General features: G+C 41.2%; 48 protein-coding genes and 4 long non-coding RNA genes across 90 annotated transcripts in view; 26 read left to right on the top strand and 26 right to left on the bottom strand.

Moving 5' to 3' along the window:
* Positions 1–2,498, bottom strand: part of LOC130173748 (uncharacterized) — a 9,769-nt gene extending 7,271 nt beyond the window's left edge. The window contains exons 1-2 of the long non-coding RNA XR_008828485.1: positions 2,148–2,498; positions 1,894–2,005 (exon numbers count right to left, since the gene is read on the bottom strand). This is a non-coding gene — a long non-coding RNA (uncharacterized LOC130173748). The remainder of the gene's footprint in view (positions 1–1,893; positions 2,006–2,147) is intronic.
* A 21,428-nt stretch (positions 2,499–23,926) lies between these two features.
* LOC130173642 (CCR4-NOT transcription complex subunit 6) lies at positions 23,927–37,851 on the bottom strand. Its single transcript, XM_056383076.1, has 12 exons — positions 37,750–37,851; positions 36,516–36,637; positions 35,477–35,663; positions 35,078–35,163; positions 34,876–34,980; positions 34,592–34,660; positions 33,738–33,895; positions 32,781–32,935; positions 30,628–30,782; positions 30,164–30,397; positions 29,129–29,331; positions 23,927–28,911 (listed from the first exon to the last, which is right to left on the bottom strand). The coding sequence occupies exons 2-12, from the start codon at positions 36,625–36,627 to the stop codon at positions 28,696–28,698; spliced, it is 1,680 nt and encodes a 559-aa protein (XP_056239051.1). The 5' UTR covers positions 36,628–36,637; positions 37,750–37,851; the 3' UTR covers positions 23,927–28,695.
* Positions 37,852–38,061: 210 nt separating this feature from the next.
* On the bottom strand, positions 38,062–46,663 carry simc1 (SUMO interacting motifs containing 1). 4 transcript variants are annotated; one of them, XM_056383648.1, is made up of 11 exons: positions 46,110–46,246; positions 45,406–45,529; positions 43,872–44,957; positions 43,505–43,752; positions 43,282–43,351; positions 42,728–42,888; positions 41,716–41,808; positions 40,916–41,047; positions 39,737–39,893; positions 39,380–39,464; positions 38,062–38,555 (listed from the first exon to the last, which is right to left on the bottom strand). In XM_056383648.1, the coding sequence occupies exons 3-11, from the start codon at positions 44,907–44,909 to the stop codon at positions 38,344–38,346; spliced, it is 2,196 nt and encodes a 731-aa protein (XP_056239623.1). In that variant the 5' UTR covers positions 44,910–44,957; positions 45,406–45,529; positions 46,110–46,246; the 3' UTR covers positions 38,062–38,343. The 4 variants fall into 4 exon arrangements, with proteins under 4 accessions (XP_056239623.1, XP_056239620.1, XP_056239621.1 ...); XM_056383645.1 differs by lacking the exon at positions 45,406–45,529 and having other exon boundaries at positions 46,110–46,663; XM_056383646.1 differs by having other exon boundaries at positions 43,872–45,529.
* A 12,203-nt stretch (positions 46,664–58,866) lies between these two features.
* adra2db (adrenergic, alpha-2D-, receptor b) lies at positions 58,867–66,208 on the top strand. Its single transcript, XM_056383710.1, has one exon. It carries the CDS (start codon positions 60,813–60,815, stop codon positions 62,082–62,084), a length of 1,272 nt encoding a protein of 423 aa, XP_056239685.1. The 5' UTR covers positions 58,867–60,812; the 3' UTR covers positions 62,085–66,208.
* A 29,456-nt stretch (positions 66,209–95,664) lies between these two features.
* On the bottom strand, positions 95,665–108,284 carry slc34a1b (solute carrier family 34 member 1b). Its single transcript, XM_056383574.1, has 13 exons — positions 108,265–108,284; positions 107,525–107,598; positions 107,277–107,429; positions 106,666–106,812; positions 106,227–106,370; positions 104,005–104,116; positions 103,290–103,485; positions 102,422–102,517; positions 102,139–102,205; positions 101,825–101,992; positions 101,500–101,616; positions 97,279–97,403; positions 95,665–96,892 (listed from the first exon to the last, which is right to left on the bottom strand). The coding sequence occupies exons 1-13, from the start codon at positions 108,282–108,284 to the stop codon at positions 96,299–96,301; spliced, it is 2,013 nt and encodes a 670-aa protein (XP_056239549.1). The 3' UTR covers positions 95,665–96,298.
* Positions 108,285–111,623: 3,339 nt separating this feature from the next.
* Positions 111,624–117,433, bottom strand: LOC130173693 (uncharacterized). The gene is made up of 5 exons (XR_008828470.1): positions 117,257–117,433; positions 112,468–112,573; positions 112,317–112,394; positions 112,165–112,218; positions 111,624–112,047 (listed from the first exon to the last, which is right to left on the bottom strand). It is a non-coding gene; the product is annotated as an uncharacterized LOC130173693 (long non-coding RNA).
* Positions 117,434–118,218: 785 nt separating this feature from the next.
* On the bottom strand, positions 118,219–129,120 carry rgs14b (regulator of G protein signaling 14b). 4 transcript variants are annotated; one of them, XM_056383739.1, is made up of 15 exons: positions 128,859–129,120; positions 125,261–125,282; positions 124,942–125,093; positions 124,802–124,819; positions 123,888–124,031; positions 123,618–123,794; positions 123,422–123,503; positions 123,204–123,307; positions 122,782–122,994; positions 122,420–122,496; positions 121,918–122,044; positions 121,389–121,470; positions 120,480–120,532; positions 119,990–120,089; positions 118,219–119,315 (listed from the first exon to the last, which is right to left on the bottom strand). In XM_056383739.1, exons 1-15 carry the CDS (start codon positions 128,979–128,981, stop codon positions 119,032–119,034), a joined length of 1,758 nt encoding a protein of 585 aa, XP_056239714.1. In that variant the 5' UTR covers positions 128,982–129,120; the 3' UTR covers positions 118,219–119,031. The 4 variants fall into 4 exon arrangements, with proteins under 4 accessions (XP_056239714.1, XP_056239713.1, XP_056239711.1 ...); XM_056383738.1 differs by having other exon boundaries at positions 120,011–120,089; positions 124,727–124,819; positions 128,859–129,014; XM_056383736.1 differs by having other exon boundaries at positions 124,727–124,819; positions 128,859–129,011.
* A 1,639-nt stretch (positions 129,121–130,759) lies between these two features.
* LOC130173666 (uncharacterized) lies at positions 130,760–133,777 on the top strand. The gene is made up of 8 exons (XM_056383106.1): positions 130,760–130,792; positions 130,955–131,009; positions 131,116–131,181; positions 131,366–131,404; positions 131,692–131,730; positions 131,853–132,110; positions 132,368–132,466; positions 133,366–133,777. Exons 2-8 carry the CDS (start codon positions 130,958–130,960, stop codon positions 133,446–133,448), a joined length of 636 nt encoding a protein of 211 aa, XP_056239081.1. The 5' UTR covers positions 130,760–130,792; positions 130,955–130,957; the 3' UTR covers positions 133,449–133,777.
* Positions 133,778–134,169: 392 nt separating this feature from the next.
* On the top strand, positions 134,170–138,531 carry arl3l1 (ADP ribosylation factor like GTPase 3, like 1). The gene is made up of 6 exons (XM_056383107.1): positions 134,170–134,511; positions 135,479–135,643; positions 136,800–136,916; positions 137,410–137,460; positions 137,617–137,802; positions 138,038–138,531. The coding sequence occupies exons 1-6, from the start codon at positions 134,494–134,496 to the stop codon at positions 138,083–138,085; spliced, it is 585 nt and encodes a 194-aa protein (XP_056239082.1). The 5' UTR covers positions 134,170–134,493; the 3' UTR covers positions 138,086–138,531.
* Positions 138,532–139,862: 1,331 nt separating this feature from the next.
* On the top strand, positions 139,863–141,384 carry LOC130173137 (uncharacterized). Its single transcript, XR_008828369.1, has 2 exons — positions 139,863–140,317; positions 140,569–141,384. It is a non-coding gene; the product is annotated as an uncharacterized LOC130173137 (long non-coding RNA).
* An 85-nt stretch (positions 141,385–141,469) lies between these two features.
* Positions 141,470–150,960, bottom strand: LOC130173136 (soluble guanylate cyclase 88E-like). The gene is made up of 19 exons (XM_056382089.1): positions 150,837–150,960; positions 150,487–150,692; positions 150,170–150,310; positions 149,230–149,369; positions 148,943–149,077; positions 148,112–148,235; positions 147,892–148,011; positions 147,679–147,763; positions 147,199–147,285; positions 146,206–146,323; positions 145,505–145,634; positions 145,164–145,310; positions 144,308–144,454; positions 144,066–144,222; positions 143,880–143,989; positions 143,694–143,783; positions 142,808–142,966; positions 142,564–142,701; positions 141,470–142,382 (listed from the first exon to the last, which is right to left on the bottom strand). The coding sequence occupies exons 2-19, from the start codon at positions 150,604–150,606 to the stop codon at positions 142,230–142,232; spliced, it is 2,301 nt and encodes a 766-aa protein (XP_056238064.1). The 5' UTR covers positions 150,607–150,692; positions 150,837–150,960; the 3' UTR covers positions 141,470–142,229.
* Positions 150,961–152,317: 1,357 nt separating this feature from the next.
* LOC130173938 (myozenin-2) lies at positions 152,318–157,618 on the top strand. Of its 2 annotated transcripts, none has more exons than XM_056383509.1 (6): positions 152,318–152,485; positions 152,992–153,092; positions 154,105–154,268; positions 154,983–155,064; positions 155,742–155,925; positions 156,773–157,618. In XM_056383509.1, the coding sequence occupies exons 2-6, from the start codon at positions 152,999–153,001 to the stop codon at positions 156,954–156,956; spliced, it is 708 nt and encodes a 235-aa protein (XP_056239484.1). In that variant the 5' UTR covers positions 152,318–152,485; positions 152,992–152,998; the 3' UTR covers positions 156,957–157,618. The 2 variants fall into 2 exon arrangements, with proteins under 2 accessions (XP_056239484.1, XP_056239482.1); XM_056383507.1 differs by having other exon boundaries at positions 152,321–152,485; positions 154,983–155,136.
* On the bottom strand, positions 157,335–162,734 carry rbm22 (RNA binding motif protein 22). 2 transcript variants are annotated; one of them, XM_056383506.1, is made up of 11 exons: positions 162,652–162,734; positions 161,251–161,304; positions 161,114–161,143; positions 160,857–160,989; positions 160,634–160,734; positions 160,197–160,369; positions 159,722–159,922; positions 159,381–159,545; positions 158,802–158,890; positions 158,387–158,515; positions 157,335–158,122 (listed from the first exon to the last, which is right to left on the bottom strand). In XM_056383506.1, the coding sequence occupies exons 1-11, from the start codon at positions 162,703–162,705 to the stop codon at positions 157,968–157,970; spliced, it is 1,284 nt and encodes a 427-aa protein (XP_056239481.1). In that variant the 5' UTR covers positions 162,706–162,734; the 3' UTR covers positions 157,335–157,967. The 2 variants fall into 2 exon arrangements, with proteins under 2 accessions (XP_056239481.1, XP_056239480.1); XM_056383505.1 differs by lacking the exon at positions 162,652–162,734 and adding an exon at positions 161,501–162,574.
* A 1,900-nt stretch (positions 162,735–164,634) lies between these two features.
* Positions 164,635–203,922, top strand: ndst1a (N-deacetylase/N-sulfotransferase (heparan glucosaminyl) 1a). The gene is made up of 15 exons (XM_056383044.1): positions 164,635–164,852; positions 190,800–191,822; positions 193,292–193,774; positions 194,514–194,601; positions 194,961–195,115; positions 196,054–196,239; positions 197,379–197,507; positions 198,273–198,455; positions 198,939–199,035; positions 199,389–199,512; positions 200,436–200,610; positions 200,721–200,891; positions 201,092–201,201; positions 201,591–201,693; positions 201,814–203,922. Exons 2-15 carry the CDS (start codon positions 191,277–191,279, stop codon positions 201,931–201,933), a joined length of 2,670 nt encoding a protein of 889 aa, XP_056239019.1. The 5' UTR covers positions 164,635–164,852; positions 190,800–191,276; the 3' UTR covers positions 201,934–203,922.
* Positions 203,923–204,919: 997 nt separating this feature from the next.
* Positions 204,920–210,449, top strand: cd74a (CD74 molecule, major histocompatibility complex, class II invariant chain a). 2 transcript variants are annotated; one of them, XR_008828484.1, is made up of 10 exons: positions 204,920–205,128; positions 206,444–206,613; positions 207,023–207,114; positions 207,314–207,370; positions 207,466–207,552; positions 207,643–207,721; positions 208,922–209,128; positions 209,241–209,297; positions 209,424–210,046; positions 210,096–210,449. XR_008828484.1 is itself a non-coding variant. In XM_056383215.1 (9 exons), the coding sequence occupies exons 1-9, from the start codon at positions 205,040–205,042 to the stop codon at positions 209,429–209,431; spliced, it is 846 nt and encodes a 281-aa protein (XP_056239190.1). In that variant the 5' UTR covers positions 204,920–205,039; the 3' UTR covers positions 209,432–210,449. The 2 variants fall into 2 exon arrangements, 1 of the variants encoding a protein (XP_056239190.1); XM_056383215.1 differs by having other exon boundaries at positions 209,424–210,449.
* Positions 210,450–217,527: 7,078 nt separating this feature from the next.
* Positions 217,528–218,898, bottom strand: slc35a4 (solute carrier family 35 member A4). Its single transcript, XM_056383770.1, has one exon. The coding sequence runs from the start codon at positions 218,896–218,898 to the stop codon at positions 217,921–217,923; it is 978 nt and encodes a 325-aa protein (XP_056239745.1). The 3' UTR covers positions 217,528–217,920.
* A 575-nt stretch (positions 218,899–219,473) lies between these two features.
* LOC130174141 (SLC35A4 upstream open reading frame protein) lies at positions 219,474–220,623 on the bottom strand. Its single transcript, XM_056383771.1, has 3 exons — positions 220,587–220,623; positions 220,109–220,207; positions 219,474–219,671 (listed from the first exon to the last, which is right to left on the bottom strand). Exons 1-3 carry the CDS (start codon positions 220,599–220,601, stop codon positions 219,474–219,476), a joined length of 312 nt encoding a protein of 103 aa, XP_056239746.1. The 5' UTR covers positions 220,602–220,623.
* A 566-nt stretch (positions 220,624–221,189) lies between these two features.
* hmgxb3 (HMG box domain containing 3) lies at positions 221,190–232,710 on the top strand. Of its 4 annotated transcripts, none has more exons than XM_056382776.1 (21): positions 221,190–221,361; positions 221,927–222,087; positions 222,246–222,420; positions 223,099–223,599; positions 223,728–223,835; positions 224,010–224,144; positions 224,272–224,516; positions 224,859–224,968; positions 225,077–225,157; positions 225,382–225,464; positions 225,556–225,663; positions 225,822–225,962; positions 226,476–226,783; positions 226,917–227,044; positions 228,219–228,350; positions 228,519–228,703; positions 228,806–229,028; positions 229,425–229,558; positions 230,045–230,164; positions 230,469–230,678; positions 231,163–232,710. In XM_056382776.1, exons 2-21 carry the CDS (start codon positions 221,948–221,950, stop codon positions 231,760–231,762), a joined length of 3,867 nt encoding a protein of 1,288 aa, XP_056238751.1. In that variant the 5' UTR covers positions 221,190–221,361; positions 221,927–221,947; the 3' UTR covers positions 231,763–232,710. The 4 variants fall into 4 exon arrangements, with proteins under 4 accessions (XP_056238751.1, XP_056238748.1, XP_056238749.1 ...); XM_056382773.1 differs by having other exon boundaries at positions 224,856–224,968; XM_056382774.1 differs by lacking the exon at positions 221,190–221,361 and adding an exon at positions 221,368–221,488 and having other exon boundaries at positions 224,856–224,968.
* Positions 232,711–235,016: 2,306 nt separating this feature from the next.
* csf1ra (colony stimulating factor 1 receptor, a) lies at positions 235,017–245,699 on the bottom strand. Of its 3 annotated transcripts, none has more exons than XM_056382778.1 (22): positions 245,582–245,699; positions 245,145–245,268; positions 243,128–243,409; positions 242,668–242,955; positions 242,421–242,557; positions 242,166–242,331; positions 241,852–242,053; positions 241,368–241,483; positions 241,055–241,166; positions 240,717–240,916; positions 240,456–240,547; positions 240,216–240,342; positions 239,933–240,037; positions 239,623–239,733; positions 239,274–239,436; positions 239,088–239,170; positions 238,844–238,947; positions 238,347–238,469; positions 238,126–238,237; positions 237,936–238,035; positions 236,792–236,903; positions 235,017–236,386 (listed from the first exon to the last, which is right to left on the bottom strand). In XM_056382778.1, exons 2-22 carry the CDS (start codon positions 245,194–245,196, stop codon positions 236,240–236,242), a joined length of 2,934 nt encoding a protein of 977 aa, XP_056238753.1. In that variant the 5' UTR covers positions 245,197–245,268; positions 245,582–245,699; the 3' UTR covers positions 235,017–236,239. The 3 variants fall into 3 exon arrangements, with proteins under 3 accessions (XP_056238753.1, XP_056238754.1, XP_056238755.1); XM_056382779.1 differs by having other exon boundaries at positions 243,128–243,406; XM_056382780.1 differs by lacking the exons at positions 245,145–245,268; positions 245,582–245,699 and having other exon boundaries at positions 243,139–243,268.
* A 714-nt stretch (positions 245,700–246,413) lies between these two features.
* On the bottom strand, positions 246,414–274,172 carry pdgfrb (platelet-derived growth factor receptor, beta polypeptide). The gene is made up of 23 exons (XM_056383087.1): positions 273,855–274,172; positions 263,258–263,328; positions 262,454–262,771; positions 261,893–262,150; positions 261,094–261,224; positions 260,382–260,550; positions 259,353–259,533; positions 258,425–258,540; positions 258,121–258,244; positions 257,762–257,973; positions 257,210–257,304; positions 256,932–257,064; positions 255,552–255,656; positions 255,127–255,237; positions 253,511–253,667; positions 253,138–253,304; positions 252,651–252,763; positions 251,985–252,107; positions 251,567–251,678; positions 250,598–250,697; positions 250,387–250,492; positions 249,433–249,725; positions 246,414–248,112 (listed from the first exon to the last, which is right to left on the bottom strand). The coding sequence occupies exons 2-23, from the start codon at positions 263,301–263,303 to the stop codon at positions 247,965–247,967; spliced, it is 3,318 nt and encodes a 1,105-aa protein (XP_056239062.1). The 5' UTR covers positions 263,304–263,328; positions 273,855–274,172; the 3' UTR covers positions 246,414–247,964.
* A 4,938-nt stretch (positions 274,173–279,110) lies between these two features.
* Positions 279,111–282,910, top strand: cdx1a (caudal type homeobox 1a). Of its 2 annotated transcripts, XM_056383673.1 has the most exons (4): positions 279,111–279,194; positions 279,283–279,780; positions 280,943–281,091; positions 282,333–282,910. In XM_056383673.1, exons 2-4 carry the CDS (start codon positions 279,435–279,437, stop codon positions 282,516–282,518), a joined length of 681 nt encoding a protein of 226 aa, XP_056239648.1. In that variant the 5' UTR covers positions 279,111–279,194; positions 279,283–279,434; the 3' UTR covers positions 282,519–282,910. The 2 variants fall into 2 exon arrangements, with proteins under 2 accessions (XP_056239648.1, XP_056239650.1); XM_056383675.1 differs by lacking the exon at positions 279,111–279,194 and having other exon boundaries at positions 279,262–279,780.
* A 303-nt stretch (positions 282,911–283,213) lies between these two features.
* On the bottom strand, positions 283,214–289,907 carry LOC130174068 (leucine-rich repeats and immunoglobulin-like domains protein 1). 3 transcript variants are annotated; one of them, XM_056383670.1, is made up of 6 exons: positions 289,733–289,907; positions 288,529–288,855; positions 288,126–288,383; positions 287,800–288,024; positions 287,550–287,657; positions 283,214–287,388 (listed from the first exon to the last, which is right to left on the bottom strand). In XM_056383670.1, the coding sequence occupies exons 1-6, from the start codon at positions 289,779–289,781 to the stop codon at positions 287,207–287,209; spliced, it is 1,149 nt and encodes a 382-aa protein (XP_056239645.1). In that variant the 5' UTR covers positions 289,782–289,907; the 3' UTR covers positions 283,214–287,206. The 3 variants fall into 3 exon arrangements, with proteins under 3 accessions (XP_056239645.1, XP_056239647.1, XP_056239646.1); XM_056383672.1 differs by having other exon boundaries at positions 287,902–288,024; XM_056383671.1 differs by having other exon boundaries at positions 288,529–288,849.
* Positions 289,908–291,853: 1,946 nt separating this feature from the next.
* Positions 291,854–295,452, bottom strand: LOC130173763 (uncharacterized). The gene is made up of 5 exons (XM_056383236.1): positions 295,315–295,452; positions 294,125–294,445; positions 293,718–293,975; positions 293,434–293,559; positions 291,854–293,029 (listed from the first exon to the last, which is right to left on the bottom strand). Exons 1-5 carry the CDS (start codon positions 295,361–295,363, stop codon positions 292,839–292,841), a joined length of 945 nt encoding a protein of 314 aa, XP_056239211.1. The 5' UTR covers positions 295,364–295,452; the 3' UTR covers positions 291,854–292,838.
* Positions 295,453–296,206: 754 nt separating this feature from the next.
* Positions 296,207–306,651, bottom strand: LOC130173143 (uncharacterized). Of its 3 annotated transcripts, none has more exons than XM_056382101.1 (6): positions 306,564–306,602; positions 299,984–300,097; positions 298,392–298,712; positions 297,985–298,242; positions 297,701–297,826; positions 296,207–297,036 (listed from the first exon to the last, which is right to left on the bottom strand). In XM_056382101.1, exons 2-6 carry the CDS (start codon positions 300,030–300,032, stop codon positions 296,861–296,863), a joined length of 930 nt encoding a protein of 309 aa, XP_056238076.1. In that variant the 5' UTR covers positions 300,033–300,097; positions 306,564–306,602; the 3' UTR covers positions 296,207–296,860. The 3 variants fall into 3 exon arrangements, with proteins under 3 accessions (XP_056238076.1, XP_056238074.1, XP_056238077.1); XM_056382102.1 differs by lacking the exons at positions 296,207–297,036; positions 297,701–297,826; positions 297,985–298,242; positions 298,392–298,712; positions 299,984–300,097 and adding exons at positions 302,179–302,512; positions 302,644–302,754; positions 304,110–304,442; positions 304,576–304,647; positions 305,892–306,021 and having other exon boundaries at positions 306,564–306,651; XM_056382099.1 differs by lacking the exon at positions 306,564–306,602 and having other exon boundaries at positions 299,984–300,133.
* An 845-nt stretch (positions 306,652–307,496) lies between these two features.
* On the bottom strand, positions 307,497–310,921 carry arsia (arylsulfatase family, member Ia). Its single transcript, XM_056383169.1, has 2 exons — positions 310,432–310,921; positions 307,497–309,443 (listed from the first exon to the last, which is right to left on the bottom strand). The coding sequence occupies exons 1-2, from the start codon at positions 310,743–310,745 to the stop codon at positions 308,045–308,047; spliced, it is 1,713 nt and encodes a 570-aa protein (XP_056239144.1). The 5' UTR covers positions 310,746–310,921; the 3' UTR covers positions 307,497–308,044.
* An 8,122-nt stretch (positions 310,922–319,043) lies between these two features.
* tcof1 (treacle ribosome biogenesis factor 1) lies at positions 319,044–324,080 on the top strand. Its single transcript, XM_056383721.1, has 8 exons — positions 319,044–319,288; positions 320,400–320,452; positions 320,561–320,637; positions 320,987–321,045; positions 321,139–321,313; positions 321,835–323,049; positions 323,140–323,249; positions 323,408–324,080. The coding sequence occupies exons 1-8, from the start codon at positions 319,181–319,183 to the stop codon at positions 323,438–323,440; spliced, it is 1,830 nt and encodes a 609-aa protein (XP_056239696.1). The 5' UTR covers positions 319,044–319,180; the 3' UTR covers positions 323,441–324,080.
* A 402-nt stretch (positions 324,081–324,482) lies between these two features.
* tmco6 (transmembrane and coiled-coil domains 6) lies at positions 324,483–330,026 on the top strand. Its single transcript, XM_056381986.1, has 13 exons — positions 324,483–324,815; positions 325,970–326,076; positions 326,166–326,278; positions 326,372–326,555; positions 326,737–326,841; positions 327,068–327,162; positions 327,248–327,364; positions 327,517–327,631; positions 327,799–327,979; positions 328,593–328,687; positions 328,843–329,010; positions 329,171–329,305; positions 329,396–330,026. The coding sequence occupies exons 1-13, from the start codon at positions 324,725–324,727 to the stop codon at positions 329,417–329,419; spliced, it is 1,530 nt and encodes a 509-aa protein (XP_056237961.1). The 5' UTR covers positions 324,483–324,724; the 3' UTR covers positions 329,420–330,026.
* Positions 330,027–331,260: 1,234 nt separating this feature from the next.
* LOC130173812 (uncharacterized) lies at positions 331,261–334,937 on the top strand. 2 transcript variants are annotated; one of them, XM_056383304.1, is made up of 7 exons: positions 331,261–331,318; positions 331,481–331,639; positions 331,749–331,859; positions 332,749–332,805; positions 332,905–333,051; positions 333,144–333,257; positions 333,651–334,937. In XM_056383304.1, exons 2-7 carry the CDS (start codon positions 331,508–331,510, stop codon positions 333,702–333,704), a joined length of 615 nt encoding a protein of 204 aa, XP_056239279.1. In that variant the 5' UTR covers positions 331,261–331,318; positions 331,481–331,507; the 3' UTR covers positions 333,705–334,937. The 2 variants fall into 2 exon arrangements, with proteins under 2 accessions (XP_056239279.1, XP_056239278.1); XM_056383303.1 differs by having other exon boundaries at positions 331,749–331,877.
* An 897-nt stretch (positions 334,938–335,834) lies between these two features.
* Positions 335,835–339,030, bottom strand: aldob (aldolase b, fructose-bisphosphate). Its single transcript, XM_056383301.1, has 9 exons — positions 338,882–339,030; positions 338,065–338,177; positions 337,764–337,975; positions 337,618–337,672; positions 337,188–337,348; positions 336,985–337,068; positions 336,691–336,865; positions 336,401–336,600; positions 335,835–336,125 (listed from the first exon to the last, which is right to left on the bottom strand). The coding sequence occupies exons 2-9, from the start codon at positions 338,174–338,176 to the stop codon at positions 336,030–336,032; spliced, it is 1,095 nt and encodes a 364-aa protein (XP_056239276.1). The 5' UTR covers position 338,177; positions 338,882–339,030; the 3' UTR covers positions 335,835–336,029.
* Positions 339,031–341,217: 2,187 nt separating this feature from the next.
* rnf20 (ring finger protein 20, E3 ubiquitin protein ligase) lies at positions 341,218–350,799 on the top strand. The gene is made up of 22 exons (XM_056382985.1): positions 341,218–341,321; positions 341,712–341,895; positions 342,015–342,083; positions 342,187–342,285; positions 342,391–342,538; positions 342,641–342,826; positions 342,956–343,071; positions 343,287–343,433; positions 343,545–343,619; positions 343,768–343,887; positions 344,253–344,432; positions 344,514–344,649; positions 344,788–344,909; positions 345,068–345,224; positions 345,383–345,704; positions 346,446–346,563; positions 346,819–346,968; positions 347,068–347,280; positions 347,481–347,606; positions 347,761–347,901; positions 348,505–348,609; positions 349,970–350,799. Exons 2-22 carry the CDS (start codon positions 341,722–341,724, stop codon positions 350,144–350,146), a joined length of 3,081 nt encoding a protein of 1,026 aa, XP_056238960.1. The 5' UTR covers positions 341,218–341,321; positions 341,712–341,721; the 3' UTR covers positions 350,147–350,799.
* A 226-nt stretch (positions 350,800–351,025) lies between these two features.
* LOC130173589 (transmembrane protein 109-like) lies at positions 351,026–355,025 on the top strand. Of its 2 annotated transcripts, XM_056382986.1 has the most exons (4): positions 351,026–352,095; positions 352,484–352,543; positions 354,052–354,154; positions 354,536–355,025. In XM_056382986.1, the coding sequence occupies exons 1-4, from the start codon at positions 351,850–351,852 to the stop codon at positions 354,889–354,891; spliced, it is 765 nt and encodes a 254-aa protein (XP_056238961.1). In that variant the 5' UTR covers positions 351,026–351,849; the 3' UTR covers positions 354,892–355,025. The 2 variants fall into 2 exon arrangements, with proteins under 2 accessions (XP_056238961.1, XP_056238964.1); XM_056382989.1 differs by lacking the exon at positions 352,484–352,543 and having other exon boundaries at positions 351,028–352,095.
* A 2,157-nt stretch (positions 355,026–357,182) lies between these two features.
* Positions 357,183–364,278, bottom strand: LOC130173187 (uncharacterized). Of its 2 annotated transcripts, XM_056382172.1 has the most exons (8): positions 364,068–364,278; positions 362,520–362,786; positions 360,634–360,930; positions 360,134–360,303; positions 359,929–360,027; positions 359,764–359,808; positions 358,834–359,017; positions 357,183–358,746 (listed from the first exon to the last, which is right to left on the bottom strand). In XM_056382172.1, exons 1-7 carry the CDS (start codon positions 364,108–364,110, stop codon positions 358,853–358,855), a joined length of 1,086 nt encoding a protein of 361 aa, XP_056238147.1. In that variant the 5' UTR covers positions 364,111–364,278; the 3' UTR covers positions 357,183–358,746; positions 358,834–358,852. The 2 variants fall into 2 exon arrangements, with proteins under 2 accessions (XP_056238147.1, XP_056238146.1); XM_056382171.1 differs by having other exon boundaries at positions 357,183–359,017.
* Positions 364,279–364,965: 687 nt separating this feature from the next.
* Positions 364,966–370,862, bottom strand: LOC130173658 (uncharacterized). Its single transcript, XM_056383093.1, has 10 exons — positions 370,750–370,862; positions 370,530–370,625; positions 370,379–370,421; positions 368,397–368,548; positions 368,135–368,267; positions 367,171–367,443; positions 366,762–367,076; positions 366,515–366,675; positions 366,310–366,426; positions 364,966–365,869 (listed from the first exon to the last, which is right to left on the bottom strand). The coding sequence occupies exons 3-10, from the start codon at positions 370,416–370,418 to the stop codon at positions 365,690–365,692; spliced, it is 1,371 nt and encodes a 456-aa protein (XP_056239068.1). The 5' UTR covers positions 370,419–370,421; positions 370,530–370,625; positions 370,750–370,862; the 3' UTR covers positions 364,966–365,689.
* Positions 370,863–371,840: 978 nt separating this feature from the next.
* On the top strand, positions 371,841–377,652 carry LOC130173657 (uncharacterized). 2 transcript variants are annotated; one of them, XM_056383091.1, is made up of 9 exons: positions 371,841–373,093; positions 373,602–373,732; positions 373,808–373,943; positions 374,482–374,766; positions 374,931–375,248; positions 375,329–375,510; positions 376,275–376,376; positions 376,493–376,591; positions 376,677–377,652. In XM_056383091.1, exons 1-9 carry the CDS (start codon positions 373,009–373,011, stop codon positions 376,893–376,895), a joined length of 1,557 nt encoding a protein of 518 aa, XP_056239066.1. In that variant the 5' UTR covers positions 371,841–373,008; the 3' UTR covers positions 376,896–377,652. The 2 variants fall into 2 exon arrangements, with proteins under 2 accessions (XP_056239066.1, XP_056239067.1); XM_056383092.1 differs by having other exon boundaries at positions 371,923–373,093; positions 374,934–375,248.
* A 453-nt stretch (positions 377,653–378,105) lies between these two features.
* prpf19 (pre-mRNA processing factor 19) lies at positions 378,106–383,834 on the top strand. Its single transcript, XM_056383709.1, has 16 exons — positions 378,106–378,287; positions 378,492–378,641; positions 379,302–379,378; positions 379,828–379,969; positions 380,119–380,192; positions 380,298–380,363; positions 380,470–380,511; positions 380,624–380,698; positions 380,808–380,883; positions 380,986–381,095; positions 381,254–381,409; positions 381,536–381,605; positions 381,691–381,864; positions 382,144–382,226; positions 382,707–382,812; positions 383,014–383,834. The coding sequence occupies exons 1-16, from the start codon at positions 378,269–378,271 to the stop codon at positions 383,109–383,111; spliced, it is 1,518 nt and encodes a 505-aa protein (XP_056239684.1). The 5' UTR covers positions 378,106–378,268; the 3' UTR covers positions 383,112–383,834.
* Positions 383,835–385,389: 1,555 nt separating this feature from the next.
* Positions 385,390–393,961, top strand: tcirg1b (T cell immune regulator 1, ATPase H+ transporting V0 subunit a3b). Its single transcript, XM_056383583.1, has 21 exons — positions 385,390–385,528; positions 386,771–386,893; positions 387,254–387,332; positions 387,444–387,592; positions 387,729–387,824; positions 387,952–388,013; positions 388,102–388,228; positions 388,366–388,448; positions 388,546–388,639; positions 388,812–389,024; positions 389,123–389,273; positions 389,430–389,569; positions 390,187–390,344; positions 390,452–390,542; positions 390,656–390,774; positions 390,918–391,131; positions 391,816–391,926; positions 392,017–392,103; positions 392,203–392,320; positions 392,519–392,690; positions 393,103–393,961. Exons 2-21 carry the CDS (start codon positions 386,777–386,779, stop codon positions 393,194–393,196), a joined length of 2,475 nt encoding a protein of 824 aa, XP_056239558.1. The 5' UTR covers positions 385,390–385,528; positions 386,771–386,776; the 3' UTR covers positions 393,197–393,961.
* A 447-nt stretch (positions 393,962–394,408) lies between these two features.
* mrpl18 (mitochondrial ribosomal protein L18) lies at positions 394,409–396,277 on the top strand. Its single transcript, XM_056383172.1, has 4 exons — positions 394,409–394,661; positions 394,807–394,975; positions 395,633–395,867; positions 395,974–396,277. The coding sequence occupies exons 1-4, from the start codon at positions 394,574–394,576 to the stop codon at positions 396,049–396,051; spliced, it is 570 nt and encodes a 189-aa protein (XP_056239147.1). The 5' UTR covers positions 394,409–394,573; the 3' UTR covers positions 396,052–396,277.
* A 36-nt stretch (positions 396,278–396,313) lies between these two features.
* On the bottom strand, positions 396,314–408,582 carry si:ch211-203d1.3 (protein phosphatase Slingshot homolog 3). 2 transcript variants are annotated; one of them, XM_056383170.1, is made up of 17 exons: positions 408,446–408,582; positions 407,072–407,234; positions 405,592–405,629; positions 405,290–405,476; positions 403,670–403,785; positions 403,454–403,522; positions 402,538–402,603; positions 402,165–402,347; positions 401,497–401,590; positions 401,222–401,350; positions 400,950–400,996; positions 400,646–400,792; positions 399,607–399,807; positions 399,214–399,451; positions 399,012–399,113; positions 398,795–398,890; positions 396,314–397,922 (listed from the first exon to the last, which is right to left on the bottom strand). In XM_056383170.1, exons 2-17 carry the CDS (start codon positions 407,117–407,119, stop codon positions 397,785–397,787), a joined length of 1,899 nt encoding a protein of 632 aa, XP_056239145.1. In that variant the 5' UTR covers positions 407,120–407,234; positions 408,446–408,582; the 3' UTR covers positions 396,314–397,784. The 2 variants fall into 2 exon arrangements, with proteins under 2 accessions (XP_056239145.1, XP_056239146.1); XM_056383171.1 differs by lacking the exon at positions 408,446–408,582 and adding an exon at positions 406,360–406,634 and having other exon boundaries at positions 407,072–407,208.
* A 1,181-nt stretch (positions 408,583–409,763) lies between these two features.
* Positions 409,764–413,806, top strand: grhpra (glyoxylate reductase/hydroxypyruvate reductase a). Its single transcript, XM_056383532.1, has 9 exons — positions 409,764–410,266; positions 410,596–410,726; positions 411,458–411,530; positions 411,640–411,756; positions 411,900–411,988; positions 412,147–412,248; positions 412,460–412,595; positions 412,782–412,912; positions 413,031–413,806. Exons 1-9 carry the CDS (start codon positions 410,181–410,183, stop codon positions 413,150–413,152), a joined length of 987 nt encoding a protein of 328 aa, XP_056239507.1. The 5' UTR covers positions 409,764–410,180; the 3' UTR covers positions 413,153–413,806.
* LOC130173951 (zinc finger and BTB domain-containing protein 5-like) lies at positions 413,795–416,661 on the bottom strand. The gene has a single exon (XM_056383531.1). The coding sequence runs from the start codon at positions 416,185–416,187 to the stop codon at positions 414,100–414,102; it is 2,088 nt and encodes a 695-aa protein (XP_056239506.1). The 5' UTR covers positions 416,188–416,661; the 3' UTR covers positions 413,795–414,099.
* Positions 416,662–417,291: 630 nt separating this feature from the next.
* tomm5 (translocase of outer mitochondrial membrane 5 homolog (yeast)) lies at positions 417,292–418,212 on the bottom strand. The gene is made up of 2 exons (XM_056383056.1): positions 417,988–418,212; positions 417,292–417,601 (listed from the first exon to the last, which is right to left on the bottom strand). Exons 1-2 carry the CDS (start codon positions 418,106–418,108, stop codon positions 417,567–417,569), a joined length of 156 nt encoding a protein of 51 aa, XP_056239031.1. The 5' UTR covers positions 418,109–418,212; the 3' UTR covers positions 417,292–417,566.
* A 1,226-nt stretch (positions 418,213–419,438) lies between these two features.
* frmpd1b (FERM and PDZ domain containing 1b) lies at positions 419,439–443,365 on the top strand. Of its 4 annotated transcripts, none has more exons than XM_056383048.1 (17): positions 419,439–419,749; positions 426,560–426,710; positions 428,872–428,982; positions 430,842–431,014; positions 432,523–432,625; positions 433,008–433,053; positions 433,474–433,578; positions 433,775–433,870; positions 434,776–434,901; positions 435,076–435,195; positions 436,006–436,139; positions 436,978–437,104; positions 437,478–437,570; positions 437,698–437,880; positions 438,235–438,382; positions 438,654–439,628; positions 439,813–443,365. In XM_056383048.1, exons 3-17 carry the CDS (start codon positions 428,876–428,878, stop codon positions 442,380–442,382), a joined length of 5,106 nt encoding a protein of 1,701 aa, XP_056239023.1. In that variant the 5' UTR covers positions 419,439–419,749; positions 426,560–426,710; positions 428,872–428,875; the 3' UTR covers positions 442,383–443,365. The 4 variants fall into 4 exon arrangements, with proteins under 4 accessions (XP_056239023.1, XP_056239020.1, XP_056239021.1 ...); XM_056383045.1 differs by having other exon boundaries at positions 438,235–438,436; XM_056383046.1 differs by lacking the exon at positions 419,439–419,749 and adding an exon at positions 424,789–425,103 and having other exon boundaries at positions 438,235–438,436.
* A 1,063-nt stretch (positions 443,366–444,428) lies between these two features.
* Positions 444,429–450,824, bottom strand: slc25a51b (solute carrier family 25 member 51b). The gene is made up of 2 exons (XM_056383055.1): positions 450,682–450,824; positions 444,429–448,120 (listed from the first exon to the last, which is right to left on the bottom strand). Exon 2 carries the CDS (start codon positions 448,060–448,062, stop codon positions 447,115–447,117), a length of 948 nt encoding a protein of 315 aa, XP_056239030.1. The 5' UTR covers positions 448,063–448,120; positions 450,682–450,824; the 3' UTR covers positions 444,429–447,114.
* On the top strand, positions 449,732–458,679 carry ints10 (integrator complex subunit 10). Of its 3 annotated transcripts, XM_056383053.1 has the most exons (19): positions 449,732–449,750; positions 451,387–451,598; positions 451,729–451,796; positions 451,894–451,997; positions 452,175–452,314; positions 452,407–452,488; positions 452,572–452,712; positions 452,880–453,054; positions 453,731–453,900; positions 453,988–454,127; positions 454,283–454,436; positions 454,854–454,936; positions 455,297–455,452; positions 456,203–456,311; positions 456,547–456,626; positions 456,786–456,948; positions 457,098–457,191; positions 457,484–457,552; positions 458,074–458,679. In XM_056383053.1, exons 2-19 carry the CDS (start codon positions 451,470–451,472, stop codon positions 458,228–458,230), a joined length of 2,214 nt encoding a protein of 737 aa, XP_056239028.1. In that variant the 5' UTR covers positions 449,732–449,750; positions 451,387–451,469; the 3' UTR covers positions 458,231–458,679. The 3 variants fall into 3 exon arrangements, with proteins under 3 accessions (XP_056239028.1, XP_056239026.1, XP_056239029.1); XM_056383051.1 differs by lacking the exon at positions 449,732–449,750 and having other exon boundaries at positions 450,964–451,598; XM_056383054.1 differs by lacking the exons at positions 449,732–449,750; positions 457,484–457,552 and having other exon boundaries at positions 450,964–451,598.
* tlr1 (toll-like receptor 1) lies at positions 458,579–462,456 on the bottom strand. Its single transcript, XM_056383050.1, has 2 exons — positions 462,143–462,456; positions 458,579–461,375 (listed from the first exon to the last, which is right to left on the bottom strand). Exon 2 carries the CDS (start codon positions 461,366–461,368, stop codon positions 458,960–458,962), a length of 2,409 nt encoding a protein of 802 aa, XP_056239025.1. The 5' UTR covers positions 461,369–461,375; positions 462,143–462,456; the 3' UTR covers positions 458,579–458,959.
* Positions 462,457–464,027: 1,571 nt separating this feature from the next.
* Positions 464,028–470,590, top strand: klb (klotho beta). The gene is made up of 6 exons (XM_056383049.1): positions 464,028–464,981; positions 466,149–466,662; positions 466,777–467,045; positions 467,134–467,390; positions 467,492–468,423; positions 468,890–470,590. The coding sequence occupies exons 1-6, from the start codon at positions 464,217–464,219 to the stop codon at positions 469,315–469,317; spliced, it is 3,165 nt and encodes a 1,054-aa protein (XP_056239024.1). The 5' UTR covers positions 464,028–464,216; the 3' UTR covers positions 469,318–470,590.
* A 186-nt stretch (positions 470,591–470,776) lies between these two features.
* On the top strand, positions 470,777–476,300 carry ube2ka (ubiquitin-conjugating enzyme E2Ka (UBC1 homolog, yeast)). The gene is made up of 7 exons (XM_056383612.1): positions 470,777–471,123; positions 471,757–471,850; positions 472,086–472,144; positions 472,275–472,357; positions 472,895–472,994; positions 474,761–474,889; positions 474,994–476,300. Exons 1-7 carry the CDS (start codon positions 471,061–471,063, stop codon positions 475,066–475,068), a joined length of 603 nt encoding a protein of 200 aa, XP_056239587.1. The 5' UTR covers positions 470,777–471,060; the 3' UTR covers positions 475,069–476,300.
* A 2,300-nt stretch (positions 476,301–478,600) lies between these two features.
* Positions 478,601–483,941, top strand: LOC130173687 (neuronal acetylcholine receptor subunit alpha-9-II). The gene is made up of 6 exons (XM_056383140.1): positions 478,601–478,902; positions 479,602–479,747; positions 480,787–480,941; positions 481,765–481,945; positions 482,315–482,666; positions 482,863–483,941. The coding sequence occupies exons 1-6, from the start codon at positions 478,788–478,790 to the stop codon at positions 483,618–483,620; spliced, it is 1,707 nt and encodes a 568-aa protein (XP_056239115.1). The 5' UTR covers positions 478,601–478,787; the 3' UTR covers positions 483,621–483,941.
* Positions 483,942–487,268: 3,327 nt separating this feature from the next.
* Positions 487,269–508,171, top strand: LOC130174086 (putative methyltransferase NSUN7). Of its 2 annotated transcripts, none has more exons than XM_056383702.1 (13): positions 487,269–487,593; positions 488,172–488,526; positions 493,261–493,319; positions 496,005–496,135; positions 496,231–496,383; positions 497,034–497,217; positions 498,133–498,367; positions 498,859–499,002; positions 499,519–499,620; positions 500,853–500,988; positions 501,668–501,791; positions 506,735–506,993; positions 507,575–508,171. In XM_056383702.1, the coding sequence occupies exons 2-13, from the start codon at positions 488,202–488,204 to the stop codon at positions 507,988–507,990; spliced, it is 2,268 nt and encodes a 755-aa protein (XP_056239677.1). In that variant the 5' UTR covers positions 487,269–487,593; positions 488,172–488,201; the 3' UTR covers positions 507,991–508,171. The 2 variants fall into 2 exon arrangements, with proteins under 2 accessions (XP_056239677.1, XP_056239678.1); XM_056383703.1 differs by having other exon boundaries at positions 487,269–487,598.
* A 166-nt stretch (positions 508,172–508,337) lies between these two features.
* LOC130174085 (amyloid beta precursor protein binding family B member 2) lies at positions 508,338–549,047 on the bottom strand. 6 transcript variants are annotated; one of them, XM_056383697.1, is made up of 15 exons: positions 548,746–549,047; positions 548,189–548,216; positions 544,498–545,798; positions 543,482–543,690; positions 542,341–542,481; positions 541,710–541,795; positions 541,498–541,558; positions 538,707–538,853; positions 538,323–538,450; positions 518,270–518,384; positions 513,903–513,978; positions 511,498–511,578; positions 511,269–511,384; positions 510,966–511,148; positions 508,338–510,277 (listed from the first exon to the last, which is right to left on the bottom strand). In XM_056383697.1, the coding sequence occupies exons 3-15, from the start codon at positions 545,765–545,767 to the stop codon at positions 510,101–510,103; spliced, it is 2,790 nt and encodes a 929-aa protein (XP_056239672.1). In that variant the 5' UTR covers positions 545,768–545,798; positions 548,189–548,216; positions 548,746–549,047; the 3' UTR covers positions 508,338–510,100. The 6 variants fall into 6 exon arrangements, with proteins under 6 accessions (XP_056239672.1, XP_056239671.1, XP_056239675.1 ...); XM_056383696.1 differs by lacking the exon at positions 548,746–549,047 and adding an exon at positions 548,352–548,716; XM_056383700.1 differs by lacking the exon at positions 548,189–548,216 and having other exon boundaries at positions 543,482–543,687.
* LOC130174088 (uncharacterized) lies at positions 510,179–517,471 on the top strand. The gene is made up of 2 exons (XR_008828540.1): positions 510,179–510,297; positions 516,421–517,471. It is a non-coding gene; the product is annotated as an uncharacterized LOC130174088 (long non-coding RNA).
* Positions 549,048–549,373: 326 nt separating the features above from the next.
* On the bottom strand, positions 549,374–556,923 carry dele1 (DAP3 binding cell death enhancer 1). Of its 4 annotated transcripts, none has more exons than XM_056383704.1 (12): positions 556,742–556,923; positions 554,883–555,000; positions 554,338–554,440; positions 553,202–553,346; positions 552,842–553,051; positions 552,631–552,719; positions 552,408–552,501; positions 552,102–552,244; positions 551,841–551,999; positions 551,039–551,131; positions 550,457–550,616; positions 549,374–550,285 (listed from the first exon to the last, which is right to left on the bottom strand). In XM_056383704.1, the coding sequence occupies exons 1-12, from the start codon at positions 556,770–556,772 to the stop codon at positions 550,029–550,031; spliced, it is 1,602 nt and encodes a 533-aa protein (XP_056239679.1). In that variant the 5' UTR covers positions 556,773–556,923; the 3' UTR covers positions 549,374–550,028. The 4 variants fall into 4 exon arrangements, with proteins under 4 accessions (XP_056239679.1, XP_056239680.1, XP_056239681.1 ...); XM_056383705.1 differs by having other exon boundaries at positions 549,374–550,282; XM_056383706.1 differs by having other exon boundaries at positions 550,100–550,285; positions 550,500–550,616.
* Positions 556,924–559,541: the final 2,618 nt, after the last annotated feature.

Below are 559,541 nucleotides of genomic sequence, written 5' to 3'. Positions count from 1 at the left end.
TTAATGGTGCAAGCCAATGTTATAAATCACTACTTTGAAACTAGCTCAAAATCCAAGACACACACACATGCATACACACATATGGATGCAGATACACGCCCAGGCTCATTGCAAATACTTAAAGCAAAAAGTGCACTCAGATTTTACCCGTCCACATCTCAGCCTCATGTGGCATGATGGTGAATTAAAGAGGGGAGCATGAGTCCGTTTCCCCCTTTAATTAATTACTGTCTCTGTTATTATCAAAGCCACACTCTTCTTTAGCAGGGAGGAGAGAGGAAGTCCTCCCTCTTACCTCATAAAAAACCAGAAAGGGTGGCGAAAGAGAAGATTGACGTCCGCAGCAGAAGAGTAAAATACAGGATGTATGAACTGTAATAGCAGTCAGCTGACAAGTTTTGCAACCACGTTGCTTTTTCTGTCACTAATACATATGATGAGGGGGTACATGCATCTGTTTGCAGTTGCAGTCTGTAACAGTAGCACATATTAGACTTCTTTTTAACTATGAAGCATATTTCTAGCATGTTTCCACGTGTTGCATTTGTCTACGTATAAACTTGGACTGCAGATTGTGTGTATGTGTGTGTTTGCTGTGTGTGTCGTGAGGGTTATCGGGACTCTAATAACAACCTTGATACTGTTCTCACAGAGGCCTCTGAAGTTGCCTCCACTCCATCAAGTCAGTGTGTGGTTGCCCGGCAACCGAGGGTCCGGTGTTCCCGAGCGGCGCGGTTTGTTCCCTACGAATGATCCGCCAGAGAGAGGAAAGATGGGCGGAGGTGAGGATGTGAGAAGGAAAGACACAAATTGGTAAATGGAGGACGCAGCCTCGAGGGGCCCTGAATCAATGCCTGAGCAAACAAGCTCTGTCTGTCTCTCTCAGCCGCCATCTTTCTCTCTGCTGGATAACGCTTCTGCTTCACTGTCTTGTCTTGCTCTCTGTGACCCTCTCTATTTCGGATACTTTTTTTACTATATACTATGAACTCTGTCAACTAATTAATTCCAATATCTACTTTAAAATGTTCTTAATTTCCTTTAAAGTATTAGGCTTTCTGTCTCACCCCATAGGTCATTATCTACCCAATTCATTTTCACTTTCCTTGCTCTTTTTCATGCCCATTTTTTCTGTCCATGTACATTAATAAAGATTGTGTCTCACAAAAAAAACAATTTCTTTCGTAACATAAGAGGCTATCAATTTGTATTATATTGATGTAAGGCAGATGGCTAGTAATAACCATGCTCCTGATGGACACACCCTGCTGTAAGCTACTATTTCTCATGACTTGGAACCAACTACTGTGTGTTTGTAGGCATTGAAAACTGAATCAATATTTTTTATTTCATGTAATCTTTCATGTAACTGCATTATAGGAGAGGTAGATAGTTAAGGGATGATGGTGTTACTTTACAGGCTGGCTGTTTTTCATGTCATTTCAGCCATCAGTTCAAATTGTTGTGCCAGTTATACTAAACAGTACACATAAATGCAAAAACCAAAGGCAGCCCAGCGACTGGTGCATTCATGCAGTCAGTTAAATACGTTTAAATAGGCCACTTAACTTTTGATGCAGAGCGGGTGAGTGAGGCCACCAATAGAGTGAAAACAAAATCGGTTGATCGAATGATTCAGTCTCGCTCAGTTCTTGGCAACTCCATTTCCAACATCTGTAGGCAGCTGTTTTCAGCACAAACACTCTCATAGATCAACTATACAACCTGACCAGTACCAGACTGAAGGTGAAAGCTTGTTACCTGGTTGTGGAATCAGTGGGGTGCAGTGACTTTTACAGCCAAAAGAAAAAAAAAAAAAACCTTGCTGTGCTTGGCGTTGTGTTCAACTGTTTAATTCACTAAAGTCAAAATATGAACAAGACTGAAACATACCTTTTCATGACATTGGTAGCAGCAAATCTCTCTTAGATTCTGGGCCCGTTCTGTCTCATGATTTTGTGCTTCCTCTCTGCTCTCTGCCTGGACACCTTCACCGTTCTCCTTCCTGGATGAAGAAGTTTTAGGATTATTCTTCTGAACTAACAGTAAACATATCAAATGTGCAGTGTAGTGGAAAAATATCTTAAAAAAAAAAAAAAAAAAAAAAAAATCACTTCCATGGCAATCTTCAAAATATTTAACATTACCTGACAAAAATCATCCAGCTGCGATGCAGAATCCTGCATTTTCCTGCCTCAGTGTTGGTAACCTTTCCTGGCTCATACTGTCAGAGGGGAAGCACTTGGGTCTTGATGAGTCGCAGCATTTATTTGCCAACAAAACAGCCTGAAGTGGCATACATTCACAGCTGTACTGCTAATAGCTAACTAACTAGCTAACTAACTAGCCAACTGTCAGCTCCTGTCGCCAGCCTCGTCGCTCTCTCTCTCTCGCCCGCTCCGCACACAACTTACGTACTGAGCTATTCCTAAAAGGAGCTGCGCTACTCGTGTAACAATATTCTGTTTCAAACTTCTCAAACTTGCTGCAGATTTTGCACGTAGTTGATAAATCACTGTAGTTTGGAAAGTCCAGTTTGCACACACGTCTGCGCATGTGTATTGTGCGTTCAATATCATAACTGACCTCAGAACGGTAGAAGCTGAGACACGGACAGCTTGACGTCGATCACACTTTGGCTATAGCAAGTCACCCGTCGGAGTCCAGGATTATCCTCAGTGGGCATGCGCAAACCTTCAAAAAAGAAAAAGGCTGCTGTCCTCTCGGTTTGACATGTCCCAGTCTTGGTCAGTGGGACACGCTTGCAGGGACAATATCCTGCTGCTGCCACAAGTGGGCAGTAAATTACGTGATGAATGCAAAAAGCCAACAGACCCTTTATAGGATATATTGCTGTTCTGAGATCAGATGTAAGAAGAGATACAGCTTCCATTTTAGTATCGTTCTAATTGATGTCTATTTTTAGCTTCAACTGTGTAAACACTACTTACCTTGCTTGCTCTGACGGCACGCCACTGTGTGGAATTTAATATCCTGCCCCCAAGTTACCAAGAAAAGAGTAAAAGCAGCTTTCACGGATTGTGTTTATTGGTGTTTTTAGGTCGTGTTTTTGTTACTTTACAGACACCTGCAGTGGCTTTATTTCTCCTCCGTGCTGTCAATATTTTTGAGAGGTCAGGATTACATTTACAATATTGCTGCATAGAGGACATTTACCCTCAACTATGTATACTGTAAGAGCAGCTTAAATCTTTCCCAGTCAAACCCTCCTGCACGGCTCTACACATCACGCCAAAAACACAGAACATACAGTGAAATGGCTTTTTATGAGCAGGATTTCTCATGCAGTATGGAATGTGAGAAATAAAGTTTGGCTCTGCTGACTTTCACAAGCTGAACCGAAATAACTGTGGCTCGTCCAAATCTTTCCAAAGGCCAGGCTATGACAGCAACAATCAAATCAGATTCATACACCATGGAGCAATGTGTGGAAAATGTGCAGACCCAGTCTTTGTTTTCATTTTGAGGTCTGTGGAAGCTGTATGACATCAGCGCATGTCTTCACGACTTTGTGGATTCGCTGTTCAGCAAGCTGTCATTTGGGTAAATGTTATGAAAGTATCTTATTAAACTAAGCACTCTTTTTCCTTAGAACAGTAAGTTAATGGATCCTGACAGATCTTGTTATGTAAAGGTTCAGACAAAATCAATTTGTTAAAGTTGGTCCCAATAGAGTCAGGTTCAAAGCAACCACTGAATGCACACTGAAGCGTGAGAGTGTACCTGGCCTTTCTGCCAAGTTCGGCTTACAGCAGCGTTGAGACCTAACCAGCTAGGGGCCAGAATACACACACACACACAAACACACACACACACACACATGCACGGAGCTCCACAAAGGACACAATGTACTCAGCACCATCTCTTGTTCTTTTCCTCCTTTTTCACCCTTTCCCCTTTCCTTAACCTAATTATATCTGTTCTTATCCTTCCTTCTCCTCCCTTGCTCTGCAGTGCTGGCATTCTCACCGCCACTAATGACACGGTGTGATCTCCAGAGTCCCCGGCCAGCGAGCTGGGGTCACATATGTTCTATATCATCTCCTGAACACTTCCATATGGAAGCATGCCACCCAAGCCAAGACCTGACACAAACACGGTGCCTCAGCAGGAAGAGGGAGAGAGAAACTAAGATGGACAAACTGACAGAAATAGTTTGGTGTAAGACAAAAGAACAAACAATAAGAAAAACAGAGAGAGGAAGATAGAGAGGAACAGAGGAGTGCAGAGAGAGAGAGAGGGAGAGAAGCGAGAGGAATGGCCAATTAAAACCAAAACAGGGAGTGTGTGAGTATGATGGAAAAAGAACGCATACCAGGTCTACTTTTTCCCTGTCTGGCTGTTGACTTAGGCAGACAGAAGCAGTCATAAACAGGAAAGCTCTAAATGATGAAGCACCACGCTGCTACTGCACGTCTCTGTCACCCCTCCCATCCTTTAAGAATCAGTTGGTTTCTTGTTTTTTTTTTCTTCTCCCAATCAAGGCCTTACAGAAATATAGTTTAAATTATGATGGATCTACTTTTTGAAGATAGAAATCTTATAGGATTGTCAAATGGTCTCTAACAATTAAAAAGAGGTCCCCACACTTTCTGTGAGTTTTTTTGGGGTCCATCTTTTCTACATGGATGCCAAAAGCAGAAAGTAGCACAAAAATCACCCGAATCTGATAAAAAAAAAAAAAAACAAGGTTTACAAAAACAAGGTTTACAAAGGTTTAGAAAAATGGCAGGCCTCCAACAGATAGACCTTTCTGTGAGCTTTCCACTTTCAATAAAGGGTCATTCACACCTTTTAAAGGCCGAAACCTTTGATCACCTTTGAACCTTTGATTCTGTTTAAAGCTGCATTCATTTTTTCATTTTGTTTTGTTTCTCTGTGCTGCAAAGTGGCAAAACAAACAAAATATAACACTGACATGCTGTCACCTTATAAAGTTATTAAGGAAAACATGTTTAATAACAGTTGCCTATTTACATGTCTCGTAAGTGGTAAACACAAATGGAGAACAAACCTTTTTTTGGTCTCCACCAATTCTTGAGAAAGGTATATTTCTCTTTAGCTTAACATATCACTGTGTTGACAAGCTAATTTCTAACTTTGCCTGTGTGCTGTTTGGTGCAAGGCAGATGGCATACAAAGGATTTATCTGAGCTTTCTTTGCTGAAAACAGCTGCTTCCAGCTGCTTTGACTGGGTTGATGATATTGGACTTGTTGCAAAACCAAAACAATGAGCTGAAAGACATTAAAATGTTCCATACACCTCTAGGGAACTGCAGAGTTGGGTTCATTTTCTGTGGATTTGACACAAGTGAACTGTAAAATACTTATATCAATGAACTAGGAATATAACGCTTCTGTGTTTTATACAGCCATATTATATAATATACATACATTAGAAACAAGTGAACACATTCTCCTTCTAACAGAGTCTTAATAACTGGCTATGACCTTGAGTTAAAGACAAATGAAAGAAAGACAAGAGACAGAGGGAGGCAAACAAGTTGGTTGCCATGCAGATGTGAGTGGAGGTTGTGAGAACGCAGCTTTGCCACTAATCAGCCCATCACCCAGACAAGCCTACACAGACAATGGAGAGGCGATGAAACCTCATGCTGGAAGAGAGGCAAACAAGAAAACTGAGCAATATGCATGCAGCATTGGAAAATATATTAACAAATTTCACAAGTTGTAAGTGTGAAGTTGTAAGGATTACTAATGCAGATCTATGTGTAAATAGTGTAGACACGTGAGCACATGTACTAACACACAATGCAGATAAACACGCTTGCTGATATGTGATTTTGGATGATGCAGGGCATACACACTTCATATGGCAACAGCCTGAGATAGCTTTTCCTCCAGGGGTGACATATGGTATGGAGTGCTATAGGGGGCAGGACAGCCTGTTCATACATGTGTGTGTTACTGAAGGAATGTCCTTTAGTGCAGTCTGTATCATAGATACATAACAGATATGCATGCAAAATATAGACTCATGTCAAAATGAACACAAAAATAAAAAATGTAAAATACAAGACAAAAATAGCAGCATACACTGTGGTGTTTCTTGAAATGACAACATATCCCCATATTGTTACACATAATTTGCAGTGTTGTAGAGTATTCTAAAACAATTTTTAATTTTCATTTAGATTTTTTTGGGATCATTTGGGGGCAGTGGAACAAGGTAAAAACACAACATTGACATATTAATACCATATACTATTACCATATATTGTACATTTGTTATGGAGAACATTAGCAAACAAATGCCAATATAACAAATCTAAGCCAAATATTCACTTTCTTCTGGTCTGTTTTGAACTTCTCACCATCCCCTGAAGGAAAAACCCAGCTTGTTAGCTTCTAAACGCTCCACTATGTTCACTAGCTAGTCATTAACTCTGACGGATAGTGGTACAGTTTGCCATGATGGATTTATGAGTTTTTTTTTTTTTTTGCTGAAAATACTGCCGCTGGAAACAGGGGTGATGAGAGTGGTGTAAAAACCAAAACAATGAGCTGAAAGACATCTTGAAGCTTTCTAAGAAATAATGGGAACCAAAGGTGATCATTCCCTGTTGGTTCATCACTACAAGCGACACATTCACACTATGCGTAGTCATTTTCAGCATTGTTAATTTAAAAATCTTCATTAGTGCAGCTTTAAGGAAACTCGAGAGACAATTTGGAAGATATGTAACACACACCTTGACTCATATGGTGTAATCATTTGAATTGCTCCACGTCAATTACAGCTTTGCTTACACAACTGATTTCTGTTTTGATGCAGCAACTAACAACCTGTAATGGGATTTTGAAGGTAACCCACCAAAATCTCACACCCACGCGTCTGTGAGGTACAGTAGACAAGTTATCGCAGAGAGATGTGATCCTCCCTTCCCTCTGTGAGCTGAAAACAGCACAGAGAGCTAAAAGTGAGATATTGTGTTCCCATTACCCACTGATGAAGTGATGAAGACGTGCTGTGTGAAAAATTGAAAATGTAGAAACTGTGTCCTTGATATGCCCTTTTCAATTCTTTTGCTGTTGATGTGAGATTTTCCAACAAAACATCATGTGTTGAAAACACTTTTGACGTTACTCTTGTTATTTAGAGACAGTTGTTCACGCTTTGTGGTGAGAGTTAAGTCAGGACAGTCTGCTCTTCTAATCGGGGACCATATTGGATTGTGTCTGTGTTTGTATCTGTTCTTATGTGAGGCAGCCAAACACGTGGTGAGCACACACACACACACACACACACACACACACACACACGCACTCACACACACGCACGCACACACACACACACACACACACACACACACACACACACACACACACACACACACACACACACCAAACCCATAAACACAGCATGGTCTGCAGATGTACCAAACTCACAGCAGGCAGACACGCACATAGCATCATGTGTCATGTTTAGTCTCATATACTTCACATTTCACTACAATAAAATGCAAGTGCTTACGCGGCACCCTGTTAGTGTCAGAGAACAAGAGCGTGTGTTGGAGGATGAGATGGGCTGATAATGGTGGCTCAGTGGACATACGATCCAAGGAACTCTCATTTGCAAACATACCTGTCCTTGAATTCTCTGTTCCTTCACCACAGGTTTCCATGGAAACCGGGGAAAGCAGCGAGCTTGTGTGTGTGAGTGTGTGCATGTGTGTGTGTGTGTCTGTGTGTATGTGTATGCATGTGCAAGAGAGAGAGAGAGAGGATTAGAGAGGCTGCAGGTAAGAAAGTGCTTGCACCTTACAGAGCCCACTTCAGTTTTAACACCTGGTTGTTCTCATTAAAAATTTTAGCACAGAGTGATTCACAATGATAAAAGGATATTTGAGGTGAGTGGCTGGAACCATAATGATGTACAATTCAAGTTGAAATGGATATGAAGACATCAAGCTATTTAGTGGTTCAAAGTGTTTTGAAAAAGTTGCCGTTTTGCTAACAGTAAACACCTCAGGGGAACACCTTATGCGAACCAAGTCTACGACTTTGCCCTTGACACCAAAGTCAAAGATCAAGCACATAAGCACTGGGCTCATTCTGAGGCAGCCCTCATCAGCCACAGCAATACCAATGATGTATTTACAAGCGACAGACAGAGAGGTCCCAGTGAATTTTTAATGAACGCTCTGTTTGAAATTTTGAACAAGCTCAAATTGATTCATGATTTTTTAATGGGGCCTGTGGAAGCTTCCAGAATTGCTGATTGTTTCTCCCACGATGAGCAAACATCCACAGCAGGGAAAAGGGAAAAAAAAGGGGGCCATGACTCAGACAAATTTTTTCCATTTTCTCCCCCACACAAACTCTGAGAGGCCATTTTCTTGGCCAGTCAGTTTTGATGTTATTGCGCATAACTTGATGACATTGGGATTCAAACATTTTGTAGATGTGTCATCCTGGAGAGTTTCCTCCTGCTCATTTAAAACTATGTAGCTAAAATCAACATGGCTGAACTTGACTTTGAACTCCCAAGGGTGATAATATCCACATGGAGAACCTCAGTGTAGTAAGACAGACGTCGAGGTCCTGACACTGCTGTTGATCCCTTGGCTCCAGTCGCAGTGATCTCGTCATCTTGGTGAGCTATAATGATTAATATGATTAATCTCTTATAAATGTGGATCTAGCAAGTAACCTAGATTAGCATTAAAAACTTGAAGCAAATTGAATATGCTAGCCTAGCTCTCACTAATGATCAAAAACACACCTACCACCACCTTAATCACTTACTAATTATCGATTATCATTATTATTATTATCAATTATAGACACCTCTACTAAAACCTTTTACCATATATGACAACCCATGCTGTGGTTTGAGACATTATCACTACACTGATTGTGTAGAGTTTAATGAAATGAGATATAATGTAATTGGTGAGCTTTATCTCTTTCTCAACTGTGGGGAGAGCCAGGCTAGCTCTTCCACTATTTCTAAGCCTCCAGTTTCTATGCTAAGCCAGGCTAATTACCTCCTGGCTCAAGCTTCATACTGAACTCATAAAATGAGTGACCAACAAACAAGACACATGTTAATCAGTAACCTTCAAAGGTGTTGGTAGGTGTATTTTTGGATTTTGATTTAAAGTGCTGAATTACCATTCAGGAAAAAAAATATTCGATCTGTAATGATCTGTTTGAATTTAAAACTCTCAGTATATAAATGCAACTGCCATTCTATTCCAGGCTACTGTTTGTCGGACCCATTGTTTGCCCCGTACGGAAACTAGGCTATTTTCCTCCTTGCCAAGACAAAATCAAAACAACAAAACAAAGAGCTGTGCTGAACAGATGACATCAAACAATGTAAATAGTCATGTTCAGGAATTTGGGATTTGACAGCAGATGGAAAACTATATGACGATAGGGCTGTTTGCTGACTTTGTAAAATGCAAACATATATTTTTGGGTTGGCTAACTGCATTGCAATTAAATGTGATTCAAATTCATTTGAAATTGTTTTTTGTTTTTTTTACTTAACCTCCTAGGACCTGGCATCCACATATGTGGACCTCACATTTTGGGTTCTCTAGACCACAATACTAACTTTTTCTCAACAAGGGCCTGGTGACCACATATGAGGATATTATACTGCCACTCAGTAATCGAAATTTTTAAACTAATGTCCTCATATGTGGACATAATTTTTCTCAGGTCCCAATCAGCCTAAATAGCAAAGAATAGAGTTCGGGTCTTAGGAGGTTAAGAGAGTGCCAGGTTAGCTGCTCGAGCCTTGCTTCCAGTTATGACACTAAGCTAAGCTAATGGCCTTCCGGCTCCAGCCCTGCAGTTAACACACAAACACGAGAGTGGTATTGTGCTTCGAATCTAAGTCCGTTTCTTAATCAATAAAGAGGACCAAGTGTAGATTTTACATATTACTCCTCAAAAACATCTTACTCTGTCAGATGCTACATATTCTTTATGCGTATGTGTTTCGAAGAAGGGAGGGTTCACTTCTTGCCAGTAAGCCAGTACAACAGTCTGTGCGTCCAGGACGACCATGCTTGTGAGCAGAAGGAATCTTTCACAACAAGCCCTTCTGGTTTGGGTCCCATAATAGAGAATTCCTGCTGTTCTCCAAGTGCTCTGCTTATGTTGTTGAAAGATTCAGATTCAATTGATTTGGAATGAAAATCAACAACAGCTAGGCATCAAAAGGCCATAATTATTATTAACAGCAAAACTCCACAAGTCTCCACAAGTTTGTTTCAACACAGGATAATAGAGACACATTCAAATTAAATATAAGATATATAATATATAAGATAATCTTTCAGCACTTTCATCACCTTATTTAAATATTTGAGCTTCTCTGTAAATACGGTCTCAAACAGCGATGTAAGATTATTTCCAGCAGTAAAAGTGTCAAGCAGAATGGAGTTCGGATATAAAGCAGGGGTAGGATTTGGTGGTCCTACATAGCCTTGTAAACTGAATATTTGCTTGTTTAAGGTAAGGTCACCGGAGCTGGACTTTAGGATTCAAAACTTAGCCTTGCTCCATCCAGCAGTAATAAATCATGAGCCAGGAACGTCAGGTTGCTGCTATTGCTTTGTGGAAGAGGTTCAGGTGTCCATGCCTTCCCCTCCCCTTCCCGCACTTAATTTATATTACAGGTGTAAAGCAGTCTCTGCTCAGCTAAAGGTCTCCTCCAAAACCCTCAGGGCCACAGCTCGCCCCGGCATGCAATAATTTATGAACAAAGTTGCCAGGCTTTACGAGACAGGAGTGTCAAGTTTGTGATACCTTCATCTATTCTGGACACGGACTCTGACTGTTTAAAATATAGATCAAAGATTGTGGCCTGGGTATAGATTAAGACAATGTAGGACTCATTTACAGAAATCATAATTCAGCTTTAATTCAGATTAGTGTTTGAGCAAGAACAAAACCTTTGCATGCATATATTTATGCTAAAAAAACATCTTTTAGTGACAGAACAGTGGTGTCATGACAGTACGACAATATGGAGATGTTACCTGCGTTCACATGTCAAAGTAAAGAAGACATCAAGCTTGTAGAGTGATCATTAGCCCAGGGAAGAGCCATGGACCATCTATTTGTACTGTGTGAAGACAAGCAGCCTGACAGAGCTGAGATCTCTCTTCTCTACCTCTCAATGTCACTCTAACCCTCCTGTGTCCCTGGTGCATTTCTTTTTGCTTTTTGTCTCATCTCATTCTCTCTCTACCTCTAAATCTCCACATTCCTCTCAGTCGTGCTATTTGTCCACACGGCGCTCTCTTTCTCTGCGTCTACAGTACACCCGAAGGAAAGCCACATGAGAGAACCTGGCATACCATATGATGATGGGAGCAGAGGCCACACACATCATTCAGCCCCGGCAGATATTTGTTCTCTTTCTGTAGAGGAGGGCAACACTATTAGACTGCTTAGAGCCATCCATCATCCTCCGCTCTGACTCTGCGCTCGCTAGCATCTCTCTTTCAACTTTTTGGAGGTCAGAGGAACAGAGTGAGCCATCTCAGCATTCCCTGGCATTTCTGCTTCGCGCTGGTGGCCGGGCGCTGCAGGACTGAGCTACGACAGGAGGGTAAAGGCTACCATTTCTGCAAGAACAGACACAGGGTCAAATTAATAGACTGGTTTCTGACAACAAATACTCAGGTGTCACCAGGCACAGGTTAAAGAGATGGCGGTGCAGTACAGGTGGCCCCACTGGTTGTGTAACAGGAGGAGGTAGTTCAAAGGCTCCTGCTGCTTACACAACACACATTTACCACCTCTCTGCTGTCTGTCACTGTGTTACACAGGTTTCTTTGCAGCGCTGTTAGGAAATGTGAATTTTCTGAAGACTGCTGTTTTCTACCAACTTCTGCTGGGCATATTGCGGGTATGCTGTCCTCTATCCAATCAGTAATGGTGGAACATTCCCTGAGAGGATTGTTCTAACTTAAAAACTATTCAAAAGAGAGCCAGACACTGCCACTCCAGGCTTCTCATTACCAGCTAAAATAACGTCTGACACAAGGTATTGTAGTGGGAAATTAAGAGAACTGACATCAGTTCCCAAGGAAGTTAATGCAGCCATAAAATGTCCATCTGTGGGTCTGCTGCAGGTTTCAAAGAATTCCAAACATGCACATACACAGATGCTCAAACAAACAGCTGCGTAACACTTGCCATGAATGCAGCCAACACATGAAAGACAAACAGATTGACGGATGGGCTGAAAGCTGAATCAAGACAATGTCGGATAATAAACAAAGGAGGATGAAGTCAGAATCACTCATCAATACAAGCACATTTGTGCAGATGAAGCCCTCTACCTGGTCTCGTGACAACAGAGCCATCATGTGATCTCTGCCACAGGACGCAAAGGCGCTTTTCCCAGAATTCTCAGGGGCTCACACGGCAGCTGCATCATTATCTCTTCTCACCTCAGCTCTTCCCTCACTTCCGTCTCTCACAATAGCTCCTTCTCTCAGCAGATTACTTGTCAATCCCTTTTTGACAAAGTTAGTTTAATGCATTGATAATACCCTTCCTTTCACCCTGTGTGATGAAGGATACAACACAGCAACAGTTGGAGGGAGGCCAAACATGACCTCTCTGACTGTTGAGATCAAGCCAAGTTTCTATCTTGTGTCCTCATTTCTTTAGTTCAGCTTGACTGTGCTTACATTTATCAACACACCATCAGAGTGATTGGCAATGCCCAGAGGGAAATGTAGGAACCTAATTTGGCTGCAACATTTGCTAGCATACCATGCATGTCTCTTCAGACATGACACCAGCAGTGGTATCTAGGCTGGTTGCTCAGGGCTTGTCAGGTAGCACATATGAACTTGTCTCATTTGAACCAGCATGATGGACTGAATATTAAGTAAAACACTGATCAAATTAGTTGATGATCTGACCTTGTTTTTCAACAGAAGGCGGATGCAATATTATATCAAGCTGCTTGTTGCAGGCTGTGTGAACATGGCAAATACAATAAGCACAAGCGTTCTTATGGACTCTCAGGCAGGCAGACACGCACTTATTCACACACTCGCCTTGAGGATTGCTGCAGGACAAAATGGGCCACGCGAGACAACAAGTAGTACATGATAAAGCAACCGAGACTGCATAATGAAATGAAGAAATGAAAGCCGCGACCGGCCGCAGAGGCAGCTGTCAGTACCTCTGCTCTCAGATGTTGCTCTGGTCAATAGCGATCGATATCCAGAGACAAATGCCTTCCAACTGAACGCACACACGCACTGGCTGAAAGTCTGAAACCCGGCTGACTCTTTGTCTCTTTACTCCTCATTTCTGTCAGAACTGTCATCACATTACGGCCCCTAAGTTGCCTTTCTTTGTTTCATATGCACATTCAGTTGCTCACTAGAGGCCAACAGATTCACAGGCCAGGCAGATATTATCAGCTAGTTTAACTTATCACACACAGACAAAAAAGAATTCCAGCTAAATTATGGAAAACTGAAATATAAAGGTGAATTAGTCACTGGTGACAGGCTATCTTAACCGTCAAAAAATCATCTAATCTTCATAATACAGTTTCCCCCACACCACACAATGTTTCATCTATTGTTTATTGTCTTTTATAAGCTGCATTACATATATTTAACTCTCGTTTTCTTCATCTCTCATTTCCCATCTTTTTAATACACGATTGTTTGTGATAAAATGTTTTAACTTCAAATTCAGCCGAGCCTTTATCAGATACTGTTGAGCTTTCTCTGGCTCTCCCTTAACTCCTGGTCGATGTCTTTAACGTGCACAAGTTCCATTTGCTGTAGACGACCGCAGAAGACAAAAGCTCTTAGATCGACTGGAATAAATCTCCATGCTCCATGCTATTTTGTTGTATTTGTGTTGTGCATTATTGTTGTATTTATAACCTTGGCCAAGGTTGTCCTTTGCCACCAATCCTGTTTGTGATTTCCAGGACGGGATTTCAAGGTGCAGCCAGGGGGAAGACTGTGTCTCTCTGCTATTTGCAGATGATGTGGTTCGCATTGCATGCACTGGGCTGGTTTGCGACACAGTGTGAAACGGCTGAGATAAGAGTCAGCACCTCCAAGTCATAAAGTCATGGTTCTCTACCAGAAAACGGTGGCTTGCTCTCCCTGGGTTGGGGTTGAGTTGCTGCCCCAAGTGAAAGAGTTTAAATCTCTCAGGGTCTTCTTCATGTGTGAGGGTCGGATGGAGCGGAAGATTGACAGTCGGACTGGGGTGGAATTAGTAAAGTGGGAGTTGTAGCGGACCATTGTGGTGAGCCAAAAGGTAAAGCTTGTTGCGATCCTCGCCAACTGTAGTGACATAAAGAATGAGGTTGCAGATACAAGCGACCGAAACGTGTTTCCTCTGTAGGAGTTACGTACTTGTAGTAGAGCCGCTGCTCCTTCACGTTGAAAGGAGTCAGTTGAGGAGGTTCAGGTATCTGATAAGGATGCCTGCTGGGCACCTCCCGGCGGAGGTCTTCCTGGCTCGTCCAACTTGTAGGAGAAGCTGGGGTAGGCCCACAACATGCTAGAGGGGTTATATATCTCATCTGGCCGGGGAACGCCTCGGGATCCCCCAGGAGGAGCTGAAATAGGTTGCCGGGGAGAGGGATGTCTGGACTACCTTGATTGACCTGCTGCCACAGCGACCCAACCCCAGATTAAGAGATTGGTTGGTTGGATGGATCCAATGGATGGATGGATGGAAGGATGGATATAAAGATGGATGGAACAGTTTTACATTACAAAATATATTGGTACCATTGTAGGGAACATTGTATTGGTCTAAAACATCCGATATCAGTTGAGCTCTACTGCACACACACGTTCACCTCACCAGTCACACAACCACATTGAAATCTAGGCTACATATTTATTGGTCAGACCACACAGTTATTTAGGTTAAACCTGTTAGAGCTAAAATGGAAATAATACTTATCTACAGTGGCAGCTTATTTCAGATTTTCCACAAAATTCTTTAGTCCTTCTTTTCCCTTCAGTAAATTGTTTCAAACCCAAGTGCTCATGTATAAACATGAGGCCTCTTGAGGTCGTGAGTTTGTGGACAGTCAGACAAGATGAGATGTGTATCTCCAGCTCACACCAGACTGTTTTTCTCCTGTCAAACCTCACTGACCCATCCAGCACACTTTCAACCTAGCACGCAGTGTTTTGAAAACGTGTCAGCCGTACTTCCAAACTATGCTGATAACATCCACACTCCACATGTGTGTGTGTGTGTGTGTGTGTGTGTGTGTGTTTCACTGAATCTGGGCTGAATTATCTTTCAGGCTTTACTGAATGAGCTCTCCATGTTCCTCTGTGTGGGACTGGATCAGAAATCTTTGTTGTTTACATGCAAGTGGGAGGCACACAGGCGCACAACACAGACAGCCATCTCTCTTAGAGATGTGTAAATTCAGCATACCTCCCTGTCACTGCCTGCATTCTCCTGATGCAGCTGCAAACTATCTTCACCACAAAAACATGAAAATAAATGCCCGGAATACTAAGAATTTGACTAGATGAATTGAGCTACTCTGAGATACACAAAAAAAACAGAGAGAACATTTTAATGTTCATCATTAACATCAGCCTGTGCAACATTGATATGTGGGGGCGCGGACGAGGACCTTGTGATGAATGATAGTTGCGTCAGTGTTTAAGTTGGTTAGTATTTGGCAGGATGTGTTCAGGGGCCCTCTCCGTCTGAACAAATGACACTCTGAACTTTTGAACCAGAAGCCTGGATTAACAACTGACCTGGGAGCAGCAGAGTCTGGGAAACTATAATTAAGGTTGATTAAAGAACATTCCTGGGGTCTGTTTCTGCATGTTAAGTGAGCTGTGGTGGTTGTAGGAGACCTGGGTCCCTATCAAATGCGCAGTTGTAATAGCTGAGAGATGATATATGTTCCTTCATTGTGAAAAATGGGACAAGACGCCACCCCAGCGCGGTGATAAACATGTATTTTAGCGAGAATTTAGGGAAATACGCATGTGCGTGCTCGCAGGCAGCCGTGCACACACGAAAACAAACACGCGCAAACAAAAATTCCCAGATTGTGTCACACAGCAAAACGAACAGAAAGGAAAACAGTTCAGAATGCTTAGGAAAGCCAACCAGTCATTACTGCAATCATCCCTATGGCGTCCACAGTATAATTAGCTGAAACAGGCTGCACTGTACCTATAAATACCAGACTAAACAACAGTAAACAAAGGGACAACCGCAGCCAGTAACCTCTTACATTAGACTTCATTTCTTCCCCACAAGCCCTGACAGCAGCAGCATCAACTACAACTGTGGCAGCAGCGACAGCAGCAGCAGCATAACTCAGGGATTGGACGCTCACAATTAAACCTCGCTCAAGTTATTTATTACAGAAGCTGCTACACAGGAACGGTCACTTTGTTGAGGTCATCATTCTTTGCTACATCACCACCCCAAGCTTCTCCTCCTTTTCCCACTACTTTCTTCTCCTCTTTTTTCTGTCTGTGCCTCCCTCTTGTCCATCTCCTCCACAACTTCAAAGAAATGCGTGCCAGTTTCGTTCAGTTTGGTTTGGCTAGAGTGTTAAAACAAGCCTGGAGTTAAACCATCCCTGTACTTCTGAGACCTCTGGTATGACTCTCGGGAAGCAGGCCCAAAGTTCAAACTGGGTCAGAGAAAGGACGAGCGTCCTGTCAACAACAATATGGAGTCTACCAGGGCTGCAGCAGGTGTCTACTGAACCTGTGTAACACCGAACCATGAGCCTGGTAGCTTAATAGCAAACAGAAATACTTTGCATTAGTTTTCTATTTCCAGGTTTTATGACCTGCTGTTGTCTGCTTTGATTACCACGTGAAATGACTTTTACAAAGAATGTGAACATTGTGTAAGCAGTATCAATACAGAAGCAGTGTTCTCTAACAAACACAGTAGCTCAATCTGAAGGCTGATATTTTGTCCAGAAATTAAAAAAAAAAATTTCACCACCTTCAACCATTGGCTGCTCTCACATTCCCAAAGGTCAGGCTAGCTGTTTCCAGTTGTTTCTATGCCAAGCTAAGGGTGGTGCAGTGGTTAGCATCTTTGCCTCCCAGCAAGAAGGTCTGGGTTCGAATGTCAGGCCTTCCTGTGTGGAGTTGGTGAGGGTCTCCTCTGCTACTCTGGCTTTCTCCCGCAGTCCAAAGACATGCAGGTTAATTGGCGATTCATAGATGTGAATGTTTGTTTGTCTCTACATTACCCTTTTTACACAAATTAACAGGTATAAGCAGGTTTATTAAATGCAGGTACACCTGCTAAAAAGGCAATTAACACCTTTTTCCCTGCCAGCCGAGTTTGCTTTTCTGTTCTGTTTTCTGACTGAGGACATACAACTGCGAGGAGCAATGTCATCACATGCAGTTACATAGCACACACACACACACACACAGGTGCTTCAATCGGTCATTGTGTGCTTTTAAAACTCAGTTTTGGGCTGCACTCATTCTTGCAGGCCTGACTGCAGTGTAGCCGCAGTGTTTCTGGTTTAACAGCACCATGCTGGGCAGGTGACAGGTCTGTCTACAGTCTCTGTGTGCGCTGAACTCCAAAGGATAAGCTGTATCTATTCATGGGTGCTAAGCTAAACTAACCTGCTGCTAGTTCTAGCTACATATGTACCACACAGATATAAGAGAGGCATCAAACTTTTCCTCTAACTCTAATTATGAAAGCAAATAAGCATATTTTCCAAAATGCCGAACAACTCATTTACTAATCTACAATGCAATGCATCACAGCTGTCGACAGAGGTCTGTCAGATCAAAGTACAGCTTCACAGACATGATGATGCTGTTTTCTGACAACTACCTATTCTTTATGTTCTTAACTGATTTGCATTTTCTTCTCTTTTATTTCTTGCAACACACCTTCATGTTTACCTGAACTAAGACTCCAGCCATCACCGTCTCACCTCACACTCTTTAGGCTTTGGAAACACACGCGCACGCACACACGCATGATGCACGCACATACACACTCACACACACACTCAAACACACACACACACACACACACACACACACACACACACACACACACACACACACACACACAAACAGGAGCTGTCATACTCTACTCTAGTCTTCGCTGGAGCCTGTGACCCACAGATGCGAGTGCACAGGCCTTGAGTGACAGACGAATGCTCCCCAGCCCTGAGAACAATTAGCACAGCTAGGGGGTTGGAGACAGAGAGGGAGAGAGAGGGGCTGTCATATGGAGGCAGCTCACTGAAGAGAGACGAGAGGTTGTGACCCTACTCCAGCGCACTGTGTTCAGTCACCAGATACTCCAAACTACAAGACTTGTTGACGAAGACAGAGCGACACAGAGACAGTGACAAACAGAGCTGAGTCCAATTCTCATTTCTAATTTCATGGCGACCATGGAGAAGACTCAGGCCTCTGTTCACCTTCGATAACTGGTGGAGTAAAGAGTCCGGGAGGCCATGGCAAACTCAGCTGAATCAGCCTGTGTTGGTCCCACAGCACTGTCTGTCTGACTGCGGATCATTAGACACACACACTGAGCCCTACCCCATGAATAATTGCAATGTTATCACAATACACCATGCATCAAAGCACTGATAAGGAAGCGGATCGTTTGACCTCTCACACCTTGGCTGCAAATAAACTCCGGAAACACGGCACATTGTATTGTTTTGAGAAAAATCAGAGCATGTATTTTTCTTTTTCTCTCCCCCCCACAAAATATGTGCTGTGAATTCCTGGCATGACTTCACAGGCACATGGCCTTGTTTTTCTGTGCTCTTTGTGGATAATATATGTTGGTGGTGGCAGGGGTGCTGCTGGTGAAGGGATCGTCCACATGTGTGTTTGCGAGCAGGTGTGTTTGTGGGCTGGTGTGTCCTCCATCGTAATTAGGTTTGTATGTCTGTTCCCCTTCTTTTGTCACCCGTCCCACATGTTCAGTGCCAATCTTTTCTTTCTCTTTTTTTTCATGTAACATTCCTGTCATAAATCCTCATTAATTTGAAGCCGGTTTTCATTAATTTAATTTATCGCTATCAAGTTAGCTTTGGAGATTTTTTTGTTCCTTTCAGATAATAACTTCGACCACGAGGAGCCACAATGGCACTGGAGTTTGAGCATTTAGCAGAGCAGGACTATTTAAGTTGAAGCTGACCGCTGAACACATTAATTTCACAAATAGTGTGCACTGAAGCAAGTCTGCAGGAAACATGCTCAAGTTTAGAGTCTGTCTGCCTTGCACAGACATTTTATGATGTTTTTTTATGACCTATGACATAAACTTCACATGACATCTTAAAATATGCTAAAGTGTTTGTCCCAAAGCATAACAATAAAACCAAGCAATAGGAAACAGCCTTTGGATGCCTCACAGTTAAAGGAACTGGCAGAGGGAAACTGAACAGAACATTTAAAAAAGATTTCATATTATTTTCCCGTAAGCGTCTTCACATATGGACCCAACAGTACATTGCAATAGATATTCTAAGCAACTGCTACAGTACAGGTCTGTTTTACTAGAAAGTTGTGGTTAGGTAACAGATCATTCTACAGTTTGGGTGAGTTTCATGTCTCTGGTTTGGTGGTAACCTCACTGTACCCTCACAACAGGTGACTCCAGTTAATATATTCCATCTGTCCAGTATTCAACCTGACCACCCGGCTCTTACAGGAAAAAAAGCCCTAAAACACACACGCACACACACACACACGCACACACACACACACACACACACACACACACACACACACACACACACACACACACACACACACACACACACACACACACTGTAAAACATCAGACAGGAATATGAAGGAAAAAAAAATTGTGGAATCAACTAATCAACTCTTAAACTTAAATTAAATTAACTTAAAAGTAAAAAGACAAGTTCAATTCATTTCAAGTTACCTTCAAATTCACAGCCAGTGTTTACACTGAAAGACTGAGTTCATCTGACTTAAAATATAATATATATGGTAAGTATACTGTATATGAGTCTCCTATCAATATATATTACATTAAGTCAGGGTTGTTTCTTCTGACAATGATTGAAATACTGCTAACCATGATGACAGTTACAGCTATTTCACCCCATCCCTGCCGCCTTCAGAGTGTGAGTTAACTGAACTCAACTTATGTTTTCAAGTTTAACCAGCTTACAATGTTTTACAGTGCACATCCTCCATCCAAAGCTGCTACTGGCCAACACACATAACTCCTGGGTTCCACCAACCTCTTGAACAGGACAAAGCCACACCCCTTGGTTTAACAGGAGTAATAAAACACACGCACAAACACACACACACACACACACACACACACACACACACACACACACACACACACACAGGCATCGAGACAAGCATGTGCTCTTTTACAGAGCAGCAAATGCTCAGGTGTCATTCTCTCCACCTTAAAAGCTTTTGGTGAGTGATCATCATTTGGGCAAGATTTAATTCAAATTGTTTCAGTGTTTTCTGTTCTCGTTCAGCGAAGGTCACAATCAAGGTGATCTCCACTCAATGAAAAAACTCTCAGGAACCTTTCAGGTCTGAGCGTGGGCTTGGCCCGCTGTGTTGGCTGTGTGTCCTGTCTGGCAGGTCCAGCCTCAGTAAGACACACACACACAAACACACACAGTGATATTTCATGTGTTCATTTCTAGAGCTTTACAACTTGAATTCACAACCATGGAACCAAAAGAAGTATGCTGAGAGCGTGTCAGGAGGAGTTGGCTGAACATCAGACAGGCAACTGGCCTAGTAGTCAAGCACACGCACACACACGCAGACACACACACACACACACTTTAAGACACACCAGTGGGAATTTCAGAAGAAAAGGATTTAAAAAAAAAAAAAAAAAGGACGGTTGAGTGGGGGAGGAGGAATAAAAGAGGATATCGAGAAGGAAGAAAACAAGCAGGAACAAGGGAGGAGAGATAGAGAGAGTCTACATCTGCAAAGGACTTTACAGGCTCTGCAATCACGCTGCCACGTCAACATAAGACAGATAGCTCGGCAACACTGGGGTGAGGTAAAGAGGAATCTGTCCTCTCTCTCTCTCTCTCTCTCAAACTCCCTCGCTCTCTTTAATGTCCACTCACACACAAACACACATTTGGACAGCTGTTCCTGCAAGAATATTCCATTTAAAGCAAGAAATAGTTCACGACCTCGAGAGGGAAAATCGCCACTTGGACAGCCTTTGATATTCTCTTCCAACTTCCTAAGTCTCATTTTAAACACATTAACTCGGTCGAATTAAGGCAACATGTTTTTAAAGCTCCTGGTTTCCACATGAGCACAATCAGGCAAGCATTGTATTTACTGTCACAGTCCATTTCAGGGTAATAATAGAAAGCCTTGTGGCTCTTTGCACGTAGCTGCTGCATTAATAGGCATTATTGACTTTATGTATGTGCTAAAAACTGAATGAGAATCTATTGATAATCGTTCTTTTGTTCTGCAGAACTTCACATTCATCATTTTGTCATTATGTTGTGTTGTTGTCTTTCCTGTGGGCATCTGTTTACATTTTGCTTTCACTCCTGCATGAGTTTCTCAAGTTTCTCCTGCAACCACTTCACATCATGTGCTGCAGCATCATGAAAGAGAGACGGTGGCTCACATCGCCGCTGGTCTGTTAACTGGCACTAAGTTCATGGACACAGCTGCTGTGTTTTCAAAAAAAAAAAAAAACAACAAAAAAAAAAAAACGTCCCTTTCCGGTACCAGCCCAACAGTCTGAAGGAAATGTTAATCAGTCGGCAAACACAACAAACAGACTTGGGTGAATATACCACATTGATTAAAGAGAAGTTGTGCAGCGTTCCTAGCAGCACTTTGTGTTGTTTCATGGCAGGCTGAGCATGATGAAGAGAGACAAGTTAACAGAGTGTTGAACTGTAAAGCAAACTCCGCATTTCGACTCAGATCTAGGGCTGCAAGTAATGATCATTTTCATTATTGATTAACCCTCCTGTTGTGTTAAAATATGAACTGTTCATGGGTTTAACAGCTGAGAAGACTAAACCCCTGAAGAACATTTTTGCAGCACAAAAGTTTATAAATCTTTCCTGAAATGACCTGAACATTAGAAAAAGTGAATCACTGTTTTTACAAAAGCTGTTCACCAGCAGGCTACACACACTGTCCCTGGGCTTTTTTTTCAGGCATTTATATAAAACATTTACAGACTCATAAGTTAGTGTTGATACAGGGTTTATAGCAGCTATAAAGCATCGTAAACAAGACACACACACTTAGAGTGAACAAGACCGACTCATACATGTTGTAAGTGGAGAAATAATATATTACACATGAATTACTGAAAAGATATATAGCTATATATTGTATATTTTATAGTAACAGTGTGTGGTGTACACTGAATGAATACTCTCGACATTGTAAAGTAGGGAAACACAGTTATTACTTGTTTCTTCATGAAAAATGCATCTCTGGTTTGATTAAGAGGCTTCATCAGAGGCGTGTGTCGAGGGCGGGTCAATTTTTTACCATTAAGAAAAGGGGAGGATTCAGAATATAAAGACATCAGGAGGTTTGATTTGTCAATTTTCGTTTTTAAATTGTTTTATCGATAAATGGTATGAAAATAGTAAAAAAAAAAACATCAACCAACCACCAACACTGTTCTCAATTTGATTGATTATCAAAGCAACTGACTTTTTTGTTGGTCCACTAAGTAAATGATCAATGGACTAATCATGACAACACTTTTTTAACAAAGCATCAAGAATGAACTGAACATGTACAGTGTATATAAAAACATAACTCTATATCAACAACAGAAATATGTTTATTTACGCCACTCAGAACAAATGTTTCAGTGTTTTGTTCTCTGCTCTAATGAGATTGGATAAAGCCTTGGAGTATAATTATTATGCTCCCACTGTGTTCTAACTAACCTTTCCTGTTCAACTTCCTGTCTCACACTGTTCTTGTTTGCTCTAAATTAGCTCCAGCTGATGTTATGAGCCCTTGGTGACTTGTTCAGACCTGGCGTCGTAACTCCCTCAGTGGATGACATGCATGGATCAGTTTTCAGTGCTTGTCCAGGAGGTGATCCTTTGGCTCCACCATGTGCCCACAAACAATAATACACAACCTGTCAGCCCCAGGCTATTTTAGGTATTAAATGTTAATGTTAAACTTTATTGATCCCCAATGAGAAATTCTCTTTTCATTTGCTGTGCTGGAGGAAAAATCAAAGGTCAGGCCTGGCTACAAAACAGCACCCGTGGTGCTGATAATGGTTCAATGTCTTACTAAAGGACACTTCAGGGGTGAGTGTATTTACTGACAGAGGCTTCAACCAAGACAAGTCTTTTTAACTAACTGGTTTAGAAATAGGTGTGAAACAATAGTGAGTGTGCAGATTTTTAATTTCAAACACTCACTCACTGATATTCACATAATTAATGAAGCTGCTGCAAAATCTGCAAACATGGTACCCTTGGGCCTCATAATCCAGCCTCCACCAGCTGTTTGACACACTTGCAGCTTCAACATCAACCAAACGATGCCCCTGAATAAAAAATAAATTAAAAGAAAGAAAAATCTACTCTATTGCTTAAAATGGGAGAGAAGAGACATGCAAGCTTTGATAGATCTGCCTGCTTCCTTCGCTGAAATGGCCGTTAAAGGTCACTGGACTGATGAAGAGGAGGAAAGATCGAAATAAATAAAAACACTGTCTTCAGTTGCTCTGTATCGTGCCAGGTGTTAAATCAAGTATGAGGAAGACTGGAATTGAGAAAAAACAAGGAAGAAAAAGGAGGCAAGACAAGAACAGATATAGAATTTATTTTCAATATCCATTGCAAAGAATAAGAGGTGACACAGCTTGAAACAGATAATATAGAATTTATTTTCAACCAGAAGTAGGAAAATACATAGGTAGGTGTAAAGGAAACAAGCAGAACCTGTAGTCAAACGGAAAAAATAAAAGAACAAAACTAGTCCAAAGAGAATTGAGAGGACGGCTAAGGGGTACAACAGAAAGCATTGTTTACCATTCAGTTTCTTTTTAAAACAGTATGTGTTGATTTGAAAACAGCTGCCTTGATTTCTCATCTGGGTTAATGGACATTCTACAACATTGTGCAAGTGTTTCGTCTTTTTTTTTTTTTTTTTTTGCTGGTATTTCATGAATGGTAAACAATAGTTGGTCCAGTGCATAAACACAGTGACACAGATCAATATATGTACTCAGCTGACTACAGATAGACAATCCTGATCATTGAACAACTACCACTAGATCGGCAGGGAGAAGGAGATGAGCAAATATACAAGATGGATGATAAAAGGAAAAAAGCCGTAAAGGTTTTCAGATAACGAAACGGTCTTGGAGGTTGAAATGGAAAGTTAAAAAGGAAAAAAAAAAAAAAAGAAAAAACCCAAAACAAAAGCACAGTTTGAAAGATGACAGCTACATTTTCCAGATAAAATATTTAAAAACCCTTTCTGAAGGTGTCTGAATGTTTCTGGGTATTATTGCCAAGTTTTTGGAAAAACAATGCATTTAAATTGAGTTGATGGGTTGAGAAACCAAACTCCAACCACAGTGACAAGTATGAGTACGGATGTTCATGTGATTCAAGGAAAAGGACAAAAGTACCTTGCTTTCCTTACAGCCCTACATTTCATGAAGACCATGATATGGATTAAAGAAAAAAAAAAAAAAAAAAAAGGAAAAATTATGTGACTGGTTGGTGAAAGAATTTGCTCTACAACAGAACTGAACTACAAGCAGCTTTGGTGTGCATCATTACAAAGAGATGCAGCCTGGGAAATCACTCTATGTCTAACAAGCCAACTATGAAACACAATGCAACAGTGAAAAAGTACAAAGCCAACAACGTGATCACTCGCTGAAGCTTACAGAGTGACATAACTCAGCTCTGCGATTTGCCCGATTTTCAATCAGAAGCCATAATCTGTGGTTTAACGAGAGAGTGATGAAGAAGAGGGGGGAAGTCAACAACAGAAAAGATTTAAAGAATCAAATAAGTGACTATTGATAGTAGCTAGCTAATGTAACATATTTAATCACTGCGATGCACAAGAAAGGAGTGAGATGGACTAGTAGTACTCAAAAATCATCACAGGACCAGTCTAGCGACCAGCAGCACAACATTAGCTTAGTCTTACAAACACGTTTTACACCAGTCAGAACAGTGTTCTCTAGTACTCAACTGCAGTCACTAGTAAGACAGCTCTGCTGCCCTAACCTACCGGCACTAGCACTCTCCAGCTAGTGCCATGCAACATCCAAAATAAAGCTGAAAAGTAAAAAAAAAAAAGAAAAAGAAAAAAAAAAAAAAACAATAGATCCCTGTGCTGAAAGTTCTAACTGAACCAATGATGCGGGTACTTTTCCTCCAATAAGCAATCAATCAATCCTTCATTCTACGAGGCATCATCAGGAACATTCAACTTCTCGACATCAACCCATCAAAGACAATGTCTCATGATTTCTACAGAGGATTTGGTTTGTGATGGGATAAGAGTAAATGGGGGGGAGGGGGTATTGAGTAAAATTAAAAACAATGTAGCAAACATAACACCATCATAGAATTCATGATTTACACAACAACACAATTCAATATCTTTTTAGAAAGGAAACATGAGATACATCTTTTATTCACACTTTACAAAAAAGCTAGCCTTTAAATCTACTACAATACTAATGCCATTCAGGAAAAAAAAAGCAAACTGGACACATTGGTTTCCATTGGAAAACAAAAAGTTAAAAAACAAACATGTAGGGGGCAAACAAATGGGACAAGAAAACTTGTTCTGAGGACTAAATTTATATTTCCTATTTACTTGCTTCCCTCTTTCTTTAAAAATGTCATTTCAACATATACATTAAAGTAATAAGATCTTTACTCACTAATATGATGGGACAGGGAGTGAGGGGAGCTGCATCTGAATCTAATAAGTGCTCATCATCCGTTGTATCTGTGTAAAAGCATGGCTGTTGAAGTTATAGTCTCACCACTGACACATCTCTCTTGTTTTTCTGGGATGTAACACATTTGATTCATAGCAACGTGTTTGCCTGGCCTTCAGAGAGAAACAGCTGAGCTTGCTGCCCCTCATCCCTTGTTCATCCAAAAGCAGCCTTCCACCTTTTCCAATATAGAGGTAGGGGGGGTCCACAGATGGCACTATAGCTGCAGTGACGAGGGTACGAGAACTATACAAAGTGGTTGAGCAAAGGGGTGTAAAAGACACAGCTTGAGTAATATAGTGGGTAGGTAAAGTCTGAGGTTGGGCGGTTGAGGGTGTGAGGGAGTATTAGGGTGATGGACAGGCTTATGGAGATTTAAAATTCATGGCCAGGGAAGGAGCTAAGGGCTATGTATTTTTGGGGTCTGGGCATGGAGCCGTGCTAAGGTACAATGAGGGCGCAAAACAATCCGAGAGTGGATTCAGTGAAGGTAAGACATCCTACTCATGTTGTTTAAGTAGAGGAGAAAGGGTCGGTGGAGAAAGCATACCTGATTACTAGAGAGCTCAATGAATAGGAAGGATATACACATCATCATAACATTGTCACAGCTCATAAAAAAGGAAATCAACATTAACAAAACCCAAAAAAAGGACATAAAATCTTCACAAATGTCTCAACAGTATTTAAAAATAAAAGGAGAAAAGGTTGTTCAGGCGTTCGTCAAATGTAAATAGTGCAAGACAACGACAACTGCTACAGTGAGGCACGATGTTTTGTTGTATGTGTGGGATATATATATGTCGTATCAACCACACGTCACTGGTGAAAGTGGGTGTGAGATATAGAAATGAACAGATGTGGAGTCACTGGTGGGCTGTGACTCATTCTTGCATGTCTTTTTGTCTGAACTGATGGCAGCAGTGTGGATCAATGGCTTTGTTAATGGGCAAGAAGCAACAGGCAGAGTTTACTCAGTGTCTATTTACAATCGCAGCAATATGCCGGCAAATCAAATCAACGGCAGAAACAGAGGGGGAGAAAAAAACAAAAAAAAAACAAAACAATACTGATACATTAATTACAGTTAATCTCTAGGGAGTGCAAAGTAGTGACTGCGAACGCCTTGAACAACCTCTTCTTACGTCTTTTGTACAAGCTGGTAATATCAATTCATCTTAACATTAACTGGATAAAAATTTAGCCATAGTTTACAATACAATCTTTTTTCAAATCTGATCATAATTTACTCTTAGTACAAAAAACGCCAGAAAACAGGTCTTTTGTGGTTCATATACAATCATGTAAAGACTGAGTCTAGATTTCTATTCTGTACAAACACTTGTGAAAAAACCACTGCTTTTGTGTATGGAATTTATGGCTGGGGAAAGTCACTACTGGCCTCAGAGACAGTGCTACAGATCTGCCTTCAAATTACCTGTATGTGTGTCTGTGTGTATGTAAGTGTTTGTGTGTAAGCTTGCATGTGTGGAGTTGGATGGCAACTCCAGACAGTGAGAGGAATGCTGGTTTTACTCCTGTATATCAGCCATTACTCGCTCTCTCTGCCTAAAAGCAATCGAGATAAAGAAAAGATTTGTGATATCCCCCCCATCGCTTTTTCCATCAGCCTAAATCCCCTTGCCCCAAAAAAGGTGATACATGGGCCACATGAGCTCCTAAGCACAAGACTAGCCTAACAACTATACAAGCTGGGGTGAAACAGTCTGCTAACAGGATGGTAGCTGCTCTCAGTTTCTCACATCCTTCCTTGACAATTAACACTACATACTACCCATGTGTAATCAGGCAAACGTAGTTCTGAGACGTCTTCTCGAGGCATCTGTGGGTTTGGTAGCTAATGCACCAGGGCTGGGGTCAGAGGTGTAGACTATCTTGTAGCACCACGGGAGGCCATGACCACACAAAAGGCCTCAGCACCACAGAATGACAGCAGGAAATCTCACCTCGTACGAGCTGCGCTACATCCACCTCCTGGGACACACATCTACCAGCTAAACGCTGCTCTGACCCAACCACATCTGAGCCAACAAATGTGTGTATTCTAGAAAGACTGAGAAAGTACACTGGCTGCCCAGAGTACAGGGGAAAACAAGCACAAGCCAATAATGGAGGTCTGAGACTGACAAGTCTGCTGTCTTTGCTGGTTTTAGATTTATACAGGACATACAGACAAGCAGACCATCAGCTATGGAGCTTTTCAGGTGGATGTCATCCCCTCAGCCACTTCTACGTTTCCCTTTTCTCTAAAACCAAACAGTGCCCCGTGTGACAAAGCTGAATGAGCTACCATCCCCTCTAGTTTGGATGACAGAAGCAAAGTGGGTGGGTGGGTGGATTTTGAAGAGGAAAAGGAGTTCGAAACACAAAATATGATGCACGAACAGGACTGACTTGAGCGGTTAAAAAAAGAACAAAAAAGAAAAATAGAGAAAGAAAAAAGAAAAATATAGAATATCTATAACATTATACGAAATCCCTGTTGGCCAGACCTCACTGTACGAATATTTTACAGGTTGTGTTTTTTTGTCTTCCTCCTCCAGTGTGGTGGAGGGAAGAGCTGGTAGTGGGAGGGAGGGAGGTTGAAAGGGAGAGGCTGTGGTTGCAGCTCCCCCTGGCGGTGTGGCAGGGACTCACTACCTGCGTGCAGGCAAATGAAGCCCATTGACCTGGGGGGGCAAATTGGGCAGGAGCAGCTCCAGCTGGGCGAAGAGGGAGAAGTGGTCGGAGGGGATGTGGGGATGTGGGCAGCCGCTGACATTGTTCTCTACAAGCCAGTGGGGGTCCAGGGGGCCCAAGATACCCAGCACGTTCAGGTGAGGCTTGGAGTAGAAAATATAGTCAATGACACCCTGAGGAGAGAAAAAGAAAGGGGTCACCTCTACAGGAACAGATTGGAGCATCCTTGATACACTGCCTATAACAAACATGAATTCCACTGTGGACATATTTTAAACTATACTGGTCTGTGTATTTTGGATCACTGTTCTTTGTTCATATGTTCATATACAAGAAACATCATTAACTACAATCACAAATCCAAATCTGTGTTCCATCAGTCAAAATTACCTTGAAGTCGAAGGTGTAGTTGGTGTAAGGCATCAGGCCGTTCTCGTAGGCGCTCTTCAGCTTGAAGCCATGGGTGATCCTGCCGTTGGACGTGCTGTTTTTGCCATTGCAGTTGAATTTGGTCAGGCTGTCGCTATAACGAAGCTCCTTGAAGTCCTTGTGAGTGCAGTCCACTCCGCCAGTACTCAGGTACTCCACTACGCCTGAACAGAGGAGAGAGAGGAGAAGTCCTCTTCATCAGAATCAAGAAAAGTCAAGTGGCACTTTAAAGTCCCAACAGACCAAGCTAAGTCTGCTCCAACTGATACCACAGGCACCACTAAATAACACTTAAGGTAGAAAAGATGGGTACTGTAGATAACCATGTAGGTACTGTAGGTATGATTACTTAAATGATCAATTAGTCTGCACATTATTACATTAACTGACTTTGATCTATAAAATGTGATCAAATTGTGAAACGTGTCCACCAGTTTGCAAAAGACCATGGTGACATCTTCAAATTGCTTGTTTTGTTCGACCAATACTCCAAAATGTAATGTATTTAAAAGTAGACAAAAAAAAAATAAGAAAATCAGTGAATATTCACATTTGAGAAGTTGCAAGCGGTGTGTTTTTGGCATGTTTGTGTTAAAAGAAATCTCAATCACTGATTACCAAACTTGTTTCAGATGAATTTTCTGTCAAAAGCTTAATTTACTAAAAAAGGTTCAGGGAGTCTTTCACCTACATCAGGTTTGATATAAACATACTTTTTGCAAACAAGACTATACATACAACAGGATTTGTTAAACACCAAATAATGTGGGTCAGTTATTTGGGTTTGCTTGTTCTTTTTGCTTTTTCCTTTTTAAAATCAGACAGCAGCAATGCAGACATAAACATGCTCATCCAGGAGGAGATCCTGGGAAACAAACCAACAGCCTTATAATTACCTGTTGCTGAAATGATAGTATTGTTGTAGTATCTTCAACAAAATGCACAAAACTCCCTGTGGTCAGATACAGCACAGCTCTATTTGTCTCTCTTACTTACCAGAGTCAGGCAAGGAGTTGAGGTCAGCGCACAGCACCAGTGGAATGGCATTGGTCTCACCAGAGACAGAGGACAATTTGAGGCTGCGTGTGGCCTTGTCCACTATGTTCTTCACCTCTGATAGGAACATCATGGTCTGGACCAGCTTGACGTCAGAGTACTCTGGGTCCCAGTGCATGTGAGCATTGGCTACCAGGAGCAGCTGCTTCTCCATGCCATGGAGTGACTTTCCAGCTGAGAGGAGGGAAAAAGGTGAGTGGGAAGAGGCGATACAAAGAAGAGAAGAACATAAGAGTTATCTACAACACCACGTACAATGCCTTGTAATGTAACTTCACAGTGATTTTCAGATAAAAGTCAATTCTGGATTAGCTTTTCTAGCTCATCTTGAAGAAAAAAACATGCAGTAAATCTAGAGATGCCAAATAAGAAATTTCAAAGATCCAAATAGGGTGTCTACTCACAGGAGACCTCCATCATTTCTTTGCGGACCTCAAGTAGTACAGCTACCCCAATGTTGTCCTTGGTCATCACCCTGTTCAGCATAGCCTCTGAGCCCTCGGAGTTAGCCATGGCCAGCTGGTTGAACTCCACTGTGTGCTTCTGCACTGCACTGAACCTGGAGATAAACAGAGGGAGGCAAGAGAAAAGAGGTTTCAACACGACCAACTCTCACACTCCAGATAATAAAATCTAGGACCTTGTCCGGGTAAATCAAAAACACATGAATTAATATTTAAGTGGAGCAATCTTCAGGCACAAAATTATTGTAGTCGTGTCCCACAGTGGCCCGTGCGTGATAATATTTTAATTATATTTTTTTCCCCCCCAGATAACTGATTTATGGCTTTGAAGCAAATAATATTATTCTCTCCAAGTACAGCAAGAGCTCTTCAGACTGGGTCGCATTTGGTTAATTTGGTAAAATTAAAATGACTCAATATCAGAGTAAAAGGGACATTGTGCAACATAATGATGTTACTGGGAACAAGTACAATTGTGAATAGATTTAGATTTTCAGTTATATTTTCTTGTATCTCGTGGTATAAGAGAAAATCTATATGGCTGATGTTATCCAACCAACTTAATAGTGAATTATCGACTTCGGCAAAAATACAGGGATCAGTACTGTATGAAGTTCCAGCCTTCTATGGGTTGTTGATTTAAGTAAAAAAAAAAAAAAAAAAAAAAATACTTTTGAATTTAGCACAGGCTGCTTATAGTCACATGAATATCATTCGATTGCATAGCTTTAATTTGACCAAAACTCTTTTTAGGACTTTGTGTTATAATTCAATATCACTTCTTGTCTCTTCAGATAAACAGATTTAAAATTAGTTTTTTGTCATTTTGGGATTATTGAAGGAGTACTCCATTGATTTAGCATTGCAGCTGTATAACACGGTCAGTCTCACAACAGAGAGTTGTGGCGAAAAAAAGAAGCAAAATTGTTGCAGCTGAACCAGAGACATTGTGTTTCTCCCATGTATTATTCTTGCAAAACCAGGAGCCTACATTTCCCATAAAGCAACTTGACCACCCACACTTCAGTCTGGGATTCAGGTGTAATATGCTAATAGCAGTTAATGTAGCCTTGAATCCTCAAGCATGGATGAGTAGTGGGCTACAGAAGTCTGGTCTCCACAGCCAAAGATTTTTATGTGTAAAATCTGTATGGTTCCCTTGTGTTGTAAATCAAAGTGAGGTAGTTCTGGATTGATTGGCTGCAACTGATTTCCATTAAAAAAACAATTTCAGAACAAAAATACCACCTTTTCCCTTCCAGTCCAAACTTCCCACCAATATTGTGGTCTGATGTGGGCAAGATTTTGAAAGTAGCTTTGGCAGACTCAAGCATGAGACCTGATGTCAACATTCATATTCAACAAGTATGACATTTTTCAGAAGTGTTTATAAAAGGTTTAGTATTCATGTCTAAGTGCAATGGCCCAGTCTAAAGCCTAGCTTTTGTATTCGGCTATGAATGATCCCTTGTGGTTTTACACTTCATGAAAGTGTATTCAGGTGTGAACACACAGTAAACATACAGGTTATGGAGGCTTGACACAGATCCTTTCCAAGGTGAATGCAATTAATGTTTTCACTGTGTGAAGGCTACAAACCTTACAGGCTGTCTAATTTGCAGGGTAATCAAACTGGTTAGGTAGGTCAGCGGTGGTAGCTCCACCCAGCTGATATACCCTCTCAACTGAAACAGGATACCATCAACATACAGCAATATAAAATATAGCATTGTTATAGATTCCCAGTGTTACAGATTGGACATGGAGTGAAAGGCTTACAATGTGGTACATAATTTCTTTGTCAGAGTTATTGCATCTGTTTAATGGGGGGAATTTTCACAAGCTTAGTGATCAGCTATAATTGCACAACAATAAAGCTGTATTAATCACTCAGGCAATAATATAAGGTGCTAATGTTTTTTGTGCATCTTACTGTCTGAGCTACAAGCCAGTGATTCTGGCATTTAGACAAAATCTTACAATGTATGTTTAACTGTAAAGAAGATTTTTTTAAAATATTTGAAGTCCTATTAAGGTTAGTCAACCAGAAATACACACCATTGGACAATAACTATAAAACTGTAGGTACATACTTTTCCGTCTTGTAGAAAATTGCACATCCGTCTACGTGTTTACGGTCCGACTCTGACATAGTCCTAGCTCGTGACTTTGGACTGAAGAACCCGTCATATCCCTGCTCTTTCAGTTCAGGCAAGAAGAAATTGTAGTACTGCTCTGTCTCAACTTCCTGCAACCAACAGAAAACGTGTCAGGATGGACAGCATGACAGTCATGTAGTATAACTAACACCACTTTCCAAAAAGTGTAATTCTACAATTAACATTTTCATACAAAACAGAGAAGAGCAGGAGATAGGATAGTGTAAGATACACTTTCATTGTAATGACATAAATTACACAAGTAGAAGAAAGAAATGCTAAAAAAACAGAGCAGATATAATAGCAGCCAACAAGGAAAAGGCTTGGGAATAATTCTGAATTGATGAATACAAACAAGCAGCTGCATGCAACAGACCATTTATTGATTTTTTTTTTTAAGCACTAGACTTTAACCCTGCTCTATGTGATATAAAGATATGTAAAATAAAATATTAGAGACATTTCACTTTTGAATATTCTAATATAATTTGATGTAATTATTCAAGGTTTTTAGAACGCCCTCTCACAGAACACTCCACATGTCAGACCATAATCAAATTATGCAGATACTATAAAAATCACTTCCTAGTACAAGTTGCAAACATTCTGAGGAAAATGAGAAAATGGCCACACATCAGTGTTCAGTGTTGACACAGTGTCACCACTGAACATAATGCTTTACAAAGAGAGCATTTATCGCAGGGTTATTGAATTGCATAACAATTTACAGATGTTGCTTTCATGGTGTCGACCGAAGTCTGGCCAAAAATGTCAAACTACCACTAGACAACCCAATTTTTAAAATCTTGCTGAATCTGCCTTGATATAGAAAATAAACACTTAGTTCATTTATGTGTAAGCCAAACTCATGTTTTGACGTCTACCTCTCACCTGCAAACTGATGATGTCTGCGTTGCAGCCCAGGATCTCCTGCATGATGGATTTCTTCCTGTATTCCCAGTTTAGAGCCCAAGAGGGACAGTAACCATAAAGCTGTCGTGTGGCGTACTTATCACACAGCACATTGTAGCACATCACAGAGAACAGTGCTGAGGGGAGAAAGACAAAAGGGCATCTCTTAGAAACACTAAAGAAGCTGATGATTTTTGGTTTCCTTGCATTGTTTTTTCTTTAAAAAAAAAAAAAAAAAAAAAAAAAAAAAGGTGCAATATGAACAGTTCCACATTTGTTTAATTGAATTATCAAAATACAATCTAGCTCTGTGCTTTCTACTTTTTCTAGTCTACACATGGAAAACTTTAATTATATGTAATGTTTTTTTAAAACAAGGTAAATGCTATAACATTTGGAATTCTGGGCACTGAGTAGTGTGTTCCCTAAAAAAGAATTAGGGCAACACATCCAAATCGATTTGCAATCATCCAAAAGGATTGTTTTAAACATTACAACAGGGTCAAATTATCCAAATCCACCCATGGGAAATACTGGTACACTGAAAATATTTACATGAGATCTTTTGCTCCATTTGCTAAATTTTAGTTAGTTCTGCTCAGATTCAACAACAGGAACTGTGCATATACTACAATGCACATGTTGAAACGTATTGGATCTTAAACTTATGTAAGCAGCCTTTTTCTGTCTGTTGAGCAGATAAATGTGGCTGACAGTCAATTTTTATGGATTCAAGCAGGATCCATAATTATGGAACTGCTGTGTATTACAAAAAAGAATGCTAAGAGTATGTGCATCTGTTCAAAGTCATGTTTCGTGCATGTTGTCCTTACCTGAGGCCCGTGATCGGTCTGGTTCCTGGAGTGAGATCCATGACCGGGCTGGGGGTTGCTCTGTTGGTACTGAGCCGAGGGGAAAAAGGGGTTCCATATGGGTGACAAGATGAACACAGATGTCAAATAATGACTTCAACAAAGTTAAGGGCAAGTAAACTATTGGGTTCACAATGCCCTCAAATACAAATACTGATGAACCTGTCTTTTGAGGAGATAAAAACAATTTGATATATGCAATTCTTGTACCAGTCTCAAAAATGCTAGACAGAAAAGAAACTCACTGCGCTTGATAGCCCCTGCCAGATTGTCTAACAAGTAGTTGAGCAGTCTCCGCGTGCCATCAGGTTCCTGGTAGAGGCTCATAATTTCTTGTGCAAGTGGGTTTCCTGGTGAAGGAAAAGCAAACTGGGCTGAATCATCTCTAAGAGAATAATGGGATTTCAAGGCTAGAATGGCTACAAAAACCACTGACAAGCCACTCACCTTTCAACCCCAGTGTTTGTAACTGAAACAGTTTCCCCAATTCAAATGGCAGAACCCGCAACTGGTTGTTATTTAAAAGCAGTTCCCTGTGGAGGACATAGTGGAATTTGATCATTAGAAACCAGCCCTCCTGAGAAACAACCACCCTTGTTACATTTCAGAAAAATTATTTACCACATTGCTGATATTAAGAATGTCTATGGCATACTTGCCAACTTTAGATTGATTGTTAATGTGGACTTTTAACATTGAATCTAAATATTCCAATAAACGTGGGAAATAATAGAAACACAGGAAAAATCCCAGTGAATCAACTGAAAACATCATCAACCCTCTGACAGCTGGAGGTTCAAACTCTGCCTGAATTATGGGGTAAATGTGCTGCCTGAAATCTCTCACCTGAGAGACACCATGTTGCCGAGCTCTGCCGGCAGGCTCCTGATCTTATTGGATGAGAGATCCAGGTACACCAGGTTGTGTAATTTGGCAATGTCTGGCGGGATGCGTGACAAAGAGTTGTCACTGAGGTGCAGGGCAGTGAGGTGGGTGAGAGACCACAGGGCTGTGCTGAGACTCCTTACTCGGCCTACAGCAACAGTGGGAAAAGGACACACAAACACATAGCATAATTAAATCATGAATGGTTCAACATCGGTTTATCGATATCACAATAATAAAGACGACGCTTGAACATAATTTTCCGAAAACACCCAAAGATTTAAGAGAATGACAATATCATTTAAAGTTAGAAATTGTTACTGTTGCCCACCATGTTGCCGCTTGGGTATAAGACAAATTTACAGTGATCTATTTTAACCATGCAAAACCCAGTGTGGGACAAATACTGAAATGATTAGTCAATTAATCAATTCATCAGTCCACAGAGAATTAATTGGCTTTAAGTTTTATAGTGAATAATACATAAGTCATTTTTGAGGGTAAAATACCCAAGATTCACAGGTTGCAGCTCATTTTTTAGCTTCAAATGCGAGTAAATGCCAGTTGCCTTGATGATAATAAATTGAATATATTTTGATTTGGACTGTTGTGCAAACAAAACAAGAAATCTGAAGATGTCACCTTGGGCTCTGGAAAACTAATGGACATTTAACACAATATTCTGTTATCTTTGTAGACAAAACAGATGCCAGACAAATGGCAGGTTAATTCATAAAATAATCCCCAGATGCAGCTCTGTATGGAACTGACATGAGCAGTATCACAGTAGTGGACCCACCTCTCATTTGAAAAGTTAAGATCCAATAATTACCTGAGCCCAATAATGTGAGGAGATGTACAAAGAAAGATTACATTTAAAATCAGCACAACTGTCCAATAAAATTAATCTCTATGCCAATGTCAAACAATGTGTGTAGACAATGCAAACTCAACACACCTACTTTACCTAAATAAGTACAAACTCCCAGATAATACTCACCGCTGATTTCCAGCTCAGCCCAGTATGACTTCTTCCCGTTGGCTGCCTCCTCGCTGGACATAATTGTGTACATCCGCCTGGGATCCGGCGGGTCATATTTTTCCTTGGGCATTCCTATAACACTACAATGACAATCTTGATTTTAAATGTCATTATTGAACAGTAAAAGCTATTCTAATGTGCCATAAATTAAGGAGTTTTATCTCGAAACTTAAGCTGCAATAACTTTACTGTAACTTAGGTTACAGGTGATCTATGTAGCTCTTCAGGCAGTCACGTTTACATTGATAACTTTAATATGCCACCACAGGATGGCAAGGTATGAAACGTAACACTTTACAATAAAAAAAGAACAAGCTTTTGCTCAAGATATGATTAAAGTGATACGTTGCCGTTTATATAGCTAAACGCTGTTTATCATGCAGTATAATTAGTTAACATTTAAACAGCTTCCGCTGAAGACCGTGGTTTACTTGAAGTTACATAATAAACAACATTAAAACAAGCAACGTAGTGCAACGTTTTTCATGCTGAACTTGGTCAACTAGGCTGTAAACAACTGTATGAAACTTTAATTCAATTCGCGAAAGAGCTGAAAATGAAACATTTTAAAAATTGTAAAAACAGCTAGCTAAGGTTAGCCGATTTTCCTCTCATTGTTGCTAGCTGATTAGCCTAGCTGAACCTAAATAGGTAGCTATCAAAGTATACATAACAAACGCTAAATGGCTAACGCTAGCTCGCTTGCTAACTAGCAAGGGGGAAACGGACGAGCCAAGAAAGTGAAATTGACCGATAAACTGACTTTAACGCCCTGTCCAGGTGGTTCAGCGGACAAAAATCAAAATGATATTAAAAGATACAGTACAACTGTTGTTTACATAATAGCAAAGCACTGACTCGCGCGTTAACACTAGGCCACGACACGGCGCATTAGTTAGCTGCCGCTAGCTAGCCTCCGACAGCAAAAATCACTATCGTTGAGATAAACAGAGAGTAAACGAGCTCAAAGCTACACAATGCTGGGTCTGCAAGCAACTGTGAGCTATTTAGCTTAGCTCGAGTTAGCTTGCTAGCTAAAACCTAACAGATACCAATTACTCGAAACTGACCGACTTCCTATTCAAATAAGCCCTTCTTCAAAAAATAGTCACGGCGCTTTTAACATCTAAATAAGATTGAGGTGAAATGGGTGAAAATAGTTCAGGTCTTTAAGGAAGGATTGGATTTTTACCTGCAAGAGCATACCAAATCGCGAGGACGACTGCGTGTTCTCTTTTGTTTTCTAGCTACTTCTCACCCGTTTCCGCTGCTGTATCATGGCGACTGTAAGGATTTTTTTTTTTCCTCTGCCGATAACAGCGCTTGATTCTATTGGTCAGCGTGTAGACGGTCCAACCAGCTGTTGAACCACAGTAAATAAGATCCTTGATTGCTGAGTGATGGACCAAGAGATGGATGGTTAGGACACCACAGTTCAATTTAGTGTGGTTTATGTAGAAATTATGCATAGTCAGCAGAAAGAGCAGTTTATCAATAGCCATAGTCTGTAGAACCAGTGATGTAACGATTTAATCTGTATGGACATCCAAGGAAAATTATGCTTAATGACAAATTCATATATCGCTTTGTTGGCAACAACATAAAAACTTATATAATCGAGAAAAAACAATCTTATTGTATTTTCACTTAATATAACCAATCAAAACACACTGCCTTTATTTAAATACAAAAAGTGTGCAAGGGAACCAGTACAAAAATATAAATATTAAATTAATTCAGTGCTTTATGTCTTCCAAGAAAATAAGCACTACCAAGAGCTTTTATTTCAACACTGACAGACATCTAGCAGGTGATCCTGTAGATAAGTGAGGGACTCTTCCACATGCAGAGGTAATGCTTGGCCAAGGTCAGCCTGGGATCTGGACAGGAAGGCCTCCACAGCTTCACGAATGGCAGCCTTGGATACCTTATCATCCGGCTTGTAGACCAGCGTGCCAACTCTGCCTCTTTGTTCAGTGACTGAGCTGCACAGATAGCCTGGGGATAACAGATGAAAGAAGTTAGGAGTGAACAAAGTGGGGTCAAAATAATTGTACTTATCGTTGAAATGTTTGAATATTCAGGGTACAGATACATTTGGTATCAAAAAGTAAAAAAAAAAACCCAAGTCTTGGAGGAATTCTCCAGCGGGGATAATATGTATTGAAATCCGTGTTTAAATCCTGAAGACTGTCAAAAAGTATCTTAATAAAAAGGTAACTATGAGTCAAAACAATCAACACATAAAAACAAAAGGACCAAGCACAGAAATGTAAAATATATGTTTTAACCACTGTCATATTTTGCATGATTCAACTTGGCATATGAAGAAATAAAGAAAATGCTTTATTTAAATAAACCTACAAGTTACCTGTCGGGAAATGAGTGATCAGAGACTAAGAGACAGGGAAATGGTTAATAGAGGAAAGGGAAAGATATTTGACCAGGTAATTTGGATCAGTCTTCCCATATGGCATCACACCACATATTGCACATTCACTGGAGTCTGAGGTTTCCCACAGGCTCCAGGCTCTGTCTGCTTCCTGGCAGCAGGACACTGGCAAGCTTATCGAAAGATGTTGGTTTTTGCTTCTGATAAGATATCCCAACTCACATTTTTCAAACTTTGCTGGGTAACAAGGAGCCGGATCCTGTTGTATATAACAATAATTTATTTTGTCATTTTAAACCAAACCTTCACCATCATCCCCCGCATTTACAGGATTTATGAGATCGTTGAACAGTGTACTGGTATTTGTAGAAATGGGGAACCACATGTCAGCACAGTTACAAAAATAAGTACAAAAGTACAAAAATCTCACCTTTCATCGCTTTGTTGTAGCTGAGTAGCAGCATCCAGAGAAGATGGACCAACTCTTCCCACCTCTGCCATCTTTCAGTACCATCCTGGATAATACAGTCATGGATTTGTTGCATTAAATGGTTGCTTGCTGTGGCTAACTTCTAATTGTCAGATTTCACAATAATAAATCGTGGAATAATCATAAAAGTATTCTAAATTCTTAATTGGAAGATGAAAAGTAGTTGTTACATTCTCTAGAATTTAATTCACAATGCCAAAATCTAAGTCAGATATTTAAATATTACAAAAGGTTGGCTGATAGGGCAAAGATGAAAACAAAATACCAAAAATCCTTTACACCAAGTCTAATATTCACCGTAGGGTCTGGTGCCAGAGTGCAGTTCTTCATAAAGTGGAGCAGCAGACTAAGCGACATGGGCAGAGAGATTTTCAGTGGGCACGCATAGTCCAGCAGATGTTCTAACAGCTTACATCTCAGCAGCTTGCTCTGCAGGCTCTCCAGCAACAACATCCTGAGAGTCAGAAAGAGATTAGTAAATGGTAGCTGGGGACAAGAGGCAAATTGTGTCGTTGGAATAATCATTCAGGGGTGTATGATTTGCAATTGAAAGAATGTATGAAGTTATTAACATATGGACATATGACATTTTATCATAATAAATTAATGAAATCCAGGAGAGTTATCCAATTTAAACTGGATAACTATCCTGTTTAAATGATAAAATTGTGGAATTTAAATAATTTGTAAAATTTTAAGTTTTCTTTGTTACTTCATCTGTTTGTCTTGCCATAACATACAGTCTAACATTTATTCGTCTCCTACTTTAATGTTCACATTTTGTTTCATACACACATTAACAAAAGCTCCTCTTAAATATAAAAGCACCAATACATTCATAAACTTAAATTTAAGGAGGCCCAGCCCACAAGAGTTCTCACTAGCAAGCCATTGCTTTCACTGTTTTGAGCTACAGTAGGAAAACCCTCTTTCTTGAGCTGAGCTCCTGTTATGTATTCTGTACATGTCTTTAAGTTCAATGAAAGTCTCTGGATAAAACAAAACAAAACATTTTTAAAAAGGAGAACATAAATAGTGAGATAGATATGATAAAAAGACAGCAGTAAATGGAATTTAAAAAGTAGCATTTGAAAAACCCATCAAATCATCAAAAATCATTTTGTGAATCCTCTCATTATTTATTCATTACTTGAAGAGCAAGTAAAGAAATTGAATGAATTATTTACACATCATATTTTAAAGCTTATTTCACAAATACTTTATATTGTATTATTTGAACGCAAATGTAATCACCTTATAACTTGTTTGCTAAGTGGACAAATTAAATAAGCAATTATATTCAACATCAGGAAAGGGCTATAACTATTCCAGACGCACACCTCAGCTTCCACAGGAAAAGGCAAGCCTGTCAAGTCTATTGATTAAGTGTATAAACGAAAATATAAGCACTTCAACTTTCCCATAATGGTGAATACAAAAACCTGACAATCTTGCTTTCTCATCTCTCCTCCTCACCTGTGTGCTCGCAAAGGCACATTGCTGATGACCATATGGAAGAGCTCCTGGGACAGCTTGACAGAGGTGAGGGCTGGAGAACGGTCCACCTCCAGAGCCAGAGACAGCATCCTCTGGAAGATGGACACTATTCTGCAGGACAGAAAGGGCCCAAAACAGGCTTTGTCAGCTTGAACGTAAAAAGGACTGGCAAATAACAACATCAATCGTACAAACTGCAGGTAAACATGAGTGAGGATACATACAGTAGGGTCCAAGAGTCTGACATCACTAGTCAAGATACTCCTATTTTGCATGTTTCAACTGTAGAACTGTGTTTTACAAATGATAATATCAGCTTCACAATTTGAGTGAAAAGTTGAATCTTTGAAAAATGTATGTGTCACATAGCTCTGATGCCATTATTCCACTATCACAATGCTAATTAGTAAGCAATGATTTGCTGGGAACTTGTTTATAACAGGTGAACACTGGCAGCAATTTGAGTTACTTGAACGAGCCTCTGATGACTAGATCAAAATGGTCTGAATATCACTTGAACGCAACAACTCAAGGAAATCTCACCTTTTGTACAAAGGAGTGAAGTTGGTCAATGCCCCAAATTTGCTTAAACCTAGTAATAGTGCAGAATCTAAATATTTCTTCTTCATTTTATGTGATATTACATGACATAACTTGTGTTTTTAAATGCATCTGATCCAAAAACATTCTGATTATTTCCAAGTTTATGTTCAAATATAAAAGAATTTCAACGTGGTCTCAGATTTTTGGACCCCACAGTACATACATCAGTAATTCACCTGCTTTGTTCATCTCTCTCTCTAGTTGTTTCTCTACACTCTCCATGCTCTGTCGATTTCATAATGGCAGAAAAAAGCCACTTGATGACATCTCTGGAAACAAACCAGGAAAAAAAAAACATCACCAGTATTACTTTCACAAGTGAGAAATATCAATAAAAATTTGTACTAATTGTCAGGCATGAAGTATAAAGTGATCACCCCGGCATAGGGTGATTTGTAATAGTTTAATTGTATACACCCTGCTGTGGCCTATATCATGAATTGGGTTACAATTTTGGAGTGTCTGTGCAAGTTATCTAGCTTCAGGACATCTAATGCTAGCAATCTGAAATAACTCACAAACCTGGGGGGTATTCCAGAACAGGGTTTAGTGAAAAAAATCAGAGCTCAATTGATGATGACTTTCTATATTCCACATTTTCACTCAGAGTGAACATACTCAGTTGATTGAACTCAGATCAGATCAGATCAGTTGATCTTGAACCAAAAACTCAGTTTCCCATCTCAGGGTTCATCAACACAGAGTTCAGGGTTAGGCTCAGTTTGTTCAACCTGCTTTCTGGAACGTTGGGTTTTTGTAAAACATCCAATAAAAGAGAAAATACAAATTATGTCATTGCAGTGGCAAAAAGCAAAGGAAAAAGGTAGGTTACTGTATAAAAAGCAGTGTGTATGAATGACGATAATTCATGCGGGCAGGTTAGATGTTTGATGTTGTCCCTAGAGGTAAACCTGCTCAGAGGTATTTCTAACATTTTGTCCACCCCACTTATATAAATGAGGGTAAACTAAAAATTAGGAACACTTCTAAGTATAACATACTGTAGTATAATCAATAACGTCACAAAACCGAAAGTTTGAAAAAAAGAGCTGAACACTGTAAGTGTCTGTATTACTGTATTTCAAAGCAGCATTAGTTTTCGCTAGGTGTACCTAATGTATAGTAATGTGCAATGGACCTGAAAAGCTGATGTGAACTACAAAGTTCTCCCCTGGTTACAAAACTCACCTGACTTGAGGGAAGTGCTGATCACATGACAGTGTGGCCTTGGCGATCGAATGGTGGAGGGCAGAAGTAGAACGTTTGGCCTGGAAGTCGTCCTCCAATGTCTGCACAACATACTCCAGGAGCATGCGCACAATCTCACATCTGCGTCTATTTGTACTGTCCTGAGGAAGCAGGAGGGCCACATATAGGGACATGTTAGTTTATAAAATCACAAAAAAAGATGTTCAACTATAAATATGACTTTATATTAGAGGAGAGTCCCAGTGACAAAAACATATCAAAATATTTTTCACCAATATCACAATATTAATAATGTAACACCATATTATTATTATTATTATTTGCTATTAATGTTCCTCAGATGAAGCAGTTCAATGAACTCTTATCATCTACTCTAACTGTAATTCAGCTTCTGAGATCAGAACAGTTAACAACATTTAAGCTATTCAATATGGTTATATTCAACAATAATTGTACTGTATTCTGATATATCACTCAGCTTTACTGTATATTATCTACTGTATATTCTCATATTTTGCTGCATGGAGTAGTACCTGATTGGCCACGACTGAGGTCAACAACTCCCAGTCCCATGGTACTGTGGTTTTATCAGCCATGTGGTGTCTGCAATCAGAAAGAAGGTTTAATCTCTGAATTCAAAGATGTAGTGGGGAGAGAGAAGATGGAAGAGAAGATATAAAGGGCAGATGATATATTTATATCAGAAAGGCTACAAATAATACATTACTATTGAGTCTGATTCCTACGCTCCCTCACCTCTGTGTCCTCATCAGCAGATTAAAGGCCTGTACACATAGGTGATGGGGACACTGTGGGTCCAGCAGAATGTTGTGGAGTAGATGGGTAGTGATATCTCTGGGGGGATAGTAACCAGGCTGTAGTAGGTCAGACAAGAGCTGCAAAGTACCCTCTGGGTAGTTCTCATCAATCGTACTGTAAACCAGACTCAGGCTCTGACGGCATAACACCTCTGGAGTTCCAAAACCTTCATCTTCGACATCAATCTTGGAAAAAGCATAAAAAAGAAAAGAGAAACTGTACATTCAGCCTAGAATATAATAATGTGTAATGAGTTAATGAGAGAAAACAGAAAAACACAAAGATGTGGAGAATTGTCTCTCACCAAGGCTTGACCTGGTCCAGACATTATTTTCTTGAGTGTAACTGGGCACACAGTATGTCTGTCTTCTCGACTAGCTGCCCTGAAGTCCATATCAAATCTGCTCTCTTCATTCACTTCTTCTATGTCACTCCCCTCTTGCCAGAGGAAAGACAGTGGACTATCAATTCCTGCATCCCCTCTATATGTCTCAGCACCAGATCCTTCATCCATATCCTCAGTTTTAGACACTGACAAAGCAGGTTCACAGCACAAGTCTGCACTGTCTGAGGCCCTTTCAGCCTTAGCCTCATCCGATTGCCATTCAGGCATGTTTTCAGCAGGCGTATGTTCAGATTTGGGTGTTGTATCAACTTGGCTCTTCAGATCATAAAATGCAGGACTTCTGTGTGGTAGAGAGTCATGATCAAAAAGCTCAGAAGGCTTCAGTCTGGTAGTGGGAGAGGGAGGGGATGAGTGATCAGAGCGGTCATGTAACTGTGTGCTTGTAAATTCATTACTGTTCTCCTGTTGTTCCTGTCCAATAAGCAATTCAGCCACCTTAGGAGGAGACTTGTCCAGTGAAGTTTTCATGAAAGGACCATTTGATTCTGTAGTTGTCCTCAAATCAGTAATGCAATCTGGTGAATTGCTGTTCATGCTGAGTTCTCTAAAGCACTCTTTGGTTAAATACACAGAACAATTTGACGTTTTCAGGTCCTTTACACATGTCTCAAGAAAAGGCAGTCGTCTCAGTTTTACAGCTGGTGTGTTAGGAGAGGGATGTACTTCGTAGTTCTGCTTTTGGTGTTGTGTTTGAGAATTCAAACATCTCATATTACCACAGTCCTGCTGTGGAGCAAGAACAGTTGAGTCTCTCAAAGAGCTTGTCTGTAAATCAAAATCTTCTTTTTTTGAAGTTTGATTGTTATTTGAACTTTCTTGTTTTATTTCACAGTCATCTGGTTGCGAATTCTCTGTCTCCTGTTCTGTCCTATTTGCTATGTTGCTTTCAGTCAAGTCTGCCACTGACAAGGGAGTGGAGTTTTGTCTTTTGCGCATTTTAAGCTCTGGAAGAGTCCATCTTGGATCTGTGAGGTCAATAAAACACTAGAAAATGGAAAAAAAAAAAAAAAAACAGAAAAATATGTCAGAAAATACTGTGGTTGCTTACATAATCACATAGATGAATAATAAAGCTTCTGCTTCCCTTTATTCAAAAAGATGATCAAGTGGGAAACTCAGTCCAAAACAGTATAAACACATTTCTCCTCGCATACACAAAAATAATATAATTATTTTGTTTATCAAACCCATAAGAAAATGAAAAGCCAGTTTCAGCATTGTCTTTAAATGGCCAATGGCACACACGAAAGCCATGTTTTCGATGCAAATCTACTGAGATTAAAGAATATCAATTTTAAGTTTTATATCTCTGGGTGCACTAGTGGACAATGTTAAAGTTTCTGAATTGATTTTCTAGAGAATAGTACTCTATTAAATTGTACAAAATCAATATTGCTATATCCAAGAAAAGTTGAATCGATGGCAGCTGGACCTCGTTGTAGATACTTGAAGACGTTTCAAGGCCATTGATGTCGTTTGTTACTGCTCCGTTGGAGTCACCTGAGGCCAAGTGTGCATGGTTGCTAAATCTCCTTGGAAGGAATGAAAGGCTGACACTGTAGGTGAGGAATAAGAGGCATCACAGACCGTCCCCTATGTATCGCGATATAAATGATACGATACTATGATATTCAGACAGAAGAATTTATCCATATTAACTTTAACTTACCCACTCCCAGTTGGCAACTAGGTTATTTTTTACATTTAGTAGCTCAAAGTTATTTTGATATACAATACACCATAATAATTAATGGACACATTGTTGAAAACATTGTTAACACATTGATTTATGCTAGCCAGGTAGCTAGCTTTCAGACAGTAGATTGATTTTAAGTTTACACTCCTCCAGGCTAAAATGCTTGTGGAAACAGATACAGCGCCAAAATTAATTTAAATATAGTTAAATTAAAGTTGTACCCCTGTAGCAGGGGTGAACAAGTCTCAGTATTTGAAATTCACCTGGCTACGGTCGGCGGCGCTGATGAGCGAGCTGTAACAGCGGTAGGAGGTTGAATAAGGTTAAGGATGAGGTTAGAGTGGCAGTTACTCTTAGTCCGCTGCAGCAATATCTTGATGATATTCAAACGTATTTAGCGCTCGTTTCTATGGTAACGATAGAGTAGTTTGATAGCGTACCTGCGAGGCGTTAACGTTCACAGCGTCGACATCAACCCTCACAGCGGAGAGGGGCAGCAGCTCAGACTTGGCCGAGAAGGAGCCGACGATTTCCACATCAGAGTCGCCTGAGCTGAGGGAGATCACATCATCCATTTCTCCTCACTCATTCAGCTTCACACGACACAGAAACTTCAGTAGCTGATGTTTGGTTCTGCTAGCCAGCTCACAAGAGCGTCACCTAAAGCAGGCCCATGATAGTCGCCATAGTCCTAAAGCAACAAGATCTGGCGTTAATGTGTAGTTCCTCATCATGTTCTGCAGAAAACACAAGATAGCTCCTACAGTGATATATATAAGCTCAGGACTTGTAGCATTTCCTTGTTAAGGTCGTCAGCCACATGCGTCTGATGATGCCGGTAGTTTTGAGTTTGGTTGTATCTTCAGAGTTCACGTGACTCCGTCTGTTATCTACCTTAAAACTCGACTACATCTGAAAAATAAAATCCTGTGACATGATGTCCAGTTGGTTCAACTTTGAAATTTGATGCTTCCTGATTTTGCTGTCATTTTTCTTTTCTGTAGTATGGCGGATCATAACCAGCTATACAGTTGCCAACAACTCCACCTACTGTACTGGAGTGTGAACTCGCAATCTGATATCATCACCAATGGCACCTATCTTGAACTAAGTTAACCAAGGCTCAGTGCTGGGGAGTAGTGAACTAAAAAAAAAAAAATCATAGTACATGACCAGATCTGATCACAAATTTAAAGGGTTCTTCTCTTCCCTGGCCCATGCCCCATCCTCTTCCAACTTCTGTGCAAACAGGTTCAGTAATTTACTTTTTGTGTTATCCTGCTGACAAATAAACAGACACAGGTGGCAGGGGTAATGGACTCATGCTCAAAGCAATGTAGGCTATAAATTCATACAACACACACTGAATATAATAAGATTGATCATTTTCTGCCAAATATCCATCAAACTGAAATGCAATACATTTCTAATGGAGCAATGATTTAGCGTTTTTCAATCCGTTGCTCTGAAGGATCTGTTCATCGACCAGCAGATGAGGTGGAAGTTGGCTTTGCTTTTATATAACTTATCAATTAATTTCAGGTGTTGTTTTTGCTTCATCTTTTTTTCACTGTGACACAATGAAAAACATTACAAGGCTTGATTTAGCTTTATGCTGAGTCCCAGACCTTGACATACCAGATTGTCGTTAATGATACAGACACATTCTGAAGGCCCTTTTCTCACAAGACATATTTATACATCACAGTAGGAAAAGCACCACTGTAAATGATTAAATTAATGATGACTGAATTCTAGGTGCTTCAGTTTCCTTGAATATAACAGTCATCATTAATATTAATAGTAAAATCTGTGCTTTTCTTACTATGACAAGTCATAATGGCTGCTGTGAAAAGACCCATTAAAAGCACTTTACAGCCCAACAAGCTATATTTTGGAAGGCTGTCAGAAATTCTGACAAATTAATATATAGCCTCAAATTTATTTATACAGTAAATATAGCAACTTTTTAAAAACACTCAAACAAGGAGCAGTCATTATGACTAAACATGAAAAATATTAAAAGATGTCCTTAAATGGTCACTTCCAAACGTTTTGTTGGTTTTTGTCCTGTAATTTAACAATTCAGTCACAATATCAGTTAAACTCATAACTAAAGTGATAGGACCAAAAAAACAAACAGAAAAAATGCTAATTGTTTTACAGTCACTGTGGTTTCACTGTGTGTGTCACTGGAGTTATTGAATGTGACTGTCATGCAGAACATTAGATTCACCAGACGACTTCATGTCAACTCAACCAGTTTAAACTATACCACATGCTTTCCATAATATATTGTATTGACCTAATTGACCACCCTAAATGTTATCGTAAAAACATAAACACCAAAACTCCATATCAAAATCCACTGAGTTTCTGTGACAATATGTAGTTTCACGCCTCACCACTGGAGTGCACTCATGTTGTGCAAAAGATTTCTAAATTTGACAAATATGTCTATATACACAGGACGGCCTGTGGCAATCTCACATCTGCGTATTCTTCATCGTAATTTACCCAGAAACTGAGCTGTGAGCATAAGTTTTTATCTGGCCTTATTTGCCTCTCAATCTTACCTACACTTAACAGTGCACATGCAAAGAGGCTGTTGTATTTTATACCCTTTGTAAAGAGCAGTCTATTGTGTCTCTGTGGTGATATGAAGTGAGATCATTCAAACAGGCCCTGCAGCACTAATGCTTACTTTGTCTTCCTATAACTTCTCTGATCCTTGGGGATGCATTTCTGATACTCTGCGAGCCCAGTGGGCACGAAACACATAAAAACACAGTGTCATACAAACCCTTGTGCTATAGTGATATAAACCCACAGTGTCAGGGCTGAGTAGGCTGCAGGAAAAAAATGTAATGAATTTTGTATTTGTAAGCCATTCACAAATGACACATTGAACCCAATGCTACATCATATTTTACAGCTTCATTTCCTGTTATAAGCCCAGGCGGTGGAACATGCCATCACTAAAAGCTGCTTCCTTTTGATGGAGAGCTGTGACGTGTACACACATACTGGTGTGTGGCGTTGATAAGGACACTGTAATTGTGATAAGCACATTATTTAAACTGTATAAAAAGTGCACAATGAACTGTCATCAGCTTGCAGCCTTGTTTATAATATCAGATCATTTTGTGAACTGCAATATCCCTGCAAAAATGCATGTTTTGTGGGCAGGAAATATTCTAGGAAAAGGGTAAATTTATTCTGTAACTTGTCCGGGTTTTTCAAAGAAATGTACATTTTCATACTGAATTCTCATGCAATTGGATGAAAGGAGCTATTAACCTCAGATGCCTCCAACCATTACACCCTATGAGGAAGACAGGGTGAGTCATCGTAGTCAGGCATTCACAACCTAGTCCTGCCACCTATTCAGCAATGTTAAAACTTTAATAGGATGGTTATGGAGTGTGTGTGTATACAAGAGGTAAAGGCTGTGTGTGTTTAAGTCATACCAATGTCTTTTCAGTCTGGATTTTGGAAAACAGCGTTACCTTCAATACTCAGAGTGTCATGATGCTATGAATTCTGGAGCACATATTTTGCTTCAAATTATTATGAGGGTAATAATGTTCGACACACAACAGTGGTTGATGCCAAATCATTACTGTCAGTCTGTCCACATTGTTGTGTTCAGTGCATTAATTCTGAGAACACAAATATTACCACAACGTGAAACCTAATTCAGAGGAAAAGGTGGTCCAAGTTCATTTAGACAGAGAGGGAGAGCTATGGAGATGTTTTAAATCCCAGGTGATCCTCTAAACACTCTGCTGCCCATACATGGACATACATTGAGGATGAAATACTTTATCAGCAACAGAGCATGCGGTTTCCTGTCTCAAAAGGTGAACTAAAGCATGTCTGTACTCATTAGTAGTTACTTGCACTGGGAGCTAGTAATGTCTTATATGAGGCCAGCTGGCCTCGGATGAAAATGTTTGAGGAGATCTGTGAGTAGCATTGGACTGAAAATAGAAAACTCTGCAAGTCTTTGTTTTCAAGGCAGGTTGTGAAATCAAAATTCATGATCTGGAATTCATTTGATCAACTTAATATTGTAATAACTGCCTACTGTTTGTTCATTGCTACAGTCCACATTCATTATACATGTACAGCTACCTTTTCTGAAACAACTTGACAGTAAGTAAAAAAAAAAAAAACAACATGTAAAAATGACAATATGGGCTTAATGACTTTCTTTAGTGTCTCTCTCTTTTTTTTTTTTTTTTTTAGAAGTTACTGCGCAGGCCTAGGAAATATTCCAGCTCATAATCCCCTGTTACATTGTGAATTGTTGTTTTAACGCTTTTGTTTTATGAACCAAAATAGGAGATATATCGTGTTAAATAGTGAGCTTTTGTGGTGCTGAATGATGGATTTAGCTGTCTTTGTGGTAAGCTAAGCTAAGCATCTGCTGGCTGTATCCTCAGGCTAAAAAGCCTCTTTTAAACAGACACCCACTATGTTGTCGTTAAGAAGACCCCTCTTTATGCCACCCATTTACACTGAACCAAACAAAGCTGACATAATGCTGCCTTGTGATCTCAGATAGCATGTGTCATTCTGGAATCAGAGGCGTGACCTGTAACACAACAGCATCGGTGTCCTGTCCTGCCACGCTGCCTCTCCATTTTACACAGATGTCGACCCAGCTCTGTAACTGTGTCCACTGCTGACATAAGGGTAAACAGCAAGCCCCCCCAATGCACAAAAGCACAACAGGCTGTGCATAATCAGTTTATATTTAATGGATCACCACTAGAATGGTATGGATCTTTTCATCTGAATTTCAGCTAAAGAGCAAAAAAGCAAAAAAAGAAATAAAATAAAATGACATAAGTTGAACTATTCCTTTAAATGTATTGTATACTTTCTCATCCACTTTTTTCAAGAGAGAAATTTTCAAAATGTCACTTGACTTCTCTGTGCATCAGTTCATGATTTATTTTACTTTACTAACAGTGTCATATGGTTATGTCCACTTACTACGGACAAAGTGTCTTTCACAGCATGCTCCTCAATTTAAATTCACTGTAACTCCGGAAGTAATTGTATTCTTCAGATCACACCAACAACACAAAAGAAAACAATCTATCTTTTGTTATTTTCCTTTGCTTTAGGCTGTATGAAAAGAGATTTTTCAAAGGATAGCAAGGCTAACAAAGACATTTACCTTGGACAGGCAGCTGCTGGGAGGACTTATTATCCATCATGAGTGTTGCAATAAAAACATCACACCACAAAATTTAAAGTTTTGAAAAAAAAAAAGTCTTATCGTAAAGTTCCAGCCATTTTATAGAACAGAATCAGTGAATGAATGAGTTCATGGCTAAAGGCATAAATCTCACTCAGCACACAGAGGAGGAAGTATGCTTTTTATCACAGAACGCAAAAAAAAAAAAGAAGTGATCCACTGTTGGAGAGTCATAGTTTTTCCTAGAACAGAAGGTACAACAAATATCATTGTTCCACATGTCTGGACAGAAAAAATAGATAAAAGCAACAGAATCATCAGTCAGTATAAGAACAAGTAGTTTGTTCATCATAGACAAAGCTATTAAAGAGGGGGACCAAGTAAGACAACTATCTGTGTGTATTGAGGAGCTGACTCTGCAGTTAGTGACAACTGCCTCCATGTCTACCTGCCCCTGCCAGACAGTCCAGCCTCTCTGTGATACTCACCGAGCAGTTAGTCAACACTTTCCACTGCAGTGAGTCAGAAGTCACATCTGCTGTTTTATGACGTGTAGCAGAGAATGAATTATATTTAAACAAAGAACTGGTGAACAAATATCCTCAGGCAGAAAATCCACAGTGTCCAAAATAACATTTTACATGTTTTGAGCATGCAAACAACGTCTTTAATACCTGGGTACAGGCTGGTTAAAAAAATCTAGTATTTGCATAACTCTTCAAAGAGTTATCATTAATGCCAAATTTTGTGGTAACTGTGCTTTTATGGTACAAAGTGAAAGTTTTAAAGGGAAGAATAATGTTTCAAATATTCTGTCTGGGTGAGTCATAATACACAAGACGTGTTCTGAGTGTTTTCCTTCAGAGTACATTGTTTTCAGAATTCTCCCTTTATTATCATGCCTATGTCATTGTTACTCACAGAAAGGAAATGTTTTCAGTAGAAAGAAGTAATCGGATAATTTATTTAAGTAAAAGTACTAATGCAACAATGTAAAAATTTATCATTACAGCAAAATGCCCTCCATTCACACTCTTATTTAAGTGAAAGTACAGAATATATGGAATATATAATTTAAAAGTATCAAAAGTACTTGTCCTCTTCATAGTGATGTATCAGTGTGTAAGCAGCATTTTACAAGTGGTTCCTAACCTAAGGATCAGGCCCCACCAAAGGGTCACAAGATTAATCTGGGGTGATGTAAAATGATGAATGGGCATGGAAGAAAAAAAGTTCTGCTACACATTTTTGAAATATTTTTTTCAGGTAATATTTTTTTGTGAAATATTACACAATAATATTGTACCTTATGAGATTTTTATAAAGGAAATGTCTTATTTGGTGGAACTGCTATTAGCTCCAACACCTGAATCAGTGCCCCTGCTACCGGCTTGTGCCTCACTGGTTTATTCTTTAACAGTGCAGTGTATTTTATAAGTTTATCAACCTAAGTGTATTTTAAAGATGTCTTAGTTTAGAATTTTACTCTGAAAAGTAATTAGTAACCATAGCTGTCAAATAAACGTAGTGGAGTGTAACACTTCCTTCTAAAGTGTAGTGGGGTAAAAGTAGATACACAATTATCCCGGTTCCAAAGTTATTTTGTAGTCACGGTAACTCATGGTTAGGTCAGTTTCAGTCAGAGTTACTATCTGGTAAACTCAGTGTCAAACTGACAAATTGTTGCTATGGTTACCTGCAGTTTAGTATACTGCACACTGCACACTCATTATTTGTAGTTCGAATTAGATCTTTGTTTGACATGTCCTGTTATACAAATTTAATGGACCCCTTCCACCTTCCTGCTCACCATGAGGGGTCGCCACAGCAGATCACCATCTGCATATTTGATTTGGCATAGGTTTTAATCATATAAAAAGGTTTTAACTTGGACTTAATGTCATAATATCCCTTGAAAATCTTTATCTGTTACCACACAGTCCTTTTGTCTTCCACCAAGACTGTAGCTCTACAGATATAATTCCCTTCAGCAAGCACAAACCAACTAGAGTCAAAATCTTAATTTAAATGGGATGATGATGATCATGTTGTACTCACTCCTTGCCAGGATCCAAGTATGGACATTGATTCTGCTGAGTGGTGCTTTCCTGTGGTCTTGTGTGCTTATGGAGAAAGGGAGATACGCACGAGAGCAACAGGTTTGTTGCCATAAAACAGCATGACAAGAGAGACAGCTGAGCATCCCAAAAAACCCTATCTCATGGAAATGTGACATGACCACATGAGGGAGAGAGAGAAGATAGAGGGATGAAACCGCACCTTACAGAACCAACAGGTGTCAGCTGTCACAAGGAACATGAAAGAGACAGGAAGAGTAAGAGGTCTGACAAAGTTAGACAGGGACTGATAGAAGAAGGCTGTCTGAAAAGAGTCCAACAGGCACCTCCTCCATTTTCTGTTTTGCTGTCTACATCCATGTCATGCTCTTAAACTGTTTAGACCATGCCTGTCACATGTCCTGCTTCACACTGCCATCAAATTCAGGAGTGTATTGGTCACCTGTTTATTTATTTATTTATTTATTTTATGTGGCTGTGTGTAATGTTCCTAACGAGGTTCAGCTGACTAGCAGAGCGTGCCAGGTCCAGAGACAGAGGGAACTGATGGTGGACCAGAGCCTAATGACTCACTCTGCAATCTGTGACCTCGGAGGCTGATGGATGTCACAACAGGATCCTCTACTGGCCAGCTATGTAGCTATGAACCACTGGCTGCAGTCCCGGCAGATGCCAAAACACTGTAAATGCCTGTGAACAAGAATTATTTTTAAAAGTGTAATATCTAATTTTTATGTGATTATATGATCATATGATTTTTTTTTCTGCTGCAGTGCAGCTTCTATTGAGGATGGAGCTTCCTCTTGTTCCCTTGTTGTTGCTTTAAAAAGGCACAAGTGAAAAAAAAAATTACATTAAATAGATTGTTTTTATAGCAGATGATTCATTTCATGGATGTTTAAAGCTTGTGTGCTACAATTTCAGCTCAAGTGGAAGCCTTGGTTATACTGCAGATGTAATGATCTGATGCCTCAGATAAAATAAGGTAACTTAAAACCCTGGATCTTATTGTGTGAAACAAAAAGCCTATCATGCACATTATGTTCTAGTATATGTTTTGATTGCAATAACTGTTTATCTTGCGGCTTTTATCTTCTTTCACCGGTGAATCAATCATGATAAAAACTAATGATTACAAATACCAGAAATGGTTCTCTTTTCCTTTCTCTCATTTTTTATTCCTGTAAATAATGTGCAAAAATCTATCTGTGAGCAGCATCGTGTGCCAACAAAAATACTTATGGGTAATAAACAGAGATGTTTTCTGTGATAATAAAAGGGCACAATTATGTTGCGCAGGGTGACGCAAAACTAACGGGGAACGAGGGCGAAGTCAGATGAGGTCAGAATGAATGCTCTAATGACTACTTGGCCTAGTGGCTGGATGCAGAGGGACATCTTGAATACTAACGGTAAACTTTCAAGAGCTGAGATTTGCAGAGTGGGGTCAGAAAAGTGGCAACTTATGGAGCTCAGTGGAAGTTCTAGCTTGTAATGTGCCTTGGGCAAATACCCCCTTGAGCCCCCCGCCCCAGCTACAACTAAAAACACACTATTCTGCACAAATTATGATAATTTGTTTAATGAAATATAATAAATAAATTAATATAGATAGAATAGATAGAATAAATCAAATATGATAAATCAGATAGGTGTAAAATCACTGCAGTGTGTCTGAAAATATTTCTTTAAATTTCAATAATAATGTTCCTGTAATATTATTCCTGAAAGTTCCTGCAGTTATTTCTGAAAATATCTCAGTTAAAGTTCTTAAATATTCTGATAATATGCTTGTTAATCTGTTAAAATATCACTGAAAGTATTCCCTTAATGAATTATTATAACTTAAAAAAATAAATAAATGATAAGTACCAATTATATACAATCATAAATAACAAAATAAAGTAACTAGAACGAGTATGTCTGTCTTATATACACAAGAATAAAATGGACAATCAAATTACTGAACTGCACAAATCCTTCATTCCACAAATACATTAACAAGAAAACCTACTTATTATTTGAAGCCTGACATTTCTTGCTTTCATCATCAATTAGAACCAAAATTCTATACGATCATAAACACCAAAGTGAATAAACACACATAGCTAACGTAACTCTTTCTCTCTTTAAACAAGACACACACCTGCGGTGGTGTGCAGACTAGTTTATCATATCCTGCAGCAGGTGTGGATCAGCTGACAGAGGAGGTGACCTGGGGCCTCATGTACCAAAGCCTTGCGTAGAATTCACACTGAAACGTGGCGTAAGCTACACACAAAGCTGGAAATAGGGGTATACATTTATCCAAAGAGACTCACTTTGGTTTATATATAAGCTATCTTAAAGATTTTAGAGCTAACATACTGAAAGTCACCAACTGTGGAGAGATTAAACAACTTTCTCTGTATCACTGAGCCACAAGTGTGAAAACTCATTTTACAACGAGACTATAAACTACATGCTTGTGGCTGTGAGAAGCTGTAGCCTATTTAAGCACAGCAGCACTTTGCAGTAACTTCTACCATCAGTTACTGACATTCTCACGATTGCAATTTAGATGCTGAGGATTATCGAGGGTATAGTATTCACCATGATTGCCATCTTACTTTTAAAACTTAAATCAGGGATTTGTAAAATGCGGTTAGGGTTACAATGGATTTGATTTAAATGGTATGACAGGGTTTTATAGCGCCACCAGCAGGTCAAAAATTAAACCTTAACAACACTTTACATCAAATTCTTGACAAAAGTACAAAGAACAGACTTAATTTTAGTGGCAACAGCTTTTCTATGCCCCATCCTCAGGCCCAACTGGACATTGTACATGCTCACAATGTGTTAACCTAAGAATAGATGTTTTTCATCTATTTTTCATTCATCAAATAATTGCGCCTACATATAATTAGCATTACACTGCCTTTTGATCTCATTCTCAATGTAATTTTACTCCATCTAAAAATTAAATGAATGAAATGACATTAGTGGAGTGATCACGACCCATGTTTTCTCTTGTCCACGTCATCTGATCACTCATGTTTAATAGTTTATTACAATGACCAAATTATAACGTGATCTGAGTCATTACTGAGCTCTGAGTCATTGCTTCACTTGTTCAGAAGGACCCTCCCATTCCTGACAGCGCAGTGAATTGAGCCCACTACTGAGGACAAATTAAGACTTGACTTGTTTAAAGCCCTCATACTCACTTGATGGCTCTTATTCCTCATGCATTTTTTTTTATTTTATGCCGCGGCCAAAGGCTCACTGTGCAGTTAACCAAATCACACCAAGCAACCTGAACATGAGCCACTTTTAACCAGCTACAAATGAATTCCTTCTCTTAAAATAAGATGAAGGAAGTAATTCGCTGAAGTGTTTTTGCAGGAAGTCTATTCTCTCGGGTCTTGGAAGTGAATTTTAGAAGTGCCTTCCTCTGCTGGATGTGTACACAACCATTACAGCTCAAACAGAAAGTCCTTTAAACATCTTTCCAATTCAAAGAGCAGCTGATGAAACAAGTCAATCAGTACCTACTTTAAATGCATTTCAAAGTTATTTTACAGTATTTACATCATGTATTTGTAATGATTAAAATGAGCCAACTGTGTTTTGAGTGACCAATTTATTTAATTGGCAATATGTTTATTGCCCTTTGAACCATAAAAAGTTTCCTGCTAAAAAAACCCCAAAGAGATCTCTTTTAATTCGAGGTGAAACTTCTATCAAGGAATGCTGTGACATGTTTGACCTTCAGGGCTTCATTAACCGGGTCACACTCTCAAATTCCAGTGCAGTTTTATCCAAAGCTGTGGAAAAATGTGAGAGAAATCTTGTTTGTTTGGGACACAACAAAGGTCAGCAGTCATGTATTTATCCAGACCTGCCAAGCCCACTGACAGTAATAGCAGCACTTGAAGAAGGTGGGAGAAGTGGCAAGATTTGGGAGCTCGCAAAAAAGAACATGTGAATCACAGTGTGGCTGTGAAACACATACAAACACACACACACACACACACACACACACACACACACACACATACACATACACGTGCACACACACACTTGCACGCGCACACACACACACATGCGCACACACAGGCACAGTCCCCTCCCACTCTCTTGTACACTATCTCACATAAGTATACACATTAACAAGGGCCAAGGATCCTGTAACACACACACACACACACATTATGCATAGCATTTAAATATAATCATACAGGGTCATGGCTGAATTTCCGACGGCTGAATTCCCTGAAGAAAATGTTTGCTGTAATAAATCACCTGCAACCTGAGATGAGGTTTTTACACACCACCTCGAGCCATTTATTCCTGGAATGTTACATAACACAGCAGTGGGTTCTGCTCACATCCAGCCTGAACGCCTTCCTTAGAAGAAAACAGGAAGGTAAGAGGATTGAGACAGCGAAGGAAACACAGCCATCAGTTGCTTCAGTATATGGCTGCCCTCTCAAGGAGCTTTTCTTTTTTTTATCTGCACAGTCTTGTATCGTCAATAAACAGTGTTATCAGCATCATCGCATGTCAGCATATCATATTTCCAACAACGCCTTAACAACAACCCATAACGGCTGATTGCAAGAGGCAACCTCGACCACACTCTGTTTTAGTTGCAGCTAAAAAGCATCCACAAGTATCTCAGCCATCAGCCCAGAGGGTGAGAGAAAGTGTGTGTGTGTGTGTGTGTGTGTGTGTGGAGCTTATTATAAGTGCATTTATTTGGCAGTGAAATGGTGTTCAGCGAGCATATTAATAATCACTGCTCAGCTAATGAAGAATTTCTGTGAGCAACAAATTATCACTAAATCCTCATTACTCAAAACATTACCTGCTGGCAGTGGTAGAAGTTGTCAAATCACAGCGCTTATCTAATGATTGATGAGTTGACGAGATTAAAGGCGTGCGGATGACTCGGGAAATGTTTGTGATGCTCCTGACACTTTGTGCTGCTAATATTTCAAAATGTGACAGTAAATGAATCTGGCATGTGCGTCACGGAGGGCTCATGTGTGTCACAAAGATGTCAAACATGTCACATGCTAAACAGCTCATTAGTTTTGCCCGTTGTTGTTGATGATGATGTTGATGATGATGATGATGATGATGATGATGATGATGGCTTAAACTTTCCATTTGGTGAGATATTTGATTTGTGTAATTTCTTCATTTGTGGGAAAACCTTCCGCCACACAGGACGGGCTTGTATGTATGCCTGCCACATCATAACAGGAAGCTGGATCCAAAGCCACAGGATGCTGGGTATTGTTGTATTACTCAGAATAGAAAGTACAGGAGCCTGGAAGGAACGTGTGTGTGATTATTTTCAACATCCTATTAAGTCATGCTATAGAGTGTATATGTGTATTTGGGTATTTGCTTGTGTTTGTATGAATGCATACATGTGTATTACATATGCATATTTTTGTGATACCTATGAAATGGGTGTGTCTGTGTGTGTCAGTGCGAGGGAGTAGTGTATTACCTCATACCACCAAGCACATCAAAAAGTTAGAAGACATTTAACATTATGGAACCGTGAATTTTGGATTTATCAAATTTTGGATTACGGAAGACAAAAGTATTCATTTGTCCTGTTTTGTTCTTTCTGTGCCGTACTGTTGTCTACAGTGCTCTGTGTAGGACACACGGTTGGTGCAGTACCATGATAAAATATTCGGAACACCTGCAAGCAGAAAGAATCTGAATTGGTGCGTAATTTCTGTTTTTGCCATGGTTATAGTTAAGTTACAGGTGCAGAAAGCAGTGTGAAATTTTCAGTTGCACACCGCACAACAACTAAAGTACATATCACTTGTGCATAAATCAGTTAGTCAGTCATCACTTATAAGCAGCTGCTGAGACTTTTTGGTTTTGTCTGGTCTGACCTTTGCTTTGGAACAAATCCGTACATTTTTTAATGTCCCTTTAATGTTCAGAAAAGTTCTCAGATGAAAAACAATTAAACAGAAGAAACATGTGTCATTGCATCTTCCATCAGAGGATTGCATAACAAGACCTGCTCATTTGTAATAATTAATAGTGTCTGTAATTTCTTCGTTCCCCTCAGGTTACAAAGTCAGACACAACAGAACTCAGGTTTCTGCTTGTAAAGAGCATGTTTGTGTTGGAGGACGCTGGTTACTAAGGTCAGTGTTTTTTTTCAGTTTTTATGCAGCAGGTAGACCCTTAAGGGAATGTCTACAGACCACTGATATATAGTGACAGTCACCCTTTAGATGATCTTCACTGTTTTTTACGTTCGTCCTGGGGAGTGAGATTAGAGCGAGGGAAGAGAGAGAGAAGGAAGAGAGAGGGAAACAAGATAGGCACTCTGAATCCTCCTCCTCTTCCTCCTTCATAACTTTTTCTGTGTTTCCTCTCACTGCAGCCACTAAAAAATGTTCTTACCGAGCCTCCGGCAACTCACTTTCAAGGATGAACACAGATACACTGAAACACACATACACCAACATTAATGTTGGCATCCATCAGACAGCTTTAGCTGGACTGCAAATCCCACACTGACAGGCTTCCAGCAGATGCTATTTATAAAGATTTTTTTAAATCCAAAATGAGTGAAGTGCATCTGCTGGGCAGAACTACAGTCTGTTCATTTTTATTGCATAGTTTTATTTCACAATGACCTCTGACTCGCCATGTGTGTGTCTTTTTGTATCACTCCTGACTGGTAAATACCCCCTGGCCACAGGACTGGCTGCTCAGCACTGCTTCATACATGTTATATAACTGAACCTCCAGAGCAAACAGACGCAAGCTTCTCAGCAACAGGTATTACAGTCACCTCCAGCTATGCCACCATTGACCAATTCTAGATTACAGTGTATGAATAATGGAAAGGAGTGAGGGTGCATACAAACAAGTCTACGTCTCATTCAGAGAGGCACACCATGTGTAGCCCAGCTTTACATTTCAGAGACAAAGTTTAAGTGCAGATCAGTCAATCACTGATGCATTAAAGCCTTTTCACTCTGAAAACTGCGGCCTCCTAATTAGTCGCCCTGCAGGGCCAATAAAGTTCAGAGAAACCTCCAGCTGTGCTCTCAATGGCCATGTCATTCTAAGTGTCCCGGTCAAACCGCTGCCAGTGGCATGAAAACTTTTTTTTTTTTTTTTTTTAATAAATCATTTAAAATGATTACAGTGGCCATTTTGTTCTGCACTACACTCCCAGCATGATGTAACCTATGTAATGCTGAGAAAAGTTACACATGAAAAGAGAGAAATCAAACACAACAACCACAGGGCTCACCTAAGAAAAACTAACAATCAAAGAAATTCATATCTAATTGTCTAAACAATGCTCTCTCTCTCTCTCTCTCTCTCTCTCTCTCCTTTAAGTTTAGAGATGGGTTGGTCCTCCCTGTGATGTCACCTCACTCCTGTATGGGCATTCATTCCACCAGCAGTGTGCATCTCCCGTGCTTCTCCAAATCGATGCTGTTCACCAAAGCGCAAAAGCAGCATTACGCACGGCGGTGTGATCTTGGAGGAATGTCTTTACTGGTGGATTGTGAACTCTTGTTCTCCTCACCTTTGTGATATAAGTATGTTTATATTCGGAACACGGTGTGCGCGACGGGACTATCTGGAGGACCTGTGATGAAGGGTTTAATATTTGAGGAGGTACGTTTGTGCATGTGTAGTGTTTTCAGTGAGCTACACTCTGTTTGCACTGACAAGGAGTATTACGCACGACGTATCCCCGTGCGTTAGTGGCAGGCAGCTCAGCGCACCCAGTCGTTGCTGTTCTTGGGAAGTAGAAGGGTGCAAAACAACAACATGGTACGAAAGGACAAACTGGAGCCAGCATGGATTTAACCCAGTTAAATCAGTTAGTGGAAAACATTTCCAACGATGAGAACACAACGGACGCACCGCTTGCTTTGCCACACACTCAGGCAGCCACTGCGCTCATCATCCTGGTGGTTTCTGTGATCATTTCGGTGACCATTGTCGGTAATGTGTTGGTGATTGTGGCGGTGCTGACCAGCCGGGCTCTCCGTGCGCCTCAGAACCTTTTCCTGGTGTCTCTGGCATCCGCGGACATCCTGGTGGCCACGCTGGTCATCCCCTTCTCTCTCGCCAACGAGGTTATGGGCTACTGGTACTTTGGAAGCACTTGGTGCGCCTTCTATTTGGCTCTGGATGTGTTGTTCTGCACCTCATCCATCGTGCACCTGTGCGCCATCAGCCTGGACCGCTACTGGTCAGTCACAAAGGCAGTCAGCTACAACCTGAAGCGGACACCTAAGCGCATCAAGTCCATGATTGCTGTAGTGTGGTTAATATCTGCCATCATCTCTTTTCCTCCTCTTCTCATGACCAAACATGACGAACGGGAGTGTGAACTGAACGATGAGACCTGGTACATCCTCTCTTCCTGCCTGGTGTCCTTCTTCGCTCCGGGTCTCATCATGATTCTGGTTTACTGTAAGATCTATAAAGTGGCCAAGCAGCGCTCCTCCACCGTGTTCGTGGCCAAGAACGGCCTGGAGAGGCAGCCCTCACAGTCAGAGACCTGTTTCGTCAGGAAGGACCGGTTTGAGATGGAGAGCCCCAGTAGCCAAAGCTCGGGCAGCCACCAGCAAAGGCAGGGGGAGCTGGATGACATCGACCTGGAGGAGAGCTGCTGTGCGTCGGATACTAAACCCCGCAATCATCGCTTCACCAAGCGGAGGAAGGTGGAGGGGTCGGACTGCTGCCCGCCTCAGAACTGCCGTCTCTCGTGGGCTTCGGCCCGGGCGTCGCAGCTCTACCCGCAGCAGAAGAATCCAGCTGAGCGACAACAGCTGGCCGCGGCCAACAAGACCAAAGTGGCCCAGATGCGGGAGAAGCGTTTCACCTTCGTGTTGGCGGTGGTGATGGGGGTGTTTGTGCTTTGCTGGTTCCCCTTCTTCTTCACTTACAGCCTGCATGCGATCTGCAGAGACAGCTGCTACATCCCAAGAGCACTTTTCAACCTTTTCTTTTGGATTGGCTACTGCAACAGTTCCGTGAACCCCATAATATACACTATTTTCAACAGGGATTTCAGAAAAGCCTTCAAGAAAATCGTATGCAGAACTCCTAAACGAACATAAACACTGAAAGGGACACATCTATCAACAGTGCTGGGAAACTAATAGGCCTATTAGTAGAACTCATTCTTCTTGGCAATTTCCCCTGCCCAAATCATTTCAATGTAACTGTTATCATATTGAAAAAAAAAAGATCTAGTCTTGTGTACACATTTAAATGTCTATGAATAAAATGTAAAGTGGAGCAAAACAAAAGACAAATATTGGGATGTGTTGTTGCACATCGTATGTAAGCATCAAACATGGTCATTAATTTAATCATCAGATATATTTATCCCACTTGAGATATGCGAAGTTTTAATATATAGGTCACTGTATAACAAGTTCTGCAAATCTGAACCTTTGAGAAAGAAATTCTTGCATTGGATCAATGTTTTATGTTGCAGCAAGCAACAGGAAAGAGCTACTGTAGTGAAAATGAAGTCATGTATATAACTGGATTCCAGTGCTGGCAGATGGTTCACAGTGAGCGTTTCTTGTGTTGAGATAAATAGAAGATAAATCTCCATTGTCTATAAAATATAAGCACAGGGATAAGCAAGCAAGCACTGCCTGCAGGTGTTACGGGAGGGAAAAATGAAATTAAAATCCTATAGATTAAAACAGGGTTTATCACAAGTGTAGAATGCTGCCTGGTTGGAGTGTTTGACATTATATGTCTTTCAGACATGTATATTTCTTCGCTTGCTGCAGTTAAAGCTCCAACAAGGCTCTCGGCCATTTCTTATCAGTGAACCCCCAAACTTACGTAAGAGTCTAATCTCACACCCCCACCACACCATCACACCACCTCACACCAGAACAATTGCCAAGCTGAGGCCTGCGTGTGCAAACTCTGTTGGATCAGTCTGCGTATTTCATTTCAACCTGCACAAAATTCAGCTCAATATTTTGTCAGTAAATATTTAAACCTTGTGAGATCACAATACTGCAGCACAACCTGATTTCAGTGTTATGGGACAAGAGTTTAAATCTGGGTTATGTTGTCCCGCTGATGTCTTTTTTAGATCGTGGTGCCAAATTCATTTTTCAGTCTTTGACGCAGGAAAAGTATCTGGCAAGATGATAGAAAGAAACTCAATACATATTACTGATTGCGACAGTCCTGAACATGTTAGAGGAAGGATGCTCTGAAAAAAACAAAACAAAAAAAAAAAAAAACAGACATCCTCCCTCGACCTTAAAAATAGCATCTCTGGACACAGTTATTGCAGGTGGAGCTGGACTTCCATCCTCCATCAAATCTCCTTGGTTCAATAAGATAGCTTAATATCCACAAGCCATGCCTCAAGCTGTAATCATCTGCTTTATAAAGCTGTATTATCATAGGAAAAGGCCCACAAATTATCACCCCAGCTATGCTCCAACTTTCTGCCAGTTAAGAAATTATTGACAGCACGAACAAGTCAGTAAGCTATATGGGAAAAATATAAAATATACAGTCATTTACAATGAAGACATTCCTGCAAGTTGCATACATGAATAGGAAATGTGATTATATTCAAAGCTATATTTGAGCTGCTGATTTCCATACAACTTCGGCTCACGATGCATCTGGGATATAACGCATACGTGAAATGTTGAATACATGATGAAGTTTGCATGAAAAGGCCTGCTCTTCTCTGAGACCCCCCCAAAAAACACTCTGGTTTGTGAGGAGAATTCTGACCAGCTCAATATCAGCCTATTGTGTGCATGGGGGTGCTGGGGATAAATACACTATTTATATCTCCTTAGGAATGTCTTCAAAGCTCTCCTACGGCTCACTGGTGCCTTGCCAAAGATAATCACCCTGTTTGAGTGGTGTGATGCTTGAAAGGAATTTAAAAAAAACAAAGTTTAATGAAGTGGTTTTTGTGAGGTGAGCTCATATTCATGATTGTGTTGTTGAGCTCTCATCAAGAGAAACAAGAGTGAAGGTGGTTGCATATTTCCTTCTCTCTTGACATGCGCTACCATTTTATTCATGAGCAGAGTGAGAGCGTCTGAGAGAAGTGGAGCTGGTGTGAGGAAGGAAACTTTATCTCAAAGGGATTCACAAACTCTTGAAACGAATTAAATGTCTGGCGCAAGTCGTCCTCACAAGAGGCGGTAAAATTATCTTTGTATATTTTCATCTTCAACAGGATGCAAGTGATGTTAATTGGCATATGTGCAACTTAATGGGATGTTGTTGTATGTAATTTAATTTCTCCAGTGAGCATGGTCATCTCCCTTGATGTATATTGCATTAGCCTTGGTGGAAATATTTACATGGACATTCACAGGTCATTTTCTTCCTGATAGTATACTGATTACTCTCTGATAAGACATGCAGCTCCCTTTGCAAATCTCACTTCCCAGTTCAATTATCTTTCTAATCAACTGCTCCACTGCAGTAAGAACGGAGCACAATGCTTTTAATTAGATGTAGTGTTTTCTGTTACTGACAGGCATGTCTCCCTTACACACTTCACCTATGTTACAGAGTCCAAACTAGGAGACTTAGAGCAACCTGGCATGTTAAATTATCATCATTTTCTCCAAAGAAAAAAACCTTCACACACAACTAAACGCAGATCCCTCGCAATCTGTCACTATTCATTAGCTAAATGCTCTGCTAATTGCGTTTTTATTCAAGAGAAAATTGGTATTGTTTACACTCTGTTGATTTGCAATACTCTCCAGCCCGCACTTCCATCTACCAAGCCTTTTATTTATCCCAGACTGTAAACAAAGTTGGAGCCTGATTCAGGAAGAGAAGTGGAGCTGTGGCGACCCATAACCTCCCAAATCCTCCTAAAGGCTTAATGAGAGAAACAGACCAACAGGACAGAGCCAAAACATTTCCTGGAGTGGGATGCTGAAGGGAAAGCTTTATTCAAGTCCTTTTAAAGGGGAGAAAGACTGGATGGTCAGAGCCGGCTGCCAGGGCTGTTTAGGGTCAGCAGTGTAGGGAAGGCTATTTGTAGGCACAATAGTTGGAGGAGATGTGGTTATAAATGTTTCAAGATGGGTGCAGTGGAGTAAAAAAAAAAAAAAAAGCTGCCTCTTAGGAAAAGAGAGAGAGAGAGAGGGATGAAGAGAGCAGTCACTGGTTGTCCTCCGCTGCATTACCTTGTTTGTCAGACACAATGCAGCATCTGCAGGTAATTGCTTTTTTCAATTGTCTCTAACAAGATAAAGGTTGGAGGCGAGCAAGGCCAAAACTCACGTCAATCCCAGGAAGCTGCGCATGTGGAGAAGAAGAGCCAGTGTGTCATTAGTGTAAATCAGCTGGTGTCACGTCGAAGCGAGGGTGGGACTGAGCTCACCGTCTCCAGGCCATTCTAATATATCGCCATGCTTACCACAAGCAACCGGTGCCTGACTTGGGGCGTCAGACAATGGTCGATGGTCAGATTACTGGCCTCTGTCTTTTTGTCTCTGCTATCCAAACATGTGCAGATGTGTCTCCTCTTCATAGGGTAACAAAATCCCCATTATAAAACATTTCCTATCAAACATCAAACTCTGCTGCAGAAGGTGTTACAGTGTAGGCGAGCTGTGGTGCAAAACATTTGCATCTTTAAAGGAAAGGTAAGGTGATATTCTTTATTTTTTCAACTAATTAATCCAGTATTGTCTGTGTGGTCAAAGCCTGATATACTGTAGCTTATTCTTGTGTCAAAGACCTGCAATGTTGTCCAAAAACTATTAAAAACACATCAGTAAGCCACACTGTTGCATTGAGTGATATGTTCCTTCCTGACCATAAACTTGGGAACTGTAGATTATTTTGAGTCAATCCCACATGAACCACTCTGCTGCTTTAAATACTCCCAAATGCACCAAATCCACTACTGAAAATAGTCCCAGTTCAAAACACTATTTTGAGTAATGCTTGCAAAAACTACAATGCCCAGCTGTATTGCACACATTCATTAGGTTCTGTTTTATTTTGTTTTTTTGAATGAAAGTATATTCATGGCCTGTTTTAAAGATGCCTTCAGTAGGAAGAGAAGGTCTTGGGGTTAAGAGCCACAGACAGACTGAGTATTGAGATAGTGATGAGAGACGTACTAACAAATTGTTAATCTTTAATCTTGTCATATGATTCGTTGTGAATAATTAAGAAAAAATATAATAAACCTTATCCTTTACTTTAACAAATAACACAATCCATATGAAATGAATGTGACTGAAACAAAATTTCTCATTTGTGTTATATATATATATATAAGACACTTTCAAACAGAAGTATGCTTTTATCTCCTTCTGTTCTTCAAACATGAAGAAGCATGATTAATGATTTGTAGAGTGTTGGAAAACTTTCAGTCCCTAAAGGCGCAACACGAATACTTAATCTATGGATTTATCTCCTCTCTTGTTCTGCTGCCTTGTTCTTTGTTATCCTGCATTAGGTTCACTAATAGCTATGAAAGTAAACAAAGGATATTCACAGAGAAGTCAGAATGAACAATGCGCCTCTGTCTCTCTGACTCACTATCATTTTTTTGTATATTTGTTTGAAAATATTATGCTTCTACTTCATACCTAAATCTTTGCAGTTTCAAATAATTCATATTCATCCACTGCCGCTCTCCATGTGTGAGTTTACATACACCAATGCCTCTAACCACAGAAAATAGGTGTTATTATACTGTACAGATGGACAATGAGGTTCTTGTATTTCCTCAGCATTGTAATGCTTTTGTTTGTCTTTAAGACACCAATGGGAGACATTGTATTCATCCCCACACACTCTTTTTCATAAAGTGAACACGCTTCTTCAATAAACCATTTCGTATCTCGCAGGTGAACACATTTAAATTTAAATCCCAAACAAAACATCTGTGCAGCTGCTTCAGTTTCTAGTGAAATTTCATGTACAATCTCTGCTGGTAGGTGCTATTCTTGGTACGCTCTAGTGCTTCCTCTGTTCCCGTGCTGAGATTAGTGGGACGATACTATGCCCTGATGGACCATAGTGCATCTCTCTTCCCTTTTGTTTTCATCTGTAAAAAAAAAAACAACAAAACACACACACACCTCCTGCACTTTGCCACATGTTTGTCCATTTCACACATCGTAGAATAATAGCTGCACCATTACAAGGACACCTTTGACCTGTGATATATGGGAACTCTGAGAGTAACGATGTTAGTTTCACAGACTTAAAAACATTGTGTGTATTTTCCTCAGTGGGGAGATCAACTCTAGTGTTCGTAAACCTCAATGCACACTCTGCTCTGCCCCAGTTTCAGCGAGAGGGAAGGAAATACTGAGGGTGTAATTAAAGGGTCCCCATGCTTGTCTTTGCCTTGGGCCTCCAAGTAACGGAATGCACCCATGGGTGGGACACAAGCAAAGACTGTAATACTCTGGAGCAGGAGGTGTTTTAATCACGCAGACTTGGAGTTGTACTCATGAAGCTTAGATCGAGTGCAAAAATTCACCTGAAAGGAGCTGGATACAAGAGGAAAAGAACTGCTTTCAACCTGCACTTCATGCAGAGAGTAGACTTCACCTCCACCTCCTGTCTCATCATTATTTTACAACACCGCAAGTTCAAACTCTGCCACTGAGTGTTGATCAATCTCATTGGTGAGACTCTTCAGTGTGTAGCTTTAAATAACAAGGTGAATGAAGGAATAAAATATAGAAACTAAGACCAAGCAATAATGGACTACCTAAAGCCTGATCTACTTTTTCAAAAAATGCCCAACTGCAACAAGAACAGAACATGTTCATGTTGTGAATGGAACGATTTGCCTAAACAAGATCAATAACATCTGTGGTGAGAGTTCAGTCTTCATGTAAGAATTGTCTTTTGTTGCCAAGCATTTCAAGTATATAAAGCTTTCCAATATAAGCTTTCCAAAAAGTGTATGTGATTGCCTTGTTGCCATCAGTTAGAAACTATTAATACACTTCAGCTCCCCCAATCCTAGAAGAGATAGGATTTTTGTTTTCTTTTAAAAAAGATATAGCAAAATGAGAATAACATGCTTTTACTCCTCTCCCTAACAGTAGGATCAAATTCACATTACTCTGAAAATTTGTAGGTAGTTTGGACAATTTTGTACTCTGCACACATTTAAGGGATTAAAAGTGAGAATGCAGAAGAAGTGGGTGTACTTTTTGTGAAATAAAACAAAACAATGCAATTTACGCACGTACGTGTAAATCTTTCAAAGCTTTAAAGCTGCGCTTATCATATTTTTACATTGAGAAGGAAAATGCGTAATATGAAAGGGTCACACAAAGTGACGAACCCACTGAGAATGATCACAACTCCGCAGTTCCCTTCAGCTAAGCATTTTAGCATCTTTCAGCTTATTGTTTTGGTTTTTTAGAAAAGTGCATTCTAATCAACCTTTCTTCCAGCTGCAGCAGGCAACTGTATTCAGCAAAAAGTTGTACATAAATACACACTGTATAATCACCCACCACCCCAACACCAATAGGCAGCCAGACACATATAGTGCAGTAGCTATTTATCAGCTAAAGAGGCAGACATTTCCTGAAGGAGGTAATGCCACAATAGACCAGGAAGCAGGTTACTCCCAATCTGCTAGACCTCTCAAGAGGCAACTGCAAACACATTAACCATATCGGTTTTATAAGGTCATAATATCAGTTGTGTTTACATCTTGTTGGGCTGCCCCCAAGGAGCCAAAAAAAAAAAATGTAATGACGGTGTAAAAGAATTTGTGTTTGGTCTAGTTGATGCAGAGGCAATGGCGATCAATAGCAGAACACACTTAACGATATACATTCAGGACACATATCCTATAATGGCCCTGAGAGTTCAACGCACTGCAACTTAAGAAAACACATGCAATACAGAATACGATAGACAGAATACAAACAAATTCAGAAACCATCTTCATCAATTTGACAACACATGCGCTGCAAATACTCACAACACAACGGAAGTGTTTCCAGTGGACGCAAAAAAGTGATGAGGGGGGGCCCGGTGGCTCACCTGGTAGTGTGCGTATCATGAAGGCGTGGTCCTAACCGCTGCAGCCCGGGGTCCAATTCAGAATATCGGAGTATATTTAGAATTAGGGCAATTAATAATAATTTAAAAAAAAAGGGATCAACCCGGCTGGGACGCACTTGTTAGTCAATGCTTTTAACTTCAAAAATCACGAGGCAATGAACAACAAGTGCGTCTCCAAGCTATGTTCATCACTTTTTAGTGTCCGCTGGAAACACTTCCGTTGTGTTGTGAGAATTTGCAGCAAATGTAATTGATGGAGATGTTTTCTGAATTTGTTTGTTTTTTGTCTATTTGCGTGTATTTTCCTAAGTTGCAGTGCATTGAGTTTCCAGGGCCACCAGCATCCATATCACCCTGAAAATAAGCCCACAAACCAATGAAAAGAATTAAAATCACTAATATTGAAAAACATGGTGTTCATTAATAGCAACATACAGCTTTTTTTAGATAAACATTCAAGTTCAGTGGTGCTGTTTGACACAAAAAACATTTTTTTATTTATTTTTGTTTTAAAACAAACTACCAATGTACGCTCACAACAGATATTTCCCACATACAGACCTTCCATCTAAATTGAATACTGTGAAATGATAAATTATCACGTTGAGAGGATTAGGACGAGCCAGCTGGTGGGACAGGAAATGGAGAAAGATGTGGGAAGGGTGGAGGAGGGTTCCCCCGGCTCTGACCTCCGTCTCAGTGACCCTGAGCTGAATGTGACACTAATGAGACCTGACACTCGCTCCACCAAGACAATCACCCAACAAAGATGTGGCTCTTATCTAAGTGCTTCATACACTCATTTGTCATTGTGTGTGGACAGACGAGTCTGATGAGGAGGTTATGTGCTATTTTAACCATGCTAATCCAGATACAAGACTGTGGAACAATTACTCAAGTATTGCCCCCATTCACCAGTCCCTGCGGGGCCAAAAGTCACCCGTAGACAACCTTCATCTTGCAACGATACATTCTCACAGGCCTGTAACCTGCCCATAACCAGCTAAGCCTAGGAAGGAGAGTCATTTAGTTTTCCATCCCATCATCCCTTTTATCTTCTCCCCTGACTCCAAACTATTTTGGACCCCACAGCTAGGCCTTGCGGTCAGCGCTCCCAAGCACCAGCGTAGCAGGAGTTTCAAACTGCAGCTACATAGACAGCGTGTAGTGAAATTCAGGAATCCCAAGGACAACAGGAAGTAATAAATCAAAGCAAGGGGTTGATTGAAGGCGATTGCTGATGAGAGAACAGCTGTGCAAAATAGTGGCCCCTCATATGTAATGGATTCCACCGTGGCATCAAACAAAACAAGAAGGCAAGCACAGAAGTAATGAAACATTAGCTGATGACACCCTAAGGAAATAGGCTGAAGCCTTGCAGAGAGAACAACACAAACTATTCCAAACAAGGGGAATGTTTATTTTCATGACTTTTCCCCTCTTTCTACTGCATCTTTTTTGCTTATCCCTCTTTTCGAAATAGAGTTTGTGGTGGGTATTTTGCCAGAATTGCATTCCATGCATTTCTTTTTCAGGATCATTTAAGGAATTTATTGTGAAGAACGGACAGTTTAAATGTGCGAGATCAGAAGAAAATGCAGTTAACCATGTCTGCACTTTACACTCCACTTTATTTTACAATTGTATCTTCTCAAGCAACATTCAAGGGACGTGCTCTGATCTAACTTTTGTCATCAAAAGAGAAACTCTGTTTCAAAAGGCCCAGTGCATAACAAGTTAATACATTACAGAAGTAATACAATACTGAATAACCAGCCATTAATAGAATTTAAACTCTGACCCAGACTACACATTCATCAGGGTGTAGATGATAAGATTTATCACCCTGCACTTGGCAAGCTCTCTGAGAGGAAATTCATCTTCTGCTGAAGCAACCACTCTAATTCATGTATTAAACTTTTAGCTGATAGAAATCTGGTAGGATATCAGGGGGTCAGACGAATAACAGCTCATTAATAGACTTCAGGTAAGATATTTAAAGAAGGTATTTTCAGGTGTTGCTTGTGACTGTGGAATGCGGAACAAGTATTGTATAGTTTGTTTTTTTTTGTTTATCTTTCTGTGGAGGATGGTTTGACAGCACATCAGTCTCTCTGGTCCAGAGGAGATCCTGGGTATCTAGTGGAGGAAGGGAGCATTGAAAGCTGAAGTACTTTGTATTGACTGTTTGTTGTGCCTGGTGCAAGTGCTGTGTAAATGCAAAACAAAAAGAAAAAAGAAAACTTTTTCATCTCATTACAAGGTCACACCTCACCTCTTTCGATTATATGCTGAGCTTGCATGCTATTATAATGTTCTGCTTGACTTGTCTTTTTGAATCAGATCGGACTCATCAACATGATCTTTGATTAATGCTGCTTTTGTTGTACCATTTTACTAACAGGCTCACTGTAGGTTAAATACTTAAAAAAAAAAAAGCACAAACTTCTGCTTTCAGTATCTCAGAACATTTTGACACAGACCTCAGCCTCTCAGCAATGACAGCCATCACCAGTCGGTCACACTAACAATAACATGAATGGAACATTTCAGTGTGGGCATACACAAACGATCCAGTGTAAGGGCAAGTGAAAGCACTCCATTATCATTTAATTTCCAGTTGACAGAAGTATAAACCAGTATTGAGGGCCAACAAAGATTTGTGATGCAGTGTAGATAAACTCCTGTGTGTTTAGACTTAGAATTTAGATTAGAATTAGTTTGGAATCTAGAAATTAAACCTAAATATATACAGTAAACATTTGGTTGATATTCACAGCTTGTAGAGGCTTTAATTACAAAATATTCAATAATGCAAATAGCTGGTAAATTTGTTGAGACAGTATGATATAAAATACTGACCACTGCATTCTGTGTGTCCCCCAATACTGGTCAAAAGAAGGCTGCATTTCTCAGCCAGAGAAATGGGACAGGCCTTCTGACCAGTCTAAAAATGAGGACTTCAGAGGACTCCAGCCCTTAATTTGGGACACACCATGTAATTTGTGTGTACTCGCTATCTGTTCTGCCAGTGCTTCAACTGGTCACTAGATGTCATCGTCAAGTTTTCCTCCTCCTGCTGATCACCTGTCCAGGTAGGCAGTTTATCTCTGTTGTTTATCAGGTTGTATAACATGTCTAGGGTTGTGTTCCAGTGCTGTACGACATACTTGTTATGATGCACTTGAAGCGAGAGACGGTAAATCTGGCACATGCTAAGGAATGATAACAATTTGAGGATTACCAGGGAAAGAGAAAGAGCAGTCACCCTTCCTTCGCCAGTACCATGTGGAGTTTTGAATGGGATTGATTGGGACTGTAGGAACCAGAAGAGGTGAGTGCATGGAAGAAATGTCTACTGGTGGAGACGTGACGTGTGATGTATACTCCACAAGGTAATCGCATCGTCATGAAGGAGAGATGGCTGAGGAACAACCAAAGAAGAGAGGTCAGAAGAACAAAAATTGAAAAAGAACGTGTGTGGATTTCCAATAGTGGAGACTGCACAGTCGGACTGGTGAAGAAATTTAGCTCTGTACATATCTGCTGGGACCAGCCCAAACAGAAACTGACAGGCACACAGAGAGAGACAGATGGGGCTGGTGAAAACTTTATGAATGTCTTCACAGTCTACTGGCCAACCAATGCAGTGGCCCACTTGACGGTCCACCGGCCCACTGCTGTGGCCAGTTGACTATAGTGGAGACAGCCCAGAGCGTTGAAAGGCATGAAGACGGATGCAAAAGTTTGGTTTCTGCTTGACAGATGGGTAACATTGGTTTTGCTGTTTCAGAACCAAAAGGTCTGGTTTTGTCCCATTTGCTAATGTTTCTGATAGCTAACCCCAACTGGTTAGTTAGCGAGCAGGTACTGGTGTCCACCCATGTAATGTCTGAGGACTCTGCTTTTTAATCCTGTTTGGACCTGTAATGATTTCAGTGGTCCGTCAGGGTTGCATTTTTGGTTTAAGTCTAAAGATTTTAGACAAAGTTTGTGTGTAGTGGAGGAGGTCCGGCTTGCAACAAAATCCCACAGGGGCTTATGTTGCTTAACACTGAGTTGCTAATGGGTTTAGGACCGTTATTCTAGATTGACCATATTGGATGTACATCACTAATGAGCAATTATGGTTCAGGCTTATGTCAGAGGGCAACAGTGATAAATACCCTACGGACCAATTGGGGTCATGAGATGTGCCCCCCCCATTTTACACAGGGGGAAACTTAGAAGAACATGTGGCTCATCTGTCAGCATGTGTGTCCCTGAACACATGTGGTTATGCAGGTTATACACGTGTGTTCATATGTGTCACATGTGCTTACATAAAAGAGTGAGCCAAATTAACTCCCCAGTGTCTGTTATTTGGTCCCTGGGCAAGGTTTTGTTCCCCCCTGTTCATGTGTGGGAGGAGACGGGAAGTAAAGGTGAAAAGTGACATATTTATTCATGTAAAAGTTAGTAGGGATCAACTTTAAGTACAGTCCCGTGACTCGTGTATACAATGTGAAGGAGTCATGAACCTTGTGCAAGTTCTTGTAGCAACAGATTTACATGTGCGTTCATGCTTAGATGCACGTGGATGCACAAAAGTGAATGGACAACTGGAGGGTCCAACTTTGGTTATTATCATGTGGGTTGTTCTTCGTATTGCCTCCCAAGGGAGCATATGTTGTCCTTGTCAGTTAATTAAGACAAACTACCTGTAAACAAAGCCTCAGGACTTAGACAAAGCCATATATCATTATTATGAACCCATGGACAGCACATATAGATGCACAAAGAGAATATGGCTGGCCAGATCACAATATGGGAATCTTTCTGACCTCCTTTTGTGAACAATTGTCAGTGTGTAAAACCTCAGGAGATCTGCCCTCATGAGTAAGATACTAGAAGATGAACTTTTAAAGTGTTGTCAAAAGTGTTGTATATGCAATCACATTAGGAAGAGATTCTCTCCTGCATGGGGTACAGACGTGGGTGATAATAACCTTGTTATATTGTTGCAACGTGATCAAGGTGCTGCTACAGACTGCTAGCTAAATGAGTAGGCAGTGCTGTATCTCTGCCGCTGCTGTGAACCGAGCTCCATGAAGGGGGAACAGGTGCGGGGGGGGGGGGGGGGGGGGGGGGCAGCCTGCGCGCTCCGATTAGCAGGCAGCGGGTGGAATACAGTTCATCTCAGAACAGCGAGAGGATGGCGAAAAGAAGAGGAGGAGGCACAGAAATGTAGAGAGAATGAGGCAGAGCTTGCCAACACTCTCAAACGCCCAGACAGGTAAACACGTAAGAGTAGCAGAGGAGGAGAAAGGATGTGTCATAGTAAAAAAATAGATGCCCCAACAACCAGGTAATGGATGGATATGAGAGAGAAAAGATAGACTTCAGTGAATTCATTTTTACAAGCCACGAAAGCAGGGCTGGTATTGTTTTCACCTTGTGAGTCCCAGTGTGTGTGCGTGTGTGTGCATGTATGTGTGTGTGTGTGTGTGTTTGTGTGTGCGTGTGTGTGCGCATGTGTGTGTACGTGCGTGCATGCGTGTGTGTGTGTGTGTGTGTCTGTGTGTGTCATCATGGCAAAATGTGGTGTTAAAGACACCTACTGTATAGCAGGAACTAACACAGTGGTTGTTTTTGGTACTTTGGCAGTATGGGGACAGATTCTGTCACTACGTTAGCATCACAACCGTGCAAGATATAGTCACTAAACTTAAACACCAAAATGAAGGCCAGGTTTGAAGATGGGTGTGGCCAACTCCTGACTACTGAGTACTCATGGGTCAGAATGTCAACAGGTTGACGGGCGTTTCGGCTGCGTGATCCCATCGCAAGATGGTCTGTAGTTTGAGTTATTTGAGACTGTGCAGTCATAGATATTTATTCTTTATCCATATCAATATGATTGTGTGGGGACCTGCACCAAATGACAGATTCTGATTATAACATTTATTTAAACTTATGGGAACAAGCTCACTGGTGCATTCATGGATGGAAATGTTGGTCTGTCCGTCCAACAGTTTCATTCTGATTAAAATATCTCAACCTTTTTATGGATTCCCATGAATTTTTGTGCACATGCATGATTCCCAGAGAATGTAGCTTATTAACTTTAGTGATTCCCTGACTTTTCATCTAGTGCCACCATCAGGTCAATATTTAAATTTTTATGTAGCACACTACACAGAGATAGTGAACATGGTAAATATTATGTCAGCATGCTAAACATGTTAGCATTAGCATTTAGCTCAAAACATTGCTGTGTTTGTAAAATGCCAATGAGTGATTTTAAGGTAAGATAGGTCCATTATGGATTAATCAAGGTTCAAGTTCAAGGTTTATGGTTTATGGTAAAGGTTCAAAGTTTGGCTTTAATGACATTGGATAATACAGGATGAAATGCCGGCCTCATACACAGACAATTTAAAAATGGATGAAATGTTATGGAACTTGGAAGAATCCATCTTATCAGTGTGTTCTTGAATTGTTAGTGAATTATTAGTTTGGCACAAACAGTGTGTTTCATCTATTAAACATCTGACCTCTAATTTTCACATTTCCAACAGTACTTAAAAAAAAGACATCAGTGACAAAGTATGTCATCCCATCCTATTTTGTCAAAATCTCAGTTGTGGAGTCTTTGGTATCATGTTGAGTTTAAAAATGTGACCTTTATTTAATGTGACCTCATTAGACTGATCTGATTTGAATAGGAAGCTGAATGTGTGCATCAAGGTTGGTGGTGGTTTAATGTTTGTCAAACATCAGTTAGGAATTCTGACATTTAATTATAATGCCCCCACTGGGCAAACTACTGTTTTCCTTCTTTATAATTCTTTTATTCAAGTTGTGTCCTCTTAAATTTTTTCAAGCAGAATTGTTTGACTACGGTTTTCTGATTGCGCTCCATCCAATAGTTGTTAACTTTTCAGTGAAAATTAAAAATGTCAAACACACGGTGGCGCTATAGGAAACGTTCACCAAAGTCAGTAAGCTTCATCCTCGGGGGACCATGAACTTTTCATGGCAATATCTTCAGTAGTTGTGTGGATTTGTATGTGTATTTCCAACCAGACCAAAGTTGGACAGATCTAGTTTTGAGTGAAATAAACTACATATGAAATATTTATATGGATGTGCTTCTGTCCGTTTACACTCACCACGACCATCTACAGCACACCAGACTCTTCAGTGAGTTGATTTTTATATATCATCCTGTTCTTTTGCTGGTGTTGAGGTGAGGATTCGTGTCACACTGGCTTATTACAGTGATGGGTCCCTGTGGTCTACCTATGAATTATGCAATATTCAGGTGGCTTACACTACAATTCCTGACAATGACAGCAGTGTAGAAATTCATAGCATTTTATCCCCGGTGCCCGGATTCATTTCAAAATCCTCTGACTGGGGTTCTGTTAGAGCTTGAGGAGCTCACCCAGAGTGAATGTGGTTTTCCTGCAGATGTAGATGATGAAAACTACCGGAAAAAAAAAAAGAGGTAGGGGAAGCTGAAATGTATGCCGTCCCATTGTTTGACATAAACCCATCAAAAAAGAAATTCTCATTTGACTATCTAAAAAGACTCTGTTGTGGGATACACACAGTGTTGTGATGCATACAGAGAGGGTTAGTGAGACACACAGACAGAGAGCAGAGTACCGGTTGATGTCAATGCTACAATAATTCTGAATCATTAGATGCAGGGGTTCTGTCCAATAACATCACTGCCTCTCTAACATAAATATAAATAAAAATAAACAAACTGGGTGAGAAAAGTTGAGAAGGTGAACACATAAATAAGTGAGCATGAACAAGTTTTCTCCCCCGTCAACGTGTCAATGTTTCCTGCAGCTTTCGTTCCAATTGAACACTAACACACCTGATTACACTGATTAGCACAGCATTAAACAGTGAGCGGATGGAGTTTAATTAATGGAGTCAGCTGCTGTAACATTTGGTTAGAAGGAAACCATGAATTCTGTTTGGCTTAAAAAAAAAAAAAAAAAATACTGTGATAGAGTAAAGCGCTCAGCCCACAATTATCATTCAAAGCTGCTCAAAAAACCAGCTGTAGGGCTGGAAGTGGCTGTGACGCAGGAGAGAGCTGGAAAAAAGAGTGACAGATTAAAGAGCAAAATCCTCAAAGGAAAAGTTCATCATTTTTCATGCCTGTCTTAAAACAGCAATCAGATACATTGAAACAGTTTTGTCTTTGGCAGCAATTATTCCTTCTGTTCACACTGATCACATCCTAATGCAAATTCAATGTAAGTGACGGGAGACACATAAACCCAATAAAAAGAATTCTTTCAAGATAGTCTTATTACATTTTCTAATTAATAGTTCCTTAATAACTGCAGTGTGTGGTCTTGCAGCAGTGACCGAAACTTTTTGAAGCCATACATTGTATATTTCAAATACTCTATAATAAACAATATATACAGCTCTGTTCAGATTCCTACACCACCTGTGTAAAATAATAATATAACAATAATAATAATATTCAGGGGGATCATTTGCATTTAGACTTGACTTGTACCAAAATACAAAAAGAAACACGAAACACTGAAAGATGATTCAAGCATGTTATTATTTAATTAGTTCTAAACCTGAGGCCTTTTGTGAACACACAGAAACACACACAAAGGTTTCTCTCTCTCTCTGTCTACTTTCTCATGCACCTCTTCCACATACACAATACCACTCCACTGAGACATCTGCATTCAATTAGCAGGAAGCTTTCAGTGGCAACTGCATGTATCACAGACTCCAAAGTTCAACAACAGCCGAACGTCTGCAGCACATCTGTCTTCAAGCATGTCTCTGCTGTGAGAGAGCGCTTTAATCTAAAAGACGCAACCTGCTTTGTCTCTGTCATGGTTAATGACGTCTACGTGCGGTCGTGTCACAGTTGAGGGGAGTGTTGAATTGAGTTAACATAATACGATATGTTGCTCCAAGTGGACATCTTCGGCAAGAACATCATGTGGCTCTCTGATTATGGGTAGCCTCGCCTTTGGCCTCTCCTCTGCTCATTGATGGCATGCTTAACTGGCCCTCAAACAGGAATCCTCGTCAGACCAAAAGTATCTCCAGATATTGCTCTATGTGAATTATCCTGTCCAATGCTATATATGGGCCTAAGTGTCACAAATGTCTAGCCCTTTGGCACTTAGTTGTTGGTGATGTTGGCCAAGCTGCCTGCTTTTACTCAGCACTCCAAGTAAGCATGCACCTGCTCCCTGACTCAAGCTTCAGCCACTGTAAATTCTCATTTTCATTAGTTTTGGATCAGCCCGAGTTACTTTCTAGCCATTGTGTCTGCAGAAGTGTTAGCTTTGTTTGTTTTCATATGATAAAATGTAACTGAGTGATACGTCATACCTGTGGAGAAATGACACCACTGGATGGGACACATACCAAACAGGCTGCACTGACATTGACCTGTAGTACATACCACATATAGTAGTAATGGTAAAAAGTACTATTATAAGTAATATTATTTATATTATTTGAAAAGGTTATGTCTGCACAGAAACATATTAACTCACATACAACTGAGTCTGTTTGCATCTCAGTCTCATGGCGAGACATGTGTATCAGTCCTCACTCTTCTTGCTGGTGACAGAAGTGGAAGTGAGTGGAGACACAAAGCAGCAGGTGGAGGAGAGTAGATGGAGCAGAGAGGGGCTTAGATCAGGGTACAGGTCTCGTCCTCCAACTAACAGCACTCCCGCATGGATATGCTAACGCTGCTTCCACCTGTGGGCTACTGTCCAGTGTCTGGTGTTTGTGTGTGCAGGTCATTGGAAAAAATGTAAATTATAGCCTCTTGGTTTCCTCTGAGGTTCAAGGCAAGGCTGGATCACCACTTTGCAAGGGAAAAGCCTCGGGCAAGGGTAAAGGATCGCCTGGAATTACCAGGGACCAGGGCTCCAGGGTAGCTTCTCATAAACTGGTTTGTTCTAATTTTATTTAAATTTTGTTTGAGAAATATTAAAAGATTACAAAAAAACACACATCTGTGAGATAATTAAACAAATTTATAGATCTCAACACCATAAATATGTCTGATATTTTTTTAAGGAAAGCTATGAAAATAATTCTTGGATCTGAACCAAAATTTTATGGGTTTTTCTCTGGCCCATGCCCCAGCCCCAGTTTTGTGCAAAACGGTTCAGCACTTTTTTGCATTATCCTGCTGAGAAACAAACCAAGCAAACACACAGACACAGATGAAAACATAACATCCTTGGCAGAGGTAATTACATTACAGCTTGGAGCTAGTTATTTGAAAAGCAACTCACTATATCTGCAAGTGCGCATAAAATGGAAATAGATAAGACAGTTGTTTATCTTATAACTTTCACTGAAACTGGTATCTTCCCCTCAGGTGTGCATTGTGTGTCATCTGCAATGGAAATAAGAGGTGTAATATAGTCACATCCTTCGAATCTTTAGCTCCCTCCCCCAAGGGAGAAGGCCTGATTGCCAAAGCTTGGTCTCTGTCCCATGAAGCAGAAAAGGTCAAAATGATCACATCATGTTGAAGTGGAGGCCATGGTGCACGTCCTACAGAGGCAGATGTGCTGGAACACTGATGACTGCTGCTCCTGGGAGAGCTGGTTGGCAGAGGAGGTAGGAAAGAGAAGAACAAAACATTGTGTGTGTGTGTGTGGGTGTGTATGTGTGTGTGTGTGTGTGTGTTTGTGCATGCGTACACACACACATACAGTACCTGTATCATATTCAGAGACTGAGAGTCAGGTGTTAGGCCTGTGCTGATAACATTTCTTTCTGTTCCAGATGACACTGACAAAGAATCATTTTCTACACGATTTTCGCTGCTTGACATTCATTGCTGGGAAGCGTTTGTTAATTATACCTCTGTCAGTCCCAGGAGTAAAACTAACAGTCCCCCACCACAGATAAACACTCAGTCTCATTTGCAGTAGATCAGGCTAAAATGGTTTGAGATTTCTCTGCTTCTGTAGAAGTCGGCAGCTTTTATGGAACTTGAAAAATGAAAGGAGCGAATTCACAGTTTCGCTTTTTCCCCAAATATTCCACTTATCTTCCAACAGAACAGGCAGGTTTCCTTCACCTACGACACAAGATGGCAAAAAAAAAAAAAAGTTATTTCACATGTGTCACTTTTGTGGACTCCAGCACATGAAATCTTTACATAAACATGACTGAGTGCATGCTGTGACTATGAAACTCTGAGGTAAGTGCACACAAAAAAAATGTGACTCAAGACAGCCACGTGATGAAAGCAACAGGTAGAACCAAACCTGATGCAGAGATCCTGTAATTTGATTAGTTCATTTCATATGAGAGATCTGCTTTATTAAGTAGATCTAAATTCAGCGTGTGTGAATAACGACGACAGCCAAATAAATCCACCTCTGAACTTGACACAAATCACACACAAATCACACACACACACACACACACACACACACACACACACACACACACACACACACACACACAGCTCTGGACAAATATAAACAAGTTATTTCCTTTCCTATTAGAGGTTTGTTTGTCTTTGAATATGTCTCAAGTGACAAATAAAATAAATGTGCTGCTTCCTCCGCCAGTGCACTTCTAGCCTCGATGTTGTACAATGCCTCTATCAGCCGCGTGCCGCGAGCACAAAGCACACAACGTAAAAAAAAAAACTCAGCTTATGTTTTTTTTTTTTAAACAAAGCTGCCGTTTATGATGTGTGAGAACCGCAGTCTCTGTTGTTGTCATGTCAGCCCGCAAAGCCACTGGTGGCTTAGATGGCAAGCTGGTACAGTCACTCTGAGATGCTGAGTGTCATTGGTGAGCATGCAGTCAGGTAAAGAGCTGTGAGGCAGTGCAACATCACTGTTTGTTTCAGCAGTGACTTATGAAAGCTCAAATCTGCTTGAACTCAAACACAAAATAGAAAATCGATCACAGAAAACCACAAAATGGCTCATGAGGTGAGCGGCGTCTTCCACAGTGTTGTCTGATTCCTTTCTGCCTGTCAGCCTCCTTTATCACATGAATCTTTCATGCCTTTGGTTTATGCAAATCCTCCTCTTTATCTCTGCCTTCACTCCAAGGCACAACCCAGTGGTGCAATGTGTTGTAGAGATCTAAGCCTTTGACAGAGAATTCATTTTTACATGAGTCTGGACCAGCAGTACACTTGAAGACAAAAATGGTGCTCAGCCAGTTACTGTTACCTCCATCAATTTGATTCCTTTAAATAGTGTCATTGTGTTCACTCTATTCCCCCTCCATATCTTAATCTTTCTTTTCATTCCCCATTTCATTGAAACTGGCAACAAGGACTTTATTGTGAGTCACTTGCCATTTGACTTCAGATGAATTGCTCACTTAAATGTGTGCTTATGTGTTATCTGCACTTTATTTTCCACTGATTAACCATAATGTGGAAACTGACGATTTCCACAAACAAAGCGTTGTGTTTCCGTATGCAATGTTGTTCATGACTCCTGCTCACTGAAGCGCACAATCAAAGCCAAATGAGTCCATAAACAGACACTGACATGCAAGCTGTCATCTGATGGACATTTGGCTCTGCCAGTGCTCATTTGAAGCCAGGTAAGGTGAGCATATGCATGTGCGTACAAACACACACGCACATGTAACACTCACTCCATTAGCGCCTGACAGTGTCATTCCTCATTGGAAACCAAACCAGGTAGGTCCCTCATGCATTACTCATTGCGCATAGCCAGGCCACAGTGCAACAGGAACCTGTCAATTAAAATGGATTAATTCTGATCATTGTGCACCTACTTCAACCCAGAAAAGAGGGGGAGAGAGGGCAGGGAGGGTTAGGTGAAGAGTGGAGAGCATTTTCATAGGATCTTATAATAAGTACGAGTGAAAACGATCAGTTATTCACCAAAACACAGACCCACCACAGAGTGTAACGCATTTACCAGCGAGGCTGTTTGTAATATCTGTTGTGGAGTTTCACACATATTCAGTGTTACCGTTTAGGGTTGACCGCCATCTGGAAATGACTCTCATCGGTGGTTGTCATGGCAAGCTATGACCCCCTCCCGCCATCCACCGACAGATAACCTTCTTTCATAATGTAATGTTAGCACCAAGAGGGCGGCTCATTAATTTCAATGAAAGTTTCTCACCCGGCGCATACACCAACATTTTCAGGACTCTTTATTATTGGCCCTTCACAATGAGAGTCTCTCTCTCTCTCTCTCTCTCTCTCTCTCTCTCTCTCTCTCTCTCTCTCTCTCTCTCTCTCTCTCTCTCTCTCTCTCTCTCTCTCTCTCTCTCTCTCTCTCTCTCTCTCTCTCTCTCTCTCTCTCTTCTCTCTCTCTCTCTCTCTCTCTCTCTCTTCTCTCTCTCTCTCTCTCCACATGAATGAAAGAAAAATGTCTTGATAAGACTCATGGAGGCTTTTAAGCACAATTGGATGTAATGGTGTAAATTGTGAGAAGAGTGAGATGCTGGGAACTTGCCTGCCACCCACACAGGGCGGCTGAAGCTCAGGAGTAATCTGAAGGTTGGTGGTTTGATTCTTGGCTCCTCCAGTCCGCACGGTATGGTGGAGAGAAGCAGTGTGAGAGTGTGTGTATGAACATGGCTTCCATTGTAAAGCACTTTGATTTACCAATAAGACTAGCTAAGTGTACACAGAAATGAGTGGGAGTGGAACAGGATGTAAAAGCAAGTCACGTGTGATGTGATTGAGGTTGGAGGCTTTTAATGATTGGGTCTTATCTACCTCCTTTTGATGTCCCCTTACTTTAACGGAGTGTTTGCTCAACCTGTCATATCTCTTAGTTGTTGTCTGCATTCAGAGGGTTAGCAGGATTTCAAGAGTACTGAGGTCATGAGTCCAAGTTCCACAAACATACCGCTTAGGCCCTTTAGACATTTTTGATTTAGCCTGCTATATTTAATTCTGGTATCGTTTAGATTGTATTTTGAAAACAACTGCAGGTTGCTGAAACCCACAGGTTGCCATGGACATGCCTCAGTCTCATCAACAGTAGCTTGCCTCTTAAGAATACCAATATGCCTAGATGCAGGATACACAACAAGTAATCTGAGATCTATGATTACAAGGGGAGGTGTCTGAGGGATTTACTCAGCCAAAACAAACAGATTTTTTTGCACAGTAATGATCCTATATGAGTGATGCTACGTGCACCAACAGTATGTGGCTCCCTGCTGATGACCGGCTCCTGGTCTGTGTGAACGACACCTGTAATTAGCTTGAGACCATGCTGTGCCCCATAAATCACTGTTGAATAATTCATCTGTTATGATGTTTAAAGTTTGGTAAGTTTTAGGCACAAAAACAACTTTTGGTTTTGGTTTAAAAATGGCATTTGGCTCAGGGGACCAATAATAATCATGGTTACATTAATGATCACCAGGTTATGCTTAAAGAAAAAAATAAAAAATAAAACAGTGGTGACTGTTGGTAGGAAGAGAAGCTGACAGCTATCTCCAGTCCCCGTCAGGGTTTTGCTGATAACATCACAGGCGGACGACCAAACGCAGACACACAAGCAGGCTGATTCAGTGTAGTAGCTTTAAATAATTGAAAACAGGCTTACATTCAGAAGGGTTGACAGGATTGCAGGCACGTATCCGGGTACAGACAACAAGGAAATAAACACAGGTAGCAGGCAGGGGCCCACACCAAGGCTCAAACACAGGAGCACTAGCACACAAAGGACAAGTGATAAATGCAAGTATATATATGTATATATATATATATAGAGAGAGAGAGAGAGAGAGAGAGAGAGAGAGAGGGAGAGCGAGTGAGAGTGAATGATGAGAAAACTGGGATCAGGTGTGTGAGGTGGCAGGAAAACGAAGGTGATTTACAATAGAAAACAGGTGAGCAAGTGGAGCAGGGGGAAAGTCCAGGGACATCTTGTGGGCGAAAGGAGAATGGCAGGTCTGACGGGCAGAACATGGAGATGGAGGAAAGTGAGCAACATCTGGAGACAGGGGCCATGGAGGAAGAGGACACGGACAGTCACAGTCCCAAGTCTGGTCGTTTGGTTTATGTCATTTTGGGGCTGAAGTCCTTTTTTCCTGGACAGTTTTATTATAATACATGTTTTTGGTGCTTTTAGTTTTACCCTCTTAAAGTTTAGGGGCAAGAAGTGTTTACACTTGCACCTCCTCTGTGACACTAATATGCAAGGTTTGGGTCAGACACATGTGGCCCCATGTTCAGTAAGTTTGTCATAAGTTGATTAACTGTTATTTTGGCACCATTGGCAGCTTTTAAATATGTAAACAATTTTCTATTTAATTAGATTACCAAAAACTAACTGACACACATCAGTGGTGTGACGATAATGTATTTCATCATAGCGATACTGTTTGGTTTCAACCTGCACTGCGATGCTGGAGACAGGAGCCAAAACAAAATATAGTGGGAGCAAAAGGGATCAAAAAAAGGTAGAGGTGGAGGTAGAGAAAACTGCATTTGGCCTGAGTGCAGCACTGCTCTGCTCCCCTCAAATCTGCAAACCGCTCGACTGGATTGATAGCACTATTAGTTTGAGCTGGTCCAGTAAATAAGGATATCAGTACACTATGAAGAGTTATGCTCTTGAATTACATTTACTGAGACATATAATCCTAAAATTTGGATGTTTTTTTTTATGTTTTGAAACACAGAATAAATTTCTTTATATATATATATATATATATATATATATATATATATATATATGACTGGACAGTTTTAGCCAACATAAACCCAACAATGTTTTCGTCAGGGCTCATTGATAATTCAGTCACGGTCGTACACAGACACGGTAGTTTTATTCCTAATTGCTCTTCACGATCCTCCAGACTAATGTCCACAAATTAAATGTCCAAGTTGTCAAACAAATGTTTTTTGAATGTATTTTAAACTATGCTGTGCAAGATATTTTTGAGGTGAGTATAAAAAGCATTTTCCATCAATAGGAGATGTAATTCATTTTAGGCATATCATACAACACCAGGTCCCACTGGAAAACTTCCGCCTGTGACATCTGGGTCACTCTTTTTTGGCTAAATTAATTAAATTCCCCATCTAACCGGAGTCACCAACAAACTGTCAACAACAGGGAGAGAGAGGCCCAAAAAAGCAACATGTTTGGACTGAGGAGATCTCCCGTCTCTCTCCATCTGTATGTCTGCAAATCTACATGGAAATTAAGTGGAGGCGGAACCACAACCTGGATGTCATTGACAAGGATTTTCTCTGTCATTGTTTTAAGATAAAGCAAATTTAAGCAAATTATGCCCACAAATTATTAAATGGTCTGTCTGTGTCATTATAATTACTGCATTTGATTATTTCATCTCCCCCTTTTCTACCACTGTCTCAAAACCTTTCTACAGTTTTCTTTCAATCCAGATGAAGTGAGGGAGGTAAGCAGACAGAGCCACTTGACTTTTAAAGATCAAAAACATGAGGTCTAACCTCTGATCCATTTGAATGAAGAGCACTCTACTTGTGGAGCTGCTGACAGACACTGGATGATATAACAGCACTTTACACGGTACTGGGAAAAACAACACTTAAGCCAGTAGAAAGTCGTGAAGGGCCAAAGAGTTAGAGTACTTAAATTGTCAATAATAATTCCATTACTTTTCAGCGCTCGATCATTCAAATGGAGTAAAAGTGGGGCACACTAATGCAATCTAATGCAGGATTTTCTGACTTTTTGCTGAAAAGATGGAGACTATAATGAGGACACACAGTAGAACATAAAAATAATAGCACAACAGTAAAACATGGGGGCCAATGCTCACTTACAAACGATGAGAAATATAATTTCAAAATGAGACACCAGCGAGTCTGATTATAAAATAACAGGGTTTAATAAAGTTGTAAATGATATTGTCAAAGCACTAACATGTAAATACTGTAACAAGCATCTATTAATTGGTCAGCAATTGATCAGGAAGATTTGAAAGCCGACACGATGCCTGGAGGTCGATGTAATACTGAAGATAAAACTGTTTGAGAACCAAGGCACCAGTACAGTTTTACACAGCAGTTTGTTTCTTTAATTTCAAGAGTAAACAGCCAAAGACCTGGTGGACCTGAGAGGCCCCTGAGAACAGCGGGGAGTTAACGGTTCATTAATATAATCTGGCTCCAGGCCATATAAAGCTCTGTGAAAAAAAAAAACTGAAGTAATGTGGGAAAAGCAGAAGGAGGAAGAAGTGTAGGCTACGTGATGAAAGCTGAGCATGACATTACAGTATTTAAAATAATGTGAATGACTAAGAAAGAGTTAGAAAAGTGGGTGGGTTGTTTTAAGCGCTAGAAAGCCAATGTACACCAACTGCTCAGCACCAAACGGCAGAGAGACACAGATGGCAACTAGCTGGTGAACACAGTGGAGTATTTATCAGAGCTAAAAGAGAGTTAATACTAGACCTACATTCACCAGATACAGTTTCATTGTTACTGCTGGGAATGTAAATAAGCAGCTTTTTGTTAACACGTTTGTTGTATCAACTTAAAATGTGATATGTCAATGTGGTGTTCACAATTTGTCTTCTGTTGCCTCCATGGCCAAAAGAAGTAAAGTAAGAAATAAAGTAATATTAGGGGAAAGAACACCAAGAATTTTAGGGGTTTCAAATTGTGCCAAAGTTGAACCATAAAGAATATTCTCTCTTATGATAAGCATGCAGCTGTGTAGCGTGGTCAGCTTTCTGAGGTCACTGGGTTGCATTTAGATGTATATCTACACATCAACAGCCCATCGGTGACATGAGGTGATGTTACGATGACCAATGTTATTGTCAGGGTTTGTGGTAAGCAGGACCCAAATCCAGCCAAAAACACAAGGGAGTTTGGTGGAAAGAAATGTTTATTAACGGAAAAACTTACAAAACTGGTGAACCACAGGAACTAGAAGCACGAGGAAGACAAGGACTTAAAGGGTAACTCATGGGAAAGATAAGCGCCGACATGAACAGGCAACACGAACGGACCGAGGACAAACCAGACATGAGCAGACGAACGGGAGCACAGAGACTATATAGACACAAGGGACGCAAGGGTGATTGAACACAGGTGAAACACATTAGGGCGGGACAGACAATCACCAAACAGAGAAATAGGACCAAGACAGGAAGTAAAAACATTGAGACGCAGAAGGAAACCAACTACAAAATAAAACAGGAAGTGACAAAATCCAAAACAAAGTCAAAAATAAAATGTCTGCCATGGCAAACCATGACAGTTATTATTAAGACAAGTTCATTTTTGTACGTTGGGGAAGAACCAATCCAAGGCAGAAATAAAAAGGCCTCTGTCTTAATGTGAAAGAAGTAGAATAACATCATCACTAGTGCCAAAGGTCTTCCTAGCTTTCAGTGCAGAGCGCCATCCTGAATTAGCACTCGTCAACAAATAAACAGCCTGAGCTCATTAAAATGAATAAAAGTGATACATGTTCCTTTGGTAAAATTATACCACCGGCTGGAATTTTTTCATCAGCCAGTAACTCTCAACCTTAGCTTGTAGTTATTACTTTACAATTACAGAAGGCACCGATAAAAGCATCATATCACTCAGATCAACCACTGGCTTTGCCCCATCGGGGAGAAATGTTGTTTTGCTCTCAAGACTCTTAATACTGTGGTGGAATTAAACATGCAGCACTAATGATTTATTGTGCCTCCTGGAATTTGACTATTACTACAGAGAAAACATTTTTATCCATGTGTGTGAGTGTTTGCATGTCTTTCAGCAAAAAGAATCACTGGATGTGTATGTTTCAGGATGGCTTGTAATAAAGTGGCCATTTATTTCTGTTTCAGATCCTGGGGATAAACAAACACATTGTCCTGCTTCTCTCTCAGTAATTTGATGGATCATTTGGTCTGTGTTGTGTATGTGTGTGTGTGTGTGTGTGTGTGTGTGTGTGTGTGTGTGTGTGTGTGTGTGTGTGTGTGTGTGTGTGTGTGTGTGTGTGTGTGTGTGTGTGTGTGTGTGTATGTGTCTCTGTGTGTGTTTCCATGTTTGGGTATGCTTGATTCTGTGCACGTGGATGTGATTAGAGGGCTGGCCACAAAAACAAATGAGCTCAGCCAAACTCATCCATGACTCCTGGTCACGACATTAAATGAAGGTCCGAGGGAAGGAGTCCAGTTCACACAGCTGAGGGCTTCGTGGGATTACAGGAACCTGTTTACAAAACGGAGATCTTTGTTCTGACTCACCGCTGTCAAATACCAGACATTACATTCATGGCGTCAAAGAGTTATGACAGTTTTTTTTACAGCCATCCCTTAAAAAGCATGAAAAGACCTGACACTTGTTGATGTTTTTTTTTTTTATGATGTGCTTATAAGACCTACTGTGAAAATTCATGTCCTTCTGCAGATGATGCCCATTATCATATCACAGTCCTTTTTACTTTGAGAGAAGTGAACAAAAAAAGGTACATTCATACTCCCCAGAACAGAAAGGCATATCTGAAGAGGTAGAGAGAAGGGAGGACAAGCACTAGCTAGATATCACCAGTACTACTACAAGCTGCAGTTCATTCATTCATACACTGTTGAACTGAGTCGGGTTGAAAAGGTCATGACTGCAACAATATCTGTACTCCAACAAAACCGTAACCCTGCTCTTTATTTGTGTTCTTATAACAACCAAGTCAAAGATACTTTACGAAGAATGTAGACATTTCAGCATTCCAACGGCATGAGAAAACATTTCGCTATGTCTCACATTTTGTGGCTGATATACCTTTAATTTTAAATCAGTGATTTAGTGTCTTTGTAACTCCGCTGCTTCATGTTACATTGAAAACACACATCACTTACTGTTGTTGTCGGACTTTCTGACTCTGATGCACGGATTTAAAGACTGTCGGCACTGGTGGATTCTCTCTGTTTATCTTTAGAGACGGTTTCCAGCCTGCCATGGTAAATAAAACCCAAACAGAAATAAACAGCACACACTGAAACTCACAGCAGCACAGCTCTGCTTGGTTAGTATGTGTAGGCTCCCACCAGCTAAGATTTTTATCATAATACTAGCTAAGTCAGATGCCACTGTTTGTCAGAATACAAAACAATAAACTGACCTGTGGTTAACTGACTGCTGGATTGTTTTTCTTCTGCTGAAACCGTTCTGGCTCATATACACTAAATATCCCCATCTGTGTGTCCGACCAAGATTGCCACACACTGACCTAACTCTAGTTTTTCCTGAAGTCATCATCAGTGTCACTGGAGGGATCCGACGGTGATAGCAGACTACTGACACTATATGTTAGTGTTGTGCTAACAGACAAACCCCCGAAAAAAACTGACATTAATATTCATTTCTGCTTCATTAATCCATTAGAGATCACTTCAGTTTTATCTTGTCTCATAAGGCAAATGTCAATAGCAGCTCCATTTTTGATTGCTTACTCTAGTAAAATGAGAGATTCTGGGACACACTAATTTCTTAACATTGGAACCCCGTTTTTCTCTCAAACATTTCATTAAGGGCTGATGGTCATTGGTATTAAAGAAGAATAAATAAAAAAGTTAAGGTCATCATCTTGGCTCTTTTAATGGATTATGGACCTTCTGGGTCTTTTTACATTAATAACCCATTAAAAACGCTGTAAACCATGTCCAAATGTCATCAACTATTCTTAATTATTAAGTCCCCTTATGACTCAACCCATAACTAAATTCCTTAAAATCAATTACTAATACTAACCGTTACTGTTTGAAGCTATTGCATTTAATAAATAATGAATATGTATATGATGGAGAAATTTTTAGGAATAAGTGCTTTTTGATTCATAGCGAAAAGGGAAAATGTTTGACATTGTAAATATTTCCATTTAAAATTACCCATGAGAGTAGTTGCCTCTTTTTTTTTTCACTTTGTTTTAGACACTTCAATTCAAATTAATTTCTCTAGTGCTCATGTTATTGCCTCTCCACTGTAAAGAGAAATCAACAGCAGTTTTGATTTTGGTCAGTTTAATTAAAGTCCGTCCAGTTTAAATGTGGCCCAATAAGCTCCAGCCATCTTCAAAGCTGAGCAGTTTATGGTCGGTCGTATCTGGGGCGGGAGGGACAGATTTAATGTTATCTGGCAGAAGTCTTTAATAAAGGGGTTAATGATTTTCAGCTGGTGAGCCACCACCCAACCATCTCATGAGTTCTGGGTCGATGAGTTCATGGCACATCTTAAACTTTGAGACTGAAACTGGCACTTCATCTCAGATCCCATACATGTAGATAATGTGATGTATTTAATTACAGTTAAATTGTTTGTGCCATGTACTATATGTATTTTCTCTTGTTCAGTTCACAGGATGAGAATCAAATATAACATGTACTACATTATATTATATAATAATAGATTAGATTAGATTAGATTAGATTAGATTAGTTTTTAATGATTCCCATTTGAATGAAGTGAATTTAGATCATATCAGGTTTTTAAGTGACCAAATGAATGAAAAGTATAAAAAATTTAAATAGTATGTACTGTTCCAATGTATAGAATGAAACTCAAAAAATATATAATCTGCAGTTTGAGGTTTGATTCAAAATGTAAAAGCTATGTTGAGAAGTGGCATATAGAGCAAACAAAACAATGTATAAAAGTTTAGAGCAACAAAAATAAATGTTGAGGATACAGGAAGTCAAATGTTCTTGTCTTTTCTGCAAATCAGGCTGCCAGTCTGATGTTGTTCTCTACTTTCCCTCCAGTCGTGCTATTTATGTTCCAGCTTGTTTATCTTCTGTCGAGTCATGATGAACAAGCAACAAGTGGCAGAGTTTTAAAATTAGAAACCAATTTGTTATGTAGACTTTAGATTCAATAAAGATTGTGTCGAGATTCTTTTCTCGCTAACTTCACTTTGCCCTTTACTTTATTCAGACTTTTACAAATGCTGTTTTTACTGTGTCATGTTGTACAAATAGAAAAATATGTTCTCTGTTTGATTGTGATTGTTCACAGTGCTACAATGCTCATGTTTCATTATGTTGGCATATGTAAACACTGACCAAACAAATATTGGAATTAATGGAATGTATCAACCCATTACGCAAGATTTATTGTGAATCTGTAGCTTCACAGCGACACGGCACAAATTGTATACAGCGCAGAGGTTAGCACATTCCCACCACAAACACATACACACAGTTGTTATTGTATTCTTCCCTTGGTGCATTTGTGATTCCGTGTTTCATCATAGTAACAAACCGATTTATCAAAACAGTCGAGAGATTTTACACATTAACATGATGCTGCACCATTTAAAATAATGGTCACAAATGGCTCTAAATAAGGATAATAATGCTGTTCAACTTCCTGTTTAAAAAAGAATAAATGGCGCATTCTGTGGAGTCAGTAACTCAAATGAAGTATGACTGCATTAGCCAACATTCAGCACCAAACATGCTGCAAAAACCACCCTCACTACCAGCCTGCACACAAGAACGGCATCAACACAGAAAGCATTAATGCGCATATACAAACATATTTCAAATCAACCACCCACCTTCACCCTGCAGGAAGAGCCTGTTTTTCCCCTAAAACTCTCTCGTTCTCTTTCTCTCTTTCTCCTCTATTTCATTTGCATTCAGTACAAATGGAGGTAATTATGTGTGTGTGCAGCACAGATAGAGAACTGCTCAAAACTCATGAAAACTCTTCTCTGGTTGATTTACATCAATTCTGTGAAAAGCATACTTTGCATACATTCTGACAGCAATCATTTTTTTTATGATGAGAACTTTTCAAAACATCTCAAGACTTTTTGAAATGAATTAAGTGATGATAAACTTTTCAAAATTCATGAATAATTTTTGATATCGTGTTTTTGGCTTGAATACTGGAACCCTTATATTGTCCCCCCAAGTTAACTTTCCCACACTTTTCGGTCTGCATGCAAACTGCTAAAAAATAGAGCAGTTCTTGTGATAATGCCGTCGTTTAACGCTTCAAATTAAATGGTGAGGGAAGGTTTCAGTCGTAATTAATTTTGTGTGTGTGAGTGGAATAAATTGTGATCAGTTAACATTATTTCCAGCTGTTGTAGCAGTGGGAGGTGACCTGGACGGCACTCTCTGCCTTCACCTTTTTCCTCTATTACTGTTTAACAAGCTACCTTACCAGCTGTGGCTGAAATACATCTGCTAATGATCGCTGTTAAATCACAAGGGGGTTTTAGATATTACACTTCACCATACTTTAATACATTTAGACTCATTCTGCCGTGGCCATCAAGGTGTGAGTCCATGTAATGATGTACAGGCATGCAGATCTACTGCACTAGAAACAACGGTTCAAATGCATCTTCACGGTTCCATTAAGCATGGCAATACCTTAGTTATTAGAAGAAGTAAAATGAGACTAAATTTAGCTCCTGTGGATAAGACTAAACTGAGTGAAACTCAAGTATGAGCGGAGTGGCTTCTGCAGGTTTGGGTGAGCACGTTATACCAACAGGCCCACACACTGCTGACTTAACAACAGCCACTGGCAATGAAAGAACAGTTTGTATTCATATGAGAGGCTGAATAACAGTGGATCATTTTCAGTTCTGTTACTTTGGTTAATATTTTAGAAACAGAGGGTAGGTAACTATAGCTTCGTCCTAAAAGCTTTAATAAAATTATCTTTGAGTGATTTTGCATGAATCTGTTCCTCTTCATGAGTGGATTGGGAAGCAAAAGTTGAGGAGTGAATCCTAAGTCATTTAAATCACAGCTGGAGACCGTTCTTGGTGAGGAAAGGAATGAAGCTTGTTGCTGAACTCAGAACATTTCTTCTAGACCGATAAGTAAACAGCTGTTAATTCTAGCGTTGGCTAAACAGCTCCTTTATCAATTGTAATTCTGCTTATATGTGGTGTGAATTTTGGTTCAGCAAGCAATCTAGCTTCATTTGCCTTGTAATGATATTGCATAAGTGAGCTTGGCATTAATCTCAATCATTAAGTGTTATTAGACAGTAATCTAATAACTAACACTATTAAAAGCTTTCATTATTGCTGGAAGAGATGGAGTCAAAACTTTTTTATGGAAACATGACAACCTAACAGGAAATCCTCCGGGACAATACTGCAGATTTTCATGTTAGTACTTGTGCAGAGACAACAGCCTTTTACCACCAAACTCTTCTGTTGTTTCAGCAGTAATGATGTCTCTGGATGACTATTTTGATTAAGTATATTACATTGCAATCCCTTTGTGAAATACTTATTACTGCATCATCCACTTGGTGAAACAAAATGCTTTGGAAGCAAAATCTGAGGGTGTGAGGGTAGAAAAGGTTCGTGAAATTAGCTATTGAAGAATGAGGTGTGACTGTAACCCTGCAGGACGCAAGTAGTGCTTGAATACCAGAAAGAAGTTACTTTTTGGTCTCTTAGAAGATTTTCTTCTTTGTGCACACAAAACACACCCCACCAAAACACTCCATAACTTAATGGGATAATAATAATGACATTGGAGCAAAATGGAAACAGTAGACAAAGGAATGAAAGTCTACTGATTCTAGATAAGTGAAGAAAAAAGGGTGTTAGGAGTGAATAAATGTAAATCAGCGTTAATAAAATGCGCTACTTTTTTGATCTAATAATGTAGTCTGAACACTAATGATTACAGCAGAGAGCCTTGGCAGCTCCGGGTCTTCACTGTGATTTCCTGGACATGAGGGTTTGGCAGGACCATGACCTGACCCTGCTGGACTCTAGCACTGATCCAAACTGCACCCACACAAGTGATAATCAGGGCTCAGATCATCTCTCACTCAGAGAATAGAGTCGCGCACTGGGTGTGTTTTTGTGAGCGCATGCAGGAGTGAGTGTCATGGTAGATTCTTGTTCGTGGCTCCCCTCCCCTTTTTTCTCTGTTCTCAAATGCCTCCAAGGTTCACATTAGATTCAGCAGGATAGGGTGATGCAAACCTCGTCCAGACTGCCATGTCTGCTGGTGGAGATGGCCGCATCTCATTGAAAACACTACAACATTAAAGGGCATGACAGGATCAGAGGAGTATGATGAGAGGAAGCTGCTTTTGTTGAAACAAAAAATGTCTGGGGTGTAAGTTTGCAGATTAGCAAGGTCTTTGAACGTGCACAAAAAAAAAAAGGACATAGCTTCCTATTGCAAAGTGCATTCATGTAAGACACACAAGAATGAATGAAGTCTCTCTTTTTGACAGTTCTGAACATCAAGTGGTAATTTTACCCCAAGACATAAACTGTTTTGTTATTTGTGTTGTGTGCACTTTCATCCTGTTTGCACTGTGCTGTTCAAACGCATGATCAATTGTTACAATGAAAAAAGAAAAAACAGCACATATTTATCAATGACTCCTCCCGAGTGTACATACTTAGGCATACACACACCAACACACATGCACTAGCTACAGCACATTCATACACTCCTTTGTAGATAACATCAAGTAGCTCATGTGATGATTCTTTGAATGCTTTGTAGTGTCTGTGTGTATCCAGTCTCCCACTAACACTTATATAACAAGTGATGACGTGGTCTTAACATAATAATCAAACATTTATCAACATGGTAATGAGATTGTTTTATCATTAGACTTTGGGCTGACAGCAGGGCTGGTCTCCTTTTCTTTCTCTGTGCTCATGACAGTAACAGCAAACAACAAATTGATGAACTCTCTAAGATGAATTGCCAGAAACATCAGTAAAATTTATAAGGTGTAAGCAGGCGGCAACAATTTTCATTAATGTTGAAAATAAAACTCTTTTCATGACCACTGTATTTTACTGATTTAAATTTGGAAACTGGGGTAGATTATGAGAATTTTATGACTTGAATTGTGACCAAGCAGAAACCCCCAGGGCTGAAAAATGAAGACAACAAGGAAGTGCCAAAAACTGCAGTTCCTCAAACGGCCACTTGAGGCTGGCTCCAAAAGCTCCCATGTTAAAATGCCCAACTTTACAGCAGGAATAAACATGTTTACACCCTGGTACAAAAAAAAAAAAAAGAAGAAGAAGAAAAACACGGTCTTGAGCTTTTCATGGGAACAGGGGGGTGAATTTTTACATAACTTGCCTGTTTAAACTTTAAATTAAGCACATGCTTGCCACAATGGTTGCAGGTGACCAAGGCTACATCCATCTTTATGTGCAGTCTATACTTGTGACTTGCTTGACCTGAGCAATGACTTTACTTGACTTTTGACTTGCACATGTGTGACTTGTTCCCACTGCTGATCACTGGCCTTTGCGAAAGACGTTCAAACTGGAAAACATGTTGGCTGCTCTGGAAATGTTGTCAAATTTCTTCTAAATTATCCACTGAAACTGGTTTGTGAATGCATTTGCTGCAAGATATATTGGCTAGCTAAAGCTGCGCCAAGGAGTTTCCTTTTCACAAACAAGAAAAACGTTTAATGTTTCTCACCCAAATGCATTGTGTGTATCCTAAAAGCCTAAATGTGTTTCCTTCCTCGCAAAACATCTGCAAAGTTGAAGGCTACGATATGAATCGTGTGTGTGTGTGTGTGTGTGTGTGTGTGTGTGTGTGTCCTAATGCACATGCAAACATCCAAGCAACATGGGGACCCACTCATAAAACACTGCTCCATTGTGCTACTAGTGGCCAAGAGCTCCACAGGGCGTCTTTAATACAGTTTCCAGTTACAGATTCATGGTTCACTGCACTGTTTGTGTTACATCAAGTTCATTATTGACCTTGAGAACAACAGTTGACAAAAAATAAAACCACTATAAGGTCCATTTACCATCTTCTCTGGAGCTTTTGATCATATGAGCTTCATCAGCAGGTGGAGTTTACCCAGTTACATGAATGTTAAACAAGGAAGTTCTTAAAGTGCTCTGCAAAAATTTAAATGTCATCATTTACATCATCATGACAACTGGGCAAACTGTCTGTGATGAAGATCATGTCGTATGATGGAAAGCCCCTGAACAATTACTTAATGAACCTTGAGGTGAGATTGTTTTTTCATCTTTATCATGTGTTTTGAGACCACTGCCCAATGATGTTTGTCCTGGCTTCCAGCTGCAGAGCTCTGTCGATGTTTTCTGACACTCATACGGAGCTCATGATGGCTTTGGGAGGATATCTCTAATGATCAGTCTATCAATAATTATAATTGGGTTTATTTCCAAAGAATTATAAAATGACTTTTCTGAATCCTACACTTCCCATGATATTGACATGATAGAATATAAAATAGCCTCTGTTCTCAGTCCAACTACAGTGGAGTGCTGTTGCACCTCTCTAACCCTTTTAGTTTAAAAACCCGTACACCAGGTCTGCTCTCATCCAGGTAGTCCAGGACTGGGTTGTCATACGCCAGCTTTGCCTTCCTCTGGGCGGACTCTGTCTTTGGGTCGACAGAGTTCGTCTGTGTCGAGGTGTTCTCCTCTTCCCCCTCTCCCTTCCCCTCCTCGCTTGCTGAGCTGCAGCAGACAGTTGCCTTGGTGATCAGGCGGTCAAGTGGTTTGAGAGAGTGCATCCACTGGGGCAGGAAGTCCCAACTCTGGAGCTTAGCCGGCAAGTGACGGGGGCTGCGGGCCTGCAAAATGTTTACCATGGCGATGAAGATGGTCACGCCTAGGAAAGGAGCCCCAACGCCAGCCATTACCCGCCAGCCGGCCAGTGAGAGGCCCAGCACCAGCGAGGGAAGGAGTAGGAAGCAGAGCAGAAGGTACAAGACTGCAAACCAGCGGTATTTGGCAGTGCGCTCACCCAGGACACGAGCCATCCTTATCGGCAGACGCATGAAGGGAAGAGGATACCACAGCAGAATCCCAAAGACGTTGAAGAACAAATGACACAGAGCAATCTAAGTACAAATATAACATAAATAGATACAGTAAATAAGTGCAAAGGGACATAATTGATCACACTCAAAGCGTTGTCATGTAACATTCGTACCATAAACAAAACAAGACTAATACACAACAGTTTTCCCTAGATCGTCTACTTAGTTGCATCCAAAGTTCCCGCTCACACATATATGCATAAATCAATGTTCAGAAATATACATTCAAACATTATTATCCACCATCTTTAACACCCCCCTATTTGTATAGACTCCCTTATTGTTGTATCACTGTCTGTGTTCATCCAGAGGCTCATCATTGGAAAATATATTCATGAATTTTCCTTTTCTCATTTTCCTGCAGTTTTAAAATGGCTGTTGTGTCTGATAAGACATCCAGCTTATACCTGTATGGCCGCTGCTAGCTTGTTCCCGGGACTGGCCAGGGCTGCGAGCAGGGCCGTGGCAGTGGTGCCTATGTTGGAACCGAGGGTGAGGGGATAGGCCCGCTCCAGACTGATCACACCAATACCTGAGGCAGACAACAGGAACGTGCTGTGTCAAGGGAAACAAGGTGATCAAATAATGATAGTTAACCAGGAAGTGTAATAGCTCCGGTCCTCTTCCTGATGAAATATCTGCAGAGCACTAACTACTTTCTGATGCACTTGACACCACTTTGGTGTTAAGTGCGCTACAATCATCTGCTCTCAAGATTAAAAGTTGTGACAGATACAAAGTGTCAGCAATGATAAACTATCTCTCTCAGAAATTATGCAGTACATTTGTCAAAGTTAAACCTCATTAATCTATCTTGTAAAAAGTGGAAATCTTTGATCGGGATACCATTTGTTAGCAGCTGATAAAATCTGAATTCACTGTTTTTACAAGGATAAGAATCAGCAAAAATAAAAGAAAATGTGCTGAGAGCCATGGTGGAAATCATGGAAGCTACTCTCCAATAGGTTTTGAAAAGAACTGTTTCAATTATTCAAACTATTTGACTCTAATTACATCTCAGATAAATAGACACAACATGAAACCATTTGTACTTGATGTTTAAGATGGACAAAAGCCAATATTTAAAAAAGCATCAGTGCAATTACTGAGGCTGAAAAATTACTTTGCCAGAAGATGACTAATTACTGTGAAATGAGTGGCTGCTTGACAGCAACTCACAACCAAAGTAGGGCAATTCTGCAACAGCATCTACTGAAATAGTGTGAAAAAGAGTGCTCTCTGTCTGTCTGTTGCTAGTTTGTTTTCAATACATGATACGATGAATTGGTAAGAGTGAGGACTGAAGGGGAGGTAAAGCAAAAATCTAAAGTAAAATAAACAAATGCTTAATTACATTAAGTATATCTGTGGATTGTAAATCACGCTCTTTACATAAAGCCTCTTAAGCCAGTTAATTATTCGTGTTTAAAAAGAAAAATTATTCCCACCTCACATTTATCACTGTATAGCAGGCTGATGACTCAGTCATTGCTGATTTTACATGCTTCATTTAGCCAGTGGCATACAGTGCTGGTTATGCAACCTGTTCTCATAAACTTCACAAGACTCGATCAGTGGAAATCAGCATGCTTATGTCCTTATTTGGACCCATCAAGCTGGCAAACGAGCTATTAGTCAACAAAGAAATTTGAGGAATTTTCTCTTTAGTTTGAGAACACAAGGATATTAATTAGCCATTAAATACATGACTAAAGCAATCAAGTAAACCTTTGGTCAGTGTACTGTTAGTTTATTACTGTAGCAGTAAACGTCTGTTTATAGGTTTTGGTGTTTGAATTCATAAACCAGTTTGATTGACAGAAAAAAAACTGTGCTGTTGTTTTCAGACATTCTTTCTCTCTGCCACATGTTAACAATGTACAAAAAAGTGATCACATAGACTGATATACATGAATAACATGAAATGAGACAATCTAAGTACATATGTGCAGCGGCTGTGATTTCAAACCTCAATTGCCAGATGCAGAGTCCACACAAGTAGTTTGACTGATAACCACCTCAGGACAGTGATGGCCTACTCAAGGATAAGATCTGATACGCTGCACAGTTTGGTTCTAGCTTAATAAGACATTACAGGAGACAATCTCCCTGAAGGCCTGTACCAAATGAAACAGAGTCATAACTGTAGGTTCAAGATGAAAAGAGACTTCACATCAGTCCAACCATCTAGCTGGACAGACGCTGGGATCGCTCCCTGAATATAAACAGGACTTTCTCGAGATCATGCAAACACAAACTGCAGAAAAACTGAGCTGCAGAGTTAAGGAGGACTGTGAGAGGCAGAGGGTGTGGTGTTTGCAAAAGTGAAGAAGGGATTCAATTTAAGAAAAGCTTACTTTGTTGATCACCCCTGAGAATATTTGTTTGTGTTAATAGAACATGATCTACAGTACACAACAAAACTGAGGTCACCCCTGTGCAGTAAATATCACGTTTCACAAAGTGTATTATTTTTAAGTGATTTGATGTGCAGGGTATTTGATCTTATCTATAATTAAAAACAAACAGGTTAGATAGATGACTTTGAAAATACGGGCTCTAACGAAAAACTTCAATGCAACAAAATGGAGCAGACCTGCGACCACTGCAACAAAAATCATTTCACCTGTGATTTCCAGTTAAAGCTAATTGCATGAACATGGTTGTAAAAAAAAAAGATACATAAAAAACAAAATGGACGGGTAACTGTTTCTGACTTTGCACATGGGTCATCTGTTTAAACTGGTGTTTCAGTAACTGCAGTAACTTTCAGTATCAACCTCGACAGATGGTTTCCAAAAGGAAAACCATTGCTGACAAAACAACACAAAACTGTAAGAAGAAGAACACGAAAAGAAGCGTGATGAATATTGGCAGCACATTCTTTGGTCAGATGAATCCAAAATATATTGTTTTGGATCAGAAGAGGTCCAGCATGTTTGGCACGGATCTGGCCAGGACTACCACTGACTGCAAAGTGCTGACTGTGAAACATGGAGGTGGGAGTGTGCTGATATAGGGCTTCATGAGGCTACAATGGGTGTAGGGGAGATAACAGATGGCATTATGAATGTAAGTTTGTGTGCCCTACCATGGAATCTCACAAATTACGAACACTGACTATTGTTGCAGTTGTTTCTTTAATATGGACATTTCATTATAGTTTAATTGGCCAAACTTTCATTTTTTTTTAAATTAAATGTTTTCATTCCTCTTGGGCTTAAAACAAATAAAACTATAAATGTTGAATGGACAGGGTTTGTAATTACCTCGAATTTTCTCAGTTTTGTTGTAAGGATTCAGTTTGGACCTATGACATGTCAGAATATTAGCATGCTGTCTACAGCATTTTAGTGTCATTGGTCATATTTATATAATACATAATAATATATAAAAAATGACGAATAACCTGTTTTGTGGTCATTGGTATTCATATAATAATGTATCTTCAACTTATCCCTGAGCAGGATGGAGTTTAAAGACTCTTACAAAAATAAAAAACACAAGACTCAAAGTCTACAGCCATGCTTGCAGTCCTGTGAGGTTGTACTTAAACACAGTGGAGCTTTGAGCTAAACGCTAACATCAGCATGATAACATGCTCACAAAAACAATGCTAAAATTCTGATGCTCAACAGGTACAATGTTTACCAGGTTCACCAACTTAGTTTTAGCATGTTACCAAGTTAATGTTAGTTAATTAGCTCTAAAAACAAAGTACTGCTGAGGCTCTGATTAATTACCAGCCATGGTATTGTTTTTACTTTGTCAGTCTCCCACTGTGTAAGTGTGTGTGTGTGTGTGTGTGTGTGTGTGTGTGTGTGTGTGTGTGTGTGTGTGTGTGTGTGTGTGTGTGTGTGTGTGTGTGTGTGTGTGTGAGAGGTATGAATATGAATGATCCAAATTGTTCTGCTTTATTATTCTGTATTTTAATGGCTAAAATTGTTTTTAAATGCTGACTGGTTCGGCCTCCTGAGGTCACTGAGGTGGGTGGTAGACAAGACAGTATATTTCCATGAGAATAAAACTAAGCCAAGTAGCAAGGTCTCTGCTTATTCTGTGTCCACACTGTCTGCTATTAAAATACACTTATTGTATAGGGTCACAAACTTTGGTGCTGCAAAGGCAACACCAAATTAATTATGTCATAATTTTATTTCACTTCTAACCCTAACTGACAGTACAGATCTGCAGCAGCAGCAGTCCACCGTGTTAGAGCAGTTATTGCAGAATACCAGTCACAGTATTGTGTTGGTGGATGGAAGTCTAATACGGAAAAATAACAAGTTCATAAGATTTTAATGAAAGAAAGTAAAAAAAAAATCAAATATAAAGGAGAAAAGTTTTGTACATGCATGTCTCTATCTAGACCTCTTGGTGGGATTATTTGCATATTTCAGCATTCAGTTATTTAACTGCTTTTTATATTGAACATACATGAGATGAATGCTTTCAGTCATGGTTCATATGTTGGACTTATGGCTTTTCTCTTTTAATTACAATTAATTGTCTTTTCTGTGGCCTACTCACATTAATGAACTTTTTCCTTGTACTGTATCATTTCGAACAGTTCTAATATTGTGAGGCTCTTGTAGTTTTTACAGGTGCAATGGCATTTAATCACTCACCTACCAAGGGAGTCATAGCTGAAGTAAAGACAGAGCTACTCTGAACCACAAATGTCACTCCTGCACCCACAAGCATGGCCATGTATCCTGACAGCCACCCAAAAGGATATGGCAGGTCTGTTGAGACATAGGGAGGAGAGATGGAAATTACCCACATGTATAAACACAGTGCTGCTTCTATCGTCTACACAATCTCTTTCATTTAATTTGCATCCAAAGCAGCTTTTAAATGTTTTCCTAGTTTCTTGCATACTGGATTCTGTACATTCATCTGCTACATGCAGATACACTGAGTAAAAGCTCCAGAAGGTCAAGGCATGCCCACCTGTGTTGATGACTTTATGGATGACCTTTGCTACTTGGCCTTTAAGAAGTGAGTTGAGCAGCTTGACCAGGAGCAACAGACAAGTGCAGAGGACAGCCAGGGAGGCTGCCAGGAGAATCAGCCCCACGCTGAGGTCTGACAGCACGGTGGAAACAAATAAATGCCTACCTGTGGAGTGACAGAAACAGCAATCATCAGGATATTACCCACAAATTCAATTTTAACATGACCACTACTGAAAAGAAAATGCACATAAGAAAGGCATAATGATAATGAAGTGGGTGGGTTACAGATATAATTGAGTTAGAACTCACACTTCACTGATGTCTGGGACAAGACATGACTGAAGCCACAGTTTTCAATGCTCACATTGTCTGTGGACTGTAGATAGAAAGAAAGAAAGAAAGAAAGAAAGAAAGAAAGAAAGAAAGAAAGAAAGAAAGAAAGAAAGAAAGGGAAAAAAGAAAGAAGCAGCTACGATGTAAAGAAACATTTTAAACAGTTTTCACTAGCAGTAGTGACAGGCTCTGTTTGGCGCCAGTGTGTGACACAATGTGTCTGAATGTGCAGGAGACAGCAGTGGAGACGAGCCATTACCATAACAAGGTCAGTCTGGCACCATTCTTTCACCAGGCTCCTGTTCCTCATGTCCTCATTTCCCATGGCAATCCCTGTGATCACACACTTGTCAAGCTGAGGGTGAAAGGAAAAAATATTCTTCAGATTTCAAACTACAGGAGTGCAATGTTAAATGACTAAAACAACCTTCCTTGCTTCTTTCACCAGAAGCCCAGGGTTCAACTCCCTCACCTCACAGTGAACCAGCTGTGTCTCAAGGTGCTAAGTGTTCACTAAGCTCCGCCCCACTTAGCTACTGTCTGCTGTGTGTCAAGTTCTCTGTTCTCACAGCTTTGCTACTTGAAATTCTTTTCACTTGTTGAAACATTGGGCTCTTGAGCGAGACAGAGGTAGACAAAAGCAGGCTTCTCATTCTAAACCAGTCACCTTAACATTTGCCAGCTGAAATGACAGCTGTCGACTTAACCTGCTGTAGCCAGCATTGATTTGCTTGAAAAAAACTCTGCTTCTGGTTGACTTTACGTCATACTGACACAGAGGCTAAAGCTGCATGTTCCATGCAAAAGGCTTTAGGAAGAGTACTAACAAGTGTTTGACAAACACGACACTAACTCAGGTAACTTTAGATGGGGTTGTTGGAATGTAAATAAAGAGGAGGACAAAGCTGCTAACACTAGCTTCAAGTCTAGCCTCCATTATCAAATTCTAACCAGTGGGGAAATATTCTACACATCTTCAAGCGGATGAGCTAATTGTTTTTTAACATAACCAGGGATTGTCAGACCCTTTGTGCATAGTTACTGTTTCTTAGCATATGATTGGAGAATCACTATTTGATAGAGGGGTTTAGCAAAAGTCCGTTACAAAAACGGTGATTGGCTTTTACCTGAATGATAAGCTTGGTGACTGGCTCGGTGATGACCTTGAGCAGCTCAGGTGCATCCTCCCCAGGCTGGAGCTTGAAGCTGGTGACCAGCAGGTGGGACAGCCGGGCCATGAGGCCGCTCACCACCTCCAGCGGTAGCAGGACCAGGACCGACAGCCAGTTGAAGCAGTCATGGATTGTTGCCCCGGCAAAGGCGCTGCAGTGGGTCACAATAATTTTCTGTGTTAAGGTCAGCCATCAGCATCATCAGCTACTCTGAATGATTGCTGGTTAATCTGCTTTTCGTGGCTTAACTTTTTGGGATGTGTGTGATGTAACGGGCATTTTAGTTTTGACTCAATGTGTGTGAGACTATTATGATAGAATTAATGAATTATGTTTATTTTACCAGACATAGATGAAGTAACATGCCATCTGTTCAGTGCTGTATCTTTTCATTCCAAAGGGTTACTGGTGTGGGATCAATGTGGATTTGTGCCATTATGGTCACTGTTATAAAAATTACACTCAAATGTAGGTTGAAGCAGAGGCAGCGAACACCTGTTAATGCTTTCTCTTCGCCTTCCTCTGCTTTCTACCTGCACTTTTAACACTGTTATCCATCTTTCCCCCAGCTCTGCACTTATCCTCTTCATTTTTCCATTTCTATTTCTTCTTCCCTGATCTTCTGCCTCTCCTCCACACATCCTCTGCCTTGCCAACTTTCTTCACTTACCGTTGAAACTCGGTCCTCTCTGCAGCTTGCATCATGGCCACTATGGTGTTTGTGACTGAAGTCCCAATATTGGACCCCATAATGACTGGAACAGCCAACCTCACTTCTAACACTGTGAGATGAGACCACACAGAAAGATAGATTTTACTTGAAAGTCATCTTTGACTAAAAACTGCGGTGTTAAACAAAAACATTGTAAATGTGCAAATTATTGTCTTCATTGTGAAGAGTGTTATTGTGCAAATAATTACTTCAGATAACCTTCCACATCACCTTTCATTTCCGAGTTTTAATGGAGATGAAAGGTGATTGTAATTAGAGGGTGAGTGGAGGCAGCTTAGTCTTCACATTCTGCAGAAGGGTTTATTGTTGAAGATGTTTCTAATAATGATGACCTCAAACACACATGCACATGTGAACACACTTATATAGACACACATCCATGTCTCTGCATCTCTTTATCTCTTTGATAATTACCTATAATCTTCTTCCTAGCTCTCTTACTGAAAAGCTTTAGAAGCAGAGAGCCTCCTCCGGCATACTGATTCATTTTAACCACACAGAAAAGCGAGACATCAGAACCCACACAGACAGGTCGTAACCTTACCGTGTATTGGTCTTATGAGGCATGACAAGCGATAGAGTGACTGTGTTTACAAATTACTTTTTAATCCATATATATATATCTATGAGTTTGGGAACTTGTGACATCATATATTGATTTTAAATCAGGCAGTTCCACGGACAACTTTATTTAGCTGAGGAACCCCGTTTAAGATCATGTCACTGAAGCCCCTTGTGAAGCCCATGGCAGGTGCACATGCTAAGTTTTTGTCTCAGAAGTTCAAATATACCAATGAAAGTGTTGAAATGCTGCCTAAATTATATTTTGTTTAAACTAAAAACTGCATGTTAAACTACATAAAAGTGTCTTTCTAGCTACTAATGAGAAGTTAGCGAGGAATAGAAGGGCCAATAACCGACAGCAAAGGCTGAAACCTCCTTTGTTGTGACAGAAAAAAGGTTACACAACAGGACAAGGTTGTTATACTGCTTTTTATTATTTTTGAGCATTTTCAGTGTTTGCAATAATTCCATTGATTAATAATATAATAATAATACTAATATTTCTGCTGTTTTTGCAGAACATTTGTGGATACTGTATACTGTACTGATAAAGTGTATAAAATGTGATTTTCCTCTTTTTTTGAAACAAAGAATTGAGTGAGAGAAATGAGTACTTATTGATACCTCTCACTTTGTCTTTAATGCAATAAATAACATGTCTGTCACATAATGTCCTATGGTGTGACACATATAAAAGAACCAAACATTTGTTTTTCATCTCAAAATATCTTAAAAACAGTTGAGTACTGAACATTAAGTGAGATGTAATCATCCCTCATCTTAAGTTGGTATCATTTTAAACTTTGAAAGGACAACAGCAACAAAGTCCAGCAAGTTCAATAAGTCATGGGGGAAAATAATGTTATTCACAATTGAATAAGATAACTTAATATGAACATATGATTTTTTCTTATTAATGCCACACCATAGGACACATTTACAGTGCAGATCAGTAAAATTGCAAAAAAAAAAATAGACCATTTCCATTTTCTCAAATATTAGATTTCACCCTACATAAATACATATATTTGTTCTTCAAAAATGGTATTTTACAAAAACTCTGTCAACTGCTGATCTTCATTTCCTAGTTTTCCCTTGACTGCCGGAGTAGAGTGAGTATGTGTAAGTATGTGTAAATATACAGAGCTAAATCTTCAACTGTCTTATTCATTTACTTACATTTATGTATTAAATATAAACTATACTCACTAATTTTGTTCCTTAATGCCAAACAGCAAATCAAGTAGAATAATTTACTGTATCCTCCAAAGGAAGCACAGCATGTGACTGGGCTGGGAGCCAGTAACGTAAGATTATAACCATAAACCACAAATTAATTAGATCCATTTGTTATTGCCACAGATGCACCATGGGAGTTTCCTGTCTTTTCTGTTTTCATTGCTATGTTGTTACTGTTTCTGTGTTTACTGTGATATCTTAAATAGCCTGCAGAGGCTATATAACATACATCTCAGACTAAATGAGGCCGGCCTGGACGTCTTTCTGGGTCAGAGTCTTGTTTAAAACTTTAAAGCGCTCATGTTACAGTATGCTGACGCTTACACATTTACATACACTTTAATGTGCCTACTCACGTCCCGAGGCCACCAGACTGACGACAATAGAGGTGGAGGTTGATGAGCTCTGAACCAGCACTGTAACCAAGATCCCCACCACTAGTCCCGCCACAGGGTTAGACAGCACCGCATTGTCCTGGAAAATGTCCCCTGCCACTTTCCCTGGTTAAATATGCCACCCACACACACAGAAACACACACACACACACACACACACACACACATACTGTGGACTCAGGCAGGAGAAGGATGCCATGAGCAATGTTAAACAAGATTCAAAGTGCTTGTTTCCCCCAATCCAAAAAGGTCACTAGATGAAGCTACGCACTAAATTATACAGCAGAGCCCCAGGAGGACAGTGTGAACTGTTCTGTAGTAACTCACTTATTTATCAAACATCAACTGGCTGAGTCACTACCAACCCACTGAGGGGGGCAGTGAGGGTTAGAGTACTTACCTCCTGCTAACTGGAAGGCAGAGCTCAGAGTGTCCAAGGAGCAAACAAAAAAGAAGAGCAGGATGAAGAGGAGAGGGATCTTGGATAGATTGATAAGAAGCTGCCTGATCTTGTTTGGAGTCACAGTCGTGGTCTGAGGAGAGCAATCTGTTCAAAACAAGAACAACCGTGGGGGATGGTTAGCCTCACTATGTGTCCTAAATCTGGACCGCAAAGTCAACCCATTCTTAATAAACGTATCACAGATAACACAAAATTGTCATTTGTTTCTGGCCACATCACACTCTTTTTTTTCTCCCCCTCATTCTTGTGATTTGTGTTTTCTGGATGAGGGAGATAGCCTCAGTAAGCAATCTCACATGTAGAGAGCAAAGCCATCTGACATACTACATTACCCATATGCAGCCAAATACTGCTGAGTGGCAGCAGGACTTTGCCTTTATTGCCCAGACGGCACGGTCCCACTGGCTCTGTGTCTTTTGAGCATGTCCTTATCTAATGAGCATGTGGTTTAGGATTCTGCCCTTGTTCTTTGCCTTATAAAAGAGATAAGACTCGCTGGCATCCCAGGAGATGAGTGTGTGATCCCCCTCTTTATGCCACTCTTGTACCTTTCTCTGTGGGGAGGCTGTTTGCTTCCCTGATTGAAGGTTTGTTGGCATGTTGACTGGTATGTTGGTTGTAGCTGCTGCTGAGGTCAAGGGTGGAGCCGATGCCGGACTCCCTGTCCTCCTCCAATGGGAGTTTGCCATGCATCCTCATCCCTGATAACAAAGAAGAAGAGTACACGCTCAGGTGCGGAAGATCAGCTACGAAGCATTTCAAAGACATATGGTGGGAATTGAAATTTATAAATTACCATTGTGGTCGAGGCATGTGCTCCTTCCAGAGGACACTATGGTTATGGATCGAGAGGACATGGTGCTCTGAACACTGTGTGGAGACACGGAGTTAATTAAAATCACAGGATGACACCATTGTAGAGCGAGCAAATGTGAGTACGAATGTGTTTATCAACCACCTGCCACAGTAAAAAGAAACCAAAGGATACCAACTTGTGTGTATGAGCCTATCTCTCACCACGCCACTGAGATCAACAGACAAGCAATTAAAAGAGAACAAAAGCGGCCCAGGCTGTTTGTAATTGGCAGCTGTCCTTGATTTGAGGTCAACTCGCACACTTAAACAACATACACCATGACGCATCATCTCACCTCTGAACAAATGAATGTCTCGTCACAAACAATAAGGGAACATCAGTATCCATGTAACTTGCCTCGTCCTCTGTTTCCTGCAAGTCACCTCTTAAAGGGACTTTCCGCTGTCTACAGAGCAGCAGCTCCCTTCAAAGGTTTTCACATTGTTGCTTTAAAAAGGCCGTTTTTCCCTCTTTTTCATGTCAGCCACTTTGCCATATTTTGGGGCCTCCAGTGGAGGAGTGAGTACAAATGTGACTCTTAGAAGCAAAGAGGATGGAAGTGGGTTGAGTAATTACAGCAGGCAAAATTACAGTGATTACAGTCACTGAATCATTCTCATTCTGTGTGGCATCCTCCCTGCAGGTTCCGAGGCGCACAGAATCCCTGTTAGCATATGTACCCGTCTATAGGCCCGAACATATCTGCCAAGTTCCATAGATTGCAGCTGAATAAACTCTGAATGTACTTGTGCATACTTTGTGTGTGTGTGTGTGTGTGTGTGTGTGTGTGTGTGTACTGAATGTTATCCTCTAATCCAGCTGCCCTATACTCGTCTGTTTGCCGTCTGCCACTCTCTCTCTCTTTACTGTCTGGTTCTGGTTCCATTTGTAAGTTGCCTTTAGTCTGTCATCATGACTCATTTATATGTCTGTTCCGTTTGATGCATAACCAAAATGATGGACATTGAGTTTTACTTGAAGTGGTGAAATGAAAAGATTAATAAAACATCTAGCAGCTGTTGTCAGTGAGTGGCAGCTGATTTACCAACAGTAAATAGGGCGTACGAGATGTGGGTGCCAGAAGAGAGAATTTGATTTAAAGTAAAGCTTCAATACTGATGGTCATGGCTTCAAATAGATGATATTAACACAAAGATGTTATTGATCTTGAATATCTGATATTGACATATGCAGTGTAGGTTTATCTTACCTTGTCTGAAACAGTCTTAGGTGTTGTGTATGACCCCCTGGAAAGGAAAGCATCAAACTGAAGAGTAAATCATCTTTAAATAAGCTGCCAGGTCTGGAGGTGTCAGGAGGAACACCTCATCCCGTGTCGATTAACTTGCTCCAACATCACAGACCTCATTGTTAATCAATAACACAAAGACTCAACTTAATGATGCATAAATGGAGGGAGCACGTTGTGTATTAGGTGAAGAATGATGTTTGCGCAACCAGCTATTTTTCACCTGATATGGGGCCAGATAAAGCTCCCAAGATGAAGTGGTCTGTTTTGATGTGATTAATGACCCTTGTTGTTTGAGGCTCACAGTTTCACATGCAAGAGCAGGAGAAATCTGACATCTAGTGGTGAATGTTGGAAGGACGTTCCAAAGACATTGCCTCTCAAGTCCGCTCATATTCTCACACAACTCTTTTCATCACGTACTGTAGCCTGGCAAAGATTGAAGCCAGGGTATTAAATTATCATTTCTTCCACGAGATAAGTCAGTGGGAGTATTTCAAACACGTACAGTGTAATCTGCTTGACTTGTGCAGGATGTTCAGGTACTTAGGTTCTTTGCCAGTACTCAAGATCAAGCATGTTGTGATTGGAAATGAACTATCAGGGAGATTTTCTGAGATCCTCTTAACACACATGTACACACACATTTATTCGCACACCCCACTACCCAGAGGCAATGTCCTCCTCACCATGGGAGAGCGCCGTGATGGTCTGAGTAATTGTTAATAATTAGAGCAACTACAGTTCTGTCATATCAGCAGTGCTCTCAAGCAAATCTGCCAAACCTGCTGACCTCACATTTAGACCCATGAACTCAGAGGAGCAGAACTTAATAACCCCCTAAACTGAGTTGTTACTTTCCAAACTATTATGAGAGCTGGGAGCCAGAGAGAGAGAGAGAGAGATAACGGCTCTGTTGTTGTGCAGGCAGCTGGACCGGAGCCGAGGCTGCTGCTGTCAGTGGTGGCAGAGAGAGAAATCCTTGAGATTTGGAGCAGCATTACGCAGTGGGGGGGGGGAACAGAGATGTTCACAGACATATGGACACACACATGCAGTCACTTAAACACACACACACACACACACACACACACACACACACACACACACACACACACACACATGGTTACGCCTAAATCTCTGGCATGGTTCCAGAACTCTTTGGTAAAAAAAAAAAAAAATCCCTCCATGCTGCTGCTAATCTCCTCTCCAGATGTGCAAGTCATAGGGAGGTTGGAGCCACCGCACAGCCCGGGGATAAGCCGAACAGAAGCCACCGGGTCGACATATCATCCTGCCACTCAAAACACCTGCTGGTAAATGTGCTGTAGGTGCACAGCGCTATGGTCCTGTTCTGCCCCTCGGCACGCTGTGTTATCCTGCGTTAATCTTACACTGAGGAATGCCAGATGATGCCTTCATTAAGCTCTCGGCCTGTAATTCAAGAGAAGGGGATCACAGAAACATGTCAGTTAATTATCTCTGGACATATGGCAGTTGATGCGTGTACATCCATGTGGTGTAGGTGTCTGATTCTATTTCTTGATTTCTATTTTGTATTTTGTATTTATTGTTTTTGTTATCATCACTGTTGTGGCAAGGTGACATATTACTGTTACCTAGACATTATGACATTTTTAGTACAAGCAGGAAAACAATTAGTCACATTTTGGGGGGTTTTGAGTATTTAACATGCAAACAACACAACCTTAATAAGACTTCTTCAGAAAACACACCCTAAAAAGAAGCTCCCCCTTTTTGCCCAAACTCAAGCTCTTTGTGTTTGGTGGAAAACATATAATAATATACATAAAATATACATAAATACTGATAAGACTTAAGAAATCATTCTTGTTCCAAGCAGATTTTCACTAAAAGGGCCAAGTATACATGAAGGTTTTGCTATTCTGGACCACCTTGCGAGCGTCTCAACAGTATCAACAGCATGAGAAATACAAACAACCGCTTCATCCTCCAGGAGACTCAACAGTCTGTCAGTCTTAGAAATACAAGTCTAGAAAACTATGATTGAATGTTCCAACACTGCTGAGCTCCTGAACTGCAGCTTACCAGTGTATAGTAGTTGGCATGATCAGCAAAACTGTTGTGAAACCCAGGTAAAGCTCAGTGAGCTGTAAACTGTCAGGACAAAAGTTAATCCATAAGAATCCTGACACACATTTCTCATCCTTTATTTCCTCAGTCAGAGACTGCAGCCTCTGGGAGGAACAGAGAACAGAGTCTCTCATTTTGCTCCACAGCGTCTCATGTTATGCTCACCTTGTTATCATATTTGTTTGGTATGTTCCATGTTTTATATGCTACTTTTATGTTTTGACCTTAAGATAATTTCCCAATCTGGTGGACGATAAAGTCATGATGTTTTCATCAGGGTCTGCCAATGAAATGATACAATAACAATTAATGTATTATTTAATGAATTCACTGGACTTTGTGGACCATCATTTCAGTTAAAGGGCATTTAAATGATCTAATCTGATTTGTCTCCCACTCTCCACCACCCTGCCACCACAAGGCCCAGTGTATGGCTACTTAGACTCCACAATCTTGTAACCCGAATAGAGATTTTTTGGTCAAAGCCAGAGTCTCTATTAAATGAAGCGTCTGCATTTTCTGTCTTGAGTTTATATAACTATCAATAATTATTCCTGAATCATCAGTTTTACAGATTTACAGACTTTCTATCAATATATCAAAGAGAGAAATTAGTCGACGGAGATTGGAGATGGAGAATTTTGCAGATGTGAGTGAGAAGAGATGAGAGATGGATTCATTCAACAGCATCACTTTATTGTCAATACACATTTATTGTCAATACACATTCAGTTTGGTATGTATATGACACTCACAGTACAATGAAACAGCATCATCATGGGTGTCCTTGTGTTTACATGCAATTGTCTCAGACTGCATGAGTTTGTGTGTGTGTTCAATTTACCAATTTTTACATAGTTTCCTTCAACCAATCACATCATTGCTTGCATATGTTCTAATCTAGTTCACTATTATCCTAAATATTTTTGCATGTTTCCCTGTGTACATATGTACATTTTTATGTGTGTAACATGTTTTATGTATGTATGATGATGTTGTAGCTTGATGGCAGCTCTATTGTCCTATTGATCCTTTTATTTATCAGTCACTTTGGTTCTTCAGTGGAGGGCGAGGGCATGTCAGAGCCGTCGGTACACTCCTGCAAACAAAGAGAGACGGAAAAATTGAGTATAGATACAAGTGTAAGTGCAAGTATAAGTACATTAAGTATAGACATATTACAGCACTTAAATACTATTCCAGATGCATTCTTCACCTTCACTCCGTCCAGTTCTGGTCTGCCTGGGAGTGATTTTTGTGAGGAAAAGGCCTGTGAGATAAAACAGAGCAGTCATAATAGATTGGATTACTGACAGAGTGAGAGGGAGAAGAAATACTGGGAGGTATGAATGTCAGGCTGCTGCTCACCTTCTTCGACTGTTGCATCTCCTCTGTGGACTTGGACCTGTTCTTCATGTGCTTCTGGGGAGAGGTGGTGGTGGAACTCTGGAGAGACAGAGCCTCGTGTTAGACACGGCCAGAATAATTCAAATGTTTTGCATATCAGGCTTTTACACACCTCATTTGTCTTCTGCTCCATGGCTGGCTGTTTGTTCTCAGGAGACGTTCAGTGCTGATGGAGGATTAAGATGGATGATATCCTCTGGAAAACGCTGATTGTGTAGCTGGAAAGACAGGAAAGAGAAAAGTGAGAAACTTTTTTAGCCATTAGGTTTCATGCAACAACACTGCTTAAATGCAAGACCTTTTTGAGTCTGTAGCTTCGCTGAGTGGTAGCACTGCTACAAAGCAACTGACCAGGTTTACTTTGTATTTCCAGTTAAATATAAATGCAAGGCTTCACTGATTCCCATCCTGACAGGCCTGATGAATACCACTCAATGAGACACCACAGGCAAGCTGAGGAGTCTGCAGTTATGGTCTTTTTTCACTAGATGGCGACTGTGACTCAGACTCAGACTCACTTCCTCGATCTGAATATTTTGTTGTGTGATTTTTTTCACTGGGTTTACCTTGGTGTTTGGTTCTATAATTGTCTCATTAGGATGTACAAACTGCTGCTCCCATTATTGTTTCTCATTTTAGTTTGAAAAACTGATTCACCTGAGCGCAGGTTAACTTGACTCAAAGTTCTCTGTTATTACCATGGAAATAGACACTGCCAGTAGATGGCTTTGCCTATTCAGTGGCTGAATGTTATAAAATAAAGACAGCGAGTCCTACTGGTAGAGATGCTCCACAGTCTGCCAGCTATTATGTTTTAGACCCAAGAAAAAAAAATTAAAACAACTGTTAAATTAAAAAATATTTAATGAAAATGAATAAAAAACAAGAATCTTTCAAATTGAGACAAAAGAGGATAGAGCCGGAAAGAAAGGAGGACAGAAACGCTTCCTGCACAGCTGAAAGACCACAATGAACACCAGCCAACAGTCACACCCACGTCCACAGCTGGTGTCTGGGGCCCTGGTGGCCAGAGACAAAACACCTCTGGGTCTGGGTCAGTTTGCATGAGACTGATTTTTATAGTCCAAAGATCTCAGCGCTGCCTGTGGATATCTGCCTCTGTCTGACGTCTGACCACTTCCATCAGATCAAAACACTGGCATCTCAGCATGAACAGGTGGTTTATTGGTGTCCTATTCTGTGAGGCCTTTAAATGGAGGAGACACAGATGGGATTCTAATCGCAGAAAGACATCAGGGAATTTGGAAGATGCGGTTCAAACATGTTGCTCATCATAAAACAGAATATGTGTTAGGTTATTCTGAATAAAAGTAAAGTTGAGCTGCAGCATTAATTTTGAACAGCAGTTTTGTCAAAACATCTCATCACAAAGTGCACTTGCTTAATGTTTTCAAAGCTTTCGGCTACATCTCATGGCCTTCTTCAACCACGTGATAACTGAGCTCTAGTGTTCTGCTGAGAGAGGCCGCAGGACGTAGTTGAAAGCTTAAGAAACTGAAGCACTGTGAGTGCACCTTGTGCCGCAGTTTTATTTTATGAAGTTACCTCATGAGAGCTTGGCTTCATAGTATTGTATATATAATATATTAAATATATAAGTATTTCTCTTTAACACTCAATAATCATGAATAAATAAGCCACAATTAAAGCACTCAAAAACACTCTGTTAATCTGCGTCTGTGTGGGTGTCATTTGATCAGATTTATCCTTTTTTCTGCCATAGCTGTTTTTGGCCCATTTCCACCTGATTTTACATTCCTCTATTTAATGCTTAATAACTCCTCATGTAAACATCACAGAACCATGAATAATGGCTTATATGGAAAAATACACTTGTATCATTAAATGTTTAAGTAAAAGTTACTCAATTTGTTTATCTTTGTAAAAATATAGGACAATTACAAAAAATAAAAAATAAAATAAAACCTTACAGGTCAAAACAACCCACTATCATGTCACTGTTCTGGGCTACTGTATAAACATGACGGTGCTACATGGAAGAGAAACTGCTTTATGTAGATATGAATGGCTCACGCTAAGCTAACTAAAATATGATCCTTAGTGATTTTACACTAATGAAAACATGATTATGGATATTATATTCCCTTTCTGCCAATAGATCCCCTAAATCCTACACACTGGTCCTTTTAAATGTGACTAAATCCTGACTGGTGCACAGACATTTGTGCCATAGCCTTTGTCTTACTGCGCCCCGCCCACTTCAGAAGAGTAAGAGGAGCACAAAGAAAAACAGAAATGTAGACATCTTTCAGCTGAAATAACCAGAACTGTTCTAACTTAGATGGAAATGTGTGTTGTGGAATATGGATCCCAATGAGAAAATGTACTTTTAAAGAAAGTTATCATTGAGTAATTCTGTGGGGTTTTTTTTTTACTGATGAAGAAATGATTTCTTCCCAAGGCGTATATGTTTACAATTCTGACAAGGAAAGTCCCTTGCAGATCTGACTGAGATGACAGTGAATTGTCTACCACCCTGATCTCCAGTTTAGCCTGCTGCTCTACAGGAAGCATTCAGCTTAGGGCTCATAAAGAATGAATGGGAGCTGACTGACAGGAACTCACTCACCTACTGTGACGGCTGACGTCAGCCGCCATGGAAGCACCATATTTGGTGCTGCAGGGAAGTCCATTAGAGAGTCCCAGTTGGACTGGAATATGTGTGATATTCAACAAGGCCCTACCTGCCAGCCAGCATTTGCTAACACAATGACCTGTGCCGTAGGGACTAGAGGACTTCTTTCATACAGGGCCTATTACCACATACATGATGGTTCAGTTGGCACACCCAAGGGTATACAAGGCTGTTGTACTCCCTGCACTTACTCTAAAATGTGCATTACAGCCCTTTGAGGGACAGAGGAGGATAATCTGGGCCTTGATGCATTCATTGAGTCCTGAGTGCTCTCTCTGGCCAGATCACTAAGGGAAATGACCTACATGAGAACCATTTGCCTGCTTGCCTCACCCTGTCTCTCCCCCTGCTTTTCTCTGTCACTGTCTGTCTGCCCATGTTTGGGAAGATGAGGAACCCCACCTTCATAGACAAGGCAAAGGGATGGTGAGGACCGTGTAGGCTAAACCAAAGCGGGTGGAAAGGCACTGTAGCTGCTTTGAGAAACACTTCTCCATCGATTAATCCACATGAGCAGGCCAACAGCAGCCAAAGTGACACATCCAAAAACACTACACCTCTTTGTGGTAAGCACAATGAAACGTGAACACGCACAAGTGCACAAATTGCTCATACATTATTACGTGGGCACACTACACAAGAGCAACACAAAGACTTTCGCCTTAAAAGCTACTCAAGAACTCTTTCTGCAAGGATGGTCAAATAGAATATTTTGGCTGCCCGTCTTTTCAACCCTTTTCCTCCTCCCATCATCACTCTGACTGAGACGCTAGAAGAAGAAAATGATAAATCTGAGGTGGAAAAGTTTAATAACAGAGTATTTAGCCTTTATGATCCTAAATTAAATGATGATGTGAATATCTGCATTTACATAAGCAGTAAATCTGCTCCTTTGATTCGAATCCACCGGATTCAAGGTCCAAGATTGACCAAGCTTTGAGAGTTGGGTCAGGACTAATTAACTCCACAGCTGAGGAGCAAAACACAACAGGAACTTCTTGAGCTTAACTTAAGTCTGTGTGTGAATGAGCTGCACAAGAACAGATAAGAACAATCAAGCTGGACCTGCTCTGGATCTGCTGTGTTCTTGCACTTAACCATGAAAAGATCTGCCCATCGGTCAAATGACCTGGAGATCATCAATGTTCATTCATTCATTCATCCAGCAGCAATGACTGTGACAGGAAATATCCCTTCAGCCGTGTGTTTAGTGATGAACACCTTGATATAGTTTCTCATCTTTTGGGTCAGCTAATCACTGCACTTCCAGTGCAGGAGGTTAAATTGAAGCATTAGTCTGACACTATCACCTCACCACACCTGTGCTGGTGAGCATGCTCATGATGTGTGTATTTATAGAGGCTGTAATAACACACACATACACACAGAGGTGGTTCGAGCACCAAGGTGAGCATGTGGGCAGTGACTGCATCGGCATCCGGATAGAGAGCACATTAAGACGGCTCACACTGACAAGGACATAATGTCCTGTAATTGATGATGATGGGCTGTCTGTTCTGCCATATTTAGGTGTCACACACACACACTCACACACACATACTCTAACTCCCCCCATCTGGCTGAATTTAGTCAGGAATCGCCCGACACAGCTGCTCCCAGCCAGAATCGCAGCTCAGCCATGTGTATCTCACCTGATAACTGAGTCAGTGCTGATAAAAACACTGAGCACACTCTCTCCTTCACCGGCTGAGCAGAATCTTTCAATGCACATGTGATGTGCAAGCATTGATCTGATGGATGGGTTTTGTTTTACACCATTTATGTATTCCTCTGTAGGACTCTCAAAGACACAGTGAGTACCAGTAAGAGGATTGAGTTCGGACAAGAAACACTTCCAAGATATTCCAAACATGTTTGTCGTTTTCCCCAGTGTGTACTAGACTAAATTTTGAAGCTAAGCGCAAACTGAAAGTGGTAAATAACAAAACAGAGATAGGAGAAAGCATTGGCACTCGGTCTCAATGAAAATGTGGGCTTTTCTATGAATGAGACGAGGAGGTTTATCTTGAAAAAGCATAAGACATTTAATCAAGCACAGAAACGCACTGAGTGACAGACAGGAGGAGAGAATGAATGATGGGAGTGACAGAGGGAGAAAGGACACACAGACACATCTACTGACTGAACAAGCACAGCGATCACCACCCCCCCTCCCAAAAAAAATGAGATTAATAAAATGGCTGAGGGAAATTCAGACACTCACCTCCTTTCCTCCCGTCTTCCCTTTCTTCTCTTCTCTCAGTTCGGCAGACGTGCAGCGGGGTAGATGGCACTCCTCATCTCACTGCTGCGATTGTGTCTGTGAGAGCACACCCCTCTCTGCCCATTCATAGCACTGCCGACGCATCACTCATACATTTATGGACACACACATACATACACACATATACCACCAGGTGTTATCATGGCTGTGTATGCCAATGTGTCCTGCCCGGCAGTCGGAAGCTGTGGGTGTGACAAACAGGTATTGTATACTGCATGTTAATGCCCACATACACAGCTCTGCTCATGTCTCGGGTTAATTACTTCAGTGACAATTACATCTATAAAAAAGTGATGATATAGACAAGGTGGGCAAATGAGATGCTTCCCGAACCTCATGCTGTCTCATACTCTGAAATATGTATGCTGCTGACACCATCCGTGTGGATGAATTCATCTATGACTCATCTAATTTGTTTTGTAACCAATACAATAGCCAAATACCCCATAATAGTCCTTCTACGCTCCTCAACTGGAAAACACCTTCCAGCAACAAGTCTGTAAACAGATGAAGCAAGTCATTGGCTACGAACTCATCACAAACAGCCAATCACAGAACTCCAACGATCATCGTCACTGCACAAAAATGACATCATTACATGACGGCACTTCAGGACGGAGGTCTCTCTACCAGACATATGAATGCATAATGTAATCAAAGCTAGTCACAATTGACACCTACACGGACAAGATACAGATCAGACCTGCTTTACACTGCATGACTCATACAGCCGGTCCACTGGGGCAGTGGGGTCTGGCTGAGCTACATAGAAAACCACATCACGTAGCATTTGTCAAGCCAGAAACTGACTTTAGTGAATCATCCAAAAAATCCTGTCTGAGGGGTGAGAGCTGAAACCTGAAGTTTTTTCCCCCTCCGACAATAAATGCAGACAGAAAGGATCACACTTCATCATAAAACACTTTAATTCTTTTCATACACCCTGTGGGATATTTCTGATGACCAAAGCGACTGATTCCCTCCTTGTAATACCACATTTCTGATGACTGATATGGATCCATGTATATAGTCTAAAGTGACAGGAAAACAGGACCTGGCCAGGGCTTCACAAAGTGCCAACACAGCAAACACAGCAAATGCATTTAAGTACTGACAAACATACATTTCAAAACCGCAAGTAGGCACACAAAATGAAAATAGTAATTTAAAATATTAAAAATGAATCTCTGTAAAAAATATTCAATAATCTTAATAGAAACAAAGAAGACACAATCGTGCAATACACTTCAAAAACCCGTTCTGGACAATGACTAGTTCCTGTGCATCAGGCTTAGAGTTCAAAGAAAAGCAAGAGCGCAATGTTAGATTGAGAGAAACAAAAGAAATGTGAACTGCGACTGAAACTGTAAAGCGTTAAACAAACATCAGGGAAAAGCTAGGTTCAGGGTGAATTGTTGAGCTCAAACTTATTTTCATACATTTTTGGGTGCATTAACAATTCATAGCAAACATTTTCCCATAAGGACGTGTAGTGTTTTGAGATGACACTATAAATGCTTGCCATGATATCTCTTCTCTCCATATCATCAGTAGCAGAGATGGTGGCACCCTGCTGTCTCAGAGCTTATTTGTAAACAATCATAAAAAGTGCTTCTCCGTTTTGGACTAAAATTTGTCTTTTGACATGATTGGCAAAATCATGTTGCAAGATGTTTTTGGATCATGTCTTTGTCCGTCCCACACATGAACAGCGTTCAAACTGCTGTTTCTCTTAAGTCTTTGGATTCTGATCCAGCAGAGTCAGGGGTTCCCCCCGCTGCCCCAGCTGAGCTTGAAGGTAATGAGGTCTTGTCCTCCAATTTCTCTTTGGATTCTGCAGTGGAGGAGCTGCTTGTACTGGGCCCCTCTGGCTGCGTGTCCTGCCCCTGGTCTGCGGACACCTGCAGGAAGTCAGGGATCTCGAGCTGCTCTTTGGTCAGAAGGCCTCGCTGGTCGTCCACCCTGCAGCACTGAGCTCTCGTCAGCATGTCCAGAAACCCTGATTGCAGAGAAAAATATCAAGTTCATTTGGCATTTATTTCAAACAAATGAATAAATAATACAGTGTTATTTCATTCTTGATCAATAAAAATTTAAAGAGACAGAAAGTCATAAAAAATGTGCCATAAAAAAGACTTTACTCCTCATCAAACCTCTGTCCTGGCTGGATATTAGGGTTGGGTGATATGGATACAATCATTTATGAAGCAAGTTTATATTGCAATACTGAAGTATTGATGTATGTGGTAATATTGTACATTTCCTGGAAATTCAGCTGAGAAACTTGAGATTTAACCTTAAAAACAGTTTCACCACTTGGTCCATTTAGTAGCTTTTCTGGAGCGTTTGATCTTGAACATGGAAATGCAGTTTTATTTACTGCGTTTTTTTGTTATTACATCTGCTGAGAAAAATTGCGTGATATGATTAAAATGCATTTTATGGAGAGATTCTTTCGTCAGCAATTGAGAAACGTCACTAAAGAAGATTCTAACACAATGTCCACACTTTGTTTCAAAGGCCAAGAACAAGCCCTCAAGTTCAAATGGAAAAAAAACAAAAAAACTTCCGTATTGTCACGGATTCCTTATTGACGGTTGTCAATTTTTTATCATCTTACAGCATATGTTGCCATATTGCCCAACCCTCCTAGATACTGCTGAGGTCTCCTACCATCCATGTCGGGGTTCTTACTGGGCTTGGGCTGAGTCTTTCCTCTGTCTGACTTCGGTGATGCTCGGGCCTCCACGCCACCTCCACTCACTGCCCCAGCCTGGGAGCAAAATAGATTCCAGCTTCATCAATATATTAAAATATCGTTTGACAAGTTTCAAATCTCAGTAAGGTTATAAATTATCAGTCCTATAGATCACACAAGGATTGAACTTCTCATCAGAGACATGCGTGTTGATAAGATTTTGGTGGTGTCCAGAAGCCTTGGGCTATGTACAAAATCGCTCCTCATTTTACTCTGTAGAGCGCTATATTTAGTGCACTAAGAAAATCCCACAACCGAATATAATGAAGGTTTTTATTCCTCGTTCGAGCGTAGCCTTGCCCTTTAATTGATAACCCTCATTATATTCTTATTTAGATAATAATAACCGAAAGCATCTCAGCAGCTAACCCTTTTTCTCAAGTCAGTTTATTAACACTGTCTCACCTGTGAGGCTGCAGCAGAACCACTGCCTCTGGAAATGTTGGCCTGGTCTCTTCCTGTTCAAACCACACAAAGCTGCATGTTAGTTTCTAGCAGCACTTACACTTCCAATACAAAAAAAAGTAGTCAGTGGACCGCTGGTGATGCTACACAACTTAACTTCCTCATTGTGTTAAACACTGACATCAGCCAGATAAAATATTCCTGACAAGAATTAAACTGATCCTCCTGGGATAGAGCCACTCTAATCAAATCTATTTCCCTCCTCCTAAATGCATTGAGTGGAGCTGAGGCGGGGAGCACTGATCCAAAGTGAAGTTGGTTCTGGTTTCTCAGCAGTCGGGAAATGAGGTGAGTGAACTCAAAGTGACACGGCACTCAACAAACCAAATGGAGTCCGACATGTCAACCCATAGAAAAGAATGGAGACTGAGAGAGAGGCACACACAGAGAAATCAGAATAGGAAAAAAAGAGGAACATGCAGACAGTGACGCAGAAAAAGCAGGGCAGTAAAATGGACAGCGAGAGGACTTTCTCTTCCCCGCCAGCTAAAAGTGAGCGAGAGCCAAGAAATGCAGAAACACTTTCTAAAACCGACTAAAGAATCAGTTAAATGAAAAAGAAGGCGCAGGCAGGGGTCAGGCAGAATTCAGAAGAGATCACAGAAAGCATCACTAATATGTCACCCACATAGTCTACAACTAACAGTGCATAGAAACGTAGTGTGTGCCTCTATCGGATTTTATTCAACTCAGTTCATTCACTCGTTGGCCAAGTAGGTTTCTTTTTATCTTGTGGCTGATTGTGCTTTTGGGGGAGCAGCGCAGTCATGATTAAATTATGTAAAAGTGACATCAACTGGATTCTTTCTGGTTCACATTAAAGTAAAAACACTGGGTCAGTGCATTCACCTTTGGTTTTGTCAAGTCGTAGCGTCTTATTGGCCAATCTGAACACGGTGCCGCTCATGTTCACAGGCTCATCACTTCCAACCTTAAACGAACAGGCAGATAAAAACATGAATCATTCCAGTCGGGCAGATGCTGACACACGATGATGAACTATCACTATGGTGCATAACACAGGGAAAACACATTTACACATTAGTAAGACGGTGTAATCTTAATTCTTATTCCACTAACAAAATAGTGTAACACCTTCAGGTTTCAGTAACCACATTAAAATTACAGATTTGATATTAATATTAACATGCACACTGACGCGTAAACTGCTGCCTAGCAACGGCTGCTGGAGGCAGGAGAGGCAGATGAGACTGACAGGAGAGATGGGCAGAATTTTAAAAAATGAATATATTTAAAAATGCCAGACAAGGCAGCTTATCATTAAAGTGAATTTATTTGACTAGCCAGAAAGTCATTATCTGAGTAACTACTCAAGCTCAGGCTACCGTCTCATTCATACATGCATACACTCACTCACCATGGTGACCAGGGCCTCTTGCAGCTTGAGGTGGTGCTTCTGCATCACAGCAGAGAGGGCGTCCTGCAGCGTCTTACTAGACTTCACCATGATCCCCACAGTCTTACCAGTGAAGGCAATCTCCAGCCTGAAACACATGAAATTCAATAACCCCCCTGAACGAGGTGGGACAGCAGAATAGCATCACTTAAATCTAGTCAAACAAAGCCTGTAGTCACAGAGACATTTCCCACACAATGGTATCTGAACAGGATATCCAAATGTGATTTTAATATAGCAACTTGTGTAATTACACAGTCAGTGCAAATGATGACTAAAATGATTTCCACCCAGAAAACCAGACTATTACTGGTGGTAACACAAGGACTTTCCTCTAATATGGTGAAGAGCGAGATTCTGTGGTGGGGATGGAGGTGTGAAAGCCTGCTAGGGTGTCAAAGACAGAAAGAAAAAAAAAAAAAAAAAAAAAAAAAGGAAGCAAAGGAAGTGACAGTTGACTCACGCAAACGTCACCCTGAGCTCTAGAGAGACCTGCTGATCTCTCAGTACGGAGCAGTCCTGGTCCAGCGATAAGGGCTGCTGTAGAGAGAGCAACAGTGTATCAGACAGAGAGAAATTAAAGCGATTTTCAGAGATGTGAGCTTCAAATGGGGACACTTTCAAATAGGTTTCACAAAGTTTCAGACGTGAAAAGAGGGAGTAGGATGAGGCAGTGAGAGGATGTTGGAACAGGAACATGGCAGTCTTCTTTCTCATACTGCCTGTTGCAAAACAACTTTGCAGTGCCATACAGTAGAACGGTTTGAAGAGCTACTTGATGTAAAGCTGTGGCTAGTGGAGGACACACAGCAGCTAAGCGCTCACCTTGTCCTTCCCGTGAAGGTAGATAATGATATCTTTCAGCGGGAAGCCTCTCTTTTCACACAGGCTAGCCAGCATGTCTTTGATGGGTTGGCCATTGCGTGTAGGGGCCAGAGAGGCACTGCCATCAGGTAGGTAGACACAGCAGTAACCCCCCTCCACCTCTATCCTGCCCCCACCTCCCTGATCTGGAGACCGGGGAATTGATTTGCCATTCTGCACCACAGATGGAGAAGAGAGCAAAGGATTTAAGAGTAAAAAATATACTACAAAATTATTTTATTCATTTTGTGTCAGATTCTCCTCTGAATTCGAAGACTACATTTAGTCATTCCTGTGTGCTTCATTGTAATTGAACAATAATTGATTTCTGATCAACCGGCTGCAGCTACAGTACAAACCCTTTTTGCCACAAACGCACTGACCTCCATCTGCCTGTAGAGGGAGCCAAGCTCCACACTGCTGGTCGACTTCACCGACATATGGGACTCTATGCGGGAGACTGCACTCTGGGTGTTTGGTGTATCTTCTGTTATCGATGGAAAGAGAAGAACAAGAAGAGAGCCAGGGAGGAAGTGTCAAATAAAGTCACAGTAAGTACATTAACACGGAAGTACAAGATCTGCCATCTGACTGGCACTACCTCCCCAGGATCCTCTTTTCTGTCGCAGTTTCTCTGAGGCACTCTTGCCACCTGGCAAACTGTTAGAGTCTGACCTCTTGTTCTGTTTGAGACAGTGAAATTAAATGAAATAAAGTCAACACAGCACAATCAAAACAAGAATCAGTCACATTTTCCCTTCCCTGTCCCTCAGTGTATTTTTTCCTAGGCTATATACCTTCCTGTCACTGAGCGAGGGGCTGCTGCTGGCCATGTCCTCCCAGGATCCCATGCGAGCCGGCTCATTAGAGAGCTGAGGCAGAAGTTTTCCTTCTACACTTGCCAAGGTGCAATTCTGGTAAAGAGGAGAGCGCACAAACCGCCTGTAGCTGTCCATCTTCATCAGCTTGAATATCTGATGCAAAGCAGGAGCAATGGTACACAAAGTCAGCCATGGCACCAACACTGTGTTATTGAGTTAATATGAGAGTCAGGACTCTAAACAGACCTGTGCTTGAGCCTTGTTAAACATGTCAGGTGTGGGCTGCTCCAGGTCCTTCTCCTCTGTCTTGGCCGTGTCATCGATGTTGACTGAGTAGGGAGCGCTGTCAGACAGGTAGGTGTTGTAGATGGAGCGAGCCACTGCTTTTAGCTGGAAAAGCAACACCTTCCTCAGAGTGAATCACCCTGATGATTACTTATTACCTCAACCTTGTTTCCTATTCATTTTTTTTGAGCCAGTGACACATCAACAGGAATAAATCCCAAATGACACATTGTACCAGTTTTCATTTGAGTGTTTAGCTTTCAGTGGCAACCTTCAAAGCCACTCGGTGCTTTTATCTTTTCACTGGCTCTGTGTTCTCCCCTTGAGTGTTGGGCACTTCCTGTACCAAGAATCAAATCCACCGTTTCCAAACATCCACACTGCCCGTCATACAATCAATAAGTCGCTAAAAGTCTATTCATGATGTTAGCTGTTAAAGCTTCCCAGCTGGCTACTTTTATATGAAAGATTAGCGTAGCAGAGTGCAAATATTAAAAAAAAAAAAAACATTATACATCGCTGAAATCAACAGGAAATGTTTTTGTTTACTATATAAAGCTTGTTAACTGACTTAAAAAAAAAAACACACACACACACACATCACTGAATCAGATCACTACACAGATACAATTATAGCAACATAGCTACCGACTTGACCTCCCACATTCAACTTCTTGTCTACAGTGAAAAAAAACACATTTAAGGGAAGTTACAATGAGAGTATTTCTAAACACACAACAGCATAATGAATCACATTAAGCTAAGTCACCATGTAAAGAGGTAAAACGGTGCCATCATACCTCGTCCAATGAGGTGGCTGGAATCCTCCTGAACTTTTCACAAGCTTGCCAGAATAAAATGTTCTCTGCACTCACCTCAGACCTCAAGAAGGCCTGTTGAGAAACACACAAACACACACACACGAGGATCATTAGAAAACATCAACACTTCAATTATTCTTAAACTTGTTGAAAATTACAGCATAAGGCTAGTATGTGTGTAGAGTGTGACTCACCGTAAAGTAACCGACCCCAGCAGGGTCCTCCAACAGCTTCTCAAATGAAACGGCCCAGCTCAGTACGCTGTTTGCGGGGCCAGCCTCTCCACCTGGAGTCCCTGGAAGGCTTGAGCTGCTGCCTCCACAGCCCCGTGCAGACATGTTCAACTCTACAAACACATCCAGACACAAACACACCCATTTATCAGCACAGAAAATCATGACCGAGAATGAGACTGAATCAGATATTTTCTTCCGTCGTGCTCAGACATGTTCACATTGTAGAAATGTGACATGCACAGGATTGTCAGAGTGTACGTTGACTGTTCACGCTTACCTCCATCTGACACTGCCTGGATCTGTGGATAGAGAGAGCAGATAACTTTACAACAGCAGTAAAACAGACTAAAATTAAACAAATCATCTGACAAGATGAAATACACCTCACTGAGGTCATTATGGACGAGCTGTATACAGTATTACTGGGTAAATTCATATCGTACTTAATAAACTCAGTTCAACAGTCACTTGTCTGAAACAGAAAATCATAAAAACAAAGTAACTGTATGTAAATTCATTCTCATTGCCTAAGATGGTAAACTGCACAACTAAACCACAGAACTAAGAGTGTGAAAATAATGAGTACAACAAAATATTACACTCATAGCTGTACAATGTATTTGAAATTATATCCCGTTAGACACATGTATGCAGGGCACATAGGCATACATACATTTAGGAAGTGAAATGTGAAAACCAACTGCATGTTTTTTTTTTTTTGCTTTTTGTTTTTTCTGCTCGATGTAATAGTGCAATCAGCCAAGGCTGTTTTCACAGGAAGTGGTTGTGACACTGATGACAATAGCTCTCATTCAGCTTTCAGAGCTCACAAAATCCACATCCACATCCAGTAAAAGGTTCTTTTCGTTTCTAATCAAGCACGTTCACAGTTATGAACTGAATTCTGCAACCTGTTTGCTCACACGCCTGTGCTGACAATTGCATATTGATCAAACCCCACTGTGGGTATTTTAGAAAATAAGATCAGCAGGTTAACTGAATCTGTTTTAATTAACTGAGTGAAATCCTGGATGCTCAGATCCACACACACACACACACACACACACACACACACACACACACACACACAGTAAAGGTCCTGCTCAAGAGTCGTGTAACACTGAAATTGTATTTAAAGAGGTGCAGACTGGCTCACAGAACAAAGGCCCTGGGTTTTAATACAAAGGTGTTTCTGGAGTTTGTTTGCCCCTCTGGGTTTCCTCTGGGTGCTCTGGTTTCCTCCCACAGTCCACAGGCATGTGGGTTCCAATTCTAAAACTGTGTGTGTGTCTGTGTAGGTTTGTCCTGGTCAGAGAATAAATGGTGTAAAAGTTTATAATAGTAAACTTGAAAGTGACATCGTCACCGCTAGCAGTCATTATATTCCCAGTGCCATTTGACACAATCCGGGTGCTCATAATGAAAAATTACCTATAACTTGTTTAATCATATCTATTCTTCTTTAAATTTTGCTTTCATTTTCATTCTCCATACCTCATATTCAAAAACTGTCAACTGATCAGTGCTGGACATCCCACCTGTCTCATTCATGCCCATGCGACTTGTGTAAAGCAGATTTGAATTTGCCCGATCAATCTGGATGTCAGTTCTGTAAAATACTTCAAATATGAGTCACCTCTGAAGGTCAACTGAAGTCAAAATTTTCACAGAAAGTCCACTTTATCTTCACCTAATTTCTGGAACAACCCACATCAGAAGTGTCAACTGCTGCGTCATACCGAAAGATATTGTGAGTGAGAAAACGTTTGTCTCAGCATCCGCTCATGTGACCCAAAAAAAATCCGAGTAAATACCGAGAGGCTAAAACTAGCTCTGGTTTTTAAAAGTGACAGATTTCAAGGAAGAGACAATTTGACGTCGTTGTGAGGCCCTAACTTCTTAACAGAAATAACTACACAACAACGACACAAGTTTTTTCTTAAACAAATTGCAAGACATACTGAAAAGACACACTGTATATGTGTGAATTTTAGGCAACAGTTCAAAGAAAACTGCTCTTTGTGAACTTTGAGCATATCAGGTTGATATGGGCTGGCTGTTTCTGCAGGTGTTAGCCTCGCTGTGACTCCACCACTTCACTTTTTTTTTTTTTTCTCTCAACTGCTAAAACTCACACACACCGACACACACTTCATACACAGTTCTCCATAATGAAACCCCAACTTTCATCATCATCTTACTTGTGCACCTTTCGTTCTCATTCACTGCAGCAGAAAATAATATCTAAGGATTAGGATTCTCTGTGAATCCTTTGAAGGAGAGTGAAGATATGTAAACATATTTTATGTGAGGGAAGAGTTTGGTGCAGCACCAATTATAGGAACATTTCCAATCACACAAAATGCAAAGCACAGAGTCTTTTAAAACCAGAGCAACATCCATCCCTTCTCTGCCTCTGCAAAATACATCTTTTCATACACTTTCACACCTTTAGCAGGGTTAAACTAATTCAAGAAACATAATGGTCTCGCACAGAGTAGACCAAAAGCCAGCTCAGCCTACACATGACAGATTGGCAAACAGGCATGGCTCCATTTCCGCTTCTGACTCAGGCAAGCCCAGTCTGTTTTCAATAGCAACCAACACACAGCCTGATTGGTTCTGGCACAGCTGAGGAGTGGAGACGGATAATACAAGCCACCACAAGAAAACTGCACTGCTGTACTCTCAGTACTCCGACCTGGATGTCAGCTCAATAGTATCAGCATGGTTAAAAAAAGAAAAGAAAAAAAAAAAAAGCAGACTGAGAAAGTAGTCCAAAACTTCAAAGAGATTCCTGCTCATTACAAATCATTACATGGCAACAACTTACAAGTATTCAAGTATTCAACACACTCAACTCCAACTCATTCCTCTTAAACATTAGCACATTCCCAATCTTGTACTTCCACTATCTAAGGGCTGATAAAACTTTCTCCTTTACACATCATAAACTGATTAACAAACCACTGGATCCATGGACGGCTGCAGAACCAAACCAAAACATAAGAAGGCTGCTGCCAACTCACCATGTGGCCAACAGGAATCCCTAGAGCATTGTTCTTCGCCATGGTGGCCCAGACACCAGACTACAAACTGAAGCCTTATACGATGTGCACACTGTCAGGGGACACAGTAAAGTGCTCCACCCAAAAATGATGCACACTCTTCATACACACACATACACAAAATTCATCACTTGGGTTTTCTTGTCACTTCCTGCCTGGAAGGGAAGTCTTGCCATAGCAACAAGCCACAAAAGAGGAAGTATACTATGATCAAACTGTTCTCAGCCTACATCTTGAGAAACACTGTGATGTGGGAACACAGACAGGACAGATCTCATTCTGCTTTTGATGTTCAGTCACTATAAGAGTCACTTGACACAGCTTCATGCGATTTTACACTCTAGGTAGCAAATGTGCAGCTATAGAGCTACATCTAAGGCTACATCTATGAAATTTATTTATTGTTTTCTTTGGATTCATTTAATAATCCTTTGATTTAATGAAAACCAGGATTAAGTCAAATCCTCCAAACATTACTAAACTTCTGCTGTACGAGTGCTTTCAACTTTACATACGACTTTACATAATATTTGCTTTCTTTTTCAAAACATAAATTCAATATCTCATTCTACAATTTTCAGGATCATTTCAAAACAAAACTTGTGAGCAGACTTTCATGGTGTTCATCAGTATATGAGCATTATTCTGTAGAATAAATGACTGTAGATCGATTCCAAATTAAAACATATGTTTCCAAAAATCAAGGCTGACAACTTTAAGTAGCCTTCCGCTTAAACTGGTATATTGCCAAATACTGTGAACTAGGCATGCACTCTCCGATTAGCTCTTGTGAAACGATTGTCATACCTTATTATGCAGCGTGATGCCACCGGCTATGGTGCACCGTTTGTCATATTTCCTGCTTTGCTTTTGTGCTGCAAATTTTGCCAGGCGGTAGAACCTGTGATAAAGTCCTGTGAAAGTGACCATCTTCCCGGAAAACAAGCACGCTGCGGGTCAAACCGGGGGGGGGGGGAGAACTCCAGCAAAGAGCTTGAAAGTCTTCAGGTCAGAGTTAATTACCAGCTTTGATCTTACCTGACTGCGCACAACCCAACGAGCCAGGTGAAGCACGACTTTTTAATTAAGGGTGCGCTGTCCTTTTCTTTTTTACACCCCCTTTGGAAAAAATGTTGGTTTCACGGCTAATACACTGTCAGTTTGAGGTGTCAAGTGTCAGAAACTTTCCTGTCTGCTTTTGCCTGGATATCAGAGCCATTATGCAAAGTGGCTGAGCATATTCAGCAAAGGCTTGTATGTAGCATAATGGCAACATTGTTTTTGAATTTTCAAAGGGTCAGACCAATATCATTCTTGACAAGCAAAGAAGTATAGGCTACAAATACTTGTGGACTTATTTCATTTATTTCACCCTTGACACTTTGAACCCTCGCAATTCAATGTTAAAATGACACAATGTACAGACAAAATGTAAGTGCAAAGAAATCAGCCTGACTAACAGTCTACGGGCCCGTATGGACAGACTGTTTGACACAGAAAATGAAAACAGAAATAGAGTGGTGTCAGAAGAAGAAGTGTCAACCTGTTGCCTAAATTAACATCCAAATAGCAGCACTTTGTTCTGCAGCAATTTTAGCATTGTGTGGTACTGTTACACGTGTAGGCCTCTGACACCATCCTGTCCTAAATGACACGTCTGTAAAGTTGAGAGAGAACTTTCCTGAGTGAAACGTTCAGTGTTTGTGTTTTAATTTCCCACAATGTGAATCACTAGGGTCAATAAATATGAATCCAGTAAGAACAACAATGTGTTTACAGGCAGATAAAATAGCTCAGAGCTTGTGAATAGTGCTGTCACATGCTGTCCATTGTTGGGCACTGCTTGAATAACTGGTTGGAATGAGGGTACGGTTTGGTTGAAGTTAAGATGCCAGGAAACACAAATCAATGAGGGGACAACCTCGGCCTGATTTTCATGAAAAGTCATGTTTGATGAAAGAGTGGTAAGGTAGCTGACAGCCCATTTGAATCCAGAAAAAACAGTTTGCTTTATTTCTGTATGGACTTTGCATGTTCATCTCGTGTCTGTGCCGGTTGCTTGATTCCCAAAGTCTATACACATGAAGGTTTGGCTCAATAGAACTTTATAAATTAAATCGATAAAAGCTGAGAAAAAGGATGGCTGATCAGCAGCACTCTCTACTGGCCACTGTGTGAATATATACTGTGTGTACAGGCCAAGCATAACTTCTGTAAAAGATGATAATGTATTCCCTAGCTTCAGTTCTTCAAAGTCAGTCAGTTTGGCTGTAATCCAAACAATTCTGAGCAAAGTTACCCTTAATATTTCGCACTATACAATAAGTGCAAAGGCTGTGGATAGTTTGCATAAGTAAACCTCTGTTTTGCTGATAGCAGGCTATACTTCAGGACACCGGTCCGTCTTTTTGCTTCTCCCTCTGCCTCACTTGAGTCCGTCTATTTCTCTTTTTATCTGTAGCAAGAGTAAAAATCCTATCATTTTAACCTCAGTGTCACTCAACAGCATGCAGGAAACATCAGCAACAGCCCAACTGTTATTGTTGCCAACTCTCTCACCAAAAAACACACAAACAGCAGTACTGTTTGCGCCACGAACTTCCAGAAAAAAACTTTATTTGCATCCATATCAGTGTTTACGATCAGTTCGGCTGTACCTTTTCCAATGCAAAGACCATTAGGTGAGGCACAGCAGAGCAGGTCATTATTCAGCTCTGTGTGAGGATACAACACCACCACAGGTAAAATGAAAAGGAAAAACATGACGATATTATTTTTTTGTTTTATAGTGATATATAATCAGTCACTACTCCTAATTTATTTAAATGCTGTTGGCTCTTATTTTAAAATATTTGTCTCATTCAATTCTTAAGCTTATTCTAAACCCAAATCTTCTCTAACAGAGAATGATTACAAGAGAGATATCCCTTTATATTTTGCTTGGTCATCTCATCATTGGTAAGGAGCCTATAATATGTTTTTGTATATTTTTTCTATGAATATATATACCTGTTAAGCTCTGTACATTAAATCTGTATATTACCTCTTCATTCTATTATTTTAGTTGGCGTTGCCTCCAACTGTGTCTCTGTTCATTGTCTGAGATGTAATGCGACAGGAGAGACTGCAGGTAAAAAAAAGAAAATTTTAAAAATCGAACAAAACCTCTTCTTACTCTATTTATAGACTGCATCTGTAAATGTTATGTAGCAGCTAATGTACCTGAGTACTGCCTGCCATTAAGTAATTGCGAGGCAAGATGCAAAAGGAAAATGTATGTAATGGCATACTCTCCATCTCTGTTTTCCCCATAGATTCTTGCCAGCTCTGCCTAAAAACTAAGTGCATTAATGGTTGGTAGCGTCTTACTTTTCATTTGTTTGCTTCAAGATTAATCCAGTGAATTTTACACTCTGTACAGTAGATGTAGTAATTGACAGTCGGGTGTGGTAGCAGAATGAGGTTGACTCAAACAAAACAAGCATGACTAAATTCTCATAAATTTGATCATTCTCCGTAGTTTGTGTATTACTGAAGTTTTTGTTGAGTAAAATAAGTTGATAAGAGTAGGTACATTCATTTTCTAATTAATGCCTGTGTTCATTTCTTTCCATGTTGACTATTCTCTTTATGTATGCAGATACATTATATGCAAATAATTCATCAAACTGCGAAAAAGGTAACCTGTACCAATATCCCTGTCTGTGACAGTGCACTGAAACACATAAAGTGACTTGTGGGTGATTACTTAACAGTGTCACTGTTGTTTTCCTCTGCTTAAATATTTGTTCTGCCTACCAGCCTTTCAGGTTTCTATCAACAGCACTGGATCCGATGCCAACGAGGGTGATGACATCACTCTAACTTGTGTCCATAACGTTCCCAATTTGAATCTGACAATTGGGTGGACGAAAGACGGGGAGGAAATGAAGGAAAGCAAAAACATGAGCATCCTGGTTCTCTCTAAGGTGCTTTCATCTAAGGGAGGCCAGTACATCTGCTATGTGAATAGTTCATGTGGCAATTACGAGTCTTCTCCAGAGAAAGTCATTGTAAAAAGTAAGAAGACATCTCCCTGCTTACTTAACACAGTTACCTTTATCTTTAAAATGTAGATTGTAAATTTAAGCCATTAACCACACGCCTGAATTTAGAGCATTTTACAAGTTCTAAATGATATAATAAAAGAACAGGAACCTTTCATGGTTTTTAACATACGAATAATGAAATACTTGAACACCTCATTGACCCATGGCAGCCTGTGTCCTAGCTGTCTGTGTTTCTGCTTCTGTACCTCTGTGTGTGTCCTCATACAGACAACAATGTGTTCACCCTGGTGATCTGTGGCGTCGCAGCTTTGGTCTTGGTCCTGATTATGGGTCTGTTAATGAAGTTCAAGCTGAAAAGAGACAACGGTAAGAGCTCAGTTCAGGCTGTCTGTGCTGTTGAACAATAGTGGCCTAATAGAGAATGAAAAAAGTTTGAGTGCCTTCTTCATTCTCAAATAAATCATCTTAAATGCATGATGATGATATAGATGATAGGTCTATATTTCTCCTTGGTACAATTATATATTTCTAACACTTCAAAGTAATAATTTGATAGAATAATAATAATCTTGGGAGATATATTTTTTCACTCTCTTGCAAAGACTTAGATGAGAAGATTGTTATGACTGTAGTCCTAAATCTAATGGACAGATATATGAATTAAATATAAGGATGTAGTCAGTTAGTTCATCTTAGCACAACAGCAAGTCTTGCTCTGTGTAGACTATATATAAATCAAATTTAAGATGATAGGATTAGCAATAATTAAGTAAGTAACAGTCTGACATTTTGAAAAACACACTTTGCTTTCTTGACAAAAGTTGAGCTACGTAAGAATTTCAATACCACTCTCATTACTGAACATTTAACATAAAGTTGGAGCCAGAAGTCAGTTATCTCAGCTGTCACTACGCCCATCAGAGAAATAATCCAGAACATGACATCTGTAAAAGATAAAATTTGATAATATAAGTGAACTTTAGGGGCGGATTTTGTTACATTTGGAAAGAGCCGGGGGAGCTGCTTCCCCTTGTTATCTATCTTTGTGCTAAGCTAAGCTAAGCTAATAGGCTGCTGGCTCCGGCTAGTTATTTAGTGTACAGACGCGAGAGTGTTGTCTCATTTATCTGCAGTTCCCAAATTTTTGAACTGTCCAGTAAATGTTTGTACACTGCTAATCCTAGAATATTGGGTAAGGGTTAGGGTCATGAATTCTCTTTAGGAACATTACCAAGTGTGACGCCCCCTTTTGTCTCTCCCTGCAGCTAAAACCAAAGCAAGGATGGCACAAAGGGCACTGGATGGGAGGGCTGGCGGTCCAGTACCATTCACGCCAAGGGAGTCCTAAATAAGAAACTGTCACACTCAAAATGTATCAATACTGATATTGTTTCACAATCTGCTGTTGTAGTATATGATATAGAAATAAAACCTCTTTAATCCTTGTCTCAGTGTGTGTGATCAGGTGAGGTTACGAGTTTACGTAGGGGCCATTTCTAGACGAGGGTGGATCAATTGTGTAACACAGCATTCATGTTAACCACACCCACTGACCAGAAAGCCTGTTCAGTTGAGGAAAAGAGCCTAGAAATGTTTTAATCCAGACACAGGACAGGCGTGCTCAAACTAATCCCACTGAATGCTCTACTCACAGGAATGCACACTACACAGAGCAGCTTTATGGCGGCTGGCATGTAATGGATATATTGGATGATAATGCTTTGGAGTGGGTGTGGGATTTGAGAGATGATTTATGAACACAGAAATACAAAGTTCCCTGGTTTAACAACATGATATAATCCTTTGATGTTTATGTGTTAAGATCTATGCAGACTGTCAGTCTTCATGTTGCCCTGAGTGTCTTTGTTTTCCCGTATTAGCAGCATTTTCCCTCCGCCAGCCATATGGCAAAATGGCTAAACCTCTTTTTTTTTCTGCCCATAATATCTGAGTGTTTGAGAGTGTGTCAGGAAGGACTGTTTATTCAGTTTCCTCCTATAGCAGGTGGCTAAGGGATAATCCAGGTAAAGCCACTGCAAAGTGGAGATGGAGGGTTGGACAGAGGAAGGGGGGAGGGTGGATGGGGTGGCCTTTGCATGGATGACTAGGGCTAATTCTGGCCTCTAATCCCAGTCCCGTCCACCCTCCCCCTCTTCCTGCTTGCTAACTCCACGGCGACTGTGCAATTGACGCCCAGGTAGACATTACTATCACATACACACATAGCACTTAACCCACCCAAGTTTACTGAGGAGGAAGAGGGAAAAGAAAAAGGCTGCTGGTACCTCTTCTGGACAGCTAGCCTGGGTGACCTGGATAGCTAACACACCTGTGTGAGCTTCACTGAAGAATGTAGCTGCAGCCTCCAGCCAAGCCACGGGAAACACGCCACCATGGGAGAAGCTCAAAAGGTAAGTGACCTGATCTGGAGCCACAGGACTTATAAAACCAAATGTGAACCTTTGGTATTTGTTTGACACAGAAGAATTTCTCACGGGTGGTCAGGACTTTCATAGTATGAACCATCAAGTATGAATCAACAAGTGTTTTACAGAATTTCTGTGTAGATGCAGCTCTCAGACAGGACGGTTGGATGATAAATTCACTGACTTGTCAAACTGTGTTGATACAATTTAAAAACTGTGATTATACATCCAAATGGAACTTTTAATGACCTTTGATTTACAGTTAACCACACATACACTGTGGTACTATCACCTTGAATCAAATATTTAAATCTTCGGTGCGTCTTATGTCAGCAGTCTGCTGTTGTGCAACCTTGCGTCAGATTAATCACGATAAAAAGGTGAATAATTATATGAATAAAGCTCTAATCAACACTGATGCTTTTCCAAATGAAGCAACAGATTATTTCTCACAGAATGGGGGGGTGGGAGCTATACAGTAGCTCCAGATATTAGGACTGGAGATTGGTCGGTGGGAGGGTGGAGCAAGATGGGCACGCATGTGTGCTCTCGATCGTGCCGTGCGTAAGGGGAGCTTTGACCTCAAACTGGAAGGAGGTCAGTGGGATTTTCATCAGTTTTGAGGTGTCTCTTTATTTATCTTCGGATATTATAAGAAAAATTGCACCCTTAAGGAAAGGTCTTGCTCTTTTTGTATTATCATTGCAATATTGTGGTTTTCCAAATGCACAGTGTCCTCCTGATCAACACTGTAGTTACATTTTTATTATTATTGAACCGCTCCCATATTTTCATATTCTAAACCCAAACATTACAAAATTGAAACATACGATGAGAAATGACCTGCCATGACACTTCTTGATTTCTACAGAAGAAAAGTATATTCTACAAGTACTGAAGGATGCTACACGAATGGCCTTCATGGTGCTTTCTTTCCCCTATTCTCTACCAGACCTCCTCTACCTCTATGCAGGGCTTGCTCTCTGTCATTGAGAAACTGAAGGGATCCACAGAGCAGGAGGTCAGGATAGTGCTTCTTGGGCTGGACAACGCCGGCAAGACCACCCTGCTGAAGAGCCTCGCCTCTGAGGACGTGAACACCATCACACCGACACAGGTGAGAAGAAGTTATACATTCACACGCTCACACCCACACATCATCACCTTAAGGATACAGCATGGCATTAAGCAAAAAATGTCACAAAATTGACTGAGACGCTTCAAGATGATGTTTTTTGGTTCCATTCATTCATCTTACCAAGAACAGCTGATCCACTTAATGACATGATAACCTGATGCTCATCATTAAGAGTATTTTTAGATAAATGAGGTTCATTTGCTAGAAATCTTCCCTCAACATTTTGTATTTTCATAGTACTGTAACCCAGCATTGGAAAGGGACAGGGGGATTGTATCTAATCTTGTGAGAACAGCGCACGCTCTCGCTCAAAGTAATGAGATTCAGATGACCTTTGCTTTTCTGACACTCTGTGAAATGATCGGTCTAAAAGTACACATGCTTTAACCATTAATAAGTAAAATAATAATGTTAGGGTGTCAGATCATCCTGTTATACCATATGTTAAATAACCTTCCATCAGGATATAAACCGTGGCCTTACGTGACTTTCCTGATTTGCATGCTCTCAAGACAATTTCTGAGAAGATCCCAGCGAGTTCCTTTTTTTATCACCCCCTTCAGATGTGATCTAATCTCTAATATGATTATCTAATACCACTGCATTAGTCTGAAACAGACAAGACATAGAGCTGATGTACCGCCAGCTCCTGGAAGGTTGTGACAGCTCGTCAGACACCAGTCAGAGAGGATGCCGTTCAGTACGACATGGCAATAGTCACCACAAAGCTAAATCAGACTTGACACATAAACGCATACACTGCACTTGATCCTTCCAGTCTTATCCTCAGATTTGCTCCTCAGCTGGCCTTCAGGATGAACTTGTTATACAACCTCGCCGACTGAAACAGAAAGGCGCTGCGTTATGAAAAACAACTACGGATTAACAAAGTGACCATTTCCTTATAAACACCTAGAGCATGTGTTGCACTCCCGCTGATATGTAATGAGATTGCAATACAGTGTAACCAAACAGTGCTTAATTAAATACACACACCTGTGGTCCAGTCCATTGCCACTTGATGAATTCCTTTATAACTATTTGCGAGGCTTTCCAGGTGCTGCATGCTGGTGCTGTGTTCAACTGAAGCCACCGAGGTGCAGTACAGTGACTCCCGCTTTGTGTTTCACTTCAGGGCTTCAACATAAAGAGTGTTGCCTCTCATGGTATGAAACTCAACGTTTGGGACATTGGTGGACAGAGGAAGATCAGGCCCTTCTGGAAAAAGTACCTGGAAAACACAGACCTGTTGGTGAGTGACCACTGTAAACTTCATTCAAGTCATTTCAAACTTAACTGTCCCCTGAGAGATTGGTTCATCCTTTATTTGGATCTCCATTATCTTCCTCAATGTTGTTGCTAGTTACTGAAAATACACTACAATACGAACATGATGGAGGCAATAAAAAGCCATGTCACTGAAGCATAATAAAACAATACATTGTCACACTATTTACAATATAAAGGGCTGATACATGAAGTTTAATTACTCATGGCAGGAGACCACATGAATACATACATGACATAAAGTTGAGCACTATAATCATACTAAAACTGTATTTTTAAGGGAGCTTTTTGAAAGGATGTGACAACTGTATGTTTTATTCTCAAGTAAAACTGCACTGGGGCAGCTTTATAACAAGAGAGTCACTGCATGTAGATGAAATACTTGAGATATGATTTTTTTTTTGTTTGCTTGTAATTAATAGGATTATGATCTCACTGTTTTGTATTTGCTCTTTCAGATTTATGTTATTGACAGTGCAGACAAGAAGCGGTTTGAAGAGACAGGACTGGTGAGCTTCATACAGTTCTCATTTATGCATGAAAATACATTCTGACAAAAACCATACCAAAAATTTAAGTGAATTAAATATATTGATATACATGAAAGTTTTTTGGTTTTTTTTGAAAAACTTTTTTCATTTACCTTTTTTGGTGTGTGTGAGCAGGAGCTGTCCGAGCTGATCGACGAGGAGAATCTAAAAGGCGTTCCAGTGCTCATCTTTGCCAACAAGCAGGATCTGGCCACAGCGTCACCGGCCAGTGAGATCGCTGAGGGACTCAACCTGCATACATACCGGGACCGTGAGTGGCAGATTCAGGCCTGCTCAGCTGTGTCTGGAGAGGGAGTTCAGGTCAGACCCAAGTTGATTTATTGATTTTTCCTTCAGATGGAACATAATTAACCTTACAAAAGTGCTCTCTTCCTTCCTGCTGCACAATATTGTACTGATCAGTCTGAAGTGTTTAAATGGAGACTTTGTTTATATCAGCAACATCTTTGACTTGCTTTGTTTGAACAGTTCGAACTTGATTTTATATCAAATTTAGACAGTTTTTTTTTTTTGTTTTTTTTTTTAATTTCTCCAGGATGGCATGAACTGGATTTGCAACAACATTGTGAACAAGAAGAAGTGAACCGGTCACTACACTGACCAGAGTCAAATTGACAACCACCATCTCATAAGGGATTGAAAAAAATATTCCACTTGATTAAATATCAACACACCTCACCTATGACAGATCCTGCTCCCCTCACAGATTTGAACGATAATTTTGTTTTTACAAATTGTGTCATTTTTATGAAAATTTTGCAAATGTAGCTCATTGAATTGTAACATTTTAGCTACAATAAGTGAATTATTAATCATTGTTCTACCCCAAAAATGTATGTTTTTGTTCCTCTTATCCCAAGGATCCTTGTCTGGTGAATCTGTGTGCTTTCTTAAACACTGAGAAAACCAAGCTGAGTGTGTAGCCATGTAGAACTGTTGTAGTTTGTCAGTTACATAGACACCAGTTCAGTGTGAGTGTAAAGTATGTGTTTTGAGATTTTTGACAGTAAAATAATTAGTAAATTCTGGTGTTGTGCTTTCTTGTAATCATATTCTTAGGGAATGCATACATACACGCGCAGACATATATATATATATATGGTCGAATAATAGTTTTGAAAGACTGAAAAATCGCATGAAAATGTCTGTAAATACCAGCCCTTCCTTGAGTGACATGGATAACAATAACAAGCTGATCCGCCGCTGCTCAGCCATCATCTTGCTTTATTTCCACGCCATGATGACAAGCTCTTGCATTGCACAGTGAGGGAGGGAGAGACTAATTGAAAAGCAAGAGCAAGCGAGAAGAGAGTCTACAATTATGCGCTCGCATGGCAGAACAAGATATCAAATCTTCAAGGCACAGTAGAGCAAACAGTGCAGGAAATTACACGCAGAGAGGCTGACTAATTTTCAGCGGGGACACTTTTTCTCAAAATGTTTGTTTTATATGTTAATTCTGGGACTATTACATAGCGTGCAGTCTCTTTCGCAGCAATGTGTACCTCTGTTAGAGTTTGTCTGGATGCCTCTTCACTGAGGCACTTGGCTGTATTACACCTCTCGAGTCCAGCTGTGAACACTGTGTGTGCTCCATGTTGAAATACAAATAGTCTACTTCGTCAGAGCAACTCTGAGGTAAAATCCTTCTGTTCATAGTCACAAAAAACATTGTGCAGATCCTTGATTTCAGAAGACTTCCTCTTGCACTTCCTCTCTCTAAAGACTACTCCTCCACCCCCCACTCACCCCTGTAGGCTTGAAGGCCCACACCACATCTTTCTTCACATATTTGTCCTGAATTGGTGTAGGCTAAGTCCTCCATTCAGCCATTTTGGCTCTACTCAGCTGCTGTTGGATTTAATGGATCTTTTGCTTCTATTGTCTGGAGCTGTAATTAACCATCTGAAAGCACTCTAAACTCACATCAGCTGTCAGGCTTTGTTCTGTGTCCTCCTCAGAAATTATGTTAATGAATATTTTTTTCTTTTGTCTGGTATTTATGAGTGGTTTTGAAAAAAAAAAAAAACAGCTTTCGGACTTACTTTCTAAGTGTTAACAAAATGACTGAAAATCAGTAGAATAATTGAGTCATCTCCATGGCGACTAAAATTTGGTGCAAGTCCTAAAACATTTTTTAGGCATCAACTCCTGTTGAGTGAGCACAGCAGGGGTGTGGGACCAATTACAACTTGTACTAAAGGATCATTATGGGCTGTTTGAAAGAGACCAGACGGCACAGAAGCTGGGCTGGGCTGACAAGATGAGTTTGCATTTTGCAGTGTGTTGTTCAGTGCTGCTTCAAATACCAACAGGTGGCAGTATTGGAGAGCCTGACCAATGTCAGGGATGAGGAGGCTCTGTTCTTTACAAAGTGATCTAGTTTCACTGTTTGTATTTGCTGTTCCAAAGCTCACATTTTATTGGGCAGATGCCTTCATCCCTGCAAAGTTTCAGGAGAATACCTGTAAATTACGGGCCTAAATCAATTTTTTGTAGAGATCACGGGCTACAGGTGTTTGGGCTGCACATATTGTAGTTTGAGCTCTGTACATATTTCAAACTCAGTGTTTCTGCCTGTTAAAAATCTTCTAACATCCCCATTTGCATACATTAAAACACATCCTTGAGGTGATATGATGTCATTTCCATGCTAGTGGCCCTTCAGCAAGTGTTGCCATGGCAACCCTCCCTGTTATTCGTGGTCCAACAGCCAACTCGCTTCTTTAGTCCAGCCTTCTCTCTCTCTGGTCCTCCATCTCTTTCATTTTCCCAAGCTCTGCTCATCAAAAGACACTGCAATAACACATTCCAGGTAAGAACAAAAGACAGACCACAGACACGAGACTTCATTTGCTTGTTTAAATACACAGTGTGGAATTGTGCTTTGTTAAGAATGGTACAAAATCATTGTTTTATGCCAGTTGTGCTCATTGTAAAGAGGCTGATTTATCATTGGACATAATTATCTTGCTCAAGCACTCCTCTTAAATTAGTATCTTAATAGGCTATTACTGTGTTCTTTGCATGTGGTAAACCAAACTAAACGATGTCTTTCTCCTTAAGGCTGCAACAAAGTATCTGCAAGACACAAAGTGCATACATCCTCCCGTCATGCCGGAAGTAACCCACCTTGCCTCCATGAAGCCACAGCTGCCCACAGTGATTCCCAGTTTCAGTACTATCCCATCGACCCACAGTGTCCTTGCCACCACCATGCTGCTCCCATGGGAGGACTTGCACATGCAAGTGCACACCATTCTGATCGTGGTTATTTTCTGTGTGGTCTGCTTACTGCTCCTGCTGGCCTTCTTATATGCTTTCTGCTTCCATTGCTCCATCAGCTCATCACCTAAAGACTCCCATAGAGCCAATGGATGCAGCCTAGACCGTGAGGACGCCACCTTTAAGTGCAGTTCATCTGATAACCAGTCAGTGGGGAACGTTGTCTGACTGGGACACCAATCCAGGATAATTGATATTTTGATTGTCTATCAGTGTATTTATGGATTATGCTGTTATTGGTTTAGTGGCATGTATGGATGTGTGTTGCCGTACTGAAAAGCAGATTGTAATAACAGCTTGCTTAAACCAAAGTCTGAGCTTTGATATTTTCGTTCTACTCCCAATTAATTACATATTCATTTGTGCCTGATATTGAGTTTTGCAGGCACACATGACAATCACAAGAATACATTTATCATTCATGTTAAAGCTTAATACAACGACTGTTTACCAGGTTTCCTCCTAACATCACTGGAGTTTAAGTAAGATGCAGGTACACATGTTGTGCAAGTCAGATCTGAGCACACAGATACACAATAAAAACATATCCATATATACATATCCACAGAGAAATGTGTTCAATAAAAAATTTTTAAAATATATGTAAATGTCAATGTGAGTAAGAATGTCAATGCCTCTGAGTGACAAGACAAGACAAACAACACACCGATCCACAGAAAGCTCAGCAGTCATCTCTCTTTATTTTCACTGAGCTGACAAGCGTTTACATTGTGCCGTGGCTGTATATTTGACGAGACTGATATAGAATAATGAATTCAGACACGCGAGATGAAGGAGAGAGGAGAGAGAGGGACGGAGGAGAGACTCCGAGTGATTTCTTTTCTCAGAGGATGAAACAAGATGTCAAATCTACAAGGTGCAGCAGAACAAACAGTGCAGGAAATTACTGAGCTCGTGTCCAGCTGAACCACAAAGCAGGGAACACTCTTTGATACTAAAACATGTTACACAATGGGCACAATGGCCACAATCAGCATGTTTTCCAGTGTTGACTTTTTAGTGGCAAATACCCTGAGGTGACTGATGTGAGGTATTAATTGGAGAAGTGTTTGTTCATTCATGGGGCTGATAGAGCTCTGAGGCAGCGGTTCAAAATGATCAAAGTGTAAAATTAACACTGATGGCTGCAACTGATTTCTGTATTGTTAGAGCTAAATAAACACTGATGATTTTTGCTCCGCAAAGTAAGTCCACACAAATGCGACTAGAGATCTCGAGCATTACAGTCTAGTCCATGTACAAGAACGCCTCCAAAAGGCCTCCGAAATAACAGCAAAAACCGCACTCCTATCTGGCATTTGGCCTAACATCCAGTGCTTCAAGTGGGTTGTACAAAAAGCGCTTTACAAATAGTAATAAATATGAATTACTGGCTAAAGCATCAGCTAGCATCTGCTTGGGCGCCATCACCATGTCGCAGTTCACGACACGGAGCACATGGCGCTCTTGGAGCAGCGGGAGTCACAGGAGCTGTCACGGGACTCCATGATGGAGTCCCTGCCGTCAGACTCAGGTGAGTCTAGTTCCAGGTGAGAGTCCTGGAGGCCGTCCTGCAAGGCATCCTTACAGTGGGACTAGGGAAGGAACAGTTCTGAATATTACACCCATAAAGAAACATCAAGTAAAAAAAAAACAGTAACAGCTAATAATAACCCAAGAAAGGGAATCATCAAAAAAACCAAAGACATCGTAGTTAAATAAGAGTCATTAAAATCTAAACATCCAGAAATCCTAGCAGCAGATATTCCCTCTCACCTTATGAACAGACATCTCCTCCACCCGGCACTCCTCAATCGACTCCTCTAGAGAATGACCTGAAATTTCCATCTTGATACGATGAGAGCGAATAGACTTGACATCATCCTCATCCTCCCCTGCCACCAGGGGAAAAACCTGGGGGCAAAGACAGAGGAAGACACAGGGAATCAGAGATGATGATGGTGGCAATAAAGCAAATGAGAGCGTACACCGTTCAAGCTTGTCTGAGCTGAATTTTTACCAGTCCCTCCTCATCTCCTGTGGCCTCAGGGCCCGAGATGGTGGCCTTGCTGATGGCCTTGCTGATGGTCTGAGTCTCAAACTGAGGACATGCTGCCTGAGCATTCCCATCCTTGTCCCTCTTTCCTTTCAGCCAGTAGGTCTCAATTTCAACATTCCCCTAAAAATGGATGAAAGGAAGAAAAAAGTCAGAGATATATACACAAATATTCAAAGACATACAGTACTGTACGCTCACAGGCACAACTTCTGTTATAGAGGGGGGTAACATGGCAGGTGGCAGATTTTCAATAGTCAAAATTCCCTGATGAAGAAAAAGTCACTAGTGGTTTCTTGAGATTGGCACCTGCAATCAGCTGCCTCAGAAACCTTTGGGAGTCACTTTGCTGGTATTATCTCTAAATGTGCAGCCTCAAAGTCAGACCCACTGATAAAATAGACTGGCAAATCAACAAGCAAGCTGCAAATACCAACTCTGAATACTAAGTGGGCTGACTCCCCAGAGCAAAAACATTGTGAGTTTTTATTTTATATATATTTTTTTACACTCAGAAATGTGTTTTATGTCTGATTGCTGATATGCAAAACTTCCATTAATACAGACTACAGCCATGTGGGCTGTTAATGTAGAGATATTTACTTTTGAGAAGAGACATGCACTTTACGCTTTATTTTATGTGTCATTAACACATCCATGTTTGTGTTCCCTGCTGCATATACTTTAATTGCTCCGGTGGGGATCAATAAAAGTTCTCTGACTTTAATCTAATTTAATTATGTTTTCCTCAAATGTTCTACAGCAAATGATAACATGATGTCACAATGGACGAGTTAATGCAATTAATCTGGTGGGTACAGTTGCTCCGGTGACGGTTTTGACCCTTGACCTTGATAGTAATGATGCCCCTCCTTTCGAAAATGAAGTGACTTCCTTTCAGGTGCTCATAGGTGGCACTGCTGAGCTGAATGTGCATCTCCTGATTGAGACAAAGAAAGACCGGTCACAACAAAATCACGGAAAACTGGTGCATCACTGCCTCGCATGTGTTCTTTCAATCATTACTGTCCCTTACCTTGCCATTGCTCTCCATGGCAGATGCAGTGTGGACCGTGTCACCATGCAGACCGTAACGTGGCATTTTATGTCCCACCACACCCGCCACAACCATGCCAGAGTGGATCCCTGCAACCAGAGCAACAGGTTAGTTCAATGAGTCAAACACCAACATAAACACTTTGTTCACATACTTTCTACCCACCAACACGAATCTGTATGTTGTTGCCGTTGGAGGGGTCTTTCAGGTGATCGATGGAGCGCACCATGTCTAGGGCCATGTCACAAATGTTATGAGCGTGGTACTTGGTCTTCTCTGGAGCCCCGGCAACAACCATGTAGGCATCTCCAATTGTCTCAACCTGGAGAGGAGAACAACAGCAGCTCTTACACACGAGCTCTTATGTATAAAGTCCATCACACAGAGGAAAAAACATACAAACAAACCTTGAAGACGCGGTGCTTCTCGCTGAGCGTGTCAAACAGGGTGTACATGGTGTTGAGCATGGAGACCACCTGCATTGGAGTGATGTGGCTGCAAATGCGAGTGAACCCCACGACATCACTGAAGAGAATGGTCACATCTGGGAACACCTGGGAGAAAAGAGATAGGCAGGCAGGTTGAGAGGGGAGGCAGGTGTTCATGGATCATTTTTAATGTCTATTCTGTTATGCAGCACCAGGAAGCCACTCTCAATCATCCTGCATTTCAATATAGCAAAAAGTTCCAATAAGGAGAGTAGTACAAATTTAGAGGATTTATAGGTGCGTGCGTGCGTGCGTGCGTGCGTGCGTGCGTGGTTAGGTACACAGTCACTATTTACACTGAGCAACAGAAGAACTCAATTTGTTCTTAGAAATGTATTTTGTCTCAAGTGTTTTGCTACATGAATGTGAGAATTAGATAAGAATACTGATACCACTCTATGTCTGTACAACAAATATGAAACTATAGCCAGCAGCCAGTTAGCTTAGCTTAGCATAAAGACAAAATAATTGAGGGGAACAGCTAGCCTCTGTAAACAAGTAGCCTGGCTCAGTCCAATGTAATAAAGCTGCTTTCCAGCACCTCTAAAGCTCACATATTAAACTGCACTGTCTTGTTTGTATTTAGTTAACTTTGGAGTTTCTAATAGGTGGATTTTTCTACCTTTGGATACATCTAGGTGAACTGTTTGCAGTCCTTGTTCTAAGCTAAGCTACTCGACCGCTGTAACTTTTATTTACTGTTTTCGTTTCTGTTTTTTCAGGCACTTGAAGTGTAAAATCATTGATGAACTGTGGGCACTATGTCAATCCTGACCTCACAAGTGTTGACAGCAGGCTCTCCTTTGCGCAGCCTTTTAGCCACTGGCTTGGGAATCATCCTGTACAGAAGGTCATCAGTCTTCTTCATCTCGTAGTCCAACATCTTCATGCTCTCCTCCAGCTTGCTCGACTTCTTTTGCTCCTGCACTCACAATAAGGAATAAAGTAGAAAAACACTAAGTTTGCAATTATTTCGTTCATCTCAGGACAGCAGGCAGAAGGTGATCTGGGGGCTGCTAGACTGAAATAAGGGCTTCAGAGCAACTTTGCATAATACAGACTGACAAGTGGGCTGATCACACATGTAAAATGCATCTGCACTTTGGCTCAGGGAACCTGTATGAGAGCTCTCTTCAGCTCCTCTGACTGCTGAGTCCCTGCCAAAACCAGGTCTCTGCTGGAGTCGTGCATACTCAGGTCATTGATGTACAAGCCAGTCTTAAACATAGCACTCAAACTCTCCATCCTGCACACACACACACACACACACACACACACACATACAGACAGTGAGAGAGAGAAAAGAAAGAAAAATTATAACATAACTGAATGAATGACAATAGCTGTATCTATAAAAACTGGGAATTAAAAGGCTGTAATTCTGAGAGATATTATTTCCTTTAGTAAAAATAATGTATGTTTTGTCAATACAAGCATACGGGCATTTACTTGCAAAACAAAATGTTTTAGAAGAGGAGGGAGATGTTTTGGTAATGTACTCTGTGGAAAACACTCAGTTGCAAATGGGTTCCCATTACGCTCACAAGAGCTGCACTGTCTGATTACAGGCTAATTAGCAGCTCATTTCATGCATGGTAAGTGCTGTTAGAATGGGCCCCCTGATTTGATTCACTGCCCGGGCTTTTATTTCCAGCTTCGTAATTCAGTTTAGCTCTTGCTGCTTTTTTCGAATGTTTTACTTTTCAGCTGCAGCATTTTAATAAAGATCTGTGTCTACGTGTGTGTGTGTGTGTGTGTGTGTGTGTGCGTGCGTGCGTGCGTGCGTGCGTGCGTGCGTGCGTGCGTGTGTGCCTTACACAGGAGTTCCCAGGAAGATGATGGACTCCCACTCCGGCATGTATCTCATTTGTCCTTTTAGTTTCAGGCAGCGGCTCCCATCGCCCCAGCTCTCCATCGCATTAGCACTGTTACCATCTAAAAAAAGAACACATTCAAATGCCAGAAACACAGACATTTACAGAGGAGTGTTAGGTTAAATTTCAGCAGTTGATAATGACTGCACTGTGTTAACAATATCACCCTAGTGGATGTAGCTGTTTAGTTTTTTTAAAGAAATAGTTCAACATTTTGGGAAATATGCTTATTTGCTTTCTTGCTGACAGCCAAACAAGAAAATCAATACCACTCTTGTATCTGTATGTTTAATATGAAGCTGGAGCCAGTAGCCAATTAGTATAGCTTAGCATAAAAGACTGGAAACAGCTAGCCTGGTTCCGTATAAAGGTTGGTGACAGTTAATAGTGTTCAGTGGACTGGACTATTTCTTGGATGGAAGCAGTGACTTCCTGCAGTCTCTGCTGGTTGCCTAGCAACAGCACAATGAAAACAAGACTTAAGAAAGTTGTTGCTCCCAGCCAAGAAGACACATAATCCCCCATAAGATTATAAATTCATTCAGTTTTTGAAAAAATTAAACAAATGAGAGATTAACATGTTAACTAGATGTGCTGGATCAGGTTGTTACCTGCAGACAGAGCCACACTAGCTTTTCCCCTATGTTCTCAGTCAGTGATGCTAACTTAAGCTAACCCTCCGCTGGCTGCAGCATCATATTAAACATACAAACATGAGAGTGGTATCGATCTTCTCATCAAGTCAACAACTCCCAACAAGACAGCAAATAATCATATTTCCCAATAGCAAAACTATTCCTTCAAAATCTGTTTGTTTTGTATTTTAATGTGTCTGTGTCTTTAATTGGTTTAATTTTGTCACTGTCAGCCACACTATTTCAGTGTCTGTATGCCCAGGTCTTACTATGTGCCTTTAGATAACAGAAAGGTCATGACCTTTGTAATCATCTCCAATGATGGACTGGAAAGCCATGAGCTCCACATCTACGTCAGCAGAGCGATTGGCATTTTCATAGTCAGAATCTGTGGAAAAACAGGGCCAACAATCAGAGCCACAAACATTCATATTCATATCCTCTATCCATGACAAACAGGGCTGGGATCAGTTCCACTTAATTTAATCAATTTAAGTTGAATCAAGACATCAAACAATTCAATTTCAGCAACTGAAAGACCTCCTAAACTCACAACTTTAATTCAGCTGTGTTTTCAAAGTTAAATGTTGATGTTTGAGCTCTTGCATAAAAAAAATCATCCATTTTACTGCACACCTGCTCTTTTTTTTTATTTAATGAAACTGAAATTGAGCGTGTCTTTTGTGTCAGACTGCAGTGAAATTGATCTGACTACAAGCCTGCGGGTCCTCGCCCACCAGACACACACCCCTGCGAGTGTTTACATGGCTCCTACTCTTACTCTGGACTCGGTTGTGGAGGTTCCTCTCTCTCTTCACAGGCTCCTTTGACATGATTTCAAACAGGTTGTTGGGGTGGGAGATGATCTGTGCACAGATTACAGAGTCAGTGTTCTCATCAGCAACCTGTTTGAAGCTGATATTTTTAAGACACATTTTTGTTTATTGTAGAATGCTGTAGATAAGAGATTGTGACATGTTAAGTGATGTCTTACCATGTTCCAGGTGAATTCCACTAGGGGGCGAGCCAGCAAGAAGGCATCATTGATCTTCTTCCCATCTAGATCAGGGAAGACTGTAGCCAGGCCCGAGCCTACGTTATGCACCACCATGTCCTAAAGAATCAAACAACCATTGGCTGTTCATTCATGTTACACTTCATTTGGTTCATTAACTGCCCTTGGGATGTTGAAGAGGGTAACTCAAAAGGATTACCTGTCTGAAGACGATATTAAAGGGGAAGACCTCAAAGAAGAAATCTGAGGTAATGGGCAAAATCTCCTGCTCTTCCTCATCTTCCTTCATGATGTAGCGGTAGGCAGAGTTGTCAAAGTTCAGCCTGCATGTGCACACATATCAATGTTTTCTTAGATTTAAAGTTAAGTATGAACTGTGGTGAAAGACATTTTCAGATCCTTTACCTGAGTAAAAGTGCCAACATAAAACTGTAAAAGTACAAAAGTATTATCATTGAATGCAATTAAAGTATCTACAGTAAAAGCGTTTGTTTTGCAGAAAACATGCGTGGACATGCATCAATACATAAGTAGTATTTAACCATTGTGGGTAGCTGAGGTGTAGCTATTTTTAACTATGTGCACACAGTTAGTTCCCAACCTACAAGTCGGGCCCCACCCAAATGGTCACAAGATACCGCATATCTGAGGGGCAGCGGGATGATTGTAGTGGAATAATGATGAAGAAAAACAAAAATATGTAAATGTCTGTATGTTTTATTAATATTTGCTGTTTTTTGGTAAAATATTGGGTAATTTGACCTTTTTAGGTCTCAGACTGTTAGATTAGAACATCTCAGCTGAAATGACGGTGGTGGAACTGTTAATAACTCATCAAACCTGACCCAGGACCCCAACTAGACACTGAGGAGTAAATAAAATTCAATATTTCTCTTTTAAATGTTGTGGAGTAGAATTATGAAGTACCTCAAAACTGTACTCGTGTATAGTACATAAGTAAATGTACTTATTTACTTTCCGCCAGTGAGTATAAAAAGCTTTGCATGTGTGTGTGAGTGTGTGTGTGTACCTCATGGTGACATGGGAGTAGTCTCCGACCATCTGCTCGGACAGCACCTCCACGTGAATGTCAGTGTCGTAGAACTGTTTCCCCATCTGCCTCAGCTGACCCATGGCGTAGTGCAGGTAGCCTTTACGTTTACTCCTGCAGGTCACGGAGGAAGAAAATTCAATATCTCTCTGAAGAGATTAATGGCACAGTTTTCAATATTTTTACTCTGTTCTTGTATTTATTAGGTCTGACGCCTGATAGTTTATCAGTCTGCCCCCTCTGCACTCCTCCACATCGTCTCAGACCTGTAGTGGAGGGTGACTCCAGTGGCAGACTCCTCCTGGCAGAAGAAAGTTGGGGGCTGCACCTTGGGGTAGCTGAAGCGCAGGTATTCATGGAGGTTGTCAAGACCATTGACAAAGTCACGTACATGACGGCCCAACACCTGAGGGCAGAGGCGTAGGGTAACAGGTCATGTGTATTTGTTGTACCTTTTGTAATGGTATTCTTAAAGGAAAACTGCCCGTGAAAACAGATGTATATTGTACTTTAAGGCTCGGGGGGGGGGGGGGAAGAAAATAACCCCTGATGATTGAATGAGTTATCTTGGCTTGTGCTTGAGGACAAACCATTACAAAGAGTCATGACAGAGCATTTTTGGAGCCTGACCCATGCAAGTGACAGCAAATCAGAATATCTTGCCCTTTCCTGCTGGTGATTTTAACCATTCTTTTTATATAATATATTTCATGAATCCTACTACTGCTAAGTGTAATACTACTGTAAATCACTGGAGTACCTTGTTCCTAATTTGCCTGAAAATAATTTAATGATGTTATAGTTCTAAAACAAAACACATGTTGGTTGCTAAGAATGGCCAATAATACAATGCGCATCTGTATGAGTACATGTAATCCACCGATAACCCCTTATTTTAGAAGATGTGCAAAATTGTAAAGGTTGTACATCTTTATGGCATGCACTCATTTTTCTACTGATTTGTACACAAGTTACATATTCACTCTTTAACTGTATAAGGAAATCATACAGAGGAAAATCTACTGTTGTAAAAACCACAACACTAACAATAATCTGTTTTGACTGGATTGACAGATTTAAGACAGGATATACAAGATATGTTTAAACATTTCATTAACACAATAGAAGTATTTACTGTGTATTAAATCATTCTCTCACATATCCACCAGAAGACAAAACAGTTCTGAGTTTGAGACCTTTTCTTACCTTGAGGATCCTGTCATAGCCGTACTTCCCTACAAAGCCCAGGAAGTAGACACCCCAGGAGTTCATCAGTTCATTGTATGGCGTGCCTGTCACTCCGCTGGCTGCCTTTGCAATACGGGGAATCACACTCTCGCTATACACCTGCAGATACACACATGCAGAGATTATCACTCAGAAAAATTAATTTTCTGACATCAGGACTATTAAACATCACAGAAAAGCAGACAGGGAGTACTGTAGAGACTTCAAAGTCATTATTCTTTGCTTACATACAGGATTACATCATATTATTCATTTCAGGAGCACAGACAATGTACCTGGTGGGTGACAAAAGAGTGTAACCTGACATCTGCTCTCTCTCTGACCAGCTTCCACACATCATCTCCATACGACTCCTTGATGAAGTCGTGAAGACTCTCACACAGCAGCCCATACATAATGTCGCTCTGGATTGAAGCTCAAACTGAGCACTGTCAAGACAGCTCCCCTACTGATTGACTTCCAGCAGTCTTCCCAGAGGCACCTGCAAGCAAATAAGAAAAGTTCAGAATGAAGACTCTCTCAGTGCTGCGAGCTGAATTTTAATGCATGCAGCTTTCAGCGTTAAGCTATAAAAAGCCATGCTTTGAATATTGCTGCTTTTGCCTTCTCCTGCTCTCAACACTACCTGTGAAGTTTTGAACTTCCTCAGACTAGCCAGCCACATGAGGTTTCATCTGAAGGCCAATAGGGCAAACGGTTTTAAAGGTGCCCTAATCGCACAAGTACTTGTGTCTGAATGGGCTTCTATTGTTCTTGTGTCAGCTGCCAGCGCCTGGTGGTTGTGCACCTCTCTCTATGTGACATAAACACACTGCGGCAGCCACCTCTCAAACACAGATGACTCAGTCACAAGATGTTGTCCTGTTTTCATCATTGCTCCCTTCTAGAAGAAGACCACTGAATTATTAACAGACCTTTGTCATAATAACTCAATTTGAAATGAACTGTTATAAGCGGTAGGTCTGAATAAAATGGACATGATGGATTGATTGTAATCACTAAGGCTCTGTGTGATACAGCACAACACAAAAGGTAAATTTTTTTGTTAATAGAAGGCTACTGGCCCAACCCAAATCCTTTTTATAAAGCAAAATTGCTTTTTCTACTAAACAAACACACTTGAATAAACCCTTAATGGCCAGAAACTATTCAACTTCCATTGTGTGTCTGCAGATGATTTTTTTGTGACTCAGGATGACTTCACACTTTCTTTCAGAGGCTCGGAGGCTTCCCACTGGGGGATAGCGGTATTGTGGAGCAGGGCAGGTGCGAAATCGATATCCAATCTCAACAGGGATAAAGAAAATGTTTTTTCCCCTCTAGGCTCCTGCTGAGCTCAATGAATCAATTTGTGGGAAAAAAGCTGCTCGATAAAGACTAACTTGAGTTCAAAAAGGGCAACCAAACATAAAGTTAAAGGGCATCACTTCTGGTGTAACACAAAAAAGGGCTCATGCAGAAATCACAACTGGAGTGTCTGCGCATTTGGTAATAAATGAAAATACACTGGCAAAAACCAGTACGTATTGTATTTCATTTATTACAATCCTTAAAACTACTAAATAAAGAGTATGTACTGTACCCGTAACTCACAGCAGTGTGTAAGAAAAAGGAAGTCAAAGGTCTCGCACCAACAATAATAGAGAAGCAAACTGCTGCAGAGTTTAACTTTTGACCCCAAACTGGGAAACCGATCACAACCTCTGATCGCGGCAACCTCATCAATTTTACAGCTTCTCCCGTAAAACTCTCCGCATGTTGGAAACACATGGTGGCTGCAACTTATATATAGCACAGAAGTTACAATGGGCTTTACAGAAGGGAGAAAAGAAAGAGAGGAAATACAAATTGTGTATGTGTGTGTATGTTTGCAGGGGAGAGGTTAGATGCTTGGCCTCTCATATAGCTGTCACTGTCTGGACAGCAGCTGTTGGAACGCACGCACACACACACAGAGGGGATCATATTTTTATTATCAAGGAGCCCCGAGGTCAGGATGTAAATCTTTATACGTGCCCCTTCCCCTTAATCGTCCTTTTATACCCCCACCCGCCCACCAAACACTCCCTCTGTCCGTTTTCACTCTCTTGCCCCTCTGCTAAAATAAACTGAGTGAGGTAAGCACTGGAGGCATCCTGGGGAGGTTTATACGGACTGTTCCCTCTCTGCTGAGGAGTGTCAGAGTGGAGCGTGGAAGCATCCCAGCTCCAGTACGAGATCAACCACTCAACCATCCAGAGCAACACCCGACATACAGACAGGCAGGACACACAGGTAAGGGCTGAAGGGAGGGGAGCAAAGGCCTTTACCACGATCAAAATAAGCAGTGACAGAAGGCACTGCTTACAATCTGACTGAAGTGTTACGTGAGGAAGCCATTCGGTCCTTTAAAGAACTGTAAAGAGGGAACTTCTAAAATCATACATTTCTGTGCTTTGAAATGTAAAGATGTCCTGTGGTTTTGCTGTGGTGCTGTTGCTGAGTTCACAGGTAAATACGCATTTTAACTTTAGAGATTTAATAAAAATATCAGCAAATGCATTGCTTGGACAAAACACGTGGCTGGAATAATGTAGTCACACTCACTTAACAAAATGGAGGTGCCCAAAATAAAACTTAAGACTAAGACTCGTGGTTTACAATGTACATGAAACTATAGGAGTGTATTTTGTTTGACACTAAATCAGAACTTATAGAATATATATCAGTTATGTCATAACAGAAACTACAGTTTAGATAAATCCTTGCAATAATAATGAAAATGTTTGTGTTCATCACAGGAACACAATGACAACGATGATGATGATGCAGTCCAGCCAAAATGACATGACTAAACAGAGAATGTTTCAAGCCAAGGCTCTGGCTAAGGAAGCCAGAGGAGGTGAGTGCACTGTGGATGCATTGGTTTTGTTCCAGCCTGTGACAGGACATTGGCACAAATAATCGACATATGCGTACATAATATTTAGAGGTAAACTGATACACAAATTAGCTGATGTATTGCGTCAACAACTGCCAAAGCGTGTGATCACAGCCGGGGCTGTCAGATGTAATATAGTCAAACATCAAAGTGTCTTAGCCCACTGACTGGGGACACATGGAGTGTGCTACACCCAAATCCCAGGAGTGCCAGTGTGTTGGTGAAATTCTCCAAGCATTCCAGCAGGGACCATCCCAGTTGCACTGTTTGTTTTCCAATGCTGTCCGCCAGCTAGGCTTTGAAACCAAGTCCCCTAAACTCAGCAAAATGTGACTCCCACTGAATTTTACACAGGCCGATCAAAGGCAGCTCCTCAAGGGTGGCATATGCACAGACTTCTCCGAACACTTATCATGTACGAGAAAAGAAGGCCATCCGCTCTCTTACAGTAGTCTTTCATCCAGAGATCCTATTTATATGCCCAGTTACCCATGCAACCCTGGACCACAACAAACATTACACACCTCTTGACATCATCTGGAGGCTATTTCAGAGACTCTGTGCCATGATATAACATGAGAAGAGACCCTGAGCAAAAGCTGCACGGATACCAACTTAGTGATGCTGCACACGATTCTGCTTTTTCATATCAGCCCCCCTCAGCTGTTTAAAGTTGACAGAAACAAGAAGATCAGAGGAGACATTATGATTTGCCGAAGGTCCTTATTAGTCTGTGTTACTTTCCTTCTCTTTCCAACTGTCTGGAAGTTGCTGCTGTCACTGCCTCTGCACTAACAACTAAATGTCATGTTGTATTTATGCAGGGTTAGAGTCACCTGATGCAATGTCACAGCACAAAAACCTGGGGCAAACAGGCTTCTCTACTCGCATACTGCCATTTTAAAAATGCAAAGGGGACATTAAATGTGATCACTTATTAAATCCCCTCCATTTGTCTGTCATGTTGTGCCAGGGGGTCTGAACCTGGGGAAGAAGATCAGCGTTCCAAAGGATGTGATGATGGAGGAGCTGAATCTTCCCTCTAATCGAGGCTCTCGCATGTTTCAGGAGAGACAGAAGAGAGTGGAGAGGTACACGCTGGAGAACGCTGCCAACGGTGCTTACAACACCAATAATGTAAGGAATCGGCAGATGGCACATAACACACGATGAACCACATCCACTGAACTAAGCGTACTCGGTCTGAATCTGTGTGTCTGACATGTAGGTAATGCCTAATAACAGCTTCTTGGTGCGCTGGATATATCAAAGAACTATAATTAATAGCCAATGAAGTCTGACTCTTCACTGGCCTCTCTGCAGTCTCCGTTCTACATTTTAAGCAGACAGGAATATTCATTACAAATAATGTCCCTTGTCACAAGTGATGTTGATGGAAACTAGCAATTTAGCATTGTGCTTTCATAAAATGCACAAGAGACAAATTTAAGAAGGATTAGACAACCTTGAGACAGCAGAGAATAAGATATTCTGACATATGGTTTGAAATATTAAAAAAAGCTTTATCTTACATTTCCCATAATGCATTTCATTAGCATCTTTTACCTTACTTTGGGCCCCTGCCTCCTAAATGCCTACGTCTTTCAACTCCACACTTCCAGTTTCTTCGTTCTGTAAAAATAAAAACAAACCCAAGCTATGATAACCTTGATGACATCACTGGGGTTGTTTTTCAAACTTTGGAAAGCGTCCTCAAAAGACTGAGTTGTTCTCCCTCTGACAAGCAAACTGAACTTCATGTCAAAAATTGGTGGAGTGCCCCTTTAATAAAGTGTGTTGCAGTATTTGGGGAGTTCATAAATTCACAGAACCCTAACTTTGTTCCTTCAGGTCCATCTCGAGGCCATTCCTCCCCCGCAAATCATCCCAGAGCCACAGGGAGGAAAGGAAAACCAGGCTTTCTCCATCCCTGGTAAGCATAGCCTGGTCATGAACCTGCAGAAGACAGTAGCAAAGAAGGGCAGTCCTGACGTCCTCGCTCCAGGTAAATGGCGATACACAGTGATGAAAGGATTGCCGCAGAATGCCACGAGCCATAGAACTAGTTTACCCTCAACGCTTGGGCAGTGCTAGTACCTGGACAAAGTCTGTGTTTGCTTAATGCATGGGCACTGTATCTCACTTTGATCTGTTAATATGCATCTTTCATATGGTAATGTGTTGAGCACATGAATTTGATTTTATTATCATCATAGCCAGGAGAGTTGTCAGTTTGTCAAAAGCAGTTATCTATGAGCGTCTTTGCTGACTGCTGTTGTGTATTTGGTCAGACAGAAGGCACTGCTTATAGTCTGACTGACAGTGAGCTAAGCTCTGTTTATTAGCAGGGATTCACACTGAGATCTAATTACTGTAGTTCCTATTGTTGACAGGAGTGACATCAAAGATATTTGTATGTGAATTAGATGTGCCTGTGCCGTGTTAGGGCTTGCTGTTTTTGAAGTTATCGAACGGGTTTTATAATTAGTTTCAAAACCCAAGGATTATCCTTTTCTTTTTTTTTAACACATGAGACCTTATTTTGCTTTAAGTGTACCCACAGTGGCATGTCATTTTCCCCCACTGACATTAGACTTTTGTTTCTGTTAGGATATTCTGGCCCTTTGAAGGGAGTTCCTCACGAGAAGTTCAACACAACAGTAATCCCGAAATCCTACTGCTCCCCATGGAGCGAAGCTCTGGGAAACAACGAAGAGCTCCTCAACATCCTCAATACCCAACTGCCCGAGCTCCCACAAACATTACAGCCTGCCAGCTACAGGTGCTTCAACAGGTAAATCTACCTTTCTCTGCCTACTTTGCCAGCCACTTCTCAGAAATAAATAAATCATGAACTTCTAAATCCTGTTCAGTTGGAAGCACAGGCGTTGAGACCCACCCATCTTCAAATAGATCCACAGATGACCTAACCATGTTATCCATCACCATCATCTCTTCCCTCGGCTCCACTCCATGTTTCCACAGTTTGAAAATTAATACAGTCTCTGGCTTGCACCTCCTTGGAGTGTGGCTGCGTGATGGCTATTTTGAACTGTGGCTCTTGAAAGATGATCCACTTGGGGGGGCTGCAAGCTTTTAATGTCCCCACTAAGACAGATTGCGCACGAAAGGGAATCACCTTTCTCTTGGCACACAAGGAATTGCATCACACCAGCGAAGCAGAACAAAGGTTAAGCTCGGGCAGATGGAGGAATGGAGAATATAGGAAAGACAAACTCAGACTTTACTCAATTAAGGCTGTCAATCAAACAGTTTCTGCCAGCCAGTCTGGAACTGTACCCCCAATGGAGGGATCTGTTTACACCATTAGACTATCATGAAATTTTGACACTGTAATTAAATCTGAACTCAACTAATGGTCAGAGCACGAGTGGAATAGGTTGAGCTCACCACACACTCAGTTTCATCCCGATTCCCTCATGGTTTTCTCCTGTTAACAGGACCTTCAGTTAAAGTCAGAGAGATGACCAGACTGGGTATCATTTATCGTCTAAAAGCCCCCCCCCCTCTTCCCTTTATCAGAAGGCGTGTTAGCAACAATGCCAAGGCTCATGTTTTGCCAATAACGTGCAATAATGCACTTAAACTGCTTAGCAAGGACTTTTCTTTGTTTTTCTCAGATCTGCCATGCCATTTGGGGGCGCAATGGCCAGCAAGAGGGTGATACCAGTGATGAGCTTTGAGGCAGTGGAATCCCAGAACTTGCCCAGCATCGCTCCTGACCGCATGTGCCAACGACCCAACTTCAACAGAGCACCCAGGGGATGGGGAGCTGATTACAGCCCGGAATCAAATGAGCTATGAAAAAAAGGGCTGACAACTTAAGACTAAAGCGCTGGCCTATGCTTGCTCCTCTCCTCCTGCAAAGATGCCCCCCCCTGACAGTCAATGGGCACTGCAGCAGGTGGGGGCACACTCCTGCATGATATAGAAATTTGCTACTGCTGCGTGGTTTGACCAGCTGAGGCAAAATCTGGATGCTGGAATCAGTTAAATGCTGCAACAGGATGATCAGTCCTAATTATTCCCCCTTCATCCAAACAAAGTGTCTCAATATGTGAGTCCTCTTCTCACCACTTCAGTTTCTTTTCATACTGTGGCTTTACAACTTTTTCTCACCTACCCAGACAACACACATACAACAGTAAATTGTTACATAAATGAGTAATATGAACTCTGAGATGATCAATGACAAAAATGAGTCATTTTAATGACAAGTGAAAACAACATACAAAGAAAGGCTTACATTAACGAAGTCTTTATGTCGTGGAATATTAAGATTGTGTCAAATAAAAAAATGTCAATGTAACTGAAAATTAATACGTTTTAAAAATGCTCCTCAGAATTCAACTCCATGTGATACTTTGTACGATGTGACAATGACATGTTTTACCTAAAGTATACATTTATATATGTACAATGGCTCCTACCACAGGAGTCCTTTAAAGACAACCCTGATCACACTAGTCAGTACTGTTATGTGTGGTGTCTTTTACTCTGTTAAGTTCCGCTGTTTAGATGCTGTTCTGGTACTTTTTGACTGCGGTTAGTGCCAAAGTCATCTGGTAAGATGCAGGTTGTGTCTCTCCAGACACAGATGGTGCTCCTTCAGTTCATTCACTGCACTGCAGGTGGCATAATAAATCAGATGTTATACTGTAAGACATAATTGTCTTTTCTATTCAATGTATTTCTCCCGTAAGTAGTCTGCAGGTTTCAGGCCCACTGACAGCATCTGCAGTGAAAGCACCTGACCAGGTTTGACTCAAGGAAAAGAATGACACCTAATCACAGTACAGTATTTCACTCTCGCAGCTAATCACCATGGCGTGAGCCATGTGCAGCATGGGCACCCATGCGCTGAGGGTCCTGGGAGGGGTAGTGGATTTGACCAGGAGGTCTCATGCTCATTGGAGGGGGCATGGGAGGAGCCATGGGACCCATGGGGTGAAACATTGGAGGGCCGAAACCTGAATGAGCAGATGAAAAGAAAGAATGCAGCATTATGCATCTACCTTTTATGACTGCCTTTTAAATCATTTACTAATTTAATAAATATCTTCTCAGCAATTTTGCAAAAACGTAAAAAAACATAACAGATTAGGATTACCAAAATTAATACTAGTAAAAGGTTAATCAGATTATTTTAATAGCTTTTATATTTCATATACATCATATTTTACTATGTATGTGTGTGATAAGATGCATCTGTGAGATCAAGGTTACAATTTTACCTGGAGGAGGTGGGTTAATGCCTGGAGGTGGGGGCAGAGCAATGTTCATGACAGCAGGGGAGGTGCTGGGGTCCAGGTTGAAGTAGTTTGCAGGAGCCTCTTCATCCATAGCTGGTGGTGGAGGAAGAGCTATAGTACAAAGAGAAACACAGGGTAATCAAAAGAAATCCTGGTGTTACTTCCATCCACTCTTAATAGCGATAAGAAATTTTCTTTTTCTGCATGCATAGTTGTCAGCGTGTGTTACACCAACGGGGTTGAATTAATGATTCAACAATCAAAAGAAAAGGTATACATTAACCACTACCTCAGATTAGATTAATCTCATATGGCTCATCATAATGTCATTATGCACACTCTCTCACTCAGACACATTTCGCACACGTTTCCACTCTCCCCATGTCTGGAGACTCACCTCCAGGCAGTCCAGGTACAGGATCAAGTCTGGTACCCATCTCACTGACACCATCTTTGATGCCCTCCTTTCCTCTTGCTGCCTGAGACCTTAAAAAGACAAACCACACAAGTTTTATATACGGATCAAATCACTTCATTTGTTAAATACCACTGCATTGTGTGCAGCAGCAGCAGGAATGTGTACAGAACAAAGAATGTCAGGTTCTATGGTATGCTAAAATTCTTATAGTGTGTGCAATAATATTTTAAAAAAGTCACTGCTGTCAGTTTCCAGACAGTTGTGACTGTGATGGTAACACTACGCCTGGCTGTTAATTTCAAACACACATGCTTTCTGAGCACTACCTGGTGTTAATAAGCAAATTATCACTATAAATCTTCACCTCTCCTCCCAATGGCTCTGCTTAGCAAGGCTGTATGGTGGAAGCTAAGTAATTTTACCAGTTGGCAGGAGATATGTTTTAGTTGCATCCATACAATGCACTGCTGCATGAGCTTTTGTTATTGGTTATAGTGTCAGGATGTTGGAGATGGGCATCCTAATGCTTACGTTTTACTTTCTTAATCAACTTCTTACCTCCCCCACTTGACAGTGAGCCTGCGTCCATTAATGATCAGTTTGTTGAAGGACTTCTCAGCAGCCATTTCTGCTGCCTGCCGCGTGGCAAACTGGATGAAGGCACACTGCTGCCTCTGGACTATGGTAATGGTGCGAATCTCACCAAACTGGTAAAAGTGACTCCTGCAATAATACAGATAAATATCCAACAGAATCAAAACACTGGATATAAAAAGATTTTAAATTGCAACAACTGTCAACAGTAATTGGACAGTCAAGGACATTCTATTATAGTAAAACCCACTTTAAATAACAACAGGAACTTGTACGAGAGCTTGTTATGAAATAGGAATCCTTACTTGAGATCTCCATCTGTGACAGTATCTCCCAAACCCCCTATGTAGAGGGTGGTGATGGACTTATCCTCTGGTGGGTCCAGTCGTGGCATAGTTGAGGCCCGCTTCAACAGCTTGTCAGCTACTGGGTCATTGATACCATAGTAACGGTCCTTTATGTTCTGGTCAGCTAGAGGATCATCAGGATCTGTGGGCTTCTCATGCCTGTGTGAAAAAGGAGAACCATAATAAGAAAATACTGACAGCACAATGACCATAACAAATATAAGGAAATTACAGCCAAACCGACCCATAAAAAACACACAGATTTGTATTTTGCCTTTAGTAGTAAGTACTCAAAAAAATACATGTAAAATTAATTTATAAAAAAAAATGAATCAAGCTAAGAAACACTCCATCGTTCACTGTTGATCCCACAGCACCAAATTTGACCACTAAGACACAGCAATTGTAGCCAGTTTCATAAAGTGCCACTCACCTGTAGGGACACTCTTCCCCTCTCTTACACTCTCCCTTCACCCAGAAGGAGCAGATGTGCGGCCGGTTCCTCTTGTAATATGGCGTTGTACGGGCCAGCTTCAGCAACATATCACTAGAGCTGGGGGCTTTACCTAGCTGGCCCACCGGCCGTGTGCCATCAGAATTGGCTATCTGAGAACACAGAGGTTCAAACAGACATGAGATGAATGACAGACAAATAAAAATTTGAAAAAAAAAAAAAAAAAACTAAACAAAAAACACTTGCACTTTTCTTGGTGCAAAAAGTTTCACATATTAAGACATATATATTTTGTTTTACTCATTTTAATGAGCGTATACCATGGGCCAAGTATAGACTTAGCTGTTGTAGCTGTATGAAAATCACTTATAAAACAGACAGACCTTTTATTTTACCGCATCAGAAAGCAACTATACCTCTCTCTCCATGTTCTGTGTGTAGTACTCTTTGTTCACATCTGACTTCGGAACCTCATCTTTGATAGCAAGCCCAGTGTCTCTGACCTGGATAGGCAAACCTGAAAACACACAGTGAGACATGAGGGGTCAACTCAGATAGCTATATGCTTCAGCAAACCATAACAAATTTATGCAGGCCAATTTACATTAACAGATTACAAGGAGTCAGTCCCAGACTCACCATACTCCAGGTCGAGCAGACATGTCTGACAAACATTCTTCATTTTACTGCAGGTCTGACAGACCTCCGTCTTCTTGAAACGCATTCGTGTCCCTGGACACCATCGGAACACAGTGAAGGGTCGAGCACAGATCTGATGGGCAAAGGATGAAAATGTATGTTTAAATATTCTTACATGGAACAAAATGTTAGAATTTTAATTCAAACTATGTTGTGTGCTGCATGATCATGTTTTGAAATATGAGTACAAAACATACCTTGCATTCTTTCCCATATTTCTCCTTTGTCTGTAATGCAAAGCATGACAAAATTTTAAATCTGCATACCTAATGGAATCAACACTGCAGAAAATTTTCCTTATATTTACTACAATGATGAAGTCATGCTCACTCACCATACGGATGTAAGGATTTTCTCCTAAACATGTCTGGCACAGAATTGGAAAATCCTGGAAGACAAAAGAAATTAGATGTCCATTTAGTAAAAAGCCAAGCATTGTGTCTGTTATACATCCAACAGGTCACTGATTCAAGTTTCTGAAGCACTAACTTAGCATATATTCTGCTTCCCTTTCTACTGCGGGCATCTTGGCGAAGTTACATGTGTGAATACAGGGAGTGCAACTGGGACTTGCTCATTCTTACTTTGCCATCTGTTGAGGGATGCTGTTTCAGTCCAAGTGCTAGCAGCTGAAAATGACCTTGCTGAATCCATCCCACTGACAACATCAGCCAAACACCTAAATATAAGCAGCTCTTAACTACATAGTATAAGGTTGCAAAGTTTATATTCTGCTGTCTTGATAAAACCAACATTGGCCAAAGGCCCTGTTGTGTCGAGGCTAAAGAGAGGAAACGGATTTGATGCCTTATATAGAAGGGTTAGGGACCTTTTAAAGTGTTTCCAAAATACCGTTGCTTGATGTGCAAACAGCCCACAGAAAAGTAAGATTTGGTAAATATGTAACTACTTCAACTTACGCTCAAATACTGGGTTACATCGGGTTGTTAGTTTTCCACGACATTTACCATTACTCTATACAATGACTCGCAAACACCAATGACTCAAAAAAACAAGCAAACGTCCGTGCATTGAACTAAAAGGTGGTTAAAACACAAACCACAGTTCCTCTTATAGCTCAATGAGTTGGAAGATAATGTTATTTAAGTTATCAAAGTTCTGATGAAATCGTCAAATAAGCGGGTTTGGTCCGTTCCTCGGGTGTCTACGAAGCTATATTAGCATCTTTATGATACGAGTTTACACTGTAAACCTAATCCAAATCAACAAAGAACACGCCATTGTGTTGGATTGGTTCGGTTCTCCACATACCAGTTATGGATTAAAGTTATTAGCCGGTTACTTGACGCAACTTCGTTTTATTATTGTTAGCTTGCTAGCGCTAGCCTTGATTAGCTTCGATAGCTAACTTTAGCATAATACGTTTAAATTTCAGTGACGGCGATTGCTTTTTTGGCCCAATGTTGAATGATATCGTCCAAATTATGTATCTCGCTGTTGTTGGTCCCAGATGAAACCATTTTTTGTTTGTTTTTTGTTTTTTTACACAAATTGACGAACGATATCATTGTGGCTAACACCGACATGCTAAGAAGGTAGCAGCCATGCTTCTACTACTAGCTAACGAAAGGCTAACTAGCTATCAAGCAAACCTGCCATGTTAGTGGCAAGCGGGTCAGTTTTACGATCATGTTAACTTCTGGAATGAACGAGAAAATTGTTGCATTTTATTCATACTCCCTGACGTGAACACTGTGTTGTCGATTATACGTACCGCGTCTTCCCAGTTCTGTCTATTGTACGTGTTTGATCCCAGGGACGTCGCCATTTTGGAGAGTGTGAGCCAACCGGCCCAAGTGTCGGTCCACAATGCACCGCGACAGAGAGCCACGTTTCACCTAAGGGTGTCGCCCTATTTCAAGATAATACCGGGTTTACACAATAACCTAATTAAGAAAAACACATGTATGGAAATATGTAGCACTACTGTCTGTATACCACATGTAACTCTGGTACCTGCAGTTTAGGTGTAAATATATGTGTGTCACTATGTGCACTGAAGCACTGGTTTCATGTAGACTACTTTTCATATTTGCTTAATTTTAACCTATATTGACTTAAAATAAGATTTTGGTGCAGGACGTTTACATGTAACAGAGTAAACTGTGGTAGTGCAACTACTTAGGTGTGTGTACTTTTTCCACTGGTGTGAGAGTGTGAGACAGACTGATTTGTTGGTGTGTGGGAGCTTGTATAAGCCAATTGTGTAGTGCAGTTTATCTGTCCACCTGTTCAGATTCAGGTCAGGGTGTCTTTATTGTGTGAAACTCCAATTAGTGAGCCAAAGGATGTTTGGGATTACGGATGGGCTTTAAGCCTCTAATGTTTATTTAAGGTCAGGGTGAGGTTGTGGAGTCAAAGGACAGGGATTAAACACGGGCCTGAAGAGCTGGCAACTTTTTCAAATTGTAGCTACCCTTCAGGAGGTAAGAAAGGAAAGTCTGTACTTTTAGACTACTCCCATGTGAAAAAAACATCTCTATTCTCTTCTGTTGCTTTTGATGTCTGAGTCAGATGCAGTGACTTCAAGGTATAATCAATTGCTTTGTACTCATCAGCTAGGTGACACTGATTATTGATCAACAGTTGCTCCTATGATCATATTTCCATGAGAAAAGGTTAAACTGGAGTCTCCACCAGCTTCCTCCTCATCCTCCTTCTCATGTTTCTCTCATAGCCAAGCACAGGCTGTGTCTTGCTCTCTGTGTAGTCGGACACCAAAGTAAACCTTCTGGGCATCGCCTTCTTTGTCTTAATGAGTCGTGTGACCCTGTCTCCTCTATCATGTGATGTGGATGAGACTGCCAAAGCTGTTTTGAAGGATGGTTTTGTCTTGGATTTAGCCACTCTGTAATCAAAATCACTAACCTCATGAGTCACAAGGTCAGGGGACATGTAGGTGTAATACCACCTCACAGCTGTTCCACGTTTCAGAGCTCCATTCAAATAAATTATATTTGTAGAGTAGTGTCAATGGCTGTATGCGTCTATGTGGCACACTAAGACATTAGTTTTCATTAAGGTAGGATATATTTCCTGTATTATATAGATATACTCCATGTGTCTGTTGTTTATCCTTGTAGTAATCAGCACCATACATACTGTAATCATTTTGAGATATTCCATTAAATATTACACTCAAAAGATGAGTAAAATATCCAGTAAAAGTCTAGGCCAGTTAAAGGAAAATGACATTTCTCTAGAGGAATTGTAGCAGTGCATGAGTATTATAAGGCCACTGTGATTAAGGGGGCTACTATGAATAATAATGGGCTATTTCTTAGAAGAATATTGGAGTGATTTTTTAAATAAGGAAACTGATTTAATTTATAAAACCACTGATGCAAAACTAGTTATACATGTAAAAGAAAAATCTAATTTTACATGAGCTCACGTTGTGTAATCTGCATGATGTGGTGACTAATCAAAATCATCACGACTACCCCTGAGCTCCTGTAACTAAGAAACAGGAATCAGAAAACTTTCAGGGATAATCCCAACATCACAGCACAATTAAATTCCGACTAGAATAATAACACACACCACAACACGGCCACTATAATGTCAGTACTGAGGAGCACGGATGCAGTTAAGCCCCTGCAGAAATATGATCGCTCACTGATTTCTTTGAGGAGTTGTGTAGTATGCATGTATGCGCATATCAGAGACAAAAATGTGCTGTGCTGGCGCCTCCTGTCGACAGTTATGGGCCACTGCCGGTGCAAAGAGCTGCAGAAAGAGAGGGGCATTCTCAGATTTCCAGATCTCTCCCAGCCGAGTCCGCTGTGCCGCTTCCACATCACGGCCGACGGCAAACCGAAACGACGACGACGACGACATGCGCCCAGAGTGCTTGAATCCCGCGTCCAACCCAACCGGTCTGTGTTGTCCCAAACCCGCCTAGACTCAGACAAGGTGAGTACATCGAGACAACACAAGTCTCGTCGCGGTGTTTTCGCACGTTTTGGTACACGACCGCGAGCCCCGCCGCTCGGTCTCCCAGGCCAGGCTAGTGAACGTTGTCTGGCGCAGACGGAGAATGAGGCCAGTTTTTCGGCCTGACTCTCCCCTGGCTGGAAACATAAAGCCCAGGCGATATAGTGGAGGCTCGGTGCAGCTTTCAGCTAGTGCATATGGCAGCGTAGAGAGGAGGCTAGCGTCATTGTTGTTGCAGCGGGTCATGTCGAAGTTTGCGCTCAGGATAGAGCTGTGTCCGGTTGCCCTGCTCCGTGGTTTAATATCGGAATTCCTTTATCCAGCCGGATCCCAATGCAGCCCGGTACCAGCGACAATCGACGAACTTGTTTTTGTAACTTTGTAGCAGCTGTGATGTGCAGACTATTATGAAATGCTCGCCTCAAGTTAGCTGTGACAAATCGGTAACAACGTAGCAATTTATCTACAAATGTTACTCTACTGTGTCTCTTGTGATGATGAGGCCAAACGATTTTCTGCGCAAATTATAATTAAAGGTCGATTCGACTGTCTGCCACCTAATCTAACAGCATTGCACGACAGAGGTGTACAAAAGATCGCCACGGGAATGCAACGAATTTACCTTAACATTACTTAATTAGTCCAAATGATTTTCGGGGGGGGGGCTGGGTTAATTATCAGCAGTGACGACTTGCTGTGTTATGACAGATGATTCATTTTGTAGGAATTCTCTGCATGCTGATCATTACAAATATTCCTCAGTAAGATTTCAAAACATTTTTTCCCCCCAACCATAAACTCCGAAACGAAAAAATCATGCAGGCTTTGCAATAACATTGTCCAATTTGTTTTGGATGCCCTGTCTAAAAAGATGCATTCAGTTTTAGTAGTTTTAATATGTTGTTAATGTGTGGCTTAGTGGCTGTTGCACAGAGCACCAGTCATGCACGTCTTTTCTTCAATCAAGTTCTGTATGTTGGCTGCTTTGTGTTTGTGTAAAATCTCTACTAAGATAGCTGCATCTATTAAATGTTATAAACACTTGACTTCGTCTATAGAAAAATAGGGGCAGTCCAGACCTGCCTGAAATCTATTGCCTTGGGGTGTACACGCATGCAAGCGTGCACCTATGTGAGTAAGAGATTACCAAAGAATGACTCACACTCAGAATGTATTTGGCAAAGTCATAAGGACTTTCCCTGCATTTCGCCTCAGCTGCAGAAGACATTCTTGTAGCTGGAAAGTGCTGTTCTGCTTTTATGTATCATGAGATTTATAACACCAGTGCTTCCCATTTCTGCTGTTCCAAAGCCATGTGTTGTTTATTACATGTTCCTCTTTGCATTCACAAAAAAATGTAGGGCTTATTCCATTTAATTAGATAAAAAAATGGAGTGTGGTTGCTGTCATTTGTTTGTCAAATTTGTGGAGAGCTGAACCTTAAGTTGCGTTCTGTTTATCCGTGCCAACTGTTTGTCTGGTTGTTCTAACCCTCCATCTGACTGCTCCCACCGGCTGCCAAACATGCTGTGATCTAGCGCTTTCAGCTGATGAAGGCTGCCACTGCTGCCGCAGCCATTTGATCATATATCAGCATCTCTTCACTTAGATATGCCTGTGAAATGCTGCGACTGAGTTACAATGCCTACATGTAGAAGATAATAAAATACTGTAGGTGCGACCGTATATGACAGATCGTGTCACCAAGCAGTGTTTGGCCATTTATCAGAATGAGACATGATCACAGGCAATTCATCATTTTAAATTTTAGGCTTGAATGGGGGCTAGTAAGGTGAACGTTGTTTGTTGTCAATCATGGATTTGACAGCTTTACTGCTGCTTATCTCTGCATAGAGGAGGACGTAAATTTAATTGTACTGCAGTAACTATACCATCCCATATAATGCAAGACAAGGTAACTGTAGGGAACTGCAGTACCCAAAAACATGCCAGCTCTTGTATTTTTCCATGTCAGTGCCCGTTGTAGCCACACTCTGTGTGTGTGAGGGGGCAGACCTCTCTTTAGAGAGGGGCTGAAGCCAGGCATCTTTCCAAAACTCAAGCCCCCCAACCTTCTCTGCTTGGTATAAGCACTGCTTTGTGACACAGTACTGCTCCCTATGGTTCTTCTCATTCTACTCTACTACTACAACACCACTGGCTCTGCTAGATACTGGAATCTACAACTGGACGTTGCCCAAAATATATTGCCGTTTGACAGACAAACTCGAATGTTTCCTTGTTAAGTCAGGTTTTTATGTTAATATGCCAGAATGCAAGAGGCAGATTGTACCATCATGGCCTGTAAAGTGTTGATTTTGTATTGAGGCGCCTTTTTCTGCCTGGAATGTGGCTGTGGCATTTTTTGGCTTACGCTGTGCTATCGTGAGGGGTATTGGAGAGCAGGAGCAGAGTAAATACATTTCAAACCGCACAGCACAACTGAGTATTAGCAAATGATCCGATAGCATCTGTAATCCTCGGGAAAACCTGGAGAGTTGTTTTTGAATAGTACTAGCCTCCATCAGATAGTTGGCAGGCTCGGGGTTGTCCACATGTGTGACTGGCTGGCTAGGCTAGTGGCCCGGCTGAATGCTGCAGTATGCAGGCAGATCAGATTACTGAACGATTAGCCATGGCCTCCTATCCCCAGCCCAGGGAAATGATTTTCCACTGTCATAATTCCCAAGACTGAATTACGCTGGCCAGTGACTCAGAGATACTCAATGCTACAGGCCGGAGTACTGTACAGAATAACTGTTGCTCTCTGGAGAGGGGAGATATTTTGAGAGTGGTTGTACTACACCGTTGCACTATAGGACAAAGTGGTTTACTAATTTGAATTTCTGGTTGAGCTCTGGTGCTCACTCTCAAGCATCGAAGGTATTGTGACCCAGCATCTACAGTGACTGGGCAAAGGATAGCGCTCATTGTGATGTTTACCTTTGACATAAAGGAGGGAGCAGACAGCCAGAAAACATAACAGTCCCAAAACTCTAAACTGTCCCTCAAGCGTCCTTCTATCGTGAAATGTACGTCAGAAATGTGAGCACATGTTAGATGGGCAATGATGCGGTTTAAATCAAGCAGGCCTCTAGTGGAAATTTGCTGAATGGAAAGAGAGAGAGGGAGAGAGAGAGGGTGGGGAGGGCGGGAGAAGCTAGCCAGTGGAGGTAGGACCATGTTTCCAAGGTGCTTATCCCCCGAGGCAGGAATCCGATACATTCCAGAGGCTCGTGTATCCAGACGAATAATGGTGGCTAGGGTGTAACGTTTCATCAGGTGACACATGATTGGAGAGTAAGTGCTGGGAAAGTAAGAGCGATGTCATAGGCTCAGAGGTAGCCAGCTCTGGTTGCCTGAGGGATCGGGGAAGTATGCCAGAAGAGAAGGACAGGTTATGTGGGATATGGATTTATCCCCAGCAGAAGACAGCCTGGTTTTTACAGCTCTTCTACTTACACACACACACACACACACACACACACACACACACACACACACACACACACACACACCACCGTTTAGATACAGGACATTTACATCATTTTAGGTATTTAGGTGACGACTCTGATCCTGAACAAGTAACAATGAACGGCGCCGTAGGAAAACCCTCAGCTGTCTTTGGTACATTATTCTCTATTGTACTCTGATTAGGCCCACAGTGGAAGTTATACTGAATAAGGATTGGTACATAAATGACTACTGATGAATAACCAAAAAGTCATTAGATCAGGCTGAGCTACTCTCTAGACAAGTTATGACATGAAGCTGTTTTCTATATACATGAGTTTGAGAACGGTGAGACACTGCCCTTCATATTTTCATTTTCCAAGTTCTGCCGGGTCTAGATCAACACCTGTGATGATACAGTATTAGCAACCCAATCTGTGGGTTTAATTTTCTTCTCGGAGCAGAGTTTTCAGCCTCAGAGAAATTTGTGCTCCCTAGCTCCTAAGCTAAAAGCTATTTATACCGCTGACACAGAAAAATACTCTGGTTTATTTAGTGGTCAAAAAACAAGCTGTCGGGTCTTAATGGACTTCACCTCAGCCATTCCCGCGGACCCTCGGGGTACAGCACGTTCATACACTCGGCGAGGGAGCTCTCGGCACTGGTCTGTTAATGAAGCCATTTTCAGAGATGGAGAGATGCAGTAATGGGAACGCACCACTTCACTGCAGGATATTCTAACCCCGTCCTCATCATAAGTGCTATCAGTCATCGGATATGATTTAGATTTTTTTTTTTCCTCCATTGTCCATTTAGTCACTCAGAAGCCTCTTTTTCAGACTCGGAGCTAGAGACATATGTGTGTTTGCTGCCTTTGTGCAGCTTTGAGACATACATAGTATTATTTATACTGAGGGACTATGGCCATTTTCTATTGAGGTCAAAGTTTTGCACTATTACTGGAAAACAGGAAATCTGTGATGAAAGCAGTTCTGCCAGCGCATGTGGAAATGTTACTGTCAGTCTGTTGAAATGTTAGACATTAGCCTGACATCACTGGACATAAGGCTTGGTGCTAAAAGCTTTCTGATAAGAGCATGGAGGGCAGACAGGTGGTGGTGGGTGGGGGGTGGGGGTGGGGGGGTGTCTGTAAGTTTACCTACTTGTCTGGATGTCTTAGCTTGGTCTGGCTGAAGAACTGTGTACACCCACACTCATGCATGCCTCAAGTTGTATACAGTGTTGTTGTATATAGTATACAGCAGACTTAAATGGGAAGTGTGACCTTGTTTCTTAATCACAGAGAAACATGTTGTACTGAAGTACAAATTTGCACATCTGACTTTTGAGTATCAACGGAATTAGAAGCTTACTTTGTATAATAAACAGTGTTTTAAATTATCAGTATCATATCAGCACTGATTGAAATATATACTCAGTTAAGTTCATTAGATACACCTGAATGTTATAATGTTTTTGTTTAAAGTTTTAGAGAGGTGGTGATTCAGCTTTGTAGTGTTGAATACTGAAATGTGTTTCTTATATTTGTAGTAGACTACATATTAAAACATGACTTTATGTAATGTAATACAAAACAAAAGCACCACAATAGCCCCTAAAAATGACTTTAAAGTCATATTTGCATTAGTTTTAGTTAAATGTACCTGTTAACTGACAACTAAGTATGTGGCTGTTGTCCTTATCTTAGTAACAGTTGTCTTTGCTTGCACTGTTTGACTGTTCTTCCCGATGCTTAAACAAGATCATAGCTGTGACCTGATGCTGTCAAGAAACCCGTGTTCGGTGTTTACCAGCTAGAGATTGTGTTTACAGTGCATGTCATGATCAGCAGAGATATTGTGAGGAAAGTGAGGAGCCAACACGTACGCAAGGTCACACAAAGGTTTCGGTTTTTTCACTGTTTTAGCCACCGACGATGGAGACTGTTGTTATCTAGGACAACAGTGCACCATAAAAAGACGGGCACATTCTCTCTGTTCACTGTCCTGATGCTTGAGAGCAGAGTAGGCCGGAAAATTATGGCATCCCACCAAGACAACAGGTCGGCGTCAACTTCAGCAGGGCATCTGGTGCCCCTGTTCTCTTTTCCCCCTCTCCCCTGCCTCTTAGCCCCAGAGTAGACCACGCCACCACACTACATCAAGTCATCTGGTGTCCAGTCGGCTCCCATCTGTGAGTGCATTTGGCTTCACTGCAAACAAAGCATTGTGGCATGCGAACGTCCTCCACTACATCTAAACAGCTCAGCCCCGCTATCAAGCTTAATCTTTGGGTGGAAACTATGAGTGCATTGCCAGGGTTGTGGGTCATCTCCATTTCATTTCATTAAATTGAATCGAGGCATTTAGAATCCACCGTGACAAACTGACCACAGCTGATGGCATACCTCTTCTCCATTTTGAGTCGTTGAGGTGGAAAGAATTGTAATGGTGCCGACCCAAGGTTTAGCTGCTGGCAGCTCCAAGTGTATCCCTCCACTGATCCGAGGCGGTGCCGTGTCTGCCCAGCCTGCTGTCTCTCATCCATCCTGGGTGGTAGGGAAGTGAGTGTGTTGGTGTTTGTGTGTGTGTCTGTGTGTGTGTGTATGTGTTTGTGTTTGTGTGTGTGTGCGTGCGTCTGCGTCTGTCCCTGTCTGCGCAGGACAGGTGTTGGCAACCTGGAGGTCAGTCCACACTCAGCTGGGGCACCTAGACAGGAGGGTGGCTGGAGACTGCAAATGACAGCAGGATGAATGAGCTTTGTTTTGCCAGGTTTTGACCAGTTTTATTCAGAGGGCGGGTGCAGCTTTGAACGGGGTCAGTTGTGACGGTCAGGTGGTGTAACGGCTGGCTGCTCTCAGTGGGACGTGCTACGGCCGCAAGCATTTGGTCCATACAGAGAAGCTTGGAGCTTGTTTGGGTAAAGAAGCTAAACTAAAGGAACCATAGTGGGGTGTGCAAGCCTGCAAATACAAACAACACCCCACCCCCTCTGTGAAGTGTTAAGTGGCCGGATATGTTTGGTGAATGGGACACAGGTGTCTGGGCCACGCTGTGTGCGCCTGGCCAGAGGTCTATGTTTGTTTTCTCTCCATAATGGCCCCCAACTCTCTGCCGTAGCTCGACCAGAGCTCATTGGTTCTCAATGGGCCGGGATGGAAACCCCCCCCCCCCCTTACTTTCTTTTTTTCTCTCTCTTCCACTGTGGGACTGAGCAAAGGATGAATTTGAGTCAAGAATCTGTTAATGAAATTCAAGACATCCCTCAACACAATGTTGAGGCTACACATTGAGCAGTCTTGATGCTTTTTAGATTCCTCTTTCTTCCTTTATTCTTTCCTTTATCCATCTGTTGCCTCTGATCTACCCCAGCAAAGCAGGCGTTTGAAGTCCTCAAGGCTCTGGGTTTATTGTGGAGTCCTCAAAGTGCTTGTGTGACAGGTAGAGAAGAGCTGGAGGGGAGTAATGTGACTCCCACATAGTCCACAGCCTCCCCAGTGTCCGTCCTCTACACCCTCATCTCCCGCTTGCCTCCTCCTCACAGGCTTCATCTCTTTGCTGATGTCACTCCGCTGAGCCCCCCTTTGTTGAGTAACAGCCCAAAGGTGCGCTTTGGGCTCTGAGGAAGACTCGCACACCGCTAGCACAACCCCATACTGTGTCTCCCCAGGGAGTGCAGCAGGGTGAGGTAATGGGTTGTTAACCCCTCAGCTACCTCCGTGTTTGGACGTTGTACTGGCAGCAGTGGCTGCTATCAGCACCCTGATCTGATTGTTTGAGTAACCCCGTGGCCTCTCCAGATGGCCCGGCCCCTGAGCTGGTTTATGATAACCATACAGTTAATATCTGGCCCACATAACACTCTCCCAGCTTCCTGCCTCCCCTCTCCCCGCTCTGCTCCCCTCAAACTCTGCTCTCATTTCTCTCCACCACCCTCTGTGCTATTGTCTCCGACGCCTTCTCCTGAGTGTCCTGTTTTTATTTCTTTATTTCACTCATCTTTTCAAATTCCAGAATCCATTTCTTTTGCCCCCAAGGCACAGAGGGTGATGGCTAGAGACGGTGGAGCAAATTAAATTTGGTCTCCCTCCTTTGCTCCCCTTGGACATGGGCACGACGGAACAGCAGAAGGACAACGGGAGCATAGAAAGCTGGAGGAAAAAGCCCATTTCCCATGCATTACTGTCTCTTTCCTCAGGGTCTATAGCGGAGTAACACCAACACCTCTATCGCTTTTTTTTTTCACTCTTTAATTTTCTTCTTCTTGCTCTCTCCCCCGTCTCGCTCTCGCTGCTGCTATTCATTCTCCCACAGCCTAACCTGAAGGTCTCTCTGCTCTTGCTACCACTGCTAACACAATCTGACCCAGTTTATTAGTTAAGGTCTAGTGAATCATTAATCGAGGTTATCTAACTGTTCCTGTAATGATTCCGCTGTGACTCGTGTGTCAAAGTCGGCTCTGTGTTCGTAACCGATCAAGCTGTACCCTCACGCTTCTTGCGCTACACATTTGTACTCTATCATAACCATCTCGCCAAAAAAAAAAGCATCGTCCCTCAAGCTAGACTATATGTTTAATAGGTGTGCTGTGCACTGTAATATGTCATTGTGTCAGAGCACAATACAAGGACTAAGTGCACTGCATGCAAATTAATCTTGTGGGATGGCAGCAGCTGAATAGAGTGTGGTTTTGGGGAAAGGAGGGGAGCAAAGGGAGGGACAGAAGGAGGGCTAATAGTGGCGACAGAAAAGAGAGTCAGAGAAAAGAGCATGTGAGGAGGAGGTGGAGGGATGTGGGATGTAGTCATCGCCAGGCCCATTCATCATGCAATGCCTGCTGGGATGCGCTGGGGTCAGTCCTGCACAACACAATTACAGCCTGTTCTGGAGTGTTGTGCTGGGCTCCACTGTGTTCCGTCTATGTTCTGTTGTCTTTTGTTAGATTTCCTCTGTTCTAGCTCTCTTGTTTGCCACTTTGCGTGCTTTCTTCTCTCCTCTGTTCAGTACGCTTCTGTTCAGTGGCAGATTTCTCCTCTTTTTTTTTTTTTTCTCCCCTTGTGTTACATATTTTTGAACTTGCTGTTCAAGATATCAGTAAATGATCAGCTCAAGTTCTTGGAGGAAAACATCTCAATTAGCTGAGCATTTGTTATGTTTTTGTTTGAATCTACGTTTCTTAAATTCTCTACTTTTGCGTTTTGCTATAAATTGCCATATTTTTCACTCATGTGGCTGTTGAAGCAGACTTCTTTCATCCACATCTGAATCGCAGCCTCTAGCTTGATTCATGTGATTGACAGGCCTGGTTAGCATGGGGGTGTGAGATGCTCGTAAGCATGTTGTTTACCCTGCCTGCCTGACAGTCCTCTATGAGCCCACAGATGTTTCCAGAAAGCTGTAAATATCTGCTGTGTGCTCTAATGTCAGTTGACAGCATATCGGATCGTGAGGATATCTCTGTCTTCCTGTCCGCGTCTATTCTTCGTGCAGTGAAAGAGAGTTTTCCCTGCCAGGGAGCCTTTAGGTGGTCTGAAGGTTTAAATGAAAACATCACGCAAGGAACCAGCAACAACAACAACTTTTGAAGGCGGATCCAGATATTTTTGTGAACATCACAGTACAAGGCAGGACTTCATGCCGTCGGTGTGTCTCTCTGACACTTAACCATGTGGTTTCTTAGAGACCCAGTTAGAATTTTATTTTTGACAATATACTTTACAGGTATCATCACAGTGCACATGATTTGGATTTTTAACATCTCGATGAAAACAAGCATTTTTATGTTTATCTAGCGACTGATTAGAATATGTAATACTATGGCTGCAACTAACAATTATTTTCTGATGATTATTTTCTTTAATAATCATTTAAGTGTTTGGTTTACAAAGTAGTCAAAAAGGGATATCATGTTCCAAACCCCAAGAACATGTCTTCACTGATGTCGGGTCAACAGTTCAAAGTCCTGAAAATGATTGAATTTACTATTGTATGTGACAAAGAAAAGCAATTGCTGTTGTCAACTGTTTGCAACGAATTGTTTAAGCCTTATATTTTACACTGTATGTAATATGTCCTTCATGATGGAAAGAAAACAGCATCAGCAAAACGAACAGGTGAGACTGGGTTGCTGTCCAGTGTAGTTTATCGGTTGAGTTGCAGCAGGCTCCACTTCAGTGTTTGAGTTTTAATGATGAGGCTGCGACTCTCTGGTTTACATTTAAATGACAAATTGTGCTTTTTTAATTAATGACATCATTAGTGCAACTGGTCATGTCTTGGAATATTTCATGTTGATTATGGTGGATTTTCATTTCTAAGCCTCATATGTAATTTTGAAGTTGAACCTGCCAAAACAAAAATATTCCATGAAATGACAAATACTCAGTGTTCTTCTGGAAATGTATTCTTGGCATAAACAGGCTGTTTATTAGACAGGATGAGGACCATGGGGAATTCTGGGTTTCTCTTAGTTTGTGTTTCGGAGCAGTTGTATTCTCGGCATCAAATAATTTCCAGTAGTTGCTGAAAGATTTCTTGTAACAGAAGAGAGGACAAGAAGTTCACTTGCTCACTAAGGATGCACTGGGTGGTGGCTTGGCTGACAAGAATTCATAGGAAGCTCCAAAACTGACTAAAAGAATGACAAATCATGGCCAGAAAATGCAACGGCTTAAAGCACAGAGCATCTGGAAACAATTTGAAACAATGGATTGTCTTCAGCAAGCTCCATGTCAAACTGTATGGATGCCTCTGTCTCCTGACTTTCTAGAGTTTCAGCCCCCCTGTCACAACTTGGGGAGAACTTGGCTGTCATAGGAGGATTGACTTGGCATTCTTCGATTTGATATTCACCTCAAAACTCGTCACTGAAGTCAAAAACTTTTGGTGTATTGGCGCAAGTGTTGAGGCGGAATGAGGCGGGTTTTATGAGGATTTCATAGACTGCTACCCCTAAACCTGACAGGGTGAAGTCATATCCCCATTCATGTCAGCTGTGCTTAGCTTTCACCTAATGATGTTGGATTTTTACTGACTGACTTATTTAATCACTCAGGTACAGTATAAAGGTCTAACCCTGATCTGGAACATTCATATACCCCTACAAAGGTTATCAGAACTTGTCCCCAACCTGCAGACACAGCGGCCTCCCTCGTCAAGTTCCCTTTCGTGTGCCCCAATGAAGCCGGGGAAATGGGATGTGACAACATGCCTCACATTTCATTCTTCACCTAATTGTGTTGATGTGGAAGCTGATATTAGTGTTGTGGTGGTTAATCTTCCCAGTGAGAGGAAATGGTGGAGTCATCAAGGGATACAACACAGCTAATTAGACTTGTGTACGCGTCCATGTGTGGGGAGGGTGGGAGAGGTCGGGGTGAAGTGAGATAAAAAAAAGAAAAAAGAAAATGGCTTGTTTCCCCGTTGGAAGTTTTTTGCTTTATTGATTGAATGTGTTCTGAAAATTACTTCAAAAAGCTCTATTGAATATGTGGCATATTCTTTTGAAAGTCTTAATGACAGCATTCACTTTCTGACAAGGGACAACTGGGGAAAAACCTCAACATTCATTACTGCTTGACATTTTACCCGCTCCACAAATCACCATCTTGGTGAGTGTGAAATTAAAGTAATTTGAAGTTGCACACATTGCAAATGGTCTACTGGTATAATAATGCTGTTTTTGACTTCATCCTCCCCCGAGGAAAGCTGTTAGTAGGTTTGACTGATTAGGGCCTGAAGCCACTGGCTCTCAATTAGACTGAAGACAAAGCTTCAGCCCTTGCTGATGGAAAATCACAAGTAATGAATTAGTGATAAAGGTTTTAAAGACAACACCATTAGAGAGGCTGTTGGGAGGAGGTGGGCTGCTTTTTTTTTTCCTTGCAATTTGCAGCGTAGGTAATTTGAAGTCTAAAGGAATACAAGTAAAATGCTTTGGATTTTCTTTTTTTTTCTTTTTTTACTCCCCTGCTCCTTTTCTCTCTCCCCCTGGCTACCAGTGACAGAAATATTAACCTCATCTCCACTACGCTGTCCTCATGTGACCTAGGAGTCATCTGTTGTGAGGAGTGGTCAACTGTTCTGCCGCTCAGGGTCTCGAGCCTCACTGGAGCTCGTAATGCATTATGACTCCATCGCTCAGGGGCGGGAGGATCGAATAATATATTAAGATTATGTTGCGGGCTGTCACACGCCACTTGGGTTGAGAAGTACTATGCCAGCAGAAATTTCTGCAAAGTCATACTCTGGTAGGTCTTATTTTTTTTTTTTTTTTCAAAGGCTGTCCAAGGCCTTGTTTGATTTTGTGTTGGATTCTGACCTATTGCCAAAGATATCCACACCACTCATCCCCTGTATTGACTGCCATTAGCACACACAGTGCCCACATTTGTCTGGCTCATAGTGTCACCGTTGGCCACATTGCCCGCCACCCAGCGCCGCCACACAGCTTGCTGTGTCCATCTCTGTTAGTGGAGGGAGCTCAGTCCTGTCACCTGAGTAATAAACTGTATGATGGACACTGAGGTATGCGGTGCAGATACAGATCCTCTGTTGGTTCAGCTGTTGTGCCCTGTGTAGACAGGGTGGGCACAGCATGGCTCCGTCTCTGTTGTTGGAGTAGTTATAAAACAGGGTGAGACATTTACTGTTTGCAAGAAGTTTTTTTTTTTTTTTATAATGCCTTTTTAAACCTCAATTTAGAGTCATGGTGGTCCTTTAGCAGGGATCATTTTATTTAACTCTGTATTCATTCATTTGCATTTCTTATTGGTAAATAAACATTGTTGTATAGTCCACTCTGTTGCAAAAAACACGAGCTTTCAGTAAACATCTTCAACCTCTTGTTTTTCAAAGTCACTGGTTGGTGGTTATGGTTTCGTTGGACGTGGTGGCTTGTCTGAGGTCAGCCCACTTGTGCTGGTGACGGCACAGTGCCAGTTTTTTTTTTTTTTTTTTTTTTTTTTTTTTTTTCTCTCCACTGCTTCAAGCTCTAGACTGGGTTGTTTTTCCGACGGAAAACTAATTAACAAAATAATTTTTTGCCCACACACATTGGACATAATCAGCCAGTGATGAGTTCCCAGGAGTCAGGGTAATCAAATTCATTCTGTACATGGACAAACTGTATGACAACTCAGTTTATAAAATGAGCTGAACGAATTGCAGGAATGGAACCTACAGATAATTTTAAGAACTTTAAAGGACACTTTCGTTCTGACCCCTGTTCGTTTCTGACCTTATTACAGAAACGGAAGGTTTAAACCTTTGGTAATGAGTATAACAATTGCCTTTAGCCTCTCATGTCAGCAAAGTCGGTACATTGTGTTTCTAGCTCCTTATCTCAGAGGTCACTTAGTTCTATCAAGTGACATGGTACAAGAGGCCTGGAGCTTTAGTTCAAGCAAACATCTCTGTGACCTGGGAGTGATGCTCTCAACAACCTCTGCACTCTCCCTAACCTGCCTCCATTATTTTAGGAAAACACCCTTCCTTTGTTGGGAGAGGAAGAGGTGACGGTGAGCAAAGTGATGGGATGTTACAAGCTCCTGTCAGTGCGACTGTGAGAGATCTGTCTGTGACAGCTGGATAATGAACATCATGCTGTTTCTCTCTCTCAGCCATCACTTCACCTTTCCGCAGCCTCGCCCATTCACTTGATACAACGATGACATCACCCTTGCATAATGGCATCCAGCCTTCCTTTCCCGTTCCTCTTTGCTCTCATCAGCTGCTTGCCCTAATTAGATGAGGGTGATTTCAATAAAGTTACCGTCGTCCTCACTCCATTAGTTATATTAACACTCGGATTCCTGTCCCGGAGTCGTCTATATATCCTCCGCCTTTCACCGGGGGGGCCAATCCTCTTCTTTTCATGGATCTGTGTAACCTAGTTACTGAGGCCCAGCAGGGGAGGCCAATCAATTAATGAACAAAGGAGCCCGCTCACTGAGCGAGCGACGCGAGTCTGGGACTATAAACAGGGCGCTCCCAAAACATGGTCGCTGTCAGTTGAGTGCTCATCTGATGGATGTTGTTTTGCTTTGTTGTTTTGCTCATGTCTGAGTGTGTGTCTGCGAGTGCTATTTTTGAAGAGTGTAAAGCCAGTGGATATTTCTGTGTTACCTGTTTGAGCATTACCAGTCAATTTTCAGGTGTCTCCTATTGATGACGAAGACTGAAACGGGGTGGATTTGAACATTTTTGTCAGGAAAGCACAAAACGCCTTTTAACACTGTTATGTTTAATCATATTTGGGATGTGAGTCAATCGGCTGTGGCATTTTCTGATGCTGCTGTGAAAAGCTGAGAAATAAAACATTTTAGATATTGCTCAAAACCTCTGCTCCCCTTAGACAAAATGTGAAGGTGAGTCAACAAATTAGTTAGTTCTGATCAGTCTCCCCTGGCAACAGGGAGATTTGGATAGACAGCCCTCCTCTTCTGTCCACCTGTTTTCTCTCACTATCTTTCACCACCTTCTCATCCTTCCCTTTTCTCAATACCTCTTTTTTATCCCAGCGAGTCCCTTGTTTTTTTTCCACGCCTCACCTTTTTTTTTTTTTCCTCCCACATCCCTTAGGTCCACCCCTCATTCTCTCCTATCTTTCTTCTCTCCAGCCTCCCGGTCTTTCTGTCATCCCTTTTTCTTAATCCGGCTTTTCGTCCCCAGCGTTCCCCTCCCTGGAGTTTCCAGCTCCGTCTCCCTGTGTGTGAGATCAGGGAGCAGGCTGTTGTAACAAGCTGTTGAATAATGTAAGCACAGGGCTATAGGCCAGAGTTTCAGTTAACCCTCTGATCTCTGATCACACAGTGGGTGAAGCGGACACATCACAAATGACAGCTCGACAGCAGGAGAAAGCAGCCTGAAGGCCTTTTTGCTTCCGTCTTTCTTCCAAGCCTTACCTAAAGGCTAAAGTTCCCCCATCCGGTTTCATTGTCATGGCGTTTGTTAGCAGGAACACAGTGAGCGTCCCCAGCCTTTGTTATTCTAACATTGATGTATAATTAAAGGGTTAGAAAAGGCGATGCTGAATAATTGATACTGGAGCAAAGATGTCATGGCATCCTGAACTTTATCGTACTCAGTATTTTCACTGGCAGTGCAGATAAAAGATTTACCAGTTTGCTTTCTTTCTGTTCGTCTGGTTCGGTCTGCGCTGATTCATTGTGGCACCATGCTCTCCTCTGACTGCGGAGCTATTATCATGATTTCATTCAGGTTTACTTCACCTTTGTGTATACTGCTAAGCGTCAAAACACAAGGCCAAGGGCTGTAGAATAGTTATTTTAAATCCTCAGTGGCAGTCAAGTTGTACGTGTGTTACCAATTTGTATCAATTAACTGACTGAGTCACGGATTTCCAGTCTCAAAAAAAGCATAGCTGGCACAGAGGTCTCATTAACCCTTTGTGATCAATACAGACTTCCCTCTCCTTGAGTGCTTCTAGTTAGCTCTAGAGCCTCATATCCTGAGGCTAGGTGGTATTGATCTGCTGGACTGATTGGAAGTTTCCCTTCAGGAGGTGAAGGATTGTATTGGGACTGGGGATGTTTTGGCAAGAGTGGAGAAGGAGCAGGTCTCCTTGGCTGGATCAGCTTACTACTTCCTACCCCCCATTCCCCTCACCACACCTGTTACATCCAGCAGGAGGGAAAAACACACCACCAATCTGCATGTGGAAGTGTGTGCGCAAATTGATTGTGTGTGTGTGTGCGTGCGTGTGTGTGTGTGTGTGTGTGTGTGTGCGTGCGTGTGTGTGTGTGTGCGTGCGTGTGAGAGAGTGGAAACGGCTGTTTGTGTGCTCAGGAGAGCAAATGGCTGAGAGGCGTATCAAATGAGAAATGTGTTACATAGGGTTTATGGTGACGGCGTGTGCCTGAACTGCATTGACTTTGGCAGCTGCCGGCCTGCTATGGATGGGTGGCAGGAAACAGATTTAAAATTTTACATGGCTAACACACCACGTGACAATCTGCTTTGTTGATTGGGTGTTTGGACCCATATCCCACTGCAGAGCCACATGCACACACATGAACACACATACATACATACATATACACACCATTAAAAAGGCAGGGTGTGCGTGTGTGTCAGTCAGTGTGTCAGATGCTCTGACAATTTTTCCTTGAGCTGACAGGGAAAAGAATAGCTCTCTTCCACATAAATACCCTCTCTCTCTCTCTCTCTCTCTCTGTCTGTCTCCCCCCCCCCCCTCCCTCCTGCAGTCTGATCTCAAACAAAAAAAAAAGAAGAAATAACAAAGTGTTGTGTTCCTGGACATACACTATAGATGCAGCCCTGTGGAGGCTTGACCCTGTGCACAGGCTTCAGCTACCCCCCTACTGTAAACTGGTATGTGTGTGTGTGTGTGTGTGTGTGTGTGGTCACGGTAGGATACACAGCTGCTGTAGATGTGGCAGTGAAGAGGGGAAATGGGAAGAGCCAGCAAAGTCGACAGAGCCCAGATAGACCTGTCAGCTCCGTGACACCCACACATGCCTCACCCTCTGGTCCAGGATGAGAACAGAGGAGGAGAAAGCAGCTTGGCTGGGTGCAGGTAGAGCGCTTCGGCGAGGGGCTGAAAAAGACAGTCTCGAGTAGTGGCAGCGTTAAGACTAAAGCTGTGAAAAGGATAACAGTGAGCTGTGGCAGAGCCGTGTTTATTTTGGGGAACATGAGGAGACTTAAGGGAGAGGAGACGGGAGACCTGGAAGACACAATGCCTAAAAAAGTGTTCATCCTCCTTTGCCTTTTTCTATGATTTTGTTTTACTACTTTGAATCACAACGGGTATAATTAAGCTTTTTTTTTTAATGCTAATCAACAGATGAAGTAAAAGTAGTCAAAGTAAAATCTACAGTCTGCAAACTTAATACAAATGTGTAACAAAAAATAGTGATTGAAGTATTTATCCACTTGAAGTTAATATTTTGTAGTGGCTTTAGTCTGGCAGCCATTACGAGCATATGCCTTTGGGGACAGGTCTCTATCGGTGCATGTAGACCTATTATAAAACTGCATGGGCTCTGTCAAGTTCCATAAGCTGCAAGTTTAAAGGCCTGCAGCTAATTAATTGTTGTGTTAAACCATCCCTGTGTAGCTTTTGGCCTATATTTGGGCTTGATGTCTTATTAAAACATCAATGTCCTCCCAAGTCACAGTCCTCTGTCAACCTGCAGCAGGTTTTCAAGGGTTTCAAAGGTTTTTGCTGCGTTTATTTTACCCTCTACCTCCACTGTTCCTCTTTAGCCTACACCAAACACAGCATTTAGTATGATGGCCAAAAAGCTATATTTTGGTCTCACCACACTATAAAATCCACTTCAGCTTTGTTTCAGATTCTCCCACACGCCTTCTGGCAAACACTCGCTGAAATGTCATGTCAGTTTTTTTTTTAACAGTGGCTCTCTCTTTGCCAGTCTGCTGTAAAACTGTGATTGGTGAATCACCCAGGCAACAGTTGTTGAACACACTGTCTTCTCATCTCTCATCCATGAGACCCTGTAGAGTCTTCGGAGCTGCTGCAGGCCTCTTGGTGGCCTTCAGTGCAGAGAAGGTCAATTTTGGGGAATGGCCTCATCTTGGCAGAGACTCGGCTGTGATGCACAGATTTAGTCCTTCTTTATGGCGGATCTTACTGTACTACAGGGGATAATTCAGTTTCTTCCTCCTGGTTTGTTCAGACTGTTCCTCTTCTCCATAATGTAGTTTTTGACAGGAAAATGGCAGCTGTTATATCATCCAGATATGAATGGATTTAATGTCAGGTGTGTCGTCGCATCTTAATGACACACACTTGCTGCCCATTCAATTTATTATGCAACCTGTAAAACTGACTGCGCTAGTTTTGTGTCATCCAAACATTTGATCAATCAGTTGTAGATTATTGATCAATTTGTGGATTCTTTTTTTCCTCTTATTTTCAGCTGAACCAACGTAATTACACAGAAAAAGAAAAAGGTCCGAGGGGGGTGAATACTGCCACGTTGGAAAACGGTGGAGTATAGCAGAGTCTTGGCCGCGGTTGTGTTTTAAAAACCACAACTGAAGCAGAAAGTATGAGAGAGAAGAGAAAAGCTGGAGCACAGCCTCAGTTTCAAAAAACACAGAGGATTTGTAATAGGATTCATGACTGGGGCTACAATTGGGAGTGTAATTATTGTTATTGCTATAAGACAATCATGAGGCTGGGTATTTCTCTGCAGTTGGAGTTTTCACACATTTACTGCCTGCAATTACCACGATGGGGGCGTGTGTCAAGTGTGTACTGTTTGTTTATGTAAAACATAGTGTATACAGCCCTCTAGACAAATTTCCACTTCTATCCATTTATCTGTTGTTCTTGATTGTGCTTTGAAAGCAAGCTGATGATTATGAGCGTGTTTTCATGCAGGAGGAAAAATCCTATCTGTTTGATCTCACAGGCAAAAATATGGGCAGGAAAACAGAATCTCATCTCTTGTGTCAGCTATTCTTCCGCACCGTGATATTCCCATGGGGACGCATTTCTGCTGTGCGAATCACAGTCGGATCAGTGCGGGCTGTTTCTTATCTGGACATGAAAGAAGGGAAGATGGAGGAGGGAGGTGTAAAAGGGAGGGAAATGGAGGTGGGGGGGGGGCTCCCCTGGGAATGATAACACCTGAAATTCACTGGGCGGCCTCTTGAATCTAGCTCATCATCATTTCATGAGCAGGAATCGTACTTATCCCTATTACAGCCGAGGATACATCCTCTGCTCGGCTGTTTTCCCTCAGTCTGTCCCAGATTGATTGAGTACATTAGACAGTTATATTGTTTATGTGTGTGCCACAGCCCATGTTACAGCGTGCCTGGGGATTTTATTATTAGTTTGATCGTTTTCTTTTATTCATCTGCGGTCATCATGAGCATTGCTGGTGTTTGATAGCATCTCTGGTTCACGTGAGGTCAGCAAATCTGTTATTGCCGTTCCGCTGCAGGTGTAAAAGCCTTAATAAAACTGTTGTGCTTTAGTCAGAGTTTCCGTGGAGCTCAGTATAGGTTTTCTCCTCTGAATAGGCAGTTGATTTGATCGGCGGACCCTGCAGCATGAAACCGCACTGACAAGTACTGTTATCTCTACTTGCCTCTTCCACTCAGAACCCCCCTAACTCCCACGCTCACTCTCTCGCTCTCTCACACGCACACACACACACAGACATGCCATATCCACAAGGAGTATGACTTTCACCTCTGAGTGATGTCTATTGTCTGTATAAGGGGAGACCCATTACGAATCTGTAGTCCCAGCGGAGACATTGTGCTGCCCGCCGTGCTCCCTTGTCCTTCAGCAGCGTCCTGTGATGACGGTAGATAAACAATGGGAACAAACAGTCACTCCCCACAGCATTGATCTGGCTCCCTCACCCCTCCCTGCTCTCACCAACAACGCCACATTGATTCCACCTACACTCAATTTATATGAAAGCCCCCCCCCCCCCCCCCCCCCTTTTCCACCAGGACTGACAAAAATGATAAATGACCAACCCCTTCCTTCCTCTGCCACCACCTCCCCGTGCCTCGCGTTGGCTGTCCGAGGCACTACAAGCCTATTTCTCCCCTCAGAAATCCAATAGAGTGAGCTCCCCCTTTTCTTAGAAGTGTACATTTTTATTTTTTGCAGGAGGAGAAAGAGAGTTGGAGGGGGGTTAGTCATTGCTTCAGGTCCTTCCTATAATTTCCAGACATAAACATGTCACTGGCGTAATTTCAACCCTGCAGGACATCCATATGCATGATGTCAAAACATCAGAAAAGACGAATGAAGGAAATTATTATGTATTTCAACGGCACACACCCTAGGATCTCTTCTCCTGTGGCTGCTGGCTAATAGTCTGAGATGTCACTCAAAGATGAAATCATATGCAGAGCCTTCAAAGTGGGGTCAATTATTTCTCTTTGTCAAAGGCTTAATCAGTCCATTCTCTCGTTATGTATCTGATTAATCCGTCCACTGTGTAATCACATGAATCAGATTGCAGTTAATTCAGACACGACACCTTTTTCTTTTGTCATGTGTGAAAAATAACTTGACTGTATGACGTCTTAATGCAGTTTGATCTTACTGCAGTATTTTCTATACTTGTCTTTTCTTGTTCTCTGTGCCGTCCTTGACTCTTTCTCAACTGCTAATAAAGGTCTGCAGTTTACAAATGATGTCTTCCATGTTCTCAACTGTTTTTTTTAATCTACAGATCCAGTGTCCCCATGCCTGTAAATGGGGCACAGAGTGTCTATAAATAGATATACTGTGGTAGTGAGCTGCCGGTGGTTATCAGCGGGGGGTGGGGTGTGTGTGTGTGTGTGTGTGTGTACTTTCTATGTGCTGCATTGAAGCCGAGGCTATCGATGAAGGCACAGGTTCCACTCTCGCCACTCATCCCCACAGCCCATGGGAGTAATACCACTGAGGAAAGTCTCCATTTCACATCTTAGCTCCACCGTTCCCTAATGACCCTTCCTTGCTTAGTCTCCACCCCTCCACATTTCTCCCATGGCTCCTACAGCTCATCCACAACTGCTTTTCCCACTGTGAGGTAATCTATTTTACACTACCTGCCTCTCTCAGATCCCCCTGTCCCTATAGCTCCTGCTTGAGAGCCTAGATCTGAAGAGAACAGGAGGTTTGGGAGTCTGTCTAAGATGAAAAAGACTAAGGGAGTGCCATGTATATTTTATTCTCTGGCCTCCGTGTTTTTATTCATCTTGGTCTTAATCGTCTCCACATAATATGAATGTGTAATCACGCCATAATGCCTGTGCCTGCTTAGGTTATCCTCATGGAGGATGATATGTGTGTTGATGGGATCTGACATGATCCCTCTAATGGAAGTCTACGGGTGGGATCGCGCTCTGTCTGGTACAGAGTATACAGTACAGTAGTGGAACAGAGACGCCCCAATTCTCTCTAATTGTCATTGAACACACTTTTTCTGTCTTCCCATTCTGTTCATAATTGCTCTTAGGAAAAGATTGCACTCCCTTGTCTGGATTTGAAGATGAGCCTCTGCCTCTTTGTCCCATTACTCTGTCAACGAATAACATTGCAATCATTTCAATTATGACAGCGCTGGGATCGAGGTCTTCAAGTGGGGCCTTGAGATGTAATTGGAGGGGCACGGACGAACTGAGGGAAGGCATTTTTCTTCTGTGAAATTGCCTCAGTCTTGGGGACAGTAAATTGAGGTGCTGAAAAATGATGTGATTATTCAGCCGCATGGTTTGGTAGGGGAAATGGTCTGAAAGTCACTTTCTAGAGAATTAGAAGGCAAAACTACATTTCCCTCCCGAGTCCTCTGTCCTTCACGCGGTGGCATGAAATGAATTGATGAGACAGAGGGAGAGGGAAGTGTCGGTGTAAATGTTTGCAGCTAGAATGAAGCTGCCTGCCTGCGCATTCAGATTGGCTGAAGGGTGGGAGGCGGAAGCTGGAGTGAGGATATGCCACCGCGTTCCACACTATTTCACGGCCTGAGCCTTTAATCGCAGCAGCCACAATGGATGCATAAAATGGAATTCAAATTTCAGATTGATTGATTCTATATTGATGAATGCCAAGGCTGGCTTAAGGAGGAAAAAAAAGTAACCTCTTTGAGATGGCGAGTCCTTACTCCTCTCGTGTGCCTGTTTGTTGCTTTAGTCGTGCTTCAAAATATGAAAATTCTTGTTTTCTGACGTTTAATCTCTCACAAGAAAAGGTAGGAGGCTGAATGCAAATGCAGAAATTTGCTATAGCTTTGCTTATTACTGCTCGTGGTGGAGAATTCCAACACAGTAGTCACAACACTTCAAACTGTTGGGTTTTGAGTTTTATCACCTCATGTTTTAGTAAAGGCCTCTAGATGAGCAACATCAAAACAAGGCAAGGAGAGAAGATACTTAGCATTTCAACTTCTCTCTTAAAACAATGTTCAACCCTCGCCTTCCCCACTCTATTGTGTCTCGTTTCTTAATCCCCTCAAGGCACCTCACACAGTAACAGAGCTGGCATAAGCACATTTGGTACTGTTTGCAGTGTCGAGATTAACAGGATTACAGATTAGGGATTACATTGGCGTCATTCTTACCCATTTAACCTTGACCCATGCCCCACTCAAGCGATTCAGACGGTCAGACCAAACTTGTTTTTGTGTTTGTAAGACCTGAGTGTTTGCACAAAAGCTCAGTAATATTTGTTCAGGAATAAATACAAACAAAACGTGTGTGCGTGCGCGCTTTGTAGTGAGATGACTGGGATTGTAGATTCTTCTAATGAGTCTCTCGGGTCTGTGTCCGCTGTGATCGAGCAACTTTGGTAGAGGCACATCAATACACAGACAAAGACAGAAAAAGTGACAACAGTAGCCTTTTGATGAGTGTCCTATGGATCACCCCCCTCACCCCCCCACCCCCCATTTCCTTCTACACAGTTTCCATGCCTCTGAACACAACGTAACTCTTGCGTTTCCATGGAGAACGTGCTGTTGCCAAGGCCTTCAGTGATTGAACACAGAGGGTCGTCGTTTATTTCTGTCAGTCAGCGACGAGGGGACGGATTGAGGAGAAGGGGGCAGCGCTGGATCCTCAGGGGCTCGGAGGGTCCAGCGCTCCTTTTTAAAAGTTTATTTGTCGAAGGGATCACCTACTGCTGGCTGACAGTGTTAATGTACTGACTCTCATCGCGAGCCCTAGGACACTTAGTGTTATTCACACTTTAAAAGAAGTGCAACCACAGTGTCGGCGTGGGAGGGTAAAAGGAGAGAAGGAAAGGGGGAGGGGGCAGGACGTGCACGGCTACATATGGCCAACCTTAGCGTTGTTTACCCAGAGAGTTGTTACAGCTGAGGACCAGGCTCCGTCCTCCTGTTCCTCATCGTCTCTCATTAATCTAGCAGTATGTTTCTGGCCTGCTTCCCATGATGTAGAGCGTGCAGGTTTGACTGACCACCCACCCTGAGGGAAAGCATTAGTCTGTCCTCTCGGCCGTCACCTGCTTTTGTTTATGCCGCCACTTCATTCTGTCACCATCATTCAGCTGCTATAAAATAATGAGGGAAATATTTTAATTGATGTTTTCAAAGCCTTGAGATTGATGGTTGCCCTTGGGGTGAAAGTCTCGCTCATTTCTCCCACCAGGGTTTTGTAGTCGAGCATCCTGTCCTTTCCTCTGCTTTTGTCCCCCCTTCCACTTCCACTTTTGAATATCTCCCTTTTCTTTGTGCTTTGCTTTTGCTCTTTTCCCTCCTATTGGTCTACGTGCCGCCTCCATTTAGGGAGACATTACAGAGTTCATATTAAGCCTGAGCTCTCTCCATCATCGAGAATGAAAAGGTTGGTTATCAGATACACATCAGTCTCCATCTGCCTCTCCTTTATGCATGAGTTAAGATACTGACTCTCTTCAGCAGACTGAAACACCCAGGGTCTCTGCGCACCTTTCAGGCTGCTCTTTACCTTACGGATGTGTCTGCTGGCTATACCTCTCATCAGCTTCCGCTAACATGAAATATTCATGTTCACCTTTCTTTCCCGTCTTCATTTTTGCATACATTATTTTGGAGGACGGAGATGTTTTGCGGTTGCATCCTGGCTTCTTATAAGGTATGAACGGTGCATAAAATAGAAGACACATTAGGTGAGATGGACGTGCAGACATTTGAGATCCATTAGCCATTATTCTGTTCAGTATGTGCTATACCCGCATCTCCATTATAGTCTGATGTATTATACTCTCTATTTAGCCAGCCTGATCTCACTGCTTCACACTTGAGTCCTTGAGCTTTCCCTTTATTTGTGTCAGCTTCTCTCTCACTCCCCTCACTCAGGCCATAACCCACTTTCTCTCCATCTCCCTCTCCCTTCCTTCCTTCAGTTGTAGCTCTCTCTACCACAGAGTGAAGGTCAACATTGGGAGGCGGTCATCACTGCTGTGAATTGGGCAAGAAGTGAGCTTTTCCGTGCCCCTGCTCTGTTTGTATTGTGTCACCACTTAATCTGTTCCCAAGACATGTCAACAGTGTCATTAGAGTCACAGCAGAGCTTGTTGTCTTTCTGCAGACGTTGGCCAAAGATAACATTAATCATTACCAGAAAATGACTTTAAAATAGCTTCTTTCTGAAAGGGCAGGGCTTAGTGATATGTGTTTGACGTTGTTATTGCATTATAGATAAAGTTATTTACTTGTATCAATATGATAGGGAAGGATGATGCGTGTAAGCATGTACTGATGTTCAAAGTGAAGAACCGTGTTTCTCTGTTGTGCTTGAGTTCTTTGTTACGTCTCTGCCTCTCAGATGTAATGAGTAGCTGCTCTTTTCTCTTTTTTATCGTTACAATATTTAATATCTTTTGGTTTTTGACTGTTGGTTTGGAGAAAACAAGCTGTGAGAGGACTTGTCAAGTAGAGCTCTGTGAGCTCATGAGTGTTTTTTTGTTGTTTTTTTTTTTTTTTTTTTTACAGTTTCCTGACATTTTGTAGACAAAACAACTAATCAGTTATTCAGTACAATAGCCAATGAATTAGACGGTAATGAAAATAATCAGAAGTTGCATTTGTAGATACAGCCGAAAGTCAACATTACTAGAATTTGGCGATGAGAAAGCTCATCATTGTAAGTTTTGATTGATTTATTTTTTAAGTGGCAACACGAGCCATTTGGCCAGGAGACCTGAAAAAACAGTTGGGCTTCAGCGCGTAGTGTTAAAACTTGTCTCCCCCGTCTTCTTTTCTGCTTCACTGTTTCGAGCAGCAGTCACTTCCTGTGGCTAATCATACTTTGATATGCGGTGGCACGAACCCTGGCTCCCTCAGAAATGAACAAACAAGGTACCGGGGGGATCTTCAAGCGACCAGGGCTGTTGGTTTTTGTCTGCTCTGCTGCGATACATTCTCTGAACGCCCACTGTTTTTTCACGGCCTCTCTTTACATTAGACTCTGCCTCCCTATGAAGAGGAAACTTGGACACGACTCAGAGAAAGAGAAGTGTGATTTTCTTCCACTGCACTCGCAGTGAGATTTAAGGCATCCTGTTAAGCTTAGCTGGAAGGCCTAGAGGGGGCAGAGATACTCGCCAGAATGCTGACCTTGATTACATTAGAGGGACAGTTATGTGAGCTTGATTTTTTAATTTATTTATTTATTTATTTATTTTTTCCGCCTTTATACTACTGTGTGTACACGAATGATAACTTCAACGATCAAAGGATTATCTTTATGGAATCCTCTTAGAAATGATGTATGATGTGATCTGAATTTATCTACAATCAGACTGTGAAAAATCAAACATTATTGATTTTAATGCTGTCGGATGGAGAATAGTTAACTGTGCTGAGCATAGTTTAGACACCTCTGTATTTTTAATGTTACCCCCCTATAATTAAAGCTCGGTTTATGGTGTTACTAATAAACCCTTTGATGGCATTATCAGATCTATTTTATGTCTGATTTGAGTCTGATGAGTCTTGATGGGTTTGGTGGTCACTGTTTAATGTCTTCGGGTTGAGAGGGGTGTGACTCTGCTCTAATGTGGTATCTAGGGTTTTATAAAGGGATGTGCGTGCACCTTGATAGCTCTCTAGTTTAATGGACAGAGCATTTCCATGCAAAGGTAATGATGCTCCGTCTCATTTTCTCCACCAGGCGTCCAAATGGAGAAATGATGTCTTTTTGACTAGCTCGCACGGTTCTCATGCTGAATCTTGTACTTTTCACACTTGGCTTGATGGAGACTGACTAAAGGGCTGGTATATTAACATAGGTCTGCAGAGGGCTTGGATATGTATATTGAGCGTGATGAAGGGTTTTCTCCCAGAGTAAAGGATCCTATTGTTGCCAGGTCTGTCTGTCACTGTCATCCACTCCTCTGCTCTTGGATCATTTCCCTTCCATCAGCTTGTTTTTCTCCCTTCCCCTGCACTCCATTTTGGTCTCGATGCTGTGAGGATTTGAGGGAAATAGAAGGCGAGTGTCCCCGCGGGTGATGGCTTCACTTGTATGCAGTCGCAGAGTCCTACTGGACTGAATTGGGAATTGGCTCGCCCGAGGCTTTGTTGTCACTCACATTCTGCCTATTGATTGTGTGGAGGCTGCGGGAGCGGGTGATTTTTGTGTGTGTGTGTGTGTGTGTGTGTGTGTGTGTGTGTGTGTGTGAACACAGGGGTTAGGTGTGTGTGTGTGTGTGTGTGTGTGTGTGTGTGTGTGTGTGTTGTGTGTGTGTGTGTTGTGTGTGTGTGTGTGTGTGTGTGTGTGTGTGTGTAGGGGGGGAATTGGCAGCTCTTAGTTTGTGTAGGTGAGTGCAAGGACTACTTTGGTGTGAACTTTTGGAGTGTTGGCACTGGCAGTATACACACGTCTCCCACACAATGCTAAACCCACACAACACAAGAAAGTGATATGTTGTTTGTTCTATAGGAGCTGATGCTGTACTTTCAGATTTTAACATTATTTTTCTTCTGTCATTCTGTTTTTCTAGGTCAGGAGATTCGGTCCTGAGGGAATGGTGCTGGTGAGATGACCTGCGTGACCTCACTTTCCTCAAGAGATCATTCTCCAATCAAAAGAGTGGAGCCAAATCTAGTTGGTACATGGTTGGCAGGTTCACATGATGGACAGGTGATGGAGTCTTCCATCATCTTTCTCCACCAGTGACTCGGCCTGCCAGCCCTCCCTCCGAGGCATAAGTGTGTACCAGCGGTCCAAGGCCCCCTATTTCTCTGCCATGGTGACATAAGCAGCGCTGCAATATGAGGGAGAGCCAAAGTGAGACCGTCTCATTTCTTTCTCCAGTAGCTGCTGCAGCTGCTACCTTATCGCCGTTTGTATTTAGCTCCACAGCGAGACTGACTTTGTTGTGAATAATCCCTGCTCACCGTTTTCTACCCACACCGAGAGAGACTGCCCCCAAGGCGTGTTGCTGGGCCGGTGGGGCGGAGCGGTGTGGCGTGAGACGATGCTGGGATGCGTGACACGCCTCCGTCGGCTGGTCCGTCTCCTCCCCCTGCAGACCTCCCTCCTCCTCCTTTTCCTCTTCTGCACCGTCAGCGTCTTCATCTCTGCCTACTTCCTCTATGGCGTCAAGCGGGAGCTGGAGCCATCGGGAGGGGGCGTGTCCGGAGCCGAGGGTGCATCCGCCGACTCCGACGACCCTCGGGTCACTCCGTCCCGCCTGCTACCTCTGCGGAGCGTCTCAGGGGGCCCCGGGGTGGATCCCGGAGGGGCCAGGACAGATCCTGTGGTTCTGGTGTTTGTGGAAAGCCAGTATTCTCAACTGGGTCAGGAGATTGTGGCCATTTTGGAGTCTGGCCGGTTCAGGTACCGGACTGAGATCTCTCCCGGTAAAGGGGACATGCCCACATTGACAGACAAAGAGCGAGGGCGTTTCACGCTGGTGATTTATGAGAACATTCTCAAGTATGTAAACTTAGACGCCTGGAACCGAGAGCTGCTGGACAAATACTGTGTGGAATATGGAGTGGGCATCATTGGCTTCTTCAAGGTTAGGACAACAGCACACTCCCTCTGCCTCCCTCCCTCTCTCCTCTCCCTCCTCTCACTCACACCTTCTGCCCTGTCCATCTGGCTGCACCGTCTCTAAGGAGATAGGATTCACAGGGTTGGAAAGACCTGCCTGGTTCAATATCACTCAGTCCCACTGCACTGTATCTCTTATGTTCTGTCTCTCTTGTTTTTCTTTATTCTGCAATCTGGCCTCCTTCACTCTTCTTGCCGAGTCTCTTGTTTCTCTTTCCTTGTTTTCTCTCCTTTCTTTTATTTTTTCTCAACATTCAGTCCACTCTCCTTCTATATCTCTCTTACTGTCTCTCTCCTCTCTCTCTCTCTCTCTCTCTCTCTCCCAGTAATCCTTAGCTGAGCCTGTTTGCCCAAGGCCAGTTTTCAGGTCTTATGGTTTTAATCACCATCTCTGAGCCATGAAAAGAATATAGAAAGATATGTGAAATGGTGGTGCAGAGATGTTAGGCAGTGTAGGTGAAGGTCAGGGAAGCCTGCTGGGATTTACCATCTATTGGGAAAGGAGGAAATGGAGTGAGGGCGTGCATCCTAATAACCTGGACACACAACATCACGCTGCTATGTGAACCCAACCGTTTGCAGTAGAGCCGGACTGATATCCACACAGTTGGCGGTTTATTAGGTACACCTAGCTAAAACTGTGGTTCTGGTATTTGTGAAAAGCCAGGATCCTCAACTTATAGGTTATAATATTCAGGTTTTATTGAAACTGTTTTAGAGAGGTGTTGATTCAACTCTGATGTAATCGTGGGGGATTGTGGTGCTGTTGAGCTGTATTACATTATTCCTATTATTTTTTCCATCCCATTTATATCAATAACGGTAGGCTAAATAACAAAAACGACTCCCTGCCATAGGTAACATAAGTCACTCTGCAGGGTTACATACTTTAGAAAAGTCTATAAATGAACTTCATTTGGTTGATGATGACGATTATTATTATTATTACTATATTTACAAATACACCAATAGAATCTATGGGGACTAAACTAATAAGGAAAGGTTAAAGAAACTAAGATTGTCTGTTGATGTATGCTGTCACCAGCACCCACACACGGTGGTGAAAGAACTAAGTAAAAGAGCAGGAGAAAGTAGGGCCGTATATCTGTGGTCATAGGGATGTGAGAGAGTCAGAGAATGACAAATGTGGCAGGGAAAATTTCAATGAATAATCACCGAACCCTCAGTCTTTGAATTTTAGAGGGCACAGCAGGAGGTTATTCATTTTGACTGCAATCTTGGAGCATGGCAGATTGAGCATAGCAGGTAGAAGCTGCCTCATGCCTTCACATCTGAGTAGGCCTGACATTCCTTATTTCACACATGATTGGAGAAAATGGGGAATTATATCCAATCCATTGCTGTCTTCATCACTCTGGTGTATGATGAATCTGTGTCATTTCTCTCTCTTGTTTCTGTCTCTCTGTTGACCAGGCTAATGAAAACAGTCTGCTCAGCGCGCAGCTGAAGGGCTTCCCCCTCTTTCTTCACTCTAACTTGGGTCTGAAGGACTGCACGGTCAACCCCAAGTCCCCCCTGCTCTTTATCACTCGGTCCGGGCAGCCCCTGCCGGGTCCTCTCCCTGGGGATGACTGGACCGTTTTCCAGTCCAACCACTCCACATACGAGCCCGTGTTGCTGGCCAAGACCCAGTCAGCCGAGAGCGTCGCATCGATGGGGCAGAACGCTGCTCTGCTCCCATCTGTGGTGCAGGACCTGGGGCTCCACGACGGTATCCAGAGGGTCCTGTTCGGCAACAACTTGGTCTTCTGGCTGCACAAGCTGGTGTTTGTGGACGCTGTGGCCTTTCTGACAGGGAAGAGGCTCTCGTTGTCCCTGGAGCGCTACATCCTGGTGGATATAGATGACATCTTTGTGGGCAAAGAAGGCACACGCATGAAGGTGCCTGATGTAAAGGTGAGTTTTTGTGCACAACTTTGCATTTGGAGCGTTAGGAAAGTTATCAGAATAGAAACTGAACCCATTGTTTTCGACAGCACTTTGCAGAAAAATAAAAACTGCCTCACACATTGCATGTGCTATCCTCTGCCAGTCATACAGAAACCCCTTCTTCTCGCTCCTCTTCTCCTTTTGAATGCGTTCGTCCCAGTAGGCCACTCAAAGCTGACAGGCCCCACTGCTCACACTGTCACAGAAGCTCCACAGCAATGAATATTTCAGGGGCCCAGACACATACAAAGAATGTTGAAAAGTTCCTTGCGCGCGTCCCCTCAAGAGCAGAACAGACCCCCCTCACATGTGGAGGCAGAGGGTATAAGAAAAAGTTATGGAAGAAGCATCAAGGCCTCCTCACTGGCAGCGCAACAGCGAGCTTTTAGGAACAAATCACACCCTGACAAGACGGAGAAATCTGAGAGAGTGAGAGAGGGTGTGCGCTGGGAGTCTCATCCAGCGTGGAGATCAAATGAAACAAACACCCGAATCAGAGGAGAGCAAAATATCAAACAGAATGAAGGAGAGGAGTGAGGCAACTGGGAGTGGATGTTGGATGTTTACCGAAAGAAACTTGCAGAATGAAATATGTATGTGGGCACGCATGCGCCGGGGTGTTCACGCTTTCCCCATTAATGTGCTCGTGTACCACTACGAGCGCGCCATGTATTGACCCACCCTTCTTTTCCTATCACTGTTTCAGGCCCTGCTGGAGACACAGAGGGAGCTGCGCACCCATGTGCCCAACTTCACCTTCAATCTGGGCTTCTCAGGGAAATTCTTTCACGCTGGTAAGATGTGTCCTGTGAAGAGAACCTCTGCTGCTGAGCAGAGAGACGAACATGCACTAAACTGAAAGAGAGAACACGCCCTGATGTCGATTAGATTCACGTTATTTTAATTTCTCTACTCCTTTCCTGTTCCTTCATGTCCTGACTTTTTCTCCTGCTGTTCATCTCCCACATTCCTCGCCTCCTTTTCTCATCGCTGACCCCATTTCACCTTTTGTTTCTTCTTTGTCTTTGTCCATTTTTATCTCCTCCATTTCCTCTTTAACCTTCACGCCTGTTTTTTTTCCCTGTTAACCTCCCTCGTCCCCACCCCACCCCCCTCCCCGTCTGACCGTCCACCCTCTCTCCATCACATCCAGGGTCTGATGAGGAGGACCTGGGAGACGACCTGCTGCTTTCCTACGTGAAGGAGTTTTGGTGGTTTCCTCACATGTGGAGCCACATGCAGCCACATCTATTCCACAACCAGTCCGTGCTGGCCGAGCAGATGTTGCTCAACAAGAAATTTGCCATGGTGAGTCACAGGGGCCAAAGGTCAGATCACAGCGTTGGGAGAGCACTGTGACCAGAGCTATTTTTTTTTTTTTTTTTATATCCCATTCCCCTTGTTCGGATAGGCAATCTTAGGCAAGGTGTTAATGCTTTTTTTTTTTACTGTAACTCTTAAGATTTCAGTCCGGGTTGTCCGCATGATCTAATACTACCGCAAACACAGTAGGTGTGACTGTTTACATTGCAGCCAAACAAATTCATATGGTTTTAATAACAAAGTCGAGGCACCACCGATCTGTTTTCATGCTGCTCATGGTGTGAGTAGTTTTCCACGCAACAGCAGGTCACAGTGCAGTTGGTTACTTTGCTGAGGAGTTGGAGGTGTGTCGCCTGTCGCCTGCAGCTCTTCATATAACGGTTCACTGTGGATGCTCCTTCTTGTTCAATGGCTCGCAAATTAAAAATGATACACTGACAAAAAAAAACAAAAAAAACAATGATGAACATGACCATGGTTTTTTTTTTAGATGCTTTTTTGATGAATGATCAATGTCATCCCAATATGTGGCATTGCATTTCCTGAGCCTGCTTCACAGTAAGAGCCAGTTGAACGCTGTGAAGCAGCAGCAGCTTAATACAGCTCTGACATGGTGTAAAGACAGTAACCAGTGAGGTTGATATCAGTGAGATAAAATTACACAGGATTACATGCTGCATCATTTTCCAGTGGTCCCTTCATGCTTAAGCAGGGACTGTGAATCCAGCATGGGAGTGGTGGACTGCTAATAATAATTACATCGAGTGGTTATTGCAGAAAATGGCAATTATAAATTATATCTAAAAAAAAAATGTGGTCTGATGTCAGGAAAATATTCAGTGTTTTAACTTTAACATTGAGGAACTTAATGGGTTTTGGTCATCTGCTCTCTAAACTGTCACTCATGTATTTTCATCCTCCAGGAGCATGGGATCCCCACTAACATGGGCTACGCTGTGGCACCTCATCACTCAGGCGTCTACCCTGTCCACATGCAGCTGTACGACGCCTGGAAGAAGGTGTGGGGCATCAAGGTGACCAGCACAGAGGAGTACCCACACCTGAAGCCTGCTCGCTTCCGGCGAGGTTTCATCCACAGCAGCATTAGTGTAAGACCAATTTTCATCCACCCAGGCATCCATAAGGCCTCATTATCTTGTTACCTCTGGCTTGTTGCTTTCCCTCCACTTGGCTTCTCAACATCCATTACCTTTTCTGCCAGTAATCCCTTTCAGGGTTGTTTTTCACCATCTACATATGCTATCCTTGATTCATTATTTCTCCATCTCCACCTCCTCCAGTTCTTTTGTATTTATTCTTCTCTCAAGGCCAGCAGTTACTCTCTGTGCTGCATTTGTCCATCATCCTCTGTTCCTTTTCGACTCTGCTTTTCTCAAGTCTTGTCTGCAAAGATGCCGAGCAGAATCTTATTTTCATTTACTCCATATCGCGGAGGCAACAGAAGTCCTGAGAAAGCCAATCATCTCATTAGTCTGGCTGGGCCGATGTATTCGTCTACAGTGTGGGAGATGATAATATTGTCAAGTGAACCCCTCTTGCATGAGACACCTATACCTAGCAGGCCTCAGCATCATAACAAAGACTGACATATCTGGCAACAGCATAGCACGTGTCTGCACACAACCAATCAGTGAAATGTCAACAAAAAATCCTGAACTTTATTCGGCTTCAGAGTGCTAGCTGGTGCTGAATAACGCAGAACAAAATTAAAGTTGAATAGATTACATTCATGAGGTTCAAAAGAGAGAAAAAATCTTATCTATTTCTTTCCCAGGTTGACCTTCAGCACTGATAGGAAAGAGTGCAGCCTCAGTCCAGTTCCTTTGTAGTGTTGGCATTCAGTGGGCCCTGTGTGGTTTCAGCGCTCTATTCCTGTCCTTGAGATTGTGCAGTGCAGTCTGAATGGACAGTTTCCACTGCTTACTGATGATTGATATTCAGTTCCTCAGACACTCCAAACTGTAAACGCATTTCCATGAATTTCCATATAGACTCAGAGTGAATAAGAGGTTTGCTTTGGCTAGATGAGCTGCATAATATGAATGTTATTGAAAGCAAACAATGTGTGGAGTAACTGCCTGGAGCACTGACAGCTCCGCTCCACTCTCAGCAGAGGGCTGATGGTGTCTGTGTGTTTATTTGAGAATACAATTCTTTGATTTTTTTTCTTTTTTCTTTTTTTTTTTGCAATTTTGGTTTGGTGAATTTGTGCTTGTTTATATCACAGGTGCTGCCTAGGCAGACATGCGGCCTTTTCACACACACCATCTTCTATAAAGACTACCCTGGCAGTCCGAATGAACTGGACAAACTCATCAATGGAGGAGAACTCTTCCTCACTGTTCTGCTGAACCCTGTGAGTCAAATACACAAACACGCGGCGCAGCTTTTGTCTTGCACACTTGGAAACCCATTTAACTGGTGGTGTAAATTGAAATTTAAATGAGGGACGGGACAATGGCTCGTCAGTGACTCATGCTGTGATGTCTGCATTGTACTATCTCTTTTTACACTATTTTGAAAGCTTCTTTTATTGGAGCCGAAAATGCATTCTGGAAAAATTCCTCTTATTTGTCAACATGTTTTGTTGTCAGATGATAAAAAAAGAGGTTAGAAAAGGTTTTATTATTTCCATTTGTGCAACAAATGTCACCCTGCAGGTAACTGTGTTCTTCTATGTCTGACTTCCTTTTTAACACGCACATGTTTTCAGTGGCTCATTACTCATCATTCATTATACTGTATAGCCATACAAAGGTTCAAGTCAAATTTTATGATGATTATTTTCATTGCCTTTTATTATTTTCTTGCTTGATGAATTCATTGTTTGTTTAGTTTATGAAATGTCAGAATAGAGCAAAAAATATTCATTATAATTCCCGGAGCTCTCGGCGAACATCTTCCAGTGACTCGTTCTATCTGACCAACAGTTAGCATTTTGTTAGCATTTGATCATCAGACGTTCAGCATTTTCCGTTGATCTGCTAATCAGCTAATCAGCTAATTGTTTCAGGTCTAGAAAAGTTCATATCATGGCACGTATATACAATAGTGCACACAGTGTGTATCGCTCATCCCTAATGTAGACCATACTTTCGCTGCTTGTTCCCTCCACCCACAGATTAGTATCTTCATGACCCACCTGTCCAACTATGGGAACGATCGCCTCGGCCTGTACACCTTTAAAAGCCTGGTGATGTTCGTCCAGACTTGGACCAACTTGAAGATGCAGACTCTGCCGCCTATTCAGCTGGCTCAGAAGTACTTCAGCCTGTTCCCTTCTGAGCGGGATCCCCTCTGGCAGGTGAGAAGAGGAGGCTGATGATGATCTCATTTATTTATATATTTATCACGTTTCCTTTTTTATTTGTTTGGCACAAAAGCCAAAGTTTGCATTTGGTAGTCATTTTTTGACAGCAGTAATGGAATACTGCAATAACAACACAACATAGCTGACAGTGGTACTGTAAAAGAACACCTTGTTGTAACATGCCAAGTGGTATCCCTTTAAAATATTTCATTATACAGCAATAGCTTGAATCCTTTGCATACATACCTTATATAGACACAGTGTGTGGTACTGAACAATACATTGTTTTGTTGCTGGACCTTGTTACCCATCCTAAGGATTTAAGGTATCTCCTTTTGTTGTTGTGCCTGGACAATGTCCAAGTAAACAAAGGTCAACCCGGCTTTTCTCTTGTATTCTTTAATTTACATATTTGTTTCGACTTTTGATTGAACCGCACTTAAAAACAAAGGATTGTTTATCTTTCTGTCGCTACAGGATCCATGTGAGGACAAAAGGCACAAGGACATCTGGTCCAAAGAGAAAACATGTGACCGCTTCCCCAAACTGCTTGTCATCGGGCCTCAAAAGACAGGTGAGACACAGTACTTCAACGCCCCCTACAGGACGGAGATGGAGATGGAGATGGAAATTAAAATAAGTCTTATTCACTTCAGGACAGAAATCTCGAAATCTTGCTCTCAGTGGTTTGAATGAGGTTGTGATTATTTCTTTGAAAGTAGTAGTAGTAGTAGTGGTAGACTGATTGTTGAGTGTAGAGCGAGAGTAATGATTTGTTTTCTATGTATTATTGTCGTTGCCTTTTTTCACCGTGTGATAATCTTCACTGTACTGATGATAGAATATGCACTCCCTTAAACCTGCTCTTCTCTGTCTTTTATCTTCTCCTTCTTTTCTACACCACTCGTTCTTTCATTGCCCTCTCAGGGACAACAGCGCTGTACCTGTTTCTCGGCATGCACCCTGACCTGACCAGTAACTACCCCAGCAAGGAGACCTTTGAAGAGATCCAGTTCTTCAATGGACACAACTACCACAGAGGCATCGACTGGTAAGAAACCTCCCAGCCACTTCAGTGCTGGGGCAGCAGTAAGCAATCAGCTACACTTACCAAGTGGGTAATAATGGGAAATGTTACCATTACATCAAATAATGCTCGTATCATTTCCCGCGGTTTAAACGTTCATTTAATTTGGAGAGTTCAGTCACTCTCTTCATTAACTTTTTTGCCATTAATGTCTTTCGTTTAAGTATATAACCAGATGGCATTGCGGCTGAAAAGTTTGGCTTCCTCTGATCACTAGTAATGTTTTGCATGTAATTAGTGTGTTAGAACAGATGCTTTGTTTGAGTGCAATGAATAATTGTCAGTAGTATAACTTCAGTGTAGGAAACCTCTAGATCTAGAATCATGTTTTTTTTCCATATCTACATATGGGAATTCAGGTGATGTGTTCAAGGCATGTAAATTTACAAAAACCTGAAATAACTGTGAAAAACATAATAGTTAATCTGACAGTTGGCATGTTTCTGTTTTAAAGAAATTGACATAAAGAATCAACCCCACACCACAACTCATCCGCTTATTACTGACAGTCCTGAGAGTGAGACCAGCAACACCTCTTCAGATAAACACCTCTTTAGTTAGAAATCCACTGTTTTGACTTTCCTGTAGGTTTAATTGATTTGAAACCTGCATCAGTGACAAACTTTGCGCATCACAGCACCTGAAGAGAGTCCAACACAAAAAATTACTTGGCAGGCGGGACAGTTCTGTGAGTGGGCTGCCCAAATATTAACATAGTACGGTGTTGCTAGATGTATTTTATATGTGTGGTGCCAAGCTGTTGCACATGGCTGATCACCCACACAGAGAACAGAGAAATTATCCTTATCTGCAGAGAGCAAATTGGACCGGATCAACTGTGGCTGCTTGTAACACTTTTGTATGTTTGTGTTTGCTGTGTGTGTTAGGTATATGGAGTACTTCCCTCTGCCCTCCAACACTAGTTCAGACTACTACTTTGAGAAGAGTGCCAACTACTTTGACTCTGAGGTGGCTGCTCAGAGGGCTGCAGCTCTCCTGCCCAAAGCCAAGATAATCACCATCCTCATCAACCCAGCAGACAGAGCTTACTCTTGGTACCAGGTAAAGTGCCTTGTGTTAACTCCCCTGTTAGTCTCGCACCTTTTTAAATAAAAGTCGATTCATATAAGTAAGAATTGATTTTGTCTCCTCACATCTCTGTCTGCCCACAGCACCAAAGAGCCCACGATGATCCAGTAGCGTTGAAGTACTCCTTCCATGACGTCATCACCGCAGGCCACGACGCTCCAGTCAAACTACGGGTCCTCCAGAATCGCTGTCTGGTGCCAGGCTGGTACGCCATTCACCTGGAGCGCTGGCTCAACTACTACCACTCCAGCCAGGTACAGTGTGTGTTTTTACGGACATAGCAAAGTTTGGGGCACAGGAGTTGTAGTACTAAATAGAAATTTTGTCATTTTGAACCAGGAATATTTTTTCAGTTTGTATAGTTATTGTGATAATAGATTGAAGTTGTTTCACAGGTTTTACATACACAACTTGTTCCTGTTCTGATATGTGCTACTGTTTGTGTCTCACGCAGTTGTTAGTCTTAGATGGACAGATGCTGAAGACTGAGCCCGCCTCAGTCATGGATAAAATCCAGAAGTTTTTAAGCCTCGCCAATATCATCAACTACCACAAGATCCTAGCGTGAGTGTCCTCCTACACTTTAAATCATTCGCAGTATGTATCACTTCTTCAGCTGCCACATTTACAAATGAATGTACAGATTTATTTATAGACATCACAGGTTTTGTTAGCTGTTGTTTGGAGCTGGTAGATGCTTGACACTTTTTTTTACATGGCTATACAACGAAACCTGTTCCAAGCAAGTTGAGTTTCATGTGTGCAGCAGATCAGACAAGGCAGACATCTACAGCTTTACCCTATTTACCTGGCATAAATTATTTGTTGCTCCTGTTTTTGTTCTTTGAATAAGTAATTTGCTGCAAGTCTCTCTCTTAAATTGTCTTGTGAACGAACTGCAGGAGGGTGGTAATTCATCACCATATATATAATTTATTCTTGTTTATGTACAGGTTCGATCCTAAGAAAGGTTTCTGGTGTCAGCTGCTGGAGGGTGGGAAGACAAAGTGTTTGGGAAAGAGTAAAGGGCGCAGGTACCCTGACATGGACGCTGAGGTATGATCCATTGCAAGATAAATGTTACTATACTATATTTTACTTGTATGTTGTTTCTTTGCTTTTCTTTTGATTATATATATTTTTTCTGATTTCATCTTACCTCTTTCTCTCTTTCAGTCCCAGGGGTTCCTCAGGGAATACTATAGGGATCACAACATCGAGCTGTCGAAGCTGCTCTACAGGATGGGTCAGCCGCTGCCCAGTTGGCTCAGAGAGGAGCTGGTCCACACCAGGTAGCAGCACCACAGCAGGAGAACACAGCTCTATACACTGAACCACTGCTTGACCCTGCTGGGGGACACCGGACAAGTGGCCCGAAATGTTGAAGGTCCCAAATAGTTTTGAAAGAAACATACCGAGATATGAGGATGGGATGCCTAACTAGAACTCAACACTCTACTGTGATATTCCCAAATGAACAGGGCGACAGTGGGTGGTGGGCAAGAAGAGAGCGTAGTTGCTTCCAGCAGCTGAGAGCTCGCCCCTCTCTACCTGAGGTTTGAAATGCCAATGCTCTGATGATGGCCACCACTGTGCCCTGAAGAAGGAAGAGGAGGAGGAAGGAAGGCTCAGTGATGCACAGGAGGGACCCTCAGTGTTTGATAATCACACCCCTGCTCTTCGTAATCAGACCTCCTCTTCTTCGCATGAACTTCATTCTGAAAATCAAAGAAATGAAAAAAAAAAAACAAAACAAAAAAACTCTGAAGCTTGAGCAGTCGTCACACTTTCAGCTCTGGAAAACGGGTGAAAAAGGACAAACACAAAATCACCTGTGTCTCCAGCTATGAGTAGTTGTGTTTGGAGCACATTGAAACAGGCAACATAACATTGACGGAATGGATGACAGCCTGATTGATTAGAGAGACATTGGTTGCAAATGCCTTTGATATACACATATATATATATATATATATATATGTTTTTATGAGAGGAGAATGGGACATCTGGCATCTTGACTCAGGCTGCATGTTGTAGCCTTACTCGATAGGCCTTGGTAGAATCTAGTTATCACATTTACAAGTGCCAGGACAGAATCTCATTAAACTGTTACCACATGGACTTTTGAGGGTTTTTTTGTTTTTGTTTTTTTTTTCTGTTTTGTTTTTTTGTTTTTTTGTTTTTTTTTAGAAGTTTTATGTTTTTTTTCCTTTTACTTGGATTTTGTTTTAACATTTCTGTAATGCTGATGGCAATGCATTATTGTAGAATGTACCAAAACTAAAACACCTTAGCTCAGTTGTCTCATATAGGCCAGATGTACAGTTCAGTTAGTTCAACTGTTCGGCTCAGCCTCCTCTTCAGGCAGTTCCACGACCAATGAACTGACTAAAGCAGGAGCCGTAGGATAGATGTTGAAAGCACAATATTTAAGGCACTCAAGTGAACATCGATTCTGAGCATACAGGTTACTGGAAAGCACACTAACAAAACGGCTCCCTACTACAATCTGTGAAGAAGATCATAAGCTAGCTACTGTATGTTTAATGAAGCACTCTGGTTCGAGAGATTCAGATGGTGTACAGAACAAGATTGTTCATTTCAAAATCTGTTTTCAGCATTGGGTTTTTGTCAAAACTGTATATTTTGTCTCATATTTTGTTTCATTTCATTCAGTAGATGAGTTGTTTAAGTTCGGGGGTTTTGGGGGGGGTGGGGGGCTGTCTCTGGGAAAAACGTGTAAAGTTGCCAGGCAAACCAACAGTATGCCCATACAGACGTTCGGTTGTCGGTCAAGGTGTTACCACTGCAACTAGATGTCAAGCATAGATAACAAAAAGCTGCTCTTATTGCAATAGTTTTGTACAATGTTCTGATGTGATAACAATGCACATGTTGGTCCTTTATTTCCTGACTTTGTAATGTACATAATAAGCAACCCTCAGTAGACCTAAATTATTGAATGTGTTTGGGTTTACACTCTCCATCAGCCCATTCCTATAGTGTGAAATGTCAGTGCTGTACTGAGGGGAGTTTGGATAATTTCATCGTGCGGAGATGTGTCGCTAAGATTGTTTCCTCTCATGTCCTCTCACTGCCAACTATTGTACAGAGGTACTGAGTCTCTCCATATAAAGTATTAAGTGATAACACATAACAGCAACGATGGTACTAATCTCCTGGACTGTATGATAAAGATTTGTAATTGTTGTCAATAATTTTTACAGTGTAACTAATATTGTCGGTGCTTTTTAATTTGCAAATAAAACACCACTGTATTTTTCAGTAGTTGGATCTTTTTTCCCTCTTTTCACAGTCACATTTGAGCAAACTGGCCTCTATTGAATGATATTGAACTGATGGCCACTCTGAATTCAGAGCCAGCACGATAACGGTGGCTGATTTGGTGCAGAGATTTCTAGAAATCCGTCAGTTTCTTGTTACTTGCTTGACTGCTTTGTGTTTTGGTTTCACTTCATGGGGAGGTACTTTCGAGAAGAAAACGTTCTGAATCTCTCAAAATCACATCAAGCATCGGCCTGTTCAACAACAACATCAACTTACGATATTTTTTAATTAAATTTATCCTTCTGATGTTTAACACAACTCAGAGTAGATGTAACATGTGGCTCATGTTTGTTCAGTTTAGTTCCTTGTTGAGAAAATAAGGAATTAAATCCTCTGTCGTTCTAGGAAGTAAACTGGCCATATAAAGATGGAACTGCTGTATTTAGAAATATTAGAAAATAGAAGTTAAGGCACTTACTGCAACTCACATGTTCTAATGGTTACTACTAACAAATATTTCAGAACTGAATTTCAGTAATATTAATAAATATTACATTATCTATAACTTATTGTTATTATTAGAGGTAGTAGTACTTTTGTTTGCTTATTTCTTTTCCCTGTAAAACACTTTTGGCACTAACTGCCACAAAGAAGAAAAGTAACATACATATAAAGTTTACTATAATAAGTATTTACCAGTACAATACATCTAAGTTATAAAGTAAATTTTTTTCAATACAAAATAATTAAATATATAGGAGTTTTAAACCTACATTTACAAGTTCATTGGACAGACAATATCATCTTAGAATTAGTACAGATGATAGATAAAATATTAAGCTGAAAATACAGACTGTAGATGAACTCCTGCTCCTTTCATTATTGTCTGCCTCTGTCAACAAGTGATGGTGTTATAATCTGACCAATCAGAATTCACGCCCGCTCAGAGCTCCACCAAGCCAACCCACAGGGCTTTAAAGAGAGGGACTTTCCACATCCCTTCACCTTTCTCAGGAACCTGTCTGATGCTCCTTCCTCATTTTCAAGGCAATTTATCTGTTTGACCTGTCCAGCTTTGTCCAGTTTGTTGCTTTGAAGAAGCCGAGAGTTACAGATGGCCCACAATCCAGAAGATGCTCCCCTGGCCAGAGGGAATCTGGCAGGCAGTGAAGAGGTCCTGATTGCCCCTGCAGGACCTGGAGGGTAAGAGGAACTTATCATAAACAACAGCTATTTGCCCACTAGTAGCTCCCAAATATATTTGCTAATAAAGTGTTTTAAATCATTTTCTTTGAATAGCTGATTAAGGAATGAAAAAAGATCACAATTACAATTTTTGCACCTCTAGTTAGAATAAAACTTTTTTCAATGAATGATTAACATTGTGCTTATATGTTCTTTTAATCCTAAATTGCATACCATTTTTTTTTATTTTCAGTTTCTCTTTGACAGACAAGTTCTGAAGTAGAAGTATTTGTGTTATTCTGTTGCAACTATTTATATGTTTCAAACATTTTTACTTTTAGTACAAACGTAAACCATCTTCATTAACCTGCAATAGAGTGTCCACTTCCCTTTGCACCAGGAGAAAGTGTCTGCCTAGTAACTAATGATGTCATCCTATAATTAACCACAGCAAAAAACTCATAATTCTTTCATAAAACTCATAATTCTTTCATGTCAATGTTGATTATTTGACATTAGAAATATTAATATATAAGTGTTACAACTTAACAATGTCTTTACATGTATTTGTTAAGAGTAAGTTTTGATGGTAAATAAAACTTGTTTCCCTTCCAATAATGACTATATCATTCTTATAGAAGTTGATCTCTGATTTTAATCATTCTCTCTTGGAATAAATAGAACTAACTCACTCACTTCATAATAAATAGCACATTGTTTACACGTAGAACATAGAAATACATGGATTTCTGGGTTGAAGTTTCGCTTTTCAATGAAGCGAAATTGTTTATGAAATAAGCGAATGACAGTTGTTGTGGCCTTGAATGTTTTTATGGGAGAAAAATCAATTTACATCTGTTTACACGTATTAAGAAGCTCTAAATCTTACCTGTATATGTACTTCCCTATAACGCCAGCAGAAGACATCTGCCTAGTAACTAGTGATGCTCACATTCTATTGGCTGATTATGAGTAGAAAAAAAAAAAGAAATACTGCATTCCTGTCTCGGACCTTTTATTATTTTATGAAATATTATAACAACCTCTTTGTTTTTATGTTTGCATAAATGGGCCTCTTTGTGTGTGTTGGACTTTCTCACATCAGTATTAAAAAAAATCACCCAGCCTTTGAAAATTCCACACACAGCGCTTTTGGAAACCCCCACCCCCAACTGTCATTAATAACATGAAATGTTTTGTAAAAGTTTAAATCCCACTTTTAGTCTCTCGGTTTTGTTGTGTGATGTTGTTTCCCTCCCCCACACTTGTTATCAAATCTCCCCTACTGCGTCATCCTCTTCAAGTGACATTTTATTCTCTATTACTCCCTCAGGAGCTCCAACAGCCGTGCTTTGAAGGTGGCAGGCCTGACAACCCTAGCATGCTTGCTGCTGGCCAGCCAGGTCTTCACCGCCTACATGGTGTTCAACCAGAAGCAGCAGATTCACACTCTGCAGAAGAATTCGGAGAGAATTGGCAAACAGCTGACCCGCTCATCCAAGGGTAAAAGAGGGCATTAAAGTCCAAACGGTCAGACATAGCAGTAGTCCAGTAGAGAGGTGTCATTGTTAGCAATAGTCATGATCAGACCAGAGGAGGGGGAGGAGGCTGTTGGGATGAAGAGATGGACAAGGAAGTGAGACTTTGTTTTACAGAACTTGATCTGAAAGCCAGACAATGAACAGGAAAGTTTCACTGGTGATTCAGACGGGAAGAGGTCAGCTGTGTGACGTCTTTATGTAAATCTTACTGTTATAAGATTTCAATGTGTTATATGAAGTTCCCATTATACTGTATATTATCTAGCATAGCTGAATCTGTTCATGCTAAGTTTAAACAAAGAAAAATTCTCATTCTCCCCCTTTTTTTTTAATCAAACTATTAATTATTTTTTTCTTTGTTTTGTTTTCAGCTGTGGCTCCCGCTAGGATGTCAATGCCCATGAACAGCCTGCCTCTGCTGATGGATTACACTGTGGATGAGGACTCGAAGACACCCTTGACGGTGAGTTTTCACCTGCCAACTGGAAGATTTTCCATGTAACTGTACCTAGGTTGCCTCGGACTTGTTAAACACTAACCCTAACCAAATTTGGTCCTGGATGGTGCATAATGAATGCTTTAACATGAAAGTTGTACCATAAATGTCAATATAAATGTAAATAAACACCAAATTATTTGACTTCTCTGTTCTCTCCCATCAGAAACTGCAGGACACTGCTATTGTCAGTGTGGAGCAGCAGCTGAAGGATCTCTTGCTGGTATGTTTTGCGCTCAGTTTATCGTGTGTCCTCACATTGCTGATGTTGTGTATTGATGCACTGTTGTCGCTAAGCTCTGGTCTTGCTTTGAGCAGGATTCCCAGCTGCCCCAGTTCAACGAGACCTTCCAGGTCAACATGCAGAGCCTGAAGCAGCGGATGAATGACAGCGAGGAGTGGAAGGTGAAGCCTCACACTCACTCAAATGCAAACCAATAAAACTGATATAGGAATAAATAAAATTAAATTATCTTGTCATTTTGCACTCCGCAGAGCCTGGAGTCCTGGATGCGTAACTGGCTCATCTTCCAGATGGCCCAGCAGAAGCCTGCAGCCCCCACATCTGAGCCAGGTTTCTGCCACTTTCTTTCCTTTACATTCACGTGTTCGTATCCAGACTTGTGACTCTGTGACAGTAGATGTTACATTTCTAGTAGCCAGCAGAAGGGGGGATTAAGGACCGACCATGGTTGTACTACATTACTGTGACAATATTAGTTTAATATTGGGAGTTTACAAGAGAGATACCAGTGGCTTGTTCACATTTTTTTTCTCAATTGCGTTGATGCAGTTCAGTTATGAGAAACATCATTCTCACAACTCTTAATGCAGTTCTCAAAACAGACAATCCTCATGACACTAACTGGCCTGTGCAAAAGCCATTAAAACAACTAAAACCTTGTTCACGTGTTGAAACATGCAAAGTCAGTCGATTACGTCAACATTGTCACCAATGAATAAAACCCTTTCACCAGTGCTTTAAGACTTAGACGCCAAATGTTTTGATATTTGTAATGTAGAGTGAAAAACAATCAATTATGAATGATTTATTTGTAAATTCACACAGTATAATTGCTGTAGCTGAGGGAAGCAAAAAGATAAACATGGAACTATGCATTGGAAAATAGACAAAGAAAAATATGCAATCAAACGAACATAGCACCAATTACAGCACAGTAAAAGTCCGTATTACAGATGCCACAGCAGAACATGTCACCTAAGGCTGCACCATACAACTGCTTCCATTCATATTTGTGTGTAATTATTGTGGTGCCGTGACATTCACCTGTGATACAAGATTGAGGACATGTGTTTCTCTTTGTTGATCCTGTTCTGAGCGCATGTGATTACATTTGTTTTCAACTGAAGGGTAATTTTACTTAATACCACTGACGGTGTGTGACTATCCTTAGTCTGTCATACATATTTGAAGAAAGTTGTGATTTGATTGAAAACACTAACGCAATGCAGGACAGTATCGAAGTGAGTGTGACGTCTGTAATTCTATCTGTATATCTGTATCCTACCTGTTTGCATGAGTTGTCAGATGAGAATGACGTTTCTGATGTGAATTGCATCAGTGACTAAATATAAGGCTATAGCCAGCAGCTGGTTATCTTAGCTTAGGATAAAGACTGGAAACATTCAAACTATTGCTTTAACTCCATCTTTTCCTCCATTGCTAAATACGTATTGTTACTGTGCCATCACCAGTAATTAACACCAAACAGGTCATTAATGTCCCAATGTTCTCTTCTCTTTTCTTTCCCAGTCACTGTGATCAAGACCAAATGCCAGACGGAGGCAGCAGCCGGACCCGGCAAGATCGGTTCCTACAAGCCCCAGTGTGACAAGCAGGGCAACTACCTGCCCATGCAGTGCTGGTACCCCACCGGCTTCTGCTGGTGTGTGGACCAGTCCGGCACTGTCATTGAGGGCACCACCATGCGTGGGCGCCCCGACTGTCAGGGAGGTAGAGGTAGGTGTAGGTAGATTAAAGGCCTTTGGATTCAACACTGCATCTGTTGCTTTTCATGTGAGGCTTTCTTAAACAATGAAAGTAACTTTTGCCCTTTTTTTCTTCTGTTCAGCTCCTCGCCGCATGATGCTCGCACCCAGGCTGATGCAGAAGACCATCGCTGTTGATGGTGAGACCCTCAAAAGTTATTGTTTAAATACTAGACCACTGAGTAATTTGATAAAGTTCTATGTTTATTCTCAAGCATTTGCTGGTTGCTACACATAATCATATGTTGTGTTTTTCTTTTTTCCAGAAAATTAAAACAAATGAAGCAAAATCTGAAGCAAGGCGTTTCTTTTCATCACGCAATCTCAAGCAGACATTTTAAGCTGGATACGGCCCCACGTACAGTAATGGTTTTGAAGCCTGATCACTTTTCCTTACATGTAATCTGTTGATTGTAACTGCTCTGCTGGCTGCTTAAAATCAAATTAATAGAGGCCTGTTCCACTGTATTGCTTTTAGTCTTTGTAATTTTGGTCCTTTGTGACAGAATAATTTTGGGGTGTTCTCATTGAAATAAGATATTCATATATCCACAGTTTAAAGTATGTGAGTGTTTGTTTCTGCGGAGTGTTTAAAGGGTTGGTTCACTCAAATTACAACAAAAAAAAATGTCTTCATTCACTCCACTGGCATGGAGGTACTTCTGGTTTTGCTTGTCCAGGTTTCAAAATCTTATCTGTGAGATCTCGGCCTCTAGTTTTGTTTATGGTGCATAGAACATTGAAAAATTACTTAAAAAACTGTAAGCAGCAACGACTCTCTCAAGAGACAATGTCTGCGGTTACTCTTATAATCCACAGACCTCACAGCGGACAGTTTTCATGGGCACCATTTCCAATAAAAGAAGTTCCAATAAAAACTGTCCACAGTGTGTTCTGTGAATTATTTGGGGTAATGAGGACACTGTTTCTTGAAAGAGGTGTTGCTGTTTAAATTTCTAAATGTTCCTCAGTGGCGTGAGCACCACAAATAAAAACCTGGCCAAATAAAACCAAAACTATCTGCATGGTTACATTCCATGAGAGTTAAGTGAGTTTAGCTTTTTTTTTTTTCTTTTTTTCTTTAGTAATTTGGGTGATTTGAACCTTTAAAGGATGTGCAAGTTTTCTATGAAGGTATTTGTGTTAAGAAGGATAAATAAAGTTTTCCTAACAACACTGTTTGCATTATTATACATATATGTTCAACTGCAGTCATGTTGTCTTGAGATGAAATGTTTGTCAAAGCTATGGACTAAACAAGGCCTGAATAAAATTTAACCTGATTAGATGCATTGATGCTGCTCACTCAGTCGTGGACTTTCTGGCATCTGTTTCTGGTTTTAAGTTTCCTTTTTCATTGATTAATTTTGTCTTTCCCCGTGTATGTTATAAGATCATCATTGAGGAGAGACAGAGAGACAAAAGATGTGAAGCCAAGAAGCTGGCAGTTTAAAATGAGGTCATGCTTGTCATTAAATAATCATCAAATTAAATTAACAGGATCTGAGAAGCCAAGCAGAAAACCATGTTGGTTTCTGTCCCAGCTGAAGCCCTCAGCGGCCATTTCACAGTCCTCAGAGCTGCTGGTGGGAGCATCATGTTAGTTGCTCAGATTCGAGGGATGCATATCTGCCAGCTTCATTTAGATTGATGGTGAAGTGTTGATTCCTCCTGCTCTCCCCAGGGGTGATGACAGACGAAGATCAGACTGGTAGGAATATTTCAGGGGATTTTCAGTCCTGTGTGGAGAAAATGTACAGTATGTCCCAGAACACAGATCTCTGTCTTCTTTTAGAAGTGAGAGGGAAAGGAAGGGAAGTGCCAACAGCACAGAAACAGAAATTCAGAAGTCAGTTGAGAATAAAAACTGAAGCCATTCACAGATATAAACACCTCTTGTGAGAAATGGTCATCTATAGGGATACGTGCTTGACTTGAAGCTGGTTGGATAATAGATAGTTAGATATAACTCTCAATAACCCACCACAGACCCTGAAGTGGTTGGAGTTCTTCTCCCCTCTGTGGCTATCCTGTCTCAACTCCAGGAAGTAAGGGTTGACAGTAACCAGCTCGAGCACGGTGGAGCAGCTTGATATTCTGCATGCATAGAGGAACCTCTATCAATGTGACTAGGCCATAAAAGAGACCTCTCACCCCCCTGAACAACACATACATACACACATACACTGTGTCTGTGGAGGACAGGCCTGGAGAGTGTGTGTGACACACCTGTGGCCCAGCAGGGGATTCAGATGATGAATCTGTGTTTGGAGAGGAGTGTGTGGAGCCTAGAGTGGAACACAACAGCAGAGCTTTTCTCTCCGTCGTTTGATGCATGTATTGGCTTACCGTCATTCATGATTTATTTTTCTTAATGTTCGCTTTTCTACCACTTTCTAACGAGGCATCCTTTATAAAGAGTTTATGAGGGGTAAGTAATGGCTGGATTAATGGTCAATAAATCATTCACTAAAGGTTATTGATCATTTATAAGACGTTTATAGGAACAACTTTTAGGGTGCCAGGTTGTTAAAAATCCCTTTGACTAATTGGATTGTATGACCACTTACCTGCTGACAGAGGGCTGCAGAGGATATGGACCAAAGTCTATTAAGACCTTTTTAAGCAGGCAAAGGGATTTTCACAACCTATAGCAACTCAAATGTGTCTTATTAATGGGTTATTAAACTTCTAACCCCCTTTTAAAGGTTGTCTCACTAGGAAGTGGTACCTTTGTTGGTAATAAGACGAATAGAGGATAAATGTTTCTAATAACACTGTAATAAATTCATTGTTTAACACTGCAAAATGAAATGTTTGAATATCTACATGATGTACGCTGAATGATCTCATAAAGCTGAGAAAGTCACACTTGTTAGTGAAGTTATATCAGCCTGACCTCTTAATGTTCCATGTCCCAAAACGACACAATAAAGATATTTGAAGGAAATTATTTTAAAATCATTATTGCTCAACAATAACCCCAGATGTGACCTTTCTGTCCATCTTGGTAACTGTACCCTGATCAGACCAGCGAAAGTGGATTCTGGCTCATTAATAATTCAACCTATGTGTAATGAAATCCAGGTGACCCAGTGGCTATGGTAGACGTAAGCTGTGGATCGCCACTGTGACCATGAATGCGCCGGTAAGTACCTTTTTTTCTTTTATAGCAGTGATAGTGTGACACAATGTGTAATGACTGAATATACTGTAATTTAAGTGAATGGAGAGCATCGTGTTTTTTATGTCTTTTGTAATCTCTCTGACTTGATCCTCATACAGATGTGTGAGGGAGCTGAAGCAGTAAGAGTGGGAGTCGTGCTTACTACAATATCTGGTACAGCAAGGATATAAATGACAAAAATATCAAATCTGTAAATTTGCTGTTGCTGGAGATTCGCCTTTAACCTCCTAAGACCCGAGCTCTATTCTTTGCTATATAGGCTGATTGGGACCTGAGAAAAATGATGTCCACATATGAGGACATTAGTTTTAAATTTCGATTACTGAGTGGCAGTATAATATCCTCATATGTGGTCACCAGGCCCTCGTTGAGAAAAAGTTAGTATTGTGGGCTAGAGAACCCAAAATGTGAGGTCCACATATGTGGACGCCAGGTCCTAGGAGGTTAAATGTCTTTTTTTTACACTCAGATGACTGTGCAGTTATTAGTGAAGATGGGCATGGTGTGAACTACACATCAGGAAAGTATAAGGTAGAACATTTACATTTACTCACTGTCACCAATCAGCATTCGATCATTTGCTCTCTGCGAGCTCTCACTCTCTCTGGTTTCCAATCAGGAAACCAAGTCCTTCTCCTTTGACCAAGCGGTGAATGTTGACAACATACAGGTACAAAGGAGCAGCTGACCTTATTTGAACCGCTACACAAATTCTCTTTACACCTTATCGGTACCAAATATTGCGATGTCTGCAAACTCAAAGTCTGAATATATATCTGCAGAGTTTCCACCCTGAGCTCCTGCAGCCTCTCACTGAGTCCATATCCTGTGGTTATAATGGAGCTCTGCTGACATGTGGAGCCTCCACAGAGGAGATCTGCACGCTGATCGACCACAGTGTCATCAAACAGGTAGACCACACTACACTTAATATTGGCAGATTTGATGCTTTAATTAAATTAAATTAACCTTACCCTTGACTCTGTCTTAGCTCCTGGGAAATCTGTTTAGTCGCATTTTGTCACAAGTGAGGAAGGAGTTGTTCATCTCTGTGTCGTTCCTTCAGGTTTGTCCTTGTGTAAAAGATCATAACCATAAATCATATGAGACACAGTGTGGTGCAGAATGACCTCTGATGTTTCTCAATGTCAGTTTTATCCAGATGGCAGTGCTGTGGATTTCCTGAGCCCAAACAGACAGACTCTAAAACTTGTCACACACCCAGTCCTTGGAAGGTGAGTCCAATGATGACTACTGATATACAGTATCAAGATAGATACAATAAACAACAAATACATATTGAGATGGATTATCAATGGAACACTTACACCCCACGTGTACATTCAAGTGAATAAAATGTGAGCCATATGTTTTCTGTCCCAGTCTTGTAGGAGGTTTATGTGAGGTGTGTGTGTGTTCAGAAGAGGAAGCCTATGCTGTGTATGAAACATGCAGGGAGAGACTGAATGCCAGCGCAGGCTCCATTTCCAGCAGGCAGGTCAAATAAACTCTGACCATATAATCCACTAACTGAATTACTTTGAATTGGGTTAATTACAATGGTTGATCGCAATAGAGCCAAGTGTCTTACTGTCGCCTGAGTGACTGGATTGTCACGCAGCAGATTTAACTCTGTGTTTTCTGATCAGGTTGTTGCACATGGTTACATTCACGTCGCCCTTTTCGTGAAACGTATGAATGAATGAATATCTCATCGTCTCTACATGGTGTGTGCTTCCTTCAGATGTAGTTTCCTGTTCTCAGTGGCTGTTGAGTGGAAACTTGATCCAGAGGAGTTGGAGTCAGAGGTCTGCCGCAGCAGACTGCAGCTGTTCAGCCTGGCAGGAGGAGCCAGCAGGAATGACCTCAGAGGGTCAGTCGTATACTCAAATACAGTGAGCTGTCTATTGCAATACCTGATATCTGGATTGGTCATTTATTTAGCTCTGTCCTGTGCACTGGCAACATTGTAACATTTAGTGTGTTAAGCACTCATTGCAGTCTTGCACAGCAATCACTTAAGAGGACCACTTTGTAATCAGACGAACCTTGTTAGAGGTTAATAAGGTGTTAATAACTGCCCCAGACCACTGTCATGTTATTAGTAACACCTGTGCTTTTCCTGCTATGACAAGTCAAAATGTCTCCTGTGAAGACGGTCTGTTCCTTAAGTCAAATAAGCAATGAGGACAACCTTGTTTCCCATGTGACAGCTCAAAGTCATCGCAAGTTCTTCTGCCATGCGAGGACCTTATTTCATTAATATTTAATTATTAATGTACTATAACAATCACTTAAATGAGCCTAGCAGCTTCATGCAACATTAGTATGAAAAATAAAAAATAAATCATTCTCAGTTCTCACAATACACCCTGTGTACCAAATCCATACTGCATATTAATTCTAAGCGGTTTTTGAATATATTGTGTATTCAAATTGGAAAAGTGCCAAAAGGAGTTATACTCAAAACAGCTAATATGCATACTAAAAAAGAGCCTTGAATTACTTTCCCGCAACACAACACACAAAGGAAAAGGAGGCAGAAAATATCAAAGCTAATTATGAATGGTGGTGAAACACCTGTAGTTACACAGTGGAAAACAGAAAATTACAACTAAACCTTTGGGGAAAAAATATGTTTGTGTAGTTGACAGTGGCGCTCTAAAGTTGCAGTTTCATTGCCTTGGCATGGTGCACATATTGGTAGCAGCATTGTTTTTTTTATCCATAACATGTGTCGGACTCAGTGGTAACAGCTGAATATTCTCCAGAGTCAGCCCACTGGTGAAGGTTGTGGATCAAATCCCACATGGAACCACAACAACTGACAAGCTCCTTCCTTTCCTCCTAAATGACGCCTTGATAGGAAACAGTAGGACGGTCCTCATCTACTGTATTAACCCTAAGGGTAAGTGGTCCTCTGACCCCAACCACAACAACTCAACGGTGTTAAACTGATGTGAAACCGATTCTCCTCCTCACCCATCAGGTCTTCTAGATGATGAGACCCCTTCTGCCTTAGCTTTGGCCCAGAAAGTGAGAGGTTTTGTAACTAAACCCAGTGTTGGTCACTGGTGTCCCAGGGCAACCGAACAAGAGATCCGCGATAAGATCATGGACCTCCAAACCCTAATGATGTCACAGGGGGAAAGTGAAGTTCACAACACCTACAGGCTGGCGGAGCTGACTCAAAACCTGCAGGTAACTGTTTAAATGGGCCTGATACTAAATGGTGCTTCCTCAGTATCAATACCTGTAGGGACTAACTGAGCTCACGGCTGAAACACAGTCTGCGATCCCTCCGACAGATTGTGAAAAATCAATCGTGGGAGAGCAGGAGGGAAACGTCAAAGAAGATAAAGGGCAAAACACAGGTTACATTTCCACATGTTTAGCAAATGTAAACAAATGATGTGTTTTCCCAGTCTAATGGAATGAGTGTCATGTTTTGCACTGATTCAGCAGAGTTGTTGGACCCCAAACGGCACTTGGCACAGCAGTGATCATCAAGAGAGTAGTGACGCAATGAATCATTTACAAGACCAGCTGAAACAAGAAATGGAAGAACACATCAGAGGTAATGTGCTGTCATATGAAAAATGTGTCATCTGAGGCACATCGATGATTTTGTTCGTGTTTCTCTCATCCACAGAAGGTAGAGGGAATGTGGAGAAAGTCCAGGAGAGAGTAGCAAGAATCCAGCAGCTGAAGGAGGCTCTCAGAGAGGAGACACTGAAGAACATGGCTGCTACGGAGAAATATAACCTGTGTCAACAAGTAATACACTCCATATCACTTCTGCCATTTTAAACATAATATTGTACACTTACACAGCAGACTGGAAAACATGTCTTGAAGGCTGTCTGAATACCCTATTAAGCATATAAATGAGATTTGTGTGTGTGAGAGTGGGCAACCCACACCAAGACATTTACTTTGCCAGTTTAATGATCAGTCTCAGTTGGAATACAATAAAGCAAAGGAGCGGAGGAGGCAACTTAAGGAGGATCATGGGAGATTAATTCAAGAGGAGGTGGAGAAGATTGAGAGAGACTTGGCACAGGAACAGCGACTGGTGAGATAATGAGATACACTTGTTTAACATTATTCAGTTTGTGATTTATCTTAGCTAAGGGTGCTGAGTCAGTTTAAATTAATGCAAGGCTGGATTTATGGTGGGCAGAGGAAACCACTGCATTTGCAACTTGATTCTGATATTTCTTTGCATTTTTTATGGTTTCATCTATTCCTCTGCTAGACAGAAGGCCCCGAGAGAGAGCTTCTGGTGCTGACCAGAGAGAGGCAGGTCCTGGTGCTACAGATGGAGGCCTTGCGCACTGAGGCCCTGCAAGCTGAGAGACACCTGCAGGATCAGTATCAGAGACACCAAACGGAGCTACGATGTCTGAGGGAGGAGAGCCTGCAGGTGGGAGTTGGTTAAATCAGCGAGGGAACATTGATTCAAGTAATATGTCGATTTTTCTCCTATTTTAGTTTTATGACTTTTCGAAGTCAGTAAAGAATTCAGATTTGTTTTAAAATTTAAGACTCAAATGAAAATATCTCCAGTATGATATATTGATGTTTTCAACATAGGTTTTGGGGGAATATCTTCAATAAGCTTTCTTCTTGCATGTTTCAATAAACTAAAGCATTGAACAATGGGTGTTGAAGAATTAAAAATCATGCTCAATAAAAGTTTTTAGGGCAATTGCTTCAAAGTCTTTCCCAAAAATGAATTCTCTAGGTGTTCGGAGTGTTTCGTCGGGTAAGTGAGGAGCAGAGGAAGTTGTCAGAGAGCAGATACAGGAGTGTGCTGCTGGAGGCAGTGCAGGATGCCGTCTACCTCTCTGCCCAGAACCAGCAGCTACAAGCTGACAACAAACAACTCTGCAAAGGTCAGTGTACATCTCTTAACCTCTAACAGAGCGGCTGTTATATTACCAATAGAACGTAAAATCTGAAGTAAAATATTACAGAAATGGCCAGAGGTGAAAGTACCTCTCTCTCCAGCATTTTAAAAATCGTTCCTCTTTTTCTTCTACAGCCCTTGGAGAGTTAAAGGATGCTCTAGCTGTGAGAGGTGACCCTAAGGCTGAACTGGTATCCCAACAACAATGAATATAATGACTAAAAGATCTTTATGAAACAGCATGCTTACTGTACATCATGAGAAACAAAACCGTTTTTGACAATTTATTGATTATTATTAACACAGTGTATAACACTTTAGCTTTGACATTGTTCTTGGCAGAGAGTGTAACACAAAACAGAAAAAAACAGGACAATAGCAGCACTCTTCAGAAGTGTTTAACTGAAGATATAATGGTCTTTACTTGCATTACAATATGTATTTATTTGCAAAAGTGTAACATAATTATAAATTAAACTCTAAACTATGACGCAAATTGCCGTGTGTTGGATTCTGGAGTCCAGGTCAGTCCAAGACTCCGAAGGCAGGTTGATAGAAGGCAGAAAAGAAACTAAGGGAAAAACTCAAAACTCAAAAACTAGGAAAAAGAAGTTTAAGAAGACTATAATAGAGTTCTTTTCGGGTTGAATGGGCCTCCACTCTTCTATATGTAATAAAGGTAAGCTGCCAGTCCAACCATAGAAACAGGTACAAGGAAAAAAGGACTAAGCTGAAGCCCTAAGGTGGCCCAGGACAACAGAGCATTAACCAGCATGGAGCAGGAAATGACAAACAGTCTGGTGATCCCACTGCCATGCTTGAGCACCACAGACATCAGGAGTCCGTTAGCTGCCTGCCCTGCTATAATGAGCCAAACTGCCCCTGAGTATCCCTCCAGAAAGCTCTTTTCACTTGCTACAGAGGAGAAGGAGGCCAGCCCATTGATGGCCACACCAAATACATAGAGGTAGAGATTCTGCAGGCTGAGGGGCAGCTTCTGGCTCTTCAGCACCCTCTCTGTGTAAACTGCTGCCAGCCCGGAAACACAGCAGTACACCAGCACAAGGAAAAGCCCCCAAGCTGTGATATGAAGCCTGGGAGCTTTCTCAGTGTCAGCCCTCTCAGGGTCCCCTAGATCCAGGCTGCTGTAGCTGTGACACACCCCTGCACCCATGAGGAACCCCAGGGCTAACCACTGAGCAGGCCGCAGCCTCTTGCCCAGGCAGACAGAGTACAGAAGGGCAGTGGAGGCAATTTTAAGATTAGAGAGGACTTGGTAAGAGCTAGGGTCCATGTAGGCCTGCATGAGAACTACCAGGTTGTTGTTGAGGGCATAGAGTATGGCAGGGACTGCATAGGGGGCCACAAGGACTAGAGGTGGTGGGGCACGTAAGGCGGGTGAAGCCCCACTTAGAACAAGAGTCACCAGAGAGATGAGGAGTTTAGCTAACTCAATCATGACGACACATGATGAGGGGTTGAAAGGGACTTGACCTTCTACTTTGGTGAGGGTGATGAGCGGTGCATGAGAGCCATAGATGAGGACCATCAGCCCCAAGAGGACACCCCACTGAATCCTTTTCACCCACTGTCTCCTAATCCTCGCTGGGGAACTGGTCCCCACATTCTGGATCACAATCATCCTCAGTGATGCAAAATAAACACTTCTAATTTCTAACAAATCTGACTATTAGCTTTAGTGCAAAACTCCTCACTTCAGGCCATTTTTAAAATGGACAGCTATAAATCTCAACCATTTAAATATCAATTATAAAATACTTATACATACCATTCTTTGTATAACGCTGTAAATGTAACTTGAGCTGAACAATAAAAAGGTGAAGGAAACATTTGCAGAAATTACTGCCTTTTTTCTTTTTTTTAAACAGGACTGATTGAAAATCTAACAGGCTCAGACAGTTATGAAATTTGAAGGATGAAACCTTACGGGCACAAAGTCTTACATCTTGTGTTAACATCAAACAGATACAAGTGGAAAAGGAGCAGAGCAGTGTTTAACTGAACCAGATAACAAAAATGCTAATTAAAAAAATCCAGTCTTTTACTTTGAGTCCCAAATGAAATTCCAGTTACATCAAGTAATCTCGAAGGCTGATCTGTCACAAGCCACTGAGAAGCCAGCAGCTACAACAGTATTTCTTCATGTGCCTGTTATGCCACTGGCAAAAGACTGTGAGGGCTAGCAGTGAGCCCAAATTACTTTGGTCCTTTTTTCAAGTTGCTCATATAATCTTTCACTGTCCTTTCAATGTTGGGCACATCATAGTTCTGTGCCGCGTATATGCCAGTAATTGTTCCCAGCAGCACTCCCAGGATGGCTGAGGAGCGAAGCTTGGCCACCACATAGCCGGCCAGAAAGCCCTTCAGAAATGGAGATCCTAATACAGAGCCTCCCTGCAAGAGGAATATGTAACAGCAGGATCATTAGCACTGTCCCAGCACAGGGGAAGGACAAAAAGATGGGTATAAAAACTGAACACATTTATAGACATGTAGGGAATAAATCATCAACAATAAAACAAACACAAAATGATCATTATCGACAGACAAATTTAAGTTGATATACTGAGGTATGGAACCATATTTTTAGAAGACCACCTTAGGTGAAGAGAAATAGTTTCACATTTCATTAATAATAACTGTGAATTAGTGGTCAGCATTCCTCCACTAATATAAAATATATGAGAATAATTACTACTAATAACAACTGATAATATATAAAATGGCACAGTGAAATATTGCTGCATGTAGTTGACAGACGAGGAGAAAATATTTTCAAAAACGTATTCTGCTCATGTGGCCAGGTATCAGGGGCTGTGAAAACAACTTACCTGCGGAATTCCTACAGAAACCTGGTTCTCCACTCGCCTCTGGATCTCCTCGAGCTGATTTTTGAGCTGCGTCAGATCTTTCAACTGTTTCAGTGGATCCTAATAAATAAAACAAGGATATTACATGTGTGCAAGCAAACAGAGTGACAACATTGATGTTACTGAAGGGTAGCTAAAGTTGCTGTACAACAACGCCTAAAGTTACCGACAGATTATCCTGTAAAGACCTCCTCCAACAACACAGCTGAACAGTATTTTGTCGAAGTTTGCTGGTTAGCTAACAGCAGCAAAACTTAGCCAGCTCAAGGATCCACCGGTTTAATTAAGACGCGACACTCGCCCTGGTAACTTAATCCGAGCATAGAGCCAACTGCTGCTGAGATTAACCGTTTCTTTCGTCCCCCACTAGTAATTGCTGTCATCTGACGAAACACGTGAAATTAATGCATTTAAAGCCAGAGCACACTAACTCACTCACCTTGTCATCCGCCATTTTTGCTCAGTGGAGCGATCAGTGTTCTGCTCGTAAGCCTGAGCTGTTGACTTTGTTTCAGCTCGATTAGTTTGGGCTAGAATTTACGTTTAAACCCACAATTTTGTCTTGTAGGTAACCAAAACTATGGCTGGAACTTGGACACTGCTCAATGAGACATTTATATGCTTAAAAGTACTTGTTTTTCTACCGCTAATATGTTGATGTGAATATTTAGCAACGTTTTTTTTCTTTAGTTATGCATTCACTTGTACTGTAAGACAAAACCGAGGGAGAACTTCTCAGGAAAAGAAATGTGTCGGATCCAATACTAAATATATCTAAATAAGGGACTCCATGCCACAAAACTCATATCTCTTACTATATGTGTATCCATACACCACAAATAAATAAATAAATAAATAAATAAATAAATAAATAAATAAATAAATAAATAAATAAATAAATAAATAAATAAATAATCAATCCATGGGACGCACGCCTTACTTTCACGTGTCAAAAACGTTTTCTGTGATTGGCCCGTACTTGTTCATTTCGGCATTTGATTGGTTGAAGACCATAGCAACAAACCGCCATGTTTTTTTTTTACAAGTCGACGAGAAACCAAAGTACTTTACAGACATAAATGCATCGAAAATCTCCGAAATATTATGAAGCATAGACACATTTCAGCTGTAACTACCGTTGGCATAATGCCTTACAATTTAGGCGACTTCTAAAGGTTGTTCGACGCAGTTCCTAGAGCCTCGGGCCATCGTAGGTAAGGCTTCAACAAGAAGGCATTTCATTGGATAATTCAGGGACTGTGCAGGCAGTATAAACACACGCCATTAAACCTACTTTTAAAGCAGGGAAGGACCAGTGTCTGTAACATGTTAGCGCTATAGGTTAGTGGTCTCTGTAAGAGCTATGCATGACACGTTTCTATTTTATTTTATTTTAACTAAGACACTGCAGTGCTACATTCTCTCTGTATGAAGTACCGGCCAGCAGTCACACTGTCCTATTTGCAGCAGCTTATATCAGATAAAGTGTATCTACTTGCTTCTCGTCAGCTGTGATATAGCTATTTACTGTAATAATAAGCTTCACAAATCTAGTGTTTTCATCAAAGCACAGAGTGACGCTGCACAGTCTTGGTGTACTGGTGAAACTTTCGCTTTCAAATTAGGGTGTTAGCATTAGTATTATGTAATGCCTTTACACCTATGTTTAGCCAAAATTATTGCACTCTGACATAAACTACCTGCAGTTAAGTCTGCCTTCATGAAGGGTTAAACATGACCAACAAACTAATCTCATTCTTATATTCATACTTTTTCAAGTTGACCCCATCTTTGGAAATCATGGAGAAAGTGGAGGTGTATGAGGTGGTGAAAGTCACTGAGGAGGTGGAGAGCTGCTACAGCCAAATGGAGGTGGCTACCCCAAAAAAGAGGAAGAGCAAAGCCCAAGAAGACTCTGCTGAGAAACCTAAGAAGCCTAGGTAATTACATATAGCCCAAAGGACTTTCACATACTGCTGTTAAAATATCATAGCAGTAAGTACAGCTCTGTCTTAAACGGGGATTGATTCTCTAAAAGTAAAAAATGTCTCTCTCATTGTCATGCGCTAATTGCAGAAATGGAATCTGTCTGTTTTAGGTCTGCCTACCTGCTATACTACTTTGATGTTCACCAGATTATGCAACAGGATATACCTAATCTGCCACAGTCAGAGATCAACAAGCGTATCAGTGAGAGCTGGAAAAGGCTAAGTGTGGCTGAGAAAGCCTACTATCTGGAGAAGGCCAAGTCTGAGAAGGAGGGCATAGATACAGTAAGCTACACCAACTTTTTTATGTGTGTACATATCAACCTGTTATGATTAATTAAAAATACAAACATTCATCACGTAAATACTCAGTTGGACTATCGATAGTAAAGATATCTGCTATTATTGTGATTAGAGTTAAATGGCATTTACCAGTTTCTTTGAGAATCTGAATCATAGTTGGTGCCAAAAGAAGTTCACACAGTTGACATTGATTGATTTGAATATCATCACTTACTAATTAATAAAGTACAAATAATAATTTACAAAAAAATGTCTGCAGTAAATGGAACGAAGCTAGGCTATAGAACCTTTATTTTTCTTTAGAAAATGTAATAATTGCTGTGATAGTAATGTATATTCTGACAAAACATGTCAACATATAGAACATACAGTAGTAACTTAAAGGTGGTGCTGAGCAGTCAACCCAAGCCAATCTTCTTTAAACTGTTTGTGGATCATAGAGTGCTGGTTTTGGCTTACGCTGCTGAGTCCTTCTTTATGATCCCACACAGCAGAGCATGCATGTAGAATATTGAAAAGATTTAATTTGTAGTGAATACATTTAGCTGCCACTAAAGATGCTTTATCTGCTTTATCTCTGCACCAGCCTAATTTACTGCTGTCTACTGTCATGTCAACACTATTCTATGAATAATCATGCTAACCTTGTATTTACCTCAGTCCTCACTCAGTCCTTCCAAAGACCTGCCAGGCTTCCGCAAGATCCTTCCTAGAGCCAGCTACTTCCTCTTGTCCAAAGGCAGCCCCTCAAATCACCAGCCAGGAGGCTCCCAGTCAGAGGTGAGCATGGAGTCTCTGGAGCCTCTAGCTGAAGGAGGCTTGCCCTCAGGCTCCAGTGCCCAAGAGCCCCAGTTGACAGCTCTAGGGTTGGCCGGTGAGGTGGAACTTTCCGAGCAGCCCATTGTTGTTGAAGAGATAGCAGAGGAAACTTCAGTAGTGTCTCGTTCCACTGACCTCCAAGGAATCCCACCCTCCTCTTCCTCCTGTGTCTCATCCAAAGTCTGGGTCTCCACAGACATCCAGGGCTCCGCTGACCTCACAGCAAATGGGGTAACACTGAAAGGAAATGAGACACGAGCTGCCAGTAGTGGTTATGGCAGGACGATGGTGCAGCAAATACAGGGGGAAACTACACAGGTGGTTGCCATCATCCCCTCGCAGGTGAGACTACATATACGATATATAAAAATGCTTCATTTATAATTTATTAGTTAAAAATATATGTAGCTCACTATTTTAGTCACAAAACAGTTTTGTTAGTAACGTGGTGACGTGATTTCTCCCTTCAGAACTTGCTAGAGCCCAAGTCTTTGGCAGGTATCAGCTCTGTGGGCCCAGTGATGATGGTCTCTGTAGGAGCCAGTTCAGAACAAAGTGCCAAGCCTTCATATAAAATGGTAAGCACCCATGGCATTCATCCGGCTGTGAAATGTCAGCACAAAAACTGGCGATCATAGTCTGTATGCAGAAAAGGAAAATCAAGAATATCATTGTCTATATTTGAAAAATCTGATTAGTGGGTGTGGTAGTAACAGTTGAGAGACATGAACTTGTTTTCCTCTTCTTTGCAGTCTGTGAAAACATACACCAGGAGAGGGCGAGGGAGGTGTCTGAATCCTGGATGTTCATTTGTGTATGTCACCCGCCACAAGCCACCAACGTGCCCTGAATGTGGGAGCCTTTTGGGTGGAAAATGGATACCTGCTGTAAGTGTGGAGCAATATCTGCACAAACAGTTAGAGATGTTGAAGTTTTGAGTATTAGTACAGTGATTTTGGCTCCAGTTTTGACCTGTGGTTCAAGTCAATCAACTTTGCCTGTTTTATATATTAGGCAAAGAAGACACAAGAGAAAGAAGCAGCATCAAAGCAGTTTCCACAGAGAGCTGAAACCAAGCCTAATGAAAGCTGCCAACCCACACAGCTCCCTGCTCAGGAGGGGAATGCTGATGTCAGTAAAACAAACACCACTGGGAGCAAAAAAGAAGGGCGAGTTCAGTGGCGCTCCAGAAAGCAGCATGTAGTTCCAGGTGGGAAGCCACCAGAGGGCAGCAGCACCAAGCCACAAGAACAAACAAAGTGAGCATCCATTAATATATTAACATGGACTTTAATAGCATGTTGACCATGTGGACTGTAGCGAGTAAAACCTGCACTGTACATTTGCAGATTGCAGCACTAAAGGTTTTAAGTGTAGAAGGTACATATACATAACAAAGTTCCCACGTGTGTTCAGTTTTGGTTACTACACACATGGCTTACTTTTATCTGTCTTCATAAATATTTCTGTTAATGAAACACTGAATTGTATAAAAGTGTGGGACAAATACCTGTTATAGTTATAGCTGCTGTTTTTTATTGTTTTTATTGTGAGAGTAGTTTGCATCTTACCCGACATACTTTCCCTCTGTCTATAAGTAGACAATTGAAACCCAGTCCTAAAGGTGCCACAGTCCAATGTCCAGACAGAAGCAGTGCCACTGTTCAGAAGAGGCCTGTCAGACCCATCCTCCCTGCCTATTACAGCACAGGTGAGATAAAAACATGCAACACACAGGAAATGTTTTGTTGTCAGTGTTGTCAATAAACTGTCAATAAGCTGTTACCATATGAATTTACATATTTGCTTGTGTTTGTAGGCCGTGCCTTGTTTCAGATCATAACTGTCCCACCTGACAAAGGAAAATTTCAGACTGCAAACAACAACAAATCATCAACTGGTACTGTGCATCATTTGATTTTATTTCTAATATAGCTTTACTAAATGCAATCTTTCAGGGCAGTTTGCATACAGTTTTATTTTATGTTCATTCAGTGCTTATTATTGGCATGTGCCGACTATCTTCACTACACAGAGAGGAAGTGAGGTGTCAGTATACAGTAAGTGTCTGTTCTTTCAGAGGTTTTCTGCTCTCAGCTGATGTGGTTGTTTTTCTAACCTCAGTGACCAGAGAGAGTTTCTCAGGTCTAAAACCCAGCACTTTAAAGCAGCTCGGCCAAGCAGTCACGACAACCACAGCCAAGCAGGTTATTACACACTAGACAACACAAATAGACAACAGCAAAGCTAGCTGCAGATTTAATCTCGTTCCCTCACTTTCTGCATGTCTTTCCATAGGATTCCCCTGCTCCAGCAGATGGAAGCCAGCCTGTGTCTTCACTGACTGATAGGAGAGTGAATATCCTGTCAGTCGTGCCTTTCAAACAGCACACTGTCTCTAACTTTGTCAGTATACAACTATTCCTTGTGCAATTTAGCCTGCTGTAAATTTTCTTTTTTCTATTAGATTACACTCAATGTTCCTTTGTGGAATGTAATTTTGTCTCTGAATGTCCCTTGTGGCTTGATTTGTGTGTCATTCTTGCTTGTCTTTACTCTCTTAGGACTTGGGACTGTCCACAGCACGAGGCAGGGGTCGCTGTAAAAACCCATCCTGTGATTATATGTACAAGAACAGACACAAACCTGCAGTGTGCCCTAAATGTGGATGTGAGCTGACTCAGAAGAACACCAAGGCAGCAAAGGTGAAAATGTTTTCTGAAGTGCAGATACTGTAAGATTATTTTCCAGCTGTATCTCTGACCTCTTGAACATCTGTGTGAGCCTCAACACATCCTAGTTCCAGAGCAGCCTCCTCTTAGCACTCATAAATCTAGACTTAAGACCGATAACACCAGGCCATAAAACCCTGTTTTTTCTCTTTTTTTATTTGTATTTTGTTCTTATTTTCACTGTTAAGCATTCTTAGACATTCTGTTAGCATTTTATTGGTCTCAGTACTAATAATATTCAAACTTTATTTTGTTAATCCTGACATTAAGATGTGTCCACTCCAATTATTGCAGGAGTTAATTTAACCATGTAGAAATGCATGAACTAGCCTGTATATACAAACCTTCCCTTCTTCTCATCTTTATTATTTGCTGTAGCAATGAATCACTTTCACTTTAATGATTATTAAAGCTAACATCGTAACTATCTTTTATATAATTTAATGTGGACAAATTTCTCTTATTACTCTTGTTTTCCTTTCTCAGTCTGAGATGCTGCTGGATCCGTACCAGGCCCTGAGTCCTGCTCAGAAGGACATCCAGCGGCAAAATACACTGCAGCTACTGCGTCGTTCCCTGCAGATTCCTGAAAGCGAGACTGAGCTTCAGGAAACATTAAACCTCATCCAAGAGCTCAATAGTCTCCAGATCATCTTGGTTCAACCAGGTGACCAGGAGCATGAAGACAGCACAGGGACGGAGACGCTGGTTGAGTCTGGGTGGCCTCAGTACTTTGAATCAGCAGCTACTCACTGTGGCCTGTGTAACTACCCTCTCTTCAAGGGAGGTCAGAGGTGAGAAAATGGGAAGTGGGATGAAAAGTGATACTTTGAGAGAGAGAGAGAGAGAGCGCAATTTAGTGGTTTACGTGTGTGCGTGTGCGTGTGCGTGTGTGTGTGTGTGTGTGTGTGCGCCTGTATGTTGTAGTACTGTGGCAGGGCAGGAAGACTGCTGGCTGCTTACTGAGGCCCTGGTGCAGACAGCTTCTCTTCAGCTCAAGGTGTGCCTCAACGTTCAGTGTCTGGCTCTGCACAGCTTCACTGACCTGCATCCAGGTAAACAGCAGCTCTTTCAACAACTTGTATATTGTATTTCTATGTTTTCTTTGAGGGTCAAGGACAGAAGCCTGGCAGATTCTCTTTACTTTTGGTTAACTGTCTCCAATTGTCTAGTCTCTGTACATTTGTCCACACAGAGTACCTCAAAGATTTCGGGTATACTTCTGGGTATGACTGCCTTTTCAGCATTTTCAAAATTAAAGGGTGGTAGCTGTTTGCACATCATCCCACAATTGTGTCTGATGCATGCTGCATATTTTGATTTTTCTTTAATTACATCAGTATTTTTGCTGTTTGGCCAAAACTACAACTATGGTGGTTGTTTTGCTTGCAGTACAAATATTTCAGACACAGCATTGTGGTACATTTTGATATAAAAATGCAAAAAGTGTAATTATTAAATGAAAAATTGCTATCATCATATTTTATCTTCAGTGTTTTTACAGAATTTCCTTCCCTTCTCAATACGCACATCTTCATCAGCTAGTGGAATGACTCGTAATGCATCAATTTAGAAAATAAAGCAAAATTGAATGTAGACCGCACTGCCTCTATTCACCTCCACTGAAATGTTCTGATGTATCTGTACATATAAGAACATCAAAGTGCAAAGAGGTGTTTTTGTTGTTAAACTGTTAAATAAGACATGTATTTATTATATATGGTATGGTAATATCTGGAGCTGGAATGCAAGCTGCCAATTTCCAAACCAGCATTTTTTCGGATAAAACAGACCACACATTTTAAATCTAAATGGTTAATTTCTCACCAAAAATATCAAAACTTTTAAGTTGGGTTAGGATCATAAAGCATATATATATTTATCACCTCCCCTAGTGGCTTGGAGCACTTCCAGTGAAGCAATTATTGCTGCATGTGTGTTATCTATTTGTATATGTTCTGTTATTTGTAGCATATTTCCCTTAATATTTCTGCTTTAACTCTTTTATTTTCTCTGTCCTTAAAGGCCACCGTAGCAGAAGATAACAGTTAAACAACAATATTTTTCTTGTGTGTTTATGGTAACAGCAATGCTCTGTCACAGTGTATCAAGTGTATATAAACAGTGTCTCCTGACAATGTTATTTTTTTCTAATGTGGTAAAGCCGGTAGCTTTCTCAGAGAATTAAAACACTGATTCCTTTTATGTCTCTTTCTTTTTTTTTAACAGGTTTGTTCAACATCGGGAACAGATTACTGGTGAGTATTGACCTGCTCCTGAAGATCAGGGTGAACATTAGACTGGGCCAAGCGCCCTCTCAGGCAGCCAGGACTATACTGGACCACATCCCCAATCATCCTGGTAAATTGTGGATTACACTACTACATACATGAATACTGCAATTGTGTTTCATTTTGTATGTGATTTTGATAGTCACTTTTCATTTTTTCTGTATTGCCAATTTTGTTCTTTCTGTATTTCACTGTATGTTCTCTATGAATCTCACTGTGTTTTGCTCTTTTGCATCAGTCCATGCACTGAGTCCTGAGGAGTTATCCCAAATTCAAGAGCTTCTCCTGAGTGGCTACTGGGCCTTTGAGTGTCTGACGGTGCGAGATTACAACGATATGATCTGCGGCATTTGTGGTGTTGCTCCCAAGCTGGAGATTGCACAACGACACACGCGCAACGTGCTGGAGCTCAAGAATGTGGAGGTGATAGAGTAATTTCAAAATTGTTGCAAAATGAATCCCATTCTTCGAGCTATTTAGCAGTGACAGCAACTTACATTTCCCTGAACCACACTGTCTCCATAGTTTACCTGGCCTGAGTTTACAGTCTCAGATGAGGTACATGTGGATGACTTCTGGCTGACCATGGAGAGTGAGGCTATCGAGCAGGCAGCTTTCCCCACCGACATCCCTATCACACGTGTGGACGCTTCAATCATCGCTCCCTTCATCCCCCCTCTGATGAGGAGTCCCAATGTTATCAACACAGAGAAAGACAAGGCCTTGTCACACACAGAGCAGCCCTCAGGTACTGAGCCTGTTGAACTATCAGATTTTATATGCACTAATCCTGTGAGTTGACTTTTCAATTATGAACATGAACATTTTTTCTGAAAGTGAGAAATGAGGGAAAAGTGATTCTACCCCTCACATGTTACACATCACACATTCATAGCTTCATAGAGAAACAAATGGAAAGAGGTGGGAAAAGATCATTCGTTTCAGAACAATCATATGGTTTGTTTATTATGGGTAGGTTGTAGTAGTTTAATATATGCAAAGGTCATGCAAGGGTTCCAGTTTGAACTAATTCTGTGTTAGCATTATGCTAAAGTTATTATCGCATGCAGTACTTAAAGTACGTAAAGCTTTGTTTTGGTTCCATTATGTTGACCATGAGATTGGTTTACACCATCTCTTTCAGGAGATCCATCAGTTCTGGTGCGTCTTATTCATGATGGTCAGCTGAGACTCGACAAGATTGAGGATCACAGTGAAGACGAGCTGAGAACAATACTGGACGGCTGCGGGGTGAACATCACGTCAGGCTCCACTAAGGTGTGTGTGTGTGTGTGTGTGTGTGTGTGTGTGTGTGTGTGTGTGTGTGTGTGTGTGTGTGTGTGTGTGTGTGTGTGTGTGTGTGTGTGTGCGCGCGCGTGTGTGAGGGAGAGAGAAGCATGTGCCTATGCGCTTATTATGCACATGTTTTTTTGTTGTATGTCATTGACTTGAAGTAAACATGTTGGCTGTAAAATAGTAGATAGATATCGAGTGTTATATGCTGATCATGTGATAAATTCTTGGATTAAAGCACAGGAAATCCCCCTCCCCTCCCCCGCACCCCAGGGTTGAAGGGACTTTGGGACTTGCTCAAGGGTATTTCAGCAAGTTGATTTGCTTGCTTTGATGGGAGTTTGAAGCTGGCTGAAAGATGACTTCCTGATTCATTTTTTTTTAAAAGTTTGAGTTAAACTTATCTCTGATATACTTATATCAGTGTGTGAGTATGTTTAAAAGTCTCCTTTCTGTCTTCCTCTATGTTAGAATGAGCTGCTGGCTTCTCTGATTTCATTGTGCACGCTTGTTCATAGCGGCCTCTCCACTGCGCCACAGCCGCCTCCACACCTCACTGCTGGCAAGCTGTCTAAGGTCTGCCCCCACAAGGTAAAAACAGTAGCTCTGTAATGTTTAATAACCAGTCACCTAAATCTGTTCTTCTGTCCATTCAAAGCTCCAAATGAACAATGTCTTTGTGTCAAAGCTTTGATATAAAATGTAGTTTTTTAAAACTCCAAATGCAACAAGCAGTCATGTACTGTATGAAAAACTAAAACAAAAATTGTTCAAGTTATATGAGCCTAAAACTCAAATGTTCCCCTTATGTTTTCCATGTATTTATAACATTCCTCTGTAAAAGTTTGGAAATTGTTTGTGCACTAATTGTCCACTATCCCATTCTTGTGACCAGGTGGTGTGTGGCTCTAAATACTTGGTGAGAGGAGAGACGGCTCGAGATCACGTCGACCTGCTGCTGTCCTCTCGCTACTGGCCCCCAGTCTATGTTAGTGACTGTGCCCGTCAGGTGGCACTCTGTACAGACATGCTGTATCCAGAACTGGCAACCCAGATGTGGGGCAGGAACCAAGGCTGCTTCTGTGATCCCTTTGAAAAGCCAGAGGTGAGGGATTTCAGTGTAACCTACTTATCTGTCAAGGAACTCAGACTTCTGCTGGTTAAAATGAAAACAAAACGAGTTAAAGGATCAACAAGTAATAATATGACAATGCACATATATATATTCACATGAATCACAAGTGATAAGTTGTGACTTGTGGATTTTCTGTTTGTCACCTGATGATAACTAAATTGAAAAAATACAGGTTTGTTTGTGTTTGCAAAGTTATTTATGTAAAAGTTGAAAACTTTGTTTTCATGTCTTTGTTTTCAACTAAAGTTAGGTAATCTATGAAAAAAACTGTTAAGTCAATTTGAGAAAAAGCAGGTTTATCTTTTTATTTGATTTTAGTGGGGTTTACCTATTTGTTACATTTGGATCGAAGATCAATCTTTTTAATACATATCTCTGTGCTGAAAATTGAAGGCCTGTGTATTTTCTTTTTCTTTGCTTAAGGCTCAGTGTTGCTCTCCTTTTTCTTCTTCAGTTTGTTTCATGTGCTGAGCTACAAGACCAGCCGTACAGTGCTGACCTTTCCTTGGTAGCTGAGAACCAGCAGGTCCACCCCATCACCAAATCTTCTTCTTGCTGGCTGGTTCATCCTCCTGGAGCAGAACAGCCCCCGGAGCCTCCTGCTCCAGAGCACCACTCAATGTCCCACTGCAGAGACCTGGAGCCCTACATCAGCCTGGTGGCTGAGCTGGAGAAAGAGAAGGAAGAAGAGGATGATGAGGGGCCAGAACAGAAAGAAAACACAGACAAAGCTGAGAAAGACACCACAGAGAAATCAGAGGACTGTTCCTCTGTGAACCGTGCACGGTGGCGACCTGTGGTTTTCAGCAACACAGCCTATTACTACCTGTACAACCGTATGGTAGATTACCTCACTAGTAGGGAAATCGTGAGCCAGCAGATCAACCAAGTGGTGAAGGCCTGCCAGCCGGGAGAGGTGGTGATCAGGGATGCTCTGTACCGGTTGGGAGTGGCACAGATCAACACAGAGAAAGAGGAAGAAGAAGGAAGTGTAATTGATGAACAGACACAAGAGGGAGGGACAGAAACATATGAGGTTGTCCTGCCTGAATAAAAATGTTTAGGATGGACAGCTGGATGAATCAACAGGCAGACAGAGGCATGGACTGAATGTAAAGATGGCTGCATGCAAAGAGATGATTGCAGAACAAAAGAGCCATGTGGGAAAAGGAGATGCCATAAGGAGAGATGAAAGTGCTACCAGAAGCGTCCAAGAGTGTGAGAAATACAGTTCTAACCCTGAGGGAGCAGAAAGTACCAGAGAGTATTTTACTGTTAGTAAAGGACTAGCCTGTACAACAACACACTTCATCAGTTATACAGTGCTGACAGGTTTTTCTGATGTGAGGAAATGTGCTGAATATGGATGCAGTGGGTTGAATCTTGAAGAAGTGGACTGCAGAGTGCTCAGTAGTGTTTACTGTGAACATACTGACAAAGACATACATTATAATTACAGGTTACAAAGTCATTTTTAACTATCTATAACAGTGGGTGCGCGAATAAGTGTAAGTTAATATGGTGGAGTAAATGCAACACTTTTACCAATGTGGTGCCAAGAGTTAAAAGAAATGAAAAAGTATGTGAAGGTGATAGAAAGTTGAGTCCTAAATCTAAATCAGTGCTTTCCTGTGACTGAACGAATATAAACAGGATTTATAACTCAGCTACTTCAAGCCTAAGAATACGTAACCGTGAATAGTTGTATATTTATTGCCCTTTTATGTCCAGAGACATTACTGCTTTGTGTTTTACACTCTTACCTCTCACCTGCCACTTGTTGCCTTTTCGACCGATGTTTGCTTTTGAAAAGTGATGATAAAAAATCTATCTGTTCATTTTACTGTATCATAATGTGATGATGGACCTTTTGGCCTTTTGCTTCATTTTGGATCATTCTGGCTTCTCAGTGGATATCCATTCGAGGATGCATTCAATCAGTTGTCTTGACTCTTGTCAACCAATCACCAGTTAGCCATTGACAATAAACTGGAGATATGTAGTGGACCTGCCAGCATGAATTGCTTTAGAAGTGAAACTGACTGCTGTTTTTTTGTTGTTTTGTTTTGTTTTTTTTTTCTTTGGAATTGGTCAGTAATGCTTTGTGATGAGCTAACAAGGCTTTTTTGAGCACTCCGGCTGCCCAGGCAGTTATGATGCAAATTAGTTCATAAACTGAAGTCTCAGGTGTTCAATAGCAACACCCGTGAGTCAGGAGAAAATGCAGCAGCCAAGCTTTTGTGTAGATAAAGACAATATTGAAATAGCTTGACTAGTGAAATTCTGTTAATTAAACTGCTGATGCAACAAATAAATACAAAGAAATGAATTTACACTTATGGTCAGCTTCACTGTAGTAAAACTGTTAAATGATCTGAGTCATTAAGTTAATGGGTAATACAAATCGTTGTCTGATACAGTATTACTCCTGCCTACTAATGCATTTGCTCATGTGGCTATTAGTGACATTTAAAAATATTGAGGAGCAACATTTTTTGTGATTAGCTAAACAGTGATGAAGCTTCTTGTAGCTGGACTTCATCTACAAATACTCTTTTATAACTCATTAGAAGTGGAGTGACACGCAATCTTATGTCGGCTACAAACCTAACAACTGTGAAGCGGTTTCTTACTCATGTCTTCATAAAAACTGCTCACCAGAATTACTATCATTCCCATACCAGTCATGTGATATGAAAAGAGGCTTCAAACATCATGGATGTCATGGTTATCTTCAGCACCACAGAGCGAAAAAGCTGCAGAATGTGTAAACAGCAGGACAAGAAGCTTCTTTGGCATCAAATGTTACTTCAGGCAGAGACTCTGACAGAATAAAGTGAGGCTCATACCGTACATTGTTGTCTACTCTTGTCAATTAACAAGAGTGCTTGTTGTTCACTCCGTCTTCAGGACCTTAACCTTATAGTTCTTCAGATTAATAGATTTTATACATGTATGCATATTTAAAACCAACCCCTGCCATATTTTATCTTTTTTTTCAATTCTCACTTAGTTTGGACTTCTTGTAATAACCCCATTTTTAGCACCACATCGCTGCTAATTGTGGGTTTTTCCCACAAGGGAAGTTATATCAGGATTGTGGATTTACAGTAATTGTGTGTGAAGGACTCATTGGACTTTGATCCAATAAGTTTGAAAGAGATATATTGTTTTTATGTTGTTTTTTTTATACTTTGCAGAATAATGTTTTGCATGCAATATGATGCATCACTGTGGGCATACCACCAGCTACAACACTACAAAGCTCTCCGTTTTTTCATAACAACTAGTCTGGCCTCACTTTGTTTTATATTTACATTTTACTGCTGATACATCATTATATTTACTCAACAAATGTAAGAACTTTGGTTTGAATTGACTCTATCATTCTAATAAATCAGTCCAAAATGACCAACACAACTATACAACATAGTTAAACTTTCCACTTATTGTATAGCAGTGCGATTAAGTTCATTATATGTACTTTACATACCTGAAAACAAAAATTGTTTTAAACCAAAATTATCAAGGAGAAAAATCAAGACAAACCTCAGGAATGTTTGTTTATGATGTTGCTAAAAAAGATCATTAAAATGACAAGTGAATTTTTTTTGGACAAACACGCCACAGTTATGTGAAGAGTGTTAGAAAGAGGATCTGTAGGAATGAGTGTAGTGGGAGATAATTATACCTTCACTCAAACGCGGTAATATCTCTGAAAACAGATATTAAAGACTGTTGTTCAAAATATACTTCATTAAGTCTGGCAGTTCATAAAGTAAAAACGAGGATCTGTGAGTGGTAAGCCAGACAAAGGAGGAAAAGCATTTGGACCTTCTGTCGCCGCAGCGATGGATGAATACTGATGAATACTTCCCTACAAAGATTTCAGGGTTGTGCAATGTTGACAGATACTGTGGGAAACGTTCCAGAGGAAATGCAGATTGGACATTATCCAATAAAAAATAGGAAGTGAGGAGAGAAGAACATCAAGGCCACACAGTTTCTATCCGCGCAAATGTCTGACATATACAGTACATGATGTTCCAGTAGTATTCACACATTACAATGGAATCAATGGAATCTGGATTTTCAATGGTAAAGCTTTATTCAACACCTCTGCAGTTTTTCAGTGATTAAATTTGCAGCTTTTGCATTGATTGTCTCATTTGCACAAAAAAACCCCCCACACAACACAATATATGAAATATTGATGTACGACTTTCTACTCTACAACATTTCAGTTAAAATAAAGATGATTCTTGATTTACATGATATAGATATATACATTATTAGACATCTCACTCATGCTCCATTCAGATGTAAGCACATTTGAAATGCCTGAAGTCATACAAATTTGCAGTCTGTATCTCTCACATAGCTTATATTATGTTATTCTAAAATCTTCATAGAGTTGGCAGTGTAGGCTGACTGGTACATATAGACATGGGTGAAGCTTACATCCTAACACTCTTCTAACTTTACAGGAAATGAGAAGATTAAGTTGTGCCGTGAAAAAACAAAAAAACAACAACAACAAAAAAAAAAAAAACCTTCACATTGTCAGACATGAAACTTTGTTCACCTGATCCACCACGGATCCACAGATTTCCCTGCTCAGTTCAGTTGTATTCCCTGCTCCTAAATCACACTGAACACTGGTTAATTAATTACATTGCAGTGGAACAATCACATGTTGCCACCAACTGACAGCTACTGTAAGTGAGTCACAAGAAGCACAGCTATGACCAAAGCACAGAGAGGAAAACAACATGGCCATTCTTTGCCCTCTCCATGGTTGATTTAGCATGTTTAAACCAGGGAGAAACACTTGCACTCTTTAGATGTTCAATTAAGGTGATCAGAGAATAAAACCTAGCTCGTCCGCACCACATAAAGATTGGTGGCTCAGCTCTCACAGTTTTGGATCCAGTGTTTGTGCCTGTTGGCTTGCTTCCTCCGAGAAACCATACATGCAATAAAGTGATGAAAAGGAAGTGAACCTGCTGACAAAAGTGGCCGAAATCTCCACAAAAAACAAGACATTCACACTCAAAGGACAGTAATAAAAAATAGTAATAAACATAGTGTACAATATATAATTAAGAACACTCGTGAGAAGAAAGAACAGACAGGTTTTTGTCTCCTTTGGATAAGCTGTAACAGATTATACCTCAAATACATAACAGAAGGAGTGATAAAACAGTCCGTGAGGGTGTAACGCTTAGGGTAAGATACAGCTTTGGATGTTTGTGTGGTTTGTCGACATGTTTCCTCCTTTCATGTCTGCAGCCGGTGTGAGACGTGGCAATTTCTAGTCATGGTCTGCAAAGAAGCAAGTCACATGCTTGCTGCAGCTGCTCGTCTGTCTGTCGAGCAGACGCAAACAGCAAAAAATAGCTGTGATGGCGACTCTCTGCAACTGTCCAGCGGTTGGAATAAACTGTGGTACTTTGACCACAATCTACAGTTTATCCCATGATGCTTGCTGATGAGTGATTGATTTACTGATTGATTGGTGCTGAGGGCTTTCAACAAAACTGGTAGTTGTTGGTCTTCATCAGTGGCTGCTCCTCTTCCTCGTGGTCACAAGACTGGTCACAGGGGCCATCACAGCACTTGGGTTCGTCACACACTTCACCCTCTGTGACCTGCTGCTGCACATTCTGGTAGATTAGCTGTGGAGAAGCATCAGTGTGATGGTTAGACTGGATCCAGAAAAGCCAAATATCGCCTTCATCCAGCTTCAGTGCTACGGTGTTATAAGTGAAAGAAGTCTTGCATTCAAACAACATGTGTAACTAAAATATCGCATCAGTGCATTGTTAATTATGTGCCAGAGAATATTTCTGTGAGTATCTAATTTGGGAAACAACACCCAAACAAGATTTTATCACAAGCAATCTAATTCATTTAATTGGTTTGACAGCACAGCTGAATTTGTTTTCTCTTTGGGAGAATTACATTAAAACAAAAACAAGGTTTCCTGAGGACATCTAGGCTGGGGAATGTCATTTTGTTCCTTGTATGGTTCTGCTGAAGCCAGACTGGAGCCAGTTTAACCTCCTCCACAGTAAACCCACCTGTTCCTGCTCAGGTTGGTCCCCGAGTAGTCTCTCTATCATCTGACTGATCTTGCTGAACGTTGGACGCTCCGTGGGCTCCAGGTTCCAGCACATCTTCATGATCATGTAACTGAAACAAAAGCAAATCATACTTAGAAGATAAATTTATTTCCCGACAAATTCAACCAGACAAAACATTAATTGATGCTATTCATTTTAAGGGATTTATATCTGAGGCTATGCACCTGATTTTCAGTGCAAACTGCTGAGCTTTTGTGGTAAAATTGAGAAACTAAAGCCAAAACTGACAAATAAGGCAAGACTTATGGAGGTGGTGACGCAGTTTGATAAGAGAGACTCGTTCATAAGAATCCCTGCCCCTCCAGTCTTATTTCACTGCCGTGAAATACCAGTTACATGGCCTCCTAGCTTTGAGATCATGTGGCTAACAGGCAGAACCGAGGCCTGACTCACAAAAGAACAACAGATGATTAGGCCCTGACTCAGATTCAGTGCCCTCCGTTTCCACAACACAGTTATTCCGGGTGGTGTGACAGTCACATCAAATCAGCACACACAGATGTTAGGGCCCTCTGAGATACTGGGGAAAACACTCTCTTTATTTTCTCATCTCGCTGGTTTGTAAAGTTTGGAGTTTAGGCTTGTTGAATTTTGAGTTTGGGGTTAGGAGATAATCCAAAGCAAGCTAATTAAAATCAGGAATAATAGAAGTACGTCATGAGTTTATCTCATGTGTCAGTTAATTCTGATGTTAGATAGCGCGGCAGACTGGCAAAGAAAAAAGGATCTTTGTTCAGTTGTGACGAACATTTGGGAAGCCAGCCGTTTGAACTGTCTGATGGTAAAGTCAACTTAGGATCAAGGATCTAAGTTTTTTATAAATCAGTCTTTTCATGCTAATGCAAACTTCATGTTGTGCACTAGTTAATAGTTTCCTTTTTGCAGCAGGTCTCACCAGTTAGTAAGCATAACCACAGTGTTACTTCTATTCTTCCTCAGTCTGAGGATGAGTGCAAACATTTCACCAGCTGATAAAAAGGTGACTATTATTATTTACTAATCAAGAAATAGAGTATTAAAAATAGTGTTTAAAGAATGGTGTGTGCAAAAGGCAGCAGTGATCCATCCTTGTAAGTCTTACATTTCAGGTGGGGCAAAGTCTGGTTGGGACATCTGGTAGCCGCGCTTCACCATCTTGTAGAACCTGGTGTCCACAGCCATGCTGGGGTACGGGCTCTTGCCTAACAGAAAATAATATACTGTGATTTCAGCAAGAAAATCATAAAGTAAATGTGAGTAAATGTAGATGAAAAACATGCATGTGTTCTCACCTAAAGAGAATATCTCCCACAGGAGGATCCCATAGGACCAGACATCACTCTGGACGGTGTACACACAGTCAAAAATACTCTCTGGAGCCATCCACTTCACTGGCAGACGTGCCTTCACAAACAATGTCAAAATGATACAAAGTTTTGTTTTGTTTTTGTTTTTTTTAACTAAACTCATCTCATATGAATAAAAGTTGGCTCTAATGTACTCAAGTGCTTACATTGCCCTTCACCACATAGTTGGAGTCATTCATGATGTCACGTGCGAGGCCAAAGTCACAAATTTTGGCCTCTCTGCGGTTGGTCAAGAGGACATTCCTGGCAGCCACATCTCGGTGAATACACTGCAAACACACACACACACACGCAAACACACACACACACACACAGTTTGTCTTTGGTTGTAAAGTCTTCCGCAATAAAATATGATGAGATCAGTAGATAGAGTGAAGTAGCATGAAGAATTGTGATCAATTACATTGTCAAACTGTGACAATGAGTAAATATGAGCAACGTAATGGGAAATACCCCTCATAACCCCCCCCACAAAGGATTTCACACCCTTCATTTATCATATTCTATTCGAAGTGAGACTCATGCATGTCTGTCATCTGGGTAATACCCGCTTTCTAGGGACAATACAGCAACTGCTGCTGTAGAGTTTTTTTTATTTCATATGTTTGCACATTCACAACCTTTCAGTGGAAAAATCACTCACATTTTTGGCAGCCAGAAAGTCAAGGCCCTGAGCCACTTGAAAAGAAAACCTCAGTAAGTCATCAATGTCCAGCGGCCAGTCACCAGTCTCCTCACACACAGGGTCTGAGCATGATTCAGAGAGAAATAATATTAGTAACACCCAGGGACAGGAAGTAAAGCGGCAAATGATTTTTATCAGCATGCTGCAGCATGATGCCAAATAAGTGTAAATCCAAATGGGATTTGGTAGGAAAGTATTTTACCTTGAGGTGATTCCATGATTGGCAGCTGGCTGGGCCTCATCTCCATGTAACTGCTTGATGATGCACTGGAGATCCCACTGTCACTGTTGGATGGAAAGAACATAAAGAGCGGGACGTCAACAGAAACAGATAACTAAGACTTTCACTAATCCTCCATCATCCGACTGCACATGTTTGGAGATGTACCTTCTAATGAACTGTTTCTGATTGCAGATGTTCTTGTAGTCATTTGAGCTCTCCATGATGTCGGGAATGTTCATAACAAAGTTCACAAATGTCTCTGCCTTGTGACGAAGGAAGTTGAGGAGGTCACCAAGGCTGCAGTACTCTGTGATCACAAGCACTGGTCCTGATGAGGAAACACACACAAAGAGTTATGACCCTTTCAACAAAGAAAAATGTGTTTTGCGTGCAAATTACTTAGTTGTACTAGAGTTTCCATTAACTGGCTGACCGAGAACTTTCATAAACATGTTTTTACAATATTTAAATTTCATCACACATGATAGAAAACAAACACAAGCTGCTGTCTGACCTCCATAGGTGCAGGCTCCCAGAAGATTGACAATGTTCTTGTGGTGTCCCAAGTGGCTCAGGATCTTCAGTTCAGACATCAGAGCCTCCCTCTCATCTGAATGGGCACTGGCTACATAACCACATTACAGATTTTGATATCATTTAAATCTGATCATGTTTTACGATCTCTTTAAGTGACATTTTCAAATGCCTAAATCAGGCATAATTTTCATGTTATCTGGAACATTTTCAGATTTGCCAGTCACTCTGACGTGCTCATACAAAACAAAGATCTCTCTGTTAAATCAAAGGTCTGAGCATCGCCTCACCTTTTAACATTTTCACAGCCACACGCATCACATTGTCCTCCTTTCCCAGACCGTAGGCCGTGGCCTCAACGACCTTTCCAAAAGCTCCTGCGCCCAGGATCTTTCCTGGTCAGACAGAAGGTAAGAGAGCGCGTTATGAGTATAACAAAAGCCTGCTTATGTGCTATCAAATTTTTATGTTATTTTATCATTTTTCCATTATGTTTACATCTAATATTGTATTAATACCTAATCCAAAGCATTTAAGAGCAGTTGAGTCAGTTTATGATCAAATGTTGCAAACCTAGCCTCAGCTTGTCTCTTGGGAACTCCCACTTCTCATTGTAAGGCAGCTGAGTGGGGTCAATAAAGGTGTAGTTGTTTCCATCTCTCGCCTCAATGATCTTCCATCGGATCTCATACCTGGGTTTCTGAACATAATAGTAGGACAGAATGGCACTGGATCAAAGCCACAAAACCCATGTATCCTTGAAATATCTGAGCGATATTTTACTACTTAGACTACATATGTTTTTACACTGACCTGCTTATATTTGTAAAACAGGAAAATCAGCAGCACAAGGAGGATTGACAGAATCCCTGCTGCTCCAGCCAGAATGGAAGTGAAGAGCTGATCTGTCCAATCAAAGAAAAAACAATATTGATATATAATTTAACGTCATATATACTGACGTATGACTGTGTCATACAAACTGTTATTTTCTTACAAACCAGATATTACATTTGGTTTGAGCCCCAGTCTCCGTGACTGTATGATAACAGACTGACAAGAACAGATACTCACCAGAAACCTCCATGGCAAAAGTGTCGCTGCTGACACCGACAAGGTTGAAGGCCACGCACTCCACCGTCATCCTCTGACTGGACGGCCCCACAGTGAGGACGCTCTCCACCCCCACAGCCCCATACTCCTTCCTCTGGACCTCCACTGTGGGAGCCTGGAGAGGGATCGCCATCTGAAGCCCTGAGGTGTTTTCATTGCACCTGCCTCATTGCAACACACACACAGTTAAACACAGGATCCAAACATCACAGGAGTGTTGGCACTAAAACCTTACATCCTTGTTTGGTGTTATGGGTGAAAGTGTCTGTTGAATGGCTTCAATGTACAGTGATACTTACGTAGGTCGTATCCCAAAACACTGGTACCAGACAATTCTGGGAGCGGGATACCCAAATGAGGTGCAAGTGAGTGTGGTAACATTTTCCCATCTCACCACAGCAACTGGTCTCTCTGCCAGTGAAGAAAAATGTGGGGAAAAGTTCATGTTCAGCTTTGCTCAGTTACCAGAATGAGCTATCAGATTATTCAGCAGTATGATCCACCAATAAACTTTTATTTTCACACTGTTATCAAACTGTTAGAAAGACAAATTTTGCCACAAGACCATGGATGTTTTTACTGCTTTGATGTGTGTTTAATCAAAGCACTTACGATACATTTGGACTTGGAACGTGATCGATGCATTAGCCAAGTCACTCCGGGCATGAAAGGTGTACTGGCCCTGCTCCTGTGCATTCATTCTCTTCAGCTGCAGAGTGGCATGGTATCTACAAAAGAAAAAAAAAAACCAAACGGATCTTTAAAATGAGAAAAAGGGGAATGTCTACACAGTCAAAGAAGTGACTAATTCTGTGGTTTGAATTCAGACATTTCCTATTTATCATCGACGCGTACGTCAAGAAACTAAAAAGAGAACGCCACTCTTCCCTCTAGCAACAGTTTCATGACCTGAGAAAAATATTATGACCTTGGCGTTCCCTGTCAAATTCACCCAAAATGCACTGACAGCATTTTTCCAGAGTAGCTTCCCCTTCCTGTAGTACACTTGATTGTTTATTACATTTAAACTGTGCTGTAAGCATGTAAGAGAGCAGCTTTCACTTGAGACCAGCTCGTGCTTGCTGTGGCGTCGTACCTGTTGTTGTATCGGATGAACTTGTGCTCCTGTGTGGACGTGTTGGGAGATGTTGGTGTGTGCCATCTGTGCTCTGTGATGTGAGGGTACGCTTCGATGATCACACTGAGCTCCAGATCTTCTCCCTCATTCACCTCCACCGAAAGACCCTGGTGGGCCAGTTTAGGGGACAGCTGGGGCAACAGCCTGATGTAGGGCTTGTCTGTTCAGACGAATCAGGAGACAATCAGTTTGTCATCTCTCAGTGGTTAATAGACTCTCCAAGCTTTTCAGAATCAGTTATGGCTAGTGTGGTTGTTTCTGTTTCTGCTTACCCACAACCAGCAGGTATGTGGTTGAACTGTTCACCCCTGCTTCATTGGTACCAATGCAGGAAATGTTTCCTGTGTCTGCGAGGTCCACAGCAGGGATGGTCAGTATGCTCTGTATGTCCAGCCGGTTTTCTCCACCTGAGCGAACCCTCTCCTCGATGGTCGGTTTCTGAAGGCAACACGCATTTTTTAAAAATTCAAGTTAAAGTCATGATTACTGCCACAGTTAAGAAAGATCCCAAAATGCCTCATACTCACCGACTTGGTGGTGTATTTCCAGGTGACATTGTAGTTGAAGTTGGGGTTGTGTGTGGTGCAGCGAATCTTGAGTTCCTCCCCAACGATGCGCACATACTCATCTGTCTCCAAGAAGACATACGGAGGGAAACGAAGCTCTGGAGCAAGAGGAAATCATACATAAGTATCAAACTGGACGCACCTATCTCTTCATATAACTCTACAACAGTTTTTGGTTAATCACTCCAAACAGCCAAACAGGTCTCACTCTGAATGACATTGATGGAAAAGGCCTTGGAGGTCCTCTCCACTCCGTTGACCTTGGCTGTGCAGACATAGTCAGCGTTGAAGCTGGGGTGGAGGCTGTGGATGAGAATCCCACGGTGCCGGTCAACTGTGAAGTTCATCCCTGGTGGTACGGTGGTGCCATTGTCCATGCGGAGGCCCAGGTCCGTGGCTGCTGGGTCGGTCAGCAGGCAGGGCAGCAGGTAGTCCTCACCTTCTTTCTTCACCACCCGCAGGGATGTGCTGCTGGTCCAGAACACACGGTTTGGATCTAAAGGGACGAGGTGGGGGAGAATGTATTAGATCATAGTTCAGAATCTAATAACCGATCGGTATAACCAGGGTGGACAATAATCCATGCAAGCACTTAGAACTGAACATTAGGAAGCTTGTCCTACTGTTCTGTGCACAGAACAGCCGGACTCTCATTTATCTGAGCTCACCTTTTACGTACACATGCACTGAAGAGGTCAGGTCACGATGCTGAGCAATGTAAAAACACTTGTACGTTCCAGTGAACTCTGCAGAGGGACGGTCCACCTTTAGGGTGCGGACGTTCCCGTTGCCCTTGGACACGTAGCGTCTGTGCTTGGCTAGCCTGGTTTGCCAGTTCACTGGACCATCACCCTCACACCTCAGATCAAGAGGGGTCCCGGGTTTGACCACTAGCTCAGAACTGCCCACCACCTTAGAGTTGAACTTGATCACCGGACGACTCCATTCTGCTGAGAAGGGATGCAAATTTGAATGAGTGAATGCATTTATTGACTTTTTAGAAGTGTGAGAGCAAATCAATCAAAATGGACTATGTTACTTAAGTTCTTAGACTGTAGTTTTTCTCTATTTTGCTGTTACTCCTTGAAAATTCAGGATGTTGTTTCTGTTTTGATCATTTTGAGATAATTGAGAATTCAGAGATGTCTCATCTGCTCCAGGATCCAGATTTATGTTGGAAGTAATCTCAAGAGTTCAGGAAACAGATTGAAGACTTGGACCAGAATAACATCTCTCGATCCTTTTCACTTCTGCTTTTCACAGTGTTGCTATCTAAACACTGGCAGCACAAAAACAGAAAATATGGAAAGCTTCAAATCTGTTACTGTTTAATTTTAACTTTTTCTGCTGTATTCAACACAACACCCAAGCATTTTAAGCATGGAAAATGGAGTAATGTCTAACAGGCATCTTTGAGGCTGAAATTTCAAATAAATAAATAAATAAATAAATAAAAAAAAGGGCCCCAACCCTGAGGGAATAACAAAGCAAGATTTAGGGAGGCAGAACAGGGCTCTCTTTGATGCCTTTGTGGAGGACTTGGAAGTTTGTAGAAACTCAGCAGGACAGTTGTAGGGGTTGTTTGAGGTTGAAACTCTTTTTTGAAAATTGTTGACACTGATGTTGACTGAGAGTACCTTTCCTGTTAATCTGCATTTCTTTCTTATTGAGTATTGAAACTACACTTTCTGTAAGGGTCATAAAAGTTTCCATTTAGACGTTTGTACAGTGTCTTTTGGAGCTTGAAGCAGAACTGAGATTCCAAGTTCAGCATTTTTTCAATTCAGCACTACATCATGTAGACAGACCAGGAACAAAATAATGTTGTTTGGAACCAATCTGCATTTTATTTTTTCTGAACATCCTGACTGTCAGAGTAAACAGTTGCCTTTCACCCAAAGCCCCTTTTCCGATCATCTAAATGAACCATTCATCCAACCTCAAAATGACCCCAATTACACCTCAAACAGTAATCCACCAGAAAGCAAAGCTAATGCATTCAGCTGTAATTAAACCAAACTACAGATACTTTTATGTGCTCAAAATACAAATACATGAAATTGCAATTTGGTGCCCAGCGGGTGATACCCATACTTGTGGTGTTCAGACTCCAAAAAAAAACAAACAAAAACAAGTATCACAACAATGACCCCAAAAAACAACTCATGATACTGTGGACACTTGTTCTGCTCATTACAAACAATAGCGTGTCAGATCTCAGATGGAGAAGTATGAAGTGTCTCCCAACTCCTCCACACTGACCACAGGTTTATGCAAGTATATGAAATTTCCCGTAAAATCAGAGATTCAAGAGCTGTATACACAGTAATTCATATCTGAGAAGATATTTTCAGAGTATTATAAAAAATAATTGGTTAGCTGTCGTGCAGATGAATATGTAATGTAGAAAATGTATATTATAGGAATTGGATTTATTTAACATTTTCTTTAATCCAACATTTACAGTTTTTTATATACTGAACCCTAAACATTGTGATATTTTACATCTTTCAAATCATTAAAAAAAACAGCCTTTTTTTTTGTTTGTTTTTTTTCCACTGTTTTATTTCAGATTGCGGATTACTCATTTATGTCTACAGTTGTTGTCAAAAAGTGAATAAATAGAGTGAAAGGACAAATCACTGCAGCTGTAAATGTAACAGTCAGTGTTTTTTTGGGCCTTACCTGAAGCAGCAGAGGCCACAATCCCCAGCAGCAGCGTGAGGTATGACTGCATCCTGGATCAACTCCAAACCTGCAGTTTGAGAGGTTGATGTCCGTGTGTGCTACCAAACGCTCTTCTTTTGATCTGTGGCGGTGTTGGAGAGGGAAAAGAGAACACCACCTCAGAAGTTGTCCTACCACTCATTCCCATAATGAACTTCTCTTTTCTGACTGGTCTGAGTAGCATTGTTGAAGATGAAACTATGCTGAACCACAGTCTCTTGCATTGTTTATTCTGTTTTCTGTACATTAGAATAAGGAAACAGACTAACATATTAAATACTTTGAGGAAGCATTTCTTAGTCACAACTATGGGAATTAGTACGTCTCTACATCTTAAAATATAAATAAAATGCCATGCATTACGAAAGCATCACTCATTTATTTCAACTACTCACCTGCAGATGTCTTAAGCTGAACAGAGGGGGTACAATAATGTCCCTGGGTTTGATGTTTCCAGCATCCAGAGCTGAGACAGGAGTTCGTTCTTCCCTTTCTGTTTGCCTCTGCCCTTCTTCTCCCTTCTGCTTGTTTACAGTGTCTTCGACCACAGAAGTCACACAGCAAACATGAAATCTTTCAGACAGCAAGTGGTGGAGGGTGGAGGGAACTGTGTGTGTGTGTGTGTGTGTGTGTGTGTGTGTGTGTGTGTGTGTGTATTTGTGTGTGTGTGTGTGTATGTGTGTGTGTGAAGGGGGAGGCGGATCAGCATATCACGCTCAACTAATTAATGAGCTAGTACCAATTTGCCACAGAGAGGCACAATTCTCCCAAGACACCCGTGGAGGTGAAACTAATCATCTCCATCACTGTAGAACCATGGCTGCCAGGCTTTTCTAAGCCGGAAAAACGTGGACTCGTGGGAGAGGGAAGGACAGTCAAAGGGCTCTTAGAAATCTGACCCTGGAGTCAGAGAAAGATGAGGGTGCAGAGTGAGAGAAGTCACTCTTCTAGATAGGATCTGTTCTGAGTAAGACTTCACATCAGGAAAAAAAAAACATCTCTAAAGTAAGTTCTAGGAAGATTTTTCCAAAAATATCCAGCTATAAATCAGTGAATGTGCTTTAGCTTTATATTATTGAGACCACCAGTATTAGTACTTTTAGTGGTTTAGCTGTAATGTTTTTGAGCAGTTTAAACAATGAAGAAAAACTGATGTAGACAGAGAAGGGCAGCCAGATGAGAACCACTGACTTCACATGATTCATAAAAGACTCACACTTCCAATAATACTATGATAATACACATTTATTGTCACATTTACAACATATAAAATGACACATATAAAAATACATTTGTAAACGTTAAGAAGAGCTTTGGTACCATAGCTTGTGATACAGTGATTTGTGCATTTTAAACTGTGTAACAAATGCTACAGGAAAATAAAAGTGTGGTGTTTTAAAAGGTGGTTTATGTAATGGAAGTACTGTGTTAATTACACAACATAAACAGTGTGTAAGTGAATGTTAGAGAATGCAACACAAGACTAAAAGCGTCATTTTTACATGTACACATATGGCTATCTAGGTTCCTTGAGTACAGTAGCCCTTCATGTCAGCAAACAACAATAGCTGCAAGACATAAATCTCTAGTCTATACAAAGGCATTTATGTGTGCCATCTTGTGCTAAGGCAGTGATACGCTGTATTTATTATATTCACTTGAGTCGCCTGTCATCACAGAAACTGGGTGTCATAATCACTGTAACAGCCACATACTTAAGTCATAAATCAAAGTTCTTAGTTGTAATCTTCTAGCTTTAACATAGTGTACATTTGTCTTTCTTCATAATGAATATCCACATTTTTCTATATAAAGTGCAAATCTGGCACAGAACTGTGAATTAAGCCTACTCAACAAAAGTATTCAAAATTCAAGACACTATTCAAAATTCACAAATGAAATATACATTTCATATAATCCCAAAAATCTCATATATTTCCCCAAAAAAGAGAAAAGAACTGAAAAATTCTGACTCTATGGCATATAAAACTAAAAAAAAGCAAATTTTATAGCAAAACAGTGCATGTAGATTCTTTCTACATTTCATATCCTGGGAATAACATTTACAAAAACATTACATTACAGCGACTGCAGCTGTTGGCCGCACTTATGGCAAGGAAAAACAATGCAACGTAAAGTTTTAATTCAATTACTCATATTCTCACATACTGTATCTGATGATAGTTTAGGACCTTAAGTGATGTTAATGATTCCCATTAATATTGGAATTGTTCTTGTATGGACAGCATTTTGTTTTTATGTGTGTACATTATTATTGTTTTGTTAATTATTTTGTATTATTGATTTATTAATGAAATTGTTCATTAAAAAAAAAATAAAAAATCACCCGCTTTTCAAAAATCTACACCCGATGTGAAAGGGAAGGGGGATTTAGTGATATAATAATAACAGCCAAAAAGGGAGAAATGGCTAAATGTTTCCAAATAATAAATCCGATTGGGGAATACAGTAAACACATCTGTACTTACTGTGAACTGTGAGAAGAGTACCGTTTTTATATTGTGGCGAGCTTCCTATAAATGACTGGTTGATGACATCACGCTCATTATTTGTAACAGTTCCAGAGGTACTAAGTGTGAAACAAAAACTCAGAGAAGGGCAAAACTTTAGAGTGCTTAGTGGAAATACAAAGATTGCCTTCTCGGTCTCCATTTTGCTACATTCTAGTTTAGTCATGTTCCCTTTTTCAGGCATGTAAAAAAAAAAAGAAAAAAAAAGAAAAAAAGGGCTCTGGTTTGTCAGGGTTCCTACGTGTGACTACAGGAAGCTGTCCTCTACCTCCGGCGTCCCGGAGGAGCCCAGCAGAGCGTCTCTCTCACTGGTCTGCTCCAGCCTGTCCTCCTCTGGAAGAGTGTCAGCCGTGTCCTGAGACATGGAGTCCGTCTCCTCCTCCAGAGCCAGAGAACTGAGAGAAGACAAAACAAAACACAGTTTCACACAGTGTGCTCAGTCACGTATGACTCACAAATTGACACACCATGATCATTATCTATTAATGCTGATCCTGACATCTTTACTCATTTTTGTTACATCTTCCCTTCAGCAACCACAAGTTATATTTTTAACTCAGTAGTGGTTCTTGCACTTGTTTTGATTACACTTAAGGAAATGATGTATATGTTGCTTTGAATGATCAGTACTTCCATTCTTGTATGTATTTTCCAATACAACTCCTTGTGTAGATAAATATTGAGTGCTCCCTGTGTGCGTCTCGCATTAAATTAATAGGACGAATCGATTTACTGCCACATTGATCTTGATCAATTGATCTTTTTTCTTAGTAATCAATAATACAAGGGGCAGTTCATCTTACTTCTTAAGGATGTTAAACAGCATCTGCCTAATATCAAGTTTGAAAATAAATTATGAGTTGACTTACTGGAAGTTATACAACTGAAACTAAAATGTTTTAACTTTGAAGGCCATGAATACAGCTGCAACTAATGCATTATTTTTATTGTTCATAATTTTCTTATTATTTTGTTGATTATCTAAGTAATTTTTTGGTCCATTAAATTGTGAGGAAAATAGTGAAAATACCCATCACAATTGCCAAATGATCTCCGTTCATCGACTAATCGATTAATTGATAAATTGTTTCAGCCATAGCTATACAGTTTTTAAAGAAAATTAGAAGGATGGTCATTGAATAATCCTGTTATTGATTGGCCCATGGTTGATTTTAAGCTTATTCTGCCTGATGTATGAGATCTTCATGGATAATGAGTCAGCAATCCTGGACCGAACAGTTCTTCTCTGTCTTCTCTCACGAGGAGGCCGAAGACCTTAAACCTTAACCCCAGTGTTAAAGGCACAATCTGTGATCCGAATGTAAGCAGTAGATTCACACCACTGCCGAAAATCAAAACACAGGATTGGGACCTTCTATCACTCTCAAACTGAATGACTCGCAAAACAGAAACTAAATCCAAGTTAATAATGACTTGTTTTTTACGTGACTATACCTGGATTTTGTGTGGTCAAACATTTATTGGTCTTTAAAGCTAACTTTGCTTGGCTGTCTATTTATATCAATAAAATGAGCAATAAAAACATTTCTCCATGTCTGCCTTCATAATACAGCTATTGTCTCTCAGCTCAACATCTGGGTGAGTGGGTGTGTGGTGGAAAAAAAAAATGCTCTTGTTAAGCAAATACATCCTCATTTTTCTTGCAACCCCAGCATTTGGCACACATCTGCAGCATGTTTTCAGCGGCTCTGTACCTTGCAGGGCTTTCTGACGGCTCGTCAGTGAAAACCTCCTCCGGCTTGGGGTCTGGGATGGGGATGATGTACTCGTTGTATGAAGTTATAACTTCCTGCGTGTCTGCATCTTGTCTGAATTCTCCTGGGCTCGGGCTCTGGTTGTAGGGGTCCGGGGGGAAGGAGAGGGTGACGGACGAGGGGGAGCCAAATGATGGATTGGCGATCGGAAAGGGTGAGGAGAGTCTGGGTTTGGTGCGAGTGACTGCCGGGTGGTCGCTCTTCATGAAGTTGTCGCTGACTTGGTTGTATCTCTGTGGTCAGGAGACAAGAGTTTGATCATTTGAGAGATGTCTCGTGAGACTGGGGATGCAGAGTGCAGATGTGACGTGCTGGGCATCCTATGACCGGCACAGACCTGCACACTTGGAGTTTTTCTTTCCGTCTTGCAGAGTTCAATCACACAGAGCCCAGTGCAATATTCTCCACTTCTACAGATATTAGTGACTGTCAATTACTGACTGGATTTCTCTTCTACTGACCTGCATGGCTACTCATCAATGCAATACCATAGAGAGGCAAAACAAAACATGTTTCTTGGTTTTTTTTGTCTAACTCATTATACATATATTGCTATCTATAATCCTAATTCTAAAAGAGAACATTGTCCAAAATCCCTGTTATATATTCTGTAGCTGCATAACATACCTACATACAAAATAACAGTGTGTAAACAACAGTGTTACAAGAGGTAGCAGGGACAGATAAACTGATAGGCAGATGGGTTAACACTGAGTGAATGAATGAGTGAGTGAGGGGATGAATGAATGACTGGTAATAACTTTACCTAAGTACAGAAAAACATATGAGGATCTGGAATATGTGGTAGGATGTGACAAGTCCAAGCTTGCAACAGTTTAACATAGATAAAGCAGCTTAGGGAACTTGGATACAGATTATGTATAAGTAAAGTACCTTTTTATAGCTGTCTGTCAGCATGTTCCCCACACTGTGCACCAAAAATGAGAACTCAGGCCTCTTCTCGAACTTCTCATCCCAGCACTTCTTCATGATGTCGTAACTACAACATGAGCAACATAAAATTTGTTTATTTTTTATGTATACATCAGATAAGAGGAGTTATTGTGAGGGCAACAAGGTGAGGCAAGGTGACAGGGAGACTCACACTTCATCAGAGGCGTGGGCGGGTTTGGTCATTCGGTAGCCTCTCTTCAAAGCGCTGTAGAACAACTCATTCATGGGCAAATCAGGGTAGGGGGTTCCTCCTGCACAAAGCATTTCAAATAATTCAAAAGCTAACCCAGAAATCTGAAGTCATGCAGCAGGTTCGAAATCTAAACTAGATCTAAATCTAAAATAAATCTAATCTAGACTAAAGTCATGCACACAGAATAACACTGTCTTAACTTATTAGATACTTCCCAAATTAAATGAATTTCATTTATTTTCCAAGAACGATACCAACTTTTTTTATCTTATTTATTTTATTATCACATTTGTTGTGCAGTGAAGTGTTTGCTCTGACCCAGATCTGTAAGAAAATTGGATCTGAAAAGTCCAATGAATGTCAGAGTGAAACATTGAAGCACAGAGAATCTTTGGTTATTGCTCACAGAGGCTGGATTGTGAGTTTGTTTTCCACCACTGAGGCTTATACTGCACATCATATAAACTGCCTTCCCTATTTTCGTGGTAGTTTCAAAATATCGTGGGAAGAGGGTTGAAAAAAAAAAGCTCACAATAAAAAGAAATGCTAAATTAAAGGCTTGACTGTGGTTAATACAATTTAGACCTCATATGAGTCTTAAAACAAACTGGTATGTACTTGCAATCAGACATGGAATTTGAGATTTGCTGTAGAATTGCATACTCTTATTTACTGTCATTTTAGACACCTGGAGACCGACTGTATTTTTTGATAATTTACAGTTCATCACAAGAGGAGTCCAGAAGTGTTTGTGCTACTTTAAGGATTAATGAGGAGTCAAGCAGGTGATCCTCAGCAAGTACAAGGTGACCTATATAAGAAATTAAAGAGGATGAATCCCTTTTATGTGTAAACCAGCTCTGATTTAGATTGTAATTTTTGTGTGTGTGTGTGTGTGTGTGTGTGTGTTTGTGTGTTTGGACTGACCCAATGTGAAAATCTCCCAAAGAAGAATGCCATATGACCAAACATCGCTCAGGGTGGTGTACAAATTATGAAAAATACTTTCTGGTGCCATCCACTTCAGGGGCAGGAAGGTCTGAATGAAAGATAAGAAACTCCATGTGAGAAAGTTAAGACCTACTTTGAAAAATTAGATGTCAACAGGTTTAAAAGAGTCTATGTATGTATGTATGTATGTATCTATCTATAGTTCTAAGTTTTATAAATGGAACAATGGAACCAAAACAACAGACATTCATGCATTCAAACTTGATAACAGCTTGGTGTCAACAACTGGAAGTGCATGCCTCCCATACTAACAACTAAAATATGTGTGTGCGTGCGTGCGTGCGTGCGTGCGCGCGTGCGTGTGTGTATCTTTGATCTATATTCTGCCACTTACGCTGCCTTTAGAGATGTAGTTGGAGTCATGCATGATGTCTCTGGCCAGGCCGAAGTCACAGATCTTCACCAGTTTGCCTTCACAGATCAAGACGTTCCTCGCAGCGAGGTCTCGATGGACACACTGTGGTGCAATAAAATGAAATAAAATGACATTCTTTTTTTTACACCTAATAGACCATAATGCTTTAGAAGTGCTGGTAGGTGGACATTGTTTTCTACAGACAAAGCCAGTCTAGCTGTTTCCAGTCTTAATGCTAAGCTAAGCTAACAGTCTGCTACCTGTAGTTTCAAATTTGCCAGTTGTGTGTGTGTGAGGCTGGCAACTAGCAGAGGCAGCTAGCAGCGACTACAGATAACACACATAACCCCACAGATGGCCATTTTTACACTTTTTCTTTTGTTTTTGCTTTTTTAAACACACAATATATAATATGTTAATGAGTGAGCTTTAGAGGTGCTGGTAAGCAGAGTCGGGCTAGCTGTTTCCCCCTGCCCCAAGTCTTTATGCTAAGCTAAGCTAACTGGCTGCTGGCTGTAGTTTTACATTTAGTGTACAGTCCTGAGAGTTGTATCAATCCTCTCCTCCAAACCTGGGAATAAAAGTAAGTAATAAGAGGCTTAGTCACCAGATAAATATTATGGAACTTGATTTTCAATATCCTACATTCTTGGAGGCGAGGAACTCCATCCCCTTTGCCACTTGGTAGCTGAAGCCCAACAGATCATCGTAGGTGAGAGTGGAGGAGTCACTGATGACCAGGTCCAATCTGCCACCACCTGAACATAATCACAAGGTGAGACAAAAAAACATAAGAGGAGGAGAGGGTGCTGGATGAAGACATTTTCTCTGTGTTCGGGGGAACTCCAGCTGCTGTGACTACATGGGCTGACATGCCCTTATATGCTGTAACATTTGCCTGTACATTCTCTATGATCTTTGATCAAAAAAGCATACCGTATTCATTGATTTATTAGACTAAAACAATTATCTGTTCATCTGTTCATGAATTGCACCATTTGAAGTTCATTGATTAAATACAGCGCATTTACACACAAATATTGTTAATTTTCCCAGAGTTCCTCCTCCTGTGAGCAGCTGGTCGGACTCATAAGGGGTACATCAACACAGACACACGTGGCTCAAATCAAACCTTGTTCCTGATAGATGTCTTGCTGGTAGGGGGACTCGTATGGAGAGGGCTGGATGTCTGCATACTTGATGGTATCCATTTGCTCCTGCATGGGCACGTAGACTGAGGGCTCGTCTTTACTCATGTCCATGTATCCTCCATCGCTCTCACTTCCGAAAGACACATAACTGGAGGGATGCATGAAGTGTATAAAATTGCAGTGCAGTAAATGACCTAAATCCATATTTATTCATGGTCCCGCATCATATCAAAATTTATATGACATCTGTGCCTACAGATATTTCAAAAAGGAAACCCCCCGCCTGCACAAATGACACAAAATGCTCCTTTGTGTAGCTCTGAATGGAGATTTTGTGGAGTCTGTTTTTCTCACCCTTTCCTCTGGCTGAGTGGAGTGCTTCCTCTTGAGATGAGGCAGTCATTGTCTGGGTTCTTTTCAGCGTAGTACTGCAGAAAGGTGTGCTTGTTCCTGTGCAGGTAGTCCACCAGGTCGCCATAGCGACAGAACTCAGTCACCAGGTACAAAGGGCCTGGATGGTCGAAGAAGATTAATTAAAATTCAGGATTTACCAAACATTAATAGGACACTGATTTCACTAAGACAGAACGCATTTACTTATTACACAACACAAATATCCAACAATATCTCAACATATGAATATTTAGCAAAGTCTTTATATTTATACTTTTTAAATGAGTATACAATTTTACTAATGGTCAAGATTAGTTGATAATTAATGTGTGGTACACAACCTTTCCCTGTCTTGCTTTCTCCTCCTGCCCACTCAAAGTGCAAATAGGACATCTGTTGCTCAATCATCTGTTCACATCAACTGATTATATTGGCCATGAATTTTTACATTAACATTTTAAATAGAATGTTAAATTATCAAAGTAGTTTTCCTTTGCCTCTTCCCTTTGAAGTAGCAGGACTTTCAACTGGACATTCTGAAAACAAATGAATTAAGCACGGCTGCACGCAACACTGAAACTTAACAGACTGGCTGGACAGCAACAGCAGGGCCAGCCCTATAATTGCAAATATCCCTGAGTGACTGAGTGACTGAGTGTGTGATCAGTCCAGGGATCATATTTCTGCCATTGGTCAATTGAATGTCTATCAAATGCAACGTGTACCTTTAACACACCCCATGTCCTGCACCCACACAAAGTGTCTCAGACTCTCTTTTTCAAAATGAGTTGGCACAAATAATTTCTATTACGGGGACGTTTACAGCCTGCAGTGTATATGGCTGGACCGTGTGTGGTTACCAACTGTGGGCTTAGGGCTACGCCTCTTGTTACTGGCTGTAACCTTGCCACCCTGGTTTCCTGGCTGCTCTGGAGTTGGCAGGAAACCATAGAATGTATATAAAAAAAGGGAAGAAGAGTAATGTTTCCAATTCACTGAAACTCACCTCCAAATAAACTACTTTTGTAACATGTACCATTATTACTAAAGGAGACAGAGGAAAAACTAAAGGTAACGCACACCAACAGAGAGAGCGGGAGGGACAGACAAGCCATCTGTAACTGCTAAGCTAAAAAAAAACTAGCAGATCTGAATAGGATGTCAAGAAATGTCTCTAGGGGCGTCGTGTAGCGTAGTGGTTTAAGCAGGCGCCCCATGTGTAGAGGCTACAGTCCTCGCTGCAGTCGGCCCCGGTTCGAATCCCGCATCGGACGGCCTTTCACTGCATGTCTCTCTGCCTCCCTGTTTCCTGTCACTCTCCACTGTGCTGTCCATTAAAGGCATAAAAGCCCCAAAAAATATACTTTAAAAAAAAAGAAATGTCTCTAGACCCCCCAAAACAAATATCTACAGTATTGCATTAATAAAGTGCCACCTCAACCCACTGAACCACCAGGACAGTTTCCCTTGAAGAAAATGCTCAACACTGATATCAGACACTGTAAACAAAATATAAAATCATCTAATTATCATGTGTATTAGCACTGAAGGTTTCTGGTGCTCACTGTGACGCTCACCGTGTTTAGTGCAAGCTCCCAGCAAGTTTACGATGTTAAGATGTGGACCCAGGTGACTCATGATCTTCAGCTCTGACATCAGGGCCTGGGTCTCACTCCTCCTGGCTGTGGCTGGATAAAGGGAAAACAAAACAGAGGGAGAAAGATGTATAAAAGCAGGGCAGTGTGAGGTAGGTATGAGAACTGAGACCAGGACACACTGCATCCTTGCCAAACTGTTCAATGACCCGTTGGCTGAAAACTGCGAACCCAGCTGGCAACCACACTAGAGCTCAGCAGGCTGCTGCTTTCTCTGTGCTCACAGGAATATGGCACTGGTGTCACAACATCTGACAGCTATGCAAGGGACTCCACTGTGCTCTCTGCATTGTTCACACGAATTCACACATGGCTTTCTAATGTGTTTTTACATTGTGTTGTCTTACACTTCAGCATTTTCACTGCCACTTTTGTGCTGGACTGGGAATGTGTGAGACCATATGCAGTTGCCTCGACCACCCTGCCAAAGGCTCCTGATCCAAGAGTGCGACCTGAAACACAAAGACGGACTCAGTGGGACAGGGTTTGAATAGACACACATTAGACATGAGAAGGAAGAACATTTTCTGTTCATTAAAATATTACTGTAAACACATTTCTATTGTCTTCCCAAGGAAAGTGAGATTAGAAACTGTGTTATAGCAGCTGGTAACAGATGGTACAGATAATTCTTTGAGCAGAGGTCTAACTGAGTGTGCTTGGAAAGATGTTTGTAGGGAGCAGCTGGCAACCAACAACATGACAAAAAAGTTTAAAAGGAGCGTTAAAAATAAAGTGGGATTAAGGTCAAGAAGCAAAGTTTAACAAACTTCAATTAGTATTCTAGCTTTGCCCTTATGACCTAAACCACCCGCTGCACCAATGTCACCTGGGGAGAGGTGCAGTGTAATTTGTTTGCTCTCATCTTAACAACAAGCAGACCACTGCCTAAAAGACTGTTGCAGCAAACAAAGAGAGGCTGCAGCACATTTTTTTTAGAACCACAGCACTTGAGAACCACAAGACCTCATCAAACGGTTATTAAGTCATTGATAAATTGATCAACAATAAAAGATGGAGCAATAAAAATGAATGAAGCTATAATATGATTATTCATAAATGTGTCAAATAAAATATGATTTAACCAAACCAATAACTAACCAAAGAAAACAATGACAAATATATTCGTTAAGAGTAGTTTGATACCTACATAGATGGATATTCATATTTCATCTTTTAAATGCAAGCCAATACAGATTTCTATGTTAATGATAATAAAGCAGGTAAATGGAAACGTGAAGAGGAAACCAACTGGTAAATCCAAACCCTCAAACTATTTTATTACATTTATTTGTGAACTGTTCTTTTTGTCTATTAATTTAATTAAATACATTTTAAGTATTAATTATTGTTATTAATCTTTGTTCCTCTAGTAAGTAACTGTTTACCTTTTAAATTACATATATCTTTAATGGACAAATTTCTTTTATCAGTTCTTCTTTTGTTTTGTCAAATGACAAATTCCTTTATTTCCTGTAATTTGTTCTTTCTTTTCATTTCAGGATTTTACACAAGAAAATGTCTAAAATGTAATTTTACACATTTTGTTTTTATATTTTGACTTGGCTAATTTAAATGCCTAGAGTTGCGGCAAGTCAAATGAATTGCTTAGGGAGCACCACATACAGTATTTCACTAAGTTTTACAGGTTCATATCAGCATCGGTTTTCCGACTGACTCCCTGCTCTCCGCAATTTGATCCGTCCCCTGTCTGCCTGAAGACTCACCCAGCACCAGGTTGTCTCGCGGCATTTCCCAGGCCAAGTCATAGGGCAGGTGGATGGGGTCCACATAGATGTACTCATGACCATCCTGACTCACAGACTCTATCACCTTCCATCTGATCTCATAGCGAGGTTTCTGACGACACAGAAGAAAACACACATGAGCAAAACTCAAACACCCGAACAAAAGGTTTCTTTCGTACATTGTCATTGTTCACTGTATTTTCCATTCACATATAACTTGTGAAGAGGAAACTGACAGTTGAGTTTGTCCATCTTACCTTCCTCCACACAGCGATGAGGATGATAAAAGACAGGATAACGATTACCACTAAGGCGAGAACAGCAGCCAATACTGCCACCTGGGAGAACAGCGCTGCAACAGGCAACAGCACACAGAGCATTAGCCAGGAAGAAGACAGAGTAATAAATTCAAGCAGAGAACACTTAACCAAGTTGTCTCAAATTCTCAACAGACACAAAACTTCACTTTATAAACATCTTGGCAAAGAAAGCAGCGGTTAGACTGATAATTATAGCTTAAATACAAATACACATAATTTGACTTCAAACACACAGTCTTACTGTTTGGTGAAAACCTTGTACTGTAACTCAAAGATATAAACTTTTCAAAACTATTTACTCTTGTTTTTACCAGACCACCATGTGTTTGTTTAGTTTAGCCCAAATGTGGTGGGATTTTATTTTTCTTATCTTTTATATTTATTTTTAAAGCGATACACTGCACATTTACACAATAAATACAATATAATGTTCTATAATTCCAATATATAAAAACCATTACGATGGGACATTCTTCACATGACACTTACTGCTGGACACCAGTTTGACGTCTCTTCTGTCGACGAGCCCTGCCTGGTTGCTCGTCTCGCAGCGAACTGTGACCTGCTGGGGCTTGTGGAAGATCACCTGGCTGCGGACCTGACTGGTTTTACGAGTCTCGCTGTAGTTCACGTTGGTCTGGATGCTCAGCTCCTCTGGCTCTGGTATCAGCGGCTGCCACACCGCTGTCTGGTTGCTACACCTGCAGCGGGACACGAGATCAGCAGTGTGGTGTGAAGCCAAAGCAGATGTACATAATTTGAAAGTAAAACAAATTTCTGTGTATGGTCAGCCCCCTAGTGTTCACTGTATGACAGTTCAGTGATGAATGGGTGGTGGTGTGACTTACTTGTGCATGCTGTCACAGCTGTACCACTGTATGGTTGGGGTTGGGACCCCCTCAGCTACACAGGTCACCAAGTGTCTCTTCCCCGGGAGGTGGTGGTCAATCAGGTCTTTAATCTGAGAGGGGACTACACACAGGGGGTGCAGTGGTCATTAATCATTACTGACGTGAATAAAAACAAGTGTGTGTCCTTGATTTTTCCAATGCACAAAGATTATTTTCAACTAATCAGCATTTCATAACCAATAATGAGGCTTAAAGGCCAAAAATATACAAAAACAGCCTGATACTGTGAGAATCCTCTCACCTCGGACCTCCAGGTCAAAGGTCACTTCCTTTGCATCATCGCCATTGGAGACGAGGACGGTGTAGCGGCCCTTCTGCTCCGTTCTCACCCTCACTAAAGTGAGAATAGTGACATACCTAAAAGAAATACGGACAAAATAGGTATGAGCTGCCAAACATTTCTCTGGAATGATTTGAGTTATAAATATATCGAAGATGATTGGTGGATCTGTTTTAGTGTGCAACAAGATTCTCCACAGGCTGCATATCTCTTATCTTGCTCTCTCTCCTCTGTGAGTCTTTCAGATATGGAAATGTAAAATATTTCCACTGCTCCTGGGAGTGCAAACTCATTTTTAGATTCTAGACATTATCTTCAGGGAACTCCAGGGAATATTAAAGAAGATAAAAAAAAGATCCCAAGCTTTTCCTTTCAGCTAAAGCCTCCAGGAAATACATCTCCCATGTGGTTGTTTAAAATCTACAATAAAAAATGGTCACTTTTGATGTTTTTAATTATCTTTTATTTGTGGTGAAAGGCTGGGCGGTGTTTGTGAACAGTTTCTCCATCTGTGCATCAGACTTGTGGATGATATGCTGCTTTGTCTTTTTGATTTCAAACACGTGTTGACAAAAATGTGAAAACATGGCCCTGCAATTGAAGCACTGTTTGGCCTTTTTCTGAAAGACGTTTGTGAGTTGTGACAGGTATGTTGTGTTTAAGACTCCTGTGTGATGAATGATGGAGTCCTGCCCTCTAGAGAGTATTATGTTTCTCTCTGCGGAGGCCTTATCTGGTGATGACTGACGAGAGCTAGATGCCTCTGGAGGCTGTCACCCGAACAGAGGTCCAGTGCTAATTGGTTACATTTATCAAGGTCTATGAGGTGTTTAACTGCATTATGGTATTTGAAGCATTTTTAAGGTCAAAGTCTGGCTGAACGTCTCACCTGATCTCGTGCTCGTCTCTGGTTGGGATGGTTTTGTCTCCCTTGATGGTGGCGCCGTCTTTGCTCCAGCGGACCTGTGGGGGAGGGTAGGCTTCGATCTCAACTCTCAGCTCCACGTTCTCTTGCAACTTGGCTGAAATGTTTTGTTGCTGAGCAGTCTTCACGTCCACGAAGCCTCGCTCTGAGGGGGAAAAAATCTGATACATCAGAAACGTGTACATGTCATACCAACTGATTTTATGGACAAAAGAATAACAATTTTTCCATTTAGGATTAAAAAACGTGAATTAACCACTTAGTCATACACTTATTGTTCTTTGGTGTTTAACTGTTTGTGTGTTCAAGTTACTACTGGAGGCTGTAGGCTATAAACAGTGTACTGTTCTGCTGCTGTTCACTGTTGAACTTCTGTGGCCAGAGAGTATCTGTCTTTTCCACTGAGATGTCCAGACTGCTTTACTACACCATCCCAGTCTCCACGGAGCATGGTGGTTCTAGTTATTCAAGGATTTCATAAACATAACACACCTCGCTGCAGACAGAATAAGCATTCACAGACCCAAACACATTCAGCGAATGTGGAGAGACAGAAAGGAAGAAAAGCTCAGCATGATGAATGCTACTTTTAGTGCGTCTCCAGACGCCTCAGTTGCTTAGATTTCTGACTTACTGTATATTAATGTTCGAAGTCAAATCTCAGCTACACAAACACCTCTTGTGAACTTAAAGTTTATTTCCAAAAGTCTAAAAACAGACTTGCTGCACTTCCTGGGTTTTGGAGTTCTGTTTTTCAAGGTATCACTCAAGGCATCCACACCATGTCAAAGGTTTATTTGACACTTTGAACAGAAATAAACAGACGTGATCTTCATTTCCTTTAAAAGAAGCTCCTCTCTCACCTTGACTTACGAAGGTTTACATAATAAGCGGTCGTCCCTCTGTCAGCGCAACACAATAATAACCTGCCCAGCATCAGTTTGTTTTATTTTTGTGGGCATGTGTGTGTGTGTGTGTGTGTGTGTCTCTAACCGAGCACAGTGATGTTGACGCTGGCAGAGGCAGTCTGGTCCAGGACGCTATCAAGGGCATGGCAGACGTAGTTTCCGCTGTGGGCCATCGTGGCACGAGGGAAGATCAGGTAGGAGTGCATCTTCATGGCGGCCTGCTGGACCTCCGTCTGCTGCTCCACCTCAATAATCTAGCAGAGAAAAAACAACATTAAAGTAAGGCTCTAAAAGATCTCCATTCCTGAATTTGACATTTCATTATCAGGTTGAATATGATCAAAAATTAAGTGATCTAACATGAAATTAATCATTTTTTTTTCTACAGGGAATTCATTTTCCCCTAGATACCACATACTGGTGAGTGTTGGGAAGTATTGCCTGATCGGTAGCCAAGATCATATGACAGATGCACCGATGAAACTGGGTGATGCCTTCTCGATATGTAACTGATTTTATCAATTTTATGGTTTATATTATTAGTCAAAATGTCTGAAAGTTTCTCCACAGATATACAGTAGATTATCTTTAAGAATCAGACATAGTTGAAGTTTCCGCATTTAAGAACCACTTATTAAAATACCAACATCATGTGTTATGAGTACAATTTCACGGGAGGATAAAATTTGAGGTGTGTCTCTACATCTTGATGCAATTTGGCCTCGGTCATGAAGCCTGAGAGTGATCACGAAGGGAAAGCTGAACAAAAGCGCTCCTTCTGCTTCACTCCTACTCACCTCTCTGTTGGGCATATCCCAGGAAAAAAAGACTAGCTCCACTCCGTGCACTGTGCAGTTTACTGACAGCGGTTCCCCCTGTATCAGGACGGTCTTTGACGCATTGACGTAGGCGTCGATGGCCTCAGGGACTGGGACGGGAAGAGAGAGTGTGGGGGAGAGGAGGAAGAGGTGGTGATGTATTTCATCAAAACAATATGTAGAAACAGTCTTCTTCAGAATCGAATCAGTCACTAAACTGGTAAGAAAACTGATTCACATTTTTATCCAATCTCCCTAATATTAGTCAAAACTAAACTTGATGGCTGGCTCCTATCATTCCATCTCAGCAAAAAAAAATATTACAACTGTGAAATGTTTTTCTCCAAACAGCTTGTGCAACATTTTTCAGTGTGTTCTCAAGCCAAACAATTGCACTTCATTATCTCCTCACCAAGAAAAAAACGTCTTCACACCTCTCTCTTCCACTAGACAGTGTGACCAAAGCATATGTGTTAAAATGAGAATGAATTATACCTTTGGACTCACAGTGCAGTGCTTCGGCTAAACCTGTAGATTATGCAGCATAAACCGTTTGGAGAAATGCGATGGACATTTTATGAGGTTCTTTATGGTGCTTTAAAAAGACAGACTCATTAACTTTAATAGTTTGGGTGTAGGCTGAGATTGAATTAAAGGGGCTGAATCTGTGCGTGTGTTTGTGGGTTTCAGCACACATGGGGGTGAGTCGATAATCACCACATTTTAATTCTGGGGGGGAGCTGTTCCTCCATCCAGTCTCTCTGACCTGAACACCTACCGACGATGCTGACAACGTTGAAGTCCTGAGACTCTTTCTCCTCCCCGTTCAGCTCTCCACGACACACGTAGGTCCTGTCCTCCAGCGGTGCCTTGTACCCCTCACTGGGAACATAATGTCCCCTGATGGGCATGTCAGTGTCCCTCTCATACAGGGTGACGCTGATCTTTGGGTTGGTGACCACACAGGGGATGGTGCTTTCCTCGCTGGTCCTAGTTACCATGCCATGGGAGCTCTCTATGAACCACACATCAGGGTCTGTGGACCGGAACATGACTCCTTTCATTTTTTAGTTGTGAACATTTGCTGTGTCCCAATTCCATACTACATATTAATCTTCCTTTATAATATGATAATACAGATTGTGTACAAAAAAATCTGCATTTTCTACAAAAGAAATGAAAATGATATAATATGGGCTCACTCTGTGACTTTCACAGAGAGAAAGCGAATCTATATACATCAATTTTTCTGTTTTCCAATATCTTCCTGGAGCGATTCATGGCTATGGCTATGTGATACAAAACAGTGATGTTGAATGAAGAGTAAATAAGACCTCACCTGGGACAAACACGACCACCTCCTTAGTTTCTCCAGTGTGCCGATCAGTGCACTGATACGCCCCTGTGTTCCTCCAGCTCACGTTCCACATGTTCAAAACACTGGAGGTGGTGCCGATTTGCACAATTTGGAAGTTTTGACCACCGTTATGATCCTGTTCTGCTTGGATATACGGCACATCCTCCCTCTTAAACTCCCAGGTCGTCTCCCCTGAGCCAGAGCAGGTGAGGTTGAGAGAAGAGCCCTCGGCCAGGACCAGCTCTTTGTCATCGGGTGTGATCTCCAGGCAACACAAATCAGCGCAGAGATACAACAGAGCTGCGGTTGACGCAGCACAACACAACAAGGAAATAGGTCAGGTTGGAGGTCAAAGAGACAGCAGCATGAGGTTAAAGGTTAAATCAACAATACAAGGCAGATCCTGCTCTATCTCTAAATGATGAAGGATATGAGTTGTCTGGAGCGGTAAGTGGGAGGATAATGATGTTGTGTCAGTGACAGATGTATTTAAAATGACAGGGGTCGGTTTGGATTCATCAGTTGTCCTTGTGTTATCTCACAGGTTGGACAGCTAACAACAAAGATATGTGTCTATACTTTGACCATCCTTGACTTTATTATTTTTTATTTACATGACTTTATCGTAATTGAAATTTCTATAAATTATGTAAGGCTTTTTTTTTTTAAATTGTCACTTTTTCACTTTTTCACAATTTCTTTTGAAAATGTAAGACAATTTTAAAAAACACTTTCCAGGTTTAATTTTTTTTATTTTTTATTGATAGACTGAAAGTGAGTTCTCACCAGTAACAGTGACTGTCAGATGTGTGGACGCTGCCACCCTCCTCATGCTGGATGTCTTCAAACGCTTTCTTCTGCAAACAAACAGATGGGAAAACAATACTGGTTAAACGCCATGTGTCACTTTTGGGAATATTTTTGCTTTACATATTGTCTCAGACAATAGTTCAAAAACCACAGATTATTCTGTCCACAAAACTTTCAATAAAATTCTGTCAAAATGAACAAAACAGCTGGAAGATTTAGTTGGTGTTCACCCCAGTTAACACACAGCTCCATCAGAGTTGTCACCTCTCCATTAGAGATAGCCCTCATGAAACCCAGCAGGTCGGGTTTAGAGTAGAGTTTAGAGAGTAAATCACATTGCATGTCAGAAAAAATCTGCTTCCAATCAAAGAAAATGACAGAGAACTGTGCTCTGCTCACACTGAAAGGAAACAAACAAACACAAAGCATTGAGTTTGTTGTCAAGCTGCCTCCTTTAATGGTTTCTGGCCTGCACACTGAGTCTGAGGTGCAGATGCAGCTCACTCTGGAGGTATTTGATGCCTCACTGCACCAGGACAGAGCGACAATGTCTGGCTCTTTTTGTTCCTGGTTCACCAGCATTCTGCCCACTAACAAACGGGTCACTGTGTGCAGCTTTTGCAACACGCTCACTGGCAACAATGCTGCGTCCAAGCTATTCTAGAGCCGTGCTGAGCCATTAATTGGTTTTGGTATAAACAAAAGTGAAAATAAGGGCATTCATCCCAAGCTGCTGACACAGGAGTGTACTTAGGAGTTTTGAAAGGTTGCTATGGTTTTTGTAATACTAATGGGATATTATGTTGTACAGCAAAGTGATACCAACATCCCAGAATCAATTCAGCAGCTATTGAGGTCAGAGGTGACTAATACTTACCATCCTCCCATGGCCAACATTAACCACTGTTACCCAAGACCTTAAAATGTTGCACTGGTAATTTCACTGCAGAGTAAGAGGGCAGAGGGAAAGATTGAAGAGGGAAAGAGGGGGTGGGTGTGAGTGGGGGGTGGGGGGTGGGTGGTTTGTTGTTATGTTTGGGATGGAGGGTTAAGGCCTGCAGCACACGGGCGTCTGGAAACAGTTAAGGATGGATCACAGGCCTGTACACAAGAGGGTGGGAAAGAGAGAGAGGGCGGAAGAAGGAGCCTTGGGAAGAGCGAGGGTGGAGGAGGAAGAGAAGGAGGGAGGCTGTGGAAAAATTGTGAAATATATCTCGTGTAATGTTTCCCCATTTACTTCATAATGCTATCCAATTTTACAATCTCTATTTTAAGAACTTGGACTATCTTTATGCATTATGTAATTCAACACATCTTTTAAAGATGGCATATCTCCATCTTATTTGAAGTTATTAGGGCTTTTCTCAGCTTCTGTTTCTTAGCTGAACATATTTGGCGACACCACCTTTGTGTCTATAAAACTAAGGTGGTGATTGTTTAATGGTTATATTTGCAGGTATAAGAAAGAAAAATGACCTCATCAGTTCTGGTGAGCTACAAGAAGTTCCATGACTAACCCAAAGCCAGTTACTCAAACCAGATACACGTTGTCTCTCTAAATTAACTGCCTTTGGCACTTCCGCTCCCAAAACGAAAAGTTCTTGAGTTGCTCCAAAAACATGACTGATCCATTTCCTCCCCCGCCTCCTGGTTCTAATAAAAAGGAATGAAGGAGCAACAGAGAGCAGGAGAGAGAGAGAGGGAGATACAGCATATAAACGCTGGCTTCCTGACACATAATGTATGTTGCATGCCAGCATAATGCTAAAACTCACACTGTACACACAGACATATGCTGTATTACACCCCAACCCCTGCCTATCCTCCACAACACACACACCCACACATACACACACACACGTACACACACACACACACGTACACACACACACACACACGCACACACACACTAACATACACTCAGAGCTCTCTCTCTCTTACCCCTTTTGCCACTGCTGTCTGTGTACAGTTCACGTTCCCACAGTATTACTCTGAAACTTTCCCAGGACCGCTGATACACTTGGGACCCTGCTGGTGATGACGGCGAGAGCAGCGGGGTCACCTCATCCCCGAGGGGCCCCCCCAGCAACCGGCGTCGAGGGACCGTCCACAGAGGAACCCATACATCAGTGCTTACGAGTGCCAGTAACCTCTGTGTCAGTGATGATGACTTTGAGCGACAAAAGCCAAACGTGGTGACGCCAACGGCATGTGTCACTTGGCAGTATGAGCACTAACAAATCTTATTGTGGACTGCTGCTGAGGCTGTATTTGCTAAAACAAGACTGCTATGTAAGGGCTCCTGCAGGATGTGTGATTTACATCTGAGATCAAAAAAGAAGAACACGTTCTTCGCTGAACAAGAATCTAGGTGTGTTCAACTCTTAATTTGGCGCCCTTGAAAGGGACGGAAAAATAATGTTTGGCTAGTGCAACACGATGAGGTTTTATGTTGACCAGTGGGCAGTGGGGGACTCTGACAGGCAATCTGACCCTCAAAACGGGATGGGCTGACTAGGATCAGAGGGAGGCGGGAGTCCGCTTCAAAAAGAGTTTGAAGAGTGAACGTTAGATGAATCCAAGGTTTAAGAACATGCAACAGTAACATCAAAGTGTTAGTCTTGGTGTGAAGAGACACTTAAGGGTAGGTCTAAACGCTATTGAAAATGGCTGCTTTCATGCTCTATCCTGGTCAGGTCTTTGTGCAAGAAGAGAACAGACAATGGTATGAAGCGTTAAAAGGGTCAGGACACGAGTGAATCTGCCAAGAAGGTTTGGCAGCATTTCAGTGACTCTGTTTCTCACTTAATAAAAACACTTACTAGCAGTTTGACCCCCTAAAACACAAGGTTGCACTTCGTTTGAACCGTAGGGACAACTGAGGAGGGTTCGAGACAAATTACAGTAAGAAACATTCAATATATCCATAAATCAAGTCGAGTCAAGTGGTCCTCAGTCTGAAGAAGAGAGCTTGTCTTCAGTATGATGTAAAGGATCAGCAAAACATCTTTCTAACCCAGATGTTTATTGTTTTCTTTTCAATCTTTGAAATGGGATACTGCAGTCCCACAATGATTGTGGAGGTCTGACAAAAACAAACAGTGTTTATGCAAGTGATGGCACAGTAATCAGCGTGAAGGATAGTCTGTTATCCCGCCATATGAGTTTTCCCACAGATTCTGGGAATTTGGTGGCTGATTGACCCTCCCCGGTTTTCATAAACAACACAGCTACACTCAAAGTGTCACCAGCTAACGAGGAAGAATGCTAAAATCGACCTCAGCGGGGTGCACGCGGCCCACGCACAGCCTCGGGATAAAGCTCAAGTGTGTAAACTCAAGTCCCTCAGCAGCCTGTAATACCACTTCTGGGATTATCTATACTGTATCTGCATGTTTTATTTAAACATCTGGCAGTGATGAAGCAGTCCTCAATGAGGTGGGAAATGTTTTCCGAACCACATTTGCCTCCAACTGTTTGCTTGAGTGTGCCCCAGGGGAGAAAGGCTGAACTTGGAAAAAGGGGAAAAAAAGAGTAATCTACAACAAAAGAGAGAAAGATGTCCAAAAAAGCTTCCCCAAGTGCAGCTGGAGAGCTCTGACTTCCTGTATGGGGAAATTTTCTGGCCTTGTGTGGGTGTAAGCCAGTGATGCATCAATGACACAGCAGAGCACCACAACCACTAACCAAATACTCATGGAGACAAGAGATGCCACAATGAGAAGAGGACCAACAGCATATAATGAATTTATACAAAGAGAAAAACAGTTTTAAATAACAAGCTGCACGAGAAAGATGTAAACTCACCATCAGAAATGAGGAAAAACAAGAACAAAGAGAAAAGAAAGAGAAAAATCAAAGAGAAAAAAAAACATGCAAGAACAGAACAATTAGACCAATGACAAAGCATGACAAACCATCGACACACCACAAGCATACTGCACACACCACCAGACAGTGGAAAAAAAACAGCAAAGGGAGCATGCAGACATACAGAATAGAGTTTATGGGAAACACCACATCAAAGCAGAGAGTGGGACAGCAGTGGGAGCGCACACACAGTCTTATATCACAGACGGTGATGTTTACTCTGCTGAAGTGTACAGGAAGCTGTGATCTGCAAAGCAAACATCTCCAATTTAGCGGTCACGTCTTTCCACTGCAAACAAGTGTAGTTAATAAAGGACATGTACTAAATCATATCACTAAAATAGCTACGCCAGAGCATAAACGTACTGTACATGCCATACTTGTCTTTTCAGTTTTCTTTTTGAGAAGGATGTCAGGTTTTCTTGACATATCACTGAGCAGCAGGACTCTGGCGAGCTCTGTGGGAAAAAAATGACCCAGTGTGTCTTTGTTAAAACAAACCTCCATTTTTATCACTCATCTTGGACAGACCAGCCCCTCCCCCGAGGAAAAACTTCTGGTCCCTCGGCAGCAGACCCATGATGCACTGCTCCCACCTCAGACAGCCCTCAATGTCCTCCAACATGACTAATACACATACTGTGCTTTGCACTTAGCTGTAACAATGACTGATGAACTGCAGGCTCTCAAGTAAAAGGCCATTTCAGCTGGGATAGCACACATGTCACCAACATGCTGTCAGAATATACGAGTTAGTATAAGCAGGAAATGACTAAGGAGCCTGTGTTTGTATCACAATAATCCATCTTTCATATTGTAAAAGTTAAGATAGAGAAAGATATGTTTTGTTTGGTTTAAAAACTCTTAATGCCACATGTGTCATACTCAACATATTTAAAGCTGCAGCTGTGTTAACTAAATTTATTTTTGGCCACTTGGGGGCAGCGGAAACAAGCTGTGAGCACAATCTTATAAAGTGATAAGGGCCGATATTCCACTGTGTTCACCAGCTAGTCACCAACTGCCTGCTCGTTGTCATTTAGTGCAGAGCAGGTAGAGTACAGTGGGTTTTTAGAGCTTTCTGTCTGAAAACATCACTGATGAGAGCCGTGAGAGGGAACCAAAAAAATAACATTATGGGCCAGAAAACCAAAACAATGAGCTGAAAGACACTAAAACTCTCTATACACCTGAAATGTCACTACAAGCAACCCCTTAAACATTACATAAGTAGTCATTTGATCCATTTTTAACAATGGATCATTAAAGCTGCTAAAATATTTCTCCACTCTAGAAGCTTTTGTGTTAAGTTACAACTTTCAGAACAGGCTGAGGCTGGAGAGAGGTATTCAGTTGTTATTACAATATCTGGCTGACAGAAATATTTTGTCAAGATTTTTGGCTCACTTACACTGACCCCCAACTGGATTTCGCAGTCACACATCTGGACACAGGACTTTGAAAAGTTCTGTTTCAGCAAATAGCAGCTTGTATCCTGTAACTTTAGAGCTTGAAGCTGCACTGAAGCCTCTCTCAAGTTTGCATTATCAGATTCTGGAGAATTAAAAAAAAAATCCTCTACTATTATTCCTGTTCATAAATCTCCCACTGGTTTTGCTCAGCTCAGCTATAGGATATAGCGACTGTGAGGTCGTACCTCAGCAAACAAAGTGATTCTGTACTCGTGCTGAGGCAACACATGTTTGGGAAACTGTGGATTTTGGTTTGCTCCCTTTCAAACAGAGTTGTAAATGCTGTTTGTAGTGGCGGTGGGGGGATGTAAGGGGCTTCTGGGTAAAACTGATGGTTGTAGAATGACATCCTTAGATGTGGGTAGTGTTTGATATCGGTTTAATGGTCTAATTTTCTACTCATTTGGGAACATAAATGAAAGAAAAAAGGAGTAACTTATCAAAAACTAAAGCAGCGGTTGTCACTGAAGTCATGACAATTTTTCCCATTTTCTTGAATAGTAAATCTTTGAGTTGCTACAACTTAAAGCTATAATTTTGTGTGTGCTTCGTCCCAGTCCCCACCAATGCAAACTGCTCTCAGGGAATACAAGGATATATTTTCTAGCATAAGCATCACTATATCCTCCCACGTTTTTCTTCTTACACCTCCCCACCTATGTGCAACACCCCACCCCTTTCCTGCACACAGGCCGTCCTGTGAAAACTTGAGTGTATAAGACCCCCAACCTGCCTCATGAGAAATGGAAGACGCCTACACACACTTCCAGTCCCTCTGCTCTTACACACCAACACCCCCCAACAAGACAGAACCAGAAACAGCTGAACACAATTAGGACAGACTGGCTTTAAACTCCACTTGTTTCCCTAAACACAGCAATATAGGCCTGAAGAGGAAAGAAGGGATAACAGTGACAGAGTAGCACACATCTATTCAAATATATTTCTAATCTATCAAATAATTTATACTATTTGTGCAGTTTTGGCATGCTGGCAAAACTGTTCTTTTATGCAGAGTTATGTTAATGTTTACATTTGCAGCAAACCAATCTTGGAATAGTTCTTTTGGGTAATGTTTTCTATAGATGGGTAATGACAAATCAGGAGAAATGCCACAGATAAATATCCCTGCACCTCAAAGTAAGCAGCAAAGCTAAGAGACAAACTGTGAGAAATCCTAATGTCTCCATTTTACACTGCGTGGAATATTCTTATCTTGTAAAAGCAAAAGGCTGCTTTTCTTTGTCCTCCTGTCTCACTGCACTGTATCACTAATTCCAGCTTGTTTTTGTTGGAGCAGGGACAGCACAAGCTCCACAGAGAAAGTGTGTTGCTTTAACAGAATCTGATGGAGACCAAAACTTCCTGCTGAAAATCTGCATTTTTCCTTATGCAGTAAATTCAGAGGCAATCATAATACCTTTCTAAAATTATAGCCGTACAGGGGTGGAGGACCCTTTTATTAAGAAAAGGCAGTAATAAAAGAAAGTAAAAGTCCTGCATTCAAAGTTTTGATTTCACTTTTACTTACTGAGAACTTCGTTTTAAATCTTACGCAATAGTTTTAGGAAATACACTTCTTGTAGTAAGTTAGATGGGGAGATCAATACCACTCTCATGTCTGTGTGGTAAATATGAAGCCACCAGCTGATTATCTTATCCTTGCATAAAGACTGGGAACCCCATTTTAGAGGGAATCATGTGTCAGTTTATTTCTTGGCATATTGACGTTTTTACACTTCAGTTTTCGTATGTACAGTACATGATAATATATGTTTGTATATGCTAATTATTGAGCTGTATAGGTACAGAGTCGGTTATCTGTTTCCTCCTGTTTCCACTCCCTAACTAAGTTAACTGGTTGCTGCTATTAATCCATTAAACTACCAGAAAGAAAACAGATAAGTGTATTTCTCTATTATTGGTTTGAATGTTTCTCTATAACAATAAATATTTATGACTCAATAAGCAATGGTAAAGTTTACATTCTGAAAATTCAATATTTTTTAAATATATACACTCAAAAACTCAATATTGTATACCTCATCAAACTCTCTGTGGGTGTGGCCTGGAACATAAACACACAACCCCACACCTGTCAATACATATTAATTAAAAATATTGTCAAATTCTTATCTGATTGGTGCACGCTCACAGACAGACATGACATCACCATTTTCCAAAAGAGGCCCACCCACTTTAAACCAGCAAAAAGAGCACAGAGAAAAACACAAATACTGAAATTAGTTATTCCTAACAAATGACCAAATCTGCTCTCCCTTTGGCAGAGGTTTGTGGAGTAATGTAGGACCCAATCGCTCATCATATAAAAGCTAACTGAGAAAAAATTGGTTCAAAGTAAGTAGTTATATATATATATATATAAAGTACAGAAGTTATATCAGCAGAAACAAATCAAAATTAAAAGCATCCATTAAGCAGAATGGTCTCTTTATGATTATACAATTAATTTTATTAATTTATTTATTTTTAATATATATGAAACATAACTAGTAGCTATAGTCATCACATACGACAAATGTACATTTTTCCGTTTGAAATGTCCTGGATTAGAAGAATAAAGTAGCATAAAATAGAAAATATTCATAGTGCCTCAATATTATACTCAAGCACAGCAATTTGTTACTTGCCAACAACTTTGCAGAATGTGTGAAAATGACACCTTTCTTTGCATTTTAAGGCAGCAACTCGTAAAAGAAACATTTCCTCCAGGAGTCGTCCGACAGAAGTAGCTGTGCTCTCTGACTGAAGATGAGATGCAGCTGCCTGTCAGCTTTGTGTGAGTGGGAGGGAGGGGAAGAAGGAGGGATGGAGGGGAGGGGGGGGGGCCAGATGGACGGGAAGCAATACAGGATGCTGTATTGAGGCACCACTTAGTGCTCTTCATTAAAGCTATATGACTTAAGTATAGTGTCTAGAGGGGCATGAGACTGATGGGCTTCCAAAGAAACAATTGCTCAGTTCTAAAGTATGGATGATGAATCATGAATCAGACATTAAGTGACCACCAGCGAATGAGTCAGAGACTGCTACATTTAAATATAAAATATACATACTCATCAATAAGTGTAAGAATAATCATGTGATGAGATGTCTAAGCTTAAAATAAGTTCTGAAACCATACACTTCATCCAGATATAAACAACGTCACAGTAGTTTTGAAATTGTGGTTATTCAACAGCTGTTTTTTCAGCTCACGGGGGAAAAAATCACAAGAGGACAGAATGGGATCAATGTGTTTCAAAACTTGCTGCTGAGCTCAAACTGTTACATATCGGCACTCCAGAGCACATGTGAGCCGAATCAGACTCCTGGCATGTTTTCTGCACGGTCATAATGTGAAGCACATTTTCTCAGAGCGACTGGCATGTGGAGAGCCCAGAGAGCCAGGAAACAGCTGATGACGAAGGATTAGGTCTGGGTCAGGGGAATGGAGCCGAATGGGCCGCGCCGCATCAGGGCCCGGGGAGTGGAGCTCTGCTGTAGTACATACCAGCAGCCTGACGCACAGGCAGAAAAATCCCCATCGGTCAGGAGACAAATGAAACTTCACTTTGTTTTACACATCCATGCTATAAAGATCCGTCAGACTACATCTACTGTTTTCAAGTTGGTTCTGTGAAATGTCTTGCAAGAGGCATCCAGCTGATGGGGAAATTATGTTATGAAGGTAACACAGGCTAATACCGTTGATGGCAAAAGTATGACATGCATGCAAGTTTCCAAAAGCTCATCTGCAGCAACAGTACTAGGCAAAGCCTGGACCAAAATATCCACAGAGCCCGAGAACTTCAAAAGAAAACTCCTAATTGAAGAGGAGGAGAACAGCAGGCCGACAGCACACTGTTTTTATTATGACTGATGCTAATTCAGATGCTCCCATATCCAAAAGGTCATCTGTAAACAGAAGAAGGATGTGCAGTCAACCAAACCGACAACTAAACACCGCAGCAGCCATACATAGGAGGGAAGTGGGGAAGCTTTCAGGTGCAAAACATATGGCGGGATTAGAGTGGAAAGACATGCATGCCACACGTGCCTCAGCCATGAAATAGCTCACAATGCTATAATGTAACTGATTCCAGGTACTAAAACCTTCTCCTGTGATGAATGGATGGAGATGATTCAACAGATTGTTTATTTGTGCTCGGCTCCACGTTCCTCAGACGAGACGGACTCACCGGTTTATGAAAGATTTACATTTACGAAGGGTGACCGAAGCAATTAAGCTTTAAATTCAAGCTGGTATGTGTTAGTACTAAAAGAAGATCTATCCGCAGTTAAAGGGGACGCTGGTGACAGTGACTGATGCCAGGTCTCATGGTATCACTGCACAGCCACGGCTTTTCAAAGAGCTTCTCCCTGGAGCAATGCAGAGGGGACAGGCACAGGGGAGGAAAGAGACTGATGGTTTAGCGGTGAGGACCGTCAGTTCACTCGGGGTGACTGAGGAGGGCTGTATAAACAAGCCCTTTAGCAGTGAAGCACAAAGTGGAGCGCATACAAACAGCTTGTACTATAAAGGCCAGTGTGTGTGTGTGTGTGTGTGTGTGTGTGTGGGTGTGTGTGTGTGTGTGTGTGTGTGTGTGTGTGTGTGTGTGTGTGTGTGTGTTTGTGGGTGTGTGTGAGTGTGTATGTGTGTGTGAGTGTGTGTGTCTGGGACCCTGGGATACCTTGTCAAACATATTCTCTTAGTGAGAAGATAAACATTGTTAGAGTTTCAGTATGTAAAGAGTGAAAAGGTGTCTATGTACAGAGATGCAAGCCCTCACCATGTTGGTGTTTGAACAGGTTGTTCACACTCTTTCACATTGTAATTCCTGTTGTGTACACACTCAAGTATGCGGGTAACAAATACCACCAATTCAGACACATTACCATCAACTAGCAACAACTTCACACAACAAAACAGACTTTGTTTAAAAAACTTTTCTAACAGAATTTTTTGTCTTCAGGTATTAAATCAGATAGTTTTATCAGTTTAAATCAAAGAAAGTTATATGAACCAACAGCGCAGAGTTGTGAGGATGAGGTGCATCCTCTCTGAGACGGACAGCTATGAAATTCAATCCGTCACAGTGGGCTTCCCATGCAGGCTAAGTGAATTTTCAACACTTTGTACAGCACATCTTCACATCTGCCAACAGCTGCCAAGCAGCCGTGACTAAAAGTAAAATCCCTGACAGTGACAGAGAAGTAAGACCTCTTACCTTCAGAGTGATCCTAGATGCACAGACAAGTCTTCCCTCTCTGTCCGAGGAGGTTGCCGGCCAGCAGTCGGTCTCCACCTTGTGAAATCGGAGGAGAGGTTTCCAGCTGGTTGTCTCTACAGGGGCTACTGCTTCAGATGTATAGATCCCTCAGATGTTCAGAGTCTGAGGTTAATCTCTGCTGTCCCGGCAGTCCGCTGGAGGAGGTACCACTCTGAGCCAGGCTGTTTGTTTGGTCAAATCACAGCACCACATGGGGTCTCCTCTCTCTCCACTCTCACACTCTGAAAAAGCCTGCCTACCTCTCCAAAAAAAAAAAAAAAAAGAAAAAAAAAAAAAGTGTTCCCAATGGAGACATGCACACTCCTTGCCTGACGGATTCACACCGAGGAGAGTGTCAGTGGTCCAACCCTGCTGAAGCTGAGAGAGAGAGCAGAGGAGGAGAGGGAGAGGAGGGAGGGAACAGTGAAGGGGAGTTGAGCAAAAAGCAAGAGAGGGAAGTTTCAAAAACAAAGGAGTGAACTCAGAAAGAGAGAAAAAGGCAGAGGGAGAAAACTTCAAAATACAGATCGAGTTCTGCTTGTTGTTCTTAGGTAGCAGCTCAGAGGTCCCAAGCTGCAGTGATTTGTTTATGAATGGAGTGGCGAGCAACTGGAGGTGAGACTGAGACAGTCTCTATTGGCAACAGCAATCTGGACCGCATCTAACCCCAGCATAAAACAACAAACACAATAAAAAGGAAGAAAAAGAGTGAGAGAGTGAGTGAGAGGTCCAGGCAGGAAAAAAAAAGGTTTTGGCAGAGCTTGTGGTGGCCTGCTTTGGAAACAAACATGGAGGTCTGAGTTTCTCAGGAAAATAACTTCACTTATATAATCGCACTGCTGGAATAAAGCGTAAACTAAATTAAATACATAGAATAGTTTTAGTTTGAGTGAATCTGGATTTTTCACATGGTGAATCTATTTTTCTCCCTTTTTATTCCATTTGTCCCACTTAAGATAACTCAACACCTCCCTCTGTCTTCAGCCGCTTCTGTCTCTTTTCTCTCTTCTCTTTCAAACACGTGTGCGCACACACACACACACACACACACACACACACACACACACACACACACACACACACACACCATGCAAATACGTCTGTTTTCGACATTGGCTCTCTTCCTAATTTCTTCCTTTCCCAGGATATGAGTGGATGGCTTGAAATTCATAACACAACCCTGCAGCTGAGGAAGGTCTTTTCTCTCTAACAAGGGGTCGGGGCAGACGGGGGAGGAGGGAACAGGGGCTAAATTGGACAGTAACCATGTTCTCCTCTAATTGTGAGGGTAAATCTAAAAGCCCTGCTAGCAGTAATTAGAGAGCCACTGAAGCCCCAGTTATTAAATAGGAGGGGAGCAACACCACGCAGGACTGTCCCACCTTAACGTCTTTCTAATTCTGTCTGTGTAATTAACACCTCCTTGCAATAAATCTGTTCTAAATCCATCCGTTTACCCCCATATCTACATATTTCTAATGCAATGTCAAGGTAATACGGCAACAATAATACACATCACATTCACGTATGCAAATATGTCCTCCACACAAAGTCCTTTATCAGCTGGATATAAGACACACACTGTGTCTAAACATCCTGCAACAAACCACAGCTCTAACAGGACACGCTAGGTGGAAGTTTTAAGACAGACAAGACAGACACGTCTAATACAGACACTGCATTATGTTATTATCTACAATTTAGGATATTGTTACAATGGAGTGGTGAGAAAGAGAACACGAGGGGGTATCTATTGCTTTAAATTTGGCAGCTGTCTTTGTTTATTCATACAGCTTGACAGAGTGGTGGACCACTTAACAAACTGGATGCCAGATCATTCTGCTACAACAATACCCGGCCTATTCAGCCTATCTGAACAGCTTAAGAGCGGTTTCTCTCACCGCTGATCTGGATTGTTGCCATAGCTTAAGTGCAACTAGTGCAACTGTGCTGCTAGTTTGTGTTTTGCTGTGTTTTGGATAAGGCTGGAAGTTATCTCTCTGGGCCCCGTGGAGGCCCCTGCGATGGGGGAGGGAGGTAGAAGCAGGAAGCACCGGGGCTGAGGTCTAGACCTGGAGCTGAACCCGACTCACCTCTGATAGATGAAGATGGATGAAGCCATAAAATATTTGATCTGGACTCAAATCCATTTTAAGCTGTACCGATAACGGGTGCCTGAGTCGGAGGCTCCTCATGGCTTCAACCTGATGACATCATTCAGGTCAAAACCAGAAAATGAAGGTATGTCTAAAATACAACAACAACAGCGACAATCGTACCCATCCCTGTTTCAATATCCCCTCACCTCTCAGGAATAATGTCACTGCAAGCAAAACAATACAATTCAAGCAGCACAGGACAGGACAGGATAAATACATTTACTGACTAATCAATCAACAGAAAATCGACATGCAACTACTTTGATAATCGATTAAGCACATTTTTTTTCAAGCGAAAATTCCAAACTTTCCTTGTTTTTTTCCAACATAAGGATCTGCTACTTCGGTGTGATGTCCTCATTGTGACATTTTTCACAATTTTTTTTACATTTTATAGACAAAATGTTCAATTCATTCATTCATATTTGGCAAATCAGACAAGCAAATAATCTTGAGTTACAGCCCTAATTCAGTTAACATCATAAAACTGATAAAAAGCCAGACATGAGGAATTAATGAAACTAAGGGCGTCCGGGTGACCTAAGAGCGAGCCTCATCTTGTCAGCTCCTTACTGCAAAGTGTCAAATAAAGGAAACAATGACAGAAAAGTCTTTTAAAAAAGAGAGAGACTGAAATGGGGGACGTACAGTAGAGGGAGAATATGTTAAATTTGCACATGATACTTTTTTCTCACTCGATCATGTGTTTTATGTTGTTGTTGTTGTGTTGAGTTGCATTCAGACTAAACTGAATCTTATTGAGTTGTAATCACTTTCCACGTCTGGTTTTAAAGATTCAATAAAAACTTACAAGAAGAAAAATATATTTTTTGTCCATCCAGAGCAGTAACTTGATGTGGTCCTGCATCATGAAATATTACTTAAATCAAATTTGTACGTTGTCTTATCTTTAATTGGGCAAGTCTAAACACAGACATAGTGGGTGAGTATACAGACCACCTCGCACCCTATGATCAAATAAAACGACTGGAGTGGTGACTGATCATACTGAGTAAACTACGCAACTTGTAATAACCACTTTTTGTACTTGTTGTACATTTAAATAATAGAGCCCCTTCTCAACTTTTCAGTGTTTGGCTGCCGTGCATGCTCTAAGGGTTTAGCACTGTTTACTGCTTTCACGCTTTTTCTGTAGACTGTAATATGTCTAAGTGGAAGCCTGGCTGTGGAGGATGAAAGCTCTGGGTGTGTCTCGGCACCTACAGCAGCTCTCTCACACATGTGAGCTTTTAGAATTGGCCAAAGGAGGATATAAGCCTTTTATTAGTTCCCCCTCAATGAACTTGAACGTCTGTACAACTACAAGGAGACCAATGGGAACAATGTTTATGCTGCACTGTTTAAACTGAGTCACTATACATGGCTCGTCCCCTACAGTAACCCTTCATTTAGATAAATATTAAAGATTTATACAGCCTGAAAAAAGCACAGGTTTTTATTTCTGGCACACAGCAGCAGACAAGTGCCGTAAATTACAAGTATAAGAATCTTTTCTGGGGTCTGAATGTTTGAAGACATTTTAGTACTACTTTAGGGTCATTTAAGGCTCAGTGCAGTCTCAGTCTTGGTGTTGTTCATTGCACTTTGTATTTTGCAAATTGTATTTTGATGAACATTTTCACTTTGGCAGCATTGCTTTTTAAAAACTTTCATGCCAAGTAAAACACCTTTGAATTGAACTGAAAAAAATGTATGTATGTTATGTAAGTGCTAAAACCCCATCCCTTTATTTTTAGCCGTGTTGGTTCTACTTATGATCTCAAGTATTTCAAGCTTTTCGCAATAGACTGGACAAGTTTGATGTTTATGTTGCACTTGCTTTAATGTTCAGGCCTGTGGCACTTTTCTCTCCATTAGCATGAGCCTGCCTCGTGCTACCGGCTGACAGCTGTTATAGCTGATAATGAGTGTTCTGACCAAGATACTGGCATGAATCTTTTATGAATGTTTGATCAGACTTGAGATGCAGATGAACCCACAGACAAACTTGTCAAGTGGAATATACAGTTCATTGTATGATAATCTGAGTGCATCAACTGATTGTGGAAAAGTCATAAAGCCTGCAGCAAGTTGGATAAAGAATAAACTTTGGACATATTGATCATATAGTATGTTTGTAAACAGCAAGTTTGCGTCTATGTAGGACTCCAGGCCTGGAATATTACCTGCTTGTATTTAGTTTTTTGCTGCCCTCATGTGGTTGTTTTATGCAGGGATCTAGTGGAAAATAGAGCCACTTGATTTGAATGGCTAATTTCTGTATTTGCTATATATTGTAGCAGACTATTCACATATATGAAGAACCCAGAGTGAGTTTGGAGAGTGAGGAAATCATAAATAGCTCACCATTATCTGTTTCTCGTGTCACTCCATGAAGAACAAAAGTCAAACTGTTTTTTGAGACTGAAAACAGGAAGTAGTCCATGTTATCTTTTGTTCAAACTAAACAGTTATTGGGAAATATTTACAGGTGTACAAATTTATCCACAACACCTATTCTTGTTGAACATACAGTATATGACTTGTGCTTTTCAGGCCACATGTGTCTGACATCTACAGTTACTACTTTAGAGATTGACTTTAACATTTAAAATATACAATTAGCTTGTAAAATGTGTCACTTTAAGCCTACGCAGTAATGCATCAGTAATAATAACGTCACACTGTAACACTGATGTTGTTGTCTTAAGTGTGCTTCTGATATTTATTTTGTGTAACTAAATGTAATTAATTAAAATAAAACGAACTTCATATCCACCACATGCCTGGACATGTAGAGAAATATTTAAACCTTAATGTAGGGAGACAGCATTTACAGAAAATATGTGCAAGGTTTTCTGTTGCCTAATTAATACCTCAACAATAATACACGCTTTTATATGTTCTTTTACATATTACGATTTTTTTACATTGAGGCATTGGTTTTAACCACCACCACCACTGAGCCAACTCATATTTTAATTTTACAATATCTGTGCTGGTTATCACATGAGCCTTACATGCGCACGAGCGTGCACGGCGCGCTTACATTATATGAGTGGCCTTATCAAAATGATCCACCAGGGCAAACCGGGTAAATGAGGGTCAATGGCCTCATGTCGCCAAGACGAGTGGGCAGGTGGGTCGCAGGTAAAACGTGACGTCATTATGATACTTTTGAACTCCTTGGCAGTAAATCTATAAAGGTGTGTTGTCTTACTGCACAGGTGGTTCAGTAATAAGCCTTACCTTAGACTGAAGTGAAACCAGAGCGCCAGAGGCTGCCGGGAGTAAACACGGAGGCCTAACATGCGCCAGGAGGTTTGAATCACCGAGGTCTACTGAGAGTCACCCTACCTGTCTGGACGAGGCCACCGGTATGTACCCCAGCTCACAGTCGGTCAGACACCCGACTCAGGCTCTGTCAATGAACAGTCAGTACATTCCGCCTCCGTATGACTTCACCGGCTATCATCACGTCCAGGGAGTCGGTGACCAGTCAACGAGTGCCTGGAACCCTTTTTACTCTCCCCGGGAGGAGTATCCGTACAGCTTCCCGGGGTCAAGCCCCAGCGCCGGGCAGGTCAGCTTCACCTCCCCGGAGTTGAGCGGCACGCCCACCGCCGCGGGAGGAGGGTCGTACACCCCGTATAACTTAATCTCTGGACAGGACCCTTTCAGCTGCAGGAGGAGGCCACATGAATCCATCAGACCGTCCGTTTCAGGTGGGACTTCATCATAACATACATACTGACCTTAGAGGTCAACATGTTGGCTTGTTGTAGGCTGCATGGTATGATTAAGCATTGGCCTCCATCTTAAAATATAATTATACATTTTAGCACTTGACTGAGCTGAGAAATGCTTTTCTTTGAAATATACACCTGAAGTTGTCATCTTGTTTCTGATCACAAATCAGATCTTAAATGCTATAAACAAGCAGGATGTGTCATCTAGATAACACCCTATGATTAAGGAAGCTCAAACATAATTCTTGTCATGAGATATGTCCGTAGTGCAGTCACATGACAAAATGAACCTTAGCAGTGGAGTGGGAGTACAGATGACAGATATGGTAAAACACATTTTCATTGACGGGAACAATTTCAACATAGTCAAACTAGTCTGCACACACATTCATCAAGCTTTTCACCTCTCCCTTCCGCCAGCAAGATGTCAATAAAAAGTTAACAGTGGAGTCTACAGAGGTGTAGCTCCCCACCCTCTCTGTCCACTGGGTGGGTGCAAAAGGGTTACAGACAGGCTAGATAACACGGTCACTGCAGGAAGACTGCAGAAGTCAAACCTCCTCTAAAGGCCCTCAGGCCTTATTGATATCTGTGTGTGTGTGTGTGTGTGTGTGTGTGTGTGTGTGTGTGTGTTGGTCTTCCTCGATCGATGCTGTCACTTGGTCCAGATTTCAGATCAGTAACTCACAGACTCACCCTTTCCGAAGAGTGTGTGTGCGCTTGTCTGTGTATCCGTGTGTGTGCGTGCGAGAACACGCATGTCAATGAATAGCTGCCTGTGTAAACACCTATGTAAACACCACTCACGGTGATAAGGAGAACCACTGATGCAATGCAGTGGGGAGTCTTTACATTAGTTATAGTTAACGTGATTAATAGAGTTGATGAGGCTTTAAGTGGCGCCTGAACTTGAACATGGCACCAGACATCTTCACATTAGTCATTTATTTGGCCACGACTCACACTACACATGTCTCACTGACATTATAATCATTCCTCTATGTATTACTATAACTGTTAGGAATGAAGACAAACAAATACACAGTAACAGATAACACCCTGTTTACTTACATTCACCCAATCAATCATCCAAATTTGTTTTGTTGTGTAATTCAGGATTGTTTTTTGCGTGACATAGGAGGGAAGACTCGCACTAAGGACAAGTACAGGGTGGTGTACACTGACCACCAACGTCTGGAACTGGAAAAGGAGTTTCAGCACAACCGCTACATCACCATGAGGAGGAAGACCGAGCTGTCGATGGCACTGAGCCTCTCCGAGAGACAGGTGAGAGGACTGGAGGGAATTCAAGTTAAGGCTAGAGAGGTAAGTAGAGAAGTGGGTGGAAGTACAGGAAGGGTTACGATGCAAGACAGGTGAGAATCAAAGGGAAAAATCAACCCCAAACTCTTTAACATTGTTAGAAAGCTATTAGCAATTTTAACAGATGGTAAGATTATTTGACCCTCAAAACCTATAACTACTGTAACTACTGCTGAACAGTAGTCACTGTTGCAGTAACAACTGTGGCTACAATTACAGCAAACACAGCAGTTATCAGTAACTGCATAAGCCAGTGGTGGTACCACACTAAGTATGGCTGTGGCACTAAGACCGCAGAGTGTACTGGATTGAGCAAGCGTGTGTTTAGTCTCTGACGAAATCAATTTTTCTTTGGAAAGAGACAAAAATCTACTATTTTATCTTCAGTTATATAATCTTTTAAGGATTGGGCCCAGGCAGACGTATTCAATCATGATATTTGACAGTTAAGAAAGTGTCCTACAAATTAAAGACTGTAATAAGGCAGAAAAATATTTGTCAATATGGGGGATGTGGCTGGATGAAGTGACAGCTGTCTTCCGTATGGTTTGTTTTCGTTGACCACACTAGTTCCTGTTTTTATGTTTGTTTTCGTTGCTGAGGGGTGGGGTGGTTCAGGGAAGGGAGAGTTAGGAAATGGGTTGTTTCTTTTTTTAATGTGATTTACACCATTGATACTGATAGCTGTATATTTTGTCCCCTCATGTAGAGTTAATGCTAACACATCACACATTAGCAGAAAGTTCTTCAACAATCCCATTTGGAGAAACCAGCTTTAAGATAGAAAACCTCTGTAAACCGTAATGTCATGTGGCTAAACAAAGCATTTCACATAAGTAGCATTAATGGTGAAACCCTCACTCCGGCTTTCCTGATGCTGTTATTGTTATTACTGTTTTTTTTCTGTCTACTCATTCCACTTGTTAAACCCACAGCTGAGTGCGATGGTTGCAGCACCTTAAGTAATTCGGGGAAAGTTGGAAATTACATAACAGGAGCAAAAGTAGATTCAGCAGCGCAAGAGAAAGTTAGTACGGAAAGCACAATCATTACAGTTTGTCACTAAAATGTCCCACTCAAGATACCAAATCTGCAAGGCATATGAAAAAGCGGTCATGCATAATCACTTGCGGTTTTTATGACTATTCAACTGCCTTGTAAAGATGTTATTAGATATCTTATGTTTGTGTTTCTCTGTGTTTCAGGTGAAGATCTGGTTTCAGAACAGACGCGCCAAAGAGAGGAAAATCAACAGGAAGAAGCTGCAGCATTCCCAGCAGGCCTCTACCACCACACCCACCCTACCTGTACTAGGTGGACACACTGACATTCATGTCACCACCAGCCCCAGCAGCAACATTCTGTCTGATGCAATATCAGAGGAATATTAGGTGGATTTCATATGGAAGACTCATGGAGCATCTGATGTGTACATAGTTGTTTTTTTTTTATAAGTTCACCACAGAATGAATGGAGATGATTCAACATGATGTTATAATGCTGCACTTTCTGCCTCTCACATTAACAAGCACCACTGATCTTTTGTACTGATCGTCTCTTCTGGACGTTTGCTGACCACAGGACTTTAACTTGTCACTTGTCAAACGTACGTGCTGTGTTTACGAACTGGTGGTTAAAGTGACAATGAAACTGTGTTTTCAGAAGTTCCTCTCTTTAACGTACAGGCATGTTGAAATGTTCTTGGTTGATGGAGAAAGAGAGGATTTGTGCATGTACTGTATATACACGTATCTGCAACCTGACCAAGAAAAGAGGAATGGTGTGTATTTGTTTCGTCTCTCTTTCTTTTTGGTCTAACTATGTGAGGGAATAAGTCTCAAAATCATACTTGAGCAGAGAAATTAAAATGGTTACAGCAGATTGCGTCAAGATATCAGACACCAGCTTCTCACTTATTTTTAAGGGAAGTAAAATTCAACAATTCTTTAATGCTCTTTTCTTCTTTCTATCTTCTTTCTGTTGAAAATGTAGGATATATCAGAGGAACCAGTGGGTTTCAAAAAATAAAAGAAGTAAGAAATGAAAATGCGGATAAACGGGTGTAAAACATGACATGAAAAACATCTGGGGTCATTTTTTTTTATTTCATTCTAAATCTTTTTGCAACATTGTGGTAAAAGCAAGGACCTGAGAGGAAATGTGTTTAAAAAGGAATAAGACATTCAGACGGCAGTGTTTAGCCACATCCTGAAAAACAGCTGTAGATAGTTCAACCACACGACTCACAATCTATGGTCATTATACTGCTAAACACAGACTTTCAGCTTAATCATGAACCTGTGAGAAGATTTCAACTGAGGAAAGTCAGTGCTTCCCTTATGTATGTTTGAAAAATAAGTATGTATTACACATGTAAGAAATGTTAACACACCTGCACATGTTGCTGTTTGTAAGTCACTTTAAAGAATCGGAAGGAAAAATGACAAATGTTGCAATGCAAATTTAGTCCCAACCAGTCAACCAAGGAGTGCAAAAACTGTTTTAAAATAAACCTCTGTACCACAAACTTGTGCAACCCATGTGTTTTTGCAATTAGGGTGTGCACTGAAGGATTTCTCTCTTTTCTCTTTCAGCACTTGTTATTATTTGTTCTTTAATTATTTTTTGTGGGTTTTCATATGTTGAAGATGAGGTTTATGGTGGTTTTGATGTTTGTAAAATACCTTTTGCTATACATTTTTGTAAAGAAGAAAAAAAGAAAAGAAAGCACCAAGGTTTATTGATCAGGTTAAATTATTTTCTGTTCATTAGCACCAACCACACTCAGTCAGCTGTGGGTCTATTTGCTTTCACTGCACCACAATTGTCTGAAACATTTCAAAAGAGACAAGTTTATTCATAACTTCAGGCCCCAAATGAAGACACGCACCAGTGGTATAAAGTACCTGGCCACTAATGTATTCATTTAATGAAATTACGGCCTGAGATTACCAAAGTTTTGCACCATACGTATATATTAATATGCTTCACTACAGGACTTCAGTGTAATAATTCAGCTCCTGGCTTATGACAGATGTTTTCACAGTAAGTTTTATATCTTTCTACACTGCATTTCTTTAATTTCTGTCGCATAGTAATCAGCTGTACTGTACACATGTTGAATATGAAACAAAAAAGAGTGCTGCATCAAACAATATTTATGTTTGTTTGAACTGGCACCAATCAAAAGTCTTAGTTTTATAGTTTAATGGCTTTGGCATGGCATGGTAACATCACATGAATGTGTCACGACAATGATAAAATCTCCTTGTTTTTATAAGGAAAAAAGTAAATGTTCGATTGTGGTTCAACCAAACCTATCAAGAGTTCAGGTGCAGCAGCTTAATCTCTTTGGATAAACTATGTAATGCACATATTAAAAGGTGAACAGCTGAAACAAAGCTCAACAAGTTGTTACCCACACAATTATTATATTGAGTAAAGTAGAACTGGCTGACTGATCAGATGGCAAAATGATACTGCATCACTGGAGCAGGTTTATTACACTTCTCCTGTGTTGTCAATCATTTGCTCAGGAGATTATGTCAGTCAGATGTTCAGATGTGTTTCAATGAAAAAAGAAGCTCAGGTGGTTGTTTAAGGACACTACAGCTATCTTGGGCCATAAATGCCAATTTTATGGCACTGTGAATCAGCTGAATAGAAGTCCATGGTTGGCAACCTTTAAACCCTTAACCAACCATCAAATAAAACCAAACATGTAACCTGTCTTTAATTAAACCCACATTAAACAACTAAAAGCACAGCATGTTGACATAACTACCAAAGAAAAAAAAAAAGACAGAAAAATGATTAAGACTGGAAATCCCCATTGAGTGGATGCTTAAAACAGAAGTGACAAAGTATTGAAAAAGTATGCAACAGAGAGGAACTGAAAAAAAAGACAGAGGGGGACTAAATTTTCCAAATTGGGCCCCTCATCACATCCACTCCAGCACCACCCCCCACCCTTCCACCGTTAGCTCTAACACCGACACGGTCAATTCCAACCCAGCTCTTGGCCATTACCCTTTTAGTGAAACAGATGGGGTCTCTAACAACCATTTGCAACCATAGAGGGTGATTTTCTTGCTGGCTTAAGGCCCAACAATTCGCTAATTGCAAGCATTAGAAATACCAACTTAACAACAATAAGTATAGTTATTCAGTGCAAGTTATTTCAATCCAGGATTTTTGAAAACATTAAATTTCTTGTGCTTTGCTGTCTGTTGAAGTCTGACATACTGATAGACAGAAAGAATGTAATGCTGTGCTGTTTTATGTGATTAAAGCACTCCTTTCAGGAAGGGAATTATGCTGAGGAGAACGTAGTGATCAACCTCTGCTCATTCAAGGTTCAAAGTTTTGATCCGTCACATGTTCATACAATAAAACCTTTGAATCGTGAATGAGCAGAAGAGTTACTGGTAGCTTACGGAAATCCTCCTGTACGAGCTTACATCCTGCCCATGAATGTGCTCTGTGAATGTGTCACTATTAAAAATGGCTGTAAATGACATATTAATCTACTTGATCTAGCCCTCAGTTGTGTGTAGCTTCATCTAATTTTGGACAAATAGCTGTACATTTTTTAAATCATAAACATTTATGACTGACTATTAATACTAAAACATAAAACATCTAAGTCAACAGCGCTGATTTTCTATTTACTCCAAATAATTAGCATGAATATCCACAATGTTTCACCTCCAGCCTTGAAAGTTGGAGTCTAAAATAATTCAACATTTATTCAAAATTAATCAGTCATCACAAAGTTAAAATCTTACTATTGTTCAGTAACACTGATATCTCCATGTCAGGTACACTCTAAACTGGAAGCCACAGAGAAATAGAGATTACATCAAACTAAATATAGGAAATGTAGCTTGATGGTGTTAAACGATAAGAAAACATCAAGTTCCTCTTGAACTACACACTGTACAAATATAACAACAAGTTCACTGAAATCTACAGCAGCACTTTATTTGTTCTGGTTCTCCCCAGAAGAAGACACACTTTTTTAAAACGTGTCTCTCCAATACTGCTGCTAACTCACTGTATTAAGTAATAGGTCATTGTAAGTGTAATCATTTCAAATTTCAGAAGTAACTGCATATATTGTAGTTGCAGGCAACACCTACTACCATCTACTAACACACAAACGTTAACTAACTTGTAGTCTACCCCTGACTTTATATAGGCAGTGTGATTCAAACTGCTCAACCCCACTCAAACTTATCATTCCATTAAAGGAATATGTAAAACTGTTAAATGTCACAAATGGTTTGAACACCCTGTAATGAGGTTTTCTTAAATATCACACCCTGAAACTGATAAACTATTTTGTAAGACTGACAGCTTGTGCCTGAGAAAAAGCAGAAGTGCTTACATCACAAACCACATACTTGCTATGTTGAACTTCCAGAGAGACAAGACATTTCCTTCTTCTTCTTTCAAGCTTATCTTTAGGCTAGAAATTTAAGGGAAGACAGCACGGTCTTGTTTGATGTTAACTGCACCGAACTTTTGATAAATGTAATTTTGCAATGCAAACTGTACCAGAGGATATTAAATATACTTCAACTAATCTATCCACATTTCTTTAATAAATACATTTTAATTTAAGTAATTGCAAACTCTTTCACTTTGACATCAAGTTAAAAGTTGCCTTTTTAGATCACATGTAAACAGAGATGGTTGACCAACATAAACATAGTGATGACGCCTATTCAGAGAATACGATAGATGACAGTTCAGTATCACTGTAGAGTAACAAAACTAAATACACTGTAATGACAAATTTCTTTCATTGTCATTGCAAGTTTACAGTGTTTTGACTATGAAATACATGTTAATATGCTCATAAATTAAGGGAAAAGGTAAAAACAAGAAGGGAACTTCATGTAAAGAAAAACATTCAATCATTTTTTTGACACCCATTTGACACCCAGTCACAACCCAGGAGTACAGTAGAAGTAAAGAAAACCACAATATGTGTGCGCTTTCATGGGTTGTATTGTCCTAATGGGAAATCACATTAAATTAAGGTTCAAGTCCTCCAGACAATGAGCCCTTCAAATCACCTACGGACCATGGCGTACACACAGTTATCTCCTGTTGGCTCAACAGGCTGCCGAGATCGCTGTGAAAACTTGACTTGGCCGTACTCCACCTCCACCTCCTCTCTCTGCTTCACCTGCCCCCTCTGCCGCTGCAGGATCCTGACATCCGCATAGGTTAATTCCTGATCATCGGCTTCCTCTGCAGAGAGGAAGAAAGAAGTGTCACAAACACATCATATTCAATGTGGTATGAATAGATATACTTAGTGATAAAAGTGGAGTGTTAAAGAAATACTTCAAACTACTCTTTTAATCTATGGGTAGACGAAGCGACATGAATGGGAAAGTTTTGTTTTGTACCTTGGGGTTCGTTGCTTTTCTTTTTCTTGTGAGCATAGATGACGGCTACACCGACCACCAAGAGAATTACCAGCGCTGCGAGTGCACCAGCCATCGCCTGCAAAATCGCTGTTTCAGTAATAAAAGACACAAGAGACATACGTGTTGTTAAAACAGCAAAAGCGTCAGGTGTTTTTTACAGAAACAAAGTAAAAAAAAAATGGGGAAATGACATCAATGAATCCACTGCAGCAGAATTGTTGTCACTTACTAATGTACCATGGGTGATTTCTGCTCGGGGGAGGCACAGTTTGATTGGAGGATGTAATAGTAATGGAGGGCTTATTTGACTCTGTGATACTGGTCTCCTTACCCACAGTAGTGTCTCTGACCGTGGTAGGGGCTGTTGTCGGCTCAATACACAGTGTGTTATTGGCTGCAAACACCCACTGTGATATGTGCGTCCCATTAGAGGTGCAATTAATGTAGATGAAGCCTTATGGGAAAGAAACAGATTAACCATGACTGATGTACAGAGTGACCATAATCATCAATGTCAATATCATCAAGCTGTTTTCATCTCATGTTCTCACTCACCACAGTTAGATATCGTCTCCTCTTTGGAGACATGGCTGACATTATTCTTGACTGAGCAGACCAGACGTCCTGAGACGTGTTGTTTCAGAGTGATGTTGTTAGTCTCATGATTTCCAGAGAGGAGCTCAGTGTGTGTCAGTGTGCGTCCACCCAGAGTCCAGCTGTACTGAGGACTGTCCCCTCCCTCAGAGGAGCAGGACGCCCTCATCTCTCCCTGGGACAGACACTCAGTGACCAGCCGGACAGAGGACACAGGAGCTGAGGAAACACACTCACTGGTTTATGTTGCTATCAATAGGTATAAAATACAGATATGTGGAGACTATGAGATATATTTAGTTTATCAGTACAATATGAGATATATAAATATTACTAAATTCTCCAGTAAGTAAAAGTTATTTACCTTGAATGAACAACTGTAGAGTCCGAGGCTCTAAACTCTTTCCACTGGAATCAAATGTTTCTAGGGTATATACACCACCATCAGTCCTGCTCAGGTCATTGATCCTAAATGTTCCATTACTGGGAGTAAAGACGGATCTGTTTGCTATCAGATTAGAGTCAATCCTATTCGTTTTCCCGTTGAGTATTACTGTTGTGTTGAATTTCCATCGGTATTTAGTTATTTCTGAGGCGCTGTCCATCAGCCGGAGGACCACAGTTCCTCCCAAAGCTCCATAACACTGAGCTCCATCCTGTCTGCCGTCACAGTAGATTTCCACACCTGGAACTTTTAAAAAAATAGATGGTAAAAGAAAATCCTAAATATCACAGTTTTGATCATGTCATTTACCACAAAAAGACCATGACAGTGTTTTATATATACTCAAATAAAACAGAAATAGTGCATTTGTTGCAGCTGTGTCTCTCTCACACATTGTGCAAACAGGCGTTCATGGTTGTGCAGCTGAGCATTACAGAGGTTTAGCTAACACAGCTATTTTCCCTGTAACCACAGGCTTTTTTCCACTGCAGACATTTTGACATGTCACAGTGGGAAAAACAGAAGTGTATAATGAAATGAACAATGGCTGAATTCCATTTAGCTGCTTCATTTTCAGGGTCCTGGTGTTGTACTTGCTGGATCACTGACACACTGTACAGGTTCACGGGGCCACGTGAACAGAACAAACCCATTGTTAGTGTTGTTAGTAACACCTGAGGTTTTCCTGTTATGACAAGTCAAACACCAGCTTGAATCTTACTGTATTTTTGAAAAAAAAAATTATAAAATGGTGCAACAGACATATAAAATACTACAATTATTAGGAATAGTGCATTTTTTTTGTTTTGTTTTGTTTTGTTTCTAATGTGTAAAGTGATGTAAGGGATATTTTAAGGGGGGATTCAGGTTCAAAGGGTTAATTAAATATCTGAACTGTAAACAATGATCTTCCATCCTTAAAAATATAATATTTAACAAATTAATCTGTCATAATTGGTATATTTACCATAAGTGCATTAAATGTATGTTCAATTAATCCTTGGAACAAAAAGACTAGATGTGATCCCATTGCTGCATAAAAACGCATGAGCACAAAACATATTATCTATGTATTAAAACAAGAATTAATAAGTGCCACATGAAAAAAGTCTGAGCAGCTCACCATGAGAGACTCGGAGCAGCATCAGCAACAGTCCAACCACAGCTTTCATGTCTCCTCACTGTCCAACCTCTGTTGACCCCGTCAGCAGCTTTCAGACAAACTCCTCTTCACCTACTTCACCCAGAGGCAAACAGCATGTGTCCTGCTAGCGATCAGCCACAGTGGAGAATGTGTGAAAACTTTGATCAGGTGGAACGTTCTTGTATTCATCTTTTTGTGGGCAGAGAGAAGAACAGGAAGTGATATCAGTTTCACTTCCCCTTGAGCCTATAAAAAGAGAGGCTCGGTGTTCTTGATGGACTGAGCAGAGGAGAGAGAAACATTCCTCCTTCATACGGAAAGAGGATTTGAGATGTGACATTTCTGAGATGTCCACGTGCCATCAAACTAACAATTACAAAATGGATCCTGTTAGCTGATTTGTCTCTCCATGTCATCTTTTGTGACTAAATAAGTATACGATTCATCATGGTGCATATTCCTCATCCCTTCACATATAATAACAAATTAAAACTGAATCATAATTAACAGCCTGAGGTTCTGTCTCAACCTCTCAAACTGCCCTAAACCCACCAGCAGGTCATTGTTACAACGCCATGATGAGCACATAAAAGTTATTTAGACACAAAACAAACAATACGTGAAATCTTCAGATATTTAAAAAAAAAAAAAAAAAAAAGATAAATTTCAGATAAATGTGTGAAAATTCTGTGAAGGACATCAAGAACGTGTTTGCATTGGATTTACATAATGGAGAATAATGTTCAGCCAGTTGAGGAAATTGTTTTTAGATGAACAGACACCACTGAAGTGTGAAGGGTTACATACTTGAAAACACATTGTCTGTAAAATAAGGATTAGGATCCACTAAAATACAGTTGAAAAAATTGAAATTGATGTGAACATGAATCTGAATTTTTATAATATGATTTTGAACATTTGATTACTGCAGTAATAATTACTGTAATATCCTTCTTTTTTTTTTACACACCTTTAACCTCTAGATGGAGTGGTAAAACAGCAATCGACAACATCAGTCTTTATTATTGGACAGTTCATTCCTTTGTTGCCTTTTTTTACAATACTTTCCATACTATCCTTATAAGACCACCTAAACTCTCCTGCTCTTGACGAACTGAGAAAAAGCAATATTCTGACATCAAACTGAGATGGGTCAAAATGAGTTTCGAACTTTGAGGCAGCTTATTCGTACAAAAAAATAGCTACGAGCCAGTTTAACAAATCCAAGTCTCTGCTCATCAGTTGTCTTCACAGCTGCCAGCTATATTTGAAATGTATTATTTCCAGTGCTAAACTTCTGCAAACTTACAAACCAAAACATCTTGTCAAAAAGCTTCCTGGAGACATCTGTTTATGTCATTTTTGGTCTGGGTTTTTTTTTTTGCTCTGCCAGTTACTTCATGTCAAAGGAAGAAGATTATTCAGATCAGTTGGTCATTTCAGTTCCCCATTTGCAGTGGAGACACACACACACAAGATGCTCAAACATTACACTTCACTTCACGCTCTGCTCTTTTCTCACATTGGTCTGAGCCTCATGTGGTTTCTCTGTAATGTTCCTGGTTTGATGCTCACCAGCTAAATATATCATGTCGTCCTTCGCCCCCTCTCTCTCTCCCTTTGTCGTCGCCTTAGATTAGGTCGCCCTCTACTGGCAGCTTGTTTGAAGGCAAATGGCTTGAAATATTCAAAGGCTCGACACATTGCACTTGTAGCAATAAAGCAGGATTTTTCACATGTAGTATCTAGAGAAGCAGACTGTTTCAGAGAAGCCTCTGAAGGCCGTATCAGCAAAATGAATGAATGTACTGCTAATGCAAATATTGTTTTAATGTTAATAATTATGTTTTCTGATGTTTGCATGTTCTCAACAGAGAGTTTCACTGAATACAGGGTCATCTGTGAGCAACAGTGGCACCTCTGTAAACCAGCAGAGGGAAACCTCACACCTCCTACAACTGAAAATGAGTCTGGAAGTTTTACTTGGTTCTCTGCAGTCATTAAAGGTGCAGTCCGTGATTAAACTGTCAACAAAACAGGAACTTGGCTAAACTGAGTGACGACAAATCACACATTAGTGACTGACTGACACGTTTTTAATACACAACAAAATTAAAAAGCTTGCTTTTTAATGCTTTAAACGGTTTTATACAATTAATGTTTGAAAACGTGGGAGAAATACACAAAATTGTTATCTACATAACTCCATCATTTCTGAGTTATGTACTTTAAGCATATGTGTGACTATACCTGTAATTTATGATGGTGTAAAAAAAAAAAAAGTTTGGGCTGTAATACACAATCTTAAAAAACATATTTTGATGCAAAATCACTAAGCCAAGCACCTGTACGCACGAGAAAACCGCCTATTTCCAAAAGATCAACTTTTCTTTTATAAGTAAATTCTGCTATTTGTGTTTAGTGACAGTTCCTTTTTCAGATAATCCACTGTGTCGCAAAACGGTTGATTTACATGAAGAAGTGAAAGAGTCATGTTCTCAACCCATCGAGCAACATTTAATCCTTCAGTTTAACTGAAAAAATCGAAATCACCAAGTCTGTATATACATTGTTTTCACTGTACAGTGATGAAATGGAAAAGTGATATGGAAATCAATCATTTTCAACTGGCATCAAAATGAGTTTCACTGCTAACGTGATGCTTTAAGTTCTTTTTACAGTGTCACATTTTGCTTCAGGACAAACAGGTTTTTACATCAGCTGATACCATTCACACTTACTATTAATTGTTTTAATTTTTATGTACTGTCATTTAATTCAGCAGAAATGAAAGAAAACGTTTTGTATAGATCAACTGTACATTTACCTCTAATGTTTTCTCTGCTCTGTGATCACAGCTGCAGCTGTGGACCTCTGGATGTTTTATCACTCTCCAAAGGCAGTGGTGCAGTGAAAATGGAAAAGCAGTCACAGTGAGCTGCTAAACTATCAACACAACAGTCAGATGTAGGTTAGTAGAGAATGAAAACACAGAGAATTTTTACTCTCAATGATTATTTCACACCCACAAAGACATGAGCCGACACAGCAAGAGAGACGACACTAAACTGTTCATTTCAGAAAGTTAAAGTTCATATGTGGAATTTCTCATTTCAACCATCAAAACAGAGTTGTCCGGATATTCTGGCGTTGGTGGGATGGCAGAGCCCTCAGATTTCCCCAATTTCTTTTTCTTCCAAATAAAATAGACAGTGATCCCGATTATTGAAAGAATTGCCACAGATGCTCTCAAAGCACATATGAGCAGGGAGTTATCTGTTTTAATAAAGAGACACAAAAATCACGTCAGTCAGGGCTGTGACATAAGAGTCAAATTTAAAATCCCACTTCATACTGTTTTAAAATGAAAAAGTTGCATGTTTAATGGAAGAATCAGTGATGACTGATCATTATGTATTCTTCTTCTCTGTCCTCTGAACTTGTCACTCTGTCCCCCAGTAGGTTGTGAAGTACAGTGGTTAGTGAACAACGTTTAACTTTTACAGATTAATCCCAGGTTGACTTGCTGAACATACATAAAGTAAACTCTCGTGTGTGTTTATACTTGGATGAGAGATAGCTCCCTGTGTTGATAGAGCTACAGTTAAAATGTACCGTGAGAAATCCAGACTGATAGAAAGGTGTGATGTGAGTGGAGGACACAAAGTCCATCTCCTTACCCACAGTAGTGTCTCTGACCGTGGTAGGGACTGTTGTCGACTCAATACACAGTGTGTTATTGGCTGCAAACACCCACTGTGATATGTGTGTCCCGTCACATAATGTACAGTTTATGAAGATGAAGCCTACAGGAAAGAAACAGATCAACCATGACTGATGTACAGAATGACCATAATCACCAGTGTCAGCATCATCAAGCTGTTTTTAACCCACAGTGCAGACGCCTTGATTTCTGTGATTGTGGTAGGGGCTGTTCTCGTGTTTTCCAGACGTTCTCACTCACCACAGTTAGATATCATCTCCTCTTTGGAGACATGGCTGACATTATTCTTGACTGAGCAGACCAGACGTCCTGAGACGTGTTGTTTCAGAGTGATGTTGTTAGTCTCATGATTTCCAGAGAGGAGCTCAGTGTGTGTCAGTGTGCGTCCACCCAGAGTCCAGCTGTACTGAGGACTGTCCCCTCCCTCAGAGGAGCAGGACGCCCTCATCTCTCCCTGGGACAGACACTCAGTGACCAGCCGGACAGAGGACACAGGAGCTGAGAAAAACACACTCACTGGTTTATGTTGCTATCAATAGGTATAAAATACAGATATGTGGAGACTATGAGATATGTGTAGTTTATCTGTAGAATATGAGATATATCAATATTACTAAATTCTCCAGTAAGTAAAAAAAGTTATTTACCTTGAATGAACAACTGTAGAGTCCGAGGCTCTAAACTCTTTCCACTGGAATCAAATGTTTCTAGGGTATATACACCACCATCAGTCCTGCTCAGGTCATTGATCCTAAATGTTCCTTTACTGGGAGTAAAGATGGATCTGTTTGCTATCAGATTAGAGTCAATCCTATTCGTTTTCCCGTTGAGTATTACTGTTGTGTTGAATTTCCATCGGTATTTAGTTATTTCTGAGGCGCTGTCCATCAGCCGGAGGACCACAGTTCCTCCCAAAGCTCCATAACACTGAGCTGCATCCTGTCTGCCGTCACAGTAGATTTCCACACCTGGAAAAAGATGTAAACAACTTTTATCTTTTTATCTTTACAACATGAATGACAATAAGAATGAAGTATTGTAAAATCAGTATTGGGCAGTAGTACTAGTTTAACTATACTTCTTGGTAGTGTGGTGGTAATGTTGCTGTCGTCTGAATCAAATAGATTTTCCATAGCAAAGCTCTTTTATTGATCAAGTATTGATCAGTGAGATGGCATTGATTTGCCTTGAAGTTGGTTCAATTTAAAACAACTACTACTGATGTAGTAGCCTAAACTACTTTTGCCATGTTGGTGTAGTTTAGCTTGCTACATTTCTCTGTGGACCACAGCTGGAGAACAGGCCGCTGAGAATTACACAGGTCTGTTTGGCCTTTAAAATTCCCTGAGACTGACTCCTGATAATTTCACATCCTAATCTTTGGTACGTTAGAGTTGTGCCACTGCTTAAAATTAAATTAAAATGTTCTCACATTCTGTGATTTGTGTCCAAATTTCTTACAATTTCATTTGCTTTTACAGACTTAACAAATTAAATTTAACCCACAGAAAGTTTTCAGTTTGTTGCAACATTGAAGCATTGAGGCTACTGGCAGTCGATCACAGATCTAACCCATCACTAAACAATGTGTTTTGCTTCATTTCATGGGCCATGGTGTGACAATAATCCCTGAAATCCTAGTTCCCAGCTCAGTTTGGAATTCATTCATTTATTAAATCCTTTATTTACTACTTTACTACTTACTTTCCATTCTGGAATCAGTGCAGTTATTGACTATGATTGATCTCATGGCTGCATAAAATCGACAACACAAAATGTCTTTTTCACACAATATACCAAATCCAATATTAATATTTCAAATAGTGGACAAGCTCACCATGAGAGACTCCAAGCAGCATCAGCAACAGTCCAAACACAGTTTCCATGTCTCATCGGTGTTCGGCCCGTACAGCTGACACCGACCAGTCAGAACTGAGTCCTGTTAGTGATCAGCATCAAAACAGAAGCTGTGGAAATGTTATGTGTGGAGGTGAAAAGGGAAATGAATTGAACATAATCACTACCTAGAAACTAATTTAAGCCCAAAAAAGAAACGCACGTTGTCTTCTTCCTGCAGATGCTGCCTTTACGTCCTCAGTTCTCTCATTTCTCTAATTGTTGTTCCTCTATTTTTCTGTGTGTTCTCTAAATTTACAGTACCATCAAACGCATATCGATATGTCTATGACAACTCTAACTTCTATACCCTTAGAGGCCACTTTATTAGGTTCACCTGTAAAACATAAAGTAATCCAACACAGTAACCCTGCCATGACATCTGTCTTTGTGACACTCATAATGGACGGTTTTAGTTGACAATTTCATAAATGTGTTAACCTTATCATATGTTCATTTCTGAGGTCACAGTTACTAGCGGTGTTGTACTGGACTGCATTATATTGAAAGAAGGATGTCAAGGCAACAGAAAACGTAGTAAACAGTGGCCCGATGGGTCAACACAATGCAAAAGCCACAACACAAATGTAAAAGCCACAAGTCATGTTGTGGCTTTTGCATCTGTGTTGACCCGTGGGCCACCGTATGATATGGTTCAATGGTCTTTTTACCTGGATTTAATCTTTAGCATGAAAGTGTTTATCTATTTCTGCATGGTCTGAAATAAAATGAAACTCAGCTGTTTTTAAAGGTACAATCTGTGATTAGCAAGACACATGGTCGATTGACTGACTGATGGCTTTAATTAAGAAAACAAAACACTATAAAACAACTAAATTTAAGCTTTTAATGTTAAAATCTTTTAAAAGTTTGTTTACATCAGTGATGTTTATAAACATGGGAGTGAAACAGAACTTTTTCCCAAATTTGATCCAGTGAAAAACAAAATAAAGAGTTACATCATTCACTTGTCTAAGTCAAACACTTCAGTTACATTAATGAATATACAAAACACGTCATATATATAATGTTTATACATTTTAAAAAAGTGAAAAAAAACAATAATTGCAGTATAGCAGTAAGAAAAAACAACATGAAAATCTACATTAAACTAATTTCCAAACAACATCACAAGCTGCATTTCTAATGTGACAATACAAGCTTTATTTACACTTTAATAACGCATTTTGCTTCTGGATAAACTGATTCACTGATTCTTACAGCTGAAAGTTGTAACTAATACATTTAGCCCTAAAATGTCTGTGATTGTACTGTAACACTTAATTTAACACTTAATATTTTTTAAAATACTATTTAAATTAGCGACAAAGGTCTTCTGATAATAGGCAGGTAGTATGTGGGACTCCACTGATCATTTTCACGTCAAGTCAACAACCAGGGATGTGACAAGGTGAAAATGTCTGAGGTCTCCACCTGTGATATTAGAAGCAGAGATGAACTGCATAACCAAAATGTTAATGATTAGATCAACTCCTCAATTCAACCACCGAAAAGGAGTTCTCTGAATACTCCATTGCTCGTGATGTGGCAGGCACTTTGGTTTTCTTGTATTTCCTCATCTTCAAATGAAAAAACATGGCAATCCCAACCACTGAAAGAACTGCCACAGCGAAGAGCAAACCACATATGAGCAGGGAGGGATCTGTTCAAACAAGAGGCACAAAGACCAATTGTTAGATATTAGCACAATGACAGCAAAGTTCATGTTAAAGGGATTCTATGATGCCAGTGACCAGACCCATGGTGGAGGTCTCAGTTACTGTGACCGATAAAAATGTCAATATCTATTGATAGGGACATTGTAATAGTGACAATAGATTGTGTGAGGCTGTTGCTTCATTGATTAACAAGGCGTTACTTACACTACTGAATTATTTGAGCAAGAAAACAAATCAATCATGCTTAAGTTGCAGTTTGATTATAATCATCAGTGTTATGACTCTGAGTCCAATTTCATACACAAAAAAATCCCACTTCATACTATATTAAAATTATAAAGTTGCATGTTTAATGGAAGAATCAGTGATGACTGATCATTATGTATTCTTCTTCTCTGTCCTCTGAACTTGTCACTCTGTCCCCCAGTAGGTTGTGAAGTACAGTGGTTAGTGAACAACGTTTAATTTTTACAGATTAATCCCAGGTTGACTTGCTGAACATACATAAAGTAAACTCTCGTGTGTGTTTATACTTGGATGAGAGATAGCTCCCTGTGTTGATAGAGCTACAGTTAAAATGTACCGTGAGAAATCCAGACTGATAGAAAGGTGTGATGTGAGTGGAGGACACAAAGTCCATCTCCTTACCCACAGTAGTGTCTCTGACCGTGGTAGGGACTGTTGTCGACTCAATACACAGTGTGTTATTGGCTGCAAACACCCACTGTGATATGTGTGTCCCGTCACATAATGTACAGTTTATGAAGATGAAGCCTACAGGAAAGAAACAGATCAACCATGACTGATGTACAGAATGACCATAATCACCAGTGTCAGCATCATCAAGCTGTTTTTAACCCACAGTGCAGACGCCTTGATTTCTGTGATTGTGGTAGGGGCTGTTCTCGTGTTTTCCAGACGTTCTCACTCACCACAGTTAGATATCATCTCCTCTTTGGAGACATGGCTGACATTATTCTTGACTGAGCAGACCAGACGTCCTGAGACGTGTTGTTTCAGAGTGATGTTGTTAGTCTCATGATTTCCAGAGAGGAGCTCAGTGTGTGTCAGTGTGCGTCCACCCAGAGTCCAGCTGTACTGAGGACTGTCCCCTCCCTCAGAGGAGCAGGACGCCCTCATCTCTCCCTGGGACAGACACTCAGTGACCAGCCGGACAGAGGACACAGGAGCTGAGAAAAACACACTCACTGGTTTATGTTGCTATCAATAGGTATAAAATACAGATATGTGGAGACTATGAGATATGTGTAGTTTATCTGTAGAATATGAGATATATCAATATTACTAAATTCTCCAGTAAGTAAAAAAAGTTATTTACCTTGAATGAACAACTGTAGAGTCCGAGGTTCTAATACGCGTCCACTGGAATCAAATGTTTCTAGGGTATATACACCACCATCAGTCCTGCTCAGGTCATTGATCCTAAATGTTCCTTTACTGGGAGTAAAGACGGATCTGTTTGCTATCAGATTAGAGTCAATCCTATTCGTTTTCCCGTTGAGTATTACTGTTGTGTTGAATTTCCATCTGTATTTAGTTATTTCTGAGGCGCTGTCCATCAGCCGGAGGACCACAGTTCCTCCCAAAGCTCCATAACACTGAGCTCCATCCTGTCTGCCGTCACAGTAGATTTCCACACCTGATATTAAGAAAAAAACAACATTTTCATCATTCCACGTTTTCTAAATTAAAGAATGTTTATGAATGGACAATTATATTAAAGTTTTAAATCAAAAACATAAATAGTATGTTTGCTGCGTCTGTCTCTTTCTGACTACCAGTACCTTAAAATATGCAAACAGCAGTAATTCATTGGCAGCTCAGTATTACACAGGTCTATGACTGGTGAACAATTTTCGTTTAGCTACTTTACTATGACATTTTCTGTCAAACATTCTGTGTTTAAGTCAAGTTAACTACAGTCATTGACACTCGTGTTGCACATTTATCTTTAAATTTTAATGAAGTTCCCAAAACCTACCAAAGATTACAAATTATACTTTAGGCTGTGTTTTAGATTTTATCTTTAAATAAAGATACAACCATAAAAACATGGTGTCTCAGGTCTCAATATTTCCTCAGAAGTATCACGCAGTGAACTTTAAAGCAACTAAATTGGATTAATTAATGAACTTGAATGAAATTTGACATGAAAAATTTGAACTAAAAAAAATAAAAATCAAACTTCAATGGTGTAAACTGTTTCATTTCACAGTCTCTCATTATGCAGACAAGAACGACTTCTTGTGCAATAGAGCCATGAAATATGACTGCAAATCATTGCACAAACGTGAAGCCCCTCCCCTTGGCAGTGTCTTTAGTTATTGAATATTTGTATTTGTGTTGTAACAGTGTGTTATTATGATTCAGCATTAGCTTTATTTTGCAATCCTTCGTTTCATGTACAGTAATTAAAATAAAATAAGACATGCATCTTTTTGCTTATTGGCCTTATATCACAGATTCAACCAGAATCATTACAGACTTTAATGAGTAAGTCACTGTCAAGAGTTTTATCAAATGTCAATTTGAAGTATGTTCTTAAAATTTTCATTTTCTTGTGCTCTTGTGTGTCTTTTGTATCTGTCATTTGTATCTGAGTTTCAATTTTATTTATTAAAAAAACAGCTAACAATGGTAAAGTTAATTTCTTATTTAGAAAAAGTCATCCATAAACAATCACTGAAAATTAAACAAAAGAAAGCTTTCACTTTATTTCTGCGTAGTTATAGATTTATGCCAGTCAATTGCAGTTAAAAGTTAAAATAACATAATTATATTTAATTCATTTCCATGTCACGATTCTTGAATGAATTTGGTCCCAGCGAGGGTCAATGTTTGAGCTCCATAACACAGACAGTGACTATACTTAATCCAGTAAATTGTGTTGAAGAAATCTGAGCAGCTCACCATGAGAGACTCGGAGCAGCATCAGCAACAGTCCAACCACAGCTTTCATGTCTCCTCACTGTTCAGCCTCTGTTGACCCCGTCAGCAGCTTTCAGACAAACTCCTCTTCTTCACCTGAGTGCAAACATGCACATCCAGCACTGATCAGTCTGAAATGTGTCCTGTCCGGTGTAGATACAAAGTTCTGAGAATTGAGCAGGTTATTTTTATATTTGAGAGGGGGAAGAGGAAGTGGCTATCAGTGCATGCAGTTTGTGGGCCAAGAAAGAAATTAACACGTATGAAACCACAACAGACAACACATACAAAAATACAATATGGCTGACTTTTGCACTGTATCCAACTAATTGAAAAAGTGAAAATCAACATCATCTAATGAAACTTAGGTAAACAATGTTTTAGCAGGGCAGTTGATGTTGTGTTCATACCCAGAATGCTTGTGTGCACCGTACGAAGCCAGTTTGACAGAGTAAAGTCTCGTGTCCGTCATCAAGCCATACATAATTTGAGTGAGTTTGGGAACACGATGACTAGACGCTCAAATTATTCTCCATGGACTTCAAAGAAAGTGAAAGAAAACTGAGGCACAGCCCGTAAACAGATGCCCATGTCCAGAATCCTAGCAGAGGTTGTGACATGTTTTCTGAAGTTACATAACGTGTTATGTTGCAGCATAATATATGAGCAAGGATTGTGTTACATTTAGCTGTGCGGGAAGTGAAAAAATGTTTGCGTAAAACTGTCAAAATACAGCATAAACCACAGACACATCTTTTCACACAAAGATCTTCTCTTTTATTCTACTATTCCTGTTATTTACATTCTGCCTGTTGCACTTCATCCAAATTTAGATCCATGGACATAGATTCCCACAATGAAAGCATTTGGACAGTGTTCCTGTGTGCACAGTGTTGAATCTCTCTTTATTCAAAGTGATACTGGACAAAGTGAGACACTGTCATGGTTTGCTATGGCAGACACTTTTTGTTAGTTTTGTTTTGGACTTTGTCACTTCTTGTTTTATTTTGTAATAAGGTTTCCTTGTGTGTCTCAGTGTTTCGCTTCCTGTCTTGGTCTTGTTTCTGTGTAGTGATTGTCTGCCCCGCCCTAATGTGTTTCACCTGTGTGCAATCACCTTGCCTCCTGTGTCTATATAATCTTTGTGCTCCCCTTTGTCTGTGTCGGTTCGTCTGTTGATTACTGGGTTTGTCTTCATTGGTTCACGTCTCCTGTTCACGTCTGGTTGGCCTCAGTCTGTTCATGTCTGCTTTACCCTTAGTCTGTTAATGTTGCCTGTTCCTGTTTCTTGTTTAAGTTCCTGTGTTTCCTTGTTCTTCCCTTGTGTTTCCCTGTACTTCACCTGTGTTTCCCAGTGTTGGGTGTTAGCTTCTTTGTTAAGTTTATTAAACATTCTGTACCGTCTCCTCTGTGTTGGCTGCATTTGGGTCCTACTTACCAATAACGCTTGACAGACACCAGTATAATCCCGGACAGAAGAGGTTCAAGATTTCATTTTAGTTTTACAACGATTAACTTTCAGCTATTCTACACAGAAAATCACATGTTATTGAAAACAACTGTCTCCACTGCTAAGACATACAGTATACACGATGAAGGACATTTCTCATATCCACCCTGAAAACTTAACACAAACCTACACTTAAAAGCGAACATAGAGTAAACAAATGTTACTTAACCATGAGATAATGTAAGTGAACCCAAACACAGCCTGCATATGTTGTCACAACACTATATGTTTAATCAGCTTCGGTATCAACTAATACCAGTCGGACAGACGTGCTTTAGAAATAAACTACTTTAGTCACTTTACCTCCTGATAGTCCTTAAAGTCATTGATAGTTATAATTTTCAGTACAAGCACTAACATTGTAGTTAGTAAAGTTTTCTGTTGCTGTTAAAAGTTTGTTTACATCAATAAAATGTTTTATGACGGTCAATAATAGTGATTCTAAATCCATAAAGCCTTTGCCATCGTCTACATCCTCCCATTATGTAAAACTTCCAGTCACAAAATCATATTCAAATCTCTAGTGATAAATATGACAAATTGAACATGAACATTCGACTTCCATATGTATCAAATGTTTAACCTGCGTAAACAGACCACTGCTATTGAAGTGAAGTAAAAAGAAAAAAATAACCCTGTGTTTGAAAAAAAGAAGAGAGATCAAAAGTACAGAGTCACACCACTTTATTCTGATCACTGACCTCATGAATATGGTTACACAGCTGCTGCAGCTGTTATACTAATATTAGATCAACATGAAGGACATAACATTTCACCATTGTTACACAAGTGTTTTCTATTCAAAATCTTTTTCAGTGTTAATGCCAGATACAAAAGGAAAACTCCACAGTCTTTTCCAGCTCTTAACTTATGCTAAAAGTCCTGTTTGCTGTTGGCTCTTGGAGACGTTAGATCACTGTCGGCTGATAATGATCCACAGGTGAGTTCATCAAAGTCCAAACTCATAATGAATATGTTTGTTCTCCGTTATATCCCCGAGTCTGCAGAAAAGAAAAGAAAAGAATTCAGCACTTAAAGCAGCTGTATTTCACCAAAATATAATGGTATTGACTGATATGCTGTCATTATTTATTGACCTTTTTTGATCACATGCAAGCCTATTAAGTCTTACCTGACTTCTTTCGACACTTGCACACACAGCAAGAAACAGTAAAAATCGCTATCAGTAGCAGTAAAGCACCCACTCCAGCCAAGACTGGCATCAGGTTGGAAGAAGCGAGTTCTACAAAGAAGAGGCCACACTGGTAATTATATAGAATATATTCACTTCCTGTATATGACTTAGAGGTAAAAATCTGTGTGTTTTTATATATATCACATTTTGTTCACCAGACAATGAGGGCAAAAACTAAGATGACAAAGGTACACACCCTGCAGTTTCACACAACCACATCAACCACCATTATACAATAGGGAAAGCATCCAGTTGTGTTTAAGTGCTCCATAAACAGATACAAATACAAGTATCAAGGCGCTCCATCTGGCAGACTGTCATACATCAACTCAGACTAAAACATCAAAACAGTTTGATCTGAGATCTACAGCTGCTGCTATATGATATGCTGTTCAGTCAGAGAAACGTACGTCAACAAATTGACCATTTATAGAAAATGGTTATACAGTTAGGTGTGATTGAAAAGTCCCCGCCCCCCTTAATGAACACATGAACATTAAATCTTAGTTAAAGCAACAATACAAAATATGGAGGAGGTTGGGGTGGTGGAGAGAGTGAATGAGGCATGAGCGTAACCAGCAGAGTAACAGTGATAAGCGTCAGGTAATAATGTCCAACACAGCACACGTGTATGAGTATAACTATGACTGGACATTGCTAGCTACATACATGTGAATGAGCCAATCATTGTAAAGCACGCTGCAGTCACCTGGAGCACAGTCAGCCTACATACAGGCGTGACTTCAGTGCTCTGCCTGAACTAAGGTTGTGCTTCATTTCAAGCTTTGATTTTTATTCTCAGAGAAATCTGAGAATAAAGTGCAAGACAAATTTGACATGTACAAAGCCAAACATACAAACAAACATGAAACCATAGCAAATGCATCTTCTACTCCTTAGTTAGTAAACAAATTGTCATGGGCAAAATTCATATTAAAAAGAAAACATACACACACATACACACACACACACACACAAGGTGACAAATACTGAAACCTCCCGTTAAACCACAGCCATTTCCTGTTAATGTACCCCACGAGCGCCCCTTCTTCACAACATCTTTCATCAGTGCTAAATAAAGGTCACATAGAAATAATCTGTGACCGAACAGAAAGCATGGTTATACTTTAATAACTTTTTATGTAGATTTTGATTCATATACATCGCTGATAATAAGAGAAAAAGTCACCAGACAGAGGAAGTAACAGCTCTTAGAAGTGGTAGTTTTTGCAAGTAACACTGTACAGTCTTGAGTGTTCATACTCAGTGAACTGAAAACAGTCTATGATTGATGTTGATGAATTCTACATTCTTAGGTTTTCTGTCTTACATCGCAGACATTGGCAGACTGTATTTTGTATTTTCATGATGATGAAGCGATGGCGAACTGTTTTTATACTTGCCTTCAACATCCAGTTGAACATCAATCTTTCTCACGAAGACTCCTTTTGAATCAAACGCCTCCATGATGTACTGACCAGAATCATTCTTCTCCATGTTTGTCATCATGAATGTCCCGTTGTTGATGAAAAACTCTGTTCTGTTGCTAAATGTTCTGTTTATCGTCAGCTTTTCATTCTTCAGGGTGAACACACTGATAGATCCACCGAGAATCTGTTTCTTACACCACACCTGATGGCCGCTGGCATTGGTTATCACTTGGATGTGCACAGATCCTCCAGGAGTGACAGAGCACAGATATGTGTTCTTGGTGCTATTACATCTAGTCTCAGCAACTGAAAGAAAGGTGAGAAAGATATATTCACAAGAGTATATAAATCAGCTTAAATGAGTTTAATGCTTTAATGCTCTTTCAATGGGTTTGCGAAATGTTTAATTTGCTTATTTCTTTAACGATGAGGATCTTACCATGAGTTACACCTGCTAACATCACAAGAAAAATTAGAACTTGCTCCATACTCTGTTATCCAGAACCTTTACCTAAAAAAAAAAATCCAAAGAAATGATGAACTTGGCACGAATAAAACTCTAACAACTGACATAAATCAATGAGGGACCACAGCTGAAAGATACTGAAAAGAAACCGTAAATGGGTGTTGGTTTGTTAGAGGAGTTGAAAGGCAGGAAGTAAAGTAACCGCCTCACTTCTCCATGCAAACATGAACTTATGACCGCATGTTGTTATGAAGGTATCTCAGGAAATATCTACAGGGATAAATTTTCATGCCTCTCTCTGTTGAAATCATGTGAAACTGAATCTCAAGACTGCATTTGGTAACATTGTGTGAGAGGGATTTCAGCTCAAGCATGTTTCAACATGTTTTAACCGCTACTGCAAAGACAGTTTTATTTTTGTTTTTTCTTCTTGTTTCTTGTCCCCCAAAAACTGGAAGTGAAATTATACTTATACACGCATATGTGAGTGACTGCAGGACACAAAAAGCAACAGTTTAAGTGTCACTAATAAAAATCAGCCCAATGATGAGACTTGTAATTTACACAAGATACCAGAGATCTGTTACTGCTTTGTAATAATTCAATTCATTATGGTCAGCATTTAAATTTTACAGTCCATCTGAATTTGAGATAGACTGAAATCATCACAAGACATAAGGTTCTGTCGGCGTTCTGTCATGGAGAGAACAGAGCAGGTGGTCACACTGAGCCACACAGCGGAAAACACAAGAGCCACACACTCTGCACAACAATGCAAATTAGCTTTCTACATGATCGCTGATTCGAATCTCTTCATTCAGTTCAAAGAGCAATGTGAACACTGTAGTTCACTGAAGCACAAAAGCACTTCAGTCAGCACAGCTGCAGGTGAGAGTAAAAGTCAAAATATTGACATCTTGTAATATTGACTCAGAATAAATCTTTTATGTTTTATCTCATAATTAAAATTTTTTTATCTCATAATTTTTACTCAGTCAAAAGTTTGACTTTTTATCTCATGAACTTGGCATTTTATCTCATTTGGTATATCTATCTATCCAGAACACATCTCGAACTCCTGAACCTCCTGAACAAGCGACCAAATATTCACTGTTTAACATCAGTTTGCCATTACTTAAATTAAACCCTGAACATGCATGGAGTTAGAATGTATTCTGACTTTTATGATAAGTACATTGAAATGGCCCAGAGCTAACTGACAGGGAAGTTGGTGACTTTTTCCTGCCAGTTTTCTCACTTTCCAAAGAGTTGTAAGATGAAAGACTTACCTGAGGAAAGGGCGTGAAATCCAATGAAACCCGAGCACATCACACCCAGTGCAATTTACGATTTTCGGTGGGATTTTCAGTGGGTGTCAGTGAGTGATATATCCTCAGCACAGTAAAGCGCAGTTAAACACTGTGGTCAAACCGAAGGAAAAGGAGCATGTCTGATTTTTGTTCAAAGATTTTGATAATAGAAAACCATTAATGCATTTTTAAGAAAACACATTGACATTATTTTAGACAGCAAAGAGGGATGACTAGTCTAGGCTACAGATTCTTATTTGTTTTGGCCTGTTATGGATGCTTTTTCTTTCTGCTTAAATGGGTTCATCAGTATGAGCAACAACTTTCACGTTATACATAATCATTTGATCTATTGTTCATATTAAAGTATTGATTAGTGCAGCTTTAAAAGGAGGGTGATGATGTTGATTTAAATGCCGGTAACTCTCCTGATGCCACACACCTTAGTTGTCTTTGATTTACACTCGATGGTTTCTCATTTAAATTTCTGTTGACCTCATGCACATCACATCCACATTGCACATCAGTAAGCAAGCATCATCTATCATCCCTGTAGTGTATTTAGTAGGTTTCTATTTGTAGCTATTCTATTAGTTAACTTCTGAACAGCCACGCCTCCATTTGTCTATACTTAAGTTGGCTTTAACTTACCCTCATTGTTTTCTTTGACTTCCCAGTGCAATGTTACTGTGGAACACATATGGTCAGGCCTGTGCATAAAAAGATCCCATGAAAGCAGAGCAGATGAATAGAGGAAGTGGCCAACCGGACTATACCAAGTTTCTGCCACATCATGGGGGGAAAGTGGGAGTTTTAGTTTAGATAATATTAGTTTTTTGATGTTTTTTTTTTGAGTTCTAAATTACTTAAACTGACATAGTAACTATGTTGTGTTCACCTCTTTTATGGACTCATATTGCTGCGTCCACAATTTGGGGACATTGTTTGCGCGAAGGTCTTTAAAAGGTGGCACACACTTGCCTGTACTTTCTCCAAATAACTGCCTGCCTGGACATTTTTCACGAAACACAGTATTATTATTGGTGTCTCAACAATTGCGCTCTCCTGCCAATGGCAATCCAATCTGCTGACGTTAACATGAAATGTGACTGATTGAATGGACAACATAACCGCAGAAGAGTTAATTAGACAGAATGCTATCCAATATGTTTTGTTGTGAGGGAATGAAGCAAGGCAGAAATTAGCATCAGTGCTTCCAAAGCTACAAGCTTACTGACTCTGCTCCCTTTCCACTCGTAAGATGCCTTTTACTAATCCCCTCGACAGTAATAAGTTATTATTAAATAGTGGTGACAAACGCCTAAATGCGCGTTGCTTTCATCAAACGCCCTTAAGCTCATTTAACTAGAAAGGCTCATGCCTGGCGACAGGATTTGACACGCAAAGGATGGAAGAAGAAGAACCTCTTCGTATGATGTTTGGAGAGTCAATAAACTGAATGATGACATATTGAAAAAGGTGATGGGTATAATTAGAGTCAGAGTGGTAAATAAACCCAGGAAGTACACTAGTTTTCTTGCTGCTTTTCGTAACCAGTAAGAAAACTAATAATTTTCCTATTATTCCTCTATTTTAAAATGTGTACATGATAAAAGGGTGAAGCTGAGAAAGAGTTTGAGTTAAAGAAATAAAGCTTGCAATGAATGTCACATTGACATAGAGGTAGTTGTAGTTTATATTAATCATAGTTACAAATGGTTGCAGATGATTTCCGCATGTCACTTTGTCAAATACAGCAATTCTGATTTTATAAAACAATTTTATCTTATACATCTCTCTCTCTTGGGAGGACTGTCTCTTTTATGCTAATAAGACACATTTGCTTACATACTTGTATCATCTGGTAAAATGGAGTCAGCTCACGTTTTTCTGTTTGTAGTTTTCAATTTAGGGGCAAATTTTTTTTTTTTATTCAAATGGATACAAACCAGTTGAATAATGAATACTTTCAGTGGACTGAACATATACCTCCATCTACAACTCAATAACTGCAGCTGGATCTTGCATATTCACTTTGTCAGTGAAAACAAAAACCCAACTTAAAAACATCCTCGATATAAACGTTGTCTTTCAGAAGTGTCTCTTCTGAATCTTTTTCAGTCATGTCCTTTCTATATCCTGTTGGACATGATCCTAGTGTTGAGTCTCCTGAAAAACGACCTGCTTTTGGACTGTTTGAGCTTTTTCTTCCAATCCTTGTTCTTTTTCTGGTAAACACTGTCCCAGCTATCCTCCTCCTCATCTCCCACCCAGGGGACCCAGGCACCTCCATTCAGGACTGGGTCAGCCCGTGGGTCCTCTGATGGATACCTTACCGGCACCGCAGTGCGGTTGTAGTACACCAGTCTGGCTAAAAGCTCTTTGACAACATCTGGTCTCTGCTCAGAGAGGTCAAAACGTTCGTAAGGGTCTCCGGAGATGTTGAAAAGCCACACTGATTTCCGGGGCTGAGTGTGGCGCTCTAGGTTCCACCAGCCATTGGGAAAACCTGGAAGGATCTGTGGCGGGGTCCAGTCTCCATAACCAGGGTCTCCTGTCAGGAGTTTCCAGTCTCCGGCTCGGATGGAGGCCTGAATGGCTGTGTTCCAAATCCCATATCCTTTCTGCAGGGAGCCACTGCGTGCATGGTTATAGAGAGGGTCGATGTTGTGGAGGATTTCCAATCTGGGTGACTCTTTACCTTCACTGATGGCTTCCCAAACATTATACCCATCCACCCCCTCTGTCAGGGACTCATTGCCACCTGCTAGTCCCACCAGTGTGGGATACCAGTCAGTAATGTGCACCAAGGCTTTGCTCACCCTCCGCTTCCTCCTCAGCAGAGGACTGTGGACAAACCCCAGACCCCGGACGCCACCTTCCCAGTAGGTGCCTTTACGTCCTCTGAGCGGCCAGTTACTGCCACCAGACAAAGGCTGGCCACCGTTGTCAGTAGAGAAGATGATGACGCTGTTCTGGTAGTAACCGTACTTGCGGAGAGCATATGTTATATTTCGAACTGCCTCGTCTACAGCTGACACCATAGCAGCATACTTCCTGCGTGCCACATTTTCCAGCCCACGGTAAGGGTAGATGTACTCCCGCGGAGACTGCAGGGGTGTGTGAACAGCTTGGAAGGAGAGGAAGATGAACAGCGGCTGGGACTGAGGATCGTGGGTTGCCAGGATCTTGCGGACTCTCTGCGTGTACAAATGGGTGGAGTATTTGCCCCTCTGGCCCCAGGCGACCGCTTCCCCTTCATGGAGGTCAAAGCCACACAGCCCAGGGCCGTCACAGGAGTCGTAAGTGTAGTAGTTCACACTGCCCGTTAAGGAGCCGAAGTAGGTGTCGAAGCCACGGCGAGTGGGCAAACACTCCTTCTTGTAGAAGCCCAGGTGCCACTTGCCGACCATGTGGGTGGAGTAGCCGAGCTCCTGCAGCCTCTGGGGGAGGGTGACCTGGTCAAAGGGCAGGCAGTTGGGCTGGCGGGGCCGGATGATGGAGTGCTGCAGGCCAGTGTGAATTTGGTACCTGTAGAATTAATGGTTAAGAAAACTGTCAGACTAATGTGTTATCAACAATCCAATCCAACAGATAATAAACTGGGTAAGAGGCAAGAGGAGGAAAGAAAAGGACTGAATAAAGGTTTCCTCCCTCAGGTGGATGTGTGGTCAACAGTGTTTGATGAAGATGAGGCCACATACAGCGCTGTGGAAAATGGCTTTATATGTTTTGTTTTTTCTCTGAGCCCTGAGCTACAAGTTTTCTTTTACAGCATCTGTCTTGGCCTAACCTCCTTATGCCATCTGGGCCCAGATGTTTCTGTGAGAAATATTTAGTCAAAACTTTCATATAATTCTCAAATCCTATATTCAGGCTGATGCTATAGGTTTGAAACACTGATTTCCATTCAAAATTAAAGTCATTCTGCTTTTACAGAAAACTGAATGTAATTCTTATCTCAGTGGAAATGTTTTATAATAATATAGTTATTATCAACTATTAATATAGTAATAATAATCATGTTTCTGGAGTGAAACCATTCCCGAAAAATGTAGTCTATATGAATATGAGGTTCTTTTACACCTTTGCAGGTATATGGGTTTCAAGGCAAAATAAATGATCATGCTCCTTTCATTTTATCAGAAAAATGAATAAGATTGCACTAAACTGAACTTAAACTGAAGTTTATTTATTTTTCAGTAACGCTGGGACACAGTCCAAAAGACAAGCCTACTTTTGTTTGTATAATACATTCATCGATATTTTCTTTTACTCTTTGAGGCATGAAGCACAATATCCCAAAACTATCTACATAAATTGTTACCAGTGGTTTTGGTTCTGCACACCCCTTTCCATTCACTCAAATCTTACAGCTAACAAAAACATATACATGTAGGCCTATTAAAATACATGGAGCCTAATCATTTCATTTCATCAGTGTTTTTATTTAGGAAATGATGGTCCAGACTCACAACAAGAGAAAATCCAGTGTCCAGTCTGAGGTATAACACTTTACCTGCCGGTGATGAGTTGACTTCGGGACGGGGTGCAGATGGGCTGGATGTAATAGTTCTCCAGCTTCACTCCGTCCGCGGCCAGTTTATCCAGCGCCGGTGTCCTGATGTCAGAGCTGTGATAGCCGATGTCGTTGAATCCCTGATCGTCTGTCATGATGAAAATGATGTGAGGAGGCTGAGGGGTGGAAGACCTGTCTCCAAAAATGTGGTCGGGCTCGTTTTCCACCTGGTTAGGACTCATCGTATCCCAGGTCAGGTACCCGAGGCTGAGCAGGCTCATCATGGAGAAACCGGTCAGAGCTGTCGTTGCCATGGTTTCTGTCTCACTTTATATTTGTCAAACTAGCTTGTATTTAGTATGTTGTCACTAAACCATTGAGGAGTGGGGCTCGGGATGAAAAATATCCTCACTGCTTCTATGGCAGTAAAGCAAATCCTGGACCTCAACGCGCACTACACCTCCATCCTTACTCTCTCCAGACTGTTTCAGCCTCTTTGAAAGCATTTCACTTTCCCTAGTGGTCCCATTAACCCCGCCCATTTGCCTAGCTGCCTCACTGAAATAACATCAGCCCCCCCCCCAGCACCACCACCCAAAAACACACACAGAAATGTTTCTACTACAGCCAGGTGTTTATGGTGAGTTTACATCTCACATTAGTAGGCACTGATATTTGTGCTAAAATTGGATAATATTCTGCAATATCCTACATGTGATGAATGTAGTTCTGTCACATTTCGCTCCCTTCAGCGTAGAGGCAGCTTTCAAAATGCTAAATCAGCCAAAAGAGTCACATCATTCACCCTCCTCTTCATTTCCACTATTTCATGGTCATTTGATTTCAGTGAACCGTACTGTCAACTTTACAAATGACTACAAAGCAGGAAGAAATCATTCCCATCTGACCTGGTTTAGCTGTGGACGACAGAGGCTCTACAGAGAGACCCTCACTCAGAAAAACACGGTCTGTGGGGGAGATTTGAGTCTCGGGGCGGTTGTGGGGCCCTACAGACACAATCACAGACACTGTTCCACGCTGCACTCCACTGCGCTCTCAAACACTCTCTTATTATTCCTGCTGTTTTATGAGTATTGCAGACCCGAGGAGAGAGACAGAGCAGACTTACCAGACTCTGATAACATCTCCAACCAGGCGTCAAAGAACCACTTTACAAATCATCCAGCGGGTCAACAGAAAGCAGCGGGACTGCACAGCCTCAGCCACAGCTACTTGTTGCTCCACGGCATCTTGTCTGTAGACCTTCATCACGCTGCTGATTCGCTTTGACTGGGGAGTCAGTGAAGGTCTGTGGAGAGCTGCACAAGGTAGAAAACAGTGAATGACCAAAACAAAGAGTGATTTCAATTGTATTAATTACAAAGGAAGATATCACAACATTTAAGGCAAGTGTACTCCATCAGAACTGCTTGTCAGATAGTGGAACAGATTTGGACACCCCCCCACCCCCCCACCTAGCAAAGCGTGCTAATATCACAATCTCTACATGGGATAAGACATCACACTGTCATGCTCAGCTCATACTCTGATTCCCAATGTGCCTGTTAGATTGGGCCGTTATCAGGCTGATATTATACCATGCATAAGATACTGTTTCAGTTGTGTAAGAGGCCCTAATATTTCCATCTTCTATATATATATTCACTATGTCACAATATTTTCTCTTTAAAATTAAAATCTTTTGAATAGCTCAAGGTCATTGAGGTGAAACATGGCCCGCACACAGAAATAAGATCCGTCGACATCAGGAGTTGGTCAACACACTGGAAGGTAAAACATCACACCTTGCGAAATGTTGATACTGGGACTTGTGGGCGTGGAGGTCACCGCACAGCCAAAGGAAGTATGAGCCTCCTGTAAAGGGGCATGAAGCTGCGGGCTGGGGATGTTTGCCCAGTAGCAGCAGCAGCAGAAGCAGCAGCGGCGGCGGCGGAGGCATCTTTGGAGCTTCTGAGTCTAAGGCAGGTCAAGCCAGGAAAGAGAGAGAAGAAAAAAAAGATTGAGGTGCACCTGAAGTTTTACACCATCCTGTTTATTTATGTAGTTTTCCTAGAGGGAGCGGCTTGGACAGCTGAAGCTGTTCGCAAAAGCCCCACCAAAAATCAGAGAGCTGTTGTGCAATCACGCTGAGAGACGGGATAATTGTGATCATAGTAAGTTTACAATATGTCACAGACAGGAGACGGGACTGTCAGGGTTGTCCGCAAGTGACCGTGTGTGTGTGTGTGTGTGTGTGTGTGTGTGTGTGTGTGTGTGTGTGTGTGTGTGTGTGTGTGTGTGTGCGTGTGCGTGTGTACGTGTGTGTGTGTGCGTGTGTGTGTATTGCCAGGAAATGAAGAGTCTTCATGTCTTTGGGCAGCCACACTGATGAGATGTGACTCATCTGTTTTCTGTTGGTCAGAGGTGTAACTGCCGGGTCAACAACAGTCCTACTCACAACCAACACCACAACACACACCTATCGACTCAAACATGCGCATATATTAACACAAGCATGTGCCCACATACTCATCATACTCCAAAGTCTGAAAGATGTTAATAGGTTCATACCACAGATATGTTACACCACACGTTTACTAATCCTTTTATCCTTTTTTGAGCTGTCATTTTGCCAAAATAAAGAATTCAACCATTAACCAAGAAATGGTTTGATGACGGTATTTATGGAACCAGCAACCTTACAATACACCACGAGTGGAGTTCCCACCCCCAAGATGTTCAACAAACACCATACTTGGTTTCTGGAGGTTATTTTCAGTTATTTGTTTGCCATAACTTGGTTCACGATGCTGCTGCTGCTCCATGTCAAAATAACCTAAAAATAAAAGGTATGTTAATTTTTTTGCATTCTTGTGAACCGCAGCTGTCTACCTGCAGAAACAGCTTGATTCAAACACAGTGAGTGGTCAGGTCAGGTTAAAGTTAGTCACACAGCTTTAATAACTACTCACACATCACATTCTCAAACTCTTACTCCACCGCTCTTTTCATTTTTTCACCCGCTTGATCCCTCTCCTCTGAAGTGTAACTGTTTAAAATGATGAATGTTTTCAGACCACTTTCCTCCTAATGGGGAAATCATTGGGATGTTTTCAGAGTGAGGTTTTGAGAGGAAAAATTATCTCTCTAAATGGAAATTTAAAAATGCGACGGTCGCCTTGAACTCAAGCTACTTGGTAAAGGCTCAGAGTTGCATGTATTTGTGCTATGAACATCTGTGGTGTCTTTGTTGGTTGTTCATTACCCACCTAATATGTCCAATTTCTTCCAGAGCTTGTGAACACAACAGAGTGTCGTGGAACATCGTAAATTTAACAACGCCTCCTTTTTTCTACTACTTAATTAAAAGCCAATATATATAAACACAATCAAAGTGCGGTTTCATTCGGAAGGAGTTCATTACTTAGCTCATTCATGAAGTTAGTACAAGAGGTAGTAGTAGCTTTTAAACCCTTTGTATTGACCTTTCACCTCCTCTCTTCTGATAAACTAAAAAACACAGAAAAACACACGTACACACTCAATGACATCTCCTAATTTTTACATCACTTTCCAGCCGGGTTGTAAGGAAGCATGAAATGCAATAATGAGTTGAAAGGGAAGCTGCTGCTGCGTCTGCTGCTGCTGCTGTTCTGTGTCGGTCGGCACCAGATGTTGGCTTTGGCTAAAGGAAGAGGTGCTGTTACTGAATACGGCTGCTCCCCTTCGCCATGAACACTACCCCCTTTCTAGTCAACGCAGCCCTGCCAGTAAAGCTGCACATTACTCCCCCTCCTACCCCAATTTTCTAATCTGAGAAAGACTGGATGGAGGTTTTTCTTTCTTCCTGTGTTTCAACCCTGAGCCAAAGCCCTTACTTCAATAGAACTGTATCCAGCTTGTCGCCCCTCTACTATGTACAGAAGTACCTTTGTTTCAGAGTTTGTTCGACATCTCTTTTAAAAAAAAAAAAAATCTGTTATCATCTTTTCAACATCAGTTAATCAAATCAGGGGTCATTTTAGGGCAAAGGACACTCGTCTTTCTCTCCAAGTTCAGTTATTTAGATTAAGCAGGTTTCAAGGATATACCAAAAATTAGTTTTTAGGCTGGCTGGCAAACTGCGTAACATACAACTTTGCTAATGCTTTCATTTTATGCGTTTTAAAGTTGATAATTTTACTGATATCCATAGAACCTATTATACTTAAAAATGCATATAATACACTCTGGCTTTGGAGGCAATGCAAGGGGAAGGAGCAGTATATGACACATCTTTTCTTCATCTTTCTAAACCTTTTTAAACAGACAGCTTGAGAAAATGAAACAAAAAAATGAATTGTGCTAATAACAGCATAATCAAGTACCAGCTAATACCTGTGCTTCAGTTTCTCTCAGTGAACACGGGCGGGTGTGGGTAAGCCTCAGCGGCAACAGCCACAACCTCCACCAGCAGTAGATCTCTAGCGCAAGAAACAACGGTTTGTACATGTTTAAGAAAGCTCAATAATGCATCTCATCTGTGTAGCGAGGTTAAAAAACACATGAAAATGAGTCACATGAAGAGATCTGTTTCAAAAAGAGCAGACAGTTGTATTCAGCTAATATATCCTCTCCCTTTCTCTCTGTAGCCATTCTGATGTCCACACATTATGTCTTACCAGGTGTTACCTCACAGGTAAGGCGACAGTGTGGGCTCGAGTACTGACCTCAGCCTCTGACTGTAGGTGTGTTTGAGTTGGCGCTTGTGGAGCTGCAGCAGCACCTGGGCAGGAAGGCCAGGCACAACACTTCATTACTTCCCTCCAGCAGAGCCACCTGAACGGACATCTGAAAGGGACTCAAAGAGCAATCACTATGGCACCCTGTGTGTGGGTGTAGTTGACATTTCTGTAATGTTACTTTTTTATTTAATGAACCAATCAATTACATAGGCAAATTTTTTCAAATAATGAGATACATACTAAAGTGTTTTAGCTAAATCCAATGGCGGATTTAGATACATGGCATTAGACATGGGCAGCCACCCAGGGTGGCATCTTGTCGGTGCGGTACAGGTGCTCGCAAAAAAAAAAGAAGAAAAGTTACATTTGCACATCATGTCAAAGACGTCATGTCACCATGTTGTCACCATGTATCACCATGTTCGATTTCCCCGTGCAAATTTCCGAATTTCCACAATTTCCACAATTTCCACAGAGGACCAACAAGGATGGAATAGAACAGGTACATCCAGGTGAGCCCTGGGGTCCAGCTATGCTAAGCTAAGCTAGCTGGAAGAGCATTTTGGCTGCTTTTGTTTTTATTTGTCATCATCTGAGTTTCTGATATGGAGCACAAAAAAATGTCTTTTAATTATCATTATTATTATCGTCACCTGTCTTCACCCGATTACAGATTTAGATACAGGCATGGGCGGCATCTTGTCAGGGGTGCTAGCACAAAAAAAAAAGAGAAAAAAAAATTACATTTTGCACATCACATCAATGATGTCATGTCACCGCATCACAGCGGGCGCCATTTCTAGTTTGTCCTCTCTCAGTCTTAGAGGTGGTGGTAGATGGGGAGGGGGCTGGGGGACTTTTGTCTCTGTACAGAACTAATGCAATTGCACAGCACTACACAGCAGGAAAGGCTGCCAAATAAACCGCGATTCATTCATAATACTGAGAAATCATTTAGACTGATAAACTAGTCTGCACACCACCATACGTATAGGCCTATATATAGATATAGGCCTACACATATATATAGAGAGAGGTGTTAAAGGTGAGGCTTCAAATGACAGTTGTGCAATTTAGAATGTGTGTGTCTTGTTTGAAGTGTGTAATAGTGTAATAATAAGAAGAAGTAGGTTCTCTTGTTAATATATTTGTGGGATGATTGATTTGTGCAGTTCAGTATTTTGATTTTCTATGTTATTTGTGTGTATATAAGAGGGACAGAGACTTACTTCATTTTGGTATTTATGATTGCATAGCTTTAATTGGTACTCATCATTTATTTAGCTTTTAAAAGTTATGACGATTTGTTACAAGAAAATTTTCAGTAATATTGTAGCAGATTAACAGGAATATTATCAGAATATTTTAACAGACAGACTTTAACAGAGATATTTTCAGAAATTTCAACAAAATGAACGATTTGTTTTCAGGAATAATATCACAGGAATGTTATTATAAAAATTAAAAGAAGGGGGTGTTTGCCCAGGGCAGCATACAAGCTAGAAGCGCCACTGCCTAAATCAGTTTTACAACTGTACCAACGTGGCAGCACTGACAGGTTGTGATACATTAAAGGTCCCCAGCAATAACAAATCTCACCGGCTGTAGTTTTAGGCAATTACCTGCAGGGTGAGCACAGATGTGAGCAGCTAAATGTGTGGAATGTAAAGTAGATTTATTTCCTGTAAAACAGTCTGCCATTTACAAGGGTAACCTGTACAAATATCACAGTCAGCTTTACTGCAACATGTCATCAAAGCCAAGGGAAATGTTTCTTGTGCTCAGGGATATGCAGTTATTCAGTCCTCTCTGTCACAGCCTTTTTTTTTTCTCCAGTAACTTAACCTCACTCTATAAAATGCAATTTATCACATGCCAGATTTAATTCCACATATTGTGATGTTTAGAGGGAAAGTGGGCTGAGGAAATATGACATTTCCCAGTTTACAAATAGTTTTTCTCCAATAAAACCTTGGTGGTCTTTCCCATCAACATTCTGAGAATGGGGAGCTGAGTCAGCCTCATAACCAGCTCCTTAGGCCAAACCGATGGCGTGTGCATGTGTGTTTTGGGGGGAGAGGGGTTGTGCAAGATGGTGAAATCAACCCTGGTGAGAGCCACTGAGCACTGACGTTGAGTTTGGAATACTCACTGCTTTCCTGGTTTTGCCCGATGAATGAGGCTCTTTCAGCCGTTTTGCTCCTGCTGACCCTCTGCTTACTCAATACTCTCCTCTAGTTTGACCCAAGGTCTCACCACCAGCTCTCTCAGATCTACTCCCTGGCAGCCTGTTGTGCCCAGACACATTTACCTTCCTCCCAAACCAGCCAGACAAAAAAAAGGCATGCTTTTATCCAAATACACCTGATCGACAGGAGACCGACCTTCCTGGCAGCTTTTGAAAAGTTTCTGATTTGTTCACTTGATTGGATAGTTTTGTGGATTGTCTGGCTCTGTAGTTGGAGGATGTTTTTCCAGCATGAAGAGATTTAAGAAGAGAGCTGAGTTCAAGAAACCTAGAGCCACAAGAGAAACTGTTAAAATGGCAGCCAGAAGGAACAAGAAGGGGAGGTTTATTCTAATACTAACAGGATAATACTGGTGTTATTTACTTAAGTATGAGTCAGTGGTCTATGTTGGCTTTTCCTTTAATTTCTCACCTTTTAGTGTCTGCACACATCACATCTGCACATATCTGGGTTCACTTTGCTTGCTACAAAGGAAACCATGTGCCACCTTTTCATTTTCAATTTTGTTACAAGCGTCTTTATAAAGGAGAGCAAGTGAACCACAGACAATATGATGACTTAATTTTTATATTTCATCATTCTATCTTTATTATCTAATCCAGTCATACAGTACCTCTTGGACAATGTCATCAGTTTATCACATAGACAGACAAACATAGTCATTTCCACATCTACAGTCAACTTAACTTGCATGTGTTTGCACAGTGGAAGGAAACTGCAGTACTTGGATGAATCATCAACAAGTTTCCATCAAGAAATAAACCCTCACTTAACAAAGTTGTTGTGATACTATATGTTTTTAGGGGATCTTCAACAACCAGGACACAAGTTAAGTTTATTCTGGGACCTGACAGTTTGAAAATGTGTCGGCTATTTTAAAACTTTTAAGACTACGTGTTTCAACCATACATCATGTGAGTGAAAGAATTATAAATGTAAAAAAATAAACAAAACATTAAATCTAAATTATATGAGACTCTTTTACTAAAGCCAGAGGGATGCCATTAATTCTCAGTAACGTAGAACCACCAGAAACTCTAAAAGCCTTGAGGCCAATGCTTCAGGAAGTCTACATTCATATAGTCAGAAAGACAGATCAGATCACCAGTTTTGCAGGAATAATAGCCCAGTCCTTTCCCGTTGATCTCTTCCAGTAAAATCGGATTGCCCCTGGGTAAATTACCTCTGAGACTGATCCAAATCATACAAGCCTTGACTGGCTTAAGGGAGTGACTCGTCTGTTAGATTTCCTTCCTGGGAGAGGATGTGAAACTAAGCTGAAACTGCACTAAAACTGAGAAAAATCGTAGGAAAGTTACAGGCAGGTAGAAAGTAAAGTGATGGAAAGAGAGAGGGTCTTTGTTGGTTGGTATGACTGGCTCAATATAATAATGGGTCAATGGGACATTGTTCTGCTTAAAAAAGCAAATAAGATGAAAGGTCAGTTGAAACATCTGTACAGGCTGAGTAGCTATGCCCAGATGGTATCACTAACAGATACTTAAAAGGACTATGGAAGGTCTTACAACATATGTAATTTATTGTGGTATCTTATTTTGGCAGCATGGGCTGAAGTCTGGATGTTTCACGGAAGTACTACATCTCCCATGGTGCATTGCACCGGTGAACGGAACAACTTCCTGAGTTCAACATGCTAACATGCGTGTTTTAGTTGACTAGCGGTTACTCAGTGAAGTATGTGGTCAGTTTTAATATGAAAATACTCTTAGTGGTTACTCCCGCGTGTTTATTTGTCAGCTTCCTCGTGTGTCGGACATGTCTGTGAACGTATCAAAGCACGAGCTGATCCATTTGATCTACCGCCATTTGAAGGAGCATGGTTTCCAGTCAGCTGCAGAGGAGCTGGAAAAGCACAGCCCACAGGTCAACACTGTGTACACACACACTCACACTGTCTGTGACAGAGAGGTAGTCAAGTTTGGGACGATTATAGGGAATGTAACTGCTGCAGTTTATGAAAGTGTTTCAACGCTACACACTAATGTACAGTTGTGACAAATGCTACAACCGTGATCTTCTGTATCTGCATGGGCACTCTGTTCACCTACTGTTCCCTTATGAAAGAGTTGTCACAAGTTCAACTTCAAGCCTCCCACTTATTGTCATGCAGTATTTATTTGATTTGATTTCTGTGTACAATATTAAACATATGGTGTATTGTACCATAGTTAGCTAAAAGCTAATTTTCATCTGTAGTCCTGCAAATCACAAGGAAAACATGAGCACAGAGACAGGAGAGAACTAAACAAACCAAACAGACAGAACAAGACATAGAACAGTATTATGTATTTATTCATTAAAAGTGACACTTCTAAAAGGTAAATAGTTTAGTAATTAGATTTTACCAGTAGTTACTTTTCTTATGTTAATCATGTGCTGTTAGAACGTTATTACATTTATTAACACAATGCCAAAATACAGTCATTACTATATGTGTAAACATTGGCTTGTTCTAGTCCAATGAAGAGCAGCACTTTACATTTAATACCTTTTTCAGCAGTTTGAAGAGTGAACAAATAAAGTGAAACAAAATGGACATTCAGGCTCATTGTTAGTCAAGTCAAGTGCATACAGGTATTTCAAATCAAAATGCAAATAAAGCAGAATGGGGAACATTTTTGAAGATTAAAATATGTTTTGCATCACACAGAGTGGCCATTAGCCTTTATTTAATCTATAGTTTAGTCCAATGGCTCCCAAAGGGGGGCAGGCTCCCCTGAGTGGGTGGCAGAGCCATTGCAGGGGGAGCGCAAGACCAGAAGAAAGTTGGGGAGTGAATTAAAGTGTTTTCACAATGGATATTTGACTTGTCAAATATAGGTGTAATTAATTCATTATTAATCAACATTTGCTGGAAAGGAGGGCACATTGCTGTAATTAGTTTCATCTGTGGTTTTCCTGAATGTCTCCCTGAGAAAAATGTTATCTTATCAGTTTATATTGATTTTTTTTTTTTTTTTTTTTCTCTCTGCAGGGGGAGACAAAAATATCTGCGTCGTTACTGGAGATCTACAGTTCATGGTTAAAGTGAGTATGATTTCTTACTACTTCTTTTCAGAAGTCACCCACCTTGATCTTGTAAGCTGACCTCGCTGTAATGAGATGTATACTGAGTATTGTTTTAATTCCTGACAGTGACTCAAAAAAGAAAAAGCGGTCTAACTCGGCCAAGCAAGCCAAGTCTAAAGAACAAGGAAGGACTACGACTAAAGGTATGACTGCTTCTTTTCCCAAAGCTGACTGTAAATATGCAGCATTGAAAGTTAAGATAAAGTCGGGGCTGAGATGTGGGCAAAACCAATTCACTTGTTATGGTTTGACTTTCATAAGATGTTTTTCTCCACCTCCAAAATCAAGGGATTGAAATTGGGCATTATGCAGGGTTCTTAAAATTTCCATTCATTAGTTATTTGAAAGTTAAGGATTCTGTGCAGGGCTACTGCAGCTACACCTCTGTTGATGCTTTTGAAAGTCTTTCAACAGGATTAAGCCCACAGCAGTCACTGGACAAGAAAGATTCTGTTTGATTAATTTTTAACCCTACACTTTTTTTATTTCTAGCCTTGCAAACGAAAAAGACGGATAAACCAGGAAAAAAAGCAGAGACACAAAAAAAGAAGGTAAGTTTTATTTTATTTTCATTTTATTTAATGTATTCATCTCAATTCTGAAACGTTACTAAGGAGGCTGTTTATTGTTCACTTTTTTTGCAGGCCGTGCCTGCAAAAAGGAAAAAAAGTGAGGGAAAATCTGCAGAAAATGTCACCAAGGCAAAGAAATCAAAGACCCAAACAAAAGACAAAGTTGTAGCCGCTGGTGGAGATGATTCAGACTCTGACAGCAGTCTGGATGTAGAGAAATGGAAGAAACTGGTCCTGCAGTTCACAGGTGGGTGGGTGTGTGGGTGTGTGTGGGTGTGTGTGTGTGTGTGTGTGTGTGTGTGTGTGTGTGTGTGTGTGTGTGTGTGTGTGTGTGTGTGTGTGTGTGTGTTTGTGTGTGTTTGTGTTTGTGTTTGTGTGTGTGTGTGTGTGTGTGTGTGTGTGTGTGTGTGTGTGTGTGTGTGTGTGCCAAAATACATACAGTAGGTAGATATAGGAATCCAGGTTAGAGAAAAGTGAGTGGTGTGTTTTTGGGAGATTTTCACATTGGAAAGAGACAGAATGGACAGTGGAGAAAGTTAAGAAGTGTGGAAAATGCAGGAGATGAAAAGACAGGGAGAGCTGGGTCCTCTCACTTAAAGGGGGAAAGACATCACCACCCATGAACAACCTCACCATGGAAAACAGTGATTTCATAAAAACAGAGTTGTGTACAGTAGCGTTGTGGTTGCCATTGACGTTTTCTTTGAAACATTTGTGCCACATAGCCATGTTTGTTCAATGTCTTCACTTTGTTTACCCTGTCCACAGAGGCTGACATAGACAAGATGGAGACCATCAACGCTCTGGACTCTTCTGCACCAAAACCCAAGAAAACAAGAGTCAGAAAACCCCGGGCTAAGCCTCCCGCAAAAACTGACACTCTCATTCAGAATAATGGGACTGTTGAAAAGAATGAGCAGGTGGAGGAGAAAGCAATAAAAGACACGCCAACAAAGAACAGTACACGCAAGAAGAGCAGTCTAAAAAAGACTGCACCTGTGACCTCTTCTGCCACCCCGAGCCAAGAAAAAAACTCCAATGCTGTAGAGAACAGACTAACTACAACCACTCTCTCTCCTTCAAAACAGACACCAATGAAAGAGAAAAGGAAAGCAGTGACTCCCAGTAAGGAAGAGAATGATGAGACAACATCTGAGCCTAAGAAGAAGAAGAAGAAAAAGGGGATAACTGAAGACAACGTGGAAGGGAATGCAAATGTAATTAGCGAAGATGGAAAAGAAAAAGAGAGTAAAGAGGAGAAGAAAAAGAATGACGTCGCAGAGCAAGAGTGTGTTGATAAACCTGTGGAGGAGAGGAGAAAGACAAAGGGAAGAAAGGGAGATAGCAAGAACAATGAGGCTGGAGGAGAATTATTAGAGAAAAACAAAAATGGGGATGCTGATAATGAGGAAATTACAGAGCCAATAGTACAAGAAAAGAAACCCAAGAAGAAGAAGAAGAAAAAGGAGAAAACTGATTGTGAGGAAAATTCAGAGCAGACAGCTGAAGAAAAGAAAGAAAAGAAGAAAAAGACAGCTGAAAGTGAGGAAAATCCAGAGCAGGTACCTGAAGAAGAAAAAGAAAATACAGAGCAAATAGAAGAAGAAAAGAAAACAAAGAAGAAGAAAGGAGAGACTGCTAATTATGAAGAAAACTCAGAACAAATATTTAAAGAAAAGAAAGCAAAGAAGAAGAAAAAAGAAAATCCTGACGAAGAAAGCTCAGAGCAGATAGTTGAAGAAACGAAAAAGAAAAAAAAGGACAAAGCTGATCAAAATAAGATGTCAGACCAGATTGTTGAAGAAAATGTGACTATGACAAAGAAAACAGAGAGCAGTGACAGAGAGGAAAAGCCAGAGGAGAAGAGTGAAGTGAAGAAGAAAAAGAAAAAGGACTCATCATTGAAAAACAATTCAGTTGACACAGAGCCACTACCTCCACCCAGCCCTGAGATACCAACTCCTCCATCAGAGAAGAAGAAAAGTAAGTAGATAACTCACACCAATCATAACTAAATGCAAGTGTTCTGTTTTTGTATGTTTGTTTTCACATTTTCATTTGTCATTATCTCAGAGAAAAACAAGATGAAATCAGATGAGATCCCTGAAACACCTGCAGTTTCAGTCCAGGATGCCACAGCATCACAAATACTCCAAACACCCTCCAGTGACAGCCACAAAAAGGTATCAATACTGTACACTTCACCAGTTTGATACGTTATAGATTTATGTTACTGCTGGAAATGAACTGTCAAGGCAGAAAAAAGGTGTAATCAGTTTCACTACTCAACATTAATTATACTGATCACTTTAATTGCTTTTTTTTCTGTAATTCTTCACAGAAGAAGAAATCCTCCAAGAGCACAGAGTCATGAAGATGTTTGATTCTACATCAGTGCTGAACCCAAGGATGAAGTCAACACATCCCTCCACATTATTTCAAATCATAGTTTAATGGTTAAAAGGATCGCTTCAAACTGTAAAGATGACTTTTTGACTTTTTATTTTGGTACATTTTTATCTTTTGAATTTGTTTTGTGTTTACCACACAGAATGTGGCATACTGTGCCACAGCTGTCTTTTTTACTCAATGTTTTGTATGGTAATTACCATTTTAATTGCATGATCATGTAAAAGAGATTGTAACCAGCTGTTTCACTGATTGAATGGACATGCCATTTTTGAGCTCCTTCAGTCTGAGGAATTTGTCACATTATAATCGAAACTATCCTGGGTCTTTGAATCATTAACCGTATCTCAGATTTTATAGTGATTCAGGTAGAATAATGAAATTAATGTTGTCAGTATGTTTACTACTGTACCACCTGTCTTGTAATTGGCACAGAAGACAGATTTTGTGGAAAAAAACAAGTTTCAGGTTTATTAAAATAATAGATTATTTTGGTATTGGGTGAAAGTTCAGTGTTTCCAAAAAAAAAAGTTTTTTGATAAGACTTTCATATATACATTGTACATTGTGCTTTTAATACAAATTAAACGCTATAATTTTTTTTATCCCCTGTCTGAAGTCCGTTATCATGAACAGAATAAGACAGACACATTCATACAATCGACAGAAGTAAATATTAATGGCTATAAACAAAGATCCTCTATGTCTATGCTGTCTCTACTATGGATGTATCACATCCATGTTCTCTACTGTCTGCTATAACGGACCTACACCACGGTCGCATGATTTTAACGTCATCACTACTAAACTTTCAACTTGTAGTTTGATTTAGCGTACTTACCTCTTCTTCAAACGCGTTTCCTCTGAGACAGTAAGAGTTTGTAAAAGCGTGAGTATAAACACAACGAGGTGGTCAAAATGAACCGTAGATCGATTTTCGATCTACAGAAAATTGTGACTGGGGTATTTATGTATTGGATGCCAATTGCCATTGAACCTCAAAGAAGAAGAAGACGGGGGTATTTACTGACCTGTATTTTATATTGTAGAATAAATCGTGAAAACCAACTTTTAAAAAAACCCATAGGGACAGGTCTCGGGTCGGGATGAGAGAACTTCCGGTTTAAGGACCAATTTCCGGGTTTTAGGACTCATTCCTGCACCATAGCTACAGTGACATCTTCCACTATGAAATAAGTCACCATAACGAGTTTAACTTAAGATACTGATACCTCAGAAGAGCAGTCAAATGTGGAGGCTAAACAGAGTTCGCCACAAAGCTGGTCGACAAGGCGACAGCCTGGAGGAGCTCAGGTTAAAGAGGCGAGAACACGAAAAAGGTGAAACTGGTCTAATGTTAAATTGTGAAGTGTGTTTAGTTTGGACAGTTATTGTTTAATTAACTGAACGGTTTAACGTCAGTAAATGCAGCGCAACGCAATCTCAGCAAAAACGTAAATGACACTAATTTAAGGTTAACGTTGGACGGATTATGAGTGGACGGGCCCCTAGTCACAGACATGTAAAAGGTCCCCACCTCCTCTGTGCTGAAGCGAGACCCTCAGACTGACAGAGACACAGAACAAACGTTGTCAAGTCGCTTTGTGAGTTTTTGTGATCATTTTGTGCCTCTTCAGTCTCTGTTGTCATTATGTGCCTTAGTCGTTTTGTTGTCCTGTGACTCTCTGTAGTGGTTGCCATGTGTCTTTATGTCGTCATTTTGGGTTCTAAGTAGTTGTTTAGTGTTTCTTTGTAATTTGTCCTTGTGGTCCATGTGGTTATTTTGTCTCTGTGTATTTATTTTGTATCTTTATGGTCATTTTGCTTCTTGTAGTTGTTGTTTATGTGTACTTATTTTTGCTTTGTGTTTCTTTTTGTTGTTTTGCATTTCTCCAGTTGTTATGTCTCTTTATAGTCATTCTGTGTTTATTTTTTTCAGTCCTGTCTTTTAGTAGTCGTTTTGCATCTGTTGTATGTTGTTTTGCTTCTTAACGTAGTTTTACTTTGCCTTGTGGTTGCTTTGCTTCTCTTTGTTATGGGTTGCAAGAAACCACTGATGACCACTGAGGCTCCTGGGCCTGCACCCTGTAGGCCTGATCAGTAATGCATCCATGATCTTCATCTATAGCTGCACCTGTTAACCTCATAAAAAGGGCACCCATGAAAAGGACCTTTCCCCTCAAAGAGATTCCCGTTTAACTAACAAGATAAAGATTTCAATAAATCTTTTAACAAGCACATTAATCTAGAACTGGCCAATGTGACTTCATTCAGTTCAGCATTATCAATGTCAATATTTGTCATAACATAGGGATGGTGATATGGACTATAGCTATAAAAGCAAAAAATAACTTGAAAGTAGTCCACAGAGCTCAGACTCATGGCTTGTAGGGCATCTTTACACTGAACAACTAAGGTATGATAGCTTACTCTATTATGACTGGAGCAGGAACTATGTGATGAATGTGATAATTGTCATTGTTGAATGCTGTAGCACTGAGACAGGCCCGCAGAGACAGACAGCTGGTGAGCAAGAGACTTCTGCTGAATGAAGATGAGGAGCAGCCAGAGGCCAGCATGGACACTACCTCGGGAGAGCGGGTGAGTGACGGATGTTGTGACAGATAATTTGTTAGCAGGTTCAATAAATGAAGGATCTTGAGATTTGAACCTATTTGACATTTCCCCAGGACGTGATTAGTTTGTTCCACAAACTTCAACACAGCGGACCTGAGAGGGAGGTTCACCTGAAAGACCTGAGTAAAGCTCTCCGTCACCCATCAGCACAGCTCACCTTCATCAAGTATGGTGGTGTCGCCACATCAAATGAGTTTGAATGACGCTATCACTATTTGTGTCTCTGTCAGTCATGTGTCATGTCTGTCTGTGAACCTAGGCAGGAGAATAGTATGCATCTGCTGGTCGGTCTCCTCACTGGCTCTAACGCCCAGTGCCGTCTACATGCTGTTCGGTGTCTTCACGAGCTGTCTCACTCTCCTCGCACCAATGTGGCCCCAGCCTGTCTGCCTGCCACCCCTTACCTGCTCACCTACCTGTCTGGCCAGAGCACCAAGTTCACTGTTAGTACCTACGCCTACTATACCAGGCAGTGTGTAATATGATCACCTAATTCTACAAGATCTGACTTTGTGTGTGTGTGTGTGTGTGTGTGTGTGTGTGTATGTGTGTATGTGTGTGTGTGTGTGTGTGTGTGTGTGTGTGTGTGTGTGTGTGTGTGTGTGTGTGTGTGTGCGCACACAGGAGCTGTGCCTCTACACGTTGGGTAATTTATGCCCAGACAGTGATGTTGTAAAAGAGAAACTCCTGGCCCAGGGAATCATACCAGCTCTGGCCAACTGTATAGAGGTAACCTAACAAGATTCATTGGCCTTAAACATCGTAACAACACCTCAGCTTTAATAGAGGAGTCACACCAATATCTTCGCTGTCCCTTTGATAATATGTCAGTAAATGTTTTTCAAATAATCTGTAGAAGTTTTGAAAAAAAAAATCTGATGAACCACATAGCCTTGACCTGGTGCCACACACACAGGTTAAATGTAATAATGTTAATAATTCTGTGTGTGTCCAGAACCAGAGACATAATCTAGCAGTGGTGGAAGCGGTGGGGTTCACCCTCTCTCAGCTGCTTCAGGCCAAAGATGCTGCTGCAGAGAAATTAATCCCGTAAGCACTTTAATTGCACACCAATGCCAGTGCTTCTTGCATTCATTGTCCTCAGTTGTAAAATGATCTCCCTCTCCCTCTGCAGGATGGTCCTGTCCTCCAGCTTACCTTCGCACTTGCTATCAGTCCTGACTCCTGACCCGAAGTTTGGCCTGGCACCTGCTATTGAGTGTGCTTGGTGCCTGCACTACCTGGCTTGCAAGTGAGAGCTGTGGGATGTTCTCAGCCAATGTTAACTGTCTGTTATATTTACAGACTACACTGTTATTTTATGTCATTACTTCACTAACAGTGTAAGTGCACAGATCATAATAATGATGATCTGTCTCTCCTCTGCTCTTATGTTACTTGAAGCATCGAGGGTAACAGAGAGCTGTTGGCTCATGGGGCCCTGTTGCAGTGCAGTTCTCTGTTAGTGTCACTAGGTGGTGCTGTCGCTGAAGGAAACAAAGAAGACGGACTTGAGCTGGTAAGTAAATGAATGGATCAAATACAGCATTTCATTACATTTCTTTACTTTTTTGCTGTTTGTTTGATCAGATTTGTTTACATACTTGAAACAAATTATGTGTTTATTATTCATTTCCAAAAGCTTACTATAAGTCCACATTTATTTCTCATCTCTCTCTTCCTCAGCTTGTCTGTCCTTTGCTGCGATGCGTGGGAAACCTCCTGTCCTTCTGCCCGGTGGACAGACTGAACACTCAAGTGGGTGATGTCCAACTTGTGGTTGCTCTGTGTGCACTTCTTCAGACCTACCTACACACCCAGCCAGCCTTGGCAAGGGAGAGTGCCTGGGTCCTCAACAACCTCACAGGTTAGACTGGTCTGTTACAGCTCGTACCAGCAGACCTTTATCATACACTTGACCGTGGACAGTTTTTGACTTACGCAACAAAACTAAATAACTGTTCAATTATACTGTCCATTCCAGTGGTCATTACAATGTAATTATTTTCAAAACACAAACATCCAGCAGTATAGTTCAGAACAGTCAGTGTTTCTAGACTCAAAATTTCTGTTATCAGTACCTTTACTAACAGATCATCAGATCTTTGTCTTTATATACACAGATAAGATAAGATCATTCTTTATTAGTCCCACAATGGGGAAATTTCCCACATAACAGAAGCAAAGTGGAAAGTACAAAGAAAGAAAAACAGATTTCCAAATGACAAGAACCAAATACTTAAAGAAGATTAATAATACAATATAATAAAATGAAATAAAATATAATATGTACAATTAAATACTAAATAAACATGATACAAAAAGTAGCAGCAGATGACTACATGATTGCATATCTGTGTAGTTCTGTCTTGCAAAGGAATGTTTCCTTCTCTACCAACCTGAGGATTTATGTATTTATCAAGACTGATTGTATGTAATGTAATTTGTTCCAATGTTTTTCCCATCACTCTCTGTTCCAGCTCACTCCAGTGCTTTCTGCTCTGCTCTGCTGACTCTCAACCTGGTCCCTGGTCTGATCCAGCTTCTGTCATTCTCTCAAGGCATCAATACAATGGTCAGTGCAAGCTAAAGCCAAACTTTGATATTATTGCTTTTGTAGTATACTTCACAGTCATAGTGGCAGATAATGATTGAATTTGAACCCTGTATCATTCACAAACACCTACAATGTTACACTTTCTGTCTCACCGGTCTGTGCCTTCTTGTCAGATCCTCAGGGTTCTAGCAAATATTGCCCACAAGAAAAAGGAGTCCTGTGTCCAGCTGGCCCAGCTTGGATTGCTGTCTGCACTCTGTGCAACACTTAAAATGGCAGACCAAGAAATGGTTACCCTGAGTCTGGAGGTCCTCTTCATGCTGGTAGTTAGCAGGCCACAGGTAGGCATTGATAAAATTAGTGCAAAAATTAGTGAAACAACTGATGCGACGATGGTGCTTAGTAGAGATAACCAAACAACTTTTTTTTTTCTTTTTACGTAGCAACTGTATTTGTCACAACTCTTACAAGTGATATCTCTGGCTGCTCTTTCCTTTTTAGGTCGCAGATGAGTTTGTAAGGCATGGTGGAGTTTCACTGTTAGAAGCCATTCAGTACAACAGTGAAGGAGAGATGAGGCGAAGGGCAGCATACCTCTTGGAGCACCACCTACTTTCATACTCATCCGACTGCCCAGTAAAGACTTTTTTTTTTTTTACAGATTGTTCTGTTTGTTCAATTAATTCAGAAATTCAAAAATGACTCATTTGATCTGTTGTGTTGCAGGTGGAAAACATCCCATGTTCCTGAGCCAACAGAGAGGCATCAAGTTTACACCTGTTGAGGTACAGTGTGTCACTGAATGCAGAGGACACACTTGAGGGTACAGGACAACTTGATTCTGTTTTGACTTATGTACAGTTTGCAATCTGAAAAATACTGACAGACAGAGGCTGTTTTGATATTTAAAGTTGTTTTTTTTAATAACTTAAAATATGATGTAATATGATATGTGTTAACCATTGGTTATCAGTGAGTTACTAATGGTATTTTAATAACTGTAAAGATGAAGTATGTGTTTTTTAATACCTCTAGCCTTACACTCATTCACAAACCTTTACATGAAATTGTATTTATATTCAGATTAGGTCTGAGTTTGTTTTGTTAAATTTTGTGCCACCATGACAAGAGAGACTGAAGTCTGATTATTTTTTTATTTTGCATATGACAGGAAAACACCCGCTGTATGTACAATTGTAGAGAAGTGATTGATATAAACTGACTGTAATATAGAGTGAGGATGATGAAAAACACCTTTTGTGATGATGATGGATTTTAGTATCATGCGTTTTAATGCCATTAATGACTATACATTCATAAAATAAAGGAATAAACCTTAGCTTCACAACAAACAAGAGATGGTTGTTTTTTTATCTCTGGTTGACAATATTTTATTAATTCAGTTTATTGACAATATACATGTACATTTATACATCAATGAGCCAAAATATCATAGCCATACATGGATGAAGCGAATAACATTGATTATCTGTCTAACAACGGCACATGTCGAGGACTGGGATTGGTTCAAAGAGGGGTACAAACCATGAACCAGCGCTGGAACAACGCTGATCTACGGTGGTTCCACCCTGCACAGGATCTGCAGCTAACTCTGGAGCCAGATACCTGAGGGCACCTACAGAGGTCCTGCAGAGGTCATGGCTGTTAGGTGGCATGCGAAGAATCCACATATGAGACAGAGGTGGTCGTAATGTTTAGGCCCATCAGTGTGTAATACAATATGCCCAACTTTGTCAAGGATGTATGATAATAAGTTCAGGACTTATTTTCATTATTGCCACTGGTGTATTTGGTGATTTTTAAATCCTTTGCCAAACACATCAATATGTTCACAACATACTGGTGTTTCTGAACCCCATAAAACTGTTAAGAGATTTGGTTTCATGAAATTCAAAAGGTTTAATAATGAGCACAGTGATAATAATGATCAGAATAAATAATGGCATTGCACCAGATACATCTTTTCAACTAATCCATTACTTTGGATATTTATCCCTGCTGTTGCAGCTGCAAAAACTGACCTGAGGACTGCAAAACTACTTGTTATATAATATCTTTAAACATTTTAATCAAAACCATAGTAAGATAAAACAAGAACTGTGTTAAACCAAGATGAATTGAAAATGATGTTTGTTAAACAGGCAAGGAAAAGTTTGTGATTCTGTGAGTTAATGAGTTTGGCAATGCTTTCCTCATGAGGTCAACAGCACTCGCTTCACCAGAAGATTTGTTCACATTATGTCAAAAGTTGGCTTTTGCATTCACTTTGATGAAAATTACTTTAAATTTCAAATCTTCTTTACTACAGGGATTCAATTCATTTCAGCAGAGATGGTTTTGACCATATTTAACTGTTTTGATATTGCCAATTGACATCAGAGCAGTCTTCCTGTCCCTGGATTTCCACACAGATCTCAGTGGGATTTAACCTTGATTCAGTAACTGAGTGGACATTGTAGCCTGCTGTCCAACATCCTCAGTCTGCAACTTCCAAACAAAGTGTTCAGCTCCTCCCCACAATGAAAAAAAGAAAAAAAGTCTCAAATTTCCTCACTTCCTTTTCCCACCCACAACATTCTCTTTCCATTATCTTTTACACTACTTCTCTGCATGAAAAACTAAAACAAGGTTGGTCACTGTTTTTGTACAGATCCTTCTTTTAAACTACTTTTTGCATGCAGCTGGTATCTGGAGTCACGCTGCTTCATCACAACTATTCTGGCTCTTTTAATCTGTAGTAGTAGAGAGTATTAATCTGGTTCGATTAATTTTTGTTCTCTCTTGCCACAGCAAAACACAGCGTATAGTTTACTGGCAATGGAGGACACTGAGCCAACAAGTAGAGAGACAACAACAGGACAAGATGGGACTCAGGAGGCAGACCATGCTGTGCTGATGTCCAGCAAGCCTCTGCATCGCTTCATCCAGAGACAGCCCAGAAATCTTGGGGTAACACATCAAACAATGCCACAGATGTGAGATAAGAGTAGAGAAATTTATGTATACAGAAAGAGCGGCTGCAAAAATGGCCATGCATACTTCCTCTCCTCCTTCCTAGGTTGTCATTCTGATCTTTGGCTGTGCAGAGCTCCTGATGGGATTCCAGCTGGCCAGTGAAAGCATGCAAACCTCTTGTGGAATCTACATCCCGTTCTGGCAGGGAGCTCTGGTACATAACATCTTGACGGTTAGCAATGACATGCTGAAAATGGAGAAATTGTACTTGTACTTGATTGGTTGTATGTTCACTAATTACAAATGACAATGTAGAGTCACAGCGTGGCACCTAAAATCCCCTGAAAAATCTGTGTTAGAACTTGATGGAATAGTTTGACATATTTTGGAAAATGTTTTCTTGCTAAGAATTAGATGAGAAGATTGATACCACTCTCATCTCTGAATTGTAAATATTGAGCAATAACCAGCAGCCACTTAGGCTTAGAATAACATCTGGAAACAAGAGGAAACCTTTAGCCAGGGTCAGTGAAAAGATTTTAAAAATCTACCTACAGCACCTATAGAGATCACTAATTGCTCTTTGTTTAATCTCTGCTGGTTGCCTGGCAACCTCACAATGATGGCAAAACTTCATTAAGTTATTAAATAGAAATAGTCCAACAAACAACTATCCTTAAAACCATAATGTATTGCACTTAATTTTTTGTGATTAAACAAATGAGATGAAAAGTCTTAATGAGTGAGCCTTAGAGGTGCTGGTGGGTGGGTTTTATTAACTTCAGACAAAGCCACAGTAGTTGCCCCCCCCCCAAACTATTCCTCTAAGTCATGTTCACTTAGGCTCAAGTAGTCATTTATATTTTAACAAACCTGTTATATTAAAAATCAGCTTTAAAGTTCAGAGGAGTGGGCCATTATGTATACTTTATCGAATTATTTTAAACTTTGCATTCCAGTACAGAGGAGCTTTGCATCCGTGGTGAGAAACATGACACGAGAACAAAGCTGGTTAATGCCACATACAGTCATTAAAATATACTTATAGTGAATAACAGAAGAAAATGGTGCGATTATCTGTTTCTTGTTGGGGTTTTTTAAAGTTTCTCATCTGTGGAAACCTGTCTATCTACACTGAGATCCATCCATCCAAGAAGATGGTAGGCATCTCTATGATTTTATGTTCTATTTGTAGTTTTTAATTTTATTTAGTTCCTTCTCAATGACCTACTTAAACTTGTTAAACTCATCTTTCCCAGGTGACTGTGTGTTTGGCCATGTATGTGATTTCAATCTTGGGAATCGTAGTCTCTAGTTGCTACAGGATAAGCTGCTTCGCCACTTATCTTTTTATGAGCAGCAAGGCCAAATACGACAAGGAGCAGGACTGGGCCACCAACAGAGTGGTGAGTTATAGAATTTTATTTTTTTTAAATAGATGACACGAACATTTTCACAGAGTATGAATAACTCCTTCTTTCCCTTCCTATTGCATTAGGAACAGCTTTTTGGTGTTGAAGGCTTACTGTTCACTTCTTCTCTATGTGTGTCAGTGCTTCTCATCTTCTTGTGTGCCGTCGCTCGTTTAGCACTGAAATCCACACGAACTCAGGTAATGCATTTTTTACTGTTGCTTCATCTAAAACAGGCATTTCCCACTGACATTAGAAAATTCATAATTTAAATTTAACCCATTGAAGGGAGATATTTCTTCCGACCAGCATAGAGGTTCCAGACAACATACACAAATGTACAAAGAATAAGTGAATGAAGACAGATCCTCTTGAACAAGAGAAGACTAAATCAAAACTAATAACTTAATTAGACTCACACAGGAGGATGATAAAATACCCCAAGACATCAACAACCAAAGAAATCCCAATGTCATTTGTCACAGTGATATCTGATAAATACCATCACTCACCGGCTTTTGTGTCAGTCATCATTTTATTGCCTTCTTGTTTCCCTCATCCCTAATCGGCCTCCACCTCAATATCTTCAACAGGTTATTGTCCAGCACATCCCAGCACCACCACAGAGTGATGCAACATCGAACTAAGATCAGTCTTTTCAGTTTTCTTTCTACAATAAGCACCACTTGTTTTCTTGCTGTTCACCTATCCTGTGAAAGAAACATGTCACAATCCTGTGCAGTACATTACATGTGAATGTTGCACCACCTAGTGGCAGTATCTTACAGCCAGCTTTTTTATAGTTACCGTACCTCTACACTAAGCTTCTCTCTACAGTGTCCGTAACTACAATATTTATTCAGTCTTTATTAAAGGCACAGCTCGATGGTACAGTAGTATTGTAATGCACTGTTTGCTTTTTGCAAAAGTTGTTTGAGAATGAAAGGGATTTCTGTCATACCATTTGAGATAGATATTTTACATGCACTTATTAAGGGAACATAGTAACCACTAATATCTCTAGCAAAGTTTATGTGTACTTAATCTATGGGTCATAGTTGACACAAGGTTATATTACATTATTCACAGTGCACATTAGAAGTCTCGCACAATGTTATTTCGCCTAATCTTAATATATATTTTACAAACACTAATGAACATGTTAGGTAACACTAAAGTCAGGCAGAAGATTATCCTAAATTTATATTAAAATAAATTAGAAGTACTATTTGCATCTGCTCCACAATCCCCCAAACCACAGGAAATGCAGCCAGGACAGTTTTTAATCTAAACATACCCACCAAAATTTCAATGATACACTGTGGACACTGTAAAACTTGGATTTTTGTAGTCAATAATTCTGATCATCTGCATAATTATTACAGTATATGTACATTGTTTGGGCAGAGCTTATACTGTGGTATAAATTGTGCTTGCAGCTTTAATCATCAGTGCGATCATCTGTGTACTGCACATCTAGCTGAAGATATTTTACACTGTGACTTTGGATGAATGAGCTGATGTGGCTCTGTTTTGGTTACAGGACTGCACATCCACCTGTGACTGCTACTTCAGCAAAATTCTAAAAAACATATATTTTTTGACACATTAGGTTATATCTATCTGGTATATTCATAGCTAAGCTTTTGACCTGATGTGCATGTTTATATAATTCTGCGTGGTCATCTACATGACTATGATATGAAAGGCCCGCCTGGAAACCTGTTGCCATCTTTTGCCTGTAAATGTGTGAAAAACAGATTTAGACAGAAACCACTTTTCAAAGATCTAGCTTTAGCTTTTAGCTATATTTGATGTAACGAATGTGATGTATGTTGTGTTTCTTAAATAAACAATAAAATAAAATGATGGTCATAAGATACCCACATATATATCTTCATGCATAGACAGCACTCATGCAAACTGTATGCACAAGTCAGACCACACAGACAGTGTACTCTAGGTTATTAAATGGCAGACTGTCTCAGTAGTTCGTACCTGCAGGTACACTTTGACCGCTTCTCGAGTTAGCCATCAAATAATCAGATCACACAACCTCTTGTCTTTATGGTGAGATATTCATTTACTTAGAGGCCAAACCATTAATTCTGCTGGTCATTAAAACTGTAGGTTTATTAAAAATATGTATATTTGAATAGTTCGACTTATAAATGAAAAATTTGCATTTCTGCATTGGCAAACTCATCAGCATCAGAAACGTTGCTTAGATTTAGTTTGTTTCAGACCAGGATCCAGTCCTTTGGTTTTCACTTCTTATCACTGGAGTGTGTCTTTAAATACTTTCAGTATTTTCCCACAACTGTTGTGTAGGCACACAGGCATTAACCCAGCTCCATCTTTAAGACTCTGTTTTTGTGATACTCAGTAAACATGACTCAGCACAGGTCAAATGCATTTTGTATCAGGTGGTATAGGGTATACTGGTGATTTTAACCTGTGTGTGCACAGACATGTCATTTGTTGCTGGAAAGAGGGATCACCTACTGCTGTGAGTTGGGCATACAAGTAAGTATGGTCAAGGTCAGTTTGAATGAGTTGCACAGCCGTGTGTGATGTGTCGTAGATTACTGCATGTACTGACAATACATGTCTGTCACTGAGACAATGATGTGGTGATCCTAAAACTTTTCCAGGTTAAGGTGGACATCTATGACACCTCACAAGCGTATGTCCAGTCTGTAATTTATACCCAACAATGATGTTGTAAATATATGACTGGAGTGGTGTCACACACAAAAACTGCCATGAAACCAACATCATTTTGGCATCTTAATTTATTTCCAGTCATTTCACTGACTAGACAAACAGTAGTTCAACATTATCACAGAAGTCTCCCCCTGGTGTTGGTGGTACAGGGAGGAAGGAAATCATACAAGAAATGCAGAGGTAATTCTTGTATTTACATTTGGTCCAGGTGCATTTTTTGGAGGGGTTTTTAATGTTCACAGTATTTAATAGACATAGCTGGCTGTGTACAGAGACTGCATAGAGGCCTGGTCAGCTGAGCCGGTGGGCTTGTACTCTCCTTTGGCAGCCAGGCCATTGATCTGAAAAGAGCAACAGAAGGGAAAAGTTAGGGCAAAGTCAAATCTGAGTGTTAATAATCAGCCAAGTTACCTGCACCACATTAGTGTAAGACTGAACAGACAAAAACCTTTAAAATCAATCATTTACATTCACAGAGTGTAAAGTTGAGTAATGCAAGATAAGAGGCATTTAATAGACGGTTCTGTGCATAGTCCACAACTACAAATTGATAAGTGGGAATTATTTATCGGTGTCTATTCATTAGAAACAGCCACTCATGCCCTCTGAGGCTTACCTTGGCTCTGTTGCAGAAAGCCTGCTGTGCAGCTGCCTTGTTGGCAGCTTTGCCCTGCCAGGCTGCGAGAGCAGAGGCCTGGAGTGCGCGGCCGTAAGAGAAGGTCAGCTTCCAGGGGCGATGGAGGGGCACCTGGTTGATGGCGTTCAGATTGAGGGAGGCCTCCTCCTCACTCTGGCCTCCAGACAGGAAGCAGATGCCTGGAAAGACACAGAGCAGAGAACGCTACATGCACTTCTTTTACTGAGAAACTGGTTTGTAGAGGAAAAAGCTGGCCTTATGACACTCACCTGGCACAGCAGCGGGGACAGTGCGCCTCAGAGCAGTCACTGTGGCCATGCCAACCTGCTGAGGGGTGTACTTTGTGGTGCAGGAGTGTCCAGCTGTGACCATGTTGGGCTTCAGCAGAGTGCCCTCCAGGTACACATGGTGATCAGACAGAGCCTTGTACACAGCAGCCAGAACCTGTTGATGAGACAGATTTATTACGACACCGTGCTTTAAAAATCTCATCCGACTGGGATCAACATGTTACTGCTGGTGGTCTTCTATCTGGCTAAATAAACCAGAGATAGTGAACCAACCTTCTCTGTGATATACTGGCAGCGCTGCAGGTCGTGGGTTCCGTCAGGCAGGATCTCTGGCTCCACAATGGGCACCAGGCCATTCTGATTGAGCACATGAATGTAATGTCAAAATGAGAGCCTCACAAACAAACACACTGACCAAGCTGAATTCCTTTTGTCATTTCTGTGGAAAATTAGAGCTATACAAAACACGCACACACCTGTTGGCAGATACTGGCATATCTGGCAAGGACATTAGCGTTCTCTGCAATGGCGAGAGCTGATGGGCAGCCATCTGAGATCTTCAGCACACACCTCCACTTGGCAAAGTCACATCCGTCCTTCTTATACTGGGCACACCGCTCCGAGAGGCCATCCAGACCTGTAAGGAAAACCCAGTTACTGAATGTTGCTATGCTATGATAGCAGGTTTACAGTTAGTTTATTGTTTTTCCCACATCACTACAAATCTGAGCAGTTTAGACCGTCCCTCAGTCTCATAGCTTTGTCAAACTCTTTAATCCGAGTTGCTTTTGATGAAATATGCCAGTGCACTAATTTTCCATAGAAAGGTTCCAATTGAGGGGCTAATATTGGCATCATTTTGCAGAAGTAAAACAAGTAGAAAAAACAATCTTTAATCCATTTTACCTTGTGTGGTGGTCTCTCCATCTGTTCCGTTCAGACCAGCTGTGCCTTTGTCCACCTGAAGAAAGAAAACCAAACGCGTCCATTAATCTCCAAATGTGAAGGACCAGAAAATGTAACCTTGGCCTCAGGCTCTGTAGGCTCCTCACCTTGATGCCGACAACAATGCCCTTATCCTTGATGACCTGGGGGAAGAGCTTGCCGCTATCTGATTTCTGGTAGAGCGTCTCGTGGAAGAAGATGACCCCACCCACACAGTTGGACATGGTGGCGTCAGAGGAGAAGAGGAGCTCACGGAAGCAGCGGCGGTTCTCCTCGTTGTTCTCCACGTTGATTTTCTGCAGGCGCTTTCCCATGGTGCCTTAAAAGAAGAGGACATGGAGGTCATATCAGAAGCCCACTCTGCGGTCACCTCTCAACGCAGAAAACTGACTTGAACTTGAGGCTCACCTGTTGACTCATCCGCAGCCAGGATTCCCTTTCCTGGAGCCACGATCCTCTGAGCAATGTCAGAGAGCTCCTTCTTCTGCTCCGGAGAGAGGGATGGGAACTGATGAGTCATCCTAGAAGAGAGAAACAAGTTATTTTCACTGACCGGTCTTCAGAAACGCTAAGACTGTAGTATGAGGAAGATTTGATCCTTTTTTTTCCCCCTCCATCAAAAATAAATAAATAAATAAAAAAAATGAACTTGACATTCTGCTTCTCTTGCATCACCACTGTAAATATTTGGCTTACATAGCTGAACTTTGGCCTTCACACAGATAAGTTCTGCCTCTTGATGTGCAACACAAGTTCACAGTTCATTTAAAGTCGTTGACTGCATGAGGTTTTCCCAGTGGAAAATTAAGATTTTGAGCATGATTTACAAACACGCATTAATAAACAGCAGGTTGAAGGCGTGTATTCGTTTCATTACAAGGATTTGCACACAGCAAAGGCACGCTGGCAACCTTAGACAGACAACACACGTCCATCTTAAACATACAGCCGTTTCAAACTTTGTTTGAGCATCCCAATTTATCCATTGAACTCGAGCATACAGAATTAACGACCCGTTTATCCGGTTCTAGAAACTGCATGCTACACAAAACGCGCCTCTTAAATCCCTGTCTGCAACGTCAGTTCCATGGCTGCACATTTAGAGACATGAGGAAACCCAGAGATGCAGCCCGATCTTGCGGGAACTAGTGTAGATGAAAACAAAAACATGGAAATCTGCGAAGTTCAAATAAGCAAGAGTTAAAAAGTTGAAAGCACGTCTTACTTGAGATTTATAATCAAACAGCGACGACGGAGCAAATGTCAAAGGGTCCTCTGCGGCCTCCCTGCTGTAACTGAGTGAGAAGACCGAAATCTGGGCACAAAGCTGTATTTATTGCGTGTTTGAGGTTGAGGAGGGAGGTGCTCGTGATGTGGCGGGGCGTGTGTCACCTCGATAACGCAATTGGCCCGGTCAGACAGATAGAGGCGGTGTTTGCACGCCGTGGCATCAATGTGCTCTTTTGTGGACTTTAAGTTCATATCTAACTCAGTGCTGCCGGGGGGGGGGGGGCATGCTGGGAACACAATGTGTCGTCTGAAACAAGTTATGAAGTCGAAGTCTGCATGCGAGCACGCATCACACAGCTCTGCCACAGCTCCGCCTCCATGCAAACTGTTGCAGCACTTTGAGAAATGGTGAAATGTATTGTGAGAGGCCTGCTGCAATGTTGTAAATCAGGTTTCTTTTGTCCTGGTGAAAGTTTGGATTACAACAGCATATAACAATGTGTGTTTATGTAATCTGGGAGTACTCACAGATTCATTCCTGTTATTCTTCCCAAACATCTTACAAGCAGAGATCAATTTTCAGTTGAGTACTGGGGCCCTAACTTATGGAACTCTTCTTCTACTCTTCTTCATTTGGTTACATCTTACCTCGGAGACTTTAAACTCTGTGTTGTAATTTCTTTTTTCAGATAAAAACACATATTTTAACAGTGAGGATATGTTTTATATAATTTAGGTAGAGGTAATCTGTTCATCGTGTAGGTAGTCCTTGCATATGAACTTTGAGACTTATTTGGATTCCGTTTGTTTGATTGTTACTAGGGCAAATAAACAAATTAGTGTAACTTTTGATGGGAGATGTATCTAGTTCTGATAAGGCTTGTCTACATTGTAGGCCATTTATGAACTTTTTTATGTTATTGTAATTGCCATCATAATTGTTTGACTTGATCTTTATTTGAGGTTTTATGCAGTAATATGGAGTGCTATTCTCTATATAGTTTCATTACACTAGTATAGGACCATGTTGCATGGTTTCATTTATTGGATACAAATGATTTGCCATTAACCAGAACTGGAGAAAAACCTGCTTTTTCATGCTCCTTGTTTATCTGCCTTATGCGTCACATCACTTGTCAAACACGTCATGCAGAAACAGTTCTCAAATCGATTGCTGAAAATGGACCAAAAAACATCAGTCCATGAGTGACCTCAGCAGATAGGGATATTTCAACCCACAGGCTGGGGTAACTCACAAACGATGGCAAGTCTGTTTTTACACAACCTGGACTCTGCACCAGGTGCAGTGTACCCTTTAATACTGCTGATCAGAGTTCAGTCTCTGTCCATGAGTCCCTTTTTACATAAGGATTGAGAGAGAGAGAGAGAGAGAGAGAGAGAGAGAAAGAGAGAGAGAGAGAGAGAGCAAGCAAGCAAGCTGGAGAGTGCAAAATGTCAAGAAATCTTTGCTTACCCCCAAACCAAATTATTACAGTGTGGTTATTTTGGTTACCTGATAGTTGCTGCTATATCCCCAAACACGGCAACTTCCATAGATCCATGGACATGTGTGGGTTTCAATACAACACTGCAGCACACAAAGTATCTCTATTCCATGTTGCTTAGATTAAGACATTTCTGAATTATTCTAGTAGTTTTGACAGAATGAAATCATCCATACGCATTGCAAATGGCAGTCTTAATTTAGCTGCATGCTTTTCAGTTTCTTGGATTATAACTCAATGTTTGGGAATTAGTAGGCTACATTTATCTTATTGGACTGCACTCTTATAGGCTACCGTAGGGCAGGATCAACAACAGCACAAAGAAGGCAACTGACCTCCAGGGTGTATGTAACTGTGCGTCAGTTGCTTTTTGGTGGTTTGATTACTTGCAAATTTATTTGTGAATATGCACCATTGAAATACAATATTGAGTGGTTCCTGCATCATTGTGATACCGTGACCCCATTTTGTACAGGGAATGTTAACATCTATTTCTAACTCCTGCTAGTTTACTATATATTTTTAGTTTATATTGCTCTCCAATGGTGTATTCCCCTGATTAAGTTGTGTTTCATCAAATCACCACAACCCATCTGACTAACAGTAAAGCAGGGCTCACGGTAGTACTCCAGTATAGAAGTGCCAATTGGTTTGTCTGTGCAAAATAAAATAAATCTTCCATCTATAATCTGCTGTATACTTGCACTCTGCTAGATGTGAAGTTGGTTTTACCAGAGGTACCAGCAGCAAACTTCTGGCCTCCAAACCAAAACTGATTGTTCCCCTCCATGTCAACAGGGGGCGTTGAGTCAGCTGAAGGTTGTCCCACTTAGATTGTCGACGCTTCCGTTTCCGAGAGGCAAGGAGCCGCAACATCAACATCCACCGACAGATTCACTCAGTAACACCAAACTCTTAACATTAAAAGCGGTAAGACTTCGGTCGGTGTGGTTGTTGCTGACAACATTACAAAGTAAATGCATCGATGTGTCGGGTCAGAATCGGGTTTTCCTGAGCATCAACAGCATTTAAAGCTAGCGTTAGCAAACGGCTAACGTTAGCCTGCCGTTACATTTGCTGTTTTAATCAGCTTGTTGTGTTTTAAAATGTGACAGTGGGTCATTTTGGGGATATTTCTTTGGACTACTCACCTCTAGGGGTAATAAGGTTTCCGAATAAATATTAAAGCAGCTGTCTTTGGCCTTTAGCGTGTTGTATGCCCAGCAGACGGTAGTTAGCTTTGTCGTTCAAACCGCCTGGGTTTAACGCTAGCTATTAACAGTCACGTTCTACTCTTTCTAAAGTCTCCGTTTGTTTCAGGAGTCTGAGGATGTCGGGACAGAAGCGTCCTGCTGACCCCAGCGGCGGCCCCTCGTCCTCCGGTGCACCCTCAGAGAAGCGGAGGGAGAGGGAAGGAGAGGACGGAGGTCCCGGTGTCAGCGCCGCTGCCGGGGGGAGCACCGCGGTGGAGACGGTCATCAAACTGGGAGGGGTGTCTAACTCAGTGAGTTACTCTTTATTATCCACCATGCTGCCAATTTAACATTTACCTCAGGAGTGTAATGTCTCTTTGTTTGGCTGCTCCTACGTTTCATTCTCAAACTTGAATCGATTCTTTTTCAGGAAGAACAAGACATCAAAGCTCTCCAGGCTAAGAATCGAAAGTTGGGAGAAGCTCTTGATCAAAGACAGGTAAATGAATTCTCCAGTATGTGTCCACAAATCACACTGGAAGCCACACTTGCATCCCCTCTTCCTTTGAGGAAAGTTAAAGTCTTGGCTTTTTGTCTTACAGGTGATCGAGGATGAGTTGCGAGAGAGAATTGAGAGACTGGAGACCCGCCAAGCCACTGATGATGCCAGTCTGCTGATCCTCAACAGATACTGGAACCAGGTAGACACTCACTGGTGGAGTTTAGAGTCTGGCGCAAAAACATTAATAGTCTCCTCTTCGACAAGATCAAAAAGCTGACGTCTTATGTCATTTTCTCTCCTTCAGTTTGATGAAAACGTCCAACTGATCATCAGGCGTTATGATCAAGCAAGCAGCGAACCCGAGAAATCTCCAGCAGGTGAAGGACGGAGCCTGAAGCCAGAAACACCAGAACCTGATGGCGACTCCAATCAGGAGAGGGCCAAGGACAGAGGTTAAAACAGAACTGACACAGAATCATGACTTTGAAAGCAAAAACCTTCAGATAACTGATTGATAAACTAGAGATGCCCTCTTTCCTTCTGTCATCACCCAGGCCACCAGGGAGAGACGTCAAACTCCTTCCTGGCCACGCTGGCGAGTAGCAGCAGCGAGGAGATGGAGGCTGAGCTTCAGGTGAGAGTGGAGTCAAGCCAGAAACAGGCCAATCGTGTGGTGGAGATCTGTGAGTGTCTGAGGCGCACCGTGGACCAGCTGAAGACAGAAGTGGACCCTGGAGCTGGTGAGATAAAAGATTTGGGGACATGATGACATTGTGGTAATGGAGTAAAGCTGAGGATGAAATGTATTTGAAGTCAGTTTATGTGTTTGCACTCATTAAATGCGAAATCATTGTTGCTTTTCTTTCCAGAGGGCAAGTTGTGGCAGGTAGCTTCAAAACTGAATGTGCTCCTGACCAGTGAAAATGAGCGGCTGCTACAGCTGACTGAGGACCTCAAGCAGAAGTACAGTCACATGACAAGCGAGGTACAGATGTATATACATATATATGTTCTCCCTTATTCTTTGTCCCAAAATGCTGCCCCTCAGGTCAGGCACACCTTAACAGTTAAAAAATGCCAAATAGGTTATCAAGTAAATCTGATTGTGAGTGACATAAACCAAACCTTTTTACTTTAATTTGTGTTTTCTGTCTCTCATTAGCTCTAGTAACAGTTTCTTTGTCCTCCTGTCTTTCCCAGTCCCGGTCTCTGGGTCGTGCAGCTAACAAAGCAGACCAGCGTGTGAACGAACTGCAGGTTCTGATCGAGGAGCTTCAGTGGGACATGGAGAAAATCCGCCGCCGAGAAAACCGACTGAATGCCCACCTGATTGAGATACTGGAGAGGGTGAGGATGATGTGGATTTGTGTTGGAGTTTAAGTCAATTGATGTTGTGTCATTACAAAATGAATGTTTGTTTATGTTGAAGTATGTTATAACACTCCTTGTGCACCCCAGGTGAACAGCAAAGGCTACAAGGTGTGTGGGGAGGCCAGCAGTGTATGTGGGACCATTACCATTAACAAGAGAAAGGTAAGGACCTGTTTGGTTTTGTATCGATTTTATTTATTTATTTATTTTTATTTATTTAATTTTTTTTGTTAAATTCTTGATTTTTTTGTTTTTGTTTCATTCCATACCTTTCATTCTATACTTTTTCCTCTTCTGTCCTGACAAAAAGTTTGAGGAAATGAACAGCGAGTTGGAGGAGAACCGGGAGCTGGCAGACAACCGTCTGACTGAGCTGCAGAAGCTCCAGCAGGACCTGCAAAATGTTCACCAGGAAAACAACAGCATGAAGGTACTTATCACAGTTATCACACACCATTGATTTGTCTCAAGTGTTCGGAAGCTGAAAATGTATCACTCATGAATTGCAGTGCATTTAGAATTATGGCTGCTAATTTCACTGTCACTGAACCAAAGGATGTTAATTTACTGCCATGATAAAAAAAAAAAAATTAAATATATAAATATTTGAATGGAAGCAAAATCAAAATGAGTGGACTTAGAAATTAATTTTCACATATAATAAGCCTTGCACTTCTGGGAAAAAAGATAATTATTCAGCACTTTACTGTATTAAATATTTTTTTCTGTTTCTGTTTTTTCTTTTTGGCCACTGTCTCCGCCTCTATTTCCTTCTTTTCTCTTTGTTCACCTCAGGCGGAGCTGATGAGTCGAGCAGAGGGCATGGTGAAAGAGACTTCAGAGTATCGCTGTCTGCAGTCGCAGTTCTCTGTCCTCTACAACGAGTCTCTGATCCTCAAGGCTCAATTAGACGAGACACGCGCTCGCCTCGGCACTACCAGGACGGCACGCCTTCGTCAGCTGGAGCACATGGAGGTAAGCTGTGTGTGTTTGTGCCGGTGTCAGTCTGTGTAACCTTCATTCCCATCTTACACTCGCTTTCCCCTCTGTGTGCAGAATGATGAGGTGGCTCTGCAGAGGAAGGTTCGTACGGAGGTGTTTCAGCTGGAGGACACACTGGCTCAGGTCAGGAAGGAGTACGAGATGTTGCGCATCGAGTTTGAACAGACTCTCGCTGCCAACGAGCAAGCAGGTAACTAACAGGTTGTGGTTTATATAGTAACAGTAGAGCTTTGATCACATCAGATTCCTTCCCACAAAAAAATATTTATGTGTGTTTTATCTTTCTCCCTCGCTTTCTTTTATACCTCTGACTGCCTACTCGTCTCAGGTCCTATTAACAGGGAGATGCGGCACTTGATTAGTACACTGCAAACCCACAACCAGCAGATGAAAGGAGAGGTAGTGAAATACAAGATTAGGCTGAGAGAGACACAAGCTGAACTGAACCAGGTGGGTCAGAAGGAGAAGGAAAGAAACTCATGCACAAGAATCTGTGTTAATTAAATAGTAACACACACATATGTGTTGTAATCGATTGGAAATTGAGAAGCAGATAATGGTAGCTTGCCACCCCAAAAGTCATCGCATTTATCTTGTTACCTCTGTAGGTCCGAGCTTCAAAGGGCAACGCCATCCTCCAATCACAGTCAAGCACAGAGATGGACGTGAAGGATGAGACATCCTCTCCTTCGACCCCAGCCGTCTCTGGAGAACCTGTGGTTAAGACAGAGCCTGACAACGGCTCCTCGACACCCAGCAGCACTGGTAACTAACACCTTGTTAACTGACCATGAAATCTTATTTCCTATTTTATTATGTTATGAATAGTCTAAATGTCATTTTTGCATATTTGACATTGTTCTTATGTTCCATATTAAGACTGTCCTGGTTGACAATTTCCCTGTTTCCTCGTCTTTCTGCAGGTGCCTCAGTGAAAACAGAGCCTGGAGTGGAACCAGAGGCAACGATAAAAGATGAGGAGAAAGACGAGAGGAAGGAGAAGGAGGAAAAGAAAGATAAGGACATTATAAAGAAAGAGGAGAAAGACAGAGAGCGAGAGAAGGAGAAGGAGAGAGAGAGACCGACCCGCAGCAGTGGGAGCAGCAGCAGCGTGATAAAGGAAGAGAAGGAGAAGCCAGGGAGCAGTAGCCAACCTGACGACTCAGCCGGGGAGCGCTTGTCTATGGTCGGTGGGTCAAAGAGGAAGGAGATGGAGCAGCTGAAGATTGTCCGAGCAGAACTCAAGTAAGTCGCATTGTGTGGAAGTTGGTTTTTATTTTATGTGATGCAAATTATTTAAACTACCAGATAGATGAGGAAGACCTGGGTGACCTGTTGGTTACTGGGACTGACGTCAGCAAGCATTCAACCATGCTGGGTCATTCAATTTTTTGTCATCACTACATAAAAGTATATAAACTAACACTGCACATTACAAAGAAATTATAAAAGCTGAAAAATATTGCGATAAATACATACCATCAACATGTCAGATGTTTTTTTTTTTTCTGTTTCACCCACACCGAGCTTGTCATAAGGTGAATAAATTTTCTTATTCTTTGAAATCTGCTGTTTTTTGCCCCTTGATCTGAATGTTAAGTGGATGTTGGGAGATTTGATTTAAACACCATATATTTGCTTTGCCTATTTGCAGGTGAATTATACGTACCGTATTAATGTTTTAAAGAAATCACAATATACTGTTCGCACTACAGTTGCAGAATAGTTAATACATGTTCATTTTCTATCCCTTTTTCCAATTTTCTTTTTCTAATATTTGTTGTTATGATTGTATAGATGCAGTGTTTTGTTCTATTGTTTACATTAAGTGGCAGGTAAATTAAACATCTTACCACTGTGAAATGGGTTTGGAGCCTGTTTTTCTCCCTCATGTTTTAATCCATGTTAATTTTAAAAACATAACAGGCTTTATTCAGAGTTCTTGTTGATTTTGGAACTTGGATGTTGATGATTTTGGATGTGCAGGAAAGCACAGGAGTCCCAGAGGGAAATGAAGCTGCTGTTGGACATGTACCGCTCGGCACCCAAGGAGCAGAGGGACAAAGTCCAGCTCATGGCTGCAGAGAAAAAGGCAAAGTCAGAGGTGATTGACACTGCACAACACAGTCACCGACAAACATTTTGTTGACATAGTCGACAATTAGTTTTGGTGGGTCACCAATTCATTCCTATACAGCATTTATAACATGATATATGCATATTTGTACTGGATTTTCCAATTGGAATTTATTATTTTTAGGTGAGCAACATTTGGCAAGATAGAATTGTCTACTGTAATTGATTAATTGTAGCATTCCTATAATAATGATAATGACAATGAAAATTTGACTGATCCCAGGGAGAGGAGCTGCGGCAGAGGCTGAGGGAGCTTGAGGAGCGGGAGAGGAGGGAGGGCAAGAAAATGGCCGATGAAGAGGCACTGAGGAAGATCCGGTCTGTGGAGGAGCAGATCGACATCCTCAACAAAAAGCTCTCCATAGCCAAACAGGTGTGTGAGGTGGTCGTTTTCTTTGCAACGCACAAAAACCCTCTGTCTGCTTCTTCTTTCGTTCTGTAACACTCTCTCGCCTCCGTGCTCCCTCTGCAGGAGGAGGACGCACTGCTGAGCGAGATGGACGTGACGGGCCAGGCCTTCGAGGACATGCAGGAACAGAACATCCGCCTGATGCAGCAGCTCAGAGAAAAAGACGATGCAAACTTCAAGCTGATGAGCGAGAGGATCAAGTCCAACCAGATCCACAAGCTGCTAAAAGAGGAGAAGGAAGAGCTGGCCGACCAGCTGCTCACTTTAAAAACTCAGGTCAGGCACCAGGCAACTCCATAAGGTGCAGTCTTGTAAGGATTGGGACAAACAAAGTACAGTGATAACTACTGGCTGTCATTTCTTACTTTCTTATGGACTAACTCAGTTTTCTCTTTTCTAATGTGTGTGTGTGGATGTGTTTTTATTTTTTTGTTTTGTTTAATCTTCATTTTACATAATGTTGTGTCCATGTACAGGTCGATGCCCAGCTGCAGGTGGTGAGGAAGCTTGAAGAAAAGGAGCGCCTCCTGCAGGGCACCATCAGCACTGCAGAGAGAGAGCTGGCACTTCGAACACAAGCCTTGGACATGAACAAACGCAAGGTAACACATGGTTCAGTTATGATGAGCCACAGCTGCAGGGTAAATTCAATCCCAAAAAACAGTGAGCTGTTAAAACAACATATGAAGGGTTGTAAAGTGTGAGAGGAAATGATTCCCACTGAGGATGAATAAAGCCATGTCTTTCATCCTCCAGGCTCAGGACTCTGCATTGCTGTCGGAGGAGGTGCGAACTCAGCTGGAGCAGGTTCAGCAGAGGCTCAGCATGGTCAGAGAGGAGGTCATTGAAAACAGTATCTCCAGGGAGAAAGAGTCCTTCAACGCCCGACGAGCACAGGTAACAACACACACAAATTATTATGTGGCCACAAATAAGCTCAAGCCATAAATGTTAAATATTTATTTTTAAAAGGTGAAATATGCTTCAAACAGATTTATATCCACTGAGGTTGTTTCTGATGGCTTAAAGCATATTGGTGATAAGAAAAGCTAAATGTTTGTAGTCATTTATTGTCCATAGCTGTGATATACAGTAAACATGAGAATCATAAATTGCATTTAACACAGGAAAAACAAATCAATTCTTTTGGTCAAACGACTTGGCATGACTCTTCCTATGACTCTCTTTCACTGCATATTTTCTAATGGCAAATGAGATTTGTGGATTGAGACCCTTTGTCTCCTCCTCACTGCGTGTGAGCTTAATAGTTATTGCCAGTTTCAATTTTGTTGTCCTCTGCTGAAATGGTGAAAACGTTCCACATCACGAACATTTCCACTTTCAGGCTAACCCTTGTTGGTTTCATGTTGTACTCAGATGTCGCAGACTCAAATATTAACATCTAGATTATTGCATTCATGAAGTCAGTTGTCAAATGAAAGTAAAATGTGGAAGACAGGCTCCTTTTACTTACAGCTGTTAACTCTTATTGTGTTTCAGGAGGACATCTCCAAACTTAGGAGAAAGATCGAGAAGGCCAAGAAACCAGCTGAGAAAATCAGCAATGGGGATGAGATCCTTAATGAAGAAATTAATGAATACAAGGTAGGTGTTGGTGATTCAATTTTTTTTTTAACTTTCTATTTTCAATGATCCTGCTCCAGGTCCGCTGTTTCCAGTCTTTGTGCTGAGCTAATGACCTAACCCATTCGTTTTTGTAACTTCACCTTTACTTTAAAGATGTGACAGTGTTCATCATCTTCTCATCTAGCTTCTACTTTAAGAAAACGAATATGTGCATTTCTGAAAAGTGTCAAACATTTCCTTGGATAACCAGCAGTTAGCTTTGAATGCTAGCATCGAACAATGATGTGAGGGCCATGAAACAGTATGAACTCTACATCCACATTACTACATTTTCGTTTTAAAACACATCTCTTTTGCTACATTTCCTCCTGCTGTCCACACTTCTCCGGAGTTTTCGAACCCCTGAAAACAGAGAGTTTTGGACCTGCTGCTGGCCCCTTGTTGGTTTGAAAACTCCAAGGTTGCATTGTAGTGTTGACAGGCAAAAACAGACACCTTTGGAAACTATTACGTAGATACCCATGGTTACTGATTGGGTCTTATTAGCTACAATTAACAGTGGTGAAAGCAACATGAATAATGAATTACAAGTCTTAGACATTGTTGTCTTTGTTAGTAGCTGTTCGGTTTAATTCTGTATTTTAACACTACAACTGCCTTTGCTGTTTCTCGTTGTATGTATTTTGTGCGACTAATCAACTGCAGAGTGAGAGACAATCTGCGTCCTGTTTGCACCAGCTCTCGCACGCTCAGTGTAGTTTTCCTTTTAAAATGAAAACCCAGTAGTGTGGAAGTAGCCTCACCCTCATTTCCTTGATAAGAACACCTGAGATTATGTGCAGTTATATGTAAATTATACCACAGGGAATGGAATTAACAAGAGTCTTGGGGGTCTGTTTGTCTAGAAGTGGGGGCAGTTAAACTAAAGTTATCTTCATCACTCTGGTTTCCACTAAATGAGCCCAACTGCCAGTGTGATGACACTCTTTTGACAAGAACACAGTAAAACACTTAAAGTTTCAACCAACTGGTGGAGACAGAACATCACACGTTGGGAGCATCCTCAGATTTTTGCGAGATTTGTGATAAACTTATAAACTAAACAGTTTAATATAATCGTGATGAATCTAGACACTTTGGTGTTAAACCCCCTGTATTTACAAAATTTGTCACGGTCACATCAGGTTTTATAATTGGCCTTCGTATCATGCGGTGTGTTCCTCACGAGTTTTCTGGATGAGGACAATTGAGCCTGAAGTGGAGTCTCTATAATCACACGGCCTCCCTGCTGCCCTAGATATTTGTTTCCACTCATTACCAACCATTCAGCTGAGGACAAAACTGGCCTCTCAGTTAATTGTTATCTTCCCCCCTCCAGGCACGTCTAACATGTCCGTGCTGCAACTCTCGGGTGAAGGACGCTGTACTGACCAAGTGCTTCCACGTCTTCTGCTTCGAGTGCGTCAAGACACGCTATGACACACGCCAGAGGAAGTGCCCCAAGTGCAACGCTGCCTTCGGAGCGAACGACTTCCATCGCATTTACATTGGTTAAAGCTGCGGTCCCCCCCCCGCTGTGGAAGGGTCAGCAAGATAAGCAGTAGTACAAACACTGCTGGGAGCATCACTGCACGCCAGTGTTTGCTCCTCTGACTATGTACATCCCATGCTCATGTATCTACAGGATGCTATCAGTGTGAAATCCAATCCTCTCGATGATTCCAGCCTTGCGGGGCCACACTGATGTTCTGAACAGAACGCTTAAAAAAAAATTTTTTTTTTTTTTTTTTTTAAACAGTGACTGAATTCAGCTCCAGTATCCACTACTTTACTGTCCGTTTTCAGATACTGCTGCAGGAAGAATGAAGAGAAGTGAGATTCTGCGAGTTTGCATCACAAGCTGATGTTTGTGGTGTTTGTGTGTGTGCGTGCGTGCGTGTGTGTGTGCGCGCGTGCATTTTAAAACAGGCAATTAAACGAACCTGTGTACAAAGGAAATTGTTAGTACAGTGAGCAGACAGCATTCCTTCCAGTGTAGTAGATGTTTGAATCATGTTGGTATGTATGTATATACTGTATGTCATTATTGTTTAATTTTCTATTTGAAATCTGCCTCTTTTTTTTCTCCAAACTGTCTTTAAATCTAAAGTCTCCTGACTTGATGCTGTGTAATTGCTGTTGCTAGTTATTAAATTGCCATCAAAAATGTCCAGCTTCAATTTCCACGTCACTGTTTTTCAGTCTGAAATGTTTTATCAGACCCTGTGAATAATCTTAACATTTGACCTGGAGCATTAAACCACAAGTCCCAGTGTGCAAATCTGTGTTTATCCCTGTGCACAGCGCCTTCCGCTTTCTCCTCCCCCTCCCCCTTCCCCTCCCCCCCCCCCCCCTCCCCCTCCTACTCCTCCTCCTCCTCTTCCCGACGTGTGTGCACACTGGTAACAGTCGTTAGAAACGCTAGAAGGAAGGGAGTGCCATTTGGGAACAGCGACAAGGGAGCTTTTTTTCTTAAAAAAAAAAAAGGTTGAGCAACATAATCCATCGCATAAGTGCTTTTGATGCAAGCGCAAAGACAAAGGAACAACAAACCTGACTGGTGTGGAGCTCAGAGCAGAAATAAGAGGCTTTAAGAGACTCGTGGCCAGCTCAACGTCACCGCGTTTCTACCGTTTTCTTTAACGCGTAAAGCTGCAACAGCAAAACTTTTGGAGACGTTTCTGCTACTGTATCTTTTTTTTATTATCAACTTTCCGCTGCATCTTGACAAATCATCAGCTCGACCACTGCTGGATCTAAGCCTTTAACGGGTTCTTACCAAATATAGCCTCTGTAAATGCTGGGGTGTCCTTGACTGAGCGGAGCGGTCTTACAGTGAATATTTGCAGCCCTGCCAAAGTTTATAATTAAATACTTAGATCATTTTGAGACACCGGGGCTTTTTTTAACCAAGACATTTAGTCTAATTTGCAAAGTGGACACTTTCAGTCGGTGCGTTAACATTTTTAGAAGCTGGCGCGGTTCTTATATTTTTCTTTCCTCCCATTATGAACTGCAGCATGTTGATTTAAAAACGCTCTGTAACCTATGATTTCTCCCACCAGGAGCCATTTTTAAGTCTTTGATTTACAATCCTGTCTGAGACACTGAACACCAGCTGCTCAACCTGCTCTGGACTGCAGCCTTAACCTGAGCACATACACTTTTTAAGCACAATCTTTTTTTTTTTTTTTTTCCATTGTTCTTAAATCTCCTACAATGACTTTTTGTGCGTCTTGCTGCGGGCGCGGTGGATGTGCCATGCCTCGCCTTTTCCTCACCATCTCTGTCTTGGTGCTTGGCTTGACGGTGGGCTGGGCTGGGGCTGAAGCTGAGCAGGCCAAGCCGACCGGGGAGAGCCCACCGGCGGTCACCCTCCGCACTGTGATCGTGGGAACCTGCCAGGAGGTCCAGCGCTACGCGGAGTCAGTGTTGGGAACCGGCGTGGTGCGGTCAGCTGCTGAGGTACAGAGAGGAGATGCACCGCTGGCTAATACTTTTCCTTCCTGCTCTGGGAAGTGGCTTTACACTCGTCTTTTTTTTCTTTAATTGTTAATATACTGTGGTCTAACTTAACTGTTTGCTCTGTCACTATTCTTAATCAATGCTTAACTTTATGTGGTCACTAATTTTATCCCTCAACTTTCATCCCTATCTTCACCTTTCACGCACATTCCTCTCCCCATGCCCCTCAACTTGTTAATCTCTCTCCTGATCCCCTCATCTTCCGTGCCCTCATTTCATGTCTTATATCCTTGCATCCCTCTCACCCATAAACACACACACACACACTCTCTCTCTCTCTCTTTTCTGTCCCCCTGCCTCCATCCTGCTGTGGCTTCCTTTTCCCCAGAGTGCTGTGTTGTATCTTGAATCATTGCTTGGTCAGGAGAACATCTATAAAGTGGCCATGGTAAGAAACTTCTGGCTATCTCCATCTAGTCTGACCCGACATGGTCCCTTAAACAGAATCCTCTCATGTGGCTCTGTTTAGTTCATTCGGGTGGCATAGTTATTAGAGATTAGGAGCGTGGCTGTCCTGAAGAACAAGGCCATAAGTGTGTTTGTATATGAAGATATTTGCATGTGAGGCCACCATACCTGTGAGCTTTTAGTGATAAGATTCTTTTTATGTGTTGGCAAGCTGATATCTGAGCGGAAATAGTTGACATGACTCAGTTTGGTATCTGTGAATGCAAAATATAGGGTGTGTGCATGATCCTTGGATGAGAAATTGACTGTTTAAGTCCCGCAATTTGAAATAGAGCCTTACTCCATCTGAATTTGATTCTGTATGTTTGATTCTAGTGAGAAAACCCAGTTTAAGTGGAGTAAAAATATGTCATTTTGTGATAATTTTGTGATTTTAATCCTCAAGACAAACAGATAGACAAAAGACCTGCACACTGCACCTATAGCTCTCAGTAAAATGTAATGTAATCGAGTTGGGCAACATTTCTTCACAATCGTTGGTCGGCATCTATGAAATTTACTGGGAGGTGTCAGCGCAGTGTGCAGGTGTTCTGTCGGTCTTCTGGATGTGCACGCTCTACGCCGTTTGTCTACAACATTTAATCCTCAAGTCAACTTTGAAGCATTAGTAGTAGATGGATCACATAAAGACACTACGCAATGTTGCCTTTTCAAGTCATTTAAGAGCTGGAAAATTATACAAATGCAATTGTCCTTTTGTAAGTTGCATCATTAGAATCTGAAACACCCGTGGCTTCACAAACCTGCCTTTAACAGTAAGGCTTATCATTTGGAAAGCGAGCCTCATAGAACCATGCAGAGCAGTAAATGATTAAGTGTGTTTTTAAGTGATACACACACACTGATGTGGAGTGACAGATGCTCGACTCATGCTCTGACATGCTGGACAGTTTTCACTTACATGCCAGTGTGTAGCGCAACAGGTGCAGATAAGATACTTGTCCAACTTGTTGAGCTACCCTTGACCTTGCTGGACGAGGTTATTCTCTCTCTCACTCTCTCGCTCTCTCTCTCTCAGTGTGTGTGTGTGTGTGATTTGGGGGGAGGTGAATAGAGGCTGTACAGGAATAGCGAAGGGCACTGTCCAGTTGTCGCTCACATGCACAGCTGCAGCTTTGTCCAAGTCAACAATACAGCACTTCTTCTATCATAAGGTGCAGCTCAGCAGCACTTGCAGTCTCTTTTAATACAGTCATCGAGTTTGTACCAGCAGCCGCTGTAAATCAGCCGTGCTGTTTTATACACATGCATCATGAATCACACTGTATCTGTCTGCACATTGGAGTCATGGTTGGCTGTGCACATGAATCTGCACCTCTTACCTCTCTGCATGATTATTAATGCCATCAGAATGCTGCCTCTCTTTACTGTTACCTTGCATAATAACAAAGTAAAACATGTCTCCACCCTTCCTCTGCACCGCCACAGTTTCTTGAGATGGTGATCCGATTCCTGGCTGAAGGAGCTGCCAGCGGCCTGAATGTCATTGCTGTTTACGTCACAGAGATCCTGAAGGTCACAGGATTTGATGGTGGGTACCACAATGGCCCCTGTGTGTGTGTGTGTGTGCGTGCGTGCGTGCGTGCGTGCGTGCGTGTGTGTATGTGTGTCTGAGCAAGCTACTGAGTATGTGCTTATGCTTTTCTGCATGCTCTATTTTTTCCTCCCTGTATGTGTAAAGGTGTAAATTAATCCTAATCCCTAACCCTACAAATTGCCTGCTGGAGTAAAAGAGGATCTGTGGCAATGAAAGTTTGAAGTGTAAGTGAAAATATGCAGTCTTGCATCTCCCTCGGGGCAATCTGTCTGCCACTCCTTTTTTAAGCGAGAGCGTTTAGTCCTCTTGCTTCCTGTGGGACTGGCTTTATTCCTTGTGAAAAATATGCCTAAACTGGATTTCCTCCTCCCACAGCTGCACTGACGTTGCCCCGATTCACTCCAGAGGGTGTGACTGCCGTCGCCCAGTGGGGCCTGTTGGCTCTCATTGGCTACTGGGTGCTGAACATTGTTTTCCGTCTGCTGATTGCGGTGGTGAGGCGGGTGTTCTGGGTAGTGAAAACCGTCTTGGCGCTCTGGCTTTTCGGACTGATGGTGACTGACAAGACTGCCTCTACAGACACCACGGCGGTCCGACTGGCCGGCCTTGTGCTGGTATGTGTCCTGCTGACTCTTCTCACCTCTGCGTCTGAAAAGTCGGGTGTAGTGGAAAACCGGCTGAGCTCCCTGGAGGGCCGGCTAAAGGCAGTAGAGAAGAGGAAAGGGGAATAGTGATGGGAGAGGGTTGAGAGGAGTAAAGATGGACACAGTGATGGTAATATTGATTAAGTAAACAGTAATATTCATGGTTTCTATATGTGTGTGTCAAACTATTAAGCAAATAAATAAATCTCTGGGACTTTTAATCTGTAATGCTCTTTTTGTTTTTCTTGATGAAGCATACCATGATTCAATAATCAGCACTCAACTTAAAGTACAACTGAGGCTGATGGGATCAGTTGATGTCATCAGTTTTGCAGTAATTTGGTCATACTGGACAAATTAAAATTTTGACCTTATTGTGGTGTTGGATAAAAAGTCACGTGATCATAAGAGTTATTAGGCTGCATTCACTGGGAACTGTGCATGTCTGTAATTCTATCACAATCCATCTAGTATATGTGGAAATAATTCACCAGAGACTTTGAGCTGCTGGTGACATTAGAGGAAGAGTCAAGGGGTTACTGTGTGCACCGTTTATCCGTAACAAATATCATGGCAATCTTGCCAATAGTTGCTGAGATAATTTAGTCTGGAACTAAAGTCATGGACTGACTGGCCTCGTCATCTACACAGCAGCCATGATGCTACCCTGACTAAAAATATCTGTGTGGACAGTGTCTTAAATTATTATTACATTATCAGGACATTGAAATAATCCAGTATCAAGTGACCAGTCTCAACTTTGACATCTCTGTTTCAACTCACCATGACCAAAATGGTATCTTCAACCCAGACCGACCTGTGGTCTCTCAACAGCCTCTTCAGTCTCCCTTCTCCTGGTTGCTTCCCTGCTGCTCAGTCAGCTGGAAGCTTTTTTGATCCTCAGGTTCGCACCAACAATGTTCACCCCCACTGCCACTCCAGCCAAGTGGAACAGTCTGACCTCATTGCCAGAAGTATCAGTACTGCAAGCTCACCCTGTACCAGCACAACTTACTAACACCCCCCCCCCACCCCCCACCCCCCCCCCTTCACTTTGCTGTAGTGGAGTGCCAAGTGGGCCGGATATGAATCCACAGCGAAACTAACTGTCCCACTGTGTCACCAACTCTCTGCATCATCACAGAGACAAAGAATGGCGGTGATGATAATGTGATGCTACACCGAAACACATTTACAAAATCATTATTTGGTCTCTTGAAATCTTACTGTCAAAATTAAATACGTAATATGAGAAGATGTATGTGAATAATGTATTTGACTTTAAAGCCACTAGGATTAATATATTTAGAATAACAAAGGATAAAATGGCCGCATGTTGTGAAAGGTATTGCCTTTACTGACAAAACCACAGAGAATTATTCCCTCTCGGCTCTACAGAGCTTTATAGCATCTTTCAGCACGTTGTTTTGGTTCACTCTCGCCACTTTCATAGCCTTATTTTTGTTTCCAGGCAGCTGCTCTAATTGAAAAAGCACCAGAAACACAACTCAAAATAAATGCTGATGTTGATCTCAGGTCAGTGGAATATATAAATGAGCAGATGTTTGTTAACAAGTCACCTGTGTGTGAAGTTAATTGCTTTGTATCTTAAAAGTAGACGGATAAAAGTGAAATTAATTTTTTGCAAGTCCAGTTTTGTTTGGAACTTGCACACGCTGTCGCTTTTCTAACTGTCCTTTATGATCTCCACAGCTACAGAATGTGTCTCGGGCAGATAATAGTGATTTCAGTGATACTGTAATATTATCTTATCTTAGATCCAAATTTTAACCTAGAATTGAATCTGGTCAGAGATTACCAATTATGTGATTGCAAAAATCTCAATGATTGGATTTTTAATTCCTGGATTAATCATCATCGGTTGTTTGATGCACTTATCAGGTAGTTGTAATACATTTTTCTCAAATCTACAAATATCAGTGTTTAAACATTTGTTACTATTGAGTGCAGAATGTTGAGGCTACAGGTTTTAGTTTATATTTAGTTGCTATTTACAAAGACAGCTTTAAATGCATGTTGCATGGGATAGTAAACTTGGAGGGATTTTCAGGATCACTGAGAGTAACAAATGTGTCTACAGAGAATTGGTTACTGTTTGTTACAACAAACAGATTTGTGGCTCTGTAGTTTTACTTTTTCGGAACACAAAAGGCTCAGTCGTATTTTAACTTCTGCTCACTGTTTCTTTTGTGAACCAGTTGGTGCGGTGTAAGGAATTTATCTGCTTGGATAAGCTTTTGGCTGTGTAGGGACATGTTCGGTGGGTGGTGCTCGTAGTGGTGTGGAAGGGTTGTCGCAGAATCAGAAGTAAATGATGTCGTCTGTGAAGACACGAAAACAAGAAAACACTAACACAATTATGTAAAAACGTTTAATGCACCTGATGCAACGTACAAATACACTTGAGGTACGGACACAGGAGGCTCACTTGTTACAACTCTTCATATTAAGTTTTCAAAAAAGACTCAGTTAGCCCTTAAATAAAAACCCACTCCATATATATCCACTACCATATTTACACAACAATCATAAACTAAGGCATGTATGAGTACTGTAATTATTAAAACTCAAAGTGCTGTTGTGCGTAGTGTACATGTGAGAGGTAAGAGACATGCAAACAGAGGCATATTGCAACTATAGTCAAGTGTATTACGTGTGTTGCATGTGTGTATGTCTGTGTGTAAAAAAAAGTAACAAATACAGTAACAGATTAATGTTGAGTTAAAGCAGTGCACTTAAGGCACAGAGTGAGGCACAGAGGTGTTGAGGTGTGTTCGTGCCACTTTTCCACTCTCCATTTTATAGTTGTCGAACAATCACTATAATAAGGTAAACAGCGGCAGCGTGCACAGCTCCAAATCCTGAGCACTGTACCGGGTGTAAGGTCGTAGCTGAGTCAACAAGATAAAGAAAATGCCAGCGCTCACAGTGGAATAGTCTTATTATTTAATATGGGGCCATCAACGAATGCATTTCATCATCATCAACGCTGATGATGGCTTATAGCTGAAACCCATTTGTTAATTGCCCTTATTAAATAATAAGACTATTCCACTGTGAGTGCCGGCATTTTCTTTATCTCAATCACTATAATAAGACGTAAACATTTGTGTGTGTGTGTGTGTGTGTGTGTGTGTGTGTGTGTGTGTGTGTGTGTGTGTGTGTGTGTGTGTGTGTGTGTGTGTGTGTGTGTGTGTGTGTGTGTCAGTCATATTAAGTTTACGATATGTCACAGACAGGAGACGGGACAGAGTCAGGGTTGTCCCCGTGGGTGTGGGTGTGTGTGTGTGTGTGTGTGTGTGTGTGTGTGGGTGTGTGTGGGTGGGTGTGTGTGGGTGGGTGGGTGGGTGCGGCTGGCCTGAGCAAATGAAAAATTTTCCACAATACAGTAGTTTTATATAAATATCAGTCTAACGTCTAATTCACATGACTCAACACTATATTCTATAACGCATGCACCAGTCGTTTATGTTATCTCAAGTCATACGAGACTAACTAGATTCCAAAGGCTAAGCAAATGTGCATGAAGAATAGTAACATGCACACAAGCACAAGAAGATCTACCACTTTTTAATAGCGAGCTTTGCAGGCCACTTTATGTTTGTATCTTCCCTGAAAAGTTCTTCACAGTCAAGATGGTCCGTAATAAATGGTGTATTGTTGACAGAACAGCAGTTATGAGAAAACTATTCACTCAGTAGTATGTGTTAGTGATGAGCTCATTACACTGTTTTTAAGTGAGACTTGTGAGGCATAGGAAATTAGTGTAAATAACACCGTAACTATCTGTTTTTCTATGGTATACATGCTGAAAGAGTACGCCAACATTTTGGGAAATGCACATATTCACCTTCATACTGACAGTTGAGAAGAGCAATCTCTGTATGTTAGATATGAACCTGCAGCCAGCAGCTGAAGTCACTGGTGAAAGATGAAGCACATTTCTCAAAATGTCAAACTTTTCCTTTTATGTCACACTAATGGGTGAGTTTACCAATTTGAGTGTACCTTTCAAAAACCTCAGCTTTCAGAGCAAGTTGAGTTTGTCTGAGTTATAAACATCACAGCACGTTGGGTTTGAACTGAGTGGGGAAACAGAAGGAAAGGTCATCCCCTTCAGTTCAAACCGCGGCGCAGGATCAGAATATAGAGGGGCGGTTGGAGCGTCTGCCTGCTCTGCTGGAGCTGACACCTGGAGAGAAAAAGACAGGTACGTCACTATCAGAGCATCAGATTATCACAAGCCGGCCCTCGTATCGATGCAAAACTGCCGGAATTAAGTCTAAACTACAGATATTAGCGGCCACTGCTGTTTATGTGCAACATGGGGAATATTCATGCCAAATAATTGATGAAGATATTTGGATGCATAATTGCAATTTTTGAATCACAGTTAATTTAAGATATTTACATTTGAGTCTAATTCATTTGCCGAAAAGGAGACAAAACACACAATAAACAAAGTCAAAGATGAACGTAGCTGCAAGAATTATTTATTTAAATTAAAAATTTTCTATGAATATCGCGATAATATTGTTATCGTGAGTTCTTTTGGTGGTGAAAATCTCTTGACAATAAAGATTTAAGTGGAAACACTCTGGAGAAACATTAACTAGCCCAAGCAACACACTGGGAGAACCACTGATCGTCTCAACCAAGGTTTCATTTGGTTATTGTGATTACAATATAAGACATCCCACTTTGGTCAATGCACAGAAGAGCAAAAATACTATCGACAGTTCACACCGACCAGCCACAACATTTAAACAGGTAACTGTTGTGGCTGATCCGTGTATGTTAGTGAGAGTGTGTGTGTGTGTGTGTGCGTGCGTGTGCGTGCGTGCGTGCGTGCGTGCGTGCCTGCGTGCGTGCGTGTGTGCGTGTTTGTGTGTTTGTGTGTTTGTGTATTCTCAGGCTGATATAGCTAGCAGGTCATACCTTAGAATATGCAGGTGGCACATTCACTGTAGGAGGATTGTGTATCTGCAGAGTGAAAAGACACAAAACATATAAGTAGTGGAGAGTGACGAGAACAGACAGAGCTCAAGTGTTGAGACAACAAGAGAGGAGAACTTCTCTCTAAGAGCTGCAACACACACTTACCAACGGGCCAGTCGAAGCTCGAGGAGACTGAGCTGGGTAGCGTGTCCTTGAGGGCCGACTGAGTTGGTTTGGCCTCGGCGCCACAGGCTCATGGTCATTCTGCAATTTGGATTAAACAGACGCACAATAGGAACGATTGATCTCAACAGCAGGACCTTTTACTCTTGTACACGCACGATGTTTAAAGTGGCTTTAATGAGTTCACCTGATTGTAACGCACAGCAGGTCCAGCAGCCACAGCAGCCGTCTCGGAGCTGTCCTCTTCGGAGGAGGTTTTCCCACAGCAGCAGCTCCTCACGCAGCAACAGCAGAAAATTATACCGAGGACAGCGCCAATGGCAATAAGAAGGTGAGATGGCTCATCATCATCTAGAGCTGAAACAATAAGTCTCTTAATGGATTAGTCCACTGGCAGAAAAGTGATTGATTAACTCAGTGATTTGCAAGAATGTCAAATATTTGCTGATGTCAGCCAAGGAACTTGTAATGCTAATTTTTCACAATTTATTACAATTATAAACCACAAGCTTATTAAGAAAAAACAGAAAATTTGAGTGGAAATTATATTGATATATAAATATTACCAGACTGTAGATAAGTATAGTGTATATATAAGATATGTGTAAGAGCTGGAAAAGCTGGAATACTTTTTATGACAAGGTGCCAATTCAATAACGGACACTTCTAAATCACAAAGTTACTCACACTCCATATACAGGTACACCACCAAGGCCTTGTCATCATCCTGATCTCTGACCTCAAAGCGTCCGCTGCATGACATTTGGAGAAACTCTTTTAAAATCCCACATGGCTTTAACAGCTCAAACCCTCCACAACCAAAGTGACCCAAATCCTCCTGCAACCTGCCTTCACGAACTATTGTTGGGTTCCTCAGACCTTCGTTCTGGTCTGGAAAATAGTAAATGTTGCAGGAGCTTGGTTCCAGATCAAAAGTGAAGCTGAGTTCTCGACCAGGATACCGTGTAAAAGACCTCGTGCTTTCTGGAAGAGAAGATGCACAAGACAGGAGGATATTAAAAAAGCGTCTCCATCCAAAATCGTGAGTACCAAACACTCATCCTATGCAGTCTTGCTTCTTGGTGTGAAGTTCTAGTTTTGTCTTTCACACAGCATGTCAGCTGTGATCAGCTTAAAGGAACAGGTTAATTAGAATAGGTGACATTTTGGGAAATACACAAAAACTGTCAACACAGGGATATTACCAACCTTGCTTTGTCTAAAGGCAACAAATTCAAAATATAGACTTGCACATAAGTCCCCAGAAAACCAAACAAAACAAAACAGTCTTTGAACTGCGTGTAGGATGGCTCACACCTTTCCGACGTCATATAAGACGGTCTGTGTCCGACCATCTCTGTAAGCCTCTGAACTTTCCAAACATCAGATTTCACACTCGCTTCACGTTGTGATTGGGCAGCAGTGACAGAGGAGCCAGCTGGTAGGCGACTTTTGTTACTTCTGGACAGGCTACCTGTTTCCCCATTTTTAGTTTTTGTGTTAATTTAACTGTCTCCTGTATCTTCTTACTTATTGTGTAGATATGAGAGTGGTATCCATTTTTATCTAACTCTCAGCAGGAAAGCGAATAATCAAATTTCTCAAAATGTCAAGCCATTCATTTCAATAAGGGTGCTGCAGGAATGAGTCCTAAAACCCAGAAATTAGTTTAGCATTTTTGCACTTCCAGTTCCCTCATCCCGAAGTCGATGGTTTTTTTGAATGGGTTTTTGGATAGATGCCTGAAATAAGACATTTTCACATTTTACTCTTTCAGCTTTTTGTCGAGGGAACCAGTGTGACGCTAACTTCCAGTTTTGCCCTACAAAAATATGTAATCCCTGCAGCACACGATTCCAATAATGATAAATTTAATTCATATGCTCACATCATTAAACCAGAAGGGTCTTTTCCAAAATATTGTTACATACACTCCTTCCATCTTGGTTTGCACATTGTTCTTCAGTCTTTTAACTGAAGAAATGACTGTTTGAGAGACACATCTGGGAGACCATCAGTGAACTACAATGAATTTAGACCAAAAGCTGTGGCAGAGGCTGGCTCGTCAGGCCGGTCAATGAGTGAGCGTGCATATGGATGAACGGCAGAGAAGTGGATTATGCTGCAGGAGTGCTCTCTAAAGACATTTTCTGATGCTTTTAAACTCAGTGACTCCAAGCTGACAACAGCTGCTGTACTTTGTGAAGGATATAGGGTTAGAGTAAGTTAGTAAGTTATTTGAAGTAGTAAGGAAATTGATTGTTATGTATTCACTTTAATTCAGTTATAAAACATGAGCGTGTTCAGTCTTAACCTTAAACAAGTTGATGTAAAGTAAAGTACTGACACTAACACAAATAAAACCCTCAGCTGACAGTCTCACAGTTCATACTATGTTGACTGTTAATACTTTAGAGTCCAAAGAAAAGGTCTTGTCTTGATACCTATGGCAATTTACACTTAAATGTTTTAAACCAAATGACCAAAAAGCAGTGTGACAGTCACAGTTTCTTGACAAAAAGAAGTGCCAGGAAAGGAAATTAGCTTAACTAAGAACTAGGAGGGGTCCTCACCTGTCACCTCAAGGGTCGTTGTAGACAGTATTCTCTGATCTTTGTCACTCATTACGTAGCGGCCACTGTCTCTCTGGGTTAAATTGCTTATAACATAGTAGGTACCCATCACTTTCCGCCTTCTGTCCTCACTGGGTAGAAGGTCGTCACGTTTCCACAAGATCATCCCATCTGAGCTGTACTTGGGGAAGAATGTGATGAAGCGAACCTTACTATGCAGCCTCATCCTGTGTATTTTCCCATATTCCTCATTGTAATTTGAGATGCCTAGAGAGTCCAACCGATAAAAAACAGAGTACAAAGCTTATGAATGCATGTTCACATTGCCTGACATCTTTTGAGCCCTTTTTATACCTTGTTTTTCTAAATGATGAACATATACCCATATTTCTGCATGATTTGATTTCCTTATGTTTGACTAAAATGCATTGAAATATCAAATCTGGAAGAACTTTTAAAGGTTCTATATGTGTAACATATCAGGGCAAACCCTTGGTATACTGATACCACTGGCTGTTAAGTGAACTGCAGTCAAAACAGTGACATGACACAAACAGGACTGAATATGACTGACTGGAATCTATGCTATATATAAAACTATATATATATATATAGAGACTATAGACTATATTTGACTCTCGAGGTATGGAGATAGGTCTGGCTATGCAAGACTATAACATTATGCTTTTATGAAACAGGATTTATGAAGAGTAATATCGTTATCAGCTGGTAGTAATGTTGTAATGTTACTGTATAGGTCTGGCAGTGGGTGGGGGGACAACAATAATCCTACACTAACATCAGTTATAAACAGATGATAGGAGTGGGATGACATAATGCACAAAATCTCCGGAAAACAGACTCCAAACTTTCAAAGCTAATGTTAGCTGGTGCTGCACACTGTTAGTGCTGTAGGGGAGTAGAGGAGACAGGGTGACCAGATGTCCTCATACTTGTTGTCCCACGGCCTGACAAATGAAGATGATGTTTGGTGATGCAGATGTTTTACTTAAGTAAAAATAACAAGTGTTTTTAGCTAAATGTTGACTATTTAAAGTACCTAAAACGACCCCATTGAGTGTTAAATTATGGAACCCCAAGGCAAGAATTTGGTCTAATATATTTTTTGCACAAATTTTTATCTTGTGCCACATAATAATACATAATAAGTACAACATGATTAAACATAGAAACCTTTGAGGACTCCAGGAGCTCACCTATTAGTTTTGTTGCAGGACAAATGAATAATTCATGATCTTACATAAATCTCTGTATATGCCACTAAACTCAAAATAGTGGGTAAGCAGTTCCTTTAAAGCAATGCTAATGCATTATATCTTATGAGTTGATCATGTTTTTTCAATATAAAATCAGAGTAACTAACCACAGCTGTTAAATAAATAGTGAAATGAAATATTTTCCTAAAATACTCAAATATCTATACCTCAAAATTGTACTCTTTATAGTAAATCACCAGAGATATAATGATATAATATCACTGCTGAATCTCTTTCAAGGAGGGTTCATTATTTTTACACTTCTACTTACCCATGCTGACAGAGGCACCCAGCAACAGCAACACTAGCCTCATTTGCGTGATTAAAATACAAACCCCGAGTCAGTATCGATCACGATGTTTATAGTTCTTCAAGACTTTTCTTTAAATAGTCCTCCCAGGAAAAATACTTCAATACGTTCACTTTATTAAAACTGGAGATGCACAATGCACATATTCGCTTTGTACCGTTATTATAGCCGTCATTTGACCGGGTGGGGAGCGCTGTCTGAGCCCGCCCAACAGGGCGTTACCGTGGTGCGTTTAAGTACTGTCGGAATTAACTGAAGTTGAATTCTCTATCAAGTCAAAATGTTGTATTTGTTTAACCACGCTAGCGCCAAAGCGTCAAGGATGGTGGTGTCGGTCCACCACCACTCATTTATGATCCACAGACAATGAATCCTAATAATTTTGATTATATTCTGACTTCACCAATATGTCACCAAAAACAAAGATGAAATTTAAAAAAAAAATGAAATCAGATTTGTTTATTTTTCCCTCTTTTCTCTCCCATTAATCATCTCACAAACCTTGAGGTTTAACTGGTGTTCCTGTACATAAAACTGTATGTAGCCCCGTCTCCAGCAGCTATAGCATCAACAAGCTGCTTACAAATTGATGCTTCAGTGTTAATCATCTAATGATGTTATATATAATAATATATCAATCAGATGCACTAAACCAGTAGTTTTGTTTTAATGTTTTAATTATTTTGCTGGCCCCATGCTGGATACGTTAACTCAGACCTCATAAATTATTGTTCCAATGCTGGTTCTGCCCTACTGCAGATTTTTCTGGGCACTATTCAAGAGGCAATACAGGATACTCGCAGTATAGTTGCACGTCTTTACGTGTAAAGGAGACAAACACTTTACATTACAAATGTCACAATTTTAAATATATTTCATGATTTAATGACCAAGGCACAAGAGGAGCTTATGGAAAAGCTCCAGGGTACATATATTCCACAAACGTGATAAACATATCACACAAAAGGTAATGATAAAAGCCACACAGACACGTTGTGCAGCTGATGGCACATGATAAATGTGTGAAACAACCATATAAAATTCATATACAAACAGTATTTAACAGTAAGTGAAGCTGGTAATAGTGGCATAAATTGCTAAGTGTGGTGTTTTGATCTCCATGAGTGTTGAAGTCAGTTTGAGTCTCCAGTCTCTAAAATCTGCTACACAAACTCATTTTTAGAATCTCAACAACACATTAATATGTATATATTATAAATCTAACCTATTTTTATGGCAAACACATTTATTCCACATTATACAGATAACCTATAGTTCACTCTTGGACCACAGCTGTTAAGTAAGCTTTTTTCTCTAGTATCCAAGAAAAATAGGGAAAAAAGGAAAAGAAAAGCCTAAAACAAAATTTATCATTGGAAGGAATTGACCTAAAAAGATTTCTGTCTTGGTATTACTCCTGGCGCCCACTGCTTTGCTCTCAACCAAGACCTAACAATGAATCTTGAGGATTCAAGAGTTTAGTCTGTGTTACTGTGCGTATTTGACACAATCAAATCAAGGAGCGAAATGGCTGTGTTCCATGTGTGAATTCAACCCTGCATTACTTGAATTTTCAGCGCTCCTTACAGAAAGTTGAGTTTATCCGAGGTATAAACGTCACAGAAGGTTGAGCCTGTGCCGAGGGGGGAAGCAGTGGAAAGGTTCAGTCCTTTCAGGTAAAACTTCGGCGCAGGGTCCGAGGAGAGACAATCAGCGTCGACTGAGGGAGCTGGAGCAGTTCCCTGACCTCCTTTGACTGCAGCCTGGAGAAAGCAGTTAACAAAAAATAAAGGTAAATGCATTTGTTAATGAAAAATATTCCACAAGTTCAATGAGTGAAATGAGTCTGACTTTAAAGGACATAAAATCTTAGAATGACTCTATTTTTCTCTATTAAGATAACTGGATTTATGTCATGCTTTTAGAGGGAATTCCCAGTATGTGTACCTGGGGCTGAGGTAAAGGTAAGAAAGGTAAAAAGGTAAAAAAAAAATACAAATTTAACAGGAATGGAAACATTTTTTCCAATATCACTTTGACAATTCTGTTTTTTTCATTCCTGTTTTTTATTTTCAACAGCATCTATTTTATTGTTACCTCCAACAAGTGAATGTTGGTTAAATGTATAAATTAAAAACACCCCCACCCCCCTAACCCTGTGGAGGTGCATCTCAAACTTTGAAGACCTCTATATAACACCTACTGATGGCCCAAGGAAGGTAGTCGTAGGGTGTGTAGACACATGGTGATTCACTGGTTGATAGGAGAAAGCAGAAGAAGATGCAGCAGAGGTACTTGGGCCTGCTGGTTGACTTCTATCCTGTAATTGGAATAAGGATAGTGAAATAAAAAATAGCAACACATATTTCAAACAGTTGGTCTAAATGCACATTTGAAGAAGTACTTACATGGTAATCTGTAGCACATGCTACAGCACTCTGAGGAGCCGACGTGTCCCTTTTAGAAGAGCTCTTTTTGCAACAGCACTTTCTCACGCAGCAACAGCACAAAATCACCGCAAAGATAATCCCAACAACAATGGCAACATACACAAATGTAGGAGCAGCTCCTGTAAGTGCGCAGAGATGTTGACACATCAGTAACAATTTTTTAACACATCTATCATCCTCTAAAAAAAAAAGAGGTATTCCTCACCTTGCTTTACGTCCAAATTCACAGTCTGGATCAGGTTGCCTTGTGTGTCTCTGAAGTGAAAGGTGCCGGAGTCTGCGATTTCCACAGGATCAATTTGTAAGCCCTTATGCAAGACAGTAAGCCTCCCCATAAAATGTCTTTGCCTTAAGTTCCAGTTTTTTTCTCTGTCCGGGTTGCCTGCTCGCCTCAGTTGAATTTTGGGTTCCATGTTCCCCTTATATGTAAAAGTCACTTCCCCCAAGGTAAAGGTAATAGCTGTAGGATATTCAATAATCAGGGGCTCGTTCACCATTGGATCGTAGTATCTATACCACTCTGTGTTTGATAAAGAGCAGATTGTATCAGAACATTTAATCAGATAAAAAACATATAAGCTCACATGCAGCTTCTATCAAGTTCCTACCATTACCTTTTACTGAAAGCTTTTTCCTGTCCAGCAACATGTTGTCCTTTCCCCTGAAGTTGTAGAAACCGCTGTCTGCTTGCCTGAGATCGTGCATCTCCCAGGAATTATCATTCACCTTTCCTCTACCTTCCTTATTGGTTTGAGGGTCGGTGCGATTCCACATGACCTGTGGCTGGCCCCGTCTGCGAAGGGGAGTGAACTCAAAGAATTCAGCCTTTCTAGGAATACGCCAGTAGAAAAGAGACCCATAATGGCTGTTGTACTCCTCAGCACAATCTGAAGAAACACATACAAAAAAAAAAACCAGCATGGACTTATAATGCACATAGCTAATAGAAATACCTATTTCCACAAGGGGTTTCTGATGAAATAGAGCCTTTAAATATAGTAGAGTATTGTATACAGTAGTGTAGTGGTATTGTAGTGTTCTTGTGGTATCTTGAGGTGCTGATGTGAAGAAGTGATCACCGCTGACACGTCTTTACTTGCAATCAAAAAGAAGTTTATTTACAAGAAAGAAACAGTGTCAAAAAGTGCCGGATCCTGGAGCATTTCTGCCAATGTGAGATCTCTCTCCTTCTGTCTCACAAACCCCTCTATTTATCCGTCTCAACCCTCCTTTGGGAGTTGTCCTTCTTTCAATAGAGTAGCCTTTACCCAGAGGTTGACCACATCTGGTCTCAGGCCTCTGGTCTTTGACCTCTAACCTTTGGGCCAGCAAAGACCCCCACATCCTGGGTCTCCCTTATCATGGTTAACAGAAAACTGATGTGTGAAGAGTTTTACCCCTTAATACACATTCCTTAACTTCAACTTATAATGGATGGCTCAAGGAAACCTTCCAACAACATCTTAGTTGGCACCCTTCTTGAACTTTAGAGTAAGACATACATAAAGGAAGAGCATACAACCATTTAGACTATTAAGATAAAGGAGAATTGAGGTGGATAATACACTACATTCTCACCTTTAATTGTCAGTTCGACCATATCGTGTAGTGCATCACCATCCAATGAGATAGAAAAAGTTCCCTCATCTCTGTCAGTCAAATCTATCAAACGAACTGACATAAAGGAAACTTTAAGGCGTGGGTCCTTTGCCTGAATAGGTAGACAACAAAGACAACAAACATTTACCGTCCCATTCATGATTCATGATCTGAACAGAAGCCAGAGCCTGCCTTGAATGGAAGTCACAGCAATAAAATTGCAGCACCAGAAGCTACTCACCTCCTCTTTATCCAGCAATAGCTTCCTGGACCCCCCTTCCTTGGGAGTGAAGTACAGCTGTCTACTGAAAAGATGGGGGGAAATACTCGGGAATGGTATTTTAAGATTACCACCATAACACAGATGTTCCTCCGTAATAGCAGCGGACGAACCTCCAACCAGAAAGATACAAGTGAAGAAAAGACAGATGGAGGAGAAAATATTAAAGTAGAGGTAGAAACAAGACATCCGAGGACATATGGAAATCATACTTTAAACAACTACAGTACATATAATACCAGAGGTAAGACTTAAGTTTGAATTATAATTTTGTCAATGCTTGAATTAAATAATAGCTGTGGATGCATGAACCAACATTTTTGCATGTTTTTGTTTCCATGTGTCTCCACAAAATAATCAATGATGACACTATAACACAATTGGTACAAGTGCAGACACATTAAAAAAAAGTTCCAGTAACCAATAAATATGTATGGCTGAATGACCCTATGACTACAGCTAAATTCAATAATTTCAATTTCAACAAAAATTTGGAACAGCAAAAAAAAATCATATTTTGAATGAGAACTACATTTGTTACTGGGTCATTCTGTGACAATGAGACAGAATCCATGAAAGTGGTTCCAGCACTGTCTCAGATTTTGTTCAAAGTTTCAACAATATTTATTTTATTGTTACCTCCTATGAGTGAATGTTGGTTACATGCATCCTATGTATAAATTGAAAACATCCTTTTTTAAGAGGTGCGATTATGCGATTGCGTGCAATTACGTTTTGGACAGGGAACCTTACTTGAATTGTAAGCCTACAGCATTTAGTTTGTCACTATACTTATCCTACATACGTTAAAAAATAAGTGGTGGGTGTTTATTCATAAATATAATGTAATCCTGAAATACATAAATACATACATGAAGCAATTTCGAGGTATGCCTACATTTTTATGTTCCTACCCCACACACTATTTTGGTCCTCTGAAAATAACCAAATTATGCTACAATGCCTTGTTTTATTCATAATAATTTTGGTTCATTAGTGGTACAGACCACAAATATTGGCACAAACGTAATAAAAGGTTGTATTTTGCAGAAAAATAATGATTGATACCATATTGATGCAAAAATGTGGGTTTGTAGTACCCTCAGTATCACACTTGTTTAGGAATTTTGCACTTTTCTTCCAAATATAGGGCCTTATAAAAATAAAATGGTGTGCAGTACAGGCTTTTAATGGTTTTGACATACATGTCTTCCACCCTACAAAGTTTGGTGAGACTAAGAACAATACCTGTCAAGATATTGAAGGCCAAACACGGCTTCCCAGATAAGGTGTTTTTGAGACAGTGCTTTAGCAATTTCATCTGATCTGACATGGAATGACCCTGCTAACTAAATAAGTGAACGAATGAGTGAATAAAAGGGTCGTATATGTGGAGAAATAAATACATAAATAAAATCAAATGAAAAAACTTAATTATCATATTATTATTTATTAAATTAAAAGAGTGACATATAACACTATAAAATATAAAAGAGGCTTAGTACCTGCAAATTTGATTTTCATTAAATCAAACTGAGTTAATGCTTAGAATTTTTTCTCTCATCTTTAAATGACCTATTTCAACTCAATTAGAGTGACACCAGCTAAGTCTATTTGTAGGTTTGAATATTTCTGGGAAAATAAAAATCCTACAAATAAAAAAATCTTGAGGTAACTGTAATACATAATGTTGATGATGTTTATTAATTTAATACACATTAACAGATTAATCTCTCAATTGCTTTCTAAATCTCCTGATGATTTTTTCATGTATTTGGAGTTTGTTTTTGTTTTTTTACATTGTAACCTTATACAGAGCCCACAGGCTTATGTGGAGCCGAGACGCCGCCCAGACTAAACTGTACATAAACCATATGCCAAATATTGTAAAGCCTGCATTGTTGCATTTCTTTTGTAGAATTGTTCAAATGAGCTCCACTCACCAATGAAGAGACTGGAAACTGTCATGTACAACAGTAACATGTCCTGCAGAGAGAAGACATGTTTATCACAGTCGATAACCCCAGAAAAAAAACTCAACATCGAGCAGGAGATTTTAAACAAAACCAACTGTCAGACAAGATGTCTACTCACTGCGAAATAATTACGGTTTCTTCACTTTTGCTGGTGTTAGTGCTTCTCCAGGACGGACTGTACTAAGCGAAGGCGATGTTTCCTGCTACACACTCGCTGATAAAAGCAAAACGGAAGAACGTGAAAGGCTCGTGAGGTTCACTCGGCGTTTAATGCTCGAGAGAGTTTGAGTTTTACTGCGCGAGAAAGTATAAGTCACTATTACTAATTACTAACTTACCACTAGCACAGTCCTTTGAAATCTTTTCTCTTTCAAGCGCTCTGTTAATTACTGTTCTACCAAGGGCGGGGTTACGCCTACTACTTGTATGGTGGCCATGAATCTCAAATCATATCTACAAATGGGAAAACACAACAACAACAACAACAACAACAACACAACAACAACAACAACAACAACAACTCACAAAACAGAAACTGCAGCCAGAAAGCATTAACTTCTACTCAGGTGAGTATCAAGTATCACATATGCCTTTCATCAAAATGATCTCTGATGACATACGGCAGTGCTCATGTTTTCACGTGATAGCAGCCTTTCCTTCTAAACAAGGCCGACTGAGTGTCCATCCAATCAGCAACAAGCAGGTGTAGGGTTCCTTTTGTGCCAAAAATATGTCCACATGCATATTGTTTGTCTATTTGTTTTCTTGAACTCAACCTCATTTGTGACAAAACTACACTACAGCTACATTAGCCGTTAGCTTGGAGAAAAGAATGGCCTCCGTGTAAGTGTATCTCTGCAAACAAATTGAGTGTTTGTCCACACATTTGCTCAACTGAGAGTTCAACTGAAATGAGAAATCGTTTCATCTCAGGAAGTGATTCAGTTCACTTCGTTCATCCAAAAGATTTGTACTTTAGAACAAACAACAGCACACCTTCAACCTTGCATGCTTAGTAATGCCTCCTCTCTTGCCCCCCTCAACATGTCTCACGTGCATTCATCTTCCAATTTTTGGGGTTAGGATTAGGATTAGGGTTTGTCTGTTTTTGCATGTATAAAGTCTATAAGATGGTGGTGCCCAGCTGAGGTGTACTTTTGTGTTGAGGCCCCTAAATAAACAACATGATTAAATGTCTTAGAATGGAGAACAAAACAGTTTGTATTCATTTTCTGATTCTTGATTCCTTTCTTTTTTGTGTGCATGCTTTTTCAGATCGATTTGGTTCCACTCTGATGAGGCACCACATTTACCTATGTTTTTGATTTTATTTTTTTTTGTAAAGCACTTTGAGCTGCAATTATGTATGAATGTTGCTACACAAATAAAGTTTATAATTATAATTATTATTATTATTTACAAACCAAGTAAATTGCAACACAGATACATTTCCAAGATCAAAATGATTGTTCTGCGTTAACTTCAAAGATGCCAGGCCTCATGATTCGTAATGAAATGTAAAATTATTTATTAAAGATTTGCATGTTGGTTGGGCTGTAGTTAAATAAGTGAAATTACACATTCATAGTTTCAGTATGCTGCTGAACCTATAGTAGACCTTTTCTTAATTGTTATGATGCCATTAGTAAGGTGGAGGAAGTATTCAGATCTTTTGTTCAGACAAGTGTAATGGTCTTCTGTGATAACAAAATACTCAAATTGAAATACTTGTTTTTATATAAATAAAATACTTGTTATGATATAGGTTTTAGTACTAAGTAGTAAAAAAAAAATGCCCATGATGCAGAAAACCGGCTTTTAAAAGTTCTACTTATATATATTATATGATTTGATTATTAGTAGCATACTGAAGTCAGGTGCAAGTACCTCAAATTTACACTTCACCGCAGTACATTACTCTGCATGAACAGGATCTGTGACATCTGCCCTCATGTTTCTGCAAATTCCTGAGGAGTCAATTCAGGTTTAATCTTGTCGCCCAATCTATCATTGAGTATCCCACTATGTAACCGTGCACTCTCTTGCGCTAATAGCGTATTTACACTCAGGAACAGGCAAAAAGAAAATTATGTAACATGGGATGGGATTTTTGCGTATGAGGTGCTGAGAATACAATTTACCCACCGTCATAGCTAAGAAAGGGAGCAATGCCCATGCGCGATGTTGTCAACCTCTTACCCTCGATCACATGAACATTCACAAATACCAAGCTGTGAACTTCATTTTCGCACATCCTGCAGGTGAGATTCGGGCTGGCTGCGCCACAGGCTACGTAATCATTTGTACATTATCAATAACGTACGGCCTAACGTCCCGCTGTGTCGCTGCAAATATTGTCCATGTTGGGAGACATTTGTGACACCCGAGTGGACGTGACTTCTAAGAGCGGACAAGGCGTTTTGGACCAGACAGCAATAGCCCTTTTTGGATGTATCCAGCATGCATCGCTCTGCAGAGACATCATCACAGTTGTTTTGGGGCTCCCCCCTGTGTGTCTTGTTGATTGAGGATCGCATGTCCCGCGGCTGGCTGCTTGTTTTCAGAGGGGGGTGCATCTCTGGCCACTGTGTTTGTACATGAAACAATCGGGTCCATCTTTACAGGAGAAAATGTCCTTCTGTGTCGTACTCACTACCCTTTTTGCCCTTTCTCTTGCTGTGGGTAAGTTCTTGAACATAATTTCAGTACCACTTTTTATAAAGACACCTAGCCTATTAATTAATGGCTTCAATAATCGTTATAATCCACTCCTCAGGAAAACAACTCTTAAAATCCGTTTGGTGTTTATCCTTTTGTGAGGTATATAATGTAGATATTAATGTTAATAAATGATCAACTAATAGTTATTGGTTTCTCTATTTTTGATACCATACATGCAGTATACAGTTTTGTTTTAAACATACAGACTTAATAAATACAGGTTTCTCGCTTTCTAAGAAGCTGACAGTGATTAAGTCATGTGCAACTATAAATGTAAATTACTACAAACTAGTTGTGTGTCTGCTATTAAATGGTGTGAGTGTTATCTAAACAGAAAATGCATGGTTTAGTCTCAAACACAAGGAGTTAGCTGTGACATATCCTGGGCTGGCCACATTTCATCACATATCCTTTGCTTATGAAATATATTCCCACAAGAGGTTGCTGATTTTATTTTCCACTTTGACAGCTGAAAGAGAAGAAGTTCAGACGGTGTGTGCTGGAAAAGAATTTCGTCTGCCAGTGTACTCGACATCCAGAACAGTGACTTTTACACCAAACCCTGAGGGACCAAAGCGCGTCTTGCTGGAAAAAACCACGGTGAGTGCAAGTGTGCCTGTGCTTTGTGTTTTGTTATTGTGTGTACAGATTGTCTAAACCTATTTACAACTGCAGGTAAAGGACCCACGGTTCGAGTGGACAAGAGATAAGATGTTAGTCCTGAAAGAAGTAACTCATAGTGATCAGGGACTTTATGCCATCAAACTGTTCTCTGGATTCACCTACGAGACTGTTCGTCTGATGGTTTCAGGTATGATAGTTACCACTCTTTTGTAAGTCTGTCCCTGGTTTTCATTATGATCCAGAGCCAAACTATCTTTAAATTGAATTTATAATGTAGTACCAATGCATTCATGGAAAATACTCCATCACAAGTAAAAGCCCCTTGTACAAAATCCAACTCAAGTAAAAGTTTGGATGTATTATTATTGTATTTCAAGCATGAAATGTAAAAGTACTCATTCTGCTTCATTATTGGACTGTTAATGCTGATGCATGAAAGTGTAATCATTTCATTGTTGTAGCTGAGAAGTGGAGCTTGTTTTAGCTTCTTTATATACAGTTAGACCATGGAGTCCAGTGGTTCTCACGTTTGAGTTTACAAAATGAACCAGATGGATGATTTTGCAATAATGGGCCTAATCCAAAAGTAACTGGCAACTATAATTAACAGTGCAATATTTAATCTGTCAAATGTAGAAGTACAAAGTAATGTTGAATACTCAAATAAAGTAGTAATAGTACCGCAAATCTCCTCTCTAATCTCTTACTTCTTCAACCTGTTTCAGAATGCATTAAGTCCTACTACAGAAACTATGGGGAGAACTTTGAGCACAACATCCCTGAAAATGGCTCCCTGCTGGAGTTTTCTCCCCGGGGTGCTCCACCTGAGGTCATGCCCATTGTACTTTGGAACCGGACGGACCCTGAAACCAGTGATGCGGGGCGGGGACGGCTGCTGCGGAGCGGGAAGGTATGGGTGGCCGAGAGAGTGACGCAAGTGGACCAAGGCGACTACACTGTGAGAGACACACAGGGGAAGGTGCTGTCCCGCAGCACCCTCACTGTCCACGGTGAGGATGAGCACTTTAAAAAGCTGACTAATACATTTCTTTAACTTTAGGATCAATGGTAATGGTTATATTTTATCTTTCCCTTTCTGTTTGACACCCTCTCATACCTTCATGTTTCCTTCATTCCCTACTCCTCTCTGTGTTCATGATCCTGCATATGGAAGCAGGGCACTCCTTCAGTGTCACCCGCTTCACCAAGGAGTCTCTAAATCTGCCCCTCTTTCTTCCTGTCCCTCATGCCCACCTCATTTTTACCCCCACCCGAAACCCTGATGAATCCTCCCCACGGGGCCCTGTGCAGCTGATCCGCGAGGGCCACATAACAGACCACGACATGCGCTACAGGGGCCTTATCTCCCTGGGCAGGAATGGTAGCATCAATCAGGTTGTCATAGCGAGGCTAACCTCAAGGCATGATGGGGTGTATGAAATCAGAGATGAAGATGGCAACCTGGTGTCCTCCACCGTCTTGCAAGTGATCGGTGAGTATCTAGATGCTTTGCTTCTCCACAGTAGGTTCCTCCCAATATCTGCTCCACTTCTGCTTTTCTAATCTCTCCAGAAAAGGGGGGCAAATGGCGAGCACTCCTCAAGTCCATCACTGTCCCTTCTGGGATGTTACTGTCACTGGTTGGTGTCTTCCTGTTCTTGAAGCGCTACCCATGCTGCAGCCTGTCGCGGATCATCGCTGGCCTCAGAGGGAACCGCACACCACCAGCCGACCCTCCGAGAGTGGACATCCAGGTGAAGGAATCAGGAGAACCACATTACTGTACACTGACATACCATAGCTGCATTCATTTATACTGTACATTTTGTTGCATATATTTTGGTAATTTTGTGTATACACTGTTAAATCCCTGCTTACTATCACTTCTCAATTGGTTAATATTTTATTCACTACAATTTTATGTCTCTATTTTTGTCTGTATGTACTTTTGCCACTGCTTGCACTGAAGATGCCAAACTGCATTTTTCTGTGCTGGTACTTATTATTTGTAATGACTATGTTGTTCAACCTGATCTTATTTCATCTAGTGGCCCTACCAGCTGAGACAGCTGTGTGTATAGGAATATTAATCTATGAACACCATACATTTTTTAATTTGCCATGGTCTAAAAATAAATCCATTATTTGCTCAGTTGAACAGCTAACCACAGTGATAAAGTAATAGTAATAAACTTAATTTGTGTAGCACTATCCTTAACAGAGTTGCAAAGTGCTTTCCAAGGAATTAAATAAAGAAATGATAACAGCAAATTACTTTATATGGTGCAATAAATCGTATTATGTTATTCATGAATATATTCATGACTCATATGCAGGCACTGGGTTTTACACTTAATGTCCACTGAAAATCCTTTGTTTTTGCCAAAATTCTGAGGTTATTTCAAACTTTGCGTGTGTGTGTGTGTGTGTGTGTGTGTGTGTGTGTGTGTGTGTGTGTGTGTGTGTGTGTGTGTGTGTGTGTGTGTGTGTGTGTGTGTGTGTGTGTGTGTGTATACAGGACTACAGCCAGCCCAGCCCTGAGCCCTCAGGCTACTACAGTCACTCTCAGCAGCCTGTCACACCAAGAAAATTGACCCCAAGGACCAGTCCTACACATACTGTAAGGCTGATTAACTGAATTAAATGAGTTGGCAGGTTTTGCCTCTTTATTTAAAACAGTTAAATTGTGCTTTGTGTCTGTGTGTATGTGCCATATGTGCACTGCTGTGTTTCTAGGGTTACACTCCAGTTATGGTTCGAACTGTGAGAGCTGAGAATCAGGAAACACACAGATTAACAGCTGGGAGCTCCCCTAGTCGTAACTCAATCAATGAGGTAATACACCACTACACTCCAGTAGTATTTGTATGTCACAGACCAAAATATTTTTTAAACATATGTCTTCATTCCTTCCTTGCAGAATACATCTAATGAGGAAGAGAAAAATATTTCCTTTTCAGTACCCGGGGCTACAGATTGCCTACATTTCTTCGAGGACTGTGTTCAATTCCAGATCAAGAAAGATGGAAATAAGGAAAGGTGGAGCAAATCACAAGAATACTTTTCCACACTACCACTAGACACAGACATTTCTGAATCCTGCAGTGTTTACACTTCGGATAAACTGAACTTCTTATAAAAAAAACAAAAACAAAAACAAAACAAGAGAATTGGAGCTGAAATGAGGAAAGAAATGAGTGAGGTGTGGAAGAAGCAACAGTTTTGGATTCTCCAATGGAAAAGAAAGATTTCACCTGTGCCTTTTGCATCTTAGTGTAGTTTTAAGGGTTTGGTATCAATATTGCATGCAATTTTTTCATGTAATTTTACTAAAGCATGAGTGGAGCATTAGCCTTCCTGTCTCACATTACCAAATTCTTGATACTGGCTGATGGTGCTCCTGAAATCTCCTGCTGTTACCTACCTCCAGACCCTCAGGACCGATATTTCCTGCACTGTATTTGCTGAGTGTCTGTACCTGTATGTTTGTGTGCATAATAGGGCTATGTAGACAAAGCTGTGATACAAATGTTTGCAAAAGGGAACTTTTAAGCACTGTACCTACAGTAACGTAGGTTTATTTGAAGTGGTTTTCTCCATCCATCGTGTTAATCATTCCTCACTGCGACAACAATTAATTATCATGTTAAATGTCTGTTCTGCAGTGTGTTGATTTTATAATAACATAGTGCATTTACCCTCAAGGTAATTGTAGTTATATGAAATGTAACGTGTTCCACCAAATATTGCAATAGCCTATTGATTTGTTAACTTTGTGCACAGGATAATATCACTGTCACCACATTGTTTTAATGACAAAAGAGGTTTGACTGCTGCTTTTGCTATATCAAACTGTCATTTCTTAATCAATAAAATTTATCTTTGACAAACGTTGATTATTTTCTCCTCAATGCCATTTGTTTGGCTGTAACTAACAATTATTTTCAATAACAGGTAACCTGTGTATTATTTTTGATAAATCTTTAGTATGTAAAATGTAAAGACAAAGGGACAAATGGCCATCACAAGTTGCTAAAGCTCAAGGTGACATTAATTGCTTGTTTGTCCACATGACAGACCATCAACCATAGATATCCAACTCATTTTAACTGTAGAAAGCTGCTTATACTCATATTTGAGAAGCTGTAAACAGAGGAAAAATATATGTATTTTTGCTTGATAAGTGGCTTAAACGATTAAAAAACAATTGTCAATTTTTTTGTCATTAAATTTTCAGTCTGTTGACACATTTCAGCTCAAATCTTTAGTGCATCGATCAGAGCAGTGTTGTTGTTCCGTCGGTAGGGGACAGCGGCGCACTTCTGAAGCTTAGACACTGGAGGAAGTCGTAGAAGAAGAAGAAACCCGGTTGTAGCGGCAATGAAAGGACAGCGTGCTACTTCCAATTTGAGCAAAACATAAGGAAAGTGTGCATTAGTGCTAATACATATTGGAGAACTGGGCGAGTGTTAATCATTATTTAGACGAAATCCTTCGGACTGCGTCGGGACTATGTCTTTGGTTTGTGCAAGTAAGTGAAGTTGATTTAATTGAAATGACGGAGGCAGTGCAGGTTAGCTAGGCACCGCGCTAATGCTACTAGCTAATGTAGCTAACGTTAGCGGCCACGCAGTGCCGCCTTCTACTTGTGATAGTTCACCGGCCTTATCAAGTAATTATAATATTGGTATCATGTGGTTTTTGAAGCTGTAATCGCTTTTTTTCTTTCCCCCAGTCTCCAACGAGGTGCCGGAGCACCCGTGCGTCTCTCCGGTGTCCAACCAGGTGTTTGAGCGCAGGCTGATCGAGAAGTACATCGCGGAGAATGGAACGGACCCGATGAATGGGCAGCCGCTGTCTGAGGAGCAGCTCGTAGATATCAAAGGTGAACTGGAAGCGAGCTAATGAAATAAATACTCAACCACCAGTTAATTAAGAAACCTTACTAATGCAGCGGCCCTGTAATAAAACATCATGGTCAAGTTGTATCTGAGGTGTTGATTCATATTTATGTTCACTGTTCACTAATGAGCCTGAAGTTTGGGGGTTGCATTATACTGAGACGTGTGTTTGATATTTTCTCTGACCCACTTATATCAATGAGGATACACAAACTATGGGAAAGCTTGACATTCATGAAGTATTGTTAATTTCATGTTGTAATATAAACCTGTAGTAGTTAAGCAAGTTATATTCAATTAACTCGCCCTTATGAGAAGGCTTTAACAAACTGCATCTGTGTTCATCTGTTTTCAACTGTGATGTTTAGTGCTTTAACAAATATTTTCATTTTGTATTAAACTGAGGATCGGCCAATTGATTAATTGCTCAGTTGATCACTTATTTCAACGGTTTAAAGGTATGTTAGGGCAAATATCAGATATTGTCCTTGCTCTTGCCACTAGTGTGCATTGTTTGACTTGCTACTGCTAGTGTCCCTGAAACAATCAAAAATCAACATTAAAAATCAAGACTGCTGTGACATGATTATTAAGAATGAGAGGCTGCTTATTCTGAACATGAGCAAATTTTCTCTTCTCTTTAGTGTCCCATCCTATTAGACCAAAGGCACCATCAGCAACAAGCATTCCTGCCATTCTCAAGTCCCTTCAAGATGAATGGGTAAGTGTTGTTAACCTTAAGGAGTCGCAAAGGAGAACAACAAAACACCTTCATATTTTAAATGTGACTCAGAATTACTGTTTTAAATGAACAGCTGACATTTTCTTTCTAGACCATTTTCTTTTTACCAGTATTCTTAATGGCAATAAACCTTAGGTGGATTCTTCCAGTCTTTCAAATAACAGTAGCTTTAGTAGAATACAATGCATATTCTGTCTTGACTGAAACAATTTGGTTGCTCTAATTACATTGTGCCATTGCTCTTTTCCTACCTGACATACAATTCACCAAAAGAATTAAAAGATGTTGCTCTCTGGTTGTTGTTGAAATCCACTCCAGGAAGTATGAGTCAAGTTGATAATTGCAAAAACAGATTGTCATTTTTCCTTTTTAAAATATGGATTTTAGAAAAGGAGAAGAGTTCCCTCATCCTGACTTTTCTGTTGTAGGATGCCGTTATGCTCCACAGCTTCACCTTGCGGCAGCAACTGCAGACCACTCGTCAAGAACTATCTCATGCTCTCTACCAACACGATGCAGCCTGCAGAGTCATCGCTCGACTCACCAAAGAGGTCACTGCTGCCAGAGAAGGTGGGTTAACAGCAGTTTGTGTGTCCTTACTTTAGGGCATAATTGCAGTTGTAAAGCACATAGAATGGCTTTTAGATGATCACCAGCTCTCTCCAGAATCTGCTCCACACCATCATGTTTTTTCTTATGGCTGTATTTCCTTCTTATAGCTCTTGCCACACTCAAACCCCAAGCTGGATTGGTTGCCCCTCAGGCAGTTCCCGCCTCTCAACCAGCTGCAGCTGTGAGTGATTGACTTTTGATTTCAATTGATAAGATACTGATCAGAAATGCTCATCACATCTTTTACTGTGCCTGCTCCCATCTGTGTTTATTTCTGCCCTCGCAGGGTGCTGGTGGAGAACCTATGGAGATTAGTGAACAGGTGGGAATGACCCCAGAGATCATCCAGAAGGTAAGACTTTTTATTCTACCTACATAAATCATTATTTTGCCGTAAGCTTTCCATTTCCCCAGTGGCTCTAAGATGAGTTTCAACATGCCTTTTTTCCTGCCTGCAGCTCCAAGACAAAGCTACTATCCTCACCACAGAGAGAAAGAAGGTATACTTTTGTTTAGCCACAATTTGCCAACTATTTCAGTGCTGTGTAACTATTGTGGTACTATGTAATATGCTTTCATACTCCTTGTAACAACCTCACTGTACTTCTCCAGAGAGGAAAGACTGTGCCAGAGGAGCTGGTTAGAGCTGAGGATCTCAGCAAATACCGTCAAGTGGCCTCCCATGCTGTAAGTATATATTTCTGTCTGGTTCCCCTTTTCGATCAGGAGGCTGCAACAGTTTGTTCAAGTGATTCAATTAACATACTGTCAACATGCTTTCTTTTGTTGCCTTTAGGGTCTTCATAGTGCCAGTGTTCCTGGTATACTGGCTCTGGATCTGTGTCCCTCAGACACCAACAAAGTGCTTACCGGTACACTAAATATTTCGATTTTAATGTTTTTGTGATTCATCGGCATGCTAGACCTCATTTGAAACATCTGTCAGTTTATTTACCCCACCTGTGTTCTTCTAGGTGGGGCTGATAAAAATGTGGTGGTATTTGATAAGAACGAGGAGCAGATTGTGGCGACACTTAAGGGTCACACAAAGAAGGTCACCTCTGTCATTTACCATCCATCTCAGGTAACTTCCTTTTTTAGTTTAATGATGTGAACCAGTCAAAGTACTGTATCTTCAGATGACTGAATAAAAAAAAAAGATTTTGGAGGCATGATCTTTTATTCTTAACTGTTGTCATTTTATTCCCTTCCCTTGCTCCTTTGCTGTCTTTTCCCCTCTAGTCTGTGGTCTTCTCTGCATCTCCAGACACCACTATCCGTGTGTGGTCTGTCACTGGAGGCAACTGTGTGCAGGTGGTCCGTGCCCATGAAGCAGGTGTCACTGGACTCTCCCTACATGCTACTGGGGACTACCTTCTCAGCTCCTCTGAGGATCAGGTGTTTGCAGCTTGAAGAAAATACCCACAGACCCTATATATCAATTAATGACAGAAGTAATGATACAGGCATATCCTGTTAAAGATTTGCCATCACACTAACTTCACTGTTATTTTTATCCCGCAGTACTGGGCTTTCTCTGATATCCAGACTGGTAGAGTCCTCACCAAAGTAACTGATGAAAGTGCTGGATGTGGTAAGTGACTCTATAGTAACAAGTGTGTTTGACAGTATGAATGAGCTATCCTCCAGGTAGTAACGTTTCTGTGTACCCTCTACAGCTCTCACCTGCGCTCAGTTCCACCCTGATGGTCTAATTTTTGGCACTGGCACGGCTGACTCCCAAATCAAGATTTGGGATCTGAAGGAGCGCACCAATGTGGCTAACTTCCCTGGCCACTCTGGCCCTGTCACCTCCATTGCTTTCTCTGAGAATGGATACTATCTGGCCACAGGTGACAACTACTAACAGCACTTTTACAACCATTTTTATGTAAAGTTGCAGGAAGATTTAGGAGTACACTGACCCATATTTTCTTTTTAAAATCCTACTGAGAAACCAAAGAACAGAAAAAGTAGGAAATTTGCAAAACACATAGTTTGTAGGACCCACAGATCTATTGCTAACCATAGCATCTTCAGGCCTTGTTTTGGCACTGAAGTGACCTGGAGTTGTATATGTACTTGCATTAGCTTTATTGACACTGACATCCTTTTCTGACACTGTTCTCCAGGTGCCCAGGATAGCTCTCTGAAACTGTGGGATCTGAGGAAACTGAAGAACTTCAAGACCATAACTCTGGACAACAACTATGAGGTAAGAAAGGGCGGGTATTCCTACCTTTAAAGAAATTTGTCGTTTGCACTCAGAGAAGTAGCTGCGGCATTGAACTCCCCAAAAATCTTTACCCTTTACATTTGTGTCTCAACACAAAATCTGTTAATTAATTTAATGTAGAGGTATTAGGGGGATTGTTATAACTTTGGAGACAACCATGTTAGCCAGTTTCCACTGCTTTGTGTCTTAATACTAAGCGAAGCTAATCACCTTCTGATTCTAGCTTCCTTTTTACCATACAGACATGAAAGTTGCGTTGATCTTTGCTCTTCTAACCCTTAGCAAGAAAATTAACAAACATATTTAATGTGATATAATTACTAAGATGGCCTAAAGTAAGAGTCTGATAAGAGATACCAACAGAAAGTTGATGGGGAAATATGAGCCTGGCAAGCACACGTTAAGTCACAGACTCTCATACCTATGTGTTTCTGAATCTCATTTATTTTTCTGTTTCAGGTGAAGTCCCTTGTGTTTGATCAGAGTGGTACCTATCTGGCTGTAGGAGGGTCTGACATCCGTGTCTACATCTGCAAGCAGTGGTCTGAGGTCCTCAACTTCACAGGTGAGGGACAAAAATGCCAATATCTCTTCAAATCGGGTTCAATAATCTGTGACCACTTTCTGGACTTTTGGACCATTCAGGTGAATGGGAAAGTGGCCTCAGACTTTTGGACCCCACTATGTATCCAGTATGCATGTCATTTTGTATTTGCTGTGAGGAAGTAGCAGATTTTTCACCTTGCGCTTTTCTTTCTTACTATAGACCATACAGGATTGGTGACTGGAGTGGCCTTTGGAGAGAACGCTCAGTTCCTGACCTCAGCAGGAATGGACAGAAGTCTCAAATTTTACAGTTTGTAAAGAAACATACATGCAGAATGGGAGGAGGACAAAAGTGAGAGGAGGATAGAGGTCTCTGTCTGAGCATTCACTACCCTGGGCACAGACTTAGCATAGACCTGTAATTTTTAGAAAAACAAGAAAAAAATCAGTGCTAACTTTGCTTCTTTAGTGTGTTAGTCGTCACATCCAGGAAAGAAATCCCATGAAATTATCTGCTAATTGAAACCACAGCAGCATGGCTAGGATAACAACATGTTTGTTGGCATTGAAATATAAATGATATTAAATGAGATGCAGAAGCCAGTGTAATGTTCCTGTCTGATGTGCCAGCAATTATGATTTTACTGTAGTATTTTCTTTTTGTGTGTGTGTGTGTGTGTGTGGGGGGGGGGGGGGGGTGTCTAAAATTGCTTATAAGAACTCCAGTCCACAGTTGTGACCTGTACTGGGTGTGAAAACAATCTGTTTTGCTTTAAGGTAGACCAGCTTCATTACAGTATCTTTAGGGTAAAATGAAAATAATCTGTATTGAACAGTACATCTAAGCAGAAGATGAACAGATGTATGAGATTCATTTTCCTCTGTGACAAATTTAGTTGTGTTTATCCTCCCTCATTTAAATTTTCTGTTTCATTTGTTCCATTTATACTTTTGTCTTTTATTCCAATTGTATATTTCTTGTTACCTGCCATTTTACCCGTTGCACCGCTACCCTTTTACAATAAAATAAAATATCTTTTGTATTGCCATATGTGCATTTGTCAGATTAAGACTAAGGGCACTGTTGGGTCTTCTGAAGGAAATAAAATAATTTCACTTTAACTCCATTTTCAGACATTTCATCAGGTTTCATAAAATTAAAGTTGCTCATTTTGTACAGATTAGCCTATATCAGCCTGATGACATTGATTTACGGTCTATTGTTTCATGACATTCAAGCTACAAATGATTTAAAGCCCCCATCCACTCAAAAATGTGTTTTTCTTGATACTTATCTGTGGTGTTTGAGCTTCACTGTGCAGAATGATGAATGTACAGAGTTAGACACCATAAAGCTGTCTACATATATATCTGCTCATGGGGAAATGTTTCTGTTCTCACCCTTAAACCAAGAGTTTAAGCACCCTGCACATGAACGTGATATTTGTAATAAAACAACTAGTTTACAAGTCAGTCATTGGTTCAATGTGCAACTAACAACAAAGAAAGCTGAAATATTGTGTGCACGTACAGTGAGAATGGACTGTTCCGTACAATAGGAGATATCTTGTCCAGTAGTAGACTTTTAAATGTGCTGTTGCATTTTCATAGTTTGAATTTTGCAATGGAGGAAGAAGAAAATATGTAGGCTAATGTTACAAAGCCTTAACGAGGTAATTTAATTTTTTACGGAAAACATCAGAGAATGCATTGTTCTGCATAAATTCCACAAGATTTCCTTCACAACTGGAACATACTGTATTCACGAGTGACTTCTTATATTCTGACGGGACTTTTTGTTTGAGGGGGAACTTTTTTTTTTTTTACCAAGTTTTGCCAAGGGCGTGCCAGTCCAGGAGACGCATTTTCAGGGGGTAATGTCACTTATTGTTACATTTTATTCCTTACATGTCATGCAAAGATGACAAAGATTTCATCGTTCCAGCTTCTCAAATGAGATTACTTCCCTCTATCAGTCGCAGTATGTGAGGTTTGAACTGTATATTGGACAAGAGAATTTTGAAGGTGTCCCTTTGATATTAATTGTGGTGGGCAATTTTTGCAATCCAAAAATAAATCTGATTAGCCTATAATGAAAATAATCATTAGTTGTAGTCCTATATAAAAGAATTACATTAGGAAATACGTACACAATGCATGAGTAATGGTGATCACATAATTACTGGGGGCACTTTTCTGCATTGTCTTCTTATCTGATTACCTGATTACACTTATACATGTGTACTTTTACTTAAGTATTTTTTTCATTGCACGACTACAGTAACAGTATTTCTACGGAGTTGTAGTAGTTTTTGTTATTTTCAAACGGAGGATTCTGCCACCATCATGGCGTTCGTGTCGTCATGGTGTCGCTTAGCAACCATTGTTTGTTACAGATATTATCTAATCTAAAGTATATAACATAAATTACCATTAGGCTGGCGTTAGATATGAATCGTCGACTCAAATAAAACCAACCTTACGTTTCCGTTGGTTACCGCCATTTAATAACCTGAAAATCTCGACCTCTCGTGGCCGAATGAGAGACGAACGCCAACTGTCACGTGAGACTGCAGTAACGTGACTCTCACAAACGGGAAGTTCGAGACGGTAGAACTTCTCACAAACACGTCTGGTTTGTCCCGGTTAACTGTCACCGGTTTGTCAGTCGGTACGGGGCTGGAAAGCCTGAAAGACAGCAGGTTGGAGTCCAACGGAATTTAGAGGACAGACAGGTGAGATGTTTTGTATTTAGCTTCATTTTGTGCTCATGTGAAGCTGTTTTCTACCTCATATCCACAGCGTATGACCAGCTATTGTCATGACACAAATCAGAGCCTTGTGCTACTTTAATTTCCCTCCACGGGATTTCCCCAACCTTAATTTATCAGTTCAGCTTGTTTTTTTTAATTTATTTAACGTGATATCTTTTGTTTCGCTGCAAAGGTTTGCGCTTCTTTTCATTGGCATGGTGTACCACTCAAAATGAAACTTCTGCTCCAGTTCTGTATGGCGAAAAAAATGTACACCGAGACAGGCATTATAGAGGTGAAACGGCCGAGGTCGAGGCCGATCCGAGCTATTTGTTCAAGAAAATGCAAAAGTTTCTTATATTACCGTATGTTTTTCTTTGAATTCTCACAATGTACTGAGTTTTATAGTTCTAATGTCGAGTCCTGTTCCCGTCATTGCTTTTTTTTATTCAACACCCAGTCTTCAGAAATGTTATTACTTGGTTTAAAACTCATTCATCAGTTTATTAGGTACACCCTAGGAAAATATATGCTTTCTGGTGCAACAGCTCTGCCACAAATCCTACCTTTCTTAAAATGATGATGTTCAGTTAATGATTAAACTGTTTCAGAGAGGTGTTGATTCAGTTTTCAGTCATTTTGAGCCTGTGTTTTTTGATGCTGCAATGGTATTTAAGTTAAATATAGTATAACACAATACAGCTCAATACCACCACAAACTACAGCCTCTAAAATCACCATAAAATTGAATCAATACCTCTCTAAAGCAGTTTCAACAAAAAAAGTTGGATTTATTGCACAGCTCTTTTATTGGAGTGCTTTAGTTTTAGCAAGGTGGATGTAAAAAACTGACAATGTGACCTTTTTTCTTTTTTTGTATTGTAGAGTGATTTTAAACTGACTAAACCGTGAACTTGTTATATTGGCAGGACCATGTCTGAGCAAAAATGGAAATCCCACTTCATCATCACAGTCAGGAGGACTTGATACTTCCTTTTTCTTTAGTTTCAATTCATGAACTTCAGCATTGTCACTTAGGGGCTTATATTGTTCTAACTGAAAATAGATGCCCTCTGTGAACTTTTTTCCCCCCTTGTTTACTGCCTCTCTCCTCTCCACATTCTCAGCAATATCTCATTCCACTATAAACACTACAGTACTTTGGCTACTTGGTCAGTTTTTAGAAGTAAATATTAATTTGATCTTGTCCTTGGTGTTGTGCAGGTAACTATGGGCTCCATGTTTCGCAGCGAGGAGGTGTGCCTGGTACAGCTCTTCCTACAGTCTGGCTCGGCCTACAATTGTGTCAGTGAGCTGGGGGAGCTGGGCCTGGTTGAGTTCAGAGATGTGAGTCACTTCAATGCTTGTTCAGCTCTTGGTTCATGATCTTGTGGGAAAGAGAGTCCAAACCAATTGGAGGCCTCTTAAACTAGTCAGCTGTTTTGGCCAGAATGTTTTTCCATGTTAAACAGTTTTGCCCACTTTTATGACTGACTTCTCTTCACATGCAAATGGTGGGTTGATTTCAACTCTGTTTTAATGTTATTTGGCTCAGCAATCTGCAGCATTTCTAAATCGGTCCTTAGATGAGATGGTGAACTGATGGTTGGTTTGAGTCACTGTAAGACATAGCAAAAATGTTCCATAAACATGAGTAACCCTGTTGCTCTCTTCCTCTCTCCTCGGCTCTTGTCCCTCTGATTTCAGTTAAATCCAAATGTGAATGCCTTCCAGAGGAAGTTTGTCGGCGAAGTCAGACGATGTGAAGACCTTGAGAAAACTTTTAGTAAGCAATAATCACTCATCGTTGCCCACCTGTATTTTCATCCATGTTCTTTATTAGTCTTGTTTAGATTCTCCATCTGCCCTCTCTGATCGTCTTTTATCTGCCCCTCAGCCTTCCTGGAGCAGGAGATCAGTCGCTCCCTATCTCCACCCTTGCAGGGTCCTCTCCCTCCTCCATGCCCAACACCCTCTGCCCCTCAGCCCCGTGAACTTATCACTATAGAGGAGGAGAGCGAGAGGCTGGCCAGAGAGCTCAAAGAGGTTAGTGATTAAAACAAGGCCGTGCTAATAAATCAAAGAAGAGCCCCTGTTGTCTCATTAGTACACTACTATCAAAACAGGTTGAACTTATTGGCTTGACAGTTTTTTTCATATTTGCCTGTGTGTATCTTCTTAGGTGTCCAGGAACAGAGACAGCCTCCGGGCTCAGCTGACCCAGCTCTGTCAGTACCGTGGTGTCCTGACCAGAACACACTCTCTGACAGCCTCACAGGTGGTTAAAAAATATTTTTTGCAACATTTTCTGCATCATTTATTACCCTTTCTTTAATTATTGTACTGTATTCAGAAAACTGACCAAAAAAAACACACATTCATTCTCCTTTTGCTTCTTCTCCTAGGCACCACCACCTGTATTGGAAAGCCAAGGCCTGTTTGATAACCGCCAAGATGTCCACCTCAGGTAGATGCCATTTCCTAAAATGTATTTAAACTCCTTTCTTAAGTTTTCTCTGTGTGTGACACATCTCCCACTGCGTCTCCTCTTTCAGTTTTGTGGCAGGAGTGGTCCATCCTTGGAAGGTCCCCTCATTTGAACGGTTGTTGTGGCGGGCGTGTCGTGGTTATATCATTGTGGATTTCAGAGAAATGGAGGATCGCCTCGAGCACCCGGACACGGTGGGAAATGGCAATCATGGTTGAGGGATAGACATGAAAGTTAATTCTTTTGCAGGGGTAATCTGATGATTTTCCACATCTAAGGAACTTTCATATGGGTATCTCATCAAAGCTGTTTCCTTTGTCTTTGTTTGCAGGGGGAAATGGTGCAATGGACAGTGTTCCTCATTTCCTATTGGGGAGACCAGATCGGACAGAAAGTCAAGAAGATATGTGATTGGTGGGTGCACCAGTTAGATGGTCTTTATTGTACTGTAGATCTCCACACTGCAGTGTCTCTTTCACATGTTGAATATCTTTATTTCCCCACGTTGCAGTTTCCGCACACAGACATTTGCATACCCTGAGAGCACAGCTGAGCGAGAGGAGATTCTCCAGGGACTTCAGGGCAGAATTGAAGATATCAAATCAGTAAGCAGAGTGCCTCTTTATAAAAGCACAGTGACTATTTGTTGCTACATTGATCCAATCACCAGCATTCACCCTCTTTTGTAATGTGTCATGCTTGAAGATAGTAGAATGCCCAAGATGGTATGTCACTTATCCCCTCACTCTCCTGTCCTTTCACTTCCCTCTACTTCAGGTGCTGTCACAGACTGAGGCCTTCCTGCAGCAGCTGTTGATGCGGGCGGTGGCTGTGCTGCCCCAGTGGAAGGTGCGGGTTCAGAAGTGCAAAGCGGTCCAGATGGTGCTGAATCTCTGCAGCCCCTCTGTCACTGACAAATGCCTGATCGCTGAGGCCTGGTGTCCTGTTGCCAAGCTGCCTGAACTGCAGAGTGCTCTGAGAGAGGGAGGGGTAAGATAATGCTGTAGACAGGGAGAATTAACATAAACACGTATTTGCCAAATGTTTCACTTCCTTCATCTTTGTCCGAATTTCTTCTCCATCCTCAGAGAAAGAGTGGAAGTGGGGTCGACTCTTTCTACAACCGCCTGCCGTGCTCCACCCCTCCACCTACCTTGTTTCCCCTCAACTCTTTCACAGCTGGTTTCCAGAACATTGTTGATGCGTACGGTGTGGCCAGCTACCGTGAAGTCAATCCAGGTACGTCAGCATACCACTGAAAAAAGGTTTCTTCATTAATGTCTTGAAAGAAAAAGGGCATGTCAGATGTTTCCGTGCAAGCCAGAGAATTCTCAGCCTCACATCTATTTTTTTCCTCTAAGTTTAGTCAAGTCTTTTCTCTCAATAACTCTGCAGCGGTGTACACCATAATTACATTCCCCTTCCTGTTTGCTGTGATGTTTGGGGACGTGGGTCATGGTTTACTGATGACTCTGGCTGCCCTCTGGATGGTTCTGGAGGAGAAGGACCCCAAACTCAAGAGCAACAACAATGAGGTAATTTAGAGGATATTCGCTCACAGTGCCCACACATGCAGAACACACACTCAGGCTCAATGGAAGGATAAGATGCGGTGTCGATTTAATAGCATTTTATTGAATCGGATTTTATTACCAGAGTACAAATCCCTTAATTAATTTGCAGCTGCTTTGCTTTGCTTTCAGGTTAATGACTACTCAAAGATTTTTCATTTGTTCTCTTCTTATATCAAAAGAGATAAAGGAGAAAAAAGATTTTTATTAGAGCTTTATGAATTCAGTTTTTTACACACTTGAAATCAAACTGGCAGTTGGAACCAAACACTAGATTTATGTCAGAATAATTACTGTCTTTCTTTTCATTTAATTGTCAGGATCATTGCATATTGCCCATACAATGTCAGGCTAGATAAATTCATTTGAAAGTAATTGGACCGTATTTAGTTTTAGTTTGATTTTGCAATTATTTACATTCATATATATTTTTTATTTAATGTCTATAGATTAATCTGAAGGAATAAAGAAAAATGTAGAACTTCAAAATTGATTATTTCAAAGACTAAGCCAAAAGTGCTTAAACATGTCTTTGACCTTGCACACAAAACACTGAAATAAAATCCCTCTCTGTGTTTCAGATCTGGAGGATGATGTTTGGAGGAAGGTATCTGATTCTGCTGATGGGACTGTTCTCTGTCTACACGGGGGCCATTTACAACGAGTGCTTCAGCAGAGGCCTCAGTACCTTCAGCTCAGCGTGGCATGTCGGCCCAATGTTTGAGAAGAACATATGGAAGTGAGGACATTTCATACATGCAAGCTTGAAAATGATTTATAGCTTTTTTTTCAGTTCTCACAGGCTCTATTTCCTGTACATCTCACATTTGTGTTATCTCTTTTCAGTGCATCAGTCCTGGCAGGGAATCAGTACTTGTCCATGGATCCTGTTGTGTCCGGTGTTTTCACCAGCCCTTATCCATTTGGCATTGACCCGGTATTGTCCATCAAACTCTTCACCTCTTCATTCACATCTTCAGCATTCTTCACCCTGCCATCTGCTTTGTCACTTTACTCAAACTAATTCTCTCTTGTATGTGTCGTTGTCAGATTTGGGGCTTGGCCAACAACAAACTGACTTTCCTTAATTCGTACAAGATGAAAATGTCAGTCATCATCGGTGTCATTCACATGACTTTTGGAGTCTGCTTGTCATTCTTTAATTATTGGTGAGTAATCATTTTTACTTTTTTGATGTTTCTGTTTGGAGTGTGTACATCTCAGTAGTTGTTTATTTTCATATCTGTTCTGACTTGCCTTCACATGTCCTTGTTTCTCTGTTTCTACTTCTCCTTGATGTGGTTTTCTCCAGGCACTTTGGCCAGTTAAGCAGTGTGTTCTTTGTACTGATCCCAGAGCTGTTCTTCATGGTGTGTCTGTTCGGTTACCTGGTGTTCATGGTGGTCTTCAAGTGGATTGCCTACACTCCCACCCAGTCTAAAATCGCTCCCAGTATACTTATCCACTTCATAGACATGTTCCTATTTGCAGAAAATGCTGAAAACCCACCACTCTATGAAGGACAGGTGTGTTGTTTGCTCATTACCCTAAAAGGAACATATCAGAGTTTCATGTTTGTTTTACGGTTTGCTTACACTTTACATAACCGTCAATGATTTTAAAGCATGCCACAGTCTTTATGATGATGAATGTGTTTTTAGACATGAAACCCACAACAGTTAGTTTTTGTCTACATTATCTTATGTGAAGGTTGTTTCATTGTGAAATTAAATAACATTATTATTTAGGTTATTTATTTAGGTGTGAATTAGATTTTTTTTTTTTCAAAAATAAATCCAAAATCTGTACGTTAAAGTATCCAAGACATAACAGTGAGCTAGTCAGCAACTGTTTTAATACATAAAGTTACAATATTTCAGTTTTTTTTTTTTTTTATTTAAAATTTATTTATTTTTAATTAACCAGTGTGAGCTGTTTTGTTGGCAGATTACTCTTAGACCTCAGATGTAGAAGTCCCCTTAGAAGATTTCTTAAAGCAATCACTGCTTTAACTGCATTAAACAGCAATAATGTAATTTTGAGAAAAAGACAATGACAAAAACACCTGGAAGGTAGACATAAAAACTACAGCATGCTTTGATGGTTTGCTGAAATTAAAGTGTATAAACTATTTGTAGTAAATGGGGGGGTAACTTGCAAAAATACCCGTGTTGTACTTCAACACAGATCTCCCTTCACTCTTTATGTAGTCTGTGGTGCAGAAGGTCCTGGTGGTGCTGGCTCTGTGTTCAGTCCCGGTCCTCCTGCTAGGAAAGCCGACGTATGAATACCTCACATTCAAGAGAAGACGACGTCAAGTGGTGAGTTTGTGTTTGACTGAACTTTAACCCTTTTATTTACAGTGAGCTGCATTTCCTCACAGATTGTTTTTTAATTCTTCACTATCTCAGGAGGAAGACAGACGTCCACTCGTGGCTGACGAAGGCTCCATCAATACTCATCAAGGGGACACAGAGGGAGGAGCTGCTGAAGAGGAGGTAAGACAAGTAACTAAATTCACTAAATGGATTAAATCTGGTCAAATATGTATTCTTGTGTTTCTTGACTAACTATTTTAACTGTGTTGTTTGCATTAGTTTGATGCTGCAGACGTGTTCATGCATCAGGCCATCCACACCATAGAGTACTGCTTGGGCTGCATCTCCAACACCGCCTCTTACCTCCGACTCTGGGCTCTCAGTTTGGCACATGCACGTCAGTGGCACACATACTGACACACACAAACACAATGTGTATCTTCATACTCACATGATGTATACGAATGGACAGAGTTCCTCTTTAAAACCAAACACACTCATACTATTCTTTTTTTGAGCCAGTTGGTTCAACACATGATGGTTTTGTTCCAACCAGTTATTGTTATGTGATGGTGAGTTATTTGTGTCTCCACAGAGCTGTCAGAGGTGTTGTGGGTGATGGTAATGCGTCTTGCCCTGAAGTGGTCTGGCTATATGGGATCTGTGGTCCTTTTTGTGATTTTTGCCTTCTTTGCTGTGTTGACTGTCTCCATTCTGCTTGTTATGGAGGGCCTCTCAGCTTTCCTCCATGCGCTCCGTCTGCACTGGTAAGAATGAGGGGAAGGACAGGACAAAGGGGAAAATGGCCCTGTTCAATTCAGAGCTGTCTTAAAATAATATGGATGGGTCTGAGAAAAATAATGAATTATTTCCAAATATGATTGCAGTGTTATTCAAGATGACATCAATCTAAGATTGATAAACAACCCACTAAACTCACTTGAGGAACCACATTTTTAAAGAAAGAAAATGAAAAGCCATGCCAAACCATACAAAAGTTCAGAGCATCACCAAATCAATCATTTGTAAATCAAACTTTATATTCAGCTCCAAGTCCAATTTTAGAATGACAGGACAGGATTGTTTAAGGAGGTAGAGAAATTGTGTGGGTGGATAAAAATTGATTATGTATTTTTTGTATTTTCTGTTTTATGCTGACTCTGCTCTCGTCTCTTGCAGGGTGGAGTTTCAGAATAAGTTCTATAGTGGAACAGGCTACAAGCTGAGCCCTTTCTCCTTTTCATCTATGATCAATGGATCAGCTGCTGTATGATCCGCCAAGTTATTGCTTAGTATTGCCAAACGGTTACGTTAATTTATGTATATTATTGAGTACTTGGACTGCAACACTTCAGAATAACCCTGCCTTTAACAGTGGTATTCTACTGCCTGTAGGCTATGAAATGGTTTAATTGACTTGCGCAGTGATCATGATGACTGTTATTTTTGCATCACTAGAATGAAAATGATTCCTTTTATTATGAATTACAAGTACATTATATGAAATGAAAAACATACTTTTGTATCTCAATGCTATTTTTTTCCACTCTCAGTGTTATGTAATGCTTTCTAATTACTCTTTCAGTAGTGAAAGGGATAGTAATCATTTACTTCTCGCTTTATAATCTTCAGTTATGAAAGGGAAAGTACATCAATTAATGAATTTCTTCTGCAGTTTAAGGGAATGTGTGATTGTTGAACTGGTGTATTGTACTTTAATAAGCCAGTCCTGTAGAATTTGTCAAATGACAGCAGGGATCAGCAGGATTATCTCAAGGATGTTCATGAGCCAAAGGTACTTTCCACTCATTGTCATATCATGTCTTCCAAGCACAACACACAACAGGTATTTATTGGTAGTGTTTCCAGGTGCCTTACTGGGACGGAGTGCTTGTTTATTCATTTGGACATATAATATCATCCATTAACATGTCACCACTTTAAACAACACTCTGCTCTAGACACGTGTCTCTTTTTTTCTGCTGGTTTGCACTGTAAAATCTGAACTGAAATAAAAAAAAATTCTTGTTTAATCTTATTGTGGGAAGTCATTGACTGAACAGGCTACCTTACCTGTTGTATAGTTGCACTATTGTGTCATTTATATGTTTGACTATACAGTGATGGAAGAAGTACTTAAATCCTTTGAGTGTAAATATACGGAAGAATACGACAATGTAAAGGAAAGGAGAAATAAAGCACATTTAATTGTAAGTAAACTCAGTGTGCTTTACATCAAAGTACATATAAGTGATAGAACATGTAAATAAAATATAATAGGTATTAATAATTCATTATATATGATGTCTTGCATTCAAAATCTTACTTAAGAAAAAGTACTGAGTTACTTTCCAGCACTGGAAATTATTGTAGAGTAAATAGACGGCAAATCCCATTATTCTTGATGCAGACGTGTAAGTGGATCTTATAAGAGTTAAAGAGGGTTGTTTCTGTCAGTGCTGTTTCTGCTGTGGCACCGGTAAGTGAACCGGATGTTGTCTGAATGTCAAAGATGGCGCCGGACATGTCACGCTGAACTTGTAGCAAATTGTTCCACAGTATGTTTTTAAGGATATAAAGCCTTACCAGATGATAGCACACTGACCGACTCTGTGTTTTAGTTTGTGAGGTGAACACAGCTGAGGAATAAATGGCTCTGAGTGATTTAAATCGCTGTGTGCGCCAGTTGTTAGGTCAAATTCAACGCTGTCGCCCGGTTGCAGCTACAAACCAGACAGGTAAGTCACAACTGCTTAACCTTTATTCTCTTCAGCTACTTACACACCGGTGTGTCAGTTTACGTTATTTAACAGTTTGATTGTGGTGGCTAGTTTAATCCAAATAGTTATCAAATCGCCTATTTACCTGTTGTCCGTCTCCCAGCTCGGTGTCTCAGCCAAGCAGCCTCTCAGCCGGAGCCCAGCGCGAACGAAAATGAAGCCGTGAACCCGACCTTTGTGAACAGAAACCCCCGGAACCTGGAGCAGATGGCGCTGGCTGTGAAGGACCGGGGCTGGAAAACGACCTGGCCCCACCGGGAGTTCTACCACAGGTCTGTGTGTACGAGGAACAGTTGTCTTTAAAGTCACACTTTTTTTCTTTTTTTGTAGCTCTTTGTAAAATCAGGTGATTCATTTCTCATTTTTATTGCAGTGTCACCGGCATTTTCTCAGTATTTCACAAATGACCTTCGAGATTAATTGGTCTTAAGTATCTTTGTCACCAAAATTGTGTGTATCTCTTAATAAATAAAAAAAAAGGTTAATAACAAATCAAAAGATAGAAAAGATAAAAGACTTTAAATAACAGGTAGAGTTACTGTATTATTGTTCATGTTTTTTACCTAAATTCTGTGTGCATGCAGATATTCAGTTGATTTGCCTCAGTGTGATCTTAAAGGGACTCCTCTAGGAATGGGAAGTAACTCAATATTATCATGTTGTCAGTGGCGACATTGGTTGATATTGGTTACAATACTGTGTTTTCCAAAGGAATAATTCCAAACAAATTCTAATCTAAAAAGTAAACCATTAAAGTCTTGTTTTGGCATTGAACATTATTTTGATTGATTTGTGAATCTCATTTTCCATATAAAGATGTATAGTGTTATAGGAAAAATATTCTTTTATCATGATTTTTATTTCACTCATATTCTCTAACCCTCGCATCCACCTGTTTCTCCTGTTTTAACATGTTTGTCTCTTTTCAGGTTGGTGTTTTCTCGCACCCAACATTATGTGACAGCACAAGTGTTCTCCAGCAGTTCTCCTGTCCCAGTGTTGACCTGCTCAACCACAGAGTGGGCATTGAAAAAGGAATTGGCTTCTACAAGGTGTGTGGCAGCATGTCAGGCTGTGGGTGAGGTGCTGGCACGTCGATGTCAACAGGCTGGAATCACCAGGATGGTGTACAGGGCTATTCCCTGGGCCTATCGCTCTGACGCTGTGAGTACATAAAGCATGAATTGCTGTTAGAGAAATGATTTGTATGTCTTTTTCACCTGCTTCATGTTCATCACTTCCTGATTTATTTTTTTTTTCCCTTTCACAGGTTCAGGCTTTCAGGAAAGGAATGAAAGAAGGAGGAATCACACTCAGTGAACCCAGAAGAAAATACATTGGGACCTAAATTTTTGTGTCATCTATCACATCTGCTGCTTTATTAAAATATCCTCTGTAACCCTTATTATATCTGCTATGTTGTGAATTTATCACTGTACTGATATTAAGATGACAAGCACTACAGTGAATTACAATACAGAGAATCAAAATGAGCGCTGAAAGTAATGTTGCTTGTCCCTCTGCTTTGTTTCATGTGGATAAAGTGTTTCTGAATATAACCAGTCTGCTCTCTCTGCTCTGGTGTGTTATTTAATCAAGGAACAAAGCAGTTGGTTTGAGGATAATCATTTATTTTTCACTCATAGTGCTTGTTGTAAACAAGAGTGAGGTGCAGACAGTGGAGAGCTTAACACAAGAAGGCATAGAAATGTTGACTTCAGATTTAAAAAAAAAAAAAAAAAAAAAGTCTGACCATTTTGATCATAGTACAGCGTGACATTGGCTCAGGCAGTGGGAACAGTGTGTTGTGGGATTATAAAGTGCATGGTTTCTTTTTTTTTTTTTTTCATTTACGGTGAACATGCAGATTAAATGTAAAGTGAGCTGTAACTAGGGTTCATTGGATAACACCAGCATGAAATAAGAATGCTCCACATCAGCATCTAGTGATCATCAATCTGAAAAGAATGTATTGAATAATTTATCCATTAAATGTCCATATAAATACATGAGAAAACCCTGAACAATTTGCTCTCACAGGCTGATATAAAAACACATAACATGCACCCAGTTCATCAGCAATTTTGTGTCGATACATACATACTGTATATATATCTGCATTATGCATACATGCAAAACCTTAGGAAGTCAAATTTATACTGCAATCAAACCAAGTGAGAAACAGTACAAGACACATACAATATTTGGCCACCACCTCTTAGTAAAAACATTAAAAACACCAGTCATAGAGTCGTATTTCATTCTCAGGTTGAAGGCACTCATATAGCCCTGGTGTTTACATAGAATGAACAAAAATAAAATGGGAGACGTTTTTAATATACTGACATGATAAAGATTTTCAATTAAATATATATTAATTGGCACATTGGAATACATAGTTTGGCAAACAGGCTTGTGCCACAAAACTGGCCCTAACTTGGTCCATAATGCACAGCTTAGACAGTACAATCCTCCCATCTGTGAGCAATGTACGCTTGTTAAAAAAGAAAAAAAAACTTCTGATGAGAATATGAAAATCATTTCAAACTGTTTACCTTGGATTGGCAGCATACAGCCTCATATTTACAGAGAACAGTAATTGCATAGCATATAATCTCTAGAGTGAGAGCTTAAGAAGGGAAATGGTAAAAAGGGAGCTTGAGTAAGAGGACGCTACATGGAAGGAGAGACTTCTATGTCTATGTGGTAGGATATGTTCTAAAAACACTGTATAAACCGTCATAATACAACAATGTATCAATCAGAATCCTGGCTTTTACTGGTATAGCAATGCTGAAGCAGGATCCTTTTATAATTAGTTACCAGTAATAATTATGAACAGAGAAATGCAAAGAAAGTACAATGAAAATGACCTTCAAAACATAAATTAAAACTTTCAACACCAAAATAATCTAAAATATGTAACTGAGCCAGAGCACAGCAGAGTATAAAAACCATGGCATGTTACCAGAAAAAATTTCAACTTTCATAGTCCAGACTTTTCCCCCACCATGCTTTTCCTCCTCTCTGCCTCCTTTATAATACCCTCTCCCTTCCTGCTCTCCCATGTCTTTCGTTACTTTAGGGTTTACTTTGACCTGCGTCCAGCAGGTTGCGCGGTTCAGGTGAAACGTCCACACATGCTCTCTGGTGAGTCAGACCTCGGCGCATGTGGCTTCGCTTCCTCTGTCCTGGAGACTGCCTCGGACTGCCAGGAAGCTTTGAAGAATAATAAAGTCGCAGAGTAGTTACTTATAGAATTGGATGAGCACTGGTACTACAGCTGATCAATCGATTAGCTGATTGGTGGATGAATGAATTGGCAGATATATTGATAATCCAAGCAAAAATACAAATATTATCTTGTTCCTGCTTCTCAAATGTGACAATTTGCTGTTTGTCTCTGTTATATATGAAAGTAAACTAAATATTTAGGATTGTTAAATGGACTAAACAAGCAAAGTGAAGACATCACAGTCAGACTGAATGATTAAGCAATTAATTGAGAAAATAAAAGATGAATCAATAATAAGTAGAATTACTGTCTTGCGGTTGTATGCCTCTGCCAACTAGTCAAGTTGCAGTTTACATTCATGTCTGTCCAGACTCACATAATATATGTAGAGAAGACTTTGAATTTAATAAAAGCTATTACATTTATTACATTTTTATATTAAATTTACTGAATTACATTACATTCAATTAAACTAAATAAGTTCATTTTATTCTATTGAAACTAATATTTGAATTAAATTTACTTAAATGAATTGAGTTTAATTCATTAAATAAAATTGAGTTAAATTATTAAAATTTCCCTGTAAAGGTCAGGGAAATGAAGCTGAAAAAGATATGGGCAATATCACAAGTCTACAGCTCAACTACAAAAACTTGAAGTAAAATTAAATTCAAGTACAATTACATTTACTTCAAGGTTTTGGGTCTACGCATCTCCTCCCTCTTTCCAGAGGAAATTTCTTCAATGAACACGTGAGCCATTTGTCTGAGAGGTCTACTCACAACAACAACAAAGAGTATGAAAGGCAAACTGTAAGTTTGCTCGGTCATTCCTCGCAGCACACTGTTTCATTTACCTGTTCACATCCCTTATCCTCGTCATCCAGTTCGCTAATGGACTGCATGAGGGAGAAGAGGTTCATCCTGCCGCTGCGATTAACACTTGGAGCAACCTGGAGATGACAGAAACAAATACAATATCCAAAAAATTAGTGAAGGTTACTGATACATGGGAAGATACACATCTTCAGATGAAGTGTGCGCGAGTAACATAGTGTCAGGAGGCCTGCGCACCTTTTCTGGTTCATTTACAGTGATTATGGGATTGACACTTGGTGGTCCTGTCTGCCCAGGTTCCTGGTTGGTGTCAGACGTGGGGGTGGGTTCTTCAAATACCTGGGTGTGTTTGAGAAAGTAAAAGGGTTGAAGCCATAAAAATAAAAAAAATCTGCAGGATATAAAATGCTAAAAACATATCATTGTTGTAAGTAAGTACCTCTGTGTCTTCCTCCGATTCATCTTTTTCATCCGGGCTGCCAGAATCTTTTTCATCTGGACTCTCTACGTCCTCCTCTTCATCAAGTCCCTCATCCTCATCCTCATCCTCCTCCTCATCATCATCCTCCTCCTCATCCTCCTCTGGCTTTCCCTCCTCTCTTCGCTCCTCCTTGCGTACTGACTTCTGTCTTTGGTCTCTCGACTTTCGCCTCCAGAGTGTGCTGTGACGCTGCTGGCTGGAATGATGAATGAACACAATCCTCACACGAGCCCATAAATCAACATCAAAAAAGTCAAACAAAGGCAAACTAAAAAAAAAAAAAAAAAGTTGATATTTTACATTTTGGAATAGAGATCTTCAAACACTAGTAGGCCTAACACCATGCCTGACCTTGCATTGAGGATGCCGTTGTAGGTCTGGAGCTGCTTCATGAAGCCCTCGTTGGGCTTGATGATGGACCGGCGATCCCTGACGTAGGCTAACGCCACATCCAGTGGCCAGCGCTGCTGCTTCATGCCGTAGGCAATCACTGTGGATGCAGAGCGAGAAACGCCCATCTTGCAGTGCACCAACACCGCCTGTCCACTCTTCCTGTAATACACAGAGATCAAGAGAAGCTCAGTCGTTGGTTTAGAGAGTTTGTTTTTGACAGTTTGTGACAAATAGTGGAAGAATAATGGTGTTAAGTCACTGGATACCCCGCTGAAATGTACATGTTGAGGTGGTTAGCTTGGTAAGCCTGACAGGCATTGTTTTAAAACATAATAAAAAAGCTTCTAGCTTGTGAATAGGTGGCAGCTTTCATAATTTAGCAATACTGACTGGTTGACCTACTGTGGTTTGAATTGCCACACAAGCTCACAGGGTGTGCGGAAGCTGCAGATGTAACGTAACGTAAACGCTACTTCTTATTAATCTCATTCATAGATATTCCTGTGTACTGTGTCCTTGCTAGTACCTGAAAAGCACATTAGCACACTTTATTACTGCAAGTTTCATCCAGCAGGGGAGTGTGAAGGAGCTCACATCCCCAAAAACAAACAAACGGAGAGGGAAACCTAACTAGTTTGTCTTTAGAGAGTCCAAATGCAAAGCGCTATTTTCTCTGTTACACTCTGTTTGGATAATGCAGTCAAGAAGTTTCACAGTTCAGTCTGAGTTTGTAGACATCGTTCACACAGCTTGAACTGAGTGGAAAGGAGTTTAAATCTGCACCGGTGTGTGTAACGATGCAGGAGTCAGAGCAGTCACAAATGTATTAACATGTTTGATTTTAATATCTGGTAACTGGACAAATCTAAATGTGACGTGATTGATCATGGAAATGTGATGGCTGTGTGTTTGTCTACAGCTGTAACCTGCAAAAGACTGGCCAATGCTGATACACACCTTCAAGTGTCCTCTAATGTGTGTAGGGTTTCAGGACTACCTTGCTTGGTCGATGAAGGTGTATGTGTCTGTCCAGTGGGGGAGCAGGTCGGTTGCTTCGACATCGTACACTCTGATGTTCATGTAAGTGAAAGACTCTGGGAAAAAGTTGTCAATCTCTCTCGTCACATTCAGAATGTAGCCGATACTGAAAAACATACAGACACACACTTAGAGGCACGGCGGTGACTCAGCAAAACACAATACGCAATTGAGTATCACCCATGTCATGAGACAATGGAAACTAGTGACAACAACAAGAATGCACAGAGTTATATAAAATGTTGGCAGGTGAAAACACTGACTTGTTTTTCTGCAGCTCCTCAAAGTTCGCTGCGTTCCACTCAGAGCCCTGAAACCAGATACAGAAAGAGATGTTCAATTGAGGGCACAGAGGACAAAAAGGAAAGGGCCTGCACAGCCGTCTTCCCTATCACTGTCAACACACAAAGGGGAAGTTACAGTCACATATGACATCCTGGTGAGAGCACACTTCCGTAAGTTTCCTGGCCTAAGCAAAAGAAAACATGGTGGTAAAATAAAACTTATTAGTCTTTGAAGCCGAGCATTCACTCACCAGATAAAGATAGTCAAATATTTTAGAGGGTTTGTCCATCTGAGCCATGGTGACCAGGATCTCATTGTCAATGTACTCCTTGTAGGGTCTCATGTCGAAGCCTATCCTCGTCTCCAGGGCAGAGTGCACCTACAGCAGAGCAAAGGAAAGATCAAATCATACAGGCTTGCAAACAGTCTCTTATATATTTGACCCATTATATTCTACGGTCCTGCGCTAGTAGTTCTATGTCTTTATTCAAGACTACTTCCTCTTCACATCTGCCAAAGTCTCACCATTTTAGATGTGAGGTTGTCCAGGTCTTCGGTTCTCATGATGTCTCTCAGGTGCTCTTTGATCAGACTCTCGTTGGAGACTCTGTCTGCCGAGCTTCCCGTACAAGGAAAAGTGAAACTTTAGTACAAATTGACAGGTGTGCGTGAGCAATAAGCACAGATGATCATTTCCATTTTATTTCAACATTTAAAGCAGCAGACAGTGGAGTGTAAGTCAGTACACTCAGTTTCACCTCAGTTTTGAGGTACTTGTAGTTTACTTAAGAATTTCCAGTTGATGCTACTTAATACTTTTACTCTACTACACTTCAGAGGGTAATTAGCTATTTAATGTTAGTTACTAATTACTTTACCGACCAAGAACACAGCAGTGCATCAGTATTAACTTTCCAAATATACAACATATAATCATTTAACATTCATATGGAGCTATTTAGCTTGTACTTTTACTTTTGATATCTAGTAAGTATATTTTGCTAATAATCCTGTACTCCTACTTATCTAAGATTTTGAATGCTGGTCTCAATGTAGTGGAGTATGCTGTATTTCTACTTTTACTTAAATAAATACTTGTTCCACCACTGGCAGCGGAAGACAACGCTTCAGTGTGGCTCACCCAGAGAAAAGAATAAATAAGACACACTGAATTCAACAGAACAGACACATACCTCTGCCCGTTAACGTCCTTGCGGACGGACTCCAGGTCGTTCATGGCCTCCCACTCATTGAGGCAGAAGCGATCTGACTCGATGTGCTTGTTGTAGTGCTGGGCCCACTCCAAGCCACAGCCTGGGATCACCGCTGCCTTCACCGCCCGCTCGCAGCAGCCGTGCAACACTTGCAGCACTGACCTTACAACGGAAGGGAGAAAGCCAAGATGAATGTCACTACATTAGGTTGAGAAAAGTTTTGTTTCTTGTTTTTTTTCTTTTAAAGTTGAGGAGGTCTTGATGAGTTACTTTAGGATGTGATGTGTGCTGGATGCCATAAAAAGGACACTCATGCTTGGTGTTAATTCCCCTGTGTCAGCATTTTACTCACCACATGGTCTGCATGGAAACAGGCTTAAAAATTCTGGTCTCTTCGGCAGAGGTCACGCTAAAACCACTGTGGACAAATGACATAAACATGAACTTATAATCAGAGGAAGCAGAGGAGATGAAAGAGAAAAGAGGAAGTCAGACTGATAAGAAGCATTATGAGCACAACTCCTAGTAGACTGACACTGAATACGCACTCAGATTATTCAATTAGCCACAGTAAATTAGTGATGGTTCTTGTGAAGAAAGTGTGGAAAAAAAATGTGAGGACAGTGAGAAAGAAAAATAAGCACATTCGGAGGTGCGATCCAGCCTAACGAGGCTGAACACGCTGGTGTGACATGGCAGCTGATCAAAGCCTCTTGCGTGACAATTAGTGTGTGATGGCAGATTAGTTAAAACACAGTAGTTGTCACCGCACCATGTGATCCTGACTGTTTTTAGACCTGCTAACTCTTAGTTTCACAGTGTTCCTCTCTACATCCTCCTCTGAGCTCAAAGGTTGCCACATTTATAACAAAAACTGTGATGTGAGGCAAAAAATGTATACCGAAACTAAGCTGGGGGGAATATTTTGGGGCTCTGGATGCACTGCAATGCAACCGGGGAGTATATTTACCAGAACTTTCAGCAGCTAAACTCTCAGTGACCTTTACGTTAGGACACAGAAAGAAACCAGCAATACTTAACTTTCAAAAACACATGACCTCCATGCTTATGTAAGCGTCTGAGTGAGTGATAGGAGCAGTTGTAATTCATGGAGAATGATTTAACTCCATAAATAGTCATTACTCATTCTCATTATCTCTGGCCAGAATCCCAGACATCAAGCTGCACCGTCTGTGATGCAGCCACACAAATTCCTCGCATGTGCTTTTATACTTCTAATTCAATACTCTTTTAAAAATGTTTCTTACCCATCTCCATCGAGATACACTTGCGTGTCGCTCCATACCGGCAGAACCAGGCCGATGGTGCACTGATCACTGCAGAGAGGTAGTGAGCACAAAGAGACTGAAGACAAGGAAGTACGTTTAAAATGTCAAAGCTGATCCTGAAATTGTTAACTGAATGGAAATCTTATCTTGTGCTCTCTTTGTGAAACAGTATGCCAGCATCTTGGTTACACACACCTGTCTGAGTTGGGGAAATCCATGCCCAGCAGGATGCTCTCCTGTTTGCTGCCAACGGTGGAAACCACGATCAGATACCTGACTCTGACGGGGCTGACGGACTCCAGCTGCACCGCCTGCAGGGAGGACGAGAGCAGCAGGGAGGCACAGGCAGAGGTTGTGTGAGACAGAAAGGAGAAAGAGAGGATAATGATGATACGATAATCTATAAAAAGCGATGTATTTTTTTTGTTTCCTCTGAAGTCTGGAGTTACCCATTAAACTCAATAAACGTGTCTGATTACACACAGGGCAAAATATCCTGTGCGGTATATTTTCCTTGGCCTTCCTGAGAAAATCAAATCAAGGAAGTCAGTGTTCTGTTTACAGAGAAACCCAGACACTGGCCGAAGTCCACTTAAAGGACCATACCTGTGTTTTTTTTTTTTTTTTTTTTTTAGCCCATTAACTAAATCCTGTATATTTAAATTGATTGATTTGTTTTTTTTCTGCCATCCAGAAAACATCTGGTTTCAGTTTATTTTGGGTAATCCATCACATTGAATTATTATTCAGGTGATACAGCTGAAAGCACAAATTACAGTATCTTAAACATTCTTCCATGCTGGTGTCTGAGAAAAATGCCTTAAGAGCTCAATACTAAAAAACATTTTTAATATAAGATACTGAAATGTAAAGTGTTTGTATAACATCCATGTTTGCTTTTTGTTTAACTCCTATATTTGATTTTCTTCATGGTGCCAGCATGTTAACAGAGCTGACGAGGGGGAAAAAAAACCCAACTGTTCAATCAATTATTTTTCATACTTTAGTGATGAAATGAATCCAGCAGCTGCCTGGAAAACTTTCATAGTCAAACTCAAAATCAGTGCAATGATTTGGAAAGCATCAGTATTACGATGTTTTTCTGTAGTGAAACATACAAGGCAACCAGTGTAGTCCACTGATGTGGTATTTAGCTTACGTGTTAACATTAAAGTTTAATATCCTGTCATGTTGACCATAACAATTTACAGAATATCACTGTGTACCAGCAGGACAGCAACACTGTCCACATACTGCAGCATAATCAAATGTAAAAATGCAGCTGCACCCTCTGACTCATCTTCAAGTTAGTTTTAATACAGAGGAAGTGAATTACTCGTAGTGATGCGCTGATCCAAGATGCCTAATCTCAGAGTTTCTGAGTAACCAGGCAACACCAGCGCTCTTACTCCACGAACATCTGAAATCTACAAACTCTGTTGTATGAAATTCATTGGAATAATTATTATCATAAGGCCAATGATGCTATGGTGCTAAAAACTTAGTGACCAGCAGTGACAGAATGAATGAATGATTGATAGCAGAAACAGTGAGTTTTATGGTGACATTAATAAAGAACATTTGAAGTGTGGATTGGTCACATCATTTCAGATAATCAGTTAACTTAATAAAGTCAGTATCAATACTAGTACCAGTCCTGTGTATTGGATTGATTCTGATATTTTGACCAGATACGATTTCAATTGTAAATAGACTACTTGTGGTTTAATAACTGGGTCACAAACAGAACCTTCTCTGCATGGTATATTTCATGTTTTACTGATCTGATTTACAATGTGTGTGGAAAGGCCTCACCAGCTTGATGGTATCTTCTGGTCTGAGCTGTTCAATCATGGCATGGAGGTGTCTGTGCCGTGTATCTGACGCTCCACTGCCCTGTTTCACGGGAGAAGTCGCAGTGGGAGAAGTCTCATCATGAAGGTCCAGCCCCTCGCCGTCTTCCAGCAGAAGGACCGCCCCCTTCACAAGGGCAAAGCTCTCCCTAGAAGCGAACAGACATCAGTCGGTCTAAAATTGCTGTCATCAAAAAGCTGGTTATCATTTTGTTACGAGTGTAATTAAATGACAAATCAGAGACAACACAGGTTTATATCTACCTTTTCTGAAGTCTCCCTCTTCTTTGGAGGCTTTCATCCTTACAAAATAAAATAAATCAAAGAAAGGCTCATCAATAAGACTGGAAAACATTTAGCCTCTGTTGTGGTTGTGTGTGATTCAGTTTTGTGCGCAAACCTAAATTATGCAAATGGTTGCCTTTTTAAATTGATGTTGATTTTTATAATCTATTTTTTTTTTTAACCACAGTTAACTCAGTATGGCAGACTGCACAGTTTCTGTTGTGCAGTCTGTTTATAAATTTGAAAAAGATTTTTTATATTCACATCCCAAAGAAAGTTGTCAGCGGATGCAGGGGCTGCAAAACACTAATTACTATGAGGAAACGATGCTCACTGTTTCTAATGCTCCCAAACGGGCACATTTCTAGTTTGATGAAGAAAAAAATGTGTTTAAACACCATAACAAGCTTTCTGGGAGCATTCGTGGGAGTGTGTGTGATGTTTTTCCTGTTGAAAGTGTGAAAACAAATGTCCGGAATAAAATTGTAGTCATTTTCTTGGGTGAAATGTGGTGCAACACAGATAAGGTGCAGTGGAAGACGGACACAAAGAGTGATATGCAAGTAGAGGGAAGCGGACAGTAATGGGGGGAAGATAAAAACAAAGAGATTGGCGGTGAAAAGACAGAAGAAAAACATAAAAATAAAGGAAAGATTCAATACAAGAAAGAGGAGGGAGAAAAAAAAGAGAGAAGTAACAGTAGTAGCAAGGGTTTACGAAGAAACAAACTTGAGACAGTAACATTACCTGTTACGCAACTGACAAGTCCAGACAGAGTCAAGAAAGAAAAAAACAGAAATTAAAGAGGAGAAGTGGGCAGGAGCCAGGAGAGGAACGATGAGGGTTTGAAGAAGAAAAAAAAAAAAGGAGAGAACACAAGTTAAGATAGTAGAGTGATTAGATCCTGTGACAAAATATGCAAAGAAAATGAGACTTGGACCTACAGTCAGGTCATCTATGGTTTAGTTGGCAATGATAAAGTCCAGGAGAAAAGCCAAGCCTTTGACATAAAGTTAAATCATCTTAATGAAAGAATGAGAGGAGAAGAGAGAAGTTACAGACAGAGGCTGATGATACAGTGTTTATATGATTGTATGTATGCATTAAACAGCTACAGTGACAGTGATTCAATCACTCTCTGACGTGGCTGTAATGAAATTTGAATGTGATGACCATTTATCTGTGGCATGTTTGTCCTGTCCAATCACATCCCAGGCAACAATTTAAAAACCAAACAGTCTCATTATCATTTAGGCAAATACACTGATGATATCCACAAAGGGACACATTCAGGAACAACTGCTCTTCATGCAGAACTACCAGGGCCCAACACGAACAGCTCACATAGTTCTGAATCACTCTTACTGAAACAAGAGTAAACAATGATTTGTCTTAGGATATGATGCAAAAATGCCCAATTTGTTTGCATACAACAAGGTGTCGGGATGAGTGAACTCACTTGAGCGGTGGCCAGGGATGGGATCCTGTGCAGGGTCAACAGAGCCATTACACAGTACAGGTCTGTCTCCAGTAAACCTGCTGTTGCTGGCAGGCTCAGACAGGCTCTGCAGGTTCCTCAGCCAAAAGTGTGCAGTGGGCGGGGCAATTACTGGTATTTATTTCTGGAATGACACATGAATATTTGGGTTTGATTACATCCAATAAATAGGCTTTGTGTCAGAGATAAAGAAGTCAGAGGACCCCAGGTGTTTGGTTCAGGGAGTTACATAATTTGGAAGGAATAGTTTTCATAATCCTTTCATGGTTGTTTCATCCAGTGGAGGTAGGGTTAGGCAATATGTGGGTACATACCATGAGCTACATATACTATATACTAAATTTTGTCATATCGCTGGTTTGTATTGGGCCAAGATTGCTTGATGACATTAATGGATTTGATCATGACTTCAATGTGATGAAGTAACTGGACTTGTTAGGAATTCACCTCACAACATTAGTGTAAAGCAAACATTTTATCTTATTATTTAATCTATAAAGAATTTCTCAGTTGAGTTTTAAGAAAATGTCACAATATTTCTACAATACATATCAATACCAAGGTAGGAAAAAAATGCATAGTGTGGTTGACAATTTAATCCATATCTTCAATCAAAGATAGAATTCATTGCCATTCATCCACTCATCAACATGCACTCAACTGCACTCTCAATATACCACACTTATTAGGTATGTCATTAAAACAAACAGGCAGAAAATACAGGAAGACTATAATAATATAATTTATATGAAATGAAACACTGATAATTAAGTTCCTTGTTGGGCTTAGATGGGATATAATTATTGTTGATAAAAGTAACTGCATTTAAGGATGTGCCTCAGGTCATTATTACAGTAAAACTCAGCTATAAAAATAACGAATATAAAAATGACATAGCCGAAGGTTGGCACAGTATTTTCTGAATAGCTTTGTAGACCACACATTTAATTCACGTTATTAACAGTACTAAAACCTTTCATAAATGGTTTCTTGAGTCAGTTTTCTGACAGTCCTTAAGACATGAACAGTGTGGTAACGCCTGTATTATATGACAGCAATTAATTCGATAAGGCTCCAGCTCGTTGCTTGCAGGTAATCCACTCACTCTATATCCTGACGCTTTGAACAAGTGAGGAATCGTAATGAAGTGGTTTGATCCTGACTGCCGAGCTGAGAACAGACCGCGCTCGTTACTGCACCAAACCACAAACAGGCTGTGTAGCCTGTTACAGCCAGTCGCTAACAGCTGACCATAACGTTGGCTGCTACTGCTGCTGTGTACAAGACAGCACGGATAAATAATTAAAAACCTCCCAAATAAGAGAAACTACTCACGTTTTCCAGACCGGGCCCCCACTCCAGTATCCTCCTTCGGTGCCTGTTAGTTTGTACCGGGAGCTCCTTATTCCGCCCTCTGTTATGCTTCGAGGGCGAAGACTTCACCATTTACAGCCCAGCGGTTTCCCCAGAGAAGGAGAGTATTCGGCGGAGTGGACAATGACGTCATACGCACTCAAACATTCACGTACCTCAACGTCCACCCCGCAGTGGCCATAAAAAGGCTTGTTTGCTTAGTAGAAGTACCAGTACAAAAATCTAGTAAAAGTCCTGAAAAATCCTCAAAGTGAATAAGTAGTATCAATGACAATGTAAGCAGCATTTTTACTTTTGTAGCTGATCCAGATTAACCCACTTTAAATACTAGTTTTAACCACTTTATGCAAAGTTAGTACTTTAGTTTATTGCATAAACTCATCATATGTCTTATGTAAAATGTTAATCTGAGAACTATAGCTGTCACATGCAGAAGGGTGACACAGACTGAAAACTGGGTGGAGAATCACAATGACAATGCCCCCATTCATAGGGTATGAGGGGTCATTGAATTGTATTGGTGAGTAGAAAATAAAAATAAGAAACTTCTTGTTTCTTGTTTTAGGCTGGTATAGAGCTGGATGAAGTATTCAGGGTCCTAAGTAAAAGTAGCAATACCATAATGTTAAAGTATTCTAAAATAAAAATACTGCTTTAACCTTTAATTTAGTAAAGTAAAAGTATTATTAGCCTTAAATGAAATCAAGCAGTAAAATGACCCCTGTCAAAGTTATAATTTTATAATATTTGATTATTACTGAGGCATTTCTATATACAGAGTTTTAATATTGTAGGACATGGATCTAACACTTCAGACTCTTATGTAGTTTTTGATTTAGGCTGTTAATGCATCAGATTTATTAGACCATTATGTTTTAGTATGTAAAATCGTAATCTAAAAAGTACAACATTTCCCTTAGAGAATGTAGTGGAGTAAAATTATAAAGTAGCATAAAATGTAAATACTCAAGTAAAGTATTATAGTACTTCAAACTATAGTTAAGAGAACACGTGACTAAATGTACGTTTTTTCCATCACTGCTGCTGCATTGATGTGTGTTCACCAATATGACTCTGATTAAAATTACAACTCTTAATTTCTGCTGGTTTAGGGTTGAACCATTTCAATGCGCATGCGTATTGCGGCCACCGCTTATGACATTGTCCTCTCCTTACTTTTTACACGAACCCAGGAAGCAGAATCAGAGCCATGTAAACATGCCCTTACTAGGATGAGATGAGTAGAGGGAATCACAACTTGCTCCTAAATAGATGAATAAAGAAAACAGCTGAGCGGCACAGATCCAAGTCTTAATAGATTTACGACTGATTTATTTTTTAACTTATTTTATTTATTTTAGCTACTTTTACAGCTGACATCCTGACCGACAACACCACAGACACGACACAGGTTTTAAATTTGATCTCTGACATTACATTTAATCTGATTTGTGCAGAAAACACGTCCATCAGTTACAAAGATAGCACATCAGACCCACCCACCCATTTAAGTAAAATAGCTACAAGTCCGCGCAGGCGCACTGACATGAACTGAAGTACTTCCTGATGTGTGGAGGGGCATGTGAAGCGTACTTGTTTCACTGTGAGCGCTGCAGGTATTGAAGGTGAAAACAGCTGAGGTATCCCCACAGACTTAAGTCTTCTTCCCGGACAGGATTCAGTTATTTAAAGTGTGATGAAGGCAGCTGGAAAACTCATGAAGGTTTTCGTGACGAGACGCATCCCGCAGGAGGGGATGAAGATCCTTTCAGCGGCCGCAGAGTATGAAGTATTTTTAATTGTTATTTGACATTGGCAAAGCAGCATTTATCAGCCAACAGCAGACTGCGTGTGTGTCCTTTACTGCAGATACACACCTCTGCAGCCAAGGGCCTGCCAGATCTAAATATTAAACCCTGTGACCTCTCCGAGGGCCACACACACACACACACACACACACACACACACACACACACACACACACACACACACACACACACACACACACACAATCTCTCCACCAGTGTCAGCTTTCCCACAGACCAAAGGCTTTATGCCTAAATCTGCCTGTATACCTGAATGACGTCCACCATCTCCTTTTCTGTCTCCAGTTGTGAAGTGTCTCTGTGGGACTCGGATGAGCCTGTGCCGAAAGCAGAGCTTCTCAAAGGTGTGCAGGGGGCTCATGGTCTTCTGTGTCTGCTGTCAGACAAGATCGATGCTGAGGTTCTGGATGCAGCAGGTACTCCTCATGTGTGGGTGTAGAACCGAGTCATTGTATATGTCAGCCAACCAGATAGATCTGATCTGATCCAATCCGATCCGATCCATTCACTATCAGTACTGGCTTCCAGGGAGTTCTGTGTACTTAAGATCTATTTTGAAGTACTTGTACTTTACTACACTATTTTAATTTTCTGCTACTTTAAACTTCTACTCTACCACAATTCAGGGGCAGATGTTGTACTTTTCACTCAACCACATTAATTTAATAACTTTAGCTGCTACTTTATTTCCAGATTGAGATGATGATATAAAATATAATCAACGAGTAAACTATGATGTGTTATTATAGGTTAAGACTTTATTTTTCCATGTAGGGTAATTGACAAGCTGCCCAACCATATATAAAGTAGTTAAATCCCCACCATTTGCAATATTAAAGTGATGTACAGTATTCTGAACTGGACCATTCTGCATAATGAGTAGTTTTACTTTTGGCACTTTCTCTATATTTTCATACTAATAAGTCAAATTTTAAATGCACAACTTTAACTTGTAACATGTATTTCTATACTGCGGTATTGATACTTGATGTTATTGATGATAATTAAAATTGTTGCTGATTAATTTTCTGTCAATCAACTAATAACAAGGTTTAATTAAAACATATCAAACAGTAGCAATAGTCTGCCAATCAAGTGTAGTAGTGTCTAGATTTCAGTCTTTCAGCTCATCTCTCTCTGATTACAGGGCCAAACCTAAAAGTCATCAGCACCCTGTCCGTGGGATTTGACCACTTGGCTATGGATGAAATAAAAAAACGGTAGGTCACATCGAAAAACTGTAACTTATAGTGACAAAATTGACCTTCAACAAGGAGGATGAAGTCTCGTGCGGTCTCTATAAGTTATGCTGCTGTGTGTTTTCTGCAGTGGTATACGTGTTGGATACACTCCAGATGTGCTGACTGATGCCACAGCTGAACTGACTGTAGCTCTGCTGCTGGCCACTGCTCGCAGATTACCAGAGGGAGTGGAGGAGGTCAAAAAGTCAGTCTCACCAAGTTACACATTTACACTTATCAGTGATTTCTTTTCATGGTGATTGCGTTTGTGTAGCTTTTAATCTAAAAGTACAAGTATTTTGCCTTAATCAAACCAATAGTCATTCTGTCTTTTTGTTTCTCTCTCAGTGGTGGCTGGAGCTCATGGAAACCTCTCTGGCTGTGTGGTTATGGTCTCTCTGGCAGCACGGTAGGAGTCATTGGACTGGGACGCATTGGTAAGGCTTGCTGTTATTGCTTCATTAACTTTGGCATATGACTCAATCCCGTAGCCAAATCCCATGCTGACATATCTAACGAGCAACATGTGACATTATTTTCCTCACAAAGTTTACGACCTGTTGGTACGTGAGTAGCTGGTTGTGTTTGTGCTCAGGTATGGCCATTTCTCAGAGACTCATGCCCTTTGGAGTGAAGAGGCTGCTATACTCTGGGAGAACAGCCAAGCCCCACGCCGCAGAGGTGAATGGAGAGTTTGGTAAGAAAAAGGAGAGAAACTTAAACAGTGATGAAAGCATAGTAAGACAGTAATCACATGGTGGAAGGAGAAGTGAAAATGTAATATTATATAACTGTCTAATAAAAATAAGGGCTTTTGGTTAGCAGGTCTGCATTTTTTTAGTATCTTTTTCCTCTCTCCCCCTTTTGTTCCTCCTCCTCTCCTCTCCTCTTTCTCTTCTGTCGAACAGTTCCCCTGGACACACTTGTGTCTGAGAGCGACTTCATCGTTGTTTCCTGCTCCCTGACACCAGAAACCAAGGGGCTGTGTGACAAGGCCTTCTTCAGCAAGATGAAGAACACCGCAGTCTTCGTCAACTCAAGCAGGTAGACTTCCAAAGCAGCACAAAGCTGGGTGTGCACTATGAGCAATGCATCAGATTGGAAATATTTCTATATCTGTACTCATGGACTTTTTAATGGCTGTAAATCTTTCTCCTGCATCTTCTGACACCAGCTATGTTTAATATGAAAGTACATAAGGCTGAAAACATGGTGAATTGTTGATTTTAGGGGGGCTGTGGTGAACCAGGAGGATCTGTACGAGGCTTTGAGCAGTGGACAGATAGCAGCAGCTGGACTGGACGTCACAACACCAGAGCCACTCCCAACAAACCACCCCCTTCTTACACTAAAAAACTGTGGTGAGTATTTGCAATATCTAGAGATATCTTTTTTTTTGGCCTCTTTTTTCCGCACTTTGCCTCCTGATTTGATTTGCCTTTTTTTCTTTTCTTTTCTCTCCTCTCTTATCTTGTGAAGTGGTGTTGCCGCACATCGGCAGTGCCACCTACTCCACAAGGGGTGTCATGTCAGCCTTGTCAGCGCGAAACCTGCTGGGTGGTTTACAGGGCACAGAAATGCCCAGTGAACTCACCTTCTAGAGCCTGAAACGGAGCCGCTGTGCCTACTGCCTCCCCTGGTGCTGCGTGGAAATCAGAAAACAGCAGTGTACTGGTCTGACAATAGTCTCTGATGTGGGATCAAAGCAGTGAGGGGATGAAAAGAATAGTAACAATACAAATGTACTGTAGTGTTTACATGATGTGATTGTTAACTTGATAGTTTAGAATTGCACTTTTAATGAACAGTGTGCATTTCTGAGGAAGGAAATGCCGAGTTCAAGGTTTCACTCATTTCAGACATGTTTTCAAGTTCATGATAAAGTGGCTAATGAACAAAGTAGCAGCACTCCTTAACTTTAGTCCTTATCACAACTGACTGTACATGCCTAGTCTGAGGTGAAATAGCTGTAAAACTGAAGAAATCATTTCACTCACTAATTTGCATTTTAAATGTTTCCCTTAAGACAGAATCAGTGGTTTGTTATCTCTCTAAATGCGGTGCTTGTTGGTCTGTACTTTATTCTAATGATAATGTTCCTTGTCTTTTGTCACTAAGCAGTGCAACACTCCAGTTTTGTGTGAAATGGGATTTTTCTGAGGATTAAAACCGATGATTTAGTCGAAATGTAAAATCTATGTGCAAGTGTGTTTAAAAGAAAATAGATTTGAGATCAATAAAAATCACCAAGTGCATTATTTATTCTCATCACTCTTCCAGCCATGATATAAACCATGTTTGAGAATATATTTAGTGCATTTTTTTTTAAGTGCATTCACATCTGATTGGCAACATTTTCATTTGTTTCAATTATGAGAGAACATAAAAACATGAAAAGCATCAAATAACTTAAGAGATACATCAGGAAATGGACTTTGATTTCATGTAACAAAATCAAAAATTGATTGGGATTAATAAATAATGTCATTGACAGGATTTTCTTTTTTTTTTTTGTTGTTGGAAGAATTGTGTGCCTCTAACGAAGAGGTCAGAGTAGCGTGTCTGGGAATGACTGGTCATCTTTCCAGTTTAGACAGGTATTCTTAGAGTGCTTGTAAAGATGGGAGGACTGGCTGAAGCGTTTGCCACACTTTGGACAGGGATAGGGCTTTTCTCCTGTGTGGACGCGAATGTGCTTCTTACAGTCAGTCAGGTTCATGAACGTCTTACAGCAGATGTTGCAGGCATATTTCTTCTCCCCTTCCACTAACAGCACATGGTCTTCAGCAGCTGCTTTCTTGCACTTGGACAAGACATCATCCGAAGCTCTGGTCAGAGGCGGCCGATCAGCAGCGTCTCTCGCTGATCCGGAGGAAGAGGAAGGATCGGTGCCGGCTTCTGATCCAGGCGGGACTTTTGGGGCGATGCGACGGAAGGTTGTTGCCCCTGAGCTTTTCCCAACCCTGGAGGGTTGGACGAGGGAGGCCTCCAGACTGAGGCCCGGTCTGATGCCGCTCAGAAACCCTGCTAACGTGTTTTGAGTGGGCTGTAGGATGAGTGTGTCGCTAAAACCAGGGCTCTGAGTTGGGAGAAGCTGCTGCAAGGGGACAGAAGTTACTGGAAAAACAAGAGAAGAGGAGGAAGAGGAATCAGAGGACTGAGCAGAAGAGGTATTCGCTTCTTCTGAGTTTTGATACGGTTCACCTATGTTACCAGCAGCTGCAGGAGCATCGCTGGCGGCAGCAGCTGCAGTAGCGGCAGCCGTGAGACTAGCTAGGCTGTCTTCTTCTTCCAGAGCTCCCATTACACTTTCAGCACTGGGATTAAGGAAGCAGGAGAAGGCCAGCTCTGACAGGCTGTCCAGGCCTTCACCGTCTACTGAGTCCTCACCCAAACCTCCAGCCTCTCTGTGCGCATCACTTTGAAGATCTGTGCACAGCTGAGAGGGTAAAGAGCTAAGACCACCTTCTGTTGGGTCGGCTACTGTGGCCATTTTCTCATCATTTACTTGTGCATTCAAATTGTCCGTGCAGTCTTGTGGTGGAGATGGAGGACAATCTAAATCCGGGGAATATGCGCTTAGATTTTCCTTTTTCACCTCAATCACCTCCATCTTTGGCTCCTCTCCGTCTTCCTCACCTTCTTCTCCCACCTTTACTTTAACCACTGTGTCTCCACCTGTATCTCCATTCTTCTCCCACGCACCCACACCTCCTGTGCTGCTGTCCGACTGGCTCGGCAGCTGGATCTCCTCTGACTCTCCCTTGGTTGCTTCGTATTTCTTCTCCTCCTCCTCCTCCTCCGCCTCCACCTCCTCGCCTCTGTTCTCCCAGAGTCCATCAGTTGTCTTCAGGCAGTCTGGGAACTGCAGATCTTCTCCTTCTTCCTCTGCGCTGACGGTGCTTCTGCTGGTCACAGTAGGTGAACACTCCTTGTAGTTTTCCTCGGACAGCCTGCAGCTTCTCTTCCTGCCGCCGAGCTTGTCCTCGTGCGACTTTCTTTTAAGTCTGTTGCACGGTGCTGCTGCGGCACCCTGTTCACAACTGACTACCCTCTGATCTTCGACCCCACCCGACTGGCTCACCTCAACTCCCACTCCCTCTTCATCTACATCCTCCTCCATAGCAGATGTGACGTGTTGAAGCGTGGGCGACCTCTCTGCCTGTGAGGGGGGACACTGCTGCTGTTGTTGCACTGACCTCCATCCTTTAGGCGGTGAGGTAGGGAAGTTTTTCCTGGACAGGTGGAGCTTGCACGCCTTCACCACAGTATTCAGGTGCAGGTGCGAGGCCGCCAACAGCACATCCATCACATTGGAGGCCCCCAGGGAGAGGGTGGAGGTATAAATCATCTCTAGTAGGGTGGAGAAGGCCTCGGGGGTCACCACCTCCGGATCTAACTCCATCACACTGGGGCTTCCACCTTCACCTCTGTCGGCTCTTGCTCCTCCAATCTCATCAGCACTTTCATTGGAGCTGAGGAGAGCTCTGAAGTGAGAGCTGCACGCCGCTAGGATGGAGCGGTGAGCCTGGAAGCTCTGACCTCCAACCACCACCACACAGTCACACAGCTGAGCATGGAGGCGCTGGTGGTTGAGCTGCTTGAAAATGTGCTGGAAATGACCTGGGAAGTCCATGATGGACAGTGGAATTGGTTGTTATTTAATCTTGGAGGTGCTACTTATGATACACTAACACAGTGAAGGTCATTGTCAAAAAACTGCTCACGGACAGCGCTTTAAGACGCCTGTCGTTATCCACGTCTCATCTGTTGAAAACGGTAATCAAGCTGACTCCGATACATTTCACCGCAGCGTACCTCTGTTGTGATGTGTAGCGGTTCATGAGTCTGCTGTCGCCGGGTTTCCTGGAGATGCTCTGGAGTATGGGCGGGCCTGGTCCAACAATAACGCGGAAAGATGCGACGCAGACTCGGGCTTTGTCTCCACAAGCAGTCCGCTGTCCGCGCGGCTGGTTCTCACTTATGGCTGCGAATCAAAGACAATATCCAGAATTGTAGCCTTTTCCATTGACATTAATGTTTATCATTCACAGAGCTCATACAACCAGGCTGAGTTTTGCATCCATTGTCGACGTCTCCATCACTGTTAGTCTCTCCTGTCCTCGGAATAAAACACTGCCCCCAGGCGGTGATCTTCCGAGAGTGCAACTCAGCTTTTCTGTAGGTCTCAGCCGAGTTAAGATTCATTTTATCACCATTTTGTTTAAAATGTTCGCCCGCTGCCAGTCTATTTATTTTACAGTGTAAAGAAAACTCGATGTAAATATGTTAAAGTTCAATTAAGAAATATTTTTGACATTTTCTTTTATTGGAAAATGCCTGGAGGTTCATCACTCCAGTAAAGTATCCTACACAAGACATATTAGAATTACCATTTTATTTCTTTATTTTTAAGAAACCTTGCTTCATTGTTTTATTTCTTTGATGTATTAATAATATGAAAGAGTCCTATTCAGATCTGACAACCTGACAATTAGAGGTCCTAAATCACCTTAAATACAGGCAGTACTTAGTGGGTCCCTTATTAAAAAGAAAAGGAAGCTTCTCAGTATTTCATCATGTACCTCTGAGCAGTGTAACACTGTAAGTAAGAGCTCTAGAATTACATTGGCTTTTGCAGACCTGCTGTAAACTTATGATACAGACATCGCCAGCTTCAATTTTAGGTCAAATACAGCGAGTTCTCTGCTGCAGGTGAGTCAAAATGATAAATAATGCCTTGCAGATTAAACATAGTTTCTCTTTATTGTGTGACACAGCAGCACATTATCAAACACCACATTTAACAATGATCACAATGTATTTAACAAAGTACAGTTTACAACAAGACTAGAAATGAGAAGTTTGTTTTCTCCGGTGCAGTGATGGACAGACACTGGACGTCTCCCACAGGGTGTGCTGTCATGGCCCCAGCTGTCTGCTCATGGTGATGGTCCATACCGTCTCTGATGCAACTCTCAGTGGATGGAGGAGAGAAGAGACCAGCTGCTTCACTCATATGCTGTCCAGCTTCTTTAACACATACGGAGCTGTAAGTACAGAAAACACAGATTATTACACTCGGTTAAGGCCATTCTGAGAAATTTATCAGCACAGTATTCCCACTGTAGCTTAGTGTGTGGGCAACATGTGTGAGTATAGTGACATTTGTGGTATTCTGAATCATGTATGTTCAGGACAAGAAAACTAGTGTTGTTGTGATGTTTGTATTTTCCTCTATGAGATACTGAATCCCAGAAAACAGCAAGAGAGCCACGTTTCGGTTTGCTGTTGTTGAATGAATAAGGTTTGATAAGGTGACCAAACATGACCTAAATACCTGTGAAACCCTTTTTTCTTTTTCTTTTTTTTTTTTTTACAAATGTCAGTATTATTAGTATTTGGCAAAACGCCCGTGTCACCTGTCTGTACTCACTGGCTCTGAGAAGGGCAACGTAAATCAGAAAGTTTCTCAAAGATGAGATCACGTCTTGTCGCATTTTCTTCTTCATCTCTTCTGGGTCCATTTTAGGCCCGAGTCCTTCCAGTTTGAACATCGTCGCTGTGATTTTATCGGGTTTTCTTTTATCAATCCGCCGTCGGTGTTAGAAATTTCACCGTTTCGGGAGCATGGATGAAATAATCTTAACCGGAACTACGCAACAACGGAAGTGACGTTACCGACAGCGCGCACCGAGGGACAAACCGCACGAAGACAGCAGAGGGCAAAAACTAAATCTGGCACACATAAATGTAACATATAATAATTTGAATATGGTAACATTTTATTATATACAATTATTATATACAATATTATTTTACTTTTTAGATTTGTTTTTTTTATTTATTTAAAAAGTCTCATTATTATATTTAAATCCTCTCTGGTTGTATTCCTAAAATGATCAGTTTTCTTTGTATTGTTCTGTTGATAAAGAGAGGAAAAAACTGTAAACGTAGCGTATTAAAAAAGTCCTATCCACGCTAATATAGCATGTTAATTGTTATTAGAACACAAATGACAAGACATCTGTGACTAATATGCCAAAGTTTTTATTATTGAGGGAGGAAACAATAATTACTTGATTTCTGAAAAAATAAAATGTATTTGGGCTGTTGATATAGTCAAATCAACCCACTATAGGGGACACTTGGGCAAATATGAGCATTGAGCTCCCATTGACCCTCTGTTTCGTGTAATTTGGTTAAAAACAAATTGATCAATTAATACACATCGTGTAAATTTTGAAACAAGACAGGTAGCAGGACCCACTCTTCTGCCCTTATTCTTCGAGATTGCCAAACAAATTTGCAATTCATTAAATTACCACAAACTAGCTGACACACAATTAATATGGGGCCCTTAGGTTCCCTGAATATCTGGGGCCCTGGGGCAGTTTTTCTGCTTTGCCTAATTCAGCCCTGTTTCCCATCTATTTGTTTTAGGTTTTACAGTGGTCATTGAATCAAGTTTATTTCATAACATTATTAGTATTATTATTATTATTAGTAATATTATTTGTAGAAGTAGTAGCCTAGTAGTTGTTGTTCATGAATATATAGGCTACAACATTGTAATACAAAGCACAACCCATTAGATTTCAGAAATAAAATGATAAAGTCCGTATGAATAAAGATAAACATAAAGTAGATTAATTTAAATTTACAGTACTGAAACCTTATTGAGATGGACATATGTAGGCTCCAGTAGGCTATATTATTGATTATGATTGAGTATATGATTTATAAAATAGGCTACTACAAATTGATAGGCTAACAAAAACTGGAAAGCAAACAATGACATTTTTCTCTACAAAAACAAATATCTTAAAATATTTCATTTGAAGGATAATTATTCTTATTCTTACTATTTGATGTAACCAGCTGACCTTGTGGAGGAGGGGTAGGGGTCCTCCGGGCAGACAGCGGAGGAGGAGAGACGAACAGAGGGAGGGGGGTGAGTTATTTCTGAGCTCAGGGCCGAGGATTAGGCAGGGAGCAGTCCCAGTACGATGACAGCATCCAGCATATAGCCAACTCCCCCCTCACACATCACATCACCACCATCATCCGCCCGGGAGGACGCCGCGGATATTTTTGAGTAACGAATATCCTTTCCCCTCCAAATCCTCTGCATCACTGATCTTTTTGGGGGACAGCCCTCCCAGACTCCTGGTCCGTCTGTCTCCTCAGACCACGAGGTGAGTTTTCTCGGTATTTCCCGGTGTTATTGTCTGATGAAGGAGCGCCCAGCTGTAGACGGAGGCGCCTGCACCTTGCATCCGTTCGTGCCATTTGGACTGATATTTATCAGGTCGAAATGAATAATTTAACTGATGGACGTTTTCAAAACGCCTGCAGGCTACACCCGTGTCCCTGTTTGAGGGAGGCGATGGAGAGATTTAAATCCGATTAAGATTAAATAGGAAGCGACAAAAGACTGACCTTTTTTTTTTTCTTTGTTTAGCCCCCTGGTTTGACTGGCATGGCTGCGACCACTGATCTAAGTTAGTGATGGACCATGATGTGATGGATCTTGATTGTTTTTAAAGGCATTTTAAAGCATTTATGAGCGACACACGCGCTCGATACGTGGTTAGTTATTTGTCACAACTTGAATTCAGGCTAATATAAATAATACAGAATTACAGTCCATATTTACTGGCACTGGTTATTTTCGAGCCACATTCATTCAGCACATTCACAAACACATGTCTTATGCAGTGAGAGTGGACATCCATGCTGCCGTATGCGCAGTGAAATCACCGTCACTGGCTACATATTGGACAAGTACAGGCTAAATCCTGACGGATCAGGGGGATGCCAGGAGTCTGGGTAGTAAAACACGCACATTATGAATGGGCGTAGGCGATGTGCAGCCACCCTGGGACAGTCGTCTCTCCTCTGTTTTTTTTTTTCTTCTTTGCTCGTTTCCTCTGGCCAGCAGCAGCCTCTTCCCTGTGCTCTTTCGTGCCGTGCCAGGCATGACAAGCTCAACACAACTAGACCGGAACAATGCGTTTTGCTGTTCTGGGGCCTTCATTTAATGCATGACATGATTTAATATGACCGCTGATTGCGGTTCCATTTAGACACGTGTGACACAGCAGCCCTCACTGTGCATAGAGACATCACTTAGGTTAATGACTATTGTTTTTTTAGTAGCATCATATGATTGGTGGTTTACAGTTGGACACCCCCCACCCACACACATACACACACACACACACACACACACACACACACACACAGAAACACTCTAAAGAATGAATGAATGAATCCCATTTTGGTCCTGTGAAGAGTAGCCTATGTGAAATAGCTGTGGATGCTCAGTGTTTTGCTTTCACTCTTGAGTGCACGGAGTGTGTGTGTGTGTGTGTGTGTGTGTGTGTGTGTGTGTGTGTGTGTGTGTGTGTGTGTGTGTGTGTGTGTGTGTGCGTGCGTGCGTGCGTGTGCATGCTCAGCCTGTGCTGTGCCACTGCTGCAGGCATTGTGCTATGACTCAGGGATGTAGTATGCTACAACATGTGATGGCAGTTGCTGCTCCGAGGTCATTCTGCCAGAGGAGGAACACGACGGGCAGAACTTGCACATCAGGAAAGACTTGATGCTTGGCTGCATTAGCCTCGATCTGCCCTGCTGACTGCTCCTCTAGCCCACTTACTGCATCCAGCCAGCCATCCTCTCCCTCTCTCTTCCTCTTTGGACTGAGCTTCATGTCTCCAGGGCAGACTGTGTTGCTGGGCTGGTGTTTTCTGCTCCATTCCAATGCCTTGACCAATAGATCATTGGATCAGTCTATAATTGAACCTGTTAAAGAATTTGATTCCCATTGTAGCATCTACTGAATACTGGAGGTTGCTGGTTGATCAATATTGCTCTTTCTCACTACAGGGATTCAATGAATTCAGGGGTCAGGGGTTGCATCAGTGTACATAATGGTAGTGAATGTTTGAATGGATTGATGGGTTGCTGAATATAATGATGTGTTGGATTATTTATGGGCATATTGATGGATATTGGAACAGAGCTTGGATTTACTGCGCACTTGCATATTTTCCCTCAAACTGTACGAGTATTACTCCAGCAGAGGAAAAAGGAGACGTGACCTCATTGATGTGACAGCTCCATGGTGATGGCACAATTGACTGGCAGTGGCGCTGTGATTTAGGCCGACTATTTATGAACATGTAGTAAAACATAAAGAGAATGAAAAGCATTTATATTACCCTTAAGAAAATCATAAGGCCCTAAGTAAATCATCAGCTCCCTATAACCAGGTTTTCGCCTCCTCTATTCTTTGGTGTAACATGAAATATTAAAGTCTGGCTGTAGCTGTATGTAAGTATTATTACAGAGCCCAGATGCCTACTGAAGCTGATGGCTTGCTGGCTGCACTCATATTACTTTTACTTAAAGATAAGACCTCTGTTGTGCAGTTTTTTGAAGGATCATTGAGTTGAAGGAAATTGGCTCAGACAGCAACAGAAGAAGTGAGGCAGACAGTTTTCCAGACTTGCAACATCCATCATCCACTAACATCCAAAGGCCTTCCTAAAACATCAAGATCTTCCCCTCTCTCTATCTCTCTCTCTCTCACTCTCCCTGTCCCACTGTCTGTCTGTCTGTCTCTCTCCAGAACCATCACAACCATTGATAGAGATCTGTAACACAATGCAGTGCACTATTAATCTTCAAAAGACTCATTATTTAATAGTGCACTGGGGAACTCAAGCCTTGCCAGGTCGCTGATGAAAGGGGAAATGAAATGAGCGGCGCACAGTGAGCCCTGTCTTCCTAATGCTAATGGAATGAGCTGACAGGCTGCATGAAGAACAGGAGATGTGATTATGTCTGGGGGACAGGTAACAGCAAAATAACCAGCCAAACGTCACAAGCAACAGTGGCAATCAACAGACAAACACGCCACCAAGCTGCTGTTTGACGGCAGACTGCAATAGGGAGCGCAAGATTAATTTATTATTATGTTTAATTGTTATCGGCAAGTCCATAGCATAGCAACGCTACATACCACAGTAGCCTATATAGAATAGAGCTGCCTGCAATGATTTGTTGATTAATGAATTAGTAAATCAACAGAAACTATCAGTATCTATTAGAATTGATTCATTAAGAAAAATGACAAAGGGTTTCCAGCTTCTCAAATGTGAATATCCCTCTGTTTTCAACGATTGATCGAAATAATCAACAGATTAATTGAAAATAATCATTACTTGCAGCCCTAAAGCCATAAAGCATAGTTTATAAAGCCAAAGCGTGTTAACAAAACCTGTCCCTTTGGCCCTTTATACGAATACGAGCAACACAACAAGAAAACGGGACAATAGACAACAAAGAATTATATGATAACAAGACTACAAGTCCATACAACAATGCTAGCTGCTCTGTTAAGCTTTAGGCACAGCGGTGCTTTCAGCTAAGTGAACATTAGCGTGCTAACATGCTCGCAATGACAATGCTAACATGCTCATTTTTAGCAGGTATAATGTTTACCATGTTTATCATCTTAATGTAGCATGCTAGTATTAGGTAATTAGCAGTAAATGCAAAGTACAGCTGCTGGTGATATCATTACTTCTCCAACTATTTAGCCATGAATCAAAGCAGTGGACAAACATGAAGGTTTGATCTGATGATGAAATGTTAAGGGGTCACCAAAGTGATTCTATTTGGTGCGGAGGGAGGGAGATGTGATGTCTGTACCAAATTTCATGGCAATCCATCCAATAGTTGTTTTTACTAAGAAACACAGATTTCAATCTGCCACTGGCACTAGAGGGAAGGTGAGGGGATCACAAATTTATCCTCTCCTATTAATGTATTCATGGATGAGGCTAATATTAGTAAATGTAATGAAATTGTAGACATAAGAACATGGCAGTGATTATTGTAGAAGCTGCTTGTGAGCATGACGTTGCACAGTAACTTAAATGTAGTAAAATCATGAAATACATAAAACCATTTGCAGCATAAGACTAGAATGAGTGTCTGATGAGTGTAAATGTATGTCTGTTAACCTGATGTCAAAGCTCAGCCCCTGAAACAAAAGCATGACCTATCATCTGTGAGTCATTTGTCTGCAGCCTTTTGCTCAGAGACATGAATCTTTAGAGTATTTGTTGTCTGCTGGGCTTGGTGTTCCCTTACATTTACAAGTTTGCATTTATGGAATCTGAAGCAATCCAGATGCTTCCCATAAACATAAATCTCTCTCACCTCAAGTCAGTCATCCAGATATTCATACACTGCGGACACATCTGCCAAGTGTGCTGCTGTTGGACTGAATGTTCACTGATGTCTGTGTCCAGCTTTGTTGCCAGTGACTGTGAGCCAAAATGAATTGTCGAGTTGCCGAATCAACCCCTGCTGCTGCTACCTCATGCGGTGCAGCTGTATCCGGTGTGTCGTATTTGGCTGTGGGTGTGTGTGTGTGTGTGTGTGTGTGTTTGTGTATTTGGGGGGCAGATTGGGAATGAAATGTCAGTAGTAGCCAACTGGTCCTTTCTAAATAAAAGCTAGTCAGCAAGACTTCTGCTGGAGTCTGGTTACCAATTGTGTAACGCTCCAGTTGCAAATCATATTAAGGCGTATGAGTTGCGAGCATGTGTGTGTATGTGCATGCAAGCGGTGTGTGCTTCAGTGTGTGTAACTGCATTAACAGAGTGTCCATGTGCTGAGTCCAGTTTTCATTTAACAGTGCGCACAGCTAAGTGACTAAGAGTTTAAGTTTATTACAGATAAATTCATCCTGTCAGTCAGATTGTCATATCCATTAGCCTGGATTATGTATTTAGCAGGACAGCAGCTATATGTGGACATGTTTTTCCCACTTCATGTCCAAATGCAGCTTCTCCAGGCCCCGTCCCTCACCCTCAGTAGCCCGAAGTGGCCCAGCAGCGTTAATTGGACTGTTTTCTGTCCAGCTGGCTGCACAGAAACTGCCAGTTCAGTACTACCTCTCAACCCCTGAGGAGAGAGTGGAGTACTTCTATGAACTGCATGTGTTCTCATACCAGGCGACAGGATTGAATAACTGACTGTTTTGTCCGAGACAGAGAGACATTGTGTGGGAAAAAGCTGCAGAGAGAGAGAGAGAGAGAGAGGGTGGGGTGGAGGGGAGATTGTCTCAGAGACGCTGAAACAGAAGGTTTGAGACAGCCTTCATTACCTAACAGCACCTCATACAAATATTCTCCATGTACAGTGAAGATTGGAGGAGGGGTGGGGAGGTGAAGGGAGTAAAGGAGGGAGAATGAGTGAAAGGCCAGACAGACTACAAGGCTCGCTGATGAGCTGTGTGTGCGGGCAGCCTGGGGACTTAAGGACACGACAGTGGAGGACAGGATTCGCGATTACTATTGATTCAGAACCAGATTAGGAGCAGACTCATCAACAGCTCGCAGGCGAGCTTTTTTTACTGTCTTGGATTTGAAACTGGGATCAACTGGAGAATGCTGTCACATCATTAGAAAGAGGGAACAATCTCTTTATTAAAAGCAAGCAAGGAAGAAGACAAATGGTAACAGTGTGACAGGTTTGCGTTTTATTTATTTATTAATTTAATGACTGACCATACATCAATGTCTGCTGCCTGGCTTTGTTTGCTCTTGGTTGGAGGAGAAATACTGCACTGATCAGCTTTTTTTGTCCCACTCCTCCCGGTGAACGTCTCACTGTAGATACTTTTGTTCTTTCTTTTCTTCTCCTGCAGCTTTACTCCCTCGTTTCTTTGCCGCTGCCCTCTTCACCCTCTTTAAAATGCTCCCCCTTTCCTCCCCCTTCAATATCCTGTCTTTTCTCTCTTTTCTTTGCCTTGACCAATTCTCTTTTCTGTATCCCTTCCCCTTTTCTCAGCCCCTCTGAGCCCCCACCCCGCACCCCTCCCTCTCCCCCTTCCTCACCTCTGCAACCCCCATACGTCTTTCCTGTGTGTCTCTCTCTCCTCTTCTGTGCTCCGCTCTTCTTGTTGCCTGTGTTGGCAAAGTGGCAGAAGGAGGCGGTCGGAGGCCTAGCTAGCTGCATTAGCCCCATGCATTATTCATATGCCCTGCAGTCTGTGTGGGTCTAGGTCTTCTGCTGGCTTTTCACTGGGACACACGGGCCCCGTGAAAGAGCTCTGTGTGTGGGACACAGGGCCTGGTGGAAGAGCTGCACAGATGGAGCTATCAATTCCTTGATTTCTGCTCTCTCTTCTAGATGAAAGCCTCTGGGAGTGAGAGTTTACTTCACAGATCAACATTCAAGTGCAAAATGAGGTGGTTTCCTTAGATGAGATCAAGAATGTTTATTCAGTGTCTCTCCTAATTCAACAGCCAGGCTTTTCACAACAAAGCGTTCCCCAAGTTTGTTTTTCTCCCCAAACCAGAGGCCAGCTAAGGTTTCAGCCATATCTGCCCTGATGTTCATATGAAAGACTTGTCCTCTTTTATTATTTGGCCAAGATCTCAGTCGGCCTGGCAGCGTTTCTCTCTCAACCACATCAGGATTCACAGGCTGTCCTCTTTGCTTTTAGAGCGCGCCCAGTAAGAACTGTTAGCTGAACTGGGCGGTATGAAATTTTAATTTAGACAACCAGACGGAGATGGAGTGCCTCGTCTCCACATTGCCATGTGCTTTCGAGGCTGCGGAGGAGTAGAGAGAGTGGAACAGAGACAGCGAGAGAGAGAGAGAGAGAGAGAGAGAGAGAGAGAGAGAGAGCAAGCCTTGGGGACCAGAGGAGGGGCCTCTTGGAAAACCACAACCACATAGCTGGTTTGGACTCACATCTGCTTTGCTTAACATGCTTGCGTGTTCACTCTGAAACTATCAACAACTCGAATATAATTCTGTTACTTATAAATATGTTAAAATTCCAAGGCAGACGTAGCTTAATCGGACTTGATAACTGGTCGTTTCACGCCTCGCTCTAATTATAAACTCGTCATGTGGATATGCATCTTGTTTATGGGTTTTGACAGGTCTCCCTGATAGCGCTGCTCTGCTCTACACAGGTGGCTGCAGCAGATTGGGATTGGCCCTGATGATCACAAGGACCCCCCTCCACCTCTTTTCAGCCAATCCTGGAGGGGCTGCAGAGCTGATGTCTCAGAGGGCGAGAGGGTATTTGTGTTCTGGAGTCCTGAAGAGACAAGCCACATCACGGTGAGTCACGCTCTCACAGTCTTAAGTTAAAATGTGGGACATTGTGCTGCTGTCTTAAAATATGAGAACAAGAATTGAGCCCCTGAAAGTGCAAATGTTTGCCTGCCTTTCCCAGAAGCTCACCACTTGTAATTAACTTGCAGTAGCTCATTTTCTGGTGGAATGTTTAATTGTTAAAAAATGTAAGCGCCTCAGGGTTGAACCATTTATGCTAATACACTCAGCATGTTTGCCCTTACACCTGCTTAACTATCTGTTCTAGGAAAGTTATAGAGGTGCGCTGTTACTGTAAAGAGTGAGGACAGTGAGCACCTTGATCAAGTGCTTAGGATGTGCATGTATATAAAAATGGCTGGCTGCTGCTGCCCAGAGAGACTGTCATCGGAGACGACTCCCTGACTCGGCAAGGACAGAGAGGGTGAGGGAGCGAGAGAGAAAGGAGAAAGTGAAAGAGAGAAAAGAGAAAAGAGAAAAAGGGAGAATGACAGCAAAAAACTGTCACCTGACTCTGCACTGACTGCAGGCACCTTTTCAGCACATAGAACAGACACACATATGCACATCCACATGCCTGCCAGCGATTGTGTACTGAATGCAACAAAACAACACAGTGTCATGCAAATGGAGCACAATCTAAGTAAGTCTCTGTTAGCAGTCCAAACATGCATCATGATCCCTGTGAGCCCAGAGTCAGTTCCTGCTTTTCTCTGCGAACGAACGGGGCGTGCTTGTCAACAACCACACTCGGCTCCTCATGTGCAACTGTCAGCTACCTAGCCTCACTCATCCCTCCTCATCCACGTCAATCTGCCTCAATCCGGATCAGCGGGAGGTGCTAAAGTGACACCCTGACCACTGTGGGCCCGTGCAGAGAGAAGGCCTCTAATCCTCTTAAAGGACAGACCTACACTGCATGCTTTACTACTACTGAGCGTGGCTAGTCATTGCTGGCCTACCATCAGTGGTCACGTCAACAGAGATGAGATGAGATCCTGTTGTTTTAGCTGCTGATTGTTTCAAAAAAAAAAGGAAAGAAAAAAAACAAAGTAATTTTGTTTTCTATCTCATGAATATGTCTTAACTAAGAGCGATACTGCTTAACATCCTCTATTGATTGCAATGCAGTGTGTATTGTTTCCACATAATTTTGCTTCTTTTAAGATCTTGGCTTGCTCTCTCCATATTTCAGAGAGCTGATCAAACTAAGCTCTCAAGCCTGCCAGCTGCTGAGGCCAAGGTACGGATCATTAGGTTTCAGGAGCACATTCATCATCGTTAGTTGTATTGATCAAGTCTGGGTCGCAGTTCTACCTATTCCTACATTTATTTCTATTCCCCCGCCCCATTTACCCTAACCCTCGCAGGGACAGATCAGCCAAGGCGTTAAAACTGGTAACTGGTTTTAACGTTGTGGCTGACGACAAGAAAACAGTAAAATAGTATCTGCTGACAAAAATGCAAAGATCACTTGATTCACCTGAAGCACCTCTTATTATTAGTCTCCACAAATTCAATGCCAGCGTATTGATTGGCTGACAGAAACAAAACGCAGTTGAGGAGAGTCGTAAGTCTTGAGATTTGGTCGGGGTTCAATGCTGACCAGCTTTGCCTCCCTGGGGTTTGACTGATCTCTCTTTCTTTCATTATGTCCCCACCTCTCTTCTGTTTAAAGAGCAGGCTAAGCAGAATTTGCACAGCTGCGTTGGAGTTGTTGTGAACAACAAGATTGTTTTATATTTATGTTGAAGTCTTTTTGAATTCTGTTCTGTTCATTTATGATGGTGCAGTTGTTGTTGAGAATCATTGGGTGACGTGTTGACATGCTGACCAAACTCCACTCCCCTCTCTCTCTCTCCCTCTCTCCCTCTCTCCCTCAGCCTTTCTTGCTCTCTGCTCACATATCTGATTATTCTCTGTATTCAAGGCAGGCTACATGCTCTGCATGTAAAAACAGAGCAGATGCAATGCAAATTTAGCTGGAGCACAATTCTGGCCCTGAATACATAATCTAGTAAGACAGAGCTAAACTCGAAACAGTTTCTAACTTATTTTCCCCCTCCAGATCCTGTCATCTTCTTTCCATGTCTCTTTTTTTCAGTTTTTTTTGCATCTTTAGGATTATGTCTGTAACTCAAGTCCTTCTCTCTCTTTGTCTCTGTAGATAAATGGAGGAGAATGAGCGATGTAGGAGCAGATCTCCGGCTCGAAGGGCCAGTCGGGTGCAGCAGGTGGTGGGAACAATAATACGACGCACCCGAGAGTCGCTTAGCAGGTACAGAGTGGACATGAATATAACAGCTGTCTGGTTTAAGAGAGCCTATATCCTCTGTGTGAGAAAGTAGAATAGAGTTTGATGGGAAAACAACTGAGAATGCAGTAGAAAGTGATGCAGCACACAGCTGGTAATAGCAGAAAATGCCGACCCAACACAAACCACTGCGTCAACAACAAATAAAATAACTTATAGTATAGAAAAACTAAACAGCCAAGTTTGGGATAGAGGGTGGAGAAAACAGCATTATCCACTTCTAGGCCTGCTGCCAGATCCTGTAGTGGGAAGAAGTGTGGGATGTGTGGTATGTATCATTTAAAATAAAAAATGTAGTTCGACAAATGGGTGTTTTTAGCTGGGAAAATCTGCAATTGCATTTTAAAAAGAAATGGCTATACAAATAGAAAAGAAATATCCCCAAAAATAAAATAAAATGTTAAAGTAAAAATAAAAAAAAGAAAAAGAGAGAGAGAGAAATTGATTTCTCCTATCAACAGACACACCAGATCCCCTCCCCACACCCACACATTCAGACACATAACACATAGTTCAAAACCTGACTGTCCCTCTCTCACACACAAACACACCCCACAGTGCACCACAAATATGCTTTCAAGAGACCTTCATTGCCTTGCTGTCCGCAAAGTGGTTTCTCATTCTCAACAGAGGAGGTGATGCAGTGGAAGCCCAGTAAACTCCCTGTTACAAATTCTTGGGGAAAGAGTCTGACCATATCAAGAACAGCTGGACAGCAGGCTTCAGGAAGAGGATGTCACTGTTAGATTTAAATGCAACACAAAAGAATACAGATACTGTAGATTCCCAGAGTGCACTTTAGCTGTACATTCCCAGAGTTTATGGGAATATGACCTCTGGCTCCTCAAAATGGCAATTTTTTAGGAAGCGTACAGTAATGGCTACTTGCCCTGCTAATTAATGTTAGCAACCAAGCTGCCATTAAATTTGATGTCACCTACAGGATGAATCATAATGACTATGGCGATCCCCTGACTTTTCATCTAGACCCACCATGAGGTCAGCAAGTGTCATTATGAGATAATTGCCTCAACAACAATTGAATGGATTGGCAAGAAATTTGGTTCAGACATCCATGCCCCCCTTCGAATGAATTGTAATAACTTTAAAAATGTAACTTTTTATTTGGCACCATCAACAGCTCAAAACACACATTCCCATCAGCCCAAGCTCTTCTTTCAAATGTTAGGATGCTAACATGGTAAAGTAAAACAACTTTAAACATGGGAAACATTGTCGTTGTGAGTGTGTTAGCATGTAGCATTTAACTCAAAGTCGCAGAGGAACTAACATGTAGACTGTTTTTGTTTTATGTTTATGGGAGTTCATTAGTCAATTAATTGATTAGTCAAAGGACAGAAAATTAACTGGCAACTATTTTAGCAATCACTTAAATCACTTGACTCACTTTTCAAGCAAAAAGGCCAACCACTTGCAGCAACCAGCTTAAATCTGAGTATTTGCCTGCTCTTTAATGCTTTATGTCATTATGAACTGAGTTTTGAATTGTTCAACAAATTGTGCTATTTGAATATGTCATCTTGGGCTAATCTGTGATGGGCATTTTTCATAATTTTCTGACATTTTAGTGACAAACTCATCGATTAATGAACAAAAAAGAGAGTGCAGTGCACAGTCACTAACAGTAATAATAGTCATTGCCTGATAAACAAGAGACATGATTTGTAAAAGAGGGTGTTGCCAGTGAACACGTAAACAGTGATGATGTATCTTGCCTTTAATGGACCTGGATTTATTTGTTGATGGCCACAGTGTAAGTAGTGTCCACTCAGGTAACTTGTCACCCCGTTTGACCTCTTCAGAGAGCGGTTGCTAGGCGATGGGAGGTCGCAGCGCTCCAACAGTCTGTCCAATCAGAATTTCCAGGCCAAGCTGACGCTGCAGATTACCCGGGACCCGGTCCTAGACAGCAGCACTGGACATGGCTTCACTCTCACCACAAACGCACCCCTGCTGGTCAGGGACGTCGCCACAGGTACACGGCATGTATGGTGGGCGTCGGTGTGCGTTTGTATGTATGTGGAAGAGTGCACTTTGTGTCCCTGCTTCCCCTCCAAATGGCCACCTGCTCTATGCAACAGTGCACCGCCTGCAGCAAGACAGATTTACACACTCTCTTTGTCTCTCTCTCTCTCTCTCTCTGTCTCTCTCTCTCTCTGTCTCTCTCTCTCTCTCTCTCTCTCTCTCTCTCACACACACACGCACAAACACATTGACTCTGTCCTGGCATTCAAACTGCAAGGCACGGTGCCAGAGAAGCCACAGAAACAACAGAGCCACCTGCTCATCCTTTCTAAATTCAATCACTTTTCATTTAGGCAACTTTGATAGGGGGGATTGAGAGAAAGCGACAGAGAGAGAGAGAGAGAGAGAGAGAGATAGAGAGAGAGAGATGCTGATCCATTACTTTTATGTCAATCCTGTAAAATAAGCTGATAAAGGCCCTGAGGGGGGTCCCACCCTGCCACCAGCTCTGTAATTGCTATCTGATGCCAAAGAGAGGGAGTGGGAAAGAGAAGGGGAGAGAGAGAGAGGTGATAACAGAAAACAAGATTTAATAGACAGACAAGATGCCAGCAGGAATACCCAGTAGGGAATACATAACGACCAACGTGCAAATATGACCAAAGAGGGCAAAATAATAAGTGTGAAATTGTGCGGAGTGCAGAGAGGGTGGAAGGCTGACTCCTTCGGGTGTGGGAGGACTCAGCGAGGTGAGAAGGTGAATGTGAGAGGGAAGTAGTGGATGAGGAAGAAGGACTTGAAAAAAGAGAGGGAAGGGACGGGACATGAAAAACCGCAAAGATCAGGATATTGGCAGAGTTGACATTAAAAGCTCGACAGGAGGCGGGGGGGTTGGCTTGTCTGGAAAGAGACAGAGCGTGTGCAAGTGTAGCCTGTGTGTGTGTGTGTGTGCGTGTGTGTGTGTGTGCGTGTGTTTTCATAAGCTTGCAGAGCAGTGTAGCATCCCGTCAGTGGGTCAAAAATCAGGGACAGACGGGGCTTTGCCAGGCAGACTGGGTGTGTGAAAATAAGCGTGCATGGGCGTATGTGTTTATGCATACATACGCTTAGTGTGTGTGTGTTAGAGTAAGCTGAAACTGCTGTGCCTCAGTCGTGCTCTCTTGCCTGAAGACAAATGAGTATAAATAACCAGAGAAAGCAGAGCGGAGCCGAGCTGGATGAGACCCAGAATAACTGTAACCCCTCACATCCTGGAGAGCTCAGCTGAACATTGTTGAGTCAGCCATGTTGAATAACCATGTGTGTCATTCTGTGTGTGTGTGTGTGTGTGTGTGTGTGTGTGTGCGTGTGTGCATGTGTGCGTGTAAGTGTGCCTATATCTGTGTGTATATCTCCCTTTTATCTGAACTGAAAGTACAAGCCCACATGTGCAGCTGAGTTTTTGTTTTATGCAAGCACTCACTCTTTTCATTGTGTGTGTGTGTGTGTCTGTGTGTGGGTGGGTGTGGGTGTGTGTAGGGAGTCCTGCAGATGGGATACTGTTCCCAGGGGACCAGGTGCTGCAGATTAATGATACAGTGCTGGAGGATTTGAGCACCGAGCAGGTGGAAAACATCTTAAGGTGAGACAAATTGCAGAGATACTTTATCTTTCTATCTAAAACCAGTTCAGTTATTAGGACCATTGTCATACTACCAGTGTGTCCAGTCCACCCAGTGTGTGAGCATTATTCATGTGGGAGTCTGTGTGTGTGAGAGAGAGTGAGTGTTTGAGAAAGGCTTAGCAAGTTAAGGGCAAAGGTCAGAGGAGAAAGTGCTTACTTTAGAGCTGGACAGAAGGATAATGATCTCTCTTGTGTGCGTGTGTGTGTGTGTGTATGTGCATGGTGTGTGTGTGTGTGTGTGGTGTGTGTGTGTGTGTGTGTGTGTGTGTGTGTGTGTGTGTGTGCGTGCGCGCGCGCGTGTGTGTGTGTACATGTGTGTGTATATTCTTTCTCCACACAGGGACTTGCAGGATTGTATCACTGTGACTATCCTACGGCACATGACAGTGAGTACAAAGAAGACACTGATGACCTGACCTCACACACACACACACACACACACACACACACACACACATTCACAAAGAGTCATTACACTCTTCTTCATTTAAACATGAGCTCTCTGTGTGTTTTCAAGCATGTGACTGGAAGCTGACATCTTCTGACAGGATTAACTGCCTCACATTGCTCTCAGATTGTGATGCGTCAATGTAAATATGTGTGTGTGTGTGTCTGTGTGTGTGTGTCGACCCTTTGATTAAGGCTGTGGTTGTTTGTGCCTTAATGTTTTGTTGATCTCAGGAAGTGTGTCACTGCAGTGCTTTCAGTTCAACAAGTATGTGTGTGTGTGTCTGTGCGTGCATGGGCGTGTGTGTGTGTGTGTGTGGTCCCGCCCTCACATAATGGCGCATGTCTGTGTGTTGCAGAATCCCAAGTCATCCATCATGTCGGCAGAGAAGAGAGCTCGTCTGAGGAGTAATCCAGTTAAAGTGCGCTTTGCAGAGGAGGTGGTGGTCAACGGGCACACTCAGGTGGGAGAATCTTACTTGACACAGAATGATGGCTGTTGTGAACCACAGATGAATCATCCTCATTTCTGGATCTTTGAGTCGTCTTGCTTTGGTCTCATTCTCCAAGCTGTCATGCTGCCTTTTTCTGTTTTATCTTTCCTAATCTGATATTGACTCCTGTCTAGCCACACTGACATCTCTCACTTCTCTCCACCAGGGAAACTCTCTTCTCTTCCTGCCCAATGTCCTAAAAGTCTATTTAGAGAATGGACAGACCAAGGCCTTCAAGTTTGATAACACCACCACTGTCAAGGTAAATACTAAAAAGGATCTCAGTGCAGCTTGGCAATTTCTCCAACAATTCTAACCGTCGGTATTTGGAGTGTTTGGCCTTGTATCCTCTGACAGAAACCCGGCAATGAGAGGTCAAAATTTCAACCTTTAACAGGCGACAGCAGCTACACTGCTTGTTCACATCTGATGAATCTTGAATGGAAGATGGATAACTGGATGATGCATTTTGCTAACGATTGGCACAAGACTTGGCCACATCATTCTTGGGTGGTTGACATGTTTGTCAATACCAGTGCGCTCTATGCAAGCCAATGAGAAGAAACCTACCACAGTGTATACCAAGTTGAATAATATACATATACAAGAGGAACAAGCCGCAATTACAGATGAAACAAAAAAAAAAAGAGCAGTGGTAGAAAGATGGATAGAAACATCCACATCATTGTCCTCAGAAGATCTGATGAGACCCCCCCCCCCCCCTACATTTTTCATAAACATCATGAGACCAGACATGAGTGGATCTGGTTGGGAAAGGCTTTCTAGAAACACGTGGGTGTATTTCGTAATTAAAGCACACCACAAGTTATTATGTGATTGCCCCAAGGGTGACAGAGTGTGGGTGGACTGTAGCTGTTCTTAACGATGGAATAATACATTTAAAAGTGAGGAGAAGAACGTAATGAGATAGCAAATCTCATAAAATAAGTTACCACGGTCAGCTACACTCTGTTTCGGAGACTGTCTTTATGAGCACATTGTTATTGTTATTGTTACAGCAGGTTTTGTATTTGTATTTCTGTTTGTATTCCCAGCCAAAGGGAAAGTGAGAGGGGGGAAATCGGGTTTGACCATCTGCCACTAGCAGACTGGGATGAAACGTGTTTGTCTAAGGGGGTCTGAACTGTTGGTTTTTCACCATTCCAGGACATTGTTCTGACTCTGAAGGATAAACTGTCCATCCGGGCCATCGAGTACTTTGCCCTGGTGCTAGAGCAACAGTACAGCATCACCAAACTCCTGCTGCTGCACGAAGACGAGTTCATACAGAAGGTGAGGGAAACGGAAACCCACACACAAACATAAGAGTAGTCATGGATGGCTGTTTACTGAAGAGAGGTACAACGGGTACAAGGTACAACTCGGCTCATATGGGATGCAGAGTTGTTGCCTTTACTTTTACAGCTTGCATACATCTTCATCACCCTGTCTTTTTGTCTTCGCCAGGTGGTGCAGAAAAAAGACTCCCATGATTACCGATGTTTGTTCAGGGTGTGTTTCATCCCCAGAGACCCCGTGGACCTGCTGCAGGATGACCCTTCTACCTTTGAATACCTATTTTTGCAGGTTAGAGAAGCTAATTCTGTTATCTGTGGTGCTACTTTCCTTGTCTCCTGCTCTATCCCTTATTTTACAATCAGAAGTTAGGCCCACCTCCCTACTTACATGTGGAAAACAAGTCTAAATGTTCGTACAGTAAAAAAAAAAAACTCTTTTTACTGCATGTCTTAATCTGCAGTTGTATATCGGATGTTTAATAGATGTTGATGCTCCAAAAACATTACAGCAACATTACAGAAATGATGCCAGAATCAAAGCCAATAGGAGCTTTGAAGTCAACAAGCAGCTGCTCCTCGTTTCTCCCTGATATTAGTTCAAAACTGTCCTGATCTCATATAATAACATTCATCACTGTTTTGCGGCCTTGTGTCACTTCTTGTATTAACATTTTGGAAGTTAACAATGAACTTGGTCAGCTCCTGCATACAGATACTCCTCTGTGATGTACCTCACGTCTGAAACTGCATTTATATTCTGTAACCCTGGATGAAAGTCACAGATTGCCTGTGCATATTATTAGTGCACAGTCAAGCATTGGGAGTGCCACGTATGTCATCTTGATTTATTGTTCTGCGAGGAATCTTTGCCTCTTGCTGTGTTTGTTTTTGTTGTAGAAATGGCAGTTAGGGTGTCGTAGTGCTGGTTTACTTGCAAAGACGCTCATGAGCTGTGTATTTTGTAATGTGAGATGAAGTGTATGTTGGTATATCACACAAGCACAAAAACATATGGTGCTTTTTAGTTGTACATTGGTATGTTTACTGTAATGCACATGTGTATTTGCGGTGTCTGCATGCATGACTGTGTCCTTTTCAGAGTGTTGGGGACGTGCTGCAGGAGCGTTTTGCAGTAGAGATGAAGTGTAACACTGCACTTCGCCTGGCAGCGCTGCACATGCACGAGAGACTAGACAGTTGTGGACAGACCAGGACCTCGATCAAGAGTATAACGTGAGTGTGGTTTGTGTTTGTGTCGGTTTACGGTCAGAGTTTAAGCTTGCTCTACTGCTGCAATCATTGTAATTTGTCTGGGATCACCAAATTCCTGATCTATTAATGTGATGGGAAGTGGTTTGTGTGTGTAAGAGTGTGTATTTGTGATGTGTGGATCACTTATCTTATCACTTGTCTTATTGTGTGTGACACAATTCCCCTGCGTCTCTCTTTGACATTTCGGAGCCCAAACTGTATAAAAGCACAGACTATTTCCCCGAAGGACCACCTCAGTTACTCACTGGTCACAGATTACTGTGGTTATATATCATTGCAGACACAGTCATGGTTACACTTACAATTAAAGGCGCATTCAGTCAAAATGTGGCTGTTTAGTAACATCTAGTGGCAGAAAAATACAGCACTCCACAAAAGTCAACAAACCCCAATGTGTTTTTATATTTTTTAGTACAGTCTGTATTTGGTTTTACTTTAATAAACAAACTTCAGCTTCACATTATGTTGGCAAAGATTACTGATCAGCTCCTGTAGAAAGACCTGATACTGAATAACACGTTACTTAAGTGTACACCAAACACACCAAACAAGAGTTGTCTGGTTACAGCGCACCAAAAACTAGGTGCTGGCCATGTGTATTAGAAACATAATATCAATGAAACTTCCCGAGCTCCCTCTTGCTTTCAAACGCTACACCATCTTTAAACTTAAAACTAAATCACGTAACTGAAACTAATCTGTAACTTCACTTACAATTCTATCAGCCATCGAACTGGCAGAGTTCTTCATTATGTATCAGTGCACTTCTCATTTCTCTGTGCGTGTGTGGTGATGACAGGAAGGAGTTTGGCCTTGACAGCTTCATCTCTCCCACGCTGCTGAGCAACATGAGGGAGAAGGACCTGAGGAAAGCCATCAGCTACCACCTCAAAAAGATCCAGTCCCTGCTGGAGCCACGCCAGAAGGTAGAAACAGACTGATGGATGAGTGGGATGAAGCATTGAGAGGCGTAAAGAGATAGATAGTGACATTTTAGTGGAGCCTTTAGGGCACTTTTTAGTTGACACTTACAGTGACTGCTAATCTCCCTGTGGTTTTAAGTGGAATAGCAGCTTGGGAGAAAGATAGATGGTGGGTGGGTCGGAGGATAATTTGAAAGGAAATAGTGGGTCTGGGGCTTGGGTTAAGTTTCTAAGAAAATAAATGGAGCATATTTCTCTGTGGAGAGCATTGTTTTGGTCACTGAGTCAACCATAACATTTCCCCTGGTTTTCTTTCATTCTGTCTGCCTTCTCAGTTATTCTTCTCCCTTCTTCCACGTCCACTGTGGCGTTGTAGGTCATATCTGCTACACAGGCTCGGTTGGCCTACCTCACTCAGCTGGGAGAGCTCATTTCATATGGCGGACGGTCATACACAGCTACAATGATGGTAAGGGTTAAGAGCCTAATGTGGCCTGATGGGTCCATTTGCTAAAGCATATAGCATAATAGCAATTTAACCAACTCAAACTCAAACTCTTCATCTGCTGTACCCTTCCTCACTCATCTACATTCAGCTTCAAGACAGGGAGGTGCTGGTCAGCCTGCTGGTCGGGGCCAAGTATGGAATGAGTCAGATCATCAACCACAAGCTCAATGTGATCTCCACACTGGTCGAGTTCAGCAGCATCAGCCGAGTGGAGTTGCTCTCAGAGTCGGACAAAGTCAGCCTACTGCGCATCTCACTGCACGACATGAAGGTATGGAAGACACAGAGTACATCTGTCATCAGTCATCCAGCCACTAGGCTCTATTATTCATAAACATGTAGGCACATCTACTGACACAGATATGAAAGATGGATATTCACTCACCACATTATATTTGCGCCAAAGCTCATGCTAGAGTAAATATAGGTCAGGCATTTCTCCTCCAATACACAAACAATATGAAGCCTAAGGGAGTGTGTGGTAGCTATATAAAGCTAATTCACTGGTCTCAAAGGTGACTCTCTCTCCCTCTTTCTCCCACTCCATCGCCTTTTTTCCCTTACCCTTTGGCTTTAATCACTGCCGCTTTACCTTATCTTCTGCAATGCCCTCCCCCTCTCACAGCCATTTGCCTTACTGATGGACTCTCTGGCAGCCAAAGACTTAGGGTGTCTGCTGGGAGGCTACTGCAAACTCCTGGTGGATCCCAGTGTCAATGTCTTCCGTCTGGGGCGCCCAAAAGTGAGGGTGCACCGGATTCCTGCTGAAGAAGGTGTGTGTGGGAGGTTCGCCGTAATAGAGGGCGTGTGCTATGAATCCCTATCAAGTGAGCAAAAACTGTTTCACTTAAAATACTCACTTTTTGGCCTTGGCCTTTTGATAGACATTTTTCACATCACACCTTGATGTATGTCACCAGCCAGTACGGGTACGGATAGAAAAGCAAGTAATTTAGATTAAAAAACGTCAACATTATTCTATTCCCCCGCCCTAACTTGTTTTGTGATGCTCGTCTTGTTTGTGTGTTTTCCCTGTGTTATTAGGTTATGTGTCTCGCTGCTGTAGTGACTCAGATGACTCAACAGATGAGGATGACCCGATGGATTCTCAGAATTACAAACGTCCAGACCCTGCAAGTCAGGACTGGGAAGAAAGGAGGAGGGAGGAGGAAGAGAAGAGGAGAGAGGAAGAAAGAAAAGAGAGAGAGGAACACAAAGGCAAACAGGAAGTGAAGATAATTGTGACAACAGAAGGTAAGGAAAATGAGGGCGAAGAGGAACGAGGAGCAACAGGATGTGGTCTGCATAAATTTAGTATTATTGATGAAGAAATGAACCTGGAGACCACCTGGTACCACACTGACCCACGGGTCACCAGCAGCTTCTCCAGCTTGTCCAGCGGCTCTTTGAGTGCGGCACTGGAAGAGAGCAGTGCCTCTGCTAAAGCCCCATCTCGCATGGACACTCTCCGTGGACCACGCACAGCTGAGGACCTACAAAACTTGGACGTTCACCACCCCTACCTCCTAGAGCCAAAACGCCGCCAGGGCCCGCTGCGACCCACCAACCTCAATTACCGTGGAAATGACAACTCTTGCCTTTGCTTTGCTGAGCTCTCCAAGGCTGATTTCCTCCCTAGCCCGCCTGGGGCTACTACTGACGACGATGACGACGATGACGATGAGGAGGAGGACGAGCATGGAGTGGAGGAACTCAGACGCATTTCCAAGATCCCTAGCTCAAGAGATTTGAGAATGATTGACAGCATACCCTTTGAAAGATCACCAATTAAAAGAAAGAAAAAGGTACCTCCCAAAGTCCCAATGAGGACGAGTTCAATTCCCGGGCACAAAGGAGAACAGGCTGAGCAGCGCCTCTCCAAGGACGAAGAGGGTCTATTCCTGACGCCGTCACCCAACCCTAAACCAGCTCTTTTAGTCAAAGAGACTGTCTCAGAGTCTGAGGATGAGTTTTTTGATGCACAGGAGAGATTTACTCCCCCAGTTCCTGATCTATCAGGTTTGTTCACAGTCATTTCATGTTTGTTATGACTTCTAAATCAGATATTTTATCTGTGCCAAATAAAACCATTTATCTTGGAGATAGTGATGTGATTAAAGGAGGTGTGGGGGAGATTTATTTCAGTCCATTGATGCTTTTCTCTTTCTGTCCTTTTCTTTTGATTTGTCTCTGTCTTTCACAGATGCTGAACTGGCCGACCGGCGAAATGCTAACCAGTTGAGTGGAACCTGGAATGGTGTTCCAGCTGCGCCAGGGAAAGATTCATCCCCCCAATCATCTAAAATAAAGAAGCAAGCAGAGACACTTAAAGGGACCACAAATCAACTTATCAACCAACAGCCCAGTCCAACAAAGCCATCACAGAAACCTGAAATCAAAGTTAAACCACCACTGGCACCTAAGCCCCAGCTGCCTCCCAAACCTCAGATCATTCCTCCCAAGTCCCCCCAGCATGGACGATCATATGCCCACTGCAATGGGGATGCCTCTGGACGTCTGTCCTCTGAACTCCTGGAAATGGAGCCGGACACCATGGAGTTCAAGTCTGTCACATCCGGGGCAGGTGGACTGCCTCTGTCATCACCTTTGATCACAGCAGTGAGGTGCAGCAAGCAACCCCTACAAATTACAACACCACAACCTGAGGAAAAGACCAAGAGGCAAGAAAACAGCTCGAAACAGAAGAGAGATGTGACGCATGAGAGTGGGGCACATGTGGTTTCCAAAGACAAAGCAAACATTCCTGATGAAAAAGAAGCTCCTCAAGTTGAAGGGAAAAGCAATGGGACTATCCTACCTGCAAAGAGGCCACCGAACCTACCCCCTATCCCTCACTCTAATTCAGGTGAAAAGCTAGCTGTTCCCCCTCCAGTGCCCCCCAAACCCACTTCTCCCACCAATCTCCACCCCTTGTCAATACCTGCTAGCTCTCCTGTCTCCCCCACTGATCCAAGCAAAGGGATTTTCAAGGATAGCGTTAGTCCGCCAAATGGAATCCACCCCTGGAGCAGCCGCAATGGCAGCATCCAGTCAGGACCACGGAGGGTCTCTCTGAGCCACGAGAGCCTCTCACCCAAAAATACAGATGCACCTCTCACCCTTACCACCTCCCTCACTTCAACCAACTCTAAAGGTGTTGGGGGCCTAGAAAGTAGAGAACCTGGAAGATCTGGATCAGGATCAGACCTGAGGACCAGCTCGTCCAGCCTGGGAGGCAGGCTACCAGCCTCTGCCCTGAGAGGGAGGATCCAGGCTCTGCCTTGGTATATGACCCGTTCCCAGGAGATTTTGGGAACTCTGGACTATCCCTCCACGAGCTCCATCAATGGAGACACATCTGGCTTTGGCTCTGGTTTGTCTGTAGCCAGTGGTTTATCGGATTTAAACAGAACTCCGGTCAAGGAAAAAGAGACCGTGGTTTCAAAATCAGTAGGGAAAGGGAACATTTTAGAGGACGGAGCTGAGGTTGTCATAGCCACCATCAAAGAGGCCCAGGATGTGACTTCACACATGAAAACGGCCAATGGGACAAACGGCTCACACCCTAATCTGACTTTTAAAGAGAATAGTGCGCACAGTGGCAGTGTTTCATCGGAGCAGCCTCAGTCACGCCCCCACTCAGCAGTGGGGTTGGGAGGTGTGTCCAGCATGCAAATTGGAGGTGACTCACCAACCTCCTCACTCGCAGACAGTACTCCACCACAGCAGCACCGGGAGGCTTGTGGCTGCCGCACCGTTTACGCCAACTGTTTCAGCGGCGACACCGAGGATGGTGTCAGCTTTGATGAAGAGCTTACTGTTTACGAGTTCTCCCGCCGCACACGGCCCAAACCTGCCCGTCAGGCACCTGTCCCTTCTCCTACAACACCCCCTCCAAACCCCAACATTTTGTCTCTGCTGAAAGACAACCCCCGCCCGCTCTCTACTTTCTCCACTGCCTCCTCTGAACTCAGTCCCCTAGTTTCACGTCCGGTTTCCCCCACAACCTCTTTTGGTGGTCCTCTTCGTTCTCTTACCAACAAGAATTACGGCGGGCTGAAGGGGGGTTTTGCCTCCCTTCGCCAAGATATAGATCAACTTCTGCTAGTCTTAGAGAGAGGTGCACTTGGGCAACCACAACACACATTTTGTCCAGATTCAAAGCAGGATATCACAGGCATAAAAGTGGGGCCTGACCTAAATCACAATGGAACTGAAGACGGTACTACCCCAGAACCAGGCTCAAACTGTACTGGGACAAGCCCTACTGCCATGACAGAGGCTGAGAGGAGTCTTCTCCAGGCAGAGGCTCGACGATTGGCATCCGGGTGTCAGCGGGCCACACGTGTAGGCTGGGCTCCCGATGAAGCTCTACGTTCTTTATCCAACAGCTTCAGCGCTCTGGTTCAGTTGTCTGCCGCTTGCCTGCGAACAAACCCCTGCTCTGGCTGTGACATGTGCCATAATGCGAGTCTGGTCCACGGGGATGAGGATGATGACAGTCAGGAGGCCATGGACAAGCTAAAGGAGATCGTGGGTCTGTACCGGGAGTTTGTTGGGGCTGTTGAGACGGCTGGAACTGGTGCTGGGGTTGGGGGTAAGAGTGTGGGCCTCAATGGGTCTGGACAGGGTCAGGGGGAGAGTGACGGGGTGAGGCTACTGGCCAAACGCTGCACCGTGCTCATCTCCTCTGTATTCGCACTCACACAGCTCTTCCGGACACGCACACTAGACACCTCGAACACGCCCGGCCACGTACCTCTCAACTTTTGACCTGTGAACTTTTACCCACTAATTAACTCACTCACTCTGGACGTGAGACAAGATGAAACAGCACAGAGCGAACTGGTGTGTTACCCCTGTGTTCCTGTACAGTAAGTGCCATGCACACCACTGCACACAAACATAAACCCACATGACACATACCCACCTGGAAACCACACGCACCAAACAAAACCCTAAACGAGGAGAGGAAACTTCATTGCTTGGCCTCTTCTGGGATGCATATGAACTATGCATTTGTACATATGAATTTTATAATTATCTTATAATTCTCTTATTTTATGATACAATATGTGTATGTATGTAAGGATGGATTACCCATGTATGTATTTATGTATTTATTTTTACAATATTTGCACCATGGTCTGTGACGTGCAGGTCTGTGGTGGAAAAAAAAAATATGGATGTCACTGGAATTTTTATTTTTCCTTCTCTTTGAGACAGTATTATGTTATCTTTTGCTGCTTTAAAGATTTCTCCACTCCACAAGGTGTAATCTGTAAAGTGTCATTTTTCAAGTTTATTACTACAGTACGTTTTACTGACAGAAAATATACTTTACCACACTTACAAAATAAAGTAACCAAGTGATTTGTTTTGTATGTGCAGGGATCGCTCCTTTTTAAGGATTTAGTTTTTCAACATTACAGTTGCATATAAATTGGATACAAAACTACACCATTACAAAGCAGGGAGAGCACTTTTGACTGTTACAGATTGCACCTTTTTATGACACATACCCTTGTGTAAAGTGTTTTTTCTACCCTTTCCCCAGTCCTGACTGACTCTTGAGTGAATGCTTCTTGGAAATACTCCCATAACCCAAATGTATGCAGTATTATAACATTAATCTAGTTTTCATCCAAAGGACGCTACATATATATTTTCTGGGAAATATGTGGATAGGGCCCAGGGAGCAAAACAGGGGACCTTATTTATGTAGTTTGAAAATAAAAAAAAAAAAATAAAAAAAAGTTAAAGTTTTTGACTTGGCACAAGGGTGACTGTTAAACTCTGTCCAGATGTAGCAAAGATCCAAAGTCTTAAAACACTGAGCCACAACTGCGGTTTCCTCTTTGGGCACACCACCTTATTAATAACTGACAGATGGACTGACTGCTGTATGCTGGGGTCAGAACTGTAGATATACATTTATATCTCTGTGTCCTATTCTGTCTTTACCTTAGTTTATGGCTATGCAAACATAAACCCCCCACCCCCCCACATAACGTATTCTTATTTTCTGTGCTAACATTAAAAACAACAATAGCTGCATTATGTTTGTTTGAATATAATGGGTGCTTTCTTTGTTTGGAATGTTGGCTTTTGTCTTGTTCCGGGAAAACTTACTGCATTATGGATCGCAACATTCTGCAAAGTTGCATGGCATTAGCATTTGTCAATATTAAGACTCCTGTCTATACTGATGTCTGTGAATTGTCAGTAAAACAATTACATTGCTCGATCAGTTTGCTGATGTACAGTGTTCACTAATCAACTCGTCCATATCACATGCTGCCAGCTCATTTGATGAGCCATCCGATTTGAAGGAATTACTCGAGCCACCTACAACAACATGAAGGTAATTAAGCCAAATCAGTCAGTAGTTGCTTAAACAAATATGATAAGGGGATTGTCTGGTGGCGAAGAGATAGGAAGTATATTTAATCTTCCAAGTAGATGACTGAGGGAAATTTTGTCAAGGTGGCTATGACTGAAAAAATAAGGTGGGTCTCAAAGCTTCCAGTTGCCATGGAGGTAATGTCCAGTAGCAGTGTCCATCACAGCACTAACATCAAGACATCTGTATGTCTCAGGAGCATCTCTAGTTGTTCAACAAACAGGCCAAAACAGTGAAAGAGGGCCTGTGTCACCTATTTGTTTTGTTTCTGTATGGTGAAATTGTATCATCAGCATTTCATATTCAAAGAGGACATTGTGTTTCTACATGAGCAGCCACTTTTCCATACCCACGTACAATGAAGTCGATGTACCAAGAAATGTATTGTTTGGGAATAAATTACACACTGACCTTAATAATGTTGGAGATCCAAGTGTTTGCGTTTTGTCTCCTTGTATTGTGTCACATTAATTTAATGTACAAACATACAGTTTCATATAAGCTCTTATATGTAACAACAGCACACAGAAAGAAGACCTGAAGATATATCTAAGCAGTCTCAATTGCCTCACTATTTGTACGATCTTTCCACCACTAATTAGTTAATGAGCATTCACATCAAGGCAGTGTTTATCTGTGCATGGATTGCTGCGGCCTGCTTTCTCTTTTCTCTCTCTCTTTTGGTACAGGGAACGTCTCTAAATTATTTACAGAGCCAGCTGAGTTAGAGCAACATTTCCACTCCTATTATTAAAATACATTCTTAAATAATGAATTTGAATGTAAAAATTTAAGATTTAACCAAAGATGATCATCAGAAAGACACATTTTTTTAGGGTGGAAAGAAGCAGCGAGAGCTGAGAGGCTTTGTAACTACAGCAGCTCAACCCGCCCTGATCCAAAGTACCCATGTCAGATTGCCCTTAATCTGATCATTATCTGCAGTCTGACTTCATGACACAGTAATCTAGAAAGTCGCACTATGCACCGTCGCACATGTACATAACATGGTCCGACAGTGCAGTGCTGCTGCGAGAGCCACTTCTACGATTAAATACATAGTAAAACAGCAGATTGAGTTGTTAAACTACACAAAATACTTGTGTGTTTGTTCACTGTTCAGCTTGACTACAATACATCATTGTAATGGTGATGCTGTTTGTGTGACTGATTACAAAGAAGGGATTACAGTGCATATTTGGGCAAGAATAGGCAGGATAAATGAGACATGGTATTGTGAAGTAAGAGTCATGGTGAGGACCGGCACACACAGGTCACAACACACAGAAGCCATTAACTTTCATAATGTACATGCGTCTGTTACTCAAATGAAACATTTGTCACCGTTTTCGGTGAATGAAGCCAAACCTGTTAACATTTTTATTGGATTGATTTTAAACATTTAATTCGACTGCTAATATTAATTTGACATTTTTATAGTGATTGGGTGACCTGTGCTTCACGAGAAGTGGTAATTATAAACAGCGTTATTTAGTATCAGCGAGGATGTCCTGCTTTCAAAACCTAACAATACAAAGTTGTACTTTCAAAGAGGAAACCCTGGAAAATCCTAAAAAGATGTACTGAAACACAGTAGTGTGGACAAAAAAAAAACCAAAAAAAAAAACACTTAAGAAATAGGCCAAGTGAACCATTTTCATAGCAGCTTGAGCTTTTTGTGCCACTGAACATTACCCTCTGCCTCTGTCTTCTCTCAGCACCATTATAGTTCAGTCTCTCTTTCAGTGTCCAAGCAGCATGCCTTTCCTCTTTGGGCCGTTGTATCCAGCGAGAGCTGCCGCGTGGTGACTGCAGCTACTCAAGCTTAAAATCTGAGCCCATTATGTCAACAGATGTTACTGACAGAGAGGAGAACAAGCGTGAGGAGAAAATATAAAAGAGTGAGAGATTCATGAAAAAAAAAGAAGTGACATTTAAGTTTATAAAAACGAAACAAACATCAGGGAGCACAATAAATGAACAATGGCCCAAAAATGAGCAAATGCAGCAACAGTGCATAGTCAAATGAATTTCATCATAGCTCTCAATGCCATAGGTTTTTTTCAGAAGCTGCAAAGGTTTTGTCAAAAATAAAGGGAAAACATTTTCTGTCCAATTTTGTTACAATAGAATAGTGAAGGTTTTATATTATTTTTCTCTCTTTCAATAAATTATAAAAACAGACAAGATATGGGTGTAACTGTATGTTTTACTGACATATACATCAATGGGCACTTGTCAACACTCAAATAACAGACACAACCTGCCACTAGCACTTCAGAAAATAAATCAAGACAAACAATACTTGACTCTGCAGTTCACATAGATGAATTATGTGTGAAAGTTGAAATGGTTTTAAAATAGCCTGTGTCTGCTGGACAGTATGTCCAAGAATATGTACATCTCCAATACTCATTTTAGCAATTTCTTAGCCTCCTGATATCCTCGACATGTACTCTGAATTGGTGGAGAGTGAGTATAACGAGAAATAAAAGGGCCAACGCTCACACAGTTTATTACATTCTTTTTGACAGTAATTCTTGGGGTATTTCAATGGTCAAAGCACAAAAGTGTTTGAGTTAAATGGCAGAAATTCAGCTTCACAGACAAAGTGCTCTAGGTCAAAAAAAACAAAAACAGATGGATATTGTCTACAAAACAGCACAGCACACAGCACATAGAAAGAAACAGCTTCTCCTATAAAACAGTTTATCCAGTCAAGTAAGCTTTGCTTGAAACTGTGAAAAAAAGCGCTGGAGTTCGCTCCACAAAATTTTTGTACACAGAGCAAACAAGGGCATTTGAATTGGACCCTGGCACAAGTTTTGTATAGGCTAAAGCGTGTGTTTAGTTTTTAATACTCTGACAACAGTAAATAGTCACAATGGCAGGTGGTTATCTCACAATGACTGTTGGCCCCTGTCAGAAGTGCAACTTCATTGCTGTCTTTCAGTTACGGAAACTCCAAACAATGCCAGACAGCAAGTGCATCGGCTTTACTTTACAATTACCCTTCTTCTCTACAAACTGGCTCTATTACTCCTTACAGGTTTTTCCCTTTAAATATTTTCTCTCTCTTTCTTTCTTTTTGTCACCCCCTCTTCATATGAGCTTCAGCAGCAGCTCGTAGGTGGCATTGATGATCCCCCAGGAGAGGAGTGAACGGTGGTAGTTGAGGTGGGCCCCTCTGAAGAGCATAGCCAAGCTGCCACCCCTCTCTCTCCACACTGTTAGCAGCACCTTCCCACAAGGCTGGAAGGCCCCGCCAACCTGAGACTGAGCACGAGACTTTACCACATTTAATGGATAGAACATAATGCCAAGGGCTGCGCCCAACACCCCTCCACACACAAAATCATTCACCAAGTGACCTGCCCGGCTAGTGGCTTCTGGGAGCTGCTCCTTAATGGGCCCCCGGAGCCCGAAAAAGAGCACATTGCTAGGGCCATTGCGGAGTAGTATAGGCACAAGGCCACGGTAACACTCTCTGACACCATACTCAGTCAGAAGTGTCCGGAAGGTGTGGGCCGTGTTGTTGAAGCGGGCGTGGTGCCGATGGTCTTGTAGGAGAGTCTGCACGCGTTCAAACGGCGTCAGGATGGCCTCTGCAGTTCCTGCCAATGCTGCAGCAAAGCTCCGTGTAACCAACTCCGGCACACCACTGCTATCAGCCAGGTCCAATAAGACTCTGGAGAAGTCCTCGTACAGGCCAAACATAATGGCGACTGTAGTGCTCTTCTGGAGCAGCGGCGGCAACAGGCCCCGGTAAAGATTCCTCAGCCCATCTCTTTGAAGCTGCCGCACCGCCTCAGTGGCCAACACACCATGCAGCTGCTGGCGGAACAGCACCTTCTGGATAGGGAAGGTCACCACGATATTGGTAAAAGCTGCAATGGAGCCACAGACATAGTGCTTCCCTTGAGGGCCCAGCATGGCACTTAAAGCCCCAGCATGCAGCAGGGAGTGGCCTCCTTTAGTCAGGGCAGCCTGGGGCTGAGGTGTCCGGGCTGACTCCGAGTCCATGGTGCTAACAGCCATGGGAGGCTCCATGCACCACAGCCTGATCCTCCAACATCACATCAGCACCACACTCCGTAAAGTATGCACTCTGTGAGAGAGAGAGAAATATCAGGTATACCCAACTGATTAATCATCACTTTCTTTTTAAGTGTATTTTTTACATCTTAGTATAACAATGCAGAGATAGAAAATATGGAGAATCAGATAGTGATGACCTGATGTGAAGTCCTCATCCAATCGAAATGTGGACATTGTGCACATACTGAATTACATTTTGGTAAAGAAGAAATTGGATTCAATTGGAGCCTGAAATCATCACAAAATGTTAATGTTTGAAAGCTTAAAAAACTGTTAAAGACCTGACAGAGTAGTTTTTTTCACATAAATGTATAACAAATGCATTTTTGCAAAACATACTATACTTCATATTTGGTTATTAAAGAGTTGTGGCAGAAATATGTCCCTGTACACACCTTTATCAAAGAAGGCACAACCAGTAAATATAACGTGAATATTTTGAATATTAACTAGAAAATGACAACAAATTACATGTAAAAGGCAAATGAAACCCAACCAAAAAAGTCAAAAATGCATTAAAATAACTATAGCAAGTATTCCTTTTTATCATACATCGAATATATAACTGTAGCCTGTAGAACATTAACGTAGCATAATTTATTTTTTCATAATTGTCAATATATATACATACTGATATGATTCATTTGTGCAAATACTTTCTATAATAAGCAAAATATTGGCTGCAGATTGAACTGTTTAACCACAGTTACCTGCCTTAAACTTGTACAAGCAGGCTGCCCCAACTGGCCACTGATAAGAGTTGTTACACAATCTAACAGACAGATAAGTGTCAGCTAGTCATGGAGGTGGACGAAATGGCTATGAGTGGCAGAAGACACTTCATTCATTTAATGTGCATTACAAAGCACCATGTGTTCAAAGTTGTCATGAAGTGTTTTGTGTAGTTTTTATGTTTTGAAGCAAGAAAGAAGCTAGCCTGCCTCATACAACAGCAATAACAAATCTGCTCAAATGAAAGCAAGATTCTGCCAAATTCAAAAACAAGTGTGTAAATACATTCAGTACATAAAACAAGTTCTGAAGGAGTCTAAATATAGAGCAAGGAGGAGACGGTGGTGTCAAAGTTGTGAGGTCATTAGAGGTCGCAGCATGTCAGCCACTCCAGAAATCTTTGCACACAGTTTTAGGTCAGTATGACAAACCTGATTACTACATGACCTCTAATGTGTAAGAGCCTGTTATAGAATTCCCAAGTTCCCAAGTCTGAAGTACAGCACAAGTATTGTACCTCTGAGGTACTGGTATTCTAGTTGCATTTTGTGAAGCTTTACATATTTACTTCCAGGCCATTTCAGAGGAAACTGCTTAACTTCACTGCATTTACCAGACAGCTTTGGTTTGCAGAATAACATTTTTTTATGCAAACATAAAGTGGGGTCCAAAAGTCAGTAAAAGATTATATAACTGTGACAATTTTATCTCCGCAACAGTACTACATGGAATACTCTGATAACTTCCATTATCATACTTCTTACAGGTTAATGTATAATCTTTACATTCAGAATGAATGACTTATTTTACTTTGCTTTGATTCTTACTTTGCTGATGGTTTGGTGCTCCTATTTTTCATATCTGAATGCAGTATGTCATATTTGAATGCAGTCTTGGAGAATACCTAAGTAAGTTTACTCAAGTACAATTCTGAAGTACTTTAATTTTATGTTACTTTATTCTGTAACTCTAGTACTCTACTACTATGGTAAAATGCTGCATACATGTTGTTACATAGAGAGTACTTTTATTTTGACATTTTGTTTATCATACTTACATTAAGACTTCAACTCAAGTTGAACTGTGAATGCCGGACTGTTAACTGTAATAGAGTATTTTTTTTAAATTGTGATGTGCACTAGTACCTAAGTAAAATTACTCTATACTTCTTCTACCACTGTTTGAATGCAAGAAGGAAGTGTTTTCCCATTATGGATAACAACCACACTATGTTATTGACACTTTCAATAACTGATTTGGGCAGAACACAACCACTCTGTTATGCAATGTGATGATTTTCCAAATCTATGGCGAACACACCCTCTGTGTGCTGCTTCCTCTGAGCGACTTAGCATGTCGTGTCATGCCTGCTTTCCTAGCATGCTGTCAGTCAATAGGCTGATACAGACATAACGCCCTGATCTCAATTTCAACAAGAGCACAAACCTATATTAGTTTGCCAGCGAATGAATAGGTAAAGATCAACAATTCACCGCGGGCTAGCCTTTTTCGCTCAATGGCTACACCCACAAATGCTAGGCTGGTTAGCCAACAGGGCTAGCTCAACAGTGCTGGTCACGGGGCCTACTCGGTTACGTTTGTAATACTCAAATTTATGTTTACGGTAAATGGAGGAAGGGCTGACACATGGTTAGACGTAATGGCAGCATGCTACAGCAAAAATACTTGTCTGATTAGCAAGCTAAGTGGCTAACATACTCAGAGTCAAGACGGACAAGAACTGATTGATGATTGGCTGCAGACTCCGCTGACAGTAGAGGCAAACAGCGTCTCACAGTTCTGGTTAAACACCCGCTGAACTCATAAATTAGTCTTTACCTGCCGTGTACGCCAGTCCTTGTCCTGCCCCTGGACAGGTGGAGTGCAGTTTTTGCAGGGTGATTAGGGCCACCACTGACTATAGGTCGTGTCTGCAGCTACAGCAGCAGGTGACCGCAGCAGTAACTCTTCGGCGCATGCGCACTACTACAGATCTGAGAATACATGGATGGTACTACAAGCGACTTCAGAGAGCATCGTTCACATGTAAATAGTTAGTTAAATGTAATGCACGTAGTTAGTAGTTGATAGTTTGGGTCGGCAAATCATCCTGGAAGTTTTCGATGCACCGCTTATATTCAACAAAAAGACAAAAATGAACTATTTTCGCGTTGTTTTGGTGGACTAGTTAATCAGGCAGTGCTTGTCAGTTGGCCGTAAAGCAGGAGGCAGCGGTCATTTTTACGACTGCGATGTGATGTTATCGTAACGTCAGAAAATGTGTCGGTAAATAAAGGTTTAACTTTGACTGGTAATGTCGAGAACAATTCGATTGCTCTTCTTTTCCTCTATATTTGCGGTTGTTATGTGTGTATAAGATAATTGAATAATAGAACACGGCTTGATGAACAATTCTAGCAAAGATGTCAATAGATAGTGACATAGCTAAAGCTAACTAGCTAGCTGTTGTTAGCTGTATTCTTACATTGTGCAAAGAAAAGCTCTCTTTAGCGTAACGAAATTTATCCACCGATATTTTACTAGGTGACCATATGCATTAAACTGCAGCCTGGGCTGCGTGTTGGGTCAGTGTGTTGCCTTGGCACTGACAGCTCGATTCATGTAAAATGTCAGCGCAAAAAGACTGCGAGTTTTTGGTGAAAAGAGCCCGGGAGCTGGTCTCTGATGATCCCTGTGCGGCCAAAGCCTGGCTCATAACAGCCAGGACCCTATACCCTGCAGACTTCAACATACAGGTAATATCAAGCTTTTGCTCCAGCTCCTTAGTTATTGATCATAGAACCACTTAAGTGATATTGATGCCTATAATTGTATCAGAATGATCACATATTTGAAATGTGAGGTTTGTTTGGCATGTTTTCACAGTATGAAATGTACATCATTGAACGCAATGCAGAGAGGACCGCTTCTGCTGGGAGACTCCTGTATGACATGTGAGTAACAGTGTACTATCTCTATGGTAGTAGTGGCAATGCCAAGTGCCCTGTCATGAGCCTGTGCTCAGTTGCTAATGATTTGTCCACCCCACAGGTTTATAAACTTCCCAGATCAGCCCACTGTTTGGCGGGAGATCAGCGTCATTACAGCTGCCCTGCGCAGTGACTCTCAGGACAAGCATGCACAGTTTCTGCGAGGTGAGAGGAGTCAAGCTTACTTGTTAGTACACAAGCATACATATATTAGTGTACATCATTACTATGAGGAGTGTGATAATGAAGTGTGGGTAGCAAGGAACAGTGTTTGTTTTGGAAATCAGAAGAGTGTTTTTTCTTCTTCTGTGTTTGTTTGTTTGTGTTTGTTTGTTGGCCCAGGGCTCTTTGAGACACTGCCAGGCCGTGTACAGTGTGAAATGCTGCTGAAAGCCACAGAGCAGTGTTTCAACACTTTGGAGAAGGCAGAGATGCTGCTGCTCCTTCTGAAACGCTTTCCAGAGTCTGTGGTCCAGCACGGGGTACATTATAATACAATAACTCTTCAATTTTCATGTTTGAACAAAGTGTAAATAGCTGATGGTAACAAGCCGATGGTTTACTGTATATTTAGGTCAATTTAGGAGAGACATTGTTGGAGGCAGAGGTGTCGGAGAACGTGGAGACTCCTGTCAACTGCTTCAGAAAACTCTTTGGTGAGCAAAACACTTACACTCAAATCTATTTTCATTAATTTGCAAAAAACGCTTGTTTTATACTATTTTCTTTACTATTACAGTGTGTGATGTCCTTCCTTTGGTCATTAACAACATGGACATGCGCTTGCCAGCCAGCCTGATGCAGAAGTACATGCTGAAAGCAGCTGAATTCTATATTGGTTATGTTACTCGTGGACCCTCCCCTGATGTACAGATACAAGGTAAAGCTGCACTGTGTTGATGTTCTTAACATTTTTCTTAGTGATAACCCAGCGTGATAATTTTGAATCTCAAGTTTCCCTGCCCTGCAGTAGGATCTGTCTCCATATTTTTTTATTCACTGCCTTCCTGACATTGTTTTTTCTTATTCCTTGTTCTTTCTTTTCAGGCTCTCAAGAAGCTGGGTCTCTGAAGTCACCTAATGTGTCCCGTGGCTCCCAGCGTTATGTGATTGATGGCCTGTCGGAAAAGTCTTCAGTAGTAGCAGAGCCTTGGGAGAGGCTGTTGGATATCCTGGCTGTGGTTGGAGCTCGCTGCGAGTGGCAGGGAGACAAGGGACAGAGGTGCTCTTTCATTCTGCCTGTCAATCAGCCAGTACTGCTCTGTAGGGTTGTTTTGTATTGAGGTATCTCCTGTATTATAGCCTACAATTATTTATTAAGTACACATAATTATTGATTGTATATTTGGCACACCTTGATAAGACTAATGCAGACTAATACAGCAGCTCTGGAATAAATCCTACATTCATGACATCAGTCTGCTTTAGAGAAGTGTTTATGCTTTTGGATGCAGTAGTTTGTTGTGTTGTTGAACTGTACTGTGCTATACTGAGATGTGTTTATAACATTTACTCTACTGTAATTTATGTAAATGGATTTTACTTCTAGCTCATCATATGAGAGACAGAGACACCCTAGAATAGATCATAATGAAATGTAATTGCAAGGCACAAATATGTTTTCAGTATAACACACACAAGACAGATTAATATATAGTAAGACAGGAATATTCAAAAGGTGCAAACGAATAACAATGAAATTAAAATAAACAATTAAAGTGAACAATTTGGGGGCACAAAAAGATCTCTTTATATAACTTATTTTTCTTGCAGTACTTGCAGGTGTATGTTACATACATGTGTATTTGTGCAACATTTTCTATTTTAAGGTGAGAAATATAAATGTTTTTAAAAGGAGTACTTTTGTTTTTGTGTATGTGTGTGTGTGCACGTACTAGAAGTTACGTGGACATGCTGCTGAGACTGAAGGAGCTGTGTCGCTACCTGCCTGGTCTGGAAGGAGACACGCGGTCCCGCTGCTGCAGTCAAGTCGTCATCTGTGCTGCGCTCGTCCTCTTCCGCAGCGCCTTTCTCTATATGTCATCTGTACAGCCTGCACTATTCCAGGGTCAGCCACTGTCTTTGCAAGCACACGTAGTTCCCTGTCTTGTTCATTTCACTCTTGTTCATCAAATGATCGTTTTATGTTTAGCAGGTGTGAATGCGCTGAGTTCGGGGCCGTGGATCCTCGTAGAGGATTTGAGCTCAGTGTACAACGATGTGGAGGTGGAGAGGGGAGCAGTGAAGCATGCACATAAGAAACGTAAACTGGCTGATGGGAGAGAGAAGACTATGGTGAGCACAGATCAGAGATCCCTTAGATGTTTCTGCGTGATTTTTGTGAGAACCAAAAACACTTTCATATGTTCTTAAATGGGATCGTAGTATATGACTATAGTTTGTTTCCGTTGCATTTGCTTTTTGGTTACTGTGCGTGTGTGTCATTACAGAGCTCAGATGATGAGGACGGGTTGGGGAAAGGCCGCGGTCGACACATTTTAGTGAACAAGACTGAGATGCCCAGTTGGTCCGAGACTCTGGAGAATTTCCGCACAGCGAGGGAGAGCTGGGATCTCCTTCACTCCCACGACGGCCTGGAAACTGGTAAGCACCTCTAATGTTTGTTTGTGTTTTTGTTTACACACCCAGAAAGGATCCAGTCACTCTGTCGCTAAATATCATAATGTGGCAACTACATCAACTACAAGAGATGCAGATGTATTCTTACTGTTTTTCTCTGTACAGGTACATAGCATGAACTAGTGCCACATAACACAGCATTTACAGCCTAAGATAATTTGCAATGCCCTCACTATTAAAATACATAAAACTCAACAAGAAAATACACACAAAACAGCACAAGATGCAAACAATTTGCAAAAACAAAAATTATCAAATTCTGAGTCATGACCCTTTTTGAGTTGCGGGTAAAGAGTGCCACATGTTGTTCCACATTTGCAGATGAATTTGAGATTTACAAAGCAATCATTTAAAAATATTTGTAATTTTGCATTTTGACAGAGTTCAAGAAGATCTGTGCCTCATGGAAGACGGACGGCTGGCTGTGGTTCAGAATATTCCTCACTGACATGATCATATACCAGGCAAGAAACATTTAAGATGTTTTCTGTTTGTGACAAGACACCTGCTGCGTTTTAAAGTGTTTTATCAATTTACTCTGAGTTAAATTAAACTTCATTCGTCTCTGTGGGGAAATACAGTAATTGGAGGTGCAGCAAAGAACAGGTTATTGCAGTTCATAGATTTATAATAACATCTACACAATATTTTTTTTCATAAATACAGTATTTATAGAACGGGACAAAGAGGGGTTATAAGACATTAGACAACTAATTAGACACAATAAGTGGATGAATCTAAAATAAATTTACTAGAATTGAGACAAATATATATTTAAATATTTATAAATATTAAAATATATTTTCTTGTCTGTCTGTCTCCAGGGACAGTACCGTAAGGCCCTCTCCAGCCTGCACCAGATGGCTGCAGTGCTGCAGCCTCAGCCTGGGCAGCAGAGCCCCTCAGGTCAGGCCAGTCTGGAGCACCACAGGGCCCTCATACAGCAGGCCTCCTGCCACTATGCACTGGGAGAGTACAGGGTAAACACATGCACACACACTCACCCTCATGTGCAAGGTAGGAAGCTATTAGAGGACGTACTGTAGATTTACACACAGATTTCAAGCCTCTTCATCCGTTCATTCCCTTTTCCATTTTCATACTTTTTGAATGCACAGCTCTCAATATATTGTGTTACATTATAGCATTGCACAGACATTTTGATTATTGTGGCATCACAATGACATTATGATTTGATTATTCATTTAATTTCACTTCTGCAGAGAACTGTTGTTCTTATGTCGTTTGTACTGATGCATTGTTATATATGTGGGGAGTTTTATTTTCAGTATATTTTAACATATGCTGAAGTTAGAGATACAAAAACCTGATGCTCTGTGGGCCGTGCTCCAAGAATGAATCTACGACACTAACTGGCCTAAGGGTGGCATTATATTCAAACTCAAGCATAGACGTACATTTCACAAGTTTAGTACAACTATATTGTTGGCTTTGTTTAATGGACTTGTCATTGTAACTCTCGTGACTAACTGATATTTCATTATTTTACTTCAAAGCCTCTGCATTTAAACGTATGTGCCATTATTAAGTATATTTAAATTCTATGATAGACTTTCCCAGATGTACATATATGATCACCAGTGATTTTCAGAAAAGCAAAATGATATCACATGGACAACACATAAAACATGCTCGCAATGGGATTTTATGTAATATTGCTGCCCTGTTTACAGTTGTGATGTAGATTTTGTACCGTATCTGTTCATCAGATGGCCTGTGAGAAGCTGCTCGATGTTGTTGGTGGGCTGGTACCCCCAAACCAAGAACCAACAAAGACTCCAGAAGATCAGGGTAGAGTCAAGACCAAAACGAGGAAAGGTAAACACTTCCTGCTCTTATAAAACAACTGCTACATGTCACAATTCAGAACCATGATCCATCTAATATACTCAATACTTCTATAATACAATGCTATCGCTTGGACCATGAGTTCCCCTTTGCTTCAATTTGCATTTGTTGAAACTACTGTTACCTCTTGATGATAATGTAATATATATTATAAGAGGAATTACATCAGAACATTAATTACTGCCTCTTTTTGTGTCATAACTAGGTAATGACCTGAGATTGCTTCCCTGCACCAGCAAAGCTGTGTTGCCTTTCTGTCTCCAGCTCATGCTGGCCTGCTTCAAGGTACTTACTCTACTTATGTCTGTGGAAATGATTGGAATTTGGGTTGGTTTCTATGATTTTTATTGGAAGTGATAAAGTAACCACTATTTGTGCTGATGCATTTTTCTGCTCTATGTAGATATAAAACTCTTTCCTCTTTTTTCTAATTCCGGCCATCAGCTTCGTGCCTTCACAGACAACCGTGACGACCTGTCCCTCGGTCACGTGGTGGTGCTTCTGCAGCACGACTGGCCACACGGCGAGATGCTGTTTTTAAAGGCAGTGGATAAAATCTGTCAGCAAGGCAGTTTCCAGTATGAGAATTTCTTCAACTATGTCACCAGTATCCCTTTTTGTAACTACTCACACAACCACAATCCAACCTCTCAAGATTGGATTTGTAATTATTTACTCTGTAATTGCTCTGTGGCAACTTTATCTGTGTATAGTTGCCTTGGATGTTAGTTTCCATAAGCTCATGATTTTTGTCAGACATTGACATGCTGGAGGAGTTTGCATACCTGCGTACTCCAGAAGGAGGGAGGATTCAACTGGAGCTGCTCCCCAATCAGGGAATGCTGATCAAGTAAGCACCTCGCAGAAACTTTTCAGTCGGCATCGTGACTTTGCACACTCCCGTTCTGTTGGTGTGTTTTTATAGAAAACTGCTATTGATTGATGATCTAAGTAGACATGGCCTGTGGGGAAAATCTTTACTTTGAAATGAAAATGCTGTTAACGGAGCGGGCATTTTAAAAAGAAGGGGTTTATGTTTAAAATAAATCTTCTTTCAAACTCCTTCATTCATTGCTGTAGAAGTTAAGACACTTGAATGCACCCACACTGACTGAGAGTTGTTGAATGTTGCTGTCCCTCAGGAACCCTAGTCCCGCCCTGGGGGTGGAGTTAAATACCCTTCTGCTACAAGGGGTGCAAGCGATGGACAGGTACCCCAGGCCCCTCCTCCCACAGTCCCCCTTCCTCCCCCACACCAGTCACCCTTCCTTCATTCCCTACTTCAAGGCTTGTCATCCCTACAGTTTTGATTTTGGGCCTGTCATTTTACATCAAGAGTTAGACGTTCTTTGATTTCCTGTCGGCGTTTGTTTATTTGAGCCATTGCTCGTCTTTCTGTGGTCATCACTGTTGTTGTTGTTGTTGTTGTTATAGGATGATGTTGCTCTTGTTGTACAGCCAATTTAGTTTTTTGCCTTTTCATAACACTTGATCTCATTTCATTTGTGGACATGTTTTATGTGGTTTTTATTTATGACAATGAAACGTTGTTTAATCTTGACTGGCTGATTCGTGTGTGAGAAAAAAGCAACATGCTGTTTCCATGACTTTGTCTGTATTGCGTAGGTCATATAGATCTCAGTCTCTCTGTTCGTGACAAATCAGCTCAATAGAAATACATTTCTGACCACGTGTATGTTGGTGTTTATTATTTTCTTTTATCCTTTTACAGACACCACACAGTGACTCGTGGAATCACCAAAGGAGTGAAAGAGGATTTCCGTCTGGCCATGGAGAGGCAGGTGTCGCGCTGTGGAGAGAACCTGCTGAATGTGCTTCATCGTTTCTGCATCAATGAGAAAATCATCATCATACAGTCTCTTCCTTGACAACTGGCCTGTGGATTTTGAACCTTTTCATTATTGATATTCCAGGCACAGTTTTAATGCAGCTGGACTGACCTTATGACCCCAACGGCTGTTGCTCTCTTAACACAGGACACATCATTTCTAGCTCTTTTGTCTTTTTCATCCATCATTGAACTCGTAGGAAAAGAAAACGTTTTCTTGCGTTAAAAGTGGATCTCTATCTTCAGAGAGATGGAGAGAATACAGGTTTTCGGTGCTCATGCATTTTTCATAGTGTGTGCATAGTTTTCTTCTTAGGTGTTAACCACGATATGGGTTATTCATATTGTGATATTTTGTGGATGTCAGTGTTGACAAAAGAATCAAATGCATTTTTGATATTCTTGCTTTATTGTTTTTGTTACAAACTTGATCAACTTATTAGTTTCTATAAATGTTACTATTAAATGTCATTTGAATGGATCAAAGAAGTTGACATGTTACTATATGATTTATATCTTACAGCTTACAACTTTCAGCTCGTAGTACAAGATTAAAAATTAAGCACTTGACACTTGAGCTCATGAAAATATGCTCATGCATTTAAGAAAGATTACCAGAAAATGTATGCACTTCGTTTTTCACTCAGACTTTCCAGATCACGCACAAGTTTTTACTCCTCCTATGTTCCCTCTTGCAAACATTCCCCTGTGTCCCAATCACACTTTCTCTTCCCAGTTTCTATTCCTCTTTTAAGCCACCTGTTTGCAGTCACCCCTGTATTTCTGTGACTGGTGCATTTGGCAGGTCTGCCTGTAGGGCAGCCCTGAGGTTAGCCCAGAACAGCCTGTGCTTGGCCCTGTCCTGTGGCCACTCCAAATAGGTGTGCCGGCCCATCATGGACTTCAGCTGATAGTACTTGGATGGGATCGTATATTGAGGCAGAGGCTCTAGCAGCACCAGCACAATACTGTCCGATCCCCGAGCAAGGCGATGGTGGCTGGCGAAGTACAGCTCATAATGACACCACTCACTCTTGACGAAGTGAGCAGAGAGTACAAACACGGAGCGTCGGCTTTTCTCCACACAGCCGATGATGTTCTCAATAATTGTCTTTCCTGGCACAAAGTTCTTTTCATGGTGGCTGATTTGGAACCCTCCTGCAGGACCTTCAAGGTTGGGAAGAAGGGAGTTGTGCACCCAGTCGGCATCATGCTGGCTGTAAGACACAAAAGCATGAAACTCAACACCCACCAGGTCTTCGGGTCGAACTTGTTGCATTCTGGCACGATGTTTGGCTCTGACCCACTGCCAGATCATACCCATGTACCAAGGTATATCCAAACGGTGACACACGGTCAAAACTACCACAATCATTATCACTGCTGGACACAGGATGGTGGCCGCTAGAATGCCAACATCACAGGACACTTCTGGGAGCCAGATGCTGTTCAAGGTGGAGTCTCTAACATCTTCTGGGTAGATGCAGTAATAGTTCAATGGCCAGCTCACCAGTTCTAGTCCTGTGTTCCCGGTCTTCTGTTTAGATTTGGTGGCAAGACGTATGAAACTCCTCAGAGAGCAGGTGCATGTGAAAGGGTTGGAACTGACATCCAGGGTTTTCAGTTTGGGGCAGCTCTCCAGCTTGTTCACAGATGGGGCATGGAGGGAATTTGACTTAAGCATAAGCTCACTCAGCATGGGGAAACCATCACATACAGGCAGGTCCCGCAGTCTGTTTGAATTCAGGTTCAGAGATAAAAGGTTTTCCATTTTCAAGACCGATGATGGTACCACAGAAACCTGGTTGTTCTCAAGGTCCAGTGTCTCTATTCCTTTTGGCAGACATTTAAAAACAGACTCTGTCAGACCATTAGAAGCCAGAGTCATATTGGTGATGTTCGGTGGCCAGACACACTCTTCCGGACTTTCATACACCAGGGAGTTGAGGCTGAGGGCCAGATGTTGCAGGGACTTCATGTATTGCACACGTTTGCTCAACAACTGAAGGCTTTTAAGATTGTTATTGATCAGGATCAATTTCCTCACATTACCCAGATTCTCACATTCAAGAATTTCTTGATGCTCCACTCTGGAGAAGATGGAGTCAGATAAAGAACAATAGGAAAAGTCCAGCTCAAGGATCGGACTCTGTGACTTTGGGCATGTCATGTGTATGATTGGAATCTCCGTGATTGACACTGTCTCCACTGGCAAATTGATAAAAAAGTTGTATACCGCCTCCTGTGAGAAGAAAAAAGCCGTGACCACTACCATTCTGGCTGAAAAGGACTTCATTTGAGATGTCTGGATCACAGGAGTGTCTATATAAGGCAAATTGTACAATGTCACATCAGAGGCAGCCAGATGGGTAATAGATGTCTGCAGAATCACATTTACACAGTCAGTTAAGTCTTTCCATTTGATTGATATGTTGGTGAGATAGAGATGAGTAGTGTGGATTCCTGCTCTCTGTCTCAGCTGCTGAGTTAGTTCCCTGAAGCCACCTGACAAATTCATCAACTCCACTTGAACAAAGAGTGACAGCGCATCCTCAACCACATCGCGGCCCACTATTTGATTACTAGTGAAGGTTATCTGAAGCCTTTCAGCCTGAACATCCTTCAAGCTGCCTGCCTCATAAGCCAGTTCATCCCCCACGCAAAGGGTAAGCGTGCATAGTTTCATTCCAGCAATATTCTTGAAATCGCCTACACTGATGTTTTTTGCTCCCAGTGCTAGTCTCTGCAGTTTTACCAGGGTACTGAACGCACTCCCCAGTGTCATGCTGGGAAACGTGTTACAGCTCAGATTTAGCATCCGAAGGTTCCCTGTGTGCAGCAGGTACTGCTGACCCGACAGGTTCTTCAGCCTGTTGTGCGACAGGTCCAGCTCCTCCAGGAGTGGTGTGTTGAGGAACGTCGCTGGATCGATCTCCTCCAGAATATTCCATGACACGTTCAGGGACTTCAGGAGAGTGGTGTTTTGAAAGTCTCCTTTGTGAAGTTGCTGTATGCGGTTGCATGAAAGGTCTAAATTCGTAACCGTCTGTGGCAGGTCTCTTGGGACGGAGGAGAGGTTTTTGGACGAGAGGTTTACAACGACGTCAGGTGATGAAGCAATCTGCTGGAGTCCCACTATCATGGCCGCCAGCCAGAGGGCAGCATTCATGGGCCTCATTGTTTGCCTGGATAAAAGTAAGTAAATAAACATCTATATTATTGTTGTTCATCTCACAAAGACTACACATGTAATTTTATTGTTTATTTTCCCTTCATTTGACATGTGGTGTCTTCTGCTTGGTCCTAACAGGAAGTCTTTTGTTTGAGAATAAACCGCCGTTCATCATTAGTACTATTTATACATCCACACATCCCATAACAAATGTCAGTAGTTACTATTTCCTTTAAATCTATAGTCAGACATTTTATCTTGCCACTAAGAGTACCCCCCTAAATTGCGCAAGTTTCTCACTAAAAGTTTTCTCCCAAATCACAAAGCTGCTGAGACCAACTTTTACAAGTGAAAAGCAAAGATTCCTGAGCTAAGAGTAAGACTCCATTGCTATGGCTTATCATTTTCTTGTTATCAGAACTTATGGACCTTGACCTCTATAAATTCTTTTGAATTCAGCTACTGTTGTTGTAATTTGTCCTGTTGTTTATGTGGAATTTTTTGGAATAAAGAAATTGAATAAAAAAATGAAAAAAGCAAGACCAGTTTGTACCAGTGAAACGCATGCACAACATTTTACAATAAAAAACTTACATTCAATTCACACAAAGGAAAAAAAATCTGACCTCTCATAGACCACCTAACTAAACCTAACTGGCAGCCTATAAGCCACCTGTGTGGGAAGCCATGTCTTACATGGATATCCACTCTATCCACAATCTAAACAAAGCTAAATTTGACAGCAATGAAGCACACAGACAGACAAAACAGGGCACTAACCTGTGCTGAGGTCAGATGGATTTTTCAGCAGAAGCACTGTCCTTGATCTTTTGTTAATTTGTTGAGTTTAATTAGTTGACCTGTTGCTGTCCATCATATTTGAATACTTTTCAAGTGAACAGTCTCAATAAGTGGCAAAAAAGGTATCTGTTTCTCTGTCTATAAGTCCATAAAAATGCCAGTTGCAGAAGTTCAAAAATCTCTAAGGAAGGAAAACCCAAAATAGAATAAAAATAAAAATTTCTGCTGCTCTTCTCCTTTGTCTCTGTGCAAGAGCATCTGCTGATGTTACAGTATATAGCTGCTGAGAGGAAACACGCAAAATTGAAAGCACTTCTCAGACTAAACTTTGTTTCTCTCTTATACATCCTCTTTTCACTTCCTAAAATTTACTGTAGTGAACTTGTTACTGATGCTTCTCTATGAGATGTATACATGTTGCATAAGGTTATATCATTGTGTGGGGACAGTGAAAGCAATTAGATCTGGTTCAGATTTTGTTATTTCCTTTTAAATGAACAGCTGAATGAATACAAAGTTTTTCAGACTAAACTCAATTTAAATATGACTTAAAGTTTTTTTTTTGCAGACTGAATCTTCTGTATATCTTTTTATATAGCACACTGTTACAATGTGAAATAGAGTTCAGTTTATTTAATCTACACAAAGAAACAGAGTAACTAACATAATACTGACAGTACCCAGTCACAAACATACTATACTACAAACCATTGACATTTTTCATTTCTAGTTTTTTCTAGTTTTTCCCAACATGAAAGGTTGCTTTGAGTTGCATGAATGATACACAGTCGCAATGCTGCTCAGTGTTTTTGAGGCATCTCTTCTGTATCATAGTGACCACACTGAGGTCAGTCTGGGTCATAGATGTCCATTTCCCAACTCAATTGACTTATCCCACAATGCCTTGAAGCAGAGTGTATCCTGGGCAACTACAGTGTTGACTCTAGACGGCTGAACACACTGCCTCAGTGACGGAGGATGAGAAAGGGGTTTTTTGATGGGCTTTGAACAGTTTTATTGTGACTGGGAGGCTTAATCAGAGACAAGCGTGTGTACAGACAGATGGACAGTTACACACACACACACACACTCAAGCACACACTTTCCAACAATGTTTTTAGTCTGGCTAGTTCTGCTTTTTTCCTTGGCTCAGTGACTGTTATGGCAAGTGGAGCTTAATTGAATAAGGTCATATGAGCTGGTGTGACTGGTCTCACCTGGTGTGGTTTGATCAAATCTTGGAAGAACACTGTGGACGTGCATCACAGCTTCTGGCCATAACACAACAGAGAATAGTCTGTTTTTTCATCAGACTGCACTTCATTATGTCAACCTTTCTTCTTTTTCAATAAATGCCCTCAATTTATCGTGAACGTGTGAACTCATGTCGGAAAAATTAAGTCACTTACTTTAAATTTGGGCAAAAAAAAAAAAAAAAGCATGTTTTTTGGAAACAGACCTGCACAAACAGACCTGTTACAACTTCTGTTATGGAGCTAAGATCAGAGTACAAGCTAATTATTGACTTAAGAACCTTCTTTCCAGCAATCAACAGCATGTTTAGCGCTCTGTGTGTGTGTGTGTGTGTGTGTGTGTATCCTTTCACAGGGATATCTCAGTAATATCCACTGAAGTACCAATCCTCTCTTTTAAAGTTTTTTTTTTTTTTTTTGGTGCTATAATTGAAGGACGGTGGAGTATTTTTGGAATTACAGGTGAAAATAATTCCCCAGGAACTATAGTAATAAAACGGTGTGTGTGGATATGAGTCAACCTTTTTATGTGTGAACATTACATGGTAGGGAGGGGCTGAGGAGTACACCAAGGGAAGAGATAGGGAAGTCTGAGCAGGTTGTCAGATGGATACTGCAGCACCTCACAGCTTCAGATGTCCCTTTCTCCTTGCTGTGATCGTTTCTCTCCCTTCATTACCACCATTATGGATCTGTTGTCATTCACAAGTGGATTTATGATATTGAACAGAGCAGCTGCTCTGACTGACACCAGCTACCCCCTCCAAGTGGATTTCTGAAGCAAGGTGAACTCCCTCAGTATGCTGAACCATCCCTCTCTACCCACATGTCAGTGCCTGTTACTCTGCGTCCTGTTGTCGGCGTGTGGTTGGAACAAGGCAGCCTGTTCTCTTGGGGAGGGCAGGAAGATTTGGCAGCAGCCCAAGCCAGACCCCATCATCAAAGCCCAGTCTTTCCTCCATGACACCTTCCCTTCAGGATTCCTCTGGGGTTCGGGGACGTCTGCCTTCCAGACAGAAGGAGCCTGGGACCAGGAGGGGAAGGGAACCTCTGTCTGGGACCATTACACCCACTCCTCTGTCAGTGGTAATTCGGCAACCGAGACTGCCAATGTGGCAAGTGACAGCTACACTCACTGGGAAGAAGATGTGAAGGCACTGGAGTTGCTAGGTGTAAGATCATACTCCTTCTCTCTCTCCTGGCCCAGGCTGTTTCCTGATGGGAACGCCAGGAGTGAGCCCAATACAGCTGCTGTGGAGCATTACAGCTGCCTCATAGAGAGGCTTCTGCAAAAGAAAATCGAGCCCATCGTCACTCTCCATCACTGGGACCTGCCACAAGTCCTGCAGGAGCGATATGGAGGCTGGAAAAACAACACTCTGGTGGGACTGTTTGAGGAGTATGCTGCCTTTTGTTTCCACACGTTTGGGAGTCGTGTTAGGTACTGGCTCACAATGCATAACCCATACCTGGTGGCTGTACATGGGTATGGGACAGGTATACACGCTCCTGGAGAGGCAGGGGGTCCGTCTGGCTCTCTCATTGTGGCCCACAACCTGATCAGAGTAAGTCAGTGGATTGGGCGTCTGCAGATTAATGTTATCTGTGCTTATATTGTGCTGCAGCTGCCTGGGCTGTGAACAACAGCACATGTAATAATATAGGTCATCTGTAAACTTTGAACCTATGCAGCTTTTATCAGTTTATGATGGTCAATGAATGTTTGCGTCCTCCAAATGCTTTTGAGGCCACGAGACAGTGAAGTAAGGACAGACTTCACCAGTGGTCTGAAATTTTGTTGCAATCAAATTAACTCAATAAAGACAATCAAGTTGGATCTATTGCATTGTAACATATAACTGATCCAGCTAAGTGCAAGGCCTTAATACTTACTTCTAATATATCTTTTCAAAAATTAGCTGATCATATTTTATTTTGACAGGTTTCTGATTAGAAAACAGGTCACTTAAGAGACATTGAGGTCAAAGTCCACCACATCAGCACTTTTGTGCAGGAGAGAAACAGTGTGTGACAGGAAGCCATGGAGATATGCTTCATTAATAATCACTTATGTTTATGCAGTTGGGAGTGTAACACACGTGTACAGCTAATGTTGAGCAGATAGGGTGAGCAAATAATAATTATCTGGTGCCTAATAGATAGTTTTCATAAATACTCTCACTTCCGCTGAGGAAGTCATATCTTTGGTCCTATTTGTTTGTTGCATATGTATCTGGTAGTTAACATGACATCTCAAGAAATAAGAAATTACATACAAATTTGAATTCAACCTTGTGGAAAGTTAGGCCAATTCAAGGAAGAGGAACAAGTAATTTACTGTGGGCTAGATCCTGGTGTGTGTTTTATAAACATTTTTAAACTATTAAATTTAGATTGTGCAGCCTTGTTACAAATATGTGCACTTTGTGAACGCTTTAAAGCTCTGCAGTTTCTAAAAAGCTTGATAGGCTTTTTTCACGGCACTTATCATAGTAGCAAAAGCACAGATATTAATATTAATATCACCAAAGGCTTTTTTCTATTCAAATGTGCCAGTAAACCATGACAGTGTGAGGTAGCACGAACAATAATTCATTCATTTATTTTGTTGTCCAAACCTGCATCTTCCCACTGTAACATGTCAAAATGTCTTCAGTGGAAAAATACTATTGTGATTTTGTTGTTCACTACAGTACAATGCATCATAATGATGAGTCTGCTCTGATTTTCAGGCACATGCTAAAGCATGGCATACCTACAACGCCCACTACAGACCAACTCAGAAGGGTAAAGTATCCATTGTTCTGGGATCCCACTGGGTTGAACCTCAAAGAGGCCAAGCCACAGCTGCCAATGTTGCGCTTTGCCAGCAATCAATAGAGGCTGTGCTTGGCTGGTTTGCCAACCCCATCTTTGGAGATGGGGACTATCCAGTCTCTTTAAAAATCAAGCATGGGGCCCTACTGCCTACATTCAGCCCTGAGGAGAAGCTCTGGGTGCGGAAAACAGCTGACTTTTTTGCTCTGTCCTTTGGTCCCAACAACCTCCGTCTGGGCCGGAATCTAGTCCAGTATGGGCAGACTGTGACCCCAGACCTGAGGCGCATACTGAGCTGGATAAAGCTGGAGTATGGGGACCCGAGGGTGCTGGTTGCTGAAGGAGGCTGGTTCTCTGAAGCGAGTGTAGGAATAGAGGACACAGTGGCAATCTATCTGATGAAGAGTTTTATCAACCAGGTCCTGCAAGGTGAGCGGCGGACTGGAGAGGAAAAAAATATGAGTTTGATAATGTAATGAGATCATAATGAAACAAATATGTGAGGTCCTTTTCTCTCTATTATTCCTGTGTCTTCTGTTACAGCTATTAAGTTCGATGGTGTGCAGGTGTTTGGCTACTCTGCCTGGTCATTGGTGGATGGATTTGAGTGGAATTATGGCTACACTGTTAGGCGAGGCCTTTTCTACATCGACTTCAGCCAACCAAACCGAACCAGGACCCCCAAGACCTCTGCTCAGTACTACCAGCGTGTTGTTGCTGACAACGGTTTCCTGAGTGATGAAACCTTCAGAGAGGTCAAAGGCCGTTTCCCTTGTGACTTTCACTGGGGTATTGCTGATTCCACCTTACAGGTGAGAAGACAAGAGGATGATTTTACAGCAGAAAATGCTAAATAATGCCTCTGATATTCTTTTATGTCTTTTTTTGTTGTTGTTGTAGGTCCATTTCTACCCTTTCTCACCACAGTTTACTGACCCCCATTTGTACAGCTGGAACCTGACAGGAGACGGATCATTGCGTGCAGTTCCGGGGGTGAAGCTCCATACGAGACCAGCCCAGTGCACTGATTATTTAGCCATCCATGGTCATCTTCGCCTGTTTGCGTCCACTGGGGCATCTCACTACCGCTTTGCCCTAAACTGGTCTTTGATTTTACCCCAGGGAGACCTCGCTAATGTGAACACTGAGGCTCTGAGGTAGAAATACACACACACACAAACAAGGACTATCATAATTCCCAAAATACACAAATTAACTAATTCTATACTTTGTTTCACATTGTTATCACATATAACAGGTACTACCGCTGTGTCCTGACTGAGCTCAAGAAGCTGAACCTGGAGGCTGTTGTAATTCTCTACTACCCGACACACAGAGCTCCAAATCTGGGCCTGCCTGGGCCATTGCATGCCTCTGGGGGTTGGCTTAACAACAGCACAGTTGAAGCTTTTCAGGAGTACGCAGCACTCTGCTACCAGCAGCTGGGGTACTGGGTTCGATACTGGATCACCATCAATGAGCCGAACAGACTCGTAGATGTTTATTCCAATGGGAAAGAGAAGCATCAAGCAGCTCATAATCTTCTCCTGGCTCATGTAAAAGCCTGGAGGTTATATGAGAGGGAACATTATAGTCAGCATGGAGCGCTGGTATCACTTGCACTACATGCTGACTGGGCCGAACCTGCCAACCCCTTCCTGGACTCACACACGGCAGCAGCACAGAGATTCCTTTTGTTTGAACTCGGTCGCTTCTTAGACCCTTTGCTGGGAACTAGATACGAGGAGAAGCATAGCAAGGGGGGCTACCCACAGGAAATGAAAGAATACCTGGAGGAGAGAGCTCGTGAAGTGGGCTTCCCTGGATCTCCTCTTCCTAGTTTTACTGAGACGGAGAAGGAGGAGCTGAGAGGGTCTTTGAGTTTTATTTCACTGAACCATTTCACCACCCGTTTGGTGGCTCCATATGTCCATACACAGGCCAATTTCCAGCAGAAACAACCCCCTGATCATGACTGTCGGATCCTTTCTGATCCCACCTGGCCCTCATCCAGTCTGGGTCAGGCTCTTGTACCCTGGGGCCTGAGGAAGATCCTAAACTGGGTGAGCCAGCGATATGGAAGCGCTCTACCTATCATTATCACAGCCAGTGGTGTTGATGACCAGGCTCCTGTTGAGGACAAACTCAGGCAACACTACCTCAGGAGTTACCTGCAAGAGGCTCTCAGAGGTGAGACATGCATTTTATCTCCATCAGTCTGCCAATATGTTATGTTCCTCTTTGATCCTGAATGTGTGGTGTAATCATATTTTAGTAGGAACAGAGTGGAGCTCTGCAGTATCCAGAATGTTGACACAGACGCAGCTCTTCAGGCAATACATGTTTTATGACCGTATTGCTTCTTGCTATTACCTGCACTTTATGAGGAACCATGAAGATCATAAAACAGTGAGGAGGGCAGAGAAATAGCACAGCAACAGTGCTGATCCGTGTTGTCTTCATACTTGCCCCTTTACGACTCTCCTGTATTTGCATGTAGAAACGTATTGTTTTCTAACATAGGTTAACCACTGAACATGTATTCTTAACATCTGATTGTTTGTTTTTTTCAATGGCAAAATATCTGGGTTGTTCATAATGCTTGCAGAGGAGGGGAACATTTTTATTATTCTTTATTCTTTCTACTTGTCTCCAGCTCGCCAATTAGATGGGGTCAACCTGCAGGGATTCTACATGTGGAAGCTGCAAGATCGACACGTCCCCCAGTTTGGGCTTTTCACTTCAACTCAACACCAATCCAAAGCCAAGGCCTCCATTGCCGTCTACAGAGATATTATCGCTCAGAGTGGTTTCCCAGAGGACGACACCATGCAGACCTGCAAGTTCAGTGAGCTGCGCGAACCTTGCTCTGTATGTGCATGGATGCTCAAGAACAAAGCGATGCTGGTTTTCGGAGGCTGCCTCATGATAACAGCTGTTATGTTGGCAGCACTCGTCATCTTTGTCATTGTCACCAAGAGAAACCAAACAAGAGGCAGAGGTAGGAGGACGAACAGGATGAGCAGGAAGAGAAGAAGGGAAGGAATGCCTATATGCTCATGTCCACCTGTTGTTAAGTGCTGACTGTAAAAGAGGCCGACTCAGTACTGTGTAGCAGAAAAGCTGTGTGCTGCTTGTGGACGGAGAAGATCCATGATCTGTAATTGTGTCTGGTCCATTAAGTCTTGTTGTGTGATCAGTTTACCCACAATCACAAAAGAAAGTGTTGACATCCATTTTACTGTAATAATGGGTTATTTAGATGAAGGGTAATCAGATAGTTGAATTGCGTAAGCTATTTTATTGGTGTATTAAATGACTATTAGATGGCAACAGATTTACTGAATTCTTTATGTTGTACTTTTACTAAACTTGATTACGTGAGCTTTGTGGTTTACAGTAAAAGAAGAAATGCTTTACATAAATATTGACCTTATTTTTGATTTTCACTGTGGAGAAAATATGTGTCATGATTCAAGTATTGTAATAAAGTCAGTCAGTGATGTTTTGCATTTTATTGTAGATCAGACTAAAATGTGATTTTAACATATTTTAAATTAGATAAATTTAGCTCAGATTAAATTGTGGATTGCATCAATTTTGTAAGAAAGAGTTTTAGAAATGTATTTTCAAGTGGTATCCACTTCATTCTTAACGGGATGTGATACACTGTGTGCCACAGACTGTCAATCTCCATGGGACAACGATGCCCCCTAGTGTCACTGTCTGCAGCCTTGATGAAGCACACTGTAAAATGCTGGGCTGTTATTTGTTAAAAAATGGGACGACTATCAAAGGTACCTTAAAATGCTCTTGTGTTTCCAGAGATGAAGCATCATAGCTACAGAGGTTAAGACTAATTTGCATTTTAGAAGATGCCATGATTGTTGCTCCATCACTTTGAATTGGTAGCTTGAATATTTTAATTGTTCCTCTAAAGTGTGATATGCTTCTCTGAGGATTTTCTGGTCACTTAAAAGTATTTTCTTTTTAACAAATTTGTGTCCCCATCTGTCTTCAAAGGCATATACTTTGTGACCTCCATCTTTGATTTGTCAGACTGACTGAATTAACTCCGATCATCAGAGTACAGTAACTGCACACTATGAACTTACTGCTGTAAAGAAAAGCAACTGAGTCTTGACTAGACTGCAGCTGATACATGCTTTAGACATGAAAACTGCTCACCATAAAAATGTCGCTTAACTTCACTTTAGAGAGCATTTTTGACCAAAACTAAGCGATCACATTGTAATGATTAAATGTAACCTGCTATAGTCACTGTGTGAAACCCTGTAAACTATTTACGTTTGTTCTGACTCTCACTTTTATTTTGTATTAAATGGTGATATAGAGTAACACACTTACCTTGTTTTTCAATATATACCATCCTTGTGTACAGATAACAACAACAACAACAATAATAATATATTACTATTATCATTGTTATTTTCATTATTACACAATACATTATTCATTATGAACAGATCAACCAATGGCAGGAGGCGTTCAGGATGGCAATACAGATCACATGACCCCCTCTCCTCCAGACTGCATGCAGTTTGGTATTAAAATGTTTTCAGTACCACCAACCATTGTGTTGTTACACATTTGAGATGACAGATACATGTTGAGATATTTTAACGAATTATAGCCTCACATTGGTAACCGGGACTGACGGCACTCGCGGTAAACGACGTTACAGCTGTTATTTTTGAGGTTGTGTCCAAAGAAAGTGCAGAGCTCCTGTGGGCAGAGGAAGCTAGCTAACGTTAGTCAGGTCGGACGGCGGCGAGGCCCCAACCGCGGACGGGAACACGGGGAACCATGGCCAACATCGCAGTTCAGAGGATAAAACGGGAATTCAAGGAGGTCCTTAAAAGTGAAGAGGTTGGTTGTCTTGTTTCCCCGTTAAAGTTACAGCTTGTATTTTTTTTTTCTTTCTGTGACTACAGGCTGAATGTGAGTGACGCGTCGCTGGCTCAGCTGTCAGCTTGCTAATCACCGAGCTGCTAGCTATAGCTAACTGACTCCGACACGGCTGTGCATCCGGCTTCACAAATAGCTACTACGGCTAGCTGTTCATATGGCACTGTAGGGAAGTTAAAGCCAGGAAAGTTACTGTGGCCTGAAAGCATTTGTTGAAATTAAGTGAGCCTCAAGTATATATTGCTAAGTGAACGTCATTGGCTAGCTTACCATGCCTTCTATGGTCACTAAGCTAGCTGGGTTAGCTATAGCAAAGATAGTTTGGTGTGAATCGCCTGTAGTACTGAAGTTGCACTCTTCACGGTGTCCTCCTGACTCTGTATGAACTCGTCTCAGCCTACATTAGCGGCCCTATTATATGTAGATCCATAAGGTGTGTGCAACAAGTTGAGGTCAACTTTGGCTAATGCTGCGGAGGGGTGTCAACTTATGCTGCATAGGCAGGTTTGAAGTTTGACAGCAAGCTAGCTTAACACTTTGCAGTCTGCCTGTCTGCTGAAGTTAAAATGCTTCTTTGCCTTTTCACTTTTTCAGACGAGCAAAAACCAGATAAAGGTGGATCTGGTGGATGAGAACTTCACAGAACTTAAAGGGGAGATAGCAGGGCCACCTGACACACCATACGAAGGTGAGGGGCTCGTTTAGACCCACTGCTGTCTGCTAACCTGTATGCATGGTTGCACAATTCTGTTGTGATATTGGGTGTCACTGTCATCAACTTTATTTTTGAGAGAGCCTCACCACCCAACTAATCAATTTAATCCTCAATATAAACTAATACAACTTGCATTTTAACAGTTACCCTTGATTGCTTGCTTGATGTAGCTTTGTCATGATTCTGTGATACCGCTTATTTCTTCCAGGGGGTAGATATCAACTAGAAATTAAAATTCCAGAGACGTATCCATTTAATCCACCCAAGGTAGGGATTCATTGCTGTTATTGTTACTGATATATATCCTGTTCCTTGTGGTCATTGGCTTCAGAAATTTTCCATTACTGTGCTAATCCGCAAATTATTTTCTTCGACCTGCTCTCATTTAATCTCTCAGGTGCGGTTTATCACAAAGATCTGGCATCCCAACATTAGCTCAGTCACAGGTGCAATATGTCTGGACATTCTCAAAGACCAGTGGTGAGTGAATGTGCGCCAGCATTCTTGACATTCTTCATCCACCATACATCCATCATGATACTTTTCTAGTCATGTGAGACAGTATTTTCCTTACCAAAAGCCATAGTCAGAGCCAAGATGCTTCTAATGCCCACGCCTGTAACTACTGGATAAAACTATTCTCTCGTCAATAATTGAAAAGTAATAATTTAAAACTGCAGCCCCAATATGAACTGATCAAAATGTATTATAATATAATATATTACAATACAAAACACATGTACAGTAGAGTTAAATAGGTGAGTGAGCCTAATGTTGATGATGATGTGGCCATTAATAATTCCAATTTTTATGATGCAAGTGATTCAAGTGTGCAGGCACACAGACAAATGGTATTTAAACTAGCTGGTCCATTATTATGTTGCGAATTGAAAATATTCCTCAACTCCTCCCAACCAGTAAAGTTTTGGGGAAACACATCTGTTGCAGTCAGAGGCCATGAGCAGTCCAGATATTGGTGTTGCACTTAACATTGAAATATACTGTATTTCATTTCAGGGCAGCAGCTATGACTCTGAGGACAGTCCTCTTGTCACTACAAGCCTTATTGGCGGCTGCAGAACCAGATGACCCACAGGATGCAGTGGTAGCCAATCAGGTGTGTGTGCATGTGTTTTATGTTTTGACTTTTGGGTGACAAATTTACTTTGGATATGTATTCACATTTTTTAGTGGGGCAACACATGTACAATGGAGTCCAATAGTCTGACACCGCTTGTATGTAATGTTATATCAATTATTATATGACATTAGATATCTTTTAATATGATCATTGTAGTAGCTTTTACAAACAGAAAGCTCAGTTATTTTCTGGTTGTAAAGGCTTCACTATACAGTTTGATGTTAATTGATTATGTTCAATTTTTTTGTTCAGATGTTTATGTCAGATCCACCTGTGTATGACCCTGGATTTTACCTAAAATGCCCTTTATATGAGTGGATGCATTAATAATTTTTCTGTGCTGCACACCAGTTTATGGTTACTTGTTAAGCAGTATTCAGTGCAGTGCCACTAATGTGAAACTCTTGTGAAATATCATGTGTAGGCAGTGATCTGTTTGCCCGTCGCTTGTTTCTTATTGAAAAGATTATCCTACTCGACTGAACACATAACACCTACATGCAATCGCTAATCCTGCATAAAGTAACAGACATGTATCACTTACTTGAAATAAGGTAAAATAAGATTTAGCACAGTATCAAATTTGTTTATCAACATTTTTCACCACATTCTACATGACTGAATGTTAAACAAGTGGTCACTAGTCTAGTATGGAGTCGAAACCTGAGGCTGTTCAGGTGGTTTAGAAGGTGTTGCACTTTAAGTTCTCAGAGCTGCACTGAAAATGCTGCATGCTGCACTTTACTTTAACAATATTTTTTAAGTCTTAGTATTGTGCTATATAATGACCCTTTGAAATGAGGTATTTTGATTACAAAAATTAATATGAAGTTGCGATTTATTTGTCTTATTTACATTACAGTTCAAGTTCTAATGGTTTATGATGATGGAAAATCTCCACCTGCATTACATTTCAACAATGCACACACAGCATAGAAACAGAAAGCTGGCCAACACTGGGCTGAAATGACTGTCTGGCAGACTGCAGCTCTACGAGGTGATCTGGCTCTGAATGTCTCAGTGGCCTTGAAATCTTGCAGAACATTATTTTATTGGCATTCTGTTGTGCAGCCACATATAAACAATGGTATAAGTGGACCATAAGTGCACCCCTCTTCTGCTCGCAGACACCTATACGCTGAGGGATACTATTCAACACAGTACCAAATAATTCCACTCTCTTCTACTGTCAAAAGTGTTGGTGTTGTTTTGCAACTGTCATACACAGTAGATATTAGAGTTGAAACTAACAAGTATTTTCATTCGTTATGAATCTACTTTCTCGATGAATTGATCAGACATTTGGTCTATTATAAAGCCAGCTAATTGCACAAAAATGCCTATCAAATGTTTGATGAGTCCAAGATGATTTGTTTTGTCCAACGAACAATCCAAAACCCTAAAATATTCACTTTACTATCATGGAAGAATATTACCAGAAAATATTCACATTTAAGAAGCTAGATCCCATGTGTTTTTGCTATTTTAGATTGAAAAATGACTTAATTGATTATCAAACTTGTTGGCAGTCATTTTAAGGTTGAATGACAAATTGTTGTAATGCTGCAGTAGATGTAAGTAAGATGTTTTGACAGTGATCAACAAAACATGGGAAAAGTGAAAATGAATCTCTGAAACTTGATCCAAACTAAGTAGAGAAGTAGAAAGTTTCGGTTGTTGACAGTGTGGTATGCTGAACCCCTTAAACACAAACTTCCTATGTTTCACATTCGTTCACACAGTACAAGCAGAACCCAGAGATGTTCAAACAGACAGCGAGGCTGTGGTCTCATGTCTATGCAGGAGCGCCCGTCTCCAGTCCGGAGTACACACGCAAAATAGATAAACTCTGTGCCATGGGCTTTGAAAAAGTAAGTATCTTTAAACTTTATTTCTCCCCTGCTGTGCATTGCTCTGCTGAATTCTACTGCAGGATAGAACTGTGGTGCTGACGGGTTTTTGTTTTTCTCCCCAGAATGCAGTAATAGTGGCGTTGTCGTCGAAATCCTGGGACGTGGAAACAGCAACAGAGCTACTGCTCAGTAACTGAATCTTGACACCCCCTTCATCTTCCTCTCGATCCCTATTTCCCCTCCTCACACATGCACACCCTCTTTCCTCCAAACTCCAGCTGTCTGAAGGCGTCTCTTCCTCTGTCGCACCCTCTGTTTCACAGTGGACTCCTCAACCTCCACACTTCTCCTCTTCTCCATCTCCCCCTTATTCCTTCTGTGTGGCATCTGTCCTCCCTGCTCGCCACCTCTGCTGTACCACACTCCAATCAGTCGCTCTGTGAGCTCTTATCTCTGGTTTCTTTAAGTTCATTCAACATTCCACTCAGTGCTACAATCAAAAGTCCAACCACATCTCACCCCCTTTGAACGCAAATGCCAGACTTAAGACCCCGCCCACGCCCGCCAGTCTCCCAGCTTTTCTGGCTGTGTCCAAGAAGCGGCTGTCAGTGGCTCATCCTTGCCTATGCAGTGCATTTACTTTAATTTGTGAAAACCTTTGTAGGAGAGAGTCAAGCCATTCATGGAGGCTCTTTTGGACCTGGTCCTGATTTTTACACACTTTGATCTTGTTTTCTAAACGGGGATTAAGCAGTCCTAGACTTTTAAATTGGTGTCTCTACTGAAGATTTCTTGTGCTGTGTCCATCCTCATCCTCTCATCCTCACACAATAAACACTCAGTGTTTTGGGATATTCTATAGTTTACCATCACTGGGAATTTGAGGCCACTGTAAAGTGTATACATTTTCCGCTTAAAATTTGGAAATGAAAGTAAAGTAAATATAGTGCATCAGGTAGCAAATATGGAGTTATTCAGACATGGAATAGGATGAGGCTTATTCCCTGTTCTGGAAACCAGCTCATAAAGTGTCACTGAGGTGTAGCCATACTCATTTTCATACCACATTTTCTCCCCTTCAACTGTCTGATAAACCCAAAGCTCCTGCAGCAAACCGTAGTTCCCACCTCCACACCTGTTCTCAACATGGCTTACTTCATCTGTCCCTTTCCCCACATTTTTAAAAGAAAAAATGTATTTGGTTTTTGCCTCCTACAGGAATACATTTGGATTCTTGTTTTTAAATTGAGAGAAAACAAAACAAACAAAAAATAAAACATGCTCAGCAGTAACACAATCTATCACAAGTCTGGATGGAAATAGTTCCAAACAAGTTTGAAAAATATTGCATCATCTTAACTACGCCAACAGATAAATATGTCAAAATGATTCATCTGTAAATAAAGATATTAAAGTCTGTGTAAATTAATCCACACTCTGTCCTCTTTGTGTTGCCTCTCAAAGACCATTCTTTGTTGCGTGATAGTTGTCAACTGGAATAATCCCACCCCCCAGGAAATATAACAAATCCAAGCAACATCTAGAAATGTAACCTTCAGTACTTACATTAGTATTCAATCTGTTTAATCTCAGTCACATAATGATAAATCGAGGAACAGTTTGTGCATGCTGTTGTTTAGGATCAAGAGTGTGTTTATAGGGTTGTTTGGCTATGCATACATTTGAATAAAACTCAGTGTAAGGCACTACATTTACAAGACAAACAGAAATCAAACCCGCAGGGAATTATATTACCAGTTAAAATGGAGCAAGTAAACCAATTTAGATGAAGAATGTGCATGTAAAAGCACTGGAGAATGGATTATGCATATTGGAGTTTGCCTTTCTGTAAAATAGTATCTTGGATTAGTAGTACTAGTATTGTTCTGCTGTTGTGTTAAATTCCTGATTGAGCAGGCACATTTTTGGTGCATTTAAAGCCTCAACAAGGAAGTGATACAAGCACTTATCACGATGTTCGGATCATCTTGCTTATGGTGATGGAAATTGAGGATGAGCACAATAACAGATGGCCTGCTTGGTAGCATGTTGTGATATGCTGAATCTCTCCAGGAAACCTGGCAGTAATCTGAGTGTTGTATTTTAGCCTGCACACTGCACCGCAGAGGAAAGAAGCTGCCACTTGATGTGTTTATGTCTGCTGATCAACAGTATGTAGTGTAGATCCCTCAGGTTTTCCAGGCATCCCCAGTGACAAAATTTCATTTTATATCCTGGATGTTGGCATATTTCTCTAGTGTATTTGCCATCTGGAACTCCTCCAAGCATCCCAGAGCAGAGGACGGTACTACATAGGGCTGAATATATGAGACTGAAAAAGAGCATGCTGCTTGGCTCATATAATGACCCTGAGGTAATCACTTGCTATTAAAATGCAAACAAAATAAATTTACTTGTTGCATTATTAAAGTATTGAAGCTTCCGTAGGACTGATGCCACCACAGCATTCCTCCTTGGTTATGATAAATTACTGTTTATGCTTGAAAGAAAATGAAAAGTGGCCTTTTTAAAAAAAAAAATCTTTCATATGGGATAACTAAGATTTGTAAATGGATTTCATCTATATGTAGTTTTGTAAGTTTAGATTAACATTCTTACAGCTTTGCTTTAGGGTAACATTTCCAGTGTAAACCAATAATTTCAGTGTAGCTTCCTCAGCACTCCTTTCACCATAACTTGTTTTGTTTGTATGCTTCTGTGCTGGTGACACCTATGGCTGAAGGCATTATGTTTTCGGGTTGTCCATCCATCTGTCCGTCCTATTCTTGTGAACACAACATGTCAGGCCTGAGGGAATTTCTTCAAATTCACTTGGACTCCAGGATTAACTGAAGGTCAAGATCATAGTGACCTCTTGTTCTTGTGAATGTGATATATCAGGAAAGCCCAGAGAGAATTTCATTACATCTGGCACAAACCTTCACTTGGATGAGGTGGTAATTCTAGTTTTTAATGTTTAACTGGTTATTTTCATGAATCAAGAAGCCGCTTTATTAAGGAGTACTGTACAACCTCTCTGGGGAACCTGGTGAGCCTAGAGCGTTTTTGTTAGCAGTGGAATTTTACTTACCAAGGTCAAAGTGATTCAATCCAACTCATCCTGAAATAACAATTATCTTCTGATTATATTTTATTTTATAGTTAAAAGATTATCAGAAGACAACCAGTTAACCATCAGCAGTCTATAAAATGCAAAACATGAAGTGGCTGTCACAAGTTAAATGGCTGATTTTCTCTGATCAGTGCTCTAAAATTCAAACAATAGATACAGACATTTTTATTTTCTTTTGAATTAATGTGCCTTTACTGTTCATTACTAGTGTCCAACTCTTTTTCTGTGTCTGATGATCCACACTCAAGTTAGTTGTTCAGATTTTCCGCTGTAAATTAAGATTCTACTTATTTGCAACTTTTATTCCAGAAAGACAACATACATAAAATTGGCTTCATTTGAAAAACTCTGTGTTTTTAAAATGCATTATTACTAATATAACCATAATATTAATTAAGCACCATTGATTGTCTGTTTAAGTGAGTAATACAGTGACTAATTGATTTGCAAATTCCCATCTTTTCTACTCTATTCCCTCAAGGTGTTGGCAGTGTGTTGTAAGAGCAGACCAGCAGCCCACCTGGCAGCAGGGCACTTGATTGACAGGTTAATAGCCCAGTGTGTGGTGAGGCGATGATTCATAGGCATCCTGTTTCTTTCGGTCTGCTGCTGCTATGTGATAGCCGGAGTTTTATTCCGTGTCTCAGTCAGCAGACATGCTTCCTCCCCTGCCAAGCAGTAAGAACTGGCCTCACCACAATGATGGCCAGATGAAACAGCGCCCTGCTCTCTGCAACGGAGTTCAGTTGGGGTTGAACTGGCATCATGTAGTACTGTTAGGGGATGAAATCCAGGACTTGTGGATTTCTGGTCCCAGTTACTTTTATTTCTTCCCAGAGGTATTCAGAAATGTTCAAGATGATCCCAATAATCTGTCTGGCGATGCTGCTTCCTGAAGGTGAGTCAGACTCAAGCTCTTACTTGCAGAAATTGAGTCTCTGTGCTGTTGTTAATCATTTGAACAGATTGTGCTGTTTTAAACTTACACATGCTTTTCATTTGGTTAAAAAAAAAAAGAAATATCCAACGTTTATCATTGTTATTTGCATGGCTGTGTGTGTGCACACAGCAATAGATTTTGAATATTGCATGTGACTTTCAAACCACTTAGCAAAATAATCTAAAGAATCCAATTTTATGGAAGTGAAGAAGTTTTTTTGCTGATATATTAAGATGTTAATGTTTAATCCCCAATGTAGAAATTAATTTTCACTTAACTCATTAAAAATAGTCAAACAAAAACAAAACAATTAGCTTCCAAATAAAATAAAAAATGAGTCATATTGCATTTATTGTAAGTATAAGTATAGTATATTGAAAACATCAGTAATAATAATTGCAACCACACCAACGGAAAAGGTGACAACACATGGAGTTTATCTTCAGCTTTTAAATTTTTTTTTTTTTAAGAGACACAATTGGAGCAAAGTACAGTAAAATACAGTTTAAGCCATGTGAGCTCATGGTTTCATGTATGTGAGCGCAAGACAACAGAGTGATCTCAGAAGTAACGGTACATAAAACAACATTAGAAAACACAAAGGTTGTTCCGTCATAAATTTGAAAATGACTGATGACCTTGTCTTTCTCTCTCCAGTGGTTCACTCAGCTCAGGGTCACTATGCCCAGAAACTTCTGAATGACCTGATGGAGAATTATTCCAGCGCCCTGCGCCCTGTGGAGGACACAGACAGAGCCCTCAATGTCACCTTACAGATCACTCTCTCTCAGATCAAGGACATGGTGAGTGCCTGCTCATCTGTAAGATCCTCATTCCTAAATTCCAAAAGGCTCATTATTTATACCTATTGTATATCAAATCAAAACCTGTTTCTCCAACCGGTCCAACAGGATTGTATACAACTAAAACACTGGCTTTGCCAAATTGATTTTTTTTTAGTTTAATCCAAAAAAAAAAAAATCTGTAAAGTTGTCTCTCCAATATCAGAGTTCCCAGCAGATGAATCTGTCATGCACACAAAAAGTTCTTATTATAGTTCTTAAACATGACGATGAGTTGTTAAATTGGATTTGGATTAAATGGATACTGGGTCTTCATCACCAAAGGATGGATTTGAAGGTGCTGATGTGTATGAATGACAGGCAGACCTCCTACTGTACAGGCTCGGGCCTACTGTTACTCAGCTGGATAAGGTTTCCGTTCAGGTTGGGTGCTGTGTCAGTCCACAGTGAATTAGTGCTTGTCTTGTGCATGTGTGTTTGGCTTTGTGTAGCCAAAGAGAGAGAAAGCCATGCAGCTTTCCTACTGAATGTAACGTCTCTGTCGTATACCACCTTGTCTGTTGATGTCAGTCTGTCATGTTTGAGATGACAGGAGTGAGTGGCTAGACAAGAAATGTGTGTGTGTGCGTGTGTGTGTGTGTGTTGGGTGTCCTATTACCCAAAGTGGTTATGTTTTCTTCGGTTCAGTGCTTCAGTGAAGCTCTGGCAGTGATACCAAAACCACCCCCACCAATCACCCTCATCCTCCAGTCACTCTGCTCATCCACCTGATATTGACAGACAGGTCTGGATTTCAGCTGTTGCGATAATCTGAGGCGTATCTGTCGGCGTAATGCTCATAGAGAGTTAATGAGCAACAGAGAAATGAGAAGGCGATCAAGATGATGTCTCTTTAAGCTTATTTTAGTATGTATCCATTGTCTGAAGGTAGGTGTGTGTTTGTATGAGTGCACTTGCAAATGCTTTTTCTTATTTGTGCGATTGTGACTGTGTGTGTGTGTGTGTGTGTGTGCGTGCGTGTGTGTGTGCATGTGTAAAGGATGAGAGGAACCAGGTGCTAATCGCCTACCTTTGGATTAGGCAGACGTGGTATGATGCTTACCTGAGGTGGAATAAAGAGGACTATGACGGCCTGGATGTCATCCACATTCCCAGCAGCCTGGTGTGGAGGCCTGACCTTGTCCTCTATAACAAGTACGCCCGTACGTCACACAAACACAAACACAAACACACACACACACACACACACACACACACACACACACACACACACACACACACACACACACACACACACACACACACCCTCATGTTGGTCCTCTATGGGCCCAATGTCTCAATTGTTCTCAAACCCTCATTGAACTATAATAGGTTGGGTTTTTGCACTATCATCATAAAAAAACCAACCTAATTCCACCAAGAGGCAGGATTATGCACATACATACATTCACTCTTAGGAGCAAACCACTTTCACAGTCTAACATTTCTTGAGGGTACTTCACTAATAAATAATAATAATAAAGACACTATATGTTTATGTTTTGTAGTTGAGTATATAGTATATTTTGGGAATTATGTCATAAAACATGCATGATAAAGTGGTCATAATTGCATAACATACAATAAAAAAAACATTGTATATTGACATACACTGAACTGCCAGTTTATTAGGGATGTTTGTAGAGTGTAATTCAGTAGCCCTACAACAATCCTACATACATGATTTTTATAATGTCAACTTTTTGTTGACAGTGTATCACAGTGATCATTTTTTAAGGCTGATTAGAACTATCATAAAGGTTGTTTTTATGGCAGCACTGTTGTATTGGTTTGTATACATACATACAGTATACATTATACAATTGATACAAACATTAGTAAGTCAATTCTGGCTTTTAGCTGATAACTTCTAGGTCCCATGCTGACTACTCTAACTGAAGATGATCCTGCAGCTCACTAAAAGACACAATGCAACATGGAATTTTGTAAGTGTGTCTCTACTTCTCTCCTCCTACAGAGCTGACGACGACTTTTCTGGGCCGATGGACACCAACGTAAGACTGCGCTACAATGGAGAGATAACCTGGGATGCTCCTGCCATCACCAAGAGCTCTTGTGTGGTGGATGTCTCCTACTTCCCCTTTGATAGCCAGGAATGCAATTTAACGTTTGGTTCCTGGACCTACAATGGTCACCAGGTATGGAGAAATACACGCACACGTGCAACCATACTCGCTCACACTTACCGGGGGATGTTGTGGAGGATAGACTCTCCTCATTTCGGTTCATCCGCCTTTTCAGAATGATGATCACTTCAGGTCAGTTTGTTAAATGATTCCAGACTCACTCAGGTCTGGGTTGTGAGGCCATGACCTACGTGTTAGATCAGGGGCTAACTGAGAATTGCCAGCTTGAATAAAAGATCAGACGCATACTTTTGCCTTGAGACTCATTGTATAGAGCATTATATCCATTTGCTGAATTTGTCTTTTCTCGGAAAATGTCAGTGGGTTGAGCTGATTTTATGTGCCTCCTTTACACCTACTCATCACTTATCCTAATTCCAGGTAGACATCATTATGGGCAGGGACAGCGGTGACCTCTCAGACTTTGTAGAAAATGTGGAATGGGAGTGCCACGGGATGCCGGCCACCAAGAATGTCATCATGTATGGCTGTTGCTCTGATCCATATCCAGACATCACGTACACCGTGCTCCTGCAGCGCCGCTCCTCCTTCTACATCTTCAACCTCCTCCTCCCCTGCTTTCTCATCTCCTTCTTGGCTCCTCTGGGGTTCTACCTGCCTGCTGACTCTGGGGAGAAGGTTTCCCTCGGAGTGACCGTTCTTCTGGCTCTCACTGTGTTTCAACTAATGGTGGCTGAGAGCATGCCTCCATCAGAGAGTGTCCCGCTTATAGGTAAGAATGTGAGCTGATGTTGAACCTGCAAAACATCAGCAATGTCACTGTGACATTAACATGCTGATTCCACAGTTCTAATGACAAAAAAAAACAAATACTAACAAATTATAACATAAGTAATGAAGTATCTTAAGTATCTTTTTAAGAGTCCTGACAGATAACTTCCCTCCTGTCTCTTTTCTCCGCCTGCCAGGGAAGTACTATATTGCCACTATGACCATGGTCACGGCCTCCACATCTCTCACCATCTTCATCATGAACATCCACTTCTGTGGTGCAGAGGCCAAACCAGTCCCCCACTGGGCAAAAGTCCTCATCATTGACTACATGTCCAAGATTTTCTTTGTTTATGAGGTAGGTGAGAACTGTGCCTCTGCCTCCTCCTCTTCTTCGTCTCCTCGCCCCCCCCAGGATGAAATCCGTCACCAGCACCTCAGCTCCCACATTCATGCGAATGGAAAACCAGGGAGCCACGGTAGCCGAGAGGAGCGGCAGAATCACAAATACCCCAGGCCCCAGACCCCAAAACCGCAACAACATCCCAGAGTGAAAGTCCAGCACCACATCATTAGAGAAGAGAGGAGCCACCTCTCCAGCTTTGCACCTGGAAAGTATGAAGGCTCTAATGGTAAAATCCACACAGGTGACTGCTGTAAAGAAGACCAGAAGGTCCCCTGCTGCCCCGAAGACAAAAAGCCTCTACCTCAAGGCCCCACTGTAACCTTTGGGCCCTGTGTGCTCTGTAGCCACGGCAGTGGCATCCCTGGTGTGGACACCAAGCTGGTGCGCAATGTTGAGTATATTGCCAACTGTTTCCGAGAGCAGAGGGCCACATGCGCCAAGGGGGCAGAGTGGAAGAAGATTGCTAAGGTGATGGATAGATTCTTCATGTGGATCTTCTTCATCATGGTTTTCCTCATGAGCATCCTCATCATTGGCAAGAAACCGTGACCAAGCAGTGACACAATAGATTTTTTTAAATATTTGACTATGTAATCAGAAATAAGGTGGAGGGACTATATATTTTTTTAGATATATACAAGTTTGTATGTTGAAAATGTCTTTATTAATAATAGCAGTATAGATTACAATTATATGAAAATAAACACAATATACTTTAATTGCATTCATTGTTTTTCCTCAGGTACATACAGCACAGGCTGTATACCTTAACATTAACAAAACATTAAAACCCAAGATTTCTTAAATATAGAGTAATTTTGTGTCCTACACGTAGCATCATTACATTCTTTGCACCAGACTATAACAAAATATCAATGCCAATAACTTTTTTCTGGGTTTTCGGTTTTCTGTGTTGTTAGAGCATCCATTCTGCCTACCTATACAATCTGTAGTATCTCCATTGACAGCATGTTATAAAGCTACAGCTTGTTACCTTCTCCCCATCAGTCCTGGCTTTGATGTAAAGGTACTTCATCATCTGACCATTGAATACACATAAGGTGATCTGCTGTCAAGTTAAAATATGACCAGTAGAGACAGCACATGTCTTATTCACCACTGTGAAATCAGATGCCTGGGGCTGACAGACACAAGGTGCACACTCCCGATCCACAGAATCATTTTTCTGTTCAAAATCATCCAGTGAATAGTTAATGAGCAAGCTTTGTTTGTAGCGCAGCCAAGGCAGTGAGGATGTAAGGTAATATGGAGCATCAATTATGTAACACAACGTGCACACTCTGACGCCCACCCCTTCCAAAAACCCCTATACTTTGAACTTGAGAAGTCAAGTGAATGCGTTTATGTGTGTGTGTGTGTGTGTGTGTGTGTGTGTGTGTGTGTGTTGTGTGTGTGTGTGTGTGTGTGTGTGTGTGTGTGTGTGTGTGTGTGTGTGTGTGTGTGTGTGTGTGTGTGTGTGTGTGTGTGTGTGTGTGTGTGTGTGTGTGTGTGGTGTGGGAGGAATAAAGAACAATAAGGAAGGAAGGAAAACCTAATAATGTTGATACCAGAAGTGGAAGGTAAACTACATTAATTCAAGTGCAATACAAGTACAGTTTTGAGGCACATGTGTTTCACCTAAGTATTTCCATTTTTGTTCAAGTTAATAATTCGACTCCACTAAATTTCAGATGGAAATATTGTGCTACAAAACATATGTTGCATTTTTAAACTTCAAACATCATCAAGCAGACATCAAACTAACTGTATATAAAATAGATAGATGTAATGCGACCTGCACCACCAACAACATTAAGATACTGCTTATATATTAATACATCAACACTCTAAGGGGCTGCTGCTTGAATACATTTTGTTGCTAAGACTTCCACATACCTTTTAGAGAATATCTTAAACTGTGGATTTGGTGCAGGATGATGTATGTGGGATTGAATCAAAAATAAACTACATTGTCCATGATCATTGTAATGACAGAACATGTCACCCAGTGCTAATGTGTGGCTTATTAATGTGAATTTAATAATAACTAATAATAACTTTCGGACAACAATGGAGTTCTTTGTCACAGAGGAATAGAGTAAGGTGTTTTCATGGGATCTGTTGACAATATGGAAAATATAACTTATATAACTTGGAGTTTAGAATATTTACATTGTGGTACTGCTTCTTTTATTTAGGCAAGGAATACTCCTTCCACCACTACTTATAATTGTGTTTCCCTTCTTTTTCCTAAACCTCTTTCAGAATGACCCCCCCTACGGTAGGTAGGGAGTATGATAAACAGAAGAGTTGGAGTGATGCCCAAGAAAACCAAGATTTTTAAAGAAATTTCTCTCCCAGATTTTCCACCACAATACCTTAATCTTACAGTAGAGGGCGTTGCTTTCCCACAATCTGGTGGTACATGCCCCTAAGCGTAACTGTTTGAAGCTGCATGTGGCAACACAAGTGCACAGGATTTGCACCTCAGAGTTATTCCTGCTGTCTTTTCATCATCCACAGCAATCCACACACAGGATTTCACCACTGAGAGGAGAAAAAAAAAGATTTGTGGGTTGTTTATTAGTTCTCCAGGTTATAATATTGTAAGAGACTGTTTCATGCTGCAATTCCATGATTAAACGGAGACTATTGATGAAGGGAGTTTCTAGAAATGCTGGGGCAGCAGGCAGTATGTCTTTTGATTATTCTATTGAGTCTCTCCAACATGGACCATGTTGAGCAGAAATAAAATAGGCAGAGGAGTCGCTGTTTTTCATCCTCCTCTCCAAAGTGTTTGTCATGCTGAGGCACGATGCTTCTGATATAAGTGAGAATATCTTATATTTGCTGTCTGAAAGGAGCCGACTGCATTGTGTTGCATTAGTGCTCAGTGAGCTGCAGGGGCCACAGCAGGCCGTAATCACCATGGGAGACAAGGAGAAGTGCAAACCGTGTAATTTGGTGGGAAAATTACCAAGTGCTTTACAAAATTTCACTTGGAAAAGTATTATCTGTCGCCATTTAAATTTACACACAGAAGGGGAAAATCACTGTGATGATACAATGAATTCACCAATGACTGACTAGTGGTGGAAAGGAACTAGGTTTTTTTTTTTTACACAATTACCACCCTTGAGCACAATTTGGAGGCACTTTACATGGATGTTTCCATTTTATACTCATTTATATTTGTAGTCCACAACATTTTAAAGGGAAATATGGTACTTTTTACTAAATCACTTTTATCTGACAGCTGTCGTTCCTAGTTTCTTTGCAGCTTAAGATTTTTCATAGAAGACATACAATCATCTTATATTACCCTACAGAAGATAAAGCAGCTAATATCAGCTCCGCCTCAGCCAGCTACAACATTAACATGCACACTTTTACTTATAATGGACTAGTTTTACACTGTTACTGAGTATTTCATACTTTTACATTATCGTCTATTTTATTTCAAAGAAGAGATTTAAATAAAAGGCTTTGAAAGCAATTTAAAAAAAATCAAAACAATGCAATATTGCCTTCATTGCACTATTGTTTAGTGTCACTGACTGACCTTATGGAAAGGAATTTGAAGTGTCCGGACACAGAAAACCTTTTATCTCACGTTACATTTGAAAAAGGGTTTTGGTTGAAATGTGCAAGACTGAAAACAAATGACACATTATACAAGTGAATCTTTATCAAATTGTGTAACATTAGTGTTATTGAGAACATAATGGAAGTCTCAGAGGTACAATTTTCTCTCAATATAGGCTTCAAAAAAAGGTCTGCTTATGTGTATGGTGCAATGTGTGTAAGTTGAAGTTTTATACAGACATATAGTAATTTAGATGATTGTCTCAGATGGAATAATCGTAGTGCAAGGAGGAGAGGAAAATGGAAGTTTCCCAGACCTTAGCTTCGCCCCTGCGTTTGCACGAAAACTTCTCCATGGACCCTCGTTCTGAAACAGCAGGTGCACGCCATCTGCAAATGATTTAGGTTTATCTATGACTGTCCACCAGTGCTGTCATTAGCTTTCGTTTGACATATTGCTCTGTAAAACTTTAACAAGCACACAATGTTCCAGATAGACAGAGGACATCCAGCGCTAAAGAGATTAATTCTTGATCCGTGAAGAACAGGACCTTGAAATTGGCATGCGGTTGCCATGGTGATGGAAGCACACTAATCCAAAAAGTGCTATGCATACATTTAGGAAGTTTGTTTTTAAGTGGAGGCACAACACTTGGTGTGTTAAAACTTAAAAGCAGTTTTATAAATAACAGAGGAGATTCAAGGGTTGGAGTGGGGGGTGTTGTAAACATCTGCGGAGACGCCCATTGCCTCTAAACGGACCCAGATTTATAGTGGGGAATTTATTTGCCTCGAGTCACGGAGTCACCAGAACGACCAACAGTGGCAACTACCGTTAAAACTAGCGTTACATACTTGCAACGATAAATAAACATGAAAACTCCCGGATACGAGTGAAGTATTTTTGGGAGCGAAAGCGGGACACTCCTTTCGTAAGGTAAGGTGAGTTACTCGAAATATTTAGTTTACCGCTGTTAACAAACAGTAACGTTAGCTTGGTTAAATCATTGCCTAGGTTTTTAACGAATCATTCCGAAAGCGTAACCATCATAGTAGCCATTAGCTAACATTTCCTCACTTGTTTCAAAACAGAATATTTAATTAGTTTACTGTTATGTGCCTTACTTAATACTTACAGCCAGTTACATTTTTAAATAAATAATGAGGCCACATTATCTTCAAAAAACATTACTTTTGGCCAAATGTTCACCCTGGCTAGCTAATCTTAAATGAAACAATGCAAAGTTAAGTCATAGATATTTGAATCACACCATTTTCACCATGGTTATAAACGTTAGCTTTGAGTGTAATTGATTGGCTGCACACATTTTGCAGTGAGGTTTATGGCTAGACTGTGGACATTTATTCACAAGTAACTTATTTAATAAAGTCTAAAAGTCGATTTTCTTTATACTGCCCCAAATCCCAAATTTATCTCAGTGTCTAACTTGTGTATGAGTGGTTTGTGCAATATTTAACTCCTTAAAGTAACGATTTATTTTGGCATGTTCTCAGGTGTCAAAGAGGAAACACATCACTGAGAAGATGGTTAGAAATAAAAACAGTCGCTCTTCCACATTAAAAATAGCTGACTCTCAGATGGCAAGCAGCAAAGATCTGACTCCTCTGGATGACCCAGCCGACAGTGACATCCCTGCTCCAGAGCTCCAGACCACTGGCCAAGGTCAGCTGGGCTTCCCAGACAGAGTCTACCTGCTGGCATCAATCATCTTTCAGAATAACCATCTGGAAAAGCCTGCTGCCCACAGGTTGGTGAATTATGGCAAAGAGAGTGGAATCCCATTACCGGACTTCAAAGATGAGGAGATGCAACGTACTGCTTATGGACTAGCCTTCAATACGCTTAAATGTAAGTTTGTCAGTGACTGGTTACCTGAGGTTGTTTGGGTTTGTTGAACCTTGTGTCCTTATTACTTTTCCCTTGTTTCTTTCTTGCTTCCTTTTTTCTTTCAACCTTGCATGCATGTACACAGCCACGCCCTTTATATACTTGGACTGTGTGTTTTGGGTGACTTGTTTAGAGTGTACAGTGACCCCTATTTTGATTTATTTCAGGTACATTAAATTGCATGTAAAACAAGTAAAGTATTTGATTCCAGGCAAACAAACAGCCATTTGAAATGAGAATAAATAGCCCTGGGGAAGTTAATTGACAGGTAGAATTGGATATAGATAGATTGATGAAGGGCAAGTAGAAGAGAAAAAAAATGCTTGAATGACCAGGGGGAATTCTGTGTGAAGCTACAGATCAATTTAGCCCATAATCTGTTATCTGGGACTGGGGTGGGGTCTGGGTGGCCGAAGTCACAGAGGTGTGTAATCACCATGGTGATCAGGGAGGCGAGGTGAGTTGACTGTCAGTGCAGGAAGCTGGCTGGAATCGATTTAATGCGTTCTTAGTGGATGGAGAGGTCAGGTAGCAGGAACACCCTCATAGCCATGAATGATTTTGTTCATTCTCACCACCCATCCACTAAACTTGGATAAGCCTTGGGCCTACATGTCCCACAATTAATGCAGATCACCTCAAAATCTAGCATCTAATTTATCATCACAAGCCCCAGCACATCATTGCAATAACCTTTATCAGTTTTACCGCTGTAGGTCATAGTACTTACATTTCTAGATGAAATCGACTACATTGCTAAGGATAATAAGAGAGCACTTAGGGATCTTATTGCCAGGACATTGTTTTCATTCATCACCCTTTATTTGTTTCTACAAGAGGATGCCTGTATGCACTAACCAGAATGAGGAATTAGCTTTTACTGTAGGCACGTGAAAACAAATTAATTTGCACGAGAACATGAGCTAAGCTCTACTTACAGGAAAAAATGGCCTGCTTGAGCTTATAATAATTACAGTATACTGCATTACTTGCTAAATTTAATCCCCTTTTTGTTCAGAGCTTATTTCAAAGACAAATATTCCTCTCTTATCTGTGCTATGTTAGTACAGTTCTTCTTTACAGTCCCCATCCCCCACACCTAATATTTTTGGAATTGGTTAATTTGTACAATTTCAATAAGCGGGATAATACCGTACATTACAGACAACTTAAAGAAGGAAGAAGCTGAGAAGCCACCATTGGCTAGTTTTCAGGATAATAAAATAATGAATGTCTCTTTAATTTTTACTGTTTTACTGGAACATGGTCTGCACAGAAAATGGATTAAATAAATTCTAGTTTTCCTGTGTATTTGAAGCTGAATCAGTTTGCAGTGTTACAGTACAACAATTTCTGAGTACATCATTGTTTCACACGTAGAGCAGCTTGGGCTGATTTTTCATGAAACTTTATTCCAGTTATGGAGAAGGTGACTTTCCTCAATCACATACACATGTTGGTCACATGTTAGATTGTCTCGATGTGTGGTGAAATTGGGTGCAGATGAAATGACACAACCTGGAAGCCAATGTTAATCTCTCCTCTTCCTCCTCCTCCTACAAGCGGTGTGACTTTTGGTGCAGAAATTGATTTACTAGTGACACACACCCATGCAGTGCACGAAACACATTATTCGTGCACTGCCTTGCAATGACTGATCCAAAATTGAGCTGAGGTCAGTTGTTAACCCAAAGAAGAAATGCTTCAGCAGCGAAAAAATGTACAGAGCAAAATGCCAATGAGCTCTGGTATTGATCTTGTGATTATAACTGTTATCTGCTCAAAACAAAAACGTTGTCCAGTAATCTCCGTGTCGGTGGCTGAGGACACAGACTTTGTGATTGTCAGTCACTACAAAAATATGGAGTGAAAATTGGAGTTTACCCTGGTGTAGATTTGACATTTTTAAAACAAAGACAAGGCTGAAGTTGCCCGAATAACAAATATTAGCAGTCAAGTCCTTTTTGCCTTCTCGTCTCTGCTGCTTGTTCTCTTACACTTTGTTCTGATTGTTCTCTTTCTTTTATATCTTCGGGGCTTTACTATTTCTTCGACCTCTCCCGTGTGTTTAAAAATTCCTTTTTCATATCTGAGTGACTTTCTACACAATCACTGACCTAGAGGCAGTTTGTGTTGTCAAGGTTTCATTTCTTGTTGATTGGTCATATTGTGTGCTCTCACTGCTCGAGGTATGTTCAGATGTTAAGCTATGTAAAGTCATTTTTGTGTGAATTTTTACTGGTAGAAAATAGTTGACCTTGTCGCAGGCAATGAGAGCCCCCCTCCCTCCTTTCCTGCTCTCCCTCTTTCTTTCCACTGGCTACTCCTCTGAGTATTTCTGCCTCATTGTCCATACTGTCCAACTGGGCTGCCAGACGCCCTTGTCAGATGACTGTGGTTGCTGTATTCTCTATGTGCAACTAGAAAGGTTCTTTGGACCACTTTGTATGAGGCTAGACTTAGACTATTGGAGAGAGGAAGACTGTCTTTTTTGTCCTTGACCACAATCAGAGCAGCTACCACCAGTATGCCTTAGCAGATGTTAAATAGTGCATGTGCACAACATGAAAGAGAGCCTTGCTATTTAGTCCAAAAGTAATTGTGTAACTTATGGCATGTACCTTTTTTTTGGCTGCTACTCTCTCAGATTAATGTGCAATCTGGTGCATTGATGCGGAACATTGTGAGACAAAGAACTGGCTGAAGAGGTGCCTGCATTCAGGTCTGGCTCTTTCACTAAGGATCTGTTTGACTACAGTCCCCATCAATCACTGTTCATTGTATAATACCTGGATAGAAGCCACAAAACACACAACCTCAACAAAAGTGCTGGGATAACTAGTGCCTTCTGTTGGTGTAGGACAAGTTTCTCATTAGACTGATTCCAAGCCTTTTTTGCATGTCAATTTCTAGTACCAGGGGCTCTGATTTGAGAAATTCTGTCTTGTCCCACAAGCAAAACCCAGCACTGTTTCCGCTGTGTAAAGACGTCTCCTGTATGTGATTTATAGCTGAATTTTCTCTGTGTTTTACTCGACCTGCTGTGTATGATTTATAGCATGTGGAGGACTGTGACCTCTACAGACCCAACCACCATGGCCCCTTCTGGGGTCTGTGCTTCACTGTGTGCAGTGAGTGGTTATCTCTTCAGGGCTTATCTTGGAGGACCCTCTGCAGTAATGGCCACTGTTGTAAACCTTATTGACCTACATCAGCTATAAATTAGAGCACTGCTGATGATATGCCTTTGTTTCCACAATTAAAGATAAGCTCCATTACATGGCAAAATTTATTTGTGTACCTGGCTGCTTGTGTGCTGATATACCTGGATGCAGAGACCAAGAGTACAGTTTGGCATGATTTGCGATGTGATAAATTAACAGCGGTGTCTGTGGTTTCCATGGTATCTCAATAGATGGGCTCTGTCCTGGTCATACCTCCTATTTGCAGCTTAAGAGCTGTGTCTAAAAAGAAGAAGAATTAGCCAAGAAGGCAACCACACATGTAGCAGACACACTGCACACGCATATTAATGGTACAACTGAAGGTTTTCACATTTACTCAAACACATGCACCTCATTTCCACCTCTCCCTTGAAACACGTCCACATTAGAGAATTTATCCTTTTTCCCATTTCCTGTGTATAATGAGCAAAGACTGCACCTGCTGAGTGGCTTTGGAAGCAGCTGTTCTTTAATCCTCACATGATAACCTGGATAGTGTTGCCATCTGTCCATCTCCCTCATGTTGAAAAGGAGAGCCCACTGCTCACAGATGGGTGTGGAATGGATAAGTCTTTTTGTGTTTTGGTATATTTCAGAGGGAAAGCATCTTGTTGGCTATCGAGACAGTCGCTGCCTTCATGATGTGACAGTCAGGGCATGATTTAAAAACAATATAAACCACATAGATATCTGATTGGCAACTCTCACCATTTTACAGTTCATATAGTTATATTTCTATTCTATTGTCCAGTTTGATAAGATGGTCAAGCAAAGCGTAATTGTAGAGCTGTCCATCAATTTGCTACCTCATCATATGTAATGGGTGTTAAATAAGATAATTATAAATAAAGATAAAATAAAGAGAGTAACGAGAGTCAGAAACACAGTGTAGTCTGGTATGAAATACATGCATGGTTCTTATATTTGGTTTCACAGATCATATTTAGATGTACCCTGTCAAGTACCTCAGATGTCATTAATTCATTAGTCCCTTGATTTCACACATGCACTCACTACAGACACAATAAACGAAAGAAATGAGGCAAATGAAGAATCAGATTAAGTCTAATTAAGAACCAAATAAGCATTTAATCATGGGAAATTACCCCCACCCCCCTCCCCCATTTAATTGAATTATCTTTTCAAATTAAATCACGATCGTTTGGTATGCCTCTAGGAGCCCCTCTCCCTTTGTCTTAATCTCTTTTCTCTCTTTTTTCTATCATTAGATATGGATTTATCCTTCATAGCATATATTTTACCAGTTAATGGATAGTATGTAATTTCTTGTGCCTTTATCTATTGCTCCAAATGAAAGAGTGGGGATTTTTTTCTAGGGATAATTAGACACTAATATATAAAATGGCACTAATATACAAATGTATTGCTCAGATGCAAAATTAGTAATGGAAATCCCCATTACTACATTTCCATCCTTTTACCTAATCTTTTTTACTTTGTTTCTGTACAGATCAAGAACTGCTGGAGGACATCATGATTGACAGCTACTTTTACCCCACTCAGCCAATAGTAAGTGAGTTCCATAGGGGCAGTATTTTTAACATAGCAGAAGTACACATGTTTAATCCTTTGGCGTATGTCAGTATTATGTGACAGAGAGGCACATAAATTTCTTTCAATTGTTCAAAAAAGACCAGAAGTAAGTTCTGGAGTTTATAATGCCATTCCTTTGTTTATATGTTTACCTCATGCTCTTTTTCTAAATTCTTTCACTCTCAAGGATTTGACAGAGCATTACTCAGTGTTCTTCAGTATTCCTGTCCTGCTATTTATACTCCACGTACTCTTTGTTTTGTTCTCAAGACCTTTAATCAGTAAAAGTAGTTATTAAGTAGTTTTAATAGTTAAAAATAGTTTTGATGTATTACACTGATACACTCCTTCTTTCTCCTTTTCTCCTTTTATATACACCTTTTATATTCCCTGCCCTAATCGATGACAATCGCTCCCTTTGGAGTAACACATCTAAAAAGTACTATGTGGCAGAATATGCCTGGCTGCGTTTTTTCCTTTAATGCTTTTCTCAAACAAAACACCTCATTAATTAGTGATGAAATCAAAATGCTGTAACAAGCCAGGGGCAGTGTGTTTGGAGGTAGCATCTAAGTGTATTCTACACAATGTCTACCCAACATTAGTCCATGAACCAGTGTGCTGAATGCTTTTAGTGATACTAAGGCTATGCTGAGTAGTCGTAAAAGAAAAATTCCCAACACAGCTGTGAACCTGCTGCTGTTAGACAATAGAAGAATGCCCTGCTACTTACATGAAGAGGTATCCTCTGGAGGAGACTGGTGTGTACTCACCCTACTTTTAACATTCCACATAAAAAAAGCTGTGGAAAGATGAGGGGTGCTTTAGCTCCTTCTCCAGCAATCTGGATGGTGATAAAACATGCACAGAGTGCAGAGCTAGTCTGTGTGCACAGAGCTAGTAGAGGAGAAGAGTGATGAAAGCAAGAGGTGCTGTGTAGAAAACCTGAGCAGTCATGGAGTGTAAAGATTGTAGACAACTAACGTCTATTTCAGTGAGGGCGCAAACATATACGGACACATTAATACACATGAATGTGTGTTTGCAAAGCAAACCCTACAAACACACACATACACTCACACTGTAGCCCTCTGAAATATGGCCCTGGGTGAAATGAATGGGTCTCCCTATGTGTTGGTGGCAGGTCGTTACTCTGCATCCCTCTAGTGAGACAATAAAGCCCAGACACAAAGAGAAAGTCTTTAGAACTCAAGCTCACCTCCTTTTACACTGCTGGCATCTATAAAGTTCAACCTTGATAGAAAAAGGAGAAAGAGGTGGGTGAGAGGGAATAGGCTGGCTGGAAAAAGGGGGGTACATGAGGGTACTGGAAAAAAGGGGGATTGAAAAATGAAGATACAGATAGAGATAGACTTGCATGCTGAAAGAGCCTGAGGCATATTTGATCTCAGTGGAGAGAGAAAATGAAGCCTAAATCCTGTGGAGGATGGAAATAGCCTGAGTGACAATGTCAAATCTGTAGAGGCAAACATATTAGGCTGAGCGGCACATTTAACATGAAACAGATCCAATCCCTGTATAAAATGAGCCATGAAACTTTAATCATATCTTATGTATTCCAATTGCCTTATCTATAAAACTCATCTGATAATACTTAACTGAATTTAACCATTGGCCACGTTGATTGATCAAACCCAGCTTATGGTCATGTGATAAAATAGAAAATTAGTCCACGCAAAGTGAGACCAAGTTACTATCTTATGTTGTAGGCGTGGATCTGAAATGACAAACAGAGCTGGTATGTTTACTGTGCGCCAGTTTCCTACCATGGGATGTTGTTGCCAGGCAAATTAATGACTGGGAATTTTCCCACACCCAAGGGTTTAACCTTAGTAAAGGGCAAATGGAACTTGAGCTAGAGAGGGAGGACAAGAGAGGAAAAGTGGAGTGCCACAACCTGTCTTATAAACCAACCTTTCCAAAAGCGCCTGGAATGAATAATAAGTGTTGGCTAATTCCTTAGCTGCAACATAAACCCTTGTAGCGTTCTAGCTTCTCGCCCCATTAGCCCAGTAGTGAGGATGTGGCAAGCTGTTGCTGCTGTGGAACACCATCTGCCACTAATGCAGCTGGTGCCCTCCCACCCTCAGGGACAGAAAGGTGGAGTGAGAAAGGGAGAAAGAGAGAGTGAGAGAGAGAGAGAGAGAGAGATAGAGAGAGAGAGAGGTATAAACATGGAAAGAAGAAGAGAGAGAGGTAGAGAGCTGAAGGGAGAGAGATCATTGTAGAGGAGGAGAGGTAGAGACACAACTCAGGCTTCCTCCTCTGTTTAATTAGCAGAGGTGGGGTCATGGCAGGACATCCTTGAGCTACTATGTGTGTATCAGTGTCTGAAAACTGGATAATTTAGTCTCTGAATCAATACAGATAAATACTATAACTGCACTGCACCCCTCATTAGGTAACCAAAATAGAGCTTTCTCTTATACACTCAAATATCAGGTTGTGCTGGTTTTATGCACTTTTAAATTCTACATATGTACCTTATGCCGCAGACTTTTGAGGTGTAACCTTTCAATAAATAAAAGCTTTCTCCCCAGCCATGTTATTTAGTTTCTGTTCTTGTTCCTCCTCTTTTCATTGTTCTCTTGTTAAAACAGGTGTCATCAATCAACTGTATATTTTGTTCTTATGCTCCAGCCAGATGATCAGATGGGCCTTGTTGCTGTTATGCTGTATGACTTCCAGGACAGGAAGTTCCTCCCACGGGAATGCTTAGGGGAGGAGGAGATCATACAGGAAGTTAGAGATGTCGAAAACTGTCTTCTCAGGTAAGGAAAGAAAATAAGAGGGAGCACAAAGAAAGAATTCAAACTATAAAAGGGAGGACCAACTGAGAAATAAATTTTATATGTGTTCTTCGTAGGTTTAAAACCAAGCTGGCAGCCTCTTTGGCCCGCTGCAGGATCAAACACAATCTCCTGTCCATTGAGTGTATCCTGCCAGAGAGTGTGAAGACAAAGCAGGAGAGATCAAGCAGCCTTCCACTTTACACATGGGTCAACACACTGAAGAGCAGGTCAGCTGAGCACAAGCTAAAATACTCTCATACACAAAACTAGTATGCGCTCACCCACTCAAAAGCAGATTACATATCTATACGTTGACACCTGTCCATGAACATGGGAATGCACTGAAAGCATACATAGAGTAAATGCAAGCATCAACGCACTCACCTACATCTATACACAGACCTTAAACTTGTGGTGCTGCCCAGTGTTTTATGGGCCAGGTGCCCTGCTGACATCCAATTAAACCACCAGACTATGTGTACGCGTGTAAGTGCGTGTCTATGTGTCACTGTGTTTGTGTGCTAATGTGTGTTCTTGCACACGCCCCGTCAGGCTGATTCAGTTAGGTGTAAATCCTGCTGCTGCGGACAGATTCAATCAGCAACAACCCTCAGCAAGCTCTGGGACTGTAAAGGTCACCTGTTGGGACGAGTGGTGTGTGTGTGTATGTGTGGGTGCAAGTGTGTATCTTAATGGTTTTTACTGCACATATTACTATTGAAGTCTTAAAGTCTTTTAAAAGGCCACATAGCAATTCTACACACTGTTATTATCTATAATGACAGCCTTCCTCTTTCTCCCAACTCTAACATTCCTCCGTCCTCATCCCTCCTCTATTGGGCTTCCACTAATCTGCCGCCCTCTCCTTTGCTTCTAGTCTTGATGAGGTCCAAAGTGTTCTGCGGAGTGCAGGCTTCTCGCAGGTGAAATCGATTGGGCAGCTAGGGGGCCAGAGCTTCTGCCAGGATCCCCACTGTGGGGATATACTGGTATTCCCTGCTCAGCTGAAAGCTCAGCTGTACTCCACCAAGCTACTTAGCGACCACAAACTCATCATCCAGGTACAAGCTACACACAGAGAGGAGGTTTCTGACAAGGGCAGCCTCCTCTCTGTACTTAAATATGGCTGTGGAATTCTGTTCAGCACTATCCATCTTCACTGATATTTATGATTTAACTTTGGTAATAGACTTGGTTCCTGACGCCAACTAAGATTAGTTTTCTGAGATACAAATATTTCACATCAGATTCCCCCATCTGGCCATACTTCACATTGAGCCATAAAGAATTCTCCAGTCAGGGGATGAGCGGTTTAATCATTTAATTTCTACTCCATTAAAGTCAAGCTGCCATACAACCCATAAGCAGCACGCAGCACTACAACACACTTGAATCAGATTTTGCAGCCAAATACAATCAAATATTCAATCACCTCTCCTTTTTCCACTTCTTCCCTCTCATGATTTATGGGTTTCTATCACACACTCTCTCTCTTCTGTTCTTTGCAAATGTCCTTGTTCTTCTCTCCATTCTCCCTGGTTTGTCTTTTCTGACAAACCCTGTGATCTGGATGCTGACTACAGAAACTCAACCCAGCCCAGTGGCTCCACAGGGATATGTTATGCACTATTTCCAGAGGGGATCCCATTGATTGAAGGACATCTCTGTTGTAATCTGACTACACCGCTACTCTCCTTCATTTTCTACATTTCTCTTTTCCTCCATCTCCTCATCTTGACTCCCTTCAGTTTCTGCTTTGCAACAGCTGTTCCAAACTCCCTTTTCTCTATCATCTATTCCCACATCAGTTCCATTTACCACTATCATACAGTGTAACTCTTTCTATTACTTTCTCTTATCTCAGTTTGTGTCTCATTAGTTTGCAAGTGTTGCTAAAAAACCTGGTTCTTGAAGTCTTAAGTTGAAATCTGTTGGTCTCACTACCAAACTAATGCTTTCATTCAATGTGCCTGTAGGATAAGTCTTGCAGCCTAGGCCCAAAAGCAGTGTGCTCCGTGTTACCTGAGGAAGGAGATGTTCTCATGGTGGGGTGCTTCTCTGACCTCACGGTCTGCCACATCGCCTCCCTAATTGCTGAGAAACATAAAACCAACTGTAAAAACCTGCCCACAGTTTATGTTTGTGTCAGCGATCGTACGGATGCTCAAAGGGAAGATCTACAGCAAGCCATCTCTGCTATGGGCTGCAAAAGTAGGCACAGATTGGACGTGTTCATGTCATAATCTGTTTGTGTCTTTGTATGAATGATAAAAGAAGATATACAGAAGGAAGTAGAAGCAGAGAAAACAGCTATTAATTTTCTTTTTGGGAGCTGACTAATTTAAAAAAAGACGGGGGTATTTACACAGAAAGTTTCGGTTAAAAAATTGGTAGTTTGTTCTTTTGAGCAATTTGCCAGAGCATCCAGTGTACTTTAGACCAGTGTCTGCTGAGATTCCAGGATTTATGTAAATATTATTTGGTAATAGCGGCTGCCACCCTAGTTAGTCACTAGGGAAACAATTAAGTGCACGACAAAGCTGACATTTTTTATAATTGCAGAAGATGCCTTCAGGCAGGGAATCTTTCTGCAAAGAAATAGAGTGGGACATTGTGAACAGACTTCTATTCTTCTTCTATTCATTCTACAAATGTGTGTTTATGATTATGTTGTTATTACACTGTATGTGCATGTTACTCAGATGTGAAGCTGATACCAGGGGTCTTTGAGTCTTTGGATGGTGGTGACAAGCGACTTCAGAAGGTCCGTGTTATCCTGTTGACTCCCAAGTGTTCTGTGTCTGCAGTCAGCAACCCAGTTGAATTTATACTGCAAGAGAATGGAGGTATGTAGTATTCTATGCATTCAGCAGGGCCATACAGTATGGACTTAAGAAATACACATTGTAACCTTGTCTATATTACACCCTGTTGTGTCCATACTGAAATAGGAAAGAGGTATAAAAAAGGTTTTAAGTTTTAAGGTAAGCGGTGATTTAATCAATAAATGTAAAGTGGAACAATTCCACATCAAACAATTCCATCACAGAGTTACATGATTACTTCTTTTTCTGTTTAAACAGAAGATGAAGAGCATTACTATGAATATCAATATCCATTTTATCCATTTTATTGCTATGTTTGATCTTGTTTCAAAGATAATTCTTGATGATCCACCCACAATCCTCTCATCCTCTCATGCACATCCTAACCCTCTCACAAACTGTCAAATCAAGCCCAACCATCTACTTACTATATGCTAGTTATATTAAAATTTCTTATATATAATCTGTACTTATACTCAGCATTGTCTTAAACAGAACAATTAAAAAAACTCAGATACTGTTTCTCTGTTTTCTCAGACCCAGACCTGCTGCAGGACCTATCCCAGGGTTCCATAGCACAGAGCAAACTGGAAGCTCTGGTAGCCCAGCAGAGGAAGGATATTGATCATGCCTTGAAGTGTGGGTGTTGAACAACCTGCTCTCATGTAGACTCACACACACACACGCACACTCAGACACACGTACCATATGATCTCAGTCTTGTGCATGTAGCCTCTCTCACCTCTCTGACACAATGAAGCTTATACTTCCTAATTATCTAATCTCGTATGCCATTAGACTGAAGCCTGTGGTGTCCCTTGGAGACAGTCTGAGTCTTAATTAGGAATGCTAATGTTGCTCTGTGCCGGTCAGCCACAGTCTGCTGCAGCATTCCTTGCATATTTTAAACAAGTGATTAGTAATTCTGCTTTTAGTGCATAGATTTTGTAGAACTGAACTTGGCAGAAGGACCTACTTTGTTAAGTCACATGATATGTTGAGCAATTGATATTGTATTGTATTTTATACAGATGTTACAATTATTTTCTGCAGGCAGAGTTTCTTCTGCTGAGTTGCATTCTATATATTTCATTTATTCCATTGAGTACCTTGTTAATCGGGCTCCATCTTGTATTGTTCAGTGCTCTTCTTTTTGTGTTGGTCTGTGTCATGTTCATCAAGCAGATGGAGTCTTTCTGTTAGGCGCAATGAAAACCAGAACCTGTAATCTCACTGTCATCACTCGGCCCTCTGTACATTTTTCCAGTTTAGATACTTTCTATAGGACCGTTAATTAATGGTGGGTGCATATTGAGTGCTTTGGCTGGGTTGAGTTGATGGTATAATTTCAGTGTCTCTACGTAGGCACACGCTTAGACAAAGACACAGACATTTGTTCACATTTGTTTGTAGCCAATTTGCCACATTTTAGCAGATTTTATTTGTGGTAATCTCTGCGTGAAATGTTTCTATCTAACTACAATTTATGAGCAAGAAAGACATCATATCTCAAATGAAGGAAATCAAACAGCCGACAGCCTCACAAATCTACAAGCCAGCAGCAGTTGAATAAAATGAGGAATGCACATACGTAAACAGCATGAAGAAATTAATATTCGACAATCCATTTCTTCAAAGGGAGCATTTGATGAGGAGGATGGCTCAGTTTGAATAATCGCATTTAACTGTCACAAAATGAGAGGAAGAAACACTCTATAACTAAATGTGTGTGTGCTTATCTTTTCTCCCTGGTTTAATTGAACATGAAATGAGTTTGTTGTTTAGAAGTGTGGTCACATGTCAGTAAACTGGCTTTTAACCTGGCTACATACATACAATATGTTGATATATTCATGCATGTTTGTGTGTAGTCCCCAAGGTTTTGGCAGTGGTGTACTCTACCTGTTCTTCATATCCAGAGGAGAATGAAGAGGTTGTGAGCAGAGCCCTTGAACAAGCCAAGGCCAGCTCTGAGCAGGAGGAGGAACCAAAACAAGCAAACTACAGGTCAGCCTCAGTCTTTACCTCAGTACCCTGTTGCACTTTCTGCTCTTTCATTGTCTTTCTTTGTGTGTTTGCCTCGCTGTCTCTCAGCCTGCGGAGTTGTTTGTCTGTCTCTTTTCAGACAGGCCTCTGTCAAAGTCCCACCACACCTTAGGCAGGAACTGAAGGAGACTCAGTGAAAATATAATCAAAGTTGCCATTTTGTGTCTCTAAACACTGAAAAAAGTTTTCAGACAGCTTGCCTTCCCATAGACATCCTTTATAGTTTTTCAATAGGTTTTGCGTGTGCGTGTGTGTTTTTGTTTGTGTGGTGTGAAGAACTAAGACTTGTTGAAGTCAACCATTCCTGTAGACTTGAATATACCAAGACTGACAACTCTCTGCAGTAAGCTGGCCTGGTGTGCTGGCAATGCCTCAGGCTAGCATAAATAACACAGAAGTAATATGGGTATGGATCACACTAGCTTTAACTAGACAACTGGTGCATTTTAGAGCTGAAACAATTGATTTATAATTTATTGAATAATGAAATAACATCATCCAAAGATTAATCAATAATGAAAATGATAATTAGTTGCAGCCCTTGTGCTTTTTCTTAGTTAATGTGTCTTTTATTAACTTTATTAACTTACGTTTGTTCATACATTATATTTTTTTATGTGTATGTGTGTGTTTCACATAGGCTTAGTCCATCTGTGTTCAGCTCTCCTAACAATGCAGAGGGCCCAGAGGAAACAGACCCCTTCTTCATGCTGGAGCCCTCAGAACAGAGTAATGGCTGTTTCCTGGCTGTTCTCACCAGAGAGGTGAGCATCACTAAATCATAACGAAACTTTACAAAGATAAAACAGTGGTTTACATTGATGAATTGGTCTAGGGTCAATTTAGTGTTTTAGTGAGCACAAGAAAGGAGGAGTCATGTAGGAATGCACTCCAGCTGAATTGCACATTTATGTGCAACATGTATAGAAAATACTTAACATCACTGAGCAGTAACTGCTATGGCTCAATGTCAAAGCCAAATGTGAAATCTACCTAAGATGCTGTTCCTCATCGGCCTCCAGGTTCTGCTGTAATAAGGAACTTCTATCTTACTATCTTAAAATGTAAAGTCAGAACCTTTTTCTACATGTTTACTTCTTGAACAGAATCTGTTGCAGCTAAAAAAAAAGCAGCTTAAAAAAGTAGCAACACCACAGCAGCACCACTCCACTGCTGCTGCTGCTTTTAGGCAGTGCAGCCAAAGAGACAAGCAGGGACAAATTTAGATCATTTAGCATCCGGCCCTGGCAAGCTGTCTAGTCTCCAATGACAGAAAATTTCCAACAGTAGTGCTGGACCTGACCAAGGGCTTAACCAGTGTGATACCAGCATGTTACTTGGCTTACTGTTGTATGTTTGCCTGACAATTTGTTCAGTTGTTAAATTGCTGTTCACAGAAAGGATACAGTGAGTATGTTTTTTTGCACACATACAGTATACGCTGAGGTGAAACACTGACTGATCCATTATTTATATCTGCTGAGACGCTCTTGTCCTTCACCCACTCTCATTCAAGTCCTGAAAAACCATCATACAGTTGGCTCTCTCATGGATGCACGCAGACACAGAAACAACAGAGACAAGGTGAAATAAGTTTAATTGGTGAACGTTAAGGCAAGCATGGGAATTATGATGAAGCAGGTACACTGTGCTGTCTGCTATCTGTCACACACAAACATCCACTGGGAAACTGAAGCATGTTTGTAGAAACAGAGCCCTTTGAATGGGAAGCTATGCAGAGATCCAGGCTACAAGAGATGAGATCAGGTGAAAATGAGCATCACAGACTGTGATAGGAAGGAAAGAAATGAGAATGTTGGGTCACAGACATCCTGGCTGAGTTTAATCAGCACCAAGAAAGAAAAGTGAGATGTAGGTGAAGGTGTTGGGATGAGTGTGAATGAATGCTCAAAAGGAAAATCTGAAGATAGAGGAGGACATTGTCTGGGTCAACTTAGAAAAAATAGAAATTCAGTACGTCACAATGAGATGAGGGGATGAGAGGAGCAAGATGACAGTGAGAGTCACCCTCTGAGCAAGAAAAAGCAGAGAGTTGGATAGAGAGAGTGTTGTATGTCATAGCTCATATTAAAAACCGGAAAGGTGATTGAGGGCGATATAGTCCTCTTTTATTTGTGTATACGCCTGTGGAGGTGTTTTGGAATTACCTTTGAGAATTGGACACAGTAGACACAGCAGAAATTTCTTGGACAGAGTGTCTTTGGAGGCAAATTCAGAAATGTCAGTGTCTGAAAGGAGCCCTCAGATCAATTTTCTGACTCTTTTATGAACACTGATAATTGGTACGCACTTTGTCTCTGACTCTATTGTGTCATCGAGTCGTGAGGCTTTAATTGCTTCATAAAGTCTCTCAGTCCTCTATTTCAGCCAAATTCATCTTGTCTCCAACCCACTTTCATATTCCTCTCTTTGTCTGTCCTTCTCTTTCTCTCTGTCTCCCTCTCTCTCTCTCTCTCTCTCTCTCTCTCTCTTTCTCTCTCTCTCTCTCTCACTCTCACTCTCTTTTGCCTATTACTTAGGCTAGATAGTAGACTGTTAGGTCTAACTGGCCATAGGTGCAGTGTGTTGCAGTTGATCTACAGGGCTTCCCCACATCCTCATAATCCACAACATAGCCATGTTTACGACATACTCCCTCACATTATGAAATCTGCTCTCACGCTTATGATGCCAGTGCAAGGTTATTAAGCCATCGTACCCCCACCGGGTATGACGAGGCTCTCTCGCACTGTAGTGTCTGCTTCTCTCTGGCCGTTCATCATGTTTTACACCTCCACTGGCAGGAATGAAAAGATAATCAAACTGCTGTAATGGTGCCTCAAACATGATTTTTTTCTCCCTACCTCCAATAAACTCAGCTAATCAAAAGTTATTGTGGCACTCTGAAAAGCACCATAAAAATAGCAATTATATAAGCGTTTGAATGCTGTCTGGCTTACATCGACTGTCAGAGAAGCGCCCAGTGAAGTTCTTTATGAGCCTTCCATACAGGAACAGCTGGGCACAATAAAGACATTCAAGTTATTCTGGTCAAATTTTTAGAGGAAGCACAGCACATCACGTGTGGACTTTGCTCTAAAAGACTGTAACTACTGAAGGACGAAGTTGGACAATGTTAATATAGGGTTTAGAACCCCACACCTTTCACTTTTACTTTTTTCTTGTATAAGAAGAGTTCCATAAATTTGGATATATTTGCCAAGATATATTGGATATAATGAGTTCAGACAACAGTACTGAAACAGAATGGGCTCCGCCCCAGGGTGTGCTCTGCAGATTAGTTTGGCAGAGTGTAGAAGGAAATGAGAGATTTACAGAGTATGGCATAGTTGGTTAGTGGAGAGGAAGTGAGATTTACAGGGGTGAAGGGAAGAAAGGGAGGCAAAGGAGAGTGTCTGTTGAATAATTCAGCGCCCCCTGTCTGTATGAGTTAGCATCAATGAAGTTCAGGGCGTCCACCAAAGACTGCATTATAGCCGTGCTTCTAAGACATGTTTACCTGTGTGCACAGAGTTTCAACACTTATAGGTACATGCACCTGTGCAAAATGCACCCTCCTCACATGCACAGGCACACTTTATTTTTGCAAACATATCTATGTACACAGAATTACAGCTTATACAAACACATATATGCATTTGCATTAAAGTACATACAAGCACTTACAACAAAATACACACATAAACCCACACAGGCTGCATGTCCCCGTAGTGTACACTGTGCTTGTGAATAATTCAGGTGTTTAGGAGAGCAGTAGGTTGCTGTGTGTGCTGGTGCTGAGACAGCAGGTGACCCCGCAGCCAGCAACAAGGACATGGTGGCTCTCCTCTCTTCTCCTCTCCTCTCCTCTCCTCTCCTCTCCTCTCCTCTTCTCTCCCCTCCTCTCCTCTCTTCTCCTCTCCTCTCCTCTTCTCTCCTCTTCTCTCCCCTCCTCTCCTCTCTTCTCCTCTCCTCTCTTCTCCTTTCCTCTCCTCTCCTCTCTCTCTTCTCCTCTCTCTCCTCTCTCTCCTCTCTTCTCCTCTCCTCTCCTCTTCTCTCCTCTTCTCTCCCCTCCTCTCCTCTCTTCTCCTCTCCTCTCCTCTCTTCTCCTTTCCTCTCCTCTCCTCTTCTCTCCCCTCCTCTCCTCTCTTCTCCTCTCCTCTCCTCTCCTCTCCTCTCCTCTCCTCTCCTCCTCTCCTATATTACATATTGTGTAAAGCAACTCAAGCATTAATTCTTTTTCTTCTTTTATTGGGGTAAATTAATCTTTTTTTAGTAGATCCATTAAATGTTGATTATATGATCTGCCTTAATCTCTTTGTGATTTCTCATTGATTATGATAAATGAGAATATAATATATAAATATAATACAGTTTTTCTCAGTCGCTTTGGTTCGTTTCTCAGATCAGAATTGAAATTCTCAAAACTACTTGTTCAATCTTCACATCATTGTGTCACTTGTGCACATCAAGAAAGCAGTTTCTCATTTCTTTGAACAAGTTGCAAATGTTTTGGTTCATCATGCAAATGATTATGTACAATTCTCTGCTGTTTCCTACATTATCAGTTGCTTATGTCATGTTGATCAAAATGTATTATAATGGGTCTCTGTGAATAGTCTCACCCCCCACAACATTTAGGCATTAGTTCATCCCATAAGTCTTTACATGCAAAATGGTTGAACAAGTTGTCATAATATGTCAAACATATCTCTATACATTTCCATTAGACTTATTTTTCTAAATCTGTCCTGAATTGGTAAATTGCTCCCAGGTGAATCTTGACTTTCTCTAACGAAGGGAAATGTGTGAAGCATTTGATCAACAAATGATCAACCAGTTTTCTGAAATAGCTCAAAGGTGCATCTCATGAACCAACTGGCAAGTATATATATATATATATATATATATATATATATATATATATATATATATATATATATATAGCCGGAGCACAACACAATGTTACAATGTTTGACAATGGAAGGACAAGGAATTGGACGGGGTCAACAGCCAGAGAGAAGAAGAAGAGGAAGAGGAGTGAGGCTGCGTGGAGGAGGAGTTGGGAGGCAAAACAGAGGAAGAGGCAGACGAGGCCTTTCTGTATCGCAATGACATGGTCTGTCAACAAATTACAGTACAAACAGTAAAAGCGTAAATGTGAATCTTGTCCAGTCTCTTGCAATCAATACACTAAGGTGTAACTTACAATTTACAATAAGTGTCATCAAAACTTTAGCCATAGTTTACATCAGAACATCCCTCCAGAGTAAACTGTTATATTGACAACACGACTAAGCAATTTGACTGTCTTATCCGTACACAATAACACAAGGACTTTTCATCTGATGGCAGTGACATGTTCATTGACACAGATATTTACTTTTGAGAGATGAACTAAGGATTTTGAGCAAGAGACTGGCTTTTGCAGGTAATCCATGGTGTTTTGCTATTTGTACGAATTGTTTTGAGAAATTCACTTACTGTTTTGCAAATTTCGAGGATGATTCGAGAAATGTACCAAAGCGATTGAGAAAAACTGTAAGTATTATATTTTATTTCTTACACTGGAGTGTTTGGGTAGCCAGTCAGTGAAGTTACCTGGAGCGCTAACTATATGCTTCAGCAAACAATAGTTAAAGAAATAGTTTCCATTACATTTTCACAACAGCTATTTGGTCATGGAAAATTTGTCATTTCTCAACAGCCTGAGCCAGTGGTCATTGAGACACCACAGGAAGTGCTGGCCAGGGCAAATGCCAAAGGCATACTGGACAGGATCAACTCCAACGAGCCAACCAGAAAAGAGCTCCATGGACATACCAACAGGATGAAAAAAGCAGCCCGTGTGCGCACCTCTCAGCCCCACCTTTCTGTCTGTATTCAATCCAAACACCAACAGACGAAGGGCAGCAACAGTACTTCATTATGTCAGGAATTTACAAACAGACGGTGGTCATCACAAGGTGGGCATGATTGCTTCAGTCCTATATCTTAATTCAGTTGTATATTGTAACAGATACATGAAGCTGGTTAAAGGAGTAGTTTGACATTTTGGTAAATACTTGTATTTGCTTTCTTACTAAGGCTTAAACCAAAAGACTGATGTCACTCTCATGTGTGTCCATTAAATATGAAGCTACAGCCACTTAACTTTGCAGTTGTAAAAGTTATATTTTGTTTGTTAAATCCATACAAAAACTGGATTCTTGTTTACCTTAGGAAAGAGCCAGGCTAGCAGCTTCCCTTGTTTCCAGTCTTTTGCTAAACTATCATAACCATCTCCTGGCTGTAGCTTCATATTTACACAGATAAGTAGAATTAATCTCCACATGTACCTGTAGTGAGAACCCGAATAAGCATACTTTTTCCAAAATGTCAAACCATTCCTTTTAGATTTTGGCTAAGAGTAGCAAGGAATAATGTTGGTTTGAACAGAAGTCGTTCAGTATTTATTTCTCATACCCTTTTCTCAGTGCTTTCTCTACTTTGGTGAAAAAATCAAGTTCTCTTCCTCTGACCTCTATCCCGTTTTTTTGTCTTTCAGGTAAACCCAAATCTCTGCGCTTGCAAACCGTAAAGAATACCGTGTCCAGCCCCTTCGCTTCCTCGAAACAAGAAAGCTCTTGCTCCTCCTCCCTCAAACCAGAAAACAGCAAACCCACCAAAAGCATCACCCCTGTATTCAACACTACAACTACTACCACCACCTCTGTGCATCCCGCCCCTCCTCCTTCTACCCCTGTTGCTCGTCCTCGTAGAGCTCTTCAGGAGGTGCTGAAGCCTGTGGTGCTCGTTCTGCCTCCTGTTCACTTTCCTAACTTCTTTCCTCCCCAGCACAGCCGAACGGGATTCAGCCCCAGCTTCAACTACAAGTGGAGGGGTCCGGGTCAGACTGTACCCCTCTCCCGCTCCAGTGGTGGCCTTTCCAAGGATGTGGTGAAATCCCGGCCTCTGTTTTGAGCTCACAAAAACCCAACACAATTGCTGTGCCAATTGCTTACTTAAAATAAAGTCAGAAGTATTTAAATCTAACACAAAAATGTATAGTGTTATTTAACTGCCAAATTTCACAGAGCATGTGAATACGTCACCTCAAATCTTGAGGTTATTACTTGTCATTATTAAAAAGTCATTATTACCACGTCTTTGCGTTCCATAAAGAAGAACCTTGCCTCATTCAGATTCTAATCAAACTGCATATATTTATAGGGCTGGGCCAATGTCATTTCAATGTCATTACATAATGAACAGCTAATACTTAAGGGTCCAGTGACCTGAAAAATTAAAGGACATATTCAAAAAGCTGCTGCTTTTTCTTTTGGTAATGCATTTATTGTCACAACAGATTACATTTACATGGTGTAGAGATGAGTGAAGAACAGAACTGAAATGATTTACAGCATCTCTCATTTGTTTTGTGTGTGGGAGTGTGTTTTTCGCTAAGATTTGACTGCATTCACAGAGTTCATGTCGAGTGCAGGTGGTGGCCCCGAGCCACAGGAGCAGTGTAAAGGTTTTGATAGCAGTGACAGCAGACTTTTTTCCCCGCCGTATGTGCATATTTGTGTGTGTATGTTTGTTTGTGAGTGGGAGTAGACCGGCTGGATTTACTGAGGAAGAGAAAACACAGCTTTAACCCTTACTGTATGGCACAGATTTGATCTTTTCCATGCTGTTCAGGCAGGGCGAACACTACTGTGTAGTCAAGATTGGATCTGGAATTTCTTGCTACTACTGCACATAAATCTTCAGGTGTATGCAGAAAGATTCCTGAGGAAATTGTAAAGTTTGGACATAAGCAATGTGACATTCTTGAGCTTTTCAACTCATTTTTTTCTCTAATGAATGCAAAAACCTACACTCGTAACTAATTTAAAGCTTCAAAATACATTAAAAACTGTTACCTTTCTTTTGCTGAACAAGCCATTTATCAGGGAATGGGGAGTAAAAAATATTAAATGACGTAATAGTAATTGTGTTAATGGGGCAGAGAGTAACCTTTTATTTAAGTATAGGTTAGAAATAGGCCTGATTTTTTTTTTTTTTTTTTTTTGTGCCAGTGTAAATCCAGTCATGGTCAAGTGGAGATGACTTGTGCTGAGAGCATCTGTTTCTTGTGTGTTCACCACTCTTCTTACCAAGACCCTTAACTCATCTACATAAAAAACATATCCCATGAAGAAAACATGCAAAATCAAAACCCACATCTGTCGCATTTTCTGTCACCAACAGCTCATCTCTCCCTCGTATCTACAAGATTTGTACCCTAAATTCTCTCTTCCTACATACAATCATTTACATACACTTCATTATTACAATCACTTCATTCATCCTCAGAGGGGATTTTAAGTTTCTGTCCGTTTCAAGTTTGTCACACATCTTAAGGATCAAAATATTTTTATGCCATTTGGTTGGCTGCTGGAGTGTTGACAGGTCTTGTCTGTCTGGTCTTGGTTGTTTTGCTCAATCACCTGTCAGATTCCCTTGACAGCAAGAAGACCCCATTTTCTGTCAGGAAGGCTCCTGCAGCTCAGCATCTCTGCCATCTAGTCCAGGAGCTCTTTCTGTGCTGATTAATATATTTTACAGAAGGGGACAGAGCGTGAAAGAAAACCGAGTAAACCAATGAGTGGTTACACAAACCAGTCTAAATAGAAATTTGATCTTTTTCTTCTGGGTAATCCTGTATCCTGTCTATGGACCGCTTGATCAAGTAATCCATCTAGGCCAGAAATCCACATAAAGTAAGGGCCAGTGAAGCCAGCAGGTGGTTTCCACTTGGGCAAAGTAGTGTTCAAAGGTCAAAGTTCAACCAGTGACACCAAGTGACAGAAGCAAACACGCTGCAGCTTTTCCATTCCTCCTCATGAAACATACGTTTTCTTGTTATTTTTTTTAATCATCAGGCATTTTGGAGGATTGCTCTTCGTTCCTTCATCTGCGGTGGTGTTTGTTAACATATATGTACATCACTGTTTACCATGGCTGGTACTGATTAGGTGTTGTCGTGGCGATAGTGTGAGTGGCGTTCCAGGCGTCAGCTGGGTGGTGCTGTGGTCACTGGTGACGGTCATTGCTGGGGGAGTTCTGATGGCTGTTTCTTGGGTTTCAGAGTGTCTATGAGAGACTGGACGCCACGTTTCACGCTAGTGGTCACCCGTCGGGTCACCGAGTCCGCAGAGGGCGAGGAGGAGGAACCAGCGCGTTGGGAGGGCGGCCTTGCCACCAGACACTTCTGATACCGCAGCTAATGAACAAGAGGAGATGGTTAGTGGAGTTTTTATTGTTTGGCTTTTGGGTTAAATGCAAGAAAAATACAACAAAATGTATATCGTCTACAGTTTGTTGGTCATTTATTCTCTGAATAGTTGGGCATTACACTTACTCACTTTCTTGCTGAAAGTTAGTTGCAAAAATCGATGCCTCTTATCTGTAGGGCAGACGTGAAGCTACTACCAGTAACCTGTTAGCTTAGCTTAGCCCATAGGTAGAAGACAAAGGGAGACCGATAGGCTGGCCCTGTCCAAAGGTAAAATCCAGTACAATCCAGCACATAAAGCGCTTAAATTTTATACTTTGGATTTTGTATGGATTAAACAAACGATATAATGTGTTAATTAATGAGCTTTTAATGTATTGGTAGGCAAATTTAATACCTTTGGACAGAACCAGCTTAGCTGTTTCCCCACTGTCAGCTATTATGCTAAGCCAGGATAACCAGTGGTAACTTCATATTTACTATACAGACAAGAGAGTGGTATCAGTCCTCTCATCTAACTCTTGGCAAGAAAGCAGTGTACTGTCCAAAATGTAGAACTGCTCCTTTAAAGTCAAAGCCACCCTTTGACATTCATTTAGGAATAGTGACACAACAAAGAAATATAAATAACAATTTCATCATCATTTCATTATGAAAGAATTAAAAATGAGCTTACCACACACGCGGCCTGCACAGCCTCAGACACACAGCCTGCGTTGGGGTCGCACCAAAACACATGACACTGGAAGTGCTGGTTTCCAGTGTCCATGATGAAGGCAAATGTGTGCACATCTCGTCCCACGCCCATGAAGGACAAGAAACGGACACGACACTCCACCAACACCTCTTCATCCTCTTCCTGCACAGCCATCAAAGAGGAGAATCAAAGCTCTATTAGATCTTCCTCTATACCTGATAAGAGCATTCACATATTTTATTTATTTGTTAGTCCTCAGGATAGCAACAGAAAGCCCCTTGCCTTTTCTTTGATCACAGCCACAGTGGTGTCTGCAATACTCAGTATGACAGGAGTCCAGTCCTCTTTGCCTGTGGAGGACACGAGGCTGTCTATGGCCCCGTTTATGATGTCCATACCTGAGGACAAAACACATAAGTCTGAACAGCGAGACAATGGGTGGAGGAGTTCACTACAGGATGCAGCATGTCTTATGATGTCCGTATGGGTTTCAACATGGGTTCAGTTTTACCTATGGGTCGCGTCACAGATGTCATACCCAGATACAGCACATGAAACTTCTGCACCAACTCAGTCTTTGGCATGGGAAACTCTGCAGAGAGAAAACACACAGAAACACACATTTGAACAAACACACACAGATCGCCCGCCGGGAATTTAATCACACGGCAACATCTAACACAAAGTTCCGAAAGAGTCCACACATGATAATTGGCTTAAACTAGAGAGATAAACAAACACTAGTGAATATTTTAATATTTAAGGGCGCTGTTGATATGATTAGGGCATGAAAAAATATGTTCACGCACAGGCATGCAGGATTTCAGAGAGCTGGATATTTTCTGCAAGAAAGCCCAGCTGTGCCTGTTTACACAATGGCCTGTGGGTAGAAAAGATTGCCATAGAGAGTGACTGACGATGATCAAAGATGCTGTCTCACCTGCATTTCAATCAGCGCAGGGGTTAACATCTTTTACCCCCAGGACCTCGTTATTAACACACCACACAGTTTACTTTACAAGCTTGAGATAATTTCTAACAGGGTAAAATACAAAAAACTAAAATTGGACAAAAGTTAAACCACACGGTTTAAAGAATGTTAATTCTTTTAACACAATAAAATGGGCACCAAAGACTCAAAGTGGTGAAGTGGTAATAACTGAGACTGTCAAAATGAAATGTTCATTGTACATATCCAGTTTAGTGGGTAACGGAAGGCACTTACATAAGGACACCTGCAGTTTGTAATTGTTTTATGAAAACTTTGATTTGGTGGCACCAAGGAGCTGCAGCGACTGACTATGTGTCATAATGTCCCTGGTGTCTTTGACCTTTGTTCCCCTCATTTCTTATCATCTCTCCACTGTCACTGTCCATCACAAAAAAAAACCTTCTTTGATAACAAAAAGTCAGATACTAAAATATATCACACAGGTAAATTACATAATGCTCATATTAAAGCGACGATTTTAAAATGTAATGAGACATGCAAGGCATCGGTTTTATCTGGGATTGCCTTGATTTTTCGTCTTACAAAAACTTGCCATAAGAATAATTTGAAAGATCATGATCGTTTTAAATTTAAATTTAAAGAGTAACTCAACACTAGGCTGAAGAGCAATGTTTCTTTGTCCGCACTGGTTGAAAGCTTCAAGCCTTTTTCTCCTCTGACCACATCCAGCATCACATGGGTGTGTGGTTGGGTGTGGTCATAAGTGTGCTGTAACCACACCCAACAGTGATGTCACAGTGTCCTGGAGAACACCTGTACATCATTGCAGCAAGGTGGGAAGAGAAACTACTGGAGGTCAGCAAAAACAAGATTTTCAGGGGGTGTTAAGTTGAAGATAACCAGCACACATATGACACCTTCACCTCATCAGTGTGTTCCATGAAAAAAATCCCCAGTATCTCTCTGAAAACAGTAGTTACATGAATGATGAGCAGTGAGAGGTTTCCACACATTAATTCCATATTTAAAGTAGAGCACAGACAGGCCAGACTTGATGAGAACAGCACGACCATTATCCTGGCATTGGCGCTAATCCCAAAACATTCAGTACTAATCTCTTCAAAAGTGTCCCAACATGGGATTCAGCACTCCCAGCTACCCTGAAGAAATCTAATCCAGGTGAGAGCAAGACCTGTTTTCAATTCACTGCAAAGCCAGTGGATGAAAGACCTCATCCACTGCAAAGGAAATGACTCTCACTGGACACCATTTTTTCAAGTTCAAGCATGTTATAGCTTTAAAAGATGTGAGAGATGTTTCACCAATAAGGTCTTTGATCCTGGGGTTGGGATGGGCACTATGGAGCACCAGGCCTCGCCTCAAAGAAACACTAATTGCGTTTTAATGAGGTCGACTGCCTCTGTAAGTGAAGAGCCGATATAGTTCTTTTATATTCTGATGCTGAAGCTCCTTTCCCCAGTGCTCAGCAGATACACACACTGGCTGAAGTTACAGTGGAGGATGAATTGTGCTGGCGCTTTTTCTTATTCTGCATATAATTACTTGGGACTGAGAGGAACAAGCGTTGGGACTTAGCGAAATGGGAAACAGTGAATAGAATTAGTATGGCGAGGATAAAGCTCAGTGATTGTGGAGAGAGAGGTTGTAGTAGAGTCAGCATTATCTGTGTGTAATTGAACCAAACACTGCTATCTTTTCTATTAAAAAATGTTCACAGTTGCTCCTGAGGCGATTAGGTCATTTTTTTTTTTTTTTAAAACATACGTTGTTTCAGATGTAGAGGAATGCTGTAATGTGACACAAGGTACCACAGAAGGGGAGATAGCACACGACTGACAAATTCAATTCTCTCTCACAAGCCACAAAAGATCAAGACTCAAAGAAAAAGAGAAGGTGTGTGTGTGTGTGTGTGTGTGTGTGTGTGTGTGTGTGTGTGTGTGTACCTTGTAGGGGTACATCAGAGCCGGTCTGGGAGGAGCTGCCAGCTGCAGCCTTGGCACTTTTCCTTTCAGCCATAATCTAAACAAGGGGGGAGGAAAAATTTAAAGAGAGTGGGGGATAAAATATCAGAAGAATGGGAGGAAAAGAGAAAATGCAAGAGGGGCAAGAAAAAGGAAAGAAGAAGAAAGTGATCAGAATGGACAGAGAGGAGTAAGAAAGATATGATTGAAAGTGGACGCAACAGGGGGTCAAATAATCTTAGATTATGATGAGAAGCAAAAAATTATTTTCGTGAAGAACCCCATCTGCAGCACACAAATAATACAACATAACGTCTATGGCCAGTGGTGTCCTGTATCTACAGTCTGCTAATCCCATGTAAAAAACTAAAGTAGTTAGTTTAGTTAGTTTTTTCTCAATATTTACCTGCTTCCCAGCCCTGTCTGTGGCACATTTGTCTCTACTGAGACTGTAAGATATATACAGTTTATATTACAGTGTACAGTTTATTTTTTTCAACAGCTGACTAATTTCCTAAAACAGCAGAGCGCTGTAGTTTTAAGGAGATGCTACTCAATCAGGAGTAAAGAGTATATATGTTGGGAACCATGTAAAGCTGTGGATTTGGCGCACTAGTGAAAGCAGACAGGCTACACAGGTGAAACTTTTTAGTCAGATCCATTTAGTTTTGGTTTCAATGTTTTCATGGGATTTGTTGACGATAAGAAAAATATAGATTAATACTCTTATCATTTAAACCTTTCTTTTTCAAATTATATATTTAAATTCATCTGTCCAAAAAGAAACTGTCTTTGCTTCGCTTCTGACCTTCTGCTGCAGTGTGCACACTCTTTGAAGAGTGTTAAATAGTCTGCATGGCCCCTGCACTGAGCCGCTGCTCTCTCTCGCTACAGATACTTGATTAATTGTAGGTGTCATTAATCAAAGTCCATGGTGAGTCTGCAACTCTGCTCACAGGGGAACATACAAGAGGACGCATGCATACACACATATTCTCTCTCTCTCTCTCTGTCACACACACACACACAAAGGAAGCCCGCTCAGCTGCAAGACTCAGGTCACCAAGTTTCTCTGCTGCAGTAAAGACAAAACTACCACTATGTTTAAAATAGGCAGTGTGAAGAGGCACAGTCTCTCTCTCTCTCTCACACACACACACACACACACACACACACACACACACACACACACACACACACACACACACACAGATACATAGATACATAGATACACAGATACACAGATACACAGATACACACTCTTCCTTTAGTTTTGGGGTAAGAGATAAGAGGAAATTAATGGAAAAAAAACATTTCTCACTAAATGGGTCAACATGCCTCTAAGGAACAAGATCTGTATTTCCAGGTAGATTCATCCTTTACAAGGTCACTGCTGGCCTGAGGACAGACTGGATTCTCTTTGTGTACACAAGGACGTGTGTGTGTGTGTGTGTGTGTGTGTGTGTGTGTGTGTGTGCGGTGTGTGGTTTCTAAATAAGTGAATATCATCAACCCTATTCTTTGAAGTCAGACATTTTTTATGGCACTTGTTGGTCGTTTAATGTGTTACACAACTAGTGCCAACACAAAACTCTTTGACGAGGGCAACTGGGCTTTTTTGTTTTAAACAAAAAACAAATGAAAAATTTGGGTTTGAAAGATTATTCACTGAATGGATGAACCAGATTCTACAGTTATGCTAGCGGCTCTGTGAGGCTGTACTTAGGCACAGTGGTGTTTCGAGCTAAATGCTAAGACATCTTGCTTTAAGCATGTTAGCTAGTTGTATTGGACCTTCCAGGCAAAGTTGGCAAAAGTGTTTGGATTTAAAAATGTTTGAGACTGTTCAAGAGAAACTTGGTGAGATTCACGGACAATCCAAGACCTTTCATACCTGGCCTTTAAAATTGAGTCTTTGGGACCTCAGTTAATTGTGGCAGTAGAAGCCCTGAAAGGGAACTGGGGTCTTTCATACAGACGTCACACCTGACAATATTATTCTTGTCATCCACAAAGAGCAGCCCTTCAGGGTGAAGTAAACCCACTTTGGTTTGGCTCTTTCAGTGTCCAATGTGAAGTTTGGTGTGAACATGCAGCCCTGTGTGCACAGATCTCCAGAGGTGACTTTGAGCCACCCAATAGCTGAAGTCAGCACTTTTAAGTATACCAAATGGGTAGCTTCATCTGGATACTGAAAAGAGAATCGCTCGCAGCCAAGCGCTAAGGCACAGGAGTGTCACAATTACTCACCGGGCTAATGACATGGACACCAGCTCTTATGCAGATGCTGCCCTTGAATTTATGACTGTGCTCTCCCTGGACCACCCGCATGAAAGGGAGGATTCTGTCACTCACAGTGAAGCTGGCACAGAGTCAGGAGGTGACAGAGCTTCAGATACTACGGGACCGTATGATGGAGACAGTGCAGGTTCTAGTGAGGAAGATTCAGCTGCTGATGAAAACTATGACAAAGCTTTAGCCACTGTTCTGCCTTTTACAGAACCTCAGTAACAGGGACATCATCGGTGCTATGTAGGATGACGGAGCTTCAACGGCATCTCGCCAAACTGTGGGAGCTTCAGCTGCCGCAGGCTCAGTTGGCAGAGCTGCAGGCCTGCCGATCTGGGATGTCATCACTGACCCTGATGGAGCCCGGCTGGAGAATCTGTTTGTGAGGATCTGCTAATTTTTCCGCCGAGTGAAAGGGGCTATAATTTCCTTTTTCAGACACTGAAAGGACTGATCGACAACACATCTAAATGACTGTGTTTGGCATACACGCAAAGTCATGTACAAAGCGAGACGTTTAAAACTGTGGCCCTCTTCTCATGGTGCTGCAACAATCAGTGCAAGCATTTTCCTCACTTGATGTTTACTTTGCCGGTCAGTGTGGTGTTATGGTGCAGCTTGCACAGTACACATGTGGGAGGAGAGGTGCAAACAGGCAGGAGGTTAAAACTCAGATGAAGCAGCTCAAAGTGAGTTGCTCGTATCTTGGTGGAAATTGGGTCTTTGAACTGAGAATAGAGGTCTCAGCCTGTGCATATTCTCATTTGTCCAGGTCATAGTATCCTAAAGGAGTTTTAAATCGAAAAAACAACTGGACTTGATTATTTGTCTGGGAAGACGTTTCACCTCTCATCCAAGAGGCTTCAGCAGTTCATGTACGCATCTGACCAGGCTGGGACTGGTCCAACTTTCTGGTGTGGAGACCCAGGTATTCAACCTCTTGTGGGCGTTCACAAGGCTGATGATGTCAGCCAAAGGGAACCAGTGACCAGTGGCCTCTTGGATGAGAGGTGAAACGTCTTCCCAGACAAATAATCAAGTCCAGTTGTTTTTTCGATTTAAAACTCCTTTAAAATAGAGGTCTCAGTACCATGTCTGCTTCTAGTGCAATGTCAATCTGCTGCCAGAAACATCTGGTGATTTTGTTTGCTGACTGATTGACTGATTGACTGATTGATTGATTGATTGATTGATTGATTGATTGATTGATGGAATGCATTACCAATTAACTTGTTCTGAGAATAAAAACTCTCCTTTTTAAAGTTTGATTTGTTTTTGGGTTTTTTTCTTGTCTTTTGCTCTACATAAAGTTCACTCAAGATACAACCAGGAAGTAGCTGCATGTGAGGAGACCTGAACCTGCTGTATCTGATCTCAGCAGTAAACTAAGTGACCGCCCTGGGAGAGGAGGAGATTACTGATTTGTCTGTGTTTGTGTGTGTGTGTTGTGTTTGTATGTGTGAAAGAGAGAAAGAGACAGAGAGAGAGAGAGTGAGAGTGTGTGCGTGTATGAAAAGTGTGTGATTTTTATTTATGCTGCAGCTTTGCACCTTTAAAGATCTGTGATTCTCTGTCCCTGAGAAGGGTTAGCTCACTGTCACCACCATCTCTCTTTCTTGTAACAGAGGTAGCTGCTGAGGGACAGAAGTATTGACAGAAAACACACACACACGCACGCACGCACGCACGCACGCACGCACGCACGCACGCACACACACACACACACACAAACTGAAAACTCTTTTGCATCTTATCTCTCGTCCTCACTGTAAACGTTCTTAAAACTCCTCAGCTCTTACTTCTCTAGTAAAAGATAACAGAAATCTTGTCAGGGCACTGTTTTGCTCCTCCTAGCCATTAGTTTTGTATAACATTCATGGACAGTAGTGTAGAGTATCATCGCAGTTACAACCTTAAAAAGTAACTCTGGATAACTGCATCAGCAGAAAGGTTTTTTTTCCCTCTCTCTTCAGCAGTCGCCCTGATTAAAGCTTGATTGCTTGTTTCAGAGCAGCAGATAAGCTCATTCATGCGGAAGCGGCGACAGTGATGACACCCACCTTGGAGCAGATTTCGTGGAGACTTGTGGCGATGGCTGCGGCAGGAGTATCACATCTGAACACGTGGCACTTCAGCACCCGCGTGTTTTTGTCTCTCGCCACGTAGGCAAAGTCCCTGAAGCACAGACAGAAGACACACAGGTGTCATCACACATGAATTTCTAATACAGTCAAGAAACAAACATTTAGCCTGATGCACCTCAGCAGCAGAGGAACGAAACGTTTTTGCTTTGTTAAAGGGGCGTTAAGTAAGAATCTTTGTTTTCTCATAATACTGTCAGCTTTACCTGGTGGCTGGTTTACAAATCAAACATCAGCGACTTACGCAAGCTTCTTTCCACATTTCACAGCTGCCATCTAACTTTCATGATTATATGTGGAAAGACAACTGATAAAACAAACCACAACGAATATCACAATTAACTACTGGAGGAAAAAAACAAGAAAAATATGATAATATAAGTTGTTCCCTCAGTAGGAAGGGAATTTCACTATTTTAGCATGTAGCACATATGTAAGAGGAGGGGGAGGAGGAGAGAATAATTGTGCGCTAATTAGATTTAAGAAAATACAATACATGGAAAATAACCTTGTTGCATTAATAGATCCATCACAGGATTCCATCTTTTTGTAAATGTGCAATTTTGCATTAATGATATCTTTTCCATCTCATAACACTTCTTCATTCCATATATATTATATGAGGGTTTTATCCGTTTAATGTCCTCCTCCTCCTGCGAGAGCCACCTTTGGATATTGCTGTATATTGTGATGAGACACTTCTTCCCAGAGGGCACCGGCTTAAGGCCAATATGTGGATACGATTTCCAATTTGTGTTCTACATTTCCTGCAGTTTTCTTGGCTTGTTCGGCTCAATTTTGGCATTATCAGCAGCGTCTGGAAAATATCTTAATTACTTTCCATTTGAAATCCCTCCCACTGTTTCAGCCCTTATTTTATTCTCATCTGCTCCAGCAGTGAAAGAGAAACTTTCCAATCCTCTCCTTGCACCTGTTTGCTTTGTCAGCTGTTCAACGAGCCACCAAAACACGTTGCAAGACATTTCATGCATAAGTTTAAAAAAACAAAACACAAATGACAAGAGAATTATTATTACCCCATTTTGCATCATGATGTGTTTACTTCTTCTCTAGACATTTCTTGTTGGAGCTGTGCTCTAATTAGCTCACTCATTTATTGTGAAAACGTTGCTTCATTATTTGTGTCATTTAAAAACTGACATAAACTTTACTGCTGTTGCTGCAATTCCTTGTACACCAGTAAAAGTTTATTTGACGAATACATTACTTAAAGCCACTTTAACATGTGATGTGTTGGAAGTTTTTGCTCCATAAACAACAGGTTTCTCTGTCCTCAGTCATTACTTCACTGAAAATGGTGGTTTCCAATTTTGGCTACAATGACACACACACATACACATACACATACACAGAGGCATACAGGGAGGCAGATGTGTGTCCCGGTACCTGGGGAAACTACGTGCCCACTAGCTTCACAATGGTGCCACATGGCAGGGAAAAATGAGGAGGATGATGAGGGTGAGACTGAGAGAGGAAGCTCCACCGAGAAGGAAACTTAATGCAAAGAGTGGGTGGAAGATGAAACACAGCTGCATGTGGGAGATACGACACACACACACACAGACAGACAGACACACACACACACACACACACACACACACACACACACACACACACACACACTGAAACAGACAAGATGAAAGATAGACACATTTCTCCCTCATTAACAGGTGAGACAAGCTGCAGAACAAAAGGTAGGAGGTTGTGTTTCCAGCCAGGACTGAAATGATTGAGTAAACAGACAACGCAGAGTGAAATATGGGGAGTTGGAACATGCAGAGAAGCCAGCTGGATGGCAGTGTCACCAGATGCAGCTCGACAGCTTCGTGCACGCACGCACACACACACACACACACACACACACACACACACACACACACATACATACACAAACACACGTATATACAGTGTACGCTTCAGATTAACCATAGACGCAAACAGAAATATGGCAAACACAGCCGGCATTTATCACAGCGGGCTCTTTGTGTTTATGAGTCCATTATCCGGCCTGTCTCCTCTGCTTAATTGTGTGCTCACACACTTTGGGTCGATAATGCCTCCCGCCTGTGGCCAGACAGGGAAGTACGATACGATACGATGAGTGTGTGTGCCGTGGTGTGTGTGTATGTGTCCAGTGCACTTCGTTCAGGGACATTTGAGCAGTGTGTCACCGAAGCAGCATGAGTGGCCTTGCCTCGCATACCACAAATGGGTCTTTTATGACTTCTGCTCTCTCTCTGGGGGATCAAAATGCTATAAAACAGCATGCAACTCTTAATAGGAAATAGCCTGTGGCCAGAGTGTCACGTTGATGATTTAACAGCAATGATTTAGACCTTCAATAGTTGCTGCCGCACTCCTGTAAAGAGCAACAGTGACTCTGGGTGAAGCAAAGCCACTGATTTGATGCCTTTAGTGACGGATGTAATTATACGACGGGGGTGGGGTGAGCTTGACACAACGATTACTGTAAACAACGGAGAAGCATGATCACACTTGAGCACACCGTGCAGAGCAGTTACCTTTCTCTGGGTCCCGGGAAGCAGAGGGAGGGGAAGGTGGGAGAAATGAGGGAAAGGAAGCGAGGAGGAAGAAATGAGGGCGGGGAAGGAAATAGTAAGGAAACAACAAATGAGTTGTACAAAAAAGAAAAAAGAAAAAGTTGTATGGGAAATTAAGAGACAGGAAAAAGGAAAGGATGAAAAAAATGTGTTACAGCCAAAGATGAAAAGGGAAAGAAGGCGAGGAAAAAAAACAAGAGGAACGTTAATACACAGCATACTGACTCAGAAACTGACACAATGCTCTTTCACCTCAATCACTGTTTTTCCATGAGGTGTGTGTGTGTGTGTGTGTGTGTGTGTGTGTGTGTGTGTGTGTGTGTGTGTGTGTGTGTGTGTATGTGTGTGTGTGTGTGCTGTATGTGTGCACTGGAGCTCAGCTCTGTGTAGTGTTCGATTCAGTGGCTTACCGTTCCACTACATTATGACACAGCACACCTTTTCTATTAGATAGGCTATCATACTCGTACTCTCTCTCTCTCACACACACACACACACACACAAAATCTCTTTCATCCTTCACTTTGCTTTCGCTCTTTAATCTTCCTTTTGCTCCCCAGCTCTCTCGTGCTACTCACTCTTCTTTTTATTTTTTTTATTCCACAACATGAGAAAGCCCCTAAAAAGAAGAAAAAGACGCAGCACAGAATGATTCATATCAGCAGTGTAACAGTGTAACAGTGTAACTCGTCACCGCTGCACTCTTCCATATAGACTGTGTCACTGTATTATGGTCGAGCACTACAAAGGAGCCACAGGCTGAATAAAAAACAGAGGGCTAATTCAAACATTGACAGGCTTTGATTCTTTGATGATCCACTTAGTGAGAAGCAGCCTGTGTGTGTGTGTGTGTGTGTGTGTGTGTGTGTGTGTGTGTGTGTGTGTGTGTGTGTGTGTGTGTGTGTGTGTGTGTGTGTGTGTGTGTGTGTGTGTGTGTGTGGTAGCAGCTTGCAGATTATTTCAAACAGGGAGTCTTCAGAGTCAGACCTTTAGAACTGCTGCTTCGACTTGCTCTCCAAACAGCCGGTGGTCGCATGGCCCACATGCACATACACACCGACTGACAGACCCACACACACACACACACACACACACACACACACACACACACACACACACACACACACACACACACACACACACACACACACACACACACACACACACACACTAGTATAAATCATAGATAGATAAATCAGCACATGTATAAATTGCCTAAAAGCTCTCACTTGGCAAATGTAAATGTGTCTGGCGGTTTCAAAGGCATCTCTTTCTCTCTTTGTTTCTCCGGTATTTGAATTTCATTCATGATTTTTTTTTTTTTTTGCTGAGTCCATTTATTCGTTATTCTATTTCCATCTGCTCCATTTCAAGTTCAAACTCTTTGCTTTTTTCAGAGTCAGTCACTTTGGTGGAGACAGGCTGAAAGTGTTGCAAATGCTTTGTTAATGACAGAAGAACGTCATCACAGCTGATTCAAACCCACAACAGACTCCCACCTTTTATTGTCGTCATCACAATGACCTCATTTGTCTTATATCTGGAAATGCATCTATTTCCTCCCTGTTCTGGCCTTTTGTAAATGCGCAGCCAGCATTTTCTAATCTTGCACCGGCAGTAAAGTTAATAAGCCATCTTCCTGGTGCCTCTAACTTTGCATACGATCACTCGCTTAAAATGTCAGTAAAGTCAATCAAACAGACCTGGTGTTGTCGTTTGCCCTTATAGCGTTTTAGCACTAGTATATAATCATTGAGTAGTCAGACAAACAAAAGCAACAGGCTTTTGTAAATAAGAACAACTAAAGTGTGAGTTTGGTTGTATACAACATGATGTAGTTGATGATGGAAAGATCGTACATTCAACCAACTGAGACTCAGCAGAATAACCAAACCAAAACCCAGGGTTGCCGCCAGGATTTTTGTCCCGTAAAAACCCCTCACACCTTAGATATTTTTTGACAAGCGACACATGTAACTATGTACAGTTTCTAGAATATTTAAAAAAAAAAAAACATATTTTATTTAATTGTTTAGCTCTTGTGTATATTCTACATGTTTTTCTCCCTACTACACTACACTAAAATCCTTTCACTTTAACTTTTTTTGCCAACAAAAGAGACAGAAACTGTCTCAAAAAAAGTTAAATCATTCATTAATGTGTGTCTTATTGCTGAATGTGAACTTAACATATAAATAGTAAAATATCCAGAAATATTACCAAGGACATGACCTCAGTGCCCTGCTGGCACCTGTCTACATGTTGGCTGCAATGCACTCTGTTTGCTAACCAAATTAGGAAGAAGAACAAATGTAGTAATTTTCCTCTTCATTTGACTTCTCAGCGTGTTCTTCATGAAAACATCCTAAAAACTAAAGTGTTGACACACTTTCACACATAAACAGATCTCTCAAATCAGGCGGCTTAGCGTGGAGGCAGGCAGAGCGGAAAAAGATGAAAGAGAGTTGGTGGATTTTATTTGGCATTAAGGAGCAGTGACTCCCAACCTCAGATAATGGAGGGGTTGACATAGAGAGAGACAGACAGTGAATCAACAAACAACCTCAGACATGTGGGGTTTTTGGCAGAAACGTGGGGAGAAACGATACAGAGATAAAATGTCGAGAGAGGAGTGATGGAGGCAGCAGGCCAGAAAGTCAAAAATAAAAAGGTGGAAGTGTGTAAGAGAGGAATGGGAGCGAGGTGCGAGGCCCAGTGGAGACTGGATGGCCGAGGAAGAGGTGGAGAGGAAAGAGAGCGGCAGAAAGAGGCACAAGATGAAAGGTATGAGAGCACCAAAGCAGGGAGATGAGTTTAAGCAAGACTCCCACCACTCATGTGATCCCTTCTCTCTCTCTCTCTCTCTGCCTCTCTCTCTCTCTCTCTCCCTCTCTCTGTGCTTCACATATTTCCACAGCTGAATAAAGGATAACTGACTCACAACTACCAATCTCTCTTTGATCCTGATGGCTGTGAGGCGGGCTCGGCTGGAGAGGATGCGTACAACTCTGAGATTAAATGAGGTCACGGCTGCAGATGTACGGTGAACTGGGTTTGAGAATGTCGCACAGAACCATTATCATCCGCAGCTCCGACATTAGTTCCCCACCATCGGTAGTTCTGACAGCACTGTGTGTGTCGTAGTAACATTAGCATATGATCAGTTGAATGAAAAATCACTCCCTTGCACACTTAAACATGGTTTCATTTTGTGATAATCATTGCTTGATGCATTCCCACATTTTGGATTTCAGTTACGCAGTATTGGCCATAAGTTTATGGACACACCATCATCAGGATCTGTGCCTCCGCGCGTTTGAGTTGAGTGGGTATACATCAATACTGAAAGAACTGTGTGGGTGATATGGCCCTTTTAACTAACAGCGGTGAAATTGCACATTAAAACACGTGGTTCAGAGCTGAGAGTTACCTTTCAGATTGAGGTGGAGCTGTCTGATAGTATGAGGAGTAAAGAGGGGGCCGTGGAAGTGAAGAAGATAATAATGAGGCTCAGCAAGACTAGGTCAAAACCTAGTATTTGGCTTGACTGTGTATGGTCAATGATTGAGGACGTAGATGAAAACTGTTGTGGAATTACCGTAAACAACTGGCGTCACTGTGTTGTATTTGCATTCTGCTGATTTCAGCCCTTTATCTGTTTGCTTCTCTCCTACTCTCTGTGCTCGCATAATACAGTATTTCAAGACAGCTGAATTTCCAACAAAGCTGTTCTCATTTACATGTTTTTCATTCTGTTGTCAGACAACAGAACAAGTATGAAATAGTGACCAGCAGTCACTTCCAAGCCATCTCCGAGCTGCACTGCTAAGTTCTAGATTTTATAACTGCGACGTCGCCTGACAAAATCACCATTCACATGAGTTATGGACAACGGCTGTGCTGTGATTTCAGCTATATTTACTCATAAAATGATTCATTCAGAGAGAAAATTAGAAGCGACAGAATATACATCTCATTTGGTCTCTCATACAGCGCACAGCCTCCGTCTGAGTAACAAACTGCTGCTCCGCCTCTCTGCAACTCACTGAACAGATTAGACACATATGGAGGTGTACCTCTCGCCTGCAGGGTGGTACTGGCAGCTCTCTTCTATGGAAAGCAGCTAAGGTTTGTCCAAAAAAGTTGCTAGATTTGTTGCTTTTCTGTGCCAACACTTGGCCAGCAGACAAATTGTGTAACAATATCACTCAGTCACGCGGTATTCGGCTGCCCAATAGTGTAATCGCTCATCCAGTCAGTCAGTCAGAGACATTTATGTTTATAGGGCTGACTCCACTGTTGCAGTCCAACCAAAAAGCAGGTGTGCACTGGAAAACTACAAAACGGCAAAAAAGCTGGCAGACTGAGGAGCAGGTCTTTTAGATGAGTGAAAATCACTTGCATGGTTAGGAAAAACCCCTTTATGGCTGCACAGCAAGTCATGAATGCTCTCTAGGATGTAGGTACACATGTTTCCTTGTCAATGATCAAGATGATTTAACCCCAGAGGATTCACCACAAATTGCAAACCCCTGGTAAAAAAAAAAAAAAAAATAAATAAATAAATAAATAAATAAATAAAAGAACAGAAAAAGAAGGAAAGACCAGGCTGCAGTTGTGCAGAATTTGCAGAATGTGGCAGACTCAGCCAAATCAAAACTCATTGGATGACATTTCATCATTCAGTGGGACAATGATCCTACACATACAGCTAAAGATATTTTCAGGGTGAAGAGGTGCATGAAATATCCTCAACTGGCCTAGTCGACCACCTGAATTCCATCTGATTGCGCATGCAGTCTAAAGGCAGGGGAGACCCCATAACAAGCAAGAGCTGAAGGTGGCAGCAATGAAGACCAGGGGGACCATCACCAGGCAAGATACAAAGTCTCTGCTGATGTCTATGGCTCTATGTATCTAAACTTTGGGCACTATGTCTTAAAATGGCTGTATCTCTCACACGTTTCTTTCTATACTGATGTAAAACTTGAATTAAAGCGGAGACTTGCTAATTCAATCTAGTATCTATTATTTTTTTCTATTTTTATTTCAAATTGAATTTGCTGAAGCAGACAGCCCGAGGAACAGAAAATATGTAACTGTCCAAATACTTACAGTCTGGACTGTATGTTTAGAAAAAAGCCTAAAGGTGATGTCATTATATTATAAATATTACACATTTTGTGTAATGCAAAACACTAGACCACTGATGCTGAGGTTGGTTAAGAAACCGGAGTCTTTCCCTCTCTTATAATGGTTTTCTACATGAAATATAAGTTGTGAGCGTTGGTAGAAATGTGAGAAACTGCAACCAAAACCAGATTTTTCCCTTTCATATTTGAGATCTGATGCAGCTTCTATCTATGATGAGCTGTAGTTAGGGACCAAAATGCTCCTTTGCATGCAAAACACACACTCATTTTTTTTCACTTACACTTTAAACCAACTTTGTTTCCACCTGGACCTCCTCCCAATAAAGATACTACCTCCAGCGTGTGAAGAAAAATCATACAACAAAACCCAATGTTATATTTACATACATTAATAAAGATAATGAATTAAAACACAAAATATGAATACATCATTTTTGTGAAATAAACAGCAGCTTCATGTTTCACGCCACATGATGCCACATTGTGTCTTTCTGACCAGTCATGCATAAAAAAGCGAAAATTACAACATTTAACAACTAAAGAGGCTGAGAAATGGAGGTACATCAGCAATAAGTGTTTGTCATACTGCCACGACTTTCACTGAAAATTAGATTCACGTAGTGTCAAAAAACTTCAATATGCATCTTCGGGTTCTTTAATGGTGTAATAAAACTAAAGCGTCCCACAAAAGCTGCAGTAAAAGAGGCTTAGAAACAGCGGCTGTGAAAACAACATAAATGTAACTAGTCCCCAGCCCGCTCTGCTGTACTTTCTTGTTCTCTGCAGCTTCCAGTATCACTCAGTAGAGACTCGTGTCCTCTCCAAACCATCTGTCACACGCACACACAAACACACACTTCACACTCACTTCACACAGACTTCAATTATCAAACAGCCTTACAGAGTGTCTGGGTAGTGTGGGCCGCTATGCTAATGCACTTACATATGCTAATTGTAAGTGCCAAATGCTGATTAGAAATGTCTGAGAGGGAAGTTCTCGTGACTCTCCCGTCAGCAGAAAGTAAGACGGGGAGGTTTGTGGGGGCCAGGTGCGTGTACAGTGTTTGTGCACGCAGGGAATTATGTTACACTTATTGATCGTAACTGAACTGGTAATTCTATGATAGCTGACAGTGTTGTGACTCTGGCTTCAGGCCAAAATGGATGTGAATATCAGATCCAGTTTCACAGTGAGATTCAAGTGTGACAGGTGAGAGCAACACTAGAGTGGAAACAACAGCTGGATAATGATTTAGAGGAAAGCCCTTTCATCACACTGTAAAGAGAATAACAAAACAATTGGCAGGTATATTTATATTTAGCAGCTGTTTCCCTCCATTTGTTCTGTTTTTTTGCAGCAGTTGTATGAGATTTAGTTTTATAAGCTTACTTAAAAACTGCTGCATGAAATCATTCTCAGTAAAGCAAAACACTCTGCAATTGCTTGAACTTTAATAATATTATCACGATGAAGTTAATCTGTATGAGCTAAAATCATATTCATGACAATTATAAGAATGCTAATAGAAGAAGCTAAATCCACCCTAAAGCGCACTTTGTGCGTGCAGAAAAAGTGAACACTTCTGCTGTCACAAATTAATTTATATTAATTCAAATTCTGTGGATGGCCCCTCATAATCTGCATGTATTCTGTCTCCATTTCCATTAGTCTAAACTCAATAAACACTGTAATACACTGCTGCGCAGGAACTGTAAATTGCACACCTGAGTGCTGATAATTGTGTTTGCAGAAAACAGCAAATGCTGCTCAAGATTGAAGTTAACTGTAGTTTACTGTAATGGAATGTAGAATATGGTGATAAAAAAGGTAATAAAACTCAAAGATAAAATCAGGAGGAAGAGATGCAAACTACACACTACAGAACCATTAATAGGACTGTACTGAACTTCTGACAGAAATTGGCTTAGTTTTACAACACTATTGATGCTGTGTAAGTGTCCACTACCTGGTATTTATTGTTGTGTCTATAGCACTTGCATGCTTGGATATCCAGTGTTTTAATTAGATCCTGACTAAAACTGATATTTGAGCCCAATGTCATTTTTGTCAAAAAAAATAACGTTGGTAAATATTCATTTTAAACATAAAGACATATTTCTTGAGGATCCCTTACATTCGGTTATTAAAAATGTGTGCCAGAGACACATACATTGGACATACATCTTTGTACTTAAATGGCTGAACGTTACCATTCTGTTTCTTCATATTTTCATTTAACTACTGCTACTTCTGCCTATTCAGACTGTCCCAGAAGAAGAATTCCTCCAGTGGTGCACATCTTGAAGTTTTTATATAAATCATATATATAAATCTAAATAGATCAAAGTGACTTGACTTGGCTCTCTGGTGGATACTGTATGTAATGATGACACTGTGCTTCATTACCTTAAACTTGAGGTAAGGTGATTGGATTAACCATCTGGCTATCACCGTTTATCACACTTTCACAGATTCTGCATCTTTCCCATTTTTGTCACTACCAGCCACTTCATAAATCAAACTCTTGCCAAAGGCATTAGAAAACAGCGAAAACATCTTTTCCACTGAGGAAAGCCTTCAGGACTCTTCCTGACTCTCCCTTCAATGAAGAAATACTCTCCCTCATGATATAACTGATGCTATAGCAACATCTATGCTAACCTCTTCAGGAGCCACCATTGTTGTTAACGAACAGTCGCTTCTCACTTGTTGTCACACCTGAGACACGCCCGTATCTGCCAGTAGTTCCTCCTTCAGAGGACGCTGATTGCTCTGAACCGCTGTGGTTCGGCTACAAGCAAATAGCATGGAGCCTGGCAAGATGGATTCTCACTTGTGTTGATTGTAAATCCAACTTTAGTTAGAAAATTGACCACACTCATGTCTGTGTGTTGAGTATAAATAAGCTAGAGCTGGAGGCAGTTAGCTTATAGCAGCTTAGCATAGCTATCTTAAAAATTCACCAACCTAAACCTCAGGAGCTCACTAGTTGTGTCTAATTTGTTAAATCCATATAAAACAAACATAAAGATAACATCTGATGGTTTTAGGGGGCGTTTTGCTCAAACTGTTCACCAAGAAATAGTTATTGCGGTAACGCCACATAAATCGCACACAATGTAAATTGTTATTTTTACATTTCTGCTTGTGTAATTATCAAATAAACGAGACACATGGTGTTAATTAATGAGCTTTAGAGGTGTTAAGTGTATTCTTTAACTTAACTAACGTAACTCTTGACAGAGCCAGGCTTACTGCTGCCAGTCTTTATGCTAAGCTAAGCTAATTGCCTCGTGGCTCCAGTCACAACTTAACACAGAGATATTGGAGTGGTATTGATCTTCTCATCTCACTCTCGGCAAGAAACTAATTAAGCATATTTCATAAAATGTTGAATTATTAATATAATGTAATTAAAGTGGCACACTGAGGAAAAGGTTCAGTATTTTGGTGCTAATTTGTAACTAACTAAAAGCAACACCAGTCAAGCCTCTTTCTTCCACAGTGGCACTGGAGTAGTTAAAGGCTATGTGACAACAGAACAGGGTATGCCCCTGTGCGACCTGGTGAATTAGTCATGGCCCACAGCCATTAGGCCTAATGTGGAATGTCTGTGCGTAATTACCTCTCTACCCCGTAAACCTGTTTACAGCACCAAGATGAGCAGCAAAATGAGCACCCGGGGCCAGAGGGCGGGGCGAAGGAGGAGTGGTGCATCTCTGGTACCACATGACACATACTCCATGTCTTTCTACACACACAGGCAGACAGAAATGCACACACAATCACCGATATTGCCCCAGGCAGCAAAGAACTAGGACAAAATCAAGTCGAAAATAAAAATAAAACTGTTGTCTACGGGTATTAAACGGCGTACGCAGCACATGGCGCTGCCTGTGTGATTTGAGCAGACAGTTGATGTTGTTTAAAGCTGCAGCTCTGCCTCAGTTTGATTCATCCTCTGGATCTCTGCATCAATTCTAAGAAAACTGCACAGATTTACAAAGTTAATGGTGAAAATGGTGTTTGACTATAAAAAGAGGGAAACACACATAACCCCAGTTTATCTACGTACAGCTTTGTGACTCTTCCAAACATACAGTGTGGCAGATGAGAGAGGGAAGGGCAACAAGCCGAGGAGGCACACACAGTACCCATGTGTCAACGCTCGTTGTATTTCATTACATATTTAAGAGCAGAGATAGGTGGGTGGGCGAGATGGAAAGACAGAGAGAGCGTGTGTGGGGAACGAGGGATGAGGGGGAGAATGAGGGATTCTGGGTGGGCGACAGAGGGAGAAAGATGATGTCCTGCTGTTCTCTCTGCTCTTGATCATTTATACATCACACTGCTGTGTGCGTGTTTGTGTGTGTGTGTCTGTGTGTGTGTGTGTGTGTGTGTGTGTGTGTGTGTGTTTGGACAGAAGTGCTGATATTCTCAACTGAGACAAATCTTCAGTGAGATGTCACTTCAGTAAGATGTCCCCATTCATGTAACTTACTAATGTGTGTTTGTGTGTGTGTGGTGTGGTGTGGTGTGTGTGTGTGTGAGTGAGAGAGAGAGAGAGAGAGAGAGAGAGAGAGAGAGAGAGAGTGAGAGAGAGAGAGAGATAAAGAGAGTGTGTGGGAGAGTGCAGGGATTTGGTGTCGAGTTAGCGTAGAGTTATTCCAAGCTCTAGGCACAGTGCAGTTTCATCATACTGTATGCATGTAACCTCATTAGGTGCATGTGCCATTAATCATTATGTTTCATGCACATGCAAATGCAGTACAATAAAGTGCAGTCTCTCTCATTATATCTATCTTATTCTGTAAAGGGTTTGTTCAACAAAATCACAAAAAAGTGGTGCTATCATGCAGATACTTCTGCTGTGAATATTTATTTAAAGAAACAATCGATATGTTCTGTGGATTATCCGAGAAATTATTTCTAGAAAAAATGTTGCAAGTGTACCAGGTCTTTGGCTGCAGGCAGAAATCTCAGACACACAGTATTTCTGCAACTGTAATTTACCAAAAATCTATCTGTGTGGCTTGATGCCGCTAGAGGGAAGTAAGACAATAATTGTTAAGCTAAATTTTAAGCAAAATTGCAAACATGAATATCTTTGGGTGTTGGACTGTTTGTCTGAGATATGAGGATGCCACCTTGGGCTTTAGGAAATTTTTTTTTCACCATTTCCTAGAAGTTTATCTATGAAATGCTTAAGCTTAACGGGCACAATAAGCAGCAGATTCATTGATATTGAAAACACTTACTTACAGACCCATAGACATTGGGATTTGGTTTTATTTGAATTGTTCAGAGTAATTCCAACTAGACTCGATTGGGTTCCCTCGCTGATCATTTACTAAAATCCTTCCAAGCAGTTAAGTTAAAATGACTCATTCCCACCAAAGCTTCCAGTCATCAGGTTTATATCCTTTGAATTGGAGTAGCTGGTTTTGTTAGCCAATCTGGGTCAAGCATTGTTACACATTGCAATGTGTGGGCTTTTCCTAGTAACACTAGTTACTAGTTTGTACCTGCATCTGTTTGCAAATGATCAATTTGTGAGTAAAAGTAATCTGGTAACCTGAGCTACAGAAATATTTTTAATCATAATCATGGAACGTGATAAATGTGTCTCCGTCAATGTAAATTATTTGAATAAAGTATGTAATTGATCCTGAAATAACTAAAGGGAGATTAATTTACCACCTAATACATTTATTCTGCCAGACATATCAACAGCTGCCCCAGAGAAAAAAAAAAGGAGTATTCAAATGTATTCACCGTAAACAGTCTGTGCTGTCTTCTGCTGTCTGCAGACTGAATAGATAGACGAGCTACAGGCAGACACCAACTGTGCCGGCGTCCTGCTGTGTTCAGCTCCGTAAGATCAGCGAACATCAGCAGCACCTCACATCGCTGCCCGCCACGGCTGAGACCAGAGAGAGAGGTTTTTATCGGGAGGAGATTTATTGGCTGGTTGGGGCAAGGGAGGGGATCTATAGGAGGAACGGGAGGAGTAATCCGTCAGGAAGACAGGGATTACAGCAGGTGTGCCTAACAATGCTAATGTAAGAGAGAGCAAGAGAGGGAAAGCGAGAGATGGGAGTAGAGAGAAGGAAGTGAGGTTTTTAAGGTTTTTCTAAACCTATGTGTGTAATTCTGTGTGTGCTGTTGTGTGCTTGTGTTTGTGTGTCTGTGTGTCTGTGTGACATATGACTTTGGTGCCAGAGAGGAGTGGAGACACAACTCCTGCCATAATGACCCTGTAGAGAATGAGGGGTTTCTGGGAGCTTGGGTGGACATTTCTTGCATCTCTTGACAAGACGTGTGTGTATGTGTGTGGAGAAGCTGGAGTGATGGATTGTGGGTAGATGGAAAGAAGCTGACGTGGAGGAGCGATGACTCCCTGGGAAAGAGAGAGGTTGATATGGGTCTCAAATTGGAGCAGGAGCAGGAAGGAAAGGCCATCAATCACTCTGGCGTCTATCGAGTGGGTCTAGGTGTTGGGGCTCTGTCCCTGTGGGCCGTCAGAGGGGTCTTGCATGTTAATTAAGGGCACTGGCATCAGCATATAAGCTGCGGTTCAAGTGGGACGTCACGACTGGAAGGAGCTGAAGAGTGGCTGCCACGACCCAAACATGCACATACAAACTCACTTCATTGACATAAATGGAGGTGATCGCTGGAGTGTGTTCACCATTAAAATATTAATGATACTGGAGGCTTGCGTGTTCTCTCTTCTCCTCTATTCTCCTCTCTTCTCCTTTCCTTTCCTTTCCTCTCCTCTCCTCTCCTCTGCTCCTCCTCTACATGCCACAGCTGTCCACAGAAGGTCAGCAGTGGGGGGATATGAGTGAGAGCTGGAGGGAATCAGCAAGCAGAGCCCCACTGCTGCCCAGTAATGAATATGAATGTGTGGAGTTGTTACATGCTTAAAGAACAGTGCTTTATGTTTATTCGCACATGTGCCACACGTCTGCAAATGAGCCATCAGTGAAGAAAAGTGACAATGGTTTGCTGTAATTGCAGGAAATGCACACAGACATCAGCGCTACCTAAAGACACTGTTAAAGACGTACGTCACAGTGGCACACATGCTCAGATTTTCAGCAGCGTTGTCTCAGTCCTAGTAAGTGTCACACGCCAAGGACAAGAAAACAAGCAAGAACTGCCCCATTGATGCCATAAATCATTTGACTCTGGTTTTTGCTCTTCGCTTAGTGTTTCCCTGCTCATCGCTCATCCTCCTCTCTCCTTCTCCTCTGCTTGTTATGGTGGATATGGCAGGAGAGAGAGAGGGAAACTCCACATATGCATATAGTGAAGGCATTTATCACGCACACACACACACACACACACACACACACACACACACACACACACACACACACACACACACCTTCACCTAGGTGTGTATCCTCTTTTAAACAAATTCAGGAGGCAGTGTAAGATGTATATGTCAAAAATAGTAATATTTTGGCTTTGGAGAATACACACTCACATAAACCAAGTGCAGTATCAAACAGCTCCAAACAGCGGTGACACACACTTTGAAAAATCCCTGCAGCGCATCCAGATTCTTTAATCCTGTCTCTCAATCCCTGCTTTGCTTACTTCATCTCTCTTCCTTCCTTTCTTTCAATCTTTTTTCTGAACGTCTCGCTCATGTCTCAGTGACGCTTCAAACCTGCATCCCTACACCTGATGGCTATCACAGAGAGAGAGAGAGAGAGAGAGAGAGGGAGGGAGGGAAAGAGACAAAGTACACAGCTGGAAGTCAAACACACAGCAGGAGACTGAGAAGTAAATGAGTGAAAAAAATTAATAATAAAGGGAAAGCTAATAAATGAAAGTAGGGCTGGAAGCTGTGTGCTGTGCGTCCTCTACACAAACAGAGCAATTAGAAAGCAACAGACAGGAGAAACACTGGGGTGTTGGGATAGAGAGAGAGAGAGAGAGAGAGAGAGAGAGGCAGTAATGGACGACTTTGTGAAGCGATGGATGGATGGATGGATGGTTGGATGGTTGGATGGACGAGGAGAGCTAGAGGAGTGAATGAACAAGAGGCAGGGGTACTCACACAGGCAGACATCCTCGCCCCGTTACCGATGACTACTTCCCTGCCTTGTTAGCTCCTCCGCCACGGTGACATTGCTACAGCCCCTTCTCCATGGTACCCTGGGGTAAATCTCCTCGCGTCTGCCTCCTCTCTTTTTCTTCTTTTTTTTTTTTTTTTTTAATCCTCTGGGGCTCCTTTCCTCCTTCTCCTCTGCCTCTTTCCTTCCCCTCCCCCCTGCTTCTCCCTCTCCCGCTCCCTCTCCTCCGCTACACCTTTTCTTTCCCTATCTTCCTCTCCTGTCGGCTTTTTTTGCTTTGCCTGCCCGGTCCAGAGAGTCTCCTGCGAGGTCCTGCTGCGTCCTGCTCAGTGCAAGCAGGGAAGCATGCCTCTCTCCTCCTCTCTCACTTGCTCTCCATTGGTCTGTTTACACCCCGCTCTCTCTCTCTCTCTCTCAAAAAGCACCGCCACTCTTTTTTTTCCTGCACTCTCCCTGTTTGTCTTGAGTATCTTCTCTTCTTCCTCAGTTGCTGCTATCTTTGTCTCTCCCTCTCTTGTCTCACTGAAGCTGAAAAAAAAAAGGGGAAGGCTTACACCCCGCTAAAGTGCAACAGCGGGACAAACAAAGAGCGACAGAAAGAAGAACAGGCAAAGCTGTGCAGCCAATGGAACAAGAGGGAGGCAGAAAGAGCACTGGAGACAAAGAGTAGAAATAGCGCAAGAGCATTACAGACAGAAAGAGGGGATGGAGAAGTGGTGGTGGTGGTGCGGGGCGAACACGCACAGACACCCACTCATACACCGTCACATACATACAACAGAGTGCTCCAGATATAGACCTATGACTTCATCAGTTCAAACCCATGTGCAGACACACACACACATGCAAATGTGCACGCCTGTGGCTGCGCGTGCACGCAGTCAGACTTGCTGAGTGCTCCAGATATAGATTCATGACTTCATCGAGGACCAAGCCCCCCCAACCCCACCCCCACCCCTCCTCGTCCCGCCCTGCTTGAGAGACGGGGGGACTCATTCATATTGAATCAAGCTGAAGGAGATAGAGAACATTCAGGGCAAGACTGGGAATATTCCTCAGATAGATGGATAGAGAAAGAGACGGAGAGAGAGAGGGATGGAGGGACTAAACGGGGCAGAATCATTCATGCTTGCTTTTGGAAATTTCTCTCTCTTTTTATAGCCCCTGTTATTTCTCTAGCTTACCTGTTCAAATCCCGTGCTCCCTATCTCTTGCCCGTTTTGCTTTCTTCCTCTCTCACTCCCTCACTTTAAGAAGAACATCTGTCTTCTTTCTGTCTATCAGCATCTTCCAGCTTGAGTCAGTTAGCTAACAGCCATTACCTGTCTGACTTTGAACACTCAGTGTTTGGGCAAATCAGTATCCCACAGATCAGCACACTGCTCCTGTGCCTCTCAAGCCAGTCACACACTACAGAGTATTAAGGAGGATGTCAAACACTTGAGCAAATATATGAACAACTAAACATTAAACTCCAACAGTGATTGTTGAACATCTCACACTGGAACCATGGGCATTGATATCCTGCTGTAACAGCCTCCACTCCAGTTTTTCCACAAGATTTTAGAGCCTGGCTGCAGGATTTACTCCTTCACGGGGGGAATAAATTGGCGCTCCAGTTCATGCCAAATGGTGCAGGTTGGAGTTGAGGTCAAGGTTCTTTCTAGACCAGGTTCTTCCACTCCAGAGTTCTTTGCTTTTTAAAAAAAAAAAAGTCCTTACAAAAGAAAAGATAATTAGAACCTATCAACACAAACCTACCGAGATGAGCAGCACCTAACAAAAAAATATTGAATGAATCTGCTATGAATGCAAGAGGCCGCTCATACAAAGACCACTTATAAACATGCACAGAGAGCTAATCATAGAATTAAATGATAAGCTTTTCACATTTCATTCACTGGCATATAATGAGTCCTGTGGTCAGAAAGAAAGATAAACCAAACTACCCATCAGAAAAATGAATCCGATTTTACCAGTGATACAATGATCGCCTCCTAATACAAAACTTTCCGAGTTATTCCCATGCATGTCACATCACAAGTGCAGCCATCTCCACCACATGGCTCGCTATACACACATTCCACATAGATAAGAAGACGCGTGTCTTTCCATTTATGCGAGTTGGCAATCAATACTTGAAGTGATACATTCTCTGCCATTAAGATTAGCCATTCTGTATATTCATATTCATCATCATGTCTTCATGGACCTGGCTTTGTCTCATTGAAACAGGAGAGGGCTTTCCCCAGGCTGCTGCCACAAAGCTGCACAGTATTGTTTGAAGTATCATTGTCATTGTAAGCTGTAGCCCCTTTAATGCCCCTAGAGGCCTAGCCTGAACCACGAGACAGCTCCAGACCAAAAATACACAAAAGTATATAGACACCACAGGCCAGTACTCATGATGTATTATATCAGCTTCTCTGGAACCGCAGACTTTGAGTATAGTGCACTCTAGTGGCAGGAGTAAGTAATTCCAACCTCTTGCAAAAGAAGCTCTTGTCTGTCGTACACACACTCTTGTCTCAGATACACACACCATGAAGCAATTTGCTGCATACATGGAAAGTGCATTGTGATCCCAGAGCATCAAATATGCTCTAGATCACAGGGTAATATCATAGTGCATAGTGAGTCATGAGCCTGCAACCAAACAGAAGAAATCCGACTGTCGACTGCAGATTTTAAAGTGCTGGTGGGAGGAGAGGATGAAGAGAGTGGAAGCTGCTGCTGTAAGAGAGAGAGAGAGAGAGAGAGAGAGAGAGAGAAGAGATGGAGTGAGAGAAAAAAAAGGATAAGAGGGAGAGTTATCCTGGGCCAACCCTCCCCTCGTCTTTCCACTACACGCTTTATCCATTACCGCTGAGAGAGACAGCCACTGAAAGTTTCTCAATCCTCTGAGACGGAAGAGGGTGGAGGGACTCTTTCCCTCCTCTTTATCTATCATTCACATACACACACGCACGCATGCACACGCACGCACACACACATACACAAACACACGCACACTGCTGTGAAGGAAAAAGGGAGGATGAGAGGAGGAGAAAAGGAAGAGTGGGAGGGTGTGAGGGATGCTGTGTGTGAGGTAGACTATAGCATCACTTGGAAGATAAAGAGAAAGAGAATAGAGATAGAAAAAGACGTAGAGTCAGGAAGAGGGAAATGAGGGGAAAAAAAATCAAGGTAACAAGACTTTGGTGAGCATGAGTGAGTGAGATCAGGCATTTTACACAGATGCTATTTTAAAACTCCATTTTCACCCAGTCCCTTAACAGCTGATTACACATGTCAGGACCAGACAGCTTCTCAGACTGCAAACCTCCACCACTCTTCTCTTTTCTACATTCATTCTGTGACACATCTCCAATGTGAATCTCCCCAAGTCTCTTAGCTCTTAGTGCTTTACCATTTGGTACTGAGGAAAGATTTTTACAAGGCCTTTCTACTGCTGTAAGGATTTTCTGTGTAGCTTATATGAGCATGTGCGCAAAAGCAAATATGCAAACATGTTTCATACATATGAAATCCATGCATGTACATATGTTACATCCAGCTGTGTACAGGCTTTGTGTCAGTGTTTGAAGTTGTTGCTTCACGGGTTAATGGAAACCCTCAGGGGCCCGTATCAATGAGGGCTTAACTTGTCCCCGCCATTAGCAGCTGTGCTAGCCTCAGCACACTGTCAGCTCACTAGTGAAAGGTTAAGACCATGGGACATTGCCAAATGGCTGAAGGCCCCATAGGTCCTCAGTGTGGAATGGAAACATGGAGCAACGGGCATAATTATGTTGTTTTGAATACAGTTTGTGCAAATATGCATCAAATAATAATGAGGCTGAATCTAACCTCTGATGATTAGCTAAAACTCCTGATTCAGCTTCTAACAGCGAAAATGTTCCACACATGCAGTTTAGAGTGTGTTACTGTAGCCTATGTGTTGTGTGTTTCCACATTTACAGGATGTGTATGATTGCAGTATGATTTACGTGCTTGTTCTTGTTTGCATCTCATTCAAATTCGAGAAGACAGAAGACACGTGGAACTGCTAAAACGGCGGGAGCAGACAGACGAGCATACTCGGAAAGCACCTTCAACGAAAAATGGTTTCAGTAAAGAAGAAAGATATTTGTGATCTCCACCTACCTGTCGTGGTCTCGGCCGACGCCCCACACTCGGATGCTGCTGATTGGCTGAGAGTGGAGCAGGCTGCGATCATCTGGGTCAACCAGGGTCAACATGCGGTCTTGAAGCACCAGCAGCATCCCTTTACCCTGTGAGACCATAAAACATACGCTAAAGTGATGGAGCGAGGGTCAGGACCCCCTCAAGGGGTCACAGGATGATTCAACATAGGGACAAAGGAACAACATAGGAAATTAGAAAAAAAATACATTGCATAAAAACAAATTATATTTATTTTTTCTGACATTTCTGACTTTTCTATGATAGACTGAGAGGCCCATTCAGTCTTTGGTTGAATTTCTTCCACCTCATAGACATGCAAACTGTCTCTGTTGACACACTGACCTCTCCCCAGACACCGGCTGAGTCTCGTATATCCCTCCTGCAGTAGGACAGCTGTCTGATACAGTGGTGGACGGCCACACTGCTTCTCCCCTCGCACAGGTCCTGCTCGGCCATCTCCACCCAGCCCAGAGATCGCACTGGAAATGACTGGAAAGAAGAGACAAATTTGTTTTGTCATACTTGTAGAAATTCACAAAGTTTCTTTAATGTTACATACCTTCCCTCTACCTTCTCTAAGATAACTGAGTTTGTTTTTCAACATAGATGTTGTTTTAGCAGTTTTGGCTGTCATTTGCTTGGTTATGACATCACTGACTTCGCCAAAGTAATTGTTGAAATTTCAGAACAGTTCAACATGACAATAAAGTCTGACGTGGCGAGAAACAAGAGCCAAGCCAAATTTATAAAAAATGATCTAAAAACCACTTTATATGTATATTGTGTATTATGTAATAAATAATAACCTTAAATAATAAATAATATACCATTTCATTTTGGGAAAAAAAGTCAGCACACCCACGTTGTACAGAAGAACTATGTTTGCACATTTACACCAAGTAAGGTAGGTCAAAGTTGAAGCAAGATGTCATTGAAAACTGTGATGGGTGATAAGAAGAAAAAAAAAGCAGCGGGTGATAATTTCACTGTTTGCTCATGTTAGTTTCTTCCAAATAAGTTTGACTAATCTGTTGGTTTGTTTAAAGTCTGTTTTATCTTTGGACCATTCATGCCAGCTCTGTGTGACTTCTTTAATATCTCCACTGCGTCAGATCTCAGTATTTAATTTGGTAAGTACAATGTCATCATAACTAAAAGAATCAAATGTAAAAATGTAAAAACATCCAAGATCCAAGTTGACATGCATCACAATTTTCCTTTAGACCTCATTATCTAACTCATTATAGACTCATTCTTAAACTTAATTATAATGTTGATCTTGTAACCCCTGTATAAGAACCCACACATACTTACATACTAGCACACACTCACACACACACACACACACACACAGAAACACAGAAACACAGAAACACACACACACACACACACACACACACACACACACACACACACACACACACACAAACACACACACACACACACAAACACAGAAACAAACACACACACACACACACACACACACAGCAACTCACACAAATTTCCTCTTAAAGTTTTGTTTTGCCTCCAGAAACACAGTATGAAGTGACAGCTACTGTAGCATCACAAGCAATAACTGAGAGAGGTTTGATTGAGGAAGACAACACATGAAATATGAAAGACTGTGTGTACGTGTTTGTGTGTGTGTGTGTGTGTGTGTGTGTGTGTGTAGACCGCCTCAGGCCAGCAGCTATGACTGTCCTCTCTCCCTCTTTCTCTCTCTCTACCACAACAAGGAAGTCTTCTCTGCTGAGGAAAACCTCAGGACAAATTCTTCAAGCTCTGCAACAGTGTGCATTTCAGCACATACACACACAATCACTCATCTTCATCTTCATCACCATCACCATCTCTCTCTCCCTCTCCCTCTCTTCCATTGACTGTAATATTCTCTCTTGGTTTCTTCACACTTTCACACATGCTGAGATTCTCTCTGAATTCCCACACCTACCTCTCCCTTGTGTTTCTGGGTTCCTCTGGGGCTGTGGAAAATCTCAAGCTTTCTTTCAATTGAATTTTAATATTAAAGAACCTCTAAGTCTCATTTTCTGTCCTGTGTGATTTTTTCCCCCATCTATGATAAAATCCTAACTAAGCAGGAAGGACGTATGTTGGACACCTACTTGTAGTTTTGGCATCTATGCAACATTTGTCTTTATATTCTGCCTTCTTACAGCTAAATTTATGAATGTGGACATGCAACAGTTGATCTTTTAATGTTGAATTAATTACACTTTTTTTTCTTTTGGTGCCACTGCCATTCTTTTTTTTTTTTCTTTTTTTTTTTTTTTACATTTTTGATATTCCAACATCTTTCCCACTTCTACTTTCCCTGTGAATCTCTGGTTGAGCATTTCTACATCCTATCCATCCACATGGGGGTAGCAAAAGCGAGTTTGCCTGTAAAGGCATTCACCCACAATGTAGTTCACACAATGACCACTGAGTGGCACTGCAACAAACAGAGAAAGAGAGAGAGAAGAAGGAAATGATGCCACTGAGCAGGTTCATCATGTCGTAGCAAACAAAGCCTGGTGACTTCCCTTCATTGACAAATTCATGATTTGAAGGTCAGAGGAATATGTGCTCATCAAATGTTGTGAATGGTGCCAAATGTTGTCATTAATAGCTGGTTACACCATGTTACTAATAGAGTCTAATTGTATCTGAGAAGTACTTGAATTCAGAAGTTGGAAAACCACCCATATGGTGAAAGTCTGCCGGTTACTGAAGTGATAATATTTGAATCCTCACAGACATATGGCTTTGGGCCTTTGCCTGTAATCTTGTAATTTCCTATAACTTTGTCCTGACTGGTCACCACACACATTGTGAGCAAAACAAATTATCGTGAAACAGTCTGAAAAAGGTGCCTGCCTGTTTCAATATAAATTAGGAAAAGTACAATCATTAGCACTGAATATTTATGACTTTGTCTGGTAGAAAGTCCCGGCAGATGATTTGTCACAAAGTTATTTCAGACACAAATGTTGGTTTATTTTTTGACCTAGTCAAGTCATGAAGCCATTGAAAATAACTGAAATAAGTTTTAAATGACATTACTGATGATTCAGAACCAGTTACCTGTTTTAATGTTGTGGCTGATGGGTGTATGTTGGTTTTATGATCTTACCATTGCCTCTGGATTGGGGAAAGTATTGTTGAGGTCCACTGTCTCTAACTGGGCTGGAGGGCTGCAGGGAAACATCAGATACAACAAATAGTCACAGCATAGTTATATATCATAAAACTAGCACATGAAAAAGCATCATGGCTCAGACCTTGGTGCACAAAGCTAGTGGAAAAACTAGAAATGATACTGTAGAGTATGTCAGTGTTTATTACTTGAGTTTAAGCGAAGCATAGCGGAGGGTAGCCCCTTCAAACGCCTTCAGACTGGGATCTGGATAGACTGGATAGTCCTTCAGCTCCTAGAGCAAAATAGACAGACAGAGAGATAGATGCTGAGAAACAGACATTAGTGGCAGATGAAAAGTTGTCAGATTCTGATATTGATTTGATTTGATTTGCTTTTTAATAGCTGAAGAGGAGAATACTCATTTCAACTTAATATGAGAGATATTCATCTTTGTTGAATATGCACTTCAGACTGGCATGGACAGATATTACCATGTTCTCATTGCAGTTTAATAAGTGACAGCAGAGATTAATCGATAACACCATCAAGCTTTGGGGGGAAAAATGCAGAATTAAAACAGGTCTATGCCTGGTGTTACTCAGATGAACCAAAGCTGATAAAAATGACTGTGATGTGTAATTTAGACACAAAAGCTGGACTCTGAATGACAGACTTTGTAGTGATGATGGTAAAAAAAAAAAACTCAACATAACAATAAAGGATGAAATAAACAGTAAATAACAATAAATAACGTTCCATGTCAGACCAAAATTAAGTAATGAAAATTTAAAATATATATAATTAAAAATGAGACAAATAAATGTGTCCATGTCTTACGTTGGCTATGCAGGTGGTGGTGGTGAGATTTGGTCCAGAAGAGGTGACATCATTTGAGGGGGTGGAGGAGGGGGAGGGGGAGGAGCCAGAGGGGGAGGGGACGGGCTCCACCGAGCTGTCAGATATCAGACTGCTGGGGCGCTGTGGGAGAGAGAGAGAGAGAGAGGGGTAAAGATAGAGAGACAGAGAGCGATGCAGCACTAGAGAAGCCGAGACAGACAGAGAGACAGACAGGTGGTGAGGATGGTGTGTGCATCACTGCTCACCAACAGCTTTCTAATATACTGGACAAGATTGCATTTGTACCAGTTAAAGCATCAACCTTTGTCACAAATTCTTCACATAATGGTTTTTGAAAAATACTAAATAAATAAATAAATATGTCACAAAAACAATCTTAACTCAATTTCAGCTTTCAGTCACATTTCATCAGCAGACCGAGTTTGCTAAGGTTTCATGAATGGCTCACTGAGACCGTTAGATGTGGTTAAAACCCCACAAAAAACTAGTAAGTGGACCTTGAGTTAGGAGTGTTTTGTCCAGCTAGTATTTTCAACATTAAGACCTGATTTTAATGCCTAGTTTTTATAAATAAAAGTTTTAGCAAATTCTTTCTTTTATAACGGGCATCCATGACGAGTCCAATGGTTTAAATGTTACAGAGGAGTGGAAGCAGGTTTGCTAGAGACACCTCACTGCCAACCAGTTTATGAGGATAGCATAACTTGTAGATATAAGCTTCAACTTTTTCACCAATAATGTGTCACGCTGATCTGAAAGAAATTAAATTATGTTTTCCTTTCCTCAGATATGTTTTACATACGAAATTACCTGCACAAAAGTGTGTTTCCTCACAGGGATGTGCGGGGATGTGCAGGAATAATAATCTCTTACACCACACTGAACATTTAGCTTTGAATAAAAGATCACGTAACCTTTAAACATGTAGTGCTATTATCATTAATATTCAGCGTTTTTCTCTCTGGGGATTGAATATGTTGACATTAAACAATCTTTAGCTTTAATTTAAAAAGAAAAAACTTACACTGGTCGAACCTGAATATATGGCCTTGTAAAATATAAGGGCGAGTTAAATATAAATATGTTAGACCACAAGGCGTGTTAGATCATTTGTTCTGACCTCATTGAGTGGCTTGAGGGAGTCCTGTGATTGCTGTTGTGGGTCACGCTCAGTGTCTGGCTCATTGTTGGGAGATGTGTGTTGGTTGCCGGAGGCAACAGGTCGGTGGTACTGTGTGGTGCCAGTGGGGACATGCCAGAAATAGACCTCTGATGAATCTGAGATCTCCCGCCAGCCTGGAGGTAGGTCCCCCTCACTCCATATATCTGCTGATGGATGACAGCGATACATAAACACATATTGCACATGAATGCATCACACAAACACATACATATGTATGGCTGCACACAGGCGGGCTCTGCAAAAACACATTAGACTATGACATATGCACACCCAACATATGCACATACAAAAGGCTCACACTCACACGCGCACACACACACACACACACACACACACACACACACACACACACACACACACACACACACAGACGGACAGACAGGGTTGAACAGGGTAAATTTCTGAGATGGTCAGTCTGTCCCTACTTAGTTTCTGTTGTCATAGCAACTCTGGGGCTCATCCCCTGTAGTAAGATCCAATGGGCAACAGCCTCTCCCTCTTCCTCTCCCTGCTGGTTGTATTTTTCCCTCTCTGCTTTCTAATATATCTTTCAATACCCACATATTCTCTGACTATTGCTTTTTCATACATCTTTGGCAATCATCGCTTACTAAACGCAGCCCTGCTTTTTTCTCTTTCCTTTTTCCTTCCTTTTTTCACACCCTGCTCTCTGCAGTATCCTATCCTTCTGTCCATCCTAATCACTCTGCGCCATAAGGGGGCTCACAGGGGCCTTAAAGGTTCCAGCAGTATTACTGGAGTGACTTGCTTGCTTAAGAAGAGGCTTTTGGTAAATTTCCAGATCAGACAGTCTGTAGGAGGTAGAAAGAGGGAGGGAGAGAAAGAGGGAATGAAAGGAGGGTGTAATAAAAACATGATTAAAGGCTGACACAGATATGCTAATCTTTTTAAAAGAAAGATCAGATGAAAGGACAAACACACACATATCGAACCTGTCTCTTGTGGAGTCTGAGGAGACGGCGTCTCCTGGGACAGCGTAGTCCAGCTGGAGTCTTCATCCTCTGATGGAGTGTCAGGTGTCAGGTCCATTCTTAAACCTACTTTAGGGAGCCCAGTCTCTGTTTCAGGATCTGGTAGGGTCGGGGGAGCTCGGGTTCGGGTAGGTGTGTTCCTCTCTGCAGCCCGGGCCTGTCTGGGAGAGGAAGGTGGGTACTGTTGCAGAAATTGGTTCTCATTGTTGGGGTGCAGCTCCACCTTGATCACCCGGGGCTGGGAGCTGCGAGGGGGCTTCGCAGGACTTCGTGGACTAGCCTGAACCTGGACACAGAGCTCTTCCCTGACCTGGGCTGGAGCCTGGTTCTGTAGCTGGCCGTGGTTGTCTGGGACCCACTCTGGACTGTTGGTGGAAGAAGAGGAAGTGGAGGAAAGTGGGGCTTCCACCACCACTGGCAGCAGAGGCTGTCTTGGCGTGGGTGTGGGGTCATCTTCCTCTTCCTCCCCCTCCTCCTCCTCCACCACTGGCTCCACCTCTTCCTTCTCTTCCTGACAGGTCTGCTTGCTGTTGGGTTTTTCCTCCTTCTGGCTCTCCCTCTCCTTGGCAGGGCTAGCCTGCTCCTTCTCTGGAGAAGGCTGCTGCTTCTTCTCCTCCTTGTCCTCCTTCTTTCCCCAGTTGAAATCTAGATCCCAGCCCTTCCCATGATACTCCAAGAAGCTCTTGGTCCTTCTGCGGAAGAGGGGCTGCTGTGAGTTGTCTTTCCCAAATTCTAGCCAGTCAGAAGTGGGGTTATTGATGAGATCGTTGTGTATTTTGCCCTCTGTATTGGCCCTACTCAGCTCCAGCTGCTGGCTCTCAGCTCGTCTCTGCATGTTGGCCCCATTCTTGGCCAGTTTGGGGTTGGTCGCATTGAACAGCGAGGAGGAGGAAGAGGAGGAGTAGAGGGCTGAACTTGAGGAGGACTTGGTGGGGAGGCCTCTACCTCGGGTCACAGGTTGGTTTTTAGATGACAAAGCATAGTTGTCACTTATCCCCATGACGCTCCGCACACTGGTCATTGTGTACCGCTGACGGCTCTTTGGCAAAGTGGCAGAACTTCCGGTTTCCATGGACTCCTTGATGACATCGCGCCCAAGCAGCTGGTTGTATGACGAACGAAGGCTGAGGGAGGTGGGCGGGGTGGAGGAGGGCCCGCTGCGATTGGCCAGACCCACATTTGAGGGGGAGGAGCCAGAGCGGGAGAGGGGAGGAGTTTGCACTGAGGTCATGGCTGACTGGGAATACACTGCTGTGATGGAGCTGATGGGAGAAGAGACACCACGTCAGAAATCACTTAAATGTGCTGCACATTTTAGAATTGATTGATATTCTGATGCAAATACTTGAGAGTTAAAAAAAAATATATATATATAATATATGGACCATAATTATCATTATTTTTTGCATAAACACAGAACACAAACCAACATTTATGAAAAACATAATTTAAATTTCTTTTTTAAGACTTGTAACCTGGGTGTGCACTTAGGTGCTGAGCTGAAAATTCATTGATCACGGTCCTCACTTCCTATTTCAGCTGACTCAGTCAGAGTACTCTTTCTCCTTGTGGTTGTAAGCTTCTTTTACGCCCACTTATCTCTGTAGCTGGCTAATAGTTGGTCACTGGGTTAGTATATTTTTCAAAGCTATGCTTACATGCTGTCCTAAAATTACTACACTACTAATTGAAATATAATTTCATACAGTGTTGTTTTTTTGTTTTGTTGTTTGCTCAGTATAACTGCTCATTTACTTTTCTCTGATTTTACAACTACAAATAAAGCTGATAAAACATCTTGCAGTCTCAGAGGCTTTTATCGATGCACTAATGTGCAGATCCTTTTCTGGGTTCTTGTCCTATTTTTGTTTTTACACATAAGGTGTCACTGTTGAAGTGTCAAAAAACACTGCATCAAAGTCATAAAGCCAGGTTGCATTTGCATGATATTAGTTGTGAGTCAGAGCCTCGATGTATTCATCCCAGGAGTGACATTCAAAGCTGGGGCTGAGCAGTATAGGCCTGGTCTTTGGGGAGGAAAAGTGGCAGCCAGCTCCTGCTAACTGGCTAGCCGTGTCTCTTTTATCTCTGGGTGGATCAGCTTTGTGAATAGCAACAAAGAGAGTGACAGAGAATCATTATGATCTTAAGACATGCCACATGTATGGGTTACATCACTGTCAATTCTTTTTTCTTTTTCCTGTTTTCAACTGATTTAATTAGGCAACGACCCTGTGGAAAGCTGGCAAACAACAAATACAGGTAGAAAAACATGCCCAGGCACGCAAGCCTAATGTATAAACATCCTTTCACCCAATAAGATACACACACATACACGCATACACACCTCAAACAATGCTGCAATCATCATCAGCGCCTTTTCTCAGAAACATGGAAAACACAAACGCGGCAGATTTTAAAGCACGATAAGATCTTGGGAAAAGACAGAGGCAGGATTTTTGGAGAGAGCAGAATCCCTGGGCAGTGCACTTTGCTCATGCGGGGCCCCTATCCGCTCTCCTCTCCCTGGGTGGTTGTTGTGTTGTCCCTCTGTCACAGAGCCAGACAACCACAACAACCTGTTTGTGCTGAATCTGCACTTGCACTCCAGGCCTTTGACTCAGACACAAACACAGTGTCAACAGGTACAAACTACCTGCACACAGAATATCAGCCATCCTCAATCAGCAATGCTTATCACTACAGTTGTTTTTATATAAATTTTCTATTTAATTGATGGACTATATTCCTCTGCAGGCTCAAATAAATTTTCACTTTAAGACTCTGATGATGTCAAAATGACATTGAAACAAAGCTACAAGCCTGAAAAACTGACATTTGGGACACATAAGCGTTACACCAGACGGCTACAAATTGTGCCTTGAGCCACTGAAGCTGAAAATCACAGCAAATATGTCGCATGACTCAGAGGACGAATTACACATCGTGACACAACCCCAAAAACTGACAAGAAGTAATAAGCAAACAGTATTTCAACTCTCCATTGTCTTTTTCTTCCAATTCTTTTTAAAATGATATCTGAGTTGTGGAGAAACTGGATCATCTGGGCAGAGATAGCGGCCTTTTCTTACACCCCCCCCCCCCCACCCCCCCCACCCCACCACCACCTCCACCACCCTGACGATTCAGCCAGGGCTCCATTAGTTAAACAAAGTGGGGCGAAGAGAGGATGCGAGGAGAGTGGGGAGGAGAAAGGCTGGTCATTAGAGGGAGAAAGCAAGGAGAATGACACAGCAGTTTGCAGGACAGTCACCACTCAGAGGCGGTTAAACTGTTGTCCTCAATAAATCTGTTGTGCTCTGGAACAGCAGAGGTCATTCATGAGATGCAGGAGATTTTAGCAGCTGGCCACAGGACAGCAGCAACATGTATACTAATAAAACAATAATGCTTCATTAAAACCTCTCTGCTCCTGCTGCTGATCTTCCCTGTGTGTGTGTGCTGTACTGCCAGCTTGCAATTAAATTGAAAATCATAGTGATGTAAGAGAGAAAACAAGCATTGGCCTCCTGCAGATTTACTTGCATGATAATACAGGAGCAGACTTGTTGACAGACAAAACTGTTCCTTGTCTATTTTTGAAGCAAAACAGGATCCATATCTGCTCTAGCTGTTTATACTGTCTGCTCACCTTGTTTACAGACCCGAGTGAAGGTCACCTAAAAAGAAAGATCAAATTCTTATCACTTCACACCAATAATCTATGCTTCATGAATTCATCATCAGATCATTTCCAGGTACTGACAGAGATCTTGGCCTGTCAGAGGAAACAGTCATTTATCAGCTATACTCACTGTAATAGCAACTCTGAGCAGCAGCCGCTGCTTTAGAAATGAAATGCAACAGATGAAAGCACGGGCAGGGGAGAAAATGAACTTGAAAAAGTCGATGATGTCATGGGTGGAGTATCCTAGTCCCTCGATTCTTGCTGCCTCCTTAATAAAGTCCCTCAAATGTCTGACCCTGATATATCTGAAACAGCGTTAGATCATCTTTACATCTACCATAACGCCGAGTAGGCCTATGCATAGGTGGAGTTGCCAACATTGCAGAAGCGAAGCTGTCGATAAGTGAACAGAAGCCGTAAATCTTCAGCATCCTGTCCATCTCCCTCCAGCCCCGTCACCACCGCCGCCGCACAGGGAGGGGAGCGCATCCCAACGAGAGCATCTATTTACATCCACTCACCGCTTCGGTCAGCCTCCGGGCTTCTGCGCCTCCGCTCCCACGACGACACACACGCACGCACGCACACACACACACTCACACACACATACACAGACGCACACTAGTGAGCAGGGGCCGAGGTCGACAGCCGCTTATAAGAGCCAGTCCGCCCGTAGCTGCAGCCGGCCGCCCGTATTGGATCACATCACAACATCATCTGCCCTCCCAGCCGGTGCTCGGTGCTCGCTGGCGGCCAAGCTGCGCTTTCTCTCTGCGCCAGAGGATCCCGGAGCGGCGCGGCGCTGTGGAGCTCTCCACCCAGCTGGCCAATCAGAGCCGCGGACGCAGGACGCTCGGCGCACGGAGGAGACGCAACCATAATAAATCTACCGGTGTTATTTTGCAACCCAGGTAATGAAATCACACATCATCGGAGTCTTACGTCATTCGGTGGTCTGGAGAAATATGAATGGTTTACAGTGCTGCACATGTCTGTCTCTGAAACACAGGCAGGTGTGGTTCTCTTTAGATAAATACTGCATGAGGATTGATTCGAAGTGACCCTAAAACTGTAAAGTTATTTCCATAGATACAAGTCCAGACTATACTTTAGTTCTGCCTTTTTAAAAGTAACCAGACATCTATAAAATAGCTTTTTAGGATATTTATTTTTTTTGTTTAACAGTCACACAGAACATCTTCCTCACAGTGCATCATAATTCACTCTGGTAGTTGTATGGTTCACACTTCCTTTTCTCCCCAACTGTAGTCCCTCATTTATACCTTTTACAATTACAGACAGCACTGAACCATTATACCTAAGCAATTGTATTATTGGAGGATAAATATGATACTGTTTCAGTGGTGTAAACTCAGCAATACATTTTACAGGAAACAAAATTATGATCAACATTTTTTATATGATTAATCCCACATCAGAGGAAAGAGAAACCAGTAACCACCTGAGATTCTCAACCCACTCAAAGGCACCTAGATCATTTTCTGACCCATAGCATATTTTATATTACAGGGAAGCTTATAAGAAAACACAGAAATATATAATAGAAAAGACTCCATACCTCATTCTGTACACAATATTGTCAGACCCTGTATCCACAGCTCTTTCAGACTTATTATAAAAAAAAATCACAATATATCAACATACTTGACCAAGTATAAAACCGATTCACTCTATTCAGGCTTCACAATATGTACAAACCTAACACACTTTGACCTTCTCTGGTAAAAAAAATCAGTCACTGTGAAATACATTCCTCATTTTGGCCTTTGGTGACTCAGGATAACTATCCAATCCCCACAGTCCATTGGCAGGTTCCCCCCTCTGTGCTGTGGGGATGGAGGTGAAGTGGCGTGGACGACAGCACCGGGGGGGCACACAGGCTCCCAGTGCTCCAGGAGTGCGGCAGGAGGGGAAGGGTGGTGGGGTGACTGGTGGACGCAGGGACACAACTGGCCAGAGGGGAGAGCGGCTGCTGGAGCAAACGGCTGGCTACAGAGAAACAGGGAGCTGAACGGATGGAGCGCAACACCGCATCTTCTGCTGAAGAGGAGAGTGGGACAGGCGAAGAATCACTTTCTCATTCTCACAGATATTATCACTGCTGTCTTGGCTCATTAAAAGCTTATCCCACGCAGTGTCACCAGTAATAAATGCTTAAAAGGCAGGGACTAATACAAATGCCTATTTGTCTAATAGAGTGTGTGTGCCTACCCTTTCTGTCTGTGTCATTAGAAGGTGTCAGTAAGCTCTGAACCTGCTTGTTTCCTGTGTGAGCGGCTTGTTTGTAGAACTCAAACGCCGTTCTCAGGTTCTGCTGCACCCCGAAACCGTTCTCGTAACACTGACCCAGGAACAGCAGAGCGGTGTCATCCTGAGCACAAAAACAAACAATCTTGAAGAACAACAATCCTCTAAATGAACAAGGACTTGACTTGTGAGGATTGTGCAGAGATAAACAGGAAACGTAATATTGCACATTACAAGCTGACACCAGGAACTTATACAGACACAGTAGTATGGGCAGAGGAGTGAAGATGCCACTACTAAACCACTCACACTAGCTCTGTGTGACTCAACTTTAGAGCTGTAGCTCTAAAGTGGGAGTACATAGTAACTGATAGTATCACTTTAACACAACTGCAGAAAGAAGGAGAGCCTCTAAGCTAAATAAGCTGTGAATATCAAAAAGCTTCCATATGCAAAGTGACTGATATATTACATTTGGAAGCAGGGATGAAGTCTCAGAGGTAAAGCCATTGATAAAACTCTGGAAGCATCTAGAAGGGAACTCACCCCGCCCTCTGCTGCCATCTTCAGGTACTTGACAGACTTGCTCCCGTCTCTCACCGGCTCCTGAGAGAAGACCGATGCAAGGCAGACCTGAGCCTGAGGAGGGAGATCAATAAAAAAGGGGAGGGGTGGTTTTAGTTCTATAAAAGGCACGCGAACATTTGCTTATTCCTTAGGATTCCTTACTTACACATGTAGCAACCCCAGCGTGGCTAATGGCAGGATTGTTTATCAGCACAATTACAATGTAATTTGAGTCATCACATTTTTTTTTCTTTTACATTTTCAGTTCTTGTATTTTCATGTGTTATCTCACATTCATTTAATCTAAGTAACAGAGATTCCCAGAAGTCCCAGGACCTGTCTTACTGGTTATGTAACACACTGATTAAGAAGCTAATAATTGTATTGAGCAATGTTGCATGAAAGTGCTAAAGATCTGAAAATATTCCATGGAGAGTAGCATAATAATCTATGTTCTGAAAGTCCTGTTCAGACAAGACAGCAAGAGACATCTTAGTTTCGCTCTGTGGTTCTCTGATTTAAACATTTTCTCTCCAAATTAAGTTGAGAAAAAATTTGCAGTTACATTAGAAACTGCTGGAAATGACTAAAATAACTTACAGCACAGCAACAAGATAAGACTACCATGGTAAATTACTGCTGGAAAATGATGTAGTAAGTAATGTTGTAAGTAACAGTGCAGGAAAATGGTAATATGCATTTTTTGAGGGATTTAGAATATACAGTTCTGTGAGGGTAAACTTGTACTAAATTTGAAACTAAATTTTGTCATGACATCTACCTTGGTGAGTCCAGCTGCAGCGGCCCGTTCCAGCAGGTCAATGGCTGTTTTCAGCTCCTCTAAACTCTGATGCCCCCTGCTGGTCAGGAGCAGCTTTGCATAACGGTACTGAGCTTGAGTGTGACCGCCGACCGCAGCCTGCCAGTAGTAATTCAGAGCCTGGAATAGAAAACATCATCACATGACTGATTTCTTATATAGGAGAAGACTAAATATGATTTTCAGAATGATGAAGAACTCATGTGCTGTCTGGATGCTCACCTTCTCTCTGTCCTTGCTGACTCCTCTGCCTTTCTCATAGCACACACCCACATTAAACTGGGCTTTGTTGTAACCCTGCTCAGCTGCAGCTTGAAAACAGGTAAAAGCTTGCTCGTAGTTCTCGCTCTTGACACTTTCTACACCTGCCATAAACAGACGGATGATGATAGTAACTATGGGCAGACAAATATAAACACAAATATATTCTGAAAAAAACTGCAGAGTAGCAAGTGAGAATATAGGATATTTGAGTCTTGAGTAGAAATCGAAGTGTGTAAATTATCTGGTTTGTCAATAAATCCTTACCAATGATGTTGAGGATAACAGGGATGCTGTTGTCTCCCACATGTCTGAGGTTCAGTGTTACTCCTGCCAGCCTCTCCTCATCAGACAATATGTCCTGAAAACACAGAGAGCATAAAAAAACAACAGTAAAGATTAGGTGACAAGTCAGTCAATCCTTTGCAAGAATAAAGAAAAACATTCTTTAAAATAAACTTCACACAAACTAAAGGAAGTAGACTCTCACCTTGTCATTAGCGTCTTTTGTCTCAGTGTTGTCTTGGTTTGCGTCATTCTGCAGAGGATGGGATGCTGACAGAGGTGATTCCTCTGAGTCTGGAAAGAAAAACGTATTATTTTGCTGCTCCCACAAACATTTGGTTAACAAAGTAAAAAAAAAGAAAAAACTACATTTAAAAAATCTTTCATCAATGATTAACATAGAGAACAGAACAAACCGGGTATAGGTGAATCCTGGTTCAGGAGTGCCCTCTGGTGGTCAGAGATTGAGCTGTCAGTATTCAGATGCTCACTGCTGCTGTGAAGACTGGCATCACCTGTGCTACTGCTGCTGGTCTGAGCTGCCGTTTGATCGTGGTTCTGTCTCTCTGGCACCCCCTGCAGGCACAACACAGTCCTTCCTCTGGGCAGGACGTCATGCCTGGATACTGTACAACCCAGAGAGAAGCAACAAAAGAGTCAGGATTCCAGTCAGTTTTGAAAAAACTATTTTGGGAATGCATTTCATAAGTTGCTATGAAAAAGGTGAAAAATCAGTGGGTTTATTGCTTAGTAATAGTGATGGCATACGGACTCACAGTTCTCCAGAAGGATGTGGTAGCCACACTTGTGTAGCAAGGAGGGGGCTGTCAGAGATCCAGGGGTCGGACTGGGCTCTGTGCCTGAGGAGAACTTAGAGCGGATCCTTTTGCAGATCTGCATAAACAGAACTGCTGCTGCACCCTTTGGAGAAACATCAATGTCATTGTGAGGTCATGGCAATAAGGATGTGCAGCGGTACCACGAGTACCAATATATGTATGTCATCGGTTTGAGTGTTTACACACAAACAACAGATTGTAAATGTGGGTGGCAAACGAGTGGTTGTATGAAACAGAGAACAATATAATGTTGTGATACAAACCAAACCCCATATCAACAGTTTTGAGTATCTCTGAATTTACAATTTTATAATTGGTTTTAAAATTGGTGAAATAGTGTAACAGGCCATAAAAAATACATATAAGGTAACATAGAAGACAGATGCTAAGATATAAGACATAATGGACAAACATACAGATAATAATATGAGACCCATTTTATGCATTCTGTTTTGAGTGTTCTATGGAGGATTTTGTTTTGGGAATTAACACACAATTAAAATAATTAAAGGCACAACAACAGCTCCTCTCTTACAGCTTAATCAGATAGAAAAAAAAACTACAGTTAAACAGTGGCTTAATGAGTTGATCAATACTCTGCAGCTTGGCACTGTAAGCTTCTTAATAAAAGATAGATTTTTAGAGTTTCACAAGATCCTCTTACTCACAGTCTCTTCTATAATTATCCCAACATTAAAGACCTTTGGGTAATGTGTAATGTATCTGTAGAGGGGTGGAGGGGTGATTTCAGATAACATTTTTCTTTATGTTACCTATGCTCTTGTAAACAAGATATTGTACATCATTTTATGAGCATTAACTAATATTTTTGTGAAATGTGAAAATACCTGGCTGATATTTGTTCCATAGTCCAGTCCATCACACACAATTTTTCTAATCAGTCCAGACAGTTACAAGAGAGTAGCCTCCTGACATCTTTCTTACAATAGTTTGTGATGAACTGACGCCATTGAAAATGTCATGCTGGACATACCAGTTAATATGTGAGGTGTTTGGGCTGTGTATGTATATGAATGTATATATACATTCGAAAGATGCAACAACAGACATACCCATCCCACAGCATCCAGTACTGTGTAATGTGGAAGCTCAGCGTAGCCAAATTGAAAGGTCCTTTGTTTCTTCCTTCTCTCTCCATCCTGCTCCTTCTGAGAGCTGAGAGAAAAATAACACAATCTCACAATGACATGTCTGTCTCCATTTACAGTCTGTTGTATTAAGGCATCATAGAAATACTGTTCAAAGCAGATGGCTTTGTTTCTGTTCCCTCGACTAACCCTGTTGACACACACAACAGATGCTGCTGGATGATGCAACCAGCTGAAAGTGTGGCAGCGAGGGTGCTACGAGGAGAGCATGGGTTCAAAGAAGGGGTAAAGGAACAAAAACGGGTTGGGATGAGGACAACCTCTGAGGTCTGACCTTGATTCAAAGGTTGTCTTTTCATTAGCTGATAATATGGCTGGTGGTTTGAAGGCAAAGAAGTAGAGAGATCAAAGCGAGATGCTCAAGGCTTTTCTTTTCTGTTTCTCCTTTTTTTCTAGCCTCGTGTTGTCAGTCAGGGCAGTGAAAAACAAAGGAAGGAGGTGGAAGTTACCTGCTGTCAGAAGAGTGTCGTGAGGTGGAGAGGATAGATGAGCTGCTGATGACCTCGTCCTCCACGTGGTGGTTCTGGGGTAGTCGCAGGGGGGTGCTGCCATGGCAACGATGAAGTACTGAGAAGTGGTGGGAGGACAAAAACAACAGAAATGAGACTGATCAAATTTCAAGGAGAGACAGGAGGCTGAACCTTCTCAGAACTACCTGACATCCAAAACATGCTCCACAATTTCTAAGAAATTTCCTGGAGAGAACTAAGTATAAGAAAAACATCACCTGAGACAGGTCTTTCAGTTTAGTTAGTTTCTTGGATTATAAGCAGCCCTCAAATTCCAAAAGACTTTTGTCAAGAAAACTGAGTAAATATTAACTAATTATTCATTTATTACTGAAATGTTTTATGTTGAATTGTATGCTTGACAAATTTCACATTTTTTCAATTAATTAATTTGAAGTTAATCCAGTTAATCTGCTCATAGTAACAAAAAAATTACAAAATCCTTTTCAGTAAACTTGAAAACTATGAATTTACAACTACAAATCAGTTAATTTCTTGTAGATTATGGGACGCGTAAAGTAAAGTAGCAGAGCATGTGTAGCGGCACTTCTACAGTATCAGAGTCCTGAAATTTTACATAATCAACACTGAAGCAGAGGATATTTTTTCCATGTGAAAATGCATTTTACAGAGATAGTAAGAGCCCAGCTAATGTGATTGGACTTGTTTACTTGTGTACGCTGACATTGCCTGAAAAGAACACTCTTTTTAGTGCTGCAGTATTTGCATCTCTGCTGCAGTTGTGTGCAGTAATGACCTCTTTAGATCAGAGAAGTCACGTAATGAACATTTGTTATTTACTGTTAAAACTATCTTTTGTTTGAACATACATGTGATTACGTAATTAACAGAATAGTAAAAGAAATGTTTGGCAAATTATTTGGAGGTAATTATGATATATTCAGATGTAGTCTATTAAAAATGCATTCATTTCATAAATCATGACATTTCCCTCCCTAACATGTTGCTGAAAAGCTGTTTTTAACAATAAAAAATATATGTATCCATATTGATATTGGTGATTCTTGCTATCATATCAAAGCGAAATTTCGTGGTATTTCTCTTCTCAGCCAAATATTATTATATGTGATATTTGTGTCTATACCAGGGTTTCTTTGAGACATTTATGATACCACATACAATGTAATTTAAACCCCATTTCACCATCACACCAGCCAAAGTATTAAAGAATGACGGAAAACCAGTTGAGACAATATGAACTACAATTATTTCTTATTGTATTGCAGTTTTAGTGCTTTCCAATTATATAAGACAACAATCCCTGATGATTTAACGGACCCAGATGAACAGCAGAATGGATGGAGCTTTTAATTTAGTTTTTAATTTAGTTCATTTAGTCCATTCAAAAGAAAAAATGCATGTATTTTGACAATCCATTCATTTAGTCAGTAAACATTATAGACATGTATTTTTAAAATTCATATGCTTTTAGAAACTTTTCAAGACCAGCAGACATGCATCCTGTATACGACATGAAATAATCTACATAGAAGCAGGTGTTTCATGCAGGCTAACGTTGTGTGTGTTAACTTGTGACACTGTAATGTATGTTCCTGTGTACAGCAGCATTACAGGTCAATCTTAAAGCCTGTGGGAATTTCAGTGACATGGAAAGATCCAGAAACAGGTTGAGGCAGCGAGTCCGTAACAGGAGCTAACTTCGACCAAAATAAACCGACTGACGGGGTCAGCTGCACCGACGGAGGACTTCACTAGCTAACGTGAAGCTACACTGGTTTTTATATACTCGGTGTTGTTGTCAATGACATTTCTCTCACCTCTTCCAACAAAACCCTGGACTCTCCACATGGTTCGTCTTTTACAGCAGCTTTATCTAAATAGTTTAGACCGCGGAGCCATGTTTAGATTCATTTGGCGGGTCGTCCGAGCCCATTAACGACCGCAGCAGCTTGTTCCTGTAGTAGTTTCACTTCAGCACACAGACAGGCGGGCTGGCACTAAATAATATCTGTCACGAGTTGTGTCGGAAGAGGACCGGAGGCGGAGGTGACGTAACCGAGAAAGTTTTGAGAAGGTGGTTTACGACATCACACCGCCACCGTGCGGCGTGTGGAGGAACTACAGCTATACACAGGTACAGACCAGACCAGTGATGAGGTTTTGTTATGTTGGTTTATATTTGTATTTATCTGAGGCTGTGTGAAGGTATTTATTTATATGGCCTGAATTCCATTGTTGGATATGTCTTGGCCCATTATATGAAGACTGTTCAGCTTTGTATGAGGTCAGTATGTTGTGCCATTAGATGCTGTGTGCATATCATACACACTAGAATTTAAGTTTTATTGTTGATTAATTTTTGAATTATTCCATCAAAGAAGGGTCTTTCCCTCATCCCATTCATTCAACACACAGTGGATGTAATACAAGCAGATTCAAGTAATTTTAGAATAGATATTTTTAAATTTTAAATTTGAAGACCTTTAGCCCCCCCAAGATAAGTAAATCGATAAATACACTTTTCCCACACAATTTGAAGTCTGGGACTGTGGAGAAAGCTTGGACAATGACCATGGCTTGGAATGTGTTACGTCTAAATGCCTATTTCGGCTTTATTAGACTGTTTTTATTTCCTTTGTGCAAAGGGGATGATAGTTGAGTGACACATTTATAGTGCTCTTAAAAAGGAAAACAAAATGTCCATCCAACGAGTGTTAAGTGTTTCGCTACCATTGACATTAACAATGGCTCTGTTATATTCAAGTGTCCCAGTAAGCCAGGCCAGTGTGACAGTGAGCCAGCATGCAGTAGAATGATATTCAGCCATCATAAATTTTATTATTTACACTTCAGCTTGTCATAATGTGACATGTCTTCCATGAGAAAGTGTCAGACATGACATCACATTAATGGAACAAGATGCACATCTGAAAGGCTATTAAAAGTAAAAATATACAGAAAATACAAACCAACAGTTGAGAGGTGGGAGTTTTTCTACTCATGACCTCAGTATATCAAAAATCCAAACTTTTTCCTGATTTGTGCTACAGGGCTTCAGGCCCCAGTGAACTTTAGAACTGTGTTTAAATAGCATCAAGAATGTGAAGAAAAGGCACAAAAAAAAAAAAAAAGTAAATGTAAGCCTATCAACTCACAGATGGAGTCTTAATTCTACACCACAGCACTACCCTGCTTTTAAATATAGGCTCACAGGCACATATTAAAGATGCTGGCTGCATAAAAAGGAAACTGCATTTTGAAAAAGCCATTTCAAATCTCAGGCACTGTATGTGATTTGACAGCTTCATGTTGCAGAAATGCTAAAATATAAATACCTGAAGGAATATTTACTGAATTCCACAATTCTTAAAATCAATAATTTGTAGAGATTCAGCTCACTGAAGGAAGGCAATATTTCATTTTTCAATTTTTTCTACATAGTCATGAATTAGGCATAAAGACCACTAGGCTTTGTGATGCTTTAATTAAAAGTCCAATGAAAAATTAACCACCAATCTGCCATTAATTCTTAGACTTCTGCATCTGTAGCACGTCTCTCATCCACAGTTTCTCTGAGAACACATGAATGTTTGTTACATCTAGTTAAGGTTTCTCAGGATTAGAGTGCCAGCTCAGGTCTTAGTGTAAATGTGTAATGAGCAGTGAGGAGGTGGAGTGAATAAGGAAACTGTGGTTTCACCAAGAGAGTGTATGCTGATAAAATGATGTATGTGAAATCTATCTATATATCAATCTATCTGTCATTCATAGGTCCAGGGGTTGCCTTAGTCAACTAGCCAGAGCTCATCAGTCACTCTGCAGGACAGCTTGGCTTTTCTCTGCTTTGCCCACGGGTCAACCAGTGACGCACGCCGTGACACTTACTGGAAAAACGCACTCTTCCAGTCAGATGGGGCTAAACAGGAGGCTGGAGGGAGGAGATTTGCCGTTGTGAAGTTAGATTAAACTTGGAATAATTCACTTCTTGACCAGTTTCCATGGTGACACAGTCATCATGACTTTCACTTACCATCCTCCTCGGGCAAATAAGTCTAGCCTGCAGTAATTTGTAATGTTAGCAAGATCTCTGCTCTGCCAAATAATGTTTGCTGAGTCGCCTGGGGCCAAATTTGTCTGGGCAATATGGAAAACACCGAGTTGAGCTGGAAACTGGGTCCCACTAGACTTGACTAATTGAGCAGTTTGTTTTTATCCATGTTTCAGCCTGTACTCAAGGTTTCAAGTTTGAGAAATTTAAAGCAGGGAGGGGACTTAATAATTCCTAAGCAATTTCAGAAATCTCAATTGCCCCTTTTCTGCATTTTATTCAAAGTTTATGACTTTCCGACTGCCAGCATGTTCACAAAGGAATGGGTTTCTAGGCAGTGGGTGCAAACATAGTGATAGAGCTGAATGTTATTGGAGGCAGCAGTGGAAAATAATCAAGTACATTTACTCAAGTATTTCACTTAAATGCAGTTTAAAGGTTCTAATGTTTTCACTGGAGGCTATGTTATATACTCACCTACATTTCTGCAGAAAATATTAAAATTTCTACTCCACTATAATTTTATCCGACAGCTATATTTACAATTACAGACTTAAATTTTATGTAAA

The sequence above is a fragment of the Seriola aureovittata genome, chromosome 8 (assembly GCF_021018895.1).
Source record: "Seriola aureovittata isolate HTS-2021-v1 ecotype China chromosome 8, ASM2101889v1, whole genome shotgun sequence".
NCBI classification, from domain to species: Eukaryota; Metazoa; Chordata; class Actinopteri; order Carangiformes; family Carangidae; genus Seriola; species Seriola aureovittata.
The sequence above is the reverse complement of the archived record's forward strand: the minus strand, read 5'-3'. Positions and strand labels throughout refer to the sequence as shown.

What these genes read in the sequence shown, in the direction of transcription:
- tomm5 (XM_056383056.1), bottom strand. Translation starts at nt 418,108, where the DNA reads ATGTTCAAACTGGAAGGACTCGGGCCTAAAATGGACCCAGAAGAGATG. An exon ending in CGTTGCCCTTCTCAGAGCCA is followed by an intron (nt 417,602 to 417,987) that starts GTGAGTACAGAC and finishes CTGTACTTACAG; the next exon opens with CTCCGTATGTGTTAAAGAAG.
- tmco6 (XM_056381986.1), top strand. Translation starts at nt 324,725, where the DNA reads ATGTGGAGGCTAAACAGAGTTCGCCACAAAGCTGGTCGACAAGGCGAC. An exon ending in CTCTGGCCAACTGTATAGAG is followed by an intron (nt 326,842 to 327,067) that starts GTAACCTAACAA and finishes GTGTGTGTCCAG; the next exon opens with AACCAGAGACATAATCTAGC. An exon ending in AAGAAGACGGACTTGAGCTG is followed by an intron (nt 327,632 to 327,798) that starts GTAAGTAAATGA and finishes TCTCTTCCTCAG; the next exon opens with CTTGTCTGTCCTTTGCTGCG.
- dele1 (XM_056383704.1), bottom strand. Translation starts at nt 556,772, where the DNA reads ATGTGGAGAGTCCAGGGTTTTGTTGGAAGAG. An exon ending in CCAGGGTTTTGTTGGAAGAG is followed by an intron (nt 555,001 to 556,741) that starts GTGAGAGAAATG and finishes ACCACTTCTCAG; the next exon opens with TACTTCATCGTTGCCATGGC. An exon ending in AGATGGCAGCAGAGGGCGGG is followed by an intron (nt 550,617 to 551,038) that starts GTGAGTTCCCTT and finishes TTTTGTGCTCAG; the next exon opens with GATGACACCGCTCTGCTGTT.
- aldob (XM_056383301.1), bottom strand. Translation starts at nt 338,176, where the DNA reads ATGACTCATCAGTTCCCATCCCTCTCTCCGGAGCAGAAGAAGGAGCTC. An exon ending in GGCTGCGGATGAGTCAACAG is followed by an intron (nt 337,976 to 338,064) that starts GTGAGCCTCAAG and finishes TCTTCTTTTAAG; the next exon opens with GCACCATGGGAAAGCGCCTG. An exon ending in CTTTCTGCAACAGAGCCAAG is followed by an intron (nt 336,126 to 336,400) that starts GTAAGCCTCAGA and finishes TGCTCTTTTCAG; the next exon opens with ATCAATGGCCTGGCTGCCAA.
- LOC130174068 (XM_056383670.1), bottom strand. Translation starts at nt 289,781, where the DNA reads ATGAAAGCTGTGGTTGGACTGTTGCTGATGCTGCTCCGAGTCTCTCAT. An exon ending in AAATCACCCATGGTACATTA is followed by an intron (nt 287,658 to 287,799) that starts GTAAGTGACAAC and finishes TTACTGAAACAG; the next exon opens with CGATTTTGCAGGCGATGGCT. An exon ending in GAAAAGCAACGAACCCCAAG is followed by an intron (nt 287,389 to 287,549) that starts GTACAAAACAAA and finishes TCCTCTCTGCAG; the next exon opens with AGGAAGCCGATGATCAGGAA.
- LOC130173666 (XM_056383106.1), top strand. Translation starts at nt 130,958, where the DNA reads ATGATTACAAGAGAGATATCCCTTTATATTTTGCTTGGTCATCTCATC. An exon ending in TGCGACAGGAGAGACTGCAG is followed by an intron (nt 131,182 to 131,365) that starts GTAAAAAAAAGA and finishes TTTTCCCCATAG; the next exon opens with ATTCTTGCCAGCTCTGCCTA. An exon ending in AGAGAAAGTCATTGTAAAAA is followed by an intron (nt 132,111 to 132,367) that starts GTAAGAAGACAT and finishes GTCCTCATACAG; the next exon opens with ACAACAATGTGTTCACCCTG.
- rnf20 (XM_056382985.1), top strand. Translation starts at nt 341,722, where the DNA reads ATGTCGGGACAGAAGCGTCCTGCTGACCCCAGCGGCGGCCCCTCGTCC. An exon ending in TGGGAGGGGTGTCTAACTCA is followed by an intron (nt 341,896 to 342,014) that starts GTGAGTTACTCT and finishes ATTCTTTTTCAG; the next exon opens with GAAGAACAAGACATCAAAGC. An exon ending in TGGACATGAACAAACGCAAG is followed by an intron (nt 347,607 to 347,760) that starts GTAACACATGGT and finishes TTCATCCTCCAG; the next exon opens with GCTCAGGACTCTGCATTGCT.
- LOC130173951 (XM_056383531.1), bottom strand. Translation starts at nt 416,187, where the DNA reads ATGGACTTCCCAGGTCATTTCCAGCACATTTTCAAGCAGCTCAACCAC.
- rgs14b (XM_056383736.1), bottom strand. Translation starts at nt 128,981, where the DNA reads ATGGTCACTTTCACAGGACTTTATCACAGGTTCTACCGCCTGGCAAAA. An exon ending in CCAGGCAGTGTCAGATGGAG is followed by an intron (nt 125,094 to 125,260) that starts GTAAGCGTGAAC and finishes ATGTGTTTGTAG; the next exon opens with AGTTGAACATGTCTGCACGG. An exon ending in GAAAAGAGGATCCTGGGGAG is followed by an intron (nt 123,308 to 123,421) that starts GTAGTGCCAGTC and finishes CATCGATAACAG; the next exon opens with AAGATACACCAAACACCCAG.
- LOC130173642 (XM_056383076.1), bottom strand. Translation starts at nt 36,627, where the DNA reads ATGCCCAAGGAAAAATATGACCCGCCGGATCCCAGGCGGATGTACACA. An exon ending in GGCTGAGCTGGAAATCAGCG is followed by an intron (nt 35,664 to 36,515) that starts GTGAGTATTATC and finishes CTGTTGCTGTAG; the next exon opens with GCCGAGTAAGGAGTCTCAGC. An exon ending in GGCAGGGGCTATCAAGCGCA is followed by an intron (nt 34,661 to 34,875) that starts GTGAGTTTCTTT and finishes CCCTCGGCTCAG; the next exon opens with TACCAACAGAGCAACCCCCA.
- hmgxb3 (XM_056382773.1), top strand. Translation starts at nt 221,948, where the DNA reads ATGGAGAAAGTGGAGGTGTATGAGGTGGTGAAAGTCACTGAGGAGGTG. An exon ending in CCACATCCCCAATCATCCTG is followed by an intron (nt 228,351 to 228,518) that starts GTAAATTGTGGA and finishes CTTTTGCATCAG; the next exon opens with TCCATGCACTGAGTCCTGAG. An exon ending in TGGAGCTCAAGAATGTGGAG is followed by an intron (nt 228,704 to 228,805) that starts GTGATAGAGTAA and finishes CTGTCTCCATAG; the next exon opens with TTTACCTGGCCTGAGTTTAC.
- ube2ka (XM_056383612.1), top strand. Translation starts at nt 471,061, where the DNA reads ATGGCCAACATCGCAGTTCAGAGGATAAAACGGGAATTCAAGGAGGTC. An exon ending in ATCCATTTAATCCACCCAAG is followed by an intron (nt 472,145 to 472,274) that starts GTAGGGATTCAT and finishes TTAATCTCTCAG; the next exon opens with GTGCGGTTTATCACAAAGAT. An exon ending in ATGCAGTGGTAGCCAATCAG is followed by an intron (nt 472,995 to 474,760) that starts GTGTGTGTGCAT and finishes TCGTTCACACAG; the next exon opens with TACAAGCAGAACCCAGAGAT.
- LOC130173763 (XM_056383236.1), bottom strand. Translation starts at nt 295,363, where the DNA reads ATGGAAACTGTGTTTGGACTGTTGCTGATGCTGCTTGGAGTCTCTCAT. An exon ending in GCTGCTTGGAGTCTCTCATG is followed by an intron (nt 294,446 to 295,314) that starts GTGAGCTTGTCC and finishes ATCTTTTTCCAG; the next exon opens with GTGTGGAAATCTACTGTGAC. An exon ending in GGTCAGAGACACTACTGTGG is followed by an intron (nt 293,030 to 293,433) that starts GTAAGGAGATGG and finishes TTATTAAAACAG; the next exon opens with ATAACTCCCTGCTCATATGT.
- si:ch211-203d1.3 (XM_056383170.1), bottom strand. Translation starts at nt 407,119, where the DNA reads ATGGCTCTGTTGACCCTGCACAGGATCCCATCCCTGGCCACCGCTCAA. An exon ending in AATCGGAGGAAGACACAGAG is followed by an intron (nt 399,114 to 399,213) that starts GTACTTACTTAC and finishes AAACACACCCAG; the next exon opens with GTATTTGAAGAACCCACCCC. An exon ending in CTGTAAATGAACCAGAAAAG is followed by an intron (nt 398,891 to 399,011) that starts GTGCGCAGGCCT and finishes TGTCATCTCCAG; the next exon opens with GTTGCTCCAAGTGTTAATCG.
- arsia (XM_056383169.1), bottom strand. Translation starts at nt 310,745, where the DNA reads ATGGCAACGACAGCTCTGACCGGTTTCTCCATGATGAGCCTGCTCAGC. An exon ending in AGTCAACTCATCACCGGCAG is followed by an intron (nt 309,444 to 310,431) that starts GTAAAGTGTTAT and finishes TTAATTCTACAG; the next exon opens with GTACCAAATTCACACTGGCC.
- slc35a4 (XM_056383770.1), bottom strand. Translation starts at nt 218,898, where the DNA reads ATGATTGTGATCCAGAATGTGGGGACCAGTTCCCCAGCGAGGATTAGG.
- LOC130174086 (XM_056383702.1), top strand. Translation starts at nt 488,202, where the DNA reads ATGGTTAGAAATAAAAACAGTCGCTCTTCCACATTAAAAATAGCTGAC. An exon ending in TATTGATCATGCCTTGAAGT is followed by an intron (nt 499,621 to 500,852) that starts GTGGGTGTTGAA and finishes GTTTGTGTGTAG; the next exon opens with TCCCCAAGGTTTTGGCAGTG. An exon ending in CCAAAACAAGCAAACTACAG is followed by an intron (nt 500,989 to 501,667) that starts GTCAGCCTCAGT and finishes TGTTTCACATAG; the next exon opens with GCTTAGTCCATCTGTGTTCA.
- tcof1 (XM_056383721.1), top strand. Translation starts at nt 319,181, where the DNA reads ATGTCTGTGAACGTATCAAAGCACGAGCTGATCCATTTGATCTACCGC. An exon ending in CAGAGACACAAAAAAAGAAG is followed by an intron (nt 321,046 to 321,138) that starts GTAAGTTTTATT and finishes CTTTTTTTGCAG; the next exon opens with GCCGTGCCTGCAAAAAGGAA. An exon ending in TCCATCAGAGAAGAAGAAAA is followed by an intron (nt 323,050 to 323,139) that starts GTAAGTAGATAA and finishes TCATTATCTCAG; the next exon opens with AGAAAAACAAGATGAAATCA.
- cdx1a (XM_056383673.1), top strand. Translation starts at nt 279,435, where the DNA reads ATGTACCCCAGCTCACAGTCGGTCAGACACCCGACTCAGGCTCTGTCA. An exon ending in CATCAGACCGTCCGTTTCAG is followed by an intron (nt 279,781 to 280,942) that starts GTGGGACTTCAT and finishes TGCGTGACATAG; the next exon opens with GAGGGAAGACTCGCACTAAG. An exon ending in TGAGCCTCTCCGAGAGACAG is followed by an intron (nt 281,092 to 282,332) that starts GTGAGAGGACTG and finishes TCTGTGTTTCAG; the next exon opens with GTGAAGATCTGGTTTCAGAA.
- LOC130173187 (XM_056382171.1), bottom strand. Translation starts at nt 364,110, where the DNA reads ATGAGGCTAGTGTTGCTGTTGCTGGGTGCCTCTGTCAGCATGG. An exon ending in GGTGTACCTGTATATGGAGT is followed by an intron (nt 360,304 to 360,633) that starts GTGAGTAACTTT and finishes TTATTGTTTCAG; the next exon opens with CTCTAGATGATGATGAGCCA. An exon ending in GAGCTTCGACTGGCCCGTTG is followed by an intron (nt 359,809 to 359,928) that starts GTAAGTGTGTGT and finishes TTCACTCTGCAG; the next exon opens with ATACACAATCCTCCTACAGT.
- simc1 (XM_056383645.1), bottom strand. Translation starts at nt 46,244, where the DNA reads ATGGATGATGTGATCTCCCTCAGCTCAGGCGACTCTGATGTGGAAATC. An exon ending in CTGCTGATGAGGACACAGAG is followed by an intron (nt 43,352 to 43,504) that starts GTGAGGGAGCGT and finishes TTCTGATTGCAG; the next exon opens with ACACCACATGGCTGATAAAA. An exon ending in CTCTGGCACCAGACCCTACG is followed by an intron (nt 39,465 to 39,736) that starts GTGAATATTAGA and finishes TGTATTATCCAG; the next exon opens with GATGGTACTGAAAGATGGCA.
- slc25a51b (XM_056383055.1), bottom strand. Translation starts at nt 448,062, where the DNA reads ATGGAGCCTCCCATGGCTGTTAGCACCATGGACTCGGAGTCAGCCCGG.
- grhpra (XM_056383532.1), top strand. Translation starts at nt 410,181, where the DNA reads ATGAAGGCAGCTGGAAAACTCATGAAGGTTTTCGTGACGAGACGCATC. An exon ending in GGAGTGGAGGAGGTCAAAAA is followed by an intron (nt 411,757 to 411,899) that starts GTCAGTCTCACC and finishes TTTCTCTCTCAG; the next exon opens with TGGTGGCTGGAGCTCATGGA. An exon ending in CATTGGACTGGGACGCATTG is followed by an intron (nt 411,989 to 412,146) that starts GTAAGGCTTGCT and finishes GTTTGTGCTCAG; the next exon opens with GTATGGCCATTTCTCAGAGA.
- ints10 (XM_056383053.1), top strand. Translation starts at nt 451,470, where the DNA reads ATGTCAGCGCAAAAAGACTGCGAGTTTTTGGTGAAAAGAGCCCGGGAG. An exon ending in GGGAGACTCCTGTATGACAT is followed by an intron (nt 451,797 to 451,893) that starts GTGAGTAACAGT and finishes TCCACCCCACAG; the next exon opens with GTTTATAAACTTCCCAGATC. An exon ending in CAGGGAGACAAGGGACAGAG is followed by an intron (nt 453,055 to 453,730) that starts GTGCTCTTTCAT and finishes TGCACGTACTAG; the next exon opens with AAGTTACGTGGACATGCTGC.
- LOC130173812 (XM_056383303.1), top strand. Translation starts at nt 331,508, where the DNA reads ATGGAGGACACTGAGCCAACAAGTAGAGAGACAACAACAGGACAAGAT. An exon ending in GACAGCCCAGAAATCTTGGG is followed by an intron (nt 331,640 to 331,748) that starts GTAACACATCAA and finishes CCTCCTTCCTAG; the next exon opens with GTTGTCATTCTGATCTTTGG. An exon ending in TCCATCCATCCAAGAAGATG is followed by an intron (nt 332,806 to 332,904) that starts GTAGGCATCTCT and finishes CATCTTTCCCAG; the next exon opens with GTGACTGTGTGTTTGGCCAT.
- LOC130173589 (XM_056382986.1), top strand. Translation starts at nt 351,850, where the DNA reads ATGACTTTTTGTGCGTCTTGCTGCGGGCGCGGTGGATGTGCCATGCCT. An exon ending in TGGTGCGGTCAGCTGCTGAG is followed by an intron (nt 352,096 to 352,483) that starts GTACAGAGAGGA and finishes CCTTTTCCCCAG; the next exon opens with AGTGCTGTGTTGTATCTTGA. An exon ending in GAAGGTCACAGGATTTGATG is followed by an intron (nt 354,155 to 354,535) that starts GTGGGTACCACA and finishes CTCCTCCCACAG; the next exon opens with CTGCACTGACGTTGCCCCGA.
- mrpl18 (XM_056383172.1), top strand. Translation starts at nt 394,574, where the DNA reads ATGGCTCTGAGTGATTTAAATCGCTGTGTGCGCCAGTTGTTAGGTCAA. An exon ending in TGCAGCTACAAACCAGACAG is followed by an intron (nt 394,662 to 394,806) that starts GTAAGTCACAAC and finishes TCCGTCTCCCAG; the next exon opens with CTCGGTGTCTCAGCCAAGCA. An exon ending in GGGCCTATCGCTCTGACGCT is followed by an intron (nt 395,868 to 395,973) that starts GTGAGTACATAA and finishes TCCCTTTCACAG; the next exon opens with GTTCAGGCTTTCAGGAAAGG.
- pdgfrb (XM_056383087.1), bottom strand. Translation starts at nt 263,303, where the DNA reads ATGAGGAGGGTGGCAGCGTCCACACATCTGACAGTCACTGTTACTG. An exon ending in CGTCAAACTGGTGTCCAGCA is followed by an intron (nt 257,305 to 257,761) that starts GTAAGTGTCATG and finishes TGCCTGTTGCAG; the next exon opens with CGCTGTTCTCCCAGGTGGCA. An exon ending in GCCCACGCCTCTGATGAAGT is followed by an intron (nt 250,493 to 250,597) that starts GTGAGTCTCCCT and finishes CTCATGTTGTAG; the next exon opens with TTACGACATCATGAAGAAGT.
- csf1ra (XM_056382778.1), bottom strand. Translation starts at nt 245,196, where the DNA reads ATGCAGTCATACCTCACGCTGCTGCTGGGGATTGTGGCCTCTGCTGCT. An exon ending in AAGAGACAAGCTGAGGCTAG is followed by an intron (nt 240,038 to 240,215) that starts GTTTGCAACATT and finishes CTGTCTGACCAG; the next exon opens with GAAAGATCCTGGGCGCAGGA. An exon ending in ACTTTCTGGCTGCCAAAAAT is followed by an intron (nt 238,470 to 238,843) that starts GTGAGTGATTTT and finishes GTGTGTTTGCAG; the next exon opens with TGTATTCACCGAGATGTGGC.
- prpf19 (XM_056383709.1), top strand. An exon ending in TCACCACAGAGAGAAAGAAG is followed by an intron (nt 380,512 to 380,623) that starts GTATACTTTTGT and finishes GTACTTCTCCAG; the next exon opens with AGAGGAAAGACTGTGCCAGA. An exon ending in CACCAACAAAGTGCTTACCG is followed by an intron (nt 380,884 to 380,985) that starts GTACACTAAATA and finishes GTGTTCTTCTAG; the next exon opens with GTGGGGCTGATAAAAATGTG.
- tcirg1b (XM_056383583.1), top strand. Translation starts at nt 386,777, where the DNA reads ATGGGCTCCATGTTTCGCAGCGAGGAGGTGTGCCTGGTACAGCTCTTC. An exon ending in ACTCTCTGACAGCCTCACAG is followed by an intron (nt 387,825 to 387,951) that starts GTGGTTAAAAAA and finishes TTCTTCTCCTAG; the next exon opens with GCACCACCACCTGTATTGGA. An exon ending in AGAGAAGACGACGTCAAGTG is followed by an intron (nt 391,927 to 392,016) that starts GTGAGTTTGTGT and finishes TCACTATCTCAG; the next exon opens with GAGGAAGACAGACGTCCACT.
- LOC130173687 (XM_056383140.1), top strand. Translation starts at nt 478,788, where the DNA reads ATGAAATCCAGGACTTGTGGATTTCTGGTCCCAGTTACTTTTATTTCT. An exon ending in TCTCTCAGATCAAGGACATG is followed by an intron (nt 479,748 to 480,786) that starts GTGAGTGCCTGC and finishes GCATGTGTAAAG; the next exon opens with GATGAGAGGAACCAGGTGCT. An exon ending in GACCTTGTCCTCTATAACAA is followed by an intron (nt 480,942 to 481,764) that starts GTACGCCCGTAC and finishes CTCCTCCTACAG; the next exon opens with AGCTGACGACGACTTTTCTG.
- rbm22 (XM_056383505.1), bottom strand. Translation starts at nt 161,671, where the DNA reads ATGTTGGTTTTATCAAGACAGCAGAATATAAACTTTGCAACCTTATAC. An exon ending in GGGGAAGAGTGTCCCTACAG is followed by an intron (nt 159,923 to 160,196) that starts GTGAGTGGCACT and finishes TTTTTCACACAG; the next exon opens with GCATGAGAAGCCCACAGATC. An exon ending in CATTAACCCACCTCCTCCAG is followed by an intron (nt 158,123 to 158,386) that starts GTAAAATTGTAA and finishes CTGCTCATTCAG; the next exon opens with GTTTCGGCCCTCCAATGTTT.
- LOC130174085 (XM_056383697.1), bottom strand. Translation starts at nt 545,767, where the DNA reads ATGACCTCAGTGCAAACTCCTCCCCTCTCCCGCTCTGGCTCCTCCCCC. An exon ending in CCACCACCTGCATAGCCAAC is followed by an intron (nt 541,796 to 542,340) that starts GTAAGACATGGA and finishes ATTTTGCTCTAG; the next exon opens with GAGCTGAAGGACTATCCAGT. An exon ending in TATGCTTCGCTTAAACTCAA is followed by an intron (nt 541,559 to 541,709) that starts GTAATAAACACT and finishes GTTTCCCTGCAG; the next exon opens with CCCTCCAGCCCAGTTAGAGA.
- adra2db (XM_056383710.1), top strand. Translation starts at nt 60,813, where the DNA reads ATGGATTTAACCCAGTTAAATCAGTTAGTGGAAAACATTTCCAACGAT.
- arl3l1 (XM_056383107.1), top strand. An exon ending in ACACCATCACACCGACACAG is followed by an intron (nt 135,644 to 136,799) that starts GTGAGAAGAAGT and finishes GTTTCACTTCAG; the next exon opens with GGCTTCAACATAAAGAGTGT. An exon ending in GGTTTGAAGAGACAGGACTG is followed by an intron (nt 137,461 to 137,616) that starts GTGAGCTTCATA and finishes GTGTGTGAGCAG; the next exon opens with GAGCTGTCCGAGCTGATCGA.
- frmpd1b (XM_056383045.1), top strand. Translation starts at nt 428,876, where the DNA reads ATGGAGGAGAATGAGCGATGTAGGAGCAGATCTCCGGCTCGAAGGGCC. An exon ending in CAGGTGGAAAACATCTTAAG is followed by an intron (nt 432,626 to 433,007) that starts GTGAGACAAATT and finishes TTCTCCACACAG; the next exon opens with GGACTTGCAGGATTGTATCA. An exon ending in GTGCTATGAATCCCTATCAA is followed by an intron (nt 438,437 to 438,653) that starts GTGAGCAAAAAC and finishes CTGTGTTATTAG; the next exon opens with GTTATGTGTCTCGCTGCTGT.
- klb (XM_056383049.1), top strand. Translation starts at nt 464,217, where the DNA reads ATGCTGAACCATCCCTCTCTACCCACATGTCAGTGCCTGTTACTCTGC. An exon ending in TGGCCCACAACCTGATCAGA is followed by an intron (nt 464,982 to 466,148) that starts GTAAGTCAGTGG and finishes TCTGATTTTCAG; the next exon opens with GCACATGCTAAAGCATGGCA. An exon ending in CCTGCAAGAGGCTCTCAGAG is followed by an intron (nt 468,424 to 468,889) that starts GTGAGACATGCA and finishes ACTTGTCTCCAG; the next exon opens with CTCGCCAATTAGATGGGGTC.
- LOC130174141 (XM_056383771.1), bottom strand. An exon ending in TTTCTGTAGGAATTCCGCAG is followed by an intron (nt 219,672 to 220,108) that starts GTAAGTTGTTTT and finishes TTCCTCTTGCAG; the next exon opens with GGAGGCTCTGTATTAGGATC.
- LOC130173658 (XM_056383093.1), bottom strand. Translation starts at nt 370,418, where the DNA reads ATGTTACTGTTGTACATGACAGTTTCCAGTCTCTTCATTG. An exon ending in GGTCGAACTGACAATTAAAG is followed by an intron (nt 367,444 to 368,134) that starts GTGAGAATGTAG and finishes GTGTTTCTTCAG; the next exon opens with ATTGTGCTGAGGAGTACAAC. An exon ending in GAAAAAGCTTTCAGTAAAAG is followed by an intron (nt 367,077 to 367,170) that starts GTAATGGTAGGA and finishes TATCAAACACAG; the next exon opens with AGTGGTATAGATACTACGAT.
- LOC130173938 (XM_056383507.1), top strand. Translation starts at nt 152,999, where the DNA reads ATGACAACGATGATGATGATGCAGTCCAGCCAAAATGACATGACTAAA. An exon ending in GGCTAAGGAAGCCAGAGGAG is followed by an intron (nt 153,093 to 154,104) that starts GTGAGTGCACTG and finishes ATGTTGTGCCAG; the next exon opens with GGGGTCTGAACCTGGGGAAG. An exon ending in AGCTACAGGTGCTTCAACAG is followed by an intron (nt 155,926 to 156,772) that starts GTAAATCTACCT and finishes TGTTTTTCTCAG; the next exon opens with ATCTGCCATGCCATTTGGGG.
- ndst1a (XM_056383044.1), top strand. Translation starts at nt 191,277, where the DNA reads ATGCTGGGATGCGTGACACGCCTCCGTCGGCTGGTCCGTCTCCTCCCC. An exon ending in TCAACAAGAAATTTGCCATG is followed by an intron (nt 195,116 to 196,053) that starts GTGAGTCACAGG and finishes TTCATCCTCCAG; the next exon opens with GAGCATGGGATCCCCACTAA. An exon ending in ACTACTACCACTCCAGCCAG is followed by an intron (nt 200,892 to 201,091) that starts GTACAGTGTGTG and finishes TGTCTCACGCAG; the next exon opens with TTGTTAGTCTTAGATGGACA.
- slc34a1b (XM_056383574.1), bottom strand. Translation starts at nt 108,284, where the DNA reads ATGTTCGGGCCTATAGACGG. An exon ending in CAGCCTCCCCACAGAGAAAG is followed by an intron (nt 106,813 to 107,276) that starts GTACAAGAGTGG and finishes TGTTTTGAACAG; the next exon opens with ATTGCTCTCCTCAGACCACG. An exon ending in GTCCCAGACATCAGTGAAGT is followed by an intron (nt 101,993 to 102,138) that starts GTGAGTTCTAAC and finishes GTCACTCCACAG; the next exon opens with GTAGGCATTTATTTGTTTCC.
- cd74a (XM_056383215.1), top strand. Translation starts at nt 205,040, where the DNA reads ATGGCCCACAATCCAGAAGATGCTCCCCTGGCCAGAGGGAATCTGGCA. An exon ending in GCCCCTGCAGGACCTGGAGG is followed by an intron (nt 205,129 to 206,443) that starts GTAAGAGGAACT and finishes TTACTCCCTCAG; the next exon opens with GAGCTCCAACAGCCGTGCTT. An exon ending in ATGACAGCGAGGAGTGGAAG is followed by an intron (nt 207,553 to 207,642) that starts GTGAAGCCTCAC and finishes TGCACTCCGCAG; the next exon opens with AGCCTGGAGTCCTGGATGCG.
- LOC130173143 (XM_056382101.1), bottom strand. Translation starts at nt 300,032, where the DNA reads ATGAAAGCTGTGGTTGGACTGTTGCTGATGCTGCTCCGAGTCTCTCAT. An exon ending in GCTGCTCCGAGTCTCTCATG is followed by an intron (nt 298,713 to 299,983) that starts GTGAGCTGCTCA and finishes TCTTAATATCAG; the next exon opens with GTGTGGAAATCTACTGTGAC. An exon ending in GGAGATGATATCTAACTGTG is followed by an intron (nt 297,827 to 297,984) that starts GTGAGTGAGAAC and finishes TCTTTCCTGTAG; the next exon opens with GCTTCATCTTCATAAACTGT.
- LOC130173657 (XM_056383091.1), top strand. Translation starts at nt 373,009, where the DNA reads ATGAAACAATCGGGTCCATCTTTACAGGAGAAAATGTCCTTCTGTGTC. An exon ending in CTCCGAGAGTGGACATCCAG is followed by an intron (nt 375,511 to 376,274) that starts GTGAAGGAATCA and finishes GTGTGTATACAG; the next exon opens with GACTACAGCCAGCCCAGCCC. An exon ending in GTCGTAACTCAATCAATGAG is followed by an intron (nt 376,592 to 376,676) that starts GTAATACACCAC and finishes CCTTCCTTGCAG; the next exon opens with AATACATCTAATGAGGAAGA.
- tlr1 (XM_056383050.1), bottom strand. Translation starts at nt 461,368, where the DNA reads ATGAGGCCCATGAATGCTGCCCTCTGGCTGGCGGCCATGATAGTGGGA.
- LOC130173136 (XM_056382089.1), bottom strand. Translation starts at nt 150,606, where the DNA reads ATGTATGGGCTGCTGTGTGAGAGTCTTCACGACTTCATCAAGGAGTCG. An exon ending in TGGAATTCACCTGGAACATG is followed by an intron (nt 147,764 to 147,891) that starts GTAAGACATCAC and finishes ATCTGTGCACAG; the next exon opens with ATCATCTCCCACCCCAACAA. An exon ending in CTGCTGTCAACACTTGTGAG is followed by an intron (nt 144,455 to 145,163) that starts GTCAGGATTGAC and finishes CTTTTCTCCCAG; the next exon opens with GTGTTCCCAGATGTGACCAT.